Source organism: Schistocerca nitens, chromosome 9 (genome assembly GCF_023898315.1).
Source record: "Schistocerca nitens isolate TAMUIC-IGC-003100 chromosome 9, iqSchNite1.1, whole genome shotgun sequence".
Classification (NCBI taxonomy): Eukaryota; Metazoa; Arthropoda; class Insecta; order Orthoptera; family Acrididae; genus Schistocerca; species Schistocerca nitens.
The window spans coordinates 270,164,879-270,617,841 of record NC_064622.1 but is presented as its reverse complement, the minus strand read 5'-3'; the positions used below and the strand labels follow the sequence as shown (position 1 = coordinate 270,617,841).

General features: G+C 42.0%; 1 protein-coding gene across 5 annotated transcripts; it reads left to right on the top strand.

Moving 5' to 3' along the window:
• The first annotated feature begins 7,892 nt into the window (after window positions 1-7,892).
• On the top strand, window positions 7,893-380,800 carry LOC126202891 (protein diaphanous). 5 transcript variants are annotated; one of them, XM_049936958.1, is made up of 19 exons: window positions 7,893-8,496; window positions 293,953-294,114; window positions 299,196-299,297; window positions 305,749-305,945; window positions 312,417-312,726; window positions 314,940-315,050; window positions 315,188-315,420; window positions 317,739-317,869; window positions 318,039-318,196; window positions 319,184-319,552; window positions 323,805-323,947; window positions 325,876-326,143; window positions 342,657-342,743; window positions 353,709-353,861; window positions 357,429-357,683; window positions 369,295-369,459; window positions 374,878-375,121; window positions 378,925-379,006; window positions 379,111-380,800. In XM_049936958.1, exons 1-19 carry the CDS (start codon window positions 8,461-8,463, stop codon window positions 379,130-379,132), a joined length of 3,228 nt encoding a protein of 1,075 aa, XP_049792915.1. In that variant the 5' UTR covers window positions 7,893-8,460; the 3' UTR covers window positions 379,133-380,800. The 5 variants fall into 5 exon arrangements, with proteins under 5 accessions (XP_049792915.1, XP_049792914.1, XP_049792918.1 ...); XM_049936957.1 differs by lacking the exon at window positions 7,893-8,496 and adding an exon at window positions 101,798-101,911; XM_049936961.1 differs by lacking the exon at window positions 7,893-8,496 and adding an exon at window positions 192,416-192,455.
• The last annotated feature ends 72,163 nt before the right edge of the window (window positions 380,801-452,963 follow it).

The following is a 452,963-nucleotide window of genomic DNA, read 5'->3' as shown; positions in this document are numbered from 1 at the left end:
GTGGGATGAATATGCGGGGCCGTTGTCATGATGCAGTTGCCAGTTTTTCACTGTCCACATCTGGTCTTTTGCTGAACTGCATCACAGAGTCACCGGAGAACATCTTGATAGTATTCCTTTGTCACTGTTTGCCCCTCCAACGCATATTCATGATGATCTTTGGCCTTGGAAACTCGGTATGCTTCCATTGCGACAATGCTCTTTTTGTTTCTGGGTCATACCTGTACACTCGTGACTCATCTCCATTTATGGTGTTCAGAAGCCCAGGATCAGTGTTAGTGGTGTCCAGAAGGTCCTGTGCAATGTCAAAATAGAGGTTTTTTTGTTCTGGTGACAACAACTTGGGCACGAGTTTCACAGCCACTCGGAGCATGTTCAAATCATTATGCAAAATTTGTGCAGAATCTTTACTCACTCCAACCTCTTGGGCAATCTCCCGCACAGTCAAACGATGCCCTGCCATCACCAAATTTTGCACCCTCTCAACAACAGCTGCACTCCGAGCAGTTTGGGGCCTGCCAGAATGCTGGTAACTCTCCGCTGATGTCCGGCCACTTTTGAATTGGTTGAACCACTCCATAATTTGTGTTACACCCATAGTATCTGAATCTTATGAATTGTTTCGCTTTGAGAATCAGCAAGCTTTTGACAAAATTTGATGCAATATCTGTGCTCAACACATTCAGTCTTCTTGAGAGAATCGGTAATCCGACGAACATGTTGTGTAGCACCTCATTCAGTGTCCGATGGGCAGCGACTGATGTGCTGGAAGTTGGGGACAAAATTCACACATGCGCATAAAGGTCTCTTCCTTTACTGTGTACAGTGGCGCCACGCTATTGTCTCTATTTTGCGCAGGAAAATTAAAGGTCAGATACTTTTTAGACAGACCTCGTCTCATGTTGTCACATGAACATTCTGTCTGCCCAAATGGTATTGCATTGACAAAAGGCACACAAAAACTTGCTGTATAAATGTATCCCATTTCCTTCATTCCCCATTTACGCAAAACTGTGACAGCAACAGCTGAGGCAATATTGACTGATAAATTGTATAATAAAAGTTTTCAGCTAGTATATAAAGACAACTTCTCCATCATTCAACAGTATATCAAAAGGAAAATTCACTACAGAAAACTGAAAATTATGAAACGGACAATAGCAAGCCATTACTTATCTTCCAGAGACAAAATTTTAAGTACTGCCAATAAACACGAGTAAAATTAAATGATCCTGTCTTTCAGAACTGTTAGTCCCACCCCCAGGGAGCACTAGAGCAGTGTGATTGAATGTGTGTGTTGGACTGGTCCATTGGGAAGAAAGAATTTCTTCAGCGTCAGAGAGAGCCTGCTTAAAAGGTTTGGGATGGAATTGGGCCTGGGACTGTGAATTGCTGGACTGGAGTTTGATTATGGCTTGAGCTGGGCTTGGATGAGGAGAGATGTTCCCCCTTCTCTCTCTCTCTCTCTCTCTCTCTCTCTCTCTCATGTGTGTATTGGCAGTATGAAGAATTTTACCTCCTGGAGGTAAAATATGGCCAGCCATTCTGTCTTCTTGTAATAGGATTATTAATAATGTTGTGCTCATATTTTAATCAGTTGCACAGATGAACTGTATAAACATGTCCACTCTATCATACACTGTAAGGTTGCTTTCAAAGTACAAAAGTAAATATGTGACGATTTTTCAGTGCTAACAAAAACACTTGAAAAACTTAATGGTGTAAATAAGTTACAGTAAATGTTGTTTCAATTTCAGTTAATTTCTGTTGCACTATTTGTGATGATAAAAAAGATAAAGATGTCATCAACCGATGGATAGTTTGAACACCCCAGTGTTTCACTAAATGTGGTCCTAGTAGAGGGTGTATGCTGTTGCCCTACTCTGACCTTTGAATTGATTTATCCAGCCCATTATAGGACCTACCATTTAAAAAGGATTCCAAACCACGATGCAACACACAACATTTAACATTAACAAACATTGCCAGAGGTGACAGAAGTGAAAATTGACAGTTAAACTCCAAGGACTGATGGGATTTCCATAGCTCGTGGTCTAGTGGTTAGCGTTGCTGCCTCTGGATTACAGGTTCAATTCCTGGCGGGTTTGGGAATTTTGTCCACCCGGGGACTGGGTGTTTGTGTTGTCCTCATTGTTTCATCATGATTCGGGAAAATAACAAGACTGGACTGTACAAGTACTGGGAATTTGTATGATAACCGCATTGTTGAGTGCCCTGCAAACCAAATGTTGTTGTCGTCGTCATCGTCGTCTGATGGGTGATTGAACAGGAGGGGGCCACAATCCACGCTTTGCCACTGAGAAGATAATGTAAGGAAAGTATTCCTAGGTATAAATACGCAAATACACTATAAAACCTTATGTTAAATACACTGCTAAAAAAATGCATAGCAGTATTTGCAGAAGCCCTGCAGTTTCTTAGCCATTTTGCTTGGTCAAATCAATAAATTTCCTGTTATTTATATAATAGGTGTGGATAAGACCAAATTCAGAATGGAGAAGTAGTAAGTATGAAGTTCCTCTGGTTTCAACTCACAGAAAATTGCATTTCCTAATATAAGTTCATGATCTTCCAGTGTCAGTAAGGAAACATCTACACCTACCCTTCATATTTACCTAATAGCATGTGGCAGATGGAACTTTGAGTACCAGTGTAATTTTCCTCTTTACCTGTTCAAGTCATAAACTGTTTATAGGAAGATTAACTTTTGGTAACACACACATTTCTCTAATTTTACGAACATAGTCTTTTCACAATACTTAATCCTACTTGGAAAGGAGCCAAGACTGCTGACCAATGCACAAAAATTTTCTGAACAAAGGTTTTGCACACTACTTTCTCATAGGTGAATTACATTCCTTTGCTTTTATGACACGAATATCTTAATTAGTGGTTCCAACTCCATAGTACATGACATAGATGAAACAGAAATGAGTAAAGTATGTTAATAATTTTTTAAAAATTGGCTTCTAAATCATAAAGTCTTTTGCAGTGCCAGATAGTCACCTTCACGGTATGGGGACTGATAAACATAATTTCATGAAGCATCATGCATAAAATTTCGAATTCACTGCTTTTCTAACATGTATTCATAAAAACCACTTGTTTATAGCTGATTGATGTTTGGCACAAATGTTTACAAACACCACCTGTTATGGGATTCAGTTTCTTTCAGGCCTCCATTCAAACTGACATCCAGGAAATGGATATTGTGAAGGTATGAGCCTGGTTGCTGTTTCTAACTCTGGCTAATCACAGGTCTCAATATATGCTGTTAACTCTCAGGTTTAGCTAATTTTATGAACTGGACTTTTCACAATACATAATCCTACTTGGTAAGGGGCCAAGGCTGCTGAGCAATACACAAATATTCAGCAAAGACGACATGGAAGAAACTTGAAGGTGGAAATCAATATCCAACAATGGGAATGCCATTTTGAGATCCATCTGTTTTGTTCATACCTCACTATGCGTTTGAATGTGTTGTATCAGTTACTCAGTTGAATTTTTCAATGCCTCCTTAATGCTTTTGGATGGCTTCCCTATTTGGTGGAGGTGAGTTTTTCGAAGTTATTTCAAGAGAAGTGAGTGCATAGTATATGCCATCATTCTTCTCAAGGTGTGTGGCTTGCAAGATTTTAAAGCACATTGCACTGTGGAATAAATGTGCGTATGTCAAAGATAACACTGTTGGTAAGAAGGGCATTGGTCATAGATAAAACTTCGTACCTCTAAGAGTAAAACAAAACAAGCACAGACTCAGTGAATCCATAGTGATTATGATTATGTAGTTGATTGTTATAGATGGTGTATTTTGGAATGCCAGGCAGTGAAGCCCTAGAATAATATTTCCTTTGACAGCACAGACATGAAATGAGGAGTTTCCATGAGCTGGAAACCCTCATCTCGGTTGGGCAAGTTGTCTGTTAATTGCATTTCCACGGCTTCCTTGACCACTGACTCTCAGAAGGATGAGGAGGTGGCCAGCATCATGACTGCAGTGGATAAATATTGCACTTCCACTGGCCATTCCATGGATTACAGGAAAGTTAAGATACTGGCCACAGCCTCATCCTGTTGTGATTCAGTGGTCAAGGATGCTGTGGAAATACAATTAACAGAGAACTGCTCAATTAAGACAAGGATTTTCAGCTCAACAAGTGATGGAAACCCCTCATTTCACACCTGTGCTGTCTAAGGAAATATTGTTGTAGATCTTCACTGCATGACATACCAGTATATGCCATCCATAATAATCAACCAGCACTGGGGATTCACCAACTCTGTTCTTGCTCTGTTTTACTCTTAGTGGCATAAAGTTTTATCTGTGACTGACACTCCTGTTGTCAACAGTGTTATCTTTGATGCATGGGTGTTTACTCCACAGTGTAAAGTGCTTTAAAAATCTGGTAAGTGATGCACTGAAAAAAGCTGAAAGGTTGAAAGCTTTTGAGCTGAAATATCAGTAAAAGAGTTAATGATATTCCCGGTACTCTCCAAAAAAATTATGGAGTATTTGATTTGCTGGAAAAAGTTGAAAGAGCAAAAGTCTGCAATAGTATTTCTGGTACTTCAAATTTGAACCAGTGCCAACCTTCCCACACCATATTTGGGAAATATGAGATGCCAAGGAAAGAACTTTACTCCTGTGTAATTTGTTGAACATTCCGTTTTCCTGAGTGGACTGTCAAAGAGTTTGAAGCTGTGTCTCAATTTCTTTCCAAAAAGATATATTCAGTGGATGTTAGTGAAGCCTGTATATAATTCCTAGCATTTACTGAAGAATAAAAATTATTTTCAAACTGTAATTAATTATTGTTATCTAAGAATAAATGTAATTTAATACTGTTAACAACATTACTAATTGCAACTTTTTGGCAGTTTAAAACTGTGTCTCACTTTGGGACCAAAACTAAGAACTTTGCCAAACACGGGCTATGATCGTACTGACAGCTATGCAGGCACAATCCATGATCCACCCTCATGGCTTCACTTCCACCAATATCTCTTTACTGCTTCCCAAACTTCACAGAAGTTCTCCAGTGTACCTTGCTGGGCTAATACTACTGAAAGAAAGGATATTGCACAAAAAATTGGCCACAGCTTAGACATTCATCAATAAGAGCGTGGCTGACAAAAGAGAAGGTTCTTATGGGTTTCTGTAAGTCCATCTTTATACAGATAATTGCATGACCTCAGCTGTTCAACATAAAATGTTGAATCAAAACACCTTCAGCAGTCTAAATTTCCAGTTTCATTTGAGCAACCTGTGTCAGCACTGTATTATGCAGTCTTCAGACTCCCCTGACTGACGTGTAGGAAGAATCCCTCTTCTGCTCCAGTCAAAATAGGGGCTAGCATTCAGTGACTGGTATCTGTATTTTTCTTCTTAATACAGTGATTCCTTCAATCATCACCACTTGCCACTTGCCTGAAGGCAGTATAATGTAGCACTGAAACAGGTTGCTCAAATACAATAGCAACAGGAAATTTAGACAGCTGAAGTTCTTTTGATTCGATCTGTCCTTGTGAGTTTGGTGCACAGCTGTAATTAACCAGGAAATTTCAGAACGGAATTTACTTCACTGCTGAAGGAAAGACTGGTTTTGGAAACATTTCTAGTTACTTGAATAGGTGCCTACAAAAGTTATGAGTACTATTTACTGATGACTGTATATTATTTGCAGTGCAAAATTGATTAGACTGTCAAAGAAGACCCAGTTTTGAAAAACCAGTTATTATCTATTCATGGTTAGACTAAGAGCATACTTATCAGACGTGTTTTTGATGTTTTATTTATTTCATGTTCTGGTGATCCATGTTGTAAATATATCACATGATATAAAACATACCAGTTTTACAAATTTGCTGGTACTATTATCCATATTTAAGTATCTACAGCTTTGGTTCTATCACAGAAAAATAAATTTTGCAGTTAAATATTAGAGAAAATATTTTATAGAAAAATATGTACATTTACAGTGATAAATAGACAATATCACAAATAAAGATCTGGGAATGTATCTGAAAGTTACAGGTACATGGATACTATTCACTGTGGCTCAGCAACTCTTCTATAGTATAAAATTACCCTTGCAATAGGAGTTGCCTTAAATTTGTTTTAAGGAGAACTCTTCATCTACTAAATTGTTAATTTGTGAAGACTGGGCACTAAAAATCTTAAAGCCACTGATTTGGTCCCCTTTCTGTACTATACTCAGGTTTGCATACTCATAATAGACAACATCTTTTCTTCTAGTATCACAACAGTAATGCTTTTTATGAAACACATCAAGGAGAATATATATTGTGCAGTGGATGTGAAGATTAAGTTCCTTAAACAGATTTCTGCTTGTGGCTGTAGGGTGGATTCCACTGATAAGAATTATGGCTGATTTCTGTGCACATAGCACTTTTGTAGCAAATGACTTATTACCCCAAAATATGATTCCATATCCCATAATGGCATAAAAATAATCATATTAAGTTGATTTAATGGTTTCCATATTTCTATAAGATCAGACAATGTGTAAAGCCTAAGTTGCACAATTCAATCTTTTGCAGAGATTCAGGATGTGGTTTGACCAATTTAGTTTGCTATCAGTATGTAAGCCTAGTTATTTTGAAATGTTCACCCTAATTAGCTGCAGGTCATTTAGTGTTTCTAGTATTTCTTCATCTTTCGAGGTTGTGTGAAACTGTGTGTAGTTTGTTTTACTGTAATTAACAGAAAGACAATGTTAAACCAGTTCACAATATCCCTGAAAGCTGCATTATCTGACACACTCAAGTTCATCTGTTTATTTGTCAATTAGAAGAGTTGTGTTCTCAGCAATAATCTGTACAAGCAGGTAGATCATTAATAAAAAGTAGGGGCCCCAGAATGGAGCCCTGATGCATTCAACATGTGATGGTGCCCCATTTTGATGATGCTGAGAGACCTTCTCGACTATCCAGTACAACTTTCTGTTTGAAAGATATATGATGTACATTTTAGAGATAGAAGGCAACTGAATCCACATCCCTTGACTACTCTGCGTTCTATCTAAAAAGAGAATAGAAAGGTAGTCACATGATACTAATGTAGACTATGGCAAAATTTTTGCATGAAGTATTATGCTCTGAGCTACTTTTCTATGATTCTGTCTGCACTATTATCCCGCTGTAACATGTTTGAAGTATTTTCTGACTGCCAGTTTGTGGGCCCACCTCTGTGGTGTTCCGTGCACTCACTTAGCACCAACATGTTACACTTAACGAAACAGGATAAAAAGCATTAATAATAAACAATCAGCAATCTGCCCGCTTTAAGAAGTAAGTATATGTGATATAAATTAAATGGGGAAATATAGGGCTATTACATGCAAGTTCGTTGTATTATTTGATTTCAAATAACTTTTTTAAGAACAATTATTTCACTGATACACTAAGTTGTTTACATCTCTCGTTGGTTGTGATAAATATTGCTTTCGTGGGCAACATTTTGAAGGTGCATAAGAGAGATTCCGTTATTTGCAAGCAGTTAAAAAGAGCACAATATTGTTTGTTACGAAATTATGGAAAAATAGTGGAAGTTTTTTTTTCTTTTTTTTCCGCATATTTCTATGATTAAATGAAATGCAGCTGTTCGTTTTAAATAGTTTGCACTTTTAAAAACATGACATACAACCCTAGAAACGATTTTACAGCATCTACCAATACTTGTGTGGCAAATTCACAATACAGCAGCAAACAAAACTCGCAAATTTCTCCAACTGTCAAATCCCTTCCCCCACGTGCATTGCTGCCGTCAAGTTGTGCCATCTATGAGCGTGGTTTAGAGGTTTCGCGTCTTTTGTTCACGCTCGGCGTCGAACATCTGTGAAGCTAATAGTGTCTCTGCTGCCAGTTTTGAAATGTTTAAGAACGGTGGATACACGTGCGACAGGGAAGATTTTGTGTATTTTCGTTTTATTATGACAAAAATCACTAAATGGCCTTAGGCATGATATGAATGTATTATGCCGATAATTGCGTACACGGAACAGGAAAACTTTTATGGTTTCGCGTTGTGCCAACATCTGTGGTGTGAGTTGGTGTACTTTTCAAACGCTTGTTGTATAGTGTGTACCACGTCTGTACTAAGGTGTTCCAGCGGGACGCGCGCGGGTTCTGAATGTGTACGATAATGTGCGTGTGAAAATAAGAACTCGTACTAAACGCATTGTGTATGTCGAAATAGTGATTTATAAGACCACGAATCCATACAGACTGTTGTTCGTGACAGCGAGTTTAACATCTCATATTAATAACATCTCGTTTCAATGCCAAATGCATAAGACTTTACTTTCCAACGAAGGAGCCAATGTAATAGTGTTACAAAGTACAAAGGAGGCTTTGCGTGTGTTATTTTCCAGTGTTGGAAATGTGAATTATATATAAAAGTAAATAACATTCAGGATGTCACGACAGGAGAAGGGGAAGTCTGCCAGCTTCGTAAGTACCTTCCTTCCAATTTGTCATTTTACCTCTTGTATACACAGTACTGGTGGATTCACTCCTTAAGGCTCATGTCTGCGTCTGTTGATTATTTAATTTGATTTTGTTGTCAAAACACAATGACTGTCCTAAACATTGTGTTGCCCTTATGTTAACTGAAGTACGCAAATCTTGGCGTTTAGACATTAATTACGATGTAAAATTAGACTCTTGGTAATTGTGCTGCAGAATTAACTGTTTGTCATTTCGTACAGAAATTGTTGAGATGACTATGTCAGTCAGTTGCTTCAGGTTTATAGGTTTTTCGAGATCATTGAAATGTCGGTACACAAGATAGTCATAATATTCACATTTTGTGCTTTACGAAGCAGTATTGCTACTTTTAAAGGAGTGGCGCTGTAGGTGTATCGTTTCTATAATTACAAAGTGATGCTACTCTCCTTTGTATTAAAACGTAATTTACCAACACTTGTTTCCTTTACGACACTAGGTGCAATAAGAATGTTGTAGCAGATATTATAAATTTAATGTTTTTTTCTTTCGAAGAATGTTTGGAGGTATCAGGATTATTTGTGTTAAACTGCAGTTTTACATTTCGTGTACAGAACAAATCGGGAGAAGGCTACGTTCGACATGGCACATACTGGAGGATACATGTACACGTGTATCAGTGTATTGGGTGGGATGTGGTCTAGCAGCACAGTGTTTGTTGACTTTGGAAACTTCGTGCACTTTCTAGTTTTCCCTGCTAGACTCTTTAGCAGGTGGTTGGCTTTCGTGCAAGCAGTGTTTCATTTCATGAGCCGTTGCTCGTTTCTCTTGGGTACGTTCACAAGGATGTTCATGTCATCCGACACCCACATCACGTATCTCTGATTCACTTATGTGTTAGTACGTCGCTTCTATCGCAGCGTTAGACCTTCGTAATAACCTGTCAGCAGTGCGGTGAGAAGTGTGCCCTACCGATTCACAACCACTGGCACAGAAGAAAAAGCATGTTACGGAACAGCTGTTTATACTTGTGTGTTACTTCTATACCAGGTATTATGCGTACTTAATTGACTTTTGTAAAACAAATCTGAGAGAGAGTCCCTCATCCATTGTCCTAAACATCTCTATTGCCATTTGTCTATATCTGTTACAGCAAATGAAGGAGACTAGACTGTGGGTGTGATGTACACAATAACAGACATATTCGCTAACGACATAAAGATTTCGTATGATTTCATTTTCACATTTCTGTGATTTATCATATTGCATACGTGAAAAAGTGACAACAAAAATATCTAATATTTAGACGTATTAAAATTTAAAACATTGGGACATAGAGTGCAAATAACGTACGTAAATAAAACTTTAAAATACCGTATTCACAAGTTTACATTAATTTGTCTAAGTTAATTATGGCTGTGGACTGGATTACTTGAAGGTACTACCGAGCGAGGTGGCGCAGTGGTTAGACACTGGACTCGCATTCGGAAGGACGACGGTTCAATCCCGCGTCCGGCCATCCTGATTTAGGTTTTCCGTGATTTCCCTAAATCACTCCAGGCAAATGCCGGGATGGTTCCTCTGAATGGGCACGGCCGACTTCCTTCCCCATCCTTCCCTAATCCCATGAGACCGATGACCAAGCTGTCTGGTCTTCCCCAAACCAACCAACCAACCAACTTGAAGGTACTGGTAAGTTAATTTTTAGCTGGCAGTCCCACTTCGGTGCTGCTGTTGCAGCTTCTAAGAGTAATTCCATTCTCCCTGATAAGCACGAGATCACGCCCATGATCGGCTGATGCGGGTTGTTTAGGCGCGCCGCAGTTACGTTAAGGTGTCTTCAATACATGCCCTTTCAGCAAGAGACTCTGTGTATCTTCAGTGACAAGTTCAGAGTCTGTTCAGCCTAATCCAGTCCTAGTGTTTCTTGTCTGCCAGGTGTGGGCTAGATCTAAGCCTGTTTTCTTCTAAGTAGTAGTCGGATCTGACGATGGAATGGAAGTTGCAGGCTGGTGGATCTTCGGGAAACTTCTGTGTTGGCTGGTGGATCTTCGGGAAACTTCTGTGTTGACGAACTGTGGATGAAATTTTGTCGCTATAACATTTATTAATTTTCTGTTATTGCTCAGATACCTTTTTCCATACAAATACCAATGCAGTCAGCATTCTGCCGATGTTTGCGCAACCACCTCGAATCTCGCCGGCCGGTGTGGCTGTGCGGTTAAAGGCGCTTCAGTCTGGAACCGCGTGACCGCTACGGTCGCAGGTTCGAATCCTGCCTCGGGCATGGATGTGTGTGATGTCCTTAGGTTAGTTAGGTTTAATTAGTTCTAAGTTCTAGGCGACTAATGACCTCAGAAGTTAAGTCGCATAGTGCTCAGAGCCATTTGAACCACCTCGAATCTCATCAGCATAGGAGGCATTCAATGGAAGTGTCTTGATAGTGTTTTTACGGTGAAAATTTGGCGAGACAGCCGCTCATATGACTTCTTTATCAGCATAATCATGTTTCGTCATACCAAGTGACCTACAGTTCCGGGGACGGGAATTAGATTCATAAGAACGAACCAGTGGTGTAAGCAACGCACAGCTTCATATTTCTTCATTAATGCAGGGCTAGACAAACTTATTTGTCACAGTCTGTCCGTTTTACTCCAGCAAAGAGACTTGCTCTTGTTGCTATCCTGGACGCACACCCGTTATCTAATCGCGTATCATCCAAAATTTCTGCCAATATCCGCCTGACAGTGAACCCGATGCAATTTGTTTTATGGAACTACCCTTTACAGTGACCGCTTGCCACTTCCGCTATTCAGCATGTAAGTGACTTAACTGGTTCATATTGATAGACATTAAGAATTAAGAAGGTAGTAATTACTTTTTCGCTGTATTGGAAGAGTATATTCGATCTATGTATCTGCGTCACTTCTCTATCTGACCTGGAAGTTTACGAAGATCAGCAAATCCATTCATAACAGGACAGTGTCCACGGACGAAAGGGTAAAAAATGAGTAAACTGCAGTGCTCTTGGTTTTTCTAATCGATCCTAGTTACTGCGTGGACGTCCATTGTGCTGCAGGAATACGCACTGTTTCTTAACCTGGAATATATTCCCGTAATTTACCACATGGTAACGACTGTCAGTTTTATGAGTCAGCTCAGAAAACCAGCCAGATGTTTCTACTTTCGAAGTCTCAGGACTCAACATAAATACAGCTGCTGCGTCGCCGGAGCCGGTCGTCGGATAAATCCACGTAAATTCGGTGAACTGCTGCGAAATTGTGACAGCGCCTTTAAAAGTGTGCGGGATCACCTTCATATTATCCAGGAAAAGTAAAGAAACAGGAGATGCTATTGGATGTTTAATGATAGGATGAAGAGTGTTAGACGTTACCAGCGATTTGTACTGTGTTTTGTTGAATGGCCAAAGGCGTTTGACATCGATGACTGGAGTATTCTCCTAAAGACCTTAAAATATTTTGTGTAGACTGGAAGAAGGCTGGTAAGACTCCACTCAAGGCAGAGAGTAATTGCCAGGATTGCCGACAAGAAAGGCAATGAAATAGGTATTGGAAGAGGTGTTGTTTGTCACCAACACTTTTCATTATTTATGCCAAGAAACTAACAGACAAAGCATTAAAAAAATCAGGAAGCATAATAATAGATGGAGAAAGGATAAATGTCATCTGGCGGACCTTAAAATTGTAAAGTGTCAGATGATGACATACCCTTGAAACTACTTACAGAACAATAAAGCTTTTAGCGCTATTGGGGAGGTTACAAATAAAAATTTCTTTGTAAAAACTGTGGACCGCAACAGATGGAGAAGTGACTTTGGGTGTGTCCTTGGGGAAGAGCGCTGAGATCCTTCGTGTTTATGCTGTACAAAATGGTTCAAATGGCTCTGAGCACTATGGGACTCAACTGCTGAGGTCATAAGTCCCCTAGAACTTAGAACTACTTAAACCTAACTAACCTAAGGACAACACACACATTCATGCCCGAGGCAGGATTCGAACCTGCTCCGTAGCGGTCGCGCGGTTCCAGACTAGCGCCAGAACCGCTCGCCCACCAGCTTATGCTGTACATTAATGACCTCAAAGACAATGTTGATGGTAACCTCAGACTTCTCGCAAATAATGCACTTATCTATAACGAAGTTCTCTCTGAAAAAAGCTGCACAAATATTTAGTCAGATCTTGATAAGATTTTAAGTCGTACAGAGATTGCCAGCTTGCTTTAAATATTCAGAAATGTAGAATTTTGCATTTAACAAAACGAGAAAACATAGTGCCCTAAGACTGCCATATCAGTAAGTCACAGTTTGTGATAAACTCATATAAATACTTGGGTGTAACACGTTTTAGGGATTTGAAATGGAATGATCACAGAGGCTGAAGCATAGGTAAAGCAGGCGACTGGCTTCATTTGATTAGTAGAATACAATAGGGAAGCCGGTCAGTGTGGCCGAGCGGTTCTAGGCGCTTCAGTCTGGAACCGCGCGGTCACTGGGGTCGCAGGTTCGAATCCTGCCTCGGGCATGGTTGTGTGTGGTGTCCTTAGGTTAGTTAGGTTTACGTAGTTCTAAGTTCTATGGGACTGATGACCTCAGATGTTAAGTCCCGTAGTTCTCAGAGCCATTTGAACACTAGGGAAATACAATCAGTTTCCACTCTACAAAGTGTGTCAGCTTAAAAATCACCCTCATGGCCCATCCTAGAATATTGGAAATTTTACCAAATAGGACCAACGAGGGGATACTGAACGTACACACAGAAGAGCAGCACGAATTGTATCACGTTTGTTTGACTTGTGGGAAAGTGTCACAGAGATGCTGTAGAAAATGGAGGGACAGACACTTATAGATGAACGCATGCTGTTACAGAGTTTCAAGAACCAATTTTTAAATAACTGGTACTACAAAACCCAACGTACCGCTGCTGTAGAAACCGTGAGGACAAGATTGGATTGATTACAACGCGCACAAAGGCGATTTAAGCAGCTATTCTCCCCACGCTCCATGTGCACTTCAGTGGTTTGCTGAGTATCGATGTAGATGTATAAAGTGATCTTTCTGAAGGCATCATCCTGGGCATTCATGTGAAGATTACGAAAGCCACGGTAAGCCTAACTCTAGATACGAAAGGCGGCCAAACCTAGATTTTAATTCTGCTTCGTTCGAAAGCAAGTTCATTGCCTTGTCTCTCTTTGTCCTGGAGTGACAGAAACAAATGTTTTCCTAGATCGTTTCAAGATACTGCAAGAGTAGTTCCACATCTGAACATCATTCCTTTTGCCATTGGCACTGTTATAGTGTAATCGAGAGTGTGCACGGTAGTGTATGTATCTATGAGGCGTGGTGTATTTACTGTCGTAGATAGTGGAGGGATATGAACTATAGTTAAATCCATTTCGCACACAGAGTATGAGAGCCGCCGAGCGCGGTCCATGATCTGGCAGCGGCGGCAGTCTTCCCATGCAGACAGTCGTGCAGTGGTCGCCAGTTTTTCCCGGCTCCCATTTCTCGCATCGCTGACCCTCAGCACCCGTGTCCAGTCACGCCGCACGATCCAGTGCGCAGCCTCCAGCTGAACGCTCCCTCACTTTCTTCTGAACTTCCTCTCCTTTGGCTTCGTGTACATACGTCACACGTCATAATCAACTCCGTCGCTTGTTTTCAGCCTGTCGTTTCAGGAGGAGTATAAGAATGTAGTATTGTTATTATTATTACTGTCGTACCACATTGTAGAATATAAACATGTAAATACACAATGTATTTACAGGTTAATGTTTAAATTTGACTGCCGTATCCCAACACTCGCTGTCGCTTTATGCAAGTCTCTCAGACATCCTTTAAAATATAGGATGGTTAAAAAAAAACAGATTTAAATTTTTTTACTAAAGACAATCTATGAACGACAGAAACACGTTGCACGTGTCACTGGACAGAGGAAAATTCAAAGTTTTATCTTCTCACAGACACGACTATTCACTCAACATGAGCACCATGCGTCGCTCGAGAAACATCGACACGGTAGTCAGTTTCATTCCGAAAACGACTTAATAGGTCCCTGTTTTTTTATTCGACAGCTTCAACGATTGGATTTCTCAGCTCTTGAAGAGAAGTTGCCATAGGTGGGACAAAGACTGTCTTTTATGTATCCCACAGACAAAAAAGGCAAGATGTGAGATCTGGTGACCTGGGTGGCCAAAAGCAGTTAATAAGATTTTGTTGTATACCTGTTGCAAACCAGCATTGTGGGATTCAGTTGTTAAGATAACGCCGCACCTCAAGATGAAAGTGAGGCGGGGCGCCGTCATGCTCACAAATGAAATCATTGGAATCTTCGTGAAGCTGAGCAAACAAACGATTTTGCAGCATGTTCAGGTATGACCTTCCGGTCAGTGTTTCCTCCGCAAAAACGAAAGGTACGTAAACTTAGTGAACAGAAGCGGCACGAAACATTCAGTTTCGGTGGGTCTCTCTCATGTTCGACGATGACACCAGGATTTTGGGACCCCAAATTCTTGCATTATGGCAGTTGACTCTTCCCGATAGAAGAAACGTCGATTCGCCAGAAAAGATGAATTGTTCAGAAAAAGTGTCCTCTGTCAGATTCTGGAAAACTGAAATGCAAAATTTTTACCTTCTGTTATTAGTCGCCGGGACGCAATTGCTGCCGTAACTGCAACTTGTAAGGTTTCACATACTGGCGCCGTTTCAGAAAACGTTACACCCCCTATTCAGAAAGTTGAAATTCCTGGCCTGCACGTCTTGTGTACTTCCGAGGGCTCTATGTGAACGCATATGGGATACGCGCGACATTTCTGTAAGACGTGAGAGCTATTCCCTTTGCGTATGCAACCAACTTCCAAAATTTTGTATGTATGTCATCGAACTGCTTGTGCAGAGGCGGCTTCTTGCTGAATCGACGGCAGAATGCACGTGTCACTTGTACAATGGATTGACTTAGGGCAAATTCGTACACACACAATGATTTATGTTGTGGTGTAGTTGTCATGTTGCTAAATACAATCAACATCGCATCTGGGTCAAAATTTTGAACCTCCCTCTATCCAGCGAGTTGCCCAATGTGTTTCTGTGTGTAATAATTTGTCTGAAATAAACAACTGAAATCTGTTCTTTCCTTTCTAATCAACCGATATTTCTTCTAGCTTTTCCGCCGCACCACGGCCACACTTTATACTTTCGTAGTAACCTCAGTTCTTCAAAATGTGGCCCTATCTCCCTTGTCCCGATCGGGTTGAGTCTCGACCTTCTGCTGCGGGACAAATCTTACCCTACAACCTTCATCGCTGGATTTGGAAGTCGGTGGATGTAGTGGGATGGATGTTCATTTCGCACATGGTCCATGTGTTGCGGAACAGCTGCTTAAGTAACTTCACGTACTATACAACTTTATCGTAAAGATTTTGCCAAAAATTTGCTTTCGCCGTATCTGCAGTTCGCGTAACGGAAGAGTGACAATACTTGTATCTTGCTAAACTGCCTTAAACAGAAATACATTATCATAAACTGTTGCGATCACATGTGCGCCGAATGCTTAGTATACTGCGGTACAGTGACTCACTTTTGCTTCTGTTTCGCTCTGATGAGCTAACTGGTTCGCAGTTAAGTGTTACTAAGACTGTCTGTGGCCTGCACTGTCATCATTAGATCTAACACAATAAGACACACAAACTACACTGTCTGATAAAAAATTTGAAGCACCAAGAAGGGGAGGGGGAAACGAAATAAACCTTCGCGGGTTGAGAGGGTACATAATGTTATTTCGGTGATTAAAAAGTCTAGTCAGATTTATAAAGAAATTGGCACTACGAGTCCTGTTGTCAGTATGACGTCGCACCTCCTCTGGTATGGATGCATATACTGATTCGGTTTGTAAGGGTATCATAAAGCCGTTGTAGCCTCTCCTGAGGCCAGCTGGCTCACAACTGCTGTAACTGGGCCCTGTGTCGCGCCCCGGCACTGGTGGTGCGTTTCACCAGTATAGGGCTGGTGTTACCTGCATGGCGCAATGAGGACGTTGGCGACATCATCCGAGTGCTTTTCTAAAATGGTATTCACCATTCACAACCTTTATAACGGAGATGAGATGAAGAAAGAATCTCCTTGGTTGATTGGGAGCCTGGTAATGTCAATATTGTCGACTACAAAGGAGTAGTGGTGCACATAGATTCTGCAGAAATTGTAAGCTATTACTTTGATGTAACACTTTTATTGAACTGTTAGGTACAAGTGACATTAGAGATAATTGGAGTAGGTTAGGTGTCAGATCTGCTACCCTTTACTATACAGTCACTTAGTCGCACATTTTATGATAACTACTGCCCCCTGGGTCCGTTTCAGTATTACTATACTATGTGATCAGAAGTATCCGGACATCCCCAAAAAAAATACATTTCTCATATTAGGTGCATTGTGGAGCCACCTGCTGCCAGGTACTCCACATCAGCGACCTCAGTAGCCATTAGACATCGTGATCATGTGTCATACGTCTCTACGCGCGATTTCTACACTCGTAAACATCCCTAGGTCCACTGTTCCCGATGTGATAAAGAAGTGGAAACGTGAAGCGACACGCACAGCACCAAAGCGTACAGGCCGACCTCGTCTGTTGAGTGACAGAGACCGCCGACATTTGAAGAGGGTCGTAATGTGCAATAGGCAAACATCTATCCAGACCATCAAACAGGAATTCCAAACTGCATCAGGATCCGCTGCGAGTACTATGACAGTTAGATGGGAGGTGAAAAAACTTGGATTTCATGGCCGAGCGGCTGCTCATAAGCCACACATCACGCCGGTAAATGCCAAACGACGCCTCGCTTGGTATAAGGAGCGTTAACATTGGACTACTGAATAGTGGAAAAACGTTGTGTGGAGTGACGAGTCACGGTACACAATGTGGCGATCCGATGGCGGGGTGTGGGTATGGCGAAGGCCCAGTGAACGTCATCTGCCAGCGTGTGTAGTGCCAACCGTAAAATTCGGAGGCGGTGGTATTACGGTGTAGCTTGCACCCTTTGTTGTTTTACTTGGCACTACCACAGCACAGGCGTACATTGATGTTTTAAGAACCTTCTTCGTTCCCACTGGTGAAGAGCAATTCGGGGATGGCGATTGCATCTTTCAACACGATCGAGCATCTGTTCATAATGCAGACCTGTGGCGGACTGGTTACGCGACAATAACATCCCTGTAATGGACTGGACTGCACAGAATCCTGAACTGAATCCTATATAACACCTTTAGGGTGTTTTGGAAAGCCGACTCCGTGCCAGGCCTCACCGACCGACGTCGATACCTCTCATCAGTGCAGCAATCTGTGAAGAATGGGCTGCCATTCCCCAAGAAACCTTTCAGCACCTGATTGAACGTATGTCTGCGAGAGTGGAAGCTGTCATCAAGGCTAAGGGTGGGCCAACACCATATTGAATTCCAGCATTACCGATAGAGGGCGCCACGAACTTGTCAGTCATTTTCAGCCAGGTGTCCGGATACTTTTGATCACACAGTGTACGTTAGTGCAACGAAGTGGCATAAAATAAATCTTAATTTCAAACACAAGCGAGTAGGTGCAATGCAGTATGAGTGTAATATTTTTCACCCATCAACTACATAAGCAGTTCACGCGTAAGGCCAAAGTTAATGTTCACTGCAATCATCATCTTCCTGAGAGGTCTGTTTACAAACTGGAGCAGGCCCTAACTGAACTAAAGCATCTGTCATCACATTACCGTAGCTGTTGTGTCATAGGAAATACTGCCACCGCCTATAGATTCGTCAAGAAAGCGCTGCTACCGTGTAATGAGAATATGCAACAAAATTGCAGTGGACTGTTATTTTCACTTCCAGCAGCCGTCGTCAAGAGGGCTTTGATGATCATTAAGAACCTTCACAAGCAATTGTTAAGGTCGAGATAGGAGGGAACGTTTTCGATTTTGGAGTGGTAGATGGTGATTTTTAGGTCAAACGTGCACCTAGTTTTTGATTTAGTTTCCTTTTAAATTAGTGCATTTTGTCCGATATCGTCGCAGTTAGTAGATTCTGACCCTGTACTCAGTTTCTTGAAGCTTTGTAAACACTGTATATGGTTGTCATAACCACTTTACTGGTCTCAAAAAAAACGTTCTCTAGCAACAAATTTCTTCAGGTATGGGAGCAGATGCAATTCAAATGATGCCAAATCTGGCGAATACAATGGATGTTTCAACAATTTGTGCTTTACATCCTTCAGGTTTCCCACTGCCTAACCCGAACGACGTTCCGCAGTAGTAGAGTACTAGACTCGCATTCGTGAGGACGCTGGTTTAAATCCCTGTCTGGAAATTCATTTAGGTCTTCCATGTTTTCCTTAAATCGCTTTAGGGAAATGCCCCAATGGGTTCTTTGATAATGGGAAGACCAATTTCCTCCCCAATCCGAGCATACGCTCTGTCTCTGATTTCGTCGTCAACAGGTGGTTAAACCGTAAATTCCTTTCCTCCCATTGTATAAACACTTTGTAGGTAAGTCTATTGTACAGGAAATGATCTCTCTCTCTCTTTATCTCTCTCCCCCCCCTCGATCTCTCTCTCTCTCTCTCTCTCTCTCTCTCTCTCTCTCTCTCTCGGCAAGGCCTTGTCTGTGGCACTTTTTCCTTTTTTCCTTAAAGTTGATCCAGTAGACTTGAGTAGTATTCACCAGCTATTATTCTACACTTCGCAAGATATTTAGTAAGGAGAACCCTTTTGCATCTCAGAACCCTGTCCGTAACCATTGAACCATTGCATCAAATTATATCGACCTTACCTTGCTGCTGCTTCTCTTTTTCGTTTCGACTGCTGTCTAGTTTCTGGCTAAAGTGCTAAAATTCACGTCTCATTCAGAGTAACAAATCGAAGCTTCCCGAACATTCATTTTCATATTTAATTTCGGGCAGAATTCAAAAAATTCGGCACCGATGTTGCACAAATCATTATCATAATTAACTTTTCATATAAATTGTACCGTACTCTTTCTTGGGAAATGCCTACATTGTCAACAATTTCATACCTTTCATCGCTGATTGTCTATTACCTTGCTGTGCGATTTCTTGATGTTTTCAGTTACTGATTTAAGATATCCTTCATGTGAATCATCTTCAAGAGAAGGAGAGACAAGCTTGCATTCAGCTGCTGATTTCTTTACGGACTGAACGCGAAGGCTCCTTGGTAGTAAGTTGATCATGTAACTCGGTTTGAATCTAAGATGTTTGTCACTCTAACCATGATGTTATTTTCATTGCGCTTCACTGCACGTCATAAGATGTAAGCTTACGTTTGTGAGCGCTATGAGTAAATTCGACCTGTTGTCCAGAGGAGAAAGAAAGAGGAAAAATTACGATCACAGGATTTGATAATACTTTTCAATCGATCATTTATATGGAGTACGCCACGCCCAGCAATTCTGTTGTACGCCACTTTATCTCATGACATACCGTGCTCCACGCAAAGTCGAACATTGTCGTAAATACCACGTGGGTCGTACAAGAGAACACTGTGGCGGAATCAAAAATAAAATATTACCAATTTCATTTCTGTGCTACATTTGCTCATTTCAAACCAATGCTTTTTTTTTAGGTGGGGGGAAGAGTATGAAAGTACACATTCATGAGTGAGCTGCGATTGCCAAAGTTGTTATAAATCGGAGCGCACAGAAGTAATTTCAGCGATGCTGTGACTAAGAAACTGTGACTTTTCTACTATTTTTTTTTCGCATGGAAAACGCTAGGAGAACATATATGTTGTTTTGAGCAGGAGATTGTATTTTCTCGAGATGGAAAGTGCACAATTACCGTATTCCGAAGAGCATGAGAAGGAAATTACGTATCTCTGACCTCTGTAATGGCCAAACCTTAATATAACCGGCCGATGTTCGGCACCAGTTATACAAGCAGCTATTAGAAGGAAAAATGACTTCCCCATATTCAAAATGTTGGAGCTGCGGTCCCAGCACCCAATCTTCGGCGAGATGGAGCAAATTATGCTGTCGCTGAAATTTGAACAGTTTTATGGCAAGGTATGGTATAAAATCCCATAGACCTCAATTAATACCATATCGCGTCGATGTACAAGGAGATGCATAGTGTTTTGAACTAAAAAGTGTCATTAAGTGGAGAACGTGTTCTTTCGTTGCACATCTAAAGACGGCGGAGGACGAAATTTGCACTGTGTTGTTCTTTCTTTCATGCTTATTCTTGATACGCGAGAATTCCGTAGTGCACACATCAGGAGAATTTAAAATTTAGATTCTCGCCAAAATTGGTTTTGAAAGCTTTCGGTGTGGTGTAGACGAAGTTTTCCCTCCTTTTTTGGAGGTATCGCAGTGAGAGTAACCAGAAATGTGCTACATGTCTCGTCAATCGAGGGAGAAAAAAAGAAGAAAACATTCGTTGGATGTCAAACGCAGCGAACGTTGAGTCAGAAAGTTGCTCGGTCGTTGCCCCAGGACCCAAACAAACAAGACCACGAACCGCACACTGCGGAGAGATAGCCACTGGACAGAGAAAGTGTGCGTTTCGAACCTTACAGACGACTGTACTGAGTTTCGTGGTTTTGAAAACCAGAATCGGTAGAGACTCTCCTCACGAGAGGATGCAATATACAGAACGATGACACAAACTTTCAGGTATGATCAAGGGTAAATGCATCAATTTCAGGTAGGGGGACCCTGATCTGGAAACGACCGAGACGGAAGTTGTAAGCGGAATTCGTTGTGGTACCTCTGACAGTGGAATACATGTACGGTATTGTTACGAAGATTGTAGGGTAGACAGTTCCGACGAGCACTTAGTTGTAGAGGTTGGGATAATAACTCGACTAATCCAGTATGGCGTAATGTGTACTGACATGAGCAATTCTGGTGTACAATGTCTGTATCGTAGTAGATTGCACTCTGTGTTTATAAATTGAAGTACTAACGTCGATGAACCATAACCAAATGGAGGTGCACCCACCCAGTGACGGCACTTGGAAACATGATTTTCGTGTGTGTGCAATAACAAACGGCAGCAGCAAAGAAGCGCAAAGTTTGTGCAGAACCACGTAACCGCGCAGATGATATCCGGCTTACACCATGTTTCCAAGACTGTTCCAACGATGAAGTGAAACAGGGCGATTGATAGAATAGCACAACGACCTAGGAGGACGACGAACTACACAGACTCTCGGCTTTGAAGATTTAGTGCTTGCTAAAGTGAATGAGGCGCCTGCAATCAGCACTCGATCAGTTGCTCGAGAAATGAATGTTTCACAGAGTACTGTGCATCGATTATTACGGGGAATGCAGCTACATGCCCTACCAGTCACATAAAGTGCATGTTTTGACTCCTGACGACTTCGGTCTTAGTGCCGCGTTCACCCATTAGTCCTTGAAGCGCCTTGCAGTCGATACTCAATTTCCTGCGTATGTACATTTCACGGTTTAAGCTTCTTTCACCACAGACGGATTGCTAAATAGTCACAGAAGTCATGTTTAGGCCGATGAGAATCCGACGCTGCGGTTGCGGAGAGCCATCAAACACAGACTGTCAGTCCATATGTGCGCAGGCGTAGTCAGTAATTACGTACTCTGCCCGCTTCTTCTGCCTCCCTGTTTAAATGCACCATTGTACACAGTGCTTATTAAGAGACATACTACCCATGTTCTTGGAACATATCGCACTTGTTATTCGTCAACGGATGTGGTTCCAACGTGGTGGATCCCCACCTCACTTTGGATTGAGGATTAGTGAACACCTGGATCAGACATTCTCTGAAAATTGGCTTGACATAGGTTTGTTTTGTGGCAGCACGTTCACCGGAGCTCACCCCACTTGATTTCTTCTTGTTGGACAATATGAAAAGTCTTGTGTACGAGACGCCTGTCGAGACTGAAGGCATCTCCTGGCAAGAATTCTCGATGCCTACGACGCTGTTCAAGCCGCGGATATTAGAACGGGTACTACAGAACGTTGTGCGACGATGCCATGCCTACATTGACTCTGGGGCACGCCATTTTGAATAACTGTTGTTAACGTAGCTCTTGAAAGTTGTCCAGGTAAATTAAATTCTGTATTATTGTACCGTAGAATTTTCGGTCTCTCTGACATCACGTTACGCGCGCCGGTACTAGCCCATCAGTAGGGGAAATTATCTGAGGGTTTGGAGAGTATTCAGCGGGAAGTCAGTTGTGAAGTCAGTTGTTTGCTGAGAAGTTCAATAGTGTCAAAATGCCAGCAAAGAGTACTATGCAGCGCTTACTCCGAAAATGGCGTCAGACGGGATCTGTTTTGAACAAATCAAACATTTCGAAACGTGCCCGCACGCCAGAAAGTGTGGCTGCAGTTCATCGGGAAATGCTTCAGAATCGTACCAAATCAATCCGACACCTGTCGCAGGAGACCGACATATCATGGCGGACATGCGGACGAATACTACACCTTGTTGAATCCTGCCTACTCGTCAATATGGGATGTCTAGGAAACCTGCTTTCTGGGATCGCTAGACAACTAGTCAAGCAAATCGTACTAATGAGTTTTATTACGAAAAGTAAATGACAATACTTAACTTTGAGAATTACATAGATGTGTCGCACTCAAAAGGGCGACACACAGAATAAGCAAATTTCTTCAGTATAGACAATTCTACATACTACAAGCGAAATGACAGGTCTTGAAGCTATTGTACGAGGGCAGTTCAATAAGTAATGCAACACATTTTTTTTCATGGCCAATTTTGGTTGAAAAAACCGGAAATTTCTTGTGGAATATTTTCAAACATTCCCGCTTCGTCTCGTATAGTTTCATTGACTTCCGACAGGTGGCAGCGCTGTACGGAGCTGTTAAAATGGCGTCTGTAACGGATGTGCGTTGCAAACAACGGGCAGCGATCGAGTTTCTTTTGGCGGAAAACCAGGGCATCTCAGATATTCATAGGCGCTTGCAGAATGTCTACGGTGATCTGGCAGTGGACAAAAGCACGGTGAGTCGTTGGGCAAAGCGTGTGTCATCATCGCCGCAAGGTCAAGCAAGACTGTCTGATCTCCCGCGTGCGGGCCGGCCGTGCACAGCTGTGACTCCTGCAATGGCGGAGCGTGCGAACACACTCGTTCGAGATTATCGACGGATCACCATCAAACAACTCAGTGCTCAACTTGACATCTCTGTTTGTAGTGCTGTCACAATTGTTCACCAGTTGGAATATTCAAAGGTTTGTTCCCGCTGGGTCCCTCGTCTAACCGAACACCATAAAGAGCAAAGGAGAACCATCTGTGCGGAATTGCTTGCTCGTCATGTGGCTGAGGGTGACAATTTCTTGTCAAAGATTGTTACAGGCGATGAAACATGGGTTCATCACTTCGAACCTGAAACAAAACGGCAATCAATGGAGTGGCGCCACCCCCACTCCCCTACCAAGAAAAAGTTTAAAGCCATATCCTCAGCCGGTAAAGTCATGGTTACAGTCTTCTGGGACGCTGAAGGGGTTATTCTGTTCGATGTCCTTCCCCATGGTCAAACGATCAACTCTGAAGTGTATTGTGCTACTCTTCAGAAATTGAAGAAACGACTTCAGCGTGTTCGTAGGCACAAAAATCAGAACGAACTTCTCCTTCTTCATGACAACGCAAGACCTCACACAAGTCTTCGCACCCGAGAGGAGCTCACAAAACTTCAGTGGACTGTTCTTCCTCATGCACCCTACAGCCCCGATCTCGCACCGTCGGATTTCCATATGTTTGGCCCAATGAAGGACGCAATCCGTGGGACGCACTACGCGGATGATGAAGAAGTTACTGATGCAGTACGACGTTGGCTCCGACATCGACCAGTGGAATGGTACCGTGCAGGCATACAGGCCCTCATTTCAAGGTGGCGTAAGGCCGTAGCATTGAATGGAGATTACGTTGAAAAATAGTGTTGTGTAGCTAAAAGATTGGGGAGTAACCTGGTGTATTTCAATGCTGAATAAAACAACCCCTGTTTCAGAAAAAAAAAATGTGTTGCATTACTTATTGAACTGCCCTCGTAGAACTGGGGCGCTACCAATCGGGCGCGACGCTTATGCCCTCTTCGCATAGAGGTCACTGCTATCGCGTTGTCCTGGAGAGGGGTTGGTCAGCGTACAATTGGCGGACGGCTTGTCACAGCCCTCTCTGTTCTCTCGTTCCCGACCGGCTTGCCGGCGCTTGATTTTACGCCATAACACTCTTGGACCAGGACATGCATCCCTACCGAGTGCCTGTTGTTCGTGCATTAAAACCAGCAGATTCTCCTCAGCGCCTCCAGATTTGTGGGTGACTGTTCACTGAAATAACAATGAATAGCTTGACAATGGATCTGCTCTTTATGTCTGATGAAGCCTGGTTTCACTGACTGTCAACTCACAGAATCACGGTTGTGGGCAGCGGTGAATCCGCATAATTTTCACGATACAGCATTGCGTGATCAGAAGGTTCGAGTTTTGTGCGCTAGTGTCTCAACGCCACATATCGGTTTCATCTTTCGTTAGACGCAACTTCGGTGCGTTACATTGCCAACATTTGCAGCACCATTGGAGGAGGAGAAAAAAACCTGCAGTTACTTCCAACGGGATGGAGCAACCGCCCATACAGCGGAACCTTGGAGCACAATTACGCAATCTTCACACGTGCCAGATTCGTTAACAGAGATCAGTCAGGTCGCAGCCCTAGCTGGCCACACAAGTCACCAAATCTGTCAGTGTACGATTATTTTGTATGGGAAGTCCTCAAGTCTAAAGTGTATCGCAACAATCCTCATAGTCTTCAAGAACGACAGCAGAACATTTCGGATGAGATTGCAGCAATTCGATCAGTCCAGCTTCAATCCGCCTTCAGCAACTTGCTGATCATGGTCCAAAGTGCCTAAAGATGAATGGTGATCACTTTCAACATCTGCTGTAGTCAGGTTAGTACTATATTTCCTTTCCTCTGCTGTGTTTCTTTGTACCCTGGAATTTGTTCTCCGGGCTGCTTTTGTATGTCCCACCCTTTATATCTTCGTATTCATATTTAGTGAAGTTCACAAACTTACTGTAATGATAGCTTGTTATAATAATATTTTTAGGTAATCTGTGTATTAAAATATTATAAAAGTTGTCCAAAAGAATAGGTTAGTTACCTTCATCAGATAACGAATATAGCCAGGCACTTTCCTGGTTAGTAAGTCCACCATATGCAGTGTGTGTAGAAAATAATGACAGGAATGGGTACTGTATCATTTGTATGTTTCAGCGGATACGTCGAAGTGCAGCAGTTACTTGGCCCCAACGTCACCGAACCCAAGTCTGTTGGACTTACTTCTGTGGGGTCACAACAAGTCGACAATTTACGTATCAAAATTGTGAACAATTCCTCTTGCGCCAGATGTGCAAGCATGTGAGGCAGGACAAACAATGCCAAGTTTACTCAAGAGTGTTAAGGACTCACTGGAGGAAAGGGGGAATGTTAAGCCTATACTCGGGCGGAAAGTGGTAGTTTTGAACACTTTATGAGAATTCTTGGGAACCACTCGTAAAACGAAAACACATCCCAGTTGAAGAAGGTGGTTTTCGAACAGGTCGGAAGTGTGCCGAATGATTCCTTAGTCTCCTAACTCTATTGAGGCAGGCTTGAAATCTCTTGTTGATCAAACTGCAGCTTATGATACCGTGTGGAGATAGTGGCTTGACATGTAGATCCTAAGAGTATTGCTCCATAGAACTCTCTAGCTTAGCTATTAAATAATATCCTATGCAATAGGTATTTCCAAGTTTTCCTAGATAATGGAATCAGCAACTGAAGAACTCTGAAGACTATCTCCCCCCCCCCTCTCCCCCCCCCCCCCCCTTCCTCAGGGATTTGTACTAGCACCAGTTGTTTTCAACATGTATCCTGCAGATATTTCTCATACTGACAGCAGAAATATCTCTTACGCTGGTGACCTAACATTGGTATCCGCGGGAAGCCCATAGAGAATTAAAAGGATGTTGACAGATGATCTCTTAATCTTGAGGCAGTTCTGTACCATAACTGGCGAATCAAATCCAACCCAAGTAAAACAGAATGCTCTCAATAATAGACATGCTAACCGTCAACTGCAAATCTATTTTATTGGAAATAAAATACATGACGCCACTTGAGGATGAACAGCTTCAACGCTCTGCAACTCTGTGCTAGGATTAGTGTACAGAAATGCAGAATATTGTGCTCGTTTGTGGCTAAGCAGCAACCATACCAACCAGTCAGACACCCTTCGCAATACAACAATGCATACTATCATAGGCCGTCAAAAAATTACGACTTATTTGCTCCCAACACTAAATCATATTTCTTCAACTGAACTCAGAGGACAAAGACGCTTCTTGACAACCGTGAGCTTCCCAGTCATGACTATAGCTGACGGGCCATGATCCCGACAACTGGAAATAAAAATTGCTATAGAAAAAATTTGACGAAGGGTTTGATGTCAACGGGGCAGACATGGATACAGCAAGCACCATCAGGAGTACAAACCGACCTAAACATCCACACTAGACCAACTGACTTCCATATGCCTCGACATACGTGGAAGCGACCAAATAGAATCCGCACAAACTATTGAGTATGCAAGGAACTTAAAGTGAAAAAATGTGACCGACCAATCATGCAGTTGTGGCGAAACTCCACTGACCATCCAATACGTATTGCAAGAGCCTGTTTTACCATCATATTCAGGCAACGCGAATGACTTGACTTACACTGACCGCTGACTGGTTTGAGATACGTAATAAAGTACTGTACCATGTATGCACGATACTTTCACTTTTTGTGGCTTAATTTTCATTAGTGCTGTTACTTTGTATCTGATTAATAACGCCCAAGTCCAAATGAGGCTAGTGCATTTCTTAGTCCTGTGCTCATGGTTTTCAGTGCATGTGCAAAGTCTTTTCACAGTACAGGCCATAGCTCGTTCACACATTCCCATAGGTATAGAACGGACGACTTGGGGTATGCGTTCTTTAAGATCATTAATGTCAATAAGTCTTACAGCATACACGCGTTCTTTCACCATTCTACATAGCCAGAGACCACAAGGAGTCAAATGGGTTGGCCGTGGTGGCCATGCCAAAGGCCCACCTCTTCCATTGCAGCGTCTACCAAATGTTTCATCGAGCTATTGTCGAACCTTTAAGGAGTAATGCGGTGGTGCACCATCTTATTGGAAATAACCTGACGTTACGGTACGGCGGAGAAGATTATCAGCAGCAAAATTCTGGAAAAATCTAGATAACACTCTCCCGTTACAGTCCGATCATTAAAAAACAGTATGGATCAAGTTCTCCGAACTTCGAGCTGCCGCATTATACGTTAACGTTCGACGAGGATCAAGCGAGTTCTCTTAGTTCATTGGGATTGTCTGTATTACACATACCTTCGTCCTTTCTAATAACACTTATTCATCTCGTACACAAGAAACTTTATCAGCGTCAGATAGGGCCTGCATCGTTTGAATGTGGTACGGCTTCATTCCTAGACCGAGGAGGAGAATGACACACTTGTCCACGCGATTCCGGTTTCCAGTGCTAATCCCGTACTTGACACTCTTGGTATCCTAAATACTGTGCCCTGAACATCTATGATGTCATCTTCAATTCGAATACTTTTCTTGGATGCCCGTTGCTTCCTTTAGTCATTGGTCATAGACACGGTGCGCGCAAATTTCTCATGCAGGCGATGGATAGTTAAGCAGCTTGGAGGATCCTCACAAAACCATTGCTGAAATTTTTCTTCTTAATACTGAGGGTGGCAAAAACATTTCCATCCAAGCTGCTATCTTCCTTCTCTCTTCCAGAGTAAGTAGGGTGGCTATTTCTAGTCTGTAACAAAAGAAAATTTAAAGTTATTATGTAGTACCATATGAGAGGTAACATCTTTTTGGACAACCCTATATTTCGTTTCATGATTAAGACATCGAAGAGAGAATTCATCTGTAGGTGGCCCATGATCACAGAGGTTTCATGAACTGATACGCGGAAGGATGTACGCAAACAGTCAAGAAATACAGCTTATGGAATCGCTTGGTGTTTTGCCAAACTAGGAACTGAACAGACGTCTGACCTGTCAGTGATAGGGTGTTATAGTGTGCCGCTAGTCGGGATATGTTTCTTGTTTGTGTGATTTGCTCGCTGTGTGGCAGTCGGTCTGAAAGAAACAGACAGTTGGCGAAATCAGCTCGCATCATTTTCTCCAGCCTGCTACCTAATTTGTTCCTGCTGTTATTTGGGAACGGTGAAAGTCGGACAGCGCAGCTGCGAGATGAAGAGCGAAGAGGTCGTCCTATTATGACTCGCCGTAGACTGTGCCCGTTTTTTCACGTGGAAGGATTGTGTGGGGTAGAGTTTTACTTTCTCATGAGATTTGATGAAGAAATGCATAAATAATCACACCTAACTACAAAATAGTCCCCTGCCTCTTACAAATACGTCGAGCTCAGTCACATACTGAAGACTTAGAATGAGTTTGGATAAGAAACAGCAGCCTGGATGAGACGGTTTGATGGTCAGAAAACGCACCACCAGCTTGAATTTACGAAAGAGTAGAAGAAAATTCGAGGAGGGGACGCGCAGTTTGACACATCATTGTTTAATCATCCGGTACGCGTCGTACAGAAATGCTCAACAACCTGCAGAGGGAGAAGCTACAAGAAATATGCAGCTTATCATGTAAAGGCTTACTCCTAAAATTCGGAGAGCGTATATTGAAAAACGAGCCCGTAAAAGTATGATTTTCTCTTACCTGCATATTATATGCTGATGTCGACGGTAAAGTCGGAGAAATTCAGACTGTCACGGAAACGTACGAGGGGCACCCAAAACAAACCGAACTTATTTTTCAACTTATTTATTCACATTAGAAGTATAGGCCTTAAGTCGTCTTCAACGTACTTCTCAGTTGCACTAATATACTTGTCTAATCTTTTATTCCATTTTTCAAAACATTGCCTAAATCCATCTTTTGTTATGCGTGACAGTGCCTCTGTGTGTGTGTGTGTGTGTGGTGTGTGTGTGTGTGTGTGTGTGTGTTTTTTTCTTCCAATTCAAACGCTTTCCTTTCAAGTCTCTTTTCATTCTAGGAAACAAAAACGTCACACGGGGCAAGGTCTGGTGAGTATGAGAAGTAGGAGTCATACCATTTTTGGCCTGGAAAAGCCAGTAACTTGACTACCTCAAATCAGGCCGCTTCCGCCGCAAGCTGTTGCTCAATCTTTGCGAAACTTCCAAGTAGGAAACCTGACTAAATGTCCGACCCTGCGGAACTAACTCTGAATGGACGACTTCTCTCACATCGAAAAACATATCAGTATTTTTTAATGTTTGATTTAACATTAGTAGCTCTCTTGGGGCGAAGCGAACTTGTAGTCTTCCACCGCTTGGCTGTTGCTTTGATTCAGAATAAAAAAAAACCTTATCACAAAGTTTCTTCACCTGTGATAGTTCTTGAAAAAAAAAGTTTGTATCATTTCGAGACTCCTGTTTCAAAGCACAGAATGCTCCCACGCGACCTTGTTTTTGTTCAGCAGCCACCTTTTTCATTCCCAAATCTACTGTCACAATTCGCTGCTCTGAATTCCAAGCCACTCTCGACGGCTCTACAATTTCTTCAGTGGTTTGTCTTTGATCGTGGTTGATGATTGTACGAATTTTCATGTGTTCGGGCCGTGGAAGGGCGAAGAGATCGAAGTTTGTCATCAATTGACATTTCACCATTTTTGAAACGGGAAAACCAAACAGATGTCACTATAAGCTCTGTCAAAATTAATCCTGACCTTCAGAGACGGCATACTGACTTTGGAATGTTCTCTATGTGCGCTCCTAGCGGCAAAACGCGGTGCTACAAAAGCTCTGCCCACCAAAAAATTAGGTCGGTTTCTTTCGGGTACCACCCATGTAGAATATCGTTTCATATGCGCTACTCGCGAATTTAATTGGGAGGAAGTAGAATGACAATGATGCTTCTTGTACCACCTGACACAAACCTTACTGTGGTTTGTTGAATCGAGCGATAGATTTGACACGCTGACATCTCAAAAAGGGGTGATGCTATTTCGGTCTGCCAAGAGGTACGCTGTGAAAGCTGTGGGCGGTCATCAATATCTACATTTATACTTGTGCTCTGCAAGCCACCAGATTCTTGGTGAGGGAGTGTACATGGTGCATTGTACCAGACTCATCTGTCCCCGCCTACCGCTGCTTTTCCTGCTCCATTCGAGGATGGAACATGGGAAGAATGTTTACCACTATTCTTTTTTGCAATGCTTGTCACCATTTTTAGTGTTTCCCATTGAAATTGTGATAATAATATAAGTGGACAAAGGAAAGGTACCACTAGAAGTCGATGCTTCGTCAAAAATAGCAAGAAAACAACAACAGAGTGGGCCAACCCACATTACGTAAAACTTACAGCTAAAAATCTCATTTTGCTGGACAGAAGTGCCTGGCTCCACTGCTGAGCTGGCTTCATACTTGCAATCAATACGAACGACCTGGGATCGATTCCCTGTTCCGCTAAGGATTTTTCGTTTCTATGAGGACAAACGAGGCCCATTTTGCTTCTTGAGTACACCTGCTGAACTGTCTGATGAAGTAGTAGGAGCTGTGCTTTAAGAGTGTGACATTAATGGCCAGGAGAATAAGGCGAAGGACGTGACGCTTCGAGGAAGCAGTGTATGAAGCAAAAGTCAGTCGACATCTTTCAGCCCCCTTGGTCCTGATCGTTGTTCCTCCACAAATCTTTTGCAACAGATCTGTAGTCGTGAAAACTACACTATACACTAAAGGAACATCTGAAGCGTAAAACTGCCCGGTTACGGTAGTTTCCGATGGACTAACGCGCGCTATATGATCCGACTAAGTCTGGATAGTTCTCTTTGGGAATGGCGTGCGGCGGTTTGTGTTTCACTGATTCGGCGACATTTCGAGAGAAGCTACGTTGCGAGGTGTGATTCAGATCGGGAGAGCTTCTTCATTGTTCGAAAATGAGTCTCTTGTTACGATGACAGCTCATTCGAAAAAACTTACCTGCACAGAATTCGTGTGCCATTCGCCATACGTCGTACATTTCTTGTATATCAGAATGATACTTATAGCGTTCATTGGGCTGCATCCCTGACGGCGAGTGACATCCCTAGCCCTCCAGTTTACTGTATTTAGACTCACTGGATAACCTGCGGTAACCATCTTGAACAGAGCTTTAAATTTGGCACCGAATCCTGTCCAAATTTTACTGATTGCCTTCGTAGAGACGATCCTAGTCTCCCACAACCGAAGCCAAATCGCAACTGTTATTCAGGCTCTTGGTGACATCACACGCTTTTTAAGCTGACAACTTGAAACAGGTCTCTAAATTGTATCCAGTATTTATGATTACTTTTCCCCTTAATTATTAGCTGCTAGATGTGGTCGGAATGAAGCATTTTATTTCTTTATACACATATCAAAAAACGTTTTGTATCACCTAGGTTCCGAGAGTTCCGGAACCTGTACAGAAAATTGGAATAGAGATAAACATAAACATCATTTCCGCCCATTTTATGGCTCGTGAAAACCACACCTTGCATGTTGTACCTCCATACAGCGAGACCAGAGGTGGTGGTCGAGATTGCTGTAAACACCGGTACCTCTAATACCCAGTAGCACGTCCTCTTGCATTGATGCATACCTGTATTCGTCGTGGTATACTGTCCACAAGTCCATCAAGGCACTGTTGGTCCAGATTGTCCCACTCCTCAATGGCGATTCGGCGTAGATCCCTCAGAGTAGTTGGTGGGTCACGTCGTCCATAAACAGCACTTTTCAATCTATCCCAGACATGTTCTATAGGGTTCATGTCTGGAGAACATGCTGGCCACTCTAGTCGAGCGATGTCGTTATCCTGAAGGAAGTCATTCACAAGATGTGTGCGATGAGGGCGCGAATTGTCGTCCATGAAGACGAATGTCTCGCCAATATGCTGCCGGTGTGGTTGCACTGTCGGTCGGAGGATGGCATTCACGTATCGTACAGCCGTTACGGCGCCTTCCATGACCAACAGCGGCGTACGTCGACCCTACATAACGCCACCACAAAACAGCAGGGAACCTCCACCTTGCTGCACTCGCTGGACAGTGTGTGTAAGGCGTTCAGCCTGACCGGGTTGCCCCCAACACGTCTCCGACGATTGTCTGGTTAAAGGCATATGCAACACTCATCGGTGAAGCGAACGTGATGCAAATCCTGAGCGATCCATTGGGCATGTTGTTGGGCCCATCTGTACCACGCTGCATGGTGTCCTGATTGCAAAGATTGATCTTGCCATGGATGTCGGGAGTGAAGTTGCGCATCATGCAGCCTATTGCGCACAGTGTGAGTCGTAACACGACGTCTTGTGGCTACTCTAAAATCATTATTCAACGTGGTGGCTTTGCTGTCAGTGTTCCTCCGAGGCATAATCCGTAGGTAGCGGTAATCCACTGCAGTAGTAACCCTTGGTCGGCCTGAGCGAGGCATGTCCTCAACAGTTCCTGTTTCTCTGTATCTTCTCCATGTCCGAACAACATCGGTTTGGTTCCATCCGAGACGCCTGGACACTTCCCTTGTTGAGAGCCCTTCCTGGCACAAAGTAACAATGCGGACGAGATCGGAACGCGGTATTGACCGTCTAGGCATGGTTGACCTACAGCCAACACGAGCCTTGTACATCCTTACTGGCGGAATGACTGGAACTGATCGGCTGTCGGACCCCCTCCGTCTAATAGGCGCTGCTCATGCATCTTTGTTTGCGTCTCTGGGCGGGTTTAGTGACATCTCTGAACAGTCAAAGGGACTATGTCTGTGATACAATATCCACAGTCAACGTCTATCTTCAGGAGTTCTGGGAACCGGGGTGTGCAAAACTTTTTGTGATGTGTCTAAAACGCCGTTTACGAACTCAAAATACAGAGTGGATTTCACTTGAGAATGAAACCCCTTGTTGTATTCGATGGGAAGCATCAGTCGAAATATATTAATACAGCGTTGCTATTATTGTTGCGATATCACGCCTCAGTTAAGAGGGCTTGCCTTTTACGCTGTCAAGCTACTACGTCGCCAAAGTGGTAGTGTGTCAGTACGCTACACCGAAATAGGGGCGTACAAGTCGAGAAGACGACAGTTGGATTCGCTATGAAAGAAGTGATCACTGGAATTCAGCCTGAAAGGGGAATAGACTTGCGTATATATTTTAGCAAATACGACAGATTATTCACTACAAGTGTGGATCAAATCACAACCATGTCTGTAGTGTCTTATGCAGAGTTGTATTGATGCGTTATGAGTGTATGGGGCCGTTAAGGTATGCAGTTCCGTTCGGGCATTTTTTTTTTTTTTTTCAAAAAAAAAAATATTCGTATAGCATCAAGAATGCATTAGTTAGGATTGAACAACAATGGTGTTAATGGTAATATATTATACATGAAGTACAGCTTTTGGTACTATTTGGCATTAATAGGCTATGTGCTGGCAGCAGGTTTCGCAATTTTCTGTACACACTCGTAAATAAACAACACAAACACATCATGGTATTTCACGAGCAGTCATCCCCATGTCACACTATAAACGTCTGACACATCATATGACAGTTCGTGGGAAGGTAGTGGCAAACCGCTTACAAAAAGACTTTTCTAAAAAGAAATCGGAGATTCACTGGTTGTACTCCAAGGCTAATTGTAAGAGTGGACCAGTTCGGCTTTAAGTGAATATTTTACAGCGTGCCTGTTCTGATAGTCTGAACCAGCCGTTTGCAGCGTTCTCTCTTCTTACTATGGATAAAGGCTACACTGAATAACAGTGGAAAAATAGAAATAGTATTTTAGTATTTTATTTAATTGTACCTAAGGAACAAGCGATGATTCGATTTTAAGGGAGTCATTGGAAGCCAGAAAAGAGGTAACTGGATCCGATAGCAGCAGAGTGAAGGATGGCGTTAAATGGTTTCTTATCGTATACTTGCGTATAAAGCATCGGACCCTCCAGCTGGGAGCGAAGCTGTTCTGGCTGCAGTCTTCACTTGCAGCAGAGAGCGATTTCCGAAATGCGCTAAGCAATGCAGACTTGGGGAAAAAGACTTTCTGCAATGTTTATCATCGTTCTGCGATTTCCTAAAAAAGAAGGTAAATTTATATAGAATAAAAGCATTGAAGCATTAAAGTGTTAGGAACTGCGCTATAGATAAATACACTCCTGGAAATTGAAACAAGAACACCGTGAATTCATTGTCCCAGGAAGGGGAAACTTTATTGACACATTCCTGGGGTCAGATACATCACATGATCACACTGACAGAACCACAGGCACATAGACACAGGCAACAGAGCATGCACAATGTCGGCACTAGTACAGTGTATATCCACCTTTCGCAGCAATGCAGGCTGCTATTCTCCCATGGAGACGATCGTAGAGATGCTGGATGTAGTCCTGTGGAACGGCTTGCCATGCCATTTCCACCTGGCGCCTCAGTTGGACCAGCGTTCGTGCTGGACGTGCAGACCGCGTGAGACGACGCTTCATCCAGTCCCAAACATGCTCAATGGGGGACAGATCCGGAGATCTTGCTGGCCAGGGTAGTTGACTTACACCTTCTAGAGCACGTTGGGTGGCACGGGATACATGCGGACGTGCATTGTCCTGTTGGGACAGCAAGTTCCCTTGCCGGTCTAGGAATGGTAGAACGATGGGTTCGATGACGGTTTGGATGTACCGTGCACTATTCAGTGTCCCCTCGACGATCACCAGTGGTGTACGGCCAGTGTAGGAGATCGCTCCCCACACCATGATGCCGGGTGTTGGCCCTGTGTGCCTCGGTCGTATGCAGTCCTGATTGTGGCGCTCACCTGCACGGCGCCAAACACGCATACGACCATCATTGGCACCAAGGCAGAAGCGACTCTCATCGCTGAAGACGACACGTCTCCATTCGTCCCTCCATTCACGCCTGTCGCGACACCACTGGAGGCGGGCTGCACGATGTTGGGGCGTGAGCGGAAGACGGCCTAACGGTGTGCGGGACCGTAGCCCAGCTTCATGGAGACGGTTGCGAATGGTCCTCGCCGATACCCCAGGAGCAACAGTGTCCCTAATTTGCTGGGAAGTGGCGGTGCGGTCCCCTACGGCACTGCGTAGGATCCTACGGTCTTGGCGTGCATCCGTGCGTCGCTGCGGTCCGGTCCCAGGTCGACGGGCACGTGCACCTTCCGCCGACCACTGGCGACAACATCGATGTACTGTGGAGACCTCACGCCCCACGTGTTGAGCAATTCGGCGGTACGTCCACCCGGCCTCCCGCATGCCCACTATACGCCCTCGCTCAAAGTCCGTCAACTGCACATACGGTTCACGTCCACGCTGTCGCGGCATGCTACCAGTGTTAAAGACTGCGATGGAGCTCCGTATGCCACGGCAAACTGGCTGACACTGACGGCGGCGGTGCACAAATGCTGCGCAGCTAGCGCCATTCGACGGCCAACACCGCGGTTCCTGGTGTGTCCGCTGTGCCGTGCGTGTGATCATTGCTTGTACAGCCCTCTCGCAGTGTCCGGAGCAAGTATGGTGGGTCTGACACACCGGTGTCAATGTGTTCTTTTTTCCATTTCCAGGAGTGTACATAGCAAGTAAAGTGATAAATGACACGTCATGGTTTAATAGTAATGTTCATAAAATGTTGTTGATGCAGATAACTGAACTTCTAGTTTCTACTGTCGATGTTATTATTCATTTCTTCAGTCAGAAGACTGTTTTGAAGCAGCTCTCCACACTGTGCAAGGGTCTACATCGCTGCACAACTGTTGCATCTTACTTTCAATTTCTTTTCTCTCCTGTTCGATTCGGTACGTTGTCATTAGTTATTCCATCTAGCCATGCAATCTACAGTCTTCTTCTGGAAAAATACATTTCAGAAGGTGTTATTTACTTTTTATCGTAACTGTTTATTGCCCTCCTTTCACTTACGTACAAGGCTACCTTCCAGACAAATACCTTCAGAAAATACTTGCAAACACTTATTATTGTCATTCATCAACTGGGGAAGTATCTTATAAACCCCTTCTAGGTGTGGGCTCTTGTTAGTTAGGATTAACAGACGTGATATGTAATATTCAAAGAAGAGCATGGTGTATCGTCACGGAGTCGTTCATACAGTGCTAGAACATAATGTAGATGCGCAACCAACTTAAGTTGCAGACGATACGAGAGAAGCGTTGTGCAACTCGAAGCCGTAGAAGTTTACTGCAAAAATACAGAAAGCGCCGGTTCCAAGAAAAGTCAAACTACAACGAAACTTCCTCCCATGAATATCTGACGAAATGACCATGACAGGGAAATGAGAGCAAATCCAGCTTGTACAGAGGTTTACCGACAATAGCTCCTTCCGCTCCATATTTGCGAATGGAATAGGAGGGCTCGTGCGGAACTGTTTCAGTACACGATGGGGATTCTCGTTATATCAAGATACAACTTTCCTCCTGTGTGAACTGGACTTATCGCACATTCATCAGAAAATATGTTTTGAGTTATACTCGTCATTTGGAAATTGCAACTCTCTGCTCCATTTCGTTGTCACATAATTCATTCACAAACATAAGTTGAAATCTTTTCATCTTCATTTCTTTTTTTATCGAAGGGATGCACGATTGACTGCAGTTCTTAAGATTCAGCTGGTCGCTTGCGAATGAATTTCATTGGAGACAGCTCAACTGATTGCGCGACGACGATACATGTTTCCTCTCGCATTTTCTTACGTCCAGTACGTGGACTGTCCTTGACACTGCCTGAAACAAAAGCGAGTGCCTCCCAATTCGGTTGGATAGCTTTACGAGGTAAGGCTTTGCCAAAGCGATCTCTACACACACTCATCAACTGTGTCATTTTCCGCCCTGGTTGTGGATGTACGTTGGTGCGCGCGCGCGCGCACACACACACACGCGCGCACACACACACACACACACACACACACACACACACACACACACACACACACACAAACGCCACTAGTCGTTCCTCAACAGTATACAAGTGTCAGCTTTCAGTATACAAGTGTCAGCTTTCATCAGCCGTGGTTTCACAATTGAAACCATGAAACACTGAAGCACACCAATACGAGGGGCGTTCAGTAAGTAACGCAACACTTTTTTTTCTGAAAACAGGTTGGTTTTATTCAGGATTCCAGTACTCCGTGCAGTTCCCCACAAAACCCGTGTGTTAAACACGGCAGCCTTACGCCACCGTACTGGGAGAGCCTGTAAGCCGGCATGGTACCACTCTTCTGCTCGACGTCGGAGAGCCAACGTATTGCTGCATCAGTATCCTCCCCATCATCCACATACTGCCTCCCTCAGAGTGCATCCTTCAGTGGCCCGAACAGATAGAAGTCGGAAGGTGCGAGATCCAGGCTATAGGTGGACGAGAAAGAGCAGTCCAATGAAATTTTGTGAGCTCCATTCGGGTGAGCAGACTTGTGTGAGGCTTTACCTTGTCTAGGAGAAGTTCGTTTCCATTGTTCAAAAAATGGCTCTGAGCACTATGCGACTTAACTTCTGAGGTCATCAGTCGCCTAGAACTTAGAACTAATTAAACCTAACTAACCTAAGGACATCACACACATCCATGCCCGAGGCAGGATTCGAACCTGCGACCGTAGCGGTCACGCGGTTCCAGACTGAAGCGCCTTTAACCGCACGGCCACACCGGCCGGCCGTTTCCATTGTTGTGGCGACGAACACGCTGAAGTCGTTTCTACATTTTCCTGGGGAGGATATCAAACGGTATAATCACTTCGGCGTCCCAGAATACCGTCGCCTTGGCTTTACCGGCTGGCGGTAAGGCTTTGAACTTTTTGTTCAGAGGAGATATGGTGTGGCGCCACTGCATGGATTGCCGTTTAATTTCGGGTTCGAAGTGACGAACCCATGTTTCATCGCGCGTGTCGATAATCGACGAAAAATTGTCATGTTCAGCCTCGTAATGTGCAGGAAATTCCGCCCAAATGGTGCTTCGTTGCTCTTAAGGTCTCCCATTAGGCGGCATAGAACGCACTGGGCACACATCTTTGAGTACCCCAACCGGAGGACGAGTTGCCAGCACCACCAACAGAGAAGTCCGGTAGAGCAGCGAGGTGATTTCGATCCGTCGATCGCCTCGAATGAGTCTGCCCGCACGTTCCGACATTACAGTGGTCACAGCTGAGTGCGGCCGGCCGGAACGCGGGAGATCGGACGGACGCGTTTGTGCGCCCTTGTTGCGATGACTACAGACGACTCACCGTGCTTATATACATTCTGCAAGTGTCTATGAATATCTGCGATCCTCTGGTTTTCCGCTAAACGGAACACAAACACAGCTCTCTGCTTGGTGTACACATCTCCGTTACAGACGCCATTTTGAACGCTACGTATAACGCCGCCACCCAAAGAACGTGATGAAACTGTAGGGGCTGAAGCGGGAATATTCCACAATGCTCCACAAACAAATTCCGCATGTTTGCAATCAAAAGTGTCCGAGAAAAAAAGGTGTTGCATTATTTATTGAACGCCCCTCCTGTCAACAAAACACGGAATACCAATAAAACAAGCGTTTATTTCCCTAATTGTGCTAAGTCGGTAGGAGTGTGGGGACTTCGCAGACAGACTGATGATGTTATGCAGCAACGTCCAGTACGTTACTGACTCTCCAAGGAAAGATGCCAGTTGTTCGTCAGCGAATTGAGTAAATCTCAATTTCAGCTGAATCGTACCTGTTTCTCCAGTATCTTCATCCTGTAGCAACTTCCGCCCAACGAGTACTAGTTTTCCAAAGTGAACAATGAATCAATGGGAACAATGTTATTCGCCTCTTGTGTCGCGTCGCCGGCCGCGGTGGTCTAGCGGTTCTAGGCGCGCAGTCCGGAACCGCGCGACTGCTACGGTCGCAGGTTCGAATCCTGCCTCGGGCATGGATGTGTGTGATGTCCTTAGGTTAGTTAGGTTTAAGTAGTTCTAAGTTCTAGGGGACTGATGGCCACAGATGTTAAGTCCCATAGTGCTCAGAGCCATTTGAACCATTGATTTTTTTGTGTCGCGTCCGAGTACTCGTCCGCGTGTGACCTCCATTTGGCTGCACTGGAGTGGGACTCTACAAACAGATGATGCCTCCAGACCCAAGACGACAACGGTGCGCCTAATCTGGAGTGACGTCACGCGCGTGATGGTAATATGCAGCGTTGCTAAAAATACTGTGCGTGGCGCGGCGCACTCATCTGCCGTGGCGGCTTTACGAGCGTCCTTGAGCCTCTCAACGGCGGCCCCGTGATGGCTCCGCAAGGTCCGTGCTCAGCGGATGGGATGCTCTCCTGCCGGAACAGGCGCGATTGGCTTCCAGTCGAGGATGACTGTGCGGCGGTTCTGCTGCTGACAAAGTATATTTGAACAGCGTGCTCCATGAAATGCAACGTAGGGGGAAGAGCAGCATCAGCCTTTACATTATTTTCATTTACTTTTTTAAAATTTTTAATCTGTTTATTCCCATAAATACTTTACTTATCGATGCTGCCCTTCGTCGTATCTTCAGCAACTTATATCTCACGTTAGGGATGAGCGGCGAGAAGAAAAGAGAAATTATATAGCGTACAGAAACATATAAACGGTTGTTTTTCCTGTCTCAACACGCGAGTGGGACTAGGCAGAAAATCGCTAGTATTGGCGTGAAGTACTCCCTGCCGGGCTTGTGGAGTATATAGGGTGAATCACTTAAACCTCCAACCAATTTTATTTTGTGAACGAGTCAAGCTATTGAAACGAGGTTTTCGGCAAATGATAGAAGGAAATGCGATGGGTAATATTCTGAACTCTTCTTATCAGCCAAGATACGGAAGCAAGTTTTTTGAACGATGTAGTCCTCAGCAGCCACCTGAAGCTCGTAGCAGATCTCGTTGCCGAAAATTCCTTCAGTCTATATGTATAATTTTTTTTTCCCCTTGAACACACGAGAAGGATTTGTATTTCTGTGGTGGTGATTTTTTTATGTTGTTACTCTCACCTCGGACAATGTTAGTTAATATAAAAATTCCGAGTTGCACAGTTGTTTAGAGGCAACGTCAAACTGTAGGTCATCCAATAACTGGCTGGCGAAGTCAGTTCAAGAAGTCGGAGGGAGGTATGGCACGCCACTTCGAATACGACGATGCCAAGTACTGTAGTGTTTAAAACAGCATTACATGGTCAAAACAGCATTACACAATGACCATCTTATGAATAACGCAAAAGATAAGAGCATTTTGTGAATTTACGCCAATCGGATGAGCCAAGACACTTATGACCACTGTCCACCGCGAGATTGAATTTCGCCTGTTCCCGTTGCGTGCATGTGATGTGGTTAGGAAAGTGTATAAGCGGAGTAGAGTCGAATGGAGATGTAATTCTAGCGACGATGCAGGCCGCTGGAAATCTTCTGACATAAGCGACTTTGACAAACGGCTGGTTGTTGTGACTCGGCGTCTGGCAACGATCATCTCGGAAGCGGCGACGCTGGGCGGCTGCACGCGTACTACTGTCGTGAGCATCTGTGGAAAGTAGTTGAAGGACGGTGAAATCACGAGTAGTCGACAAGATGTTGGACGTCCACGTATCATCACAGAACGTGGAGGCTGGAGGCTTGTCCACACTGTAAAGCAGGACAGGCGGCGATTTGTGACGGTAGAGCACAGTGCTGATACAGACACAAGTGTTTCGGAGCTCGCCGTTTAGCGTACGATATTGAACATGGAAATCTGTGGCGGACGATTCCTACGTGTTATCACGGTGACCTAACGATATAGTCATTTAAGATTGCGGTGCCCACTGATCATCGATGTTGGGCCGTGAGTCTATATAAACTGTCACCTGACCGCGTGTATCAGTTTCTTGTTACACCGGATCGATGGTCGTGTTCGGATACGCCTCATCCAAGAGAAATTGGCCTGGGATTTCGTGGTGCTAGTGGTCGTAATCGAAGGCACCATGACAGCTATGAACTGCGTGACCATTATTGCTGTCATCTGCATCCCTTCATGCTTGATGCCTTCCCCGACGGCGGTCGAATCTTCCAACAAGATGACTGACTATGAAACAAGTCGAGGATCGTGCTGTGGCCGTGCGGTTCAAGGCGCTGCAGTCTGGAACCGCAAGACCGCTACGGTCGCAGGTTCGAATCCTTCCTCGGGCATGGATGTTTGTGCTGTTCTTAGGTTAGTTAGGTTTAACTAGTTCTAAGTTCTAGGGGACTAATGACCTCAGAAGTTGAGTCCCATAGTGCTCAGAGCCATTTGAACCATTTTTGAGGATCGTGCTGCAGTGATTCTAAGAGCACTCACGTAGAACTCTTGGCCACCTAATTCGTCTGATCTCAACCCTAATGGAACACAAGGACATCTCTATGCCCACCGGCCATATTTATGGGAGTTGGGTAACCATTAGGAGCAGACATCTGGTAACATGTATCACTAGATATATACCAAGAACTTGTCGAATCCTAAAGATATATCAACACACTGTTAACTAATTGGTCACCAGACCTGTTTTAACACATCTGTACTATCTATGGTGGGTGACCATTTGTTGATTTTTGTCTGTTGTTTCACTTATGCAAGCTATGTGGAACAATATTAACTGCGAATTGAGTAGCATTCCATGGAATTTGTAATGCTTTTACTGTAATAAGCTCTTCGTTATTCTAAAGTTACTGAGAATGAAGAGTGTGGAGCGAAAGATTATTTACGACAGTTACAGAAACCACATTGCAGATGTAAAGAGTGGAAGAAAATGAAAGGCACCTACTAATTGAGAATGTGGTGAGACTAGTCCATAGCCTGTTGCCCATGTTTTTCAATATTTCCGTAGACAAGCTGTAAACAAAACCAAAAAGAAACTTGGAATAGTAATTAAAGTTCGGGGAAAGGAACTAAAGTCTTAAGAGGTTTGCAAATGACATGGTATTTCTGTTAGAGACGGCACAGGACTTGGAAATCAGTTGACTGAAATTTGTGGTTTCTGAAAAATAGATCGCAAAGTGATCATATGTAAAAGTGTAATTGAATTAAGTCAGTTGGTGATGCTGAGAGATTTAGATTAGGAAGTGATACATTAAAAGTGGTATACGAACATTGCTATCTGGGCAGCAAAAGAATTGGTGTCGGGAAAAGTGAAGAGGATATAAAATTTGTACTGGAAATAGCAAGAAAACCTTTTCTGAAAGCGAGACTCATGTTAACGTGGAACATAAATTTAAGTGTTAGGGTGTATTTTCCGGAAGTATTCGTCTGTAATGTAGCCTTGCACGAAAGAGAAATGTAGACAATAAACAGCGCAGGTAAGAAGAAATAAAACTCTCTGGTGTAGTGTTACAGAAGAATGCTGAATATCAGGTGGGTGTATTGGATAACTCGAAGTACTTAATCTTTTTGGAGAGAAAAGGTCTTGAGGACACAAGTTAACTAAGAGAATAATACAACCTGAGGTACTAAGCAATCGATTGTTTGTTAAGGAAGGACAGTGTGGTGAGTAAAAAAATTTTATGGAGACCAAGACCGGAATACAGTAAGGAGGTTCATGTGGATGTAGAGTGCAGTAGTTATGCAGATGTGAAAGTAGTTGAACAAGATAGATTAATGTGGAGAACTGCATCCGATCAGAGTCGACTGTTAGCTAGAATACATTACACGTGAAAATTAGCGTGCACGCCACACAACTCGAAAAAGCTGCTTCTGCACTTGCACTTACGTCGCGCACGTCGGGAAGAAACCCGCATAAGAACACCAAGATGAGAGATGAGCGCAGGTCGTCTTTTGCAAGCCGTTGATCTGCGGAAGCGTAGCCTTGCGTCAGCGGAGTTTAGTAAACTGTAGCGCGCGTGTGCACACATGAAGTCACCGCCACAAGGGACTACTGCGGGGGCGCACTCGGCCTAAGATTGGACAGTTTGCCTCACGCCTGTGCCACTGCAGCCGGGGATGGGCTCTCGCCTGTGCTCCTTGGCCGCCCCTGCCGCCCGCAATTAATCCTCGTCAGTGCAAGCGCATGCAGATTCTCGGAAATGTGTCACCACTCTCGAGAGTTTTCGCAACTTGTTTGTTCGCCGTTCACGGACGGCGTCATTGCAGCACCTTCCGGGGTACTATGTAACCAGCAATAATGCCACCCTCTCCTGGACTTATGAACTCGGGATTTTCTTCTTCTTCTTCATCATTTTTATCAATTCATCCTGCTACGGATTACGGTCTGTTCACTTCTGCCAATAACTGACGTTATACGAGGGAGGGACGTTGTTCAAATTCTCCTAGGCTTCTTGTGATTTAGGTTTTACGTAATTTTCTAAGATCACTCTAGCTGAGTACCAACCTGATTGCCCCAGACAGGCTACTGCTGGTCTCCTTTGCCTTCCCCTTTCAGTGATTGATGGAATTCTTCGTCTCTTAACGCCATCGGTCCCGACGGGGCATCCTGAAAGAGGGGATATGACGGAGTCGCGGTCGGAAGAACAGCCGATAAAGTCTCGTAAACCTACATAGTTATTAACAGCTTGGGTTAGTACTGGCTAGTGCCAGTGCCATTAACAGGGCCAAATTTTAGGTCGAGTTAATGTAAATACTAAGCCATAAAACCGTAACAATAACCTGAGTGTACGATATCTAACATGTGAAACAAAATAGTATTTAGAGGAGAAATTTCGGAACCATTCCTCATAAAAACAGGCTTAAGATAAGGTGACTGCCTATCACCATTACTGTTCAACTGTTCACCGGAATACATAATGAGAGAATGGTACAAGGACAATCCAAAGAGGATAAGAATTGGAAGTGCAAAAGATGATATTAGCTTAAACTGCTGGGGATTCGCTGACGATCTTGCTCTCCTAGCCAAAACCGTTCAAGAAGCCAGGCAACAAGTGAAATCACTACAGCAGAGAAAGTAGGCCTTAGAATATCATTTGAAAAAACTGAGATTACGCTAACTGATCCACCAGTTGCAAACAAAATTACAATAGGAGAACAGGAAATCAAAATTGTTGATAAATTTAAATATTTAGGCGAAATAATAACATACAATCTAAATGAGAAGCCATCATGGCAGAATAGAATAAAAAAACTGAACTACGCAAATTACATTACCAAAACTACATACAACAGAAAAGTCTATCTATAGATGCAAAATTAAAACACTATAAAACACACAACTAGAAATAACGTATGCAGCTGAAACTATCTTCAAAACAACTAATACAGCAGAAATTGACAGAATACTAAAAGTAGAAAGAAGAATAATTAGGACATGTATAAATAAACAGTGTAAAATAAATGGACCTTGGAGAATAGCATCAAATGAAACAGTATATAAGAAAATAGAACCAGTCATGAGCACAATCGGGAAGAAACGCATCTCATTCTTTGGACATCTGATGGGAACTCCAGAAAACAGAATTAGTAAAAAAATAATACAAAAATTGTGGAATAGCAAGAGCGACATAAAATGGATCACAGAAATTAAGGAAGATATAAAAGAACTTCAAATTACAGTAAATGACCTAAAAAAAACAAGACAGAGAAAACTAGAATACTGCAAGACCCGCAAACCAGACTACAAATGAAAATCAATAAAAGGAGTACAGGAAGAGTGGTCTCAGATGAAGAAAGAAAGAAAATATCTGAAAGAATGAAGAAATATTGGGCAGACAGAAGAGCAAAACACCTTTCATATAAGAATAGACTCTAATAATTATATTACCTAAATATCATATTAAGTTATTGTTGAACCAAATTGTATCCCTGTGTAACAACTTGTTTAGAACTTTGTATTTTTGACTAGAGTGGTCCAATGAAAGCCATAAAATAAATAATAATAATAGTATTAGGTCTACAACTTTGCTTCCGCCGTTTTGCTGTAGACGGCAGTAGCGGCAAGTGGGGTTCGGGTGGTTAGTCATAGGTGTAATACAATCAGCTCACGCATCTGTAAACATAATGCTATAAAAATATTAGTAGATTTGTGATTGCATCATAAGGTTATTCTCGGTAAGTGCGTCAACTTACGTACCCAGTTCTCGCCAATTGCGGGAAGTTTTAATTTTCTGCTTTAACATGAATAAATCTGCGGCTGTGGCTCTTAAAATGCTGGGTAAGACCAATGGTGAGGGAACTATTAGTGGAAGAACGTGCAGAGAATGTTTTCAACGCCTTAAGAACGGTGATTTTGATGTCGAAGACCGGCATGGCGGTGGAAGACAGAACGTTTTCGCAGCTACTGAAACAGACGAAGACAGTCACAGGACATCATTATCGAAAGCAACTGATGCGTTCGAACCCAGCATTGAAACGCAAACGACCACAATACAGCGATAGACACGTAAAGGTAATTTTGCATCACGTCAGTGCTCGACCCCATGTCGCAAAAAACCGTCAAAATATACATGGAAACGTTGAAATGAGAAGTCTTATCCCTCCCGCCGTATTCTCCATACGTTGCTCTCTCTGACTACCACCTTTTCCGATCAGTGGCATAGTCTGGCTGACCAGCGCTTCCGATCATATGAACAAGCGCAAAATTGAATCGATTCATGGATCCCCACAAAGGACTCCCAGTTCTTCCGCCACGGGATTCGTATGCTATCCGTAGATGGGAGAATGTAGTGGCCAGCGATGGGCAATACTATGAATCATAATTTTTTATAAATTTTTCACGATAAAGCCCCGAACTTCGTGAAAAAACGGTGGAAGCAAAGTTGTAGAACTAGTATAAACACAAATATGCGTATATTTCAGGCCATTAATGACGATGCCTTTCAAAAAAATTTAAAAAGTATAGGCGAAATGTATGGCACGAAAAAATTTGTTTTATTCAGTTTTAAGTAGACAATTGTAACTTTAAAACTGTCGACATGTTACACGAACTAACGACGGGACAACTAAAGTTAGAGATGTTACTTATCTCGGTTTTTATTCCCATTACATTATTTACATGCAATTATGTTCTGAAGCTATCATTTCTACCTATTTCCTGTGATGAACTGTGCAGTATTCCTTCTACTTCTGTTGTGATTAGCCTAATTCGTGCTGCTGAAAAAATAATGAAAAATGTTTCCCACACGCCGTGCATCGTAGTGGTCCTGTACATTTACCTGAGGAGCATCCTAAATGACTCCCGAGTTTTAAAGATAGTTATTTTGAATTACCCACAGCTGCTAAGATGAATTACTTTGCTTTTTACCAATTTCGATCATCTTCAGACGCAGAAACCATCACATTAGCATCCCTATGTGTAATAGATCATGACGTCGGAAATGACCATTCTGCTTCTAATTAGTTATTATAATGTGAAATCTGTTACAAGACATTTCTCTTTCGAAAGTAACATTCGTTCTCAAACGCAAGTTGATGTTATGCCATTGCTGCTTCTGTTAAGAATCTGTGGAGCACCTCTTACCGAAAATATACTTTTCGGCTTGCATGACTTTCCGTCACTCTCGACGTAATAGGAGGAACGTAGTCAAAGACTGATTTACGACTATCACTGAGGCTCTTTGGGTAGGTCGTTTGGCTTAGTCTTGCGCGCAAATGGCTGTGTCTCTTGTTCCGGCCCAAGAGCCGTGATTCTAACTTGAGCGAGAACTGCAACTTGGGCCTGCGGCCTCGAGGCCTAAAGCGACCTCGTGTAACTTGAGTTTTCACTTGAATTATTAAACGTTTGCTGTGTTCTCGGTATTGCCCCCGAAGCTATAGGGCGAAGCGGATCCCTTGGGTATTCTGTGAGAAGGGGGAGCGGTGAAGGACCGGCTCCAGGCACGCCTGGAATGCGACCTTGCCCTCCAACCCTACTCCTCCCTCCCTCCCTCCTCCCCTCTCCCCCCCCCCCTTCACTCACCTCTCCAGCTTCCACCTGGACGGCTTCTGCCCTCCTGCACGCCTCAAGCGGTTTCCTGCTACAGCAATAAAAAGAACACCGCCCGTCTGCGGCATTCCGCCGTTACCTCCGCTACCTCTCAGCCGCAGGCAACTCCTACACAAGTTACCACTCCTATGATTCTGTAGTTAGCTCCATAGTAAAGCCGCCTTCACACGGGGCGTGTCCCTCTTCGTGAAGCACGTCAAACATGGTTTCCATCGTTGTTGCTGCACGCATTTACCGAATTTACTGTGGTAATATTGCTGTTAAATTACTTGTACTTCACGCAGGTGTGTGTGTGTGTGTGTGTGTGTGTGTGTGTGTGTGTGTGTGTGTACGTGTGTACATAGTACTTATAAAGGAATGATGTACGCCACAATTAAAAAAAAAAGAAAATGTGGGAGAATAAAGAAATACTGAACGGCGAGCGAATCAGGTAGTGACGTAAACAGCAGGCTTGCAGTGTAGTGATTCATGTCCCCTGGCACGTTAAGAAAATTGGACGGAGAGATCTCTTATGTACACACATAACATCGCATATTACAAAACATATTTCTGTTAAATTAATAAGAAAGTCACAGAATTTTGTGAGAAATATGTAGTCGAATAAAAAGAAATAAAACAAGCAAAATGTTTTCAGAAGGTGGTGCCCCATAGCTGTTATATAGTCGAAAAATGTCATATTACCGCATTGAGCTGGTGTAAAATATTATATTTATACAGTCGTCTGTCATCAGGTTCCTACATATACAATAAAATAATATAATACGTATTTGGTAGTAGGAACCTGATGATGGTAAAACGACTGAAACTGGTTGTATAAACGAAGTATTTTGTCAGTAGCTCGCGGCGGTAGTATGTCATTTTTCAAAACATCATTTCACATCATAATCCGCGTCTGTCCACTGCACTATGGGTAAGAGGTGTGAGCTAGTCTATGTATTTGAGCTTATGACGTTATTCAGGATTAGCCACCGGTGTGTCATTAACTGACTCTTCATTATCGCGAACCATAAATGTAAATGTAATGTGGCTGGGGCCTCCCGTCGGGTACTGTTCGCCGGGTGCAAGTCTTTCGATTTGACGCCACTTCGGCAACTTGCACGTCGATGGGGATGAAATGATGATGATTAGGACAACACAACACCCAGTCCCTGAGTGGAGAAAATTCTCCGACGCAGCCGGGAATCGAACCCGGGTCCTTAGGATTGACGTTCTGTCGCGCTGAACACTCAGCTACCGGGGGCGGACATCGGGAACCGTATCAAAAAATATGTGTTTTTGATAAATCTTCATTGCGCCGGTGTTTTGAAACGGCATACATTCAAAACTGTTCAGTTGTGTGTGAATTCGTAAGGGACCAAATTGCTGAGGTCATCGGTCCCTAGATTTACGCACTACTTAAACCGGCTTATGCTAACAACACACACACTCTCTCTCTCTCTCTCTCTCTCTCTCTCACACACACACACACACACACACACACACACACACACACACACGCACACACACGCACGCACGCGCGCGCGCCCAAGAGAGAACTCGAACCTCCGACAGAAGGGGCCGCGCAATCCGTGACGTGGTGCCCAAGACCGCACGGCCACTCCGTGCGGCACGGCGTATTTTCATAGCATTGGTATAATACGAAAATCCTTTAAACAGTAGTATGTTGTTGTATTTGAAACAGCACAGAAACATTAATGACACATAATTATAATATAATAATTAGGAAATACGGTACACGAAGTAACCAGTGTGGCGTTTCCTAAGTTCTGCTTATGACGTAAAAGCGATCTTCCATCTTATTGGTTACGTTTCTCTCCACGAAGCAAAAATATAACGTGTCTGGTTTTGAGTCTCACGCTTGAAAATTCGACCCGCCGTGACAAAAAACGACTAGCTGACGTCCAGATAGGTTTTCACATCCTACGTGACACGGCATAGTCTATGCAATGTTGTTGTTGTAAACTTTAGTCTTACCAACGGTTTGATACCACTCTCCACGCAAGACGATCCTATGCTTGTCTCCATAAAGCTCTCTCCGTGACATAAAGCATTATTTCTGGAACACAGCCCGATTCTTCAAACAAGCTGTAAGTTGAAGTGGATATAGATGTTCCCCCTGATTACAGCATTGGTGTACTCATTGTGTGTAGATGCTGTATTTTGGACAGATTTTCGACTTGCTACTATGTAAAGTGGTTTATTATTTTAACGTGTTTTTGTCACAGCGAACGGGGGTGTTGACTCCACCACTATTGTCCAGCCTCCTATGTCACTGCGCCTTTTTCTGCCTCGTTACTTCAGTCTTGCTATAATCTCCTAACTCCCACATTGTGTCAGAATGGTTTGAGGGACATTTCACGCGCACGAGGAAACTTACGTGTCTCGGCAACCGCTTCACCCCCCCCCCCCCCCCAATTCCCCCACCCCCATCACCCCTTCCGCTGAAGGCCATGGTCTTCTGAACTAAAATCTGTAGGAGATATCTGCGAAGTCATCAAACGAGATGCAGGCATCCGGACTCAGCTCCGACCAGTTTCCGTTGGTTGTGAGCGGCAGTTGATCGCTAGTGGCTGCCCAATGGATTCGGTGACTCGTGGAGTCCAAACCAAGAAGAGTCGCCGAGTTCATCAGGGCGAATGGGGATGCTACACGCTATACTGTGTATAGCTGCCATCAGCGGAAGGTTGAAACTTCCTGGTAGATTAAGACTGTGTGCAGGACAGGAACTCGTACCTGGGACCCCTGCCTTTTGGTAGGTGCTCTACCCGTTGATCTATCCAAGCGCGACCCATCCTCGCTGCATGTGAATCGCGTTTGGATAGTTCAGTCAGCTGAGCACTTTTCCACAAAAGGCAAAGGTCCCTGGTTCGAGTCCCAGTCCATGACACAGTTTTAGTCTACCAGGGAGGTTAAAATCAGCATACACTACGCTGCAGAATGAAAATTCGTTGTGGAAACTGGAAGGTAGGTTTGAACACCACAGTACTTCACTATGTACGATCCCATTGGAAGTGGCATGTATTTACCCGGCCATCTATAGGGGGACCGAACATTTTAAGGTGGTCTCCGAAATACAGTGTAGCTCATTAGGAAACGTTTACATAGTGGAAAGAAGTGGTAGGTGCCTCAAACCCATTATTTTTGGTTATTTATTTTTGACAACAACATTAGCGATATATCCACAGTGAGTCCAGAATAGGCATAGTAATGATCGATTGTAGCACATAAAATTATAGCAAAGTAAAATAGAAAGATATTTTCCTTAGTATTCATTGCATACACACCGTCCAGTCACCAGTGACCACTTGTCAAAAGCCTGAATAACCACCCTTTGCAGGAAGAGTGTCAATGAAGTTCTAGAAGGTACCGACAGGGATGTAGAAACTCCAGTGCCGTGGCCAGCTGCACTAGGTTTCACGGTTGAGGATCCATGACGCGAACAACCCGATCGAGGTGATCGCGCAGATTGGGTTTAAATCTGGAGAGTTTGATGGCCATGGTAGTACGATAAGCTCATCCTGGCGCTTTTCGAACCACGCATGTACACTACGAGCTGCGTGGCACGTCGCATTGTCCTGCTGCTAGATGCCATCGTGCTGACAAAGAACAAACTGCGTGTAGGGGTGGACATGGTCCCTAAGGATAGATGCATGATTGTGTTGGTCCATTATGTCTTCCGGAATAACGAGATCACCCAGGGAATGCCACGAAAATATTCCCTAGACCATAACGCTCTCTTTTCCGACCTGGACCCTTCCCATGGTTGTTGCAGGGCCGACACGTCAACGGTCGTCTGTCCGATGAAGTATAAAATGCGATTCATCTGAAAAGGCCACCTGTCGCCACTCTGTGGATGTCCAGTTACGGTATTAGTGTGCAAATTCCAGCGACGGTTGCCGATGAACAGCAGTCAGAATGCGTGCATGAACCAGGTACGTGCTTCGGAGTCACATACGCAGCAACGTTCGCTGACCGGTCGTCGAAGAGACGCAGATGGTAGCCTCTTAGTTCATCTGATCAGTTAGTTGCTCGACGGTTACACATCTATTCGCCCTTACACATCTATTCGCCCTTGCCCATCTCCTCAGCTGTCTTTCACGGTTGTCATCTATGACCCGTGATGCAGCACAGTTGCTTCGGAGCGCGTTTTGGATAGTGCCATTTTGCCATGCACGGTATACTTTAAACACGGCGTCAAGCGAACAGTTTACAGGCTAAGCCGTTTCGGAAAGGCTTCCACCCTTGGACCGAAAGCCGATGATCATGGCCTTTTGGGCGTCATATAAACGCTCATTACGACAACGACTGCACTGTTTTCCTCGTCCCCCTGACACGCTTTATGTACCGTCCGTTGCTAGTGCTAACACATGCCATCTGTGTATGTGGTTATCGCACGTTAACGTCGAATGTGCGCGATGGTCACATTAAAGACTGGACTGTGTATGTAAAAAGTTGTAATTCTGATAAAAGTCGATGTTGCTTTATGCTTCACAGCACTGCAGTCTTAATTCTTACATTTGACGATATGTTAGAGGTGTTTTACTGGTGATGGCCATATCTATCTGCCAGAGCATGCCTGAAGAACTGACATAAACGTCAAATTGTAACTGGCTTCTAAAACATTTCCTTACATTCTACACAGAGCGAGAGCATTTAATCTCAGTTAGCGATTTATTAAATCAGTAAAGCTACGCGCTTTTCACAGTCTTCGAAATCTGTTAGTAACGCGTATTGTTGAAAAGTATTTAGGATTCATTTTTCTTAGCTTCGGCATTAATCCTATTTTCCGTTTCTGGAATCTCTTGTGTTAGTAACCACAAAACGTCTGCCTTTTCAGTGCAAACACATAACTTCACCTATATGGTGAGAACGATGTAATTCGAGAAATTATGCAACCTGCTTTTATGGAAAATGAAGTATATCTGGTGAATAAAGTACCAGATCTATCTTTGAAAACCGCACTCTATTGCGTGTAAAATCATCCATTGCTCAATCGCGTATGTTTCATATCTAGACACACAAGACTAGAAATCAGCACTGTATAGGCTGTCTGTCGTCCCTCGCAGACCTGTCGAGAATGATTGGAACCTACCTTCCAGTGAAATAAAAACAGCAACCGGCCCTTGTTAATAATATTATTTATTAAGAACAAACAGCGCTGATACCAGTTTCGAACAGATAAATTCATCGTCAGGCTACTGTTCAGGATTAAAACTACGCGTAGCTTGCACTGTACTTGTAATGTTGACTGGTTGTCGTTGTGGCGAAAGTCTCTTGTGTTGTTCGTGCTGTACAGCTTGAAACTGTCTAAGAAAAAGGACTACTTTTCTGTAGTTGAACCTAACATGGGTTACAACGACGTAAACAACTTTGTAAAATAAGAGTTAAGTTAGTTTTGATTACTTACATTGAAAATTTTGCAGTCATATTTCAGTGGATAGGAAGAATGATATAACACTATTCTAAAGTTCGAAGATACATCCAGTGTAAGAACGAATCTATATTTCATACGCTGCCATGTCCTCAGCATGACATTCGACAAAATGACTGTATAAATTCCAAATTGTGATGTTAAAACTCTCTCAGCTGCCGTGTATCAGAGCCTCGTGCCGGGCGCCACGGCAGCCGAAAGTGTCACGTTCGTGGCGCCAGGAATGCGCCTCCTCTACGGTACTCGTACAAAAGTGGCCAGCGGTCACGACAGCTTCGGCCACTAGAGGCTGGAGAGCGCACAGCCGGATGCCGGCGGGCTGAATCAGCAGTCAGCCAGCAGCGCTACAGGATTCCGAGTCGGCCTTTCGAGCTTGCAGACTCGTTGGCGTGCAACGGACTACAATTAGTCCTGTCACGGTTGCCAGGCTGGCGGGTATTTGCCGGCAGCGTGTTGCACTCGCTGTTGTTCTCCCAGGCTCCCACTGTGCTCCTCTGTTGACAATAGACTGAGTTTCATCCTTCATTTCGATTACAGAGTGAAGTACAGGAAATGTATTCACAGTTGCGAATGTGGACAACCATCAGCTCTATAATGGAATGGCGACATTGAAAATTTGACTTGGACCGGGGACTCGAACCCGAATTTCCTGCTTATCAAGAGCGTTCGCCTTATCATTAGGCTACCCGAATGCGATCTACGGCCACACCAAAACTTCCATACGTCGTCAACCACGTGTTTACAATCTGCACTCGTACATTCATTATGTATATTCCCGTGAAGGGGGAGACATTTTTAATTGAAAGTCACTTGCCCTGTGTCGACGAATAAATAAGACATTGCATGCCTGTGTTGTTCAGGAGTACGATGCAGTGTTCCTTCGGACATGCATGCATTTCCGAAGCAACAGGCACTGTGGTGCCTACAGCCATTGTGAAATAAATGAAATGTATTCGCAGTTGCGAATAAGGACATAGTGCAGCAACTGTACGTGGCATAGACTCGACAAATCTTTGTGTTACGGCGTAAAGTCAAGCACCGGCACGCCAGTCGGGAACGACAGAGAAGGGAAGGCTGTGAGAAGAGGTCAGCCAATGACACGCTGACCGGACCTCCCTCCAGGACGACAACGCGACAGCAGTGGCCTCTAGGTGAAGAAGACATTGCGCCGCGCCCGACTGGTCGCGGCCCAGTCGAAGAGTAGCTTCAAGATTAGGCACTCCTATAGCAGCTACTTAGGAAGTGTTTATACTGAAAAAGCTTGTTCATTTCGTAGGTCCCACTTGCTTGCGACACATCTGTGTAAGCCGGCCGGAGTGGCCGTGCACGAACTGGTTCTAGGCGCTGCAGTCTCAAGCCGAGCGACCGCTACGGTCGCAGGTTCGAATCCTGCCTCGGGCATGGATGTGTGTGATGTCCTTAGGTTAGTTAGGTTTAATTAGTTCTAAGTTCTAGGCGACTGATGACCTCACAAGTTACGTCGCATAGTGCTCAGAGCCATTTGAACATCTGTGTAATGAACAAAGTTAATTATTGTAATCTTTACCATTTGTAATAAACTCATTAATACAATTTGTTTGGATGTTGTCTATCGATCCTAGACACCCCATATTTGATGACTAGGCTGGATTTAATACTTTGGAAGTACCCTCCAGAAATATTGAGCCATGCTCCCTCCATAGCCGTCCATAATTGCGAAAGTGCTGCCGGTGCAGGATTTTGTGCACGAACTGACCTCTCGATTATACTCCATAAATGCTTCCCCAGTCTGGTGCAGGTCATCTCATGCCAGACAAGTAGACATTGTTCTCAACGAAACCTGCAGGTTGATCACAGGTTGCTTAAGACCTACCTCGACTGATAAGCTCTACTACCTGGCTGGAATAGCGCCACCATGGGTACATACGCAGAGCAGTGACTGCCAACAAGGAGAGACTGAAAGTGGAACAGAACAGTGTGCAGCCACTGCACGGACATAATCCATCACATCAGCGCACATCAACGACTGAGCTCACGAAAGAGCTTCCTGAGGACATCCGAGAAGCTTACCGTTTCAACAGAGAAGGCAAGGCTGGAGTTACGGAAGAAGTCGACGCCTCACCTGCATGGATGGATGCCAGAAGCTGAAGAACTACCATTTGGACACAATGAAAGCTGGCTGGTGTGGAAATCTTTAAACAGATTAGGATCAGGAGTTCGCCGGTCCAGAGAAAACCTGAAGAGATGGGGCTTCATAACAGAACACACGTCCCGCGATTGTGGACAACGGCAAGCCACATGATTCAGTGCCCTTTGTGCCCTACACCTTGCACGAAAAATTATCTCCTGCAAGCCACTCCAACCGCCTTGGAAGTTGCTAAGTACTAGGCATATGTAATATAGATACAATTGGCATCATACACTCCTGGAAATTGAAATAACAACACCGTGATTTCATTGTCCCAGGAAGGGGAAACTTTATTGACACATTCCTGGGGTCAGATACATCACATGATCACACTGACAGAACCACAGGCACATAGACACAGGCAACAGAGCATGCACAATGTCGGCACTAGTACAGTGTATATCCACCTTTCGCAGCAATGCAGGCTGCTATTCTCCCATGGAGACGATCGTAGAGATGCTGGATGTAGTCCTGTGGAACGGCTTGCCATGCCATTTCCACCTGGCGCCTCAGTTGGACCAGCGTTCGTGCTGGACGTGCAGACCGCGTGAGACGACGCTTCATCCAGTCCCAAACATGCTCAATGGGGGACAGATCCGGAGATCTTGCTGGCCAGGGTAGTTGACTTACACCTTCTAGAGCACGTTGGGTGGCACGGGATACATGCGGACGTGCATTGTCCTGTTGGAACAGCAAGTTCCCTTGCCGGTCTAGGAATGGTAGAACGATGGGTTCGGTGACGGTTTGGATGTACCGTGCACTATTCAGTGTCCCCTCGACGATCACCAGTGGTGTACGGCCAGTGTAGGAGATCGCTCCCCACACCATGATGCCGGGTGTTGGCCCTGTGTGCCTCGGTCGTATGCAGTCCTGATTGTGGCGCTCACCTGCACGGCGCCAAACACGCATACGACCATCATTGGCACCAAGGCAGAAGCGACTCTCATCGCTGAAGACGACACGTCTCCATTCGTCCCTCCATTCACGCCTGTCGCGACACCACTGGAGGCGGGCTGCACGATGTTGGGGCGTGAGCGGAAGACGGCCTAACGGTGTGCGGGACCGTAGCCCAGCTTCATGGAGACGGTTGCGAATGGTCCTCGCCGATACCGCAGGAGCAACAGTGTCCCTAATTTGCTGGGAAGTGGCGGTGCGGTCCCCTACGGCACTGCGTAGGATCCTACGGTCTTGGCGTGCATCCGTGCGTCGCTGCGGTCCGGTCCCAGGTCGACGGGCACGTGCACCTTCCGCCGACCACTGGCGACAACATCGATGTACTGTGGAGACCTCACGCCCCACGTGTTGAGCAATTCGGCGGTACGTCCACCCGGCCTCCCGCATGCCCACTATACGCCGTCGCTCAAAGTCCGTCAACTGCACATACGGTTCACGTCCACGCTGTCGCGGCATGCTACCAGTGTTAAAGACTGCGATGGAGCTCCGTATGCCACGGCAAACTGGCTGACACTGACGGCGGTGGTGCACAAATGCTGCGCAGCTAGCGCCATTCGACGGCCAACACCGCGGTTCCTGGTGTGTCCGCTGTGCCGTGCGTGTGATCATTGCTTGTACAGCCCTCTCGCAGTGTCCGGAGCAAGTATGGTGGGTCTGACACACCGGTGTCAATGTGTTCTTTTTTCCATTTCCAGGAGTGTATATATTGCTGTGTATGGCTACTGTAAATTTGTATGTTTGTGACTCGAGAGTATATACAGTGTCGATGGGATTCATGTCGAGTGATCTGTGTCGCCAAATCGTTCGCTGGAATTCCCCAGAATGTTCTTCAAACCAATCGTGAACAACTGTGTCCCAGTGACATGGTGCATTCTCATCCATAAAAATCCCAATTACACCATCAAATTTCTTTGTCAAATATCGTTGTCAAAAATCTTTGTCAAAGATATTTGATGGTGTAATAGGGGACTTTGTCAAAATGTCGTCCAATTTTGATCAAATCTAGGGCATCGCTGTAGATTTTATCAAAGAAGTCGCTTGTCTTCTGTTCACTGCAATGTGACATGTTACCACATGGAGCGCTAGCATCGCTGCAGCGTTCTGTCGTCTGTAGTGTGTTTATAAACATTGCCGGTAAATGCAATTGGTGTGTGCCGACAAACTACAAAATTAATACAGATGTATGAAGTTGATGAAGCTCTCTACAACGTGAGGCACCCTGAATACAAAAATAGATTAAGAAGATTGGAGACCTGACCTGACCTGACCTGACCTAACCTAACCTAACCTAACCTATCCTAACCTATCCTATCCTAACCTATCCCTCTCCTGTAGCAAGGAATCGGACTGTTACAGTGAGTGTGTCTTCTGCAGATGTAGCAGTTCTTAAGGGAATATTGTGCTTTGTGATATGAGGATACACTTCACTGAGCACATACAGAAATGTATGGTCATCCATTCTTAAGTAATTGATGTACGACTTGATGAATGTGATGGTCTCCTGGCTGTAAAGCGTGTTCCGCAACAGCTGATCAGTCAGTCTCCCCACTTCTGCAATTGCCCTTGTTCTCTTCGAGTCGTTTTTTGACAGTTCTTTTTTTAGTACCCACGTACACCTCCCCACAACTACACGGAATCCTATAAATTCCAGCTTTTCCCAGAGGTTGGCGAGCATCCTTGGCCGATTTTAGATTGTCTTGTATCTTCCGCGTGGGTGTGTAAATTACCGCGATGTTCTGCTTTCTCAAGATTTTTCCTATGCGGTCAGTCACGTCCTTAATGAATGTCGGGGAAACTTCTCGATTTCACCGGTGCTGAGGAACATGTTTATCAGTCTTCCACCATGGGATGACAGTAACAGCGGACGACGGCAGTCGACAACGGCCAGTTGCGCTCGCGAATTCGAAACGTATGACGTCACGCCACTGCGCGGAAGTTCGCGGAAGCGGAATTATGCTGTAGTCAGTAGCGAGCCGGGGGATGACTGGGACATTCAACAAAGCTACGATCCCTCTTGAAAATATCCTCCGCAGATTGGGACGAAACGTCGGGTTTGGCAGTGAACTCCTTTAGGCCACGGCATAATAGCCCGGAATATTCCATTAATAGTGCCTCTGTTGGTCAGAAGTACGATGCAAAGTTCCTCCAGACATCCATGCATGCATCGTAATTCGAAACAACACAAGCACACCAATGTCACCGACACCAGGCAAGCATTTTCATCTAAACTATCTCGCACGTACGGAAATACAAATAAAGGATGTACGAGTACAGGTTGCAGACGTATTGTTGATGACATACGGAAGTTTGGGTCTGACCGTGAGTCGTACTCTGATAATCCAATGGTAAGGCGACCGCACACGATAAGCGGGAATCCGGGTTCGAGTCCTGGTCAGGCACAAATTTTCATTGTCGTTATTCCATTATACAGCTGATGGTTGTCCATAACTTTCGTGTATTTCATTATGGCTGTAGTCGCCGCAGTGCCTGTTCCTTCTGGCATGTATGCGATGCAGCTATTTTCATTCGATACTAACATGAAAACGTGAAGCATTATTTTAATAAACGTGAGAGCATACATCGCGAAAAAGATGCCGAAAAAGTTACAGAATAGGCTGAAGCTCAATCACAAACAATTTAACATACAACAGTGCTCAAAATATGTAATCAGAAAAGTACTGACATTGAAGATGCGCATATTGCCATCTAGTTAACTTCGAATATTAGTAGTGTAATGAGTGATTTGCTCTTGATCTGCCTTTCACAGTCAATCAAATGAAACCCGAACACCCGCCACAACGGTACCAGTTCTATTCAGAAGTAATCACGACATGCATTAAGGCGTTTATCCCACTGGGGAATGAAATAACCAATTCCTGTTTCGTAGAGATCGCTGTCATCAATGAAATGATTCGAAAGTTTTAATGATGATGCTCATCCTGTAAATTTCGCACCCAAAACTCCTCTCCTAAATGTCTCAATATTCACAAAGAGCAATACTGTTTTTGATCGCCAGTTATAACACTACTTGATGGATTTGCAATCGTGTTCGTTCATGTGAGACAATTCGACAGTAACACTTGTTAAATAGATCATAGACGCCACGTTGACTTGGGAAACTGAATGCAATCTGCAAGGCGGAAACACCTTGCGTCCGTTACGCGAAGCGGCAAGGCACCGCTATCTCACACTGCGATTTCCGTAGAGAGTACCTGAACTAATTGCCTCCTTGTATGTACTCATAACTGCCCTGACTTGAAAGACATTGGTGACACCGAAGTAGCAAGACGAACAACCTGTTACAATTTTGGACAATTTCTAGCCCCGCCAGAATGGCTTTCACCCGACTATGAAGGGAGAACAGCTTAAACGCATTAAGTGCCAAATTAAGCCTCGTGTGTTGTGGCATTGTAGTTGTTGTTGTGGTCTTCAGTCCAGAGACTGCTTTGATGCAGCTCTCCACGTTACTCTATCCAGACCAAGCTTTTTCATCTCCCAGTACCTACTGCAACCTACATCCTTCTGAACCTGCTTAGTGTAATCATCTCTTGGTCTCCCTCTGCGATTTTTACCTTCCACGCTGCCCTCCAATGCTAAATTTGTGATCCCTTGATGCCTCAAAACATGTCCTACCAACCGATCCCTTCTTCTAGTCAAGTTGTGCCACAAATTTCTCTTCTCCCCAATTTTATTCAATACCTCCTCATTAGTTATGTGATCTACCCATCTAATCTTCAGCATTCTTCTGTAGCACCACATTTCGAAAGCTTCTATTTTCTTCTTATCCAAACTATTTATCGTCCATGTTTCACTTCCATACATGGCTACACTCTATACAAATACTTTCAGAAACGACTTCCAGATACTTAAATTTATACTCGATATTAACAAATTTCTCTTCTTCAGAAACGCTTTCCTTGCCATTGCCAGTCTGTATTTTACATCCTCTCTACTTCGACCATCATCAGTTATTTTGCTCCCCAAATAGCAACATACATCTACTTCTGTGTCTCATTTCCTAATCTAATTCCCGCAGCATCACCCGACTTAATTCTTTGTTAGCGTCCTCATAATGAGTGAATTCTCGGTTTCTGTACCCTTTTCGGATGGGCACACTGATTCTTTCCACGTTAGCAGCGTACAGAAATGTTTACATGCAGTAACGATCTCTCCACTGCACGTGCACTGATGCTAATTTCAGGGCATTGGTTCAGTCTGCCATCAGTGTCACCACTAGTCATGTAGTTTTCTTTTTTTTCTCTTGAGAACTATGCGTGCATACATAGTTATCTCGTCAAAAAGACGCACAAATCTAAGAATGTTGCTGGATTTCTAATGACGTCGCGTAATACAGATCGGTGCCCAGTCAGTGAAAAGCCCTTTTCAGGTGTTTACATGCAGACAGCTGTCGAAATAATGAGATTCCTCTTTGCTCTAGCTTTGCAGTTGTAGCATTTATGTATAAGAATTGACTGTTTCCAGTATGAACTGTTGGAACTAGACACAATAGGTAACAGATTCTTTGCTACAAGACTCTGCCAGCTAACCCGTCAGCGCATTTTCTTTCTGATAAACTGCTGTTTATTTTACTTCACAGTGGCTCCAGTAAATGGTGTAAGACGATGTATGTAATTTTAATTTGATTTTTGGTCCTTAAAACAACAACGCTAGTGTTTTCTTTGATTAGCTTAATCAGAACTTACGTTTGTCTGCTGTTTATCATCATTATTTTTCATTCAATTTTGACCATCATTGGACCACGTGAACGCTTCAGTTCCTTCTCATTTTGTCGTAGATTTTCCTCCAATTGTCTTTCGTCTTTGCTCAGATCACTTCACATCCTTTCTCACGCTCTGCTTTGAACACGTTCCTTCTGGAAACCTCGTTTCTGTCGCTTCTTCTGCTTTTATGTTGTGTATTTGTAAAACATTTTTAACCTCTTGGATCCAACCTGTTGTTAAATTCTTTCCCTGGGGATAGTTGCAAATCTGTTTTATCAACTTATTGTCATTCATCTTGTGTGTATGTCCAAAAAAATCAGTAGTGTTTCCCCTCATTGTTTCTCTTGGTTTTTTTCTATATTTTGATATATTTCATCGCTGCTTCCTAATTTTTGGGCTTCTGATTAATTTCTAAAATTTTCCTCATGATTCTTGTCTGCAATTTTTCTGGTTTCTCTAATTTCTAATACACTTGACGCTTTCACTTGGGCAGAGGCTTTCTAGTTTTATTACCGGGTTGTGATGCGTTATTTTTGCCTGTTTTGGTACGTATTTTTGTTGTAAATACCCACGTTATTCCGTGTGCTCTTTCCATTTTACATATCATTAGTATTATTACTTTCATTTCACATTCTGTTTCTGTATAGGGTGCACACACAAACGTTAGGTACTCAATCCACTGAATTGCAATTGTCCCGTTCTTCTAGAGTAGAAATTTAATTACTTTTTGGATTACTTTAACTTCAACGATTTTTGGTTCTTGTATGTAGGTAACTGCCGATATTGCTGCTCTCAAATCACAAAATATAACTTCTATGACGAATGTGTGTAAATAGCTATTTAGACTCCTTGTTCCAGTTCTAATGGCTTCAACTTCCTTCAGAATTCGAGTGGTGCGGTCCTAAAATTCAGTAGAAAGAGAAAGTTGTGCTGTATATTCCTACATCCACGTTTCCTTCTTTATCTCTTAATGAACCATCTGTGTAGATGTGGAGGCACTGATCTTCAGGGCATCTCAGCTTTATTGTTTCCAACGCTCCCATTATTAATTTATCTGTTTCACTTACGTTATAATTATCCATTACGTCTTCCTCGTGTCGTAATTGAGGAAGCAGAATTGGAGAGAGTGAGAAAATACGTTCGTTAGCATCAACTTTAGGCAATTACTATTGTGATCTTCAGTCTCCTACCTTTTGGATGAAGCTAATTTTTGTTCTCAGCTGCCTTCTATTATTGTTACATGAATCTTTATATTTTAACCATTTAGTACGATCGGGTAGACTGATCAGTTTCTCGTACTGAAGCAGTGCTAACCTGTAAATTAAAATTCTCATACATACTGAAGGTGTTGATTTTATTCCAAAAGTTAGAATTTTTAATGCTTGGTTCTGGACTGTCTCTAACATGTTGATATCTCTGGTAGTAACCGTAACAGTTGCTTCGCTTTCTTTCGTTAAAACTGGGATTATGTAGGTTTTTAGGGTATTATTAAGCACTGTCTTAGAACGTCCCCATTTACTACTAGGAAACTCTGCATAGCTAATGCACCCTACATCCATCTGAACTAGTTAACAGGAGTCAAGTCTTGGTCTCCCTTGGAATGTCCACTCCACTGTATCCCTCCATAGTTCCCTGCATTACCAAATTAACGATTCCTCGATGCCTCAGTCTGTGTATCACCAACAGATCACTTCTTTTCGTCGAGTTGTGCCATAAATTTATTTTTTTCCCAGTTCGAGTTACTGTTGCCTCTTTGATACTGATCTACCCTTATAATCTTAAGCATTCCCGCTACGAAAGAGAAATTCTTGACCGTACCGGTGTCTGTTCAAGAATCATAGAAGAAGGCTGTATACCTGGAAGAATCCTGGAGATACTAAAAGGTATCAGATAGATTATATAATGGTAAGACAGAGATTTAGGAATCAGGTTTTAAATTGTAAGACATTTCCAGGGGCAGATATGGAATCTGACCACAATCTCTTGGTTATGAACTGCAGATTGAAACTGAAGAAACTGCAAAAAGGTGGGAATTTAAGGAGATGGGACCTGGATAAACTGAAAGAACGAGAGGTTGTAGAGAGTTTCAGGGAGAGCATAAGGGAACAATTGACAGGAATGGGGGAAAGAAATACAGTAGAAGAAGAATGGGTAGCTCTGAGGGATGAAGTAGTGAAGGCAGCAGAGGATCAAGTAGGTAAAAAGACGAGGGCTAACAGAAATCCTTGGGTAACAGAAGAAATATTGAATTTAATTGATGAAAGGAGAAAATATAAAAATGCAGTAAATGAAGCAGGCAAAAAGGAATACAAACGTCTCAAAAATGAGATCGACAGGAAGTGCAAAATGGCTAAGCAGGGATGGCTAGAGGACAAATGTAAGGATGTAGAGGCTTCTCTCACTAGGTGTAAGATAGATACTGCCTACAGGAAAATTAAAGAGACCTTTGGAGAAAAGAGAACCACTTGTATGAATATCAAGAGCTCAGATGGCAACCCAGTTCTAAGCAAAGAAGGGAAGGCAGAAAGGTGGAAGGAGTATATAGAGGGTTTATACAAGGGCGATGTACTTGAGGACAATATTATGGAAATGGAAGAGGATGTAGATGAAGATGAAATGGGAGATACGATACTGCGTGAAGAGTTTGACAGAGCACTGAAAGACCTGAGTCGAAATAAGGCCCCGGGAGTAGACAACATTCCATTAGAACTACTGACGGCCTTGGGAGAGCCAGTCCTGACAAAACTCTACCGTCTGGTGAGCAAGATGTATGAGACAGGTGAAACACCCTCAGACTTCAAGAAGAATATAATAATTCCAATCCCAAAGAAAGCAGGTGTTGACAGATGTGAAAATTACCGAACTATCAGTTTAATAAGTCACAGCTGCAAAATACTAACGCGAATTCTTTACAGACGAATGGAAAAACTGGTAGAAGCGGACCTCGGGGAAGATCAGTTTGGATTCCGTAGAAATGTTGGAACACGTGAGGCAATACTAACCTTACGACTTATCTTAGAAGAAAGATTAAGAAAAGGCAAACCTACGTTTCTAGCATTTGTAGACTTAGAGAAAGCTTTTGACAATGTTGACTGGAATACTCTCTTTCACATTCTAAAGGTGGCAGGGGTAAAATACAGGGAGCGAAAGGCTATTTACAATTTGTACAGAAACCAGATGGCAGTTATAAGAGTCGAGGGGCATGAAAGGGAAGCAGTGGTTGGGAAAGGAGTGAGACAGGGTTGTAGCCTCTCTCCGATGTTATTCAATCTGTATATTGAGCAAGCAGTAAAGGAAACAAAAGAAAAATTCGGAGTAGGTATTAAAATTCATGGAGAAGAAGTAAAAACGTTGAGGTTCGCCGATGACATTTTAATTCTGTCAGAGACCGCAAAGTACTTGGAAGAGCAGTTGAACGGAATAGACAGTGTCTTGAAAGGAGGATATAAGATGAACATCAACAAAAGCAAAACGAGGATAATCGAATGTAGTCAAATTAAATCGGGTGATGCTGAGGGAATTAGATTAGGAAATGAGACACTTAAAGTAGTAAAAGAGTTTTGCTATTTAGGGAGTAAAATAACTGATGATGGTCGAAGTAGAGAGGATATAAAATGTAGACTGGCAATGGCAAGGAAATCGTTTCTGAAGAAGAGAAATTTGTTAACATCGAGTATAGATTTAAGTGTCAGGAAGTCGTTTCTGAAAGTATTTGTATGGAGTGTAGCCATGTATGGAAGTGAAACATGGACGATAACTAGTATGGACAAGAAGAGAATAGAAGCTTTCGAAATGTGGTGCTACAGAAGAATGCTGAAGATAAGGTGGATAGATCACGTAACTAATGAGGAGGCATTGAATAGGATTGGGGAGAAGAGAAGTTTGTGGCACAACTTGACTCGAAGAAGGGACCGGTTGGTAGGACATGTTTTGAGGCATCAAGGGATCACAAATTTAGCATTGGAGGGCAGCGTGGAGGGTAAAAATCGTAGAGGGAGACCAAGAGATGAATACACTAAGCAGATTCAGAAGGATGTAGGTTGCAGTAGGTACTGGGAGATGAAGAAGCTTGCACAGGATAGAGTAGCATGGAGAGCTGCATCAAACCAGTCTCAGGACTGAAGACCACAACAACAACAACAACAACCGGTGTCTGACCTCAAGTCTTCCTCGTGGCGGTGAGGTGCGTTGACGCATCGTTACAGGACATTTCGTGGCTGTCCGCCATCGCCTGTGTGTGAAGATCTCAATGTGCTGATGTTGCACGCTTTCTCGTGCAGGAGGCGTCTACTGACGCAACTTCGAAGTGACGGCGTGTGTTCTTGAGCGGCGTGGGTGTGTGAGCAACGTCCGCGTGGCGCAGAACAAGCAGAAACCCTTCGCCTCGAATGCAGCGAAGTGTGTGTTGGGAAATGGCTCCGGTTTCCCGTGAAGACTTGCATCTGCCAGCACGCCGACAGCTCACCTACGCGACCGCCCTGGCTTAAGACGTCTTGTTTGTCTTGGAGCAGTCAACAACACGTGCGAAATTACTCCTCCCGAATCCCGGTGCCGAAAATAGACCACGGCGTATTTCTGGAGTCGGTCGGTGAATGGAGAGGCGCCTGGAAATAGCCGCCTGTTATTTCCAGGCGGGGGCGGCGTTTGCCGGAGGAGAAAGGAGGAAATGGCAATGGCGGGTTGTGTAACGGCGTAGATCTAATCTGAGGCCCGTTTTTGCCGGTGTCGTGCTGGTTCTGAGCTTACCGTAGGAACGGAGGCAGTTCTGTGGCGGAACAGTCCGTTCGGCCACGAAATCCCCGCCGATCTACACTGCCGTAATGCAACAAATGTTTTGTAGTCATACATGAACGACGTGCTTGGATACGCAAATGATTAGCATTGCAGTGCAGTCCCACAAAATAGGTAGGACTAACACCATCTACATCCTGTATCTAACGAAAAATAGCGCAGCGGTTTTTTTTCTTTTTTAGTTTAGAAATCACATTAGAACGTTCGTCTTTGCTTGAAGGTCGTGTTTGAGCCTCATATAAGGAGGAGAAACGTCTACCAGCGCTTTTAAAAAAAGAAAATAGAAACCAAATCAGAAAAATAAATGAAAACATAATAAATTCAAAACTCTCCTTTTTCCTTATCTACAAATAAATGGAACCGCAACAGAACAACTGAGCCTATGGCTGAAAACGCCATAAACTCTCTTATCAGCCCACTCATTTCCTTCAGGAGCGAGAATGAAACATAAGAAAAAAAGATTCCCATGCAAGTACAGAATGAATGGGTTCAGGAGGGCCATATGCAACACGAAGCAGGATCTCAAATGCCCCACACGCGGTTAGCACTGGAGGGGACAAGACACATTGGTCGCTCGTCCGTCCAGGGTCCTACAACTACGCAACGTAGCTTGAGTCAGGAAATGGCCCTCTCTGCAGCAAATCAATTATCCACACGGACAGTGCGCCGTCGTCTGCAGCACCAGTGTCAGCACGGCGACCATTGTTGCGGATCCCCTTGACGCGGAAGTGGAAAAAAGGCACGCAGGCAGTGGAGCACTCAATAACGACGTTGCTCACGGGAGAGAGAGAGAGCGCGTAGTCTTTTCAGACTAGTCTCGGTTCTGTTTACAGCTTTACGATGGATGTATGCTTTTACGGAGGATCCGAGGAGAGCGAACATTGTCAGATTACATTCGTCATAGTCATAAGAGTTCGACTCGTGGCGTGATGCAATGGGTTGCCATTGGGTACACAATACTATCATTTCTGATTCGGGTAGTTAATAATATGGGCATTAGCCGTTACATTTATGACGTGTTACGGCCGGTGGCTGTTCCCTATCTTCGAGGTCTCCTTGACGTTATCTTTATGAGAAACTGTACGTTAGCCTGCTGTCTCGTCAACATATTCTACTGAACTTTTTCCGATTGAAACCATCTAGCGAGAGACTGTCACGACACTACTCGCCAGCCAATACGACTGATGGACTCTGGTACAGAACTGAAGCAGCAAGGGGATGGTTCAAATGGCTGTAAGCGCTATAGGACTTAACATCTGAGGTCATCAGTTCCCTAGACTTAGAACTACTTGAACCTAACTAACCTAAGGACATCACACACATCCATGCCCGAGGCAGGATTCGAACCTGCGACCATAGCAGCAGCGCGGTTCCGGCCTGAAGCGCCTAGAACCGCTCGGCCACAACGGCCGGCAGCAAGTGATGACGTGACCGTATCTGTCATACAAGATCAGCTTGTCTCGATCCCCAGCCGTGTTTGAACCGCAGTTGCTCCCCGAGGTGGCAGCTCTGTGTGTTGTATTTAGCGCCTTATGTGCTCCAGCTCACCTGGATCTATAACGAACTATTCCTCCTACGAAACTGTACACGCTCGATTAGAGGCGTCCCTACTGCTGTGTGCTAGGGGTGCACAGTACGCGGTTAATGGCTACGCGGGACGGGGGACGCTGAAGGCTGGGCAGTCTATACTTCACCAAAATAATTATTACTTGGACTCAAAGCTACAATATTACTTTGCGCTCATATCTACAAGATTGCTAATGTTATTTTGCATACATACATCGACAACGGCTCCTCTTCTAGGGTTCCGTACTGCAATCGGTAAAAATGTAACTCTTGTTGGATCACTTTGTTGTCCGCCTTTCTGTCTGCCTAGAGCCCTTTTTATTCGCAACGGGTGGAGATCAAGCCGAAGTTTATGTCCATTGCTAAGATCTATGGTCCCTTGGAGGTGTAAAAAATTTAAGCTTCTGAATCAGTGCTGTCAAAAGATACCCATTTGCGTCACATATTTTGACTCACTCAAACTCTCTGACCAAAAAGTATGGGTGAACTCTCTACATACATAATTAAGTTTGTACGGACTCAGAGTTGAACTGATATTAGTGACATTGTGAAGGACTGAGCGAGTTCTAAAGTTCGGGTTTTACTTTTTATATTTTTATTTTTCAAATTTAAGGACTATATGTATCAGCATTGTGCGTGTGATAATAAAGGAAGATTCTGAAAAATATGTTTTTGTGCAAATCCTTAAGCAAAATTAGTATCTAAATATTGTTGTTATCTCTATAATAGCCTAATTAGACAATCAGTCCAACTTGGTGCATCAGATGGGAGCGCCAAAGTAGTTTTCGCACGGAGCGACGGATAGGCTAGCGCCGACACAGCGTACACAAAAAAATCGCTGTTTGCTACTGCAATTTTAATGTAGTCTCTGTTCATGGCAGCATCGAGGAAGCGACAATCACAAATTACCAAAGACGTCACGCAGACGCTCGAATGGGCCTTACGTATAACTTTAGTTTAAATTATTTACTCGGGATTTAATTTGTTCAAATTAAATCACACTGATATAGCTCCAAATAAGAGGGCTTCTAAATGAGACTATATCGCTGTTTTCGCGAAACTATAGCAATTTTGCAAAATAAACAGAATAATAGTTTTAAGTCTCACGCAACTGGATAGCTGTGCGTGTTAAAGCGCCGCTACCGGGTCGAGGAGGTGCGCTGTCCCCGGATCGCATCTGCTCGGCCGTTTAACGACGAGGGTCGTTGTGCTGGCAACCCTGGATGTGGTTTTTAGGCAGTTTCCCACAACCCACTAGGTGAATACCGGGCTGGTACCAAAGTCCCGCTCGTGGTCGTGCGGTAGCGTTCTCGCTTCCCACGCCCGGGTTCGATTCCCGGCGGCGTCAGGGATTTTCTCTGCCTCGTGATGGCTGGGTGTTGTGTGCTGTCCTTAGGTTAGTTAGGTTTAAGTAGTTCTAAGTTCTAGGGGACTTATGGCACAGCAGTTGAGTCCCATAGTGCTCAGAGCCATTTGAACCAAAGTCCCGCCTCAGTTACACGATACACATTCACAAACCTTTAGAAAGCTTTCTCCCACTCTCACATGAATAACACTACATGCGGACAGTTGGGATACACATATTCAGTTCCCCGCGGGAGGGAGGGGGAGAGGGGTTTACGGAGGACGACAGAAAGGGCATCCGGCCCCATTTTAATTTAACCATACCAAATCCGTAAAGAAACCATGCTAACCCGGAGCCGACGTGGGACAAAGGCACAAGAAATTGACGATTAGTTGCAGATCTGGAAAGGCGAGGGAAAAAGCTGTGGCATGCGATTGAAAACCGTGTTTCTACGTCAGAGTACAGGTATTATTTCTAAGTGGTCCTTCTGAGCGAGGTGGGTGGTGATTGTTTCGTTGATGATGCATCATTTCATCTGTCATAAGGGCACTCCATTTTACTTCGTCGTTTACATATAAGTACATATTCCGTGAGAAGAAATCTAAAAAAATGTCCTTATAAGTGAATGTTTCGATTAATTTCTCAACAGAACCTCGTCTCAGTCCATTATCTCTTCTACATTTCGCCGGCCGGAGTGGCTGAGCGGCTCTAGGCGCTACAGTCTGGAATCCTGCCTCGAGCATGGATGTGTGTGATGTCCTTAGGTTAGTTAGGTTTAAGTAGTTCTAAGTTCTAGGGGACTGATGACCTCAGAAGTTAAGTGCTCAGAGCCATTTGAACCATTCTTTTCTTCTACATTTCCCGACTATAAGGTAAGTGGCGAAAAAAAAGGGGGGGGATGTTCGACTAAGCACCAGCACGGTTTCTTTTGGTTTGAGACTTCGCGTGCTAGACAGCTTTTCTGGTCAGAGTGATTGTGTAAACAGAATGCATGCGGCCTTGACTTTGACGCTCGTGTCTTATTGGACAGTTCCTGGCCGATAAGCATTTCAAAACACAAAAGTAGTGCTCTGTTGCGTCTGTTAACCGTTCGACCTCCTGACCTGGATTTCTTGTGGTTAGCTCTAGACTCGAAGAAAATGGTTAATTTACAACACCAGCTAAGTACTCGACGAGTTTGGTAGAAGCACAAAGAGCTTATTGTAGCATATTTGCAACTTTATGGACACCACCTATAGTTCGAACTATTCTTGTTCGAGATTTCTCTAGATCGCTTAATGACCTCGTTGCCGACGGGACGTTAAACCTCAATATTTCTTCTTTCTTTCGCTTAAGGAAAACGCTGGGCTGATTTCTTTGGTAAGGACCCGTTCAATTTACTTCCTCATACTTCCATAATGTGAGCGTATGCTTCGTTTCTAATGACACACTTAATTTCATTCATCATGCTATATTCTTTCACGAGAGCCTGCAATTGTGATAGTAATGTTTTAAATAATAAAACGCTGCACCAGTTACGTTTTTCATGCATAGCTCGACGTCTGTCAGGAATTTATAATCATCTTGAAGTACTACTGTACAGCATGTGATGTCAGCTGGTGTGGTGTTCTGCTTCTGCTGCCCTGCAGTCGTATTTTTATGGTTTGAAGGTATTGTACGAGTGCCTCCTTCATTACACAGAATTCACATATACTCAAACCAGCACTCACACTGAAATTTTCAATCTGCAGCGGAGTGTGCGCTCATACGAAACATCCTGGCAGATTAAAACTGTGTTCCGGACCGGGACTCGAACTCAGGACTTTAAACTTTCGCGGGCAAATGCTCCATCGGCTGAGGTACCCATACACGACTCACGACGACTACTCGAGCTCTACTTCCGCCAGTACCTCGTCTCCTACTTTCCGAACTTCACGAAGTCCTCCGAAACTTGCAAGACTAACACCCCTGCAAGAAAGGATATGATTTAATTCTTGGAACGTCTCCCCCGCTGTTGTTAAGCTGTGTCTCCGCAATAGCCTTTCTTCCAAGAGTGCTAGCCTTGCAAGTTCGCAGGTGAGTTTCTGTGAAGTTTGGAAGATAAAAGACAAGGTACTGCCTGAAGTAGAGCTGTGAGGACGGGTCGTGAGTCGTGCTTAGTAACCTAGTCGATAGAGCACTTGCCCGAGAGCACTTGTCCACGAAAAGCAAAGGTCCCGAGTTCGAGTCTCTGTCTGGCACACAGTTTTAACCTGTCAGGAAGTTTCATCACTCACGGTGTTTGCTTTACATAAATGGGTACAACTTTTTGTTATTTATAATTTAAATATTTCCTGCCTTCTGTTGCCGTTGCAAGAGACCGAAGATTATCTCCATTCATTTTTTACCTAAAAAGTTATTCTTACTGATTAACTCCTTACAACATTTGCACATGCGGGTTATTTGGCGCTTTCACTTAATATCAAACAAGATTTCGCTTATGAACATTCGCCCATTATAGCTTTCACAACCTACACTTACACTTTACTACCACGATCAGTAATAACAGCTTTTGACTTTGAAACGAAGAAGATACTGCTTTCATTCACATGTGTTCAAATAACGACTAAAAGCTCACTAAGTAATATTTTTGTATCGTAAAATTCAGTTTTTTCTCAATCTCCTTTTAGATTAGTACGTTTTGTTCAAAATATATATATATATATATATATATATATATATATATATATATATATGTTCATCACAACCTCCCACTAAACGCGTTTAGTGAGCTATATAAAATATTTTTTAATTATGTTAATGGAAAATGGAGTACAGATCATGCATCTATCACCTTGTTACATAAGTGTTACATTTGATGATTTTAAAAATGTGTAAGGGCATGCAGAACACACAATTGATGATATCAGATCATAACAACCCATCATGGTAACTGAAAACAGATAGAATAGTACAAATACACCAATTAGTTGTGGAAAGGAATTGCCATCGAAGCTTCCGGTTAGACTATACGATTGTTTCCGTAAGTTGAGGATGAGCATTATATAGTAGCTGTATCGACTGACGCTACGCTACATGCGTCGTTAGTGAAGCTGTCCGTACAAATAGCGACTCAGTTGTATGTGCAGGGTACAGTTTTAAAAAGTTCTTTATATTCTGTCCTGTAAGTTGTAATATTTTTTGACGAGAGTATAGTGGTATTACTAGTGCAACATTGGTGTTTCTATTTTCTTAGTCTATAGCACAGAGTGACTTGCTTGTCGTGATACCGCCAACACGAAAATAACAGATGATCTAAATCACCTTTTGATGATGGGTCGTCACGGGTAGCTGATCGGTTATTTTCGACCTCTGAGTAAAAACATGTAGCAACTAGCAAGGCAATACTGATTCCACGACACTTCTGAGAAGACAGGTTGAAGAAATGCAAAGCTACCTTTGTAGTTTTTGCAGATTCAGAAAAAATAATTGAAAGTTTTTATTTAACTAAAGTCTTTTAAAATCTGAAGGTAAAATGGGCAAATTATTGGGAGCAGAAAGTTGGCAGCAACTTGTATAGAAACCAGACTAGTTACAAGGACATGAAAGGGAGGTAGAAGTTGAATTGGGAATGAGACAGGGTTGCAGCCTGTCCCCGATGACATTCAGTCTGTACATTTAGCAAGCTGTGGAAGTAACCATAGAGAACTTTGGATCGGGAATATAAGTTTAGGGAGAAGAAATGAAAAACTTGAGGTTTGCCGGTGATATTGTCTGTCAGAGGTATCAAAGAACTCGGAAAACAGCTTAAAGGAATGGATACTGTCTTGCAAAGAAGTTCTAAGATGAACAATAACGAAAGTAAAACAAGGATTATGGAATCTGATCAAAATAAATCGGTCGACACTGAGGGAATTATTATAGGAATTAAACGCTTCGAAATAGTAAATGAGTTTTGCTATTTGGGCAGCTAAATAACTAAAGATAGCTATTTGGGCAGCTGAATAACTGAAGATAGCAAATACAGAAAGTATATAAAATCTATTTCTGAAAATTAGAAATTTGCTAACATCGAAAGTAAATTTGTATTTTAGGAAGTCTTGTACGACAGTGGAATGTAGGCGATAAACAGTTCAGACAAGAAGCGAATAGAGGCTTTTGAAATATGGTACTGCAGAAATATGCTTAAGATTAGGTAGGCAGATCGGATAATTGATGGGGAGGTACTGAGTCGAATTGGGGAAAAAGGAGTTTATGGTACAACTTGACTAAAAGAAGCGATCAATTGATAAGAGCTTCTTGTTGTGGTCTTAGTTCCCAAGACTGGATTTATGTAGCTCTCCATGCTAGTCCATGATGTGCCAGCCTTTTCTTCTTTGCACAACTCTTGCATACTACATCCATTTGAACCTGCATATTGCAGTCAGTCCTTGGTCTGTATCTATAATTTTTGGCTCTTACCTCTGTGCTTCCCTCCATTACCCAATTGACGATTCCTTCATGCATATAATTCAGATTTAGGTTTTCCATGATTTCCGTAAATGGCTCCAGACAAATGCCGACATGGTTTCTTTGAAAGGGCACGGTTGATTTCCTTTACATCCTATAAACAATCCGACCGTTAAATCTTAATCTTCCTTCATACGATCCCTACTTTAAGTCCAGCTTGTGCCATAAAGTTCTTTTCTTCCTAGTTCGCTTCAATATCTCCTCGTTAGTTACACAATCTGTTGTTGTTGTTGTGGTCTTCAGTCCTGAGACTGATTTGAAGCAGCTCTCCATGCTACTCTATCCTGTGAAAGCTTCATCATCTCCCAGTACCTACCGCAACCTACGTCCTTCTAAATCTGCTTAGTGTATTCATCTCTTGGTCTCCCTCTACGATTTTTACCCTCCGCGTTGCTCTCCAATACTCAATTGGTGATCCCTTGATGCCTCAGAACATGTCCTACCAACCGATCCCTTCTTCTAGTCAAGTTATACCACAAACTCCTCCCCAATTCTATTCAATATCTCCTCATTAGTTATGTGATCTACCCATCTAATCTTGAGCATTCTTCTGTAGCACCACATTTCGAAAGCTTCTATTTTCTTCTTGTACAAACTATTTATCGTCCATGTTTCACTTCCATACATGCCTACACTCCATACAAATACTTTCAGAAACGACTTCCTGACACTTAAATCTATACTCGATGTTAACGAACTTCTCTTCTTCAGAAACGCTTTCCTTGCCATTGCCAGTCTACATTTTGTATCCTTCCACTTCGACCATGATCAGTTATTTTGCTCCCCAAATAGCAAAACCCCTTTACTACTTTAATCCCTCCTGAAAGCATATAACACTGCAGCTCATATCACCTGGAACTATTGCACAAATTTAGCCTCTGGATGTTTGATTTTTCTGTGCCTATAAAACGTATTATCACGCTATCTGCAGCTACGCCTTAATGGATAGCCAGTTTCACGATAAGCTCCACGACAGATGGTCTCGCATTCGCTTGCATGCCATCACATTCCATCAGTTCACATCGTCCCATTGCACCAGTATGATTCTGTATGCGTTTATTCAGAGTGGATACCTAGCTGAGCGTCCTGCACGGTTTATAACTCCAATGAGTTCGCCTTCGCTCTTGATGGTGCGAACCTTTGCGTTTACTGTGGCGTGCCATTTTTCGTTTGGTCCTCATGGTGCAAGTTAATGGTTTGTTTTGAACATTTCTAGAATGTCGACGATGTCTCATTTTGTGAAATATAATACATACATCCCAAAGAAGACTGATCTCTGCACCTCTCAGACACTCATTTTCTGTCGCCCTCCTGCTGCACTTGTTGAGTCATTAGCAGGTAATATTTTAGCTAGCTGTCCGTCCATAATCATCTCGGTACCAAATGGACATTGAATCCTTTAGTTGCCCATGGACCTACTGTGCCAAACTAACTTCCATGTTGTGCTAAGCTCTGCCGCCGTGATTTGTTGACTATGCATGTGAGGTTTTATAAGTTTCCAGAACACTGTTGTCCTCGTGTTTAACACTTCAGACCTCTCATTCTTGTCGAAAACTCTGTCGGCGAATCTGATAATATTTGCTATAAGACAGTGGCTAATAAAATTACGAAACTCAAAGGCATTTACGTGGCAGTGTTATCAAGCGTGATAGATTATGTAAGGGGCGTTTGCAGCGTCCGATGGTTACTAAGTGTTGTGAAGGGCAAGGGGGCCGCGCGCTCGTGTATGGCAACGTTACCAGTATTTGAAAGGGGACATAACAGTGATCCTGGCCAGTTGCTCGAATCGTGCGAACTCCGGGCACTTAGGTCATTCGGATGTGAAAGTGACCTGATGCTATACTGAATGGGGATGTGAGGGGAATAACAAGATCTTTTACGACCGTGGCAAGAAAGTCTGTCCACACCAAGCTTATCGTAACCGCTCACTGTAACTCCAGTGTCAAATCAAACCCTTGGCCTGAGACATGGGTCACCCGGACTACATAGTCGCCATAACACAAACGGGTGCGTTTGGAGCGATTTCGTAGATGAAACTCGGTTCTGCATTGTCTTGGATGACCATCGTCTGCAAGTATGGCAACACCACGGGGCAAAACACATTTTGTCAGTGGTTTGTGGAAACGCTGTTCTTACTCTCATCATCTTTTATAGGGAATCGTCGTTAATGGTAATGTTTCAGGGAACTTTTGCGATGCAACAGAACGTCACGGACATTATGTCTATCATGAAACACTGTCCTGGTACAATTCTTAACAAGTCAACGCTCCTCCATACAAGTCACTTATATCAATGAATTGGTTGTACACCGTTCGCCCAAAAAAATTCCGAGGCTGATTTTATCCCTGGCGTGTAAGCTACGTCAGCACAGTTACTCTGTTGGCAGCTGTAAAAAACGTGTGTGCATCCGACCAGTCAGTTGTGAGCTGGTACAGTGAAGCAGTGAATGTACGGTCGTTGTGTGTCAGTGTCGTTGTGTCACAAATCGCGCCGGAACAACGTCTCTCTCTCTCTCTCTCGCTCTCTCTCTCTCTCTCTCTCTCTCTCTCTCTCTCTCTCTCTCTCTCTCTGTGTGTGTGTGTGTGTGTGTGTGTGTGTGTGTGTGTCACGAAGCGATCATACACACAGAAGGATTTTATTGGGATAGGTTTAGCCTCGAAAACCTACGCTCTTATATTCCTGTCCCAACATTACACTCCGTCGGGCCAAAAAGTTTCTAGACTGGATTAATAAAAAGAAATACAGAAAATTTAAGATGGCGATACTAATGATTATTGTGTTCTACATATTCTCCCCCATCTGAGTACAACTCAGAGATCGTTCATACAACAATGTGAATCTTTCAGACAAGCCCTGTTTGAGATGATGATCAACTCGTGCGTCTCACTGACTAGAATGTCGTTTGCGTTATCAAAGCGTCGACCATTCACGTGAATCTGCTCTCTGTCGTTTAGTGGTAGGTTCTTATTGATAACACGATGTCTAGTCAAGGGTGATGATTTTTCCAGAAAACAAGTGTCCGCGTTTTGCATTTCTTCAAGCCACGGCAGACATCCACGCGCCGTTGTTTTTGCTCGGGAGTCAAGTTGTGAGGGACAAAATTTGCACATACTTTTCTCTTGTATATACATAGAAGGGTTTCATTGGTATGTTGAGGCACTTTTTCGGCAACAAGTTAGCCCCATCTGTCCATTAGGTACTTAGATCGGACGTAAACTTCATTCCACAGCTGCTATCCAAACTAACTGATTAGTTACAAGAGGCTTCTCTGACCGTGTACACACCTTGGCTCGATCCGGGTCAAATCCTTTATAAAAGGAATCAGCAATGTTCTTGTTTTTGTCAGTGTATTTTTCTGCGTGTGGTGCAACTGTTGGTCGATAATGTATAATCGTAGGACAAGTAGTGTGTTATGTACTTCAGCGAAGCCTCTGATACGGACATTCAGGGTAAATTTTCTGTCCTTGTAATGAAAAGATACTTTTCTCCGTAATTCTTTTATATCTCGAGACTAGCAGAACGCAGTCGATACTAACGAGTTGACTGTCGTGGGTCTTGCAATGGAAACGGGTATGCGTTTGTTAGTGCTGGTCGGCTGTGAACTTTGTTCTCTGGCAAAGTGTCAGATGTTTCTTTTCAAAAGCGCCGTCCGACCTTATCGTCAAGGATTAATAAAGACCACTTTTACTTATAACAGTGCACTCCTTTTTTTCCCCCTCCAGCTCGTCTGCTTTCAAGTATCCCGCTGCCACGGATAACCCCGGCCCTATCTTTTGCATAGCGCAGAGGTCGGTCATTGATAGTCGTCCAGGCTGAGGTTCAGGCAATCAAAAGAAGCCACATGTAAGATGCAGTCTTCATGCGGTTCAGAATTATGTGTCCTCTTGTCTTATTTACGAGTAATTTAGCTAGTGACTAAAACACTAGTTTTTGTGCTGGGGAAGGTATCGGGTTCACAAACATGATTCGTCGTATCCTTCTCACAATCAAGAGAAATATTCTCCAGAAATAATGTAGTCACGAATGATCGCCTTTTTTCTCTCGTTTATGGGGAGACGCAAGTGGCTAAATTAAAGCGCCTCCCCTTCTGCTGTTGCCCGAAAGCAAGTATGAGTGTTTGTTTTCTCTTTATGTTCATACCAGTGATCGAGCATGGATTATTTAAACTGCAGTGAAGAAATCTTGTAGATAAATAAAAAAGGGAAGCACTACGCAATCCAGTTGCATTAATGAGACCACCTGTTAAAAGCCTGGATAACAACCTGTCCAACGGACCGCTGCGAGACGTACAGGAAGAGTGTCACGGAGGTTCTGGGAGGTATCGACAAGGATGTGGAGCCGTGACGACTCCAGTGGCGTGGCTAGCTGCCCTAGGTTTCTCGGTTGAGGATACATGGCACGAACAACCCTATCGAGATAGTCCCGCAGATTCTCTTCTGGGTTTAAATCCGGGAAGTTTGGTGGCCAGATCAGTACGCTAAACTCATCTTGGTGCTCTTAGATCCACGCACGTACACTGCGATCTGTGACACGTAGCATTGCCCTGCTGCTGGATGCCATCGTGCCACAAACTGCATGTGGGGATGGACATGGTCCCAAAGGAAACATGCGTACTGTGTTGATCCACTGTGCCTTTCGGAATGGCGGTATTTCCCTGGAAATGTCACGAAAACATCATCCAGACCATAACGATCCCTCCTACGGCCTTCCGACGATCCAACGGCCATCAGTCTGATGGAGCCTAAAACGTGACTCATCTTAAAGGCCACCTGTCACCAATCAGTGGACGTCCAGCAGCGGTATTGGCATGCAAATTCCAGCCCTCTACGCCGATGAACAGCCGTTAGCATGGGTACATACGCAGCAACGTTCGCTGAATAGTCGTTGAGGAGACATTGTTGGTAGCCCCTTGGTTCTTTTGGGCTCTCAGTTACTCAATATTTGCACACCCATTCGCCCGTACACATCTCCTAAACTGCCGTTCGTCGCTGTCATCTATGGCCTGTGGTGCACCACAGTTGTCTAGGTTCAGGTTTCGGACAGCGCCTACTGCTATGCACGATAAACTGTAACCAAGGCGGCACGCGAACTGTTTCGGAAATGCTTCCACCCTTGGCCATAAAGCCAATGATCACACCCTTTCGGACGTCAGATTAATCCCTACGTTTCCAGATGAACTATTCCCCCCACCCTCCACCTCCCCTCCGACACCCTTTATACACTCTCCACTGCTAGTGCTGCAAACTGCCGTGTGTCATTGGTTAATTATTGGACGTTGCCGTCAAATATAACGTGACTAGGCCGTGTATATTGTTCGACTGCGCCAACTGCTGCCCTAATCAGAATGCGTGTTTACAACCGAGAAAGAACAAGTAAAGTGCGCTACGGTACTCTGCTGCAGCGATGAAGCGGCTGTCAACTATCACAAAAATACAAACAGCTTACGACGCTTGACTGGCAGTATCGGTGTGGCTCTTTACTGCGGCAATGTCACATTCTGCGTCTGGCGGTACCGTGGAACCCGTCTGCTATCGATTCAGTTTCGTCGTTCATCAAAATGCATGTCGCTCAGTAATTATTACTTTCTTAATGTTACGTGTTACCTTCTCTCTCCCCTCCTCTACCCTTGTCTGTCTCATTTATGATGATGCACGTACCATGATCGCGAATTCATGTCTTGCTCTGTGTCTAAAGGTATCAAGTTGCCAGAGAATTGCTAGTTCTTCATAATGTAGTATCATAGCTGCGTCACGCCGCGTTTACGCAAATGCCCATTAGAATACGTCCACCCATTAGAATTCTGCTCATCAGTGCGGTGTTCAAATGGCTCTGAGCACTATGGGACTCAACATCTGAGGTCATCAGTCCCCTAGAACTTTTGAACTACCTAAACCTAACTAACCTAAGGACATCACACACATCCATGCCCGAGGCAGGATTCGAACCTGCGACCGTTGAAGTCACGCGGTTCCGAACTGAAGTGCCTAGAACCGCACGGCCACCGCGGCCGGCAGTGCGGTGTATTTTTCCCTTCCAAATATTACACGTCCTCACCGTATAATATTTAAAACACGTCTTGGAAGCATGTTTTGCCGCCTATCCGGTAGGCCGTTGCATTCTCTCTTCGTCCGCTTGTCAATAAACTCAGTAAGGTTAACAGCAAACCGTCGCAAAACACATTTATTGTTTTGTTATTATCCAAACACATTTGCGAACTTTTCCTATCTACGATGGGTGTTTCCCTTTATTTCCGTGTCACATTGTACTTCCATGTTACACTGTACATTTTCTTTTGCAGTTTTGTGGCATCAGATCCAACCCGACTACAGACGATTGAACAACATCGGACATAACGATGACTCACTTTTAAACTGAAACCACTTCTCAAAGTCTTGACGAACTTGGCGTTTCATATAACGTAGATGAGAACGAACTCGGATTAAAGAAGTCTAAGAAAGAAAGTGAGAGCTGAGTCATTTTTCAAACTAATTATATCCCAGCATATGCGCCTGAAAACATGACAAGCCGTGACCACTGCGCCACCTCCGTCGGTTCAGTCTCGAACTGGTAGGAATCGTGCATATCTATAAAACTGTCCTTAACACGAAAGTTGGATTGAACACCACACCACTCTTCTAGGCATTGTACTGTTGGCGTTGGTTTGCCCTTCTCTTCCTCCGATCTTTGAACTGACTTACCTGACCAGTTATGAGAGCCCGTATTTTAACGTGGCGTTTTTCACTTTCAAAAGTTATAGCCAGAAGTGTAAGAAGCGACAAGTGGAAGAAAAATCGCAGGGCTGGAGACTGAGCTCACGACTTTTGAATTTTTAGTCTGTTAGCACCCAAGATACCAAGTGTAATTATGGAAGTTAATAACCATGGGCACGGTTTGTGAAAGAACAGAAAATTTATCACGTATAAAAATGACTCTTTGGCTATGGTCCAGTGTGGGCTCTGAAGAAACTGATACGACCATGGATGCAGAGTGGTAACGTGCGTGGTAAAACGTGGCGAGGCAATGGATCAGTAACAAACCAATAACATGGATACGCTATAACCCGAGAATACACGAGAATGAGGAGTGTGTACCGGTTGCCGTGCGGCAGGCATACCTGCTCTGTGCATCTTCATACCCTGACTGAGAGGTAAAGAGCAATGTTGCAAGAATTTGCCATCTCCGAGCTTCAATTTCTCATATATGGCTCGCCAGACTATGGGCTCTCTACGTGTATTACGCCCAGGAAGCGTGATTTTTGGTTTCGGTGACATCCCTTGCACGCCCCGTCCCTCGAATTACGAGGGCTATTCGGAAAGTAAGGTCCGATCGGGCGCGAAATGGAAACCACTGTGAAAATCCGCTGAACCTTTGCGCAGATGTGTCGGGCAGTGTCTCTAGTATGCCCGTCGGCCGCGTCGCGTCACTCTCTTCAGTTCTAAGCGCACAGTGAGCACGTAAAGATGTATTGAAAATGATGTCTCCCGCCAAGTGTGAAGTTCTGGGGATGTGTTTTTCCCTGATTTCATGCAACCTGCGGAACATAATTGTCATGCGTTCCCTTCTTCATGACAATTCTCGACCACACTCTGCAGTGGCTACGAAGATACTGATTGGAAGTGTTTGAGCACCCACAATACAGCCCGTAATTGACTCACCCAGAGTTTCATCTCTGCTCACATGAATCGCTGACTATAAAGACAACATTTTGGCGCAGATAACGAGCTATAGAGCAGCCTAGAGAACTGGCGGAAGGCACAGGCGACTGTCGTCGATGACCAGGTTATTGTAAATTTGATAAGACACTAAGACAAATATCTTATTCGGAGCGGCGGTTACGCAAGGAAGTAGCTGGAAGGTGTAGCTAACTGTTGCAAATAAAACTTTTTTGATTTTCATAGTGGTTTGCATTCCGGGCCGATCTGGGCTTACTTTCCGAATGCCCATCGTACTTCAAGCGGGCTATTGGAAGGAAAATGTTTTCTTCTGCAAACTAGGTGACATCGACGACTTAAAACCCCGCATTTGAGACGAAGCTGGAAAAACTGCCCATACAGTTGTCGAGAGAGTGACGCGTAGCTTTTGCAGCACTGAATTGGTTGCGTGGCGAACACTTGAAGGACGTAGAATTTCCTGTGTGACTTGTGCAACATGCTCCTAGCATTTTGTTGTTAAATTCCTGTTTCATTAAAATAAATTTGTTGTTTGCAAAGTTGCTTTATTTTCATTAGCTGTTAGGTCCTCGGAAATGCACCACCTGCAGACTGCTAACGGATCGCGTAATGTGGGACGAGGAGTAAGGATCATATGAAATGAACAGCTGGCGATTCCATTTGGAGTTTCCGCTGGTCAATGTTTTTATTGTGCAAAGTGGCAGCGCCTGCGCCAGCACCTTAGAAAATATATACCTACTATACAGGGTGAGTCACCTAACATTACCGCTGGATATATTTCGTAAACCACATCAAATACTGACGAACCGATTCCACAGACCGAACGTGAGGAGAGGGGCTAGTGTAATTGTTTAATACAAACCATACAAAATGCACGGAAGTATGTTTTTTAACACAAACCTACGTTTTTTAAAATGGAACCACGTTAGTTTTGTTAGCACATCTGAACAAATAAACAAATACGTAATCAGTGCCGTTTGTTGCATTGTAAAATGTTAATTACATCCGGAGATATTGTAACCTAAAGTTGACGCTTGAAACCTCCGGCGTTCAGTTGCATGTTGTAACAAATACGGGCCACGGTCGGCGAGCAGCATCTGCAGGGACATGTTCACGATGACGACCGTTCTCCTGAGCTTACACCTCTGGACTTCTTTCTGTGGGGTACGTTAAAGGAGAATGTGTACAGTGATGTGCCTACAACCCCAGAGGATATGAAACAACGTATTGTGGCAGCCTGCGGCGACATTACACCAGATGTACTGGGCGTGTACGACATTCATTACGCCAGAGATTGCAATTGTGTGCAGCAAATGATGGCCACCACATTGAACATCTATTGGCCTGACATGTCGGGACACACTCTATTCCACTCCGTAATTGAAAACGGAAACCACGTGTGTACGTGTACCTCACCCCTAATGGTAATGTACATGTGCGTCAGTGAAAAAGACCAATAAAAAGGTGTTAGCATGTGGACGTAATGTGCTGCTCCAGTCTCTTCTCTACCTAAGGTCCATCACCGTTCCCTTTGGATCCCTACGTAATTCGGTGCTCTCCGATACACACGATCGAACAGCGGAGGAGTGGTACTCAAGCGTCAAATTTAGGTTACAATATCTCCGGATGTGATTAACATTTTACAATGCAACAAACGGCACTGATTACGTATTTGTTTATATGTTCAGATGTGCTAACAAAACTAACGGGGTTCCATTTTAAAAAACGTAGGTTTGTGTTAAAAAACATACTTCCGTACATTTTGTATGGTTTGTATTAAACAATTACACTAGCCCCTCTCCCCACGTTCGGTCTGTGGAATCGATTCGTCAGTATTTGATGTGGTTTACGAAATATATCCAGCGGTAATGTTAGGTGACTCACCCTGTATACGTAGACCCATGGGCACGAAAAGGTTGAATGTGAGCAAGATCAGGAAAGAGTAGGAAGTGAAAAAAATTATGATTACCGCAGCACCAGATTGTTACATACCTACGAGCTTCCTGACGCGTGCTCCTCGGTCACTGTTAAATGGTGACTTGATTGGTGGTTCGCGACTTGACAGTGACCAAGGATCATTCATCCGACAGCTCGTGGACCTTTAACAGTTTGGCGCGGCTGGAATCTCGAGAAAAATTAATTAGTTTCCATCACCGTGAGACTGTGCATTCGCACAAAAAAAGAAAAGTTAACAAATACAGCCCCGGCGTGTTTTAAGGCGCATATTACCAATTTATAGCTTAGATTGACAATCTAATTTCACTGTTTGTCTGTGTGGCAGTGAGCTTATTTGCCTGTGATATGAGGAGGAAGATAGAGATCAGCGTTTAATGCCTGATGCACTTACTTGGCTTGTCTTGGAAGCATTTTTTTGTTTCGCAGTCGCTGCAGTGAAATGTAGGATCGCTGCTATAGTGAGCCTTGGAGGGAAGGCCAGCGACAGCGTCGTAAACAGTGTTTCTTTATCGCTCATTTAATGGTTTGAACTATTAAGCGGACAACTGGGCTGCAGAGGTCGCTGCCGTCATGACTTCGCTACGGAATATCGTTAGGGGAGGAAGGCGAAGAAAACACAATAGGTTGTTTGGAGAAGATGGAGGAGAAAGAGGGGGACAGTGTTCTTCACAGTCCCCAGCTCCGTCTAGTATAACAAAACGGTATTAGCCTGCGCGAAATTAGATCCATTCACCATATCAAATAAAGAATGCCGAAACATCAATGTCTCCATTTATAGTTTACCAGTCTGAAAGGGCGTCACTTTTTGAAAGTGGCAGTATGCACAAAGAACGTGCTTGAATAGCTTGTAACCCGTTGCCTTGACAAGGGTGTGCTCCAGTCCCAAAGCGTGTATACATTAATGACCTTCGGTTTGCTTTACCAACTGAACCGAGTATGAGGTTGTGTGCCGATTTATACAACGAAGTCAGTAATTTCCGTAACTTGACGTCCAAAATACGCAAACCGCATAGATTCAGTAACATTTGGAACAAAATATACACGACGCGCAGACACGGCGTTCACTTTTATCTCAGAGAAAAGTGACGATATAATAATGGATAACATTGTAGACAAAAACCATAAGAGTAGTGAAGCACTAGGTTGAGACAGTATAAATGCAGAATTGTGGGGTTATGAAAGCTTACTGTGTATTTTATACTTCCGCAGTTCAGTATGTTTGGAGGAGGACAGGAAACCTCAAAACTGGGAATCAGAAATTGTATCAGTAATTATTAAAAATAATAAAAATGTTATAATTACAGAAGGATAACATTTCTAGCTTTCTCATATAAAATACACTCTAAGACAAAAAAAGACGTACCACGAAGGAATTATCCGAATGGGACAGAAATCGGTGGATACGATGTACGTGTACAGACATACAAATGATAACTGTGTCGATAAAATAGTATGATTTATTCAAGAGATAGAGCTTCACAAACTGTAATGTTGTTGACTGGAGTAGAATTGTCGTCAGTGATTGAGTCCCGCTTGGAACTTGCCCCGGCGACCTGCGAAGACGCATCTGGAGACGCCCCAGAAACTGGTGGGATACCAACCTGACTGTTGCCCGCAATATGGCCGTATAGCCAATAGTGCCATTTTCTTTTCATAGCACGCCTCCTTTGGCCGTCGTCCGCGTCACCGTGGTAGTACAGTGAGTGGTACGTCGACGACATTCTACGCACCGTTTACTCTCCTGGGCTTGCATTTCGACACGATAATGCCCGCCCGTACACGGCGAGGGTTTCTGCTGCTTCTCCTCGTGATTGCCAAATTCCATCTTTGCTAGCAAAATCGCCGCATCTGTTCCCCGTTGAGAACGTGTGGAGCATTAGGGGTAGGGCCCTCAAACCGGCTCGGGATTTTTACGATCGAACACGCCAGTTCCACAGAAGTTTGCATGATATCCATCAGGAGGACAGCCAACAACTTTATCAGACAATGCCAAGACGAATAACTGCTTGCGTAAGGAACAGAGGTGGACCATCGAGTTATATTGATTTGCTCAATTTCTGAAGCTGATGCTCTGATTGTCTTTACTTATAGGTGACATCTGCCGATTTCCGTCCCATTTGGATAATTTTTTCGGGGAGCGTCGGTGTTTTATAAAGATTTATATGCCAGACTTAGAAACCAAGTATTAAGAAGCCTGTGTTTAGTAAAGAGTAAATGATTTTCAGAAAATGTCATTTAACTTCGGACGCGTTATTTACGATCCAAAGCACAACTGAGAAACGCAGGGAATACAACAGAAAACTAAATAAAGTGGCGGAAAAAATAATTCCTTGAAAAACAATGTCGATTTTGATCCGTTGACAGAATATGGAGCGACCCAAGTGAATGAAGGGGTATCTAGTAGCAGCACGATAGGTTTCAGGCTCACTATTCGCTTGTGGCTAGTAAAGTGTCACCCCCTGATTTGACGCCACTGGACTTTTTTTCGCCGGGGCAAACTAGTAGATGAAGCCTATTCACAAATTCTGACGACCCCAGGGGATTTAAAACATCGCATCGGTGCAATATTTGCAATTATATCTAAAAGAATCTCTTCAGTTTTTTCCCGGAAAACCTTGCAGCTGCCAGTATAAACGTGTATTGGCAGTAGAAAGTATGTATTTGGAACACACGATGGAATTTTGAGGAAGTGTATGGTCGGAATTATTTTGTAATTTCTTTTTTGTTGCTGTCGCTGATCTAATTTTGCAATTTTAGTGTGTATCTCGGCATTGAACTAATGTCGCGAAGCATTTATTTAACAGTCTTTGTACCTTAATTCCCCGTTTGACAAATCCATTCAGTTTTTGACTTGCACCTTTCTGTCAAGGCTCAGGAGGAAACGCGAGAAGTACTGTTACCGTAGTTAGCTGGTGAATCGCCCGTAAATGCCACATGTTTGCCTTTCAGTTTGTGTGTTTGTCCAGCCATGTGTAGGCAAGTATGATTAATACAGGTTTTGAAAGAAGCATTTCTCCACGTAGCTGTGTCGTGATAGAGCGCTCATCAGCATGACGCGCCAGTCCCGTACTTCCACATAAGACAGCAATCGATTTCACGTTCAAATTACACCCATCAAAAATAAGTTTTGCATCACCTCGGTTCCGAGAGTTCCGGAACCTGTACAGAAAATTTGAATAGAAATCAACATAAACATCATTCCGCCCTTTTTGTTGCTCTTGAAACACACACATTGCATGTTATACCGCTATAAGCGAGACCTTCGGAGGTGGTGGTCCAGATTGCTGTACACACCGGTACCTCTAATTCCCAGTAGCACGTCACTTGTATTGATGTATGCCTGTATTCGTCGTCGCATACTATCCACAAGTTCATCAAGGCACTGTTGGTCGATATTGTCCACTCGTCAACAGCAATTCGGCGTAGATTCCTCAAAGTGGTTGGTGGGTTACGTCGTCCATAAACAGCCCTTTTCAGTCTATCCCAGGCATCTTCGATAGGGTTCATGACTGGAGAACATGCTCGCCACTCGAGTCGAGCGAAGTCGTTATCCTGAAGGAAGTCATTCACAAGATGTGCGCGATGGGGGTGGGAATTATCGTCCGTGAAGACGAATGCCTCGCCAATATGCTGCCGATATGGTTGCACTATCGGTCGGAGGATGGCATTCGCGTATTGTACAGCCGTTACGGCGCCTTCAAAGACCACCAGCGGCGTACGTCGGCCCCACATAACGCCACCCCAAAACACCAGGGAATCTCCACCTTGCTGCACTCACTGGACAGTGTGTCTAAGGCGTTCAACCTGACCGGGTTGCTTCCAAACACGTCTCCGACGATTGCCTGGTTGAAGGCATATGCGACACTCATCGGTGAAGAGAACGTGATGTCAATCCTGAGCGGTCAATTCGGCATTTTGTTGGGCCCATCTGTACCGCGCTACATGGTGTCGTGGCTGCAAAGATGGACCTCGCCATGGACGTCAGGAGTGAAGTTGCGCATCATGCAGTCAGCCTATTGCGCACAGTGTGAGTCGTGACACGACGTCCTGTGGCTGCACTAAAAACATAATTCAATATGGTGGCGTTGCTGTTATGTTTCCTCCGAACCAAAATCCGTAGGTAGCGGTCATCCACTGCAGTAGTAGACCTTGGGTGGCCTGAACGAGGCACGTCGTGGACAGTCACTGTCTGTCTGTATCTCCTCCATGTCAGAACAACATCGGTTTGGTACACTCCGAGACGCCTGGACACTTCCCTTGTTGAGAGTCCTTCCTGGCACAAAGTAACAATGCCGACGCGATCTAACCGCGGTATTGACCGTCTAGGCATGGTTGAACTACAGACAACACGAGCTGTGTACCTCCTTCCTGGCGGAATGACTGGAACTGATCGGCTGTCGGACCCCCTCCGTCTAATAGGCGCTGCTCATGCATCTTTGTTTGCGTCTTTTGACGGATTTAGTGACATCTCTGAACAGTCAAAGGGAATGTGTCTGTGATACAATATCCACAGTCAACGTGTGTCTTCAGGAGTTGTGGGAACCGGAGTGATGCAAAACTTGTTTGTGTGTCTGTATAAAAATAGCACGTTGAAAATTCTGTAATTTGTCCGATAGAGTGAAATGGCGTTGAATTCATCTGTTTTAAAACTGCTAAACTAGCAGCAGAAATTACTGTAGCGTATTTGATACCAATATTTCTGCTATTAATATATTTATGAAGAGAGGCTTATGTCGTTTATTTGGGTGGAAACAAAATTAAGATATTGCGGTGAGCAGCTTAGCTTAATAAGTGTATAATTCTATGTAAGTTCGCCAGTGTGTGTCCCTAACACAGTTTACGTAGTCTGTGTAACATTGTGGAATGTTGTCACCTGACGTGACTGTGCACGGCGAATTACGCCCATAGCGCATCATTGCTGTGCCACCGCTGCACCCCGGGGCTGGCTTCGTTAGTGGCGCTATTATTGTTAGGAGGACACTGGAGAGTGGAGACGGTCAACGAGTAGCCGTGACCTGGTTCGGCGTGATGTCACAGGAGCGCTGAGACAGCTATATCCGCGGCGCGGCGCTTTGCGCGCGGCCTGCTCGCCATCTGCCGCTTGCCAGAGGTCCAACAGGATGCGGGCGCTCATCGCCCCCCCCCCCCCCCCCTGTCCTAGTCGCCCCACCTCCACTACACACACCAGCGTGAATATAGGCGCCACATGTCCGCACTTCTGCTCAGCCAGGCTACAGCAGGAGAGCGATCCACGAGGGGACGTCGTGGTCGAGCTCCGATATGGAACACTGCTATAGAGGGCGATTAACGAGGGCAAGCACATACGTTAAAGCGATACACAGGTGGCTATATTTCTGATGTTCATGTCCCATTCTCTCAGAGACTCTTGAAGATACGGATTTAAAATTTTGTTTAACACACTCGTAACTGGGTAATAATGTAATTATGATTTATTCGGTTTGTTAGCACAGTTACCTTTGTGCCTCTGACAATACCTTTCGCAACAGTGAAAAAGCCGTCAGTCATCAAAACGCACAACCAAAAACACTGAGAAATGCAACAACACTGTACTTCCTGTCGATGCGGGAACAGCCGAACATGGTGTCGTCTTGCCGTTCATCCATTCCATTAATTGAATCCATAGCGGTCAGCTAATCAGTAAGTCTGTCCAAACTGCTGTGTATCACTGCTAACGTACAGTCACAGCCGTACAACCAACATTACCGGAAAATCAAATCCGTAATGGAACCGAGCGGTGCTGAATTTAAGCTTGAGGTCGAAAAGTAAAATGGGCATTACTGTAGTGAAAAAGAAGCACCGTGAATTAGTGAATGAATGAAACTGTTTCCAAAAAGGATACACTGTACGCACCATCGACATTTACACTGTCGAGCAAATATTTTCAGTGCAATACGGATACATCTACATATATACTCCGCTAGCCAGCTAGCGGTGTGTGGCGGAGGGCACTATTCGCGCCAAAGTCATATCCCCCCCCCCCCCCCCCTGTTCCACTCGCGGATCGCACGAGGGACAACGACTGTCTGAACGCCTCAGTACGAGTTCTAATTTCCCTTATCTTTGAATGGTGATCATTGCGCGATTTGAAAGTTATTGGTAATAATATATGCTCTACATCCTCGGCGGAGATCGGTTTTTGGAATTTAAAGAGTAGCCCCTTCCGTTTAGCGTGTCGTCCATCTTCAAGTGTGTCCCACTTCAAACTTTCCATGAGATTTGTAACGCTCTCGTGATGACTAAATGTACCAGTCACGAATCTTGCCGCTCTTCTTTGGATCTTCTCAATCTCTTGAATCAGACCCATACAGACGAACAATACTCTATGACTGGACGAATTAAAGTATTGTAAGCAGTTTCCTTTGTTGAAGGATTGCATCGCTTCAGGATTCTACCAATAAACCGCAATCTAGAGTTCGCCTTACCCGTTGCTTGTGTAATCTGATCGTTCCATTTGAGATCATTTCGAATAGTCACACCGAGATACTTGACGGATGTTACCGCTTCCAAAGACTGGGCATTTCTTTTGTACTCGTACATTGATGGGGATTTTCGCCTTGTTATACGTAGTAGGGTACACTTACTAATATTGAGAGATAACTGCCAGTCATTATACCACGTATTTATGTTCTGCAAATCCTGAGTGATTTGTTCACAACTTTCGTGTGATACTACTTTCCTGTAGACTACAGTATCATCGGCAAACAGTCTAATGCCCTGTCAGTACCATCAACCAGATCGTTTATGTAAATCGTAAAAAGCAGCGGACCTATTACGCTGCCCTAGGGCACACCTAATGTTACGCGTGTTTCTGTTGAAGTCTCCCCACTCAGGACGACATACTGCTCTCTGTCTGTTAGAAAACGTTCTATCCAACCGCATATTTCATCGGGTAAACCGTAAGTGCGTTGTTTTTGGAGCAGGTGATAGTGCGGAACAGAGTCGAACGTCTTCCGAAAGTCGAGGAATATGGCATCAATCTGGGAGCCGGTATTTAGAGCCTGTTGTATATCATGCACAAAGAGGGCCAGCTGTGTCTCGCATGACCGCTGTTTCGTAAAGCCGTGCTGGTTTCTGCAAATGAGCTTCTCAGAGTGTAGAAAGGTCATACAAAGATAGGGAAGTTTTAGAATGAACAAAGAAATGATGACTTAATTTATTTAGGGTTTCAAAAATAACCCGTTCCTATGGTAATAGTCATCAAAGGTAAATTTGAATAGATATTTAAAAAATTGCTAAATGTGTTTAGTGGATATTAATACACGATGTAATGACCTGCCTGCGGCCAAAAATCGCAAAGTTACTCTTAACTCTTTCTGGTATTAACGTAAGTAATTCTTGTTCATTATAACACTGCAACTGTTGAGACTGGAGGTTATATATAATGAATTAGTTGCAACCAGTTGCTTTCATAGGCGCCTTTTTTTCCATGATGACATTCCTAGATGCTTGGCACCCAATCTTCAGATTTATATACGGATCGTTAGCAGCGTTTCTTTACTAACAGCACTGCAGAATTTTGCAATGGAGGTTTTTAAGATAGCTGTTGTAAAACGTCGTAAGTAAATGAAAGTACTCTCAATAACATGAGTTTTGAAGCATATTTTGTTGGCGTGTCAGATGAGAAAGAGGTGTCATTCATGTCATGTGTTATCCCACAAACATTAATGTCACGACTTCATGAGCTAGGAGCAATGTTGTCGCGCCCCGTGATGACCCGGCACGCGAACGGAAGTAAATGTGTGAATCAGGCCCGTCGATTACCAAAGACTGCCCATGCCTGACCTAGACGATGGAAAATCACATACCAATGCAGGGTCTCAAACGCTTCCCTGACGTGGTAGTGACGACACAAAACACAAGGAACGACACGAACAGGGTGAGAAAACATGTTTATTATGCTTACTACAGCAGAAACCAAGAAATAAGAACAAAAACACACAAAGATCGTCATCAAAGGAAGTGTGATGCTTACATCTCCGGCGCACTTTTTTTTTTAAAGGTTCAAATGGCTCTGAGCACTACGGAACTTAACAAAAATGGCTCTGAGCACTATGGGACTCAACTGCTGTGGTTATCAGTCCCCTAGAACTTAGAACTACTTAAACCTAACTAACCTAAGGGTATCACACACACCCATGCCCGAGGCAGGATTCGAACCTGCGACCGTAGCAGCAGCGCGGCTCCGGACTGGAGTGGGACTTAACATCTGAGATCATCAGCCCCCTAGAACTTGGAACTACTTAAACCTAACTAACCTAAGGACATCACACACATCCATGCCTAAGGCAGGATTCGAACCTGCGACCGTAGCGGTCGCGCGGTTCCAGACTGAAGTGCCTAGAACCGCTCGGTCACACCGGTCGGCCATCGTCGCCCTGTCTCAAGAAGGCACGCATGGGCAAGTCCAGAATCAAAATCATGCTCATTGTCTTCTGTGACATCAGAGGCATTGTCCACCACGAATTCGTACCTACCGGGACTACAGTGAACTCAGCTTTCTACTCGGAAATGCTCAAAAGACTGAAAAGGAGGTTCTCACGCTGCCGAAGCGACATCAAGGACAAGTGGAAAGTTCACCACGACAACGCGCAGAGTCACAGCGCCTTCATTGTCAACGACTTCCTGGTCAGGACCAAGACCCCATTGGTTCCCCAGCCTCCCTAAAGTCCTGACCTGGCTCCCGCTGACATTTTTTTGTTTCCTAAAAAGAATCATGGAAGGAAAACATTAGGACACGATTGAAAGCATCTAGGCGCATGTTACATCAGCTCCAAAGGACATTCCGGAAAACGCATTCCAGGATGCCTTCCAGGCATGGAAACACTGCCTCCAGAAGTGTATCGACGCAAGAGGGTGCTATTTTGATAATATTTGATTATTTGTACGAATATATTCAATAAACGATTTTTTATGAATTTGGTCGCATTACTTATGGAACGCACCTTGTATCCTTCCACATCTAACGCTTTCTTAAGTGCAATAAGGGGGACCAGATCATAATAACGATTAACAGCCCCTCCCTCCCCAAACGTAACACAACTTCCTTCGCACTTCACTGTTGGCACTATACGTGATGGCAAGTAATGGTCTCCATGCATTCGCTGTAACCAAACCCTTCCATTAGATAGCCATAGGATATAGCGTGCTTAATCATTTAAAATCACTTTCTTCCAGTCACTATCTATGGGGGTCACTCTTACACCACCTCCAGCTCAGCACTGACAACATGAATGTGTAGCTTGTGAGGAGCTGTTCGACCACTGTGCTCCGTTCTTTTTAACACCCTAAGCGCAGTCGTTGTGCTAACTGGACTGCGGGTAGCACTATGAATCTCACACGTGATTCCTTCCACTGATTTTATGCCACTTAAAAAAAAAAGCCCACAACTCGACGCTCCCTGTTCGTCAGTACATGAGGTCTGACTGGTCTTACTTTAGGTGTAGTTGTTCCTTCGCGTTTTCAATTCACAAACACATCGCCAACAATGGACTTGGGAAGCTTTAGAAGGGTTGAAATGCCCCTGATGGATTTGTTGCTCACGTGACATCAACAACTAGTTCACGCTCGCAGTCATTAAAGCTCTTCTGACCGACCCAGTCTGTTGTTCTCTGCTGACAACACAATACTCCCAGCCTCCTTTTGTACTAGCGGGGACCCACTTCGTGTCGTCTATTGGTCAATTCCGTATGACATAGGGGTGTCAGAATACTTTTCATCAGATGTATCGATGATTCTCCCTTGGAGAAAATGTGGTGAGTCCTTTCCACCTCCGAGCGGGGAGGCGCAGTGGTTAACACACTGGCCCCGCATTCGGGAGGACGACGGTTCAAACCAGCATGCGGCCATCCTGATTTACGTTTTCCGTGATTTCCCTAAATCGCTTCAGGCAATTTCCATTGAAAGGTTACGGCCGATTTCCTTTCCCAATCTTCCCTCATCCGAGCTTGTGCTCTGTCTCTAATGATCTCGTTGTCGATGGGCGTTAAACACTAATCTCCTCCTCCTCCCCACCAAATAAGGCTAGCGGAGGGAACGGTTTACCTTATGACGAGTCAGTGGAGATAAGTTCGTCTAAAACTAAAACATTCATAAATAAACCCGATCATGTTCTGCAAGTCTGTTGGAGCTCACCTCGTATACACACACGTGCATCACCTACCGCTGCGTAGAGCGCACAGTGGCGTCTGGAGTGTATGTAGACGACTATAGGCCACAACGCCACGTAGAGCAGCTGTGCGGGCGTCGCTGCCGGAGGTGCGTTTCGCTGGCGGCATGCTGATGATGCGCAAACACTGGCCCGCCCAAGGCCAGCGAAGGGTCTGGAGGGGCCTAACCGCCCACGCGTTGACAGCCACCGTGTGCTGAACAGCGCCCGCCGCTGTCTCTCGTCTTGCAATTGCTCGTATTCTGGCTTTGCTGCGGAGGGTACAGCTGTTATAAACATTCGGCCGGTGTCAGTCTCATTAAATAATTTTGTGTGTGCAACAGTCCACGGCGTCGCTATATTTTTGTCCTTTATGGGCTGAACAAGTTCGACTTCGCAGTCAGTAACAAACAACATACAGATATCATATATGTAGCAAGTCGCAACAGATGTAACATACAGATCAATACACCAGCCCTGGTGTGGAATCACGTATAAACATATTTAACATCCAACCAATGAGAAAAGTCTGCACGTGGTCATATAGAGAATATCACCAGCATCAATTTTTAGAATGTGCAAGTTTCAACTTTTCTTGCACTCTTCCAAAAACAGTTCTTCTTGGAGACTGCGGGCGGTCATTTCAATCCATATCATCCATAGACCATAAACGAGATACTGATTCTTTCCATTCCTAGCGAAAAGCAGTCGCTCTCACGTCGTATGTATTGCAACAAGCGGCAGCACGTGGCCAGCGCAAACAGTATCACAACCATGTCCTCTCGATACACAGCTTACAAAATAGTGACGCGATTAAATACCAGTAGAAAAGGGTGACCTATCCAAATGGAAATTGGTGTCGAGGAGGGCCCTGATGCAGTGTCTCGTGTGACTCCATACCGGCGACGGCGATACGGTGAAACTACGGAATAGCGTCGTGAATAAATTAACAGTGCCAGAGACTGAACGTTCCGTTTATCACTACTTACACTAAGGCTCCCACAGTCGTTATTATTTCGCCTTTTCAAGATGGAAAAGTTTATATAAAATAGTTTATCCATTTTTCCAACGTAGAGAAATATAATATTTATCTAGAGTCGGGTGCAAAAAAATACGTTTGCAACCACCTAAGCGATGACGTAACACTGTCCAAGGCTAAGGAGCGAGCGAAACGCGTACAGTATACAAGAGTCTGTCTTCTCCACGCGGTGTGCAACCCCTTCCTCCGCTTTAATCGGTGTTTCTTTCGTTGTTACCACAGCAACCAGTTGGTCCCAAGTACACCAACTACCAGAGTCACAGTGAATACCTTTAGTTCTTCTAGTCATCAGATACAAGAGAATAAAATGTACAGCCGGCCGCGGTGGTCTAGCGGTTCTGGCGCTGCAGTCCGGAACCGCGGGACTGCTACGGTCGCAGGTTCGAATCCTGCCTCGGGCATGGGTGTGTGTGATGTCCTTAGGTTAGTTAGGTTTAAGTAGTTCTAAGTTCTAGGGGACTTATGACCTAAGATGTTGAGTCCCATAGTGCTCAGAGCCATTTGAACCAATAAAATGTACACCATCTTATCAAAAGTATCCGGTCACCCCTATGTGAAGCGGAATTGACCAATAGAAGTCATGAGAAGCGTCCCCGCCAGTATAAAAGGAGGCAGGGAGTAGTGTGTTGCCAGTAAAGAAACAGTAATAGCAGAATGGGCCGGTCAGGAGAGCTCAAAAAAATGGTTCAAATGGCTCTGAGCACTATGGGACTTAATATCTGAGGTCATCAGTCCCCTTGAACTTAGAACTACTTAAACCTAACTAACCTAAGGACATTATACATATCCATGCCCGAGGCGGGATTCGAACCTGCGATCGTAGTGGTTGCGCGGTTCCAGACTGAAGCGCCTAGAACCGCTCGGCCTCACCGGCCGGCCCGGAGACTGAACCATAAGCCTTTGTAAATATTGTCTAATACTATCCACTCAGCTATGTTGGCTGGTAAAAAATTTTGGAAATTTATGAGGCTTAACACGAGACGTTTAGAGAGGCGGCTATTGATTCAAAGAGCGAAATACGTGGAGGAATAGGACGAGGAAGAAAAAAAGAAGAAAAAGATGAAATTGGGGAGTTGAATAAAGTAATATAAGGGAAAAAGAAAATGAAAATTGAAAGAAAATGGAGTATAAGAGGAGATACTGAGAGAAAATGGAAGAAAAATAACACCGCCGTTGCATTTGGTAACAAGAGTTTTGACTAATTTGATTACAAATTATACAAAGATCGTCGGATTTATATCCATACTGAAACAGAGATGACTTAAAACAGAAACATTCATACGGCTATACATACTGAGAAAACGGCCTGGCAGAGTACTATCTGGTCATTATACCCGACAAGCCTCCTTGTCGTGGGTGGCGGGCCCTCTTCCCAGTCCCATCCGCGAACGTTGCGTGAGAAGTACGACATTGGATAAACCTCCACCTGACCTCTAGTGTATCTGATTTTTTTAAGTCGTGATCCAGTCGCGAGATATGTATGAGTGGATCTAATATTTTGCAAGACTCTTCTCAGATAGTACACTCTTAGAGTTTCAACAGTAAACCTCTCCGTGACGTACAACGTCCGTCTTGTAGCGTCTGACAAAGGAGTTTGTTGAGCATCTCCGTAACATTGTTCGTTGTTACTAAACTATCCCATGACAAAACATGCCAGTCTTTGCTGTATGTTCTCTATATCATATATTAATCCACCCTGGTATCCCGTCCGACAATGATAAGCAAAACTCAAGAATCGGTCTTGCGTTTTGTGAGCAACTGCTTTCGTGGCGAAGTTACTTAATTAAGATTCTCAAATGAATATATTTTACTACATCCATACTCTGCAAACTGCTGTGAAGTACTTGGCAGAGGGTATCTCCCATCGTGCCAGGTATTTGGGCTTCTTTCCGTTCCATGAACTGCATAAACGCCTTTGTGCGTGCTGTAATTAATCTTTTCTTCACGATCCCCACGGAAGCAATGAGTTGTTGTTATGAGGGCATATTCTACGTCTTCACCAATTAAGTTAACTTAATTGGCGAAGACATCGAATATGCAATAATAACAAAAAGTGGCGAATCTATGAATGAATGGTAAGGAATCTAGAGATATAGTATAACCTCCTACTCATTGCTTCCGTGGGAATCCAACTTAACCTAGACCTCGTGTCATGTTGCGATTCAGTCACCACAGCCTCTAGAGATCTAGTTTACCGCGAAAGAGATGAGTTCTCGTGTTTTAGAAAGGCCCTAAGCTGATCAGAATAAATAAATAAAACATGTTGTAATATTTATGGATTTACAGCCATCATATTCAGCTACAAGAAGCAGTTCTTAGAGCAGTTGACAAAGCAGCAGTGGGGAAAATGACGTAATGTGGTGTGAGCTACAGATGTCAGATGGTTTATTCGGTACAGGTGTCTTGAGAAAGATGGCCTAAATTGTGGTCGTCCTCCGCGATTGGCTGTTGTGTCTGGATGTAGCGCGCCAAAATTATAAACTTCCGTTATTAATATTAGAAAAACTAAACAGCGAATTTACGTGCCTTTCATATAGAAGCATCTTTCAACAACAAGCTGTCACTCCATTATTTCAAAAGTGTTAGTTACCAGCAGAATAATAAATAATTGCTAAACGAGAAGGCAGGCGAAGCACTTCGGAAATCTTCGGGTAGCGCCAAACTTGGTGGCGGGCGAAGAGGTTCGGCTGTGAGATCAGAGCTCTGTTGGCAATCTTGGAGGACAGACAAGTCTGCCGCGGTCGGAGTTGGTTAAGAAGTTAATTAGCAATCTCTGGTTTTGGGCAAACCGTGGTTCATTATTTTCTTTATTCTCTGTAGAAGTGTGAAGAATAGAAATTATCTGTGATTAATACAGTGGACAATAACTGTGCGGTTTCTCGTATTCTGCTAATAATAAGCCAGTGGCATCGCGTTTAAGCAGAACAATTCAAAAATGAATTATTGAGATAATATCTTGATAATTTTTACTTATGGACCGTCTGACAGCAACGGAATAAAACACAATTTTAGTGCCATATGCGTTTCGCCTTTATTTTCTGCAAGGCATCATCAGTGGCAGGTTGCATGGACAATTTCTTACATATTACGCTCCTGTTGCATTTTTGGTGTTGTTCTTCTTCTTATGAATGCCAATTTGCTTTTTTCCACATTCCACAGCACTATGAACTGAATGCTTGTTTCAATGCAACTAAAATGCACTAAAATTATGTTTTATTCAGTTGCTGTCAGACCGTCCATAAGCAAAAATTATCAGCATACCGTAATATTACACGCAACTGAGGAAGACAGGACTACGAAAGTTGGAGATAATATCTATTCCTCGCTAAGAGTTTGTTACAGCCTCAAGATAATGGATTCACTACCTACGTTCTGTTTTCTGCGCACGGGACAACTATTATAGAAGACCGCAGGTTGGTAAAGATTATTCAGAACTTACTCATTCCATTTAGGGCGGTGGAAGCAACTAGACACCTCGCAAGTGCTGCAATTTGAGTACAAATAAGACCAGTGACAGGTTTCTGTGGTAACACAGAGGTGGTGGTATGAAGGGAAGAAATGTTCGAGGGGAGAGATTTGTCATACACACGCAAATCAATCTCTCTCTCTCTCTCTCTCTCTCTCTCTCTCTCTCTCTCACTTACCGTAATAATATGTACCTGTTACCAATGGCTGATCCGAACTCGACGTCCTGCCTTCATCAGTGCCATCTCCGAACTGACAAGTGAAGAAGTAAGACTGCAACAGACTTGGTGTTGGGACACTATCTGGCGAGATAAGATACAGCTCAGCTCTCTGAGCTGGTGCGCCGTAAGTTGAAGGGGGTCGCCAGGAGAGCGCCGTGCGCCGTGCCGGGGGCCGAGGTGTGCCGTGCGCAGTCATTTAGCCAGTCAGTGCGAGGCATGTCGTCCGAGCGGTGGGACCGCACGCTCAAGGAGGACCGCGACCGCGCCGGCGGTGGCGCCGACGACGTCGACGCGCACCTGCGGACCTACCCGTCACGGCGCCGGAAAAAAGCTGGCAGTGACCCGCAGACTTCGGCAGCGGCCACTCTCCTCCGTGTCACCAACCTCAGACACTCCCGGGAAGATGGCGACGGTGCCGAGGCGGCGTCAGGCTCCACGCTAAAGAGGAGGTCCACCTGGAGAGGCACCAAGGACGCCTTTGCCAAGGTTTGTCTCGGGTGCTGCAAGTTCAGCTCTCGTACTGTCCACAGCAGAGGAGAATGCGCGCGACAGGAATGCGGCTGCAGGTCCTGACAATCTACAGCAGAATAAAATATCGTTACTGCAATTGCACCAACGCTGAGTGACTGGCTTTTCATATAAGAGCAACGTAAATGTACTATATCATCACATATTTTCAACGTGCTGACACTTCTCGAGTAAAAACGGTCATATTCCCTATTTATATGGCCGTGGTGTCAGTGGCTGCTGTGTAAATAGTTCAGTAAGTTGGTATTGTGTATGCAATAGGTGAAATGCGCTTTTTTCGTCATGACAAGCGTTTCGTCTTATTCAATTAAAACATCGAGCCACTATCGCTGAAGAGTTTTAAGTGAACAAGATGCGACATGGCGATAAAACAACGCATTTTTAAAAACTGCTTACACAGTATCTACCGCTCGACCTAATCATTGATATTGTATTCCGCACGAGGCTCCATGAAGCTGGGTTTTCTACAGCAGCGTGGGCCTTGCTTCATTATTTAGCACACTGTAGTTACATCTACATCTATACTCTGCAAACCACTGTGAGCTGTACGGCACGGCGTATTACCCTTTGTACCAGTTATTAGCGCACCTATCCGTTCCGTTAGAGTATGTGCGAGAAAACGATGATTGCCTCAATGCTCCTGTGCGCTTTGTACTTAGGCGATTATTGTCTTCATGACCCCTACGGAAGCGATGGGTAGGGGGCTGTTGTATAAACCTAGTTTCCTCTCTTACTGCTCAGTCTTGACACTTTTTGATTACGCTTTCACGGTGATGGTTGGCATCTATCTCCAAGCATTCGTCAGTTCAGGTTTTTCAGCACCTCCGTGACTCTTTCCCATGCGTAAAAGAAACCTTTGTCAATTCGTGGCGACCTGCTCTGTATGCGTTCTAAATCCCCCATTAGTCCTGTTTAGTATGGCTCCTATACACTTGAGCACTATTCTAGGATGGCTTGCATGACTGTTATGTGAGCAATCACCTTTCAAGAATGATTGCATTTTCTTTTACCAGTGCACCGAAGTCTGCAACCTGTTTTACTTACAGCTGTGCCTACGTGCTCGTTGCATTCCATATCCCAACGAAATGCAATACTTCCCCATTGATAGCTGTATCTTCTGGGAGAAGTATGAGGTTGAGAGTATTATGTGCCACGTCCTTAGTATGTTACTGGAGAACGATTAACCACGCTCTTAGATCCAAGTACAACTGACTTTCACATCCAGTTTACTACTGATAAAACTTCCAGCTTGTGATGACTTAGTCGATTCCCTCTGGCAAAAGGAGATAAAATGGATGGTGTGATAAAGTTACGTGTGAACCATGGAGGCTGTAGAGTACGCGAGTCGTAGAGCATGTACTGCAAGATGTGGTTTCTAATATTGGTCCATCAAGCAGTTTTAAATCAATGGTGAGCTGAATCCCATTTCCGATCAAAGTTTCTCGACGTGTGGTCATCATTTGTTCAAAATGTTTCGAATGGCTCTGAGCACTATGGGACTTAACATCTGAGGCCATCAGTCCCCTAGACTGAGAACTTTCTAGCCGTCCGGGATGGCCGAGCGGTTCTAGGCGCTACAGTCTGGAACCGCGCGACCGCTACGGTCGCAAGTTCGAATCCTGCCTCGGGCATGGATGTGTGTGATGTCCTTAGGTTAGTTAGGTTTAAGTAGTTCTAAGTTCTAGGGGACTGATATCTTCAGAAGTTAAGTCCCATAGTGCTCATAGCTATATAAACCATTTTTAGAACTACTTAAACCCAACTAACCTAAGGACATCACGCACATCCATGCCCGATGCACGATTCGAACCTGCGACCGTAGCGGTTGCGCGGTTCCGGACTGAAGCGCCTAGAACCGCTTGGCTACAACGGCCGGCATCATTTGTTCCCTAGTCGTCATCTCACCAGACGTAGTACTTACAGATATCTGGTCACATGTGTGTCCTAGAGCACTTTATGACCTCTGATCGTCGATGATGTTCAGCAATAGGATTCAGATCAGCTTTATAAGGAACGACACTAGGTTTCAGTGCGGAGTATGACTTTAGTGAATCTAGGACTAAGGAGGCCTGTTCAACTTCTTAAACTGTCTCTTATGCACGGCCTCGTGTAGCACAGGAAGTTTATCGTGGAGTGTCATTCGTGATTCTGAGACTGCCGAATTCTGGTTTGCTTTTGCTTAGCATTAATTTTTTCTTTTGTTCTTAGGTAAGCCGTGTGTATTTGCGATTTGTGTTTTATTTCTTAGACGATAAATTAGCGTCTGGTATGATAGTTGACGACACGTAACCTAATAGGTTCATTTTAGTATTGGAGTTCAGAGTGTTGGCTTCCGACAGTTAACTGAAAGAAGTCAGGACATAACTAAAGACTTCCGCGGCCGATGTCATGATGATTAAATTCATTCTGCGTGTTGTGTCGCGTCATTGTTTACAATACTTTAATTATAAACTATAAAACCGACGTTTCGGCCGTATTACGATGGCCTTCCTCAGGGCAAGGCCGCTGTAATACGGCCGAAACATCTGTTTTACAGTTTATAGTTAAAGTGTTTCACAGAGACAGAAATCGTGTTTTCTGAATACATTTAGCGGAAAAAAAACGAAAACTGTTGTAATAGTTCTCCTCATATTCATAGCCACAATCAGGTCCTCTCTCATACTCGCAGACGAGCTTCTATATTCCATTGTTGATCCAAAAGGTCGACATTGACAAGGAACGGTCATCCACAGCTGTCTTCTTCCTGAATATTTGAGCAATCTTTTTTATTTATTATTTTATAAATTGTCTGCTCCTACAATACAACATCGTGTTTGATGTGTAGCTCAGAAGAACAGACGCTGAATTACACACACACACACACACACACACACACACACACACACACACACACACACACACACACCTTTCGTAGTGCGTGATGTTTTATCTTCGATATAGGAAACTTACGCTCTAGATAACTCCTGCATATTTTTTTCCGTTTCGCCGAGATTCTAAGTTGTCGTTAACAATACAGACGTGTTGTGTCCTGTCCCTACCGTGTGACACAACGTTGCTGTGGGACGTGTCGTCGCTTTGCTGCCAGCGCGTATTCCGGATAGCTGTTATCTTGTTTTTGTTCTGGAAACTAGCCCGCTAACACGCCTGCTCGGCGCGCGGCTCTGGAACCGGCCATCTTCTCCCCGCACTCGAGCGATATCGGAAAGATAAGAAAGGGCCGTGTGTTGAGCTCATACAAATCCATCTTCTACCTGTCAGACACTCCAGTTGTTGTTTCATGCAGATGCTCGGCAGTCTGCTCAGAGAGACAATTATGATTACGTGGGTACGTTGCGGAGACTGTCGGCTGTCCGAGGTGCGTTTCCTGCACGTGCTGTGCACAGACTGGAGGTTCGTAGTAATCTACGGGAGAGACGCGGATCGCGCCAGAAGGGTGAGCGAGTCGGTTCTCGGGGTTCCGGAGTTTGAGAACAGCAAGAGTCTAGAGAGGAGGTCCTTCCGGGAGAGCCGAAGAGAGCGCACAGAGTCACTAAAGCTCGTACGGGATCACCACCAAGTGGAGCGGCACCATCAGAAGACGCAAGAGGTCGCCAGCGCCGTAGGAAGTGGGAGTGCGAAGAAGACGGAAAGAAAAGACCAGGAGGAGGGAGAAAATAGGAATAACAGTGCCCAAGAGGACATCGAGGTGAACCAGGAGCACGAGTCAAACACTGGAGAAACATCAAAGAACGAGATTCGCAAAGTGTCCCTTGAGAATCCCAGCTGTAGTGCAGGAAGACGGAACATCGAGGCTTTCCGTAAGAAGGTGGCCAGAGGCGGCCGAAGAGCTACAGAGGAGGAGGAGGAAAGGAAGGGCGTCGTTATAGCAGAGGAGGCATCATGTGCCGAACCGTCATCGGAAGCAGCGGCACCGTACTGTCGTTCTGGTCGACTGGAGGATGGCCAACCGCAGAAGATGCGGAGACAGCGCCAAGAAAGGTTTGGCTACATTTTTTCCTCATCTTGCAGACAACTGCTGTATCCAGAATGAGATTTTCACCCTGCAGCGGAGTGAAAATCTCATTCTGGAAACATCCCCCAGGATGTGGCTAAGCCATGTCTCCGCAACATCCTTTCTTTCAGGAGTGCTAGTTCTGCAAGTTTCGCAGGAGAGCTTCTGTAAAGTTTGGAAGGTAGGAGACGAGATACTGGCAGAAGTAAAGCTGTGAGTACCGGGCGTGAGTCGTGCTTCGGTAGCTCAGTTGGTAGAGCACTTGCCGCGAAAGGCAAAGGTCCCGAGTTCGAGTCTCGGTCGGGCACACAGTTTTAATCTGCCAGGAAGTTTCAACTGCTGTATGTTTCTGATTTAGAGGCTTGACATTCAAACGGCAAATGAAGTTTTTCCCCAGTCAACCTCCTTAGTGAACAGTCTTCCCAATCTCGCCCCCCCCCCCTCCTCCCCTTGGAGATTCGTGGCGTTCCATAGCTTTCTTGACATCTGTCACACATGCGTTAGATGGACGGCCTCGTTTCCTTTTTCTATCTTCTTTGGCTATCTATTGTCTTCCATTACGTCCCCATTCATTTCCATAATTTTTCTGTTTGTTTGTTTGTTTGTTTCTTTCTTTCTTTCTGATGGGAGTCTAAACTTGAGATTCTAGCACTTGGTCTTCAGTAATTCATTTCCCTGAATAACAGTGGATCTTTTTCTCTCTAGCTTATTTTCTACATTATTGATCAATATATACATATGTTTTCTCCTATTATTTTGTGTATAATGTTTTTCATTTTATTTGTGGTCTTATTAGTCCAGAGGATTGAGTTTGTCAAATGACACGTTTATTTTGCCCAATCTTCTTTTTAATATCGTGTACGTCCTGTCCATTCGCAAATATCGTTACAACTAGATGTTAAAAGAACAACAACGTTAAATAACTAAATTCCAAGCATTTAAATTATACGGTTCGCCATCACTCTCCGCCATGTACTCAGTTTTCTTTGTAATAGTAATAATGATAAAAATTAAAAACTATCTAATCTCACGGTAAACACCAGAAAAAGAAGATTGAAATTTTATGGGGATATCCACAAACTCCTAACAACAAGGTTCACGCACAAAATCGCGACGTTCAAGAACGACTTTAAACTGTAATCTGGGTCCAACAGGTCAAAAATAATTTAGAAAAAGGCTCATATAAGTCCACCAGACATTCCCAACAGAAATTTATAGAGACAAAGACTTAACAAATGGTACGTACTGCCAGTAAAAGAAGGTACCATTGGGTCAGGGGCAAACTGGCAGAAGAAAGAAAAAGAATCCACAGAGGTAAAATGAGGGCTGCTTGGAAACTCCAAAGATTGAAACATAATAGCTTTGCATAATCCAATACGGCCCAGTCGCTCGTAGAACAATTATTATTATTATTTTTTTCTTTACTTTCTCAGACGTTAAGTCTGGTTAAAAATGGAAAGTGACGCGGACCTTGATCAGGCGTCACTTCCTTTTAACTGTACGGTATGTGTTATATTGCATTTAGGAACTTTCGGGTAATTGAACATGTATCAATAATTACAGATTTCTGTAGTTGTATACATAAATTTGGATGTAGCTGTATTGCATTGATGTTCTGGTGGATATTGTGTGGTATGGCTCCTGTAGTTGATAGTATAATTGGTATAATGTCAACTTTATCCTGATGCCACATGTCCTCGACTTCCTCAGCCAGTTGGATGTATTTTTCAATTTTTTCTCCTGTTTTCTTTTGTATATTTGTTGTATTGGGTATGGATATTTCGATTAGTTGTGTTAATTTCTTCTTTTTATTGGTGAGTATGATGTCAGGTTTGTTATGTGGTGTTGTTTTATCTGTTATAATGGTTCTGTTCCAGTATAATTTGTATTCATCATTCTCCAGTACATTTTGTGGTGCATACTTATATGTGGGAACGTGTTGTTTTATAAGTTTATGTTGTAAGGCAAGCTGTTGATGTATTATTTTTGCTACATTGTCATGTCTTCTGGGGTATTCTGTATTTGCTAGTATTGTACATCCGCTTGTTATGTGATCTACTGTTTCTATTTGTTGTTTGCAAAGTCTGCATTTATCTGTTGTGGTATTGGGATCTTTAATAATATGCTTGCTGTAATATCTGGTGTTTATTGTTTGATCTTGTATTGAAATCATGAATCCTTCTGTCTCACTGTATATATTGCATTTTCTTAGCCATGTGTTGGATGCGTCTTGATCGATGTGTGGCTGTGTTAGATGATACGGGTGCTTGCCATGTAGTGTTTTCTTTTTCCAATTTACTTTCTTCGTATCTGTTGATGTTATGTGATCTAAAGGGTTGTAGAAGTGGTTATGAAATTGCAGTGGTGTAGCCGATGTATTTATATGAGTGATTGCTTTGTGTATTTTGCTAGTTTCTGCGCGTTCTAGAAAGAATTTTCTTAAATTGTCTACCTGTCCATAATGTAGGTTTTTTATGTCGATAAATCCCCTTCCTCCTTCCTTTCTGCTTAATGTCAATCTTTTTGTTGCTGAATGTATGTGATGTATTCTATATTTGTGGCATTGTGATCGTGTAGGTGTATTGAGTGCTTCTAGATCTGTGTTACTCCATTTCACTACTCCAAATGAGTAGGTCAATATTAGTATAGCATAAGTATTTATAGCTTTTGTCTTGTTTCTTGCTGTCAGTTCTGTTTTCAGTATTTTTGTTAGTCTTTGTCTATATTTTTCTTTCAGTTCTTCTTTAATATTTGTATTATCTATTCCTATTTTTTGCCTGTATCCTAGATATTTATAGGCATCTGTTTTTTCCATCGCTTCTATGCAGTCGCTGTGGTTATCCATTATGTAATCTTCTTGTTTAGTGTGTTTTCCCTTGACTATGCTATTTTTCTTACATTTGTCTGTTCCAAAAGCCATATTTATATCATTGCTGAATACTTCTGTTATCTTTAGTAATTGGTTGAGTTGTTGATTTGTTGCTGCCAGTAGTTTTAGATCATCCATGTATAGCAAATGTGTGATTTTGTGTGGGTATGTTCCAGTAATATTGTATCCATAATTTGTATTATTTAGCATGTTGGATAGTGGGTTCAGAGCAAGGCAGAACCAGAAAGGACTTAATGAGTCTCCTTGGTATATTCCACGCTTAATCTGTATTGGCTGTGATGTGATGATATTTGAATTTATTTGGATATTAAGTGTGGTTTTCCAATTTTTCATTACTATGTTAAGGAACTGTATCAATTTAGGATCTACTTTGTATAATTCCAGTATTTGTAGTAACCATGAGTGGGGTACACTATCAAAAGCTTTTTGGTAATCAATGTATGCGTAGTGTAGCGACCATTGTTTAGTTTTAGCTTGATATGTCACTTCTGCATCTATTATCAGTTGCTCTTTACATCCTCGTGCTCCTTTGCAACAGACTTTTTGTTCTTCATTTATAATTTTGTTCTGTGTTGTATGTGTCAATAATTTCTGTGTAATGACTGAAGTTAATATTTTGTATATTGTTGGTAGGCATGTTATGGGGCGATATTTAGCTGGGTTCGCTGTGTCTGCTTGATCTTTAGGTTTCAGATAAGTTATTCCATGTGTAAGTGAATCAGGGAATGTGTATGGGTCTGCAATGTAACTGTTAAATAATTTAGTTAGATGTGAATGTGTTGAGGTGAACTTCTTTAGCCAGAAATTTGCTATTTTATCTTTTCCAGGGGCTTTCCGATTGTGAGTAGAATTAATTGCTTGGGTGACTTCATGTTGCAAAATTTTTACTTCAGGCATTTGTGGTATCAACTTGTATGTGCCTGTTTCTGCTTGTATCCACCGTACATGCCTGTTATGTTGTACCGGGTTTGACCATATGTTGCTCCAGAAGTGTTCCATTTCTGTTATGTTTGGTGGATTGTCTATTTTAATGTGTGTGTTATCTATTGTCTGGTAAAATTTCTTTTGGTTTGTGTTGAATGTTTGGTTTTGTTTCCTTCTATTTTCACTTTTTTGTATCTTCTAAGTCGTTTGGCCAATGCTTGTAATTTCTGCTTCTTTTCATCTAATTGCTCTATCGCTTCTTCTTGTGAGATTTTACCTAACCTTTTTCGTTTTTTTTTCTGACATTTCATTTCTTATAAATTGTGTTAGCTGTCCGATGTCTTTTCTCAGTTTTTCTATTCTGATCTGTAGCCTGTGTTGCCATGCTGGTTTTGTGGGTTTCTTCTGTGTGTTGGTTGGTTCTGATCTCTGCCTAGTGTGTATATTTAGTGTAGTGAGTGCTCCTATACAAACCAGTAGTTGTAACTCTTCCATAGTGGTGTTTTCATTTATTTTGTTGTGTATGATTGTGTTGATAGTTTTTATTGTTGTTTCGACTTGTGGGTTATTTGGCGGTCTATGCAAGAATGGTCTTATGTCTGTTTTTGTGTCTTTGTATTCTATATATGTCAGCTGAAATTTTTCTTCTATATCTAACATGTGTGTTACTTCGTGTTCTATTTGTACTTGTTCTGGTGGCTGTCTTAAGATTTCGTTTTCCTCTGATTGTTTAATTGATACGTGTTGTTCTTTGTTTGTTTGCTCTGGGATGTTTGAGTCCATTACTGTATTTTCTTCTTCTTCTGATTGCACATTATTTTGTTCCAGTATTTGTTGTACTTGTTGTTTGATGTTTTCTAATTCTGACTGGGGTATCCTGTTATTTTTGATTATTACACGGATCTGATCAGCTAGTCGTTGTTCTGTTAAAAATTTTAATTCTGGGTATCTGGTAATAAATGTTGTGTATACTTGTGATCTGTATCCAGTTGTGTTGATTCCTAGGTTTGTTGCTTGGTAATAGCAGAACATGAGGTGCCGATTAACTTCATCTGACCATCTCATCCTCTGTCTTTGTTTTCCTTTTAGGGTGGTTGCAGGAAGCATATCCTGCAAAACACCTCTATTTGGATTTAAATCATTTTCCAGTTGGCTAGCAGTGTCGTTACCATTGTGGGCGGGCATAGGGTTCAAGCGTCGTCCCCGACCATGACTGCGCTTGTCCGAGGCTTCTTTAGGTCTGTCCTGAACCAACTCATCACACTAAAAGGGGGGTTAGCCCTATTAGTGGCTTGTTCTTTTCGTCGCCTTTTACGACTGGCAGAACATACCGGAGGCCTATTATTATTATTATTATTATTATTATTATTATTATTATTTTCTATGCCGAATTTTCCATGTCTCTTGAGATCGCCCCTCCTACAGTTATTACACCATTCCGAACGTATCTGAGTCATTTCAGGGTTCAGTCCCATCGTTTGTAGATCGCTCTTTAGGATCCTGACATTTGCATGCGGTAGGCATCCATGGTCTCTTTTCAGTTCTTTTGTGTCAAGTACTGTTCGTTGCATATAGTTAGGTTCTTTGTTTTCTTTGCATTCATTTGTAACTCCCAGTTGTCATTTTCTTCAATCAGCTTCCTCAGTTTATAGCGAAAGTCGACACTATCTTCGGCATTTATCACCTGTCATCAGGTAAAAGGAGAGGGTATACTCTTATCATCTGCCAATGACATTTCCATCTTACTTTTCTATGGATTTAATATTTCCCCCAGATTAATTTTAAATACCTGGGGATCCAGTGAACAACCCTTTGCCAATATGAAATTCCATTGACAGCACATTACTTACTTTCACCGAGTTGGTACATCCCGATGTAAGGCTCAGACTGCATGAACGTAGACCATTACAAAATTGTTCCTCGTGCTCAGCCACAACTTATGTAATGGCACACTTCCACGTTTTTTCTAGGTCTACGTATGTTACGTGGACGGTTCGTCCTTTTTCAATACAATTTCTGCTAGCTGTTCAATTATCTTACGAGTCCGTCAACTAATTTGTTACGAGAAATCACGTGTACGTGATCTGTCACGAAATTTGTAAATTTTGATCCACACGATCTCGCACTTTGTTTATGTGACATGTTTATGTGGCGGAAGTGAGGAAATAGCCCGACACTTGAATAGACCTATCGAAATTAAGCTTAAAAACCACGCGCAAGCTGCCCAGTGTGTTTCACGAACAGCCCGCGGTCCGAACAAGATTTCACTCACCTCCCAGTGGCTTAAGCCGTACACGAATAGATCGTCAGTAACATCATATGGCCCTACTTTGTGTGATAGAGGGCACTTGTGTGCTGATGCTTCGATCCATTCGATTCATAGGATGTGATACAGTAAGGATGTTTGCTTTTTTGACTGTGTAAATCGTTATCATTCTAATCTTCAATTCATTACCCCTGCGAGAATTGTATTTGGACGACTGTTAGATGTTCCTTAGATTCTTTATTGATATTTAAAAAGTTTTTCAGGAGGTACTAAGCATATTTGCACGAGCGCCTGCTAGTACATATTTTTCAGTTTCTGTGAACCTCTCGCGAATCGCACATATGTACCTGTGTACCGTCGTATTGTTCGTAGAAACGCCTCGACGCAAAATACCGTTTATTCTCGGATCATGGCATTACACTTTTGGAAATAAACGTGGACAAGAGAAAATCACATTTTTTTTGCAGAAAAATGTATTTACGAATCTGATATATTGTTTGTGAAACCTAGCGTTAGGTGCTCAAGCCGTGACCTTAGGCGTTATTTTCAGTCTAACGTTTCATCACCTGCAGGGAAATATCTTCAGTAGCTCTAGAGATCGATGCTTAAATTTTTCGATATCAACTGCTGCTTCCAAAAACCAGTACTTCGAACAGTTTGCTGGCGACAATAGGGAGAATATCCTAACACTTCATTCGCATCTGCATAGCACCTGAAAGCTATCAAAGATCCGAGACTTGCGCCGATCTGCAGCTAATGAATTGATGTGATTTGTCGTATTTAACGTAAAGTCCATCAAATTGTCTAGTATGAGCCCTCCTATCTTCCTGCTGAAGTTCTGTTGCTCGTCTATATATTTTTTCCGGATAGTTGTTAGACCTGAATATATCCTAATTCCCGAGAACGTACTTGATGGTCTCCTGGTTGCAGCGCTTGTTCTGCTACTGACAGCTTTTTTGTTTCCAACAAATAAGCAGTTAAACTGCTCTTTCTATTGCAAACAGCAGTATGCTCGACCTATTGTCTTTTCGTAGTATTTAACGTCGAAGATTTGAAATACTTATGCCGATAATTTATGAGGCAATCTTCCACAGCAGGAAACGAAACGCCAAGCAGAAATGTACGCTTATGGCCACAGCGTGAGATCCGAAAGCTGTATTTGACCAAAAGAGTGAAAACCTTTGATGGAAGCCTTACAGAAGTGTAATTAAGTTCTACAGTATTTGCTGCAGACATAAATTAGTCACGTAAAAGCTTTGTAGTGTTAGTGCTTCCCAATGCTTATTTTTCATTTCCCCTGAATGTTCTGTCTGAACTGAATCATATAATGTGGCATATTCCATCACAGATTATACGACCGCGATGCAAGCGATCTCTATCGAAAGCTATATTCAGCTTTTCACCATCCCACCGCTTAATTGAAGTTCAGCGTCTAGTCACCAGAGCAATACCTCAGCTGGACTAGAAGGAAGCACCCGTGGTCTTCTTGATGGCTCTTTAGGCATTCGGACGATGTCATTTAGGGAAACCACGGACAGTCTCAGTCTTGATGGTCGGAAAGGGTTTGAGAGTGTCACCCGCTGAAACATCGCCCTCGGACTATTTACAGACAAATAACCTCTTTTTTCAGCGGCGTCTGAATAACACATGGATCAAATGCAAAATTATCTTCGGGGTCTTATGGTATGAGGGCATATCACACTTTGTTGGCTGTCCTTTGGTGATGTTTAACATGGTGTCTTCTTTGGCACTTTCCGAGAAGTGTGAGATTTGAACTGGCACCGTTTTCATTCTCCCTCTTTTCCCACCTACTAGCACAATTGAAGTAATACTAAATATGAACAGGGAACATTTATCGTTACTATATGATAGGATCTCCAGGAAGTAAATTTCCCACACCAGCAGTAGATGATATGTCGTACATTGCGAAAGCGGATGCGTGTGCGTGGGATATTCAGGATGTGGGTACCGTATGAAAGATTATGTATTCTGATGCCGACTCTGACGATTAAACATAACGACACTAATATTTCCTCCCACCAAGAGCGGGAGTAGATCTGTTATAAAGTTTCCCAACGCAGAGAAGGTAGCGTCAATTGAGATTCGATCACAATTATGTAGTGTATGTGCTAGATGAGTAAGCAGATAGTGCGTTGTTGGTGCAGATAACTGCGGAATGACCCAGCGAAGTGGCGCAGTGGTTAGCACACTGGACTCGGATTCGGGAGGACAACTGTTCAAACCCGCGTCCGGCGACTCCCTTCCCCATCCTTCCCTAATCCGATGGGAGCGATGATCTCGCTGTTTAGTCCCCTCCCCCAAATCAACCAAGTGCGGCAACGCATTAAGGATAAACGTAGCATTGTGAAAACTTTCGTGCGTCCGGGTGCAGCCTGCGGAATTCCCTCCCACGAGGAGGTGCGGCAACGCATTACGGAGAACCGTAGCTTTACGAATACACTCAGCAGCTTTTTTACGCGGACGTCTTTTTCCCGGAAAATCCGATGGACCGTTCAAAATCAGAGACTTTGTACTGTCCCGCGACAGTATTCACCTGCTCACGGTTCAATATATAGAACATTTTTTCTTCAACAGTTGCATTTGGAGGTGTTCGACCATCTCTCTTATAGTACTTTGCTTGCTCCCATCCATTTCCACATTTGTCCCCGGGAATGTCTTGCTGTTTAGTATCTGTTTTCGAAATTTCTGTCTTATCGTTATATAACCTTGACTGAACTCTTCCTGTGTTTCCACGTGTTTTCCATTTAAACAGCTGTCCTTCAATATTATTTTCAAATCAAGTGTTAGCAATAATTAAATAAAACACTGCGCAAAATATATTAGGCAGCATTCCGTTTATTGTCTTTGTCGCCACTCATGTTTTCCTACTATTTTTCCTTCCCTTCCCGTTCCTTTTATCGAATTCCAGACCCCCATCACAATAAAATTTTCGTCTCCCTTGACGATCTGAATAAATTATTCTATTTCATCACTCATTTTTTTCATCTCTTTAGCATCTGCGAAGCTAGCAGGCATATAAACAGTAGTTGCTTTCAGGAAATTTCAGAGGGCGAAGTATTTCTCCCCCTCGTACCACTAACACAGTCACCACTACGACAGTTGTGACGGCAGCGCCTCTTCCTCCTGATGTCTCCACCAGGCCGTGCCCTCACTGAATCCGAAGACTGCAGTGCCACTTACAACCTGGCCGTCCAGCTGCATCGACCTAGTAACCGGAGGAATTTTTTTTAGGAAAAAGGCAGTCTGAAGACGGCAGTGTTCGTGTCAACATCTAGGGACATCAGCATATCGCATATTGTGACGTTCCCACATTCGTAGGTCTGTACTACGTCTCGGGTTTACGTTTTGGATTAATCTTGTGAAGTCTGCATGCAGTGCTACTGTATATTATATTTCCTTACGAGGAGCTCACAGCTTGTTTCTATTTTCTTCCGACAGCCGGAGAACAAAAAAGCAAGAAAGATACGTCGACTACGAGGTCGTTAGATACTGAATATGAGTTCGGATTGTTTTAAGAATGGGGAAGTCAGTCGTGCCCTTCCGAATTACCCATCCCGGCATTTACCTGGAGCGATGTAGGAAAATCACGGAAAACAGATATTGGTGGCCGGACACAGATTTGAACCGACGTCCTCCCAAACGACAGAACGGTTGTGCTTATGAAGTTAGCTGGCATAGTAACATATGTCACATTTCCTACCTCGAACTCGAGGCATAGTCTGCAGATTTCTTTTCGTATTCGATTTTTTCACCTAGTTCGGGTTACACCTAACATTTACAATTTGTACTGTTTCTGTTATGTTTTGTTAAATAAATGCTGTTTCTTTGACAGAACATCTGCCATATTAAAATCCGGCAATGTTCGGCCACGTGTACAAGCTTTCTTCGAAGAACGACGTACAACTCAATGTTCCTGGATTCCACGTTCGTGAGACACATTACCCATCTAGCATGTCTGGAATAAGGTTGGTTGGCATCGTACATGTCACGGCCTTCCAACTGCCATTGTTCATGCTTTATTGGTTCGTATACAAGCCAAGTGGAAGTAATATTTCCGCTTCACAGCATACTGAATTAACCACGTCATATTCCGTAATTCTAATCGCTTATGTGCTGCCATGCACCCGCCCTCTGTGGTGTACAGTTCATTTCCGTCGGATACGTATTTCTTGCAGTTGCTATTTTCACAAGTCTTAGAGTAAGATACTTCCACCCTCAAGATGAGTGGGCGCTCGATACTGGTGTGTCACAGAAATTGCTCATTGCTCCTTATCGCCACTGTTTGTAACATGTATTTCAATCAAGCGATAGAGAAACTGAAAAAAATCGTAACGGGGAAAAATGAGCAAGGATAAAATTTCTAAGGTTCTGAAGCGATATAGGCCTTTATATGAAAACTTTGGATAACTTACAATGCCGAATCATAATATTTTTACGCCGCGCGGTATTAGCCAAGCGGTCTTAGGCGCTACAGTCACGTACTGTGCGGCTGGTCCCGGCGGAGGTTCGAGTCCTCCTTCGGGCATGGGTGTGTGTGTGTTTGTCCTTAGGATAATTTAGGTTAAGTAGTGTGTAAGCTTGCGGACTGATGACCTTAGCAGTTAAGTCCCATAAGATTTCACACACATTTGAACACACAATGTTTTGACCACCGGTTAGTGCGCGAAGTAACTTTCATTTGCAGCATACATCTGGCCTAAACGCGCTGGAAGTTGTTAAGGTGCTGATAGGTCTCCACAGGCATCCGGAGCAATCCTGTGTGCAGCGTTTTCCCGCAGTTGTTGAACAGTGCGTGTGATTGTAGAGAATGCTTTGCGCATCCTCCCCCAAAACCCACAATGGTGTTCACATCATCGCCTCGTCTTCTCGCAGATACTGCAGTGTTCGTTTTCCGACATTTCTCGACGGGCACATCGGTATGCATCCGTCCTATGAAATAGAAGTTACAATTCCTCAGAGAAGGCTACCTGTTGCAAATCACCGGTATTTAAAGTCCGATAAAATCGAGCAAATTAAAGTTTTTGTGGCCGAATCACCGTCATTAGCATTGGTGTAGATAACGTCAGTCTGTTTTGGAGACTGATACACAACTGGGCTGGGTTCGTTGAACTGAAGTAGCTGAAGTAGAAGAGACCAGTCTGACTGCCCCCCCCCCCCCCGTTATACTCGCATGCAGAACTGTTTAACTGCCGGCCGCTGTGGACGAGCGCTTATAGGCGCTTCAGTCCGGAACTGCGCTGCTGCTACGGTCGCAGGTTCGAATCCTGCCTCGGACATGGATGTGTGCGATGTCCTTAGGTTAGTTAGGTTTAAGTAGTTCTAAGTTCTAGGGGACTGATGACCTCAGATGTTAAGTCCCATATTGCTCAGAGCCATTTTTTTTATGCGTAGCATTGTCTACAAATAAACGAATAACTCCAAGTGCTGCCCCTTGAATCACATCGTGACATAGTGCGTAGCTGCAACCCGGCGTTGAGTGGTGTAAGAAAACACAGGTTAACTAAATACGGATGGCCGAGCGGTTCTAGGCGCTTCAGTCTGGAACCGCACTGCTGCTAAGGTCGCAGGTTCGAATTCTGCCTCGAGCATGGATGTGTGTGCTGTCCTTAGGTTAGTTAGATTTAAGTAGTTCTAAGTCTAGGGGACTGATGACCGCAGCTGTTAAGTCCCATAGTGCTTGGAGCCACTTGAACTGTTTCACTTCACAGTATCAGGATGGTCTTCCCACTATGCACACCACTGGCACCTTGATCCACATAGTTTCCAAGCTTCAAAGTGCTGCTAGCTTCACAGTGCTTTCGACACGCTGATCAGTTATCACACAGACAGCTGGTGAGTCACAGAAATGACACTGATATACCGCTCCAGTTACCTACGATAGCAACGAAATGCTTATACATATCCTCCCGGTCTTCCGACGCAATTACTTAACCAATGTTCACCAGAGGTGACATTCGTGTGAAGAAATCTTGAAACTAACAGAGAATCGAACTAAAAGACGGACTGTCCAACCTGACAACTAACCAGCTAGGCTTCCGACCCGCAGACGCATTCCCCATCACAACAGCGACTCGGAGACGGTGCAGTGCTGCCAAGCAGCAACAGGTAACATTCCGCAACTGTCGACGTCCGACCGCAAGCTGAAGGCTACGCCGCTCTCGCGCGTTGCTGGTAAATGTCAGGCGCGAAGCGGCGACTAACTCTTCGCACAAAAACGGTCGCCCAGGGAGCTGATAGCGCAAAGCTAACCGCAGTCTTATCTCTGCTGATAACATGTGTCACAACCACCGCCTCAGCAGGTAACTCCGTTGTATTTTGCCGTCTGTGGGTGGCCAAAGCTACTGGTTACAAACACAAAGTCTCTTGCAGAAGCTGACGTAAACTTCACTGCTGTAGCGGGCACCACTACTACTGCTGTAGTGAATAAAGCCATTTGGCTTTCACATTGGTGCAATCGCCTCAGCTGTTCGCGTATCGCCGGCCGCGGTGGCCGAGCGGTTCTAGGAGCTTCAGTCCGGAACCGCGCGACTGCTACGGTCGCAGGCTCGAATCCTGCCTCAGGCATAGATGTGTATGAGGGCCTTAGGTTAGTTAGATTTAAGTAGTTCTAAGTTCTAGGGGACTCATGACCTCAGAAGTTAAGTCCCATAGTGCTCAGAGTCATTTGAACCTCTTTTTTTTCGCATATCACATGTAGGAATCCTGCGTGAGAACTAGTAGCATTATTGAAAAAGTAAGTTCTCCGAAGGTCGCAAGCAAAAATAAATCGAAGATTCCATGTAACATTTATTGAAAGAGATACCAAAATTCTGACGTTTCTTCTAAAATACTGAACAAAACTGAGAGACTTAACAAATCGTGGGATATACATTAATTGTATTCCTGAGTTACTGTTGCCTGGGAGTGAGACCTGTGTGAACAGCCGTTCGTGCCTTTTCGACATTCTAACAAAGTTGACAAAATGAGGACTGCAAGACAATCTGACCTACTCGCAGCAACTAAGGACATTACCGCAATGGGACGCCTCAACGACAAAGATACCCATGCCATAGGTGTAAGCACATCGGAGAGGGCTTTTCACTAGTTGCAGGGGAACAGTATAATATATTTGTCCAATGAATAACCGTTTATCATCTGCATTTCTTCTTGGTGTAGCAATTTTCATGGCCACTAGTGTATATATGCAGATTGAAGCGACGTACGAAAATTTGAACAAAGGCCGAGATTCGAACCCACGTCTCTTGCTCACTAGGCAGATACACTAACCACTACATTACCCTGGCACAGAGGTTTGGCACAAATGCACGGACTACGCTAGCACGCCTCCCCCCTCAATCCAAATTCCCGTTCACGCCCCAGCCCAGTGAGTACTCGAGTTTGGTGTCAGAGTTCAGCGGTAATACCAAGTGTGCTGAGACGTGAACGAGAATTTGGATTGAGGGCGGAGGCGTGCTAGCGTAGTCAGTGCATTTATGCCGAACCTCTGTGCCAGGGTAATGTAGTGGTTAGCGTATTTGCCTAGTGAGCAAGAGACGTGGGTTCGAATCTCGGCCTTGGTTCAAATTTTCATACGTCGCTTCAATCTGCATATATACACTACTGGCCATTAAAATTGCTGCTCCAAGAAGAAATACAGATGATAAACGCGTATTCATTGGACAAATACACTCCTGGAAATGGAAAAAAGAACACATTGACACCGGTGTGTCAGACCCACCATACTTGCTCCGGACACTGCGAGAGGGCTGTACAAGCAATGATCACACGCACGGCACAGCGGACACACCACGGTGTTGGCCGTCGAATGGCGCTAGCTGCGCAGCATTTGTGCACCGCCGCCGTCAGTGTCAGCCAGTTTGCCGTGGCATACGGAGCTCCATCGCAGTCTTTAACACTGGTAGCATGCCGCGACAGCGTGGACGTGAACCGTATGTGCAGTTGACGGACTTTGAGCGACGGCGTATAGTGGGCATGCGGGAGGCCGGGTGGACGTACCGCCGAATTGCTCAACACGTGGGGCGTGAGGTCTCCACAGTACATCGATGTTGTCGCCAGTGGTCGGCGGAAGGTGCACGTGCCCGTCGACTTGGGACCGGACCGCAGCGACGCACGGATGCACGCCAAGACCGTAGGATCCTACGCAGTGCCGTAGGGGACCGCACCGCCACTTCCCAGCAAATTAGGGACACTGTTGCTCCTGGGGTATCGGCGAGGACCATTCGCAACCGTCTCCATGAAGCTGGGCTACGGTCCCGCACACCGTTAGGCCGTCTTCCGCTCACGCCCCAACATCGTGCAGCCCGCCTCCAGTGGTGTCGCGACAGGCGTGAATGGAGGGACGAATGGAGACGTGTCGTCTTCAGCGATGAGAGTCGCTTCTGCCTTGGTGCCAATGATGGTCGTATGCGTGTTTGGCGCCGTGCGGGTGAGCGCCACAATCAGGACTGCATACGACCGAGGCACACAGGGCCAACACCCGGCATCATGGTGTGGGGAGCGATCTCCTACACTGGCCGTACACCACTGGTGATCGTCGAGGGGACACTGAATAGTGCACGGTACATCCAAACCGTCATCGAACCCATCGTTCTACCATTCCTAGACCGGCAAGGGAACTTGCTGTTCCAACAGGACAATGCACGTCCGCATGTATCCCGTGCCACCCAACGTGCTCTAGAAGGTGTAAGTCAACTACCCTGGCCAGCAAGATCTCCGGATCTGTCCCCCATTGAGCATGTTTGGGACTGGATGAAGCGTCGTCTCACGCGGTCTGCACGTCCAGCACGAACGCTGGTCCAACTGAGGCGCCAGGTGGAAATGGCATGGCAAGCCGTTCCACAGGACTACATCCAGCATCTCTACGATCGTCTCCATGGGAGAATAGCAGCCTGCATTGCTGCGAAAGGTGGATATACACTGTACTAGTGCCGACATTGTGCATGCTCTGTTGCCTGTGTCTATGTGCCTGTGGTTCTGTCAGTGTGATCATGTGATGTATCTGACCCCAGCAATGTGTCAATAAAGTTTCCCCTTCCTGGGACAATGAATTCACGGTGTTCTTATTTCAATTTCCAGGAGTGTATATTATACTAGAACTGACATGTGATTACATTTTCACGCAATTTGGGTGCATAGATCCAGAGAAATCAGTACCGAGAACAACCACCTCTGGCCTTAATAACGGCCTTGATACGCCTGGGCATTGAGTAAAACAGAGCTTGGATGGCTTGTACAGGTACAGCTGCCCATTCAGCTTCAACACGATACCACAGTTCGTCAAGAGTAGTGACTGGCGTATTGTGACGAGCCAGTTGCTCGTCCACCATTGACCAGATGTTTTCAATTGATGAGAGAAGTGGAGAATGTGCTGGCCAGGGCAGCAGTCGAACATTTTCTGTATCTACAAAGGCCCGTACAGGACCTGCAACATGTGGTCGTACATTATTCTGCTGAAACGTAGTTTTTCGCAGGGATCGAATGAAGGGTACTGCCGTGGGTCGTAACACATCTGAAATATTACGTCCACTGTTCAAAGAGACGTCAGTGCGAACAAGAGGTGACCGAGACGTGTAACCAAAGGCACCCCATACCAAGACGCCGGGTGATACGCCAGTATGGCGATGAAGAACACACGCCTGCAATGTGCGTTCACCGCGATGTCGCTAAACACGGATGCAACCATCATGATGCTGTAAACAGAACCTGGATTCATCCGAAAAAATGACGTTTTGTTATTGGTGCACCCAGGTTCGTCGTTGAGTACACCATCGCAGGCGGTCCTGTCTGTGATGCAGCGTCAAGGGTAGCCGCAGCCATGGTCTCCGAGCTTGATAGTCCATACTGCTGCAAACGTCGTCGAACTGTTCGTGCAGATGGTTGTTGTCTTGCAAACGTCCCCATCTGTTGACTCAGGGATCGAGACGTGGCTGCACGATCCGTTACAGTCATGCGGACAAGATGCCTGTCATCTCGACTGCTAGTGATACGAGGCCGTTGGGATCCAGCACGGCATTCCGTATTACCCTCCTGAACCCACCGATTCCATATTCTGCTAACAGTCATTGGATCTCGACCAACGCGAGCAGCAATGTCGTGATACGATAAACCGCAATCGCGATAGGCTACAATCCGACCTTCATCAAAGTCGGAAACGTGATGGTACGCATTTTTCCTCCTTACACGAAGCATCACAACAACATTTCACCAGGCAACGTCGGTCAACTGCTGTTTGTGTATGAGAAATGGGTTGGAAATTTTCCTCATGTCAGCACGTTGTAGGTGTCGCCACCGGCGCCACCCTTGTGTGAATGCTCACAGCATCTTCTTCCTGTCGGTAAAATTTCGCATCTGTAGCATTTCATCTTCGTGGTGTAGCAATTTTAATGGCCCGTAGTGTACATATCAGACAGATCCCGTACCTGTGCTTCAGCGTTGAGCCAATACTGTGGACAATATTCACTGCAGTCTTACTGGTGGTACACTACTCAACATATCATCCGGGTTTTGACTTAATCGTTTCATTCTTTCTTGCTGTTACAATCAGCATAATGTTCCTTAATATGTACGTGCGTGTGACTATTTACGGCCTACTAACGCTTTTCGCAGTTACCTGTGTGACCGTAGTCTATGTAGCGTACTGGTTTCCCCTCACATTGCGCTGGAAATTGTGGTATAGATCCTGGCGCCATGTCGCTAATCCAGGAAGTCGGTGTACCGAAAGGGTAGCCAGTGTCACGTCACGTCACGGCCTGTTGTGCTCTCGCGACCGGTCTGGCGGTGTTTATAAACAAGGCGGCGGCTATAAAGAGATGCATATACATGAGCGGCGGAACCGCACCTGCCGGCGCCCGTCTGGGGCAGCAGTTTGTGGCCTGGATTCCTGCACGAGGCCGCTAACGACGGCGGGTACCGCTAGGGGCGTACCTGCTTTGTGGCACCGCTAGGCTCAGCTAGCCTTCATGGCAACTTCTTTCAACGCCCCACCTAGTCATTCAGTTGCTGCTAACTTCCGCTGGCGGCACTGATGGCGATAACTGCTGGAAACTGGCATGCAGGGAACTACAGTAGAGCCAAATAATGTCTTTCACATGCTAACGTTGCTATTAGAAGTACTGGTTATGAGTAGGCGCAGTCAGAACTACTCAAATAGTTGGTTACGTTGGTTGATATTTCCTTGTCTCTCTGTTTCGTACATTCTCTCATTGTGTCCTGTTTCCCTTGTTTCGGACACAATTTCACCAGATTTTTTCCTGGTCACCTTGCCGTGTTTTGAATTTCGGATTGGAAAATATATATATCTCTCTCTCCAGGATATCTTCTTGTGTGATCGCTCCGGTTTGTCAGTGAAGTTTTAATTGCTGGAAAGTCTTTCATGATATACGAAGGTCACTCCAAAAGAAATGCACACTATTTTTGTTAAAATACAGTTTTCATTCTGCATGTGTGAAAGTTTTACAGTGTGTAGATACATCCTTCCCGCTTGTTTTCAAACTTAGTTCAACCTGTCCCCGTAAGTGGTGCCGTCACAGCACGTCTTCACGATGGCTGCTACACTTGACGTTTGTCAGAAGCAACGTGCTGTCATAGGATTCCTGTGCTGTGAAAACGAGACAGTGGGAAACATCCACAAGAGGTTGAAAAAGGGGTATGGAGATGCTGCTGTCGATCGCAGTACAGTTAGTCGGTGGGCAAGCAGGTTACGTGATGAAAGCGGGCACGGCAATATTGAGGATTGTCCTCGCAGCGGCAGGCCTCGTACTGCACAATGTGCAGAGAGTTCACGAATTGCTGACTGCTGACTGACGCATCACAGTGAAGGAATTGTCACGCTACGTTGGGGTAGGGTAAGGAAGTGTTTGCAGAATACTGAAAATGTTGGCATTAAAAAAGGTTTGTGCCAGGTGGGTTCCCAGGATGTTGACAGTGGCTCACAAAGAAACAAGGAAAACGGTATGCAGCGAACTTTTGGAACAGTACCAGAATGATGGAGATGAATTGTGACAGGTGATGAAACATGGCTCCATGATTTTTCACCAGAGACGAAGAAGCTATCAATGGAGTGGCATCATGCAAATACACCCAAGAAAAAAAAAATTCAAAACCACACCTTTTGCTGGAAAAGTTATGGCTACGGTGTTTTTCGATTCCGAAGGACTCTTGCTTGTGGACACCACGCCAAGTGGAACCACCATAAATTCTGATGCATATGTGACGACACTGAAGAAACTTCAAGCTCGACTGAGTCGTGTTCGACCACATCGGCAAAAGCAGGATGTTTTGCTGTTGCACGACAATGCACGGCCACATGTCAGTAAAAAAAAAAACATGGAAGCGATCACAAAACTCGGATGGACAACACAAACATCCGCCTTACAGTCCTGACCTGGCTCCATGTGACTATCATCTCTTTGGGAAACTGAAAGACTCTCTTCGTGGAACAAGGTTTGAAGATGATGACTCCCTTGTGCACGCTGCCAAACAGTGGCTCCAACAGGTTGGTCCAGAATTGTACTGTGCGGATATACAGGCGCTGGTTCGAAGATGGCGTAAGGCAGTTGAGAGGGATGGAAATTATGTGGAGAAATGAAAATATTGTTCCTAAAGGATGTACCTACACACTGTAAAAGTTTCAAACATGTAGAATAAAAGATGGATTTTTAAAAAAAATAGTGTGCATATCTTTTGGAATGACCCTCGTATGTTTTGTTTTTCCTAGTTTCCGTCAGGATATGCCTGGCTTTGTTTCACGTTACAACTATGAGTGTTTGTGTATCGATGAATATGCTCTTTGGTTCTTAATGTAAACTGGTTGCCTATTAATTAATTCCCGGAATCGGTTTTGTGTTCTTCTCGTTTTCTATAATTGATTTCTGACTGATTCGCAGTGTCGTAGTTCTATATATTTGAAGAGACACTCTCTGTTATGGCCTTTTTAATTTTTTGCGTCTAGCTTTATTAAAAGCTGCTGGAAATATGACATTAGATTATTTAAATAATATAAAAACTAAAAGACATCGGCAGAACTAAAGATACGGACAGAGGTGTTCCTAAGGCCTGAGATATCACTATTAATAAGAGTTATTATGGAAAGTACATACTGCTTAAATACACTAACACTAGAGAAAGATAGCAATACTGCGCTGCTCTGAACGACCCGAGACGCGCTGACAATTACATACTGTGAATGACTATTATGCATTTTGGATTATCATTATGTGGCATTTCTAGAAGTTTAGTCGTAGAATGATTCTCTGCAAGCATGTTGTAGCCAATTCCAGTACGGCAGACGATGACCGAGAGGTGTCTGCCACATGAGCCAGCTTCTAAATATATCTTATACGGATCGCCAAGTTTTTCCATTTCAAGAGCTTCGCATATTTGCATTAATCGGAAAAGCTCTATCAGTGCTTTTTGTTTTGATTTCAGCCAGCTAATGTTTAATGTAGCAAGGCCAGTCATTAGAGACGGGACATTCAGTTGGAGAATTGTGTGAAAATGAAGCCAGTGTATTGTTTTTGTGACTGCGTACTGATGTTCGCCTTCCAAACACTATCCGGTGTCGTTTATAATGTATCTTTCAGTTTACAAGTTCGAGATCTACCCTACTGCATACAGATAACTTCTACGTCAAAACGGCCAGAAAGTCTATTATTATTATTCTCGTCCTTTACACATACAAAAATATTTTTACATCCTCGCCTTTGTACAAGAAAAGATTAATGTAAAACAGCAACAAAGCAACACCTTGAAACAGATTAGCGCTATAAACTTCTAAAGACTATCGTTTTATGTTGCTTTGTAACCAAGACTTTCCGATAGAGCGTGCCATTATCACCACATCTGCGTAAACTCTGCTGCTATAATGTACAACTATATCGCACGTCGCACTCTTAAATTTGGCTGGTAATTCCTTGTCCTGTACATATTAACTGTGTGGATAAATTTTAACATTTTCGTCATTGCATATATTTACTGTAAATCCCTCAACTGCAATTTTGACTTTAAGCCATTCGTCATCAAATGGTCTAGATGCGTAAAGACAGTTTTTCGTAGATAGTTAGTAATGCTATATGTAGTATGATTAATCTAAACTTGAAATTCTACGTACTTCCTCCATTCACATGCCGTGAAGTATCGTAAGACGTGACTATTCTCTGAAACTTAGAATTGGTATACGTTGTACAATGTTATTTTTCTGAGTTAGTAAGTAATGATTGTATGCTTCCCATATACCTACTGTTATATATAGGCCTACATGCAGAGAGTCTGCTGCTCGTTTTGATTAAAAGTCTAATCTGATTTTCGATTTGCAAGTTACTGAAGAAGTGTTCTCTCTCAACAGCACAGAAAGAAAGTTACCATATGGACAGAGGCATTTGCAGTATATTGTACCAGGTTTCTGTTGTTTACATTTTGGTCCGCTGCAATCTTTTATGTTGCGCTTTCTCACACGAAGGGAGATATGATAAAAGATTTCTGAGGGAGGATGCATTGCAAAACTAATGTGAAAGCAAATAGTGAAAAGTATGCGAAGTGTTAGATTCGTGAGGTGAGTTCAGCCCGGAGGCTCTGATATCAGACGATGTGTGTTATCCGTTATCCTTACAAGAATTTTGCGATAAAAGCGTTCCGTGGAAATGCTTCCGATAAGATACGCGCCAGAACAAAATAATTTGTGGACCTTGGCCTGTTTCTCGTAATAAAGAAGATTAACCACCCACTACTTTCCTGAAAATTATCAGAGCACATGTCTCGTTCTGAAACGAACCAGCATTTACGGCGCTTCTCTCTTAGACACTATCTGTTGAGAAGACCCAAATGTTGGTCGGGGAAGGGGGGAAGATGATGGAGGTACTGTTCATTCACTGCATTTTTTCAGACCACTTATTGTCACCTTAGGCGTTGTTCCTAACATGTCACCTGTTAGATTCATTCAGTTGAATCATTTTAGTCGTCATAGTGCAAGGGTAAAACGCTGATTCGACCATGCAAAAGAAAAAATAAATAAAAATTAAATAATCGGATCGGCATTTCATTCCGACTGTCAGTCAAGGTGTTCTCGTACCTGCTGATGGATGGATGAGCAGCTTTATGTTCATATGTTGTATTTGCGAATTCTTGTACATCATTTCCAGCACTATATGCATGAAGAAGAAATCTCTTGTAATTAAAGGGAAAAGTAATAAATACAGCCGTATAGATATAGAAATAAAAGATCGTATCATTTCACATCCTGGAAACGCCACCTTTCTCTGTATGTGACTCCACAACATTAATGCAAGTCTACTATCATAATTCCGCAACGATGGATCAGTAACTCTGACGAAACTCAGAAGTTAGGCTGCTTGTTTTGTGCCATACGCTTTTCGCTTCTTTCTATTTGTGAAGCTTCTTCAGTGGCCTATAACAACTTACTTTGATTTGGTCATTTATTACTTTCTTATTCACTGCAAGGACTCTTGTATTTCGTTGTGACTTCATTGTAACGGTTTTCGTATCCTGTTCTATGTTAGATGATTCGAGCGCGTGCTTTATCGCATGTTCATCAAAGGTAGAGTGGCTGTTTTCACATCTAAATAAATTACAGCATATAGCCTATCCACTACCTCTCGTTGTCCGACTGAATTAGTGCTTCATCTATAATGAACTTAAAATCGAAGAGATGTAAGCATGAAATTTACTTGTTTCAGGTGTACGAAGTTGTGAATTCTCCCCCCCCCCCCCCCACCCCCACCCCCCTTACATATCTTCATTTGCCACTATGGTGTATAACATTATTTTGAATCTTCAACCTTCTCTGAATTAGAGCAATTTTCTCACTGTTTATTCCAAGCACGGAATGCGGTAGTACTTTTTCCTTGGTTTTGTGACTTTCAGTGCCCATCTGTACACTTTTGCCACATTATGTAACATTGCCATTTTGCAGGATAACGGGGCTATATTTAGAATTATAATTATAACCTTAAGATTTTCGTTGAAAACTTCGTCTTATTATCCGTTGTGTCCTGACTTTGTGGCGTGGGACGTGCTGTGTTAACGTCGGTAGTCTTCAACGCGAATGCTGAAATCTTGGGAAAACAGAAACAACTCCACTAGGACACTACACAGCGGACTCGAAGAGATGCAGTTCCGCAACGTGCCACACGAGGCCTGTAGAAAGAGAGGCGTCGGTCGTTGTCCGCGCCGGATGAAGGAAGTGGCACGTCACTTCCGTTTGGACATTCGAGTAAGACAAGTCCTGCGGCACACAGTGCTGGTTTTATGTACCTCTTACATGTTCTAGCCCAGTTGCCGATGTTTCGAATAATAAGCTCTTGTACCTCTGCGTAAAACTGGATAGAAATGACCACAATAAGTACGCCTCTTAACAGGTTATGTACATGATGTGACTTTCGCATTTCACTCTCCGGGTACATATACTTTTATGGCATTTTATTTACTCCTTTCCGAACGTAAATTCAGTCTAGGAAACCGTTTGTTACTCATATCGGCTGCGTATAGCAAATAGGAAGACTTAGTTTACGGCAGCTTCCCGTACGTTGCATAGTTGACTCCCATACGCTATTTTCCGTTCTCTTTCATGTGTCTGTATTTACATTGCCTGACAAAAAATGTCAAACACTCCAAAGGCGTGGTCGGATGTCAGTCTAACTTCCTATACACACGCCATTGGCGCGTATGCAAATAATTATTAAAGGTGCAGTTCTCTGTGTCAGGTAGAACGGACAGCAGAGTGCAGTAACGTATATAAGGGGTGTGAACATAGACATAAGTTGAATGATCACTGTGAAGGGCAGGGAGAGGCCACGTACTCGCGTGAGACAACTTCACCAGCTCCGAGCACAATTTGAAACGGGTCTCATTGTGGGGTCTCAATTTAGCAGCTGGTCGCATTGTGCTGTATCCAGGTTTGTGGAGCACATTTGGGAGTGGACGGTGGTCAGATGTTGCACTGCGTAGGAACGTGAGGGCAACCATACTCGTCGTGAAGATTCCGGTCGGCCACGTCTGACCATTTCAAGGGAGGATCTTAGGTTTTCTATGATTTCCCTAAATCGCTCCAGGTAAATTGCGGGATGGTTCCTTCGAAAGGGCACGGCCGATTTCCTTCCCTATCCTCGACACAATACGAACTTGTGCCCTGTCTGTAATGAGGGACATTAAACCCATTTTTTTTCCTTTATTGAATTTCGAAACCCCCTCCCCGAGGGGGAGCAGGCGGACAGCAGCGTGTGATATGCCGCTCTGCAGCCTACAGAAAAGTTAAAAACAACAAAATTAGGAGATATCATAAAAATAAAAACATGCGATAAAACGGTGACTGATTAAAACTGGAACAAGAAGAAAAATTGCGAAGTGAATATAAAAACAAAGGGTTGGTGGTGCTGATTGAAACAGATACTAAATAGACAGACACAATTAAAAAACACGGCGACAAGGGGTTTCTGTTCGCATCAGTTTAAAAACACACCTAGCGACAGTATGGTGTCCATTCCCAACACTGACAGGCGACGCACAACACTGAACACGCACTTGAAACAGCACTATAGAGCAGACGCGCCAGCAGATGGGGGGGGGGGGGGGGGCAAGACCCGGACCAATGAGGGGAAAAATGGGGGGAGGAGAAGAAAGGAAGAAAAGGGGGCAACCGAGGGAGGGAGAGGACACAGGAAAGGAGGTGGGGGGCAGGGCGGACGCAAAAAGGAGTGGGGAAGGCAGTGGAGGGGAAAGGAAAAGAACCCGGGGGGGGGGGGGAATGGAGTCAGGGAGTGGGGAGGTGAAGAGAAAACGGGATGGAAGGGGAGAGGGAGCCCGGGAAAAGGACAGCGGGAGGGAGGGGGAGGTGAGGATCATAGTTGATAGGAGGGATAAATGGAGGGAGAGAGGGCATCATCTGGGAGGGGGAGTTAAACCCAGTCTTCCTTCCTTTCCTTCAAGGGAGGATCGCTGTATTGCGCACCAAGCACATCGCCCTTCACATCTGTGCCTGGCAACCGAGAACAAGTAATGGGCTCCTAGCAAGATTCCGTGTCATCCCTCACAATTAGTCGAAAACGAGCAGAAGTTGGAGTAGGGAATTACTGTCCCATTAGTAGGGTGCCGTTAACGCCACCACACCAACGGCTGTGTATGATTTGGTGCCTCCACCTGGAAATATGGATTGCGATGAATAGCGTCGCACTGTGTCCAGCGATGAATCGCAGTTCTGTGCTATCGCGGATAACCGTCATCAGCAAACATGGCGGCGACGTTGGGGGAGGTCCTACTCTTCCAATGATTTGGAGAAGCATAGCGGTGTTACTTCAGATGTCATGGTGTGGGGAACCATCGGGTACGGCTTCTGGTCACGGCTAGTAGTGACTTAGGGATCTCTGACGGCACTACGGTGTGCTACCGACATCCAGCGTCTTCGTTTGTTACCTGTCATGCGACAGTATCGCAATGGCATTTTTCAACAGGACAATGCTCGTTTACACATGTAAAGTGTCTCCCTGTACTGTATATGTGACGTTGAGATTCTCCCGTGGTCAGCAACATCCCAGATCTGTCTCAGACAGAACGTGTGCGGGACTAAATCGGACGACAGCTCCGTCCCAGTGCTAGTACTCAAGATATCAAGCACTTCTCAGTTGTGGGCAGTCTTATCTCAGGAGATGATACAATGGATTTTCTGTTGCGTATGTAACCAGCAATTGCCTTAAATTATTCCTACAGTCTGCCGGTAAAGGGCGAAAATGGAATTGTCGAAAAATTTAATTTCACGTGAAGATGTACAGCAATCAGCCATTCCAAATTTTTCATGCCGAGATGAGTTTCGGGTTTTCACCTATCTTCAGGTGGTCTATTACTGTTAAATCTTTGAATGAAGTTGTGATTCGCTTTATGCTATTAAAATACATATTTACTTTTATCAAGTTTTTCTCGACTAAATTTCGAATGCTGCAGCTGCCGTTTCTGAGAAAATTCCCGTAGCTGCCACGTTTCCGGAGTTGTATATTTGTGTGTAATTTACAGTAGGTATATTTATCTTTTCATTGTATGTTTACTCATTGTTTTGCACTTAGAAACATAAAATTCACACACACACACACACACACACACACACACACACACACACACACACACACACACTTTTAGATTCGCTGGTATATGACAGCAGCATAGCACTCGCCTAGTGATCGATTTGTGTGTTTATTTACATTGGAAATACACCATAAGTCAGATTACAATTTTCTTGTATATTCGGAAACTACTAAAGTCAGTTGGGTTTGTAGATTTAATTTTTCGGACGTTAAAAATTGATCAGCCCTGCGCTGTATTCGTACACCTGTGAATCTAATGTGTGTGTGCTATAGATATAAATGTGAATTAAGGAGATGAAAGATACAAATTAAATACACCTAACTCTGGTTTAGATCGGTATTTTGTGCAGGGCAGCTGTGACGTTTAAAATACAGCCGACATAAACTTAGTGATGATGAAGATTTAACTGCTACCAATTGTAAATGGGTGAAAATCAGAAACGTCTCTACTTGTGAAACAAGAAATATACGCAATTACTCGTTGCTGTATGTCTCCTTGTAATGTAATCCTTGCACACAGAGATGAGTCACCTGTGTAAAGACTACATTAATCCTTGTTATTTTTCCGTTCGTTTTTCCAATAGCAGCAAACAAGGAAATTTCAGTAAATCAACAAGACTCCAGATGTAGACGCAAATTCCTGTAAATGTATTTGGGGTGTAAAGCCAATTGCACAACTGCATTGTTTTGGAAAGGCAGATATTTAGCAATAAAATAACAACAGTAAGTGTAGGAGAAGCAGGGAAAGGACGGAAAGAAGAGGTGAGAGAGAGGTGTGGCGACTATTGCTCTACTACCTGTTGCTAGCGCAGGCTGCCGGCTGGATTTTGCGTGCTATGTTGTCAGCTCGGGATTGCGCAAGCCACGCGACCTCCCGCTCACCTGCTTCCCGCGACCATCTGCATACGTGCGCCGTGACGTCACCAGGGTTGGGCTGCGCCTTGGTCATCCGGCACGCCGGACGCGACCTTGAACTCTCCAGCGCACACCGTGGACGGCCTTCGGCAGCCCTCGGGGTGAAAGGGAGGGGAGACGGCACTTTTCGGTCTGTGTACACTGGCGGCAAAGATACGACGGGCGTAGCAAATGGTCGCGGTCTTCTTCTTGCATTGGATCTGAATTTCAGATTTCACTAGGTCCACTATCCGCGGGTTTGCACGAAAACGACTGTGATTCACTAAACATGGACTAAACATAGGCTACTGCAAATGGTATGCAACGCAACTCTGTCTGTCTTCGATCTTTAGACCTCTTCTTCTAGCTAAATTGTGTGAAATCAGGGATTGTGGTGGAGGTGGATACAACTGAATTATGAATCCGGGCCTCTGCATCTTGATAAGTTCATACAAGTCGCCAGAAAGGAGGCCGAACAGCGGAATAATGAGCCCTCGCCTTTCGATTGCACTTAATACCAGCTGTTACCTAAGCTCTGTCGTAGGATCGGTGGTATCCAGTGATCACTAACCCAGCTTTAAAGCAACGTTGAAGTTTCCGCTACAATGTCCGTAGTTTGGTGCTTCTGCTGTTGAGGACTATTGTTGCCGTCGTCGTCTGCTAGTATACTGTGCAAGTCACTTCATGTCTGCGTACTGTGTTAACTGCTGCAATCTGCTTACTGCAGTCAAAACTTGGTCTCTCTCTACTATCTTTACCCCCCCCCCCTCTCCCGAAACCCAAACACACACACACACACACACACACACACACACACACACACACATTCTTACTCACTCACTCACTCACTTCTGTTTCCAAAGTACGGATTCCTTGATTCCCATTAGCCATTCCTTTCTTTTAATCGATTTCTGGCATCAAGTTCTTTTCTCCCCATTTTGGTGCAATACCTCTCTATTTGTTATCCTGTCGAATCCTCAGTACATTCTGTACCTCCACATTTCAAAAGCTTCTACTCTGCGAGTCTGTACCATCCGTTATTTATGTTTCATTTCTGTATAAGGCTGCATTCCGGTTAAATACTCGCCTAAAAGCCCTCTAACACTTAAATTTACGTTCTGTATCAACGAATTTGCCTTTTTCAGAAAAACTGTTTAACACTTTTGCTTCGGTTGTCGTCAGTTATTTTGCTGCTATTCTACCAAAAGTTGTGTGCTGCTTTTAATGTCTCATTTCCCAATCTGATTTCCTTAGCTACACTCCATTATTCTTTCTGATTGCATCATCCAGAGCTTACATATTGATTTATTTAAAAAATTTCAAGCTTTATCTATGTTTATGCCACGTAGGATGGAGCTGCCTTCGCTTAAAGTTAACTCTGAATCAGACACAGAATGCACAGTTGTTAGCACACTAAGCTCGCTTTGCGGAGGAATGGTGTTCAAATCCGCATTCAGCCAGCCAGATTTACATCTACATCTACGTGATTACTCTGCTATTCACAATAAAGTGCCTGGCAAAGGGTTCAATGAACCACCTTCAAGCTGTCTCTCTACCGTTCCATTCTTGATCGGCACGCGGGAAAAACGAGCACTTAAATTTTTCCGTGCGAGCCCTGATTTCACTTATTTTGTCGTGGTAATCATTTCTCCCTATGTAGGTGGGTGCCAACAGAATGTTTTCGCAATCGGAGGAGAAAACTGGTGTTTGAAATTTCATGAGAAGATCCCGTCGCAACGAAAAACGCCTTTGTTTTAATGATTGCCACTCCAGTTCACGTATCATGTCTGTGGCACTATCTCTCCTATTTCGCCATAATACAAAACGAGCTGCCCTTCTTTGTACTTTTTCGATGTCATCCGTCAGTCCCACCTGATGCGGATCCCACACCACACAGCAGTACTCCAGAATAGGGCGGACAAGCATAGTGTAAGCAGTCTCTTTGGTAGACCTGTTGCACCTTCTAAGTGTTCTGCGAATGAATCGCAGTTTTTGGTTTGCTCTACCCACAATATTATCTATGTGATCGTTCCAATTTAGGTTATTTGTAATTGTAATCCCTAAGTATTTAGTTGAATTTACAGCCCTCAGATTTGTGTGACTTATCGCGTAATCGAAATTTAGTTGATTTCTTTTAGTACTCACGTGAATAACTTCGCACTTTTCTTTATTCAGGGTCAATTGCTACTTTTCGCACCATACAGATATCTTATCTAAATAATTTTGCAAGTCGTTTTGATCATCTGATGACTTTACAAGACGGTAACTGACAGCACCATTTGCAAACAATCTAAGACTGCTACTGATATTGTCTCCTATGTCGTTGATATAGATCTGGAACAATAGAGGACCTATAACACTTCCTTGGGGAACGCCGGATATTACTTCTGTTTTACTCGATGACTTTCCGTCTATTACAACGAACTGTGACCTCTCTGACAGGAAATAACGAATCCAGTCGCACAACTGAGGTGATACTCCGTAGGCACGCAGTTTGATTAGGAGACGCTTGTGAGGAACGGTGTCGAAAGCCTTCTGGAAATCTAAAAATTTCGAATCAGATTGACATCCCCTGTCGAAAGCACACTTATTACTTCATGAGTATAAAGAGCTAGTTGTGTTTCACAAGAACGATATTTTCTGAATCGGTGCTGACTATATGTCAATAAATCGTTTTCTTCGAGGTACTTCATAATGTTCGAATACAGTATATGTTCTTAAACCCTACTGCAAATCGACGTTAGTGATACAGGCCTGTCATTCAGCTGATTGCTCCTACTTCCCTTTTTGGGTATTGGTATGACTTGAGCAATTTTCCAGTCTTTAGGTACGTATCATTCTGTGAGCGAGTGGTTGTATATAATTGCTAAATATGGAGCTATTTTATCAGCATACTCTGAGAGGAACCTGACTGGTATAAAATCTGGACCCGAGGCCTTGCCTTTATTAAGTGATTTAAGCTGCTTTGTTACACCGAGGATATCTACTTCTATGTTTCTCATCTTGGCAGTTGTTCTTGATTGGAATTCAGGAATATTTACTTCGTCTTCCTTGGCTTCCCAAACTAGCTTAGGGCACATGCTGGGATGGTTTCTTTGAAAATGACACAGCAGATGTCTTTTCCAAACCTTTTCTATTCCCAGCCTGAACTCCATCGGCGGTGACTATGTCTTGGACGGGATGTTAAACTGTAATCTTCGTGTTTTTCCTTTTGTACGTCAGAGACTGCAGAGGAATTTAAGCAGTTCAAAGGGACTGCGATGTTAACATTAGGGTACACATTAAGTCGTCACCCAGATGGTGCTTGTCACAGTACTAACTATTCTTGTCGAGTACAACGGTAGCATTGTTGTGGCTTCATACAGACTCCCGAGCGTCGTTCAGCACGCATTGCTCTGCGGTAGGCGCTAGAGAATGGCTTCATCTCGCTGTCATCTCTTTTTTACTCTTGGAACTCTGTCTCGTTGGCACCGTTCTGCCTCCTGTTTCTCATTTCCTCTCATTTCTGTTTTTTTTCCTCTTTTTTTCATTACCTCTTCCTTCAGAATCTTCGCTTATTAGAGCTGTTCAACTCTTGTCGGCAATCTCCTGTTAGCTATGCATAAATCTTACGCATCATTAACATGCTAAATGACTTGCTATTTACTCGCCTAAATATGACTGGCCGGAGTACAATATATCTGTGCTCAGTGCTAATTTCCAGCATAACAGTATCTAGCTGCTACAAGACGGGGGCAGCAGACCACACGGAACTACAAAAGGGGAGAGATCATTCGTGAGATACACCAAGAATTCTAAGAAAGTTGTACTCGTTGAACAAAATCCCAGAACAGAAACAATGTGTTTGTGTTATTTTCTGCTGAAGCACTGGTTCGACCAACACTTCTCCCTCTCCAAAGGAAAGTCTTCTCCGCAGAGGCATATGCAAACGAGGAGGAGTAATGCATGATAGAACATTCTCAACTAAGGAGCATCTACTGATATCAGATAGTGGTCTTCAGTCTTTTGAGTCTTCCAGTTTCCAATATGATGCAGACACCGCTAAACGTATTCTGGATATCAAGGAAAAAAAAGGGCTAATGGGGATGAGATCTAGCCATGGTTCAGTTGCATCGAATCAGGGGTATTGATTCCTTATTGTGTGTGTGAGATGGGACTTCAGTTGGAGATTATTTTTTCAGCTGGCGGTACGAAAGTCAACGAAAAAATCTGCTGACCCTTTTAGTAAAATCTGGCCAACAACTACCGACTGATGTCTACTATTTGTTATCCACAAATAATACGACAGTACTTTTTATTGACTGCATGCTTGATCTTTAAATCAGGAAGTAGGTCATACTGTCCGTGCTTATATTTTCTACTAATGACAAGTAGGAAGCATAATTCAGTAACGACATATATACGGAAAAATAGTTCGGCTCAGTGGGTAGCTGTCGGATTATAGGTGAAAAGTTTCAGCCTCAATCATCGGTCTGTAGTAGGATTTTTCTCTGCTACTTATCGCACTGCAACTTGGCAAGTCAGTTCAAAGGTCGGAGGAAGGCAAGAGCATAGGGCCTCCAGTAAGACGACAAAAGTACAGCAATGCGGTTTTCGAACCAATCTTTGGGTCGAGGACCACATAGTTCAAACGCAAATACGAAGCAATGGGCTACGGACGTTGCTGAAATACCCTGAGGCTTATCTTCGCATGTTTGAGAAAAGCTGTGGTTCGGTTCGTAGATTTGAACATTCATTACCAGACTCTTCGTGCCGCTGTGGAAATGGACGTGGACACGTAGCTTTCACTTGTAATAGAAAGTGGCTGATATGCTGTTTACTACAAGTACTCTATCAGCTTCTCATCTTGAAACATAGAGGCATTACTGCGTGCTCGTTGGGTGACAACATTTTGTCGCTACCTTCGTGTGACATTTCAACAAGTAGTTCATACTACATAAATCTTACGAGTAATTTTCATTTGTAAGTTCTGGAGTGTGTTAATTATAGTCACATATTTCATAAGATAAGATCCGTGGAATTTTCAAATATATGTTACGCAGGATGGTCGTATGCTTGAAAAATCGTGTAATAGTCGCGCTATACATTCATTCGAAACAACTCTCCTCTGAGCTATGAGTCTACCTCGTAACACGAAGTCGACTCGTACTTAGTGGAACAAGTGCAAGGGAAACGCAGCTGTGCGTCGCAGTATATATGGCACATAGATTGCCACATCCTGAAGATAACAGCGTGGCGTTCCCTCTGTCGAGTATTTTTTCTCGCCAGTATTGGCGTTCAAAGAAAAGAGTCCTCGATTACTTTGTGTTTATTATGCGCCATCAAAAATGTTCCTGAATACGAGTATGACACTGTCCTTGCTGAAATTAATAGATGTGTGAAAATTTCCTAGCGAGAGGTAAATGTGAGTAATCACCATGAAAGACAGAACTGTACTCTGAAGGGCTGCTTTGTGCGTTGAAACAGCCGGTGGTGCTGTATTCAAAGAGTGTGTTTGTTTATTGATACATCTGCGCTCGTCGTCCTGCGGAAAGAATGACACTTTGTATAAAGATTATGCGTAGCATTGTCTACAAATAAACGAATAACTCCAAGTGCTGCCCTTTGAATCACATCGTGACATAGTGCGTAGCTGCAACGCGGCGTTGAGTGGTGTAAGAAAACACAGGTTAACTAAATACGGATGGCCGAGCGGTTCTAGGCGCTTCAGTCCGGAACCGCGCTGCTGCTACGGTCGCAGGTTCGAATTCTGCCTCGAGCATGGATGTGTGTGCTGTCCTTAGGTTAGTTAGATTTAGTAGTTCTAAGTCTAGGGGACTGATGACCTCAAATGTTAAGTCCCATAGTGCTCAGAGCCATTTTTGAACCAAGTGGTTATTTAAACCCTGCCAGTTCTGAGTGGACAATGTGGCATAACCTCTCATGGAAAAGTCACGGTGATAAGTACGTGTGAGTATACTCTCTCGGACTATCCAGAAAGCTCGGATAAGAAATTCAAGTGGCTGCATGGCCATAATCAGTTCATACAAGTGTTTGGAGAAAAAAGGTGCGTTTACCGCATACACACAAGATGGGTCTAAGAGTTTGGTGAATTGTATAATAACCGGGACAGCGGATACAACCGTAATAGTACACGGAATCGGACGCTCTACGCTGAGGGATCTCTGAGAAATAGCGTAGTTGTTTTCGTTTCGCCGACAACGGTAACTATTTCAACATCCAACGGAGACATCCAAGCACTCTCTAGCAGCATATGCAGATTCCGTGACTTCCGCATGGTGTCATAGTGACGTAGGTTATTTAATCGAAGGCCAATCATTGACTGAAAATAGGCAAACTCTTAAGAAGCTTAGACAGCCAGTTGCTCCTGACAAAGACAATGGAGGAACTCTTTGATGAACAAAAATGTCTAGATCGCTGAATAAAATAACTTTCTGTATTAGGACGTTTCGGCTTGTGCCATCATCAGATATCCGATCTGCAATTAAGATGAAAGGAACAAAAAGATTGAATACAACGTAAGCTCCAAAAATTTGAGAAGTTAAGAATAGTTATAAGTTCTAGCCGACAGGTGGCGCTAGTGTGGAGGACGTTGTCTTCAAATTTTGCTTTTATTTTATTGTTATTATTATCATCATAGCCGGCCGCGGTGGTCTCGCGGTTCTAGGCGCGCAGTCCTGAACCGTGCGACTGCTACGGTCGCAGGTTCGAATCCTGCCTCGGGCATGGATGTGTGTGATGTCCTTAGGTTAGTTAGGTTTAAGTAGTTCTAGGGAACTGATGACCACAGCAGTTGAGTCCCATAGTGCTCAGAGCCATTTGAACCATTTTTTTATTATTATCATATCTTTTCCTTCCACTTATCCTTATAAAAAGACAGACATACTTATCGGCTGTGAAATCTTCATGGGTTAACAGCCGAGTGGCGTCGTCTTCTAGTCGCAATCTATGGAAACGTTGCGACTAGAAGATGACGTCACTCGGCTGATAACCCATGAATATTTCATAGCTGAAATACGCCAGGAGAGCTTGTAATCGCAGACATGCTCATGTTACAAATACACACACTCAAATCATAAAACACGATTAAATTGTGTATAATTGCATACTAATGACATAGACTTTTCAGAGGGCGACATTTAGGCCATGTGGAGTTCAACTGAACTTGACAGCAAGTATTCATTGAATCAGTTAATAGTATCTGAACAAAACCCTCATGAAAAATTACTAATAAACAGGTATAGATTTTAATGTTGACACAGAATCTTATTTCGCAAGTTCAAATCTTTTTCGTGAGTGAACTTTTAAAAAAATTGTTTAATTTTTTTAAATTTTCGGTGCTTGACGTTGTATAACAAACGTCTGTCGCTCTTTTTGTCCATTCCTCTTTTTACTGCATATACGTGATGACTGCAGGTGTCGAAACGTCGAAAAAAAAGAGCCATTTTGTTTGGTGATCTAGACGATTTTATTCATAAAGTATCCATGATGAACGTTGACTCGTATAGGAAATTGTTTCTTTTATTAATAATCTGGAGAAATTCGCCGAAAGCTAAATTTCTTGCTCAAATATGACGCGAAGATAACACTAAGAAAATTTGATCTGAATTTTCAGCTTGGTGAATAATAGCGATTACTTTTGTCTTCGCAAGACCACAGTTCCTCCTAATTAAGAGGCAATAGACAGTTCTATGCCAGTTGCTTGTTGACAGCTGATCCTATCTTATTGCTATTTGAGTTTACATATTGTCATTTGGCGACAGTGACTGGAGCTGTGGATGCTAGAAAATGGGAGTGCCAAGTGGAGAAATCGGAACATTTCCGATGTATTCTCCTGTCTGAGTTAGGTAGGGGGTGAAAGTAGCGGAGGCAGCCAAAAACATTTGCTCCTTGTATGGGAATAATGCCATTTCACAGAGCACGGAAAGAAAATGATTTTCTGGTTTTAAGGAGGATCGTTTTACATTAGTGACACTCTACGTTCACGAAGACCTGGGGCGGGGTTAATGAAGAATGCTAGACTGATGAAAAACACTATAAAGGAGTTGGGTTGGAAGTCATTCCGCAACCATCTTATTCACCTGACCTTGCGTCCTCAGATTTTCACCTCTGGCGCTCTCTATCGGACATCCTTCGAAGACCTTCTTTTACGGATGAAAATACTCTGTGAACATGGCTGTACGAGTTTTCCGCCTCAAAACCACGTGATCTCTACAGTCACGGAATCGATAAGTTATCCCAACGTTGGCAGAATTGTGTGAATATCGAAGGAGAATATGTTATTTATGACTAAAGTGTCTCTTGTGTGTATCTGGCGGTGGAAGAAGGTGGAGGAGGAGGAGGAGGAGAAGGAGAAGGAGTACTTACGGAAAAACGCTATGAATCTATGCACCAATCTAATATATGTACCTGTGTAAGTGGCGTTGCCTGCTTGCAAATGCTTCTATTGTTTAATGATTGCCGCTCGGGATTAGCCGAGCGGTCTAGCGCCGCAGTCATGGACTGTGCGGCTGGTCCCGGCGGAGGTTCGAGTCCTCCCTCGGGCATGGGTGTATGTGTTTGTGCTAAGGATAATTTAGGTTAAGTAGTGTGTAAGCTTAGGGACTGATGACCTTAGTAGTTAAGTCCCATCAGACTTCACACACACTTGACCGTTTTTTGGTTTAATGATTGATGGCAGATGACGACAGTGGCTCCCATTTAACCGGTCTGACCCAATTACTTTCGAACAGATGATGGTAATGCTGTCGGTTGTCTTCTTTTTCAAGTAATTAAAAGCTGTTGAACACCACCTACGCAGAATACAGAATATCTCATTAAGTTTGCTGAAGGCCAGTCCAAACGTAGCACATCAACTGTTTCCTCTCCGTTCCAAAATCGTTTGGACGAATGCTAAACACATTTTCTACTCACAATCTTTGGTCCACACGTTTTCAACGTCTGATTCGCCACCGTCACTTGTGTGTGTGTGTGTGTGTGTGTGTGTGTGTGTGTGTGTGTAACTTGAAGCATATGCGTTGATTCATTGCACTGTGACACGAGGATTCATACACAAGACTCAAATGGCCGCAGGGCAGAAGACACGAATGTTGTGTGTTTGACGCTAAGTGCCGCCTCTCGCTTTCTGTCGTCGCGCATCTGCTCAATCACACGTTTTCAAAACATCTTACTATTTACATGCAGATTCGTTCGGTGTATGTTTCATACGCGCACCTTGTTAAAGCAGACAGTAATGATCCACGAAATAAATGACAGTTGTACACTGATACTGGCAGTCACGGGCATCTTTACCAGCTGTCGCCGGCCGGGGTGGCGGAGTGGTTCTAGGTGCTTCAGTCTGGAACTGCGCGACCGCTACGATCGCAGGTTCGAATCCTGCCGCGGGCATGGATGTGTGTGATGTCCTTAGGTTAGTTAGGTTTTAGTAGTTCTAAGTTCTAGGGAACTTATGACCTCAGATGTTAAGTCCCATAGTGCTCAGAGCCATTTGAACCAGCTGCCACCCGTTTAGTGCAGTTACGCTCTGGAACAACACACGGTGAGGACGGCCGTCTCAAGGCGACGATACGTAAGGTACAGTTCGCCGTGCGGCGTCCCTGAAAGAGATCACTACAAGCGAGGTAGATTCCATGGAAAAACTCACCTGCTGGGAACATAGTGAAGCAGTAAACTGCCAAAAGAATGAGTAGCGAGATCCATGAATGAAGCCTCCACTATCCGTTGCACCTCCAGTCTCCTCAAGGTGGGCGTCCGACAGCGTGCGCGCGGTGACCTCCTGATGGCGCCTTGGCCAACATTCTCCGTACACGGCGAATGGGAGCGTGTCCCCTACGAGAGCCAACATCTGCATTTATTTCCTGAACACCGTCTAGCTATCAGGTTGACGGGCTGCAATGCTTACGCTTCACGCGTTTATTAGAGCTCTCTCTCTATCTGGCGAACTTCCAGGCTAGTAACCATAACCACAATCGTGCGAAGGACGTTGTAGCTTATTGAAGAAATAACGAAGCTGGGTAACCTTATCGTTACGGCACCAACCAAACATATTTCGGTGTGCATTCAAACTTATCAGCTTGATGATAATTCTAGAATGGTGAAGTTTTCTACAGAAAAGTGTTTGGTTCTGTACACACATTCGCCGGAACCGATGTAAGGAAACAACTGGCAATCTGAGGCAGGAATGAAGAGAAATTCTTTGAGCCCATCTGATCACGAATACGAATTCGCTGTCTTGCGCACTGCGCTAACTCCCTCGGCGGAACTGTGTAGGCAGCAGTTGCTTCCATACTCAGACGCGGACATCCGTCATCTACTCGTTTTCATCTGCATCAATACTTCTGGTTCCACTGTAATTTTCCATTTTGTTGTTCCATTAGTGAATAGTGCGCAGGAAGACCGACTATCGGCAAATCTCGGTATGATCTCGAGTTTATCTGATTTTTCCCTACGCGCTCAGTTCGCGAAGTAGATGCGGAAGTATAAGATATGTTACTTCATTCTTCGCGGAACATGGGTTCTTCGTAATTTGACAGTACACCCCTCTTGTAGCGTCTGCCTTGGAGTCGGGTGAGCATCTTCGTGACACTCGCGCTTCTCGACGAAGCCGTGATGAAACGTGCTTCACTTATTTGCATCTTCTCTGTTTCCTCTGTTAATCCTGCTTGGTGAGGATCCCCGACAGACGCTGTAATCGAGCGGACGAACGTTTCGTAGGCAATCTCCTTCTTCCAACGAAGCACAGCTTCGCACCCGCCTTTCCTACTACTAGTTTTATACTGAAATGATAATTTCATGTCCGAAAGAACAGATACCATCTTCTTATAGTTTTATACGATCGTTCAACTTAAAATCACTCCGTTCGCATTGTTTTCTACAAACATCCCATAAATCTGAAAACTTTCGACATTTTGCAGCTGTGTCGTTGCAAATGGTTCAAATGGCTCTGAGCACTGTGCGACTTAACTTCTGAGGTCATCAGTCGCCTAGAACTTAGAACTAATTAACCTAAGGACATCACACACATCCATGCCCGAGGCAGGATGCGAACCTGCGACCGTAGCGGTCGCTCGGCTCGAGACTGTAGCGCCTAGAACCGCACGGCCACTCCGGCCGGCGTGTCGTAGCATCAGGTACTGGAACCAATAGCGTATCTAGATCTATACTGGGCAGGGAAAAGATGTGGGAGGACTTATGTTAGTTTCGCAGTGAATGGCGAAATATTTTTGAGATTTTTCGACGAAAATCTCTGGGCGTTCTTGCTGCTTGTTAGTACCCGTTACAAGCGCCGCCGTTCTTCAATATTACACTGTACTGATACGTCTTTGTTTAGGGAGGGCAGGATGCAAGTTCTGTTTGTGATGATAATTATTTTCTGAAGGGACAGGGGGACAGCTGCTACTGCTAATGTCCGGTGGTTGCGCCCATAACTGAAGCAACAGCAGAACGATATTACTGTATTGTGTTGTCACTAGAGAAGCAGTAACAACAGATGGATCAGTCAGGATAGTTCAGTGACTTGGAACATACATAAATCCATCAGGAACATGAACTGTCCAAGTCGACTTCATGATGTGATTGTGATGAGAGGAAACGCGAAGGAACAACCATAGCTCAACGAAGGTCAGGCAGAGCTCAGGTACTGACAGACAAGGACACTCTTTGGCAATCCGATGGAAAGGTTTAGATTTAGCGAATGCCTGGAGAACGTTACCTGCCGTCATGTGTAGTGCCAACAATGAAATATGGAGGAGCTGGTATTGCGGTATGGGGGTTTTTCCGTGGTCAGGGTGTGGTCCGCTTACTGCGCTTGAGACGACACTAAATGTGGAAGGACCTGGACACATTTTACATTATTCAGTGAGGAACAGTTCGGAGGCAATCATCGTTTGTATCAGCGTGACACAAAGCAGCATCTGTGGACGGTTACATTCCTACAAGAAATAGACTGGCATGCCCAGAGACCCAACCAGAACCCAATGGAATACCTTTGGGTTGAGCTACACAGAAGCGTCAAAGAAACCGGTATAAGTATGCTATTCAAATACAGATATTTGTAAACAGGCACAGAATATGGCGCTGCGCTCGGCAACGCCTATATAAGACAAGTGTCTGGCGCAGTTGTTAGACGTGTAACTGCTGCTACAATAGCAGATTATCAAGATTTAAGTGAGTTTGAGCGTGGTGCTATAGTCGGGGCGCACGAGCGATAGGACACAGGATCTCCGAGGTAGCGATGAAGTGGGGATTTCCCCGCACGACCATTTCACGAGTGTTCCGTGAATATCAGGAATCCGGTGAAACGTCAAATCTCCGACATCGCTGCGGCCGGTAAAATATCCTGCAATAACTGGACCAACGACGACTGAGGACAATCGTTCAATGTGACAGAAGTGCAACCCTTCGGCAAATTGCTGCAGATTTCACTACTGGGCCATCAACAAGTGTCAGCGTGCAAACCATGCAACCAAACATCATCGGTAGGGGCTTTCGGAGCCAAAGGCCCACTTTGGTACCCTTGATGACTCCATCACTCAAAGCTCTACGCCTCGGATGGGCCCGTCAACACCGACATTGAACTGTTGATAACTGGAAACCTGTTGCCTGTTAGGACGAGTCTCGTTTCAAATTGCTTCAAGCGGATGGACGTATACGGGAATTGAGAGAGTCTCATGAATCCATGGACCCTGAATGTCAGCAGGGGACTAGTCAAGCTTGTAGAGGCTCTGTAATGGTGTGGGACGTGTGCAGCTGGAGTGATATGGGAGCCCTCATACGTCTATGTACGATTCTGACAGGTGACACGTACGTAAAGATCCTATCGGATCACCTGCATCCATTCACGTCCATTGTGCATTCCGACGGGCTTGGGCAATTCCAGCAGGACAACGTGACACCCCACACGTCCAGAATTGCTACAGAGTGACTGCAGGAACACTCTTATGGGTTTAAACATTTCCGCCGCCTACCACTCCCCAGGCATGAATATTATGGAGCATATCTGGGATGCCTTGCAACGTGCTGTTCAGAAGAGATCTCTCCCCTCGTAATCTTACGGATTTATGGGCAGCCCTGCAAGATTCATGGTGTCAATTCCCTCCAGCACTACTTCAGACATTAGTAGAGTCCATGCCAGGTCGTGTTGCGGCGCTTCTGCGTGCTTGTGAGGGTCCTACACGATGTCAGGCAGGTGTGCCAGTTTCTTTGGCTCTTCAGTGTAGAACGTCCACTTCGCTCGGAGCCCTAGTGTTCAACATCACTGCCATCTCTGGTTTCGACTCTTGAGGAAGAGTAGGCTGCTATTCCTCCACAGACATTGACACGTCCTGAAAGTGTCCCTAGCAGAGGTCAAGCCGTCATAAAGGGCGAATGGTTGATCGATCACACATTAATGTCTGCTAATAGCTATGCAGGTACTTTTGATCAGACAGTGGATGTGAAACTCGCCACATAAGGTTCATTGAATAAAAATTAGTTATGACAGAATAGACGAACGTATTTACAGCTGTGGTTGTGCTTCCTAACGTTAACAAAAATCAGCTGTGAAGCACAAAATGATCAACATTTATTAGGAATAACACTAAGAAGCAGTTGAGTACGATTTCGTACGCAGTAAGGAGAAAAAATGGTTCAAATGGCTCTGAGCACTATGGGACTTAACATCTGTGGTCATCAGTCCCCTAGAACTTAGAACTACTTAAACCTAACTAACCTAAGGACATCACACACATCCATGCCCGAGGCAGGATTCGAACCTGCGACCGTAGCGCAGTAAGGAGAGGTGAGCTACAGAGTGGTTCAGGAACTGTTGTCGTAGGAAAGCTGGACAGGAACAATTATCACGGTAAACAGAAGATTTACTTAACTTGTATTTCTCCAAGCGAACGAGGACTTGGTACAAATAATGCAGCAGGAAACAGAGTCTAGCTCATCAGCGTCAACAAGTAGTAATTAAGCACGAACTATGGAGCTGGAGCCGCGACTAGACGGCATCTGCGTAGCGTCACGTGGCGATGTGGCTTCAAGTGCGAGTTGGTCGTGTGGCTGCCGCCGGACTTTCTATATTGCAGCGGCAGAGGGCGATCCTAGTCCCAGTCGCTGGAGGACTGGGTTCAGCGGGCGTGCACTATTGGGTCCGCCAGATCCTGTTCGACCGCTATCGGCCTCCGATGGGAATTTTCCATTCCTTTGCCTATCTGAACGCTCCAATAGGGTGGTATCGATACGTGATACCACAGAAGCTATGTGAAATGCGACGATCATGCAAAATGAGTATTAGAGAGTACGAATTGAAGACCAAGGTTTCGTTAGGATTATTGGAATTTGCGGCGCTCGCACAGAAAAATTTAAGTGCTCGTTTTTCCCGTGTGCCGTTCGAGAGTGGAACGGTAGAGAGACAGCATGATGGTGGTTCCTTGAGCCCTCTGCCAGGCACTTTATTGCGAATAGCAGAGTAATCACTTAGATGTAGATGTACGGTGCATATGTAAAGGAAGTAAGTAGTGCCATCGATTCTAGAGTGCTGTTCCAGTGTTTGGAGTTCTTATCATGTAGACGTCACGAGAGACATCGAAAGAATTGGGAGATGCACAACTAAAGTCGTAACAGGTCTGAGTAGCCCATACGAAAGTGTAACAGACATTCATGGGGAATTTAAATGGGAATACTTGAAAAAAGTTGACGTACTTCTCGCAGAACTCTGTTTAATAAATTTGTAAATGCTGTTGTGGCGTGCGGTTTTGATTGCGGTATTTTAGAAATCGTTGGCAGGACTACAACAAAACAATTACTTACTATTAGCGTAACATGAGGTTTCATTTAACTGCTGCCTCTCCCTGCTGAAGATAGTTATTCTGTTACAGAAATCACCACCTGGGGACGTGTACCAATGTTGTCTGTCAAGCAGTGTAAATGGCACTAATCTTTTGCACAAGAGCCGGCCGGAGTGGCCGAGCGGTTCTAGGCGCTATAGTCTGGAACCGCGTGACTGCTACGGTCGCAGGTTCGAATCCTGACTCGGGCATGGATGTGTGTGATGTCCTTAGGTTAGTTAGGTTTAAGTAGTTCTAAGTTCTAGGGGACTGATGACCTCAGAAGTTAAGTCCCATAGTGCTCAGAGCCATTTGAACCATTTTTTGCACAAGAGTGAGCTCATACAATTTACCGAACTGTTATTCAAGGTGACAACACTTTTCCTTAAACAAAATGAACTATTCTTACAGACAATACCACACGTGCACAACGCTAATGTATTCTTACCTGTCAATAATTTTTCATAAAAGTTCTTACGAAATAATCATGGTTCATACATTAGCAGAGAACAATTTTATCACGTAAGATGCTGTTAGCATCATATTTAAAGATTATTCACAATCTAAGTCGAATTTATTATTTCTGAGTGGGTACTGGGCCACCAATACACAAATATTACCGTAAAAAATGACCATCAAGATTCGAGTCAGCATAGTAGTTTAATTTAAAACTGCCGCTGCAGTATTTCACTAACATGGCGGTTAACATAAGACAACCACTTATCGAATCTGGTTCAGGCAGTGTTTTACTATCAACAAATAATACATATTAAATCTTTTCCGTACCTTAACTATATGCATTAACATTTAAAAGTATTTCTCCCTGTCGATCACTTATTATTCAGCATTAACCAATAATCCGCGCTATAGATCAATAGCGCTAAAGGCTGAGCTCCTTTGTAGCTGATGAAAAAAACTTAATATCTGTATATGATGAGAATCTCAATGAAATAAAAATCCAACAAGATGCTTGATTTCAATGACAGATAAACTCTATTTTTCAAATAGTAAATTAGCAACAAAATACAGTTTTTTACCGACCTCGGTGCTACAAGGCCATCAGCCACATCCTCTCAGTACAATAGTTGGAACAAGGAGGAGGATTATTGTAGAAGAATCTTAGGTAACAAATGATGGAAATTTTCATTATCTTTTTCTATGAGTATTGTCTGAGATATAATTTTTCACAGAAAATTAAATTATGTCACTGACAATAATTATTTATTATTATTTTAGTAACGATGAAGTCCTTTTTTTATTAATATCATGAGAATGTTCATTCACGTTCCACACACAATGCTGTCGTGAATATTGTTCTGAATAAAATATAGTCGTGGATATTACAATGTACGCGAAATTACTGTGCAACCATTATGTAGCCACTAGCCTATATCTCACGTAGGGCTTATTAGAAAAAGATAAGAAGGGTTTGGGGGCATACGTACACCTTTAGGTAGTCATTTCTCCCTTGGTCATTACGCGAATTAACAGGAAAAAAAACTGTTAATATTGGTACGATGTAACCTCCGGCTTGCACTCTCCAGAGTCATGCGGAGTATTGATATAGGGCATGAGGAGACTTTAAAAAGTAAATTGTTCATTATCATGGTAGGTGAAATAACTTTTATTGATTGCTGCACCACAATCAAAGTGACACGGATATATGACACTATTTTTCAATAAAGTCGCCACGTCTCTGTAAACAACGGTCGGAACGTTCTGCCAATCGTTCAATTCCTCGCTTTCTCACTGCGCCATTCCAGAACTGTGCCGAAAAGATGGAAATTGCATGTTGCAAGCCTACATCTATATTCCGAAAGCCACCTTGTGGTGTATAGCGGAGGGTACTTTGTAATAGTAATGCCACTTCCGCCTTTACCTGATCCAGTTGCGTATGGCTCGCGGGAAAAACGATTGCTGGTAAGCTTCCGCCTGGGCTCTAATCCCTCCAAAAGAAGAGGGATTTTATCTTCTTGATCTCTTCGCGAGACATACTTAGTAGGAATCAGTATATTGGTTGACGCTTGTATGAGTGCACGCTCTCAGAACCTTAACAGTAGACCATACCGTGATGCAGAAATGCCGCTCTTCAACCGTCTGCCACTGGTGTTGGTGGAGCATCTCGACGACGCTTGCGCGCTTACTAAATTACCTGTAACTATACTTTGTGCTCTTTTTTGATATCTTTTCTGTTACGTCTATCACTCCTGTGTGATACGGATCCCACATGGACGAGCAATATTCAAAAACTGATCGAACGAGTGTTTTTAAACTAGCTTCTTTGTTGATTGACTACATTTCCTGAGGAGTCTTCAAATGGGTCTCAGCATCTGCCTTACTCGCGTTTAGTTTTATATGGTCGTTGCAATACTAATCGCTCTGTACGCATACTCCTCGATGTTTTGTAGGAAACAACTGCTTCCATTGATTGTCCTGCAATTGTGTAATCTACAATAAAGTGTCTTTGTGTCTATCTATTCATAGTACGTTACATTTGTTAATGTTGAGGGTCAGTTGCCATTCCCTGAACCAAGTGTCGATTCTCTCCAGGTCCTCGTGCATTTCGCTACAGTTTTCTAGTGGTGCAACTACCTCTCTGTATACAACAGCATCATCCGCGAAAAGCCTAAGTACGAGGTCATTTACATTCTTTGTGAAAAGTAATGGTCCTATAATATCCCCGTGGGGCACGCCCAAGTTACTTTTACCTCTGAAGACTTTTCTCTCTGCAGAGTGACATGCTGTGTTCTGTTTGCTAGAAACTCTTCAATTTAGTGACACAGTTGGTCTGATGTTCCATATATTCGTATTTTGCTAATCAAGCGGCAGTACGGAATTGTATCGAATGCCTTCCAGAAGTCAAGGAACACGGAATCTATCCGAGGACCTTATTCTCCTGCTTTCTAGGTCACGTGGATGAACAGAGCGACCTGGGTTTCACACTATCGTTGTTTCCGAAACTCATATCGGTTCCTACATAGGTGATTTTCGTTCTCTAGAAGCGTCGTAACACGCGAGCGCAAAACATGTTTCAAAATTGTACAACGGAACGCCTATAGTTTTGTGCTTCTGGACTTTCTGATCGGCTCGAAACACTTCTGTTCTGCGTTGGTCAAATTATTGTTGGCACCGTTTTACGTCGAATGGACGTTGCACTGCATTTGGTCCACATACCGCCAGAATTTTACGGGGAATCCGTGTGCGATTCAGGCGTTTTGAACACAAGAATCGTACAGTCCCGCGTATCTCAATGTGGAGTACGTTTCCAGTTGCCGCTCTATTTCACTCGCACACTGTGATGCAACTGTCGTCCGGACGGCAACAGAACTTCGTCCGCGGAAACGCCACACTTGTTGCGCGCTGATCTTACCGTAGAGCGATGTGTGTACTTTACTTTCTGTAGCCCCTGAATAGATAACGTATTATACAGAGGGGTCCAAAAAAATGTATCCACTGTTTAAAAGTCCATAACTGGCAAACTACTTGACGGAGTTGTCTCATTTTTGGTAGTGTAATAGTTTGTAGTTCCAGCAATCGCAACACAAGCGTTGTGTTGCGTTGTTTTGTTTTGTCAGATCAGGACGACCTATAACAGTAACAAGTCCAGCTAACTCCCGTCGTGTGTTACAACAATTCACTCGCTCACCACAGAAGTCTGTGAGACAGTGTGCCCGTGAAACTGGAGTGAGTCGCTCAAGTGTTTGGCGAATTTTGAAGACAGCAAAGTGGAAGTGCTACACCCCACGATTGTTACACGCAATGAACGAGGACGACCCAGATCGTAGAATGGAGTACTGCGAGTGGTTTACTAACATGGTGCGCAACGATGTAGAGTTTGCAGAGATGATTGTTCGGTCTGATGAGGCACAGTTCAAACTGAATGGTACAGTGAATCGCCACAATTGCATCTGCTGGGCCGCCGAAAATCCGAACGTCCATGTAGACAAAGCCGTGAATTTGCCAGGAGTAAATGTGTGGTGTGGGTTGTCTTACTGGGGCTTAATTGGGCCATTCTTCTTTGACGGCACAGTTACCGGTGAGGTGTACCTTCAGAAGCTTCAGACATCCATTTTACCTGGCATCCGAGACTTGTATGGAGACGTAAGATTTAACTTTCAACAGGATGGTGCCCCAGCCCACTGCCAAAATCGTGTTAGGGCGTATCTCGACGAAAATCTACCAGGAAGATGGATAGGCTATAGAGGTGCTGTGGAGTATCCACCACGTTCCCTAGACCCAACTCCTCTGGACTTTTACCTGTGGGGAACACTGAAAGACGTCGTTTAACGTCAAAAGCCACACACATTCGATCGAGAATCCATTGTACATTCATGTGCAAATATCCATCTGGACACGTTGCAGCCAGTAGTTCGTGCTGCAGTTCGGCGGCATCGTTTGTGTGTGGATGTTAATGGTGACCACTTCGAACACCTACAGTGATATCTTTAAGTTGGACTTTAAGCTACACTTTCACCAAAAATGAGACAACTCCGTCAATTAATTTGCAAGTTATGGAATTTTAAACAGTGGATACATTTTTTTGGACCCCTCTGTATATTTTTGATTGGAAAGCAAAAATCTCTCTCTCTCTCTCTCTCTCTCTCTCTCTATCTATCTATCTATCTATCTCTCTCTCTCACACACACACACACACACACACACACACACAGAGAGAGAGACGGAGGGGGGAAGAGAGAGAGAGAGAAGGAGAGAGAAAGAGAGAGAGAGAGAGAAGGAGAGAGAAAGAGAGAGAGAGGGGGGGTAGGGGAAGGGAGGTTGGTATTTCTTCAGGAGCTGTCGGTGCTACCGGACAGCGACAGCAAAATTACAGCAGCGGCCTTGTGGGACTGGTTCCGGCATACCGACGCAAGCGTCCCGCGTGCGCGCGTCTGTCAGTAGGCCTTAAAAGGCTGCACTCAGCTCAACTCAGTCCTCGTTCCCGTTTCCAGCCGTGCGAACCTCCCAGGTTGTTGTGGCGCGCTGCCAAGCTCTGTATTAAATAAGTTTTAATTGCACCTCCATGTCTTCGTATTAACCAAGATTGCCGGGTCCCGACCTCTGTTAATGGGCTAAGTACTGGGCCGGCCCAGTGCGCGTCGGCGCAAGCACACAAGTTTTAGCTGTGTTCGTTCCGAGCTGCTTGTAAACTGCAGATATAAGAGATTGTAGTGGGTGCTTGCAGCCATGTCTGAGGTGACGAGTTGGACACCAGTAGTCAGCTACGGTAGAGCACCCATTCCTGACTTGTTTTCCGCAGAATTAAATATTCTTGCGAAACATCGATAGGGATCACAAAATGATGTTAACATGGTCGTAGTAATAAGAAGACGATTCAGTTGGCTCGTAGAAGATAAGCATTTTCATCACGTGCACTTGTAGCTGTACGACGGTATCATTTCACATATCTTATAGTATATGTATTTTCGACGTTGCAGTGTGACAATACCCAACATCGATTTCTGTAGTAAAAGAGACGGTATTTGTTTAGGCTATCTCCACCAAAATGATAGCCTAAAACCTTCATACATTTATTGAACCTTCTCGTAATGTAAATATGACTTGGAAACAGAATTTTCTTCTTTGTCACCCGTACATGTTTCGGTGAATTTTCATCATTGCCTGAGGATTCATTTTATTTTCTTAATAGCGCATACTGATGTTCATGCAGATTTCTATCGTTTGCAGTAAGAACACTATGTTTCAGTTCTCTTAGAGGGACAAAGCTGTAATGTTGGCAATAAATCACACTGCGCCGTTGTACGTTGATACAACAGGTAACACACTACTTTTTCCACTTCATATGATTTGGCTTGCTGTCAACTACTGTCGAAAAAATAATTGTAGTTAATTATTTAGGTTACCTTATTGTTTCGCTAAGCATCCGCAAGATGTCGTTGCGATATCGAACCACTTATTTCCAAAACTCTTTGTTGTCAGTGCAGTTTACTGTGTTATTAACGTAAGAGGTAGTTTTCCGTTGATTATGAGGGTAGTTGCACCGCATGCGTTAGTAATAGAAGTAGAAAGCTATGCTCGTGGAGCGTTGTGAATTAGTATTGGAATCCACAGTTCCGGTATCGCTTTCGATGTAATACCTCACTTTTCGTAAAAATTACAGCATTAATTAAATATGGAGAGTGAGTTGTATAACATTTGGCTGAAGATTACTAGCTACATTCGATTACTACCATGTTTGCCGGCCGCGGTGGCCGAGCGGTTCTAGGCGCTTCAGCCCGGAACCGCGCTGCTGCTACGGTCGCAGGTTCGAATCCTGCCTTGGGCACGGATGTTTGTGATGTCATTAGGTTAGCTAGGTTTAAGTAGTTCTAAGTCTAGGGGACTGATGACCGCAGATGTTAAGTCCCATAGTGCTTAGAGCCATACTACCATGTTTACATTTCCTTCGCAAAGTGTAAATGTTGGAAATTGTGGTAAGCTCCTATGGGAACAAACTGCTGAGGTCATCGGTCCCTAGGCTTATACATTACTTAATCTAACTTAAACTAACTTACGCTAAGGATAACACACAACCATGCCCGAGAGGGAGGACTCGAACCTCCGATGGGGGCAGCCGCGCAAACCGTGGCAAGGCGCCCAAGACCGCGCGGCGTGTAAGTGTTGCATCATTCGTCAGACATCTCTTTAATATATAATACGGGGCATAATAGGTTTTCATAGGTTTTACAGGGTTTGATAGTTGTGATGCCAAAGAAGATGCTAAACCGTTCTTGTGAATAGGATACTACTCTGGAGTAACACCAAGCGTCAACGGACGGTCCATCATCAGTTGCATCACATGTCCACATTCTGTGAAACAGTATAAGAAAATGAGATAGTATTTAAAGGAAGTTATTGCCGGACGGTCTTAGGACCCTGAACTGTATCACCATCTTTTCTCCAATAAACGGCCAAATACTGATGACTGAAATTCTTTCTACTGCCCCTACATTGGGCTTAACAATCGTTGCTTCCCATCGATCCAGCTGCACTCTCGCCATATATTTTATTAGCGCGTATCTTGTTTGTTAATCGATTATACGAAACTGTTTCAAAAACCTTCCCTAATTATCTTGCACAAGACCATAAATTCTGTAGAAGGAGTAAGAACACGTACATTAATTTAGAGGCCTAGTAAGCCAGCGACAAGCGACGTATGCTCAGCCAGGCAAATAGAATCCGAAGTTATATGTAACTAGCGCCCGTTCTCGGCTTGGCACAGGTAGCACTACCTACAGCGGACGAGTTGTCTGGCGTGACGGTAATAGATTATTGTACACACAAACATTCCTTGTGAATCAGTCTATCTATCAGTGAAACAGTATCAAAATACCTCCAGTAGTTTATGAGATTAGGCTTCCCATGCAGACAGAAAAATGCTTCGAGGAACTTATTAATTTAAAATTCGTATAAATTCTGCCAATTTTTGTGAAACATGGACATCAACGACAGTATTATCCAAAAGCAACATATTTGTTATACTATCGTATCGATCAACATTCGGAACAAGTGATTTTACACAGACACAAAAAAAGAGTTCTGAAACAACAAATACGTTCATACTCGCTGGAAAGATGTTCACTATGCCCTGGCGCCACTTCGTCAACTTCCGTGACGGTATATCGTTCGTCCTTTAACCAAAGAGTTCCTTTTTCAGTCCAGTGTAAAATTCACGATCTTCCGGTTCTAGTCATTATAATCAATAGAGTACAATGAATGCCACATAGTGGCGGACAGCCGACCGTCGAACGAATAGCGGTCAATAAATTTAGTTCAGTTCCTACATATTTTCAGCTGTTTGGCTTAAATTTGCGTGAAAATGAAAGCCGACAATGACAAGGCATTAAACTCATGGCAGAAATAATCAGCAGTAACCATCATTCTACGAATCACCCTGAGGTCCTCTGTGTGATTTAAAAATGCTAGAAATGTGCCATTTGAGTATGGCTTACTCAGCGTACCTATATTGCTCAACTTGCCACCTCACGGCTTGTGGCGGAGGGTACGTGTAATACCAAATAATTCCCGCCCTGTCCGCCCTTTTTATTCCATTCGCGAATTACGCGTGATAAGTCTCTGTATGAGCTCGAATCTCTGTGATTTTCTCCAACAGGCTTATTTCGCGGGACGTGCACTATCAGATTAACAGTATCCGGATTGGAACACTGCTATGGGCAATTTCATTGAGCTTCCTCACCGAAACCAGAGAAGGTAGTGTTGTTGGGCGTTAGGATCTATACCGATGTCGACGTTCTGCTTCATTCCAGGGGTGTTACATTGGGTAAAGCCGGGATCCTGCACAGGCCAGTCCATTTCAGGAATGTTATTGAGCGGGAAACATTGCCAGATAGATGCTGCGTATGACGCGGTGCATTGTCATACTGTTGCCATCATCGTCTCTGTTGTCATGCAGGGAGCGTTCTTCAGGCATTCGCCAAGCCCAAACATTGTGTCGGAATACCACAGGTTGTAGCGTGATACGTGAGTTGTGCTCAGTCATTCATTGTCCAGTAGAGTCGCCTTTACGACGACTTTAAACGTCGCTTACTACTGACAACAGAAATGTGTGGCTTTGGAAATGCTGCTCGACCCTTGTACCCCATAACTACCTAATCACATTGTGCTTGCCGGACTACCGGTACCAGTCTGGAAAACCTGAAGATTCCTTCCGCTGGTTACAAGCGATTTGTTGCAAGAACCCTCCTCAATGCAGAATTAAATTTTCACTCTGCAGCGGAGTGTGCGCTGATATCAAACGTCCCAACAGATTAAATTTGTGTGCCGGACTGGGACTCGAACTCAGGCTCTCTGCCTTTCACAGCCAAGTGCTCTACCGGCTAAGGTACCCAAGCACTACTCACGACCCGTCTCACAGCCCTAATTCTCAAGCCATGTCACCGCAATATCCTTTCTTCCAGGAGTGCTAGTTCTGCAGGTTCACAGGAGGGCTCCTGTGTTGTTTGAAAGGTGGAAGACGAGGTAGTGGCAGAATTACGGCTGTGAGGACGAGTCGTGTGAGTCGTGCTTGGGTAGCTCAGTCGGTAGAGCACTTGCCCGTGAAAGCCAAAGGTCCCGAGTTCGAGTCTCGTCCGGCACACAGTTTTAATCTGCTAGGAAGTTTCACCCTCTTCAATGTTCGACGGTCCCTTCTTCTTCTTCATGTGCCGTCTCCTCTAAGAAGGTTGGCTGTCATCATGGCAATTTCTGATCTTGATTTGGCCGATCTAAGGAGTTCTGACGTTGAACAGTTGTACCAATTTTTTAAATTGTCAATCCAGGATGTCCGTCTTCTACCCCTCGTTCTCTTCCCACAAATTTTCCCTTCTAGTATTATTCGCAATATTTTGTAATTTACTCCCCTAATAACATGGCCTAAATATTGTAGCTTCCTTACTTTAATAGTTTTAATTAATTCTTTTTCCTTTCCCATTCTTCTTAGGACATCTTGATTAGTAATCCTCGACACCCAACTAATTCTAAGTATTCTTCTATATGCCCACAGTTCAAAAGCTTCTAAACTGTTCATGTCCTTCTTTTTCAATGTCCACGCTTCCATTCCGTATAATAATTTTGAGAATACATAGCATCTTAGCAACCTCATTTTTGTGTTTAAACAAATGTCTCTCGAACAGAATGCATTTTTCATCTTATTAAAGATACTTCTGGCCTGTCCTATTCTCGATTTAATTTCTTCTGAGCTTTCAATCTCCTCATTTACAATTGTTCCGAGATATTTAAATTTACGTACTTGATCGACTCTTTCCCTATTGCTTGTAAGATTTTTTTGTTGGTGTGTTTTAGATATCACCATGAACTTAGTCTTGCTTACGTTAAGAGTCAAGCCAAATTCTTCACTTTTTTCTGCGACTTTGTCAAGAAGTAATTGTAGATCTTTGAGGTTTCCAGCTAGTAGTACAGTGTCATCAGCAAACCTAACATTGTTAATGTTTAGCCCATTCACTTTAATGCCAACTATTTCATCTGATAGAGCTGCCTGGATTATGTCTTCTGAATACATATTAAACAATAAGGGTGAGAGAACGCAACCTTGTCTCACACCCCTCTTTATTTCTATATCATTCGATAATTCATTTTCTACCTTCACGGTTGCGGTTTGATTGTAGTAGAGGTTGTATATAATGCGGATGTCTTTCTTATCAAGTGTTTTCTTTTCTAACAATTCTATGAGATGATCATGACGAACTTTGTCAAATGCTTTATTATAATCCAGAAAGCACACATATAGTGGCTGGTTAACCTCCATACATCGTTGCGCTAATATGTTAAAAGCAAACAATGCTTCTCTTGTACCGAGGGAACTTCTAAAACCGAATTGTGTTTCACTTATACCTTCTTCTACTTTTTTGTATATTCGTTGGTGTATAACTTTTAGAAATATCTTTAAGGTGTGACTCATTAAGCTTATTGTACGGTGATCATTACAAGTTTTGGCATTAGCCTTTTTGGGTAATGTAACAAAGGTAGATGTCAACCAATCCCTAGGAATAATTCCCGAATTATAAATATCATTAAACAATTGTACAAATATATCTATATGCTATTTTGTCGAAAGACGACATGTTGAGAAACGTGGCTGTTGTACTTAAGGTTTATAATTTATATAAAAAACAGCTACCAGCCACATGTATGGTTTAAAAAGTTTTATTATCTTAGACCATGACCGGTTTCGGATTTTCCTTTACAAATCCATCTTCAGATGGCAGATTACACGCATTCTTAGTTGGACCTAGTTTTGTTTGTGTTATTCGTTTGCTGCACTGGGAAAGAAAAGAAAAATTTTTTGTTGTCATATCGGTAATGGTATTTTTACGAAAGATTTACTTCTTTTACAAGATCTAATTGCTCATGAGATGGTTTTTATAAACATTAGTAAACTTGCTGGGCCACGTTTTGTAAACTTTATTCGTGTGTGCTGTGTGTGAAATTAAAATGATGAGGTTAAAAGTGACGCCCATTGACTGGAATAGCACTCACATAGTGCATATTGAAAAGTGTATGAAGCTTGCGTTCGAAAACATAAACGCACGAATATTTCGTCAGGCAGAACTACACAGCTCGTAAGTACACTAACCTGCAAGTTTACTAATGTTTATAAAAACCATCTCATGAGCAATTAGATCTTGTAAAAGAAGTAAATCTTTCGTAAAAATACCATTACCGATATGACAACAAAAAATTTTTCTTTTCTTTCCCAGTGCAGCAAACGAATAACACAAACAAAACTAGGTCCAACTAAGAATGCGTGTAATCTGCCATCTGAAGATGGATTTGTAAAGGAAAATCCGAAACCGGTCATGGTCTAAGATAATAAAACTTTTTAAACCATACATGTGGCTGGTAGCTGTTTTTTATATAAATTATAAACCTTATATCTATATGGTCTATTCCTATGAGTTTCAGGATGTCATTTGGTATCTTATCCGGTCCAGGGGCTTTTCCTGTCTTCGATTTGTTGATAACATGTAATATTTCTTCTTTCGATATGCTTGGTCCTCGTTCTCCAATCATGTTATCATAAAATTTTTGATCTTTCCTTGTGTCTTCAAATAGTTCTTTGACATATTCTGTCCACCTGTCCAGTTTACCTTTAACATCAGGAATTATTTTGTCATTTTTATCTAACAATAAACTTGTACTTTTCTTTTTATTAAGTCCAGCTAAATCTTTAACTTTTTTGTGTAAGTTGAAACTATCATGTCTTGTTTCATAACTCTCAATTTCAGAGCATTGTTCCTTGTACCATTCTTCTTTTGCTCGCCGTGTTTCTTTTCGTATTTCTGCATGTAATCTTTTATACTCACTTTCATCTCTGTTTTTAAGTATTCTTCTTTGTTCCATCAATTGTAATATCTTCTCCGTCATCCACTTCTTTTTCATGTTGTCGTGTTTGGTCACCATTGTGTTTTTACATGCATTATTTAATGTGTCTTTTATAAGTTCCCATTTGCCATCAATATCTTCTGTTTGATTATTCTTTATCCTAACTAATTCCTTATTAATCTCTTCAGAAGTCTTTTGTTTAGTCAAGGGGTCTCTTAGAATAGTTGTATTTATATAGTCCTTCTTTTGTTTCTTTTGTATGGCTTTCAGTTTCACATGGAACTTTGCTACTAAAAGGTTATGATCAGAAAATATATCAGCTCCCGGATATGTTTTCACACCATGAATAGAATTTTTGTACCTCTTGTTTATAAGTATGAAATCAATTTGATTTCTGCAAACTTCTTCATTACAGTCTCTTGGTGATTTCCAAGTATAAAGTCTTCGTTTTGGGAGTTTAAAAAATGTGTTTGTAATAGACAGATTGTTTTCCTGGCAAAATTGTGACGGTCCCTGTCCGTCGATAAATAAGGTGTGGCTGGTCTTGGTGTAGCTCTGGCTTTTACTTGACATTTCTGGTTCACAATCAGATCCCCAACAGGCAATTCAGACAGGCTCAGAGTGGTTGAATTGTCCCTGGTGGTATTTTGCTCAGATTACATCCAATGACTAGTCCACGTCCGAAGTCGCTGAGCATTCCTGACCGACGCATTTTGCTGTTACTGCTTCTCTACCGACAGCACAATAGTCTTCCTCTCCATTTATGCCGGTGATTCCGCTCCTCTTGAAATTTAGTGGTCAGTTCCGAATTGCGTAGGGGTGTCCATATGCTTTTGATCATATAATGTATGTGAGAGGAAATCATATGCCGCCTGAATCTTCTCAGAAATTACTCTCCGACAAGCATAACGCTTTCCTTGTAGTCCGCCACAGAAGATGCACATCTGTGTCACACTCTCGTGTTTACTAAACGAACCCATGACGAAACGCGCCGCTCATCTTTATATCGTCTGTATTCCTCTATTAATACCTGGCACTATTGTTATTGTAGCATTATTTTGCCAAATTAAGGGATTCTGATGACAGAAAGATTGCATCTACATTAGTGGTTGGAGCGCTATCAGATTGTCGTAAGTTCATGATGAGCAGTTGTGATGCCCTATCCTCTACATTATTCAGTGATTCCTTTATAAAGAGTAGTTCACTCGTTAGGTTGTCAGCTTCTCTAAATCAGGTAAAGCCTCTCTCAGATTTCGCTATTAGCGTATAACTGAGTGTTACACTCTACTTAAGAAGTAATATAGGCTGCTATGGGTTGTTATGATGATGTTGGAAGATCTACGGCGCTAGCACCTTGCCGAGACACGACCGAGGCTGCCTCCAGAGACCGGCTCGCAGTGCTCTTAACTCTTTCCACAAATCCATCACGGCTTTGTTTACGGTCGCCGCTCAATTGGATAATAGCCGAGGCTTAGTGCCGGTTCGTGACGCGGCTCCGCACTGGCTGGCAGAGATTTGCATGGCTGCGTGGCTAGGCTTGTCTGGCTCGTGACAACGACCACTGCCTCCAAGAACAGAGCACCCACAAATTACGCCGGTAATTCATTGCGCACGCCGATTTACTTAAACGGCCGCTCCCAGTCGGCTAGTACCAACGCGCCTACGATACACTTGGCTCGGCTGACTGCTGTTTCTCTCTCTCTCTCTCTCTCTCTCTCTCTCTCTTTGTGTGTGTGTGTGTGTGTGTGTGTGTGTGTGTGTGTGTGTGTGTCGCAGATAATGTGCTTGTGTGAAGATACCTGGTTATTCGACTTCATTGATAACAACTCTATATGTCTTCCGCATCACGATTACAACTTGTAATTTGTGAATTTGTGCAGTATTTTAGTGGGCGTGTTGCCACACCACATCATAAAATACTTTCCGTGTTTAGGTCGCTACTGCGAAGTCGTCAGTCAGCTTTGATAGTCCCACTTATTGCTGGTTTTATGCCAGTTGAAACTCGGTTGGCTCGATTTCTACTTTGGTTAAGTTTAGGGCAAATAATTAGAGGTTGTCGAAGAGTGCTTCCATCCCCATTGTCGAGTGTATGTATGACATATGAAAAAAAAACAGAGTCAGTAGGCAGTTTTACACTGTTTCGGAATGATATACAGGGTGTTCCAAAACCTTTGTAACGAACGTCTTGGGTGGTAGATTATGTCACAGGGAACGCCTTTTATTAGAGACAAAATGTTCACTGACGTTTATTGAATTCATCGGCTCTGGGACAATGAGACTTCACCGAACTAGCAGGGTCTACCAACCAGGTAAACTGGTAGTAATTTTCGACCGGAAAACCGTAATCGGAGAAAGATATTTTGGAAGCGAATCAAGACGTCAGCCAACCCCCTTTAAAATGGGGCATATGAATTAATTACAGCCAACACACCTTGCATCTACACACTGCAGAGTGCGTACGTCCTGCTGCATATCAGTGGCATAACCAACCATAAAACATGCCTAGCGTCACCGGGAAGTGTCAGCGAACTTTTAGTCTCTAACAAGAGCTACTCCCCGTGACATGATCTATCAGTCCTTGAGGTTTGACGCAAAAACTTTGAAGTAACCTGTATACAGGGTGGTCCATTGATCGTGACCACGCCAAATATCTCACGAAATAAGCGTCAAACGAAAAAAACTACAAAGAACGAAACTTGTCTAGCTTGAAGGGGGAAACCAGATGGCGCTATGGTTGGCCCGCTAGATGGCGCCGCCATAGGTCAAACGGATATCAACTGCGTTTTTTCTAAATAGGAACCCCCATTTTTATTACATATTCGTGTAGTACGTAAAGAAATGTGAATGTTTTAAAACATGGCCCGCTAAAGGCAAAGGTCCCGAGTTCGAGTCTCGGTCGGGCACACAGTTTTAATCTGCCAGGAAGTTTCATATCAGCGCACACTCCGCTGCAGAGTGAAAATCTCATTCTGGATTCATGAATGTTTTAGTTGGACCACTTTTTTCGCTTTGTGATAGATGGCGCTGTAATAGTCACCAATTTTAGACGAACTTGACGGCCGGCGTGGCCGAGCGGTTCTAGGCGCTACAGTCTGGAACCGCGCGACCGCTACGTTCGCAGGTTCGAATCCTGCCTCGGGCATGGATGTGTGTGATGTCCTTTGGTTAGTTAGGTTTAAGTAGTTCTACGTTCTAGGAGACTGATGACCTAAGAAGATAAGTCCCATAGTGCTCAGGGCCATTTGAACCAAACTGTAACGAACACAGAAATCATAATAACTTATAAAACAAGACCAAGATTTCACTTACGTAAGTACTGTCATTTTTCGACGTAATCACCACCAAGTAGTTCTGCCTTTTCCTATAACTACGAACAAGAGCTATAACGCTGCGCTCGTAAAAGCCTCAATCATCAGAGGCTAGCCACTGTGTTGCAGCTTTCACGGCAGCATCGAAGTATGGAAAATGAAGTGTTGGCCATGTAGTCAATATTCCATAGGGCCAAAGAGAAGGAAGCCTGAAGGTGCTAAGTAAGGGCCGTATTGTGGATGTGTTAGAATACTCTAGCCGAAATTGGAAATGAAATTTATGGCCGCAAAACTGTTGTGGTGCCCGACGTTATCGTGTTGCAAGCGGACATTTGTCTTCTTTCCAACCGTATTTATAGTTTGCCATCAGCAAACAAATGATACTATGAGTTTGGTTGACGCGGTAAAAAGTAACATCATCTATAAACGTAAATTTATTGTGCGAAAATATTTCGTGCCTGTTACCTACAGTTGTTTTTGTTATACCTATCCTCATATACATCCTCACTGGTTGGAGAAATAAATACTCCCTTTGTCAGAAAAGTTCCAGGACAGATTTTTTTAGTTATGAGTTTGCAATGCTAAAAAGGAACAGATGTTGTTTTTATGTTACCTGATATGAGTGTGTCCTTGAAAAGATATTTGTCATGTTTCCGAGCAAACCCGCTAGATGATAGGGCTGTGCGTAGCAGCACACAGTTTGGGATTTTGTCGCATTAGTTACGGTGACACAGTGGATGCCGATTGGGAGCAAAGAGGGAATATTAAGTTCTGCGTTAAGCTCGGGAAACGTGGACAGTTATTAAGCAAGCATGTGCAGGCGAGGCACTTTCAAGAAGTCATGTTTTCGAGTGGCACAAAAGGTTACGTGAAGGCAAAGGTTCAGTGCAAGATGATCCCAGGGCTGGTCGCCCGTCCACAGCACATTCCGATGCAAACGTGGAGCGTGTAAGGCACTTATTGCAAGAATACCGTCATGTAACTGTGTGTGCAGTATCAGAACAACTTAGTTTGAATCGTAATGTGTCATAAAATTTTACCCAAAGATTTAGGGAAACGGAAACTTAATGCAAGACTTGTCCTTAACACACTAACAGATGAACAGAAAGAGGAAATACGAAGATTTTCTGTTGAATTACTGGACAGAGCCACACATGATCCCACATTTCTGCCAAAGATTATTGCTATGGATGAAAGCCGGTGGTACCGGTATGACCCTCTCATGAATCGTCAAAGCGGAGGCATGGATCACCAGCCTCGAAAAAGGTTAAAAGACAACATTGTAGAACAAAGACAATGTTGATCACATTATTTTATAGTAAAAGATTAGTTCACCATGAGTATGTACCTAGAAGTCAAACATTACATCGATGTCTTGAAACGTTTGCGAGGAGCAGTTCGACCTCGCTGCCCTGATTTGTAGCATTCTCAGGACTGGTTCTTACTGCATGACAATGCAAGAGGCCATACTGCTTTATCTGTTGCCGAGTATCTGGCCAGACATTGTGTTATTGCCGTCCCACATCCGCCATATTCGCCTGACCTGTCACCTGATATTTTCTTGTTTCTGCGACTGAAATGGCGACTGAAAGGAAAGCTTAATCAAGATACCGCAGTCATCCAACGGGCCGTGACAAATGAGCTTAGAAGCATCGCAGCTGAAAATTTCCCTTGTTGCTTTCAAGACATCCAGAAACGTTGGCGACTGTGTACAGATAGCCAAGCGGACTACTTCGATAAGAGCTAGGACCATTACTTGGTAAGTGCAATTTTCTATTTTAAAAAACTGTCCAGGAACTTCTCTGACAAAGTACACACAAAGACAGGGTTCGTGATGAACAAACTCACAAAGCAAAAAGCAGTGTTGTAATAAAGTATAATATACATTATTAGCAAACACTAGGATAAACAGTATACCATCTGGTCACAGAGATTTGATTTCCCTTGGTTTCCCTAAAATGCTTTAAGGTTTGTCTGTTCAGAATTTGGCCGTCTGTAATGTTCTCATCGTCAACGCGAGGGTTTTTTTTTTTTTTTTTTTCTTCTGATGATTGATTTTCGAAACGTTGCCTTTAAGGGGCTCCGGAACGCCCTATACTTGCAATGTTAAAATAACGCTTATAAATTACATCTTTCCTCACAAAGTATTTGAGGTAGGAAGTTGAACTTTTTACAGATTATTTATTGGAATATGGGCTACAACTTAACACAGGGATTTTACAAAATTTTAGTTCAGTTATTAAAGATGATTTTTTTTTCAATTGTAATGAAAATTCACAACATTTTTTTGCAATTTTTTATTTATATATTCAAAAATATACAGTTTTTTGGAAAAAGGCTGTGTTAAATTATGCAGAAGGTACTGTGTAACATTTACTGAAAGTTTGAAACAAATATGTTTGGAAGATCCTTAGAAAACATGTAATTAGTATGAGAAAATAAAAGTTTTGGGAATCGAGCGACAAAGATTGGATTAACTTTTTAGTGCATTCCAGGTCCATAGGACGGATTATCTTCATCCTCTGCAAACTCCTCCTCCAGCTTCCTCTTGTTCCTCCTCCTGTTTACTCTTGCTTGTATTTCTAGACTCTTTACAGCCCTGTCTGCAGCCCGAAGGCGTTCCTTGTCTAAAGCAAGCATCGCTCGTACCATGTTAGAACCTATCTTCATTCCCATATTTCTAAATACCTTGCACCTTACAATGTTGCCATCATTGAAAGTCGCAACAGCATCATACACACCAAAGTGAAGTTTTTCTATTCCAACAAATACAGTCTTGGGGATTCTCGACCATATAACACTATTTACACTTTCATTGGGGTTTTGAGTTTTTCCGTGAATACACTTTTTCAACAGTTCAGGTGCTGCTAAGTCTCTGAAAATAGGTTTTATCACCTCCATTATTGCATGAGGCAGACTATGCTTATGAGTGTACACTTCACCAGTTAGCAATCCTTTGTTATATTTACACCAACTGTCTTCTTCTTTGGGACACATGTTGGGGATTTTCATCGGTTGAAGAAGTATGAAAAAAAAGAGCCCAAACAGCCTTCTTCATTTCGTCGACACTTTGTGTATTTTGCCTAATAGCCATTCCATAATAGTTCTGTATTTTGTCAATTACACTGTCAGTTAACCTTCCCTTCCCATCCAACCCTTTACCATCACTAAGTTTTTGTTTTTCAAAAATGGCTCTGAGCACTATGGGACTCAACTGCTGTGGTTATCAGTCCCCTAGACCTTAGAACTACTTAAACCTAACTAACCTAAGGACATCACACACATCCATGCCCGAGGCAGGATTCGAACCTGCGACCGTAGCAGTCGCACGGTTCCGGACTGCGCGCCTAGAACCGCGAGACCACCGCGGCCGGCTTTTTGTTTTTTGTACGAAGCTTTCAGTCGCCGAAGTCTTGTTCCCATTCGCTTCTGTACGTGTCCAATACACTCAAATTTCTGCACTACAACATCATCACCATAGGGCTTCAGTCCTTGAACATGTTTGAAACTTTTAGAATCACCGTCACCAAGGTAATTAACATATCGCACTTTATCAGACGCCTCAGAACGCTGGAATATACTGGCAACACCAGCCACTTCCATTCCTCCACTACTGCCACTATAGTTAGCTTTGCAATTATTTTCATGTGTACCTTTATATTTTTGTGGACATCTACAATATTTTGATATTACTGCTACATCTAAAACTTTCCCTGTATACATACTGGTGGCAGATACTACACCATGAAGAGATGTGTGTCCCCGTTTATGCCAGGTACCATCGAACGCTGCAGTCAAATCTCTGTTACCATTATTTTCCATTATTGCCTCTTCCACAGCGTTCTTCATAGATTCTATACAGACATCTTCTACTTTAGACCCTATTAATTTATTATAGGTCGTAAACTTGGTTGGGGGATTTGGAAGATTCATGATGCCACAGAAAATTGCACCTGCAGTAGCACCCTTACCAACTGAACGCAAGGAATAAACAAATCTAATGTTGTGTTCGTAGATTTTGCTACCATTTTCTTCAGTTGCAGTTACTGCAACACTGTTCCAAAAGGTGGTCATGTATGAACACTTATCACATTTCAGTTGTATTTCACTAGCAAGTCCTACGTGCTTTATTATGGAGAGTTCAAGACCAACTTCACTACAATGAATACATCTTACACAGTTTGAAAAAATTCCTTTGAGAACCGACATATCAAATATTTCATTCACATCCGATTCGCCCATAAAACATTCATAGTTTTCACTCATTGAACCAAGCTTCTTCTGTGAAGTATTTTCTTTCCCACTTTGACTGCTATGGGCAGGTGTACTTGAGAGGTTAGGTTCACTCACTTGGTTATCGTCTTTATTGTTTACAGTAATAACACATACCTTTGGCTTTCCAACATTTATCCTTTTCTTAAAAGCCTTCAGAGGATTTCTAATAACTTTACTTTTACTCATTATTATACTTCAACAAAACAGAGACTCAAGAAACAGAATTAATTACGAATATTTTCGAGATAACGACAGAGTAAATAAACATGAAACAATCGACAATCACACCAGCGATATATATTAAACCATCACAGGTTAGCCACAACACATACTTTATCTCACATCACTAAAATGTACCTGATGAACACGGACGTTAATAATAACACCATTTGACAGCAGTTTAACAGCGTCACAGTGGGTCACGCCCATGTAGAACACATTTCAAAAAAAATTTAAAAATAGTTGTAGTCTTCGGAATTGAATAAATTATATATCTATTAAAAGGTAATAGTCTGCAGATTCAGAAAACGCAAAAAAGTCAAAATTGAACTTCTCATGATTTTGAGCCTTTCCGGAGCCCCTTAATGAAACGTAATATCGTCGACATCGTACGGTAAAAGAGAAAATGTTTCAGTGAAGTGAAGACGTATGGAAAGCTTTACATCACTAGACATTAGCAGAGTCACGTGCCGTAATGAGAGATTCCTTAGTAAATATCTCTGCCACAGCACGTCATTAACACGTTGTCAGGCCATAATTCGGTATCTCTTGCGTAGAATCTCATTACTGTAGTTAAACTTAATGACTTCTCTCTTCCTTGTGCTTGTGGATTATTTTCTGGAATGTGTGCCCCTGTTAGATATATTGAGTATTGTGTTTAAGTCGAACTACTATATTACTGAAAAAATAAGCCGTTGATAGAAGGCCCAAAAGACTAATCGTCACTTGTGATTCAAGTGCTTTACTCCGTACATAGGAACCTTCTCGAGTCGAATATTGTTATTGATTTCGTAACGAATCTTTCATTGTGCAGTGGAGTGTAAGGAACTGCTTACCTTAGGATAGAATCTGTTAATAATAGTTTCATTTCTTTTGCTTTTGTAGTGTTCGAAATAGCTATTGTCACCAGTATTGATTAATATTGCCCCACTGGTTCACATTTCGTATTTAGCTTCACGCTTCTTTCTTCATGCCTTCTTCCAAGAGCCATCATTGGTGAAAGATCTTTTCTCGTTCGTGAAGTATGTGACACTGTCATTTTCCATATTCAAATGAATAATAATAATAATAATAATAATACATTCGTGAGAGCCTAAGTTACAACTCGCGAAGTATTTCCGTTTGCACATTGCGTCGAGTATATTCAATGGAACTAATGCCGAGATTCAGTGAATACTGTGTTTCAAAAAGTTTGCAGAAAGAATTGATGACGATTAAGTTTTATTTGTATTTAATATAGATATATAAAGTTTCTAGGTTGAAAGTCACGAAGATTATTTCAAGTGAGGCAGTATAATTCTGAAAATTTGGCATACGGTCCAATCAGTGGTGTTGAAAAGCCGAAAACTATCCACACAAAAACCACCAGGAAACGTTGTTGGTAAACAGAACAATTAAGCCAGATGCCACGCAGTGCACAAATGCTCGTCAGACAAAGAAGCTGATAAGAGACAATAGATAGTACAAGTGAATAGTGCAAGCATGGTAGAAACTAGTCAAGATTGGCTTACGTAGTTTGGCTTACCGTACCGGCTCCGTACGTCTCATAAGTATCCACAATCTAATTACACGTTGAAGTGGAATACCAGGAAAGAAATTTATTTTAATAATTTCAGCAGTACGCAGTGTATTCACCATCCAGTATGTCACAAACTTACATATCAAAAACTTGATTTTAGTGCGTGTGTGTATAACACATACAGCAACAACGAACGCAGATAATGGATCACACCATGACAATTCTCGGATCCCTCCACACAAACATACGTACACTACCGTTTGGAAAATGAAACACTAAGACCGAGATATGTCAAGACAAAGAAATTTGTTCCACAGATTAGGGACATAGCGCTACACAAATGGTTACTATTACAGTCTTACACATACACTGTGACTGTGGAAATTTGGTACGGAGTAGCGCCACGAGGTGCTGTAATTAAGCCGTTAGCTGTCGTGGCATGGAATGAAAGAGCTCCTGAATGTTCTACTAGGCAATACTGTGCCACGCGGTTTGTAGGCTCGATGGGCGACATGTCAAGCGAATGTGCGGGCCAGGGAAGCAGTGGTACCCGTCGTTCCTTTGAAAAGGCTTCCACATTCCTCGCCACATGCGGCCGGGTGTTGTCCTGCTGAAATATGGCATGTGGAACGTTCTGCAGTAGGGGCTGTGCCTCGGGCTATAAAACCTCCCTGATATAGCGGTAGCTTTACAAATTGCCCTTAAGGCGTAAGAGGCGAGATCGCGTGTTATAGGCAATGGCGCCCCACACCATCACGCTTGCCATTTCTCCGCCATGCCGCTCAACAAAACAGTGTGCCTGATTGTGTTCACCACGGCTGCGCCGGACGCGTATGCGGCCATCACTGTAGGAAAAGTCGAAGCGGGACTCGCACGAAAACACTACATTTTGCCACTCAGCGAGCCAGTGTCGGCGTTGATGGGTCCTGGTGGAATCCGACCCCACGGCATGCGTGCCACAGCTCGCAGAAGACGGCGTCGAACCCGCCGACGCAGAGCTGTCCAACATCGCGCCAGCACTGTAGACGAAGCTGTTCTGTCCGTTACGGCCAAGCGGACAATTTGGCGGTCATCTCGCGCTGTGGTCACATAGTGTCGTCCACTACCCTGTCGACGCTGTGTACGGCTCTCTTCTCTTCACAGGTTCCACGTATGCCTCACTGTTAAACCAGTGTGCCCTATACGAGCACAGTGTCACGGAATAACGGAGACCAATCATTCTGCCCCATTCGAACTCAATCACATGCCGGTATTCCAACATGTGATGTCAGCGAAGACTAGTAGTGTTTGGTTACACGTTTCCACTTCGTATGACGGCTCCGCACCGATTGAGAGTTGCGTCACACTGACCTGTCCAATATTACAAAAGATGATGATGATGATGATGATGATGATGATGATGATTGGTTTGTGGGGCGCTCAACTGTGCGGTCATCAGCACCCGTACAAAGTCCCAATTTTTACACAGTCCATTTTCTTTTCACTATCCTATCTAGTCACTCTCACAAATTATGATGATGATGAAATGACAACATAAACACCCAGTCCCCGGAAAGAGAAAATCCCCAACCCGACCGGGAATCAAACCTGGTATCCCGTGATCCAGAGGCAGCAACGCTAGCTCCTAGACCCCGAGCTGCGGACTGATACGAAAGAGGACGCTGTTTGGGCCTACGTGCACGCCACCTCACTACCATTTAAATCACTTATAATGGTTCCACCATTCAACACTTCGTCTTATCGTGGCGTGTTGCAGACCATTGCTTATGAGTGTTTCACTTTTTACAAACAGTAGTGTATTTAAATGTGTCGAACGTTGCTGTTAGGTGAATCAGTGTAGGGGCTATGCGTGGGACGTTTCGGTACTTCGATCATTTCCAGAACTTTTCTATAGTTAGGCTGCAGTGTGGGGAGGCGCATTGTCATGCAACAATAGACCTGCTTTCGAAAATACAGTTCAGCATTTCAGTAGTATGGATAGCATCTCGCTACATCGTGCTAAGTTTCTTGTTGCCCCCTTCGCTAAATAATAACATACACCCTCTCTAGTGCTTTTAAAGTATTTGCACCACTTTTAGTATGGAAGATTATGGTTAGGCTACATTATCAATCTAAGATTGAAGATGTTTACTCTGATACTTCCAATAAGTCGGAGGAAAGCAGCGACAAGGAACCAACACCAGCAGGAATTTTGCATCTACCGTCAACGCTCATTTCCTGCGTATGGTTACTGCTATTGGCTTAATGGTGATCCATTGGTACATTATTTGTACATACCGAACTTGGAACCACTAATACATACTTATATAGCTAAATACCACAAATAAACTTTGCGAGGTGGGGCACTAGACACGCATTCGAAAGAAAGCCGCTTCAACTCCCCGCCCCTCCAGCCAGATTTAAATTTTCTGTAGGTTCTCAGAACTGATTAATGTAAATATAGAAATAGTTCCTTCGAAAAGGACACGGTATAATTCCTTGCCCGATCGAATTTATGTCCCGTCACTATCGACAACGTCGTCGACGGGACGTTCACCGCTAAAATCTTCCCTCCTTCCTTCATTCCGACTGACGATATCAGCTATAAAGAATGCTAGTCACTAGACACAGTGCAACAGTAACTATTAATCTGTTACGCTGGAGGATAATGACAGTTTTTCGATTAGTTGAGATATTCTTGTGACCTTAGTTGGTTGGTGGGAGGATGATAACAGAGCTAGGAAAGAATGATTGGTGAAGACAAAAATGTGGTGCCTCATTCGTGGCTTGCATGGTATACGTTAACGAATAAGGAACGTCTTAAGAATTTTTATAGATCATGGAGATTTGCAAGATACGCCATTCCCTATACGACGTTCTATTTGCGTCGTCGTCGTCGTCCTCATCGTCCTCCCACGCCTACTCCTCCTCCTCCTCCCCATAAAAAGACTTTTTGAGTATCGATGTAAACATAGAAAAAATTGCAGTGTCATATCCGTACGGTACAACGGCGATAATGTGAGTGATGGAGTAATGCCAACTGCCGCATACGATAATGAAATCTTGCATCTCTAACACATGGGCACTTATGTTTACGTTTTGGAATTACTTTATATCTCTATCGGATAATCATGTACAAACATCAGTGTGACAAGATCCGTCATTAGGTCACAGCAGGAAATAACATACTGAGAAAATTAGCCAACGGCAAACGCGGAGCTAGGCCAAAGGTGCTGAGAGCCACAGCCCGAGCGCTGTGCTTCTCCACGCTTAAATTTGATTGCCCGGTGTTGATCAAATCTGTTCATGCCGAAACGGTTAACTTAAGGGTTAATGAAACATGCTAACAACCGTTTGTATGAGACCTGCACCGCTCGACAAACCATCCAAAGCAGCCGGGTTTACGGACCCCAGTTTCCGAAGAGCTTGTCACGGACACACTGAGGAGGTTAAGCAAACCTCCGATGAACGACACACCTTATTTGATTCGAATGTCTCCAAGCACTATGGGACTTAACATCTGAGGTAATCAGTCCCCTAGAACTTAGAACTACTTAAACCTAAGTAACCTAAGGACATCACACACATCCATGCCCGAGGCAGGATTCGAACCTGCGACTGTAGCGGCGCGCGGCTCCAGACTGAAGCGCCTAGAACCGCTCGGCCACTCCGGCCGGCTTCACCTTATTTGGAGCTTCCTGTGGACCATGAAGACGTTGCTGAGCAAAGAGCGTACCGAGCCTAGAAACGACTACTCTCCACTACAGGAGAGACCCAGAGGCGAGTACTGGAGGTGGGAGATTTATAGAAGCCTGAACCGCACCAAAACGAGTGCAACGAAAGTGAAGGTAAATCTTATCAGTATGAGATAAATATGGCAACAGATGTGATTGTGGCAAATATCAGGTTGAGTAACATCTTGTGCCCTGTCCTGACTGTCCTAGTGAATGTACCCTTAGTGAACACAACTGGCTCTTCATTCACACGAAGTAATGAGTGCTTTTGAGAGGGGATGCGAAACTGATTACGTATTTATAGCCCTCCAGAAGGCTTTTGACACCGTTCTTCACAAGCGGCTGCTGATGAAATAGTGTGCCTACGGAGTATCGTCGCACTTGTGCGACTGGATTCGTGATTTATTCTCAGAAGTGCCATAGTTCGTAGTAACTAATGGGCAGTCAGCGAGTAAAACAAAAGTGATTTCTGATGCTCCCCAAGGAAGTGTTGTAGGCGCTCTACTGTTCTTCGTCTATATACAGAATTTAGGAGACAATATGAGAAGCTGATGATGCTGTCGCTCATGGGCTAATAACATCGTCAGAAGAGGAAAACAAATTGTGAAATTAATTTCTCATGGTCGGGGTTCACAGTCATGTAAGAATTTTTTAGAGGACATGATATCGTCGTTGACTGTGGAAATTATTTATTTCACAGTTGCAATTTCGATCTTTTGGCCATTTTCAAGTGATTTACTGAAGCAAAGTCTGTTGCAATATCACTTGAAAATTGCCAAAAGACCGAAATTGCAGTTGTGAAATGAACAATTGCTACAGTCGACAACGAATATTATGTCCTTTAAAAAACTGGAAAATAATTTAGAAAAGAAATCGGCCTGATGGGAACAGTGGCATATGAGCCTAAACAATAAAGAACGTGAGGTCCTTAAATATGCATAGCAAAAAACAGCTAAATTTCTATTACACGATAACTCCTACAAATTTAAAGGTTGTCGATTGAATTATGTACCTATAGAATAGCATTACAAACAACTTGACTTTGAATCATCATGTAGGAAATGTTTTGGGGAGACGAATCAAAAACGCGTTTTATTCGCAGAACACTTAGGAGATACAACAGATCTACTAGAGAGACTGCCTACGTTACTCTTCTCCGTCTCTTTCTGGATTATCGGTGCGCGGTGTAGGTTCCTCATCAAGTCAGATTGACAGAGGACATCGAAAACGTTTAAAAGAAGTCAGCTATTTTGTATTACCGAGACATTGGAAAGAGTGTGTCACAGATACGATAAGCGAGTTGTGGTGGCAATCATTAAAACAAAGGCATTTCTCGTTGCGGGATTTTTTCCTTGGTGGGAGGACTGGTACGGGACGGGGTGCACTCAGGCGCGTGAGGTCAACTGACGAGTGACTGAAACGATCAGTAGCGACTCCAAGGTCAAGAAACCTGGTAACGACCGGGAGAGCAGTGTGCTGACCACATGCCCTTCCATATCGGACCCGATGACGGCATTGGGGCCAGGCGGTGTGGCCGAGCGGTTCTAGGCGCTTCAGTCTGGAACCGCGCGACCGCTACGGTCGCAGGTTCGAATCCTGCCTCGGGCATGGATGTCTGTGGTGTCCTTAGTTAGGTTTAGGTAGTTCGAAGTCTAGGGGACTGATGACCTCAGCTGTTAAGGGGAGCCGGAGGTGCCTATGCTGCCCATGTTAAAATCACTAAGTTGGAGGAACATTTATGAATAAACTACCAAATAGAAAAATTTGAATTTTTTTTACATGTGGAGTGGTTTAGTATTGCAGTTATGACAGAGGGATTTTGGAGTATCTTTTCTAGTTTCCTTCCAATTATTTTTCTTATTAATGACCCAAATTTTTTACAAATAATTGCTTTATAATTAAACTGAAATGAAACTACTGAACATATTGCAAATGGCTGTGTTACAACGTAAGTTTGACCACTAGGAGTGCTGTATAAAAATTTCATCTCTCTAGCTTGAGTGGATTTTGAGAAAATGTTCCTTATATTCGAAAAATTCTAATTTACGGGAAATGGCTATCAAAGTTTCTCAATACATTCCTGCACTATAGGATGGATTATCAGGGTCTTCTTCTTCATCCTCCAAAAGCTTCCTCTTCTGTTTTCTTTTCTGGCCTGTTGTTTCATACTTCATATGCCTTTCTCTTCTTTCTGCTCCTCTTATCCTTTTTCTGTCAATATTTCTTAGTGCTCGTACAGTGTTCACCCCAGCTGTAAATCCTAATGCCTTCAGAACTTCACGCTTCACACTGTTCCCTTGGTTGCAGGTTGCTATTGCATCATAAATGCCGAAGTGCAGTGTTTTTATGCTTACAAACACCCTTTTAGGAATCACTTTCCAAATCAAATTGTTTACGCTCTCATTAGGAATCTGCGTCTTTTCGTGTAGACATTTGTGTAACAATTCTGGCCGTGCTAAGTCATGAAAAATTCGTTTTATTGCATTTATCACAGCTGCTGGCAAACCATGTTTGTGATCATAGTCCTTTTTTGCATTATATTTGCACCAGGAATCTTTTGGGCACAGGCTGTGTTGAGGGTATTCATTGGAAGAGGCAGTATGAAGGACAATGCCCACACTGCTTTTCGCATGTCACTAACATTACTAGTATTTTGCCTTATACCATACCCATAGTATCTCTGTAGACGTTCAATCACCTCATCAGTAAGCCTGTCTCTCGCTCCTATTGTCTTTCCATCACTGAGCTTACTTGAACCCAAAGTTTGTTTGAGCCTTGGAAGCCGTGCACCCATACGCTTTTGCACATTCCCAATGCATTCGAACTTTTCAACTACAAGTTCATTTCCATATGGTTTCAGTTCCTCTATAGTCTTGAAACCTTTGGAGTCACCATCCCCAAGGTAGTATTTGTACCTAACGTTGTATCTGGGAACTGAACGTTCAAAAATTTGTTTCACTCCATCCACTTCCATTTCTCCACTTGATCCACTAAAATTTGCCTCACAGGTTCCACTGTGCTCTCCTTTGATTTTATTTTTTCACCTACAATGTTTTGATAATATTGCAACATCTATCACTTTTGCACTATCACCACAAGTAGCAGTTACAACCCCATTCAGGGATTTATGACCCCTCTTTTGCCAGGAACCATCAAATGCCACTACCAAATCCCTAGAACCACCGTTCATTTCTACAGATTCCTCAACTGCTTCCTTCATGGTTTTCAAAGCCACATCTTCAACAGAGGATCCTACCAGTTCACAGTAGTACCCAAATTTGCTTGGAGGCGATGGCAAGTTCATAATACCACAAAACAGTTTACCGGCAGCAGACCCTTTTCCAATGGATCGAAGACCATACACAAGTCGAACATTCACATCAAACACTCTAGATCGTCCATTTTCACCAAAGAGACTGGCATGTGAATTGTAGAAAGAACGCACTGTTTCAGTAATTGTAGTATCGCAACTTGGTATTAGTGTTAATTTTCTTCTCCCTACGTTCTTCCTCTTCTTATATACACGGCTACTAAAACGTGGCATCGTAGCCAGAACAACGCTTTACACAAGAAGTATAATACTACCAACAACAGGCGCAACACTGAACTAATTCGAAACGGTAAACAGCAAAGAGGCGATGTTCCGCACTCTTAGCGCTTCATTTGTCACAGAAAACAATGTAGCCAACCCTTGCACACTCGCTGTATGCGTAACAGGCCGAGAAAATCCCAAGCAGTTCGCCAGGAAGTCACGAGAGGGTGTCAGATGCATTCAGCGGCCGCCCATTTCCTCTGCAGGCGTGGGGGAAAATGGTAATAACTCCATTTCTAGGGCGAGTAGAACAATAATTCAAAGTTTACATTAAAGAGGAATGTTCCAATTAATTTTCGGTAGCAAAAAAAAAGTCGTAATTTTTTGGATTTGACCACCTCCGGCTCCCCTTAAGTCCCATAGTGCTCAGAGCCTTTTGAACCATTTTTGACACCATTGGTAGAGGATGACATGGCGGTCTGGGGCAGAACGTAGAACTTTATGTATCTTGTTAGAGAGTGGAGCAGTAGAGAAATTGTCTGAGAATGATTCTCCGAACCCTCTGCCGAGCACGTAAGTGTGAATTGCAGAGTAGTCCAGAAGATGTGTGGCAGGGAAGTAGGAAGCATTGGACATATCTCAATTCTGAGCTTTAAAACTGTGATCTCTAGACATAAAAAAGTAAAGTAAGTCTGTATGACATCTGTCGTAATCACCTAGTGCAAATAATTTTCTGGCGCAAAGATTTCAGTGAGCAGTACGCGACCTTGCTGCCGCAGGCGCGCCACAGTTCTCACCGCTACACGGATGTAGCTTGAGCTACTGGCGACTGTTCCGTGTCCTGCAGCTTTACTGCCCTCCCCGGTTTGCTTAGAGAGCGGCCCCGCTTCCGGCGGCTACGCGCCGCGCGTGGGCGGAAGCGCGCCGAGCACTGTGCGTGAAGTTATTTCGGATCAGCGCCCTGTGACGACGCCTCGAGCGCTGAACCTGGTCCCGTCAGCAATGACGGTAAACAACGACAGCTCGCAGTCACGGCTGCGAGATCTAAAAGGCCAACAGAGTCCGCTTATACAGAACAGCCCGTGTAACGTCCTAGATAACAGAACGCAGCATGTCATTCTCAAGTCTTCCGAAGTAAGAGTGATTTCAGGTGTGCCGCAGGGTAGTGTCGTAGGACCGTTGCTATTCACAATATACATAAATGACCTTGTAGGTAACATCGGAAGTTCATTGAGGCTTTTTGCGGATGATGCTGTGGTATATCGAGAGGTTGTAACAATGGAAAATTGTACAGAAATGCAGGAGGATCTGCAACGAATTGACGCATAGTGCAGGTAATGGCAATTGAATCTCAATGTAGACAAGTGTAATGTGCTGCGAATACATAGAAAGAAAGATCCTTTATCATTTAGCTACAATACAGCAGGCCAGCAACTGGAACCAGTTAATTCTGTGAATTATCTGGGAGTTAGTATTAGGAGTGATTTGAAATGGAATGATCATATAAAGTTGATCGTCGGTAAAGCGGATGCCAGACTGAGATTCATTAGAAGAATTATAAGGAAATGCAATCCGAAAACAAAGGAAGTAGGTTACAGTACACTTGTTCGCCCACTGCTTGAATATTGCTCACCAGTGTGGGATCCGTACCAGATAGGGTTGATAGAAGAGAGAGAGAAGATCCAACGGAGAGCCGCGCTCTTCGCTACAGGACCATTTAGTAATCGCGAAAGAGTTGCTGAGATGATAGATAAACTCCACTGGAAGACTCTGCAAGAGAGACGCTCAGTTTCTCGGTACGGGCTTTTGTTGAAGTTTCGAGAACATATCTTCACCGAAGAGTCACGCAGTATATTGCTACCTCCTACGTATGTCTCGCGAAGAGACCATGACGATAAACTCAGAGAGATTAGAGCCCACACAGAGGCATACCGACACTCTTTCTTTCCACGAACAATACGAGACTGGAATAGAAGGGAGAATCGATAGAGGTACTTAAGGTACCCTCCGCCACACACCGTCAGGTGGCTTGCGGAGTATGGATGTAGATGTAGATCTTTGTTCATATTTGTCCAGACATCTTACGGGAGTACAGCTGGGTGACGTCTTCGAAAACGGCCGATATTTCGACAGGTTTTCACCGTGTCATGTTCCAGATACAAATGCAACAAGAGAGCACTGTACAAGGAAATTTAAACGGCATTACGACTACCAAGCGCCATAATACGAAATATGAAAAAACACATGAAAAAACACAACACGCACTGTGAACAACTGGAACCACTCAACCAAAGATGACTAATGCAGAATTTATCGATAGTGAATATTATCAACGGGTGAACAATTGGTATTAACTCTGCCCCCTTGTCGTTTGGCCAGGGGGAAAGCAGGACTCCAAACATAATTTTAAGCGAAAACCTCCTCTCTGTCTACAGGGTCACGTGCCGGCTTAATCTCAACTGCTTTCTTAATAACACCATCCCAATACCTTAAAATGCACTCCAGATTCTCTGGGTCGTTCGACTGTTGTAAGCGTGTGTGACACTTACCACTGTTCACCGCTCCTCCACGATCCTGGCGCAACTGCAAGAGAAGTAGTAGACACCCTCTTTCCACAAACCAAGATCATGTTTTCCAGACCCCAAAATGGTCCTAATCATAGATGGTGGCCGAAAGCACAGTTCACACTGTGGCGCCGTAAAGTACGACCAGTCCTGTTGGAAACGCTACACGCAAAGCCAAAATGGCTTTAGACTTCAGTGTCACTTCGCTATTTTCATCACTCATTCGGTGCACGTCTGTCTCTTTCACTGTAACCATTCTGCCGAAAGGTGACTTGGCGATGGGCCACTTCTGCAGACAAACTTTCAGGGTTTGAGATGACGTGGATCCTATGAACCACGGTACGATGTATCCCTTCACGCTGGACCGGAGGTTGACAGCTGTCAACTTGAAGGTAAAAATTGGAGTGAGTTGGCTTCCTATAAATGGCATGTCCCAGCGTTCCATGAATTTATTCTTGTTTTCTGTTGGCAATAGGTACGCGCGATTCTTTTCCTTTCTGGATTTCCTACAGTCCATGACACGTCCCTAAAGTACTGTGCTCCAGATGTACATACTTAGAAATTTTTTCCTCAAGGCGAGGGATGTGTACGATAATAATGGACTTATTTTGACGATGAATGCTCTCATTGTATTTGTTAGTCTGCTACTGTTGCCGTCCTTACTTTGTTGGCCAAACGTTTTTCTTCTTAAGAGTTAGCAGAAATCATTCACTTCGTCTAATAAGCTGCCCCAGGCATTGATGTTACATTGCGCGCTAATCTCCTTGCTGCTGCTCCTTAAGACTTTTGTGTTTCTTCTCAATCCATATTCAGTGTTTCCTCGCTTTCATGCGGGATACCAGTGTCATCAACGAAATTCATCATTGATATCTTTTTACTCTGAATTTTAATTCCGTTTCGAATTTTTCTTTTATTTCCTGTATTGCTTCTTTGATACCCTGTTTGAACAGTAGAGGAGAAAGACTCCATCTCGGCTTTACGTAATTTTTAATCGTATCAATTCTCTTGATCTTTCATTGTTCAGTATGCAATAGTTTTCGAAAGGGCAGTTATGATCAGTACCCTTTTGAATTATTACATCTGCCATTATATACTATACTGAAGCAGCAACACTTTTTACTACATATATGAAGACAGTAACTGTTCTCGAAAGAACAGATACTGTAGATGACCGTGCAGCTTTTCCTTGGAATAAATGATGACTAACTGAAACCCTCAGCTGCTGACAGGTGTTGTTGATATCTCAATGTGGACAGCTGAAAATGTGTGCCCCGACCGGGACTCGAACCCGGGATCTCCTGCTTACATGGCAGACGCTCTATCCATCTGAGCCACCGAGGACACAGATGAATAGCGCGACTGCAGGAACTTATCCCTTGCACGCTTCCCGTGAGACATTCCCAACTGTCCACAATTCTACCTATGTAATGAGTGAATGGGCAAATGTCTATAAGGTACATTACGTAGGTAGAATTGTGGACAGTTGGGAGTGTGAGTCTCACGGGAAGCGTGCAAGGGATAAGTCCCTGCAGTCGCGCTATTCATCTGTGTCCTCGGTGGCTGAGATGGATAGAGCGTCTGCCATGTAAGCAGGAGATCCCGGATTCGAGTCCCGGTCGGGGCACACATTTTCAGGTGTCCACATTGAGGTATATCAATAACACCTGTCTGCAGCTGAGGGTTTCAGTTAGTCATCACTTTTTACTACGTTTATGGCCTCTTTGTATCGAGGTTCAAAGGGGAAGATACAGTGTATATATAAACACAAACATCACCATTCATAAATATTATTTGTAAATTCTGAAGTGGATGTAATGGAAAAATGGCTCTAAGCACTATGGGACTTAAAATCTGAGGTCATCAGTCCCCTAGACTTAGAACTACCCAAACCTAACTAACCTTAGGACATTACACACATCCATGCCCGAGGCAGGATGCGAACCTGCGACCGTAGCAGCAGTGCGGGTCCGGACTGAAGCGCCTAGAACGGCTCGGCCACAGCGGCCGGCTGACGTAATGGACTTTTTATTTTCAAACACAGGCACTAGTATACCATAAAACGAGTTCTATAAAATCGGGATTTCTCGTTGATTTTGATATATAATTATGACAGACAGAATTAGATAGATCCAGGGAAACCATGGAAAACCAGGACGGGATTGAATGAGCGCTGACTGCTCCCAAATGCCTGTCCAGTGCAAGAATATTGCCCTTAATTGCTTGGCCAGTTTTTACATTCTACCCTGCAGAGTCTGAGCGCTCGTGAAGTTAATCCAAGTCGGCATGAGAACATTTAGTAACAGGCATGTCACAATCGGTTGAGTCCGCCCGGGAGTCTCCATATGCCTGTTCCAATCGTAATTTTCATTCCGACATTAGGCCCCGTGTTCGTGCGGCACTGTTTGTGGTTTTCATCTCTCCGGATCCTTTGAGTCCGCATAAATATTTCCCAGTGTTCGTGTTGACGTTGTTCGCCAAGTGTTTGTCTTCCAACGGCTGCGCCGAAAATCTACGTCAGCCGTAGCGGACGATATTCGCGCGTCGACAGGCGTGTCTGACTTGTTTACACGCGGCGGCGCGTTCGGCGGCGGAGCTGCAGAGCTGAAGAGTTTATGGAAGCCGTGATTCTGTTGTTTCAGAAAGCTGCTGGTTACAGAGCAGGCATTCGCCCAGCCTTGTAATGAGGGGTCATCCGGCGAGCAGTACACGCGTAGCGATAGGAAGCCTTTTGGTTGCGGCCCCTACACTTTCAATAAAATTCTCAAACCGTCATTAAATTGACTGTCTGTTTATTGTCATTACTAGAAATATTGACGAGCGGTATTCAAGTCTGATAAAAATATTCTCAGCATTATCTATAAGTACTGAGCGTGTGAGGTAGAGATTGACGGTCTTATAATATTCGCCTTTCAGACATTGACAAAGCTTCATGAACCAGTCACTATGGGATAGTATGCAATGTTTATGTTTTCCGATCGTCTTTGTGCATATCACTTCTCAGATTCAGTTTTTCAAGCAGTCTTCTAAAACATGAAATTTTCATATGACTATGCAGGGGTAGTCGGTGTATTTACAACTTTAGGGTGGTCAGCAGTGGATTAATATAGTAGGCCTAATAGCTTATTGAATTACACAATAGTGTAGTAATGCACCAAAAGCGCATCATATAAATGCAGTGACTAGTAACAGGTGTGCGAAATACATGTTAGCGTCACCACATTGTAAAAAAACGTAAAAAAATACTATTCGCTTATTACTTGAATATATAGTTGCAGGACAGATACAGTTACTTCACGGTTTTCAATTTTGCAATTTGTGGTTATGATATTACAGCATTAAGCTCAAAGTATTCGAATGACCTGTCTATCGCCAGAAATCTCAATTATAGCTAATCTCTTGTCGACTGCGATTGCCTCTCAGATTAACGGATTATACTTCCCTATTTTATGACGTATCAACATTAATAATTTGTCGTAACATGCAGGACTCATCCGAAAATAGTGTATGAAATCTTTGGTTATGATTTGTCAGTAAATTAACATACGATAAGTCGCTCCTTTTTCAGTCTATCTCGGACCCATTTCCCCTTTTTCGTTCCTTTCTGTTATTTATCGACTATAGCTGATATAATTGTGGCACACGCTTTCTCTTGGGTGTTCGATATCTTAACCTTATAAAATCGCGTTGTCATATTACCATATTATTGACGGTGTGAGAGTTCCTTCAATAAGTTGAAGGATTTTCAAACTATTATTGTCAATAAACGCTGAATGTGTGCAGGCCCCTTTAAGCTGTTAGAAGATGTATCTTCTTGTGTGCAGCCGAGTAGATTTCTCTATTTTTCTGTTGAATATTTCAAGAAATGTCGCAGCACTCTTCATTGGGCGCTTCGAACGATGGCCTCAAATCCAATCACATTAGCTGTGCCGCAAAATATTGTGCAGAGCGATAGAGCTGTCAGCATAAGTGGACACAAGAAATATGAACGCTGCAAATAAGATTTTGCATCACCTGCGTATTTGCGAACGTGTTTGTCTTAAGGGGCGCTGGGAATCCAAGAATAAGCCTTAAGAAACTTTAAAAATGACTGTACTGTGAAATAATAGCAAAACAACAACCAAAATAAAATCTATTCGAAAGTGCACATCGCTGAAATCAAAATCCACTACAGTCAACGGTCAATACAGTGTTGCACCATCCCGTGCGCTGTAACATACAAGGTGCGTCGGAAGGATTCCCCGACTGGTCTTAGAAAATAAAGGCAAACAAGAGTTAAAAATAAAATACCTTGATTAGACTTAAAAGTAATCACCATTAGCTACAACACACTTCTGACATCGGTTGTAAAGCTGTTGGAAACTGTCAGAAAGCTCTTCTTGTGGAATCGTTCGAAGCACCGTTTTCACACATTCTTGGATATCCGCATCATTACAGGAGGTGAGACCTAATGCTACCAGTAAGATCCGGAGACGGAGCAACAGTTAATGACATGGTGTTCATCGTCTTCCCCGCCTCCCAAAAACAAATCGGCTGACAAAATCCAACATTAAGAGGATGGTGGTCACCTTTCTCGGCGGCAAGGGGTTGATCTGTCAGGAATTTCTATCTGAGAAAATGCCATCTAACTATAAAAAGGGCATGGCTGAATTTCTTCTCCAACTTACCATAGGGAGCATGTGTTTTATCTCTTGACCTCGTCGCCGATGGGACGTAAATCATTGTCTTCTTTCTTTTTCCTTTCATTTCCTCCATGGTTTGAGCACCCTACCGTTGTTATTTCTCTCAAAAGCGTAACGGCATTTAGATACTAAAGTGTCGCGGTGAAATGTTTGGAACGCGCAGCATGCTCACTCTTTATGACTTCCGGGTTGCAAACCTCCGTGGACTTGGGGATGTCGTGTAGATACTTCGTAAAACTCAGGAAAAGAGTTAACCCTTTAAGTGACAAACAGTTATTTCCAGCATAACACTGAAATTAATGTGTATACTCTGTGGAAGTAGCAATGAATAAACCTGCTCAGTTGATTACTACTTTGTAAGTCTACCATAAAGTATGAGATGCTAAAAATTCATACTAACGATACACGAGAAAAACAATAATGCGTGGTAATTCTAGGTGTTTACCAGTGGTATATATATTTATCAATGTCAAATGGTGCAAATGGCTCTGAGCACTATGGGACTTAACTTCTCAGGTCATCAGTCCCCTAGAACTTAGAAACACTTAAACCTAACTAACCTAAGGACATCACACACATCCATGCCCGAGACAGGATTCGAACCTGCGACCGTAGCAATCGCGCGGTTACAGACTGTAGCGCCTAGAACCGCTCCTCCACCCCGGCCGGCTTTATCAATGTCACTTAAAGGGTTAAGAGCCCCGTGTGAGGCATGGATTTGAGTTTCAAACATACTAATAATATGTGTGAAGCTATACCTGTAGGATTCGAACGTACGTGCGAGGCTGTTACATGAAATTCCCAAGGAAATACATAGGAAATATTAATATACGTGAAAATGAGTGCTTATAAAGGCGACTGAGTGAGCTGTCTGCATGGCCGAGTTGCCTTTAAAATACGTATCCGGTTAATGTTTCTTTTCTTTTACTGTAGTCGATCCAGCTTCGTAATTTTTGGCGCTGTAGCGTAAGGATGCGCTAACAGTCGGCGTAGTGCGTACCGCTTGCTGGCGGAAGGCGATCAGAATTGCAGACGCAGGTCCCGACCCGTCTTATTTACTGTGGGGCTCGTCAGGGTGGACAGCGAAATATGCAAACGGTATAGTGCCAGTGTCCCTCTGGCGTGACCACAAGCATACTTATTCACCGTGTGTCCTTTCTTAGGTGTGTAGTTTCAGTAAGTGGCCTTGGTGGGATAGTGGTAGAGCACTAAACTCTGATCCTGGAGGCCTCTGGTAGGGTTGGGGATTTTTCCTCCGGTCTTTCCAGAACGGCCGCAGGTCCACTCAGCTGTCGGAATGTGTACCGGAAATCTCCCGGTGTTAAAGGGTGGCCGGCACAAGTCTGCGCTCCAATACTGCCCACAAGGGTTCGATAATGTTCAAGTCCAGAGACTGTGCTGGCCAGGGAAGACACTGCAGTTCAGTTGCATGCTCCTCATACCACGATTGTACTGTCCTGGTTGTGTGAATGGGAGCATTATCGTCCTGAAATATGGCGCCATTGTTGGGGAACAACATTTGGATCATGGAGTCCATCTTATCACCTAAAATGTTTACATATTCGTTGGCTCTAATACGACCTTTGAGAGTAATTATGGGACAAGCAGAATACCATGATATGGCTGCCCACACCATCACACCTTCATCTCCATGCTTAACCGTTGGAATCAAGCAACCAGGATTCTTGGCTTCTTTTCGCGTTCTTCAGACGCAAACCCGGACCCCAATGATCAGCCGTCCAGGATTTATGCTCCTGACACCATGTTTTACGCTTCTTTGGGTTGGTTGTCGTCTCTAATGGTTTCGGTATAGCAACTCGTCCATGAATATGCGCTCTATGGAGTTCTCGGCGGTCAGTGTCGATGCATACGGTGTCTTGAAGATGGCAATTGATCTCTGCAGTCACTTATTCCGCCGTAGTTTTGTGTTGTTTTGGCACAATTGCTGTTAGCGCCCGACGATCTTTGTCATTTATTGTAGACTGTCATAACTGTTCAAACATTTGCTCTTCAGACATTCAGTAAGTTGGCTGCCTTGGTTACTGACGCTCCGGCTAATGGGGTCCCCACAATCTGCTCTCTTTGGAATTCTGTCGGGTCTTTCATTGCACGCCGATCTCGGCCTCTGAATGTAAATACGAAGTGTGCGCTACTCGTGAACAACCTGCACTGATGCCTAGTCAGTTATGAACACCCACAGTTCAGCGCAACACCTGCCTTACGTGCGTTGTTGACCTTCAGACACAATCACACAACTAGCCCTGTTCACATTATTCTGCCTATCCCCTGTTGGTGGTTCGATGAACCCTCAGCAAGGCACTTAAAATGTGATTTGCAGAGTATCCATGTAGATGTATTCCAGAGCGACCGAAGGATCCGAGCTCTACTGCGACGTCAAGCTCTAACCCTCTTTCCAGAATGAATATTTCTCTTTGCAACAGAATGTGCGCTATTGAGAAACTTCCAGGTTACGCACATGCCACGGAGCAGTTCTCCAACGTGCAAACCCTTAGGAGTCCGGTTAAATTAGGATCTTTAGAGGGTAAAGTCAGCAATAAGCTGGATTTTTACACTGATCTTCCTTATATCTTTCTAAGCAACATACTAAGCATCCCCATCTAGATCTTCGTCCGCCATATTGGAAAATTGAAGTAAGAAAATCACCTTTTTGCATTTTTATAGAAAACAGTTGCATTTATGAGCAAAATACTTCAGTGCAAAATTAAAGAACACAAAATCATCTACAAAAAAAGTCCTACGTGCTGTTTTCATAGGATTAACGCTTCAGCTTCAAAACGATGTTTATAAATCTGTTCTGACCGTATAATGGCGGGAATTCCATTTGTGGATGTGGTTGTAATTGCGATAGAAAGAGCAGGGAACGACGTATAATAAATATTTAATTAACATTTATTGACTAAGTGTTAATTGTTCTTTTATTATGAATAGTGCTACGGTTCAGAAGACTGGCTGGTCATCTTTCTGTAACTCATCATCCTGACATTTTACATTGTCAGGATCCTGGTCTGTCATTACACCACTTCCTTCAGCTGCAGGTGTTTCGGTACCTCCTTATTGCTGTGCAGATCTGGAGCATTTGTTAAGGCAAGACACGTCGGCATAAGCTGGATATTTTGATTTTGCAGCATTATAGAGCAACATTCCTACAGCTGCTCTAAACTGTTCAAGGAAGAGGCTTCGAAAATTTGCATACATTCCAAGATTTGCTAGTGTGTCAAAAAGATATCTGGATTCATACTTTCTGTATAGAAACACGGACAACCCAAGTAGAAGAGGAGATGCGAAAGATCGTAGTCTCGTGGCTGAAATTATTTGATGTCCTATTTTGTCGTGGATTCCTTTGCCCGTTCTTTTTACTGTTACGTAGTCAAAGACAGTGGAATCGTAGTTTTTGCATCTATCAAAAACTCGTCTGTTGGGGCAATTTCAGATATTTTGTAGAAGCTGCACCCAATGTCCTCTCGTATGAATGCAGCGCCGCCATAACAGTCCGAAGTCTTTCGTCTCAGTACCATATTTCTTTCCTCATCTCGTGTTTCCAGAACAAACAGTAGAGTGTTTCTTACGTGGGTTTGCCACTGTGATCTCTTCACCACATTTTTCCTTAAGTAAAGACCTCATACTTTCCTAATTTGGAACGTAACAAAAGCTTGCTCAATCAAGTCTTTAACTGCAAACGGACACTCGTCATTGTTTTCAGTTATAGCCACGCGGAGTGGTCGCGCAGTTAAGAGGCATCATGTCACTGATTGCGCGGTCCCTCACGCCGGAGGTTCGAGTCCTCCCTCGGGCATGTGTGTGTGTGTGTGTGTGTGTGTGTGTGTGTGTGTGTGTGTGTGTGTGTGTGTGTGTTCTTAGCATAAGTTAGTTTAAGTAGTGTGTAAGTCTAGGGACCGATGACCTCAGCAGTTTGGTCCCATAGGAATTCACACACATTTGAACTTTTTTTTTTTTTTAAATTATCCTGAAGATTCTATTCATCAGTTAACCTACTTAACGCAATAGGAGGGCAACATGGCCGTTTATTTCCACACGTGGGCCTCCTAAAAAATTCAGCAAAACAATTTTAATGATATATACCCTCCATCTGCAGCTACCAGTTCAGTGATATTATGAAGACGTTTGTTAACGCTCTTACTCCATTCATCCTTTCTCTTCTTATTTGCTGCAGTTATTGAATCTTTACAGGCTACATTTTCAACTTCTGCTAATTTCTGTATCTTTGTACTGGCTTCTTTTTCTTTTTTTGAAATGTTACCTAGCTTATTTCTTCCATACAAAACAAACATTTGTCTTGAATAGCTAATTCTGCGGCAGATCTCAGTTTACCGTTGGCTGGTGAAATTGACAACTGCGTGTTACTCGTTCGAACAGGAAGTTCGACGTTCCTCATACTTCATGACAGTACTTTCTGTGGTATAACCGTTCCAGCAGTCAACGTGGAATTTAAAACCCAGTGAACTATTAAAAACTTAACATTTCGCGCCATCGCGTCTCGCACTGGCACTTAATCGATGTAGCAACCCCTTTATCCGAACCTGTACAAGTAGTTCCTTGAGCAAGTTGTCATCACAAATCAAACAGTTCTCATGATTCTCCATTATAAATATAATTATTTTCCATTTTCAACCATTTTACGCAGTAACTGTTCTACAGTGGAGCAACTGGAAAGCTCATTAACAGCCGTTACGATGTCTAGGCTTATCACCACACTGCATTCAATTTCTGCAAAATAGAGATAGAGGAAAAATCAACAGTGCAGATCTGAGCGAGACACTGTATGAGAACAACCCTTAAACACGCAACCATCGAAAATCAGACAGACAAAAATCAGTTAATTTCATCAGGGAGACAGTCCGGAAAGGTTTTATAGGATGCAGGGAGGCGGTGTTTCGTAAGAAAATATCAAATACTAGGCTTTAGTGGTCAAACCGTTAATCCTCTGAAAACACGAAAATATATTGTGGGTAATTTTGTGTTCTTTAATTTCTAACGGAAGTATTTTGGTCACAAATGCAAGCGTTTTCAATAAAAATGCGAAAAGGTGACTTTTTGCCGTCATTTTCCAGAATGGCGTACGAAGCTTCAGTCTGATCGGTGGGGACTTTTAGTATATTTTATAGGAAAGTGTGAGGAAGGTATGTGCAGAAATCCAGCTTATTACTAATTTTGCCTGTAAACTTCAAAATCTGGCCTAATTTGACTGGGCTATAACGCCCGCCTACTTTAAAAGATACACTGCCCGCAAAATGCGAAGATCCAAGTACGCATTCCTGTTCAGTTGTAATGTGTCTTCAGTTCAGATGTCTTTCTTGTCACAGATTCGACTGTTTATTGTAGGGCTGAAAAATATTTTGGGTCGCTTCACTTTTACTTCATGTATGCAATGCAAGGCGACAAAAAACAAAGCGAATGACTTCACTCAACTACAGATACGTAAGTGCCTCCGACATCTGCGAGACTATGAGTTGCTACAGACACATTATGAAAGGTTAACAGTTATTTGATGCTTCGTGTTGTTAAACTCTCTTACCGAAAAAGCTCCGCCGCCGAACATACATACACTGACATTTGTTTTTATAAGTGACAAAATTTTGTATGTATTTTGAACTTACGTGACTGCGTTCATAATTTAATGTCTGGCAGTATAAGCTAGCAGTCACTATATAATTCAAGTAACAAACGGTTTCAGGCACATATGCTGCATTCACATATTGAACACTGTATGGTGTTAGTACCATGTCATCTGCAGTTGTAGTATGAGAGAAATAACTATTTTACCATTGAGGCCACGTTAGTTCAATTTCAATCGATGTGTTTAACCAGAAAGTAAGTCCTTGTTAATCAGCAGCGAATGGATTTTGATCTTCCCTCAGTATAGCTGTTCAAAATAGTACATTGACGTGCAACTATTAAAATTTCTACTTTATCACCGACTTCACGTCTCGTTAAAAATGAGCCCATTAGAAAGTTAACACTAACATCTTTTCGACATGGGCCTGGGATCGCCTCACTTTTCGCTAGGAGACATTCAGAGCAATAAGTAACAGTAGAGCTAATTAGAAAGGGGATGCTGTGCAGTTTGGTTACGGATGAGGCAACATATCTCCAGTTACCTGTACACATTTGAGAACTTAACGGTTAAAGGCATTAGAAAGGGAGTACAGCTCCGAGTTGCAACACGGGTGGGCACCCATTGCATCATTCCTCCGGAGGGGCTGCAATTGAAATTATTCAGTTGCACGTCGGTGTAACCTCAGTATCATGGACTAGTATTATTAGCAATACAAAATAATCAAAACTTCTCTCCCTCTCCCTCCCTCCTCATAGTAGCTCTCGGTGTATAGTTGTTGTTCATAAAGTCATTGACTTTTATTTTCACCTCGACCACTTTTGGGGCTTCGGGCCCTTTCATACATCAGTATTACAATGTAGACTCATATAGTTTTACGTGGGAAAGACAGTGTATTGAGTATATAAGTGATTTATGTTACAATAACTTTTCTGCTGATAATAACTATAAAAAGGGAGAATTAGAAAATGGAAACAAGACATTAATACGTGCCTGAGAATAACAATTCTGAGTCACCAGATCGTGATGTAAATTATTGCTGTGATTAATAAAAGCAGAGCTGACAAGGGATAAGCCATTAGTTTATTTATGAAATGGGAGAAATTTATCCTTTTCCTGATTTTGTGGAACTGGCCATTCCATAATCGAGTGCTTACAATACAGAATGACCTTGCATAAACGCTTGGTGCATTTGCGGAAAGTGAGGGGGGGAGGCGACCGCCCCCTCCCCCCCTTGCAGCAAGCTTTGTGTTTTGCGTCTAATAACATCGCTACTGGTGGCATGTTAATTTCCAAACTTCCTTGCTTCCTTTACTCGTAGATTATAAAAAATGAAACGATAGCAAAATGTCTTAATCTATTTTCTACGGTTATATCACTGAAACCAAAAGTTTTCCTGCCGTTCCTCGTGTTGTAAGCGTCGTACTACATTTTTGCGCCCCCCCCCCCCTACTCCCGCAAATGAATAACGCCATTCCCTCTTTATCCGCACCGCGCTCTGTGTTTCATGTTACGGTATCATGTTTGAAAGTGGTTAGAATACATTGTTATTTTGTTGATACGGTCGTTGTTGCAGATGGTTGATTTTGATTCATCATAATGTATTTGGCATAGATTCATCACGATGTACTTAGCATACAATCTGCGTGCGGTGACCAGTCCCATCACAGCTGTTACGCATGGCCACTCCTCGGTTTCCGTTACTATCCATTTCACCATGTTTTGTTCGTTCCTTTTTGTATATTTCTGTGCTTCTAGTTGTATTATCATAAGATTCACCTCACTGCTGCCTTGACATCGTAATATTGTTGAAAACATATACGCGTTGTTCGTTTCATAGGCCTACGGTGAGGTGATCATCGTGGATATGGAACGCGTCAGAAAATAGTATAGAATACATATTTATGCAGTAATTAATGTGATTAGATGTAATGTTCATATACATCAGTATGTCCTGCAAAGAGAATCATCAACGAAGTTGAATCCATCTCCCATTAAGAAGTTGTTCTCTAGCTCATACCAACAACACTTTATTAGCAGCTAAACTTTTTATGATTGCTGGCAAGTAATTAAAAATGTGATTTCATGAGTAATGTTTTCCCCATATCTTCATCTAAATTATAATTAATCATTGTTTTCTACATATCTTATAGTCTTTGATTTATTGTTTTGCGACCCTCGTATCTTCATTCAGTTCAAACGTTGCTTCCCGAAATTTTATATTTTCTCTTTTACACTGATGTGCCTAAAATTCTTGACTTTCGATTATGTATTGTTGGACACCTTTGTAAGAGTAACGGTACTTTAAGCCGTCCAGTAACACCCATGTCACCAAATACCCATACTCTACTTGTCAGTATGCTTCGCCAAATACCTATAGCCTCTACTTTTCAGTATGCTTCATAAGTTATGGCGTAGCTATACTTGTTTGCCAGTCTGCCCTATTGTTCATAACTAACTTGTATTGGATTGATTGATTACATGTGTACTAAATGATATACTTGTGGGAAGGTGTTCATATTACTTCCTACTGAATGGGAGTAATAAATTGATAACGCTGTTTTGTTAATTCAGACTGCGCTGCCATAGTATAAATATGTGCAAAAGAAAGTTTGTTTGAATTGATATATTATTACAGTATTGCGCGGTATGTTCTACTACTTCTGAAACTTGAAATTAAGCCAAGCTTCGTGTCGTCCTAATCTAAGAGCTCTCGCTCCTGTCTGTTTACTTCCTAGCGGCGTGTTATCGTGTGTAATGGTTACCAGTGATTCACTAAAACTCTATGTTCCGATCTAACTTGTCTGAATTCCTTCCTTTCAGAAAGAAAGATAGCGAGTGCTGTTTGTTCCTTTTGCTACAAAAGAACACCAGCTTTTTTTAGCCTTACTCCTATTTATGAAAGAATTAAAGTATTAAACCGTCCACAACTGCAGGTGTGTCCACATAAATTCACTCTTTCTTGCAAGAAACCGTAGCGACGTGTAGTAGTCTTATGAGAGAGTAAATTCCAGAGTTACCTTTCTTATCATTTGCTGCCAGACGGGACAAACTGGTATTCTGAAACCTTCATAGGCCATTTATTGTTGGGCACAGGTTCTACACATTTCCTAGTATTTTTGAGAAATCTCATTACTTTTATATGTCTTGAGCCGACAATATAGAGAATAGTTTTTTGAGAATCAGCGGGCGACATTATACATTTGAAATTTTTCGTTTATTTATGACATCTACATCTACATGACTACTCTGCAATTCACATTTGGCAGAGGGTTCGTCGAACCACAATCATACTATCTCTCTACCATTCCACTCCCGAACAGCGCGCGGGAAAAACGAACACCTAAACCTTTCTGTTCGAGCTCTGATTTCTCTTATTTTATTTTGATAATCATTCCTACCTATTTAGGTTGGGCTCAACAAAATATTTCCGCATTCGGAAGAGAAAGTTGGTGACTGAAATATCGTAAATAGATCTCGCCGCGACGAAAAACGTCTTTGCTGTAATGACTTCCATCCCAACTCGCGTATCATACCTGCCACACTCTCTCCCCTACTACGTGATAATACAAAACGAGCTGCCCTTTTTTGCACCCTTTCGATGTCGTCCGTCAATCCCACCTGGTAAGGATCCCACACCGCGCAGCAATATTCTAACAGAGGACGAACGAGTGTAGTGTAAGCTGTCTCTTTAGTGGACTTGTTGCATCTTCTAAGTGTCCTGCCAATGAAACGCAACCTTTGGCTCGCCTTCCCCACAATATTATCTATGTGATCTTTCCAACTGAAGTTGTTCGTAATTTTAACACCCAGGTACTTAGTTGAATTGACAGCCTTGAGAATTGTACTATTTATCGAGTAATCGAATTCCAACGGATTTCTTTTGGAACTCATGTGGATCACCTCACACTTTTCGTTATTTAGCGTCAACTGCCACCTGCCACACCATACAGCAATCTTTTCTAAATCGCTTTGCAACTGATACTGGTCTTCGGATGACCTTACTAGACGGTAAATCTGCGAACAACCTAAGAGAACTGCTCAGATTATATAGATCAGGAACAGCAGAGGTCCCAGGACGCTTCCCTGGGGATCACCTGATATCTCTTCAGTTTTACTCGATGATTTGCCGTCTATTACTACGAACTGCGACCTGCCTGACAGGACATCACGAATCCAGTCGCACAACTGAGACGATGCCCCATAGGCCCGCAGCTTGATTAGAAGTCGCTTGTGAGGAACGGTGTCAAAAGCTTTCCGGAAATCTAGAAATACGGAATCAACTTGAGATCCCCTGTCGATAGCGGCCATTACTTCGTGCGTTGCACAAGAACGATGTTTTCTGAAACCATGCTGATTACGTATCAATAGATCTATCCCTTCGAGGTGATTCATAATGTTTGAATACAGTGTATGCTCCAAAACCCTACTGCAAACCGACGTCAATGATATAGGTCTGTAGTTAGATGGATTACTCCTACTACCCTTCTTAAACACTGGTGCGACCTGCGCAATTTTCCAATCTGTAGGTACAAATCTATCGGTGAGCGAGCGGTTGTATATGAGTGCTAAGTAGGGAGCTATTGTATCAGCGTAACCTGAAAGGAACCTAATCGGTATACAATCTGGACCTGAAGGCTTGCCCGTATCAGGCGATTTGAGTTGCTTCGCAACCCGTAAGGTATCTACTTCTAAGAAACTCATGCTAGCAGCTGTTCGTGTTTCAAATTCTGGAATATTCCATTCATCTTCCCTGGTGAAGGAATTTCGGAAAACTGCGTTCAATAACTCCGCTTTAGCGGCACAGTCGTCGGTAACAGTACCATCGGCACTGCGCAGCGAAGGTATTGACTGCGTCTTGCCGCTTGTGTACTTTACATACGACCAGAATTTCTTCGGATTTTCTACCAAATTTCGAGACAATGTTTCGTTGTGGAACCTATTAAAGGCATCTCGCATTGAAGTCCGTGCCAAATTTCGCGCGTCTGTAAATTTTAGCCAATCTTCGGGATTTCGCGTTCTTCTGAACTTCACATGCTTTTTCCGTTGCCTCTGCAACAGAGTTCGGACCTGTTTTGTGTGCCACTGGGGATCAGTTCCATTTCTTACCAATTTATGAGGTATGAATCTCAATTGCTGTTGCTACTATATCTTTGAATTTGAGCCACATCTCGTCTACATTTGCATAGTCAGTTCGGAAGGAATGGAGATCGTCTCTTAGGAAGGCTTCTAGTGACACTTTATCCGCTTTTTTAAATAAAGTTATTTTGCGTTTGTTTCTGGTGGATTTGGAAGAAACGGTATTGAGCCTAGCTACAAAGACCTTGTGATCACTAATCCATGTATCAGTCATGATGCTCTCTATCAATTCTGGATTGTTTGTGGCTAAGAGGTCAAGTGTGTTTTAGCAACCATTTACAATTCGCGTGGGTTCGTGGACTAACTGCTCGAAATAATTTTCGGAGAAAGCATTTAGGACAATCTCGGAAGATGTTTTCTGCCTACCACCGGTTTTGAACAAGTATTTTTGCCAACATATCGAGGGAAGGTTGAAGTCCCCACCAACTATAACCGTATGAGTGGGGTATTTATTTGTTACGAGACTCAAATATTCTCTGAACTGTTCCGCAACTATGTCATCGGAGTCTGGGGGTCGGTAGAAGGAACCAATTATTAACTTAGTTCGGCTGTTAAGTATAACCTCCACCCATACCAATTCGCACGGAGTATCTACTTCGACTTCACCACAAGATAAACCACTACTGACAGACACAAACACTCCACCACCAATTCTGCCTAATCTATCTTTCCTGAACACCGTTTGAGACTTCGTAAAAATTTCTGCAGAACTTATTTCAGGCTTTAGCCAGCTTTCTGTGCCTAAAGAAGAAAAATTTAGTTATATTAAACATGTCGCTGTAGTGGTGAATTCAGACGATAACTACTGCAATTATTGAATTGCTTGTATTATGATTTGGCATCAAATGGGAATCGACATTAGTATAAGTGGGAGAAAATTGTGTGTGTGACACATTGCTCTCAATTGGGTCGATAATGTATCCCGTTAACTAAACGAATGGATGTCGTAACTGTACCCAGTTAGGTGCCTGCTATTCTGTGAAGAGAATATGGCAAATTGAAATTACCGAAATTATACCCGTCCTTGTGGACACACTTACCATTTACCTCATCAAGGTAATCAAGGTAAATCCGAGCCACATAATTCTCAGAATGTGCACGCCTTGTTAGCAGCACAGAAGGATACCCTTCTTCATTGGCTTAACCGTTTCCTAGCCATATTCCCAAAGCATATTCTGCTCTGCCTCTCTCAGAAGCCGGTTGTCGCCCTCACCCCCTTCCTCCTCCTCCTCCTCCTCCTCCGGAACTGACGATCAACAAAATGCGGACTTCGAGGCAGCCTGCCGTGTCGAAACACAGGACTTACTCCTCCGATTTGATGCCGAGACGCGTGATAGCTTCTACGTCAAGTAGTATTAGTTTCAGAAAATGTTGATTGCGTTTCTATTTGTTTACACTGCGTCACGTTACTGGCGGGGGCAGCAACAAACACATTATATTTAATAACAGAAATTATTGTAGACAAGCGCTCTCGTAGTTTTTCGATGGCTAAATCGGTTTAGATTGATAACTTATTTTCAAGTGACCTAAAGCTACAGCTACAGGTGTGGTTACTACCGAACTAGTGATTTAATAAGTCATGGTTGCAGAATAGTGACATGAGTTATCGTCAGAAGAATGACGAACTCGAGCAAGATCAGTTTATGCTTCACAACAATGTATTATTCAATTTGTACATTGAGCAAGCTGTGACGGACACCACGGAGAAGTTTTAAAGGGAGGGAAGTCCGGAGGGAAGAAAAAAAAAAACTATTTTTGCCGATAAGTTTGTATCCATGACATAATATCAAAATTGTTAAGGCTTCATTGGCCACTTGTTGACAAACTGCCTGTTGGCTTCCGTTCTGGATTTCTCGGGCGACTTTTTTTCCCACCTCTAGCAGTGGAGGGTGAATCTTTGACTATACCAGTCACTCGTGCTGGCAACACAAGAAAAATCGTCAAACAAACGTCGGCTGAAAACCCCGAGGCAGAAATCAACAGGCAATTTGTCGACATAAGATCAGATGAACGGAATGGGTAGTATCTTGAAAATAGTTTAGAAGAATATCAACAGATACAAAACAAGGCTAACGGAATGTAGTAGATAAATTACATTAGGCTGTACTGAGCTAAGTAGATTAGGAAATTAGACTTTAAAGATATAATCGAGTTGGCTTAAGTTGATTCCCGAGAGTTGCAGTGTGCTTGGCGGAGCAGCTTCGCTCACCCACCTCAACCAATCACATACTGTGATTTTGTAAACGACTCTAATTAGAACGCCCGTGTTGTCACAGCTTCAATAACGTCTACTGTTTTCGCCTGCAGCTGCTTGGGCTTCGCGCTTCAAAGCTGTGCAACAGTGCTGTAAGCTGCTAGGGATCATCCTACTCGACTATAGCAGACGTGTTTGGGACTGACAGTGTCAGAAGTAAAGAGAATATCATACACAGTGTATTGAGCATATGGGGGTTGCTTCATTTGGATGAAGAAATTGAAATCAGCATAGTTCACAGTTTAGCGTTTCTGGTCTAATGAAGATCTTTATACATAACAGAAAGCTCATATGATGAAACTATGTTTTCGAAATGTACAATAGCATAATGAAAATCCAGTAAAGGCAATTAGCGGAATTTATTACTAAGTTTCTCATCAATCCTATTTACCAGATTTTGCACCCTTTGCTCAAGAGAGTTATGCACGAAAAACGTTTTGAGTCCAGCAGTGAGGGTATGGCACTCTCAGATTTGTATCTCGCAGATCTTCCAGACTTTACGCCGTGAATCTGCTTCCAGGAAAATCTTCTGACGTAGTACATGCGCGGGACAGAAAGGGTACTTCGTGGAAAAACAGTCGCATGTTTAAATTAAATGCTTTAGCCTTCCAACTCTGGGCCGAGGACCTTCCAACATGCCGTCTTACCTCTTTTCTAATGGGGGTTACATATCCTCTCTTTCCTAATGTGATTCCGCCATCGCAATCACTGCACCACCTCGTTGCATCATCCCATGTGTACTGGTAACGGGCACGAATAGTATAGTTGTGGGGCGGGGGGGGGGGGGGGGGCTTATTTGGCGAATAGTAGAGGAAGGGGTTGGTGGACACGCAGCAGCGAAGTTGGACAGGAGCGCGTGGTGTGGAGTTCAGTAGTGCACGGTGTAGCGTTGTGCGCAGTCGCCAGATGACGTCAGCCGGCGTCGAGCTTCCAGCGTGCGCGACGCCGCGTCAGTACACCCCCCGCGTGCGGCGAGCGAGGAAGCCGCGCCTGGAGGCGACCGCAATGTGGCTGGTAAGTCGTCCAAGGACTCCGACCTCGTAGCAGTTAGGCGCCTCGTCTGCGATACCATCTCCTTCAGCTCCGTCCGGGAAGCGCCTGATGGTATCTCCCGGTCATGCTGCTGTAGCTGCTTACATCCACTTACCTTTATCCTCATAGTGGTCTCGAAGCTGACGTTTGTGGTGATCTGTGCAGCAAGCAAATAGTGGTGGAAGTGAAATCTTGCAACAAGATTTGTGGTACTAGTGATTTTTTTTTTTATCGTCGTCGTTTCCAGTGTCCTCTTCGCAGTTGCTATGGAGTTCTCACCTTGTCTGTGTTAGAGAAATCATTGATGAGTGAATCCGTAAAATGAATAGTCTGCTCCCTCAATAGGACGTCTTGACATAGAATAGTAATGTCAGCGACACCGAACTGTATTCAGAATTTATAGATGAGACGCTGCACTGTGCCCGATGAATCGTATTTCCGTCCCGATGTTCGCCCGTTTTCTCATGGTGACGTCGGTGCCTCGCAAGCCGGTGGTCGTCGTCTTGACTCCCGCCTCGCCTTTGTGCGCGTGGTTGTTAAATGAGATTGAAAATAATTACATGGATAATCGTATACGGTTTGTGTCTGTCAGTGTGTGTGTGTGTGTGTGTGTGTGTGTGTGTGTGTGTGTGTGGAGAGAGAGAGAGAGAGAGAGAGAGAGATTTTAAAAACAAATTTCGAGGGATCATAAAGCTAATAACAACAAACCAGTTTGGGTAAGAAAGCAGGATTATAAAAAAACTACTAATTTTTCTTTTACTTACCCTAAAAGTCGGAGTTGCGGGAAGATGATGATTAGGGAATTACATTCTGAGTACTTTTTACGACTGGCTTATTGTTACAACAATAACAGCTCCATATTTTCATTCTAAGCACCCAGACAGAATGAAATACTTATACTTTTAGCTAACAATTTCTAAAGCCGAGAAAATACGACACGAGAGATTTCTCAGCCGTCTCCCCCACTAATAATTAAACGAAATTCTTCATATGGCTCTGCAGAAAATTCTCTCCTGGTCTCGAAGTCCTGCTGATACTAACTTCAAAGAACTAAACCTCCAGAGAAATAACTGAGCGACTTTGCCTCATTTCCGTTACGTAAGAAAAGTGTTTTGAGGTAATCCATCAAAAAAAAATGGTTCAAATGGCTCTGAGCACTATGGGACTTACCATCTGTGGTCATCAGTCCCCTAGAACTTAGAACTACTTAAACCTAACTAACCTAAGGACATCACACACATCCATGCCCGAGGCAGGATTCGAACCTGCGACCGTAGCAGTCGCGCGGTTCCGGACTGAGCGCCTAGAACCGCGAGACCACCGCGGCCGGCAGGTAATCCATCATCTGTTAAATTTTGCACAAGTAATACCCAAACACAAGCATAGCTGATTCGTGCTTGCAAATACGTAACCTGCTTTGTTTACATTAAGTACAAAGTTGGATCGTCATTGAGTGTATTCTGCAAAAATGTGGCGGAGTCATTAAACCAAATTAAATTGAAAGGAATTGTGAAGGTACGGCCAGATATTGGCTGTAATCGCTACATGATTGCATCTACAATTCCAGCGTTAATCGTTATAGTAGCGCGACGGAAACGTCTTATTTTCAATCGATATATGTTACTGTAACCGAACTTCCTTGTGTGTCCCTCTTTTTAAAAAGAGAAGGTTGTTAAATTTTGTATTACGTAAGCCCCGTCGTATTTTCAGGCAGTGAAATTATCTGGCGAGTATGTTGTGTTCGAAGAGGGCAGGACGTTGTCGTGTGTGTGTGTGTGTGTGTGTGTGTGTGTGTGTGTGTGTGTGTGTGTGGTACTATCTGAGTAAATCCACAAGTGCTGTCACTGAAGCGCGTTCATGAGGGAGCTATTACGGTGGGGGGGGGGGGGGGGAGGCTTTGAATCGGGTAAGTAAACGCTAAGATTCTGCATTTATTTTATATGATACCACATATTTTCAAACACATGTTGAAGGCCATTCTTTTGACCATTAATTTCTATTCCCTGTAGAAATACTTACGGTGTGCATAATTTGACGTTGTAGGTTTAATTTGGGGGCCGAATGATGTTTAGGGCAGATAATGAAAGTCTTCTAATCAAAATGATCCTCTTGTGGTACCTGTAATCATCTTGGATGAGAAACGGAGGGGGAATAATATTTTTATATTGAGTTCGTTCGATTGTGTTACAAAATACATCATCTTCACTTAACTATTGCGACGATAGGAAGAGAAATAGGCAACAATATCTACGAGATCTGCCCCCGTGAAGTACTGCGCCAACGACAGAGCCGGAATAGCAATCTGATGCCGAAATCGTTACGCCATGTGTGTCGAGGTGATTATCCTGAAGGCATCTTCTGCATCAAATCGAACTGTTGCAACAATGTTGTGGTTGGGTGAACCGTTAATTTGTTCCATATGTCTTATTACGATCACTAAGTGGGAAGAGCACTGACTAAGAAATAGGTTCCGGGACTCAACTTTCGCTCGGCGCTCGCTTTTTTGACCTATATTTACTGTTCGGCCTTTCATTAACTTTCTGAATATATTTTGAGAATGGAACGCGATAATTTGCAAATGACAAACTGTCCTGTCCGTTAAGCCGTATTCCCAAGGAGAGAGGGGGGTGTTTTATGAAGTGCAAGCATGTGCTGAAGGTGGAAAATACGGTTCAAATGGCTCTGAGCACTATGGGACTTAATATCTGAGGTCATCAATCCCCTAGACTTAGAACTACTTAAACCTAACTAACCTAAGGACATCACACACATCCATGCCCGAAGCAGGATTCGAACCTGCGACCGTAGCGGTCGCGCGGTTCCAGATTGAAGCGCCTAGAACCGCTCATCTACACGGCCGGCCTGAAATTACGGGGCAAGTTAATATTTATGCGGGGCTATCTACGCTCATACTGAAAATCTCTTGTGAATGTTTGTGATGAAATTTATGGTTCGGATATAAATGTGAGGAGGCCCAACACCGCCATTCGAAGACACCTCTATTATCACTAATTTCTCCTGGTGAAAATTCTGTAATATTTATCTTCTTCCGCAAGACAGTGTTCCCTCGGAAGAAGCCAATCATTAATTCCGTTAAGACATAACCTCACAAACTTTTCTCAGATTGCCGGCCGGTGTGGCCGTGCGGTTCTAGACGCTTCAGTCTGGAACCGCGTGACCGCTACGGTCGCAGGTTCGAATCCTGCCTCTGGCATGGATGTGTGTGACGTCCTTAGGTTAGTTAGGTTTAAGTAGTTCTAAGTTCTAGGGGACTGATGACCACAGATGTTAAGTCCCATAGTGCTCAGAGCCATTTGAACCATATTTTCTCAGATTACTTAGGCTGCCGTACAGTCGTAAGGCGAGAAAGATTTGCAGTATAGAAATGTATAAACAGTGCCTTTTATCACAAAACATGTCGTGTGTTTGTGATTATAACCTATATGTGACGACGTTACTCTCATAAGAAAATGCTGCTGTAATGGTTTTATCGACAAGATGATGATTAGTACGGATCGAAACTACTCGCCGTAATAAAGGTATATTTTTACATTGCAATTTATAGTGTTCTCGAATTGCGTTCTGTAAATTTAATGATACACTTAGAGTACCTCTTGGGTTGAATCAGAAAGCTGTTCTCGCCGGAGTAACAAGTGAGTAAATGGCTACGCATACTGTGTATGCGGGCGGGGAGGAGGACACAGAGGGCGTCTTGTAAACGAAATGTTTTTTATTACATGTTCCAGCTTCATGTCATACAAATGGTGTTTTCGCGGGAAAACAAGTAGCTACAAGTTGTTTACGCAAGTGATACGTAGGCTGCAAAGTTAAAGTTATCGGTAAGCCGGAAGCTAATCAGTGCACTGTATGGTAGCAGCTGCAGCTCACTAGCAGTGTGGCAGCACGGATCAGGACGACGAAGTGTGTCGTCTAGTGAATGAGAACCCATCCACAACTCAGCGGTTGACTAGGTACATACCTTTTGGAGGCTACGGTCGGTTCTGTAATATTTTTATCTCTATCACCTCCTTCACTTCCGGCAATATCTGTTTATGAGAAGAATACTTCCAGTGAGGTTTGTAGTCACGTTAAATGTCATGTGCTCATACAAATAACGCCCACTAGCGTAAGTTACACCATATGAGATAGCAAACGAATTCTGTAAATTGGTGTAAGAATATTTGCTTGGGGGGGGGAGGAGATAAAGTATGTTATCTTGTACGAAAGCCATCGACATATGTAGATATAACTTCAGGCATGCCCCAGGGAAGTGTCTTCATGCTGTATATTAATGACCTTGCAGACAGTATTAATAGTAACCCGAGACTTTCTGCAGATGAAGCAGTTATCTGTGATGAAGTATTGTCTGAAAAAAAAAGAAGTCAAATCTCGATAATACTTCAAAGTCTTGCAAAGATTAGTATCTTGCTTCACATGTAAAATTGTACACTTCACTAAACGCAAAAGCGTAGCATCTTTTGAATATATACAAATCGATCACAGTGAAAATCAATCAACTCTACAAGAAACCTCGGTGTAATAGTGCGAATATGAAATGGAATGACCTCATCGTGACATACTTTGGTTCAATGGTTCGATGCTGGGTAAATGCTATCAGGCTACAAAATAGATTGCTTACAAAACGCTAGTGTGACCCTACCAAGAGTATTGCCCAAGTATGGGGAGACTCGTTCACGTTAGACTAAATCAGGATATTAAACTGGTATTAAAAGGACAGCATGAATAGTCACAGGTTTGTTTGATCGACGAGAGACCGTCGGTTAAAGAAGACGTCGACTATTGCGCAAAAGTCTAATTAACAAAGTTTCAATAATCAGTATTTAGTTGGGAATATGCTACAAACACGTACTTATTGCTTCCGTAAGGACCGCGAAGACATGCTTAGACTAATTAGAACGCGTATAGAGCCATTTAAGCATTCATTCTTCCCACCCTACATGCGCGAATGGATTTCGAGTAACTCGTACAGTGATTAGTGCCTTCTGCCAAGCACTTCATAGTGGTTTGCAAATTTAGATTTTGAATTTAGCTATCAGTTAAGAAGTCAGAGGACGGCAACGGCATACTATCTCTGAAAGAACGAGGTTTAACACAGTAATAATAATAATAATAATAATAATAATAATATTATATAGATGCATGCCGTCACCCGAACCGTTTCTACACACTGTGCGTGAACAGCGTCGCTGGCCGTCAAGACAGAACTGGAGGACGTGCGGCGGTGAAGCTGACTGGACACTCCTTGTGCGGCGCCGTTTCTTCTGTCGTGCCGCGCGGACGGAGGCAAGAAAAGGGCCTAGCAGCTCGCTGACGGCGCCTTTGCGGTGTAAACAAGTTTTGTTCATCTCCTAAAAGGATCGCTTACCCAAGAAACGACACTGCTTACTGCCAGACATCTCGGCGGCAGGTGTTGAAACAGTGGTCACGTCCCACCCGCCTGCCTTCCTTTCTTTCTTTCTTCCTTCCTTCCTTACACAATTAGCTATTATGCCTGCTATTAGGTTAAAAAAAAACTACGTGTAGTTTGCTCGTTCTGTATATATTTGAACACCGGGAGAATTCGCAGCAGCTTTTAGGACGACAGCTGGCGCTGACGCTACAGCTACAGCTTGATTTACCAGCATTTTCCTATTTACCACAGTAACATTAAGACAACTGATGTTCGTCGCTAGGATTTCGCCGATAGTGTTGTGCAAGCGCACACGGCACTTTCCTCTTTACCGTGCGCCTATCCTTCTGACAGTGGAAGCGAGCTTCACCTATCGAAGCTCAGCACAGTGACAATCACGGGGAGAATAACAAGCTGCGCTTTTCTCATGCTCTACGGAAGTAGTAACCGTTGTAGTATGGCTATGGTACACGCAATTTTTAGACCACCAGCCTTCTCAGCGACCGGTCACAAAACACTCTTGCCCCTTAGTCGACTTCTGTCACCTTTAGCCAATCCAAAACTAGGGAGTGCCCGTTCAGGACGTTGTGAACAAACTACAGATGATAGTTCAGACAGAAGTAGCAACGAGTTAAGATTTACTGCATTGGATAAAAAAATCTCTTATTATTCAAGCGGCAAGCTCATCATCAGATCATAATTTCTCTCCATCTCTCAGTCCAGAACTAGAACTGTGGTATTGGAGAAAACAACTGGTTTTAAAGAAAATGTACTGAAGTATGCACCATAATGAATCGAGGAAATTAAAAATTTATAAGGTGTCCCAGCAGGGATAGTCTATTCAGGCGGTGATGAGAACGATCATTCGTAGCAAAGAGCCTAGTAAGCATGGGCTCTAAAATGCATACCTTAAGAGTTGTGAGCGCTTGTTCATCTCCGCTACTGTGAATTCCATCTCTTCTACTGAACATGTGCTCATAGCTCCTACGGTATGCATTTTAGACCCCATATTTACTAGACTTTTTTTTTTTCTTTTCTGTTCCACACTGCCTCCTATCAAAAGATTGAAAAGCAAAGAGCTTGCGGTAGAAGACATTTGTTTTACAGAATCGAAGTAAGAACTGCTCATAGCTCTTACGGCATGCATTTAGGGCCTGTTTACTAGACTTTTTTGCTTCGAATAATCGCTATTGTCGTATCCCTAAATATCGACTATTCCCCTCTGGGGAAACCCTCTGTTAATTCGGTGATAAACAAATGCAGTCCGCCACCTGCTCTTTTGACTAACTGCTTAACTCGGAAACGAAATAGTTTTCTTTTTTCTCCGTCATCATGATCATAATGTGGCGTAATCACGCCTGTAATATATTTGACTTCTATGTAGCCTGAACAGTGCTTTGCTAGTCAGCGACTGTTACTTGCTGATCAAGCACATACAGAAAATACGTTGTTACAAATAAATTTATGAGTAACTTAAATGAAACACATTTATGATGCTTATTGTTCCTGCAGGTCGACAGTGCATATTCGTTGTACGCGTAGTCTTGCACTAGTTTTTTCATGTTGTCGCTGGTCACTCTTCAGACAGGAATGATAAAGTTTTCTGATGATCGCGCGAATATGTCTTGCAAATCGCCTACGTATAACGCCCAAGGCGAGAGCGTTTTTCCTCACAATCGACTTACCATTTGGCGCCCGCCCCCACCCCACATTGTCCTCGTATACTTTCACTCGTGTCAGTTTTCGCTACTAAATGTGATGGACACCATATACAAACGTTGCACTTGACTGTCTCTGGTGCCCTTCTCAGCGTGGCGTGCAAAAGCGGTCGCGCGTGTCGTATGGACCTTAAACCGTCCTTGCGTAACTGCCCCTGTGTCAGTAATACCGAGCGCACTCTTTCTTTCTTTTGCGACTGCCTTTTCCGGCATTGTGCGCAGGGTCGGCAGGGTTAAGTACAGATTTGGCATGTTAATTTTTGAAGGTGTGGCCGGATGCCCTTCCTGCCGCCACCCCATACCCCCCCCGGACGGAATTAGTGTACCCCAGTTGCCTGCGTCTAGTGTAAATCGTGAAATAGTGTGAATGCGCTTCAGATGTCTGCGAGTCGTGTAACTGAGGCGGGACGTGGGGACCAGCCGGCATTCACCTAGGAGGATGTGGAAAGCCGCCTAAAAACCACATCCAGGCTGGCCGGCACACCGGCCGTCGTCGTTAATCCGCCGGGCGGATTCGATCCGGGGCCGGCGCGCCTACCCGAGTCCAGGAAGCAGCGCGTTAGCGCGCTCGGCTACCGTGGCGGGTCTAATACCGAGCGCACTCTGTTTTACTAAAAAGAAAATTTAGTCGTAATCTTTGTGATTAATGATTGTTGTCACCCTTGACCACCTAACACACCGACTATGCGACGTACGATAGAGGTGATAATGTGCAACAGTTCCGCTCAAAGTCGTAGATATGCGTTAACTTTCAGACTTCAAGACAGCTAAAAACTGTTTGTCTGGATAATTCTGGTAAGAAAATTTGTTACTTTTAGTAATTTTGTTTGTTTATTGTTTATTTATTGTTTGTCTATTTCATTCGCACAACTCTTGATAAATCAAGAAATTCAGAAATTAATGTGTTGAAAGACGCCAAACGCTGACCAAGAGACTAACTGTAACTTACTCTACTACTCGCATTGTATGCCTACATGTCTCGGAGTGTTGGGGGAGTTGTTAGCCTGCATCCTGTGTTCCAGTGTTTTGGCCAACATGACTCATTCGCTGAATTCAAATTTAGCACTAGTTTCACATTTAGTTCGTCCATTATGTCGTTATTTGGTACGTTATCTAATAGGTTAATCTTATCAAAATCTTTGGAAATTTTGTGTCTGCTACTTGAATTTAGTTTTCATCCTGGTCATGAATGTTTCGTGTTTCAGAACCATACATGAATTATGGAATAACCATTATTTTATAAAATTCTAGTTCTTTCTGTTTTGATGTTTTATTCTTTAAGGTTCTTATTATTATTTCTGAAATTAATAGGAGGTTCTCTTCGATTTCGAGTAGTTGAGAGACACATCATCACTGAAAAAATAGTACTCTTCGAATCTATGGCGACATTGTCATCGATAGTATTGATGCTTAATGACTTTCCTTAATTATCGAACAATTCGGTTACGGTAGGCATCCCAGTAAATTCTAAGTTTTAGCGAAGTAAATGTAAGGCTATCTCCAACTGTTGTGCCAAAGGCCATGTCATGGTTGTTGGTATAGGACGTATTGTGTTTACTGGAAGCCGTTTGGAGACAAATCGAGTGAAAGTATAGTAAACGTAACCATAGTCACCATTTTTACGGCCACGATTCGTTGACAAGCGCTTACTCTAATTTTTTAAAAGGATAATTAGATCGCCTTTGACTGTCGAACTCGAAATTACTATAACGGAATTTATGAAAGAGTAGTTTCACAATTAAAGGCTACCATGATGTCAGAAAGAGGTATATGGCGCGAACTCCAGTGACGAAAAGTTAATCGTTGGAAATTTGTGCAATAATGGGAAAGTTGACGTACGGTACTATTTTTTTACAAAGGATGATCAAAAACTATTAATCCTTTTCTATAGGATTTTTTCCGCCACATGCACTGGCTGTCTCCATTTTGCACGGTATCGTGCCATGTCGTATTTAACTTTTCCAGCCCTCAAGCAGCTTTGTAACATGTCTGTTCAACTCTGCCATCGACCTCCATTGTATAACAGCCTATCTATGCAGTTGTTATATCTTGTGCACATTGCATATATCCGAACCACCGTACTTGGTGCCCTTTGTTTCCCTGTGTTTTCGCACTCCCGAAGCGTTTACTGTCACCGTTTGAAACGTGCTCCAGATGACACCAACGGTTTTCATGAAGAACGTCAGGCTTTAAATTCTGCCATCAGAGCGGATGAATGTTTCCTTTTTCCATCGCCGGACTGCCATGGAGCATCAAGTTCTGTACACTCCTCACTGCCCTCGCTTTCCGATTTCTCGACTCACGTCATCTTTCCGCGCCAGAGCGCGCCTTGACGTCACCCGCTCTTGCCTTCCACCGTGACAGCTGACAAGAGCACACGCTGTTCCGTGCGCCCAGCTTCCTTGTTTCAACGTAATTGTCAGTGAATTTCGGCCGCTCCGTAAATATTTTCAGTTACGGATCTCTCTGCGAAATGCCCACTACCATTCAACACAGATGAAACGTTTCCAATTTACATTGCTCTGTTAGTTCGTTCCGTGTATATTTTTAATTCTTCAGAGATGCAAACGTTGTTGTCAGTCTTTCAGAGGCTGTTATTAATCCTACACGTTGTCACGGTGTCCATTGCTGATTAGCGTCGTTATTCATATGGCGCACAAATTAACTATGAATTTAAAGATACTTTTTTATGTATAAAGAGCTCTAGGACTTAACCTTGAGCTGAAGAGGGACGCGTAATTTATTCCAGTATCTGAATTCCTTTTGTGCATTGGCTGCATCCAATAATGTTGCACGATCCTTCAGTAATGTCTTCTGTCAAGAGGTCAATGAAAAAGTATGCCTGGTGCAAGAATGGTTAAAAGCACACAATGTGCAACATTCAAAACTCTTCGTATCTCAAGCCTATTAACAGCTTATGGCATTTCGCAGACGGGCATCTCCGATCTTTCGATGCGACACGGGAACTGTATGCAGCATGCTTGACCATACGGACGATCTTCAGCTAACGCGTGACTACAGTGCTTCTGAGGCAGAGATTGAGGGCTAGCCCAGAATTTACCTAAAGGGGTGTGGGCGAACTGCTTAATAAACCACACTTGGACTGACCGTGGTAGCAGGGTCACTAGACCGTCACACGGATTCTGGTTCACCTTCCTGTTCGTAAACTAGCGCGTTGCGTGTTAATCTTGAAACCTTGTCCTTCCTTTATTTTCTATTCTCCTAATGTCGACATTAAATTCTAAATTTGTAAATCCTCTCAGTGCTTGGGTAGACTCAGGATGTAGATCGAATTATTTCCTAATAACCATCTGTTGTGTATTAAAAATGAGTAACTTATCAAGCGTCAGTATACTTTTTTTCGTAGTGACCAAACATAATTTTTAACCCTATTACTTATTCACACCAAAGTATGTTTGAGATCACGGACCGCAATTGACGATACGGTCGCTAAGGACCTTTGTTTGATCAAGCGTCACCAAGCGAAATTGTTCAGTGATTAAGGCATTCAGGAGGAACCGGGTTCAAGTCCTCGCCCAGACTGAGGCCTTTTGTGGTCACTCACCATTTCAAATATTGCCTAATAAATGAAATGGCCAATTTCCTTCGTTATCATTTCCAATCCATCCTTTTACTCCACTTCTAATTATCTTATCTTTAAACAAACTAGAGTTCATTTTGTTGTGTGTTTCAGGAAACTGACATCCCGTGATCCTTTACATTTGACACTTATGCATGATAAGTAAGCCAATCGTACGTAGCATGGAACAACTTTCTCTTCTTCTTCTAGAACAGTCTGTGGGGTTCAAGGTTAGTCCTCCAAGTACTGTAACGTGTATCTGTCGATACATTACTCACTTCTACTACATTGGTCATAATAAGTTTTCTAAGCCATCTGTCCTTGTGTAGGAGGGTCCTGTTGAGCTTAGTCGCTTGCAGTTACCGAACGTTATTTGACGGAGCATAATAGCAATGAAATCCAGCTGTCTCGCCGTCAGATGCAGTCGGAAACTGGAAGTCGACCAGCACACTCCTGAACGGTCTGCAACGTAGAGTCAACACACACAATTGTTATATGCGGTGTACTAACTGTCCCCCTGACGATCAAGTCGATGTGGTTCGTCTTTGGGATGCAAATCACTTACTTTGGAGAGACTGAGAGTAGCTGTCAAGTGACCTTCGACGTATGAACTGCTAATGGCAGCAGTCTCTGTAAGCTTGCTTTCAGTATGCTTGGCAACTAGCTATAAACCTTCCATGTAGGAACTAGTTGCGACGAAGGAAAACCAGCTTTCCTGTTCTAAATTTATCGCTTGCGACAGAATAAGACACAAGCGTTCGTTACGGCTCTTGATGGTCTTATCGGCATGATATATCTTTGTCGGATGTACGATAAATAGTAGGACAGACAGAACAGTTCCCTCTGGGGAAAAAACTTCTTTTTTACCTTCGTTTGTAATACAGCTATTGCTGATAAGTGATCTTTGAAAACAGGTGTTGTATATGATATGGTTCAAATGGCTCTGAGCACTATGGGACTTAACATCTGGTCATCAGTCCCCTAGAACTTAGAACTACTTAAACCTAACTAACCTAAGGACATCACACACATCCATGCCCGAGGCAGGATTCGAACCTGCGACCGTAGCAGTCTCGCGGTTCAGGACTGAGCGCCTAGAACCGCTAGACCACCGCGGCCGGCTGTTGTATATGACGTATTCGTTGATTGAACTTTCGTGCCAAATTCAAACGGTGTGCTGAAAGGAAATGAATATACGTACTTGCGTTTCTCGGACAACGTTCTAGCGCTCAATTGATATGACGGCGTCAGCGAACGCCAAAGGTGCAGTTTCGAGTCTGTCTGGTTTCATCTGCCGGGACAATGCAAAGCTTCTATTACACCACAACACTCAGCTCAACTTCGAAATTTTCATTCATGCTTATGGCTTTGCACCCCGTCCATCAACGCCCTTCCAACTCATGCCAAGTCCCAGAGGTTTCATATTGTATTTCTGGAAGACCTTTTTTCCTGAATACCAAACATGTGAGGACGCCGATTATAAAGAACTTTCAGCGTGTAACTGCAAGATTAATAGATAATCAAAATTAGAAAACATCGCATAATTGAATGCGGAACGTAAATGCCTGGGATAAATGATTAATCTGCTGTGGGCATGTAGCAGGAAATGCACAAAGAACTAACAGTGGTACAATGATACAATGAAAATTAATGAGGAGAGAGCTCTATGTGTACTCGCGAACCTGCGTTATAAACGGTTGTAACCTAAACTTCCGATGTCGCCCAGCGTTGACAACAGGTTAGTTTCCTTTGATCTGATGATGTTTGATTATCGTGGAATATCGTAGCAGTTGATACTGATTTGCGTCTTCGATAGCTAACGCCTACTGATCTGGGCCTCGGCCGCGCGCGTCATCCGGGAGGTTAGAGTCCTTCCTCGGGCATGGGTGTGTGTGTGTGTTGTCCCTAGCGCCAGCGTAAGTTAAAGTTAGATTGAGTGGTATGTAAGCCTAGGGATCGATGACCTCAGCAATTTGGTCCCATAGGAACTTACCACAAATTAAAAAAAAAAATCTGAATCTTGTTATACTCTATTACCCACTGCATGATTAGAGATGGAAAGTACTTAAATCAAAAGAAATATCGTAGTCCGTTACACGTGTTCATAATTACTTAGGAGACGTAAGTCACACTATTCCAACTGGATGTTTTGTTGTATAAGGTCACACAATGATTCCAAAACCGATAGCTGACTCTCTGTAGCATTTTGCGTCATGTATACACGAATAATGTTGTCAGCAGTGGGCATCCGTTTTCAGCGCTTCTCTCTGGCAGAGTTGTCAAGTTGTCAGCGAGGGCGTGGGCACCTGTCCATGAGGAACTGTGCGGACCACTTGGAGCTCTCGTGGTCAACGCACAGATGCTGGCGAACAGCCCGGGGCGAGCGACCGTTGGTTCCTCGATTTGCCGGGCCGTTCCCTGACATTCTGGCCCACTTGTGTTGCCTACGTTTGGACATCTGCCAGTCGCTCCACGTACTCTTCACATCGCTGCGGCGGCTAGGGTCGTACAAGGAGTGCAGCCTTCCTTCATTCTTTAAGTCCATTTCCAATTCACATGTGCCGGTGTCCCCAGAATGTGCTGTGTATGCAGGCTCGGTTCGAAAACATTTTTCCAGACAAGGGACATATCATTTTGTCCCCTCCCTTAGAGTTTAGTTGTCTTTCCTTAGTTTCTTTGTAAGACCTTCAAAAATAAATCCAAGTTATGATCGTGGATATGAGTTTTTCTTACTTTTACTAAAAAGTACTACATAGACATTCCTATGTAACCCGTGGCAGTTTCGCTACTAATTACGATACAACCTTTGCGCAAATATTGTACTTGTGCTTCTCTGGCGGCCTGCTCAGCTCTGTGCCCCAAGCAACCGCTTGAACTTTAATCGGGCCTGTGCGTATTTAAGATTATTCGATGAACACCAGGGGATCATTAACTGAAAGTGAGAAATGGAGTATCTACAAAAGTGTAAAATACTTGAGTTCAAATCCTGAGGCACCAATGCGAACTTAAAAATGTGCACACACAACTCGGCTACCAGAGTATTATGACACACTAACAAGTGTTTTAACTGCATGGTATATATATTCGTTTTCATTCCTTCCAAGTGCGAGTAGGGCGGGCATTTGAAGAACTTTCTTTTCAGCCAAACATTCCAGCTGGCTGGGAGTAATGTAGAAGGATTTTCTATTGGGAATATTTGCAAGGGCATTTTCGGGTCCGGCGTTCGCCTAGTAACTGATAGGAACCTCTCTAAAAGCGTGAGCAAAACTGTAGGATTGGATCTATAATTAATTTTTCTGTGATAATGTCCATTGTCCCCCAAGATACAGATGCATCTATTATCAGTTTGTTATTGAATTTGCACTGGTGGTGTCCGTACAGTTATTTTGTATGCCGATATCTCATATCTTAGTCATCTGTTGCCATGAAACGTTTTCTCGTAGATTATCTACGAACGATAATGTCAGCTCTTCGCTTGAGCACGTGAAATTTTACATTTCTCTATTTTTAGTTTGGTCGTCTTCGAAGCACGTGTCTGTCTAGCAAGCACCCATTAGTTTCCCACCTTTAGCAGTGTCTATTTAACCTAACAACAGAAAAATCTCAAGAGAAGCTGTAGCCGTAGTGTGACAACAAAACATTATTTGCGAGATTCTGGGACAAGCTCCTGTCGGAGGTTTAACCCGAAAAGTTGCGCCGTGAACACACTTGAACAAAAATCAGTTGTATCTTAACTCTGGTAGTGTACTTTATCGTCGAGGTACGTTCTGACAGCTATGTTTTTACCTTCGCGCTTGAACGATAGTCGATTTGAGCACCTTTCAAAGCGGGCTTACTCAGGCTAAATAATTTTTGTCATGGTTTCTTTGCTGTTCTCCTAAAATCCAACTTTGCAACAGCATGATACGAACGTACCACGGAAGTGCTGTTTCCTTTTACCGTTCGCAATTTCGGATAAACAGTTCTTTCATAGCGCATTGATGTAATTCGGCCATAGGACATTTACTCAGCTTTCAACGTCTACTACCTCTGCCGCTTATGTGGAAATTCTTTTCACTACCGTCTGATATTCTTCTTTCCGTTGTTCAAACATATTCTACCTGTAATATTTCGGTCCATTAGAAGAATATCCTGTCCCTTTTCCCATGTGCTTCTCTTCGTCAGTTAACTTACAAATGTCAACAGCGAGACGTGAACACGTTTTGCTAGCGCTTGCCATGCTTATACTACAAAATAAGAGAAAGCAGGCATTTGTACGTGGTTGTGATTTCCCACGTGATGAAGGTTTTTGCAACGTCCAAGTCCATACGGTGATTTGGTGCGGTATATGTGGACATTTGTTTGCTTATAAGATTTCTGGTGTCTTCATGTATTCAGTAGGCCTTAAGCTGGTCTGAAACCGGTATGAATATGTGGAGTGTTGTTACACATTTGTACAGCTTCCCCGTAAACATTTGTGTTCAGGGGAGCTCACCGATGCCGATGCAGCTCTGCTCTCAGCTGAACCAATCGCATCCCAATTCCGACACAGCATCAGAGCCTTAACACAGCATTCTACTGTACCGCGATCTGGTGGCTCGTGGCGGAAGCTCCGTAACATCCGCTGTTGGTCCAGTGCAGTTACATAATCAGCGAGTGGCGTGCTGTTTTGACGGTGACATTAGCACTCCTGTCCCGCGTATTATGTTTTGGTCTCATGAGAATGAGACTTCGTTAAGCGTCGTTCCTTAATACAGTGTTATATTAGTGGAACCTGTTAGCGGAACGCCTAAGAAACAGGTTTGCAAAGACAAACACTACGTCAAGTAGATGGCGTAATTGTAGCTGAGGATAAGGGAGTCATAACCGGTGACTTTGTTACCATCCGTAATTCCTTTGCTGATAATTTTCAATACGGTTTCAGCAGTACTCCAAATTGTCAATAAAGGAATTACGAATGGTAACTGCCGGCAACCATACTAGATCAAAGATTTCGCACGGCTATTGAAGAAAACAGCACAAGCAACCCTCTCCTCAGAGCCAAAAAAAGATGACGCAGAATTTTGGACCAAGTATTCATATTTTACAGGTTATTGTAGGACAGTCATAGGCAAATATGACTAACTAAGGAAATTGGCCATCGATAATAACACCCACATAATAGGTCTCCAAGAATCCCATCTGCATTTAGAAAATGTAACAAAGGGTTAGGTTGCCGGATACAAAATGATCACCAGTACATGGTTCTCTTGTATATGTAAGAAATAGCCAGGAGATCAGTGGCATTTGAGTGATCACTCTGGAGCTGCTGTTTCAGTCTACAAACGACAGACCGTCCAAGTGGCCCACTCCAGTCTTAGCATCTGTACCTCAGTCGCGTATATACTTACACGATTTCAACATCCGTCACGCAACCTGGCGTTATAAAAACAATGATGAAAATGGAGAGAAATTAGTAAAATGGATAGAAGGAGAAAAACTCTTTATCGTAATTTTGACGTCAAAGAAATGAAAACCTTTCGATCTGCTAGATGACTCACTCATACCAATCCTAACCTGTGCTTTCTCTCCACTGATGAAAACACACTTCCTTTGAATCATACTAGAAATGTCTAGAAAGCTTCGCAAGAAGCTAGCACCGCCCCACAAAGATAAACACAGAGTTTGAGATACCTATTACAAGTTCCATTAACAAGCCAAGATGAAATTTCGGGCAAGGCAATTGAGATCATTATTCTCAGGTAGTTACAGCTACATAAGATGGAGAGCCACAAAAGTAGAAAACTAAAGAGAGATTTGTGTGAGTCATCATCGGTACATCCAAACGTAATATACCACAAGAGCTGAAGAAACATCACAACCCTTGCTGGGATGACACAAGAGAAGACATATATGCGTAATACTAACAGACTGAAAACCTTGATACTGGTAAAAGAATACTAGAACAGCCAAACGAAGCGAGTACACGTTAACTTTTGCTGTCCATCTTTCGCATTCCTTCGGTTTAATACTCCATCGACAACGTGCCTAAAGCCTAAGTGTGAACGAATTGGCATTTAGTTTCAGAATTCTGTTCCTCCCAGACGCGAGCCTTACTTCTGTGCTCCACCTTTTCTCGGTTTGACGCTTTTATTCGGACCGTTGGCAGGTGAAGCGCCCTCGGATGATCTAGTAGCGTACTGGCCGCGAATGACATATCTGCAGCTTCGAATTCCAGTTCCAAGTAGATATTGTAACCTGTAACAAGGATTCAGATTAGCGCATATTCCGTGATAGAAGGATCGCTAATGCTGGTATGTCTTGATATAGAGGTATGGCCTGATTTGTTTTTGTTTGAGCTCAGTAGATGCCGTATGAAAGACGTCTCATGCCAGCACTTACATCTTAAGACCTTTCGACCTGACCTGAACGGCGTTTGGCATTCGAGATTGTTCGGCCGTGCTTTGTCGCGCTCTTCACTGTGTAGCCAGCTATGGTATCTGCGCTAGATGTGACTCACGGCCATCTCTGCTCTAAACAAGTGGGCGACGTGCGTCGAGTGATCGATGAGCTCACGTATCGCTTAAGAGGCGGAATCGCATCAGCCCGCTGTTAAGATGCCAGTCACGTCCTGACCTTTCTGCTACGCCCGCCAGTTACACTAGCTGCTTGCTAGGTAGCGCTCTTATTGTGACCCTGTTCCGATATGCAGACCTCTCTGATACGACCAAAGTACTCTGCTCCGAATAGATCTATAGCCGACGGTGTTAATGTAAATTGATTATAGTATTGTATGCAATTTGTTGTGTTGCGAGCGGTGAGCGTTTTTATCTTTAAGCTATAACTCAGACAGTTTTATCATTGCTGCCGTCTCATTTTCAGTTGTCTTAAAATTTGTCTCCTGCTGAAGGAGGTGGAGATGGGCGGACATAGAGAGGTGCGCTCGCGCTTTTTATCCCATTTTACTAATAAACGGTGAGTTTTAAAATACGTTGGTGTGGACTACGTCATTTGACAAACTATTTTATCCAATCAGTGTCCAAACTAGAAAGAAGGTTGGACACACAATGCCTTAGAGGATAGAAGCAATATTCTTCCAGTTGCCGGGGCCTATACGTCATTTTTTTTTTTTCGAACTGGATTTCAGAGCATCCCTGTATATCCAGACGGGGAAAGCAACACACACATCGAGGCAAATATTCGAGAATGAAACATAGTTGCCCGCCGGTGTGGCCGAGCAGTTCTAGGCGCTTCAGTCTGGATCCGCGCGACCGCTACGGTCGCAGGTTCGAATCCTGCTTCGGGCATGGATGTGTGTGATGTCCTTAGGTTAGTTAGGGTTAAGTAGTTCTAAGTTCTAGGGGACTGATGACCTCAGATGTCAAGTCCCATATTGCTCAGAGCCATTTTTTTTTAATAGTTAGAGAAACATCACTACTGTGGGTGATGTCATACGAAGAATCACAGCAATCACGATTTGAATTTGCACCAGTTTTATTTACAATATTGATAGCACAGAGTGTCTTGCAAAAATCTGTACCGGCTACGACCTATCGTGTTCCGCTCCAAGTTGACTCTTCATTATATTACGAGTTGGCTGTCACGGACGGGCTTGTGAAACGCAACGAAAGCTCGTTTCAAAGAAACTTTCAACACACCTCCCGAAAGATGAAGGAGGGGAAGTGGTGGTGCAGGAAGACGATCACGAGGACGATCCGATGGAATGAACGTGACGATGGGAAGATCGCGGGAAGAGGCATCGCAGCTTGCGTAGCGTAGCGTCGGAAAGCAAGGCAAGAATTTTACAACTCGTGAATCTCTTGCACTAGGTCACACACACAACACACACACACACGCACACACAGAGGGAGAGAGATAGAGATAGAGAGAGAGAGAGAGAGAGAGAGAGAGAGAGAGAGAGAGGGTGATTGCGCACTTACCCAAGCTATATAAAAAAATTTGTTAGTTTTATAGAGTTGTAGGCTGCTATTTGCATTTTTGATGGTCCCTCTACATCAGTTTCCCGGTCTTCTTACAATAGGATATCCAAGATTCAGAAGTTACTTCTTTCTGTTAAATACGTCACCAAATCCTTTTCTTATCTTCACATGCGCCACTAACCCTAAGGGGGAAAAATAGTGTTAGCCACCTATCTGTCAATCATGTGTGTTCATATTGTAACTGTATGTGCGAAGGAACCAGCGCGACATTTACTTCGACAAGTGTCGGAAACTGCATAAGGACCACGCAAAGTCTGATCTGTATAACCCATCGATGATCGCTAATCTGCCACATGGATTCAATCACCGTGTAGCTCACATTCGTCCTTCCCTGACGAGTCACCACACCGCGTGTTTGCCCGTACGAACTGTTAAGTAATTTAGAGTAACGAAGCTGGCTTTGCTTCATCACCAAAGGATTTTGTAAGTATGTATTGTTCCGTTACGTAGCCGAGTGAGATGGGGCATTGTTTGTAGGCAAGTAACCGTTGAGGTCTCTTTGAGTTGTCGCTTCGCAATGCAGGAGTCCGTTGTTGGGCAGAAGCCAGGCAGTACTGCATTTCGCCATTCGGGAGCGGCTAACGGAGAAGTTCGCCAAATAAGCCAGCACACGGCGTAGCCGTTGATGCATGTGGCGTGTGTGTACGGAGTGTGCGAACAGCGAATGCTGTGGTATCTACATGGGAGTCAGCAGTTTAGCTATGAATTTTATGTCGAGTGAAGTCGTTCCTCGCGTTCAAGGCGAGGGAGGTTGTTGGTTTTACAAACGGTTCCATGTTCATTACAACTGTTTTGTTCCCGTGGCAGCAAATCTTCACTTAGACAGCCTTATAATCTTAATCCACAACGAAGTTTCCTAAAACTGACCCAACCACACACATACAATTAACTCAGAAATTCATCTGTTGAGTAGAATGGGACTTTCATCATCAGCACAAGGAAGGTCTTACGTGTATATACTAAGCTGCTTTCTGTGCAAGAATAAGTTTAAGTTGCTGATAGTGGAGACTATTTTTGTTCCTACTATATTTGTGAATGCAACAATCGTTTTGAAATTGTGTTTGAGTCTTCACAGCGAACTTCAGAATACAGTAAAAGTACTGCGAGGCTGTTGTTAGTATGCCCCATTTTTTAACAGTTGCTTGCATGGACTTCGATGATGGACACCAGGTATTATTCTTACAGCAAGTTTCTGTGCAATGGATACTTTGTACCTATATGTGGAATTGCCCCGGTTAATTGTTTCATTTCCGTGTTTAGTTTGCTGAAATCCGCACTAGAAGTCACACAACAGCATGATCATTTTTCATGTCTGCACCGGAGATTTATAGCGAGCTTTTCAACTGATCAATCATTACCAGTTGAAATAAGGAATTGAGCATTAGGATTTTCATGTCCTGTCGACGACGAGGTCGCTAGGGAGCGAACACAAGCTCGCACTGGACAAGGCTAGAGCAGAAAATTGTTCGTGACCTTTCCATACTCACAATCCTGACATTAACCGATTTGTGGAAAACACGAAATCCGAAAACGGGATGGCTGACACTAGTTTTAACCCCTACTCTTCCAGTACGAGAATCTCGTGTCCTCGCCATTGCTCTCTCAGTGCCAGTTAAAAGCCATGGATGTTACGTAGATAAAATTGTCTGTCGCTCACTTGTTTTGTTCGTCGTGTAATGCAAGCTAACGTAACACAGTGGCATTTGAATTGGTGGTCTCTGGTTTCTAATCTTATTGATGGAAATGGAAATGAAGTCCCATGCTTGTTTACAGAGTTCAGGGGAACGATGCGGGAGACTCGCACCGTCGTACTAGGCAAGCTCCGACCGCAATGGGGATGAATGATGATGATGACGACACAACACCCAGTCATCTCGAGGCAGGTAAAAATCCCAGATCCCGGTGGGAATCGAATCCGGGACCCCGTGCTCGGGAAGCGATAACGCTACCGCGAGACCACGAGTGGCGGACAATTTGATACCAATGATAGACGGGTGTTAGCCATGACGATGGAAGAAAATATAATTAATAGACTTTGACTGGTACGGACAGGAAAGATCCTCTTGATCCGCAGACGCCAAGTCACTGTGTAGGCTACATTTCGAACCTCAGACTTTACCTCGTTGCCACGTAATGTTAGTTAGCTTCATCAATACGCATAGCGATGACTGGTTTGCAAGCCTGTGTGTTCCGGAACATAAAACTGCGTACGCAAATACTGCAGTAAGAGGCTTGCGCCTACGTTAGGACAGCGTAAGGAATTAATGGTAACGTCGTAATAAAAGAGGAAAGGCGACACATTTAAGTGAATATTGGGCATCGTAAAACAGCCCTTAGGAACACAGCGCGGACATGCTAAAAATGTAAATTCCACATATGAACTCTGCGCAGTATCATGAGATGGTATTGCTTTGCGTTCACTTAAGCAGGATAAGTTTTTATGAGATAATTTTTAATGCAATTGCCTACATAAAGATTAGAACTGCACTTCGAAACACGTCGTGTTTCGACGGCCGCGGTGGTCTCGCGGTTCTAGGCGCGCAGTCCGGAACCGTACGACTGCTACGGTTGCAGGTTCGAATCCTGCCTCGGGCATGGATGTGTGTGATGTCCTTAGGTTAGTTAGGTTTAAGTAGTTCTAAGTTCTAGGGGACTGATGACCACAGCAGTTGAGTCCCATAGTGCTCAGAGCCATTTGAACCATTTGAACGTCGTGTTTCATTGTTCAGATAAACAACTCATCTTCAACAATCGGCTGTTCTCTAACAAATATCAAAAGTAATTTTATTAATGGAGATGATTGTTACAAATGTATCGCACCTGTAAACATTTTCCCAAGTGTATACAGGACGAACATTAACAAAACTGACAAACTGCAAGAGCGGATTCCTGACTGGAAATGGAGGGAAGAAAAGGTCCTATGAACATGTGTCCGAGTGCTTAATCTGTGAAAGAAAGAGCAAGCAATGATAGTGAAAAAACAGGAGATGAAATAATAAAATATGAAACAGTACAGACTGAGGAAAGGAAAGAAAAGTTTGTGAAAGGTTAGAGCAAAAAGAAAGCAAATTAAGCAAATCGAACGCAGTACGACAGATTGTCTGCCTTTTGCGTTACCGCCGCTGCTCGACAACTGGTGCCCCCGTACGGCACTAAACAGCTTCATAGAGATGATAACGTCGGCGATTTTTTTTTTTTTTACGTGTGAGAAACGCATCTAACTAGAATAGTATTTATTAGATAAAACTATATAGTACTATCATGTGAAAGATGAGCAAACTCGGTTGGACGTTGGTAGTCTCCCTCCCATGTGGGATCTGGTGGCGTTGCCTCCCATGTGGGATGTGGTGGTGTTGTATTAGTTGAAATATCAAGGCTGGGCAACCTTCATAGCTTCAGTATGCCGTTGATAATTAGCGTTGTGTCGTTTGGCTGGAAATCAGTCTTTTCAGTATTACTTCTCCGAGGCAACACAGTGACGCAGTGTTCCGTAACAAGATGCAACTCTATTATGCTTCTGTACGCAATACTTTCTCTGTAATATGTGGATCATTTGTGCCTTCTTCCTGTTAGAACGTATTTTGAGTTTTAATCTTTCGGTGATGTTTGTTTCTCCGCCGCGGGATATGGCCACAGTTGGACGCTTGATTAAAAATGGGTCGTCTCCATATTCTTACTTCCGAGAAAAAAATCAATTAGTTTCTTTTGTATATTACAAATAACATGAATAGTTCGCATGAAGACATTTTTATTTCATTTTTAATGTCATTAACAGTAGAAAATTAAAGTTACAATGAATTTACCTTCCAGTAGTTTTGTTGGCACAAGAAAGTTGGGACTCTGAATTCAGAGCAGCTGTGATTTTAGGAAAAATTCGACTAGGTCAGCGTTATATGTTTTCAATGCAACAAGTTTTGAAGCAGTTAGCACAAATTAACAGCATACCGAAAAATTAACGAAAGTACACTTATTCCTTCGTTATTAGCCGCAGAATCGCAATAAATGTGCCGTTGATAATTAGCTCTGCTTCAAGACTGCTTGTGTCGCAGTCATATGTTATTCGACACTTTCTTTGAGTTGTCAAGGCTGTACGCCTGGGTGGTTAGGAAGGAGTTGAAATTTTTTGATGTCTGAAGATGGGTGTAATCCCGAAACGCGTAACATGTTCTAATAAAAGAGTCAATTGAACATCTCATGACTTTATTGCGATCGTAGACCATTGGTTGCCAATTATTAACATAAAAATGATCGCAGGCCTCAGAAGAGGTTTTATGTCCTGTATATCATAAGCCGTAGAGCTACTGTTTACTCATTGTCAGCAAAGTATCTTTCATTAACTCCGTATTATGAAATTAGATTTAGTTGCAAGGCCTGGTGCACAGGGGGTAAGCAAAGACGATACTTCTTGAAGTTCTTTAACTTTGCCCTTGTGATTTTTTTCCCCTTGACAGCCTCTGTTTCGGCTGTCAGGAAGAATGCATAACTCGAAAATTTTAGTTTAGCGGGAATACCAATTAGGCTGAGGCGTGAATGAGAATTTGGACTGAGGAGGGAAGTGTTCTAGGATGGTCCGTGCAGCTGTGCAAAGCCACTGTGCCAGGGTGGCGTAGTGGTTAGCGCTTCTGCCTAGTGAGCAGGCCTTGGTACAAATTTTCATTCGTCGCTTCAGTCTGCATATATACATGATAGATGTTTGAGACTTGGAAAGGTCACAGGAACCTAATAACGGACATAGTCCACTATTTCACTTAAGTGCCCAATTAGCACTCGTACATTTGACTTTTTAGAGAAGGCGACCAAATTGCGCCACAGCAGTTAGCCTGTGGCACTTCAGCCCAGCCACCGCAGGGACATTGTGGCGGGTTCCTCGTGCTGAGGGTGTATTGATTCGTGGAGAAGGTGCGCACGGACCACGGCGCTCCCTGCATAACTGTGCCACAGCTGCGCCGCGGCCTTGCGGTGGCTTCCGCGAGACGCTGCCCGCCGGGTTCACTGAACTACTCGCACTCGCTGCAAGGCGCGGTCGGCCGCTGGTACACGGTGACCCTCACGCTCGTTCCGCACTCTCGTTCCTCCGGGCGTACAGCGCCGCGCCAGGCGCACTCCTCGTCGCTCATGTGCAGCGGCTTGGCAAATACATAGACGCATCACACTAGTGCTGCCAAATCTAGTCTGCAGAAAATAGGGAGTTATGAACTAGTGGTTAACAAAGTCAATGGGGTAAGCAACTAAAAGTCGGAGCATCAAAAATCCCTAGTTAAAAAATAAAAAATAAAGTGCATTATTGTACCTTTGTCCCGTATCTGCGCAGGATCGACATGGTTATTTAGGGATTTGGCAATGGTTAGTTTACCTCCCCCCTACCCCAATCCTCCACCCCACCCTCCCCCACCGCGGGACGGACTACATGCATACCAATAGTTTGCGTGCAGTGTTGTTCATATGAAAGTGGGCCAAACTTTTGTAAATGTTTCTGGATCGTGTAACTGTGGCGGGACTTGGGCACCAGGCCAATATTCACCTAGGAGGATGTGATAAACCGCCTGAAGTCTACATGGAGGCTAGCGGGCACACCGACCATCGTCGTTAATTTGATCCGGGGCCGGCGCATCTCCCCGTCCCGGAAGCGGAGCCTGAACACCTACGGCCACCCGGGTGGATGTTAAATATGAACATACATACGCAGAATAAAGAATTGTATGCCTTGAGTTTCGTAAGAATACAAGTGAAAGTTCAAAACGTAAGAAGGATAGATGTTTAGATTCTGGATGAATTACGTAATATACCTAATTCAAATTATTTGTATTTACTGTGTTTCAAAATACAGACATATTCTATTAATTACTTGCCAGTCGTATTTCCACTGACTGAGAATGTCGACGGGAGTTTTATACACCCCTGAAAGTCACTTGCCCATTTTATTTCGCTTCTCACTGCAAACGAGAGAGCGAAACGAATAAATAGACGGGCCCGAGCGCCGACCACCAGTGCAGAATGGGAGTAGTAATTGTCGCGCCAAAAGGTCGTGACCAGTATGTGTGCGAGAGGGGGCATAAGTTGAAACACTGCTCAGAAAACAGCGGCCCAATGGAACCCAAGCGGCTGAGTGTTTCCGAATTTTGACAGTTTGGGCATGCGTTGAGGCGTTGGTGTCTTCCTGGCGCACCGAGTTCTGACTTTCTTGGTTACCGCCAACGAAGCCCGCAAACACTAATGATACACAGATTTGTGCTATTCACATGAAGCCACGGTAGAGCTACGTCATTTGAAGACGTTTGTTGGTGTTGTGAACGATGCATTGTTACGGATGTGAGGGCCGAATTACGCTAATGAGAAAATAAGTAGCAAATCTCAGACGAACTAAGGAATAAAAAAATTGCCCTATACAATCAAGAATTTTAGAATACTACAAAGAAGGAACCATGGCGTCGTACGTGCCTAAAGCAAAGAAGAATGTGCCTAAAACGAAGAAGAATGATGATAATGATAATGTTGCTTTGTGGGCCGCTCAACATCGTGGTCTTCAGCGCTCATACACGTTCCAGATATTTCTATTTCCAGTCTCGGCACTTTCATAATGATGATCAGGTGATGAGAACAACGCAAACACCCAGTCCCCGGGCCGAGAAAGGAACCCGGGACCCCGTGATCCAGAGGCAGAAGACCACGAGCTGCGGACAGGAAGAAGAATGTAAACTTCGTTTCCAATTTACTTTTTGATTTGGAGATTGACGAATACACATGAAGTAAAATCAAACCCGAAATGATCACGTATGGCGTTAATGATGTAAATAATGTGTGTTCAGCCTATAGTAGCTCCCAGAACACAACAAGGTGACCGACTGTTATATTTTACTCAACACTGATAGTCGCAGGAATAAGCAGCAAAGCGGAAACGTCGTTATTGTCCTCGAGCTCAAAGAAAAGAATTGATACAAATCTAGATTTTCTTTTATCTATGTCATCTACACTGATGAATTGATTAGGAAAGGAGGGAAATGGACAAACAAAAAAATTCTAATGGGAAGATACGCGTGTAATTCAAGTGGTGCATATCGGTCTCCTCCATGGCACGTTAATATGGTTAAACTTCTGAGACGACAAACTACTTAATTCAGAGATGATATTCTATCCCTGAGATGACAAAATCCGTTTGTCTTTATCATCGTGAACAATCAGTACCTCTCGTGCGCTCAGGAAACACGTAACTAATGTTTTTGTCAGTTGCTATTTGGTTTATTCATAACTACGTTCTTTGTTACGAATGAAGAATTAATGAAGTGTCATATGGCTTTATCCCGTCCAAAGCTACCGACATTAAATGATTTGGTTTTATTTCAACAGAAACAAAAAACTGCGTCCTAGAGATGCTCCGCTACCAATATTATTGGTGGCTAACTGAGAAAAAATGTAATTGAATATTTGTCATGTCTCTAGAACTAAATTTTGTAGGAGATACAAAAAGCATGTTCCGTTCCATATTTGTCGCTAGAACTAAATTTTCTAGGAGATACAGAAAACTTCTTATATTCCATGGAACCGAGGCTCGGACCGTAGCGAGGGACCCAGACACCACACATTTGTTGTTGTGGTCTTCCGTCTGCAGAATGGTTTCATGTAGATCTCCATGCTAGTGGCGATAAATCCTGTGCAAACTTCTATATTTTTTATGACTAATGCAACCTACACCCGTTCGATGCTGCTTACTATATTAAACGCGTGGACTCCCTCTGTAGTCCCCCTCCTTCCCCCCCCCCCTCCCCCCTAGCGCGCGCGCGCGCGCACACACACACACACACACACACACACACACACACACACACATTTTTGTCCACTACTAAACTGACAGTTCCTTGATGCCTCAGGATGTGACTCAACCGATCCCAACTTCCAGTTAATCAAATTGTGGCATTTTTTTCCCCCTCACATTCGATGTACTACTACATCATTTGTTATTCGATCTACCCGGCTAATCTTCAGCATTTTAAGATACTTTAAAGCGTGAAAAGAAAGATAGATGAGGTTATTAGAAGTTTCAGTTTATGGCGTGAAGAATACCATCTCCTGTATTAAAAAAGAAAGTACAATAAAACTTGCTCAAATCGGCACGTGTGTAATAGGAAATCTGCCCAGACCGAACAAGTATTTCAGTCCCGACGCATTCGGTGCACTTTTATATGCCGATTTTTTTCTATAAAGTGGAATGTGTCTAATGCGGAAACGAAAAGCAAATTTTAGAACATACTTAATAATTCATTGTATAATGCGGAAAAGAGCCTATACTGTACTACTGTATTACAGTTCATTAGTTATTCACTACTCTACGAGGACTTTACTTTTAATACCGTTTAACAAAACGACGCAAAACCAAGAAAAGAGGTCCAGCGTGATGCTGCTGGTGTAAAACTGCGCCGCTCTTTGCAACAACGAATGAAGTACGCTCAGTGTCGGTACAGTACATCAAAGGAAACTGTTGGTTCGTCAGCGCTGTCTTTTTCTGCTTTCTCGTTTTCCTCGTTATTGACGCACGCCGACGTACAGGAACATTGATGTGCATCTACCAATACTCTGCGGCAATATGCGCAGTGAAACAGGTGGGTATTGTTCCGTTAAACAGTGCTTTTACCCAGCAAGGTCATTATTTTCTGCCAGTTTCAGTTGACTAGTATCACTTTAAGAGATACAGTAACATGATGTCGAACAAACAATATGTGTCGTTAACACTTAACGAAAAGTTTAATGTAATCAAGGCGATTGAGAAAGACAAACTATCTGTGCGCGAAATTATGTTGGGTTTCAAATGCGGTGAAACACACATTTATGAGACTTGAAGAAACATGGATAAGATTCGGGACGAATGGATGAAAGGGAACAGGCAGATGAAAAGAAAGGCGAAGAAGACCGGAAATGAAAAAATTAACGATATAGTGTGGGCATGGTTCGTAAGTGCGCAGGCAAAAAGTTATCTTTATCTGGATCCGTGTTGTAGAGTGAGGCTCTGAAACTCGCTAAAGACCTAGGAAATACCGGGTTTAAGGCATCCACAGGATGACTGGACAGTTTCAAAGCTAGATACAACATCGTGTGGAATGAAGTGTGTGGGGAAGCTAAGCATGTGCAGGAAAGTGTAGCAACAGAATGGAAGACAATTCTGTCCAACTTAATTGTGAATTATGACCCGAAAGACGTGTTCAGTGCCGACGAAACGAGACTGTTTTATCGCACGCTGCCTTCAAAGTCCCTAGCAATTCAAGGTGAAAAGTGCACAGGCGGAAAAGTGTCCAAGGAAAGACTCACCGTACTGCTGTGTGGAAACATATTAGGTGAAATGGAGAAGCCGCTGGTGATTGGAAAGGAGGCAAAACCGCGTTGTTTCAAAAACATAGTTGTCACATGGCGAAGCAATAAAAAGACGTGGATGGTGAGTGGTCTTATGGAAGAATGGCTGGGCTCTTTCAATGCCAAAATGAAAAAAGGCAATCGCCAAGTTCTCCTTTTCCTAGACAATGCAACATGCCACCCGAAAGTAACGTTATCAAACGTGAAATTGGCTTGGTTCCCTCTAGGTTCCAGCAGCCTCACACAACCCATGGATCTGGGGGCTATTTACACATGCAGTTGTCATTATAGGCGATTACTGATGCAGTCTCTTATTCTTAGTGTTGAAGAAGCCGAAAGTACTTTTGCTCTTGCATGGTCAGTTTCTGTCCTGGATGCAGTAAATTGGATTGGTTTGCAGTAAAGGAAATAAAACCCGAAACTGTCACCAAGTGCTTCAACAAAGCTTGGTTTGAGAGTCAAGAACAAGACGCTTCTGTGGCCTTTGAGGTTCTAGAAAATGCAGCAGTAGTAATTGCTGAATTAAGGAAAATGCGAAACATTTCATGTAGTGCAGATGATTACATTCGAAGTGATTACTTTCTGTCAACTCACTCCACTTTCACTTCAGCAACACATTTAATAGAAATCTGCAACAAAAATGGTTCAAATGGCTCTAAGCACTATGGGACTTAACATCTGAGGTCATCAGTCCCCTAGACTTGGAACTACTTAAACCTAACTAACCTAAGGACATCACACACATCCATGCCCGAGGCAGGATTCGAACCTGCGCCCGTAGCAGCAGCGCGGTTCTGGACTGAAGCTCCTAGAACCTTTCGGTCACAGCGAAATCCGCAACACAGATGATGATGATGATGATGAAGAAACAAAGGAATAAGAAGAAGAGCAAAATGGTGTCCCTAGAAAAATTAATACGCCTCAAGAAGCCATTGCATGCATAAACGATGTTATGCAATTTGCAGCACAGACAAATTCTCCCAACAATGGAGCTATTGTAAATGTGCAAAAAATTGCCTAGAAAAAACATTTCTGCACAGGAAATTAAAACAAGTTTCCGCTCCTTCATATCTGGCGAAAAAAAGTGAAATTTAAAGCAAATAAACATGGGAATAATTTGTATGTACATACAATAATAAACGAATTTAGAGTACAAATATAGAAATGCCGCGTTATTTATCAGTTAGTATAATAGTCCAGTGTAAATGAACATCTACTGTGCCGGTGTTAAGGTTCGTAAATACAGTTTATTCACAATTAACAATTTTTTCTGTAGTTTTGTGAATGGTACCTGATGTGTGAGATGTGCTACAGTGAAATAGAAGACAATGAACAGTATTTCGTTTATCACATCTACGATGTGGTATAGTGAGTTAACGATAGCTGAAATGTTTTGTGTAATTCGAATCATTTGTTTACAAGTTAGTCCACACAGTTTTAAGTGGGTAGCACTAAGAAAAGAGTCAATCCCGATTACCAGCATTCGATTTCAATTGACGCTGTTTTTCTCATCAACTCGATTATATACTATAATTGACATACTGTATAGTAAAACAGAGCTTCTTTTGTGGATTTTTTTAAGCTCACGTACAAGCCTTTAAAACAAGATCAGTAAATCAGTAAAGATGCTAAGTGCTTTTTGCATTCAAGTCAGAGGACACGATGAGACTTACCACAGGGCTCGTCCTGGCTTCACCAGTCTGTCTAAATGGCTACATGATACATAAGAAAACAACTGATTATGCTCTTGAAAAAAGCGAAAAACATGTAGAGAATTATAGAAACAATTGACAGCAAATTTTTACCAAAAAAACTAGAAAAATGAGTCACCATACAAGTTGGAAGATGTCGCGCTTACTGTGTACTGTTAGGTATGGAGAACACAGGGGAAATGTACGATCTAGACTGTCTTCTTGTAATTGTGAGACTTGGTGTAGGGTCTGTAAAGATTTCGGTGGATTACGTATGACCGAGCGTGGTGGCACAGTGGCAGTGGTTCCGGAGGAATGGTGTTCATATCCCCGTCTAGCCATGCAGATTAGGTTTTCCATGGTTTCCCGTAAATAACGTAAGCAAATGTCTGGATGGTTCCTTTGAAAAGGACAAGGGTGCTATCCTTACTCTTCTTTCGCCAATCCAAGCAATGCTCCGTTTCGAGTGACTTCGTCGTCTGCTAATCTTCCTTCCTCCAGTGGGAAAGATAATTTGTGGGGTCTGTGAAACTGTTTTAGGTAATTGTGAGCAGGCATTGTCCCTAGGACGGTATCGCATTTTACGAAATGGCCAGTGCCCCCATCACATTACTTAATGTCAAAATTAGTTTCATATTCCGATCCGACTTCGTTTTAACGTGGTACAAAATGGTAAATAACCCGTGCACTCCAGTCATTAGCAAAAGAATTTCATCCTAATTATTGGTAAGGATTTGTTACACAGGCTGTATAACGGTGGTATTAGTACTGTACAGAAAAATCTCGAGCTAGTTTGCAGAAGCTTGCCTTCTTTGCACAATATGCTCCATTTCCTTGAATGACACGTACGCGCTTGCTGCCTCGTGTTGCTGAGCCGAATTAACGTGTCGTGTCTCGACAGTGGTGACGTCAGCATCTGACGAACAGCTCACTTCTCGCGTTACTTGTACGAGGACTACTACTTATCGGAGTTTCTCGTTTTGCATCAACCAGCAGTGACTTGAACGGGAACAGGTTTGCTTCTGTACGTGTATTGAAGTCACCGTACTTACAGATACAATTAAAAGAATAATATAAACAACGTCCATTTAAAATAACTCAGTACTGAAACAGCGCCTCGCAACATCAAGAAATGTTCATATCTCGTGATCTCCTTGGAGGACTTAGCTTTTTAGCTACAACACCTCTCTTCATTATTTCTTTCATAATTATGAATACTAAAAGTAATGTTTGATTTGCGGAGCGATGTGGCGCAGGGGTAAGGCATTCGATTTGCTTTCTGGAACACAGTGCTTCAGATCCCTGTTTGGCCATCCAGATTTAGGTTTTCCATGGTTTCTTTCAGTCTGGGAAAGCACATGTCGGATGGTTCATTGAAAGGGATACCTCCAGTATCCTTCCCAAGTTGAAGCGTGTACTCCGCCTCTAATGACGTCGTCAGCGGGTCGTTGAACCTGTGCTTACTGTTTGAAATTTTAATAATCGCGTACTTCCCCTATTTGTGTTGTTCACGAAATATAATCACAGAATAAAGACTCGTGCAAAAATCAGCATATCAAAGAGAGCACATTTCGTTTGAGCTTGTCATGTACGAAGAAAAATACAACCTTATTCCAATAAGAAAAGAAATGCTTCTCCATACAGTGTTTGATACCTTTCTTAATGCTTCTTTTAAACATTACGCACGCATCTCGTAATTTTTCTGTTATGTTCAAGCATACTGCTGAGATATTCATTTCTCTTAATATTTTAATTCTTTCTTGGCCAAATTGGCTTTCTGCTTTATACTTCTGTCCGGGTTTCCCAAAAGTTCCCAATAGAATTGACACCCGAAGATTACAGAGGTATGACCTTAGAGCAGTTATTAAGTAACCACGTTGATAGCCGATATGAGTTTAAAAACCATCAGTAACAGCTGGGAGAGTGACTCCGTAAGCCATGTTTACGTGGTATGTGAATGCGAAAGTACACGCACAACTTAACGAGTTTGTGATGTTATATAACATCGCGGAGTATAACAGAGCATGAAGAGCAGGATAAATTATTTCACGTTTGCTGAACGTGCATAGAATGCGGTCTGTGGAATGAAATGTCGCTTTCTTCGTTAGTAAACGGTTGTTTTCGCTTTTCAGTACAGAACGTTACTACCGCGTGGACGGAGGAGGAAGTGCCCAAAGTATCTGATGGCAACTACCACGTAAAGACAGCCGACATCGGCCCAGTCAAATATTTCCTACTTGATAATAACTTCGATTGTTCCACGTTTCGTACCTTTCCTCAGATACAACGGTAAGAAGCTATGCAAACAGAGAACCTTCTTTACGGAGTGCTTGTGTTATAATACAGTACGGAGACAAGTCTTCACAGGGTCTTATCAGGTGAGACGTTTTCTGCTGTGTGATCTACGCTCTGGCTGCGTCCTAAATTCTTTCAAGTAGTAGGTGTCTCCCAGGCGGGCCTCCGTAAGCTGCCACTGAGCGCTCTGTCTCATGGGTACGTCACCGCGTGACGCGTAAAGTCTGCCTCTAGTTTGTGTAAGAAGTCCCGGAGTCCACTTCAGTATGGTTCTTATGTCGGCCGCTGGATATATGATAGTCAGGGCCGGTTTAAGTTCGCACGGGATCCGTAACACCAATGAAGTGCGGGGCTCCTATTCAGCATTATATGTTCTTACGACTTTTAAAGTTTTTTTTTTCTCTCTCCCCTGTAATAGATTACGACTAAGAAAATTTTGTTTCACTAATTTAAGCAATAAGAGATGTTGTGCACTTTCTTTATTGAATCATTGTCTGCGGTACATAATTAACATAATTTAAGGCACTAACTCTACTTGTCAAACATGATCTTTGTTACGTCTTACGTACCTAGGAAATACCACTACACGTGTAGACAGTGAAATAGCTTTTCACCCCTGTATTTTGCGTTCTTTCGTAATAAGAAAATTGTTAACCCAACTGGGTCCTATGAAGTAACGTTTGTCAGGACTGTTAAATTCACTGTTAGTTGGCTCCCACTACACCCAACTAAAATTTTGCAAGATTTTACGAGAATGAAGTCCGTAAGTGCCCCAGATTGGCGTTGGGAGCGGCATAACAGAGGAGGTGGTGGAATTTTAGAAAAAGTAAATTACATATCGCTATTTGATAATCGCTCTCTGCTGTACGATTGATTATATATCTCGGACTTTTTCTCTGAACGACTACAGGCTCTGGTCGTACGATAAGCAGAAATGAACATTGCAAATTAGTAATGAAATCACGCCTTGGCGGATCTGTACCAGATCGAATTCTTTGCGCCTTCCACGCGAGAAAAGTTGCAACACAATAAATATTGGCATAAACATGTGAACTGGTGAATTAATAAAGACGCAACAAGTTATTAATTCAAGGTCAGTTCGTACATTAGAAATTATGAATTATTATAATCCACAATGCTTGCATGCTGATGGTTGGAAGAGGAAAGACAAATGCGAACAGCCATACTTCTCCTAGCTGCTCTCGGAAAAACTGAAGACGTTGCCTTCCTTGATTTGTACAGATAACACAAATATGAACATCGACTCTTCACTCACAAATTTTTCACAAAATTTTACATAAAAGTTATTTTTTGGAGAAGGATATTACAAAGCGAGTGCTGTCTCGAACGGATCCCAGCTCGTTATGAGGTGACTAACCACATCCATGCACACGGATCAGCCAGAACATTATGACCACCTTCCTGATAGCCAGTGTGTCCACATTTGGCTCGGGTAACAGCGGAACGAGTCGTGGCGTGGAAGCAGTGAGGCCTTGGTAGGTCGCTGGAAGGAGTTGGCGCCACTTCTGCACACACAAGTCACCTAATTCCCGTAAATTCCGGAGAGGGGGGGGGGGGGGGGCGATGAGCTCTGAAATGAAATGTCGTCTGGCTAGGGCCTCCCGTCGGGTAAACCGTTCACCTGGTGCAAGTCTTTTGAGTTGACGCCACTTCAGCGACTTGCGTGTCGATGAGCTTGAGATGATGGTTAGGACAACACAACACTCAGTCCCTGAGCGGAGAAAATCTCCGACCCAGCCGGTAATCGAACCCGGGCCCCTTGACATGACGTTTCATCGCGCTGACCACTCAGCTACCGGCACGGACTGCCGCCACGTTGAGTCATATCCCAGATGTCTTCGATCGGGTTCAGATCTGGCGCGTTGGGGCCCAGCACATCTATCGGAACCAATTGGAGCTCGTCAAAACATGGTCGTCATGAAGGGGTGTACGCGATCTGCAGCCACTGTACGGTTCTCCTTGGCCGTCATGGTGACTTGCGCGAGCTCCACCGGACTCATGGATGCCCACGTGAATGTTCCCCAGAGCATAATGGAGCCGCCGCTAGCATGTCTCCGTCCCGCAGGACACGTGTCAAGGTGCTGTTCCCCTGGAAGACGACGTATTAGCGCCCTCCCATCGTCATGAAGAAGAAGGTATCGGGATTCATCGGACCATGCAACGCTCTGCCACGTCATCGGCTGCGTAGGCCCATTGTTAGGAGTGTTCGGTGCACAATGTATTAACACGCGCTTGTACTCTGACCAGCGTTAAAGTCCGCCTGTACTGCTTTACCATCTGTAATGAGGGGTGGACATGGTTTCACTTGAAATTTACAATATTTAGACAAAACGGCCACAGTAGGACATTAGTACAAAAGACAGAGAGAAAAATTTCGGATTCGATATCTCTGCACAGTGAGTCACGTTTCTCCCCCCATTGCAGTACCATACAGGGCGTCCCAGCTATCTTGTCCACCCAAAATATCTCTGGAACAATAACAGCTATTGGAAAACGACTTTCACCGGTATCAATGTAGGGCTGGGGCCCATGAATGTACGTATTTGGAAACATTCTAAAACGAAAGCATATGTGTTTTTTAACACAAACTTATGTTTTTTAAATGGACCTCCTATATTTTTTCTTCAGCAATCCATAGCATGACAAAGCACATACACAATGGCGTCGATTGCATCGCGAAGTTGACGCTTGAAACACCCGACGTGCGCTGCTAGCGCACGTCCTGAGGCTCAGGCGTGAACCCCATGCTGCCCGTAATCGCGATGTGATTGACATGCGTAGTCACACTTCCATACTTATCAAGAGGTCAGAAACGAATAATGTGGTCTGCTGCCATCCTGCATTAACGTCGTACATTCCAGCAGGTATTTATCCCATAGCCTAGGGGTGATGCGGTTCTGTAACATATCTGTGTACCGAAACGTTAGTCACAAAGTTAATTTCGCTTATCGTTAATCCATTACTAACAACGTAATGCCGTTCAACATTAAAACTTTACTTTACTGTAGATCTAGCGCAAGTGACAGTTAATCATTCACTCGTAATAGTAAAATTCATGTTGATGGTTTTAGTGAAACGAGCAAGTGGACTAAAAGTTTTACCGTTGTTTCTGACCTCTTGATAAGTATGGAGGTGTGATTACACATCGCGATTACGGGCAGCATGGGGTTCACGCCTGAGCCTCAGGGCGTGCGCTAGCAGCGCATGTCGGATGTTTCAAGCATCAACTTCGCGTCTCAGTATCTCGGGATGTAATGGGAATATTGCGATGCAATCGACGCCATTGTGTATGTGCTTTGTCATGCTATGGATTGCTGAAGAAAAAATATAGGAGGTCCATTTAAAAAAACATAAGTTTGTGTTAAAAAACACATATGCTTTCGTTTTAGAATGTTTCCAAATATGTACATTCATGGGCCCCAGCCCTACATTGATACCGGTGAAAGTCGTTTTCCAATAGCTGTTATTGTTCCAAAGATATTTTGGGTGGACAAGATAGCTGGGACACCCTGTATACTGCCGACGCTCTCCTGAATGCCTTCGTGGGATTAACTGTAAAATATGTTGAAAAAACTTCCACATCATTCGTGTGACAATTGATATGAAGTGGAAATACACTAGGTGAGCTAAATTAACGCCAATCTTAATTCAAGCTAACAGCTGTCAGACTTTGAGAAAACTCTTTGCGGCTGATGTCGTGTGATGACAGGTTGTTTTGGAAAAGAATTTTAGGCCAGAGTTGATAACGTGTAAAGCAAACTCATTCCACAGTGTTGTGGTGCAAGTTTCTGGTAGCGTACGCCAGATCAGAGAGGAACAGACTGTGTAAATAAAAAGCACTTACGTCAATCTCTCATACGTGCAATACTGTTTAGTGAATGTCACTGCGACGAATAATGTGTTTTTGACTTGTTTGAAAATACACGCAATTTTGGAGAAGAAAGAATTTATGATACAACTTGAGTACAAGAAGATATCCGCCTGCTTAGCTGAGTGGTAACGCGTTTGTCTACCATGCAACGGGCCCGGGTTCGATTCCCGGCTGGGCTGGAGAATTCCCCGGGCTCATTGGCTGCGTGTTGTGTTATCATCCCCGACGCGCAAGTCGCCCAATGTGGCGTCACCTGGAATAAGACTTCCATCACGGCGGCCGCACTTTCCCGGATGGGGCCTCCCGGCCATCAATACCACAGGTTCATTTCATTTGATTTCTACTACAAAAAAGAGATGTGTTGAGAGTTCAGAACCTGAGGCATCAAGAAATAGTCGATTTGATAACAGATGAAAGTGTACAGGAAAATTACAGAGGGAGAATGAGCGATGGCTACAGTAAGGAGTTTCAAATGTATTTTGGTGGCAGTATAAGATACAGTTCGTTCTTAAGCATTGAAGCATCACGAACTAAGCTTGCATATGGAGTAGAGCCTATACTGAGCTCGCAGCAGAGTATGGGAAGTAAATGATTACTCAGTGACGGCATGTTTGAGAAGAGCGACGCCCTCTTAGCAGCAGTGTAAGGGTATTTACAAAGGGCTGCAGAGGAGCTTTGAACGCCGTCTATCATTGTGTACCTGCGGTAAACGTCACGTAATAGGCTGCTGTGGCGAGAGAAGCCAAAGTCTTGATCTGTCATCGAGAGCCATTAGAACGTCTTAAGATTTCAAAGCGATGCGAAGATTGCCGACGTGCTTCAAAATGTTCAGAAATGTAAAATAGTAGCGTGCACAAAATATCAGTTAGTCTCAGTGTTGGTCAGCACGTGCAAATAACTGAATATAATAGTTTTTATGGTTGTACTGAATAGAATGAGCTCATAGATGCTTAGATAGAGAAGATAACAGACTTTGAGTCATTGGTGGCTTAATCAAAAAACGCGACTTTACAAAGGATACTGCTTACGAAACACTCCTAAATCTCATTCTAGAATATTCCTGAAATGTGTGAGGGCCTTAGAAATACGACCAACTGGAAATATTCAACATACGCATAGTGGGGAGTCATGCCTGTGTTGTACTGTGCGAACTTCTTTCACAATCACCTGTTCGAAATGGAGTATATGCCTAAGCCTGTTACCTCGAAGTGGGGCAATCGGGGGAGGGGGGGGGGGCTGCTGCTGCTGCTGTTGTAACGGTGACTTAAGCACAGGAGAACCACACAGGTGTTTGTTATAATTATTTGAAAATATGTGACCAATAGTACAGAATATTAGTTAGATAGAAGACACAGTTGATGTGCAACAGCCCTAATTGATTTGTGCTGGGGTTGGATTCGTATTCTTCGTAATTGCGTCAAACTTCCCTACGGTTTAATTCAAATTTTACCTTTACTCTTTTTTATGTAGAATTCTTCGTGGCAGCAAGTTTCCCGACGGGCAGTATATTCCGATGGTACTAGCGCAAAAAAAAAAAAAAAAAAAAAAGTTTGGGATATTGATTCATATTGCTCGTTGTAGATGAAACGCTTATGATAAATCACCTAATTTATAAAGAATTGGACCACAGTCTATGCGCCGTGTTAATATACAACCTTGCGCGAGAACAGTTAATTACATCTGACCACTGCTATGACAGAGAGACAAGAAAAAAAGAATTAGTCCAGCTCTCTTCATTTGTTCCTAGACAAGCTAAGTGAGATTTTTAACATGCCTCCGGAAAAAATATTATTACAGGCCGCTCCACTTACGTCTTTGAACAAAATAAACAAAACGAAAGTTATTGAGCACAGCAAGTAGCCGCCTGTGGGACTCTACACAGCCAACGAGTGCCTGTACGTATTGCATGCTTGCTGGTCTGTAGTAATGTGCTGTGAGTCGATACGACCCGCATGAGGTGCGCAGCTGGCCGTTTGCCTGCCCGCACCTGTTGCTGCTGCCACCCGGAAACAGATGCGATTACTGCCTGTATGGTCTGCAAGCACGAGAGCCGGCAGGATGCCTTACGACGTGTACGGTTCACTCATTACACGATCACGTGCATTCTGTGATGGCAGACGTTTGTGAACAGACAATACTAGTCAGGAGCTGTCAGTAATCACCCCCACCGTGGTTTACACATACACTCCCTGACTAAAAAGCTGAAGCAGTCAGAAGAGGACGAGAAAATGAAACGAAACTCCACAGCTTCAGAAGGTATTTGATATGTGATGTTATTGCAATGATTACAAACGTTACTGAGAACTTTGCAGTATGTGGCCACTTATCAGTGGGACCTTTCACCCCCTGTGGCCTGTATGCATGCTCTGGTCGGGTTGTGAAATGTGTCGTAAAGTAGTTATTTCCTCTCTTCAGGGAAGCTGGCCCACAGCAGTTGTAACCTTGTCCTTGATAACCTGGATACGGCACTGGGGCGGAGTTGACGTCCGAGCTGGTCCCACACATCGGAGGCAGATATGGAGATCTTGTTGTCACGGGAGTAGCTCAACATCAGACAGATAATTCATAGAAGCACGTGCCTTGTATGGAAGAGTATTGTCCTGTTGAAAAATGATACTACGACACTGGGGCTTGAGTGAGAACACACAAGGATTCTGGAGATCTGCGACATACCATTGTGCTGCCAAGAGTTCCCTCAGTCGCTACCTACCGTGACGTAAAGCCATACCTGATGGCTCTGCTCACCATGACGCCGGGAGTATCACCGCTATACTTCCTCAAAATATTGCAAGAATGCGAACTCTCACCATGTCGCCTCCATACTCGTCAACGATTGTCATCCCGGGTAGTGCAGAACCGCGATTCGTCGCTAAACACAGTGTGACGCCATTTATCAGCAAGCTACACATCCCGATCATGGCACCACTCCAGGCGCAGACTTTTGTGTTGTGGTTCTAACGGCAGCCTACGGATGGGATGGTAATTCGCAAGTCCGGCTGTTGCCGATCTCTGACCAATGCTGTAGGATGCTACCAAGTGTTGCAGGGAGTCCATTACTTGTTCTCGGAAGGCAGGCGCTGCTGTGAGTGGGCTACGAATTACGATGTGCTTGGTGAACAATGCGACACTCCTCTCTTGTAGTATTCAGACGTGGTCGCCGACAACCTTGACGACGAGCGTGCCTGCCATCACGTTCCCATGCAGTGCAACATCGAGCCGTATCACATCCAAATGCTCCACAAATAGTGATATTGCACTATTCATTCGGTCAGCCAGTCAAAGGAGCGCAGAACAAGGCCCCTTTCGGGTACTGGTAACGCTCTCTCACACGTTACACATCTCCTTGTCCTTCACAGTAATCATTCAACATCTGACGTTGTTCACGCTCCTTATATACCCAAACACGCCTGGTAACAACACTAATGAATGTGGTGTCCGTTCTGTCTGCCACAGGGAATTGCAACTTTAATCATTTACATACCCTCCGATGGTATGTACGTGTACGAAGTCACATTGACATCAAACCGTGTCCTCTGGGTGCTTCACTTTTTTTGTCAGGCAAGTTGTGTATATATATTCGTGAACGTTGCAGGTTATGGAGGTGATGTTTCCGGTAGATGATAGTACATACAGAGACACGTAATTTTACTTCGTGGTTAATTCTCTTAACTATTGTATCAACTGAGATATTGATTTTTTTAATGGAATGATACGTAAATTAAAAAAAAAACGTTCGAAAGCACTTGAAATACGAGTTAATGATAGAGCGCTTGTTAATGTTGACGTTGAAATATTTCGCAAAAGTAAAAGTGCTAAAATTGAGAGGCGAGCCAACTGGATTTGCCAGTTGCGATCTAAACATCGCTAAGCGGCGCCATCAAGCCAGGCTCAGTCGTTATGTCAGGCCTTTAGACTGTTTGCTTGTTTCTACAAAAGCTGTTCTCGTAAACAGTAACACGTACAGACGTTTCAAATTGTTTTTAGAAGGCCATTCTGGTACACTAAAAGTTATATAGCTGCATTTACAACAGTCTTAGCTGACACCGTGTGCATCTATTATAAATTATGACCGAGAGCAAATTGTTTTATCTTAAGGTAGCATAGGCCTATTGTCTTGCTCATTATTAGGCCATACCGCAGTAGCTGGTTCCAGCCTCGTTGCCTTTCAATTACACCGTATTTCTGGGATAGGTCTGCAGTGTTTGAACACCATGAGTAGCAAGTACTGTAACACTTTACTCTGCAAGAGCTGTCGAATGACGGAAAAAGAATATAGCGTTCCATTAAAAAATCGAAAAAACACCAGAGACTCGCTTTGCATCAGGGTGTGGTTTACTGTTAAAATTCCGAGAGTATGTTCCTAGGAAAGTGTACCAGTGTATTGCCTCCTCCAACGTAGGCTATATCTTGCGAAAAGACCATGAAGGTAAAGTAGAGATATTTGCACTCAGACGAGGCTTCCCAGCAGTTTTTCTCCCCGCAATCCATTATGCATATGAACAGAAAAATGGGAGAGGGATAGAGAGAGAGAGAGAGAGAGAGAGAGAGAGAGAGAGAGAGAGAGAGAAGTACAGTAAGTACCCTCCGCCACAAACCATAAGTGGCTTGTGAAGTGTAGTTGTAGATTTAGAAGGCGGGAATTTATTTCAAATATGGCGCTGCGGGCTCACCGATCATAGTGGAACGAATCGATTTGTTGCTGTATTCAGTACGCCTTTTATTGCAAAACTGGAGTCAGATTGTTAAGAATCGCGCAGAGGGCTGAAATTCGACCCTGCAGAGGAAGCAGCTGGTAACTGAGATATGGAGGTGGTATTGCGTGACGGAGGCCGCGGAAGCGGCTGCGCGTGGTCGTTAAACTCGTTGCAGGCGAGACCGCGAGGCTTGTCGTGATTTTGTGGAGCATGTCCAGGCGTCACGTCTGCGTGAATGCGTGCGTGTGGTCTTCTGCACTGGCAGCGAGGTGTGCCGTGGAATGCGAAACTGATGCTGCTGACTGGCCGATGGCGCAGTCCGTTCTGCTGCTGCCGCCGCCTCTATTGCTAGTAAACGTATTCACCCGGCAGGTGTTCAGCACGAACACCTGTCGCCAGGATGTACGTAAAAGATTACCACATAAAACACGTGGAACGAGTAAATACAATGCAGAGCTTAAAAAGTAATGCCCGTCTTGATGCTGAATCGAATGAGGAAATAGATAAATTTGAAGCGCACTTGACTCAAAAAAGAAATATCAATTGATAAGACACATCCTGAGGCATCAAGAAATTTTCAGTTCAGCAATGTAAGGAAGTGTGAGGGGGTGGGGAGGGGGGGGCGAGGGAGGGCACAAAGTGTACTTGATTCGTGTTCCTTCATTTCTGTGCCTTTGGTGGATAGTATCCAGAAGATAGTTCGTGCGTGCTGCCCCTTAGCTTAGGAGGCAACTATCACACTACAGATCCGAAGGTTGGGGTTTTAACTCCGTCAGTCAGTCTGGTGGGATATCTACCGCCACTTACGGGTTCTTTCATTTTCTACAATTTTTGGAATGTTATCTCATGAGCATTTCGCAATGCAGTAACCGATTTCCACCAGCCAGTGATCACCTTATGACTAAAGACAAGAATTTGACGTAAAATTTATAAAAAAATAAAAAAATTGTAAATCAGTCGCCATTTTATTCACTCCTGACAATATCTTGAAAAGCCCTGTTGTGTCGTGGTGCAGGTGGATTCTGAAACTGGCTCAGTAAGTCAGTTCAAAGATCGGGAGAACGGGGAGGCAAGAGCATTGCTGTTTCCTAGTAAAACACTGTGATGATCAAACCTATCTTCAGGTGAACGATGAGAGCTTTTACTTCATCTTGCATACCCCTTTGTGAGCCTGAATTGTTGCAATGTCATCGCCGTGCTGCAGGTAAGACTGTTTCTTGAATTGTGTTCGAAGATGTATTTTCGGAAATTTGAGGACGAAGCTCCGTGCAGTCATCAAATGGCTCTGAGCACTATGGGACTTTACTTCTGAGGTCATCAGTCCCCTAGAACTACTTAAACCTAACTAACCTAAGGACATCACACACATCCATGCCCGAGGCAGTATTCGAACCTGCGACCGTAGCGGTCGCGCGGTCCCAGACTGAAGCGCCTGGAGCCGCTCGGCCACCCCTGCCGGCCCTGCAGTCATCTCTCGCTGGGTTGATAGAATTTTTCCGTAGCGCTCTCGCTCTGACTAAACAAAACAATGACGAATTATGTTGCTCTTAGCAGATCTCTCTCTCTCTCTCTCTCTCTCTCTCTCTCTCTCTCTCTCTCTCTCGTTCTCCACTTTCCTAATGGTTCCAGACTCTTGAATTTGTCCCACGAGAGTTTTGTGAGCGGACGTGCTGGATGGTCACTTCCTTAGGATTTTTCAGGTGTATCTCAGTCCATCATTTGCCTTCACCACGGATATGTTTGTTAGACCAACCCATTGAAAATTGCTCCGGGCAGGTATTCCTAGATACATGAAGATTGTAACTGTTCTCACATCGTGTCGTCAAGCTATATATTCTGTATTTTTGTCTATATACGCGTTTTACCAGATCTGTTCGAAAAATAACCAAACTTTTTGAATTAATTCTTTATTCAGCTTAACAAATGTTTAGTCCTTGCGTCCTTCAAAGAACCGTCCCCCCTCCACCTCTGTTCATAAACTGTCGCCATGCAGTAGTGAAAAGCTTCTTTAATTATTAACGTTATCTGCCCTTGACGTATTCCCCTTGCTGTAATCAATAGCGTTGAATTTGTGAATAACTTCAGAGAGAGCTCCAATTGTTATCTGCCAAGCCATTTATATATACATCGTGAACAGTAACGATCGTGGCAAGAACTTTTGAGGTATTCTGGATGCTACTTTCGCTTTTGAGACTGTTTCTCCATTAATAACAACGTTGAGCTATGCTTCCTAGGAGTTCGCCAATCAGTTACCATAAATGTTGCGATGTTTTTTATGCGCGTATTTTGTTCAGTATGTGACGTCGCGGAACTAAACAGAAAGCTTTACGGAAGTCAAGAAATGCTGCGTTAATATATGCCCCGCTATCTCGTGAACGAACAGAGCAAGCTGGTTTTCACATGTTTGCGATGTTTAAGTTGGTCCCTACACAATAGTTGTTTGTCTCCAAAAGAGTCTCATAAACATGCATCAAATTCAAGCCTTTGTGTTCCGTTTGTAGCGTGTGCATCTGCCCTGCGACCATACTGAAATTATAATTGTGTATCTTCTCATGTGGTGTAGATGCATTTGGTCGCTCTATAGTCTTTCTTACAGATCGGTGAGACATAAACATCTTTTCTTTATCCAGATTACGTAAACAGTTCTTGATAGCCTGTTATGCAGGCGATGTCGTCAGTGGCGGGAAGACAGGTAATAAGAAAAGCTGACGCTGCGACGTCAGCCCGTCTACCTGTTGCGTCGCGTGCATGCAAATTGCCTTCTCACCAAGGAAGCGGATTCCTGCCAGGTTGCTAACCGCCCTGAGTCAGACCACGAACAAGTGGCTCCGCTATAACTTCGGCGGGGAGAACCGCGGCTGCGGAATTTCCGCTGGACTTCACACTTCTTGCCAGGAGACAGTAACCGAGCCGGGGTAGAGAGATATAACCACTTGTTAGCATCTCTGCAGTAAATTGTGAGATGTGAGATCATAATTGTGGCTTATCGTGTACAGAAAATAGTCAGTTGAAACGAAAATTAGTAAAGATTTTTAAGTCGACGACAGTGCGATAACAGTGTACTGCGATTACAAGATGTTATACGTCTCACATTAAATAGGTTTCGGAACGTTAGAATTATTTTTGCAGGGTGGTAATCCAAAGCTGTAATGTATTTAATGAAGAACATGGTCATATACGTCAACAGCTGTTGTATAAACTCAGTTTCAGTAAAATATTTATATGCACAGTGTATTTAAAAATGTACCACTTATTCCTACAATAGGTAATATTGCTCAGAAATAGAAGAAATTTCTGTAATTATATTTAAGGAAACCAGTACTCACTGAGATATGGACCAATCTGTTTCCTCGTTCCCATCTGTCTGTTACGTAGATGTAGACACTATAGGCAATGCTGCATGTGGTTATTCCCACATCCCTGAGCCTTTCCCCGCAGTGAATCTCACACTATTCAAATACACATGGGTTCTTTCGGATGTGTGGCCGTGTATTCGTCACAGGCACCTGTAACGTCTGCACATTATAGGTGGACTGGGCATACGCCAAGGCATTAAATGTCCCCATAGCCAGAAATTCATCAGATTCACGCCCGGTGAACGAGGAGGCTTTGCTACTGGACCCCCTCGACCGATACATTGCACATATAACGTGGTAGTGGGTTACTGTCGCACGATTAATAGAAATTGTGGCGGTGCCCCGCCGTGCATAAACCACAGTCCTTGACTTTTTGCAAGAGTAGCGTTTTCCAGTAGCGTTGGTGGCTAATTATGCAGAAATAAAAAAAAATGGTTCAAATGGCTCTGAGCACTATGGGACTTAACATCTGAGGTCATCAGTCCCCTAGACTTAGAACTACTTAAACCTAACTAACCTAAGGACATGACACACATCCATGCCCGAGGCACGATTCGAACCTGCGACCGTAGCAGCAGCGCGGTCCCGGACTGAAGCGCCTAGAACCGCACGGCCACAACAGCCGGCGCATCTTCCCACATGTGCGCACTGTGGTAATTTACTATGCAATCTCTTGCGAATACTGCCTACACCACCGATTACTGCACATTACTCGTCACAAGTAAAACGGCCCATATCTCAACAGGTATTGGTATCCAGACATACAGAAAGGTTTCTTCTAGTTTTGACCAATGCTGCTTCCTGTAGGAATATGTGATACTGTTTTTCGAGTCGTACTGTGTGAACTTTATTTCAGTAATGTTTATACGGCCAGCAGATGGTGTATACCAGGCATGGGCAACGTTTGGTGACCCGCGAGTCAGATAATTACTTTAGCTCGCGGGCCGCCTCATCACGTAACACGATAGCAGTGCTCCTGATACAGTCGTGACGTTAATGTTTATGGGATGACGTACCGATGTGAATGGACACTGCTACCGTTGTTCAAATCACCACATTTCGCGGGTATTCGGTAATTTTCGTAACATTGTCGACGGCTACCAACGTTTTCGATCTATCACTGTGTAGCACAGATGTAGGCAGTAAGTGTTAAGTAAGATGTGTGTTGTCAGCACGGATCCGGAAGCGAAAGTACGTCTCCCCCCACACCTTCAGGGTAGTGAGTTATTTCCCCCATTCTCCGCACGCAGCTCATGGTCCATAACTTCGCGCTCAGACTGGAAATCTGGTTCTCTTTGTTGTTCAGATTCAGCGATGGCGAAATTCCTTTGTGCATTTGCGGAGTAAGCTACTCGTAAACTTTCACTGGTTTGCGTTATGACCTGCAAATCCTAGGCGAGCTGAGCGTCAGCAGAGATATATGAAAAATAGTCCCTGGCGACATTTAATGCGAGCACCTCACTTCCCTATCATGAATCTCGTCCGCCGACCGGACGGAATCGAATCGCAGACCCTGTCTGGCCCGCTGGCCGCCGGTTACTCACTCGTGGTTTATATAAACATGTCCTTCGTCAGAAGTATTTTTCTTTCGCATGATGTAATAACCACAAAGTGGCTTTTAAATATTGACCAAAGTAACCTACTTAACTACTGAAATAATGACACGTTTGGTTGTTTACAGATGTAACTGTTCTGTGTTTTCGATTCCGTAACATCGGTTGGGACAAGATATTAAAGAAGATAATGCGTTTATGACTGGAAGTTTTTTTTAGGAGCGTTGAAATAGAACGTATGCGCGGTTCGAAATTTTGTCGTTTCTTTTTTGGTTTAACAACTTAGACAGTTTTTTAAATCATCATATGTACCAGTTACGTGATATGGTGCTGGCTGGTCTGTGCATTAATTTCTAATAAAAAAAAGGAAAACTCAGCATTAATGGTCTATCGTTTTTGCTAATATTATCCTGACACTTGAATCTTGTATGGAAGGACATCAATGACTTCTTTTCCCTTGATAGTGTAGTTTAGCGTAGGTAGGACAATTACCCCAGCCGTTTCCAGTGAACAGCATCTATTTTTTTAGTGCACAAGTTAGACAAAGATAAGCATCGCAGTTTTTAATATCGTGGTTAACAACCTAGAATGCGTCAGTGCCAGAATGTCGAGTGGGCAAGGAGAGACTTGTTAGCCTCTCACGTGACCATGGCATTTACACAGAAGTTAGTAATGTTTTCTGTAACTTTCGCTGGTGATATGTGTGCGAAAGCCAAGGTACAAATATACGGATCAAGCTCTCTGCCGAAACAGAAATATTGGCCAAGCGCTGTTGTTATTTTCTATTCAGAACAAAAACGAAAGTTAAAATCTGTGACGCTTATATCACAATGCACGTGCAGGAAGTGAAAAACACTGACAGAGTTAGACGTCTTATATTCGTAGTTTACCGTCATTCGTAGGCGCTCCGTCTATGATCTGTAGCCGACATTACGACTAGGGCATTGTTTCTCATCGTTTTGTAATGTTCATGTAGTTGTTGCTCAAATAGCTGCTGGGATACTCGTTTAACCGAGTTATGCGGGCAACATTTGACAAGTGAGTCGTAGGCCCAGAGACCGAGAGGAGTCGCAGTCGCGACAAGGCGACATCAGGAAACAGAATATCAGTCGTCCAACGGGCCGTACAGCTTTCCTGCATCATTACAGTCGCTTTGTTGTTGTTTTACTGTTTTCTGGTATTACCTGACAACGTTAATTAAGGTGCAGTTGCTACGTCCGCCTTTTCACGTTGCTAGGTACTTTCCATTTTGTTATTAATGTTGGTAGGAAACGCTTTCCTGAAGTTCTGCAAAATATTATTTATTTGATCACGAATAGCTTTAGGCTTCGTAGCCCATCCTGTGACAACTGAATGGTCGCAACCAGAGATTAAATGACGTGCGGTTCACATTCTACTCACAGTCTAACGTGGTCTACTCATACAATAACAGAAGATCATCAGAAGAAAGTATTACTTTAAAATGTTATGCAAAAATCGGTATATTTAGCAAAAAATTTAAAGTTAAGTCTTATTGAATTTGTTGCAATTAGCAAAAGGCTAGAAATTAAATTGAATTCACTGTTATTACATTCGCAGAACTAAAACTTAATTTAACAAAGGGTTGAAAGAAAGTAGTGTTAGACCATTAAAAACTTAGCTGTCATTTCTGCGTCATATTTTTACTGATTTGCAGTAATTCGAGTGGTATCATGTTAACAGTGTATAAAGCATCACGATGTACGCCGCGTGTGCTGTGTTTCGTTATTCCGAAAAGGTGAATCTTCCTTTCTTAGATAGCTTCTCCCATCTTGGGATGATATGATTGCTGACCAATCCACAGTCCACAGTGTTTGTAGGTGATTTTATACACAGCACTCTGTGCCCGAACTTCGATTTTGTCTTTATTATTGAATAATAATTCAGCTGTGCTGTTAGTGTGAAACGCAGGACTTATTTCTTAATGCTCGCTTTTATTGGTTTAGTTCCCAGCGGCTTAGCTGCAACCCGTGCTTACGGTCTCCACATTGTTTTTTTTCACTTTCATACACTTTTAGGAACGCTGGGTACTAATTATCACTGATTCAGAAGGGCAACGGAGTTGTAACGAAGTTTCTGTGAAGATATGCAGTAAACTTGAGATCTTGAGAAACACAGCTCACACTGTTCGCCAGTGAAATCCAGAGCACCGTAGACAAAGGCATCCAGGTTGGCACATTGTTACCTGACTAACGTGATGCACTATCGTTTAGTGAATATATGAGCAAATGGTTCAAATGGCTCTGAGCACTATGGGACTTACTTAACATCTGTGGTCATCAGTCCCCTAGAACTTAGAACTACTTAAACCTAAGTAACCTAAGGACATCACACACATCCATGCCCGAGGCAGGATTCGAACCTGCGACCGTAGCAGTCACGCGGTTCCGGACTGAGCGCCTAGAACCGCTAGACCACCGTGGCCGGCGAATATATGAGCAGATTTGTGCCTTGTGACGTTCTAAGACACAGAAGTTATTACGTTATTCGTAACGGGACGAAAAAGACAGACCTGAATGTTATTTATGGAGTACCACAAGGGAGTGTTGTAGTGCAGTTACTAGTATTGGTGTTTCCGTCTTACGTTTACAGCAAATAATTGAATAGTAGTTTTCACTGGAGGCGTTCCGCTTTTATTATTAAAGAATCTTTTATGGTCGTTCTGGAAATATTGATACGTAATGTGCCTATACAATTTGGTACTTACAGGGTTAAAATAGCATTTTCGTATACAATAGCGTACAGTTTACCTAAGGCGTTTTTGTCTCTTGTTCACGTATCTTACAAACCAACGCTTTCTACTTCGGCATTAGCGAGGTTAATGCCGAAAGGGAATTCCTTAATTTTATTTCGACGTTAATTTCCGTTAACACCGAAAAAAAGCAGTGATTTGTAGGATATGCGAACAAGAGCCAAAAATGCCGTGGGTAAATTGTACGCCGATTTTATAAGGAAATACTCCCTCTAATGTATAAATACCAAAGTGTATATGTAAAGGATGTATCCATATTTCCAGAATGACAACATAAGATCTGAGAACCATAACGGCCTAAAGCACACTGTTCTTGGACCAATATGGAAGCCAGTATCAGAGAAACCGGTAAGACAGCTTTTCGTGAATGTTCATATATACACAGATAAATCGTGCACACCGTAAGATAAACAAATGTCAGGAGAATGCGTACATGCTAGTCTCAGAATCGACAATGGTGTGCTTTAGGCCCTTACGGTTCTCAACGCTTCGGTTGTTTATAATAGCCGCTGCAGAAAACGGCCATTCAAACAAACATCGTTGTTCACGGTGTATACGAGGATCATTCAATAATTAAAGAGACAAATTGGTCTGGGGAAAAAACTGTTAGTACGGCAAGTTTGGTACTTTTATGGCTTTAAGTTGGCATCCCTGGAATGAGCCCTGATCAGCTGATGTATCTACACTGTTTTGTTTATAACCTCAAAAATACATTTCAAGATGGCGTGTCTGCTTGAAACGTTTAATTAGTTGAACAACCGCTTTGTTATTCTTTTTTAACTTGCTGAAGGCGAGAAACCAGTGAATATATACTGTAGAATGTCTAAAGTTTATGGTGAAGGTTGTATGAATCTTGCAAAGTTTTACAAGTGGGTAGAGCAGTTCAAAAATTGTCGCGACTCAGTGACTGACGAACACCATTCTGGCCGACCAGTTGCAGTTTCAACTCCCTCACTTGAAAGTCGAATTGATGACATTATTCGTGCCGACCGCCGCGTGACTGTGGAAATGATAGTTGGTAAGGTACAAGTTAGTACCGGTACAGTTCCTAACATCTGTAACAAACTGAAGTACCACAAAACATGTGCAAGATGGGTCCCAAAGGAGTTGACGCGGCTACACAAGGAAACAAGGTTGAGAGTGTACACAGAGCTAAAGGAACGTTATGAAAGAGAAGGTGAGCACTTCTTCAACAAAATTTTAACTTGTGATGAAACTTGGGTTCACTGTTATGATCCAGAATCAGAAAGACAAAGCGTGGAGTGGAAGCACACCAACTCACCTCTCAAGAAAAACTTCAAAACCCAAGCGTCAGCAGGAAAAGTCATGTTGGCGGTGTTCTGGGATACTGAAGGTCCAGTTTTTTGTGATTATCTCGAAGAGGAGCGTACAATGAACAGCCAATACTACTCGTGTTTGCTTTAAACAATGTAACGGCAGCCATGAGAGAGAGGTGCCGTGGATCTCAGAGGAAAGGTGTGATTCTCCAACTAGACAATGCACGTCCTCATATTGCTCAACTAATCCGTGAAACCATCGACAAAATGGGCTAGAAAGTACAGCCTCATCTCCCTTACAGTCCTGATTTAGCACCTAGTGATTTCCATTTGTTTGGTGGACTGAAGGAGGCATTACGTGGGAAGAGGTTCCAGGACAACGAGGAGTGATAAAGTGTTTGGGAAATGGGTTTAAACATGAAGAGTCCATGCAGCCAAAACAAAAAAAAAGTTTGTAGCCCGTTGGAACAAGTGCATAAATGTTCAAAGGGATTAGGTTGAAAAGTAGAAAAAGTATTGTTTTGTAAAAATAAACACTTTTTTTCTCCAGAGGAATTTGTCTCTTTTAATTATTGAATGACCCTCGTATAAGTGATCTAGTGGATAACATTGCAAGCTGTGTGAGGCATTTTGCAGACGATGCTGTTGTCTATAGGAAGGTTGCCCGAAGACTGTAGGGAAATGCAGGAGGATCTGCGGAGAATCGATGATTGTTGCAGGGACTGAGAGTTTACACGGAACGTAAATAAATGTGATAATATATTGCGCGTAAATAAGCGAAGAGATCCGTTACTGTTCGACTACCTTATTGGTGAACACCAATGGAAACTAAGAACTGCGAAATAGGTAAGAGTAACCATGAAGGCGACCTTAAGTGGGATGTCCATCTAAAAGAAATTGTAGGAAAGGCAGGTGCGAGGCTGACATTAATTGAAAGAATCGTAAGGAAATATAATGCATCCATGAAAGAAGTGCATCTACATCTACATTTATATTTATACTCCGCAAGCCACCCAACGGTGTGTGGCGGAGGGCACTTTACGTGCCACTATCATTACCTCCCTTTCCTGTTCCAGTCGCGTATGGTTCGCGGGAAGAACTACTGCTGGAAAGCCTCCGTGAGCACTCGAATCCCTCTGATTTTACATTCGTGATCTCGGGAGGTATAAGTAGGGGGAAGCAATATATTCGATACCTCATCCAGAAACGCACCCTCTCGAAACCTGGACAGCAAGCTACACCGCGATGCAGAGCGCCTCTCTTGCAGAGTCTGCCACTTGAGTTTGCTAGCCGGCCGTGGTGGCCAAGCGGTTCTAGGCGCTTCAGTCCGGAACCGCGCTGCTGCTACGGGCGCAGGTTCGAATCCTGCCTCGGGCATGGATGTGTGTGATGTCCTTAGGTTAGTTAGGTTTAAGTAGTTCTAAGTTCTAGGGGACTGATGACCTCAGATGTTAAGTCCCATAGTGGTCAAAGCCATTTGAACCATTTGAGTTTGCTAAACATATCCGTAACGCTATCACGCTTACCAAATAACCCTGTGACGAAACGCGCTGCTCTTCTTTGGATCTTCTCTCTCTCCTCTGTCAACCCGACATGGTAAGGATCCCACACTGAAGAGCACTACTCAAGTATAGGTCGAACGAGTGTTTTGTAAGTGGCTTATAGTATGAGCGTTGGACCTATTCTTGAATACTGTTCGTTAGTTTGTAACCCTTACCCTGTAATATTAAGAGAGAAGATTGAGAAGATACAGTGAAGAGCGGCGTGTTTCGTCGAGGCATCGTTTAGTAAGCTCAAGAACGTTACAGAAATTCCGAATGCGTTCTTTCGAAGAGAGTTAGATAAATATTATAACCTCCCACATACGTCTCGCGAAGTAAACACGACAACAAAATCAGAGAAATTAGAGTTCAAACAGAAGTTCTTCGCACGCACCATTCGCGAATGGAACAGAGGAGGAGGGAAAGATTGTGCTGACCAAGGCACCCTCTGCCCCACACCGTAAGGTGGCCAGTGGCTTATAAATGTACAACCTTATAAGTATGGACGTTTGAGTATGCTTTCAGTTGCGGGAGCATTGACCTCGCTTGTCACCTGTACCTCCCCAACTCCCCGCCTCTTCCAGCCGTCGCTCAGTGCCTCGGTATTGCCAGCCGCCGCCAGACTCGGTGAAAGTGGAGGCTCCACGCGGGTACCTGAGTGCCGTGTCCTGAGGCGTCGTTGTCTTGCGACACCACGTAACGCTCCACAGGGAAGAGGCGCGGCTTTCCCTGGGCTCAGTACCCGCTGCTGTCCCCTTCAGGCCGCCGCTGATGAACCATGTTTTCGATTATCGCGTTTCACTTATCTCGAGCACACCATAGGGGCCAATCACAGATCTCTGCTCCACATTCGGAGTTCTACTTTTATTACGCAGTTAGCTGTTTTCTCCTGTAGGTTTATAAATCCATTTCTTCTTGGGTCGCCTCGGCAAGTCGCGGGCAAATATTGAGATCCGAATCCGTTGGGACCCAACATTTATTCTAATGTTTAAGGAAGTCGTAGTCTCCATTAAAAGTTTGTAATATGAAGAAAAAGTGATTGGTTCCATGCTAAACTGTACGTGCTTACAATAACTAAGTGAGCATCGTCATAAGGCGGCAAAGAGACACCATATCCGGTATGAAACACTGTAGTTAACAGCAGTCTTTCTCAAGCAGCGGTGGCCATTTACGCATGTGCTTACAAAAGGCGAAAAGCTTTCCATTGGTAGGGCCATCGTGGAAGACGATCACAGCATGACAAAAAATTACTCCAGACAGGGATAAAATGCGAAATAAAGAAGTTTGTGTTACTTGAGAAAACGCTGTATCCAAAGTTCCTATGCAATTGATTTTTTAATCATGTCACAAAAAATATAAATTCTGATGAAATTTTGTGAAAGTTTCTGTACCATTTAGTAGTTAACAGTACAGCTGGCAAGTCAGAATATCAATATTTGTTGGACGGATTAAAAAGCAGCGATCACTAGCAACCACCAAACCTAAACAGTAAGCAAAGGTGGAGTTAATCCGAAGACTACTATAGATATTTAAGTGATTAAAGAGGCATATATCTATTGTAGCAGCTCAGGAAACCAGGCGTAGCGAAAACGCTCACACGTTTACGTGGAATCCGAACGACAATTTTTCTCGTTTATATAGTGTCCTTTCAAGATTTTTGTCACGACCGGAGGTCGAACCATTGTCGACGGGACGTAAAATCCTATTTTCCATTGGTAAATCGAATGCTTAATTTTGCCAATCGTGCTATTATCTCTCCAAGATGCGAAATCCTCTTAAGGAATACTGTATATATTCAGACGTGCGACTTTTCACAAGCTTATCTATTCCCAATATGTCTTCTGTCTGGCGTCTCTGTCATAATGCATGTCAAAATGTGGCTTATCTATGGAACGCGCAGCTTTGAAGAGTGGGAGATGCAGCCTCAGCACAGCAGTACACTAGCAACAGGCGTGTTCTATGCGTTATTTGAAAACTCAGAGATTCGAGCTCATATACGATCTAGGAAAGACGTGAGTGACTAATGTGGCAAAGTAAATTGCTCATTTATGTAACTAATTATAGCGAAATCTACATAGTTCAGCATTATGCATCACGTATCACTATTGTGGGTTAACCTTTGTACAGGTGTCTCAAATGGTACGTACAATTTTAGTGTGTTACAGCATCCAAACTAAGTAAGATAATCATGCGATGTTTGGCTTATGTGACATACGGTCTCGCAAAATTTTTATACTATTCAGTCAGATTCAACATGTGCGCCTTTGGTGGCACGCACAACATCCAGTCTGTTTTCAAGCTCGTCGCAACATATCCCCATCAACTGTGGCAATGAAAGCAGCAATTCTGTTCTTTAAACCACTGATGTGGTTGACGGCGTTTGACAGACTCTGTCCTTGATATACCCGCATAAAAAGAACTCTATTCCTGTAATGTCAATCGACGTAGAAGGCCAGGGAATTGAGCCAACCCCTACCAATCCGGCGATGTGGAAACACCTAGTCTCTTTCTCACACTGTCTTAGCCCAACGTAGTGGTGCACCGTCTTGTTGGGAAAACGTGTATGTGCTGGCGGTCAGCCAGTCGTGGTAACACAAACAGCTCGAGAATACCAGTTGTTAGAATTAACTATTTTTGTCAGAGGAAAAAAAAGTTCTCACAGTGCAGTTAATTATCAGATATCACACGTTCACTTTATGGCTGTCATCTACTCATCTACCTCTTCCAGCACAGCAGGGGAATTGGTTGTGCCTCAGATGCGAGCATTGTGGTGTTTTTTTTGTTTTTTTTTTTTTTTTACCTTAACACACACGTGGAATGTTGCTTCGTCATAAAATCCTACATTGTTTAAAAAAACTCGTCCTCTAAACGGTGAAGAACTTCCCCACTAAATTGCGTATGTTGAGGCTTGTCCTCTTGTTACAATACATGTAACGGTTGCAGTCGATGTGGATACATTTGTAAACGTTACCGACGGATCCGGTGCACGGTCGCCCTAGGGCATTGCAAATCCTGCGACGCCCTCCGAACATACTTTTGCGGTGAACGTTGAAAATCCGACCTTATCCGTTTTGTGTCTGTTTCGCTTGTTCCAGGTCGTCCAGTACGATGCTTCACATCAACACTTACTGTCTGCGTAAAACTCCTGTACCACCGGCGTATCGACGTCCTGGAGTGTCGGTGGTGTCTATACCGTATATGGAAGTTCCTTTGAACCTGCGTGTCTAATTTTACTCGAATAAACCATTCCACAAAATGAATCTTTCCTTGAACCGTTGTCATTGTGTTTCACTCACGACAACCTGGGACACACATAAACAAAACTTCACGAGTTTCTCTGTCACTTAAGCGAAATATAGTGTGAATATTTTTATTAGGTGGGTGGTATAACACATTGAAGCTGTACCGTACCTTTTGAGACACCCTGTATTTATACCTTTAGGCGGAGATAAACGCTAACAGAAGGGTCATATTTCTATATATAATCTGTTGGGTTTAGTCGCAAGTTTCACTGTGGATGCCTGTTGATTATGAAGAAACCTAAGTCTTTTCGAGAAAATGAACTCATACAGCGAGAATCACTCGGAAGCTTTAAGACAATCAAAGTTACCGGCCTACTTTGTCGCCGTACTGCGCTGCGGCACTCACGTGTTCTCCACATTTCTCGCCCTGTTGTCATTAGCAGCCAATAATGTGTGTGTGACAGATAGGCAGCATCTGTGGTAAACACCATTTGGCGGTCACGACCTCTAAGTCACTTAGGTTCGTTGCTTTAAGTCGTTCAAGATATAGGGGCGTACACAATTTTCTTCCCTTCAGTTCGGCTTGTCTTGGAAACCTGCAACTACCAGTAACTTTCGGAGCTGGAGATTTTAGTTAATGCAGGTCCTTCAAATCTTGCGCTGTCAGCACTGTATGCTTGAAAGTGTGTAATTATATGATGTTATGCATAATTCTTTTCGTGTTATCACCAGCGTATAAACCGTGCTTATGGCAGTTCGAAAAAAGTGAACTATGTAATGTAAATACAATTCAGAAAAGCAGCTGAAAGGTGGTTATATTGCTGTTTACGTACGCAGAAAAAAAAACATAACATAACGGTAGTGTCAGGAAATCTTACGCATAAACGCACGTAGTAGTGAAGGTGATATCCTCTGAAACGCGGAGTAGAAAGATGAATTAATGTTACCTGTTACCGCTAACTATGGACGCTGCCTGGCAAAACACGTGAAGCAGCCAGAAGACATGTTCGGATATAAATGTGACTTCGTGCGCGTACATACCGTTCGGCAGGTGTGTAAATGATAACACTAGTTAACAAATTTAAACTTCTTTTTGCATCTGGTTTGTAAATGGGTGGATTTACCTAATTTTGGGGTGCTGAATACACTGTTAAAATCAGTTTTTCTCTATGACGTCACATTTCGTACAAACAGAGAAGAATAAAAAATGGTAATAGCGAAAAATGACACAATTAAGTCAAACAAAAATACACATTCAGAACGTTTGAAATCAATACTATTTTGTATGTATATATGGGCATGATGCCAATATAAGGTCCAAATTAGTTCAGAAGATAATCGTCTTTGGTTTTTTCTCTATGTAGTCACCTTAGCGACGAACATATTTCTCCCAATGAGAAACCAGTTTGATAACACAGTCAGTTTGGAATGTTTGACTTTGATGAAGCAGCCACAATCTCACCTCTGCTTGTCCCGCTTCATCACTGTCAAAGTGAAGTCCTTGAAGGTGTTTCCTAAGTTTTGGAAACGGGTGAAAATCGGATGGGGCCAAGCTGGTATTGTATGCAGCATTATCGATAGCAGTCAACCCAAGGCTCGTGTGTGCTCTCGCATTGTGATGCTGAAGGAGATGGAGCTTCATGTGTGGACGGACTCCTCGAAACTCGATTACAACACGATGCTTCTCACGCACCGACATTGTTAGGTTGTACACCGCCATATTAAACGCTACTATTCAGTCCTCTCTAGCGCAGAGAACTGCAGATATGTAGACATAAAGTTGTTGAATGTTAGTAACATTCGTTTTATTTAAAAAGCATTAAGAGGTTTCATATTTAAAAAAATCGGAGTACGATTTTCCCGCACACGCAGCTATCGTTTTGGAGTCGGCAGCAGAGACAGAATTATCCAGTATAGTCCATATTCCACCAGAGCATTCAGTATCCGAGAGGATTCTCTATCTTTCAATCAGAATTTCCATTCCAGTTTTCTAAAATCGCTGGTAGTTAATGATACGGATTAACTGGTTACAGCCTTAGCAACACCTTTGTGAGGTTTTCTACCGCTTACTCTAAGCCGACTTAATTAGTTTCACATTCTCGTATCACTACTTCAGACACCTCGTGTGTAATCTTCTTTGCAGACGCTCTAGATTTTTACAGAAATGTACCAACAGATACTTTTGTTACCTCTCCTTCATATACCTTCGGATATTATCGGTAAGCCGTTTGATGTGCTGGAGTAGCGAAGGATGAACACTTCTGAATTGTTAAGCCTTTAGTGGCCACTTGTTGACTTGTTGGCTTCTGTCTTGGGTTTGTTTAACGTTTACGAACATCCGTCGAGGAAACCGAGAGAAATACAAACAGGGAATACTTTGTTATAGTTACTCACTGATGAATTGTTTTTTGACCTACTGCCTTGTTGTTTGCAGCGAACTTTGCGATATTTCCTCGTCAGTTAATACAAAGAGGCTGATGTACCTCATTGTTATTAATAGTCTTCAATCGAAAAATAATTTTCGGTGAATTTGTTGTTTTTGTGAGTAGCATCCTTTGCATCCACCAGCACTTTGCTTCAATCTTTCCGGTATTTCGTGTAGCTTTCTGTGGTTGATAAGAAGAGTAAACGGAGTGGTCTGTTAAAGTAGCAACATTATCTCGTTCGCGTTTCAACAGCGTTTTCAAAATTAATTTAGTTATCTCGATAGCCACTTAAACTAAGCTGAAAGATAAGGTAGACGTCTTGTGACAGGTTTGAGAGCGGGCCGACGTATTGCAGCTCCGTCTCCGCAGAATTGGGAACTCGCCAGCTTTCGCAAGAGAACGTGGCTTTCTTTTGAGGACGTGAATTTCGCAGTAGACGTTATTCTAAACAAATACGATATCAATCACTAGATATGCTCTTTACTATGCAGCAGGGAGACCCGGATCGAAAGTTCGTTGTAAAATTCTTGAAACGTTCAGACCTTTATTGGAGCTTTGCAAAAGTGTTACAATGTTACGTGACTCCTAAAAGCCGCGCGGGATTAGCCGAGCTGTCTCAGGCGCTGCAGTCATGGACTGTGCGGCTGGTCCCGGCGGAGGTTCGAGTCTTCGAGTCCTCCCTCGGGCATGGGTGTGTGTGTTTGTCCTTAGGATGATTTAGGTTAAGTAGTGTGTAAGCTTAGGGACTGATGACCTTAGCAGTTATGTCCCATAAGGATTTCACACACATTGAACTTTTTTTTTTACTCCTAAAAATTGATACGGAGATTAAATTGGTTCACTATTGAATGATCATCACAACGGTGTCTTACGCCTCCACTTACAGGGGAACCTCCCCATCGCACCCCCCTCAGATTTAGTTATAAGTTGGCACAGTGGATAGGCCTTGAAAAACAGAACACAGATCAATCGAGAAAACAGGAAGAAGTTGTGTGGAACTATGAAAAAATAAGCAAAATATACAAACTGAGTAGTCCTTGTGCAAGATAGGCGACATTTAGGGTTATCTTAGCTCAGATGCGCCGTGGTCCTGTGGTTACCGAGAGCAGCTGCGGAGCGAGAGATCCTTGGTTCAAGTCTTCCATCGACTGAAAATTTTAATTTTTTATGTTCAGACAGTTATCAGAGTTCAGGCACCCTCACATAATCAACTTCGCTCTCCAAAATTCCTGGACATGTTCAGATTTGCTTGGACATATACAGGATTTGACGGTCTACACACAGAAAAATATGAAAACGTTAAAAACTTATGTTTTGACAGAGCACAGAGAAAACTGTGCGACTGTGAAACTGTTGCATTCATTTGTTGCAGTTTATGTGACACACTCTTATGTTTTCATCACTTTTGTGGGAGTGATTATCACATTCACAATAAAACCTAAATCGGGCAAGGTAGAAGAATCTTTTTACCCATTCGCCAAGTGTACAATTAGGTGGGTCGACAACATATTCCTGTCATGTGACGCACATGCCGTCACCAGTGTCGTATAGAATATATCAGACGTGTTTTCCTGTGAAGGAATCGGTTGACCTATGACCTTGTGATCAAATGTTTTCGGTTCCCATTGGAGAGGAACGTCCTTTTGTCTACTAATAGGACGGTTTTGCGGTGCGGTAGCAAAACACAGACACTAAACTTATTACAGTGAACAGAGACGTCAATGAACGAACGGACAGATCATAACTTTGCGAAAAATAAAGAAAGTAAACTTTCGAAGGACCTCTCGCTCCGCAACCGCTCACGCTAACCACGGAACCACGGCGCTCTTGTGTTCAGAGTATCCTTGATGTTGCCTATGTTGCCCATGGACTACTAAGTTTGTATATTTTGCTTATTTTTTTCATAGTTCCACACAACTTCTTCCTGTTTTCTCGATTGATCCGTGTTCAGTTTTTCAAGGCCTATCCACTGTGCCAAATTATAACTAAATCTGAGGGGGGTGCGATGGGGATGTTCCCTTGTTAGTAACGCCAGCTTCGACGCTCATTTCTATTGCACGGACTCGGGACCAACTTCAACATCCCCACTTAGAGCGAATTGCATCCTCGGGTACGATGGAGGGTATATTTGTATTAAACACTTGGGTTTATGCAATTCCAACTTTGCGTTGGCGTTAAGGAGCAGCTACTCGGCACAATCTGTTCACTGTTTCCGTCAGGGTTGCATGTATATAAAATCAGTGCGAATTATGGTTAGTCAGACATTAGAGATGCAGATGTGTCATAACCAGTGTGTTCCACTACTGTAATCTGTACATATAGTATGTTTGAAAACTATTTGTGTGTTTCAACATTTTGTATTTTATGTTTTTATTGATTTTCTACCCTATGATGATATTGGTAATTATTTGATAATAAATGCCAGGGTTCGAATCTAGTCACCAATAAAAAAATTATACGCAAATGTATCGGAGACAGTAAAAAACAATAAAATATTCTGCCCTATCGTCATTTATAGTGAGCCTTTCACACGCAAATCAGTTTACGCAATCCAAATTTTTGTAATCGTAGTAGTAACTTCCATACACAGATCAATGGCGACGGATACTAAAACAGAATACAACTGTGAACGAACATATCCATCAACTGTTAATTGGTAGAACAACAACGTGCTTCCTTCACTCTCCATTGAGGCAGCATTTTGCCTGGCATTGCTTATAAGCATTAAAACCTCGTTCTGTTAACAATTTGAATAACTACCTACAAATTAATGGTATTCAGCTGTCGTCGAGTAACTAAGTCAGCAGAATCAAACTTAAAAGTGTGTAGTCCAGGGTATATCATAGTGAACCTCCCTAACTTCAGTTGTACAGAGAACCAACTGGCGACAACATGATTATAAGGTCAAGAGCGATTGCAGCCATTTGTTATGCGCTGATTTTTGGAGTTCTTTGTGATACGAAAATGCGATGCTTTTGATGAAGTTGGTTCAGGTTTCTAAATTGTGAGTGAGCTCAAATTATATCAGTTGTAAAAACATGTTGTTCACACTTCCTTAGCAAATGCGCCACCTGTAGGGACCCCTATTTAAAGGACAGGTTGACTGAGCAGTGTGTAAAATGCGTCACGTCATCTCCTGAGTAAGCCGTGCATCGCGTTGGCGAACCGCACCTACTTCTGCAAAGGCAGCCGCTAGATAACGCAGCCCCTGCGTCTTGACGTAGTGGTCCCGACAACCGTTCAACACCCGGCAGTGACTCACGCTGTACCACAGCATCACATTCCACCTGCCCGCCCGCATCGCTTTACTATGGCGCTTATATTGGTTGATTATGAACTGAAAGTTGTATTTTGAGAAACCTCTGTGCTCTCAGTCTTACAGGACGACCGGCAACCAGCAGTTATGTCGTAACTTCATCTCGAAGTATAAGTCAGCAGGTCCGTTTTTAATTCTGCTGGCATGTGAGAATAACTACACAATAGTTCACTCTCACCGGCAGGTACCTTCCTCAGATTATTTTCTCGGTGCCACAGAAGTACTGCAACAAATATATATTAGTTCGACGGTGGATTACATAGTGAACTAAAATAATAAGAAATTCTTTCTCTACCCTGGCGTTGTTTTACGCCAGTATACATTTATTAAAAGCTCAAGACCTGAGTCGATACTCCAATGGTTTTTTGGTACAGTAAATGTTCTGGTCAACATGATCGAGAATCGTATACAGGGAGATAAAAATTCATGGGTAAGAAAATAATTTCTCAGTAATTATTCCATAAATTTAAGCGAAAGTGAATGGATACTAAACAGTGTTTGTCGCAAACATCTTGAGGATAACAGAGAAACGATCATAAACAAAAAATGTTCCTCCAGAGTCATTTCGTGATAAGTATCAGCATACCACGCAGTGTGTGACAGTTGCGTCGTAGGTGTATCTATTGAGTGCAGTTTACTGTAATGGATATATCTGTATATAGTGTCTAAATGGTTAAGTGTTTACAACGTACCGCGGTGGTGTATGGAAGTCGAAACGAGTAATTTGATCTAAGATACTTGTTGACTATCAAGCAGGGAAACAACTTCAAACTGGCCCACAAAAGCCATCAGAGGTACAGCCTATGCGTTTCGCACAAGATTTTCAGTATGCTATCATCCGACTAAATCAGAAATAACCGTTTGAAGGTCATTTCTTTTTTTCGCAAAAATCTTCACTCTGTGTTTAACACATCTTGTCGTTGACTTTAATGTGGTGTTGCCGCACCCTTACCCTTGATGACAGCTTCCACGCTCGCAGCCATACATTCAATCAGATGCTGGAAGATTTCTTGGGGAATGGCAGCCCATTCTTCACGGAGTGCTGCAGTGAGGAGGGGTATCGATGTCAATCGGTGAGGCCTGGCACGAAGTCGGTATTCCAAAACATCCCAAAGGTGTTCTATAGGATTCAGGTCAGGCCTCTGTGCAGGCCAGTCCATTACAGGGATGTCATTGTCGTGTAACCACTCCGCCACAGGCCGTTCATTATGAACAGGTGCTCGATCGTGTTGAAAGATGCAGTCGCCCTCTTGGAAAATTGCTCTTCAATAGTAGGAAGCAAGAAGGTGCTTAAAACATCACTGTAGGTCTGTGCTGTGATAGTGCCACGCAAAACAACAAGGTGTGCAAGCCCCCCCCCCCCCCCATGAAAAACACGACCACACCGTAACACCACCGCCTACAAATTTTACTGTTGGCACTACACACGCCGGCAGATGATGTTCACCGGGCATTCGCCATACCCACACGCTACCATCGGATCGCCACATTGTGTACCGTGATTCGTCACTCCACTCAACGTTTTTCCACTGTTCAATCTTCCAATGTTTACGCTTCTTACACCAAGCAGGGCGTCATTTTGCATTTACCGGCGTGATGTGTGGCTTATGAGCAGCCGCTCGACCACGAAATCCAAGTTTCCTCTCCTCTTGCTTAACTGTCATAGTACTTGCAGTGGATCCAGATGCAGTTTGGAATTCCTGTGTGATGGTCTGGATAGATGGCTGCCTATTACACATTACGACCCTCTTCAACTGTCGGCGGTCTCTGTCAGTCAACAGACGAGGTCGGCCTGTACGCTTTTGTGCTGTGCGTGTTCCTTCACCTTTCCACTTCACTACCCATCGGAAGCAGTGGACCTAGGGATGTTCGCGAGTGTGAAAATCTCGCGTACAGACGTATGACACAAGTGACATCCAATCACCCGACCACGTTCGATGTCTGAGAGTCCCGCGGAGTGTCCCATTCTGCTCTCTCGCTATGTCTAATGACTACTGAGGCCGCTGATATGGAGTACGCGGCAGTAGGTGGCAGCACAATGCACCTAACCTCAAAAACGTATATTTTTGGGGGTGTCAGGATGCTTTTGATCACATAGTGTATTTTGGCATGAAATTTCTTGAGTGGCCAAAAAAAGTAAGTTTTCCATTCTCTCCTTAAATCACTTAAGGAAAGTTGTTTCTTATAAAAGGCCACAGCCGATTACCCGCCCCTTCCTTTCCAATCGGAGGATGTATTGTATTCTTTCGCCATCGACAGGACCTTCGGCAATCATCTCTCTTGATTCCTTTCTGCATTTCCGTAGCAGTCACTATTGTGATCTTTTACTCCCACAGTGTGTGAGAGCGCTCCACTTACAGCAATACCAGACCACGCTTGATTCCTCCGTCTTTCTGGCGGAAACACGACAGTGATGCTACTCTATTACCCCTGAAAACATATTGTCAGCCAAAAGTTTATTTGCTCAATGCAGTGCTGTGCTAGCCGTGGTCCCGAGAAAGTGGTGTAGTATGCCTTTTCTTTCTTCCCCGCCAGTTCTAGGTGGACCTACAGTTACTCATAGACTCCGGGTCACGGTGTAACCTGCTACTGATAGTAGTGAACTATTTATTCTTTTTATTATGATATATGCTTCACACAGCTATATTGAGTGTTGTTTATTATTAGGTACTTGTTTTGAATCGCTGAAGGCTTCCTAATCAGGCACACGTGGTGAGTGTCGACCTAGTGTGCAACTGCAAAGTATATCACAATAGACGCTCGCCAATCCGGCTGTATCCTACACATACGGGCACCAGATTAGTGGAAATGTCGGATTATTGACGGTGTCTGAAATTTTGTTTAAACACATAGTAACTGTACTGTATTAAACCCAAAGATAAATTCATAAAAAAAATTGTCCTTGGGTGTGTACATATACAGCAGTATCATTCACTATGAAACATTTTCTAAGTTTTAGTTCTTCCAGTAATGATACGCGACGGCAGCATGATTTATCACGCACTGGTTTTTCACGCGTTACATCGGTATTGCATGCATGCATACATGTTGTTGTTGTTGTTGTTGCATAAAGTACCCTAGAGAGATGTCTGCATGTTCAGCACCAGCAGTGGGAGAAATCTTCATACTCTTTGCTCCCGTGTCGTCTTCTGCATCACTTTCATCATTCCCTTCCTGCACGGTTGTGATTATTTCTTCAGCTGTTACAGTTTGGTATATCTCACAGATTTCCTCACTGAGTCACTTAGCAACATCTTGTCAATTTGTCCTCCTCCTGGAAGCTATTGGAACATGACATTGTGCAAAGAGTCAGCAGCTAATGAATCCGAAATGACTGGCGCACCGCTGTCTTTCTAGCTCTGCATGAATGGACGGCCACACTACCGTCATTCTTCTTTACGGTAGTGTTTTTCCCTTTGTCCCATGCTCCTGCTGTTCCAGAAACAACAAATTTGGTTGCCTTCCACACCTCCCAACATAGCCTCGGTAGAGTCATTTTCACATTCGTTCAGCACGAAGATAAGAAGTGAATGTTGGTTCTGACGTTTAATTGGTTCCAAAATTCCCTGGTCCGTGGGCTCGATCAAAGCTGTCGCACTGGGTGGAAGAAACAGAGACTCGTCCACTAGCAATGGATTTCTACGGACGACATCGGTTCAGCTTATCTAAAATTTCGAGTTTCTGCTTGAGGTCGAGAGTAACGTGTTTCCCTTTTGAAGCCATGATACAGAACTATACAGAAAGCCACAATTTCAAACATGTATAGCATTGTTTAATATCGTAATTGAGTGACAACATTGTTGCGCACGATAATTTATAATTGTGCAGATCATTTCTGCTTGCGCTTTTGCCGAACGTGGGTCTGATTATTGAGAGACGGGATCACCGGGGGCCGGATTAGCGAACGTTTAGTTTTTTTCCATAATCGTCGATCTTCATCGAGTATGTCTCCTCTTTCAACCTGCTTTTTCTCACATTAACAAAATATCTACTAGAATGAATGATGCTATAAATCTTAGGAAATACCCTAGGACTGAATGGGAAGTAAACACCCCCCCCCCCTCCGCCCTCAGTTATTTGTATTTGTTGTCGGACACCTACCCAGACAGTGATGTGAGCACCAACTTCGTTTATTGTACTCTAAGCCACGCCCGACTTGACGTGTATTTCCGTCAATGTCTCCCATGCAGAACGGCGTAATGAGTCCTGTCAAAGAACACTGCGGAACCCGTAGATAAGCCCTCAGGTCATTGTACGTCAGTCAGCAGATAAGCGACAGCGTCTCCGAGCTCAGGGGGAGCTGCTGCGTTAGCTACGAAAGTCGCTGCGTTAAACGCGGGAGAGTAGCGTGTTTAATGACGGGGAAAGCACAAAAGGAAGCAGCCAGTGAGCTCGTTAAAAGGGATCCCCGCCCCGAACAGATGGCCGGCGGGAATCCCGGCGAGCGGTAGTGGCAGCGGCAGTGGTGGGCGTGCCCCTCTCCCGTTGGTGGTCCCCACCGCGATAAGGACGCCGATCAATACGCGTACGCCAGGCGGCGGTTCCTGGCGCTCCTGCCGGGAGAGCCACACTGGTTTTTGGGGATCACTATTACCGAAGGCCAATGGGTTCGGAACAGTTAGAGTACGCTTCTTGTGGATGGCGTGAGGTGTGGTTTACAACATGCCCATTCTGAAAATCTGTAGGTACAGGACAGAGAGTTATCCTAGAGTAGCGTCATCTTCTACTCTTCCGACTGCTACAGAGCTAGCTGGCACAGAGTTTCTTCTGGAATACCCTTATAAAGTGTTAGAGCCATTACTGCTGATGTACAGTGAGTCCGAGAAGTTTCTGTACAAATAGGCCAAAACAGTGTATTGTGCATTGGAGTACTTACAAGTGAAAAATATGTATTCAGCGGATCTGTATATGCATCATAGTGCCTTACATCGAGATAAATGCGTTTTGACGTCTTGCGGAGCATCTCACTTATTTTGTGTCGAAAAACTTCCTCATTTCTTCTTTATTTTTGTACCGACATTGGACTTCATTATTCCCCATAATGAGTTGATTAGAGTGTTAAATTCCGGACATATTAGTGGTCATTTTAATGGTTCTTGAGATGCTACTGAACCACATCGGCTCCAGAGGCCTCGATATTATCAAGGAACTCGTGCACCTGAAGAGCAAAGTGTACTTGAGCTCCTTTCTGCTCTAACGACACATGATCCACGATTCCCTTGTCTTCGAGCTGCGGTGCTAACCAAGTACGCAACATAACCAAATACGAATTTCCAAACACGTATCCATCAGAACAATGTGGTCCGAACAGGTATAGTGATAGCATTCCTAGCTATATTGTAACCAGAGGTCGTCTCCTATCCAACTCCTCATTATGAGGATTTTTCCTTACCCTAGAATACCACATCCTCCTGTGTGAACTGCGATACATCGTACATTCTTCAGGAAAGAACACCCTTGACTGAGACACTCCGTCAGGAAATTGTGCTAACGAAGCACGACAGGCAGCACGCTTCTCCCAATCAGGCAGATTTACTTTGGGCGATACGGGCTTATTAGCCGAGCGGTCTAGGGCGCTGCAGTCATGGACTGTGCGGCTGGTCCCGGCGGAGGTTCGAGTCCTCCCTCGGGCATGGGTGTGTGTGTTTGTCCTTGGGATAATTTAGGTTAAGTAGTGTGTAAGCATAGGGACTGATGACCTTAGCAGTTCGGTCCCATAAGATTTCACACACATTTGAATATTTTTCCTTGTCGTCCGTTTCAAATCAAGGATACCCATAAAACGACTGAGGGTCGAGGATTGTTGCCAGGAGAAGCAGTTGACCCTCAACGTAAACAAGTGTACCTTATTACACATACACTGAGGTGACAACCCCCAAATATCGTGTAGGATCTCCTTTCGCCCGACGCAGTGCAGCAGCTCGACGTGATATGGATTCAACAAGTCATTGAAAGTTCCTCCAGACACACTGAACCATGCTGCCTCTTAAGCCATCCACAACTTGCAAAGTGTTGCCGGTCCAGGATTTTGTGCACGAACTGACCTCTCGATTATGTCCCATAAACGTATGATGGGATTGATGTCGGGCGATCTGGATGCCAAATCATTCGCTCGATTGACAGAATGTTCTCAAAACCAATCTCGAACAATTGTGACACGGTGATATGGTGGGTCATCATCCGTAAAAATTCCGTGGTTCTTTGGATGCAGATGGTCTCCAAGTAGCCGAACATAACCATTTCCAGTCAATGTTCAGTTCAGCTGGATCAGAGGACCCAGTCCATTCCATGTAAACAAAGCCCACACCATTATAGAGCCACCACCACCTTACACACTGCCTTGTTGACAACTTTGGCCCATGGCCTCGTGGGATCTGCGCCACATTCGAACCCTAACATCAGCTCTTACCAAATGAAATCGGAACTTACCTGATCAGGCCACGGTTTTCCAGTTGCCTAGGGTCCAACCGATTTGGTCACGAGCCCTGGAGATGAGCTGCAGGCGGTGTCGCGCTGTGAGCAGACCCACTCGTGTCGGTGGTCTGCTGCCATAGTCCATTACTACCAATTTTTGGGGCACTGTCCTAACGCATACGTTCGTCGTACGTCCCACATTGTGAAATAACCGCAGAAATCAGAGGCACTATAGTCTTCCGAATTGTCTTGAGAGATTTCGTTAACTGTATACGAGTAGACATTCAAGAGTGTGTTGTGAGCAGACAAGACGGATTGCTGATGCAATTACTTAGATCTGAAGATCATCCAGAGTGATCGAAACATGTAATAGAAATAAAAAAGTGTGCAACTGAGACGGAATAATAAATCAAAATCATTTTAAATATCTGTTTCACACAGTGTTACTTGTCTGTTAGCACTGACAACTCTACGCGAACGCTGCTGGTCTCGGTCATTAAGTGAAGGCCGTCGACCACTGCGGTGTCTGTGGTGAGAGAGTGTCTGAAATTTGGTATTCTGGGCGTACTCTTGAATTGTGGATCTCGGAATATTGAATTCTGTCACGATTTCCTAAATGGAATGTTCCATGCTTCTATCCCCAGTTACCAATCCGCGTTCAAAGCCTGTTAATTCCCGTCATGCTGCGATAATTACGTCGGAAACCTTTTCACATGAATCACCTGAGTACAAGTGACAGCTCCACCAATGTACTGCCGTTTTACACCTTGTGTACGCTTTACTACCGCCATCTGCATATGTGCATATTACTGTCCCATGGCTTTTGTCACCTCAGTGTAAACTGCCGGGAAGCCCTTTTATTTTTATTTTATTTTATTTATTTTTTTTGTTCTGTCTGCATCGCCTGATTTAATTCGACTACAGTCCATCACTTTTGTTTTACGTGTTTTGTTGTTCGCTTTGTCGCCTTTTTTCAAGACACTATCCATTTCGTTTAACTTCTCTTCCAAGTCTTTTGCCGTATCAGACAGAATTACTATGTCATCGGGACATCTCAGAGTTTTTATTTCGTTTCCAGCTATCTCCTTGGTTATCTTTACAGCTTGCTCAGTGTATGACTGAATAAAATCGGCTATAGAGTACAAATCTCTCTCACTCCCTTCTCACTACTGCCTCACTTTCATTTCCTTCGAGTTTTATAAGTGTAGTCAGTTCCTGAAGAAGTTGAAAAAAACATTTCGCTCCTTGTATTTCATCTCTGCTACGTTCAAAATTTTAAAGTCCAACATCGTGAAAACCTATCTCAACCTATGAACGTAGGTTTGTCTTTTTCCGATCTATCTTCTGAGAGAAGTCGTAGCGTCAGTATACCTTGTGTGTTCCTACATTTCTCCGGAACCCAAACAGATGTTTCTCCAGGTCGGCTTCTACCAGTTTTTCCACTCTTCTGTAGATAATCCGTGTCATTATTTTGTAGCTGGGTCTTAATAAACTGTTCGAGCGTACGTCACTTGTCTTTTTGTATTGTCCACAGCTTGTAAATATTGGTAATACGAGTGTTAGAACAAAGAGAAACGACTCCAAGGGAAAAGCTAGTAATGATGAGTCATTAGCTTTATGGGACGCCTTATTCGGTGTACCCTCTGCAAAAGAGCAAACAACGGAGGGGGCTTAGGTGTTGCGTGGGGGGGGGGGGGGGGGGGAGAAGGTAGGGACCAGGGATTCACAGAGCAGGAGGAGGTACTTCATCCAGTGAGCAGGGGAGAGGCGTGCCGCTTCGACGTTGGACACGCAGCTTGTACTGCAAGCTTAACCGTGTGCCAGCATTATGAGCAAAGGGCCTAGCTCACCTACCCACAGTAAATTATTTATCTGTGTGACCACGGTGCCTGTAGTAGCTGTGTAATTACTTAAGGTATTTCAAATATGTCCGTGTAGCTACTAAAAATGCTTCCTCTTCTGCGCCGGTATCTTCATACCAACATAGCATGTGCACCCAACATCCTCAGTTATTTGGTGGATGTATTCTAGTCTCTGTCTTTCTATACAGCTATTATCCTTTACGGCTCCCTCTAGTGCCATGGAAGTTATTTCCTGACTTCTTAACAGATTTCCTGTCATCCTGTCCCTCCTTCTTATCAATGTTTTGCACTTGTTCTCCTCACCGATTCTACGGAAAACTGCCTCATTTCTTATCAGTCCATCTAATATCTTTCTGTACCACCAAGTGTCAAACGCTTCTTTCTCTTCTTTTATGGTGTTCCCACAGTCCATTATTTATTTCCAAGCAGTGCTACGCTTCGTACACACATTCTTGGAAATTTGTTCCTCGCCTTAAGGCTGATGTTTGATACTAGTATGCTTCTTTTAGCATGGTGCGCCGTCTTTGCCGATGTTAGTCTGCTTTTTGTGTACTACATGTTTCGTGCGCATCGGACTCGCACATTCGAAACGACGACGGTTCAAACCCGTGCCTGGCAATCCAGATTTAGGTTTTCCGTGATTTCCCTAAATCGCTCCAGGCAAATGCCGGGATGTTTCCTTTGAATGGGTACGGCCGATTTCCTTCCCCATCTTTGACATAATCCGAGCTTGTGCTCCAATGATGTCGATGTCGACGTAAAGTTAAACCTAATCTTCCTTCATGTTTCGTCCTTCATGTGTTATTTTGCGTCCAAGGTAGCATCATTCCTTCACTTCCTGTACTTCATGATCCCCAATCTTGATGTTAAGCTAACCGCTAATCTCATTTCTGCTACTTTTGTCTTTCTTTACTCTCAGATCATATACTATGTTCATTAGACAGTTCACTCCGTTCAAGACACCCTGCAATTCTTCCTCACTTTCACAGTGAATAGTACTGTCATCAGCGGATCTTACCATTGATATCCTTTCTCACACCATTTGAATCATAACGCTGAAGCCTTCTTTTATTTTCATCATTCCTTAACGATCTATAGATTCAACAGAAGGGATGAAAAGCTACATCCCTGCGTGAGTACTATGTCGTTTTGTTTATGATGATATTTATTTATGTTAGTGAGATGAAGGGCTAGTGTGTGAACTGATGCCGTGTACAACATAGCGTTGTTCCTGTTGCGTGGGAGCGGTCCTTGCTGGCTGCGCAATGAGTAGGACAGGGCCGAGAGCGGACGTATTCTCGGGGCGAGGGGCCGCTTGCTCGTTCTTCACCTCGACAACCACGTTCCCTACAGCAAGCTGGCACTTCAGGCAAGGAGCTCGTCACCATACATCACGTGTTCTTTCAGGAGCGTCAGTTTGCGTTAATGTCGTCAGGAGCATTTCCTATAAATACACAATACAGAAATGATTGAGTCGAGATGCCATAGGAAAACACGGCCGTTGCAAGCAAACCTATTCTTCTTTTTTCTTGTGGCTTCTACGAAGGGTCGGCATTGTTAGGAAACGCATTTGGCAGGACTAATAAAAGGGTTTGCCAGATGCTCTTCCTGTCATCAGCCGGTTACCTCACTGCACGGAAGGATGTTACCCCGACTGTGTGCGTGTAATGTTGTTCATATCAGAGCGTGCGCAATTTTTCTAAATGGTTGTGAATCGTGTAACTGAGGCGCGACTTGGGCACCAGTCAGGCATTCACGTAGTCGGATGTGGGAAAACGCCTAAAAGCCACACCCAGACTGGCCGGCACACCGACTCTGCTTATTAATCCGCTGGGCGGATTCGATACGGGCCCGGTCCACATCCCCGTCCCAGAAACGGCTCTTTAACACGCTCGGTTATCCGCAGAGATCGTAAGCAAGCGAGCAAACCTATAGCAACGTTTGTTTGTTGTCTGAGGGATAGTTTTCTACTGACCTATAAGAAAATAATACAACCGTTTTTAAAAAAACAGCGAAGCTAAATTTCTGTGTTTGTACATACTACAGAAACACGCAAGAAAAAGTGTTTCCAGTCATTAAAAGAATGTCTTCATTTCATATTCTCTTGGAGCAGATGCAGAAGGTCAAGTATTTCTGTTTTGTACTCTTGTCAGCCATCTATTAATTTTTACAGTAGGATTGCTTTATCTTTATATCATCCACTGTCTGCTACCTACTGCCGTCTTTGATATTTAGCCTATGTGAAACATCCTACATTATGCGCTCTGTTCTCTTTAAAATATCCGGACCTATACCTTAATTACATTGCATAAATTCTGTTGTTCATTATACGAAGATAATGTTTATAGAATTCCAGGTTTTAACTACAGCTATAATCGTTTCTGGTTAGCACGTGGAAGCGGATGGACAAACAGGATATAAATGTCAGTGCTCTTTTTTTAAAATACAAGTCCCACGTCGATGAAGCTACTCAAATGTAAAATAGAAGAATTATTATGAGGAAACTTCCATACAGCCCCTCCTGTCACCAAAGATTTTCATTCTGTGCCTTGCGAAATAGGTTTTCGTCTGCAGGGACTAAACTTGAGGGATACAGAAACTTCTCAGTCAAAATAAATTTGCTTCTGCTGTGTGTTTGCGGTAGAACGTGGCCTTTAAGATTATTAATATCTTAATTCTTTGTGATCGAGGATGCTGGTTAGCAATCGATCTGAAGATAGTTTATTCAACAATCCGTATTAATTTATATGATTAGTATTGTTTCATTCTAAGTGTCAGTTCCCACCAGAGAGGTAATGCATTGAGATACCACCACGTCACTCAGCGCCACTTTCTTGGGATAGATGTGCTGTAGACGTCGATGTATTGGCGTAAAAATGTGGCTCACAGTTCTTGTCTCGTTATGTTACGGTACACAGTTCACTACGTTTGTCACACGACGTTACGCTAAATAATAAACCTCTCCCGCGACAATGCGTTTTTGGAAAGGGTTACTTGTGGTAAACCAAGGAAAAAGCTAGCAACGCTACACCTTCGCAATAAACTTTACATTCCGTAGGTTTGTCTTGCGGACTCAAAGATTTCCAATACTTTGTGTTTGATTCAGTTGGATCCGATATACATTGGCGACTGTCTAGACCATGCTTAATCTTGAGCTACTTCTGTAACCCAGTGATGCCGTATGCTTTCCCGAACTCCATTTTCAATGTTTCCTCGAAATACTGGCGTTGTTAAAATGAAAATAGTGAAAAGTTCCTCATGTAGCCCTTATCGGCCACTGTTGTGTCTGATTTAGTCCTTACCGGCCACTGTTTCAGTGCCACGGAAGTGTCCTGTGATAAGTTCATTGTCTACAATACTGTCTGCTAGCACTCTTTAACCTCCCCCCCCCCCCCCAAAAATCAACCAAAATCAACCAACCAACGCTCTAACGTTCAGCCGACCACGGGTTTTCCGATTCATTCACTGACGGCGTCATGTTGAAGTCTACATATCTACATCTACGTTTCTGCAAACCTTTTCACATGTACTCCAGAGAATGCTTTCCATTGAATGAGGGCTGAAACTTTAATAATTATAATAAACTCCCCTCGAACAGACCATGAAAGCCCAACGGTACCGACCGGCAGCCGTGTCCTCAGCCCACAGGCGTCACTGGATGCGGATGTGGAGGGGCATGTGGCCAGCACACCGCTCTCCCGGCTGTATGTCAGTTCACGAGACCGGAGCTGCTACTTCTCAATCAAATACCTCCTGAGTTTGCCTCACTAGGGCGGAGTGCATCCCGCTTGCCCACAGCGCTCGGCAGACGGGATGGTAACCTATCCAAGTGCTAGCCCAGCCCGACAGCACTTAACTTCGGTGATCTTACAGGAACCGGTGTTACCACTGCGGCAAGGCCGTTGGCTGAACTTCAATAATGGCAACTTTTTCTTTACAACTTATACAAAGAGATACATGTTTTAAAGATTTTCTGTCCATCAGACTAGTCACCAGCATTGTCTGTAAGTCCTTGCCAGCGACGTGGAAGTCATATGATACTCTTAGCCAGATGAGGTTCGTTGATAGTTCAAATGGATCAGTCTGTTACCCGACGAATCTGTGCAACAGTTCTAAAGCGAATGCCATGGAAGTGCTTTCTCCAATTTAGGAATTAAGTTGAAGTCACAGGCCTCAAGTTCGGGAGTGTGGTGGGTGGTAGAGCACTTCTCAACCCCATCCATCGTACAAATCAGTCACAACTTGCTCCACATGCGTCCGAGCATTGTCCTACAAAAATTATGGTCGGGTTCTGAAGAAAGTGTCGCTCTTTCCCTAAGCTCGTCGCAGACTGTTCCAAAAATGAAGAGCTGGTTCATAAAGCTGTGTAAGCCGGCTTCCACGTCATATTTCACGTCTATCAAGTGTCTCCCAGTCCATTTTTTTCAGCGTCTCCGTGAGGCTCTCACATGCCTCAAACAAACCTATGATTGTACATGCTGCCTGTCTTTGTACGCTTTCAAAATCTGTTGTTAGTCCAATCTAGTATGGACCCCACACCTTGAGCAATACTCTAGTATGGGTTGCAAGCGTGTCATGTAAACAAGCTTGCTTTAGAGACTTCGTCTCCCCAGTATCGTACTAGTGGAACAAAGTCTGCCACCAACTATACGTAATACTGAGCCATTGTGATCATTCTCATCGGCTAACCTGTGACATGCCGAAATGAAGAGATTCTAGACAGTATCTTACGGATAAATTGTACCAGTAACAGAGTATTTTTCTATAATCAAAATTCTATATCTCATCAAAAGCGTCCTGGACATTAATATGGGGTGTGGCCTTTATGACGGATCGAACACTGTTGGGGACACGTTCAGTGTGATGTCTGAATATCTGTGGAGGAATGGAAGCCAATTCTTTCTCGAGAGCCTAAACCAGAGAAGGTAGTGATGTTGGAAACAGGGGCCTGGAGCGAAGTTGACGTTGTTATCTCGTCCCGAAGGTATTCCACTGGGTTCAAGTTGAAACTCGGGACATGCCAGTCCATTTCACGAATATAATGTCCAAAAGCCCTTGTCTCAGGAACGCTGCCTCATAACAGGGTGCATTGTATGGTGGTACAATCATCGTCTCCGAACTGTTAGTATACTGTACGCTCTTTTCAATGCCGTAAAATGTTTTCACATCCGTCTGCATCTGGCGTTTTCTAAAGCGCAATAAGAGGACCCCGCGCTAACCACGAAATACTCTACGGTCCCTGTACGTCAGGACACGTTGTCTGACGTGTTACTTTTGCTGTGGTTTTTCCTTCGTGTTTCGACATCACAATCACGTCACGGTTAGTCGACTTTGACAGCTTGAAAAGGTCTGAAATGTCCCTGGTGGATTTGTCAATCAGGTGGCAACCAATGGATACTCCACCTTCCTGACCGATGAATTCTACTACTGCTTCTCTGCTGGCAGCACAATACTCCCCGCCTCCTTTTAAACTGGTGGGTCCGCCTCTCCTGACATCTAATGGTCAATTCCGCATTACATAGGTATGCCCGGATACTTTTGCGCAGATAGTAAGAGTTAGAACTATGTGATGGTTTCGTCCAAGATGATGTTAGATTTTCGGCAGACTGCTGCTGCGGTCTCTGCGTAGGGAGTCACTGGACGACTTTAAAGGAGGGTGTTGTCAGCGCACTGCTTTTCTAACCCGCTAATAACGAGTTTCGAAATCACATCTACTTTTCCTGAGGTGGGTCCTCAGCCTTACTCATGAGGATGAATGAATGCGGTTCCAGTTCTCTCGCAGAGGTAAATTCATTAGTGATACCGAAAAGAAAGAATCCTTTATCTTTCAGTCACACTTGCGTACGTGCTACCTTTTTTATGCTTCAAACCAAATTTTTTACACGGTCAAATATGATTACAGTCAAATACTCTTATAGTATTTAAGACTCTTTTTAGTAAAGTGTAATTGTTATTAACTCGAAGAGGGACTCATATTAAATTTGGAATAATGTTGTATATAGCTGTCAAATAACGAGGAAACATCATTTAAGTTCTGATTTATTTATTTATTATTTTTTTCGCGTAAAACTTTGCCTTCTCATACTCTCCATAATGCAGTGACCACATTATCTCTGACTTACTCTGTCCACATTTACAGACTTACATTTCGGTACCAGTGAATAGCTGTAATGTTAAATCAAACTGCAGTACTTGCTAACATAAGTAAAGCGACAGATCGCCATTGACAGAGGAGAATCACTGTTACTCTAGTGTTTCAATTGATGACATATTGTATCGTGATGTACGTAATAGAAAAAATGTTCAGTTACTACAATCGAATTAAAAAAATCTGTTGTGCATTTTTAACTCCTGAATGTGTGTTACAATTGACGCCTTTACGCCGCGTTCCTGCACTTGCGAGGGATACGAAGAAACTGAAAAACCGTCACGGCTAGTACGGGTAACTGAAGTTCGTATGGAACTAAATGCAAAAGGCAAAAACTATGAAATAAAACAAATATAAAATTTCGCCTGAAGTGAGCCAATGAGGTTTGCCGTTGCGATACCCTCTGGCAAGTAGATCGGTACCACCAGGAACAATTTGCGGTGCGTGACGCTGTCATTGTCTTCAGGTAGTTTGTAAAATTTCATAAGAATCCCGCGTTGACACTGTGTGGATACTTTTATTTACTCCTTCGCCAGTAAAACCGAGCTGGCGTGATCTAGAGACACAACGCAACTGTCACCGGCTGAAAATAAACCTCGCGACGGTGAGCGGTACAAGCGACAAGTTACCGCTGAGGGGCCCCGACCGCGTTGTCGCGGTAAACATAGCTCAGTAGGACACCCGCAGTCTCAATTATCCAAGTGGCTGGCTGTCTCTCTGCCTATGTGCGAGCGCGCTGGGCTCGCTGGGTGTGAGGTAGCTGAACTAAGCCGGCAATATCTATGCAGAATCCTTCGTGAGCTTCCTTCCTGTGCAGCTGATTGTTTTCCGATCTTGCCGTGATGAGTACCATCAGATCACGTGGACTAAAATCGAGCAACCAATCAGATGCGGCCTTTGTCGAAGAACCGAGCGAGAGATTGCTGGACGCTGATTCGAGAAGACGCCTAGTATAATACTACTACTACTCCTACTACATCCATATTATGCGAACCATGTGCATGGCAGAGAGTTACGTCCCATTGTACCAGTTTGGGCTCTTACCCGTTGCTATGTCCCTAGGCCTCGTCGTTGACGGGACGTTAAACACGTATCTCCCTTACTTTCACATACAGAACGCGGCAAGAACGATGATATGCTTAAACGCCTCTGTGCGCTCTGTAATTAGTCTACTTTTGTCTTCGCGATCCCTACTGGTTCGACACGTATGGGGTTGCTGTATATTCCTAGATATTTCGTTTTAAGTTGGTTCTTGAAACTTAATAAGTATGAAGGTGGTTCATATCTTCCACCGGCCATCCCTTATTTAGGTTTTCCGTGGTTTCCCTAAATCTTGCAAGGCAGTGACACCATGGTTCCTTGGAAAAGGTCACGCCCGATTTTCGCCTCCATCCTTCCTCAGTCCGAGCTTGTGCTTGCTAAGTCTCTAAGTCTCGTCGTTAACGGAACGTTAAACACCAGTCTCCCCTACTTTCTGTTGCTGAAGTAAGCACACTGTTTTTCACTGCTAGTGATGCAGCATAACGACAGAAAATATAAAGCAAGACAGTCTTGTAGAGGTTTAAACAAGCTTTTTTTAAAAAATATGCATCATATCTCTCATCTACTGGGTCATCTCACTGAGTTACTGCAGGATTTTCATCTTTCCTGCTGGACATAAAAGACAGTGGCTCACATTTGAGCTGTCAATAGCGTTACACCACGAAGCAAATCAGCCTTTTTCACTGTATTCTCAGGCACTATCTGAGATACTGAATTTCGCATTGAATGTGGTGTCGCAGGCAGTCCATTCTTCATAGAGTAACAACTCGGATAATCAGATAGCGCAACCTGCCTGCTCTATACACTGAGGCGACCAAAGTCATGGGTTAGCGATATGCATATGTATATGTGGCGGTAGTATAGCGAACACAAGGTGTAAAAGAGCAGTACATTAGCGGAGCTGTCATTTCTGTTCGGGTGAAAAGGTTTCCGACCTTATTACGGTTGCACGACGGGAATTAACAGACTTTGTAAGCGGAATGGTACTTGGAGGTAAACGCATAGGACATTCCATTTCGGAAATCATTAGTTAATTCAATATTCCGAGATCCACAGTGTCAAGAGTATGCCGAGAATACAAAATTTCAGGTATTATCTCTCACCACGGGCAGCGCAGTGGCCGACGGCCTTCACTTGGCGACCGAGAGCGGCGGCGTTTGCCTAGTTGTGTCAGTGTTAACAGACACGCGGTACCGCGTGAAATAACCACAGAAATCAATGTGGGGCGTACGACGAACGTATCCGTTAGGAATGTGCGGCGCGAGTTGGCGCTAAGGGGCTACGGCAGCAGTCGACCGACGGGAGTAGTAGAAATCGTGGCCTGATCAGATAAGTCCTGATTTCATTTGGTAAGAGCTGATTGTAGGGTTCTAATGTGGCGCAGATCCCACGAAGCCATGGGTCCAGTTTGTCAACAAGGCACTGTGCAAGCTGGTCATTGTTCCATAACAGTGTGGGCTGTGTTTACATGGAATGGACTGGGTTCTCTGGTCCAGCTGAACCGATCATTGACTGGAAATGGCTATTGGGCAATTCCAGCGAATGATTTGGCCACCCAGATCGCCCGACATGAATCCTATCGTACATTTATGGGACTTAATCGAGAGGTCAGCAAGTGCACATAATCCTGCAGCAACAATACTCCGGGCAAAAGGGAGGCCCGACACGATGTTAAGAAGTTCCCAAGACTTTTGTCGTCTCAGTGTATAACAGTTTGTCGCCTCAGTATATAACAAACAGTACGTGCTTAGACGTGTGCAAACACTAAAGCGCCAAATAACCCAAGATGGCAAGAGCACGGTATAATGTTGTGGCTTCGAAATTGGTAGAGGATTAACTTCGAATAAAGTACAGCGATAATGGAGCACAAGGGTCGTGGTGTACGGCCAATGTCGAATGATGACTCTGTAAGATCTGTGGATCGGAAGTTTGAAGTGTGGCCTCGGACACGCATCTGAAAAACGTCCAAGGACTTCAGTGCCACATTTTCCTCATAATAATGAACGAGCCTCGGCACGTGCCAAATACACCGCGACCTTAACATGCAGAAATTTACACCAATCATTAAGAATAGGGCTACCAAATTCCGTGGCAAAAAACCAGTCAACCCCTTTTGCTATCGTCTCCACCATAGGGGAAACAGATCACAGCCTCACAACACACACTTCTTACACAATAACTCAAAAAAAGTGACCTACAAAATCAAGCACCTCACAACCAACTTAATCAGTCATTTCAGAACCTTCCAACGCAGACAGAATACCGGGGACTCAATTAGCTGAGCCTGCAGTGCTCACATGGGTTTCACGCACAGTCCAACTACGGAGCGGGTTTGCAAGCGATAGTGTTATATTGACGCTGATGCTTGTTTGAAGGTGGGAGGGAGAAGCAGCATGAAGTGACGATATTGCCAAGTGGCCATTGCAAGATACTGAGAATGAATGAGAGTTTCTTCATGGGAGCGAACAAGAAGAATATCTTCATCTGCGAAGTGGTATTAAATCACAGTAAATCTGAAATCAGCCAAGAAAGAGAAAGTGGCGATAATGTGGAATCTGATACGATAACCACCACGATAAACCTTCCATTTACATACAGCAGTTTCACGTACTCTATTTGGCAACAGGAATTCACACTTCGTCAAAAAGTTCAGCAAGTAATATTTCCAGCTCTTTTTTTACGGACAGCCTTATTCGCAAAACTGTGATCACAATAGGGAAAGTACAGAACACTCATGGAAGAAGTTCCATCAGAATTATTGAAGGGCTTTCTTGGAGTAACACTGGTCATGGCTCTGAATTAAAAGGCAGAGTAAGGTGACTAGTTTACTACAGAAAGCCTAGACCGAACCCCCATTCTCCAATGGTGTTTACATTTGCCGCCGATTTTTCCAGATACCCACAAATGTTATTTTTCACCTGAAATTATAGCAGCTGGAGAGAATACTGTTGGCGGATTAAAAAAAAAAACAGGAATGGAAAAGGTCCCTATTTTAGATCGCTCCTGAACAATATATTTGAATAAGGTGGTGTCCCACAACTGGTAAATATTTGAATAACGTCATGATTTACCGCCAAGAGCTGGAGATAAATTTCTTTTTATAGCGATAACCGGTTTCGGTCCACAGACTATCATCAAGTTCATAAAACATAATCATCACACTAGGTGATATAAAATCATTGACGTAAAATAGTAAAATTGAGGAATACGTCGCTCTTAAGTCGTAAAATGCGGACAGTTTGGCAATTTATATAACAGTTTGAGAATAGTGAAGGGCTAACGGAAATGATTTACAATTGCATTGCTTTAGAAATACCGCTCAAACTAAGGGCACGTCCTTTCGTAGGACGATGAACTGGTTCTAGTACACCACACATACGCTAGATGGCAGTTGCGAACATTGTGTACTCGTATAGTGAAAGAACATCGCTTGTATGCTGTTAAGTAGAGAGAAAGTTATGGACAAGATTAAAGGCGACTACTATGAGCAAATACAGACCGCATTGTTTTTGTGGAAGGAATGAGTCAAAACAACAGATATTCATAACCGTTGAACTGCAGTGCTGAGGTCAAGAACCTCCTGCACAAAACACTGCATACAACTGGATCGTTGGGTTTGCTAGTGGAAGGGAGTCTCCACGCAAGGATGAGAGTACTGGTCGTCCGTCAACATTACGGTCTCCGGGGAAAATTGAGGTTGTGTCCACAAGGGGTGTACTGTCACACCCTTATACCCTATGTAATCAAAGTATCCGGACACCTGACTGAAAAGACTTCCAAGTTCGTGGCGCCCTCCGTCGGTATTGCTGGAATTTAATATGGTGTTGGCGCACCCTTAGCCGTGATGACAGCTTCCACTCTCGCAGGCATACGTTCAATCAACTGTTGGAAGGTTTCTTGGGCAATGGCAGTCCATTCTTCACGGAGTGCTGCACTGAGGACAGGTATCGATGTCGGTCGGTGAGGCCTGGCACGAAGTCGGCGTTCCACAACATCCCAAAGGTGTTCTATAGGATTCAAGTCAGGACTCTGTGCAGGCCAGTCCATTACAGAGATGTTATTGTCGTGTAACCACTCCGCAACAGGCCGTGCATTATGAAAAGGTGCTCTATCGTGTTGAAAGATTCAATCGCCATCATGGAATTGCTCTTCAACAGTGGGAAGCAAGAAGGTGCTTAAAACATCAATGTAGGCCTTTGCTGTGATAGTGCCACGAAAAACAACAAGGGATTTGCAAGCCCCCTCTATGAAAAACACGACCACACCACATCATCACCGCCTCCGATTTTACCGAGCGAGGTGGCGAGGACGACGGTTCACTTCCGCGTCCAGCCATCCTGATTTAGGTTTTCCGTTATTTCCTTAAATCGCTCCAGGCAAATGCCGGGACGGTTCCTTTGCAAGGTCACTGCCGACTTCCATCCCCGTCCTTCCCTAGTCCGATGAGGCCGATGACCTCGCAGTTTGGTCTCTTCCCCCAAATAACCTAACCCAACCCTCCGAATTTTACTGTTGGCACTACACACGCTGGCAGATAACGTTCACCGGGCATTCTCCATACCCACACCCTGCCATCGGATCGCCACATAGTGTGCCGTGATTCGTCACTCCATACAACGTTTTTCCACTGTTAAATCGTCCAATGTTTACGCTCCTTACGCCGGCATGATGTGTGGTTTAATGAGCAGCCTCTTGACCATGAAATACAAGTTTTCTCACCTACCGCCTAACTGTCATAGTACTTGCAGTTTGTAATTCCTGTGTGATAGATGGCTGCCTATTACACATTACGACCCTCTTCAACAGTTGGCGGTCTCTGTCAGTCAACAGACGAGGTCGGCCTGTACGCTTTTGTGCTGTACGTGTCAAAAATGGTTCAAATGGCTCTGAGAACTATGGGACTTAACTTCTGAGGTCATCAGTCCCCTAGAACTTAGACCTACTTAAACCTAACTAACCTAAGGACATCACACACATCCATGCCCGAGGCAAGATTCGAACCTGCGACCGTATCGGTCGCGCGGTTCCAGACTGTTGCGCCTAGAACCGCTCGGCCACTCCGGCCGGCTGTACGTGTTCCTTCACATTTCCACTTCACTATCACACCGGAAGCAGTGGACCTACACAAGTGACACCCAATCACCTGACCACTTTCGAAGTCCGTGAGTTCCGCGGAGCGCCCCATTCTGCTCTCTCACGATGTCTAATGAATACTGAGGTCGCTGGTATGGAGTTCGTGACAGTTGGTTGCAGTACAATTCACCAATTATGAAAAACGTATGATTTTGGGGATGTCCGGATAGTTTTGACCACATAGTGTACGACTTAACGCAGCATTCATCAAAGGCGGCAGGGAAAATGGTCGAAAGGGGATATTAGCCCGCCCGGTTGGACGTGCGGTCTAACGCACGGCTTTCCGGGTGGGAAGGAGCGTCGGTCCCCGGCACGAATCCGCCCGGCGGATTTGTGTCTAGGCCCGGTGAGCCGGACAGTCTGTGGATGGTTTTTAGGCGGTTTTCCATCTGCCTCGGCAAATGCGGGCTGGTCCCCTTATTCCGCCTCAACTACACCATGTCTGAGATTGCTGCGCAAACAAGTTCTCCACGTACGCGTACACCACCATTACTCAACCTCGCAAACATAGGCCTTACACTCGTCTGGTGCGAGACGTTCCCTGGGGGTCCACGGGGGCCAAACCGCACAATAACCCTGGGTTCGGTGGGGGGCGGCGGAGGGGTGAAGTGGACTGCGGTAGTCGTCGTGGGGTTGCTGACCACTGTGGCTGCGACGGGGACGGAGCCTCTCCGTCATTGCTAGGTCCCCGGTTAATATAACATAACATAAGGGGGCATTCCTTCTGCTCGATAATGCACGGCCGCACATCAGCAATGACAGCTAGAGTGCGAAGTTGACGTCGTTGTGCCACACCATCCATATTCACCGGATTTCGCTCCATCTTATTCTGCCTTATTCGATAACATCAAGGACACGCTACGAGGTAAGACGTTTGTCTACAACGAATAATTGCAGGCAGCTGTCCACGAGTGGGTGCGTAGTACCTCCAAACAGTGGTTCCGTGGCGCATTAATGAAGTGGCCAGGAAGGTGGACCGGTGTATTAACGTGGAGACCATAGATTCCATGTACATTGATTCACATCGCATGTACATTGATTCATGTTCATTAATAAATGAGGTACACACACTACTATTTTAAATAATTTCCGAACGCTCCTCGTATATCCCCTAGTATGGTAAATCTTCTAGAACCTGATGATGATGCGTTGATGTGGGATTGGTTGTTCAACAGAGAAATTTTATCGGCAGCTCTTGACGATAAATCATGACGTTCTCTCCAGGGCAGAGTGTTTTGTTATGTGGTATGAATGACGGCGTGCATCTTAAAAGCCTAGTGGCTTAATTATGTGTTAACTGAAGACGTTACGTAGGGCGAAGGAGGAGGAATGCGCATAGTGAGTGAATGTGCCAGTGTCTCAGTTTCTACCGCGGGATGTGCCGCAGCTGCCTTACTGGGTCTTGCAGGCCTCGGCCGATAGTGAAAGCTATTCCGTACATGGGCATCCCAGCATCTGCTGCCGCCGCCGCTAGGCCTGGGAAAACCAGACAGACGAGTCGTAGCGTGTGCTGTGCATGTAATGCTCACGTCTGCAGTCGCAGTGACTTTCTGGCAACTGTCGGGACAGGCCGAACGTATCAGCTGGTACCGGAAAATTGGCGCATTCTTTATTATTCACTGTAGCAATGCTACAGAGAACGATCTGCGTGATTCCGAGACACACTACACGTGCTCCCATTAATGAAAAATAACAGAAAACTAGAACTGTAAGTACAGTCGACTCTTGCTGATTGGAACCTCGATAAATCGAATTCCTCAATAAATCCAAGTACACTACTGGCCATTAAAATTGCTACACCAAGAAGAAATGCAGATGTTAAACGGGTATTCATTGGACAAATACATTATACTAGAACTGACATGTGATTACATTTTCACGCAATTTGGGTGCATAGATCCTGAGAAATCAGTACCCAGAACAACCCCGTCTGGCCGTAATAGCGGCCTTGATACGCCTGGGCATTGAGTCAGACAGAGCTTGGATGGCGTGTACAGGTACAGCCGCCCATGCAGCTTCAACACGATACCACAGTTCATCAAGAGTAGTGATTGGCGTATTGTGACGAGCCAGTTGCTCGGCCACCATTGACTAGGCGTTTTCAATTGGTGAGAGATCTGGAGAATGCTCTGGCCAGGGCAGCAGTCGAACATTTTCTGTATCCAGAAAGGCCCGTACAGGACCTGCAGCATGCGGTCGTGCATTATCCTGCTGAAATGTAGGGTTTCGCAGGGATCGAATGAAGGGTAGAGCCACGGGTCGTAACACATCTGAAATGTAACGTCCAATGTTCAAAGTGCCGTCAATGCGAACAAGAGGTGACCGAGACGTGTAACCAATGGCACCCCATACCATCACGCCGGGTGATACGGCAGTATGGCGATGACACGCTTCCAGTGTGTGTTCACCGCGATGTCGCCGAACACGGATGCGACCATCATGATGCTGTAAACAGAGCGTGGACTCATCCGAAAAAATGACGTTTTGCCATTCGTGCACCCAAGTTCGTCGTTGAGTACACCATCGCAGATGCTCCTGTCTGTGATGCAGCATCAAGGGTAACCGCAGCCATGGTCTCCGAGCTGATCATCCTGCTGCAAACGTCGTCGAACTGTTCGTGCAGATGGTTGTTGTCTTGCAAAAGTCCCCATCTGCTGACTCAGGGATCGAGACGTGGCTGCACGATCCGTTACAGCCATGCGGATAAGATGCCTGTCATCTCAACTGCTAGTGATACGAGGCCGTTGGGATCCACCACGGCGTTCCCTATTACCCTCCTGAACCCACTGATTCCATATTCTGCTAACAGTCATTGGATCTCGACCAACGCGAGCAGCAATGTCGCGATACGATGAACCGCAATCGCGGTAGGCTACAATCCGACCTTTATCAAAGTCGGAAACGTGATGGTACGCATTTCTCCTCCTTACACGAGGCATCACAACGACGTTTCACCAGGCAATGCCGGTCAACTGCTGTTTGTGTATGAGAAATCGGTTGGAAACTTTCCTCATGTCAGCACGTTGTAGGTGTCGCCACCGCCGCCAACCTTGTGTGAATGCTCTGAAAAGCTAATCGTTTGCATATCACAGCATGTTCTTCCTGTCGGTTAAATTTCGCGTCTGTAGTACGTCATCTTCGTGGTGTAGCAATTTTAATGGCCAGCAGTATAGTTGCCTGATATCCCGGGGGAGAAATAATGATAAATAAATCAATAATTCGAAGAGATTGTGTGTTTTGGTACACTCGATAAATTGAAGCGATAGTCATTACAGACGTAGCTTAAAATCCGAAGTCGCTGGCTGTCTAACAGGCAGTAATTGGAACTGTTTAGTCAACTGTTTATTTCTTTCGTCACTCAGCTCTTCACGACACTCCATTTTTTATTGAGCAGTGCATAACCTACTGCAGTTCGTGAATCAGTTGTAAAAATGATCTTAAAGAAGTCCTAGTGTTTCAGTCTCGCAAAAAAAGACACAGGATATTGCGGCCATGGAATCTGGAGTGAAAAGCAAGGTTGTAGCAAAACTACTGGGATTCCGCCATCCACGCTGTCAACAAAGTTTTGAAGGAGAAGAAGAAAAAGGAGGAGGAGGATCGATTCCATCTGAAAAGAGGCATAATCGTCATTGGAAACGTTGCCCTTGTACACCCTTAGAACGTAACGAGACGATGATGTACACTGCCAGCAAAAAACGTGAAGCAAGTAGTACACATGGTGGGATGGCAATGTAATTGTATACATGTACACACCATGGGCGGGTATGTTGTTGATCAGAGTGACAAGTAGGACGACTAACAGAGTGAATTAGTGTTGTTCGTATTTACTGTTGTCAGGCCTGGTGCTGCATGTAAGGGGCCTGAACAGCCTCAGATGTTGAGTGATCACATTGAAGGACACACAGATACTGCTTACTCGTATAAGACAGCCTTGTCAGTACCTGACAGTTTGAAATGGGCCTCAGTCTAGGTGCCCATTTGGCCGACTAGTCGAACCGTTAAATATGTAGATTTGTGGGGCATTCAGATGTGAAAGTAGCCCAATGTTGGACTGCACGGAAATGAGTATGCCTGTCCAGGCATACTCGTTGTCAAGGTTCCTGTCGACCACGTCTGACTAACCCCTTCACATCAGCGCCTGCCATCGGGGGACAAGTAACAAACACCCTGCAACATTGAGTGATATACCGCACCATTGGCCGGAGACTAGTAGCAGCCGGACTAGGGAATTGCAGTCTCATGCAGGTGCTGTATGTAACACAACACAAACGACTGTGTTTGTAGTGGTGCCGCGAACAGGGATCATTGTTTTCAGCGGTGAACTGCGTTTCTGCCCTACCCCGGATGACCATCGTCGACCAGTATGGCGGCGAGCTTGGGAAGAGCCTTCCAGTGTTTTGGAGAGGCACAGCGGTGTTACTCCTGGCGACATGGGGCGCAGAGCCATCGGATATGACTTGACATCAAGGCTGATAGTGGCTGAGGGAACTCAGACAGCACAACGGTACATCGCGGACATCCTGCGTCCTCGTGGGTTACGTCTCATGCGACAGTATCGTGGTGCTCTCATAGAACGTGCGTGAGACTAGCTTGGACGTCAAGTCTGTACCAACGCCAGTATCCAGGTTGTCAACGATCATTTACAGCAGTTGGGAGACAGCTTTCCTCAGAGGAGGATACAACGGCTTGATGACGCACTTCAGAGCCGAATCAATTCATACATCCAGGCCAGAATGGGTTTAGCTTAGTACTGATGAGTGGGCTCGTACTGCCAGGATCTGTGTAAATTTGAGTCTATTTTGTGAGAACTGAAATAACGTCACATACCCTCTCAACCCACAAAATTTCGTTTCCTGCCCCCCCCCCCCCCCCTCCTTCCTTCTAGACGCTTCTTTTGCCTGGTAGTGTATTTTCGGCATTAGTCACAATAGAAAATGAGGTAGACAAAGAACGCTTCGCTTTAGTGAAGCAGAAAAAGTTCACTAATTTCTTCGTAAAAAAATTTAAATTTTGTTATAGATTTTCGTAAAATTGTATGTACTTCTTCGTTTTAAACATAAAAAAATTAATGAAAAGTAAAAAATGAACTTTCTTTTGATCTAAGTTGTTTGTTTGTAAAGACATGCGAATATAAGTGAAGTTGCAATAGTATTTTTTAACATTATTTACTTCGAATTTTTCTTGATTCCTCCGTGATCAGTGACGCTTATGTTAAATCGAAGTCTCGGTTATTCAAACTATTCCTGAGGTCCATAGAACTTCGAATTATCGAGAGTCGACAGTAATTTCAATGTGATGAAATGTGGCCGACCTTTAAAATACTTGCCATAGCGCGAATCAAACGTGGAAATACATTTCTGGTGGATGAGTTTATTTTGGAAACCAGTTATTGTTGTTTCCATAATTAACTCTTAAGGATGATTTGATGGGGCCCTCCATTCGTTTCGCTCGCCAGCTATCCTCGTCATTCCCGCGTAACTGTTACATGCCTCACCATCGACTGTCTGCCTTATATAATCATATCTAAGACTAGCCGAATGATTTTTACCTTCCTGCATCTTCGTTATTCCCGCATAATTCTTTCTTTCCATCAGTTACTGCCTTATGTAATTGTATCCAAGCCTTCCCAAGTGATTGTTTCCTTGCATCACCCCTTCAGCAGCGACTCGTACCTTGATTTGTGTCCATCAATTCTGACCCTTTGATCCATTATATTCTTTGAAAGAATTGTGTGCCGGCCGGTGTGGCCGAGCGGTTGTAGACGCTTTAGTCTGGAACCGCGCGACCGCTACGGTCGCAGGTTCGAATCCTGCCTCGGGCATGGATGTGTGTGGTGTCCTTAGGTTAGTTAGGTTTAAGTAGTTCTAAGTTCTAGGGGACTGATGACCTCAGATGTTAAGTCCCATAGTGCTCAGAGCCATCTGAAAGAATTGTTTCCGCGTTCATTCGTTACAGAACGTCTTCATTTTTCTACTTGATCACTCCATACGATCTTCCACACTTTCTGCAACAACACGTTTCGAAGGCTTCTAATCGTTTCATTTGTGTAATCTCTATTAACAACATTTTACACGCATACTGGGCTGTGCTTCGAACATAGCTTGTCATTAATATCTTTCTTGTCTCGGCGTTTATATTTTTGTAGTCCAGCAGCTGTTTATATTGATAGCGTGTCTTTTTACCGTGTGAAATGCTTACTATTGTGTCTCTCTTTCATCTTCTTTATTTGATTCTACTTGTGGGATAGCAAAATTCATCTCCCTCCTCCAGTCGTCTCTTGTTGGAGTTTAGGCCACCCAGCATGTCCACCTGCTAACCACCCCATTACCATGGTTTTATTTTTGTTTATGTGAATATTGTCGTCATTAGTTAGCATACGTTCCATTTAATTAAGCGCCCGATTCAGCACAGAAAGTGAACAACTTTCGGCACCAGTCTTATGTCGTCAATCATTTATATTATGCTGAGTTGCCGTCCATGACAAACAACGCCTCTTCACATCGTGTGCAGTATACAAATTAATTATTGACGATGACAATGAGCAACCTCAAAACACTGGAATCTATTCAAAACTAAAGCCTGAACAAAGCAGTCTCGCCATTTCGTTGTAGAGAAGTAACGTATTTGCAGTGTTGTCATCCAGAGCAATAGTACAATACATCAGCACATGAAATGTGGTTAATGATGGTGTCTGTAAGCGTAGGGAGAAAATGCCACATGTCTTGAAAGCCGCTCTTATACTATAACGATTGGTGGAGGAGTTAATTCATTGTTTAATTCATTGAGCTAGTTCATATGGACAAGGGCGTGGAAGGAAATTGAGCGTCTTCTATTGAAATGAACCATCCTGCAATGCGCACAAGGTCGGCGCCACCTCGCCCAGTAGAGCTAGAATTCATAATGTACAACATTATTCTGTGCATTAGCGCGTTTAGCCGTGGGTGTCTTCATTATATTGAAAGTCGGGTATTTTTACCCTCTTCACAGGACGCCATCACAGTCTACAGCATGTTGCGGCATGACACGGATGTTGTCAGTCTGAATGGTGGCGGCGGAAATTTGGCATTTAAAAGGAGGAACATGATTACTTATAGTTTCTGATTATCATTACTTTATTAAAAATAAACCTTTCTGCAGTGTCTTTTAGGATGATAGTTCGAACTACTGTCGATGGATGTCAGTTTGTAGGTAGGACGTTAAAATAGATAACCTTGTTCGTGCTGTTGAGGAGAAGCAGGCTATGTGCCCGCATTGGATTTCACCCTTTCCCATTCATTCTTTTCATAACTTGTAAAAAAAACAAACACTCTCTCTCTCTCTCTCTCTCACTATATTTTCCAAGCACGCAGCGGAGCCAACCACACTAGGGTCTAGAAGCAGTAAGGATATACATTAACAAAGAGAATTTGCTATTATGAAATAATTCTTTGTATAGCATTAACAATAAACTATCGCTAAGATGTTACATGCCTTTGTGATTGCACGGAATAAAATGGACACAGTAAAATTAGCAGAAAAGCTACTGTTTTCAAGATAAAAAAAATGGACCCTCCTTCCTGATTTATGTCAGATTACTTTATAATTTGTTTTACTATTAACAGGAGTTTTCAGATATTGAATTCGCTACTAAATTCTTGTCAAAAATTGAAAGTCCATGTGGAAATCGTTTAATATCTTGCACTGTGGTCCTGTAAATAAAAGTTTTTCTGAGACTAATATAAATTATTAGCTACAGCTAGCATCAAGGGGTAAATGTGCTGATGAGTGAGTGTAAGAATTAAAGAATTCCAAGTTTCTAGGAGAGGTCTCTGCGATGTGAACAGTTATCTAATTTTCTTAATATTTTTATTACTCGTTTTTATTTATTTATAACAGTGCACTGGAAGCCAATTCCACAAAACAATAGGGAATCGAAGTATTCAGAAGGACGTAGCGTTATTGTCTTTGTGTCGATATGACGAGATATACTTTTCGGTGCAAAATATGCCTAAATTATTCGCGTGCTATTGAGTATTCGGCTTTATTGCATTACTTTAAGCTATTATTTTTGTCTCTTTTGTCTGTGTTCAGTCTTCATCTGCATCTATCCTCCACGAGACATCGTAGGATGTTTGGCGGAGAATACTTCCGGTTATTTTCTACTCGTGCCCCTTCCATTTGTGAACAGTGAGTCTTATAATTAGGGAAAGCGACGATACAGTGCTATCACATGTTTATTGAAGAGATTTAGTTGCTTTACTATCTGCCGCGTGTATACAGTGTTGGTCACATTAGTTAAGTTAAAACTGCGTACCAGACCGTGGTGCGGACGCGGATCTCTGCCTTTCGCGAGCAATGTGCTAGCAATTACGCCATGCCGCAGAACTTTTAACTTGTCACAGTCCTCCCACCCTCTTCCCCCAACCCACCCCTTTTCCTTTCTTCTAAACTCTACAAGGTTCCGCGTTTCAAAACTCCGAGGTAACTCCGAGAGAAAGAATGGAGCGGGGAGTGTGGCTTACACGCAGCTTGAGGAATGTTGCTGGAATTAATTCTTTTACCCTGTGCCAAATTTCCGTACGTCAGCTTAAAACTGTGAGGATGTTGACGAGTGCACGCCGGATGATTCTGCGAACGGGACTGTCTGAGCAGAGACTTATTTACTCTGGGTTGCCCTCAACACGAACGAAAAACAAGTGCAGACGCGGAACAGCCTCGCTCGACCGCGCGACGGATGTGGTTGACCGCAGGATACAATGGAGAAGATTCACGACTACACTGCAGCCAGTCCGCTGTTTCGGAACCGCACAGAGTCCCTGTCTTTGCAGTGAACTGTCTGCTCCAAAGTGAGGCACAAATTCGAATAAGAATATAAAAAAAACTAGTTTATGGAGTTTACCTTTACGTGAATAATGTTACGCATGCACAAAGTATTGATTAAAAGGAGGTAATCGTATAACATTTGTCAGCAGTCACCGAAATGGTCTGTACAAAACTGAAACGAAGGGTAATGAATCTGTAATGAGAAGTAGACCGGTTCGGCAGTATGGTTTAATAGCGACACTGATTGCTAGAGGGGTCTGAGCAAGCTTGACTGATAATTTTGAATATTGTTTTCCTGTATCATTTCATTGCTACTGCAGTACTTACGAGGGGTGAACAACGTTGTCGGGAAGTTGATGTGCAGCATCCGATGTGTGCTCTGTAGGATCCCTTTCTTCGGGAAATTGTACTGAATCACACGTAGATATCTCCTATACAGGTCTGTCTTTACTATTTGCAGATTATACTTGAAAGAAACGAGTGTCGATAGGCTTCCGTATAAGTCCAGGTTCCTCTAATTGCACCACTTGTGTAGGTCTCGGGTTCACGATTTCGGTATTTTGACAGCATGCCTATAAGCGATGTACAACGTATGTTCGCTAGCATCTCCTACTGGAGTTTGTTGAACATTTTTTTGTAAACTCTTAATAAATTGCACATCTCTCGTTACAATACTCCATCCTCTTCGTCCTCTCCTCTCTTAATCCCCCTCCATATCTCTCTCTCTCTCTCTCTCTCCCTCCCTCCCCCCCTCCCCCCCTCTCTCTCCCTTTCCCTCTCCCCCCCCTCCCCCCTCTCTCTCCCTTTCCCTCTCCCTCCCCCCCTCCCCCCTCCCCCCCCCCCCCTCTCTCTCTCTCTCTCTCTCTCTCTCTCTCTCTCTCTCTCTCTCTCTCTCTCTCTCTCTCTCTCTCTCTCTCTCCCTCCCCCCCTCTCTTCCCACTTCAAGAATTATTAATACCTATTCACGTTGTACTTCAACGGAATTTCAACGACAGTCACATCGGACTGTCCAGTACCGAACAGTGACAATTTTATAACTGCCTGTTTGTCTTACAAAAAGTTTGGAACATAGTGTCAGCATTTATAAAAATATCACTTCTAGTGCCAGAATTAATTAATGGGCAAAGCAAAGCTAATGAAGGCTATCCTTAACAAGGATGGCATGATAATTTTTACATTGTGCTGCGAACTGAAATAATGGGAAAAGTGTCGTATAAACACTTTAAGACAAACGTTTATTGCCTCGAGAAAATGTTATATATATACACAGAGGGGGAGGGGGTCAACATGACAGAAAGTAAGATGCGTATTATATAGGATGCATAGTGCTTTCAAAATACTGTTGTTCTGTTCGCGTATATATATAAAGCACTATGCATCCTATATCATTCGCATCTTGCTTTCTGTCATGTTGACCCCCTAGCCCTCTGTATTTTTCTACCTCAGTAAAACTGTTTTACTAGTGGAACAATTTGTGACTGAAACAATTATAAGGTCTTTTAGTTACATTCTTATGCTTGCGCAGTTCACGCTTTTTTGTACATATGCTGTGACCCTAAATAATTGGGACTGTTACGGGGAGTACACTTACATGAAACATAAAAGTTTTTGATGCTATATTATCAATTCATTCGTTTATCATCTTCTATAAATCTTATCATAAAGGAGAACCGTCAGTGACATGAAAAGAGTATAATTATACGTTAACTAATAAAAGCAGCCACAGCATGCTACTTGTGTAAGGTATACTACCAGTCAGTTGCCGTTGGTATACATGGAACGGAACCAAAACAGACAATACAATTAAGAAGTTTCAAAAGCACAAAATCTACTGTAACATGAGTGTGCGCAGCGAGAGTAGTTTTAACTTCAGGTGTCAGCAGAGGACGCCGGCGTGTTTACTTCGGAACTTTCTTCCAGAGAATTCTTGATGTTGGCGGTACCTGTCGTTTCGTTTGTGTGAAACACCGCCATTTAAAGCACACTGTGGAACGGTAACGCTTTGATGCATTTTGAAAAGAATGCGGTGAGCTCGCAGCTGCTATTTTCATTGTTAAGTTAGTAAAGCAGTCCGAAGCTTGTTTTGAACATCGCATTGTCCTGTTGTCGGGGGTATACCGTAACCTTCTGCGATGTTTGAACTGATTTACGCAGCCAGTTATAGGTGACCTGTCTTATTCCAAACCTTGATGCAACTCGGCATTTTTCACGTCAACAAAAAATCGTTCTGAGCACTATGGGACTTAACTTCTGAGGTCATCAGTCCCCTAGAACTGAGAACTACTTAAACCTAACTAACCCAATGACATCACACACATCCATGCCCGAGGGAGGATTCGAACCTGCGACCGTAGCGGTCGCGCGGTTCCAGACTGTAGCGCCTAGAACCGCTCGGCCACTCCGGCCGGATCACATCAACAAACATCGTCGGTATTGAAGGAAACGACAGATAAAAATCAAAGTTTTGACTGGGGATATAACCCCATTGAGTCACCAAGAAGCCCCCCCCCCACACACACATATTCATTGTATAAGATAAAAAAATGTTTATTTTGTATACCGTTTTCGGAGCATTATAATTCAATTTTGAAAACAAGCAATTTATGTGATTCTAGACTGCATCTTTCAATCTGATGTAGAGTGCACGCTGTTTTCAAACTTCTTGGTGGGTTAAAACTTCGTGTGGACCGGGACACCGGGACTAGAACCTGGAACCTTTCCTAAAGTTGGCAGTGCTCGTACCGACTAAGCTAGGTCAGAAGCTTTCAGTTCATTTGATAATTGACGATTGGACATTTCTGTTATTTGGTATTTTTATATTACTTGCATAATCCCTCACCCCAAGCCCATTGAATCGGCGTTAGTCCGTTGCCCGCTCTATTACGGAATCATTCTGGCGCGGGGCGTGGAGTGACGGAGGGGGCGGGGGAAGGAAATTTGAATTCGCATAAGCATTGCAGTCATCGGTAGAAGATGAACAAGGCGATGGGGCGTGATGTGGCTGCTATCAGTATGCGATCTGTCTACCGACGGAGAGTGAATGTAGTAGGACGGTGATTTGAAATGCCTCCTGACCATAGTCTATTGACTTAACGAGTGCGGCAGCTTCGTGGACAAACTAGGGTAACATATATGCAAGTGTAGGTAGAAGAAGGGTAAACTGTAGTCCCGAGTCATCGGTGATAGCCGGCACTGAGACTGTGTTGCAGTCCGGACAACAGTAGTAGTGCGCGCCAACTCCAGTAACGAACGCTTGAGGCCGAAGCCAGGCGCTGCAGGGGCCGTTGCTTTGGCTCGGCGTGGGTGCAGCGCAGCTGTGCGCCCCTGGCGGCGCGCCTTGACTTCAGCCAGTAAAATAACGCGCTGATGTCAACGTGAGTCACGTGGCCACCTTGACCAAGTCTACTGGAGGACGCCGCCGCGGCAGCGGCTACGCACCTTCAGTGTTCGCCCGGCCGCGCAAGCGAGTGCAAGAATGTATTACCTGAGTAGCATCTTCCAGGTAATCCCACACTGTCGCAGCCCCGCTGAGCGTCCGTGATCAGTGTACCTCCGCCACGGGCAGTCTTCTCTCCCTTCAGTGGAGTGAACGAACAACCGATTGTCCCGCCATTTGCGAGCAGTGCTTTCGGAATGGATCTGATGGTGAGGATGCGATCTGCCCCAGAGCAGGCGGCGGTGTAGTGAGGTGTTATGTTTTCATTGTAGATGAGATGCTGGCGCGACTGTGAGATGTTGCTAACTTGGAATGCAGTACACTCAGCGTAAAGTGTTGGCATTGGTGGTACAGCGTGTGTGTGTTCATTAACGACCGACCGATCGAGGGTCTCCAGGTTACCGCAATAGAAGTGGCCTGGCGGAAATCCATTCTTCAGTTTCGTTTTTGTTTTCTTCTCATGTTTGTGATGTTTGGATTGTTACTAACCATCTAAGTGTTGGTCTGTACGGAACGTAAGTATCAACCCAATTGTTTAGTGTGATATAGTGAAATTCACTATATTGCCGTTCTGCTTTGATTAGGGGCGTCATTGTCGGCACTTTTTATATGTTTGTTTTTTAAATGGAAGTTGTAAGATGGACTGATTTGTAACATTAGGTTGGAAGATCATACATAGTTTGGTTGTGAGTTGGCAAAGCCAGCAAATGTATCACAACTTTTTAAATTCAGTATGTAATATTAGTTGTTATGTTTACTTCGTCGTCGCCTTTCCACCACTAGGAAAAGCTCTATGTAACACTATTGTCCGATACTTCCAAGATGTTTGACGACATTGTCACAGTCCCCGCCCAACTCCTATAGTATCTGTTGGGATCTCCATACTTCGTCACTTAAAAATACGCTTGAGTGTATGACGTAGTCCTCATAGTGTTGACGGGTAGTTGATTTATTGATAGCGTAACTAGATAAAGCTGACGGTTGTAGCTTAATTAGGCAAAGCTGACGGGTTGTATCGTATTCTTCACTACTTGTATTTGTTCACCTCTATCGTGCACTGGACTTGGAGAACCATAATTTGGATCCCGATATTTGTAACCTGGCAATCTTCTGTTCATTTCTCACCTTTTGTACATTGTACTGTGGAAGAACACTTCGCTTAGTCATAAAAATGTTTCTTACCATGCAGCCTATTTTATATTACAGCTCCTTAGACTACATTGTTTTGTGCACTTCTCCCATTAGCATTTTCCATAATTTTGTTAGTTTTGGTGTATTTTAATTTACAATGATTGTATGGTGTGGCTCAGAGTGTAACTGCCAGACTACAACTCCCAAAACCACTCTGTTCCAGAATTTTTTTGACACTTGCCGCTTTTTCCACCTCTGCGATTATTTTTTCATATCAGAAATGCTAATTTGCATCGACGTCAATTTTCAATGCTGGCTGGGTAAGACGGAAGACGGCAAGGGCATACCATCTCCAGCAGGATATTGCCTAATAAAGAACACCAGTACTCAGAAGAGCTCTAGCGGTTTGTCATGTATCCCATACAACAACGATAACAACAAAAAACAACAACAACAACAACAACATTATCTTTCCACATCACTGGCGCCCGTAACTAAACAAGCCGATTGCTTTTATGCCCTAGTCTACACCACTGCCGTCTCTAGTAAGCCAATTAAAAAAGAAACTGAATGGAATTTGCGTAAGACAGCTTTTACGGAAACTTCAAGCATTGATCTTTCAAATGCGAAGGTGTCTTTCCCAAAAGCGTAAGCAGGAGTAAGTTTCTTTCTGTTTAATGTATACTGAATTGTTCCTTCTACTTACTCCAAATGTTAGCTGGCTTCTTGTTTTACTTGTCACCAATCTTATCTTTTCCAATCAGACCGGAAGAAACCCACTCGGCTGCAAGACTACTCTTCCGGGTCCATGAGCGCCCACTAAGTTCCCAGTCCGACTGGAATGGATGGGAGGCGGTGCTGGGAAAACAGAAATTGACTCATGTCCGGAAGATTCGTGAAACACGTCTGATGAAACACGAAGTAGCTGCAGTTTTTTTGTTATGATTTCGACAGAAGACGACGACAGACTTCCTCTACTTTTATGTTTTTTCCGTGTCATTTAACAAGGTATTTTACGTGACAATGTTTCGCTTTGTATGACTTGCATATTTTAGTCCCATTTAGAACCACCATCCTCTTCTACGAAAAGTAACACTGGATTCGCGTTCTAGAAGCTCTCTCTTTTTGCCTGGCCATCGTGTATTGGTGTATTCGATGTCCTTAAATATTTTTAGATCAGTGTCGAGATAATAGCATTGATAATACCGCAGCCTTCGGTCAATACAAACTTGTGCTTCGCGTGTTATGTTGTGGAAGGTCTTTGAATCTTAATATGCCCTTTCCTACGAAAAGAATAGAAACCACTAGCCCGAACCACAATGCTTCATTGGACATGGTCGTTCTGGGGGCGGCACGCCCGTGCCTTTCAGAGGAACACATTCGCTGCGGATCGCATCTTATGGGCAGGATTCCGATGTTTCTGTTACGTGTGAATCACGACACGTGACGTCTCTTGAGCACTCACGTTTAATTAAGCGTTAGCCCTTCGGACATCTAGAGGCAACCATGTAATTGGTTTACGGATTCTAACGCTCTGTTGGCGGGCATTGATAATTTGCCCGCAAAAATGAATAGTACGTGATGACATTGCTGTTCATAAAAGGTGGAACCAGTCAGGTCGCTGATACACACGAGAGCTAAAACTTTATATTATTACAAATTTGTAGAGACCTTAGTAGCTACATGTTTATGTATTGACAGTTATTTTCTGTCTCGGAATAGCCGCACGGGATTAGCCGAGCGGTCTGAGGCGCTGCAGTCATGGACTGTGCGGCTGGTCCCGGCGGAGGGTCGAGTCCTCCCTCGGGCATGGGTGTGTTTGTTTGCCCTTAGGATAATTTAGGTTAAGTATTGTGTAAGCTTAGGGACTGATGACCTTAGCAGTTAAGTCCCATCAGATTTCACACACATTCGAACATTTTTCTGTCTCGGAGTATTCGGCGGATATTTGTTTAACGATTTTCTAGACGTTTTGCTAGCACGGGTCAATCTTCATTGCGGGTGGCGTATACGACTATTTTTATAAAAAAAGGTGGAGAGCTTTGGATGGTTGTGCTTCTTCGGAATTGACATTTCTCAGTTCAGATCGTTATTTCTTACGTGAAAATGAAAGTTGTATCCAAGCGAAGCTGCACTGTAGAAAGAAAATAAGTGCTAACATTAACACGAAGTCCCCCTAGCGACAGTGAATAGTTGTTTTCATCACATATAAGGAATGACGCCACGGAAAACTATGCATTTAACGAATAGGGAAAAACCTCTTTTGGTGCTGTAATCATCTGAACCACCACTTCTTGCGACTGATGTCCTTGGCAATCTGTCTGGCAGGTTGATGAGATTTGCATTACGGACGCCTGAATTTTCAGTCTTTCAGTGCAGGTACTTCCTCCAGTAGTTAACCACAACCGTAGATGAGATTCCACTACCCTAAATCGGGCTGTAACGGGCGATGAAACTTTATAAGCTCAACAAGAGTTCATAAAAAATAGGCCACGCTATCCAAAATAACGGATACGAATGTTGTTGCGATTGCTGCCAAAATATGTGTATCCTAAATATGCATAAAGAATGCATCAGAATATAGTGTTTAAGAAGTATCTTCAATGCTTCATGTACGTTAACGTCCGTTTAACTCTTCTGTTCACATAAGGCGGGGAGCGTCAAGATCGCTTATCGTTATTGTGAAAGTGTTGTATAACTAGCGCAGAACGTGGAAACGTCAACGATCGAATAGATGTGTGCCCATTTTTCGTTCCCCAAAACATGGGGCTAGTCACTGAACTAAAATTGCACTGACAGATTCGCAACTAGTGAATGGAGGTCAGCAATTTGTTTGAATCGGATAGACATGTATATTTTGAGTTACTTGTGCTGTGTAATCTGAGCAAACGTGTCTAGTGGCTTCGTCTTCAAAAGTGCATTGATCTCAGTTATTTCTGTGCTGGCAAACACACCTTGTCATTTGTAAAGCACAGAGAGGCGGCGCAGTGGTAATACACCGGAATCGTGTTCGTGAGGAAGGCGGTTCAAATCACCAACCGGACACCCTGGCTGTGGTTTTCCTAAATAGCTGAAGACAAATTCCGAGACGGTTCCTCTGAAAACGATGCTGATGATTTCCTTTCGTATCTGTCGCCGATCCGAGAGTGTGCTCTCCGTGTCTCGTAGTCTTCGGAACGTTAAACCCCGAACTTCCCTCCCTCCTTTCTTTTTCGATTTGTAAAGCAGATGAGATACTAACGTTCCAATAAGTTATTGTTTTGTTCACAAGGATAATATTTCCATTCCACAAACTTCAGGTGTTCCGTATTGATGAACAGCATATGAGTATTTCAGTGATTCGTTCCATAAATGAGCCTTAGAACAGCTGTAGTGATTTATAAGTATTAATGAGACGACCACCAGCTGTGTTTATAGCGTAATAATTATCCACGTTAGTTTACCTAATATACCGCTAGTCGTGGGTTAATTCGTACAGATATTTTGGCAGAGTTCTTGGGTCTTTTTATTAATGCTTTCCGTACATCCTGCAGATACCTTCTAAAATACCACTTTTACTGCTGTACTAGGGAAATTACGACGGGAATGCCGCAAATCATCTAATGTAATATGGAAAATATGTACAGTTGTATATGTAATTCGTCATATAGGTAGTAACCTATTGTGACGTATGTATTCTGTCGTCAACGACAAGAAAATATTTCACTATGTAAAATGTAGGATTATCGAAACGGGCATTACAAAACTTCACACCACCACGACCACGATGTCAGTGGGTTACAGAAACATCAAATGTGAATGAAATCCTCTGCTGGGAGAATACGTATACACTGTACGTGCTTCACGTGCCCGTCTTTAGCTCTCTAGTTCTGTTCGTTACTGTGCAGCATTTCGCAAAGATGCCTTCCCTCGTTAACACCATTAGCGACGTAGTGTCAGTACTCTGCATTCTCGGGAATGGCAAAAGATTGTTGGTGTAGCATTCCTCCTAGGCGTCAAGCTGGTAAGCAAGTGCTGCACATTTTCCAACACTCAGACGCTAAGTCTTAAGTGACCTACAGGGTGGAATTTACGATAAAAATTCAGGGATTCGTCAATAGTTAGACTGTGGGGGAAATACACTGACGGAAAAAATCGCAACACCAAAAAATAGTTTATGTACAGTAATGAATTTTCGGGATTACTTTTGTCTAGGTAACATAATTAAATGATTAACATTGCAAGATCACAAGTTAATGTAAGTGCGAGATAAAGCTTTGCAAATGTGAAATGCTGGAACATTAATAATCTGTATAACCACCAGAATGTTGGGTGGAAGTATGCAGATGTGCATGCGTTGTGTTGTACAGGTGCTGGTTGTCATTTTATGGAATGGAGTTCTTTGCCTGTTGCAATCGGGTGGGTTAATGTTGTTCGAGGACGGCACTAGTGGTGTCGTCCAGTGGTGTCCCATACATCTTCGATTGGAGGCAGATCTGGTAATCCAGCAGGTCAAGGCAACATGTCAACACTCCGTAGAGCATGTTGGGCTGCAACAGCGGTATGTGGGTGAGCGAAAAAACACTCTGGAACGCTGGCCATTAATGGCAGCCCAACAGACCGAATCACCAGAGTGACGTACAAATTTGCACTCAGGCTGAATGGGATAACATGAGAGTGCTGCTGTTGTCATATGAAATCTCACCCTAGACCATAGCTTCAGTTGTAGGTACGGTGTGTCTAGCACCCAGGCAGGTTGTTTGCAAGCCCTCAACTTGACCTCCTTATAACCAACACACAGCCATCACTGGCACCGACACAGACACCCACCCTGCCCTCCAACGAGCTCTCATGTGACGCCACCGAAGTCGCAAACGGGGGTGGTTTGAGGTCAATGGAATGCACACTGCAGGGCGTCTGGCTTGGAGCTCTCCTTGAAGTAACCGATTTGTAACAGTTTGTTATGTCACTGGTGCCAACTGCTTCTCAAATTGCTGCTTCAGACGCAGTATTATGTGCGAGATCTACACACTGAAGATACGGTCTTTCCTCTCGGTAATGCCATGTGGCCATCTGGACCCCGGTCTTCTTGCAACTGTACATTCTCGTGACAACAGCTACCAGAAATCGTATACAGTGGCAGTATCGCAGAAGGAACATCCAGCCGCTCGTAACCCAATTACATGAACTTGTTCAAACTCAGAGGTTTTGATAATGGCATCTTTGTCGCCTTAAAACATTCTTGACTAACATCAACTCACTATGTCCAATCTCAAAGGTAACTAACGCTCATGACCATTGCAGCCTTTGTTGAAGTAAACCTGATTTGCATCCTCATAGAGGTGCTGCTACTACTACCTAATTTTGTTCTGTTAAAAACCCCATGCCTTAAATTCTATTCCCTTGGCTTCTGCTGCCCTTTGAAGTTAGTACCCAGTCAATTACTTATGTTTAGTTAGCTTTTTTGTTTGCTTATTGCACTGATTCTGATAGTAACCCCCTGCCATGATGTTAAATGAGTCAGTTTTGCAATTGTAGTAAAATTTCTCTGTGAAAAATATGACAACATGGAGGCCATATTTACACATCTGTCTTAAGGTGCTTTTTTTAGTGATTTGTACTTACCTATGCTCAATATCTCGATCAAAAAACGCCACAGCACACATTGATAAATTATTTGGTGTAGTTGATATCAAGTAGATGTGATTTCAGTTTGTGTTGAGTACATAGTGTGCTTGATTTGTGATGGTACTCACTGGTACCTCTGACGAAAAGAAATCAAGATCAGTAGAATTTGAGACATGGTACAATAGAACTTTTGTCTCTGGTTCAAGGGATGTATAACAGATGTTGTATTCAAAGTCTAAATGCCAAAAGAAAAATCCTTGAAGGTCACAGTACCTCTTATGTTAGAAATGTAGCACTACATACATACATACACCCTGCTTTTATATATATAATTATGGACTTCAAACTATGATTATTTACATTAAATTTCATAAATGTTCTGCGTGGCTTTTGTCATTATGCCCAACTGTGTAAGCAGCTATCTACAAGAGACTCAATAGTGGGTATATTATCCTCATTATGCACTTCTGAACAATAAAGACTGTTTTCCTCAATGAAAAATTACCTTAGATGAGATGTTATAAGCAGTTACGGAACGAGGATAGCATAAGTAACTCAATTTTTCTATAGTACAAAAGTTGCAGAACTTATTCATTTAAGATCTGTAATTTGTGACTTCCAGTTCAGATTCTTATCAAAATAAACACCCAGTAGCTTTGAAGATTCTGTTTCATTTATTGATTTACCCTCGCGCATTATTTTTCATGACTCGGCCAGGCCTTGTGCAGTTCAGAATTGCGCGTTTTGTGTTTTATTCAAGTTCATCAGCAGTCCATTAGCAGAGATCCAGTTATTAATTTTAAAGTGTTTATCCATTAGGCTTCATTATAATAATTGTTTCATCATCAAATAGAACTATTGGCTAAAGTGCACATACAGTGTTCAGGTTTCGTACTGATGTTGGCAGTTTCTTGATGTTGGTCTTAGCCAGTCAGTTGACAGTATACACGATTGAAAATCATAGGATCTAATGATTTGGCAGAAGATGTGAATTGATTACATTTGTTTCTGATGTGGAGAATGGAAAGAAACTAGATGGGCTAACAGACTGATCTTTAGCATAGGCTGGTGTCTATGTTAGGTTGCAAAATTGACAGTTTGCATGAGAGTTAGTGATGTGATTAAATTCTAATCTAATAGAATGAAATACGAAGTAGCTTTATTTATGAAACATAGGAACGAGTGTTTTGATAGGCTACCAACAATCTACTCATGATTTGTTGTATTCAGTTCCCATTTTTCATCACAAGAATTGTACCAAAATTGGTATGCAATGCAACAGCTGCAGACACTGAAAGTGCACTGCTACTGAACTATTTGTGGTTCTAAGATATTTTATGTTCGATTAGTAAAGAATTAGAGCTAGTACTCTCCAGGGATAATCAGCAAACGACAAAAGTTGAAGGTTTGGGGATTTAACTCTATTTGCGCATAGTATTTTCTTTTTTGCTTATTGTTTCTGGCAACTTTTTAAAATAAAAATACTACGTCTGGCTCAGTTCCAATGTGGTTCTTTGCAGGGCCTCACCACGGAGCACGCTCATTTATTTTTCAATACACAAGTTACAGAAAATACCAATTGGCCATTTCAAATCTTATTGATCAAAAGGATTTGATTGTGCAGTTAACCCTGTTCTACTGAAGTTTAAATATTATGGTATTGCAGAACATGCCAGTACCTGGTTTTAGTCCTGTCTAACTAATAGGATGCAGTGTATCACATTAAGAAACCAAAAGAAATTGCACAATGAAGCAGCATCTTTAGATGTTGTAGTATGAGTGTCTCTTAGAAAAAATCATCTCCTTCTGTTTAATGTGTGTTTCCTAAATATATATTTTTGTTGCAGCTGGACCTTTTCTCTCGGCCAAAGAAAGGTGGACGTGGCAATGGCAGCCACATCCCCCGGCCACATTCAGAGTCGGACTTCAATGAGATCGAGGAACAACATGCACAGTCTATTGAGGAGCTTGACGAAGAGACCCTCAACAAAAGATTTGAGGAAATGCTGGTAAGTAGTTCATTATTACATTGCTGTACAAATAGAACATATTTACAAAAGAAGGAAATTATTAACCAGAATGTCAGGTATGCTTCTGTACAAACCTAGTCAAGCATCTAAGTAATGCTTTATTACTTCGTGTTTTCTGGATTTTAACACACATGACATGAATGGGTCTTTTCTACCATATGTCTAGGGGGGTGGGATAACTGTAAGTATAGTTTAACTGGGTTGAACTGCTGTGAGTTTAATGTTGTCATGAGTATTATTTATTCTGAAAATAAAGCACAGCATGCAACTCTGCACTGTTATGGGGCCATGATGGGGCACTGTTATGGGGCGATGATTGGCCACTGACCTCTCATTATGCTGGCCTTCCCTAACATATACCAGTTAGTAGGAAGTGGTCAGTGATCACTAATTGGGGTTCATTGACCAGGCAGAGCAATATCCAAAAGTAAACCACCAGTGCTCAGCAAAGTGTATGCTACAGCTACAGCTACAACCAACTGACCACATTTATATACTTTGAAAGGAGCCATAAATGTGTAATCTGTCACAAATGAGATTGGTCACATTTGTGAAGCATCCAGCCTTCAGTTCTTGGGAAATTATCTTGTTCTGTGCCTGTAAGATGTGGTTATGATAGTTCATGACCATATGCTGAGATGCCTCACAGGCAGAACAATAGGAACTGTCTCTTTTAATTTGTTTATTTGTTTGGGCAGGAGGACAGTTTCCAGACTTGTGAAGAAAATCTGCTTTAATCCACCTACTTAAATCTGGGAAGGATTGTCCATATGTGATCAGTTGTTAGTTTTGCTTTGTTTGTGGAAGACTGTGGAGGAAGTGATCAACAGCCACATTGTCTATATATATCTTTAAATCTGAACAGCTCCTTAGTCTCTTCCATGGTGGCTTCAGGAAGTATCATTCCAGTATTACCAACATTTCAATCTTCTGCTCATCCTCATCACTCAAAATAATGACACATCAGTGGAAACATAAATTACGAACCAGAAGTTGTGGACAGGGAAAAGAGGTTTTAAGTTTTTTGTACATTCCTTTTTATCCGTTTATTCATGCATATGAAGTCATCTGAACTGAGAATTAAGAGCTCTGCAAAGTTTAGGAGATGTACCAGTATTTCTGGACCAAATTTGTGATGTAAATCAGTGTGATTGTCACGTGTCAGGGACTTAAAGACAAGGTCTCCAAAATAACTTTCTGTTTAAAAAGAAAAAAGTATTTGCTGCCTGTTCTGGCTTTACTGAAATTAAGTGATTTTTGTCTTTGGGTGGATGCCCTAAAACCATTACAGCAAATGTGCACATAATGGAGAGTGGGGAAGTGTATGCAGAACCTTCCTCTCGTGCTTCAACAGCTGTCTGTTGTTCTGCAGGTATGTAAGAATCCAGGGAATTAGTAAGATGATGTAGCAATCAATAAAGTTCAGAAGGAATGCAGTGTGATAAAACTGGTTATTTCCTAATGGCAATAATCTCATTGTCAAAGAAAGTTGTCATTAGTAACTAACAAAAAAAGCTGCAGTTAGTCACACTTGGTCTCTCCACTGGGACAGAGCTATTTGACTTTTACCGAATTGGACACTGTTTACTTAAATGTGCTTTTGTACTTTGGTTGGAGGATCCTTGTGACATAGGAATAATTGTAAATTATATTTTAACAGAATACACTTATTATTTTAACAAGAGAACAGCTGTTGATTTATGAATACAAGGTGAAATATTTTACATTCCGATTGCACTTTTTTGTGGAAACTTCTTTCAAATCAGTGTTCTCCATTGTGTGCATACTACTACTGAAATGTAGTTTTGTGAACTTTATAAGATACCCAGTAGTTAAAACATTTTTGGTACTCAAAATCGGTGTACATAATTAGCTGAATTCATTTTAAAATCCCACTCAATTTATTTTCTCAATTGCTGTCAGTTAATATCCAACAAATGCCATGCCTGTTTTGTACAAAGCATTCTTGTAGTTAATGATCTGAATAAAAAATACTTTAATCTTTATTATTATAGCTATGTGTGTCAGATATTTCATATACCCTTAATTGCTGCTCGCGTATTACATTACTGTGCACTATCTCAGTGATAGTGATGAAACAGCTGAATTTTACAGTGAAAAAGCTAAAGTCATCTACAACATGCATAAAAAGTTAGTTGAAATTAGTACAACTCATGTAAATGTGAATGTCGCATACCTGTGTGGATCTACTGTCATTTCAAGGAGAATTAACTGTGTTGTGATCTTCAGTCAGAAGACTGATTTGATGTGGCTCTCCATGCTACTCTATTCTGTACAGTGCTCTTCATCTCTGAATAACTACTGCAACCTACAGCCTTCTGAATCTGCTTACTGTATCCATCTCTTGATCTCCTCTGTGATTTTTAACCTCCATATTTTCTTCCAGTGCTAAACTGATGAGTCTTATATGTCTCAGAATGTGTCCTATCAACCAATCCTGTCTTCTCTCAGCTTGTACCACAAATTTCTTTTTTCCCCCATTTCTATTCAATACTTCTTCAAAACTTATCTTTTTCAGAAAGGTTTTTCTTCCCATTACCAGTCTTCATCTTATATCTTCTCTACTTAGTCCATCATCAGTTATTTTGCCGCCCAATAGCAAAACTCCCTCTACTACTTTCGGTGTCTCATTTCCTAATCTAATTTCCTCAGCATCACCTGATTTAAATCCATTTCCTTGTTTTGTTTTTGTTGATGTTCAGCTTACGTTCTCCTTTCAAGACTTAGTCCATTCCATTCAGCTGCTCTTCCAAGTCCTTTCCTGTCTCTGACAGAAATACAATGCGATCGGCAAACCTCAGAGTTTCTATTTCTTCTCCCTGAACATTAATTGCCACTCCAAATTTGTCTTTGGCTTCCTTCAATGCTTGCTCGGTGTACAGACTGAATAACATCAGGGATAGGTCTCAACCCTGTCTCACTCCCTTCTCTACCACTGATTCTCTTTCATGCTACTACACTCAACTAACTGCCATCTGGTTTCTGTACAACTTGTAAATAGCCTTTTGCTCACTGTATTTGACCCCTGCTAGCTCAGAATTTCAAAAAGAGTATTCCAGTCAACACTGTCAAAAGCTTCCTTCCAAGTCTACGGATGCCATAAATGTAGATCTGCCTTTCCTTAACCTATCCTCTAAGAGAAGTTAAATGGTCAGTATTGCCTCACCTATTCCTACATTTCTCTGGAATCCAAACTGATATTCCCCGAGACTGGCTCCTTCCGGTGTTTCCATTCTTCTTCTGTAAAGAATTTGTGTTATTATTTTGCAACTATGACTTACTAATCTGATAGTTAGGTAATACATCGGTCAGCATCTCCTTTCTTTGGAAATGGAATTATTGTGTTCTTCTTGACTTCTCATGGTACATCACCTGTCTCATAACATTTTGCACACCATATTGAAGAGTTTTGTCATGGCTGGGTCTGTCAAGGGCATTAGTAGTTCTGACAGAATACCATCTACTTCAGGGGCCTTGTTTCCACCTAGGTCTTTCAGTGTTCTGTCAAGTTGTTCTTGCAGTACCATATCTCCCATCTCATCTTTATCTACATCCTCTCCCATTACTGTAAAATTGCCTTAAAGTACACTCGTTCCATCTTCCAACTTTCCATCAGAGATCTTGATATTCATAAAGCTGCTTTTATTTTCTCCAAAGGCCTCTTTAATTTTTCTGTAGGCAGTATCTGTCTTTCATTTAGTGATATATGTTTCTAAATCCTTACAGTTGTCCTCTAGCCATTCCTGCTGAGACACTTTGCACTTTCTGTCAGTCTCATTTTTTAGAGGTTTGTTTTCCGTTTTTCCTACTTCCCTTACTGCATTTTTAAATTTTTTCCATTCATAAATTAAATTCAACATATCCTTTGTTATCCAAGGATTTCTGGTAGGCTTTGCCTTTTTACCCATTTGATCATCTGCTGCTTTCACTATTTCATCTCTCAAAGCTACTCATTCATCTTCTACTTTATTCCTTTCCCCTCTTCTTGTCAATCGTTGCCTAATACTCCCTCTCAAACTCTCAACAACCTCTGGTTCTTTGAACTTATACAGATCCCATCTCCTTAATTTCCACCTTTTTCCAATTCCCTCAGTTTTAACATACAGTTCATAACCATCAAATTGTGGCCAGAATCCACATCTGCCCTGGAAATTTCTTACAGCTTAAAATCTTGTTCCGCAATCTTTGTCTTACCATCATATAATCAGTCTGAAACCTTCCGGTGTCTCCAGGTCTCTTCCTCATCTACAACCTTCTTTCCTGATTCCTAAACCTAGTGTTAACAAGGATTAAATTATGCTCTATAGAGAATTGTACCAGACATCATTCTCTTTCATTCATTTCCACCAGTTCACATTCACCTACTATTTTTCATTGTGTTCCTTTTCCTATTATTGAATTCAGCCCACCTATCAGTATTAAATATTCATATCCCTTAACTGTTTGAATAATTAATTATAATTAACTATAAATGATTATTTTATTTGTAAATGTTATGCAGAAAGGTTTCAATAATGATACGGTGTTGGGTTTTAAATAGGGCAGTGAGAATTTAAACAACATTGGACACATGCACCAGATTATTTAAACAATCTCCCATTATCAACAGAAATGTCATTGATTTGGTAGTAACATCAGCAGCCAGCCAGAGTGGCCAAGCAGTTCAGGTGCTACAGTCTGGAACTGCGCGACCGCTACGGTCGCAGGTTTGAATCCTGCCTCTGGCATGGATGTGTGTGATGTCCTTAGATTAGTTAGGTTTAAGTAGTTCTAAGTTCTAGGGGACTGATGATCTCAGAAGTTAAGTCCCATAGTGCTCAGTCATTTGAACCATTGTTTAACATCAGCAAAAATCACAAGTGACATAACTTGTTTCATAATTTTCATGCAGCACAATCTTGTGATTTCACATTTTAGTGCTAAATTAGTCTTCAACGCGATCTAGAAAATCATAGCATTGTCACTAATTTGTTTTCTTATTTTTATTTTTTGCCAGTTTGTAACAGATTCATGCCATTAAATTGTAATTTCTGTTGCAGAATGATATGAACCTTACTGACGAAAAGAAAGAACCCCTCCGGAACCAACCGACTGTCAAAAAGAAGAAAATGCTCATCATGCACTCTAAAGGCTTAAATCAGGTATTTCTCCAAATGCCACTTGTATGTGTCTACTAATATCAAATCAATACAAGCACATAATGATATTCTGCGACCATTGTAATACATGTGATAGATTCTACCTATAGCTTTTCAAAAGTTTCCTCGTCACAATGTTCATTTAACAAATGAAGCCTCAGTGTAATGGCACCAGTGCTCCCAAACATCACCTTGAATTTATTGCATGTGTGCTGCAAAAGTGTGGATTATCAGAACAGCTGCCACACAAATTTTTCATAGTTTTTAAGAATGGGGGGAAAAGTACAGGAAGTAAAGTCTTACATGATTGGTTACTTTGATATTTGCAGAGTCATCATAATGGTGGGATGAGAAGTTCTCAAGTTCATTGTTTTGGCTTTCTCACCAATATTTCATAGCAAACTTGGGCACAGATACTGTTGTATGTCAACCTTTATAGGAATTATGTAATATAATAAGGATGCTGTTGCAAAGTGCCAGTATAGTCTGCCTGCAAACTGAAGAGAAAGCAGGCAGGTCCCCACATCCCTACACTGCAAGGAAAACCTACAGGCTGTTTCTTGAGCTTTACTGATTCTTCCATAGTCTACCTTTTGAATCGGTAGTGAAAAAGAGTGTAACATATCCAGTGTTTATTTTCCCATTAATGTGTTAATACTATATGGAAAACAGAAATAATATAACACATGTAAAAAAACATACACCAACAGAATCTATGTATATCTCCACATTCTGCACTGCACTGCAGTGCATGACAGGAAACTATTGTTAGCCATCCTGTACAGCAGTTGTTGCATTCTCCTGAGAAAGCAGTTGTAGCATTCCTCTGAGAAAAGCCACATCTGCCATCCCAAGTGCTGCTTGCTCTTCAGTTGACAGACAGATTGCGACAAACACATTGCCACCATCTTTCTCCTAAGAACTGTGGAACCTTCACTTTTGTATATAACTACTAGACAGTTCACTTATGTTTCATTTCCAGGTCTTACTGGAAGTATGGAATACAAACGTCTCAAAAATGAGATCGACAGGAAGTGCAAAATGGCTAAGCAGGGATGGCTAGAGGACAAATGTAAGGATGTAGAGGCTTATCTCACTAAGGGTAAGATAGATACTGCCTACAGGAAAATTAAAGAGACCTTTGGAGAGAAGAGAACCACTTGTATGAATATCAAGAGCTCAGATGGAAACCCAGTTCTAAGCAAAGAAGGGAAGGCGGAAAGGTGGAAGGAGTATATAGAGGGTTTATACAAGGGTGATTTACTTGAGGACAATATTATGGAAATGGAAGAGGATGTAGATGAAGATGAAATGGGAGATACGATACTGCGTCAAGAGTTTGACAGAGCACTGAAAGACCTGAGTCGAAACAAGGCCCCGGGAGTAGACAACATTCCATTAGAACTACTGACGGCCTTGGGAGAGCCAGTCATGACAAAACTCTACCATCTGGTGAGCAAGATGTATGAGACAGGCGAAATACCCTCAGACTTCAAGAAGAATATAATAATTCCAATCCCAAAGAAAGCAGGAGAAAATTACCGAACTATCAGTTTAATAAGTCACAGCTGCAAAATTCTAACATAAATTCTTTACAGACGAATGGAAAAACTGGTAGAAGCCGACCTCGGGGAAGATCAGTTTGGATTCCGTAGAAATGTTGTAACACGGGAGGGAATACTGACCCTACGACTTAGAAAATAGATTAAGGAAAGGCAAACCTACGTTCTAGCATTTGTAGACTTAGAGACAGCTTTTGACAATGTTAACTGGAATACTCTCATTCAAATTTTGAAGTGGCAGGGGTAAAATACAGGGAGCATAAGGCTATTTACAATTTGTACAGAAACCAGATGGCAGTTATAAGAGTCGAGGGGCATTAAAGGGAAGCAGTGGTTGGGAAGGGAGTGAGACAGGGTTGTAGCCTCTCCCCAATGTTATTCAATCTGTATATTGTGCAAGCAGTAAAGGAAACAAAAGAAAAATTCGGAGTAGGTATTAAAATCCATGGAGAAGAAATAAAAACTTTGAGGTTCGCCGATGACATTGTAAATCTGTCAGAGACAGCAAAGGACTTTGAAGAGCAGCTGAATGGAATGGACAAAGTCTTGAAAGGAGGGTATAAGATGAACATCGACAAAAGCAAAACGAGGATAATGGAATGTAGTCGAATTAAGTCGGGTGATGCGGAGGGAATTAGATTAGGAAATGAGACACTTAAAGTAGTAAAGGAGTTTTGCTATTTAGGGTGTAAAATAACTGATGATGGTCGAAGTAGAGAGGATATATAATGTAGACTGCCAATGGCAAGGAAAGCGTTTCTGAAGAAGAGAAATTTGTTAACATCGAGTTTAGATTTAAGTGTCAGGAAGTCGTTTCTGAAAGTATTTGTATGGAGTGTAGCCATGTATGGAAGTGAAACATGGACGATAAATAGTTTGGACAAGAAGAGAATAGAAGCTTTCGAAATGTTGTGCTACAGAAGAATGCTGAAGATTAGATGGGTAGATCACATAACTAATGAGGAGGTATTGAATAGAATTGGGGAGAAGAGGAGTTTGTGGCACAACTTGACTCGAAGAAGGGACCGGTTGGTAGGACATGTTTTGAGGCATCAAGGGATCACAAATTTAGCATTGGAGGGCAGCGTGGAAGGTAAAAATCGTAGAGGGAGACGAAGAGATGAATACACTAAGCAGATTCAGAAGGATGTAGGTTGCAGTAAGTACTGGGAGATGAAGAAGCTTGCACAGGATAGAGTAGCATGGAGAGCTGCATCAAACCAGTTGCAGGACTGAAGACCACAACAACAACAACTGGAAGTATCTAACTCTTGTCACCAGTGATGTCTTGCATTGGTCTTTAGTTCCCTTGATAGCCAGGTTCTACCGTTTGTCAACCACTTTAAAATATTGTTTCCTACTGGAACTTGGAGCACTTACGGAAACGATTTTTGTACAGTGAATGCACTTTGGCTGATGCAGTTGTGCTAACTACATGCCAATCTGAGCACTGCATCACCACCACCTAATGTGTCTGCCTGTGCTAAGTAGACTGTATTTGGGCTTCTGCCTGGGTTGGTGTTACCCCAACAGCCTGCCTCGCCCTGTGCTGAATGTTCTGGAGTGCTTTCTTTGATCTTTCCATCTGTTCCTCTAAGATTTGCCACTACTGAGACAAACATTGTAGGTGTAAAAAATTAATTTTTAGTTTTGTGGCTACTCTGCATATTCAGTTTTTAAACCTAGAGAGTTATAAAGATGGCTTTTCCTACAATAGTCTGTGATCTGATTTTGGAAACCCATACCAAAAGTTGTGCTGCATTCAATATGCACCCATTGTTCAGTGTTCCTTCTTAGCTACAAATCCATAATACTGCTACATTGCATATATTCTTCACTCTGCTCAATAAACAAATTCAGATTTAGTTAATGGAATATTTTTTAATCGAAGACCGTTGGTTACTTTCAGTTAATATGCAGATTCATTGCTTGTGAGAGATGATAGTTATCAGTGATATTACTTTTGTAAATGTTGCTACTATGTCACCACCTTTTACTGAATTGTGGAACTCAGTTTCTGTTGTTGTTCCTGTACAAATTACGAAATGTAAGATCCAGTCAGTTAGACAGTCGCAAATCACAATTCTTTTTATTCCAGAACCATGTCTGTTTTGATGAAATGAATTGTTTCAATTATAAATGTCCTTTGAGTTACAACAGACCTAATGCATAGTTTCTGGTGTGGATTAAATGCACAGTGGAATGCCTGCCAACGGGGTTGGGTGATGGTTGAAGTGATCACTGTAGTGTGCAGATGTCTACTAATACTATTATTGCTGGCCCCTGCTTTGATCAAAACGGAGTTCGATTCTTCCTACACATCAGTCAGGGGCCTGAAGACGGTGTAGTAAAACGCTGAAACTGGTTGCCAAGCTTGGAAATTTGATTGCTAAAAGGTGTTTAATTTGACATGCTCTATCGAACAGCTGAGTCCCGCAACCATGTCTAAAAAGATGGATATACGGAAATATACCTGCTGGCATAGATGACTTAGGACTGTTGCTTTCAGGATCTGTGGCAGAGTTGGCAGACTTACTGCAGCCACAACTGTGTGTGTGTGTGTGTGTGTGTGTGTGTGTGTGTGTGTGTTAGTGGCAGTTTCCTTGTTAGTAACTTGAGCTTTACTGTTCGTAGAGTATTCCTTCATTTTGCTGGTGAACTCAATCTTGGATTCCCCGTGCCATATCCTGGGCTTGTTGTGGGTAACTTCTGCAAGGGATGTTAGTAATGATCTGGTTTCATTAGCTAAATGTTAGTCATCTCTGGTGGTTATTAAGTCTTGTCTGATACGAAGTTCTGCAACATCTTTTTCTATTTGTCTGACCTACAGGGATCTTGTGGTTTTATCTTCATTCATTACTTTGAAGGTCTAACAGATCATACCTTGGGGACCCAATGTGTACAGGTGGCCATAGGAAGCTAGTTGCCATATTCTGATGATGGCATCTGTGAGGTTTTATTGGTGTTAGTGGGTTTCACAATTAGGTTTGTACCATCATCTGCCATGTGGTAGGATCTTTTGCAGGCTTTTTCCTTTCTTATAATTCGAGAATTCTTATTGAGGTCTTCTTGGTTAGGGATAGGCGCTCCATTGCATAGAGGTCTGACTGCTGTTATAGTGTCTGTTTGATATAACAGATGTTTAGAGGTGTACTTTATTTATTTATTTGCAATATTTTGTTTGAGTATCCTTTCTTTGAGAGTGACCATTTCACTGGGATTGGCTTAAACCCATTCTCCAAGGTTCTTTTGCTATGCTTGACGGAGCTAACTCTTATTGTTCTAGGGGTGTCTTTAATATTAAATGATTTCAGTCTTTCGAATGTTGATCAATATACCTGTTTTCTCTGCTGTTAAATGCAGTGGTTGGATTTGCATAGAAGCTTCTTACACCAGTAAAGTCAGGTCGTCAGCAAAGACAGGTGTGGGAACTAGATTGTCTGCCTGCTTTGCTCCTCATAGAATAAGTGATGAGAACAACACTGATGCCACTCATGATGATAAAATGTAAAGTGAAGTCAAATGATGCAAAATGAGATTATGACAGACAGAGTACACAAAATAACTTGGTGGCCAGAACTGTGAAAGCCTATTGAGATATGGGGCAGTACCGTGGTACCTGAGTAGTGACACATCAATACTTGTCACTGGCACTTGGTGGGTCAGCAAGGAGTCTGGTTTAACTTCTCAACTGCACCCAGAGACTGTGGTTAAATTTGTCAACATCACCTGGAGAGCAGCAGAGCATGTCATGTTAACTTGCCAATAGTAGTCAAAGGATTAACTCTACACTGAACAAAAAAAAAAAAAATATTTTGATCAAGGGAGGTACAGCCACATTTAAATTCAGCCTCACATTTCATAACTGTTGTAACTTGAGAAGCAAAAACTTTATAATTCCAGCTTTGAATGAACTTCAGTTGGTGGTAAATCGCTGAAAACAAATAATTTTATGGTAGCACAATATCCCACTTATCAGTTGCGCAAACACTAATACTTTCAAGAAGTCATGTAAACAAAACTATTCTCTAGTTGAAGTCGTCACTTGACTTTCGCTACATTGCAACATAACAGTAATAAACTGTAGAAATCAACAGGTTTTGTGTGCCATGCTGAGAACGTTTCACCGTGTCCTTGTAGTATGTCTACTTGAAAATCTATTTACATTGAAGACAGGATAACAAAAAACTGACAGTGTGAAGAATGAAATTTTGGCAGGCTTATAGTGCAGAATTCATTTTTATTTCAGACCTATTTTTTGCCTAAATTTTGAGCTTGTGAATATAGATTAAAAATAATGCAATACTGCTTGCTTCGTCAGTACTGCAGGCTGTTTATATCTCCCATATAATATGTTGGTGGCTAAGTAATCAGCAGCCTGAGGTATTCTTGCAAACACATGAAATGGTGCAGATGAAGTTGGGAGAAGAGGCATGAACTAATTTAGTTCCTGAATTAACCTAATCTTCATAAAATCTTTAGAATATGTAAATGATAACACGGAAGGTTCCGTAATAATTTGTTTTGTTTCATTCAGTGCTTTCTAGTAATTACTTGAGGTGTCAATTTTCATGATGAAAGGTACTCTGTAGCTTGTACACTATAAGAATTTGTGTTATTATTATTATTTCTTTACTTTCTCAGACGTTAAGTCTGGTATTATTATTATTATTATTATTATTATTATTATTATTATTATTAGTATTACTTTCATTATAAAAGAATACAGGAAATGTTCCTGTACCAGAACTGAATCCAGTGAATGAAACTTTGAGAGCACTAGTTTCAAGGATTTTAATTTTTACAAGTTATTATAAATTGTTTGGAAACTCCAAATGTTTTACAGTAGCAGATGTTGATTTTTTTTTCTTGTTTTGTTTCTTTTTTACCAGGAAACCCGCAGCAGGTTTGACAAGCCAGCAGATTATATTGCGTACCTGTATTCTCCAGATCTCAGTGTCAACAAGAAGTACAACTGTATAGAATCTTTACGTATTGCTCTCACCAATAATCCTCTTAGTTGGGTACAAGAGTTTGGAAATGAAGGCCTCACACTCTTGCTGCAAAACTTGAATGACTGTTATCGAAAGTAAGTTGCAGCCTTTAATGTTAATTGCATATCTTTTAAAAATGTTGAAATGGTTCAAGGTTTAATGTTGTATTTCTTCCTCTGTTTATGTGCAATCCCCCGATTCGGCTTCCGGTGAGTAGATCAAGAATTGTGTGTGCTGCTTTTAAATTTTTATAATTGCTTGCCTGGTTTAGAGCTACTTTCTGTCTTTAATGTTATGTTTAATATTTGTAATCTTGGTGCTGGGAGGATTATAAACTTAAGTTAGCACTTCGGTGCAAAAATCTTGCTATTTGAACCATTGCTGATAAACTTATGCAGCTTAAATTTACACGTAAGTGCATCTGAAAGTAAATGTTACTATCATTGAAAAATGTGCAGGACAACTCTCCAAGCTATGAATTTTAAAGAATAGTAGGATATCTATCCCCACTGCAAGAGTTCCACATCTACATGTGTGTGTATACTCCACAAGCCACTGACAGTGCATTACGGAGGGTACTTTGCTCCAATGTTAATGACTTTTTGCACTGTTCTAGTTTCGTGTGGAGTAAGAGAGAATGACTTTCTGTATTCTTCTATACATATTGTAATCTCTCTCATCTTATTCTCATGATCTCCACAAGAGCTGTACAATGGTGACAGTAGAATAGTCACACAGCCTTCCTCAAATACAGTTTCTGTAAATTTACCCAACAGACATGTATGAGAACTAAGTCATCTTTCTTCCAAAGATTCACATTTAAGTTCTATGAGCAGCTCTTTTACACTGTCCTACAGGCTGTACCAATGTGTTTTCGGATTCATTCATTGTCCTTCATTGTGCCTATTTAATAAGAATTCCATCCGCTGAAGCAGCACTCTAGACTTTGTAAAACTAGTGTCTTCTATGCAGTTTCCTCTGTAGGCGCATTGCCCTTTCCCTGAACCCTTCCAACAAATTTAGGTCTTCCATTTGCCTTCCCTAGTACTGGTTTTGCTTGTTAGTCCCATTTCATATAACTTTTTAATTTCATCTTTAAATACTTTCATGATATGACATGCTCTAGATATTCACCACTCATATTACAAAGAGACTGCCTACACTATGTCTGTTTGTCTTGTAGAGTATTGCTGCATGGTATGGGATGCTTTTCAGAGAGGATTTCAGAAAACATTGAAAAAGTTTATAGAAGGGCAGTTTGTTTTGTCGTCATGAAATGAGGAGAGAGTGTCACAGATATGTTGAGCAAGTTGTGGTGCACCACCTCACTGTGGGGGGTAGGATATTGTGATGAGATGTTTTCACGAAATTTTGATCATCAAATTTCTGTTTTGAATGCCAAAGCACTGCGCAGAGAGAAAGGACCATTATGATGAAATAAGAGAAATCAGAGCTGACATGGAAAGATTCCAGTATTACTTTATCTCACATGCTGTTTGAGAGTGGAACTGTAGAGAAATAATCTTAGTAATTCTATGATTCCTCTGTTAAAAGCTCAAATTGGATTCCTTCTCTCTCCGTTATCAGCATTATCTTTCTATATCAACATTTGAAGAATGCTGGCATTCATTGCATCAAGTGTAAATTGAGTCTAATTTTCTTAAGATTGTTGATCGACTGTAGTCTACTCACAAATTATGCTGTTATATATATAGTAAGCCTGTAGTGACACTGACCCTGCCCAATAAATCATTTGTGTATATTGTCAACATCAGAGGCCAACTTACCCTCCTTTGGGGTGCACCTGACATTTCTTCAGTTTCCATTGAACATTCGCCGACCAGTATAACAGACTGGATTTTATTCATCGAATATTTACTGATTTGATCACATTCTTGTGAAAACTTTCTATTGATTAGTAGATGATGATGTGTATTCATCAAATACCTTTTGTAAGTGTAGGAAGACAATATGTACCTTTTCTGTTCCCCTACACCTAGTTTTTGTAAGATGTCATTTATATGTAATCTTCAGTGATGGAATTAAACAATGGAAAATTCAGGATGGAATAATTACACTATTATGAAAAGGATAGATTACTACTCTCCATATAGTGAAGATGCTGAGTCATAGATAGGCACAATTGAAAGACAGCCAAAAAGGCCTTCATCAGAATCACACAACATACACACAACACACACAAACTCTCACAAAAACACAGCTCAAACACACATGACCACAATCTCTGGCTGCTTACACTGAGGTTGTGTGCTTTTAGTTTGTGTGTGTGTGTGTGTGTGTGTGTGTGTGTGTGTGTGTGTGTGTGTGTGTTTTGTTTGATTTCGATGAAGGCCTGGTGAAAGCTTACTTGTTTGTCTTTTCATTGTGCCTGTCTGCGCTATATAGCAGGTAGTAATCCATCCTTCTCATAATTCAGTGATGAAATTCCTGGTTGAGAAATGAAACACAAAGATTTTGACAATGCATTAGGAAAGACATTTCTCTGTTAGTGTTTATGATATCATAGTGTGAGTGTTCTCTTCCGGGAGAAATAAAAACTTCTTGATTCCCCATAATTCCAGACATGTAATTTGGTTGTACCCCATCTGCTTCATGCTCAATCTGAAATTAAAGATAATTGCTCGAGTTTGAAGCATATGATACTGGTACAGTTATATAACAAGTTTCTGTGTGATACCAAAATCATTTTTCAGTTCCAGCTGGGGGAACTTTTCAATCTCCTTTTGTAAAAGTAGGTGAGACTAGCTGTTAGAGTGATTACAGATGTTTTTCTGATGTTCATAAATCAGTGCATTAACTTAAACAATGTATGTAATTGCTACTCAAAATGCTCCCCTTCTTGGGAAAGATTTTGTAAATATGTTTGCCCTACTCCGTATATGAAGCCACTGACAATTTCACATTGTAAGTTGCACATGTCTTTTGTATTGAACTTTCCTCACACTTTAATCCTGTGCAAGACTGTGTGCGGAATCAAGGGTTTTGCCTTTTGCAAGCAACATTATACCTGCTGAGTCACTCAGCAAGGCCAGTGTAACCTCTAATGTACCTACAGATCTCCTATATGCAACAGAGAAAAAACTGCATTCTAAAACAAACCTCTGCAGTTGCCACGTTATTTACTGCGGCAACCTTTCTGCCATGGTTGCTACACCACCTGAGTATACAAAGGAGTTTTGTCTGTGGCATTGATGATTAGGTAGAGAAGTAGTGATGAATCTCTTGAGTTGGATTTTGTGACACACTCATATGACAAACATTTATCTGCAAAAGACAAAGCTAAAGATTAAAGTCCAAGTGTGCCACTTGTCTTTCATTTGTCATGAAGTTTCATATAAGCATGTGCTCCGCTGTAGAATTAAGAATCTGTTGTGGACCATGTCATGAGCTTCACATCGACATCTTCTGCCCTTTCTTGTCACCTTTCTCTGTAGGAACACTGTCTATATCCATGCCTGATCATTCTGACGTTCAAGGGGACCATATGGCAATCAGATTTTTGTAATTTTTAATATTAAGGTATGTGAAGTTCAGAAATAAAATGTCAATCATCCAAAGCATTTTGCTGCAACTCAAAACTTCTCGTGAAAACTGACTTTGAAGTTCTCACAGCGACTTTTAATTCACTAAAGATAGGATGATTTTCTACAGGCTGTAGGCCCTAATGGAATTCTTCAGGGTAGTTCTAGTATCACTTTGGTCTTTTTTCTTTTTCTTTTTATTTTTTCCCCTTCTCTCTCCCATTCAACTCGATTACGTATATCATTCAAATATAAAATTCATCAAATACATAATAATTAAATCATATATAATTCTCATTGTTTATGAACATTGCATGCAAGCTGAGGTGGGAAATGTGATACTAAGCAGAGCACCTCTTTACATAGAGTTAATGGTACTTTTCACCTTCATTTTTACATATTTTGTAGTATACACATTACTATTAGCTGAAGACGTTGACGACAGTTGACAAAACATAGGTCCTATGCTACTAGCCCAACGCTTACACTATTAGAATTACCTGTACAGCGGGACACTGCTACTTGGGAACAAAAGATTTTGAGGAATTCTACAGTGGTTGAAAGGGATATGGTGTCTTTTGGAAGGGATGGATGTGGCTGTAGTAGCATTGCAGCATTCGTTGCCAAAGCAGCAGATAGTGTTTTGTGGTTGTTGCATGTGAAAATCTTTTAGTATGACATCAGAAAATAATATTGTAATGTCCTACAGGAACTACGATAACTTGCCTAGTCCTTCAAAGACACAAGGTGATCTTGAAAATTCATTATAGAGTGAAGTTTCAAGATTATGCTTGTGTATTATGAGCACATCTTCACAGAAAGTAATCTTGTTGAGCCAGCACTGTCGGCAGAAATTCTTGAAGAAGAAATGATAGTTGTTCCATTATACTACTCCACATTACACAAAAAAAAGTAACACATGGAGAGTTAATTATGTTTTCAGAAAAGTGCTAATTAGATATAACGTAATTGGACAGATAAAAAATCTACTCACCAGTAGAACACACACATAAAAGGAGGCTATAATTGGGCAAGCTTTCGGAGCCAGTGGCTCTTTCTTCAAGCAGAAGGCCGGCCGAGGTGGCCGAACGGTTCTAGGCGCTACAGTCTGGAACCGCGCGACCGCTACGCTCGCAGGTTCGAATCCTGCCTCGGGCATGGATATGTGTGATATCCTTAGGTTAGTTAGGTTTAAGTAGTTCTAAGTTCTAGGGGACTGATCACCTTAGAAGTTAAGTCCCATAGTGCTCAGAGCCATTTGAACCATTTCAAGCAGAAGTGTTGAAGGAGAAGAAAGAGTGGTGTAGGAAAGTGACTGGAGAGGTCTAGGGAAAGGGGTAGATTTCGGAAAAGTCACCCAGAACCACAGGTCAGGGGAGACTTGCCATCCTGTGTGGTAGTCTCTGCTGACCAGTGGTTCTAGGTGACTTTTCCGGAATCTACCCCTTTTCCTAGACCTCACCAATCATTTTCCTTCACCACTCTTCCTTCCCCATAAACCCTTCTGCTTGAAGTGGCTACTGACCCCAAAAGATTGCTTAATTATAACCTTCTTTTATGTTTGTGTTCTGCCACCGTTTAGTGAGTAGATTTTTTATCCATCCAGTTAAATTATATTGTCAAAAATTGATTGTTTTAATTGATAATTAGATATTAATTAATTAACAGGTAGATGATGAAATTTATATGATGATAATGATAATAATAATTGAACAAGGGCCCAGTGATTACCGCACCATGGTGCTACCAATAGAGACATTGGCACACAAAAAAATTGTCGTACCTCTAGTGAATTAAAAGGTACTCATGAGTCCATCAAAGTCCGTTTTCTCCAGAATTTTTTAGAATGACATTTAACTGCTTTGGTAGATTGATGTTCTGAATTTCACATATCATAAATATAAAAGATTACAATAATCCAGTTGCTGTGTGGTCCCTTTGTCAGTTTTCCAATAGTTTCCCTTACTCACTTCATGTGGATGTTGGTAATTACTGAAAGAAGACCCATGGCTATGATCTCACTCTAACGACCTTGATGATACAACATTAAACTCCAAGTCAAACTTCCCTTTGTGCTCCTTTGAGACAAGAATGTGTCACAAGGAGCTGCATGTGGAAAATTAGGGCATGCACTAGAAGTCAAAGTTGATTTCTCTTCCAATAACTGCAATTGTATGTCTGCTGTGTTGAGGCTGTCCTGCTGTGTTGAGGATGTCCATTGTTATAAGAAGAAGATGGAATAGTGATATATTGGTACTACAGAGCTCTATTGTTTATATGCTTTTGAGGTGAGTTGCCTTTCTTGTAGCCTATCTAAGCAGAAAAATACAATTTTCCTGCCATATCTTTGGCTGAATTCTTGAAGTACTACACTTGTGGATCTAAAGATAACATATTTTGACCCATTGCTTACGTTATCCGAATAAAAAGAGAAAAAAAGAACAAGTGGCCCAGGTGGTGTTTTATTTTCATTGTTTTATCTTTTGCAAAGTGTCATTGCATTTCCCTCTAATGATCAATGAAAGATTAGATTGTTGCACACTACATATCAATTTCTCTGGCATTTAAATCTTGTCTGTTATAATTGCTTGTAATTGTTTCCATTCTTTCCAAAGACAGAATATTTCAAAGCTCAAAACTTGTTCACTTTCATTGATTTCCTACATTTTTCAGTTTTTTTGTGAAGCAGGGGCTGTATTAAATTTGTTCCTTTACAGTTGGTTGACTTAATTATTTGCTTCAGTTGTTGTGGCATTCATTTTAAGTTGCATCTCAGTAAGAGATATTACCTTGTTCTTAGCTTGTTATGGGATTTGTGAGAAGAAAACTTAGTGCATAATCACTTTGCAAATTGATCCTTCTTCTCCACAGTCTGCTTGATTCAAATAATTGGACACGGCCTAATTTTTGCTTCCTTTTCATTCCTTTTTAGAATGAAGGCCATGTATGTAAGATGGTAGACTTGACTTCACTCATACTGTCCATCTTTTCAATAATATCCTACATAGTTGTTCTTTGTTTCAGTGACAGTCGCTATGACCGAATACAGTACGAGTGCATCAGGTGCTTAAAGGCAATAATGAACAATACTGTAGGCCTGAAGCAAGTGTTCACCCACAAAGAAGCCTTGGCAATCATAGCTCGATCATTAGATCCTCGAAAACCAAATGTAATGCTGGAAGCTGTGAAGTTACTTGCGGCAGTGTGCCTGGTACCTCCAAATGGGCACGACAAGGTCATTGAGGCCATTACAATGAGAGGAGAACTTGAAGGAAATGGTCGCTTCCAACCCATCATCCAGAGTATGGCTGCCCCCAACAACGAGCAGCTCAAGGTGGGTGTTGTTGTTCTATAATGTAACAGAAAAATGCTGTTACCTAATTAATTATGTTCCAACTGTTGATATTTTCCATGAGATAATTAATGTCACTAAAATTTAACATCTTTTTAGTGTTGAACTAATGAGTTTCATATGTGTTCCTATATTGTGGAATCAGAGTAAAGAATTATGAGTTGTCATCTAAGGACTTTCATGTTATTTCTGTACTACAATATATTTTAAGTTGCACACTGGGAAGGAGGTGACTGATGGGCATCTGGCCACCCTATACCACTAACATTGCCAAATTCTTCAACTAACATGCTGTCCCCTTCAAGATCTGATAACAGTGAGAGTTGGCGTATACAGAATGCGTTGTCTGTGGCCAGTTGGTCACCCATCGAAATATTGATGCCTGACTTTTTAAGATCTTCAGGCCAGAATTTGTGTACCAATAGCAATTTCTACACCATCCCCTACAATTGGTTCCATAAAACATTTTTTACTGCTGATTTTATTAACTGTGGTGAGATAGAAGTACTTGTTACAGTTTGTGTCCATGTTTGGAAATTAAACTTGTTTGTAAAACTTAAAATTCTGCAAAGCACAAAAGAAAAACATTCTGTTTCCCAGTAGGTGGAATTTTTAAAAACAAAACTTAACTCTAACTGTTGCCCAAAAACTCTGCATTACTTTCTACTACTCTACATTAAAATTTCATGCGTTCTTTTGTGAAGCTAAATTTAGTCTCCCAGTCTTGTTGTGCATCTTCTTTTGTGAATTCGTTCTTATCACCTTTGTGTCATCACAGGAGGTGCGTTAAGTCCACAATGTTGACTAAATGCCTGTTGAACCACAGCACTAATTTATCTGTGATTGTAACTGATGGCTGCATGGGTATGACAGTGTTGAAACATCATGCTTCCTATCTTGAAAGTAGTTGTAAGGTCATATATTTATGTCCAATGTTTGTTGAAATATGGCCATATAAAATCATCTTATAATCTGTAATCCTCCTTTATTTCATACTCAGAATTAAATATAGTTTTGAGAACAGGCCATTAGGCAATCTGACGACTTACCTGAACTGTTTCGTCAGAAGGAAAGTGCGGTTTGGTGAAATTGATATACAATGTAAGAAGACTGATATAGTCACCCAGTCACATCACAGATGTACCAGAAAACATATTTCTAATACAATACTGTGTATTATAAGTATCTATTTACTTTGTTCTCATTCATGAGGAAGTTTCCTGGTGGCCACTAACATAGAATTCCAAACAGTGTTTACTTGAAATATTTATAGAACTTGTGTGCTTTTAGAGGTGGTCAGCCATGTCATCTGAATGTGTGGTCAGAGTAAAGCAGAGAATGTCCAGTTTAGTGGGAGATAAATAATTATAACTAAAGAAGTGTTACATAATGTGAGAAAGAGTAATGCGGAAGTTACACGGGAGACCTTAGGCCAGTCACTTAATTTGTCGACTACTTGTTAGAGACAGAAAAAGTCAAATGGATTACTTTAACTGCTATATCGTTAGCTTTTATTTTAATTAATTTTGTTTCTTGTGAACCAAAGTTTCTTGCTCTAAAACAAGCAGAGTAGCTTGTACACAGTCAACTGATAAGAAAATTCCAATATAAGAGCAAAATCTAAACATTACATGTACTTCGTAAAAACCAGAATTCAAGTGTTGTATATACTTAATTATTGCACTAGGCTTTTCATCAACTGTTCACCAGTATATTTCTTAAGAGATGAGGCACCAAAATATGATAAGTTACTTTTGATAAAAATATGTAACAGGAAAACTGGGTTCTAGGAAAATATCAAATTCAGATTAATGTATTGTTAATTTAAGAAAGAATATGAAAGGTAAATTAAATATCCAGAGACATAGATATCCCAGAAGGGTTAGAACGAGCAAGGTAGTAAAGGTGCTAGAATAAGAGAGACTGTGTCTTAGTTGTGGTATGGTTTATGTAGAATTCAGAAGCACTTTTACTTTTCTCATCACACTTTGGTTGATGATCTTTATGTGCACATTAAAGGCTAGCTTTATGGAGCTTATGTTTTATTCAGAGTACTAAAAGTTGTTAAATTTGGTGTATTTGCCACTAATAAATTTGAAACTAATTTACTAATGTGTCTCTTGTTTTGATTTGCATTTGACTGATTATTTTCTCATTTATATATTTTTGTCATTGCATTTATTTTTTGCTTGCAGGTTGCGTGTCTTCAGTTGATCAATGCCATTCTTTCACAAGCGGAGGACCTTGAGTTCAGGTTACACCTTCGAAATGAAATAATGAGATCTGGTTTTCTTGATATTTTGGAAGTAAGTAACTTTGGGCAGAAATACTATACCACTGAGTTTTTCAGTGACAGTCATTTTGTATTAATTTCCAAAAGTATTTACAGTGAATTTTGTATTGCTATAACAATGAAGACCTTTTTCTGTTCCCATTACTGTAGAGTCTACCTTCAGAAGATGGAGAATTGGGAATTCAGGTTAAAGTATTCAATGAACATAAGGAAGATGACTATGCAGACTTTGTTCAGAGATTTGACAATGTCAGAATGGAAATGGATGATATAAATGACTGCTTTGAAGTTGTCAAGAACCTTGTTATGGACACACCAGCAGAGCCTTTCCTCCTGTCAATTCTACAGCACTTACTGTTTATACGAGACGACACGTTAATTAGGTGAGTTTTTTGTTGAGAAAACATTATAATGTAGACAAAACAGCTGTTGCACTGATAGTGAAAGTACTACAGAGGATCTTTAATAAAACGTGTTATGACAGTGTAATGTACACTTATTAAATATATACTGAAGCTAAAACTAAAACAACTAATAATCACTTCATGTTAAGTATTAAGTTATTAATGTAATTCTGGAGAGTTCATTAATGACAGTTTGTCTAATATTAGATGACCATTTGTTCAAAGTTTCTATGAAATGGATGACAGAGACAGATGAGTGTTAAATGAGCAGTTAGTTTTTACCAGTAAACCTCAGATTCTTTAAAGAATCAAACTCCCATGTGTAAAACAGCTGCAAACATTTGATTACTTTACAAATAAGTTTGTGTTATTTATTGACTTTAAGCACATAAGTGAGAAAAAGTTTAGGAAAGGTTTGAAATTATGCATAAAATTTGTTGGAAGTAGCCCAGTGCTCTCATTAAAATCTTGGTAATTTGTGCTCCATTTTAAGCAAAAGAAAATTTTTCACACATCTCAATGTTAATAACATCATATGTCTTTGACTGTTTGCCAAGCAGCCAGGACAGGTGCGATGACCCCATTATTGGACCAGAACGTGTCGTAACCATCACTAAGGCAATGGTTAAATTTAAATTACAAAATCAGATCAGAAGGCAGCATGTAGAATATTGGCCTATGATCCAAAAACAAAATCATGGCAAGCTAGTGATGCCAATGCTATTGCTGTAATCCTGGACTTCAACAGGAAACAGACTTGACTCATGGTAGGGATCGTGACAGGCCAGTGAACTTCAAGAAACACTGACACACAATGGGTATAGAGAAAGAAGGTGCTAGATGTGGTTTGTGTGGAGAGGGTAATGAAACTGCACAACACCTTCCACTGCAAATCAAAAGACACGGAGTATTCATGTCATCAAATCTTGAAGAAATTGTATTATAACGAACTAGTAAAGCGCTTCATACTCCTCTTTAAAGGTATTGGTTGGCTTTACTATGAGGGGATGCTGAAAAGTAATGCCTGTGAATTTTTATGTGAAAGCTCTTAAGAATTTTTACGTAAAACAAACATTATTAACATTCTACATCTTTATTCTTCATGTCTGCTATTAGCAGAATTGTAGCATTTAACATGGAAGTGTATAATGTAACTGTGTAGAGTGTGGGAAACAGCACGCTGTAATCAAATTTTAATTCTAAGAGTTTGTCCACACATGAATCGCCCTCACCTTCAGTATGACTGTGCCAGATAATGCAAGAGTGCTGCAACATCTGCAGCTGTCGGATGTCTTGGATTCACTGTCATTGATCATCCTTCAAACAGGTCTGACTTGGCCCCATGTGATTTTCATTTTTTTCCAAAGATTTAAAGAAGACTTTCAAGGCCTTCACTGTGATAGTGATGAAGCAGTGCAAAGAGAGGTGAGGTAGTGGCTCCATCAACAAAGACAAATGTTCTATAATGACGTTATCAACAAACTGGTCTCTCTTTGGAAGAAATTTGTTCCTTGTCAGGGTTATGATGTTGAAAAATAAATATGTAGACATGAAGAATAAAGATGCAGAATGATAATAACAACTGTTTTATTAAAAAGCTTTAAGAGTTTTCACATAAATTTGGTAACTTTATTTTTCAGCAAGCCATCGTAGAATCATTGGTAGGTAAATCTCACAATAAATTTGTTCCAGTGCAGACAATTGTGGGCTGGGGCCACTGTTGTTTTTATCTCCCTGTTCAAACCAAATCAATGTACCATGTAATGATACAATTTTCCGTATATTGTAACTGTTAAATGTGATTTTCATCAATTCAGTGTTTCATATTCTAGACAATAAAAGTGTAGGATATTGAACTAACAGTACCTCATGTATTATGCAAACATGGATTATGTGCTGCATACTGTAGTGGTCTTAAAGTATGTCAAGATAATCCCATTGCAGTGTGAGTTCATATTACTACAGGTGTCATGCGTATGAAATTTAATTATACATAAACTGAAAAAATAATCAATGGTTGTACTGGTCTCAACCATTCCAACTTGAAATTGCTTTGAATGACTGACAAATTTGGAAAAAAAAACTGGGGTGGACACTGTAGATATGAAAATACAAAAATTCCATAATTTCAGTTACATCATGTTCACATTGAGAGTATTAAATTCATCTTGTGTAGTAATTCACTGCCTGTAATTAGGCAAATGTTCAATTATTTCCACATAGATTTAGTGTTTATCCAGTGTTACCATTCTTTTATCCAACCTTCAAGTCACTAAAACTCAGTTTCACAATTTCAGGCCAGCTTATTATAAACTTATTGAAGAATGTGTGTCCCAGATAGTACTTCACAAAGGTGGATGTGATCCAGACTTCCATGCAACAAAGAGGTTTCAAATTGATGTGTCCCCACTAATTGACCATCTGGTTGGTAAGAAACCTCATTTCTTTATTTGTGTCTTAGTTGACCAGGTTGTAATCTTAGATATAAAGTCTCAGATCCCATTACCAGTGAATATTCATATTCACATTTTCATGTGCATGCAATACATAATACTTCAGTGATTAATTTTTTCCTATTTCATTTCTGTCAATACCAGAGAAATCTCAGCAAGAAGTTGAAAGTAGAGTTGAAGAGCTGAAGACTAGACTGGAAGAGGCATTGGCTCAAAAGCAGGAAGCAGAAGCAAAGCTCAAATACACCGAAGAAAAAATATCAGAACTAGAAGCAAAACTTCAGTCAGGAGGTGGAGGAAAGGTATCATAGCTAGTTTGGTTTCTTTGAACATGGAATGAACTGAACTTAATGTTGCTTTAGCACTCATTCACTTAAATGCTACTGAACATCATTTCTCAAGAATTGAGTTCTGTAACACGTCTTTGCATTATTTGGATGATAGTACAGATTATACAAACTGATCTTTAGTAAAGGAAGTAGCAGTTTGGTATGTACAGTACTCCACTGTCCCATGGTCTTGACAGATTTGCCATCAATGGACTCTTTATGCCATGGCAAAACTAAAGGAATCCAGACATATGGGTCCATTACTGATGTTCAGAAGGCAGTGACTGACTGTTTGAAAGACAGCCCAGCAGAAGTCCCACTGTATGTGTTCTAAAGACTTACTGAATGAAGCTAAGTGTGTATTCACAAAAGGAATTATTTTGCAGCAGACGAGTAAAAGTTTTTACCTGCAGTAAAATAGAAATGTACCCATGAACTTTAATGTGTTATACATATGTAATGTATTTCAAAAATACTACATGGGTGTGTCTTGTCAGACTTGTCCATCAGAGCAGACATCACTGTTTTTGATAGAGTGGCCCTAAATACCAATATTTTAAGAGAGGTGCCGACATAAGTCACAATTTGGTATTGAAATAATTCAATGGCAAAAGTTGAAAATTTGTGCTGGTCTGGAACTCGAACTTGGATTTCCTACTTTATGCAAGCAGTCGTCTTAACCACTTCAGTTATCAGAACATGAATTCCATCTTACCCAAATTGTCAGCTTATCACATGCTACAAAGTACTGGTGGCTTATGTCAGTACCTCCTTTGAAACATGTCAAAAATAGGTTTAGTGTTCTGCACACATGTAATCAGTAATCACAAAGGATTTGCAGTAATGAATCACATTTTATTATGAAATTTATAAATGTAGCAGTAAAGTACAGTTACTGTTTTGCATGAGTATTACATAATGTTGTAATGTTTGGTCTGAATGATTTTCCTCTATTTCCAGGCTGGTGGTCCCCCTCCTCCACCACCAATGATGGGCATGGGACCACCACCTCCACCTATGCCAGGAATGGGAGCACCACCGCCACCCCCAATGCCTGGAGGGTTAGGGCCACCACCTCCACCAATGCCTGGTTCGGGTCCCCCTCCTCCACCTCCTCTGCCTGGCATGGGAGGACCCCCTCCACCTCCGATGCCAGGTATGGGAGGACCTCCACCACCACCTATGCCAGGCATGGGGCCACCCCCACCACCACCACCCGGTGGCTTCGCAATTCCTGCCGCACCCAGGCCTGATGTCCTCCCACATGGCCTCAAACCAAAGAAGAAGTGGGAAGTTAGCGGGCCACTAAAGAGGGCAAACTGGAAAGCGGTAAGGCATTATAAGAGGAAAGAGCTATTTGTCCTTTATATAATTACTTAACAGAACATTTGGTGTAGATTTGTCTTAGTTGTACATCTTGTGACTTAGAATGGCCTGCTTAACTATTGATACTATTTTATTATTCAGCACAGTCACATCAATTTCAAAATGAAATTATTGGTTTTGGTTGCCAATGGCCTCCTCAGATCATATGGCTGATGTTGTGCTGCATTCCCAACCCTGCAGAAATCACATTGTCAGTGTGGTCCTGCTTAGTTTTATTAAGATTACAATTTGTGATTTCTTCTTATTATTGTTCCTTCAGATTGTCTCATCTATTGTGTCAAATGAAACCCCTGGTCACTAGGGAAATATTGATATCATCTTGTATTTCTATGTGCTGCAAACCAGTGTACGGTGTGTATGGGGCAGAGGGTACTTCATACTAACATTAGCGATTTTCTGTTCTATTGCATTCATGTTCTGAAGGATGTAAAAATGACTGTCTACATGCCTCAGTGAACAGTCTGATAATGCTGCTTATCCCGCCTGATGAATTCTTTATCTATATTGATAACAGAAGGTGTCCTATTAAGCATTCTTGCAGCACACGTGATGTTACTTTCATTTCTATTGAATATTCACTGTCTAGTATATCATACAGGCTTCTTTTAGCCAAATATCCATAAAGCCAATCATTTATGTTTGTAAATACTACATATAATTATATCTTGTATAGTAGTCAGCTATGTGATACACTTCTGAAATCTAGGAAGACAAGCTGAGCTGCATCTACTGTTGATTGTGTATGAATATAGCAAGTTTTGTTTCAAACAAGTGGTGTGTTATGTTAGTGGGCTGCTACTTTCACGTTACCAATTTATTTTAATTTTACTGACATCACTTTTTCTATTGCAGTGAAAGTTGAAAGTCTGCACCCATATGTCTAATTTCTTCATTGTGAAAACAAATTGCTGGTCAGTCACATTAAATTTATGTGACATGTTGGTTGTAGTTCCATTGAAGGAGTTCGAAAATGCTTCCTTTAGTATTGTTTGAGTTCTATAAAGTTGTTCTTAAATTGAGTATAAAATTCTGTGGCTACTTCTTTGTGTTATTAGGTCGATGTGAGAGAAAACATTATTGGTAATTTATAACTTATATAAAAAAATCTAATAAAGATTTAATTAAAATCAATGAAAATAATAAAAATTGTATTAGAAATAAAATAAAAACAATGAAAATTATATAGAAAATTAATAAAAATAAAAATTAATCAATTGTATAATACTTACAATATATTTACTATCGTTTATAATTGGCAATGAGCTGTACCTGTGTGAAGATAGGGGAATAAATTAACAAGAACAAAGAGTGGGTAAAAAAAATTCAGCAAATGAAAACACATACAAATAGGTACCTAAGTGAAATAAGACAGTAAATTTTCTTTTAAAAGTGCCATGCCTAAATCCCTAGCACCATTTAATTTGACTGCTCCTATCTTGATAGTCTGAAGAAAGACTTCACTTGTTGCTTGTTTATTCTTTCATATTCTGTGGTCTATCAATATCTTATTTGCTCACTTTCTTCTTTAGGTGTTAATTGCAGCAGGAAATATTTTTTGTCTGGCAGTACTTGTCATCAGTACATTATTTTACGAATGCCTTTCTTTTTATTAAAAGTTAAAAAAAATATGTAAGCCATTTATGAACAGAAATAAATAAAATAAAATAAAAAGTGTAGGAAAAGATAGATTGCTACTTACTGTGAAATTATCATACTAAATTGTAGACAGGCAAAAGATGCTTACAAATAAGCTTTTGACCACAGCCTTCGTCTGAGAAAGAGAAACACATACCATTCATTCACCCAAGCAAGCATTCCTCATGCACACGACTGCCAACTCCGGCAGCTTGGGCCAGAACGCAACTATCATGTGGGATGGTAACAGCCATCTGGAGGAGAAGGGGAAGGGATAGCAGCATATGGATGGGGGAAAAGAGGAGCACTGTCCAGCAAAGTGTGCAAAGACTAGAATGCCAACAGGTGCAGTGTCAGGAGGTTGTGGGGCAGGGAGGTTGGGAAAATGGAGTGAAAAGGCAGATGTAGGAGACGGGAATGGGGAGGAGGTGATAGGACAAGGGGGTGCAAACTATTGGGTGTTGGTGTGGGAGCAGTATGTTGCTGTTTGTTGAGGTAAAGATAATGATGGGAGCAGAGAATGTATTGTAAGGGTAACTCCCATCTGTGCAGTTCAGATAAGCTGATGGTGGAGGGATGATTCAGATGTCTCTGGTAGTGAGGCCGCCATTGACTCAAGGATGTTATGTTCAGCTGCATGTTGTGCCACAGGGTGGTCTACTTTGCTCTTGGCCACAGTTTGGCAGTGGCCGTTCATCCTGGTGGACAGCTGGTTGGTAGTTGTACCAAAAGTAAAAGCTGTCCCGTGATTGCAACAGAGCTGGTAAATGACATGGTTGCTTTCACAGGTGGGCTGGTCCCTAATGGGATAAAATAAACCTGTGATAGAACTGGAATAGGAAGTGCCGGGTTGGTGGATTGGGCAGGTTTTGCTCCTGAGCCTTTTATAGGATTGTGGCGTAAGGATAGACTAGGATGTTGTGGAAGGTGGGTGGGTCACGGAACTCTGCTTTAGGAGGGATGGGAAGGATCTTGGATAAGATGTCTCTCATTTCAGGGCATGGTGATAGGTAATCAAAGCAACGGCAAAGGATTTGGTTTAGTTGTTCCAGTGACAAAGGGGGTGTTCCCTTCTGGCTGGTTCTTGCGGGTGATTGGAGGATTGGGGGTGTGAGGGGAAATGGCAAGGGAGATCTGTTTGCAGATTAGATCTGAGGAATTGTGCCTGTCTGTGAAACCTTTAGAATACTGGGAAAGGGAGCTCTTGTTACTGCAGGTATGCCATTTCCATGTAGTCAGGCTGTATGGCAGGGATTTTTTTGGTGTGAAAGGGATGACAATTGTCAAAATGCATGTGCTGTTGGTGATTGGGTTTAATGTGGACAGACATGTGGATGGACCCATCAGAGAGGAGGATGTCAACGCCTAGGAAGGTGGCATGCTGATTTGAGGAGGACCAGATGAACAGAGGAGAGAGGTCATTGTAATAAAACTAAGCTGCTGAACTTTTTAAAATAAATACATCTTGTACAAATGAAAGGTCCTATTTATGAATAGAATATTTTTGAAAAGATTTGTGTGTTACTTATGTAGCTTTGCTGTAATATATCACATTTGTACAACATGTGAGAAAAGGACTGGTCAGAAGAGAACACAACACCACACTTGTTTGAATAACAATGCAGTGGCTTTTATGAGAGAGCTCTGGCACTGCTTGTATGCACGGTGGAACAAGTACCCCATTTTGAACCCCCCTATCTCTGAATGATTGGAAGACACTGCAGGCACTAATACCATAGTTCAGGGATAGGCAATCTTTTGGCTCAGGGGCCACTTTTTGGAACCAAAATTACCTGCGTGTGGCCTGTGGGCTGGTATTTCCTCACACCTTCCGTTGTTACTCAGACCTGACTATGTAGTAGTTTTTGAGATGGTGCTCTTATGCCTATGTAGTAGTTTTTGAGATGGTGCTCTTATGCTGCCAATTGCAGTTTCAGTGACATGGGTAGCACTGTTTTGTTTAAATTTGTGGAATTAAAGTGGAAAACAGGAAGGCATTGTAATAACAGTGGAATAGCTTTCTCTTAATTAACCATAATCTAGAGGAGTAGCAAAATGGTACTGCATAAAAATTTAGTAGCATCCAGTATGAAAAACACTATTTGTGCAATAGATAAGACTCGTAGTAGTAGTAGTACTACTAGTATTTGAATAGTTGCATTAAATATTGCCCATCACTTAATTGAAGTAATACTAGGCAGAAAAAAAAGAAAGTTAGAGGTTAGTATTTCTGACATTTTTCCACTTAATATTTTTCTTATTTTATTTATGTAGTCTACTCCTCCCCATGTGCAACATTTTTGCCTGTGAAGGTGTGAACTTTAATTTTCTCTAACCTTTGCATAGCTGTCTTATTCTTCTTCTCTTTTTTTCTGTATTCTTTCCCTCTTCCAACTCTAGTTTCCATTATACTGTGACACAAAACAAATTGGAATTTTTTTAAATATAGTCTTGTATGATCTTCCTGAAACTTAAATAAAATAATGTGTGTGTGTTTTCAAATGTTGTTTGTTTTATATAGTGGCTTGTTGAATCATATGGTGTTTAACTATGATTATAGATTATTCCACAAAAAATGTCTGAAAAGGCATTCTGGGTGAAAGTACATGAAGAGAAATTAGCATCACCTGACATACTGAATGGACTAGCTGAGAAATTTTCCTCAAAGCCTGTTGCTAAGAAGGCAGATGATGCTGTTGACAAGTAAGTTAGTAAATTACATCTCAAAATGCTCTTGTAAACTTCCATGGTAAGATTTCTCTCTTATGTGTATTTCAAATTAAAATTTCAGTATTTCTTATTTCTTTTTGTATTCGAGAGAAGTACCTGTAATCTTCATTTTTCTCTACCGATTCGGATCTGTGTGTTAAATACAGTCACTTGAATAGTTGCATTAATTTCATTCCACTGAGTTATTGATCAGCATTTACAAATTATTCTATAAGGCATTGTCTCTACAATAATGATATTCTTTCTTAGCCTTGATGCTCCTCTACCACAAAAAATGAAAATTATAAAAATAGCTTACATCTGATTTGATAAACTAAAAATCAAAGTTGGCTTTCACAATTTATAAGCCCAGTGTGAAATATACTGAAAATACTTATGGAGTATTGTTTTGACAATAGTTAATTTACGCAGATGGTTTTCAAGTGTGCTAAACACTTACAGTCTACAAACAGCGTTGTTGGCAAGGTTGTAATACTGTGGATTTATATGCTGTTAGTGTTGCTTTTTGTAATGTCGTGAAGATTAATTTTCAACAGTCAAATTATCAATTCATATAATTGACTAAACATAAATAATTCAATATGTAGGACTACTTTTTAAGTTTCAACAAGGGCAGGTTGTAAAAAAAATGTTGTTAGTAGGGACAAACGGAAATTTTATGAGCCTCAATTTCATAATATTGCACTGGTCGCTTAGTGTCCAAAATTGAATTATAGACAAGAATTATGAGCACATCTTGTGTCAAAGTGCTGTTAGAGTACAAATACTGCTCCTAGACACACAAACACTGCATTCCAAGATACATGTTCACAGATTTTTTTGTGATCATATATATGAACTTTCATTGGCCCACTCTCTCTCTCTCTCTCTCTCTCTCACTCACTCACTTACTTAAATATTCTCGAGCATATCTCCTCCTGCATTACAAGGACTGCACTGTACAATAAATGCCACATACTCTGCAAGCTACACTTGTTGAAGCTTGCTATGTATCTTAGTAATGCATGACAGAATAATTCTATCACAAATTGTGCAGTTATTGTAAATAATCCTGTCACATATTGTGCAGCTGTTCTTTGAAAGTTTTCTTATTTGTGGCAGGGTGATATGTTAGGAATCCCAGACAGGCAATAAGTATAAAAGGATTAGCTGCACGAGTATCTTTTAAGCTACTTATTTAATTTAGAATCTGTGCCTCTCCTTAATAGAATTAATCTGGAATTTGATTTTGCCACTATAAATGCAAATTAATTAAAGTTCTTCTTAAATATTATTTACAGTTAAATCTTGAAATTAAAGTATGAAAACTGTTGGTGAAATAAGGCATAGGATGTGAGCTTGATCTCTCTCTCTCTCTCTCTCTCTCTCTCTCTCTCTCCCTCCCTCCCAACATTTCACGTGTTATTAGAAATGTCATTGTTCAGAAATAAATAAAAAGAGAAACACTTCTTGGATTATCACCTACTTCTCGTGGACATGATGTTAATGATTTTGTGCACAGTATAAAAGATAGGAAAGTCACCCATGAATTAATTTAAAAAAAGTGCTTAAAGAGTAATTTATGCTGCAGGGAAAATTCTAGTTAGTTATAAAATGAATATTTTATGGAACCTTGTTGTGTAGTTTTAAAATCATGTTACAGATCATTATGTAATTTGTCAGAATAAATTAGTGTATATTTTCCAAATGTTTACATTATCATTGAATCTCACTGTTAATTATCTTGCAGAATGTCTTTATCATTTAACACAGATTAACCACAGAACCTGCTGTATTACTGTGTACTTCCTAAGTTTCTTACGGATGTGTTAGGGATGATATTGTAGTACTTGGATTAAAGTTACATACAAAGCTAGCAAAATGTTCTTTTTTTGTTATTTGAGGCTCTTCTGTGTCGACAGGGGTGGTACAATGAAAAAAGTAAAGGACCTCAAGGTGTTGGATGGCAAAGTTGCTCAGAACATTTCCATCCTACTTGGTGGCTCACTGAAGCATTTAAGTTACGAGGAGGTGAAGAAATGCATACTTCGGTGTGATGAAACAGTACTGACAGACAGTGTTGTGGAGCAACTTATTGCATATTTACCACCACCTGACCAGCTGAAGAAACTAGAGGAATACCGCTCGCAATATTCAGACCTGACGGAAGCAGAGCAGTTTGCTGTTACGGTAAAAGCTTGTTACAGGTTTAGTAATGTTATCTTCTAAGGCATGTTTTCATTGCTTTTACATATGACTCTGAGTTACAAGCAGCCTTCTTCTCATTAAAAAAAAAAATAAAATAAAATAAAACCTTTTTAGCTGCGCATGCCACCCCACCCACCAAAAAAAAATTATATATATATATATATATATATATATATATATATATATATATATATATATATATATATATATATATATATATATATATATATATATATATATATATATATATATATATATATATATATATATATATCGCTCTCCCTCTCAAATTTCAATTTTTTCCAGCCTTCTTCTCTTACTCAGCAAAAGAAAAACTGTAAGTTTATGAAAGCTATTGTGGGCATCACATTCAGATTTTGGTATACTTGCTGATACCTTGTAAGAAGAATTGTTGCTAAAAAAAGATTTCCTGTTTTTGTGGATTAATTTTTTTGCCTTTCTGTTGTATGTGCCACAAAATGTCATTAGTGTTAGTGTGTTTTATTTGAATCATGAAATGTAAGGGAATGACAAAACTACTAATAAAACAATGTACAAACTCAAATAATTGCTCAAGATGATAACTTGGAAACAACTTTTCTCCTAATTTTTTGTGAATATTTGAAACAGCCAATTACCTACTTCAGTATTTCCTGTCGTTGCTATGATGATATCACTAATATTGATTTCGGATATTTACACTGCACGTTTGTCACAGGGTATTTTCTGAGTATGTAGGCCAGTGTGTATGATTTGATTTCATAGGTTTTTCTAGCATAATAAGTATTGAAAATCTCCTCATATTTGATGCCAGATCCTGAAATCAGCATGATTCAATATTTTAGCGATCCATCTGTCTGCTGAAAACTGTGGAACTCTGCAGTTGCAGCAGCATTCTCCTAAAGATGTCGGGTAGTTGTATCACTGAAATATTGAATCATATTGATTTCAGGATCTGGCAGTAAACCCAAGGAGACTTTCAATAACGTGTATGAAATTTCAACTGTCTGAAACTGGCTTGCTTTCAAGCGTCATTCACTGTTAACAGACAGAGACTGTATCCAGAGGTGAGATTCTGCTGACTATTGGTGGATTGTTAGGGTTCATTGAGCCCAATTTGGTTGTTATGCACAAGAGCTTTGATGTAACACCACCACCCTTATATTAAATAACAATGTCACCTTTTGGCTCAGCCATAGTGAGAGCTAACTTGGTTAACTGACTAGATACAGGCACACTCCAGTTAAAGGTAGTGGGTGTTGATTCTTTGCAGTACAAGCATGATTGTGGTTCTGGAAAATGTTATGGACATATGACAATGTTAATATCAATCAGTGTGAAGGAAAAAGGTGCGACAGTGCCAATGCAGAACATTTTACAGTGTGAAACATCCTGACAAATTAAAACTGTACTTCCCGACAAAACTGTGTGCTGGAGTGAAAGTCAAACTTCGGATCTTTGCCTTTTACAGGCAAGTGCTCTATGTACCTAACTATCCAAACACGATTTGAAATCCATCCAGCTTTACTTCTGCCAGTACCTCATCTCATACATTTAAAACTTCATGGAAGTTCTCCTATGAAACTTGCAGGGCTAGCACTCCTGGAAGAAAAGATACTGTGGAGACATGGCTTAGCCACAGTCAGAGAAGATATTCCAGAGAGATTTTTTCACTCTGCAGTGCAGTGTGCCCTGATATGAAACTTCCTGGAGATATAAACTCTGTGCCAGACAACAAGACCACATAGACACTTTGCAAAAATTGAAGTGTGCCATCAAGTCTAAATACCCAGGACTATTCATTGATGGCATCATTCTGTTGCAGGATAATGCTTGCCCTCATGTTGCCAGGGTTGTCTAGACTATGCTGCGGAAGTTTCACTGGGAAGCCCATACATGTCCTCTATACAGTACCGATCTCTCCCCATGCAATTTCTGTATTTTTGGAGTCCTAAAGAAAGACATTCATGGCCATTGATTTGCTTTGGATGGAAAGGTGCACACCTGTTTACAATCATAGATCCATCGACAACTGCAAGCATTTTTCCATGAAAGAATTGACTGTATTGTTGTACAATGGGATAAATGTATTAACAGTTATGGTTATTATTTTTGAAATAATAAACAGTCAGCTTAATTTTTATTCCATGTTTCATTTTCATTTGAGTGGACAAAAATAAAAACTCTTATTATTTTTTTTTTTTCTTGGGAAACTATTCAAATGTGCTCTTGCCCCCCCCCCTCTCTCTCTCCCTCTCCCCCTCTCCCTCTCTCTTTCTTCCTCTCTCTTTCTTCCTCTCTCTCTCTCTCTCTCTCTCTCTCTCTCTCTCTCTCTCTGCCAGGAGTGAGTTTTTATGCCACTACCATGTTCTTGTCATCATCCATTTCACTTCAGGTGACTCAATAAAACTATTTATTCTACCCTGATATGCATATGAATCATTGTATCTTTAAATGAAGACACAGGAAAGTAATTAACTTAACTATCACATCCATGCAGGTACTGTACACTTCTTGGACAAACCAGACTTTCATTTCCTCAAAACTAGTGTGGTGACACAGGAAAAACAACAGGCTTCCCAGACCAGAAATTCTTCTTCCCTCTGTGAGTGGTGAATTCAGCTATTTGAGTCATTAGTGATATTGCCATAAATCACTCTGTGGATTCATGCCACGAATACTCAAAAGAAAACTTGGAAATTTATGCATATGATATCTGTGCTACAGGCATAACTTCTTGTGTGTGCATATTTTCATCATTAGCATGGAATGTGCATGGAGTCAGCATGGGTGTATTCTCACATAGAATCTGGGATAGTGTTGCAGTTAAGACAGCAGCATTGGCAACAGGAACTGCAACTTCACACTAAAGGCATGTTTGTCAAGCACACAAAAAACTGCAGACTTTGCTGAACTGGCCACCTTTACAGAATGTGCTTCTATTTACAGATCCACAGAATCTTCTATTAAATTCCATTCCATGAATAAGTCAGTCCCAAAAATTGCAATTATTAAATGATAAATAATTTCAGATGGCTGGAATTAAACCAGGGACCTACACATCACTAGCCAGTAACTGTAACCACTTTAGTATGTCCGATGATGAACAGCACACAGCATTTCTGTCCCCCCCTCACAGAACAGCAACCTACTGTTTCAAAGCTTACTAAAACTTCTTGTATCTGGAAGAGGATCTAATTAGTGGTCTGTGGTTCAAATGAAATTACTTCCATGAGGCATCAAAATTGTTAAGCTGATCTTGGTGTCTCTTGTGTTGGAGGGCTCATCATCAGTCCACACTACAGGCCTATTATAAGTTATCATACAAGCACTAGGATGTTTTCTCTGCACTTTTGTAGGATCATCATCATTGACTCCATGGGTAACATCTGACAACAGAAACAGAATTTGGTGTAGACCAAAGTGGTGCTTTAATAATTTTCCACAATCCTTATCATCAAAGTCCAAGGCATGTATGGGTACAAGCTGTCTTACTTCTTCAGTTCTGGTGGTGAGCTGTTGGGTGTAATCTGCCAGAACATTCTCCAGTTGAAACTGAAACAGAGTATTTGTTGTTTTAGCCTCTCGACCATTAATCAGGAAAAATGCTGTGAACCCTGTGCTGTATTGCTTTGCTGTGTTTTATTGTAATGCCTTAACATGCACTATTGTATACAAGTCTCTTGGTTAACATTAATGTACCTAGAGAGCATATCTGTCAATGTCATATTAAAATGTAAAAGGCCACTGATTTACAGCTGGCAGGCTGTTCTCATCCTTGGGATGATACTGCACTGTGAAATTGCTTCTGACACCAGTCTTAACTTTCTTGTGATAGAGATCTTTATATTATGGCATATGGTAGTCCATGATTGAAAATTATGTCTTCTACAGGAAATCTGATGACGTCCTGAGCTTTAACAGTTGGTACAGCCTTGATGACAGTTTAGCCAATGAGATAGTCAGTGTACATTAGTATCCACCATTCCCATCAGTCGACTAGGGAAACCTTCCACATATGCAGACTTCCATGTGGCAAAATGGAATAACTTAAGGAACTGATACCAGATTTCTTGGGGGGGGGGACTATAGCATATCTTTCTGTCATTGGCATTCCTTCATTGCCTTACTAATGTCTGACAGATCTATGGATATCTGGCCGATTGTACCTGCTTCCAATTCCATCATAGGTCTTTGCAAATCCCAGATGACCCGACATTGTAGCATCATAAAAGTACACAGGCACTGCAATATCGTGTACTTCAATTTGTCTGGCAGTAAATGAAATGCGTTGATAAGCAATTATTTCCATTCTACTGGGTTGAAATTTCCATCTACTAGTCAGAATTCTCCTTTGACAGCTTCTTTCTTCTCTAAGGGCTCTTGTTGTTGTGGTCTTCAGTCCAGAGACTGGTTTGATTTAGCTCTCCATGCTACTCTATCCTGTGCAAGCTTTTTCATCTCTCTGAGTAACTACTGCAACCTACATCCTTCCAAATCTGCTTAGTGTACTCATCTCTTGGTCTACTTCTACGTCTTTTACCCACACGATTCCCTCCAATACTAAATTGGTGATCCCTTGGTGCCGCAGAACATGTCCTACCAACCGGTCCCTTCTTTTAGTTAGGTTGTGCCACAATTTCCTCTTCTCCTCAATTGTATTCAGTACCACCTCATCAGTTACATGATCTACCCATCTAATCTTCAGCATTCTTCTGTAGCACTGGCATTTTGAAAGCTTCTATTCAGGCGAAGATGATGGAGATGCCTGAAGATGATGGAGACGCATTCCATGGAAACGTTGCTACGAGATGACTATGCTACTCGGCTGACAACCCATGAAGAATTCATATATGAAATTCACCGAGAAAGCCTGCATTCGCATAAAACTTCAATGTTTTTATTTCTTCTTCGTGGATTTTAATTCCTACTCCAAATTTTTCTTTTGTTTTCTTTACTGCTTGCTCAATATACAGATTGAATAACATCGGTGATAGACTACAACCCTGTCTCACTCCCTTTCATGCCCCTCGACTCTTATAACTGCCATCTGGTTTCTGTACAAATTGTAAATAGCCTTTCGCTCCCTGTATTTTATCCCTGCCACCTTCAGAATTTTAAAGAGAGTATTCCAGTCAACATTGCAAAGAGCTTTCGCCAAGTCTACAAATGCTAGAAATGTAGGTTTGTCTTCCCTTAAGGATACAGGGTACTTTTCTGGCTCAATATTATGTAAAAATTAACATCTATTTCTTTCAGGCACTGTTTATGATATGTTTTACAGATTTTTTTTGGTTGATACGAGGTAATGCAGCACACTTTTGAAACAAATTAGAAGTATTCTGAATATTTAAAAAAATTACAGAGACATTATACCTATAATTTAGTTGATTCTGCAATAAAGTTTAGGTCTACTACATAAGTATGGACTATCACAAGTTACAGAAAAAAAATTAGAGCAATGATTTACAAACTTTAGGAAATATTCGTACCTGAATTCTGAAAAATACAACTTGCAGGAAATTGAAAATGAAGATATGAGTCCAATTAAACTGTGCCTTAGAATATTCCTGACGCATAGTCTTCATTCTGCAGCATTTCATCATCTTCAAGCTTCCTCTTGGCATTCCTTTTAGCACTTCTTGCTTCTTTCGTAACTTCAACAGCGAATCTTTCATCTTCATGCACCCATTGTCTGTCATAGGCAAGCAATTGATCTTCCATATTAGAGCAACATTTTATGCCTAAATTTCTCAGGACTTCCATCCTTCCTATCACTCCATCATTGAAACATATCACTGCATCTAGTACACCAACTTTTAATGTGTTTAGTCCTACAACAACATTCTTGGGTAATCTTTCACATATGCAATGGTTGAAAATTTTAATTTGTATTCTGAGTGCCCCCATGAAGACATTTACTAAGCAGAACAGGGTCACTCAGGTCTGTAAAAATTGGTTTAATTTCATTCATAACAGGGTCAGGAAGAGAATGCCTATGATGGTATATTTGACCACTTCCTTTTGCTTTTTGGTAACCACACCAAGAATCTGCTTCCTTAGGACAAAGTCCATGAACAGGATGGCCATCTGTGGACAACTTATGAAAGTAGGTGGCCCATACAGCTTTTCTCATTGCTGTAACATCATTCAGATATGCAGTTTGTCTAATGGCCAGTCCATAATAATTCTGAAGGAGGTCTATTTCAGTTTCTGTCAATCTGCCTTGGCCAGACAGAGATTTTCCATCATATAGCAACTTTTCTTTCATTTCTCTTCGTAGCTTCCTCAATCTAGCACCCATTCTCTTTTGCACATGTCCACAACTCTCCAGTTTTGTTACTGAGTTATCACCATAAACATTGAACTCATTTGATTCTTGAGTTTCTCCCGGCGTATTTGATAATCAAAATATCCACGGGTGTACTGCCGGTGTACAGTGTCCAACGGGCACTGCAGGTTCCGGGCAAGACTGTCATCAATTTGAGTGGCATGGTGTTGAGTGATGATGCGGTCTCGGTTTTGCAGAAAGGTCTCAACTTCGCTCCCACCCCCAAGTTCACTCCGGTCGCAGAAATTGTTAGTGCTGTTGAACAGGTTGCAGCTCGACTTCCGCCTGAATCAGCTGAGGAAATACGTCGTGAAACTTGTCGTACGTTGACGAAATCCAAGCCGATGAAGTCAAATATCATTAGTAAAGAGAGGGCGGCCATTCGTGATCTAAGGGAGCGCTCTGAAATTGTTGTCTTACCGGCCGACAAAGGCAATGCTACAGTTGTTGTCTCCCATAAGGACTACACTGATAAGATGCAGAGCCTGCTAAATGACGATTCCTACCGGAAGATCAGCGTTGACCCTACAAAGAAGGTGGACAACAAGACGAGGTCGCTTCTCAAGGACGCAGATTTACCGGAGGGTGACGCTAAGAAATTGTTACCCCAAGGTCCGGTACCGCCTAGACTATATGGACTCCCGAAGGTTCACAAAGAGGGGGTACCATTACGCCCCATTGTCAGCAACATCAGGGCACCTACATATTTGTTGGCCAAATACCTGACGGGAATATTAAGTCCTTACGTGGGTAAATGCCCTCATCACATCCGTAATTCCGTGGATTTTGTTAAACGCCTTGATAGCTTCACGTTGGGTGAGTCAGATATCATGGTGAGTTTTGACGTCGTTTCCTTGTTCACGAGGGTACCCCTGCGAGAGTCACTAGAATTGATTAGTCAGAAGTTTGACGAGAAGACCACTGAACTTTTTAGGCATGTCCTGACTTCCACGTATTTTCTTTTTAATGGAGAATACTACGAACAGACGGAGGGAGTCGCCATGGGTAGCCCACTCTCACCGGTGGTAGCGAATTTGTACATGGAGAACTTCGAGGAGGAAGCCCTGTCGTCATCCGAATGGAAACCTACTTGCTTTTTCCGTTACGTGGACGACACTTTCGTCATCTGGCCACATGGTATGGATAAACTCCTTGACTTCCTTACACATCTAAACTCCATACACCCCAACATCAAATTCACTATGGAGACTGAAACGGAGGGTAAACTACCTTTCCTTGACGTCTTGGTCAAGAGAAGGCCTGACGGCACCCTAGGTCATGGGGTGTATCGGAAGACAACACACACTGATCTGTATTTGCACGCAGACAGCTGCCACCACCCTCCACAGAGGAATGGGGTACTTAAAACTCTAGTACATAGGGCGCGCACTATCTCTGACGCAGAGAGTCTACCCCAGGAATTGGAACATCTGAGAACTGTATTTCGAAAAAATGGGTACTCAGAGTGGCAGATTCAACGTGCTCTCCGCCCAACCACTACAGCACAACCTGTGGATATGGATGAAATCACGAGGGAGGAGGTAGGCACTGCGTTTATCCCATATACAGGCGCACTCTCGGGAAAGATCACCCGCATTTTGAAGAAACACCGGGTCGGAACGGTGTTTTGTCCTCCGAATAAAACTCGTGCACTGGTGGGGAGCGCCAAAGATGACCTCGGTTTGAGGAAGGCCGGCGTGTACCAGATTCCGTGTCAATGTGGCAAGTCGTATATTGGTCAGACGATGCGTACCGTCGAGGATCGATGCTGTGAACACCAGAGGCACACTCGACTGATGTATCCGAGCAAGTCGGCGGTCGCTGAACATTGTTTGTCGGAAAATCACGCTATGGAGTATGAACGCACGAGGATTCTGGTACAGATGTCGAGATACTGGGACAGCGTTGTTAGAGAGGCCATCGAAATTCGCACCAATGACGACCTCATAAATCGTGACTGTGGCTATAATCTTAGCAAGGCTTGGGAACCAGCGATTGGGTTAATCAAGAGTAAATCGAGCAAATGTATAGTTGTGACGACCATGGCGGACGGAGCCATCACACCAACGTCATCTCAAACGCCGTCGCAATCTGTTCCACCGCGCGACCGTGGCGCGGGGCGCGGACGGCGGAGTGAGCGCGCCGCGGGCGGAGGGTATTTAAATCCGCCGCCGCCGCGACCGAACCCAGTTCCACCTGAGCAGCCATAGTGTACGGATCTCCGTGCCGGCACGTTCACAGGAGCTCAGTCCGTCAGTTCACCTGATGATGGCGACATGTATGATCGCCGAAATATTGTGCCCGTTGGACACTGTAGACCGGCAGTACACCCGTGGATATTTTGATTATTGAACTCATTAATTTTAATGAAAACTTTAGAGTCCCCATCACCCAGGTACTTCGTATATCTAATCTTATAAATGGGCACCAACCTCTGAAATATTTTTAAAGCTCCATCACACTCCATACCTCCACTGTACCAACATAATTTTTAGAACACTGTTGTTCAATATGTCCTTCAGTATTACCATGGCAGGTGTGGCAGTACTTTGATAAGCACTCAACATAAACTACTTTTCCATTCTCCAGAGAAGTAGCACTTACAACACCATTCAAGGAACGATGTCCTCGATGTTGCCATGTCCCATCAAGTGCAACAGCAATATCCCTGGTTACACTAATATTTACAGTTTCTTCTACTGCATGTTTCATAGATGCTTTAGACATAACCATCAAGCACCTAAAAGTATTTTTATGTAATTGCTGAACCTACTGGGTGGTGGAGGAAGGTCCATCAACTCACAAAATGTTTGAGCAGCCTTTTTTCCGTTTCCTATTGCACACATTGCATACACTAACTTCAGATTCACATCATATGGATTATGCCCAGTGTTCGAAGTCATATTCGAGGTAGATTTATTGCAGGATCTAAACAGAACAACTAATTTTGACACTAAACCCTTCCTGCTACTTTGTTGTTCAGTTATTTCAAGGCAACCTACACCAACACATTGTTTACATTTCGCCACTTCCTTTATCAAAGCAGATAAGATGCCCATGTCAACAACAAAAAATCCACTACAAGCAGTGTCATTGTTAACACAAAAATTTGGAATCATCAGATTAAGATATGTGAACACAAAATAAGCAGTCTTGCATATGCGGATGACTTAGTTGTGATGGCAGATTCGATTGAAAGTTTGCAAAGTAATATTTCAGAGCTAGATCAGAAATATAAGGACTATGGTATGAAGATTAGCATCTCCAAAACGAAAGTAATGTCAGTGCGAAAGAAATATAAACAGATTGAGTGCCAAATAGTAGGAACAAAGTTAGAACAGGTGGACGGTTTCAAGTACTTAGGATGCATATTCTCACAGGATGGCAACATAGTGAAAGAACTGGAAGCGAGGTGTAGCAAAGCTAATGCAGTGAGCGCTTGGCTATGATCTACTCTCTTTTGCAAGAAGGAAGTCAGTACCAAGACTAAGTTATCTGTGCACCGTTCAATCTTTCGACCAACTTTGTTGTATGGGAGCGAAAGCTGGGTGGATTCAGGTTACCTTATCAACAAGGTTGAGGTTACGTATACGAGGTGTGGCTTGAAAAAAACCGGACTAGTACTGGTGAAACAATAAAACGAATGCAATAAGGCTGAAAGTCGCGTGGCCTGTCACGTGACTCTCGCTCCGCCTACTGCTCGAGTTTCATCTGCCTCCTGCACTCAGTCTGCCCGTGGCGTCTGTTTTAAGTAGTTGACGTTTTGTCTGTGCATCGGAAAATGTTGAGTGTACAGAAAGAACAGCGTGTTAACATCAAATTTTGTTTCAAACTAGGAAAATCTGCAAGTGAAACATTTGTAATGTTACAACAAGTGTACGGCGATGATTGTTTATCGCGAACACACGTGTTTGAGTGGTTTAAACGATTTAAAGATGGCCGCGAAGACACCAGTGATGACACTCGCACTGGCAGACCATTGTCAGCAAAAACTGATGCAAACATTGAAAAAATCGGTAAACTTGTTCGACAAGATCGCCGTTTAACAATCAGAGCAGTGTCTGAGTTAACAGGAGTTGACAAGGAAAGTGTTAGGCAGATTCTTCATGAAAGTTTCAACATGAACAAAGTGTGTTCAAAAATGGTTCCAAAGTGTCTCACAATTGAACAGAAGGAACGCCGAAGAATGATTTGTTCTGACATCCTGGAAACTCCTGTTAACTCAGACACTGCTCTGATTGTTAAACGGCGATCTTGTCGAACAAGTTTACCGATTTTTTCAATGTTTGCATCAGTTTTTGCTGACAATGGTCTGCCAGTGCGAGTGTCATCACTGGTGTCTTCGCGGCCATCTTTAAATTGTTTAAACCACTCAAACACTTGTGTTCGCGATAAACAATCATTGCCGTACACTTGTTGTAACATTACAAACGTTTCACTTGCAGATTTTCCTAGTTTGAAACAAAATTTGATGTTAACACGCTGTTCTTTCTGTACACTCAACATTTTCCGACGCACAGACAAAACGTCAACTACACCACGGGCAGACTGAGTGCAGGAGGCAGATGAAACTCGAGCAGTAGGCGGAGCGAGAGTCACGTGACAGGCCACGCGACTTTCAGCCTTATTGCATTCGTTTTATTGTTTCACCAGTACTAGTCCGGTTTTTTTCTAGCCACACCTCATATGAAAGTAGCTAGGATGATTGCAGGTACTAGTAGATGGGAACAATGGCAGGAGAGTGTGCACAATGAGGAAATCAAAGAAAAACTGGGAATGAACTCTATAGATGTAGCAGTCAGGGCGAACAGGCTTAGATGGTGGGATCATGTTACACGCATGGGAGAAGCAAGGTTACCCAAGAGACTCACGGGTTCAGCAGTAGAGGGTAGGAGGAGTCAGGGCAGACCAAGGAGAAGGTACCTGGATTCGGTTAAGAATGATTTTGAAGTAATAGGTATAACATCAGAAGAGGCACCAATGTTAGCACTGAATAGGGGATCATGGAGGAATTTTATGAGGGGGCTATGCTCCAGACTGAACACTGAAAGGCATAATCAGTCTTAAATGATGATGATGATGATGATGATGATGATGATGATGATGATGGATGATGGATGATGGATGATGATGATCAGGATCAGGATCGTGAACTGGTTACCACGGAATTTCCTTTTATTTGCGTGACATAGTTCATATTTATTGCACACTAAAGGATATGTACTTCTACAAATATATGTAGCACTTGGGCAACAGACATTCAGTAACATGTGAACAAACTGCTTCGGTGAAACAAAAGGAAATACTAGCAAAGATAATCATTTACAGACACTAGAAACCTGCACTGTTACAAACATATACAATGTATCATACGTATAATCGCTGGAAACAGAAAGTCCACAGTTGTTTTCAAAATAATACTGGTTTCTATAACAGAAATAAAGGGGGCGTGGTGGCATAAATGACTGTAACTTTAAATATATGTCATTTTTCATTTGAAACCCTATAATGTATGTATCAATGTAATCAGGAAAGACTATAGAATTTAATAAAGTCATTAAAAAAATTCAATTTTCCACCATTTGTAAGTACCCTGTATCCTTAATCTATCTTCTAAGATAAGCTGTAGGGTCAGTATTGCCTCGCGTGTTCCAACACTTCTACAGAATCCAAATTGATCTTCCCCAAGTTTGGCTTCTACCAGTTTTTACATTCGTCTGTAAAGAATTTGTGTTAGTATTTTGCTGCTATGACTTATTAAGCTAATAGTTCAGTAATTTTCACACCTGTCGACACTTGCCTTCTTTGGGATTGGAACTATTATATTCTTCTTTAAGTCTGGTGGTATTTCACCTGTCTCATACATCTTGCTCACCAGATGGTAGAGTTTTGTCAAGGCTATCAGTAGCTCTAATGGAATGTTGTTTATTTTTGGGGCCTTTTATTGACTTAGGTCTTTCAGTACTCTGTCAAATTCTTCACGCAGTATCAAATCTCCCATCTCATCTTCAGCCATGTCCTCTTACATTTCTGTAATATTGCCCTAAAGTACATTGCTCTTGTGTAGACCCTCTATATACTCCTTCCATCTTTCTGCTTTCCCGTCCTTCCTTAGGACAGGTTTTCCAGCTGAGCTCTTGATATTCATACAGGTGGTTCTCTCTTCTCCAAAGGTCTCTTTGAGTTTTCTGTAGGCAGTATCTATCTTACTCCCTAGTGATATATGCCTCTACCTCCTTACATTTGTCCTCTAGCCATCCTTGCTTAACCATTTTGCACTTCCTGTCAATCTCATTTTTGAGACATTTGTATTCCTTTTCGCCTGCTTCATTTACTGTATTTTTACATTTTCTCCTTTCATCAATTAAATTTAATATCTCTTCTGTTACCCAAGGATTTCTACTAGCCCTCGTCTTTTTACCTACTTGATCCTCTGCTACCTTCACTATTTCATCCCTCAATGCAACCCATTCTTCTTCTGCTGTATTTATATCCCCCATTCTTGTCAGTTGTTCCCTATTGCTCCCTCTAAAACTCTATACAACCTCTGGTTCTTTCAGTTTCTCTAGGTCCCGTCTCTTAAATTCCCACCTTCTTTCCAGTTTCTTTAGTTTTAATCTACAGTTCATAACCAATAAACTGTGGTCAGAGTCCACATCTGCCTCTGGAAATGTCTTACAATTTAAAACCTGGTTCCTAAATCTCTGTCTTACCATAATATAATTTATCTGAAATCTTCCCGTGTCTCCAGGCCTCTTCCACATATATAACCTTCTTTCATGATTACTTAAACCATTTGTTGGCTATGATTAAGTTATGCTCTGCGCAAAATTCTACCATGCGGCTTCCTCTTGCATTCCTTACCCCTAGTCCATATTCTCTTACTACTTTTCCTTCTCTTCCTTTCCCTACAATTGAATTCCAGTCCCCCAACAACATGACTATTACATTTTCGTCTCCCTTAACTATGAAATATTTCTTTTATCGCATCATACATTTCTTCAATCTCTCCATCATCTGCAACGATAGTTGGCATATAAACATGTACTGCTATGGTAGACGCGGGCTTCATGTCTATCTTGGCTACAATAATGCGTTCACTATGCTGTTCATATTAGCTTACCCGCACTTCTATTTTTTGATTCATTATTAAACCTGCTCCTGCATTACCCCTATTTGATTTTGTATTTATAACCCTGTATTCACCTGACCAGAAGTCTTGTTCCTCCTGTCACTGACCTTCAGTATCCCACTATATCTAACTTTAACCTAGCCATTTCCCTTTCTAAATTTTCTAACCTACCTGCCCGATTAAGGGATCTGACATTCCATGCTCCAATCCACAGAAAACCGGTTTTGTTTCTCATGATAATGACGTCCTCCTGAGTAGTCCACGCCCGGAGATCCGAATGGAGAACTGTTTTACCTCCGGAACATTTTACCCAAGAGGACAGCATAATCATTTAACCATATAGTAAAGCTGCATGCCCTTGGGAAAAATTACGGCTGTAGTTTCCCCTTGCTTTCAGCCGTTCGCAGTACCAGCACAGCAAGACTGTTTTGGTTAATGTTACAAGGCCAGATCAGTCAACCATCCACACTGTTGCCCCTGCAACTACTGATACTGATAAGGATGCTGCCCCTCTTCAGGAGCTACACATTTGTCTGGCCTCTCAGCAGATACCCCTCCATTGTGGTTGCACCTACGATACCGTTATCTGTATCGCTGAGGCACTCAAGCCTCCCTATGGCAAGGTCCATGATTCATTGGGGGGGGGGGGGGGGGGCTGTTTGATCTTAAATAATGAAGGCTCTTTCCTTTGTTCAGCTGCAATGCTCATTAGTTAGTGCAGTGATGACTGGGAGATCTCCAGTACTGTAATGTTGTTCCAATGGATTCTGTAAAAGGCAGTTGCTGTCCTTGCATTTGCATCCATTCTTGTACTATTGTGGGGTTATATTCCAATAGTTTTAGTGCTCATCTTGTCATTTGTCCTGATGGATCCCTCCGGCTTGACGGCCACCTAAATGAGTGATGTTCAGTCACAATAGTGAATGATCTGCTTTTTTTAATAAGGTTGGAACTTACTAATTGCTCAAACAACTGCAAGACCCTTTTTCAATTACAGAGTAATTCTTCTTGTACTTGGAGGGTACTTGGGAAAGGTGAGCAATCACTCTTTTAGTGCCTTCCTGGACTGTTACTAGAATTGCATCACACGGTTTAGCATCTCACATTACAAACATGCTGATTAGCTGGAAAATCTATTATGACTCCTATGTTCTGGATCAGGACAATCTCCAGTATCATAAGTAAGTGCCCCAAGATTTTTATTTCTTGAACAATGAACAGTTTTTTCCTAAGATTCAGACCTATGTCAGGGGAACACTTCAGCACAGTTGTCAACTCTTAATCTCGACAAATGCCTTTGAGAAAACAACAGTGTCATCCAGGTAACAAAGATAAATCGTCCATTTAAAATGGCGAAGCAAGTAGTCTCCTTTGCATTCAGTGGTGACCGGAGCTTTACACAGACCAAACAGCATAACACTGAACTCTGAGATTCAGATGTTATGAAGGCAGTTCTTTTCCTGGTTAGCATCATAAATGTCAATTTGCCACTAGTCAGACTGTATATTTAAAGTGGATAAATACTTTGCTCGCTTCTGATAATACACAATGTCATCAGTTCTTGGCAATGGACAGTATGCTCTTTCTGTGGTTTTCACTGGTAGTAGTTGACACAAAAATTTCAGGTTCCACATTCTTCTCCAGAAGGACTGCCGAAGAAAGCAAAGGTCTTTCTAATTGGTGAATATAATCTTTCAACATCTTCTGCACTACCTTCTGAAATACTTGAAGAATAATAATAATAATAACAGAAACCAACAGCTGTATTGTAATCCATCATTGTTTATTCAAAATGTGCTGCCAGTTTTGATTCCAAAATGCATCATCTTCAGACTCCCAAGTGTAATCTGACATAAACGTATGAACCACAATAACAAAACCAGTGAAGTTTTCAAATGGAAACGGTACAACTTTATTAAGCATGTTATGCCAGCATGTGCAGTCAACAAAGTTGAGTACAGTGTTCCCAAAACCAACTGGGTTCCATATATGAAGATTATGGCAGATTTCACTTGGGGCCTGAAGATGACTGTTTTTAGCATCGAAACTGGTAGCACGTTTTGAATAAAAGACGTTGAATTGCAGTACAGCTGTTGGTTTCGGTTACTATTATTCAAGTACTTCATGTCTGGATGCTGTCCCACAGTTCTTGATAGATTACCAGATATCTTCTAAATTATCTGTCAATCAACTGGTGACACCCAATATGAGCATGGATTAATTGGGATTTGACCCCCGTGTTATGGTGTTTCATATTGGGCCATCTGGTCTACCTTGTCTTGTCTTTGTACTAAGTGGCCAACATTTGCTGATGATGATCTCAGAGAAGCTCGGACCTATTTGTCACTGGATAACAGATTAAGTGGGTTGTGCTGAAACAAACTTGTACATATGGCTATGTAATCTGCCGTAGGTGTTGGGTTTTGTTCTTCAGTTGTTGTTTGGCTATATGACTCTACTGCTGATTGTTGCTAAATGTTTTTATTATATTCCACCAGAAATTTTTCACAGCTCTTGATCTCTTCCACATTCTCAAACTACTGTGGTCCTGTGAAAGTAGACATTGGCAAGGTGTCTCATGTCGCACCGTCTGTTGTATTCCCTTTAACCATTTTGTCAGGTCCTTGCCAGTCTTTCCCAAAAACTGTATGCCTGATGTGCATTTGACTCACTCACAGTTTTGTATCCATTGATACCTTGACTGGTTGAACTGTAGGAGGAATTTACTGCTTGTATTTGGGTGGTGGGCACAACTTTGCAAGCTCTTTGTTTCTTGTTTGCGCCTCTACATCTGTTTACTCCCACTATAAGCCAAGGAGTTATCTTTACTCATTTCATTGCTTGTATTCTACACAATATTTTCGAGGGCAGAAGATATAAATACACAAATGGAGAGAGGAAAAATATGACACCACTCAAATACTTATAATAGAAAATTTTTTTGCACTAAATGTGTTAACTTAAATTAAAACTGAATTTAATCTAAAGTAAAATGTGATGTACTAAATTGAAAACTTTTTTTTGTTCAACAGATAGCAGAAGTCAAAAGACTTCTTCCAAGGCTGAAATCATTAAGCTTTAAATTGCATTACAATGAAATGGTGCAGGATATTAAACCGGTAAGTTTTAAGAAGTATATGCAAGATAAATTTTTAAATTGTATACACAAATTCTTAAATTAAATACACTGATGAGCCAAAGCATTGTGACCACTGCCCTCCATGACATTTGATGCTGCCTGGTGGCATTGTGGGCATGTGATGTGATAACATAGTATGTATACTGAGCGGACATGGATGGGGGGATTATCCTAGAGAAGATGTGGGCTGCAAATGGGGAAATCCATTGAGATAAGTTACTTTGACAAAGGGCACATTATTATTACGCAGGGCATTTGAATGAGTATGTCAAAAGTGGCAAAGCTGGTTGATTGTTCTCATGCTACTGTCATGAGCATCTCTGGAAAGAGGTAGGAGGACAGTGAAACTACACTGTGGAATCTCTGCTGAAAGAGCACAATGCTGGTGCATGCACAAGTATTTCAGAGCAAACCATTCATCATACAGTATTGAACATGAAGCTCTACAGCAGACAGCCCCTGTGTGTTCATGTTTACCCAATGACGTCATCAGTTAAGATTGCTGTAGGCACAGGATCATTGGGATATGACCATTGATCAGTGGAAATGTGTTTGCTCTTTGGGTAAATCATATTTTTGCTACACTAGGTTGATCGTTGTCTCCACAAACACTATCATAAAGTGAACAGCGACTTGAAAAGTACAGTGTGCAGTGGACACAGGGTGGTGGGAGAAGTATTATGCTATGGGAGATACACTCCTGGAAATTGAAATAAGAACACCGTGAATTCATTGTCCCAGGAAGGGGAAACTTTATTGACACATTCCTGGGGTCAGATACATCACATGATCACACTGACAGAAGCACAGGCACATAGACACAGGCAACAGAGCATGCACAATGTCGGCACTAGTACAGTGTATATCCACCTTTCGCAGCAATGCAGGCTGCTATTCTCCCATGGAGACGATCGTAGAGATGCTGGATGTAGTCCTGTGGAACGGCTTGCCATGCCATTTCCACCTGGCGCCTCAGTTGGACCAGCATTCGTGCTGGACGTGCAGACCGCGTGAGACGACGCTTCATCCAGTCCCAAACATGCTCAATGGGGGACAGATCCGGAGATCTTGCTGGCCAGGGTAGTTGACTTACACCTTCTAGAGTACGTTGGGTGGCACGGGATACATGCGGACGTGCATTGTCCTGTTGGAACAGCAAGTTCCCTTGCCGGTCTAGGAATGGTAGAACGATGGGTTCGATAACGGTTTGGATGTACCGTGCACTATTCAGTGTCCCCTCGACGATCACCAGTGGTGTACGGCCAGTGTAGGAGATCGCTCCCCACACCATGATGCCGGGTGTTGGCCCTATGTGCCTCGGTCGTATGCAGTCCTGATTGTGGCGCTCACCTGCACGGCGCCAAACACGCATACGACCATCATTGGCACCAAGGCAGAAGCGACTCTCATCGCTGAAGACGACACGTCTCCATTCGTCCCTCCATTCACGCCTGTCGCGACACCACTGTAGGCGGGCTGCACGATGTTGGGGCGTGAGCAGAAGATGGCCTAACGGTGTGCGGGACCGTAGCCCAGCTTCATGGAGACGGTTGCGAATGGTCCTCGCCGATACCCCAGGAGCAACAGTGTCCCTAATTTGCTGGGAAGTGGCGGTGCGGTCCCCTACGGCACTGCGTAGGATCCTACGGTCTTGGCGTGCATCCGTGTGTCGCTGCGGTCCGGTCCCAGGTCGACGGGCACGTGCACCTTCCGCCGACCACTGGTGACAACATCGATGTACTGTGGAGACCTCACGCCCCACGTGTTGAGCAATTCGGCGGTACGTCCACCCGGCCTCCCGCATGCCCACTATACGCCCTCGCTCAAAGTCCGTCAACTGCACATACGGTTCACGTCCACGCTGTCGCGGCATGCTACCAGTGTTAAAGACTGCGATGGAGCTCCGTATGCCACGGCAAACTGGCTGACACTGACGGCGGCGGTGCACAAATGCTGCGCAGCTAGCGCCATTCGACGGCCAACACCGCGGTTCCTGGTGTGTCCGCTGTGCCATGCGTGTGATCATTGCTTGTACAGCCCTCTTGCAGTGTCCGGAGCAAGTATGGTGGGTCTGACACACCGGTGTCAATGTGTTCTTTTTTCCATTTCCAGGAGTGTATTTTCCTTCACTTGCATGGGACCTGTGGTAGTAATCGAAGACACTAGATAGACACGAACCACCTGCATTCTTTCATGGCGATGTCATCTTTCAGCAGTATAATTATCAGGGTCACAACTGTGCTACAGTGGTTTGAGGACCATTATAGTGAACTCGTGTTAATGTCGTGGCAAACAGTTTCACCTTATGTAAACTGTGGAGCCCATCTGGGTCACTATTGGGTGCGATCACTGCTTACACAAATCAGCAGCCCATTATTTACATGAATTACATGACATCTAATGCCACATACCTCCACAAACCTACCAACAAACTGTTGGATCCCTGATATGCAGCATCAGTGATGGATTTCGTTCCAAAGACAAACAAGGTATTAAGCACATTGTTATAATGTTTTGGCTCATCAGTGTGTGTTGATATCACCTCAAAGAGTATATTTAGAGCGGTAAACATGAAGTCCTTAAAATACTTCTGTTTGGCTGTTTTAGTCTGTATTAACTTAGGTTTGTGTTGGATTATCTTCAATTAAAAGTAAATAACCTGCTGTTACTATTTCTGTGTTATGTTTTTTTTTTTTGCATGTATCATATTAGTTCCTATTGTTTGTTACTTTTAACAATTTTGATAATCATCTAATTGTGTGTGTTGGAAACTCCATCCTTTATATTGGAGCTCATTTGCATAATTGAGAATAGTGATAGAGAAAGGAATCTTTAATGAAGAGAAAGGGACCGTGAAAAAATATAACCAGAGCTTCCTGAGAACCAAGCAGAGAACAGAGACCTGGAACAAATATACCAAAATAAGAAACTGGAAATCTGAGAAGAGAAAAACAAAACATGACAGTCATTCAGAAATTTGAGGAGGATAGCAGAGGCAATAAGAAACTTTTATATATTGTTATCAAAGGTAAAAGGAAATTACTGAATATTGTAAAGGAACCCAGGAATAAAAATGGAAATGTAGTTAGAAGAGAAAGTGGCATCAGAGAAGTTCTGAAGGGCCATTTCAAGCAATTGTTAAATGAATCAGTTGAACATAACATAGAACCTGAAATGAGGTGCCTCCCATCACCTGGACACAGAGGTAGCCTTCAAATCTATGCTCAAAGGCAAATCTCCAAATGAAATGAATGCAGGCATGATAAAGGCAGCATGTGTCCAGGACATACAGTGGCTGCACAGAACACTTGATGCAGTGTTTAAGAAAGGCAGTAGATGGAAGCCCACTAATTGTAAAGGAATAACTCTTCTGTCACATCAGTTGAAAACTCTAATAGATTATTGAGCAAAGATTGAGAATGATCATAAAAGCACAGCTGGATGGCAATCAGTATGCATTCACAAATAACAGAGCAACTGTGGGTTTAATTTTCAGTACCAACATGCTGGTGGAAAAATATTGAGAGAAAAGGAAGAATCTGTTAATTGTGTTCTTAGATGTAAAAAAGGCATATGATAGTATTGCAAGGGAGATAATCTGGGAGTGCCTGAGATAAAGGAATGTACCTGAAGCACCAATTAGGAAAATCCAGATGCTGCACAAGGACTTTACTAGCTGTGTACAAGGTGGAGAGGGAATATCTTACGGTTTCAGTCCAAGAGTGTACATCAAGGTAGTGCACCATCCTCACTGCTGTTTTGGCTGATTTAAAAAGAACATAAAGAACAGCTTTTGTGAACTCCTTGCATTCGTTGATGATGCCATGATATGGGATGAAACAGAAGGGGAAGTTCAGAACACTCTCTGGTGTATGGAAATCACAGTTCCAGGAATACAACATCCACATCAGAGAGGCCAAGACAGTAGTGATGGCAGTCGACAGAGATAGGCATCCCGCAAGTGTGAAACTAGGAGACACACCAACTAGTGTGTGTGTATGTGTGTGTTGGGGGGGGGGGGGGGTTCTGTACGTTGGGAAGTATCACTCTGGAGATAATTAGAGTAGACAGCAGATTACCAACAGAGTGCAAAAGGGTGCTGAAATCTACCAACAAATGAGGACACTTCTATAGGACTGCCTGATTCCAGAAAAAGCAAAATCAGTGATATGCATGAGCTACTTCATACAAATATTGACATATGGTATTGAAATGTGCACTGTCACAAAGAGAGAGTCATCAAGACTTCAAGCATCAGAAATGAAATTCATGGGACCCATCATTCAGATGAGCAAGATAAAGTAAAGAAGAAAACCACAGTTGAGACATCCATTTCATGCCGAATCAGCACATCCAGACTATGGTGCTGAGGGTATGTAATAATGCTGGAGCCTACAAGAAGATCCCAAATAAATTTAGAAATGATCGGTACACAAGGTAGTGGAAGAAGCCCATCAACCGTACCTGGGGAACTGGAACAGTACGGTGGTGGTGGTAAGCTTACTGAAGACAACGGGCAAGGGCTTTTTCAGTTTCCTCTGTTAAAGATACTGAATAATACGCTTTTATTTTTTCTATTTATAGACTGTTCCTTATCTCTTGTATCCTATTGTATTGCTTTTTATTGTTTCTCCCTTTTTCACTTTGTCTTCTCTTTATCAAATTTTGTCCATACCATTTCAACTTTGTTGTTTCTACCTTGTCCTGAAGTTTCAAGATTCCCATCCTTTTCTTGGTCTCATCATTTCTGATTCTATCCTTTCTTGTCTTGCTGCCTTAAAATTTTCGTGCCGTGTGCCCATATTCTGTTCTTTGCTCCATTTTGTTGTCCATTTACCAGCTGCATATGCTAGGATTCATAATAAGGTGAATATAGAACTTTCTTACATTTCTTTGTGACACTCTGTTCCACAGAATAATGCCTACACTCCGATAGAAGCTGTTTTCTTGTTGTGTGTGTGGTTTTTTTTTTTCTAATTTCTTTGGCTATCTTGCCATCATTTGTGATTACACTTCATAAATTCTTGAAACTTTTGACCACTTCCAAAATTTTGTCATTAAGTTTTATCTTTTCCCTTCCTTCCTTCTCCTTGTCACAACTGTTTTGTTCTTTTCTGTACTTACTCTCATCCCACATTTTTCTATCTCTTGGTTCTGTACCTCTGTTTGACTTTGCACTTCCATTTCATCCTCACCCCATATCACTATGTCATCTGTTAGCAACTTCATTGCCATTATATGTCCTTCTAATTACTGCTTAATATTTGTATGAATTTTATCCATGACTATGCTGAATATTATGGAGGACAGCAACTCCACTGTCCTAGACCCATGTCAACTTCAAACCATTTTGTTTCTCCTATACTAATTTTTATTCCACGAACATAGTTCTTGTACATAGCTTTCATCATTTGCACTTCCACTTTATTAACTTGTTTCTACCTTAATGTTTTCCAGACTAACTGTCTAGGCACCCTGTCATAGGCTTCTCAATATCAATAAATGTCAACATCATGTCTTCTTTAATTCCCATCCTTTCTCCATCAGATGCCTTCCATTTCTCCTCCTAATTTCCTCTGCAGCCTTTCTTCCAGTACTCTCCCAAAGATCTTGGCTACACCTACAAGAAGGTTTGTCTGTCTGTATTTATTACATCCCTTCTTATCACTTTTGTTATAAAAAGTGATAATTTGACTCTTTCCCCACTCTTCTGGGATTTTTCCTCTTCCATATTATTCTAAATACTCTACAAAGCCACCATAACACTATTGGTCATGCTGCTTCCACCATTCCTGTGGTCACCTTATCCACTCTTGCTGCTTTACCACTCCTCTTCTGTATTGTGGTTTTTTCCATTTTTAACATAGATATCTCCTTTCTTTCTTCTTCATACATTGTGCTTTCTTTTTCCTTTGTATCTTCCAACTCACCATATTTAACATTCGACAATTTTGAGAGACAGTCTTTCAGTCTTTCTAGTGCATTATCTCTTCATGTCAATGTATACCCTGTGTCTGATTTAACAAATTTCATATTTTCTCTATCTTTTACTCCGTTCTTTTTTTAATTAATCAATACAAAACTTTTCGCTTCCTGAACAATCTCCTATGAAGTTTCAGTGAAACTTTCCCAGTTCTTATTTTTCTCTTCTTGTGCTTTTTTTAGATGCATTTTTGGCTGCTTTATATTTTTGCTAATTTTCTGTACTTCTACTGCCTATCCACTCCCAGCAAGCCATTTGCTTCTCATTGGCTGCGGTTTTTTTTTTTAGCCCTGTTGTTCCACCAAGGGGTAGCTCTTTTTTGTCTCCTAATAGTCATTTATAGGTGTTCACTGCACACTTCACAAAACAATTTCTGAATTACATCAGTTTCTCTTCTTCACTTCATCTTTACTTCTTATTGAGGTAAACTCGTTCAGTGTCACAGGCCATAGGATGATCTGACACAAACAGTTTAATAACAGAGCGTACTGCAGGTGAAGAAGACTAACAGAAGAGAAACTGAACTATCTGCCCTGAAAGTTTGGAGGCAGAATGAAATATGTCCTCATGAAAACTAACGTTTAACAAGAAGTTGTTAAATATACGAAAATAAGGTTTTTGGCAACCACAAATATGCAGAGATGTATTTTACTGTATGATTAATATTCTTTAATTCTTCAGTTTCTCCTGGTGTATTTGTTGATAAAACAGTCCATTGTGTAATGCCGGTCCATAGTGTTCAGTGGGCAAAATACACTCCTGGAAATGGAAAAAAGAACACATTGACACCGGTGTGTCAGACCCACCATACTTGCTCCGGACACTGCGAGAGGGCTGTACAAGCAATGATCACACGCACGGCACAGCGGACACACCAAGAACCGTGGTGTTGGCTGTCGAATGGCGCTAGCTGCGCAGCATTTGTGCACCGCCGCCGTCAGTGTCAGCCAGATTGCCGTGGCATACGGAGCTCCATCGCAGTCTTTAACACTGGTAGCATGCCGCGACAGCGTGGACGTGAACCGTATGTGCAGTTGACGGACTTTGAGCGAGGGCGTATAGTGGGCATGCGGGAGGCCGGGTGGACGTACCGCCGAATTGCTCAACACGTGGGGCGTGAGGTCTCCACAGTACATCGATGTTGTCGCCAGTGGTCGGCGGAAGGTGCACGTGCCCGTCGACCTGGGACCGGACCGCAGCGACGCACGGATGCACGCCAAGACCGTAGGATCCTACGCAGTGCCGTAGGGGACCGCACCGCCACTTCCCAGCAAATTAGGGACACTGTTGCTCCTGGGGTATCGGCGAGGACCATTCGCAACCGTCTCCATGAAGCTGGGCTACGGTCCCGCACACCGTTAGGCCGTCTTCCGCTCACGCCCCAACATCGTGCAGCCCGCCTCCAGTGGTGTCGCGACAGGCGTGAATGGAGGGACGAATGGAGACGTGTCGTCTTCAGCGATGAGAGTCGCTTCTGCCTTGGTGCCAATGATGGTCGTATGCGTGTTTGACGCCGTGCAGGTGAGCGCCACAATCAGGACTGCATACGACCGAGGCACATAGGGCCAACACCCGGCATCATGGTGTGGGGAGCGATCTCCTACACTGGCCGTACACCACTGGTGATCGTCGAGGGGACACTGAATAGTGCACGGTACATCCAAACCGTCATCGAACCCATCGTTCTACCATTCCTAGACCGGCAAGGGAACTTGCTGTTCCAACAGGACAATGCACGTCCGCATGTATCCCGTGCCACCCAACGTGCTCTAGAAGGTGTAAGTCAACTACCCTGGCCAGCAAGATCTCCGGATCTGTCCCCCATTGAGCATGTTTGGGACTGGATGAAGCGTCGTCTCACGCGGTCTGCACGTCCAGCACGAATGCTGGTCCAACTGAGGCGCCAGGTGGAAATGGCATGGCAAGCCGTTCCACAGGACTACATCCAGCATCTCTACGATCATCTCCATGGGAGAATAGCAGCCTGCATTGGTGTGAAAGGTGGATATACACTGTACTAGTGCCAACATTGTGCATGCTCTGTTGCCTGTGTCTATGTGCCTGTGGTTCTGTCAGTGTGATCATGTGATGTATCTGACCCCAGGAATGTGTCAATAAAGTTTCCCCTTCCTGGGACAATGAATTCACGGTGTTCTTATTTCAATTTCCAGGAGTGTATTTCAGCAGCCAGACATGTCACCATCAGCAGGAGCATAGACAAACTGAACTCCTGAAGGCGTATCGGATTCAATGCCAGTGAGGCAAGAGAAATATTGGACACACAGTGTGAACCATTGAAGATAAAGGCTGAGAACACCAGCGGCATACTTGACTAATGTACCTAATAAATCAGTGGTTGTAGAGAATTGTTTGTCAGAGAATCATGTGGTAGAGTACGAACACCCACGATTTTAATGCAGGGTTCCAAATAATGGGACAGTGTTGTTACAGAAGCCATCGAAATTTGCACCAGGGATAATCTTATCAGTTGGGATTGCAGCTATAATCACACCAGCGCTTGGGAACCAGCACTGGGTCTAATTATAACGATGCTCGGCTAACACAGCGATCTGGAAACCAGAGTGGACAGAGCAACTACGTCGACACCATCACAGGCGCCAATTCAAGCGCCTTCACAACTGCTGACGCATGCTCTTGGCTGCAGACCGCAGTGAGATTGGCTTGTGGTGGGAGGGGATGTAAGTTGGCCGTGGGCCCTCAGGAGTTATGTTCATCAACAGCCTTGATGATGGTGACATGTCTGATCACCTAAATATCACCAAAATATTGTGTCCGTTGGACACTATGGACCAGCTGTATATCCATGGACTGTTCAATCAATACTCTTTTAACTTCAGTAGCAACTGTGTGTGTGGTTTTTTTTTGTGGATGTGATGGTTCTTTACTTATTTTAACAGTTTGCGTATCTCATGAATATCATCTGTAGAAATATATAAGGTGCTTGTAGTTAAGTACCAGAGTTTCACTTTAATAACCTGAAAATATGATAACTGTGACAACCGCATGCATCGTGCCAGCACATTAACCTGTGATGCACACACGACACTACCCCTAGTGTCGGTTGTCAGTTGCATCAGGCAACTTCTGATATGTCCATAGTGAGGTGTGTTACTGTGTACAGTGCATGAAGTGTAATCACGAGTGCATTTAATGTACAGTTTGGCAGGATTATTGCCTGTGGAACAGCACGAATGTACAGAGAACGCTTTCCAAAACGCATTTTCCTAGTTGAAAGATGTACCAATTTATGAGAGAGGGGGCTTTACATCGGAGAGAGCTGACGAAGTTCCTGCCAAAGACATGTCTGAACACAAAACTTTCAGGAGGTGGTGTGCAAGCACTGGGACCAGTGCATTTTGAGCCCTGCGTTCACTTCTGTTAGTGTATTATCCACTGCAGTGCTGTAGTGTCGAACTTCGTACAGTTCATATTGTTAAAGAATGAGGTCTCATTCGCTCGTGATGGTGTTTCCAACAGCCTCAATAGCAGTGTGTGGAGTGAGGACAGTCCCCACACCACCCCCATTGGTGGCCACCAGCAACAATTGTCTTGTCAAGTACGGACGAACATTCTCCAAGATCACGTAACAGGATCTTATTTGACACATCCTTGTTTGAATGGTCCTTGTTGCCTGGTGTTTCTATGAGATATACTGCCGCAGTTCTTGAAGACTGTACTCCTTGTTGTCTATGAAACAACGTGGTTTCAGCACAATGGTGCACCAGTCCAGTTCCACGTTGATGTCTGCGACCAGCTGGACAATACGTACCCTCATCACTGGTTCAGATGGGGAGGTCCTGTCCCATGACCAGTGTGGTTGCTGGATCTCACACGTCTGGGCTTTTTCTTCTGGGGTTACATCAAGAAATTGTTCTATGAAACTCCCATAGAAACAGATGAAGACCTGCATGCTAGGGTCCAATCTGCCTGTCACTGATACAACAGACACCAGGGATTTTTGAGTGAGTGCAGCAGAACTTCCAGCACCTTTTCCATTGGCAGTTGTGACTTCGAACAATTAGCATGAGGTACATTGTTATGTGGTGTCTGCTATGTGTGTCCATATCACAGTAAATATGCATTTCTGACCATTGGTTCCCTATCTCAATATAATTGGTTGTAGACCCACTATCACCTGTTTCAGTTTGACACAAAAGGTTTGAGACAAGAACCTGCAACTACCATTGAAAACTGAGAAGCTGTTATCACGAACAATTCAGCATGTGTGTACATTTCCATCACTGTAGGTTAATAGGGTGACAGCTGTGCTAACTTTATCTGTCAGTGTAAACTCAATTTTAAATGCATATTAAATTGCTTAAATATAATGTATTATTAACTGTATTGTATGTCTGCTGTCTGTAAACATCCATGGAACCATTTCTGTTTTTTTTTTTTTAAAACTACCTTCAAATTTGTATTTGGTAAGTCATGAAGAGAGACAACGGCTGGCAAGTACTTATTTAAGGAAAAATCACAGTACTACTAAAATACACTTTTAAAAGTGAAAGGAGGTGGGATTCACTTTCTCATCATGTGACTTGAGTGACCTCTTATGTCTTTCTAAACTTCCCTAGCCCATCCCTTTTTCCCCCTTGGGGGAAAACTAATAATTCTGACACCTAGGATTATTGTTTCTAATTTTAAATGTGTCTTTTTGGTAGACACTGGTGTGAGAACAATCAATCTTTTGTTGAGTATTCTCAAAAACATCTTGAGCCTCACATCAAAAGTCAAAGACTTTCCATATTTCAGATGGCTAAGTGCATAGTAAATGTACTCTTCCTTATTAAGTTTTAATTGAAGTTTTAATTTGGCATGTAACTAGAAACGGTTCATCTCTCAGTTTGTATGTTTCCCCAGTACTTAATTCAATGCCAGTTTGAACCTGTTCCAACATAGCAGAGATTCAGAAAGCTGTAAAGAAATTTTTCTTCACAGGATATAGTTGCAGCCACAGCAGCATGTGAGGAAATAAAACAGAGCAAAAAATTTGCACAAATACTAGAACTCATTCTTCTTATTGGTAACTACATGAACAGTGGAACAAAGAATGGTCCTGCTTTTGGCTTTGAGATAAGTTTCTTACCTAAGGTATGTAATAAACTTTTCTTAGGACTTGTAGATATCACTCACCTGTTGTTGGTCTTGGTATAATTGTACATTGTCTTTTTGTTTCTAAAAGTAAGTTTTTGAGCTAAAACTAAGTGGTAGATAGTATATCACAAGTACAATATAAAATAGTAGTATTGTATGGTAGTATTTGCAAATGCATTTTAAGAATTTTGTAGTAATAGCTAAACAAACCATACACGAACTGCATGACAGCTGCAGAAAACATTAGATTTATAATAAAAAAACACTATTTTTCATGCTGTCATTGGTTTGTAAGCTTTGAGACTATTACTGCTGAACATTATCAGATATCAGCCAGTACTCCCAACAAAGTTTAGCACTTAACAAAATATTTGATTAAACAGTAAGCACTTTTGTTTTGAAAGTGATGAAACATATATAATGTTAGTTAACATTAAAAAAAATTCAACCCTCAAGATTCTGTAGGTGTTTCATTAGATCAGACCAAAAATGTTGACTAGGGAAAAAATTTATCTTTTTAATTTTTTGCAGTGGTGTGTATATGTGGGGGTGGGGTTCATAAAAATATATTAAAAATCCAGACTGGTGGGGTGAGAGTGTGGTTGTTGAGTCTGTAAAGGTCACTTTTTTGGTTTTTCTTTAATATCTTGAAATCTGCAGCATCTAGTGAAAATGTTTCCCCAGTAAAAAATTAAACTACATTAAATTTTCTGCAAAAAGGGCCTATTCATTTTTTCTCTAGAACAAATAGTTTCCGCATAACAAATAGTTTCCGCATTCAAGTGGATAGAAAATTGTAGATTATTAAAAGAGTTCTGTATTGGTACAAAATTTATGTTTATTGTTAAATGAAGTGGGTTAAGAATAAATATTGAATGTGCATTCCACATCTAAGTGCAGTAGAACAGTATTAACGGATAAATTGTATTTTGAGGTTAACAGGATGGAGGTTAGAAGTGTGAGGGAAGGTAGGTTGCCAGATTGTGGTGTGCACTTCCACAGTTTCCATATTGCACTACGTCACAAAATGCAACTACAGGGTATTTCACAAAGTTACAGTGATCCTTCCACAGCTTGCCGTACTAATCACTGGTGACGCAGTGTGTGGACATTTCCCATGGGGGGAGGGGCTTTTTTTATTTTCTACAAAGTGTGTTAACATGATTGAATACAGATATGAGTTGCTAATAATACAAATGCCACATTGACCACTCCAGGTGCTGAGCTTTCTTACACACTCACTTAACAAACCGTAAATAAGTCCACTATATGAACATGAACTCCATGAAGTTATTTTGTCTGTATTACAGAACTGACCAGAAATGTTGGGAGATAGTCTGTCTGTAAACTGAAAAAGCCAGCAGCAGTTGTGGTGCAGAAAGTTGCTATAACTTCCGTGCAGGGTGACTAAGAATCAGTTTCCCTGGTAGCAGTATAGAACAGTATGCAGAGATTTACATAGAATCTGTCCTTATGCTTTTCCTGTGTTTGTATTATTTGCGACTCACACCTGTATTCAGTGTAGTGTTAATAAACTTTATGGAAAATAAACAACCTTCTCTCCCGGGATTGTCTGCACCCTGTGTTGCCAGTGATTCGTAAGGTGAACTGTGGAAGGGTTGATATAGCTTCATGAAATACTCTGTAGCTGCTTTCTGTGATATAATGTGGTTGAGAGAATGGGGAATTGCCTGCTTGCTCTTTATTTTGCAGATCTATGAAGGAGGGAAGTGCGTGACCACAACCCAGCAACCTACCTTCCATCATGCTTCTAACCTGCACTCCCTCCATCCTGTTACAACCCCAGAACATAGTTTATTCCCTAAACGTGACACCCCTCCCCAATCTCCCATCCCACAAGGGAGGATTTTTGGGATGTTGTTCATGATACACTCCCTCCCACCCTCCTTCCCCCTACCACTGTACAAAAATTTGCGATTACGTGAAATTTTCCCATTAATTTTCCTTCCTTGACGGGACTACTCATTCGGTTTCTCAGGTTTTCCTTGATTTGCTACTATAGTTGCCAATATAGTTAGTTAGTTATCAGTTTTTGATATGGTTGCATTCTGAAAGTTTCTTAAGTTTTCTTCCATAGAACAGGAGGCGTTGTCAAGGATAGACTTTCTCAGTTAATTTTGAAATTTTACTTTGCCCAGTGATATTTATATCACTGGGCAAGTGATCAAAAATTTTAGGTGCAGCATTGTGCAACCCCTTTTTGTGTTAAAGATGTTAATGTGGAGTAATGAATGTCATTTTTCTTTCTGGTATTGTAGTTATGTATATCATTGTGCTTTTGAACTGTAGTGGATTATTTACAACAAACTTCATAAATATACTGTGAAGCAGTAATCAGAATGCCAAACTCTTTAAACAGATGTCTACAGGATGATTGTGGGTGAACATCACATATTATTCTTACAGCATGTTTTTGTGCCATGAAGACTTCCTTTATTAAAGATGAGTTACTCTAGAGCACATTCCATATGACATTATTGAATGAAAAGATGCAAAATTTGTTGACTATCTGATTTGCCTCTTCCCAAGGTTTGCAATGATTCTAAGCGTAAAGGTGGCTGAACTAAATTGTTTTAGGAGTTCCAAAATGTGCTTTTTCCTATTTAAATTCTCATCAATATGAACACACAAGAATTTTGTAGTTTCTACTCTATGTATCATTTCCTCATCTTGTGTTACACATAATCATTGGTGTATTATGCCATGCGGAACTGCATATTTTGTGTAAAATTGAGGATGAGACCATTTGCTGAGAACCAGTCAATGATACATTTAAGAACTTAGTTTACCATTTCTTGTATGTCTGTATTTATCTTGGGATTGATTACACTACTTGTGTCATCTCCGAAAAGAACTAATTCTGCTTGTTGTATATTAGATGGAAGATCATTAACACATGAATTTTATGGTGAATGAAAACTGTATTCTTAAGGCTTTTTTTAAAGTGACTAGATACTCACCATCAGTCTTCTTCTAAAATGTTGGTGATTCTGTTCCATCAAAATCTATGTACATTATGTTTTTCATTTTACCATCTGAAAATATTCCTCCATTGACTGAAAATTTCCTTCACACATGAATTTGTCAATTTTCCAGATGAAGAAATTGATTTGCAAGAAGTTTCTTGCAGTTCAAAGACAAAGGTTGTACTATACCAAATACCTTGTCTTGTGTTTTAGTAATCAGTACCTTGTACCAGATTTACATAGTGACTTGTTCCTGAGAAAGTACATGTATTTACCGAAGACGAACCTAACATTTTTGCAAAAGACTCCAGGGATTGAATTCATATTGAATGCCATAAAAAAAATCTGTATGGTCTTCCAGGATTTTAGCTACAACATGACACCATGAATTAAAAATGTGACATTTAAGAAGCCAACAGTAGTATAATTTACAGTATACCTGACCTTAAAAATTAGTACAAATGGCCATAAATCACCTGAAATAGCTGTCACTTGTGATTTAAATGTTTCTGAATAATTAAATTGTAATTTGTTTGTAAATCTGTGGCCAGTTAATGAATCTTCATTCTCTTTGCAGCTCACGAGCACAAAGGACGTGGAGAACAAAATGACTCTTCTCCATTACCTTGTTGCAATAATAGAGAACAAGTTCCCAGAGCTGCTCACATTCAATGAGGAAATGGAACATGTTGACAGAGCAGCTCGTGTCTCAGTGGAGATCTTGCAGAAATCACTGAGATTAATGGACACAAGCATAAGGAATCTGGAAACGGATTTGTCCAATAGTAAAGTGCCTCAGTCAGATGATGACAAATTTAATGAAGTCATGAGCGTATCCTTCCATGTATATCATATGTACCATTTTCACATAGCTCTTGTTTTTTTCTCTGTAGGGGGGGGGAGGGGGAGGGGGGGATAAATAATATTCTCAATAACATTTTACACTTACAGTGTAATAATCATTAAAATTATTGTCTACTTTTGGACCGTACTGTTGTTCTTTAGTGTTTCTCTTTCTTTTGCTTGTGCATTTAAATTGTTAATTTATTAAAGTAATGTAGCCCAAATCAAAAGACTTTCAAATCTTAGATTATTGGATCCAGAAGTTATATCCTTGTGTAGAGCAAGAAAAATACATAGGAACAGACATTTAAAAATTCAAAAAGGTGTTAAAATGCAAGATAACTTAATTAAAATGTGAAGTGAAGACACACATGACAATTGCTTTTCAAAACAAATTGGACAATGCTGTGTAACATAAGAGATTCGAATTTTTATAAAACTATTTTCTAGTGCTTGAGGAGGGGCAGGAGAAAGAAATGGTGAGGGTGGGACATACATAGGGTTCTTTTATTATTTTTACCCAAATTAAAAACATTTTCAGAATAATGGACAAAAATTAATGACAAATGAGTAAAAATGAGGACATGATAGTTACTGTCAATATAGGCTTAATAACAATAAATAACTATGACGATGATGGTGATAATCTATTTTTACATAACTGACCAAACCACTGGTGAGAAGTTAACAGCAGTATTGCCCGTACGATTTTGATGTAAATATAAACAAAAATTTCACACATTTTGCACTGCAGGTGAAGGCACAGACTCAATTTTGAGTGGTACGTTGTAGTGGTGTTTACTTGCCCTGGAAGTCCATTCAAGGGAGGCTAACAAATGTGATTTTTATCATTGCCCAAGGAGGACATCAAATTTGTGCGGCCAGCCAATTTTTAGTGCTTTAGGGATAGTCTCAAGATGGCGCCGTGTCTGATGCCATATATATCACGCAAACCATTGACGTGTCCAGCATATGCATCCCAGCCTGGAACTGACATATTTTGCCACATAAATTGCCAGATGACTCTGAGTTGCCATTCACCTCCAAAACGTTGTTTGTGTTGGAGCTAAATTATCACAACCTGAGGAGTCTTTAGTGATAATTTATGGGCTCAAGAAATTTTATTTGTATGGCAGCAAATTCCACATAATGACTAACTGGAAATTTATTATTTAGTCATTGTTCTAAGCTCGTAGAAAAGACAGCAAAGCTGGGTGTTGTTTCTAAGTGGGTACCACTATGAAATCCACTTTTGCCCAACTACCTAATATGCTAGTAGAAGCCTAGTGCCACTTCCCTATTGACCTAACATGGAACTCAAATGACAGGAAAGAATTATGAGACAGTCCTGCAGGAAGTTTAATTAGTCTGCTGTACGGAATGGGTGGCCAGAGCATGTTCCTAGCCAAGTCAATGTGGCGTTTCACAATTATTTCACACTGCACTACTGACTCAGTACCATGAAGGATGTCATAACATTGATGTCAGAGAACTCAGAATGCTAGGTTGTCATCCAATCCTCTAACTCCTTAATGTTTCTCAGTGGAGATGACTTGCATGAAAGCATTGGCCTAGAAGCATGTCTACTGGCCACATGCCACTCCTGGCATGCCTGCTCCCTGAATCAAATGTACCAGTTTGATTTTGCAAATCCATTTCAAGAGAGCTATGTGGATGCTGGTAGTGCATATCCTCTTGAATTTCCTTATGTGGTGCAGATACCGTCAACTATCACACCTCCAACCATCTGTGCTCTCTCAATGATACTGACTATTGAGAGTGTACCATGCACCCTTGGTATCAGATAACGGCCACAATTTCCATCGATGCAGTTTCAGGTCCTCTGTTGCTGTAATGGCATCAAACACCTGGCCTCTGCTCCCTTCCACTCCACCTCCAATATGGACCTCATCTACTGAGGAGGCCCTGTACAGTTTCCTAGCAATGTATCGATCTGCCCCCGTCAGTGATTTCAATATCCCTGTACAGTTTCCTAGCAATGTATCGATCTGTCCCCGTCAGTGATTTCATCATGGCTGAAACACTGTGCAGGCACCATTATCACACCCTGTTAGACCTCCTGCTCTCCATGCAGCATACACAGCCTGTGTTCAGGCATGCCTTTGTCCAAGGTACTTGTCTAGACAGGCACACTCAGCCAGCACCTGGTATGGACCAAAGGAGTTGACATTGACCAGAGACAGCTTCAGTTGTGTGACATCATTACCAGGCTCGTCCATCTGAACTGCCACAGCAACCAGCTCTGGCCAGGGCCGCAATCGCAGTTGGCTCTGGCGGCGGGGACTGCCACCTCTGACTGTGGGCTCCATGGTGACAACTAGCTATGTCTCTCACCCTCATCCACACAGCAGCACGACCTCTGTCCCTGGTCGTTGGAGGGTGGGTGACTGGATCACGGTGTTGGGACCATATGGAGGTGTAACCACTGCCTCTGCCCAACACCTCTCTCACCCCTGTTATACCAGTGCCCACTTCCACCGCCCCACAGTCCTTGGCCTGGCTGCCCATTGTTGATGACCCAAGCCGCAATGCTCTGGGTCCATTGGCAGGATGTCCTGCCACTTTTCCAGCTTCTCTAAGACATACAAAGTCATTTGCTTTGGATTTCCAACATCAAAGGAACCACTGAAGGAACCAGCTCGGAAGTTCAATTTCCTGGAGAAATCTTATTCAATTGCCTGGAGAAATCTTATAATCACTGAAATGAACTTTGCTGCTTTCAGTTCCTTCATTATTTGTTCCATAGCAAACGGCGTAGTAATGTTCATGATAACTGATTTGGTTTTTGTCTGTGACCCTGAGAACCACATGTTGAACAGTGATTTGTGTCAGTGTTGCATTTAATGGGCCTGAAACGCTGTTTGTGTGGCACTGTGTCGTAAACAATGTGGCTTCTTGTGCCAAAAGTTGCTTGTCTATTTCTGAAACTACCTTATTTTTTTTTCATCTTTAAGAGGGGCTGAAGTGCATGTTGTTTGTTGGACTTAATATGTCGGTGCATCCTTTGTGTCCACCACAAAATTTAGTGCCACAAACTGTACACTCAACATTCTCACTGAGTTCTATAATAAATAGGAATTCTTGCTGACTCTTACTGTTTAATTTGCATGTGTTTTCCCATGAATAACACAGGTATCATTAAGATAAATTTTACTCAAGTCAATACTGCAAGCTTTTAGAAATGTTAAACTGCTGTACAGTAGTACAATATATCGAAGTTAGAACATATGCAGTTACTCACAAGATTGGCGTACCATCTGGTTTCAGAAAGAACTGTGTGTCAAACTGACAATCAATACAGTTCAGTTTTTGTATGTGACTGAAGTGTAATGCTAACGTTCCATAACTTGAAACCAGCATTGTATCAGAGCTTGTGTTTGCAGTCAGGAAGAAATGTCGCACTGCGTAGGATGAAAATCTCGGACATTAGCTGTCGTCATAGAGAGTATGGGACACTGGAACATTTTGTTGAAAGTTGGAACTGGCCTTCAAAAAATTGTGACAAATGGAAACCCTAGATGTCCATAAACAAAGATCTGAGGAGATAAACATATAACAGTAGAGGAAAAGGAGTCGAGAAGGAGGTGTGTCCCAATGACAGACAAAAGAATACAAGAGATGATAATTTAAGAAACACTGAAGTAGATGCAATTGAGGAGTGGAGGGATGGGTGTATCTTGCTTTTTGACATTTGATTTAATTGTATGTTAATTACTTTGTTGACTATTTACAGTATCCAGCTATATTTGTCCTTTTTGGTCGATATATTTGGGACCACTAACATAAATTCTTGTTGAAAAATTCCATGTGTGGGCCATATTAATGTAGTAAAAACATGAGTTCAATCATAAGGAGATTAAAGGGACATGCCTGGTGTAGTATACATTGCACAAGCCAAAGGAGGCACAAATAATGGCATCCGACATACCCATGCACATACAGAAAAAATGTTTACCAATACAGTAGATTTTAGAGCTTTTTATGGAGTAGCTTAGAATCTAAAAATTTTAAATGATCTTTGCTTCTGTTACATTTATTTCTCCTTCGTATATTCTTGTTACATCATAAAAAATACATACTTTTTGAATTGTCACAGAATTTAATTTTGCAGCTACAAATGCAGTTTCTGGTTAAACTAAATGTTCCAGCTGGTGCTTAAAGGAAATGTTCAAAACTGTTGGCTTTCAGCATTGATACATTTCGTATTAAGAGTCACAACAAGATTCCACATCATCCTGAATTATCATCAGGTTGCGTTGATTTGTTGCCCCAGAAGAAAAGAGGGGGATGGGGGGAAGCAGGAAAAGATGGTTCCCTATACATTATATCCACTGGCCTGGCACATCCCTGTGATACAGCATAGTGATGAAATCTTATTGGTAATAAAATTGCTCATTAACCATACATTACGTTCTACATCTACATACATACTCCGCAATCCACCATACGGTGCATTGCGGAGGGTACCTGGTACAACAACTAGCATCTTCTCTCCCTGTTCTACTCCCAAACAGAACGAGGGAAAAATGACTGCCTATATGCCTCTGTACGAGCCCTAATCTCTTATCTTTGTGGTCTTTCTGCGAAATATAAGTTGGCGGCAGTAAAACTGTACTGCAGTCAGCCTCAAATGCTGGTTCTCTAAATTTCCTCAGTAGCGATTCATGAAAAGAACACCACCTTTCCTCTAGAGTCTCCCACCAGAGTTCCTGAAGCTTTTCCGTAACACTCGCGTGATGATCAAACCTACCAGTAACAAATCTAGCAGCCCACCTCTGAATTGCTTCTATGTCCTCCCTCAATCCGACCTGATAGGGATCCCAAACGCTTGAGCAGTACTCAAGAATAGGTTGTATTAGTGTTTTATAAGCGGTCTCCTTTACAGATGAACTACATCTTCCCAAAATTCTACCAATGAACTGAAGACGACTATCCGCCTTCCCCACAACTGCTTGTCCCACTTCATATCACTCTGCAATGTTACGCCCAAATATTTAATCAATGTGACTGTGTCAAGTGCTACACTACTAATGGAGTATTCAAACATTACGGGATTCTTTTTCGTATTCATCTGCATTAATTTACATTTATCTATATTTAGAGTTAGCTGCCATTCTTTACACCAATCACAAATACTGTCAAAGTCATCTTGTATCCTCCTACAGTCACTCAACGACGACACCTTCCTGTACACCACAGCATCATCAGCAAACAGTCACACATTGCTATCCACCCTATCCAGAAGATTATTTATGTAGATAGAAAACAACAGCGGACCTACCACACTTCCGTGGGGCACTCCAGATGATACCCTCTCCTCTGATGAGCACTCACCATCGAGGACAACGTATTGGGTTCTATTACTTAAGAAGTCTTCGAACGACTCACATATTTGGGAACCACTCCCATATGCTTGTACCTTAGGAGTCTGCGGTGGGGCACTGAGTCAAACGCTTTCCAGAAGTCAAGGAATATGGCATCCGTCTGATACCCTTCATCCATGGTTCGCAAGATATCATGTGAAAAAAGGGCGAGTTGCGTTTCGCAGGATGCTTTCTAAAGCCGTGCTGATGCATGGACAGCAACTTCTCTGTCTCAAGGAAATTCATTATATTCAAACTGAAAATATGTTCGAGAATCGTGCAACAAACCGATGTTAAGGATATTGGTCTGTAATTTTGAGGATCCATCCTTCTATCCTCCTTATATACAGGCGTCACCTGCACTTTTTTCCAGTCACTCGGGACTTTACTTTGGGCAAGAAATTCGCGATAAATGCAAGCTAAGTAAGGAGCCAATGCAGTAGAGTACTCTCTGTAAAAAAGAATTGGAATCCCATCAGGACCTGGCGATTTATTTATATTCAACCTATTCAGCTGCTTCACAACCCCAGGGATGTCTATCACTATGTCCTCCATACGGGAATCTGTATGAGACTCAAATGGCGGTATGTTTGTACGATCCTTCTGCGTGAAAGATTTCTCAAATGCTAAATTTAAAATTTCAGCTTTCGTTTTGCTGTCTTCCATTGCCAGGCCAGACTGATCAGTGAGTGACTGGATTGAAGCCTTCGACCCGCTTACCGATTTTACGTAAGACCAGAATATTTTTGGGTTTTCAGCAAGATCTTTTGCTAAGGTATGACAGTGGTAGTGGTTGTATGCTTTGTGCTTCGCTCTTTTCACAGCAGCATGAATCTCTACTAACTTTTGCCTGTCCCCATTCCCCCGATCTTTCATGTACCACGAGTGCAACTGTCTTTGCATCCTGAGCATTCTCCGAATTGCTCTGTTAAACCATGGTGGGTCTTTTCTGTCCATAACCCACTTTCTCGGCACATACTTCTCCAATGTGTGATTTACAATGTAAGTGGGATGCTAACAACTACTTATTTGCTCTTTCTAGTAAGAATACTCTCCTAGCCTTCTTAACAGATTTTTTAACTTTTGTAACCATAGTCGTAATGACAACAACATGATCACTAATCCCTGTCTCAACACTGACACTGTCAATGAGGTCTGGTCTGTTCGTGGCTACCAGATCTAAAATATTTCCATTACGCGTTGGCTGTCAATTTAGCTGCTCAAGACAGTTTTTGGATAATGTGTTCAAAAGTAATTCACACGACGGCTTGTCTGTACTACCTGTAATGAATCCATAGACGTCCCAGTCTATACTAGGAAGGCTGAAGTCGCCTCCGACTAATATAGCATTATCTGGGTACTTTTGCGATACAGAGTGTAGACTCCCTTTGAATGATTCTAGAACTGTCACGGTGGAACCTGGTGGCTGGTAATAACACCCAACAATTAACTTTATTTCTCATGGTCCTGTTAAACGTGTCCAGATAACTTCACAATCACACTCTACTTCGACCTCAATAGACACAATATTTTTGTCAACTGCAGTGAAGACGCCACCTCCTACTGTGTCTAATCTGTCTTTCCGATACACGTTCCAACCCTCACTAAATATTTCAGAACTTCCTATCTCGGTTCAGCCAGGTCTCAGTCCCGAGAATAATTTGTGCGCCACACGCTTCCTGGAGGGCAGTAAATTCAGGAACTTTATTCCGAACACTCTTAAAATTTACTGCTAATATCTTGATAGCTGAAGTGTCTTTACACTGAGCGCGCCCTGATTTCCCTGCCTGCACGTCGACTGGTGAGTGTTCATCAGGACACCTCGCACTACTGCCTAGCTTAAAAAACCCCCATGTGCATGCCACAAGTACTCTGCTACCCGAGTAGCCACTTCCTTTGTGTAGTGCACCCCTGACCTATCTAGGGGCGTCCAACAATTCCCCGCCCAATAGCGCAAGTCTAGAAATCTGCAGCCCTTGTATTTGTGCAATCAGCAAGCATTGCTAAGTACAGTAAAATTTGCTTAAAACGGAATTGCCTGGGACTAAAATAATTTTCCAAATTGGACAAGTTTCCAGATTACATCAAACTCATTGGGCTGTGTAAAATTTTTCAGGTATCCAGCAAAATGTACAGAAAAAAGTTTTGCTTATGCATATGCTGTATTTACATGTCTTCACTCAAGCACAGTAAATGTTCATTTACTGTATGTTGGGCAATAGCACATAGGACTGTTACACTAATTGATAAATAACACGGCATTTCTATAATTTTTTACTTGAACTTTATATTTGTTTATTATTGTATGTTCATACATATTATTCCCATGTTTATTTGCTTTATGTTTCACTTTTTTCACCACTTATTTTAATTTCCTGTTCAGAATTGTTTTTCTAGGCAATACTTTGCACAATATAATAGTTCCAACAAGTTGGGAGAATTTGTGTGTGCTGTAAATTGCATTACATGTTTATGCATGCAATGGCTTCTTCAGGAGTATTAATTTTCTGAAGGACATCATTTTGCTCCTCCTCCTCCTCCTCCTCCTCCTCATGTTTCTTCTTCTTCATCCTCTGTGTTGCAGATTTATATTAAAGCTGTTGCTGAAGTGAAAGTGGAGTGAGTTGCCAGAAAGTCATCCCTTCAATTGTAATCATCTGCACTACATGAAATGCTTCGCATTTTCATTAATTCAGCAATTTCTGCTGCATTTTCTTGAACTTCGATGGCCACAGAAGCATCTTTACTCGCAAGCCAATCCAATTTACTGCATTCAGAGCAGAAACTGACCATGCAAGAGCAAACGCAATTTCAGCTTCTTCAACACCAAGAATAAGAGATTGCATCACTTATAATGACACTTGAATGTGTAAATAACCCCTTGGCCCATTGGCTGTGTGAGGGTGGTTGAATCTGGAGGGAACGAAGCCAATTTCATGTTTGATAATGTTACTTTCGGGTGGCAGGTTGTGCATTGTCTAGGAAAAGAAGAAATTGGTGATTTCCTTTTTTCATTTTGGCACTGAAAGAGCCCAACCGTTCTTCCACAAGACCACTCACCATCCATGCCTTTTTATTGCTACGCCATGTGACTGGAAGCTTACTGACGTCTGTATTTCTGAAACAACATGGTTTTGCCACCTTTCCAATCACCAGTGGCTTCCCCATTTCACGTAACATGTTTCCACACAGCAGTACAGTGAGTCTTTCCTTGAACATTTTTCCACTGGTGCACTTTTCACCTTGAATTGCTAGTGATTTTGAAGGCAGTATGTGATAAAACAGTCCTGTTTCATCAGCATTGAACACGTCTTTCGGGTCATAATTCACAGTATTGTCTTCCATTCTGCTGCTACACTTTCCTGCACATTTTTAGCCCTACACTGCATGAATTTATTTTTTACTCATTAAATCGTGGTAAAAAAATAATTCCAGTAATTTTGTGTACAAAAATGAATTATAACTTTTAAGATTCCTTAAATTTTTGTTTATTATTGCATTATGGGTACAAAACGAAAAAAGTGTGGAAATGCTACATCATGCAGTGTGACACAAAACAGGTTAGATTAGCACCATTTAACAAATTGTACAATCAATATTTCATACATTCTAAGATGTAATTCATCACAATATAGAAAAATAGTCATATTTTTGCAAAACTGTCAGTCACCATGAAATATTTAGAAATAAATGACACTGTAAAAAATGACCCTTATTCAATGTGATAAATTTTGAAGCCATCATTGTTCTTCTTCAGACACAGAGCTACTCCACACTTTTCACACTGGACATGCCTTGCAATTGGCACGCTTACAGCGTTGCCACTTTCCATCATTTTTGGCCAATGACCAACACCATCTCTCTGTGCGTCAACTGTTGGCTGAGCTGCAACAGGAGACCTTTTCACGTGATTCTGGTCTACCTCGCTTACCTTGTGTTCCTCCTACTCTGCAGAGACTTCTCCCAACGTCCATCCGAAATTCAGACAATTTCATTGTTTTTAAACCTGTGTTTTACTTTGCAACACACTTGTAGAGAATCCAGGCATTGATGGTTGCAACACCTATTAGATGATAAAATAGTCTGAAGTACTGTTCTCCTCAATAAAATTTTGTGCCATCCAAGCAGACTGCCATGAAGGTCCACACCATCCACATGTTTGTTATATTTCTGTATCACACAAGGAACACTTATCACTTCCCTCTGTTTCTTCTTGTGATTGTACCTTTCGGCTGCATATGTTGACAGTATTGTGACACATTTATTTAAGAAACAACAATGTTACGCATAAGCTCACAGAAGTCGAGGAGACACTCTGACACAAGTGCTGCCACCATCTGTTGTAATTCTACAGATTTACAAACAAATAACTTACATGTAGCAAAAATGCTATGTTATGCAGTGTAGGGTTAGCTTTCCAACACACTTCATCCCACACAATTGTGTATGTAGCTTTGCAACTGCCCAGCTATCCTGTGGATGCCAAACCCAGTAATTCAAGGCTCTGTAGTGATATTCAGAATCTCAATCTGCAACATGGGTCCAAATAAAGGTAAGATTTTTGCCTGCACACATACAAACCATTCCCACACTATTTCGTTAATTTCATCATTTCCAGTCTTCTTTGCCTTTCTTTTCATCTGCCCGTTCCCTTTCATCCATTCGTCCAGAATCTTATCCTTGTTTCTTAAAGTCTCATAAATTTGTGTTTCACCGCATTTGAAATGCAACATAATTTTGCGCACAGAGAGTTTGTCTTTCTCACTTGCCTCAATTACATTAATCTTTTCATTAAGTGTTTCATACCGTTTGTTCGACATCGTGTTACTGTATCTCTTAAAGTGCTATTAGTCAACTGAAACTGGCAGAAAATAATGACCTTGCTGGGTAAAAGCATTGTTTAACGGAACAATACCCACCTGTTGCACTGCGCACATTGGAGCAGAGTGTTGGTAGATGTTCCTGTATGCACCGGCGTGTGTCAATGACGAAAACAAGAAAGCCAACAAACAGAGCACTGATAAAGAATCCATTTCCTTTGATGTACTGTACCAACACTGAGCACAGAGCAGCGTGGTTTTGGGTCCCCACCAGCAGCGCCACACTGTGCTGGAACCCCCCCCCCCTTTTTTCCCCCACTGCTTAACAGAGGTGTTAAAAGTAATATCCTTGTAGAGTCGTGAATAACTAATGAACTGTAATACTGTAGTACTCTTTAGGCTCTTTTCCGCATTATACAATGAATTATTAAGTATGTTCTAAGATTTGCTTTCTGTTTCTGCATTGGACAAGTTCTGCTTTATACAAAAAAATCAGCATATAAAAGTGCACTGAATGCACCGGGACTGAAATACTGGTAGGGTTTGGGCAGATTTCTGAATTATATACGTGTTGATTTGAGCAAGTTTTACTGTACTTTCATTCAGTACCCTCAGAACAGAAAGAGCCAAGGAGTGTCATGGAATTAAGTACTCTAGTAATTATCTTCAACACAGCAAACACAGTGATATTGATTCATAGTTTCCTTAAGCTTAAATAGTGTTTCTGACCAAATAATGGTTCTGATAAATCCTGGTTCATATATATTCATCCCCTGGTCTGTCACCTGAAATTGTACCCTGTGATCTAGGTCACCACCACAAAGCTTTGTGACCAGTCTTGGAAGAAATATCGCAACATTCCTAGCCTTCAGAATGTGTTACACATTGCTTGTACTGAAAAATTTGTGTCATGAATGTTGGAACAGTTCCACCGCCACGTTTGATGATTAACCATTTCTAGCCTCATGAGGTCACTCTGCTTGGCCTTTCTGTGGATCTCGCACTGTGCCACTGACCTTTGTCTTCTAGACCTGTAACTGTGAAATTTGTTTATGGGTCAGTCCCAAACTCACATCCCCAAAGTCTCTAAACTGCGACAACTGTCTCAAATGTTTAATAATACTTACAAACCTGCTACCACTCTTCAGAGCTCATATGTATATCAATCGTGTTGACGTTAGTCTTCTGCCTCTTACTGGGTTATGCAGCTATGTTTCCCCAGAAATTTCATCTTGTTGGCAGGGAAATAAATTTTATATTCTTGACATGGAGAGGTATGTTCATGTGTGTGAGAACACTATATATTTACTGTTTTCATTCTTTAATTGATACTGTATGAAGATTAAACAGACCAGTGATACGTGCTGAATAAGTATTTTTCCTTAATGAATAATAGTCATTTGCAGTGGAAGCAAGGGAACACTGTGCTGTTATGCAAAACATGTTCAAGAATCTGGAATCTCTGTACTCGGAACTTTCGGAGTACTATGCATTTGATAAGCAAAAGTACACACTGGAGGAATTTTTTGGTGATGTGAAGAAATTTAAGGATGACTTCATTGTAAGTGTGAGACAATCTAAGATATAAATAAGGTAAACGTTACTAATTAATAACAATTACCAGGTTTTTCATAGAAGACGTGGCTCACAGTAGTCTTCCATAAATGTTACTGGATTAGCATGTCAGAAATGTAAAAGTAAAGACAATCACTTGTTTTAATTGGTGAGTAATTGCATATGAAATTCTTTGTATATTTATTAAATAATTTAACAGTTCCAGATTTATACGATCTGTTTTGTACATGCTTTCCGGTTTTTAATTTCTTCTAACCATTGTTGTAGAGCCACTGTAAGTCAGCTTCACATCATTCTTCCAGCTCATCTGTGTGAGCAGCTTAACTTTTCTTTAAAGTATCTTTGATTCTGAGTTGTCAAAACACTAATGTCCTTTCATAATACAATTTTTTTTGATTATTTTATGAGATAAACAACATTAAGTAATGCATAGGATAAAGTTTTAAATTAATTTTGCTTGTAAAATATTGAAGTTGTGAATTAGTGAGCATCTCATTACTGTAAAGTCATGTATGAGGGCTGTTCAAAAAGTAAGATTACTTTTCAAATTGTGTGGGCAATGTACATTTGATTTTTTGTACATATGTTCACAGTTTCAAATGTACAGCATTCTAGTTTTGTTTTTGACAGATAGAAATGTTAGACTTGTTTTAGCGTGCTTGCCAATTTTCAATTATTATAAAATATGGAGCATAGAATTTGCATCAAATTTTTGTGTGAAAAATGGAATAAAGTGTTCTAAAACACTTGAAAAGTTGACACTGGCATGCGGAGAGTCTGCTGTAAGTAAAAAGGGAAAGTTTAAAAGTGGTACAAGCTGTTCCAAAATGGCTGAGAAAATGCGATGACAAGCCTTGCTCTGGACACCGCAGCACATCAACAGCAGATGATAACGTTGAAGCTGTGAAGAAAATTGTCGAATAACTGTAAGAAGTTGCTGAGGATGCTGGAATCTGTCAGCTCATGCCATGCAAATTTTATTTTTATTTATTTTTTTTATTTTTATTTACATTCTGGGCACGAGATGTGTGTCAGTGAAGTTTGTTCCAAAACTTCTCAATTTTGATCGCAAGAACTGTCACATGAGCATCGCTCAGGAGCTCTTGAATGACGTCAATTATGATTCTGATTTGCTCAAAAGGATCATAACCGGAGATGAAATATGAGTTTACGGTTACGACGTCGAAACCAAAGTCCAGTCACTCCAATGGAAGAATTGCAGAGAGCCAAGACCGAAAAAAGCACGCCAAGTTTGATCAAATATCAAAGTTTTGCTCACTGTTTTTTTTTTCCAAATACCATGGCATAGTGCATGATGAATTTTTGTCTCAAGGTTGTATGGTCAATAAGGAGTGTTACCTTGACATTATTTACCATTTGCGACAAACAGTACACAAAAAATGTCCGGAATTGTGGAAAAAACTATTCATGGCAATGCACCTGCACTTAAGTGTTGCTTGAGAGAGATTTTTTGGGCAAAAACAACGTAACATCGTGCTTTAGCCACCATATTCACCGAATTTGGCTCCCCCTGCGATTTTTTCCTGTTCCCAAAGTTGAACAGACCTATGAAAGGACGAAGATTTGCAATGATTTAGGAAATAAAAAGTGCATAGCAGTAAGTACTCGAGACTGTACCGAAAAGTGCTTATGAGAAGTACTTTGAGGATTGGAAGAAGTGTTGGCACAAGTGTATTGTACCTGAGGGGGATTACTTTTAAGGGGACAATGTGAATATTGATGAATAAATAAATATTTTTTCATAAAAATATAAAATCACCTCACTTTTTGAACACCTCGTATTCTTGAAAAATTTTGATTTATTCCACTGCTGTATGCAAGATGTTTATTTTGTTTAACACACTGTTTTGTTTTCTGCAATTGTGTTGAGTACTTTTTTTGCTGCAATTAACTATATGCTTTTGTGATTTTTTTTTCTTATCACTTGTTAACACTGGGGAGACTTCTTTTTTTTTTTTTTTACATATGTTGATTATTTAAGACCCACGAAAAAATACATTTTGGTATCTAAACTCTGTTAAACTCTATTAAATAACAAACAAGCAGTGTCAAGAATGGTTAATGATGTAAGAAATTAATATTCATATTTAATATTCATATTTGTAGAATTTTGCACAGAGCATAACTTAATCATAGCTAACACTTGGTTCAAGAATCATAAAAGAAGGTTGTATACCTGGAAGAATCCTGGAGATACTAATAGGTATCAGATAGATTATATAATGGTAAGACAGAGATTTAGGAACCAGGTTTTAAATTGTAAGACATTTCCAGGGGCAGATGTGGATGCTGACCACAATCTATTGGTTATGAACTGCAGATTGAAACTGAAGAAACTGCAAAAAGGTGGGAATTTAAGGAGATGGGACCTGGATAAACTGAAAGAACCAGAGGTTGTACAGAGTTTCAGGGAGAGCATAAGGGAACAATTGACAGGAATGGGGGAAAGAAATACAGTAGAAGAAGAATGGGTAGCTCTGAGGGATGAAGTAGTGAAGGCAGCAGAGGATCAAGTAGGTAAAAAGACGAGGGCTAATAGAAATACTTGGGTAACAGAAGAAATATTGAATTTAATTGATGAAAGGAGAAAATATAAAAATACAGTAAATGAAGCAGGCAAAAGGGAATACAAACGTCTCAAAAATGAGATCGACAGAAAGTGCAAAATGGCTAAGCAGGGATGGCTGGAGGACAAATGGAAGGATGTAGAGGCTTGTCTCACTAGGGGTAAGATAGATACTGCCTACAGGAAAATTAAAGAGACCTTTGGAGAGAAGAGAACCACTTGTATGAATATCAAGAGCACAGATGGCAACCCAGTTCTAAGCAAAGAAGGGAAGGCAGAAAGGTGGAAGGAGTATATAGAGGGTTTATACAAGGGCGATGTACTTGAGGACAGTATTATGGAAATGGAAGAGGATGTAGATGAAGATGAAATGGGAGATAAGATACTGCGTGAAGAGTTTGACAGAGCACTGAAAGACCCGAGTCGAAACAAGGCCCCGGGAGTAGACAACATTCCATTAGAACTACTGATGGCCTTGGGAGAGCCAGTCATGACAAAACTCTACCATCTGGTGAGCAAGATGTATGATACAGGCAAAATACCCACAGACTTCAAGAAGAACATAATAATTCCAATACCAAAGAAAGCAGGTGTTGACAGATGTGAAAATTACCGAACTATCAGTTTAATAAGTCACAGCTGCAAAATACTAACGCGAATTCTTTACAGACGAATGGAAAAACTGGTAGAAGCCGACCTCGGGGAAGATCAGTTTGGATTCCGTAGAAATGTTGGAACACGTGAGGCAATACTAACCTTACGACGTATCTTAGAAGAAAGATTAAGAAAAGGCAAACCTACGTTTCTAGCATTTGTAGACTTAGAGAAAGCTTTTGACAACGTTAACTGGAATACTCTCTTTCAAATTCTGAAGGTGGCAGGGGTAAAATACAGGGAGCGAAAGGCTATTTACAATTTGTACAGAAACCAGATGGCAGTTATAAGAGTCGAGGGGCATGAAAGGGAAGCAGTGGTTGGGAAAGGAGTGAGACAGGGTTGTAGCCTCTCCCCAATGTTATTCAATCTGTATATTGAGCAAGCAGTAAAGGAAACAAAAGAAAAATTCGGAGTAGGTATTAAAATTCATGGAGAAGAAGTAAAAACTTTGAGGTTCGCCGATGACATTGTAATTCTGTCGGAGACAGCAAAGGACTTGGAAGAGCAGTTGAACGGAATGGACAGTGTCTTGAAAGGAGGATATAAGATGAACATCAACAAAAGCAAAACGAGGATAATGGAATGTAGTCAAATTAAATCGGGTGATGCTGAGGGGATTAGATTAGGAAATGAGACACTTAAAGTAGTAAAGGAGTTTTGCTATTTAGGGAGTAAAATAACTGATGATGGTCGAAGTAGAGGGGATATAAAATGTAGACTGGCAATGGCAAGGAAATCGTTTCTGAAGAAGAGAAATTTGTTAACATCGAGTATAGATTTAAGTGTCAGGAAGTCATTTCTGAAAGTATTTGTATGGAGTGTAGCCATGTATGGAAGTGAAACATGGACGATAACCAGTTTGGACAAGAAGAGAATAGAAGCTTTCGAAATGTGGTGCTACAGAAGAATGCTGAAGATAAGGTGGGTAGATCACGTAACTAATGAGGAGGTATTGAATAGGATTGGGGAGAAGAGAAGTTTGTGGCACAACTTGACTAGAAGAAGGGATCGGTTGGTAGGACATGTTTTGAGGCATCAAGGGATCACAAATTTAGCATTGGAGGGCAGCGTGGAGGGTAAAAATCGTAGAGGGAGACCAAGAGATCAATACACTAAGCAGATTCAGAAGGATGTAGGTTGCAGTAGGTACTGCGAGATGAAGAAGCTTGCACAGGATAGAGTAGCATGGAGAGCTGCATCAAACCAGTCTCAGGACTGAGGACCACAACAACAACAACAACAACAACAACATTTAGTCACTGATAAATCAGGTTCTGTACCAGATGAAAACTTCAAGTATTACAGCACTCTTTTCTCAATGTATACAAAAAAAAATGTTTTTCTGTTAGATAAACTCACTGCAGTTATTGTTACCCAAAAGAAAACACAAGGAGTTGTTTGAATGTTAAATGAAATAAGGTTGTTGCCAATATCATGTAACTGATAAAGAAATCATCAGGTTGTTCACTTAACTTGTCTTATGACACACTCTGTGGACTTATGGTTTTAAATTTGAGCAAAATTGAAACCCTGACTTCCTTTTTCTTTGCTGGAAAGGCAGATGACAGGTGTGACGGCAGTGGCTTTTGCAAGCAGATATTACACTGGCTACATGTTTCATTATGCCAAGAATAGTGATGATTTAGGTAATATTGCCGCAGAGGGAACTGAGTAACATAGTCGCCGTAGTATAGTGGTTATGATACTGGATTGATGCATGGGGGGTTGTGAGTTCAAAACTCACCTGAACTGAAACATTTTAATTTCTATATTCGGTTTGAGTACATTCTAGGAGTATCCACAAATGGCAAGATTTATTTTACTGGAATGTTCTGTAGCTGTATATATACCATATGTGTTCTGGCCAGAGGCAGTTCGCTTTGCGCTCTTGTATGTGCAAGTGCTGAGTAAACCTTCGTTAAGTAAAGTTAGTGTTCGTCATTCATCTACTTACACCTTCATCTATGTGATAGTATCGTTGTTGGTATAAGTTTAATTTGTGGGCTCCAGTGAATGCCTCTGTATACTGCTGTTATCTTAATCAGTTATTTTTCTAATGAAAACAGGCTATTGAGAAAAAGCTTAGAATATTATCAAAATTTGAATTTATGCATATATTTTTCAGAAATATTAAGTGTGGTACTCACTGAATTCTTACAGCAAGCACATCGGGATAATGTAAGATTACGTGAGGCAGAGGAGAAGCAGAGGAGGGCAAAGGAAGCTCGAGAAAAGGCTGAGCAGGAGCGAGCGCAGAGAGCAGAGCGCAAGAGGGCTCTCATTGACATGAATGCTGACCAGACCCAGGAGGGTGTCATGGACAGCCTTCTGGAGGCCCTGCAGACTGGATCAGCTTTCAACCGAGATCAAAGGCAAAAAAGGCAGAGGATGAGGGTCGCTGGAGGTGCGTACCAGATGAGAGTATTAAGATTAAGCCAATAAAGGAGATCACATTTGTACAAGTTGCACTCCTATACAAACCACTTTTCTATGAATAACGTATTGAAGCCAAATCAAAATTTTTATCACTTCAGTATTGTGATATTTGTAACATCTGTTGTGCTGGCCAAAAATTTCACGTTTCATTTGCCATCTCGGAATAAACATTCAACAAATGTATCTTGTCAAGTACCTTTCAGTTCAAGAAATAATTAATTATTCACTACTACATGCGAGTTAAAGATGTGAATTTGTCTCTTAAATTTTGCAAAGCGTCTTGGTGTTAAACAGTGCTGCTCCCTGTTGACAAGCTGTGTAAATCAGTTTACTTTTTGTGTAAGATTTGCTGCCTGATAGTAAGGCTATCATGTTAAGCTATGTATTGACTATAGGCAACGCTGTCACAGTCTTAAGCACTGTTTTCTGTGGGCAGTTAATCCTGACTTTAACCAGCCACATTTACAGAATATCTACTCTAAATTAATATGGAAACAGTTTTATTTGGAAAAAGAATGTGTGGTGTTCTGAAACACACATTTTGTTTTCCTTTGAATAAAGCTGTATTAACTCAAATTATCATATTTACTCTGAATTTTGTATTTAGAGTTTTTTTTTTATTTTATTTTGTCTTGACTGTTAGAAAATTGTCATGTTAATTAGGAAATTTCACTTACATTCTTAACTTTACACCTAAAACTATATGGAGAGGAGTCAGTATTGGTTGTAAGTTGGGCTGGAATCTGAAACCTCCATTTCATTTAAGGAATAATGGGCAACATCATGGATTGATGTACAGAAGGTAAAGGTAGGCCACTGTGGAAGAAGGAGAACAAAAAAAATGTTTCTATTGGTCACGAAATTCCCTCCACCACACAGTATGGTGGCTTCTGGCATGTAAATACACATTTTTAACAATGGAATAGTACATAAAACAAAGGAAAGGCTAGCAATCCCCTATAGCTGACTGCTTGATGTATATAGGTTATACGTGTGTGTGTGTGTGTGTGTGTGTGTGTGTGTGTGTGTGTGTGTGTGTGTGTGTGTGTGTGTTTTAAATATTCAAAGCCTATGTTAAAGGCAAGTAAAAGCATATACGTAGAGGCCTCGGGAATGATATACACTCTTGACATATCAAAACAGAAATAAACTAATAAATGTTTCCACTAAGTCCGTACACAGAAGAAACAAAACAACTGTTGTAGTATGATAAGGTGTACAATACGTTTGATTTTGTTATCATAACCTCATTTGGCAAATAACCCACATCATTATATTTTCAGCCTCCTCTGTAAGTTGATGATCCACATCAAATTATTCAACTCATTATTCCCATTTTTATTATTTTAAACACTTACACACTCTGCAGTTCCTGTCCTTGTTAATATAATGTTTTGTCTGCTAGAGAAATCCTGAAGTTGAAAATTACATGGCCAAATACACTGTGTGTGTGTGTGTACCGGTCGAGCAAAAGTCAATATGAAGAAAACCAAATGAATGTGTGTCACAGTACTTATGGCAATACAATCAACTAACTGGTTTTATCACACACAAAATTTTGTCACCCCTCAAAACTGCCAACTCCCTCCCCAAAGAAAAAAAGAATTAACTACCTACTGTATTTAGCCCAACTTACAAAGAAGCAGAAATGCTAGTTGTCGCTTATCTACCTTGAAATATTTCATAGGTTTATAAATGGTGAATCATACCTGTTGGATTTAGATTTCATTTTTAGACAGGTGTGAAAGAATTTGCTACCTGTGATGTCCTCATGACACTCTGCCAATGAATTTTCCTAAAAATGTTTGCTATTACTGGCTCATTAGTGTAAATAAGCCAGACCTGCATTTGTGAGTCAGTCTATTGGTCCATTCCTCGAGTCATCTGAGCCTGTTATGTTAAGTCACTATTCCTGAGAAGTGTGTTTACTTTCTCCAGAGCAATGTGAGGCAGGCTTCATAGGAAATACAAGGACAAAAATCACAGCACCAAAAAGAAATTACGTGCCATAAATGTAAGTTAGTAGGTGTGTTTCTACACCTGAAAAATGTTGTCTGTTTAAATTTTGTACCAGTCGTATAAGAGTGGCAGTAGGAGACTGTACATGGTGGGTTGATGTTACCCAAGAATTCCTTTAAGGTGACAGACATAATTAACAACATCTCACCAAGTTTGATCAAAGTCATGTAATTGAGCTACAAGAGGCTGGATGTTCCTTCTGCGATATTGCTTTAAGACTTCGCAGGAATGTATAGCCACTGTACATGACTGCAGACAGTGGTCGTCATGATGATGTAGGGGCACAAGAAGGCCGGGTCTGGATGGCAACTTGGCATTACCAAAAGGAGAGACCACAGTGCTCAGTGTAGGGCTCTGGTGCATTGTACTGCATTTGCATCTGCAGCAGCAGTTGGCTCTACAGTGACACAATGAACTGTAATAGTTCAAGTACAGCTCTGAGCCAGACACCCTGTAGTGTGCATTCTGCTGATACCAAACAATCACCATTTGTGACTTCAGTTCTGTCAAGTGACGGCTCATAGGAGGACAGGGTGGAGGTTTGTTGTGTTTTCTGATGAAAACTGGTTCTGTCTCAGTGCCAGTGTTGGTTAGGAGGTGGCCATTTGAGGGCCGGCAACCAACCTGTCTGTGTGCCAGACCCACCGGACCTACACCTGGACTTATGGTCTGGGATATGATTTTGTATGACAATAGGAGCAGTCTTGTGATTATTCCATGTACCCTGATTGCAAATTTTCATGTCAGTCTGGTGATTTGACCTGTTGTGCTACCATTCATGAACAACATTCCAAGGGGTGTTTACCAACAGGATAATGCTCGCCCACATACTGCTGTTGTAACCTAACACGGTCTACAGTGTGGCATGTTGCCTTGGCCTACTCGATCTCCAGATTTACGTCCAATCAATCACAAACCTATGGGACATCATTGGATGACAACTCCAGTGTCGTCCACAGACAGCATTAACCATCTCTGCATTGATCTACAAAGTGCAACAGGCATGGAACTCCATCCCACAAACTGACATCCAGCAAGTGTAGAATGCAATGCATTCATGTTTGCATGTTTGAATAACCTTGGGTTCAGTGTGGGGCAGCAGTGGGGTGCGAGGACTGCTGTAGCCTGTCGTGGGGTTGTGAATCACTGAAGGCTACAGCAGGAATGAAGCCTCTCCATTATTTCTAGGTCCCCAGTGCCATACAGTACAATGCTGTGATGTAGGAAAATAAGTTCCTTGTGTTAAACTGTATCATTTGCAACTTTGTGCCCTTGCTTGACAGTTTTCTTAAGCCTTATATCATAATTTAGCATTTCAAAATTTTTTTAGCCATTTATTAAAATTATAAATGTCAGTGACTAATACACAGAGCAATTGTAACACTTCCAGTAAACATATATTTATTTTGAAATGTGAAGACATGCATCCCCTCACCTGCAGGTGAATAATGCGTAATACACTGGTGCAATTAATATAAAAAATTACACTTGGTTTAGAACACCCAAGTGGCAATAAATAAAAATTTGTACTAATACAAGGAAGAAAACTCTAAAGCTAGTATATCTCTCTGCCATTTTGAGTGTGCCTATGTACCACCCCCTTTCATTTTGTGTTTCTCTCTTATAATTTTCATTTTTCTAATGTATGTGAAAAACATACAGATATTTTTAACTTGGTAAATGGTTTTGTACTAAACAACATGTACCAATTTTTTTATCTCCTATATTGTCATATCTTTGTTTTCCTTTTAGCGGAAAGGAGAGCACAGTTAAATCGAAGTAGGTCCAGAACGGGTCTTGTTGGAAACTCCCTTGCGGGAAGGGAACTACCAAGGTAAATGCTATTTGTGGGTTTCCCTTTTTTCCTGATGTATTTTAAACTATTTAATTTTTTCAGCAACCACAATCATATGTTTAATTCCTGTTGAAATTTTTCAGTGAGCTGCTGAGTACGGCGTAAAGTCCTCAGAGGGATGCACAACTGTCTCATGGACAGAACTTTTTGAAAGCGCAATATAGATCAACATGCAGGAATTTTGTTGATACAATATCGTGCTTCATATCGTGTAATATGCAAATCTTTGCAAAAAGTAATATTTGTAAATAAAGGTGTGTGTGTGTGTGTGTGTGTGTGTGTGTGTGTGTGTGTGTGTCCATCCTTCTTGTGCTTTCTTTGTATGTACATATATTTTATAAATAAGGAGGCATTAAAATGTAATCCTGATGATGACACCAAAATAAGTTCTAAAACATATTTCTTTCTACTTGTTATATTTCCTTTTAAGAGATTTCATGTCATGAAGTATGAAAATATCACGGAAAGGGCTTTTTAATATCTAAATCTTCAGCAGATTTTTGCTGTGTTGCTAATATTTTAGTATTGTCTATTGTCTTTATTGTGTGTTTCTCACAAAGAAAAAAGTTTACATGCTTAGTATATTTAACAATATGGGACCAAGTGACTGATTTTTCTGATTCTGGTATATGCTTTGTTTGTAACTGCAATGAATGACAGCAAAGTTTAGGATGTTTATATTTTGTTTACTAAAATAAATCTTTAATGGACTAACAGAATTGAGAATTGAACTGAAGTTTAAATACGCTTTTGTTGAAATACATATATTTTTGTATTCAAGTTTCAGTAATATGAACGTATCTTTTGCCTACGGAGCCTGCTAATAACTATCATGTAAGTCCTATAACTTTTTTAAAAATGTTCTGCCAGTAGTTTTATTTCATTGGATTAAAGTTTATTAGAAGAGTTTCGTACTAACTTGTAATTTAGAGACATGCCTAGTCACTTTGGTATAATATTTATTTAGCACATAAATCTGAATTTAAGGTGCTTCAAAATATGTGCAGTAAGTTTTGTCCTACATATGAATGTTAGTTTACATAAAAGCTTTTAAAATCAATATATTTGCTTTTTCAAACAGCACTTACTGGATGTAAAGTTCTACCAGTTAGGTTAGCCATCTTGTGTCATTCATGACATTAGACGATGAAAGACCAATTTTGAGTAAACTGAAATTATGTACAGTTACTCTGTAGTCTGTTGTTGTGTCAGTAGTAAGTGACTGGTAACACATTTAGTAGGATTGCTGTTCTGAAGTACTTCACAATTCTGTCTTCCATGTCTTTTTTTTTTTTATGTATGCCACTGGTATGTGTAAATATTGATTCTGTTTGAAAGCTTTGATATAGATGAGTTGTTAATATATTGCATTGTATAACAGAGCTGGCCTAATGCCATGAAAGGAGTGCTGTGTTTTAGCAGCTCTTGGTTGAGAAGAAAAAAAAGAATAGCTCATTATTTCTTATACAAAACATTTATATAAATTTTAACTGCCAGAATGAGTTATAGTTTAAGAATATTTATGTTTTGCATTCCTTTTTGAATGTTTGTGATATTGTCACCATTTTGTCCACCACACCATGGATGAAAACTTAACAGAATATTGTTAACATAATTGTGATATCTGTATATATAAGTAATATTATTTGGAAATAGAAACTATTTTAAGAATGAATATGTATACATAATGTAATTTTATACATATGAAATGGTATGTTGTACAAATAAAGTTGAAGGTTTCTAGATTTTAAATAAATTACGCGTACAGAAAATTACACCATCTGTGGAAACCCTCAAAGCTGGAATTTATGTAAAATAATCATTGTGATCTAATGGCCCTTGATTATGATGTTCCTTTCTCTAGATTGCCTCATTCTTTATAACCTAGTCTTTCCCAGAGTTCTGCTTCTACACTGCTTTGATTATCATAATAAGAAAGAATCAAAGTAACATTCCATTTACTGAAGCTGTAGAACTTCCACTATGCACTGGTTGCACACTTTTACTTGGCCCCTGTGGAATCGATTGAAGTTGGATGGCTTCTTGCCGTTCACGAATGTTTATGCTCATCATGTTACCAACATTAATTACATAACAGTATTACTTGCTGTAGCAATAAGTAGCCATCGTGAATACAATGTTGATCCACATATGTAGTTGCGCGTAGTGACTGATATTAAGTAAGAAAATGAGTGGCTCACCATAAACTTTCATGTTACTTTTGTGATTCATTAATCCATTACAGTTTGTTTCTTTTATATGCTGTATGTAGGCTGCTCTGGTACAAGGAGGCAGGGCTTGTCTCAGCAGCCAATGTGTTATGACCCAATCGTAAGCTTACGTTCCCAGCCAAGTAAAGTGTGTGACCAGTACATAACACTACCCCCACCCTCCACCCCTTCTCACAAAAACACACACTCAGGAAGAGAGAGAGGAGGGTGAGGGGGGGGGGGGAGGGAGAGAGAGAGAGAGAGAGAGAGAGAGAGAAACACACACTCTGGAAGAGAGAGAGGGGAGGGGGAGAACGAACCCATGTTATTCCAGCTGCTACATTGTGCGTGCAATGGATCTCAACTGGGCTGAGGTGGTGTCTGTTGGAATTGACAGGGAAGAGAGGTGAGATGGCTAATAGCTACTCTGGGGGGGGGGGGGGGGGGACTTGCGAATGGCGCTTGATGACATGGAAGACTGCAATTAGAGGTGTGAATAGAACATGGGGAGAGGGAGACTCCAGAAAAGGTGTCGGTGCAGCATAAGTAATGTTATGGTTGTGGGCAGGGGCTAGTGGAGACAGGAAACAGGAGGATGACAGAATCATAGGATTTACTGCAAGGGACTTCCACATGCATAATTCAGAGGAGGAAGGATCCAAATGGTAAGGATTATGAAGCAGGCGCTGAAACTGTGTGTGTTGTGTTCGACAGAGCGTTCTGCCACTGGGTGCTCAGCTCAGCTCTGCTCTGCTCTTGGCCGCATGTAATGATGTTCATTTGATCCTGTGAAGATGTGTTTGAAGGTCATAACCACATGTAAAGCTGAGCAGAAATTACAAGACACCTGGTTTGTGACAACTGCTCTCACACATGGCCCTGCCTCTGACAAGATAGCCCAAGACATGTAACAGGACTGGAGTAAGAGTTTTTGTGGGTGTATCAGGATGTCATTGGGCAACTGGAAGTTGGGGGGGGGGGTGGATATGGCTCAGAAGGGCTGTTTGTGGAGTACGTTTTTGGGATATGCCACTCTAAAGGCCTCAGTAAGACCTTTGACACACTGGACAAGGAACTGATTATCACTACAGATGTACTTTTCACTGGTGACCAGGTTATGTGAGTGAGTTTTTGGTGTGGAAGTGTTGAAAGCTACAAAAATGCAGGTATTGTTGTCACCTTTACTCCAAATTATTTATTCACCTCTAAGGATGTTTTATTACCACATTTTAAGTTAACATTCTGTGAATAAGGAAATGATGTGCAGATGCTGGAGAAATTTCCACAGATAGTGGTGGTTAACCTAACCTTAAAAGCAAAGGAGTATGGAATAGAATGGAACATATAGTAAGTTCCAGTGAACAGTTAACATTTTTATTCTTCCCAAGATTGGTTCAAAACCAACTCTCAATCATATACATCTGCACGTTGTTGAAATATCAAACCAATGAAATAAAAATAAATAAAATGTTAGAGTCAGAGTTGTCACAAATCTGAGTGAAGATGGAGAAGAGATTGAAAATCTAAGGAACATCTGAAGTTGAGACGGCTGTAGAAAGAACTGACTCTGCACGGAAGGGAGGATAAAAATTGTTAACATTAAGAGCCAATGGGATACCACTAGTAGCCATATGGATGGAAAACATCAATGCCGTGAGAGGAAGAATAATGAAGGCCAGGAATGTGGGCAGAAAAGATGGATGCAGTTTACTACCACTATTCCAAGTTGATATCTTAGAGCCAGTAAAAGACAAATTCAGAATGGCAGTAAATGTGTGAGGGTAATGTGTAAAAATGCTGCACGTGAGATGTCCTTTTTGCTGAAGGCACAGAAAACACTAACAGTTAGAGTACAGAAGTTCCACACCACAAAATTTGTTGGTAACAAACTGAACAGCCCAGTCTGAGAAGTTAATGCAGAAATTGACAAAAGAGAAACAATATTATACATGAGCAACAGTCAAAGTTTTGGTTATCAACTTGAAAAAAAATCTCTGTTTGTTTGCAGGTATATTGTGTGCACTCCTGGTACACATTAAAATCCCAGTACCAGCTCAATTGCATCAAGATACCAGTTGAGTGCTTTCTGCGAAATTGGCTCTGGAGAACATGGAAGAACGAGCTAGCTCAAAGTATTGTTCTTGCTCCCTTTCTAGGTAACATTTACATCAACAACCAGGGCTAGTTTAAGGTAGAAGCTGCCATTAGGATTGCCAAAGGCAACTGGGTGCAATATTTGTATACAGCGTGTATCAAAATTAGCAGTAAAAACTGTCACAGCTGAGAGTGTAAGAGGGAAAAGGGGGAAGAGGGTGGTGGTGGTGGTGGTGGTGGTGGTGGTGGTGGTGGTGTTGTTGTTGTTGTTGTTGTTGTTGTTGTTGGGGGGGGGGGATACCAAATGATAAGTTACTTGTATGGAAAAACGTTCTCAAACCACCCTGCCACTGCCAGCAGTCAACCTACGAGGTGGAATCCAAAATTTTCGGAACTAGTGCTGCCATCTGGAAAGTAGGAGTGGTAGATCTTTGCACCGCTAGTTGGTGAGAGCTGCATATCTGATGAGTCAGTGTGCGGAGTGGCATTCAGCTGGGAGGATGTGTTGCGTGTCCACAGTGATTTCCGTAATACTCTGTGTGTGGTGTGTGGCGATTTTACGATGGATCCGCGAACAGAACTGTGTGTGCATATCAAATTCAGCATGAATCTCGGGAAAAGTGCTACAGAGACTCTTGCAATGATTCACAAGTGTTTGGAGGCCAGAGCATGAGCTGTACACATGTATTTGAGTGGCATGCTGGGTTCAGGGCCGGCCGTAGAGACGTCAAAGTGATGCTCACACTAGAAGGACCGTTAGCCGCACAACGCCAGACATTATTGTCAAACTTTAACAATTGGCTCGTGTGGATTGACGTCGAACCATTCAAGACCTTGCAGATGAAGTGGGTGTTGGTTATGGCAGATGCCAATGAATGTCGACTGATGAATTGGGCATGCATCATGTCACCACAAAATTTGTGCCAAGGATCTTGACTGCTGATCAGAAGGTACAGCATGTTGAAGTGTGCACAGACCTTCGTCAGACCGCATCTGATGACCCAACCTCCTTGTCACAGGTTCTCACTGGCGGCAAGAGCTGGATTTATGGTTATGACTCATAGACAAAGCAATAATCGTCCCCGTGGAAGAGCCCTGGCTCTCCAAGACCCAAAAAAGTGAGGCAAGTGAAGAGCATGATCATTGTTTTCTTTGATACCAAGGGAGTTGTGCACAAAGAATTCGTCCCACCCAACTAAACAGTGAATTCCATGTAATTCTGACTCTTTTGCGATGGCCCCATGAAAACATGTGGAGACGACTGCCTGAACTTTGGCGTCAAGGGAAATGGCTGCTGCATCATGACAACGCGGCCTGTCACACATCCTTGCTCACCAGAACCTTCAACATGGGGGTTGTACCCCACCCACTGTACTCGCCAGATTTGGCAGCTTGCGACTTCGCGTTATTCCCAAACTGAAACTCAAGTTGAAAGGCCTTCGGTTCGACACTCTAGAGAGGATCCAAAAAGCATTGCTGGCAGTGATAAACACCCTCAAAGAACAGGACTTCCAGAAAACGTTTGACCAGTGGCAGAATTGCTGGGACCGGTGTGTATGTGCGGATGGGAACTATTTTGAGGGTGATGGTGATCATTAGTCCAAAGGTAAGGTTTTCAACAGATGGCAGCACCAGTCCCGAAAATTTTGGATAGCACATCATATGCATTCAGAGGTGAAGTGTTTCATCTATACTGCAAAGAGCGGCACAGAGTTTCTTATTTTCAAGATAGATGATAAACTGACTAGGTCCTATGAAGAATTTTCAGCATATTATGACCTCAGTCACTTGAAGACAGAGCTTACCTAATTAACGTATGTGCTTTTCATATAATAATCATGCTGGGAGTATCTCTCATATAAAATGGAAACACTGTTACATGCTTGAGTATCTTTGGTGTAACTAGACAGAACTTTGTTCTTCAAACAACACTACCAAGATAGTATTCCTTGTGCTCAATCTCTATTCAGTATCAAACAAAAATTAACTTGAGCCATATGGAGCACACGGTGTCATTATCTGCACATGAGCCATGAAAATCTGCTAATCACCTGCAGAGTATGCAGTGCCTTTCCAAGAAATTCCACTCAGCACCAAACAAGTTGATGTATTGTGACAGACTATATAACATGAACCACTACTGCAAAGATTTACTTCATTACAGGAATTCTTTTATCCTCTAACACAGACGGTCTTCAGAGCATCCACAATATTTTGAGGAGTTGCAGAAAGGCCATCAAAGATGGGTAACTTGCAGCAACAATAATTTGTGTGTGTAGTTGTAATCCATTTCCCATTAGTGATCAATGACCTGCCCTATTGAGGTCCTCAGCCATGTGAACTGATCACCATTTTTAAAACAAGTGACAATGTCAACATGGAAGAAAGAAAGAAAAGATAGTAGTCTATTGATTTTAAATTCATTAGAGACAGTGTTCAAGCTCTGGCTGGGCTCAGATGGGCACACAAAACTTAACCATGATTTTGTTCAAGGATTTAACTTATTTCCAGGAAGCAATTGTAAAATCTGGGTCACCCAACAGGATTTGAGGTTATAACCAATTCTTCCCAAATGTGACTCCAATGTCGTCGGGGAGATAAGTTCTCTTTTTAGATAACGCTTTTGTTAACTGATAGGTTGCATGTTTTGACTTGGCAGGAAACAGGAACCCATTATCATCTATGAAAAAGCAAGGAAGGGATGACTTCAGGAAGATGGAGTCCATGTGTGGGGTGGTAGATACTTGTACACACAAATATCTATTTGTAGATATTATGACTGAACCAGTCTAACAAATAGCATCTATCATACTAACTGATGTCATTAAGCAAGTGTAAGATGTGACAATTTCATCCTGAGACACTACATTGCTCAACTAAACTGGACTTGTTTCATAATAACCAACTTCATCTTAAAACAAGTTTGAGAGGTGTAATGCTATCGATAGTTTCCCTTCACACAGCCTAGCCACGCTGTCGCAGCTTTGCAGGAAGAATGGCATACACATCTCGTTCATGTTTGACACTAATTTAGAGCATGGCACATTACTATGTGCTCTTTTAGTGCATAGTGTTATCAACAATTTCTGTGGTTTACTGAAATGAAACATAGACATTCTGTACCTTTCAGACAATAGCTCTGAACATAAATTATTTGTTTATCTGCTGATCTTGTAGTTGACAGGATGTTAAACTCCAATCTTCCTTTCCAAAAAGATTTGTCACGACTGCTTTTTTTGTGGCTCAAATGTGCCACATCGTGAATGATGTTCCACAACATTCAACATACACCATGAGTAATTATTTGTCATATTTTGTGATTTTCCATCCAAGTATATAGAACTAAATGTCATAGGTTAAAAGTAGTTTTGTAGTCCTATGAGGACAATGTATTGTAAAATACACAAACCGCTCAAGGAAAACTTCATTGCATTATGCTCCTACTTTCTTAGAAATTTTGTGTGTGTGGAGCATGGAAAAACACTCACATGGCCATGGGGATCTTTCTTTGTTTGTGTGTGTGTGTGTGTGGACATGTGCACGTGGGTGTGAATATGTGTTTTTACTATAAAAAGAGCGAGAGCTCAAAACCTAGTGTGATTGCTCCACACATCAGTATGCTATGTATGAGTGGTTGCATTCATCCTTATTTTATATTTAATAAATGAATTCATAGTGCTCTTGGATCCTATCAAGAAGGAGAATCTTTCAGGGACATAGAAAAATTCAAGGTATACATTAACGAAGGAGAAGCAATAACAGAGACTTATCTATATCATTTATTGACAATAAATTATCACTGTACTACTTAATGCTTTTATGCTGAGCCCAGATAAATTTAATCAAGTAAATTAGAAAGAAAACTGATACTTTGCAAAAGGCTGTTGCCTCCTCAGCTATTCTAGGTAACTGCCACTTATCTGCTATTGGTGCCTTAATAGTTACTTGATTAAATTGGTATTTTTCAAAGAAAATATTTACCTACATTTCTAAATAATTAGTACTGTTTATAGTACAATAATACTTATTGTGCAGCTTTACACTGAATATTGTTTCTTGTCATGTAGCTAAAAGAACTTTTCAGTCTTTTACTATAGATATTCAGATAATTTGCTGATACAGTGGTCAATCAAATATGATTTTAATTTTCTTTTGAATTGGTAAGGATTCCCAGCTTCTTGCTGTATATTACATGAGAGCTTGATAAATATCTTCCCACCAGATTATACAGGGTGTTACAAAAAGGTACGGCCAAACTTTCAGGAAACATTCCTCACACACAAAGGAAGAAAATATGTTATGTGGACATGTGTCTGGAAACGCTTACTTTCCATGTTAGAGCTCATTTTATTACTTCTCTTCAAATCACATTAATCATTGAATGGAAACACACAGCAACAGAACGCACCAGCGTGACTTCAAACACTTTGTTACAGGAAATGTTCAAAATGTCCTCCGTTAGTGAGGATACATACATCCACCCTCTGTCACATGGAATCCCTGATGCGCTGATGCAGCCCTGGAGAATGGGGTATTGTATCACAGCCGTCCACGATACGAACATGAAGAGTCTCTACATTTGGTACCGGGGTTGCGTAGACAAAAGCTTTCAAATGCCCCCATAAATGAAAGTCAAGAGGGTTGAGGTCAGGAGAGCGTGGAGGCCATGGAATTGGTCCGCATCTACCAATCCATCGGTCACCAAATCTGTTGTTGATAAGCGTACGAACACTTCGACTGAAATGTGCAGGAGCTCCATCGTGCATGAACCACATGTTGTGTCGTACTTGTAATGGCACATGTTCTAGCAGCACAGGTAGAGTATCCCATATGAAATCATGATAACGTGCTCCATTGAGCGTAGGTGGAAGAACATGGGGCCCAATCAAGACATCACCAACAATGCCTGCCCAAACGTTCACAGAAAATCTGTGTTGATGATGTGATTGCACAATTGCGTGCGGTTTCTCGTCAGCCCACATATGTTGATTGTGAAAATTTACAATTTGATCCCGTTGGAATGAAGCCTCATCCGTAAAGAGAACATTTGCACTGAAATGAGGATTGACACATTGTTGGATGAACCATTCGCAGAAGTGTACCCGTGGAGGCCAATCAGCTGCTGATAGTGCCTGCACACGCTGTACATGGTACGGAAACAACTGGTTCTCCCGTAGCACTCTCCATACAGTGACGTGGTCAACGTTACCTTGTACAGCAGCAACTTCTCTGACACTGACATTAGGGTTATCGTCAACTGCACGAAGAATTGCCTCGCCCAATTGCAGGTGTCCTCGTCATTCTAGGTCGTTCCCAGTCGCGAGTCATAGGCTGGAATGTTCCGTGCTCCCTAAGACGCCGATCAGTTGCTTCGAACGTCTTCCTGTCGGGACACCTTCGTTCTGGAAATCTGTCTCGATACAAACGTACCGCGCCACGGCTATTGCCCCGTGCTAATCCATACAACAATGGGCATCTGCCATCTCCGCATTTGTAAACATTGCACTGACTGCAAAACCACGTTCGTGATGAACACTAATGTGTTGATGCTACGTACTGATGTGCTTGATGCTATTACAGTAGAGCAATGAGTCGCATGTCAACACAAGCACCGAAGTCAACATTACCTTCCTTCAATTGGGCCAACTGGCGGTGAATCGAGGAAGTACAGTACATACTGACAAAACTAAAACGAGCTCTAACATGGAAATTAAGCGTTTCCGGACACATGTCCACATAACATCTTTTCTTTATTTGTGTGTGAGGAATGTTTCCTGAAAGTTTGGTCGTACATTTTTGTAACACCCTGTATACACGCGTTCTGAATTCTAGCATAGGGAGTGTTGCTACATCCTCCAAGAATGCTAAAATCTGCTCTACCAATTATATAAAAAACTTTTTTCCAATTATACAGTGTGTACATACTCTTTACTAATGCTTTTAAGCATCACCAACTGACATTACAGATTGCGATCACTGTAAAGTATATCACATTTATTGCAGTTACAACTGATATCCTTTCAGAAAATTCACACACTGACAACTCCTTTATTAATAACTGAATAATAAACAGTGGGTACATGGTGGTGCACACAGACTTTGCAGAACTAAATTTATCAAGAAAGTCTTTTTATCTCTAACACAATTTCACTACTTTTGCATGTAAACAATTACCTAAGTTCACTACAATACATACTAGCAATGCAATAATCTTTGAAAATTTCACTTGACAAAATGCATGCATACTAGCAACAAATTCACCTTATTGACAGACTAACAAGGTGAAAAAAAGCCGACAGCACTTGATTTACAAAGAATAGCAATAATGCTGCAATTGTAGAACAATGTAAATGAAACATGTATATTCTGTGCTCTTCAGCTTCGTATCTCGATTCAGTGCTTGTTTCACTTCTTGGTGAGGAAGCTTCGTGGAACAACAACAGTGGATAAAATTTGTGTAACATCAACAATATGCTCCACAGACTAGAAAAAGGCATTCAGCATGTATCAGACAACGTTGGGCTTTTTTTTTTTTTTTGGTCAATTTTTCAACCACAATGACAGTACGACCCTGCTATCAACTGGAAATTGTGGGAACCACAATGTACTCATGTTTCAAGTGCAGAAACACTCCCTCCCACTAGGACATTGTAGCCTAAAAGACTAAATCTGACTATAGATCTATGAGATAAAGTATTTTTGAAACAATGGAAAATCCAGGACGGAATGTAACAATATTATGAGAATGAAAGTTGCTACTCACCATATAGCAGGGATGCTGAGTCGCAGATAAGCACAACAAAAAGAAGAAGAAGAACTCTGTATCATCCAGGACTGAAGCAACTGAATTACATTCTCTGCCAGGGTTTCGACTACCTCTCATTGTGCCCTGAAATGAGAAATGTTCTGCCCACTATCCTTCCCACCCCTCCCACAGTGGTATTCTTCCATCCATTGAACCTACACAATATTCTCGTCCATCCTTGCAAAACCCCTGTTCCCAATTCCTTGCCTCATGGCTCATACCCCTGTAATAGACCTAGATGCAAGACCTGTCCCATACAGCCTCTCACCACCACCTACTGCAGTCCAGTCACTAACATCACCTATCCCGTCAAAGGCAAGGGCTACCTGTGAAACAAAGTCATGTGGTCTACAAGCTAAGCTGCAACCACTGTACTGCATTCTACATAGGCGTGACAACCAACAAGCTGTCTGTCCACGTGAATGGCCACCGACAAACTGTGGTCAAGATACAAGTGGACCACCCCGTTGCTGAACACAATGCCAAACATGTTATCCTTCATTTCAATGACTGCTTCACAGCCTGTGCCATATGGATCCTTCCCACCAACACCAGCTTTTCTGAATTGTGCAGGTGAGAACTTTCCCCGCAATGCATCCTACATTCTGTAACCCTCCTGGCCTCAACCTTTGTTAGTCACTGTCCTCACCCATCCAGCCCCTTCCCTGTTCCCATTCCAGCAGTACAAAGCTGTCATTCCACCACCACACCCAGTCTTTATTTCTCTCCTTTCTGCTATTTACCATCCACCTCCCTTTCCCATCACTCCTCTGTCCTCAGTCTAACCTGCAGCACTTTGCTGTTCGCTACCCCCATCATACTATCCCTCTCCCTTCCCCTCCTCGCTCCAGCCTCCTCCTTACCCCCACCCAGTTTGTGTGTGTGTGTGTGTGTGTGTGTGTGCGTGCGTGCGTGCGTGCGTGTGCGCGCATCTTTGTCTGTCTGTTGTTGACAAAGGCCTTAACGGCCAAAAACATAATTGTGAGAGTCTTTTTGTTGTGCCTATCTGCGACTCAGCATCTCTGCTATATGGTGAGTAGCAGCCTTCCTTCTCATAATATAGATAATGTATCTTATGTGACATGATCAGAAAGTCAACCACAAACCTATAAACTGGTAAACTGTTAGGACATCCTTGGAAAAATCTCACATTTCTGTTGTCTTTACCTTGTAAGAAAGATTTGTTAAAGGTGGCAGTTTTTCTTCAATACCAGTTCCTGAAATAAGGAAGTCTGACAGTGACTGTCGGAGATATCTTAGTCAGACGCAGGAGCTGGCCACAGTTTGTAAACAGCTGAAGACTGTTCACTGTGATGAGCTGTCTTGAGGCTGCTGCCTCAGAGTGTAATGCAGGCAGAGAATCTGGCATGTCACACACACACACACACACACACACACACACACACACACACTTATTTCACCCACGGGCTCTACTACCAAGGCACCTTACAGTGTAACTGATGCAGGGGATCTCTGCTCACCACAGAGTGCCGAGTGAGTGATGGGTTGTAACAAATTCATGTTGCTAGAGGAGGAGAGTCAGTGTTGGGGACTGGCCATCTGCCTCACCTCTTCACCTTTTGAGTGTACAAGTGGCCACTCCATCATCAGGGTTTGAGCAAATATATGGGGTGCAATGGAGGTCTTTAGGAAAATAACATCCATGGCTAATAATAAGTCCAATATGGGCTCAGTTGTCTGCGAGGGGAACCACCCTACTGGAGAGGTGGCTCAGCCTACGGCTATTGAGGATGCAGGGTGCAGTCATCTGCAAACTAGGACTGATGTTGCCACCAGTGACACCTGTAGCTTGGTTTCTGAAGTCATCCACAGTTTGTATGGGCAACTGGTGGAAGTAGTGAAAACTGCTAGCCTCGCTCGTGGGATACAAAGAGAGCTCATAATCTGCATTACTGTACCCATACTTGATTGGGGTCCTCTGTAAGGAGCTGAGATTCAGAATTGTAGGGCTCCCCTTGATAGGTCAGGAGTGCACTATACACAACAAGCAGCTACTTAGGCAGTAGAGTAATTGTGTAGAGCACATTAAAGTTTTTTTAGGCTAGGTCTTCTGATGAATGCTCACTAGTTGATACACAAAGTGGGGAATTGAATTGCTTACAAAGTAAAGCCACTTCAACTGTCAATAAACTGCCAAAGCATTTGTAACAAACTTCCTGAATTTACTGAACTCCAGGAAAATGTCATGCTCAATTTTTTCTCAGAACTGATAGCTAGATGAAAATTGAAATAGAAGTTTGCAAAATATTAAACAGGTATGGAATGTACATCAAAAAGACAGATTATATGCCATAGAAAGGGGAGTGTTCATTGTAGTTGACAAAAATATTGTGATATTTAGGTCAAAATCAAGCCTAACGGCAAAGTTATCTGGACGTGGTTAACTGGCTGGACCAACTCAGGTTAATCACCACATGATTCTATCAGCTGCCATAATAGAAGGTGAATCATTCATATATAAAGGCCAACTTAGGAATTTTCTTTTGTGTGAGACCATGTGTACAAGATTGTGTGTCAATTTGACATTTCAGATTTGCCGATTTTACTCTTCATGTCGCTTCTGCATAATCTTTCATTGATTGTATCAATACATGTCTGGATTGTGATATATGGTGAAATTTCAAACATTCATGAGTGCCGTGATAATCTCTTACTGTTCTCATCAAATTTAGGCTTAAACTTAATTGTGATCTTTTAAAATTTTTGAGTGAAGTAGGCCTATCCTTGTTCACAACAATTGTTCTCAAATTTTTTTGTACAATTGTGTGACAAATGGGTTTATTTTGAGAACTTTTGGCTGCTTGCAAAACTATATTTTTGTAAGTTACCAGTACGGGTGTTTTGGAAACTTAATTTATTTTGTAGCAAATCAGCTTTTGTTGTTCACAGTTCAGCCAAAGAATACCTCACCCCTAAATTTCATTGTATATTCATGCAAATAAATGTGCATTATTGAGAATTTTTTGAGGCTGCCATTGTCCTTCGCATAATCCACAAGCAATTTGTAGGAATTTCGCATTAATGATTTAATTACTGTAGCAAATTTTCTAACTAACATATTGTGTTGCATCTAGTTTTCCCTTAAAGAGGATTAGCCGTATATATTATCTGCAATTATTGTACATTAACTCTGTTATCAAATTTGCTAATTATAACTAACATCGAAACGTTTTAGGAAACTAGTAATTTTTACCATAGGTTTTTGTGTTGCCTTAATAGAAATCTCATTTTGTGTAGTTGCTTCAGTTTTTATAGGGAATTAGTAACTTTTTAACTCAAGAGAGTGAAAGATACTTAGCAGGATTAATTTCTAGTTGTTTGTTCACTGCCTTGTAACACACTGCACCAGCCAAAATGCAGCCCCACTGTGAATCTTGTTCTTGAGTACAGTATGAATTAGTTGACGTTCTTGAAATTACTGAACTTGAAATTGCTGTGACTACTGTCAAACGATTGACCTGGGGGCCTCATTCAACATGCTGAAGAGGCTATTCCAGCAGCCATTAAGAGAACAAGGTGCAACCAAATGCAGATTGGGCTGTACGTTGGAGCAAATGATGCCTGTCGTCTGTGCTCCAAGGTCATTCTTTGATCATTCCAGCGACTGACAGAGAAGGTTGAGACAACCAGCCTTGCGCATGGAGTTTCAATGAAGATCACAATTTCCAGCAATGTCCCCAGAATTAATCATGGCCCTTTGGTTCTGAGTTGAGTGGAAGGACTGAACCAGATACTTTGAATATGAATACGGTGCCCGAAAGAACAGATACCATTGTTGATCTTGCTGCTCTTGAAAAATGAAATTAAACTGAAATCCAGACTTTTGCGGCTGCTTACAGGCACTGATAAATATCAACGAGGACAGTTGAAAATGTTTATATTTATCAATGCCTTAAGCAGCTACAAAGATCTGTATTTCAATGTAATTTCATTCTTCGAGAGCCGCAAGATCACCAATGGTGTCTGTTCTTTCAGACACCATATTCATGTAGTTGAGGCTTACCAGCCAATGATCATCTGTAGTGCAGATGCACTCACATTGCTCAAACTCTTATGGGATTTGATAGGTTGACTGCCACGGGCAGTGAGTATAGTGGGCAGGGGCACTACAAATGTAGTGTGTGGACAACAAGTTGGAAATGTCGGTCTCACGGGGAGTGTTTCAGAGACAAGTCTCTGCAGTCGCACTGTCCTCTGTGTCCTCGATGGCTCAGTCGGATAGAGTGTCTGCCATGTGATCAGGAGATCCTGGATTCGAGTCACGGTCAGGGCACACATTTTCAAGTGCCCCCATTGGTATTTATCATTGCCTGTAAGCAGCTACAAAGGTCTAGATTTCAATGTAATTTCAAATACTTGGAATGTTCTGTGACAAGCTAAGCTGTGGCTTCCTGGACTTGCACCATAGGATTGAGATCTGTAGGCTCCCTCTAAATAGGTCATGTGTGCACTACACATCAGAGCTGCTGCTCAGGCCGGTGACTGTGTGTGGGGTACACACAAGGGTTTTTTAGATTAGGCAACTCTCCATCCAATCCATGTAACGATAGCTATTGGAAACCAAAATATTTGTGTGAGGGTATTAAAATCCTAATGGTAAACTGATAAAACATTCAGAACGAAGTGCTAGAGTTTGTAGCATTTATGAAAAGCAGTGAAGCTCACATAATACTAGGCACAGGAAGCTGTTTGAAACCTGAAATTGATAGCAGTGAGATGAAGTGTATATCGAAAGGAGAGGCAAATGGGAATTGGAGTTAGTGTGTGTGTTACAGTAGACAAGAAACTCAAATCCACTGAGATAGAAATTGAAGCTGTATGTGAGACTGACTAGGCAAGACTCAGTATCAGGGGTGGGCATAAAGTGATATGTGGAGCCTTCTACCGCCCACCACACTCATCTCCGGATGTGACTGAAAACTTTTAAAGAAAACCTCAGATCACTTGTACTTCAGTTCCCCAATCATACTGTAATCATCGGTGGAGAGTTTAATAATCCAACAATTAACTGGAAAAATTACAGTTTCATTAGTGGTGGGCATGATAAGGCATTCTGTGTAACTTTACTAAGTGTCTTCTCTGAAAACTACCTAGAACAGATAGTTAGGAACCCCATTCATAATGTAAATATATTGGATGTCTTTGGGGATGTCCATATCGAAACTGGTATCAGTCACCATGCGGCAACAATGATTACTGAAGTACAAAGGACAACTAAAACAAGCAGAAAAATAAGAATAGCTGAACATGCACTGGATAGATATGTACCCAGTAGAACAGATCATAGTGGGTGGGAACCTCTATGGTACACTATCACTGTAAAGAAACTTCTAATGAAACTGAATTTACTCTATAATAGGTTTAAAACAAAGCACCGGCAATTAGACAGAGAGATGCTGAATGAAACACATTTGGCTATCAAGAGAACAATGTGACTACTTGTAGCAAAATACTGTCAAGTGATCTCTCACTGAACCAAAAGAAATTCTGGAAATATGTAAAGGCTGTTAGCGGCATGAAACTTATAGTCCAGTCCCTAGTGAATGAGGCGAGAACTGAAACTGAGGCGAGAACTGAAACTGAGGTTAGCAAAGCGAAAGCTGAACTGCTTAACTCTGTTTTCAAATGTTCTTTTAACAAATGAAAACCAGGGGAACTGCCGCATTTCAACCCCTGTACCACTGAAAAGATGAATGAAATATGTATTAGTGTCAGTGGTGTTGAGAAATTGCTAAAATCATTAAACTGGACAAAACTCCAGGGCCCAATGGAATCCCTGTCAGATTCTATATTGAATTTATGGCTGAGTTAGCCCCTCTCCTAGCTATAATCTATCATACATCGCTTGAACAAATAACTGTCCCCAGTTTTTGGAAAAAGGCACAGGTCACACCTGTCTACAAGAAGGGTAGTAGAACTGATCCACAAAACTACCATCCAATATTCTTGACATCGATTTGTTGTAGAATCTTAGAACATATTCTGACCTCAAACATAATGAGGTATCTTGAACAGAATGACCTCCTCAATGCCACCCAGCATTGATTTATTGATTACCAAAAGGCATTTGACTCAGTACCACACCTATGCTTATTGTCAAAAGTATGATCATATGGGGTATCAACTGAAATTTGTGACTGGATTGAGGAGTTTTTGGTTGGGAGGACACATAATGGAGGCAATATTAATAGTGATATCTGGATTTTTGCAGATGATGCAGTTATCTGTAACATAGTACTGTCTGAAAGATGCTGCATAAACATTCTGTCAGATCTTGATAAGATTTCAATGTGGTTCAGGGATTAGCAACTTGCTCTAAATGTTCAGAAATGCAAAATTTTGCACTTCACAAAACAAAAAAATGTAGTATCCTATGATTATGATATCAATGAGTCACTGTTGGAATTGGCCCACTCATACAATTATCTGGGTGTAACACTTTGTAGGTATATGAGATGGAATGATCACATAGGTTCAGTTGTGGATAAAGCAGATGATAGGTAGACTTTGGTTTATTGGTAGAATACTGGGGAAGTGCAATCAGTCTATAAAAGAGATTGCTAACAAATCACTCATGCGGCCAGTTCTAGAACTCAAGTGTGTGGGACTTGTACCAGATAGGACTAACAGCTGATTTTGAATGTATACAGAGAAGGGCAGCACGAATGGTCTCAGGTTTGTTTAATACATGGGCAAGTGTCACAGAGATACTGAAGGAACTGGACTGGAAGACTTTTGAAGACATGCATAAACTATCCTGAGAAAGTCTATTAACTAAGTTTCAAGATCCAGTTTTAAATGATGACTCTAGGAATATAGTACAACCATCTATGTAATGCTCACATAGGGATCATGAGGGTAAGATTAGAATAATTACTGCATGCACAGAGGCATTCTAACATTCAGTCTTCCCGTGTTCCAAACGTTAATGGAGCAGGAAGAAACCCTAATAACTGGTACAATGGGACGTACCCTCTGCCATGCGCCTCATGGTGGTTTGCAGAGTATAGATGCAGATGTAGATGTAAATGTAGATGTAGACACTCAGTAGCACACAAATACCCCAAGCTTGCAATATTATTTGAAGGCATCTTTAACCTACTGAAGACAGACTGAGACACCTATGGATTCATTGTAGGTGGTATGAACAGACAGTTTTGTGAAATAGTTCTGAACACATTTTTCCTAGTTCGACAACTCACACACTAGGAAATATTTTAGACCTTGTAGTTATAGAGAGGTCTTACCTTATCGACAGTATCATTATCGAGACAGGGATTTAGGAATCACAACAAAGATGGCTATTAAAGTTAATAAATCTACAAAGAAGGAAAGAACAGATTATGAGTTGTCAGCATCTACTTAGTCAATGAATAGACATCATTTAGTTCCAATATGATAGACATAGAGGAATTACGGGCAAGCTAAAACCAAAGGTTAATTGTGCTCCATAGAAATATGTGTTGAGTCAGTGAATTAAGGACAGAAAAGACCCACTGTGTTTTAATAACAAAATTCAGAAAATGTTGAGAAAACAGATTGTTGCATTCTTGGGTCAAAAAAGAATGTGTAAATGTCAACAGAAAAATGGTAGAAGTAGTTCATGCATCTATAAAACAATTGATGCATGAAGCATACAAAGAATTCCACCATCATACCTTAGGACCAAAATTTTCTCAGGTATTTGGAAATATCTATCTAAGTAAAATAATTAAGTGGATCAAAGATTTCTATTCAGTCATACGTTGACCAGTTTGATGTAGCTATAGAAGAAAACAAAAGGAAAGCTTAAGTTTTAAATTTGGCATTTAAATAATCACTGTCACAGGAGGATCGATCATACAGACATATCGTTATTTGACTACTGCACGGACTCCCATAAGGAGGACATGGTAATAGGTGTCACTGGCATAAAGAAGTAACTGAAAGAATCATGGACATCTGCAGAAATTTTTCCACAGGAGAGGATGGGCCAAGTCACTAAAATTGTCATTTTTTTTATATAAATGAATTTGTTAGTGCCATAAGAATCTAATTTTATATGTGACTCAATAACCTGATTTTATCCCAAGGAGTGACAGTTATCCACTCAGTACATGAACTAAAAACTCTGTATTGCAGAGGAAGGATGGGCAGTGGGGGGAAGAGCTCACTCTTGGCCCCCTTCCCCTCCTCCACCCTCCTACTCTCCCCCCCCCCCCCCCCCCAAGACACCTGTAGAAAGAGTTGAAAACAAATAAGTCGCCATGGCTGGATGGAATCCCTATTCGATTTTACAGAGTGCAATATTTGATACTGGCCCCTTGCTTAGCTTGCACTTATATCAGGAATCTCTCACTCAGCAGAAAATCTCAAGCGAGTGGAAGAAAGCACAAGTGCCTCCTCTATATAAAAAGGGTAAAAGAGCGGATCTACAAAATTACAGACAAATATCCTTAACATTAGTTTGCTGTAGAATCCATGAGCATATTGTAAGTGTGAATGTAATAAGTTTCCTTGAGACAAAGTAAATTCTGTCAGCATAGATTTAGAAAGTATGAGTTGTGCAAAACTCAGTTTGGCCTTTTCTCACATGATATCCTGTGAACCATGGATTAAGGGAAACAGGCAAATTCCATATTCCCTGATTTCTGGAAAGTATTTGACATGGTGTCCATCACAGACTGTTAACAAAGGTCTGAGCAACAGAATAGGTTCTCAGATACATAAGTGGCTCAATGGCTTTTTTTAGTAATAGAACCCAGTATCGTATCCTAAATGCTGAGTGTTCCTCAGAGACAAGGGTATCATCAGGAAATGTGGTAAGGCCACTCTTGCTTTCTACATATGTGAAGGTAGCAATCTGTTACTGTTTGCTGATGACTCTGTAATACAACCTCTGAGAATAAAGTTCAGTGAATAGTCCTGTAACATTAACATAGATGAACTATAAACTACAGTTACCTTACTGTCCAAAATATCACCTCCCATAACTATGCACCAATGGTCTCTGCAACACATGTCCCATGGTCGTTTGCAATTAATGCCCCAGTTTCTCACTGTTTTCATCACTGATGGCAGTTGCCGGTCATCCACTATGGGGATTGACAGAAACACTTTCCCAACCTCCTCGAAAATGGGTGAACCACTCATACACACACTTCATGGACAATGCTTGATACCAATAAACACATACCAGCATTGCACATGTTTCTTTTGATGTCTTGCTAAGCTTCAAACAAAACTTTAAATTGATCCTTTGTTCATTCATTGTCCTGTTCTCAGTTCAGAACCAACGTGCTAAACAAGCACTTTGTCCAACAGGTCTAATATGGAACACATATGATGCTCAACTGAACTATGGTGGGGGCAGGTTCTCCACACCAGCAACTCTGCAGGTGCAGTATTATGAGTCTCCAGTTTTGCTTGATCAATCGTTCTGACTTCATTCACTGGACTTTATTGTCAGAGGTTGTATATGAGAAAGTATCATCATTGAGTGACTGTAGAAAGATACAGTGTGTGTTACACAGTATTTCAGTTTGAAATTACAATGAAATCCAGACCATTAACTGCTTACAGGCGTTAATAAATATCAATGTGGACAGTTGAAAATGTGTGCCCCGACCATGACTCGAACCCGGGATCTCCTTCTTACATGGCACGCGCTCTATCTGACTGAGCCATCGAGGACACAGAGCACAGTGTGACTGCAGGGACCTATCTTTGGCACACTCCCCATGAGACCCATATTTTCAACTTATTGTCCACACACTACATTTGTAGTGCCCCTGCCCACTATACTCATTACTCGCGCCAGTCAACCTATCAAATCTCATAAGAGTTTGAGCAATGTGAGTGCATCTGCACTACAGATGATCATTGGCTGGTAAGCCTTATCTGTATGAAGATGGTATCTGTTCTTTTGGTCATTTATCCACTTTGGTGTAATGAAAGACAACCTGCTGTAAATGTAGAAAAATGTGAGTTGTGCAGCTGAGCTGTGTAAGGGAAAACAATACTGTAATATTCGACTACAGTATTAGTGGTGTACTGTTGAAACAATCATGTTGATTAAATATCCAGGTGTAATTTTGCAAAGTGATATGAAATTTAATGAGCACATAAAAATAGTATTTGGGGTGGCAGTTTTTCTTCTTCTGTTTAATGTCACTCAACTGTAAAGGAAACTGCACATAGAATACTTGTGGAGCCCAGTTTTGAGTATTGTTCAAAGGTTTTGGATTACCATCAGATCAAGTTAAAGGATGACATCCAAGGAATTCAAATACATGCTGTTAAATTTCTTGGTCTAATCAATATGCAGGTCTTGTGGATAAGCTTTGTAAACACAAATGGGAATTGTGGGAGGGAAGACGTTGTTCTTTCTGTGAAACACCACTAAGAAAATTTAGAGAACAGGCATTCGCAGCTGACTGCAGAATGATTGTACTGCTGCCAACATGCATTTCAGGTAAGGACCCTGACGACAAGAGAAGAGATATTAAAGCTTGTATGGAGGCACATAGGTAGTAATTTTTGCTCTCACTCTATGTGTGAAAAAGGAATTGAAATAACTAGTAGTGCTTCAAAGTCCTCCCAACACACAACATCCAGTGGCCTGCAGGTATCTGTGTAGAGGTAGAAATGATATCCTCTTCAAACCACCTGTGAGCAAGGCCACTGAAAATAAATAACACCCTTGGGCCAAATAATCTGACCACTTACGCAACACCACTTTATTCACATCCCTGCAGTCAGTTTTGAGAAAAATACTGGAAGAGTTTGAACACTAGAATAGCATTCAAGATTGTCTCATATGAGAAATGCTGAAAGTGTCTATTAAACTGCTTGTTTAATGTGACAATCAGAACAGTAATTTCCTCCTGTAGAAACCACCGACAGGTATCCTTCGCAATGTCACTTTCATAACTATCTCTGCTGCCAGCACAAACAATGCTATTAGTATGCCTCCCACCAAGAGCAGGACTGGCGCCAATGTCTGTGGAATGCCAACAGCTGAGAAGTTCTTTCCCCCATCTGTGACATCACCTTGGTGTGAGTGCTGCGCACGCAGACGTTTCATGCGGCCAGAACGCCACATCTCCAGCAGCCTGCACACAAAGTTGAACTATGCTGCTAAATCTTCCTGATACACTGAAAGCATGTGATGACCTCTAAAGAGCTCATAGATTGCCTCACTAAAAGTGTCACATCATTCTGAACATCATATGACTGCTTTGAGTACATCTGCTCCGTTTGTGAATTTTGTAAATTGAAAAATATTCTTAATATAATGTAATTGGGTGGATAAAAAATCTACTCATCAAGTGGTGGCAGGACACACACATAAAAAAGGATATAATTAGGCAAGCTTTCATAGCCAGTGGCTCCCTTTTTTTAAGGCAGAAGGGTTGAAGGGGAAGGAAGAGGGGCGAAGGAAAAGGACTGGAGAGGTCTAGGAAAGGGGGCAGATTTTGGAAATGTCATCCAGAACTGTGGGTCAGTGAAGACTCACTGGACGGGTTCAGAAGGAAAGAATGATTGTTGGGGACTGCACTGGATGAGATTTGAAAACCTGAGAGCTAAAAGGTGGAAGACAGGGTAATATGTGAGACAGAGTTTACTGCTAAACATGGTGTACAAGTTAATAAGAGTGAAAATCTGAATGCATTGTACTTAACAGAGGTGGGAGGGGGACAGAAAAAAATATACAGGTAAGAAAATGAAAGACATAGAAAACTAAAACAGTGTGAAGAAAGGAGTAGTTACTGTGAAGAAATGCAGAGACAGGGGCAATTAATGTAAATTAAGGCCAGGTGGGTGGTGAGAACTGAGGACTTGTTGTAGTGCTACTTCCCACCTGTGGAGTTCTGAGAAACTGGTGTCTGGGCAAGAACCCAGATGGTGGATGTGATGAAACAGGTACCAAGGTCACGATTGTCATGTTGTAGAGCATGCTCTGCAACAGGATATTGTGTGTTGCCAGTATACACCCTCTGCCTATGCTCATTCATCCTAACTTATAATTTTGTTGCAGTCATGACAACGCAAAAGGTCAAAGAGTGTTTACATAACAGCTGGTTTATGACATGTCGTTTCACAGGTGCCTCTCACTTTGATAGCATATGTTTCGCCAGTTACAGGGCTGGTATAGGTGGTGGTAGAAGGGTGCATAGGGGAAGTCTTGCAGCAGGGATGGTCACAGGGGTAGAAGCCACAAGGACATGGGTGCTGGGGCAGCCTCGGGTCTCACAAGAGTATTACACAGATTGAGAGTGTGATGAAAAGCTGTTTTAGGTGTAGTGGGCAAAATATCAGACAGAAGGGACCTCATTTCGGGGCGTGATTTTCAGGAAATCATGTCCTTGTCGAAGTAGCTGATTAATACATTCAAGACCAGGATAACACTGCGTGACCAGTGGTGTGCTCCGAAGTTGTTTTTTGGAGGGGTCAGCAGTACCAGGATTGGATGTGATGCCCCGAGAAATCTGCTTTTGACCTAGGCTAGTGGGGTAATTACATCCAGTAAAGGCTGAGGTAAGAATGCTGGTGTATTGCTGTAAAGAGTATGCATCCGAACAATGAAAAGGTTGTATGGTACGGAATGTTTGACATGGAAAGGATGGCAAGTGTAAAAATGTAAGTTCTTTTGTTTGTTAGTAGGTTTAATGTGGACAGGAGTGTGTAGCTGGCCTTCAGTGAGGATGAGATTAACAGCAAGGAAAGTGGCACAGGATTTGGAGAAGGACCATGTGATATTTAATTGGGAGAAGGTATTCAGAGATTCCAGGAATTTTAACAGGTCAGCCTCGCCATGAGTCCATATGGTAAAGATGTCATCAACGTATCTAAACCAAACGAGGGGATGAAGACTTATGAATCCCAGGAAAGCCCCCTCCAAGTGACCAACGAAAAGGTTGGCACAGGAAGAAGCCATCCTGGTTCCCAATGCAGTCAAAGGTGAAGTGGTTGTTGGTAAGTATAAAGTTGATTAAGTGAGTAGGAAGGATGTCATAAGTTGGAATCAGGTGGGCACTGACTGAGGAAACATTCAGCAGCTGACAGACCATGTACATTGGTGATGTTGGTGTATAGGGAGGTAGCATCAATGGTGACAAGCAAAGCATTTGGAGGGAGTGGGGCAGGGATGGACAATCTAGGAAATGGTATCTTTGATACAGAAAGGAAGTCTTTGTACTGTGGGTTACAGATGCTGATCAACTAAAGCAGATACATGTTTGATGGATGCTTTGAAACCAATAACTACAGTGCAGCCAGGGCGACTGGGTTTGTGGATGTTAGGAAGAAGGTAAAAGGAGGGTTTGGGTGGGGTGAGAAGTTCTATGGATTGAGATGTTAATACTTGTGAGGGGCCTGAGGTTTTGAGGAGGAACTGCAGGTCAGTTTGAATCACAGAGATGGGATCTTCATGGTGGATGCTGTATGTAGAGATGTCAGACAGCTGGTGTAAAGCTTCACTAACATACTCCTTTTGGTCAAGTACCACAGTGGTAGATCCTTTGTCTGCTGGGAGGATAATGATAGAGTCATCAGCTTTTAGGTAATGTAGATCCTGGAGTTCTACAGAGTACAGGTTAGGGCCATATTGTAGGGACTGGGACCTGAGGAAGGCTTGTGAAGTAATGCTGGCTGTGAGGAATTCTTGGAAGGCTTTTGAGGGATAATGTTGAGGTAGCGGTGACGGATGAAGTTGGGATTGTGATCGGAACTGTTCAAGGCAAGGTTAAATGTCAGGTTTGCTGTTGGAAAAGTTTTGGTACTGGGTTGCAAAGTGGTATTTCCAGTTGACATTACATGTGGAGGAAAGTAGGTTCTCTGTGCCTGTTTGTCCACATGCACCATCTGGATTCTTCCCCCAGACATCAGTTTCTTAGATCTCTACAGGTGGAACTAGTGCTACAAAATGTCCTTGGTTCTCACCACCCACCTGTCCTTAATTTATGTTAATTTCTTTCATCTCAGAATTTATTCACATTAACTACTCCTTTTTGAACTTCATTTTAGTTTTCTACATCTTCCATTTTTGTGTGTGTATATTTTTCACTGTCCCTCTCCCACCTGTGTTGCATGCAATGCACTCAGCTTTTCACTCTTATTAACTTGTATATGATGTTTTAGCACAATCTCTGTCTCCCACCTTTAAGCTCTCAGGTTTTCAAATCTCATCCAGTGCAACACCCAACAATCAGTCTTTCCTTCTCAACCCATCTGATAAGTCTGCCCTGACCTGCAGTTCTGGGTAACTTTTCCAAAATCTTACCCTTTTCCTAGATTTTTCCAGTCCTTTTCCTGCACCTATCTTCCTTCCCCTTCAGCCATTCTGCCTGAAGGAGGAACCACTGGCTTTAAAAGCTTGCCTAATTATAAGCTTCTTTCATGTGTGTGTCCTGCTACCACTTGGCGAGTAAACTTTTTATCTATCTAATTACATTATATGGTCAAAAATCGAGTGTTTTCATCCAAAAATATTCTCAGTTTGAACAGTATTTCCATTACTGGAGTTGTTTTCATATTTTTGTTTGCATCATGTCATTTTGAGTTAAGTAAAGGTGGCACATTTCATTGTATCTGACAAATAACTAAGTTAATTTGAAATATTTCCTTAATTTTTTTGATGTCATTGTATATAGCAAGAACAGTAAACAGAATACAGAAACTCTGTGCAGTGGAAGGTAAGGGTTTTACATCTAGTTTACATGGAACCTTTAATATTAGATCCATTTCAGATAGACAGGGTCATAGAATTAAAGTGACTATGGCCTGTTCTGGGAACCATCCTAACATTAGCCTGACATGACTTACAGAAAACATAAATTATTAGCAGATTGTGAATTTAATGTTAGACCTTTCAGTGACTTAAGATCTGTTTCACTCAATTCATGAATTCTTAAGAATGTGCCTTTGGGACACTCTTATTCTCATGCAATGGAAGTTTCCCTACTGGTTATGGATAAACACAGTATGTTATTCAACCAGACATTATGTACCATAGGTTATGTAAATTGTATTACCACAAATACTCACTTATAGTTTATGACATCACGGAAGGGACTGTTCCTTGGCAACGCAAAGGCAAACGCCTGTAGGGTGCGTGGCTGTGGCAGTGCCACCAGGCGGCAGTTGGGGTTCTCATGGGAGAAATGCTGGGCTACCAGCTCAGCAGCTGCAAATGCATAGTGACCCAACCCATGCTCCATGTCTGAGCACACCTTGTGCAGTCCTGCCCACTCGGAGGGAGGTAGGCAGTCCAAAGATGGTGCTAGCCACCGCTGGTATGCCTCTGCTGTAGGGCCATCTGTTGCTGCCTGCATAACAAACATATTCATCATCAAGATTCCAACCAAAGGGGACAGAAATACATTGTTCAGAAGTAGTGTGAATTATCAGTGTTATTCTGAAGATACCTATATCTTTTGCAATGGGAAATATTAAAAACAGACTGACTGTGTGAAAATATTTATTTACTGTATAAGCTGAAATACAAGCCACACCCTTAATTGTGAGAGGAGAGGGGAGAAGAGAAACTCTGGGGGTAAAAATTTATGTCACATTACAAGTTCACAAAAACTGTATGCTGCATGGTCACTCTTAATTACATTGTTTCAGTATTGTAATATAGATAATTTACACAGAAATATCAGGCTTCTAACCAGTCTTCACTTATTCCGTTACTAACTTCACTATTGGTATTTGTTATATCACTGTCAGTAAGTCCTTCATGCTCCTCCTAATGTACATTGTGATCGCTACCCACTTGGGCATTGAACACACAGCACTTCTTGAACTGAATGATATGCCATGAAGAGAGAATCCTATGATATATTACTGACTAATGGCGTTTTAATCTCACCAAATGGAGTTCTTGTTTCTTACAACATCATGCACTCATCCTTTTGAAGTCATACCACCAGGCATAGCAACTAGGTCCATCTTTAATGCAGCACATTTGTTCTTTATTTCTGGTGTGAGATGACCATTAAAGGCATCGTACAATAGCAAACTGCTCTTACTAAGCAGCCCATCATGTATGTCCACTATCATATTGTTCAGCTTTCCCCAAAGATAGGTGCCTTGTTGGAATTTTCTATTTGGTGTAGAGGATAAGAGTGTCACTGCCAAATTAGGATTACCTGCCTGTGGATTTTGATGTGTTTTTCAGTGAAATCTTCTGGCCATCTCTATCCTAATGAAGTACACCAGGTAAAGAAGCCACCTGTGCACACAAACTTGCTTGCCAACTGATACTCACAGATTCCTGTCTGTGATATGGTTTAAGGTCTTCACAGTTGCCAACATCTTTAATGGATGCATGCAGGGTGAAGAAAAATTTGCGCACTCAGACCTCGCAGCCTGATACCTCATACTAGCAACACAAAAATGTCTGTCACAAAAGTTCATCCTGCGCATATTTCTGACAGTAAATGGACGTTAATGATTGGCAGCCTGGCAACATTGTAATCACATGTATGGTGACTACCTCTGTCAGCATATTGGAGTAGTGCTGGGCAGTTGGTGCAGTCGATGGCATTTTGGGTTAACATGCAGGAGGTGTATTTGTTTTTATCTGCCGATTTCATTCTGCCATATAATACTGTAGTATACACCATTTTTCAAGCCACATGTATCCAACATTTATTTAGTACAGTTTTTTGTAATGGTAAACATAACACAAACATGATCAGCCACATCAGAAATAGACAGTTGAAACAAATGACCTGTCATAGGACAGAATAACTACAAAAACAGTATCAATTTTGAGATGCTACAGATGATTTTTGCATTTAAATAACTCAGCATCAACTAGTGATTTATACTACATGCAATATCTCTGCTCAGATGTAACACATTAGTAACCAGTGACAATAATAATTTTTGTATTAGTGGCCACATGATGTTCACAAAAGAATATGTTGTCCTCAGAGAAAATGTGCAAAACTACCCCGCAGCACGACCAAACATTGCTCGACCTGCCGCGTCATATAGCTCTGGGCTCTTCACAACAAAGCTGCATCCACAGATACAAGAACAGCATGAACACACAATTTCAGTTCTTCGACATGTGTTAGCAGAGTAGAATACATGTGATACTTCAAGTAACCCCACACATGGAAATCCAGGGGATTTAGGTCAGGTGAACATGGAGGCCATACAACTGGACCTCCACATCCATGCCATTTCCCTGGAAATGTTTTGTCTAAATACTGTCACACATTAATTGCAAAGTGTGGAGTTGCACCATTATGTTGAAGCCATAATCTCTGCCAAATATGAAGTAAAACATCTTCCAGTGCATCAGGCACATAGTTTAAGAGGAATGAATGATACCCTCATGCAGTCAACCTGTCAGGCAACAAGTAGGGACCCAAATTTCTGTCTCCCAACATTTCAGTCCAGATGTTGACGTCGAAGTGTGCTTAATATCCCTGGTCATGGATTAATGTCACACTAATGGTGGGCATTGTGCATACTGAAGACACTTGTATGAGTGAACACTGACCATCTTACAGTGTTTATGAAGTCATCATTAACTTCCTGTTATTGTTGGAACCATTCACAGAATTGCATCTGCAGACAGCAGTCTGCAGGATGCAGGTGTTAGACTAAAGAATAATGATAGGGGTGCAGCCTATGCTCATGCAACTTGTCAACAGTTGTGTGTTGTGAGACATGCAGCTGTCTTGCTACGCTATGTGTACTCAGCTGGGGTTCTTGGCGTATGACCTCTACAATAGCTTCCTCAGTAGCTGAACTACAGTGAGTCAATGGACAACCTCTGTTACACAGCAGTGGAAGGCGAGAAACTGTCCAGATGACAAAACACTTTTTTATCTGGATGTCACTGACCAAGACATCTAGCAGCATATTCATGAGCAGCAACTCCAGTCCTGTTATCAGATATTACAAGTAGCAGAAGCATACCTACATTTTCATTGTTTGTGTATGCCATATGTCTGTCTCACTGTTTTAGAATAATACAAGAAGAAAAAACAATATGCGTATGGATATACATTGGGTATGTCATGGGCACATTACTCCATGAGCAATTAGTCCCTGTCTGGTGACATGTCGTTAGTCACTGTGGGCTGTTCTACCTAATGCATCTCCCCTCTTACAGCTTTGGTTCTGCGTGATTCACCTTGAAACTGCTAATTGTGAAATGTTCGTTTTTGAATTACACTGTTTCCCTAATGGTAATTGACATGATGGGTCCTCATCTCCACCAGTAATAATAATAGCAGCAGCAGCAGCAGCAGCAGCAGCAAGAGTAGTAGTAGTAGTAGTAGTAGTAGTAGTAGTAGTAGTAATGCATGGAGATAGATACTAAACAACAAGCACATATTAGACTCCATGTTGAAAGACATAATTAGTGGTTCCACAGTAATAATATATACAAATGGAAATCACATTTGTAAATTAATTCCAAAGCACATTGCTAGCCTCATCTACACCTACTTCTACATGGATACTCTGCAAATCACATTTAAGTGCCTGGCAGAGGGTTCATCAAACCACCCCCACAATTCTCTATTATTCCAATCTCGTACAGCACACAGAAAGAATGAATACCTATATCTTTCTGCATAACCTCTGATTTCCCTTATTTTATCATGGTGATTGTTCCTCTCTATGTAGGTCAGTGTCAACAAAATACACTACTGGCCATTAAAATTGCTACACCAAGAAGAAATGCAAATGATAAATGGGTATTGGTTGGACAAATATATTATACTATAACTGACAATTGATTACATTTTCATGCAATTTTGGTGCATAGATCCTGAGAAATCAGTACCCAGAACAAACACCTCTGGCCGTAATTACAGCTGCCCATGCAGCTTCAACACGATACCACAGCTCATCAAGAGTAGTGACTGGCATATTGTGATGAGCCAGTTGCTCAGCCACCATTGACCAGATGTTTTCAATTGGTGAGAGATATGGAGAATGTGCTGGCCAGGGCAGCAGTCAAACATTTTCTGTATCCAGAAAGGTCCGTACAGGACCTGCAACATGCGGTTGTGCATTATCCTGCTGAAATGTAGGGTTTCCCAGGGATCGAATGGAAGGTAGAGCCACAGGTTGTAACACATTAGAAATGTAACATCCACTGTTCAAAGTGCCGTCAGTGCGAACAAGAGGTGACCGAGACATGAAACCAATGGCACCCCATACGCCGGGTGATACGCCAGTATGGTGATGACGAATACGCGCTTCCAATGTACGTTCACCGCGATTTCGCCAAACACGAATGTGACCATCCCATCATGATACTGTAAACAGAACCTGGATTCATCTGAAAAAATTACGTTTCTGCCATTCGTCCACCTAGTTTCGTCATTGAGTACAACTATGCGAACTGTTCGTGCAGATGGTTGTTGTCTTGCAAACGTCCCCATCTGTTTACTCAGGGATCGAGGCGCGGCTGCATGGTCCATTACAGCCATGCGGATAAGATGCCTGTCATCTCGACTGCTAGTGATATGAGGCTGTTGGGATCCAGCACGGCATTCCCTATTACCCTCCTGAACCCACCTATTCCATATTCTGCTAACAGTCGTTGGATCTCGACCAACGCAAGCAGCAATGTCGCGATACAATAAACCGCAATCGTGATATGCTACAATGCAACCTTTATCAATGTCGGAAATGTGATGGTATGCATTTCTCCTCCTTACGCGAGGCACCACAACAACGTTTCACCAGACAACACCGGTCAACTGCTGTTTGTGTAAGAGAAATCGGTTGGAAACTTTCCTCATGTCAGTACGTTGTAGGTGTCACCATTGGCGCCAACCATGTATGAATGCTCTGAAAAGCTAATCATTTGCATATCACAGCATCTTCTTCCTGTCAGTTGAATTTCATGTCTGTAGCATGTCATCTTTGTGGTGTAGCAATTATAATGGCCAGTAGTGTATTTTCGCATTTGGTGGAGAAAGTTAGTGATTTCAATTTCATGAGAAGATTCTGCTGCAACGAAAATTGCCTTTGTTTTAATGGTGTCAACCCCTATGGGTGATGTAAGGCCCTAAGGAAACTTGATGGACCTGAACAAGGCAAGAATAATAGTTGGTACTAATTGATGGGGGCCATTCGGGGAGGGTACACAGAAAACAGGTTTTGAATCTAGTAGACACAGTGGTGTGAAACAATTCGCATCCATGATGTGCAAAAGGCTTCTGTCAAAGCTGACCAAGGAAAACACTGTATTTCCATTTCTGTGTTCATAACAAGTAAGTGCAAATATTTTGTAGAAGACCCACTGTAATCGATGTATGATGGTTAAGTTGACAGGTACCATACCATGCAAATTACAAGCAAATAAAAAGAAATATGCCTCAATCCAGAATCTAACCCTTGACCACCTGTGTACTAACCCAAAATACCATCCACTGCACCAACTGCACAGCACTATTCCAAAATGCTGACAAAGGTTGTTACTATACATGTTATTACAATATTGCCTGATTGACAATATTTAATGTCCATTTACTGCTGGAAATATGTGCAGGACGAAATTTTGTGAGATATTTTTGTATTGCTAGTATGTGTGGAATCATGCTGTGAAGTCTGAGTGTACAGATTTTTCTTCACCCCATATATGCAGACTGAAGCGACAACTGAAAATATGTAGCAAGCACAGGTTTTGAACCTGGGTCTCTATGGTTTGAATCCTAGCCATAGTACAAATTGTCATTTGTCACTTCATTTTACCTATATACATCATAGATGTATGAGGCTTGAAAAGATCTCTGACACCATATAGTTTCATTTACCTTTGACTGGGTTACTTGTCAAGAGCTAGGCATCCTCTACATCCTTTTATCTTGTACAAAGGAAAGGATCCAAGCTGCAAATTCAGAATATTTTCAGTTTTTGGCTTTCTGTAGAATTTCCTTGATGAAATACAACTTTCAGCTTATTTTCCAATGTAAACTGCTGCCCCACGTTAGATCTGTCAGACTACACTGTCTGCCAGATTCTCCATTGAATGTACTCTTCCCATAATGTGTAACTGTGAATTTGAAATTTGCATCATAATTGTGCCCAATTCTGAATTTTGATGATGATTTTCATTCAAAGCTACACTCACTCATAAAGACTCAACTTTACTCTTTCATTAGAGAAATACTATGGCTGTCCTGTTATGTAAAATAATAGAACTGTCATCATGATAATGGTCACTACCTAAATGAAATGTTAGCAATCATAGAATGTTGCATTTTTAACTCATCTACAATGCTTAGTTTCTAAACATTAGCAATATTGCTCATCCATTTTGAACTAAGAACTGAGCACTAGTGTTCCTCTTTCAGTGATGTAAAAATGTATATCACAACTTATAGGGTCAGGTACGAGACACCCAAATTTTTTGCAGCTGTATTTTGAGGGAACAGTGCAAGTATGTCAGTAGAGAAATCATCAGACCATACATCTAGTTTAGCCATGTTGTTGTTGTTGTTGTTGTCTTCAGTCCAGAGACTGGTTTGATGCAGCTCTCCATGCTACTCTATCCTGTGCAAGGGTCTTCATCTCCCAGTAACTACTGCAACCTACATCCTTCTGAATCTGTTTAGTGTATTCATCTCTTGGTCTCCCTCTACGATTTTTATCCTCCACGCTGCCCTCCAATACTAAATTGGTGATCCCTTGATGCCTCAGAATATGCCCTACCAACCGATCCCTTCTTCTAGTCAAGTTGTGCCACAAATTTCTCTTCTCTCCAATTCTATTCAGTATCTCCTCATTAGTTATGTGATCTACCCACCTACTCTGCAGCATTCTTCTGTAGCACCACATTTCGAAAGCTTCTATTCTCTTCTTGTCTAAACTATTTATCATCCACATTTCACTTCCATAAATGGCTACACTCCATACAAATACTTTCATAAACGAATTCCCGACGCTTCAATCTGTACTCGATGTTAACAAATGTCTCTTCTTCATAAACACTTTCCTTGCCATTGCCAGTCTACATTTTATACCCTCTCTACTTTGGCCATCATCAGTTGCTTTGCTCCCCAAATAGCAAACCTCATTTACTACTTTAAGTGTCTCATTTCCTAATCTAATTCCCTCAGCATCACCCGATTTAATTCGACTACATTCCATTATCCTCATTTTGCTTTTGTTGATGTTCATCTTATATCCTCCTTTCAAGACACTGTCCATTCCATTCAACTACTCTTCCAAGTCCTTTGCTGTCTCTGACAGAATTACAATGTCATCAGCGAACCTCAAATTTTTTATTTCTTCTCCATGGATTTTAATTTCTACTCTGAATTTTTCTTTTGTTTCCTTTACTGCATGCTCAATATACAGACTGAATAACATCGAGGAGAGGCTACAACCCTGTCTCACTCCCTTTCATGCCCCTCGACTCTTATAACTGCCATCTGGTTTCTGTACAAATTGTAAATAGCCTTTCGCTCCCTGTATTTTACCCCAGCCACCTTCAGAATTTGAAAGAGAGTATTCCAGTCAACATTCTCAAAAGCTTTCTCTAAGTCTACAAATGCTAGAAATGTAGGTTTGCCTTTCCTTAATCTATTTTCTAAGATTAGTCGTAGGGTCAGTATTGCCTCACGTGTTCCAACATTTCTATGGAATCCAGGCTGATCTTCCTCAAGGTTGGCTTCTGCCAGTTTTTCCATTCATCTGTAAAGAATTCATGTTAGTATTTTGCAGCCGTGGCTTATTAAACTGATATTTCGGTAATTTTCATATCTGTCAACACCTGCTTTCTTGGGATTGGAATTATTATATCCTTCTTGAAGTCTGAGGGTATTTCACCTGTCTCGTACATCTTGCTCACTAGATGGTAGAGTTTTGTTAGGCCTGGTTCTCCCAAGGCTGTCAGTTGTTCTAATAGAATGTTGTCTACTCCTGGGACGTTGTTTCAACTTATGTCTTTCAGTGCTCTGTCAAACTCTTCACGCAGTATCGTATCTCCCATTTCATCTTCATCTACATCCTCTTCCATGTCTATAATATTGCCCTTATGAACATCACCCTTGTATAGACCCTCTATGTACTCCTTCCACCTTTCTGCTTTCCCTTCTTTGCTTAGAACTGGGTTTCCATCTGAGCAAGTGGTTCTCTTTTCTCCAAAGGTCTCTTTAATTTTCCTGTAGGCAGTATCTATCTTACCCCTGGTGAGATCAGCCTCTACATCCTTACATTTGTCCTCTAGCCATCCCTGCTTAGCCATTTTGCACTTCCTGTCGATCTCATTTTTGAGACGTTTGTATTCCTTTTTGCCTTTTCTTCTTTCATCAATTAAATTCAATATCTCTTCTGTTGCCCAAGGATTTCTTTTAGCCCTCATCTTTTTACCTTCTTGATCTTCTGCTACCTTTACTATTTCATCTCTCAAAGCTACCCATTCTTCTTCTACTGTATTTATTTCCCCCATTCTTGTCAATCATGCCCTAATGCTCTCCCTGAAGCTCTCTACAACCTCAGGTTCTTTCAGTTTATCCAGGTCCCATCTCCTCAAATTCCCACCTTTATGCAGTTTCTTCAGTTTTAATCTACAGTTCATACCCAATAGATTGTGGTCAGAGTCCACATCTCCCCCTGGAAATGTCTTACAATTTAAAACCTGGTTCCTGAATCTTTGTCTTACCATTATATAATCTATCTGGACCTCCCAGTATCTCTGGGCTTCTTCCATGTATACAACCTCCTTTTATGGTTCTAGAACCAAGTGTTAGCTATGATTAAGTTATGCTCTGTGCAAAATTCTACCATGTGGCTTCCTCTTTCATTCCTTACTCCCATTCCATATTCACCTACAATGTTTCCTTCTCTTCCTTTTCCTACTATCGAGTTCCAGTCACTCATGACTATTAAATTTTCATCTCCCTTCACTATCTGAATAATTTATTTTTTATCATCATACATTTCATCAATCTCTTCGTCGTCTGCGGAGCTAGTTGGCATATAAACTTGTACTACTGTGGTAGGTGTGGGCTTTGTATCTATCTTGGCCACAATAATGCGTTCACTATGCTGTTTGTAGTAGCTTACCTGCATTCCTATTTTCCTGTTCATTATTAAACCTACTCCTGCATTACCCTTATTTGATTTCGCATTTATAATCCTGTATTCACCTGACCAAAAGACCTGTTCCTCCTGCCACTGAACGTCACTAATTCCCACTATATCTAACTTTAACCTATCCATTTCCCTTTTTAAATTTTCTAACCTACGTGCCTGATTAAGGGATCTGACATTCCACTCTCCGATCCATAGAACGCCAGTTTTCTTTCTCCTGATAACAACGTCCTCCTGAGTTCTCCCCGCCCGGAGATCCAAATGAGGGACTACTTTACCTTTGGAATATTTTACCCAAGAGGACGCCATCATCATTTGACCATACAGTAAAACTGCATGCCCTTGGAAAAACTACGGCTGTAGTTTCCCCTTGCTTTCAGCCGCTCACAGTACCAGCACAGCAAGGCCATTTTGGTTAGTGTTACAAGGCCAGATCAGTCAATCATCCGGACTGTTGCCCCTGCAACTACTGAAAAGGCTGCTGCCCCTCTTCAGGAACCACATGTTTGTGTGGCCTCTCAACAGAGATACCCCTCCATTGTGGTTGCACCTTCGGTACAGCTATCTGTATCGCTGAGGCACGAAAGCCTCCCCACCAACGACAAGGTCCATGGTTTATGGGAAGGGGGGGGGGGTGAGTTATGATATACCTGAAACATATTTATATTAGTTAAAATTTGGAGTAAAAACTGAAGAACTGGAGATGCTGGGCTACACATACATAGGTAATAAATAATACAAACTATTTTTCAAGCTATGAAGGATTTTCTTCGCTTATTCAGTAACTTGCACAAGTCACTATATCACCATTTCTGCATTCTTTCTTCCAGGTATCACGATTAATATTGTTTCTATTACAAAATATAGTCTTCAAGATTTTAGGCCAGTACTTCATTGTATAATTTACGATTAATAAATCAAGATTCTGGGATGGGTAGGAACTACATGCACTAGAACTAGAAGGTGCAGCACCACATCATTTAGCTGCAAGTCAGTCTTCTTGACAACTGCTCTTTTACTGCAGAGAGGTGTGCAATATTCTCCAACATTATGACCTAAGGTTCTCAGGTTTTAACTTCTGTCATGTGTCTTCCACAGAGATTCTGTTTGAGAAAGTTATATCTGGTTTGACTGCCAGATAAGTCAAAATTGCTACACAATTGCGTAACTGGCCCTTGATTTTAAGCTTAGAGCTTCATTGCCCTTCTCTATTACATCACTGAGCACTGATAATGGGTTGAACCTTGTCATGGCAACCTATAATTAAATATTTTGAGACAAAGACATTGGAATCCGCTAAGTTTAAACCAGTAAGTTTCCATCAGTACTGGAATGTGGCTCAGTGGCTAAGTACCAGAATATTTCTTTCATTAATGTGAAAGATGCCAATTGTTCAGAGACCCTCATGTAACTGACTGGGTAGGTCAGTTCAACAGTCTGAGGAAGGGCAGTATGACCATGTCTACAAAAACACTGTGGTATTCAAACCAACTTTTAAGTTGATAATAGCTTTACCTTGGAGTACCAGTACTACACATTGTAACTGACAACAGAAAAATCTTTATTTCTTTCAATGCTACTAAACAGATATGTTTTTGAAGTTTTCCCAGTGAATTGAAATTTTTTTTGGGCTGGCACCTATAATGTTTTTAATTTGGATTCCGATATTTAGGATGCCAACATTTCAGCTTTGAACCACAGCACTATAGCTGCCTACTACAAACTAATAAATCAGCCGTGCTTGAACATTGTATTTCCACTGGCCATCCCATGGAGTTCAGGAAAGTTAAGATACTGGGAACAGCCTCATCCTGGGAGTCATTGGTGAAACAAGAAGTGGAAATACAATTAACAGACAACATGCTCAACTGAGATGAGGTTTTCCAGCTAGACAAATCATGGAGACCCCTCATTTCATGCCTGTGCTCTCAAAGGAGATATTCTAATTCTTCAAGCCATCCATAATTATCAACAACACACTTCATAAGCACTGTGGATTTACTGATTCTGCACTTGCTTTGTTTTACTGTTAGGCACATCACGTTTAATATATTACTGACACTCTATAACAACAATGTTATCTCTGACACAAGTGCGTTTTCTTCCCAGTGTGTACACTGAGGTAAAAAAAGTCATGGGATACAGATATGCACATTTACAGATGGTGGTAGTATCACATATGTAAGATATAAAATGGCAGTACTTTGTCAGAGCTATCATTTGTACTCAGGTGACTCACGTGGAAAGCTTTCTGATGTCATTATGGCCGCATGACAGGAATTAACAGACTTTGAACGTGGAATGGTAGTTGGAGCTAGAAGCATGGCAAATTCCATTTCGGGAATTGTTAGGAGATTTGGTATTCCAAGATTCACAGTGTCTAGAATGTGCCAAGGATATCAATTTTCAGACATTACCTCCCACCACAGACAACACAGTGGCTGATGACCTTCACTTCATAACTGAGAGCAGTGGTGTTTGTGTAGAGTTGTCAGTGCTGAAAGACAAGTGACAATGCACTAAATAACTGCAGAAATCAATGTGAGATGTATGATAAACGTGTGTTAGGACAGCGTGGCAAAATTTGGTGTTAAGGGGCTATGGCAACAAATGGCTCTGAGCCCTACGGGACTTAACATCTGAGGTCATCAGTCCCCTAGAACTTAGAACTACCTAAACCTAACTAACCTAAGGGCATCACACACATCCATGCCCAAGGCAGGATTCGAACCTGCGATTGTAGCAGTTGCGCAGTTCCAGACTGAAGCGCCTAGAACCGCTCGGCCACTGTGGCCGGCAGCTATGGCAACAGACAGCTGATGTGAGTGCATATGCAAACAGCACATCATCACCCACAGCACCTCTCATGGGCTTGTGACCATATCACTTGGACCCTAGATGACTGGAAAACCATGTCCTGGTCACATGAATCCCGATTTAAGTTGGTAAGAGCTGATGGCAGGGTTCAAGCGGGGCACAAACCCCATGGAGCTATGGACCCAAGTTGTTGACAAGGCATTGTGCAAGGTGGTGATGGATCCATAATAGTGTTGGCTGTGGTTACATGGAATGGAATGAGTCCTCTGGTCCAACTGAATCAATCATTCACTGGAAACGGTTATGTCTGGTTAGTTGGAGACTATTTGCAGCCATTTATGGACTTCTTGTTCACTACCAGTGATGTCATGTCACCAGGCCACATTTGTTTGTGACTGGTTTGAAGAAAATTCTGGACAATTTGAGCAGATTACCCAACATAAATCCCACCTAAAACTTATGAGACATAATCCAGAAGTCAGTTTATGCACATCATCTTGCACCAGCAACACTTTTGCAATGATGGATGGTGATAGAAATAGCTTGGCTCAGTATTTCTGCAGGGGACTTCCAATGACTTGTCGAGTCCATGCCACATTAAGTTGCTGCACTATGCTTGACAAAAGGATGTCCAACACAATATTAGGCAGTATCCAATGACTTTTGTTACCTCAGTTTCAAGTGATTTAAAAACTTGCAAGTGACTCATCTTGAGAATTTTCCTTGACTTCCAGAAGGCATTCGATACAGTTCTGCACTGTCACCTGATAAAGTAAGAGCCAATATCAGACCAGCTGTGTGGCTGGATTGAAGGGTTTTTATGAAACAGAACACAGTATGTTGTTCTCAATGGAGAGACGTCTACAGATGTTAAAGTAACCTCTGGTGTGCCACAGGGGAGTATTATGGGGCCATTGCTTTACAAAATATATATAAATGACCTAGTAGATAGTGTCAGAAGTTCCATGCGGCTTTTCGTGGATGATGCTGTAGTATACAGAGAAGTTGCAGCATTAGAAAGTTGCAGCAAAATGCAGGAAGATCTGCAGTGGATAGGCACTTGGTGCAGGGAGTGGCAACTGACCCTTAACACAGACAAATGTAACGTACTGCGAATATATAGAAAGTAGGATCCTTTATTGTATCATTATATGATAGTGGAACAAACACTGGTAGCAGTTACTTCTGTAAAATATCTGGGAGTATGCGTACAGGACGATTTGAAGTGGAATGATCATATAAAATTAATTGTTGGTAAGGTGGGTGCCAGGTTGAGATTCAATGGGAGAGTCCTTAGAAAATGCAGTCCATCAACAAAGGAGGTGTCTTACAAAACACTCATTTGACGTATACTTGAGTATTGCTCATCAGTGTGGGATCCGTACCAGGTCGGGTTGACAGAGGAGATAGAAAAGATCCAAAGAAGAGTGGTACATTTCGTCACAGGGTTATTTGGTAAGCGTGATAGTGTTACGGAGATGTTTAGCAAACTCAAGGGGCAGACTCTGCAAGAGAGGTACTCTGCATCGCGGTGTAGCTTGCTGTCCAGGTTTCGAGAGGGTGCGTTTCTGGATGAGGTATCAATTATATTGCTTCCCCGTACTTATACCTCCAGAGGAGATCACAAATGTAAAATTAGAGGGATTCGAGCAAGCACAGAGCCTTTCTGGCAGTTGTTCTTTGTTCTTCCTGCGAACCATATGCGACTGGAACAGGAAAGGGAGGTAATGACAGTGGCAGGTAAAGTGCCCTCTGCCACACACCGTTGAGTGGCTTGCGGAGTATAAATGTAGATGTAGAAAGGATGGCAGCCGAAATATCAGAATACAAATTAATAATATCCAAGATGCAGGCCCAAAAAATGATGGAGCAATCCACTAAAAAGATTTGTAAAGGAACTAGAATAAGATAGCATGCTTCTTTACCTGAATGTGTTAGTTAAAATTAATTAAGAGAAAAACAGATGCATATGTTAGTAAAGAAAACCTATAAACACAAACCTGTAGTTCCATCACATACAAAAAAGACTGCTGAGGAGTAGTCCATAGAGCTCATGCATATCTGGGCAAAGTGAGGTTCACTAGAGGATTACAGTATTTATGGACAACTTTCCAATTAATCTGTCAAGATGCTGAGCAGGAATTTCAGCAAATATCAATACACAGAAATGAATAGCAATGATTGGTTTTCTACCAATGCTGTACCAGTGTTTAGAAAAATCTATAGACATAAGTAATTATTGCAACAAAGGTAAAAAGAATTGCATTCAGAACTGATATGTTCTGCATTCCATGACTTACGTGGGGCAATAGAGGGGAGTTTGCAAGAAACATTAATGACATATCTGACTGAAACAGCTATGCAGATTTGCTGTTACTGATTACTGCCTGTCGTATATCAGGTGGATCCTGTGTCCCAAGCTCTGGGATAGCATAAGTAAAGACTCTTCAAGATAAGGGTGTAGCATAACCCAATCAACAGGGCTTAACTTTCAATACAAACAAGGTGTAGGAAAAAGTGCTCATGCTAGTTTGTTACCAAATTATTATCAGATTCAACAAGTTTGAAAATACTGAGGAGAGAAAGCAAGTCTCTTGGAATTATAGCATTATTACCAGCAAAAAAAATAAAAAAAATGCAAAACTAAGACTGTAGGTGGTACTGGGGGTCAAATTCTAGTATAAATAGTGCTAAGTTACAGACAATACGAGACTTAGTCCCCACAATGAGCACATTTAAGATAACTGCTCACAGCATCTAACAAAGATAACTGTTTCAAATGTTGTCAGCATATTTTGCATGGAATTGGGCTAGATAACCCAACTGAATACACAGAAAACATGACCAGAAAATGTATCAATGAGATATTAATTGGATACCATGGTATTGACAAATATGACATAGTGAAAGGACAAACTGACCTGAGTTTGCAATCCAATAAACAAAAATAGTCTGTGAAGTGCTGTGATAGGGAAGTAACTTATCATCACCTCCTTCCTTCCCACTATGATGCATTATATTGGTGACTCTAATAAACACAGATGTCTAATTGGTAACTTGGATGTGTTACAATATGGTAAGAAAATATTGTTTATCAAGTGAGAGAAATGTCTGAACTTACATTAAAGTAATCCAGGATCCCAGATGAAGCTGTAACTCCCAATGTGTATGTGCTGTCTTGTAAGAGATCATCCAGTGAACCAAATGGAACTCTGTGCTGGTCTACTGTAATTTCCGCCACAATATTTGCAGAAAATGAATGGTATACTAAAACCGCTGTGGTGCAAGAAATAAAAACTGCTATTTGTTTTGAAGATGCTCTTGGTCTGTGTTCAAATCCTGTGAGAAGGAAAAGGATGTATGTAGAATGTTACATTAACATCAGTTTATTAATTTTCAACAACTTGTACTTTAAATACCAATATACATAAATATTTATGTTATGTGTATTGCTTGTTATGCAAGAGGGCAATGTAAATTAAAATTATGTTCCATTTATATTTACTTTTGGAATCAAAAATCTGTCAGAAATAACACATTATTTTATTAAGATGTATCCAACTTATTATAACAAGAACAATGGAAAGTTTAAAGATGGGTTTGTGAAGAGGAATAACATGAATATGATTTCCCTAGTTGGATACATTAAAATGATATTTGTAACTGGAGAGATAAAAAAGTCTACTCATCAATTGGTGGCAGGACAAAAAAAAAAAAAAAAAAAAAAAAAAAAAAAAAAAAAAAAATAACTTTTGCAAGCTTTCAGATCCAGTAACTCCTTCTTCTGGCAGAAGAGTAGAAGGGGAAGGAAGGAGGTGAAGAGATTTAGGAAAATGGGTATTCTGATGAGCTGTATCCCTTTCCCTAAACCACTCCAGTGCTTTTCCTTCAACCCTCTTCCTTTCCCTTCAACTCTTCTGCCAGAAGAAGGAACCACTGGTTCCAAAAGGTTTGTGTGTGTGTGTGTGTGTGTGTGTGTGTGTTTTTCCTGCTGCTGCTTGGTGAGTAGATTTTTTATCTATCCATTTGCATTATATTGTCAATAACTGATTATCCTTGTTGTCATATTAGCCCAAAGATGGTATTTGAGCAGAGAAACTCTGGTGTATGTCCTGATGTGTCTATGTGATTAGATTTGCCATATACTACGATGCTAATCTAATGAATGTTCATCATCATTTGCATAATTCTGTAGGCCTGCTGTAAATCCTCAGTGGTATGTCCAACTTTTCCATGGGCAACCTCATCTTTCATCATCCTGCTAGTTCATACTACCATTCTGTTCCATTTATCCAAGATCATGGCATATGTTGCATGTATCTTAACTTATTATTTATTATTTATGTATTCTGATATTACATTTCTCATTCTGTAGCCACTTAGTTTTCTAATTAAACTACACTAAATTTCCTGCAAAAAAGGTCCTATTCATTTTTTCTCTACAATTAAACACATGTACTGGCGCTGTTTGTGACATCATAGTTCTGTTTTCAGCTATATTAATTGTAAGCTAGTCCCTACTGAACAACATATAGTGTTTTACTACATCTATGAATATGTTAATTATCTGGATGTTGGTATCTAAGTAATCCTTTTAAATGGACCTATAATAATTTCTTCTGCCATTATTTGAGATCTCAAAGAGAGAAATTCAAATGCATTTAATTCTACTTCATTCATTCATTCAAATACTATGTTCTGTAAATCCCACCATGAAGATCAGCCTTTAGAGCTGAAGAACAATTCATATTATGCATTAACAGACAGAACATTGTTCACCATCTTCAACTACCCAGCTCGTGTTTCTGTTAAATACTTCAAACAAAGGATTTATGTAACAAATATAGACTAATATCAACAGTCTGTATACTTTTAGAAGTCAACATCTATTTAATATGAACATTGGAATCATCCAGACTTTACAGCTTCAAATCCAAATATTTTAATAAGGTATAGAAGGAGAGTCTAATGAGGTATTCTTTACATTTTTCAGTTCTAAGTTGTTTAGTCTATGTAACACAGAATGAAAACATGCAAGCTTCTGTGCTCTCAGGTGGCATGAGTGGTTGTGGATAATTATGTCTCTCATCACTGATTTACAAAAAAATGTCGAATATGTGGAATATGTGTTCAGATTTTTTGTTTGAAACTTTTTAATCCAAAAAGTTTATGCTCTTATTTTTTCTGTCCATAATGAAATTAATTTTTGGATGCAAACTGTTGAATTGTGAATGCATGATGTTACTCTCATATTTACTTTGTTTCGAATATCTGGAAATTTCCAGTTTCCTGCCTGATGATTGTCATTGACTTGTTATAGAGTTTTACACCAGAATAAAATACTTCATTCTGAACCAGAGACAGGAGTGCACAGTTTACGCAGAAATTATTTTTACTTTTAGTATTGTGGCTGTGAATTGCACAGTTCATCCTGAATTTACTCTTATTGGCCACAAATAACATTAAGCAGTATACTTTTTGACACAAATGAAAGAATCTTGTGGTCTTCAAAGATGATTCTTTACACAATATTAATACTGCAGGCTTCTACGGGGTTACTAACAAGGGAACCTCCCCATCACACCCCCCTAAGATTTAGTTATAAGTTGGCACAGTGGATAGGCCTTGAAAAACTGAAAACAGATCAATCGAAAAAACAGGAAGAAGTTGTGTGGAACTATGAAGAAAATAAGCAAAATATAAAAATTGAGCAGTCCATGTGGAAGATAGGCAACATCAAGGAGAGGGCGATCTCAGGAGCGCCGTGGTCCCATGATTAGCGTGATCAGCTGCGGAACGAGAGGTCATTGGTTCAAGTCTTCCCTAGAGTGAAAAGTTTAATTTATTTAATTTAATTTATGATTATCACATCCGCAAGAAAACCTAAATAGGGCAAGGTAGAAGAATCTTTTTACCCATTTGCCAAGTGTACAAGTTAGGTGGGTCGACAACATATTCCTGTCATGTGACGCACATGCCGTCACCAGTGTCATATAGAATATATCAGACGTGTTGTCCTGTGGAGGAATCGATTGACCTATGACCTTGCGATCAAATGTTTTCGGTTCCCATTGGAGAGACACGTCCTTTTGTCTACTAATCGCACGGTTTTGCGGTGTGGTCACAAAACACAGACACTAAACTTATTACAGTGAACAGCAACATCAATGAACGAATGGACAGATCATAACTTTGCGAATATAAGGAAAGTAAACTTATCACTCGAGGGAAGACTTGAACCAAGGACCTCTCGTTCCGCAGCTACTGACGCTAACCACGGGACCAGTGCGCTGCTGAGACCCCATTGTCCTTGATGTTGCCTATCTTGCGCATGGACTACTCAGTTTGTATATTTTGCTAATTTTTTTCATAGTTCAACACAACTTCTTCCTGTTTTCTCAATTGATCTGTGTTCAGTTTTTCAAGGCCTATCCACTGTGCCAACTTATAACTAAATTTGAGGGGGGTGCGATGGGGAGGTTTCCTTGTAAGATGCAAGTGACTTGTTAGGAGACCTGTATAACGAAACACACAATATAAGATTTCTATAGGAGTAGGTGATATACTTTTAATGTGAAGTATATGATACACCACATTTTTATTACGTTCACCTATATTTGTAATTATGTTTCTTTCTGTCACACATACTAATCATTGCTCAATATAAGTCCTGACCCATGCTGACTGCTACCACTATTCAGCAATGCTGCTCAGTCGCTGCTGGAGTACTGGTTATTCATGTTTTACTGCTCCTGTTAATGCATATCAATAAAACAAATACCACACTAGACTAATTTGAGATTGCTCTTTTCAATAAGCACATAAAATTCACTTTAAGAATCAGTTTGTTTGTGATGGAAAACAACTGGTGTTTTGCATTGACACTGGTATCTCACATAGGATGTGACAAGCTGTAATTATTTGGGCTGACTCCAGCACTACAAGGAAAAACAAAATTGCCAATTTCTGCTAAAGAATCAGAGAAAATGTACCTGGCAACTCTTAGGAGAGAGAGAGAGAGAGAGAGAGAGAGAGAGAGAGAGAGAGAGAGAGAGAGAGAGAGAGAGAGAGAGCGTGAATGGTGTTATTAGAATCTAGAAACCTCCAGAAAACTGAGTAGAACAGCATTGTAAATCATTCAAAATTTAAACATTTTGGACTATCATAACCCTTGGCATGATGTGTTCAGCAACTCACTCATCATATGGGGATGAAAACTCAGTTTTTCTGGTGGATGGAAAGGAGGACATGAAGACATGCAGTGCCATTGTTGCATGTTTATAGGCCTGGATACAGTTTTATAAGCAGAATGTAGTTAGTGTAAGGGACACAGCAGTATATTCATGGTTCAAGACTCGCCAGTAGGTGTCCTGTGTTTTTCCTAAAAAGTTTCAGACAAATGCTGGGATGGTTACTTCATAAAGGTCATGACTGACCATCTGTCCTACTCCAATAAAACATACTTATGTATTCTGTGTGTATGTATATTTTCGAACTACACTGGAGAACCAAAGGAACTCTTACACCTGGCTTATATGGTGTACGGCCCCCGCGAGCAAACAGAAGTGCTGCAACATGACATGGCATGGACTCAACTATTGTCTGAAGTAGCACTGAGGGAACTGACACCATGAATCCTGCAGGACTGTGCACAAATCTATAAGAGTGTGAGGGGGTGGAAATCTCTTCTGAAAACCTCTGTTGCAAGGCATCCCAGATATGCTCAATAATGTTCATGTCTGGTAAGTTTGGTGGCCAGTGGAAGTGTTTAAACTCAGAAGAGCCACTCTGCAGCAATTCTGGATGTGTGGGGTGTTGTATTGTCCTGCTGGAATTACCCAAGTCAGCTGGAATGCACAATGGACATGAATGGATGCAGACGATCAGACAGGATGCTTACGTACATGTCACCTGTCAGAGTTGTATCTAGATGTATCAGGATTCCAATATCATTCGTACTGCTCATGCCTCACACCATTACAGAGCCTCCACCAGCTTGAACAGTCCCCTGCTGAGGTGCAGAGTCCATGGACTCTTGAGGTTGTCTCCATACAATTTGAAAGGAGACTCATCCGACCAGTTAACACATTTCCAGTCATCAACAGCCCAATGTCAGTGTTGATGAGCCCAGGCAAGGCATAAAGCTTTCTGTCATGCAGTCATCAAGGGTACATGAGCAGGCCTTTGGTTGTAAATGCCCACATCAATGATGTTTCATGGAATGGTTCACGTGCTGACACTTGTTGATGGCCCAAATCTGCAGCAATTTGCAGAAGGGTTGCATTTCCATGCTTTGAACAGTTTTCTTCAGTCATTGTTGGCCCTGTTCTAGCAGGGTCTTTTTGTGGCAGCAGCAATGTCAGAGATTTGATGTTTAACTGGATTCCTGATATTCAGGTACACTCATGAAATGGTCTTATGGGAAAATCCCCACTTCATCGCTGCTCAGAGATACTGTGTCCCAACGCTCTTGTCCCAATTGTAACACCACATTCAGACTCTCTTAAATCTTGATAATGTACCACTGTAGTGGCAGTAACCAATCTAACAACTACACCAGACACTGATTGTCTTACATAGCCATTGTGGACCACAGCACCATATTCTGCCTATTAACATATCTCTGTATCTGAATTTGCATGCCTATACCAGTTTCTTTGGCATTTCAGTGTATTTATTTTCATTGGTTTCCACTGACAGATTCCTGTCATATTTATATATAAAAGCAACCTTGGGTTGCAAAAGCTTGAAATTTGTGTGTGTGTTTGTGTGTTTTTTATTGTGTCTATCAACATACCATCGCTTTCTCATTTGGTAAGTTACTGGTGCCACCTCATTTTTTCTTCTGGATGTCTAAGACCTTCACACTTGAAATTTTATTCAGTATGTGCCCATTGAATTCTTATTCTGGTACCTGTAAATTTGTTTGGAATCACATAAAATCTATCACTGTAAAATTAAGGATTAAACTGTTTATTGTCAAGCAGGTGGAAGCCTGTTCCATTATTCTCCGGGGCATGTCTGGTGTTGGTGTGTTTGTGTCCTTCATCAGTATACTATTGTCAGCAGTAAATATCACAGTTCTTTTGTAATCCTATGATCAGGATACAAAATGTACAAAGTCAAGGACATAAGCATATTAACCACCAAACCTTGAAACACACTGTGTTTATATTTCTTCAGTTGAGGTTTACTCTTATTCCTATCATACCATTTGTTAATGTGACCAGTTTTCTGTGGTTAAGAAATGCCTCCACCCATGCAACACAATGCTTTTAATGTCATACTATTTTAGTTTCCATAGTAGAATTTTATGATGTACACTGTGGTGTCACCGCCAGACACCACACTTGCTAGGTGGTAACTTAAATCGGCCGCGGTCCTGTAGTACATGTCGGACCCGCGTGTCGCCACTGTATAATCGCAAACCTAGCGCCACCACATGGCAGGTCACAAGACACGGACTAGACCTCGCCCCAGTTGTACGGACGACATAGCTTGCGACCAGACGTACGAAGCCTTCCTCTCATTTGCCGAGAGACAGATTGAATAGCCTTCCGCTTAATCCATAGCTACTACCTAGCAAGGCGCCATTTGTATCAGTGCTTATAGCTAACGAATATTCAAGAGAGATGTATTCCAAGGATTCATTAAAGTTAAGTAACAAACCTATATGTACTTTTCTTCTTATTCATTAATAAGTCTCATGTTCCAGAACTTCAAGCCCGTCTGCGTTAGTTTAGCGTGCACCTAGCTACCTCATTGTGTCTATGCTTTCTGAAATAGACACAACATACACAATCTGAGGCTTTGGCAAGATTACAAAAATTTCAACACAATATATTTTCTTGTTTGGTTCAACCAGTCCTGAGATCAGATATTGCTTTCTCAGTAGAAATGCCTTCATGGAAGCCAAACAGAGCTATTACTTTTTGCCATAAGCTTGTTACTGAACAGGGGTTTCAATGTTCTCTTGTAAACTACTTTCTCAAAAATTTAGTTTTTGGTTGAAATGTCACCATAGTCACAAGAGTTTGTGTCCCATGAATTGTCTGCTACATATTCAGCATGTGCAGTGCAAACTCAGAATCTTTGCACTGCCTCTAAGTTGAAAACAAAGGATAGGTATAGATGCTCTTAGGAGTATTCCAATTACTTATTGTAACTATTATGTTGGTGCTTAAATAAACTGCATGTTCACACAACATTTGGTGACCCTGAATTCCACACCAGAAAAATTGAATTGCAACTGGAATGATAAATGCACCTCGGTGTCACCAGTGTCACACAGAATGCTCATGAACAACTGTGTCACATAATCAATGCCGTCTTCTGGCATCAAAAAAGATTTGGAGCTGAAGTGTCGACCACCCTATAACAAAGGGAATGCCACCAGAAATCAGTAGTAATGGTTACTGATTTTAAATTGGACAACCATCATCTGTTCATAACAGAGCACTCTACCAAACTACAACTTCCCATTGGTGAAGGTGCTGATCTCTCAGTTTATCTTTTTTCTTATCTTTCACAGTGGAATACCAATGGTAATTACCTGTAGAGGGAGGTGGGGCAGAATGATGCACAGGACACATTTGATACACATGCATATTTCATAATTTTTAAACATAATTGATTAGTGATAACTCTAAAACATGTCGATGCATTAGTGAATACCACAATTGCAGCAGCATTGACTGCCCGTTAGCTAATGGCGTTTGACAAGAATGAACATGTTTCTAGTGCTGCCAAGTAAAAAATCTGTTGAAATTAAAGGTGTTTCAGTGATCTTCTGTGTCAAGTTAATGAAGAACTTTGTATGCTGAAGGTAAGTTAGGACATCAGGCATTAAGGATCTCAAGCATTTTTTGAAATCAGTAAGACTTTATTTGTAGCATTCATTGTTAGGAAAATTTCCATTGGAGCACTTTGATACACTAAAGCATGGGGCACCTAGGAATGCATCAGTGTACCCCGCTTGTGTATGAAACTGCCTTGCTAAAGTACAATTTTGCAACAATATAATTATTTTTTGTTTTCACCAGACAATGGCATGTTCATATAAACCAAAGCCTGAGAGAAGCAATATAGTTGAGAAGAAGATAAAGATTGCCATAATAAAGTCACACTGAAGGTATTGTCTATACAAAAAGCAGCTGAAAAGTAGGGGATCAAACCTAAAACCTTGCAACACCATACCGAAAAGTTTGAAAAGCTCATGAGGAAAATCATAAGAAATCATCTCCTACAGCATAGGTGGTAAAACATACTGTTGCTCAGATATTTGCAACCAAACAAGAGATGATGTTTACAGAATATTTATCGAGTTGCAACAAAATGTGCTATGGATTGTTCATACAGAAATACTTGACACTGGCTTATGAATACACAGAATATTTGGGATGTAAATTTACAGAATCATGGAAAAACATAAATGTGCTGGAAAAGATTGGGCAGCAGGATTTAGAAAAGGAAACAGGAGTGTAGCCTCAGAAACCTGAAAACACAAGCACAGCATGAAGTTTTGCATCCAATAAAACAGCAGTTAATGAGTTTTTGATAATTACAAGCATGGAATGTTGCACTATAAACTTATGCCAGATTGTGTAATAAATCTTGACAAAACTGGAATTAACGAAGTCTTACCAATGCCTAAAATTTTGGCAGGAAAGAAACAGAGATAAATAGGACAAATTGTATCAGTAGAGCTAGTTAGATTTTGCGGAATAGTAACTGCAACAGAAGTTACACTTCCACTTGTTTATGTCTTTCTGCATGTGCATTTCAAAGATCAATTTTAAGTGTGGCTCCAGAAGCAAGCCAAGGTTTGGCAAGCAGGAGGGACTGGTTGATGAATGAATTGTTCATCTATGTTCTGAAACATGTTCAGTATCACACTTCTTGCACTAAGAACAATCCAATTCTTATTATTTGTGACAATCACAAAACATGTTTCAATCGAAGCAGTCAATTTCTCTCAAGACAATGGAATTATCTACTGTCTCTACCCCCACACGTCCAAAAAGCTACAACCAATGGCTGTCAGTGTTTTTGTCCTGTTTAAATGCAAACTAAAAATAGGTTTCAATGTTTGGCACATCTGAAATATTGGAAAGATTTTATCCACTTCCAACACAGCTGAACTTTCAAAATTGGTCTTCCTGAAATGTTTTACACCAAAGAATATCACAAGTGGCTTCTCAAAGCTGAGAATTTGTCCACTTAACAGGTTTGTGTTTGAGGATGACAATTTTGGACCTATAGAAATTTTTAATGTGAGTTCTCAAGAAGAAAATGACAATAGACAAGACACCAAAAGTCAGGAAGTACATGATGCAGAGGTGGGAAAAAGTTGAAATGACAAAGTTATTGGTAGTAGTGAAGGAGACAAAATGGTAACTCGCTGAATAAAGCCTCTTGGGTAATGATCAGATGCTATTGCATCTCCAAACTTCATTCTGTCTTTCTTTGGAGTTTGTTCTGTCAAGCTCTAAGACTATATTAACACTATGCCATCTGGCCACACCACAGTGGTGTCGTGTGCGATAAAGCGGTCAACTGCTGACGACACCACAGTGGTGTCATCTCCATAGTATTGCTCAGTTGTCGGCAACACCACAGTGGTGTTGTGAGCATAGTATGACGCAGTGGCCAGCGACAGCACTTTAGTATCTTTTGCATTCTGTTGGTATTTTGTTTAGGTGACAATAAGTTACACACGTCAACATGTATTTTGTTTTTGCAAGTATAAATAACTGTGCCCTTTTATCACGGTGGATGAAAGAGACAATAGGATTATTTACGATGAATGTGCAGACATTCCGGATGACGTGGTCTATTGGGAAGAAGACTTTGGATATAAAAAAAATGAAAGTGAAGCAGAATCATAGGAAGATAGTGAAATATGTCCAAGAAGAATTCGCTGAACGCTATGGTTGCCAACTGATTCGGCTGAATCAGATGAAGAAGACAGTGCACAGTGGTCAGACTTTGATTTACCGAGGACCAATAATAAATTTGGAGGATCCCCAGGTCTAAACATATTTCTCAAAGATACACAGAGCATGGAGGATATTGTAGAAATGTATATTGGGAACAATCTATTTGAATATACAGGGTGTTTCAAAAATGACCGGTATATTTGAAACGGCAATAAAAACTAAACGAGCAGCGATAGAAATACACCGTTTGTTGCAATTTGCTTGGGTCAACAGTACATTTTCAGGCAGACAAACTTTCGAAATTACAGTAGTTACAATTTTCAACAACAGATGGCGCTGCAAGTGATGTGAAAAATATAGAAGACAACGCAGTCTGTGGGTGCGCCATTCTGTACGTCGTCTTTCTGCTGTAAGCGTGTGCTGTTCACAACGTGCAAGTGTGCTGTAGACAACATGGTTTATTCCTTAGAACAGAGGATTTTTCTGGTGTTGGAATTCCACCGCCTAGAACACAGTGTTGTTGCAACAAGACGAAGTTTTCAACGGAGGTTTAATGTAACCAAAGGACCGAAAAGCGATACAATAAAGGATCTGTTTGAAAAATTTCAACGGACTGGGAACGTGACGGATGAACGTGCTGGAAAGGTAGGGCGACCGCATACGGCAACCACAGAGGGCAACGTGCAGCTAGTGCAGCAGGTGATCCAACAGCGGCCTCGGGTTTCCGTTCGCCGTGTTGCAGCTGCGGTCCAAATGATGCCAACGTCCATGTATCGTCTCATGCGCCAGAGTTTACACCTCTATCCATACAAAATTCAAACGCGGCAACCCCTCAGCGCCACTACCATTGCTGCACGAGAGACATTCGCTAACGATATAGTGCACAGGATTGATGACGGCGATATGCATGTGGGCAGCATTTGGTTTACTGACGAAGCTTATTTTTACCTGGACGGCTTCGTCAATAAACAGAACTGGCGCATATGGGGAACCGAAAAGCCCCATGTTGCAGTCCCTTCGTCCCTGCATACTCAAAAAGTACTGGTCTGGACCGCCATTTCTTCCAAAGGAATCATTGGCCCATTTTTCAGATCCGAAACGATTACTGCATCACGCTATCTGGACATTCTTCGTGAATTTGTGGCGGTACAAACTGCCTTAGACGACACTGCGAACACCTCGTGGTTTATGCAAGATGGTGCCTGGCCACATCGCACGGCCGACGTCTATAATTTCCTGAATGAATATTTCGATGATCGTGTGATTGCTTTGGGCTATCCAAAAATACAGGAGGCGGCATGGATTGGCCTCCCTATTCGCCAGACATGAACCCCTGTGACTTCTTTCTGTGGGGACACTTGAAAGACCAGGTGTACCGCCAGAATCCAGAAACAATTGAACAGCTGAAGCAGTACATCTCATCTGCATGTGAAGCCATTCTGCCAGACACGTTGTCAAAGGTTTCGGGTAATTTCATTCAGAGACTACGCCATATTATTGCTACGCATGGTGGATATGTGGAAAATATCGTACTATAGAGTTTCCCAGACTGCAGCGCCATCTGTTGTTGAAAATTGTAACTACTGTAATTTCGAAAGTTTGTCTGCCTGAAAATGTACTGTTGTCCCAAGCATATTGCAACAAACGGTGTATTTCTATCACTGCTCGTTTAGTTTTTATTGCCGTTTCAAATATACCGGTCATTTTTGAAACACCCTGTATTAGCAATGAAACCAACAAGTATTTCTGTCAAAATTGCAATAGAAGGGAACTGGATTTAAAAAAATGCCAAATTTGTAGACGTTATGGGACCTGAACTTAGAAAATGGTTTGGGCTTGCTATCCTTATGGGAGCTGTAAAAAAAAATCGAAGATTGATGATTATTGGTCAACGAATCTGTTGATAGACACACTGATATTTCACAAAACGATGTCCCGCAACCAATTCAGACAAATATTATCATGTTCCATCATCTTTCGGGCGTGCACTCGGGACAGCGACAATTCTTCTTGCGATATTTCGGCAAGAAACCTCCCAGCCATCTTCAAGGCGAGTCAGAGACTGAGTTTGCGCATGCCTATTTATACGGATAGTCACGTGATACAAAGCTGCTGAGGATTGAAAGCGCATTCGTCAAAGATATCAAAGTCGCCACTACTGCGCTAGTCATAGATAAGATGTGTATAGCAAAGATTTTTATCATTTTTACATTCTTTGAACACCAACAATAAACTGGATAATGCCAACCGGCTTGTCAAAGCACAATTGGTAATTGATTATTTTTCCAAAAAGTTTAAAGAAACATTTAATCTAAGTCAAAACATTTCAGTTGATGAATGAATGATAATGTGGCATGGATGATTAAATTTTAAAGTTTACAATCCATCGAAAATTACAAAATATGGCTTACTCATTTGGATGCTGTGTGATTCGATACATCTCATCATTCAAGATATATTCCGGTGCTGGACAGCTTTTAGCAAAAACAGTGATAGAACTATTGACACCTTCTGATGGAAAGTGGTGTCACCTCTTCGTGGATAATTATTATAACAGTGTAGAACTTGCAGAGAAGTTACTTGAAAAGAAAATTTGAGTTTGCGGAATGATACGGCAAAATAGAAGATTTCCGAGAAATTAAAGTGTGCAAAAGTCAATGTTGTTTGAAGCTTGTCATCAACGGAAAGGACACAAGCAGCCGGCAACAAGCGAAGTAATCCAAATTAGCGCTGCCAGTGCCAAGCGAATAAATTTGTACGAGATGTGCGAGTGGCAAAGTGTTAAAGTTACCAGAAGCAATAAGACAATACCCAGTAAAAGTTTGTAAAGAAAAAGTCTAAGAAAGGAAGATAGTAGGGAAAATCCAGGATGTATACTGAAACACAAGAAAAGGATACATTACAAATATTACATGAAGAAAAGGAAAGAAAACAACAAGTCAAACTGATAAATCAGGAAGCAAAGGAGTTGAAAATACCAAAGAATTTATTGGGGCTTATAGAAAGCAGAAACCCTTGTAGGGACATAGTACCACTGGCTCTACCCTCCCAATTATATCACTGCCCTACCACAGCAAGAACAACTCTATCTATGCCAGACCAGTTCTCTGTAGTATGTGCTCTATGCTACATGGATTGTGTACATGCTGTGAGAATAAAAGTATTCATAGTAAGTGATGGGAGTGCGAGGGATTACTTATTGTCATAATTACCATGATTGCTCCCCACCCACTGCCTACAGCCTAAAAAGAGTCTGCTCCAGTTTATGGTCACTCCCAGATTCTGATTCATGTCAAAGTGAGTCATTCGAATTAAGTGAGAAGAAGAGACAGAACCTTGTTCTTCCATGTTTCCAAATATAGAAGACATAGCAATTGTTGATTTCAGAGATGTAGTTTTATTCTTGCCCAAGAAAAATTTCTCAGAAGGCACATCTTGAAATTCATCTCTCTATGCTTATTCTGTTGATTTTAGTGCATATAATGTGCAGCTGAAGTTGCATCTATTGCTATTAAGAATGTTATATTTAATAGAAAAAGTCTAATAGTCTGAATGAATGTTTGTTAGCCTAATAAGAGTTACCAGTAATTTTACCTTTTTTGTTATTTCTGTAAGTTCCAGTGGACAACTAGTTTGGTAATTTTATTAAAAAAATTTCTCATCAAAGATGTTTAAAAGTTAATTTTCATAAATAATTTGAAATTTTGTGATAAATGCAAGACTGATTTATTCTCAATAAAAGTATAATTTTCATAGAAATCTTTCAAACTGAAACCTATTTCATACAATTTCCTTCATATCCAAGCACTACACGGGTGGGGCAGAATGATGTAAAACCCATTTTTTACTCAAAACATAAAATATGTTTCAAACAATGGAAACTCCAGGTAGAAATATCAATAATGTAGGAAAAGATAAGATAGCTACTTACCATAAAGAAGACATGTCAAGTTGCAGACGGGCATGGTTAAAAGATTAATATCCATAAAATGTATTTGTCCATCAAATTGTCCCACTCCCCCTCCTTATATTGTGAATGGATCTTCCGTTAAGACTTAGAGCTACAACAATTTACATCTAAGTTTCAGTCTTTGATGTGAATTCATGTGGAGATTCATTGTTGTCAATGTGCTGCACCCTATTGTTGGACTGGAGTTCTTAGCTTTTTACAGTCTTCGCAAGGGATGCCTGCTTGATTCACAATCCACTTGTCTAGTCAAGGGCACCTAAGCCATGCCAACCATAATGACATCAAAACGGTTGTTGGTGATTCACTGTACAATGACCTGCTTCATCAGTCCCCTGAAGTCACCTGTCAGTTACCTATGTCAGCACGAGTAAGACACTCAGAGGCACATCACACTGTTGTTTTTCCAGGACTGCTAGTTCATGTACAGCCTTGTCATCTGCATCTGGAAAACCAAAGGCTGCAAAGCAAGAGTACTCTTTTCTTTTAGAACAAGGGATCTAACAGCTTTCAAGTGGCAGCTGGGACTCTCCACTCCCTATAGTCTCTAAGAAGGATAACAGGTGACGTTAATGTCAGAATAATAGCTGACTATTATTCTGTGCCACATATCAAAGATTTTGCTAGCTATGCATATTCATTCTAAGGCTGTTTTCTGCATGAACAACCTCATCCATGATTTTTATCATACACCAATTGCACCAGCAGATATTCCCAGAACCACTACATTCGGAATTTATAAATTTGTGCAAATGCTGTTTGGATTGGGTAGTGCCAACCAGAGTTTCCTGTCCTTTATGAATGAAGTAACTAGATACTTCGACTTTTGTTATGTCAACACTGACAAATTGCTTTTAATCTCATCTAGCAAGGCAGAGCATCTAGCACATTTACAGCAACTATTCATTAGACTTCAAGAATATGTTTTAGTATTTAACACACAAATTAGGGTCTTTGGAATGAGTAAAACATCCTTAGGGTACCGGTACCTTATGAACGCTCAGGGAATCCTGCCACCTCTAAACAGAGTGCAAGCTATTTCTCTGTTTTCACAGCCCACTGCAATAAAAGAATTATGCAATTACTTGGACTTGACACAGTTTTACTGACATTTTGTTTTGTCGTCATGCACTGTTGGCAGCAACTCTCAATGAATGCTAAAAGGTTCACCAAAACCTGGAGACATGTTACTGTGAACTGATGAAAAGAAAGCATCCTTGGCCAAACTATCAGAGGCTTCATTGTTAGCTGATCATCTTTCAGCTCCAATGCATCTAAATATCAATCTCAAGTGTAATGCTATACTGTGATGTACGAAAAGCACAAGTATGACCATTCGTTATGCCAGATTTTTGCAAACAATCAAGTTCATCTCTTCACAGCCTCTCTCATCCAGGAGTAAGGGCTACCGTATGATGAGTGAGGAAGGCATTTATTTGGACACATATTGAGAAAGATTGTAAGGCATTTGCTCACCAGTTCAGTGCTTGTCAGCACAATAAAGTAACTCAACATGTAGCAGCTCCGCTTGGTAATTTTATCCCCCTGCAATCAACACTTTGAGCATATCCACAATGACATCATTGGACCTTTGCCACCACCAGAAGGGTACCAATATTGCCTGACAGAGACTGACAGTTTCTTTTGTTGACGTGAAATCTACACTATGAAAGACACAATGACAGCAACTGCAGTCACAACCATCCTCTGTGAGTAGATCCTGCATTTCTGAGTTGCTTTTGGTGTCACTACTGATAAAGGCACGCAATCTGAGTAATTTTTCTTTAAACCACTCCCAGAATTTCTCAGCATGAGCCATATTTAAACCTGTGTCTACCACACTGCTGCTAATGGTCGTGTGGAATGGATTCATTGGCCTTGTTCAGATGCCATACCACAGAGCAATGGACTGACATCACACCTGTTGTTCTACTAGGCTCCCAGGCAGCCTTCAACAACATCTGAATTAGTGTACATGCAGACACTTTGACTACCAGGACAGTTCTTTATCAATGCATTGAACATATTATTGAAGCCATGGACTTCATGCAATGTCTTCTTTCACAGATTTGAAATCTCTATTTCAAAAGAACATTTGACCCAACAGCCAGTTTTTGGTCCCGCGGCAGTCAGGCCACAGCCAAGTTTCAGACGAGAAGTGTTACACAATTAGGCCATGTGTTAAAACAATGACAGCGTCTGCTCCTTACATACCTTTCTATTCTTCAAGAACTGTGAACTTCGTGGTTAGGTTTCTACTGCTTGTAGATGTTCAATAGTAAACTATTGTAACAGTATGTGGAGGTTTACCTGCAAACTATTAATGAGGCTTATGGAAAGTTAAAACTGTAGTGCACTGGCCATATATAACTGTGTATTATTAGGGGGTTGTGCAGAGTGAAAGTAAACTACTGTGAAATGCAACTGTGCACCTGTCGGCTACATCATTTAAAGTAGTTTGTGTTGTACTTCCACACCCCATTATTCAGCCAGTATCACAACACAGTATGTTGACACTGAGGAGAACAAACAAAGAAATAAAGAAGGCAAACCATCACAAAATCACACAAAAAACTATGTTGTGCTAACAGTATGCAAATTTATAGAGCCCTGAAGGCCTCCCTCAACCTGCTTTTATTCTGCAACTCCATTTTGTATTTGCAAAAGACAATATTGCATTTCTAAGAAACTATAGTGTTTGCAGATTATATGAGGAAACTGATGAAAGGACCAAAGCCAACCATTTCAGACACAATGAAGATACATGTAACCATCAGGCTTATGACTGCTGATATGTAACATAGTTCCAAAGAAACGACAGTGATCAATGCTAAACGATCTCCATGAATAAATTCCATAATGTAGTTAGAAGTAGCTCATACTTACAGTTCATAAAGTATAGTAAATGTGAAGTACCCTCTGCTATGGATTCCACAGATATTTGCACAGTATTGGTGTAGATATCAAAAATATAAGTTCATGTAAGCAATATCATATGCATAATCCTTAATAAACAAAAACTCAGTCATGTAACTAAGAGCAGCTGCTATTTTTCACTTATATGTTATGTTCCACAGGTTTTGCTGTGGAGGAGAACCTTTGAGGAACGAAGAATAAGTCAAACAGTGGGACACTGTGGAGAAGTGCTATTAGTAACCTTAAGTTCAGCTTGATGGCTAGGTGGATATGTGCCAGGTTACAAGAACAAAGATCCTGCTTTCAATACTTGGTCAATCCTAGACCTAATGGCATGGCTCTTGTTTGGATGAATAATTTGTCAATGGCACCACAAAAAAGTCTTGTGTCATCCTCAACACACCAGGGTTGAGCTGTATATGTCAAAAACAAACAGTTGACTTATGTTAATGCAATTCTGAACACAATTCTGAAGAGCTGCACCATTTCCTCTTTAGAAATAGGGCACGAAAAATATAAATACTTGTTAGCTTCTTTACTGATTTATTTTTACAACATTTCATGTAATGTAGTCTACAATAGCATCACAATTACTTAGTAATAACAACAAACTTGGTACATCACATACGGGTTCTAGAAGGGATGTTCAGTTAAGAATGCCATTTATAAATTTCATTGACTAGCAGCATCACTGGCATTCTTTGTGTTCTGCCCAAAGAATTTGAATGCTTGTATAATGATTTAAGGCAGCTTAAATTTATATAATAGATTTCATTGGCTTGTATTATGCGTAACAACAGTACTCCAGCATTTGTTGCTTCTTTCCTTTTTCTTCATTTCTTCTTTAATGTGGCTGACCAAGAAACACTATATCAAAGTTACTGGTACTGTATTCAGTAAACTACATGATTCACATTCTGTTTTGAACTAAATATTCGAACTCATGAATTTGTTTATTCATTTCTGTTAATTACCATTACAAATTCCAGACAAAATTTTCAAATGCTCTGTCATTTTGAGTGATGAACTTGTGTTTACATGTCATGTGCACCATAGTGTAACCTGATTGAACTAAAAGTAATTTTTGTGACAGTGAATTTGTTAAAATATTAATTTCAACAATGACTGTATTAATTTTTTTGTTAAAAATGTATAAATAGTTGAACAACTGAGCCCATGCGGGACTTTGTTTCTTACCAATTTGGTATTAACTACCATATATTTTTTATTTAAAGAAAATTTACTAAGAATGCATTAAAATGCAGTCAAAATATGAAACTGTGCACTTTGTTTTCATTAGAATGTCATAAAAATGTTACACATTATCAAAACCCAGAAAATGTTAGTCTGCTGTGAAAAGTTATTCAAACCCATTATCAACAGCTGAACAAAAATGGAAGTGAGTATTTAAAAATTATTGCTGTAACGTTTTTAACTTTGCTGCTACTGTATTTATGGACCGTAAGGCACACTTTTTTCTTAAAAATAATTGCCTTCAAAACTCAGGTGTGTCTTATACTCAAAATTAATATAAAAATGTCCAGCATTTGATTTAAAATTCCTGCCAGTCTTAAAAATGACTATCTATTTGATTTTACAAAACCTCTCTCTATCTGGCAACATAAAATGCAACAAACATGAGTTAGGGGGATTCACAAGCTTGATAACACTGTCTCCCTTACACCCCGCCATCACAAATCCAGAACATTGCCTAGCCTGTGATACATCATTGCAGTGTACAGTGGTGGCGAGCTTGAGTTGAAAGTGATTTGTATTATCAGATCGAACAATATTTTTGTTAGTAGCTAGTTTTGTAATGGAAAAAATTAAAGGTATTCATATGATGTGGACTATAAACAGAAAGTAATAGCATGCGCAGAAGAACATGGAAACAGAGCAGCTGAGCAACATTTTGGCTCTCCACCAACAGAAATAACCATTTACAATTGGTGGGCTAGTAAAGAGAAACTGAAAAAAGTGAGGAGAACTAATGTGCAATTACAGGACTGAATGCAAAATGGCCAAAACTAGAAGATGACATATTGAAATGGATTCAAGGACTACACTGAAACGGCATTAGAATTAATATACAAATGATGCAAATAGATGCTCGTAAGCTAGCACTACAGTGGACTTTACAGACTTTAAGGATTTCAATGGTTGGTGCTACTGGTTTATGAAGCGTCATGGACTTAGCATGCAAACCAAAACCAAATATCCCAGAAAATGCCACAAGAGTGTGAAGAGAAAAATATTATTTTTCCATCACTTTATTATTCAATATCAACAGAAAACCAGTGTGGAACCAAGCAAAGTAGCGAATATGGATGAAACTTCTCTGACATATGATGTAGTGAGTAGCAGAACTGTTGCCAAGAAAGGTGCTAAAACTGTAACTATATAAAAAAAGTGGACATGAAAAAATACCCTACATTGTTGTCCTTCCATGCTGTGCTGATGTTGTTGTTGTTGTTGTTGTGGTCTTCAGTCCAGAGACTGGCTTGATGCAGCTCTCCATGCTACTCTATCCTGTGCAAGCTTCTTCATCTCCCAGTACCTACTGAAACCTACATCTTTCTGAATCTGTTTAGTGTATTCATCTCTTGGTCTCCCTCTGCATTTTTACCCTCCACGCTGCCCTCCAATACTAAATTGGTAATCCCTTGATGCCTCAGAATATATCCTACCAATCAATTCCTTCTTCTAGTCAAGTTGTGCCACAGATTTCTCTTCTCCCCAATTCTATTCAGTACCTCCTCATTAGTTATGTGATCTACCCATCTAATCTTCAGCATCCTTCGTAGCACCACATTTTGAAAGCTTCTATTCTCTTTTTGCCTAAACTATTTATCATTCACATTTCACTTCCATACATGGCTACACTCCATACAAATACTTTCAGAAAAGACTTCCTGACACTTAAATCTATACTCGATGTTAACAAATTTCTCTTCTTCAGAAACGCTTTCCTTGCCATCACCTCTCTACTTCAACCATCATCAGTTATTTTGCTCCCCAAATAGCAAAACTCATTTACTACTTTAAGCTTCTCATTTCCTAATCTAATACCCGCAGCCTCACCCAATTTAATTTGACTACATTCCATTATCCTCGTTTTGCTTTTGTTGATGTTCATCTTATATCCTCCAGTCAAGACACTGTCCATTCCGTTCAGCTGCTCTTCTAGGCCCTTTGCCATCTCTGACAGAATTACAATGTCATCCGCGAACCTCAAAGTTTTTCCTACTCCAAATTTTTCTTTTGTTTCCTTTACTGCTTGCTGAATATACAGATTGAATAACATCAGGGATAGGCTACAACCCTGTCTCACTCCCTTCCCAACCACTGCTTCCCTTTCATGCCCCTCGATTATTATAACTGCCATCTGGTTTCTGTACAAATTGTAAATGGCCTTTTACTCCCTGTATTTTACCCCTGTCACCTTCAGAATTTGAAATAGAGTATTCCAGTCAACATTGTCAAAAGCTTTCTCTAAGTCTACAAATACTAGAAATGTAGATTTGCCTTTCCTTAATCTATTTTCTAAGATAAGGCATAGGGTCAGTGTTGCCTCATGTGTTCCAACATTTCTACGGAATCCAAACTGATCTTCCCCGAGGTTGGCTTCTACCAGTTTTTCCATTTGTCTGTAAAGAATACGTGTTATTATTTTGCAGCTGTGGCTTATTAAACTGATAGTTCAGTAATTTTCACATCTGTCAACCCCTGCTTTCTTTGGGATTGGAATTGTTATATTCTTCTTGAAGTGCTGATGATACTAAACTCAATTAAATGATCATTTTCAAATGCAAAACAATGCTGAAACCTTCTGAAATAATGCCAAATGTTGCTGCTCACATACATGACAAGAGTTGGATGGATGAGGATGGTATGAAATTATGGATTAACAGAGTGTGGGAGAGAAGGAAAGGTGCTTTACTGAACAAGTGTTCTCTTCTTGTGTTGGATCAGTTTAGTAGTCATTTGAAAAATTCTGTGAAAGAGAAATTGAGACAGGAGGACTTAATTCACAACTACAACCTCTTGATGTATAGATAAATGAACTACACAATCAATCAAGAATTTTATGAGTGTATAGGTAGCAAGTAAAATGTTGCACTGTCCATAATTGGGCCCAATGCACTTGTAGGTGGTACAGAAAGGTATTTCTGAATGATCTCAACTATGAACAAACAACTCTGTCATAGAGCAAAGCAAATAATTTATTAAGCATCAAAACACTTATGAGGAGTCCAGATACACAAACACTCAGCACATATTGAAGAAGCCATGGCTACATCTCAAAGAAGTTCATAGACAATCATTACACTGGAGTTAATCGATTAGTCGATATTGTGATCACCACATACTGTTATTCTAGTATCTCCCCTTCCTATCTGTTATTTGTTAACTACCTATACACCACTTCCATCTTTCCAGCTCTCCTGTTTTATCTCCCACTGCTTACATATTGTGTTATTTTCCTGCATAATCCTTTTTCTTCGATCTCTTCCTGCTTTCTAGACGAAGGAATTACTGACACCAAAAGCTAATGCTCCTCTCTTTGTCTGTCAATCTGCATTTTATTCTTATGTGGTTGTTTTTTTCCCAGTAATGTTTGTGTAAATCATACATCCAGCTGTGCAAGCACCAGTTACTTCCATATAAATGATGACTGACTTGCAAACTGGATGTTGCACACAGACATTTAATCTATTTAACTGCATGACATTCTTAATTTTAATTACGCTAATCCAAACAAAATATCTACAGTATCTCTCACCCTGCATGCAAAATATTCCAATTGTCCACAATACGGCTTCACTGATGTGATGTCCTCCTCTTTCATATAGCATTCCAAGCACAACTGTTATTAAAATCATGCAAATGATGACAGCAATCCACAGTTTTCCATCAAATGGCAGAAGATAGTAGTTCATTGTAAATAAATTATTTTTCAGGCCACTTTTACTGATGAAAATCCTGTTGCTGAGAAAGAAGATGGATATTAAAATTTCTAAACATAATCTTAATCAGTCATTTATTACTAAATGTGAGTTACAGTGTATAACAAAAGGTTTTGTAGTTAACAGAAATGACTGAATTTGTTCATACCAAAATAATACTTAGATTGGAAACACCAGTCAAAGTATGCATTTCAGAGCCAGAATATCCAAAGAGTACCTGCATAAATACATCTACATCTACATCTACATCTACATCTAAATTTATACTCCGCAAGCCACCCAACGGTGTGTGGCGGAGGGCACTTTACGTGCCACTGTCATTACCTCCCTTTCCTGTTCCAGTCGCGTATGGTTCGCGGGAAGAGCGACTGTCTGAAAGCCTCCGTGCGCGCTCTAATCTCTCTAATTTTACATTCGTGATCCCCTCGGGAGGTATAAGTAGGGGGAAGCAATATATTCGATACCTCATCCAGAAATGCACCCTCTCGAAACCTGGCGAGCAAGCTACACCGCGATGCAGAGCGCCTCTCTTGCAGAGTCTGCCACTTGAGTTTATTAAACATCTCTGTAACACTATCACGGTTACCAAATAACCTTGTGATGAAACGCGCCGCTCTTCTTTGGATCTTCTCTATCTCCTCCATCAACCCGATCTGGTACGGATCCCACACTGATGAGCAATACTCAAGTATAGGTCGAACGAGTGTTTTGTAAGCCACCTCCTTTGTTGATGGACTACATTTTCTAAGCACTCTCCCAATGAATCTCAACCTGGTACCCGCCTTACCAACAATTAATTTTATATGATCATTCTACTTCAAATCGTTCCGCACGCATACTCCCAGATATTTTACAGAAGTAACTGCTACCAGTGTTTGTTCCGCTATCATATAATCATACAATAACAGATCCTTCTTTCTATGTATTCGCAATACATTACATTTGTCTATGTTAAGGGACAGTTGCCACTCCCTGCACCAAGTGCCTATCCGCTGCAGATCTTCCTGCATTTCGCTACAATTTTCTAATGCTGCCACTTCTCTGTATACTACAGCATCATCCGCGAAAAGCCGCATGGAACTTCCGACACTATCTACTAGGTCATTTATATATATTGTGAAAAGCAATGGTCCCATAACACTCCCCTGTGGCACGCCAGAGGTTACTTTAACGTCTGTAGACGTCTCTCCATTGATAACAACATGCTGTGTTCTGTTTGCTAGAAACTCTTCAATCCAGCCACACAGCTGGTCTGATATTCTGTAGGCTCTTACTTTGTTTATCTGGCGACAGTGCGGAACTGTATCGAACGCCTTCCGGAAGTCAAGAAAAATAGCATCTACCTGGGAGCCTGTATCTAATATTTTCTGGGTCTCATGAACAAATAAAGCGAGTTGGGTCTCACATGATCCCTGTTTCCAAAATCCATGTTGATTCCTACATAGTAGATTCTGGGTTTCCAAAAACGACATGATACTCGAGCAAAAAACATGTTCTAAAATTCTACAACAGATCGACGTCAGAGATATAGGTCTATAGTTTTGCGCATCTGCTTGACGACCCTTCTTGAAGACTGGGACTACCTGTGCTCTTTTCCAATCATTTGGAATCCTCCGTTCCTCTAGAGACTTGCGGTACACAGCTGTTAGAAGGGGGGCAAGTTCTTTCGCGTACTCTGTGTAGAATCGAATTGGTATCCCGTCAGGTCCAGTGGACTTTCCTCTGTTGAGTGATTCCAGTTGCTTTTCTATTCCTTGGACACTTATTTCGTTGTCAGCCATTTTTTCGTTTGTGCGAGGATTTAGAGAAGGAACTGCAGTGCGGTCTTCCTCTGTGAAACAGCTTTGGAAAAAGGTGTTTAGTATTTCAGCTTTACGCGTGTCATCCTCTGTTTCAATGCCATCATCATCCCGGAGTGTCTGGATATGCTGTTTCGAGCCACTTACTGATTTAAAGTAAGACCAGAACCTCCTAGGATTTTCTGTCAAGTCGGTACATAGAATTTTACTTTCAAATTCACTGAACGCTTCACGCATAGCCCTCCTTACGCTAACTTTGACATCGTTTAGCTTCTGTTTGTCTGAGAGGTTTTGGCTGTGTTTAAACTTGGAGTGAAGCTCTCTTTGCTTTTGCAGTAGTTTCCTAACTTTGTTGTTGTACCACGGTGGGTTTTTCCCGTCCCTCACAGTTTTACTCGGCACGTACCTGTCTAAAATGCATTTTACGATTGCCTTGAACTTTTTCCATAAACACTCAACATTGTCAGTGTCGGAACAGAAATTTTCATTTTGGTCTGTTAGGTAGTCTGAAATCTGCCTTCTATTACTCTTGCTAAACAGATAAACCTTCCTCCCTTCTTTATATTCCTATTAACTTCCATATTCAGGGATGCTGCAACGGCCTTATGATCACTGATTCCCTGTTCTGCACATACAGAGTCGAAAAGTTCGGGTCTGTTTGTTATCAGTAGGTCCAAGATGTTATCTCCACGAGTCGGTTCTCTGTTTAATTGCTCAAGGTAATTTTCGGATAGTGCACTCAGTATAATGTCACTCGATGCTCTGTCCCTACCACCTGTCCTAAACATCTGAGTGTCCCAGTCTATATCTGGTAAATTGAAATCTCCACCTAAGACTATAACATGCTGAGAAAATTTATGTGAAATGTATTCCAAATTTTCTCTCAGTTGTTCTGCCACTAATGCTGCTGAGTCGGGAGGTTGGTAAAAGGAGCCAATTATTAACCTAGCTCGGTTGTTGAGTGTAACGTCCACCCATAATAATTCACAGGAACTATCCACTTCTACTTCACTACAGGATAAACTACTACTAACAGCGATGAACACTCCACCACCGGTTGCATGCAATCTATCCTTTCTAAACACCATCTGTACCTTTGTAAAAATTTTGGCAGAATTTATCTCTGTCTTCAGCCAGCTTTCTGTACCTATAACGATTTCAGCTTTGGTGCTTTCTATCAGCGTTTGAAGTTCCGGTACTTTACCAACGCAGATTCGACAGTTGACAATTACAATACCGATTGCTGCTTGGTCCCCGCATGTCCTGACTTTGCCCCGCACCCGTTGAGGCTGTTGCCCTTTCTGTACTTGCCCAAGGCCATCTAACCTAAAAAACCGCCCAGCCCACGCCACACAACCCCTGCTACCCATGTAGCCGCTTGTTACGTGTAGTGGACTCCTGACCTATCCAGCGGAACCCGAAACCCCACCACCCTATGGCGCAAGTCGAGGAATCTGCAGCCCACATGGTCGCAGAACCGTCTCAGCCTCTGATTCAGACCCTCCACTCGGCTCTGTACCAAAGGTCCGCAGTCAGTCCTGTCGACGATGCTGCAGATGGTGAGCTCTGCTTTCATCCCGCTAGTGAGACTGGCACTCTTCACCAAATCAGATAGCCGCCGGAAGCCAGAGAGGATTTCCTCCGATCCATAGCGACACACATCATTGGTGCCGACATGAGCGACAACCTGCAGATGGGTGCACCCTGTACCCTTCATGGCATCCGGAAGGACCCTTTCCACATCTGGAATGACTCCCCCCGGTATGCACACGGAGTGCACATTGGTGTGTGTGTGTGTGTGTGTGTGTGCACGTGAGTGTGTGTGTGTGTGTGTGTGTGTGTGTGTGTGTGTGTGTGTGTGTGTGTGTGTGATTTTGCCCCTCTTTTTCTTTTCTGTACTTGGGCACAATGTGATATGGGACAAGTCAATTTATGATAACAACTTGTTCCACATGATATAGATACTTCAGAGTCTGATCAATTTGCCATGTGTGTTGAAACTAGCCAGATGGCATACAAAATATGAGACACTCATACAAGAACCATTCTTAATATTTTATTCACCCATTTACAGGAAGGAAAAGTTTGTTGATTGAGAATACTGCTTTGAAAAGTATTATTTTATGGTAGAATTATCTCTAAGAAAACTGACAAGACGATTAGTCTGTTACTGAGAACTATTTATTACTGAAGAAGGTAAAATGTTCAATCCAACAATAAGCAAAAAGTTACTCCAAAACACTGCACCTCTGGTGGCTGTCACAAAAATACTTTGACAGTGTGACAGAAAGAAACACGTGTTGCACCACAGAACACTGCACTACATTGAGGAGCAGCCAACTCAGGAAAGCAGAGCATTGTCTAAGAAGTGTGTCAGAAAGTAGACAAGTTTATCTGATCTTGTTCTATGTCCTGGAGGTGTGTCGGCATTGGCGCTGGTGCCAGCGCTGGTGCTGCATTAGGTCAGTGTCGTGGCACAGAGTAAGCAGCTTCTTTTAAAAAACATACGCGGGCTTCACTTGGTCAAGAGAGATGGTAGAGGACTTATTGTTAACAAGTACATCAAGACTGCACACTCCACGTCATATGACTCTGTATGGATCATTGTTCAGTGGCTGTAGTGTAGGTGTGAAGTGTGGTGTGTTCACAGTTCACAGTTGTCAAGGTCCAGATGTGCACAACTAGAAACTGCACCAAGTCTTGATGCTTGTTGGGGACAAATGTGAGACATCTGTTCCCTCAATTCATACTCAGCTAGTAGGCATAATGCTTCACTGTGTTTTAATTCAGCTGAAGAAGAGTCTAAACCTGGTTAGTAGCTTTTCATCAGGTTGACTAAAACCATTGGGAGTGGTGGTCCACTCCATATTGTGGCACATGATGGCTGCCTTCAGTGAACAGTACCAAGTGTTCTATCATCCCATTACTGGCTGGGTGGTAGATTGTGGTCTTAGGGTGTACTGTTCCATAGAATGTAGCAAGGTGTGCTGTGAGGCAGCAGCCTGTCTCAGATCTTTCTCCTCTCATTTTATCCTATTTGAATTTGCATATAAGACCCTCTTGTTTAATTTACTTTCTGATTCAGTTTTTATCTGTCAAATGTTCACTGGTATTGCAAGCTGATTACATGACTGGTTAGGGATAGCTCGTAGCAATGTGGGTTACCCAACTCTCTCAACCTAACCTAACATTTCATTCTTGTAATAGCTTTTGCCCATTAAATGGACCAGTGTAACTCCTTTTCACTCAGGTGAAAACAGAAGAAAAGTTCACATACTTTGGAAGAGCTGCTAGTCACTCAGAAGGCAGCTCCTATGCAAGCAGACTGCACAGACAGTCAGGCGAGCCTTTCAGGGATTATACTCCTGGCTCAACCTCTGGAGACAATGAGCAGCACAATGGAAGAGTGGTGTCCAACTGCTCTGCTGTGTGTGGTCTCCAGACAAGTTTCCTCAAGCAAAATAAATAGCACTCTTGTGTTTGCAAATTTCCAAACTTTGCTCTTCCGATAAGAATGGTGTGTAAAGCCCAACAAAACTTCCAGAATTTCTGACAAACAAATCTGGATGTGGGAATGGGGTGAAACTCTTCTCCCATTTCCATATATAAATATCTTATTGGTGGATAAGTTGTAACTCTATGGTGGGAACTAGGAACAGACTTACACATCCCTGATTGGAAGAGCCCTTTCTGGAATTGGCTAGAAAGGATTGTGGGGAGGTGCTTTTCCAAGATGTGAAGAAAGGCTACAAAAAATTGAGAGAGGCATTTGGAGCCACTATTGGGATTCGTATGTGTATTTTGATTTGAGCATCTGCTTGGTGAGACAATTGTATATTTTGTGCTCATACACTATGTGATCAAAAGTATCCAGACGCCCAAAAACATACATTTTTCATATTAGGTGCATTGTGATGCCACCTGTTCCCAGGTACTCCATATCAGCAACCACGGTAGTCATTAGAGATTGTGAGAGAACAGAATTGGGCACTCCGCAGAACTCACGGATTTTGAACATGGTCAGATGATTGGGTGTCACTTGTTTTATACATCTGTATGTGAGATTTCCACATGCCTGAACATGCCTAGGTTCACTGTTTCCAATGTGATAGTGAAGTGTAAATGTGAAGGGACACATACAGCACAAGAGCATACAGGCTGACCTCGTCTGTTGACTGACAGAGACTGCCGACAGTTGAATAGGGTCATAATGTGTAATAGGCAGACATCTATACAGACTATCATACAGCAATTGCAAAATGCATCAGGATCCACTGCAAGTACTATGACAGTTAGGCGGGAGGTGAGAAAACTTGGATTTCATGGTCGAGCGGCTGCTCATAAGCCACACATCACACTGCTAAATGCCAAACGAAGCCTTGCTTGGTGTAGGGAGCATAAACATTGGATGATTGAACAGTGGAAAAACGTTGTTTGAAGTGAAAAATCACAGTACACAATGTGGTGATCTGATGCCAGGATGCGGGTATGGTGAATGCCCAGTGAACGTCATCTGCTAACGTGTGTAAAGCCAACAGTAAAATTCAGAGGGAGTTGTGTTATGGCATAGTTGTATTTTTCGTGGAGGGGGCTTGCACCCCTTGTTGTTTTGCATGGCACTGTCACATCACAGGCCTACATTGATGTTTTAAGAACCTTCTTGCTTCCCACTGTTGAAGAGCAATTTGGGGATGGCGACTGCATCTTTCAGCAGGTCTAGCTCCTGCTCATAATGCACAGCCTATGGTGGAATGGTTACACAACAATAACATCCCTGTAATGGACTGGCCTGCACAGAGTCATAACCTGAATCCTATAGAACACCTCTGGGATGTTTTGGAATGCCGACTTCGTGCCAGGCCTCACTGACCGACATTGATACCTCTCCTCAGTGCAGCTCTCTGTGAAGAATGGGCTGTCATTCCCCAAGAAACCTTCCAGCACCTGACTGAACATATGCTTGCTAGAATGGAAACTGTCATCAAGGCTAAGGGTGGGCCAACACCATATTGAATTCCAGCTTTACCAATGGAGGGCTCCATGAACTTGTAAGTCATTTTCAGCCAGGTGTCCGGATAGTTTTGATCACAGAGCATATCTGTTTTTCTTCATTTGGACCTCTACTAAGTCTTCAAAGCTTCACTCTGAACATACATGCATCCTCATTGAGTAATCAGGAGGATGATGAGATCGGCAATTCACAATCTTGTCACATCACCTCAGCCCAGTAATAGTTGACAATGGCTGCAATTTGGCACAGCTCAACTTGTCAACAACCATCTCAATGACAGTCATGGTAAAATTGCATTTGCAATGCACTCCTCCAACTTTGGGAATTGTGTTATATTGAGGGAAGAGGAGTTTATTCCTGGTTTCTATTTTTGTTAGTCTTCCTAACTTGATCAACTTCACACACAAATATGCAAGTTTTTCTGCAGTCTAATTCTTGCTTCAAAGAGGTTTTATTCCTTAACCCTTCATGTCTCTTTCACTATCAAGTTAACTAATTCAAGATGACCTGCCTAGTGATGTTTCTTCCTGATTCTTCCTTATTAAATGATCTGTTGTATGCTCTATTCAAGTTTGTATCATTTTTGTGATTTTAAAGTTTTTGGAATAATGGATGATATCATGATTTATGTCTTCCATGTGTCTGTGCACCATCTCCACAATAATCTTGCTGATAGCAACACTAGCAACCACTCATTTTATTATTATTGTTCTGTTTTAATTACGTAAATCCATTTACAAATTGTTTTGTGTGTCATGAGTAAATTTTGTGCACTGTTTGAATAAATACTATTTTACCAGGTCAAACTCTATCACTTAGCAAGCATTACAGTAAATTATTCAACTGAAATGCCTGTGTTCTCCAACCATAGGCAATAGGCAATGTGCCTGGAAAGTTCAGGAAGTTATCAAATAACTTTTTTTTTTTTTATGTGTGCAGCAGTTGATTTTTTGAGTAGCCTATTAGCTTCATAGGGGTAATCTATCATTTCATATGATTTGAGGTGTTAGTTTCAGCACCAGTCTTATCTGTATACCCACAAAGCACCCAATAAGCAAGAGTTTGTGTCCACTGCACATTTGGCTTGTGGCATAAATTGGCATCCCCCTTTTCCGTCAGGGTAGGGAATATTAACTTGCTTTCTTTTGATCCACAGTCAGGTATAATTTTTCCTCACACACAGATAAATATATGTTTGAACTGAATACTCAGTTGAGTTATGTGCAAGACCACACAACTGTTAATGAATATTTTCAAATTTTTGGGGGAATATCTGGGAATATCTGATAGTAGCTAATTTTGCAGTGTTTTTCATTGTGTAAATTTTTTTCCTAGCAGTTTGTGGGTGCTGTTTAAATTTTTTCTCACATTCTTTCTGTGCTGTGAGCAATAAAGGACATAAGTGTTTCTGCACACTGCAGGTCATAGGGATAGACAGGTACATCAAAACTAACAGCAAATTAGGACTAGAAGCCCAATGAAACAATTAGGCAATATGGAAACTGTGACAGTGTTGGTTCATGCGGAAGCAGGTGATACTGTAGATATGACAAAAATGGGAAGAATTTTCAAGGGGAAAAGAATATGCAATGTGGCAGATAGCCTGTTGGGTTCAAATCAAGATCAGGCAGCCACAATAAGTGATGATAGTGATGAGATAGGTGGTAGCGTAGAAAACAAGCAGGGTAGGGAAACACAATAATCTCAGCCAACACTGGTGATTCCACCAGTGGCAGGAGCAGCATATGGAGCTGAGGACATAATGAACATGCTATTAAAAACCGTGGCTGATGGCAAGAAGAATAAGGGGTTACCAAAAGAATGAGATGAGGAATGAGACAGGAAACACAAAAAGTCATAGGAGGAACTTGCTACACAGATAGAGGAGAAGTTACAGGCATTTACTGAGGCAATATAGAAACAAGTAGATCAGAATACTCAAGACATAAAGGAAAAGCAGAAAACTAACAAGGCTTTCCAGACAAAACAGGCAGAAATAAAGTTTCAGATGCATTAGATACCCAGAACAAACGATTACAAAAATGTCAGAACAGGTAACAAAACTTCAGCAAGTAGAACAGAAAGTTAATGAAATAGAATGTAAGGTCAAGGAAGTGGAAAAGATTGCATAAATGAGGCCTGATAGACTGTCCCATGCACTGATTTCCAGATAGCAGAAGTGAGAGAGCTGTTTAAGTTTAAGAAAACTCAATATGACATCAACAGGGTCTGCAGGCACCAGGAGGAAATAATTACCAAGGAATTCTTACATCTGCAACTGAAAGTGTCACAAGCACAAAGGGATGGTAGGAGGCATTGGTACAACTGAGTGCAGTATCCCATCTGTACTTGACACGATGACAGACAATGACCAAAATCAATCGCTCACAGATAACATGAGTGTGCATCACAGACACCGACTGGTGCATGTTATGAGCTGTATGTGGTATTCAATGAAGCCACAAGGTCTACAGAAGGGGAATCCTTGAACTTTACCTCCTACCTGTAACTTTGCAAATTTCAGGAGTTTAGGAAAAATAATTCAAACCACCATCCCAGGGCATGGGCAGAACAGTTTGATTATTCAGTCTTACTATTGTGGCATGTTTGCTTTCAACTAGACTTTGTGTGCAGTTTTATTGAAGGTGAGGCTGCAACTAAGTTGCAAATAGTAGAACAGAATTTCCCCTCTTACTAAGAGTTTCAGGTGATGTTCATTGCAACTTGTTTGGTCACAGGCAGCTTAGGGATGTGTTAAAGACAAAATCACATTGGGCAAAATTTTTGCAAACTTGGGTATTTGCAGTCCCATCAAATTTTTCAAGAAAATAGGTCATAAGAACCATTTTCTTGACACGCCTTTTGCATCAACTGATTTAATTACAGTTTTGCTACAGAAAGCTGCCACACACTTATCAGATGACACTAGTAGGACTTTGTGAAGACAATGAGCAAACATTCAAAATCCTATTACAAGGGCTTGAACACATTAATAGTGAGAATGGGAATGATAGCTCAACTCACAGCAATGAACAATACACTGCGAGACTACAACATTTCTATAATGAACATAGGAACAACATGCTCATGGGTGAGAGAGCTGTATCATGGTAATCACCACAACAGGGGAAATTGGTGGAATCGTCATGGCAACAATCATGATTATAATCGAAGAAATGAAAGCACACAAGGCCACAATCAGGAGAGTTGAGGTAGCCAGATTGTGGAAGTGGGAGCACCTGGTCCACAGAGCAATCAGCCACAAAATGATACAAACCAGCACTGGCTGGGATCAACCATTGGCACAGAGCCAAAAAATGAACCTGTGGCAGAAACATACCAGAGACAACTGCAAGGAAGTGAAGGAGTCAGTGTAAAGAATGCAGCTTATAATTTTAGAACATAGGAAACTGGTACATTGTATGTGCCTAGGAATTAAGTTTGTTTTGTAGGGAAATATTTTGGGGAATTCTTGTGTAGTTTGTTTTATGATGTATCTTTGTTTCAGTTTTTTTGTGATGCATATTTTTTGCATCATAATGAGTAATAATTTGTATTTTTTGTTGTGGTCTTGTAGTTTACTTGTGTAACAATTTTGATGAAGACAAATGCTGGGGAGAATGCATGATGATGTTTTTTAGTAATGTCCTGCTTGCTACACTGTCTAGCAAATGAATATGGTGAAATTTTTAGCTGAAGAGGTAGAAGGGATTTAAGATGGCACACAGATGTGTTCATTTTTGTATATTGGAGAGTGAGAGAGGAAGTATTTTTAGGATCAGCATATCCATGACATACATCCACACTACAAATATTACAGCATGACATAAATTTTATCCTGCATAATAAGGTGACCAAAGAAAAAAGAACAAGGTTTCTGTCTAACTGGATTAGGCAGAGGGGATGATGTTAATTGGAGCATTTAGTTGGGAAAATATTGCCTTTTCACATGGTTTCATCCATTTCTACACAAGTGCTAATAAGCTTATATTATGTTCAGTAACACATGTCAGTTGATTGTGGCATTCCTGAAGCAAGCATGCATAAGAATATCTACTACTTATCTTAAAGTAAACAGGCTATTTACAACAGAGCTCATGAGTGTCACTACTAAACATGCACAAAAGAACTTTAAATATTGGTCCCTTGATTAATCTCAAACTTGTTGCCTTATGGATTTGCCCTCAACTATCACGCCAAATTGGGTGGCCAACCTTGATTATTTACTATTCCTGTATCCTACTAAGTCATTGTGAGCAGCATCGACCATCAATAATATATATTCATGTTCTCCTCTGCATCTGGAACAGAAACTAAAACAAGTGTGA

Excerpts from the sequence above, each read along its gene's own strand:
- LOC126202891 (XM_049936957.1), top strand. The coding sequence starts at position 101,813 with ATGTGCCGAACCGTCATCGGAAGCAGCGGCACCGTACTGTCGTTCTGG. Across the intron at positions 312,727-314,939 it reads CCAACAACGAGCAGCTCAAG|GTTGCGTGTCTTCAGTTGAT; the intron begins GTGGGTGTTGTT and ends TTTTGCTTGCAG. Across the intron at positions 342,744-353,708 it reads TGGTGCAGGATATTAAACCG|GATATAGTTGCAGCCACAGC; the intron begins GTAAGTTTTAAG and ends TTTTCTTCACAG.